This window comes from Coregonus clupeaformis, chromosome 29 (assembly GCF_020615455.1).
Source record: "Coregonus clupeaformis isolate EN_2021a chromosome 29, ASM2061545v1, whole genome shotgun sequence".
Lineage (NCBI taxonomy): Eukaryota > Metazoa > Chordata > Actinopteri > Salmoniformes > Salmonidae > Coregonus > Coregonus clupeaformis.
This window is the reverse complement of record NC_059220.1, coordinates 52,548,268-53,124,983: the sequence shown is the minus strand read 5'-3', so window position 1 is coordinate 53,124,983 and position 576,716 is coordinate 52,548,268. Positions and strand designations below refer to the sequence as shown.

The window sequence follows — 576,716 nt, the reverse complement described above, 5'->3', positions numbered from 1 at the left end:
CAATTTCTTTTTGTTTTTCCTCTAATTTATTCTGAGCCTCTATGTTACAGTTTTTATTGCCATCAATCTGTTTTGTTAGACTTTCTATTTCCTTTCTTAGTATAAACTCTTTTGACCTATATTGCTTTTGTTTTTGAGATGAGTACTGAATTGCATGGCCTCTAAAGGCACATTTAAAGGTGTCCCATACAATAAGGGGATTCGCTGTACCTATGTTATGTTGGAAAAAGTCAGTTATAAAATCCTTTGTTCTAATTATAAATAAATTATCATCAAATAGGCTTTGATAAAATTTCCAATATCCTCGCCCACGTGGAAATTCAGTAAGAGTAATGTATATGCCTATTATATGATGGTCCGACCGCATTCTGTCCCCTATCAACACTTTTTTTTACTTTTGGTGCCAACGAGAATGAGATAAGAAAGAAGTCAAGACGACTAGCTTGATTCAGTCTCCGCCATGTATATCTCACTAGATCAGTATATTTAAGCCTCCATATATCTACTAGTTCTAATGTATCCATGACATTCACCATTTCCTTAAGAGCATGTGGGTGATTGTTTGTGGTGTGATTTCTTTTACAGTCCATTGAGCTATTTAAAACAGTATTATAATCCCCCACCATAATAATATTGTCTTGAATTGCTTGCAGGCTTGATAATTTATTATATATATTGTCAAAGAATTGTGGATCATCATTATTTGGTCCGTAAAGGTTAATGAGCCATTTCTGTTTATGGTCCAATAACATATTTAAAATAATCCATCTACCTTGCGTATCTATTTAAGACAATTTGCACATTCGGATCGAAATTACTATTCATTAATATCATCACCCCTTTGGAATTTCTTTGCCCCCCCCCCCTTCTTTTTTACATGCTACTTCATCTCGGATTGTTGAATGAGTTTCCTGTATACAATAGATATTATATTCCTTCTCTTTGAGCCATGTAAATATTGTTCTTCTTTTGTTATTATCAGCTAAGCCATTACAATTATAACTGGCTATACTTATTTCACCATACACCATAATGAGATACAAGTTTCAAGTCTATTTATCATTATATATGTTTGTAAATTTACCAATAAAAAATACCGTAATGATTGAGTGTCCATATAGCTGTACCGTGATATTTGCATTGCTACGGAGTAACCCTTCAATTGTTCTCCACTAATTCCCCCGCTAAAGCCCCTCCCCATCCCAAGTTGAGCCATCATCCCAGTGATCAGCATCCCACCCACGTCCCTCCGGATCCCTAAGGCCCCGAGAGGCCAGGACCCATCCATCGAAAACAGCACACAGTGCCACCCACAAAACAGAAGCAGATTAACCGCCAAAAGCATTTCCAATGCTTTCACCTCTATATAGGACATTTGTATCTGTGTAGTGACTGGATGTAGTGATACACCATCCAAAGTGTAATTAATAACTTCACCATGCTCAAAGGGATATTCAATGTATTTTTTTTTTTTGCACCCATCACTGCTCGACTGAGGGACCCTACAAATAATTGTATGTGTGGATAAGGTAGTCATTCAAAAATCATGTTAAACACTATTATTGCACACAGAGTGCAATTTATTATGTGACTTGTCAAGCACATTTTTCCTCCTGAACTGATTTAGGCTCACCATATCAAAGGGGTTGAATACTTCTTGACTCAAGACATTTCAGCTTTTCATTTTTTATTAAAATGTAGAAAAACATAATTCCACTTTGACATTATGGGGTATTGTGTGTAGGCCTGTGACAAAACAAATCTCAATGTAATCCATTTTAAATTCAGGCTGTAACACAACAAAATGTGGAAAAAGTCAAGGGGTGTGAATACTTTCTGAAAGCATTGTATGCTTGTTCTACTCAATGTAATTTTAAACAAACACTATTTTGCCTCTAAATACGGTTAACATTTTCATTTAGTATCCACAGCTCTATCATTGAATTTGAGAGTGGTTACATTTCTTACATGACCGAGTCTGTAATAAAGTGGTTACATGACTGTAATACCTACATGTTTCAAGCAGACCACCATAGTCCCTGTGCCCAAGAATGCCAAGGTAACCTACCTAAATGACTACCGCCCGTAGCACTCACGTTTGCAGCCATGAATTGCTTTGAAAGGCTGGTCATGGCTCACATCAACACCATCTTCCCAGAAATCCTAGACCCACGCCAATTCGCAAACGGTCCCAACAGATGACAAAATCTCTATTGCAGGGTTCTTCAATTCCGGTCCTGGAGAGCCGAAACACTTCTGTTTTTTATTTCTACCTGGTAGTTAATTGCACTCACCTGGTGTCCCAGGTCTGAATTAGCCCCTGATTAAAAGGAGAGGATGAAAAGCAGAGGTGTTTCGGCCCTCCAGGACCGGAATTGAAGAACCCTGCTCTATTGCATTCCACACTGCACTTTCCTACCTTGACTAAAGGAACACCTACGTGAGAATGCTTTTTGTTGACTACAGCTCAGGTTTCAACACCATAGTGCCCTCAAAGCTCATCACTAAGCTAAGGACGCAGGGACTAAACACCTCCCTCTGCAACTAGATCCTGGACTTCCTGACGGGCCGCCCCCAGGTGGTAAGGGTAGACAACAATACATCTGCCACGTTGATCCTCAATATGGGGGCACCTCAGGGGTGCGTGCTTAGTCCCCTCCTGTACGCCCTGTTCACCTACGACTGCGTGGCCACACTCTACTCCAACACCATCCGCCTGAGTGGCGCAGTGGTCTAAGGCACTGCTGCGCAGTGCTAACTGTGCCACTAGAGATCCTGGTTCGAATCCAGGCTCTGTCGCAGCCGGCCGCGACCGGGAGACTCATGGGCGGCGCACAATTGGCCCAGCGTCGTCCAGGGTAGGGGAGGGAATGGCCGGCAGGGATGTAGCTCAGTTGATAGAGCATGGTGTTTGCAACGCCAGGGTTGTGGGTTCGATTCCCACGGGGGGCCAGTATAAAAAAAAAAAAATGTATTCACTAACTGTAAGTCGCTCTGGATAAGAGCGTCTGCTAAATGACTAAAATGTAAAATGTAAAATGTAAGTTTGCTGACGACACAACGGTGGTAGGCCTGATCACTGACAATGATGAGACAGCCTACAGGGAGGAGGTCAGAGACCTGGCAGTGTAGTGCCAGGACAACAACCTCTCCCTCAACGTGAACAAGACAAAAGAGCTGATTGTGGACTACATTAATAGGGGGCCAAGCACGCCCCCATTCACATCGCCGAAGCTATAGTGGAGCAGGTCGAGAGCGTCAAGTTTCTTGCAGTCCACATCACTAACAAACTATCATGGTCCAAACACAGCAAGACAGTAGTGAAGAGGGCACACCTATTCCTCCTGAGGAGACTGAAAAGATTTGGCATGGGTCCTCAGATCCTCAAAATGTTAGACAGATGCAACATCGAGAGCATCCTGACTAGTTGCATCACCACTTAATATGGAAACTGCTCGGCATCTGACCGCAAGGCGCTACAGAGGGTAGTGCATACGGCCCAGTACATCACCAATCTTGCCCTCTGCCCTCCCTAAATCGTGGAAATTGAACAGTTCAGCAGACTTTTAGCCCTCCATAACTGGCTACGAGACCATTGCAGCTCTGTGGGTGTAACATTTATTGACCATTTTGATACCTTCTGGAAACAAAGCTCGTATTATAAGGAGGATGGGATCCACCCAAATCATTTGGGTTCCTGGATCCTTTCACAGCATTATAAGGCTGCGTTGAGACAATTACTTTTCAATGACCCAAGTCCAGCTCATTTAATCCCTACCATTGTGTCGCTGAGTTGTCGTAACTTTTCTGGGATGCTTGAATGAACATTATCCTAGGGGCGTTGGAAGACACAATGTAAATAACTTAATTTATGTCCCTCTTACTGTCCCTCTGCTGTTCCTACAGCTATTGTATGCAGTACTCATATGCCTTTGAACCAGAGTAATACTGTTAGCACTGAGGTGGTGTGCCCTAGTAGGAAGTCCTCTATGTGCAGCTCACCCTGCTCTAATAAAAATAACCTGAGTATGTGCACCTCTGCTAAGCTTCCCAGTAAAGCAAGAAAAATTATCAAGCATCCCAGAAAAGTGTTAAAAATAGCCCACATTAACATATGCAGCTTAAGAAAAAAGGATCATGAAATCAATAATTTGCTAGTAACAGATGACATTCATATTCTGACAATCTCTGAAACTCACTTAGATAATACCTTTGATGATACAGTGGTAGCAATTCAAGGTTATAACATTTACAGAAAAGACAGAAATGCCAACGTGGGCGGTGTTGCGGTCTATATTCAGAACCACATTCCTGTAAAGCTTAGAGAAGATCTCATGTTAAATACTGTTGAAGTAATATGGCTACAGGTTCACCTGCCTCACCTAAAGCCCATTCAGGTGGGAAGCTGCTATAGACAAACAAGTGCTAACAGTCTGTATCTGGATAACATGTGTGAAATGCGTGATAATATATGTGATATCTATAGAGAGGTATACTTTCTACCCACTCAAGAGAAAGCTTCAAACTGCAACCTGGTTCAGGTTATCAATCAACCTACCAGGGTAGTTACAAACAGTACAGGAATGAAATCATCAACATGTATTGATCATATACTTTTTTATTTTTTATTTATTTCACCTTTATTTAACCAGGTAAGCCAGTTGAGAACAGGTTCTCATTTACAACTGCGACCTGGCCAAGATAAAGCAAAGTAGTGCAATAAAAAACAACACAGAGTTACATATGGGGTAAAAAACATAAAGTCAGAAATACAACAGAAAATATATATACAGTGTGTGCAAATGAAGCAAGTTATGGAGGTAAGGCAATAAATAGGCTATAGTGCAGAATAATTACAATAGTATTAACACTGGAATGCTAGATGTGCAAGAGATTATGTGCAAAAGAGCAAAATAAATAACAATATAGGGATGAGGTAGTTGGGTGGGCTAATTTCAGATGGGCTGTGTACAGGTGCAGTGATCGGTAAGGTGCTCTGACAACTGATGCTTAAAGTTAGTGAGGGAGATAAGAGTCTCCAGCTTCAGAGATTTTTGCAATTCGTTCCAGTCATTGGCAGCAGAGAACTGGAAGGAATGGCGGCCAAAGGAGGTGTTGGCTTTGGGAATGACCAGTGAGATATACCTGCTGGAGCGCAGACTACGGGTGGGTGCTGCTATGGTGACCAATGAGCTAAGATAAGGCGGGGATTTGCCTAGCAGTGATTTATAGATGGCCTGGAGCCAGTGGGTTTGACGACGAACATGTAGTGAGGACCAGCCAACAAGAGCGTACAAGTCACAGTGGTGGGTAGTGTATGGGGCTTTGGAGACAAAACGGATGGCACTGTGATAGACTACATCCAATTTGCTGAGTAGAGTGTTGGAGGCTATTTTGTAAATGACATCGCCGAAGTCAAGGATCGGTAGGATAGTCAGTTTTACGAGGGCATGTTTGGCAGCATGAGTGAAGGAGGCTTTGTTGCGAAATAGGAAGCCGATTCTAGATTTAACTTTGGATTGGAGATTCTTTATGTGAGTCTGGAAGTTGAGTTTACAGTCTAACCAGACACCTAGGTATTTGTAGTTGTCCACATACTCTAGGTCAGACCCGTCGAGAGTGGTGATTCTAGTCGGGTGGGCGGGTGCCAGCAGCGTTCGATTGAAAAGCATGCATTTAGTTTTACTAGTGTTTAAGAGCAGTTGGAGGCTACTGAAGGATTGTTGTATGGCATTGAAGCTCGTTTGGAGGTTTGTTAACACAGTGTCCAATGAAGGGCCAGATGTATACAAAATGGTGTCGTCTGCGTAGAGGTGGATCTGAGAGTCACCAGCAGCAAGAGCGACATCATTGATATACACAGAGAAAAGTGTCGGCCCAAGAATTGAACCCTGTGGCACCCCCATAGAGACTGCCATAGGTCCAGACAACAGGCGCTTCGATTTGACACACTGAACTCTATCTGAGAAGTAGTTGGTGAACCAGGCGAGGCAGTCATTTGAGAAACCAAGGCTATTTAGTCTGCCAATAAGAATGCGGTGGTTGACAGAGTCGAAAGCCTTGGCCAGGTCGATGAAGACGGCTGCACAGTACTGTCTATTATCAATCGCGGTTATAATATCGTTTATCGTTTATATACAGTGGGGAGAACAAGTATTTGATACACTGCCGATTTTGTAGGTTTTCCTTCTTACAAAGCATGTAGAGGTCTGTATTTTTTATCATAGGTACACTTCAACTGTGAGAGACGGAATCTAAAACAAAAATCCTGAAAATCACATTGTATGATTTTTAAGTAATTAATTTGCATTTTATTGCATGACATGAGTATTTGATACATCAGAAAAGCAGAACTTAATATTTGGTACAGAAACCTTTGTTTGCAATTACAGAGATCATACGTTTCCTGTAGGTCTTGACCAGGTTTGCACACACTGCAGCAGGGATTTTGGCCCACTCCTCCATACCTTCTCCAGATCCTTCAGGTTTCGGGGCTGTCGCTGGGCAATACAGACTTTCTGCTCCCTCCAAAGATGTTCTATTGGGTTCAGGTCTGGAGACTGGCTAGGCCACTCCAGGACCTTGAGATGCTTCTTATGGAGCCACTCCTTAGTTGCCCTGGCTGTGTGTTTCGGGTCGTTGTCATGCTGGAAGACCCAGCCATGACCCATCTTCAATGCTCTTACTGAGGGAAGGAGGTTGTTGGCCAAGATCTCGCGATACATGGCCCCATCCATCCTCCCCTCAATTCGATGCAGTCGTCCTGTCCCCTTTGCAGAAAAGCATCCCCAAAGAATGATGTTTCCACCTCCATGCTTCACGGTTGGGATGGTGTTCTTGGGGTTGTACTCATCCTTCTTCTTCCTCCAAACATGGCGAGTGGAGTTTAGACCAAAAAGCTCAATTTTTGTCTCATCAGACCACATTACCTTCTCCCATTCCTCCTCTGGATCATCCAGATGGTCATTGGCAAACTTCAGACGGGCCTGGACATGCGCTGGCTTGAGCAGGGGGACCTTGCGTGCGCTGCAGGATTTTAATCCATGATGGCGTAGTGTGTTACCAATGGCTCTCTTCAGGTCATTGACCAGGTTCTGCCGTGTAGTCTCCCGAGTGGCGCAGTGGTCTAAGGCACTGCATCGCAGTGCTAGCTGTGCAACTAGAGATCCTGGTTCGAATCCAGACTCTGTCGTAGCCGGCCGCGACCGGGAGACCCATGGGGCGGCGCACAGTTGTCCAGGGTAGGGGAGGGAATGGCCGGCAGGGATGTAGCTCAGTTGGTAGAGCATGGTGTTTGCAACGCCAGGGTTGTGGGTTCGATTCCCACAGGGGGCCAGTATAAACAAATAAAATAATGTATGCACTCACTAACTGTAAGTTGCTCTGGATAAGAGGGTCTGCTAAATGAATGAAATGTAAATGAAATGTGTAGTTCTGGGCTGATCCCTCACCTTCCTCATGATCATTGATGCCCCACAAGGTGAGATCTTGCATGGAGCCCCAGACTGAGGGTGATTGACCGTCATCTTGAACTTCTTCCATTTTCTAATAATTGCGCCAACAGTTGTTGCCTTCTCACCAAGTTGCTTGCCTATTGTCCTGTAGCCCATCCCAGCCTTGTGCAGGTCTACAATTTTATCCCTGATGTCCTTACACAGCTCTCTGGTCTTGGCCATTGTGGAGAGGTTGAAGTCTGTTTGATTGAGTGTGTGGACAGGTGTCTTTTATACAGGTAACAAGTTCAAACAGGTGCAGTTAATACAGGTAATGAGTGGAGAACAGGATGGCTTCTTAAAGAAAAACTAACAGGTCTGTGAGAGCCGGAATTCTTACTGGTTGGTAGGTTATCAAATACTTATGTCATGCAATAAAATGCAAATTAATTACTTAAAAGTCATACAATGTGATTTTCTGGACATTTTTTTTCTTCCACTTTGTGTGAGGTTTGTGGTGTGTTCACTTATGACATTGGATCAATGTTGGCTGCTAACTTGGCCCTTATCTTAAAAAGTTCACTTCTGTTGGGAGGCATTGGATCAGCATTCTTGTCGCATCTCCTGTTAGTACCTTTTATGTAGGGAAGCTAATGATTTTGTATGTTCTCTATAGTTATGTACTTGAAAATGTATAACATTTACCAATTCGGACATTTGGAGGCTACTTGGGTACATTTGGGCAAACTCGTGAGGGACACCTGGGTGACTTCATACTAAATGTTATGTAGCTCCCTCATTCTTGAAGGTATCTGTCTGAAACTTTGCACATACACTGTTGCCCTCTTGTCGACAACATCTAAATTACCTCCAGCATCCTATCTGAATGTATGGCTTTTCTTTTTCATGTCAAATATGATCCAACAAAACTAAAAATAGAGAACGTCTGTTTTTTAAATTTGTTTTAACTTTTACCAGATCTAATGTGTTATGTTCTCCTACATTAATTTCACATTTCCACAAACTTCAAAGTGTTTCCTTTCAAATAGTACCAAGAATATGCATATCCTTGCTTCAGGTCCTGAGCAACAGGCAGTTAGATTTGGGTATGTTATTTTAGGCAGAAATTGGAAAGAAGGGTCTGATCCTTATGAGGTTAACGGTATTGAAAAACCATCCCGTGGCTATAGCCGGTATACGGTATATACGGTATACCGCCCAAGCCTATTGTCATTATGTCTATCATGGATCTGGTCCATAAATTACCATTTTGCTGTTCTCAGTTTAGCCCAGAGAATTGATGGCTGGAATGGAATAAATGGAACGGTATCAAACAGATCAAACATATTGAAACCACATGGTTGACTCCATTGATGCCATTCCAGCCTCAACAATAAGCCTGTACTTGAGGCTAATTGGAGAGCATCCTTGTGCTATTGTGTATGGTGTCCACATTAGGACAGAGTCACAACGTACTTGAGTGTACCTATGCGTGTCATTAGTCACCACACACTGTACATTTGGAGTACTTGCGCTTGATCAGCATGTATAGTCAACGTTCCACTTCAATCAGCTTCCCAAATCAAATGACCTTGTCCAATCAGACATGAGTTGTTGTCTTCCTTCGTGACAGCGCTCTTCCTTAGATTCTTAACTGTTGATTTTCCAATGCATTGTGTTAAACCTTTATTGCTTTTCTATTGTGGTCCGATCTCAACTCGGTCTCATACACTTAAGTGAAATACATCAATACTTACTTTAGAGGGTCGAGCAGAGTTACGGGGTCCAACAGCGTAAAGTCCAGCAGAGTTAGGGGGTCCAGCAGTGCAAGGTCCTGCAGAGTTAGGGGTTCCAGCAGTGCAAGGTCCAGCAGAGTTAGGGGGTCCAGCAGTGTAAAGCCCAGCAGAGTTATGGGGTCTAGTGGTGTTAGGGGGTCCAGTAGAGTTGCACATCTCAATAGGGGAAGAGTAGAATACATAATTAAGTACATGAAAGATGGTATGCATTATATTATTATAACTAAAGTACTTTATAGAGCCTAAACTACAGATTCTTACCTCAAAAGGCCTTTCGGAAAATGTCGAGATGGTCTCCTATCATCATGCTCATCCTGCAACATAAGAAGGTTCTGCAGTTATATTACTGTCATCTACATTAACATTATTTTTTCCAGTTTTATACCCTATACTCACTAACCTCAATGTATTCAGTTGATGACCCCTCCTGAATAGTTATTGAGCGGCCAGTGCCTGAAATAAAGAGATGGAGAAATATGAACATGGATTAATCTCAACAATAAAGAGATGGAGAAGCATTCGTATGGATTCATCTTAACATTAAAATATGAAAAGCCTATCCTTTATAAAGGAGCTCCTGTCCAGGGGGGCAGTCATGTCTGATGAGCAACCCCCAGCGATGCCTCCCTCTATTGTGGTCCAGGACCAACTCCTCAGCTGGGGTAACCCTGGAGGTGGAGGCCCCCCTGCTGTCTTCCTCTGTTCAACCTTTGATTTTGTTGGCTGAAGGAATACAGTGCAACAAATCAAATTGTCAGCCAAACTGGAATTTAGATAAATCAAAGAAATGTGATTACTTTAAATAGCAAGTTACATTACTTTAAGTCAGAGGTTTTCTTAGCAGTAGCCTGTGGGCCAGGGGAAACCATGGGTTAAGCTACATTTTCTCCTGGCCCAGGGGCTACTTTCAGGGCAAGGAGCCATCTGATTAATATGAAATATCCCCAACTAATAATATATTGCCCTTACCTGTTTGTATGATATTCTTATATTTAGTTTGTATCTGTTGCCAGGTTCTTTTGGCTCCCATGGTTACAACAAAAAATAGAATAGAGGGTTGTCCTGAAAGGAACTAGGAATTCAATAAATTATTAATGCTAACTACATTGGCATTGTGACATAGGCTGCTATACAACTTACAGGCGATATCCTTGACATGTAATATCACCAGCATCAATAAAAGTGCTTTGTAAAGTGAAAACATTATTACTAATCACCCATGTGTATAGGTATTACATATTGAAATTGTGTCACTTCACTTACGCATTCATTGCCATGCTCCCTCTCTGGCTTTTGCGGCGGCGGTAGTGTTACTTTTTTTGGTAAAGATTTCAACATAATCATTGTAGGCAGTTACTATCGTTTCTTGTTCTTGAGGTGTAAAATATTGCACTCTGTCTTTTGACTCCATGATGTCTATTACGTTTATGTCATTAACATGAGAACCTTTTTGAACGTTGTGTGCATGCGCCAGTTTTTGGATCAACCAATCTGCGCTTCACTTATTGACTTAAACGAGAAGCAGCCGTTCTGGAATCCCTTATCTGGTTAAGACAAGCCGGATATGTTCAGGAAATCCTGAATTTGTTAAACCATCTTTCTGGAATACCGGAAATTCTGAGTTTGCGCAAGTTCTGGTTTGACAGATCTCGCTAAATCACTAATCCGGCTTTCTGGAATATCCCTTTGGTGAGACCAGTTACAGGAAGTATTACAATACCAAAACATAAAAAACATAACAGTATTTTACTCAAGTCAACCTTACCAACATTATTGTAATACTGATTGACAGCCGTCCCATATAGATTGCAAAATAGTTGGGAAGAGATTTTTGACGTACCGATCCCATGGCATAGTGTTTATGAACTGATATGCAAAACGACACCGGATTCAAAACTTAGAATCTTTCAATTTAAATGATTATATACAATTCTTGCTACAAATAGAATGTTATTTATATGGGGGATACAATCTTCCCAGCTCTGCAGATTTTGCTGTGAAGAGACAGAATCATTAGATCATTTGTTTTGGTACTGTCCATTTGTAGCTTGTTTTTGGACACAGGTCCAGAAATGGCTAAAAGATTGCAATATTTACCTGGAGCTAACATTGCAGATAGTATTACTGGGTGATCTGAAAGGTCATAGTCAATCGATCAATAATATAATAATACATTTATCAAAAATGTTTATTTTCAATTCACAATCTGTAGAAACAATGAGAATATAAAGGTTCAGAACTTTTGTAAGACATCACAGTACAGTTGAAATATATATGGCAAATAGAAATCTTATATGGATGGTGTTAAGAGATAGATGGGAGGTGTTGAATGGAATTGAAGGATGGGACTAATAACAACTAACAACAAATAATAACAAGATAAATAATAATGTAAGCATACTGTGTCCATAATAAGTATATAGGTTGTAGGTTGGGAGCTTTTGTGAAAGAGCACAGTCAGAAAGATATGGCATATAGAAGCAAACCGGATGGACATCATGAAAATGATCGGAGAGGTTGAGAGTAGAAGAAGTTCAGGAGAAAAAACTAACACAATATAATTATTGTAGAATTGACTGTATCCATCAAATGTAGATAGTAGGTATGAGCTGGAAGTAGAGGCCTAAGCATTGTTGTTGTTCGAATCGCATCTCTGCATGACTGGCAGACATATCAGTGTGGATGACGGATCACCACCACAAGCTGAACCTCGGCAAGACGGAGCTGCTCTTCCTCCCGGAGAAGGACTGCCCGTTCCATGATCTTGCCATCACGGTTGACAACTCCATTGTGTCCTCCTCCCAGAGTGCAAAGAGCCTTGGCGTGACCCTGGACAACACCCTGTCGTTCTCCGCTAACATCAAGGCGGTGACCCGATCCTGTAGGTTCATGCTCTACAACATTCGTAGAGTACGACCCTGCCTTACACAGGAAGTGGCACAGGTCCTAATCCAGGCACTTGATATGTCTGTGTTTCAGACATAAGGAAGTGGATGGCTGAAAACTTTTTACTTTTAAACTCGGACAAAACAGAGATGCCTGTTCTAGGTCCCAAGAAACAAAGAGATCTTCTGTTAAATCTGACAATTCATCTTGATGGTTGTAAAGTCGTCTCAAATAAAACTGTGAAGGACCTCGGCGTTACTCTTGACCCTGATCTCTCTTTTGACGAACATATCAAGACTGTTTCAAGGACAGCTTTTTTCCATCTACGTAACATTGCAAAAATCAGAAATTTTCTGTCCAAAAATGATGCAGAAAAATTAATCCATGCATTTGTTACTTCTAGGTTAGACTACTGCAATGCTCTATTTTCCGGCTACCCGGATAAAGCACTAAATAAACTTCAGTTAGTGCTAAATACGGCTGCTAGAATCCTGACTAGAACCAAGAAATTTGATCATATTACTCCAGTGCTAGCTTCCCTACACTGGCTTCCTGTTAAGGCAAGGGCTGATTTCAAGGTTTTACTGTTAACCTATAAAGCGTTACATGGGCTTGCTCCTACCTATCTTTCCGAGTTGGTCCTGCCGTACATACCAATACGTACGCTACGGTCACAAGACGCAGGCCTCCTAATTGTCCCTAGAATTTCTAAGCAAACAGCGGGAGGCAGGGCTTTCTCCTATAGATCTCCATTTTTATGGAACAGTCTGCCTACCCATGTGAGAGACGCAGACTCGGTCTCAACCTTTAAGTCTTTACTGAAGACTTATCTCTTCAGTAGGTCATATGATTGAGTGTAGTCTGGCCCAGGAGTGTGAAGGTGAACGGAAAGGCTCTGGAGCAACGAACAGCCCTTGCTGTCTCTGCCGGGCCGGTTCCCCTCTCCACTGGGGTTCTCTGCCTCTAACCCTGTTGCAGGGGCTGAGTCACTGGCTTGCTGGTGCTCTTTCATGCCGTCCCTGGGAGGGGTGCGTCACTTGAGTGGGTTGAGTTACTGACGTGATCTTCCTGTCTGGGTTGGCGCCCCCCTTGGTTTGTGCTGTGGTGGAGACCTCTGTGGGCTATACTCGGCCTTGTCTCAGGATTGTAAGTTGGTGGTTGAGGATATCCCTCTAGTGGTGCGGGGGCTGTGCTTTGGCAGAGTGGGTGGGGTTATATCCTTCCTGTTTGGCCCTGTCCGGGGTTTCTTCGGATGGGGCCACAGTGTCTCCGGACCGCTCCTGTCTCAGCCTCCAGTATTTATGCTGCAGTAGTTTATGTGTCGGGGGGCTGGGGTTAGTTGGTTATACCTGGAGTACTTCTCCTGTCTTATCCAGTGTCCTGTGTGAATTTAAGTATGCTCTCTCTAATTCTCTCGTTCTCTCTTTCTCTCTGAGAACCTGAGCCCTAGGACCATACGTCAGGACTACCGGGCATGATGACACCTTGCTGTCCCCAGTCCGCCTGGCCTTGCTGCTATTCCAGTTTCAACTGTTCTGCCTGCGGTTACGAAACCCCTACCTGTCCCAGACCTGCTGTTTTCAACTCTTAATGATCGGCTATGAAAAGCCAACTGAGAGACCTGAGCACCTAGGACCATACGTCGGGACTACCGGCCGTGGTGACTCCTTGCTGTCCCCAGTCCGCCTGGCCTTGCTGCTATTCCAGTTTCAACTGTTCTGCCTGCGGTTATGGAACCCCTACCTGTCCCAGACCTGCTGTTTTCAACTCTTAATGATCGGCTATGAAAAGCCAACTGAGATTTATTCCTGATTATTATTTGACCATGCTTGTCACTTATGAACATTTTTGAACATCTTGGCATGGTTCTGTTATAATCTTCACCCGGCACAGCCAGAAGAGGACTGGCCACCCCTCATAGCCTGGTTCCTCTCTAGGTTTCTTCCTAGGTTTTCGCCTTTCTAGGGAGTTTTTCCTAGCCACCGTGCTTCTACACCTGCATTACTAGCTGTTTGGGGTTTTAGGCTGGGTTTCTGTACAGCACTTAGAGATATTAGCTGATGTAAGAAGGGCTATATAAAATAAAATTGATTGATTGATTGATTGTCATCTCCCGTCTGGATTACTGCAACTCGCTGTTGGCTGGGCTCCCTGCCTGTGCCATTAAACTCATCCAGAGCGCCGCAGCCCGTCTGGTGTTCAACCTTCCCAAGTTCTCTCACGTCACCCCGCTCCTCCGCACACTCCACTGGCTTCCAGTTGAAGCTCGCATCTGCTACAAGACCATGGTGCTTGCCTACGGAGCTGTGAGGGGAAAGGCACCTCCGTACCTTCAGGCTCTGATCAGTCCCTACACCCAAACGAGGGCATTGCGTTCATCCACCTCTGGCCTGCTGGACCCCTACCTCTGCGGAAGCACAGTTCCCGCTCAGCCCAGTTAAAACTGTTCGCTGCTCTGGCACCCCAATGGTGGAACACGCTCCCTCACGATGCCAGGACAGCGGAGTCACTCACCACCTTCCAGAGACACTTGAAACCCCACCTCTTTAAGGAATACCTGGGATAGGATAAAGTAATCATTCTACCCCCCCTTACCCAACCCCCCAAAAAATAAAAATAAAAACAAAATATAATGTAAATTGTGAATGCACCAATTTGTAAGTCGCTCTGGATAAGAGCTTCTGCTAAATTACGAAAATGTAAAAAAATGTTTACTCCAAGTAGGGAAAGGGTGGCGGGGTTAGAAAGTAATAAAGGGGAATATATATATTTTTAAAGGATAAGTATGTGTATGTATGTATGTATGTATGTATGTATGTATGTATGTATGTATGTATGTATGTATGTATGTATGTGTGTGTATGTATGTGTGTGTGTGTATGTGTGTATGTGTATGTATATGTATATGTATATGTATATGTATATGTATATATATATATATATATATATATATATATATATATATATATATATATATATATATATATATATATATATATATATATATATGTGTATATATATATATATATAAAACATGGGGGATTGGAAGTGATGCAGAAAATTACTTTGATGGAAGTTACAATCTATCTGCAATATTAAACTGATCTACCCCCCCAAAAAATAAAAATAAAATAAAAAATAAACATTATTGTAACTGTCATCAGTACTATTCATATTAACCTACTTTACCTCTTTAGCACAAACAAGAATATGAAACAAAGATTATTCACTTTATTTTATATGACGATTTAATGCTGAATGAATCACATTATCTTAAATGTGGTAGCTGCAAACTGTCTGTGTTTACATCCCTCTCAGTCCAATCATCAAAGACAGCTATAATAGATGGAGAGAGATTACAAGAGAAAAGGGCTGGGGGACTAGGTGGAGGTTCAGATCTCATGGAGAGTTACCCTCCTGTAGCTTATCAACCAGCTATTTATTAGAATCAGGTGCACTAAATTAGGGTTGGAGAAAACCTACAAGATGGTAACTCTCCAGGAGAGCCCTCTATCAGATCATGGTGGATCTTGTGTTGAGTTTGTTTGTTCCATCTTCTTCTGGTCATCCTCATCGTGGTACTTGGGGGCCTGATTGGTGTCACACCTTTTCCCCAGCCCCAGCTAACACACCTGATTAAACTAATTATATTCCAAGAACTAGATTGCCCATCTACAAGACTGTCACCATGATCACCTGAAAAACATAAATAGTGTCATAATTACTTTGTTTGCAAACTGTAGCAACATTTAAACAGCAAATAAAGTAGACAGGTGCACATAACAAACATCCATTGCAGTACAGACAATGTGTTCACTGAGTTGGATCATGTCTACATACGGTAGCGAGGGAGAGGTGAGGTGGGGAATGTTAGTCTAGATAGAATCTATCTAGACCAGCATTTCTTGATCCTGGTCCCGGGGACCCAAAGGGGGGCACATTTTTGTTTTTGCCCTAGCACTACACAGCCGATTCAAATTATCCATTTATCATCAGGTGTTGATGATTTGAATCAGGTGTGTAGTGCTAATGCAAAAGCAGTATATTTTCCTCCACTGTCCCTGTCACTCACTGGGCTCGAACCAGTGATCCTCTGCTCGCAAACACACATGACTGTCCTCCATTACATTTCAAGCTAGCTGTGGAGTGAGCTTACGGCACGTTCTTAATTCACATACATATTGTTTGCCATTAGAACATGTCAAATGATTAGTAGGTCTTAAAGACGATAAGCAAAGGTAATAGTTAGATGAGGAATGCCCTGCTGGACTGGTTCAAGAGTGGCCTCAGTGATGGAACTCAATTTTAATTAAATAAAGGAGAAATTGCTGACAAGCAAAATAACATGACAGAGACATTTGTAGAAATGATCACTTATTTCCATTATACACTGAACAGAAATATAAATGCTACATGTCAAGTGTTGGCCCCCTGTTTCATGATGCATATCTGTATTTCCAGTCATGGGAACTTTATAGATTAGGACCTAATTTATTTATTTCAATTGACTGATATCCTTATATGAGCTGTCACTCAGGAAAAGTCATTTAAATTGTTGCATGTTGCATTTATACCTTTGTTCAATGTAGTACATGCTGAACGCTCACACTCATAGTCTACAGAAAAGGTTCTGCCATCTTAAGAGAAAATTAATGACAGGATATTGCCCTTTTTAAAATCACACCATGAATACTAATTTGCCATTTTGCTTCATTCCAGGTTGATATTACAGGTCTATAAAAGACAAATGGAGACGGAAATTCAGCACAAACTGCTTTCAATGAAATACATTGACTTGAAGATTAAAAAGGCACGGCTGGAAATGTATCTGCAGGAGAAGAGAAAGGTAGACTATAGTGACATTGGCTTACCTTTGTGTGGTGTGGAGGAATGACTGAGAATGAAATGCAGTTGACAGTTGTTTATCTTTGACAGGAGCAACTTGAACCACAAGAACAAAATAAAGATGATTAATTGGAAATAATGACTGTTTCATTTCACATTTGTTACAACAATAAACAAAACAAAAATTTATACATTTAATTTGTCTGGCTAGCCTAGAAATAATTGTTAGCAATTGCATCCCTAACACCTCGACCATCTCTATAGTCAATGTGTGGGCAGAAGTGGACATCATCAGGGCCCAGTTGGGGAACAAGGGGGAATCTCTCTCATCTCATGTTAGCAATGCTATGCAGTATCACACATGCAACAGTTATGACACATGCTCTTTCGGGAGTGACGCTGAGCCAATGTCAACACTGGAACCAAGATTTGAATATTCCAAAAGTAATCTCGATTCTTGCTCTCAATTGACAAAGAGCCGCGTTAAAGTGGCTCTGAGCGCCTGGAGCAGGATTTGAGAATGGGGTCATCAGAAAGGGGAGGCAGGCATAACCCCTGTCCCCAAGGAGGAATCCATCATAGTGATCTGAGTCAGGATGGAAGAACAATCAGTGCAGCCAATTTTATTTCGGCCAAATGGGTTAATAGGCCTTATATTATTATGCTGCTGTCATTTTAGACATACAGTGAGGGAAAAAAGTATTTGATCCCCTGCTGATTTTGTACGTTTGCCCACTGACAAAGAAATGATCAGTCTATAATTTTAATGATAGGTTTATTTGAACAGTGAGAGACAGAATAACAACAACAAAATCCAGAAAAATGCATGTAAAAAATGTTATAAATTGATTTGAATTTTAAATGAGAGAAAAAAGTATTTGACCCCCTCTCAATCAGAAAGATTTCTGGCTCCCAGGTGTCTTTTATACAGGTAACGAGCTGAGATTAGGGGCACACTTTGAAAGGGAGTGCTCCTAATCTCAGCTTGTTACCTGTATAACAGACACCTGTCCACAGAAGCAATCAATCAATCAGATTCCAAACTCTCCACCATGGCCAAGATCAAAGAGCTCTCCAAGGATGTCAGGGACAAGATTGTAGACCTACACAAGGCTGGAATGGGCTACAAGACCATCGCCAAGCAGCTTGGTGAGAAGGTGACAACAGTTGGTGCGATTATTCGCAAATGGAAGAAACACACAAGAACTGTCAATCTTCCTCGGCCTGGGGCTCCATGCAAGATCTCACCTCGTGGAGTTGCAATGATCATGAGAACGGTGAGGAATCAGCCCAGAACTACACGGGAGGACTTTGTCAATGATCTCAAGGCAGCTGGGACCATAGTCACCAAGAAAACAATTGGTAACACACTACGCCGTGAAGGACTGAAATCCTGCAGCGCCCGCAAGGTCCCCCTGCTCAGGAAAGCACATATACAGGCCCGTCTGAAGTTTGCCAATGAACAACTGAATGATTCAGAGGAGAAATGGGTGAAAGTGTTGTGGTCAGATGAGACCAAAATCGAGCTCTTTGGCATCAACTCAACTAGCCGTGTTTGGAGGAGGAGGAATGCTGCCTATGACCCCAAGAACACCATCCCCACCGTCAAACATGGAGGAGGAAACATTCTGCTAAGGGGGTGTTTTTCTGCTAAGGGGACAGGACAACTTCACCACATCAAAGGGACGATGGACAGGGCCATGTACCATCAAATCTTGGGTGAGAACCTTATTCACTCAGCCAGGGCATTGAAAATGGGTCGTGGATGGGTATTCCAGCATGCCAATGACCCAAAACACACGGCCAAGGCAACAAAGGAGTGGCTCAAGAAGAAGCACATTAAGGTCCTGGAGTGGCCTAGCCAGTCTCCAGACCTTAATCCCATAGAAAATCTGTGGAGGGAGATGAAGGTTCGAGTTGCCAAACGTCAGCCTCGAAACCTTAATGACTTGGAGAAGATCTGCAAAGAGGAGTGGGACAAAATCCCTCCTGAGATGTGTGCAAACCTGGTGGCCAACTACAAGAAACGTCTGACCTCTGTGATTGCCAACAAGGGTTTCGCAACCAAGTACTAAGTCATGTTTTGCAGAGGGGTCAAGTACTTATTTCCCTCATTAAAATGCAAATCAATTTATAACATTTTTGACATGCGTTTTTCTGGATTTTGTTGTTGTTATTCTGTCTCTCACTGTTCAAATATACCTACCATTAAAATGATAGACTGATCATGTCTTTTTCAGTGGACAAACGTACAAAATCAGCAGGGGATCAAATACTTTTTTCCCTCACTGTATAGCTGTACTGTATAGTACTCTTTAAATATAGAGCAAAAGAAGTGGGCCAGTGTGAGATTTTTTAATTGTGTGTAAGCTAGAACTATACATTACACATACGTTGCAGAAATCCCTGGTACAGTGTAAATTCTCTGAACATACAACATGGCTTCCACATTGATGATGAGGTTCTGGGAGTCAGACAAAAGAAGTAAGGAAGATCATTGAGTTTATTGACTGTTTCTGAAAATGACTTGGCTTTGTGAAAGTGTAGGTTAGAGTATTCAATAGTTACCTGGAAGTCTCCTTCATTTGGTCCAGAGGGTCTTCGAAAGGGGATATGTGTCCCATCTATAGTTCAAATGACATTTGGAAAATCCTTGGGATTAATTAGTCAGATAATTTATCATGTGGTTTATGACGAGGTTTATTCATTTACATTTGAGATTAGCAAAGAATCGCTGGCAGTCAACTGTCCGCAGGCTACTGTAGGTTACCTGCAATTCTGTAAAAGTCCTCCTTGATTATATGGACAGTTGCCATGCCAAATCGTTCAGCATTGCCCACATTGTACAGTAAACTTCCAGTTGCAAAAAATCACAGAGCAATACACACTTTGTATAGCAGTCAAAGCGAAACCACATTGGGTTACATTTGCTATATATACTGTGGGTTGAGTAAATTGACCAGATATATGGTTGATTGTGCGGAAAAACAATAACGTTAAAAATAAATTATTCTGAATGATCTAAAGGATGTTTTCAAGGTCCAATAATTAGTTCCCTTTGTGATGCATGGCGAACAATGCAGGCTCCAACGTCAAGTGGTTTTTCCAAGAAGGGACAAGTCCTGTATTTATTCACCAGGACTGGCTAATATCAAGTTAACCTAGAGGTAGCAGGTTTGCTTCAGAGAGCATTCGTTGCTATGGTTTCTGATCAGGCTCTCTTTCAAACTCTCTTTCTGGAACAAGAAATTCAGAGTTTGCACAAGTTCTGGTTTGACAGATCTCGCCCAGTCACTAATCCGGGTTTCTGGAATACCCCTCTGCTGCTTGCATTTCAATAGTGAAGCTTGCACACAATAGTGTATGTAAATCTGAGATGCTCCATTTAATATGTATGGTATGTATTAATTTGTGAATGTCCATCATCCATTTCGTATGATATGTTAAGAATTGCAAATTGTACAATATGTTAAGAATTTTCTAAATGTACAATATGTTACGAATTTGCTAAACGTATGCTATGTTACGAATTCCAATTTGTTATGGCTAATGTTAGCTCGGTGGCTTACGCTAAAGTTAGCTAGCTGGCTAATGTTAGCTAGGCTAGGTGTTAAGGTTAGGGCTAAGGTTAGGAGTTAGGTTAAAGTGTTAAGGGTAGGGGAAGGATTAGCTAACATGCTAAGTAGTTGAATAGTAGCTAAAACCTAGTATGTAGTTGCAAATATGCTACTTAGCTAAAACGCTAAAGTTGACCATGATAAGATTTGAACACGTAACCATTGGGTTGCTATACATTCGGGTTAGCAATCCACCCTCCCTTTGTCTTATGTAACCATACATTTACATTTGAGTCATTTAGCAGACGCTCTTATCCAGAGCGACTTACAGGCGCAATTAGGGTTAAGTGCCTTGCTTAAGGGCACATCGACAGATTTTTCACCTAGTCGGCTCGGGGATTAGAACCAGCGACCTTTCGGTTACTGGCACAACGCTCTTACCCACTAAGCTACCTGCCGCCCCAATAATATGCCATTTAGCAGACACTTTTATCCAATGCGACTTACAGTCATGCGTGCATACAATTTTTTGTGTATGGGTGGTCCCGGGGATCGAACCCTCTACCTTGGCGTTACAAGCGCCGTGCTCTACCAGCTGAGCTACAGAGGACCACATACCAAACGTAACATACACATTTGAGTGTCCCGGATTTACATTTACTGTGTTATGTTTATTCTATGAGACCAGGCTGGTAAATCAGGCAACATCAGTCAACATCAGTCAACAGCCATCTTAGTGCAGAACAACATTGCCTGGACACACTTCTATGATTTTGTGATGAGACTCCAAATAATATTGAAGATATGGCCAAAGAGTAGCTAATACCAACAATCAAGATAAGAATAGACATAGCTATAACGTTCTACTTCTGTTTTATGAAATTGTCATGACATTATGCTGTTGTATGTAATTTGAGGCATTGGTTTGATTAGCCAATGTAGCTAACTAGCTAGTTACGGTGGAGAGGTTAATTTGATGCAACTGAATGAACGTCTGTAGCCGATCTGAGCTCATGCCTTTATGTTAGATAGTTTATCTGACTTGAATTTAATTGTGATTATGGCTGAGATAATAGAACAAAAGAAGTAGGCACATGCCTGCATGTTAGATAGTTCACCTACCTTGAATTAAATTGTGAATATTTCTATATAATATAACAAAATAAGTATGTTGAGGGTCAATGTCACAATGAGCTAGCTAGCTAGCCAACTTGTGCCATAACTCGGCTGCTCGGGCGAGATGTGAACCCAGAAGCCTGGCTAGTAAGCTAACTAGCACTGATGTCATGATTTCACCTCATCTTTTTCCAAGTTCACCAGATGATTACATGACCCATCAAGTTAGCCAGGTGTGTCTGGGGTGGTTACGGTCATCTATTGTATTTCATGAACATGTGTACATGTCTAGACAATAGTGACCCATCCACTTCGCTAGATGTGGGTGGGGGGTAGTTATAGCATTTCTTTCACATCACCCATCAATTTAGGCAAGTGTGTCTGGGTAAGGATCATCTAATAATTATAAAATATGTATACAATAGTTATCTGGACACTTTCTATATTTGATATTGCTACTATACAAAAATGCAAGTAACCATTTCACTGTACCGTTTACACCTTCTGCATCCTGCACATGTGACAAATAAACTTTGATTTGACATAGTGTGGGTTTACCAGACATGGTAATGTGAAGAACAACATGACCTGCAACAAAGTCAGATTAGGATATAGGCCAAGGACTATATAAAGTGTATTTCTGCTACTACTTTCACCACTTTTAGTTTAGAAATATTTGGTGTTGACTACAGTACCTTACTCTTTTTAGCACATGGCCTCACATGTGAATCCTTAAAGAGGTAGGTGGGGTTAAGGCTTGAGAGGGTGTGAACAATGCTGAATTGTTGTAGACAAAGAAGAGGTCTCCAGTAGGTGTACCAAAACATTTTCTCAAAAGTGCGAATCGTCTGCATAATCTAGTCATCCTGAAGTCTGCGACCGGTGCGCTCACATTACACAAGTTTGCTCACATTGCGACCTGTCCCTATCCCTGTCCTGTGATTTCTAGATGTGTTGTGGCCCGCCTCCTTCTCTGTTGCTGTAGCTGAGCAATGGAGGACAAGTTGCACTAGCTGCAAGTCGCATCGTAGCAGCCCCCTCACTACACAAGATACGACCTAACATTTCTCGCAGGTCAGAAAAATTATCGGGACCTAAGATGCAGATCGGGAGAGCGGAAGACCCATAATCACACGCCTTTCACCCGCTCACATTATGCATCCTATGACATCTTGGTCGGAGCATATGACTTTAGGATTTACCTGCGATTCCAGAAATGTGCAGCTGGTGCTAGTTGAGTTGCGAGACAGAGGGCAAGTTCGTTTTGCATCACTCGGTACCCCGGGTGGGTGAACAGTTCATTTATTCTTTACATTTTTATTGGCGGATCGCAACCAACACTTAACTCCACCCCAGTTATCACTCCTTTCAATGGCGCCATGCTCCGGAGAGCAAAGCAAGTCACAGTTCTTGTCCCAAGGCGTGTGGTGCAGAGTGCCTTCTCTTTCTGGACGGACGACACACAAAAAATTATCACGAGTCAACTTTAACTTAATTTGACCTATTCAACAGTCCCCGACCTCTTCTCCACCCAACCTGACACCACATACAGCATGAATCAGCCAGAAGGCAAGGATCTACTCTCCAAAAATCTCACTCCCACTGGGCCAGAGTAATCTTGATCATTATCGGGAAGAGGCTCGAACTCGGCATTCTTCACTGCAGCCGCCTCCGCAGGTAATTTATCCTCACTCTCATCAGGTTCAATTTCTGAGCTACCGGAGTACGTATTTTTCTTTTTGGACTTGATGCCAAAGTTCCTCACCACCACACCACTTCCCTCTACACTCAGCTCCTTTCCTTCTTCCTCGCTGTCCATTTCCACATCTCCACGCTCTTTCCGCTACTTTATCCACTGTAGTAGGAAACTGTTCAAATGTGTCCAAATTCACGAAGGTGAGCGTAAGATACACATTCCTACTTCACAGGAGAGACAAAAAATATATACACTACTGGTCAAAAGTTTTTGAACACCTACTCATTCAAGGGTTTTTCTTTATTTGTACTATTTTCTACATTGTAGAATAATAGTGAAGACATCAAAACCATTAAATAACACATATGGAATCATGTAGTAACCAAAAAAGTCTTAACAAATCAAAATATATCTTATATTTGAGATTCTTCAAATAGCCACCCTTTGCCTTGATGACAGCTTTGCACACTCTTGGCATTATCTCAACCAGCTTCACCTGGAATGCTTTTCCAACAGTCTTGAAGGAGTTTCCACATATGCTGAGCACTTGTATAGTCGATAGCCATGCATCCTCGAAACATGACCCTGCCAAGCCGCAATGCTTGCTTAACCCCAGCCGCACCAATGTGTCAGAAGAAACACTGTCCATCTGGCGACCTAAGTCAACTTGTAAGCTCCCAGCCCACCACAAGGAGTCGCTAGAGCACAATGGGACAAGGAATTCCCAGCTGGGCTAATTGTGCGACGACTCATGGGTCTCCCGGTCACGGCCGGCTGTGACACAGCCTGTGATCGAACCCGGATCTGTAGTGATGCCTCAAGCACTGCAATGCAGTGCCTTAGGCCGCTGTGCCAATCGGGAGGCCACCATAAATGCCTTCTTGAACATGTGAACTTTTATGTACCTTAATAACAAACTCGTAGGTGATCTGTAAATATGAATAATATAATTTCCAAGCCTAGTTTATTTCTCACAGAGAAACACAGGATTTTTCCTGGCTAGCCTTGATTGGTTGAGATAATGTCGGGGCTGGACATGGAGAGATGAGTCCTGATTGGTCTGCCATGCCACAGGCTACATTACTGTCTATAACAGAATGGGGTCTTTCCCGATCAGTAGTCTTTGCTACCGCAAAAAAAAAAAAAATGAAGAAAATAGCTATGGACCTCTGCAAAAGTGTAGCCTCCTCTCTCAAAAACATTACTTGAAAAGAGAACTCAGAACACTCTTGTATAGAACAACTGTCCCCAGATTGCAGCTACAAGCAAAGGGCAAACAAGGCATCCATGACAGAGAGGGAGAAAGATGTGATGATTCTTGGAATATTGAACACTGTCAGCAAATTGGAGCGACATCACACAATTTCCCAAGAAAGCTGAACAGATGAAACGCAAACGACAGACGACTTCTTACTTAATCAGGGGCCAGTCTGCCGTGAAGCATTCACCCATGTACAGTATATGGGTAAGAGCAGGGTTGGGCAAAAATTACAAAAAATGATTACGAAATACCGTAAAGCTTAGTGTATTAAAATAAAGTAAAACACATGTATTTTGTATTTTAAAATACAAATACATTTGCAAATAGCCGGCCCGAACGGCAACATAATTCTCAGTAACGGTTATAGAAATGTTTTACTAGCCATGACTGTGATATGTGTTGTTTACTGACCTCATTTGTAGTACTCTGGATAAGACTGTCTGCTAAATCACAAAATGTGAAAAAATGTATATGTATATGTAAAAATGAATATACCAAAATGAATTGCAAAGCACACTGAATATTATTATTGGCCTTGTTTCGGGGTCATTTCTAGATGGGATACAGCTTAACCTAATTCCAACCTGCTACGTTAAGTATCCTAACCTGCTGTGTAAGTTCTCCTAACCATGCTACGAAAAGTCAATTTTGACAAGAGCTGTATCACTTCTAGACAACCTTGTTTCGGGGCGGAGATCATTAGATTAATACTCAGCATGCTTTGTAATTTTCGATTTTTACATACACATTTATATTTAGTTCATTTAGCAGACACTCTTATCACACCATAGTGCCATCAGATGTCTGATACTAATGCAGGGTGAAATGGAGTCACAAAATGGTGAACCACTGTAAAAAATGATATAGAGAAGTATTTTGTAAATACAAATTACAGCTATCGTAAGTATCTTGTTACAAAATTCATTGGAGTTTAGTTCAGCCCAGTATAATACAAATGACAAAATACTCAGAAGTATTTGAAATACATATTTATGTATTACTGCCCATCTCTGGGTAAGAGTTTAACGTTAGTTTAATGTACAGATATAGGTGGCCATTCAGCCTCGGAGGCGGCTCCGGCTCCGGGCGTGATGACCTCTTCCTCTCTGCCTCCCCGTTGCACCCCTGGTCTGGTCTGGACCTCGGCACGATGCTTCCCCTCTCCTTCCTCCCACGATGCACCAAGCCCTGTCTGGACCCTGGTGTGGGAGACCCCGAACCTGGAGAGGGGCTGTCGTCTGGGCATGGATCGACAATCCTCCCACGATGCACCAAGCCCTGTCTGGACCCTGCTGTGGGAGGCCCCGACCCTGGAGAGGGGCTGACTTCTGCGTCTGGAGTGGAGCCGCTGACCGGAGCTGAACTGGTCCGTGGTGGAGCGGACTGCTCTGGCTCCGGAGTGGATCCGCTGACCAGAGCTGTACTGGGCACCGGTGGAGCGGACTGCTCTGGCTCCGGCGTGGAATCGCTGACCGGAGAGGGACTGGGCACCGGTGGAGCGGACTGCTCTGGCTCCGGAGTGGATCCGCTGACCGGAGCTGGACTGGGCACACGCACCACTGGTTTGGTGTGAGGAGGAGGCACGGGTCGTGCCGGACTGGAGACATGCATGACTGGTTTGGTGCGAGGAGCAGGCACAGGCCGTGCCGGACTGGATACACGCACCACTGGTTTGGTGCGGGGAGCAGGTACGGGCGTACCGGGCTGGCGACACGCACCACTGGTTTGGTGCGGGGAGCAGGTACGGGCCGTACCGGACTGGATACGTGCACCACTGGTTTGGTGCGGGGAGCAGGTACGGGGCGTACCGTGCTGGCGACACTCACCACTGGTTTGGTGCTGGGAGCAGGTACGGGCCATACCGGACTGGATACACGCACCACTGGTTTGGTGCGGGGAGCAGGTACGGGCCATACCGAACTGGGAACACGCACCACTGTCTTGGTGCGAGAGGCAGGCACGGGCCGTGCCGGACTGGGAACACGCACCACTGGCTTGGTGCGAGAGGCAGGCATGGACCGTGCCGGACTGGGACCACGCACCACTGGCTTGGTGTGAGAGGCAGGCACGGGGCTTACCGGGCTGGGAACTGACGTTGGAGATGTACGACCGTTCCAGTCCTTCTCTCTCCACCGCCAATCCCCCTCCAGTGAGGACTCCTCTGGGAGCCCCCACGAGTGAGGGAACAGCAATTCATGGTCGTCGTCTTCCTCCGACTCCTCTGTTTAAAACTGCTCCCATTCCTGCTCCCATGGTTGTAGGGAATCCACCTGAAACCCCCACGATCCCCGACCACCCCCTTTAGCCCCTCAATTTTTTTTTCTTGGGGCTGCCTCTCGGGCTTCCTCTTTGGCCAGCACCGTTGATGTCACCGTTAATCCTCTCCTACCCGGGCTTCCTCCTTCGCCCAGGATCCTTTATCAGTTACACTCTCCTTCTCCACCATCATCCCTTTCAGGGCCTCCATATGCTTGGCCAGATCCTCTCTTATCTCCCTCCATATCCCGGAATACGGCTACTCCTGGTCACGCTGCTTGGTCCTTGTTTGGTGGGATCTTCTGTCACGATCGTTGAGGGACGGGTCAGACCAAGGTGCAGCGTGATATGCATACATATTTATTAATACGAATAAACACTTGACAAAATAACAAAACAACGAAAACGTGAAGTCCTATGGGCTATACACACAACAAGCCTAACAGGAACACAAACAAGATCCCACAACTAAGGTAGGACACCAGGCTACCTAATTATGATCCCCAATCAGAGACAACGAGCGACAGCTGCCTCTGATTGGGAATCACACCGGCCAAACATAGAAATATCAACCTAGATCTACAACATAGAAATACAATAACATAGATCTCAACAGAAACTCACAACCTGAACCAACCAGCAAGAGTTCTCTAGATCAGGGCGTGACAACATTCTTGTTAATCTAACTGCACTGTCAAATTTACAGTAGCTATTACAGGGAAAAAATACCATGCTATTGTTTGAGGAGAGTGCACAACAACAAAAAACGTATCACGGCAACTGGTTTGATACATTCACCTCTGAAGGTAAATCATGTACTTACATTCAGTAATCTTGCTCTGATTTGTCATCCTAAGGGTCCCATAAATAAAAATATAGCATATATTCAAACGTAGGAACTGGGTTCTACAGTTTGAACTCCTGGTGTCACTGGCTCCACACCCACCCCGCACGGCCATCTAGATGTGTGAAAGTTAGTGTATAAGCTAATGGACCATCATGTATGACATTCCTGGGAGTGTGTGAACTTACATTTTGTATTACCATATCATTTTTGTATGTTCTCTATAGTTATGTACTTGAAAATGTTTCAATTGACCAATTCCGCAAATTTGGGCAGGCTTTAAACAAAATAGTCCAGTATTGCAATGCTTCACTGGATCAATCTGAAACTTTGCACACACACTGCTGCCATCCAGTGACCAAAATCTAAAGTGTGCCTAAACTGTAATATTATATTGTGACCTTTCTCTTGCATTTCAAAGATGATGGAACAAAAAAAATAGAAAATGCATGTTTTTTAGTTTGTATAACTTCTTACCAGATCTAATGTGTTATATTCTCCTGCATTAATTTCACATTTCCACAAACTTCAAAGTGTTTGCTTTCAAAAGGTATCAAGAATATGCACATCCTTGCTTTAGGTCTAATTTTGCTTCAGGTCTAATTTTGTATCTAATTTTGTCAGAAAGCCATTTGCATTGCTAGTTATTGCCTACTGTTAGCCAGCTAGCTAGCTAACATTAAACCTAGTCGGTTAGCTTTACCTGCAGATTAATATTGCATCATTTCATGCATGGTGGCTAGCTAAATGTATGATAATCCGTTTGCATTGCTAGTTAAAGCTTCTGTTAGCTAGCTAACATTAGCTGGCTGGATAGCTAGCCAACATTAAGCCTAGTTAGTTGCTTGGTATAACACCAGCTATAAATTTGAATCTCATTTAGTCAGAAAGCCGTTTGCATTACTAGCTAGCAACCCTGCCTGTTCCCCCTGTGGAGAGGGAAGTAGCTGGAGGTAACATTATTGGTGCGAACAGAAGCCACTGGAGATGAGTACACAATCTTATTCCAGGAATAGAATGACGGGCCAAACCCAAATCTCTCTAGCACAGTAAATAGATATTCCCAGTCAATCCAGTCAAAATCCTTCTCAGCATCAAGGGAGATGACGATCTCTGGCTTTCGAGTTGAGAGGGCAGAATAAATAACATTAAACAGACGCCGCACATTATAGAAAGATTGCCTACCTGAGATGAAGCCAGTTTGAGCAGAGTTAATTATATAAGGAATCACTGTCTCTAAACGGTGAGAATTTTATAATCACAGCGCAAGAGGCTTAGGATTCTTGTCCTTTTTAAGCAAAACTGAAATACTCATTAATTTATCCTTTAATGTGTTCATTCTGCTGTCCATCCATCCATCAGTTATTTATCCATCCATTCTTAATTCCTTCCTACCATTATCCACTCAAAGTGATATCCAGTCTATAAAATGAAAATGTATGCACTCACTAACTGCAAGTCACTCTGGATAAGAGCATCTGCTAAATGACTTAAATGTTATACCTGGGTCTACTATGGACTTAACGTATTGAAATAGATTAGGACTTTTGCCTTTTGCTATACTCTCCGGCTCGTTTCTAGTTCTCCCTTTTCTATGTCACGTAATTTGAGAAATAAGCACATGCACTGTCCAAGCTGACCTCTGGCAGCAACAGCCAGAGAAATTGTTCTGCACAATATTTCAAGAAAATACAAAACAAATTGTAGAAGGGTGGTCATGGTTTTGGTTCAGAAAACTACAAGTGGAGAGAAGTGAATTATATGATATGGTGGCTATTGTGGATAGACTGAGGCTCGATAGAGATACTAGAAAATAGCTTCATGTTCCCGTCTGATTTACTGCAGGACTTGGAGACTGTGGTGTCATGAAACACATGATGAGAATGTATGAGTTAAATTGGCCAGTGAGAAATAATTTTCTAAAACCTGCTTGTGTTTTGCTCTTCTGAGAAATTGCAGGCAAAGGAAAATACACACACATGCATGTACACATGCAAGCGCGCGCACACACACACACAAAGGGGAAAGATCACACAAAAGCCACAAAACCCACACACATGCAAATCAAATCAAATTGTATCAAATCAAATGTAATTGGTCACATACACATATTTAACAGATGTTATTGCGGGTGTAGCGAAATGCTTGTGTTCCTAGCTCCAACAGAGCAGTAGTATCTAACAATTCACAACAATACACACAAATCAACAGTAAAATAATGGAATTAAGAAATATATAAATATTAGGATGAGCAATGCCGGAATGACATGGACTAAAATACAGTAGAATACCGTATATACATGAGAAATGAGTAAAGCAGTATGTAAACCTTATTAAAGTGACTAGTGTTCCATTATTAAAGTGACCAGTGATTCCATGTCTATGTACATAGGGCAGCAGCCTCTAAGGTGCATGGTTGAGTAACCGAGTGGTAGCCGGTTAGTGATGGCTTTTTTAACAGTCTGATGGCCTTGAGATAGAAGCTGTTTTTCAGTCTCTCGGTCCCAGCTTTGATGATCCTGTACTGACCTCACCTTCTGGATGATAGCAGGGTGAAAAGGATGTGGCTCGGGTGGTTGATGTCCTTGATGATCTTTTTGGCCTTCCTGTGACATCGGGTGCTGTAGGTGTCCTGGAGGGCAGGCAGTGTGCCCCCGGTGATGCGTCTTACCACCCTCTTTATAGCCCTGCGTTTGCGGGCGGTGCAGTTGCCGTACCAGGCGTTGATACAGCCCGACAGCATGTTTTCAATTGTGCATCTGTAAAAGTTTGTGAGGGTCTTAGGGGCCAAGCCGAATTTCTTCAGCCTCCTGAGGTTGAAGAGGCGAATTTGCACCTTCTTCACCACACTGTCTGTGTGGGTGGACCATTTCAGATTGCAGTGATGTGTACTCCGAAGAACTTTAAGCTTTTCAGCTTCTCCACTGCGATCCCATCGATGTGTATAGGGGCGTGCTTCCTCTGCTGTCTCCTGAAGTCCACGATCAGCTCCTTCATTTTCTTGACATTGCAGCACCATGCCGTCAGGGCCCTAACCTTCTCCCTGCAGGCTGTCTCGTCATTGTTGGTAATCAGGCCTACTACTGTTGTGTCATCTGCAAACTTGATGATTGATTTGGAGGCGTGCGTGGCCACGCAATCATGGGTGAACAGGGAGTACAGGATGTGGCTGAGCAGGCACCCTTGTGGGGCCCCTGTGTTGATGATCAGCGTGGTGGAGGTGTTGTTTCCTACCTTCACCACCGGAGGCCCCACAGAATAATATTAGAGAGAATGATTTATTTCAGCTTTTATTTCTTTCATCACATTCCCAGTGGGTCAGAAGTTTACATACACTCAATTAGTATTTGATAGCATTGCCTTTAAATTGTTTAACTTGGGTCAAACGTTTCAGTTAGCCTTCCACAAGCTTCCCAAAATAAGTTGGGTGAATGTTGGCCCCTTCCTCCTGACAGAGCTGGTGTAACTGAGTCCGGTTTGTAGGCCTCCTTGCTCGCACACGCTTTTTCAGTTCTGCCCACACATTTTCTATAGGATTGAGGTCAGGGCTTTGTGATGGCCACTCCAATACCTTGACTTTGTTGTTCTTAAGCCATTTTGCCACAACTTTGGAAGTATGGTTGGGGGTCATTGTCCATTTGGAAGACCCATTTGCGACCAAGCTTTAACTTCCTGACTGATGTCTTGAGATGTTGCTTCAATATATCCACATAATTTTCCTCCCTCATGATGCCATCTATTTTGTGAAGTGCACCAGTCCCTCCTGCAGCAAAGCACCCCCACAGCATGATGCTGCCACCCCCGTGCTACACGGTTGGGATGGTGTTCTTCGGCTTGCAAGCCTTCCCCTTTTTCCTCCAAACACAACGATGGTCATTATGGCCAAACAGTTCTATTTTTGTTTCATCAGACCAGAGGACATTCCTCCAAAAAGTATGATTCTTTGTCCCCATGTGCAGTTGTTAACCATAGGCTGGCTTTTTTATGGCAGTTTTGGAGCTGTGGCTTCTTCCTTGCTGAGCAGCCTTTCAGGTTATGTTGAAATAGGACTTGTTTTACTGTGGATATAGATACTTTTGTACCTGTTTCCTCCAGCATCTTCACACAGTCTGTTGCTGTTGTTCTGGGATTGATTTGCACTTTTCGCACCAAAGTACGTTAATCTCTAGTAGACAGAACACATCTCCTTCCTGAGCGGTATGACGGCTGCGTGGTCCCATGGTGTTTATATTTGCGTACTATTGTTTGTACAGATGAAAGTGGTACCTTCAGGCGTTTGGAAATTGCTCCCAAGGATGAACCAGACTTTTGGACGTCTACAATTTCAAGGTAGGCCTTGAAATACATCCACAGGTACACCTCCAATTGACTCAAAGGATAGAAGGAAGCTTCTAAAGCCATGACATCCTTTTATGGAATTTTCCAAGCTGTTTAAAGGCACAGTCAACTTAGTGTATGTAAACTTCTGACCCACTGGAATTGTGATACAGTGAATTATAAGTGAAATAATCTGTCTGTAAACAATTGTTGGAAAATGTACTTGTGTCATGCACAAAGTAGATGTCCTAACTGACTTGCCAAAACTATAGTTTGTTAACAAGAAATTTGTGGAGTGGTTGAAAAACGAGTTTTAATGACTCCAACCTAAGTGTATGTAAACTTCCGACTTCAACTGTAGGTATTCCTCTTGTCCAGATGGGATAGGGCAGTGCGATGGCAATTGCATCGTCTGTGGATCTATTGGGGTGGTATGCAAATTGAAGTGGGTTTAGGGTGTCAGGTAAGGTGGAGGTGATATGATCAAATCAAATCAAATTGTATTGGCCACATGCGCCGAATACAACAGGTTCCTGTAATCGATGGCTTCTGGTTGGGTTATGTACGTACGGTCACTGTGGGGACGACATCATCGATGCACTTATTGATGAAGCCAGTGACTGATGTGGTGTACTCCTCAATGCTATCTGAAGAATCCCGGAACATGTTCCAGTCTGTGCTAGCAAAACAGTCCTGTATCTTAGCATCTGCATCATCTGACCACTTTTTTATTTACCGAGTCACTGGTGCTTCCTGCTTTAGTTTTTGCTTATAAGCAGGAATCAGGAGGATAGAGTTATGGTCAGATTTGCCAAATGGAGGGCGAGGGAGAGCTTTGTATGCGTCTCAATGTGTGGAGTAAAGGTGGTCTAGAGTTTTTTTTCCTCTGCTTGCACATTTAACATGCTGGTAGAAATTAGGTAGAACGGATTTAAGTTTCCCTGCTTTAAAGTCCCCGGCCACTAGGAGCGCTGCCTCTGGATGAGCGTTTTCCTGTTCACTTATGGCCTTATACAGCTCATTCAGTGCAATCTTAATGCCAATATTGGTTTGTGGTGGTAAATAGACAGCTATGAAAAATATAGATGAAAACTCTCTTTGTAAATAGTGTGGTCTACAGCTTATCATAAGATACTCTACCTCAGGCGAGCAAAACTTCGAGACTTCCTTAGTATTTGATTTTGTGCACCAGCTGTTGTTTACAAATATACACAGACCGCCACCCCTTGTCTTACCGGAGTCAGCTGTTCTATCCTGCCGATGTAGCGTATAGCCTGCTAGCTGTATGTTGTCCATGTCGTCGTTCAGCCACGACTCGGTGAAACATAAGATATTACAGTTTTTAATGTCCCGTTGGTAGGATAACCGTAATCTTAGGTCATCCTATTTATTCTCAAATGATTGAAGATTGGCTAATAGGATTGATGGGAGAGGCAGTTTACTTGCTTGCCGTCGGATCCTTACAAGGCACCCCGACCTACGTCCACGATATCTCTGTCTCTTTCTCATGCGAATGACGGGAATTTGGGCCTTGTCGGGTGTCTGTAGGATATCATTCGCGGTCGCCTCGTTGAAGAAAAAATCTTCATCCAATACGAGGTGAGTAATCGCTGTCCAGATATCCAGAAGCTCTTTTGGTTATAAGAGACGATGGCAGAAACATTATGTACAAAATAAATTACAAATAACGCGGAAAAACACACATAATAGTACAATTGGTTAGAGGGCTGTAAAACGGCAGCCATCTTCTCCGGCGCCATATGATCCTTAACTAGGTTCTCAAAGTACTTCATGATGACAGAAGTGAGTGCTACGGGGTGATAGTCATTTCATTCAGATACTTTTCCTTTCTTAGTACAGGAGCAATGATGGGCATCTTGAAGCAACTGGGGACAGCAGACTGGGATAGGGAGAGATTGAATATGTCCACAAACACTCCAGCCAGCTGGTCTGTGCATGCTCAGAGGACGCGGCTAGGGATGCCATCTGGGCTGGCAGCCTTGCAAGGGTTAACACGCTTAAATTTCGTACTCATGTCGGCCACGGAGAACGAGAGCCTGCAGTCCTTGGGAGTGGGCCGCGTCGGTGGGACTGGGTTAACCTCAGAGCAAGCGAAGAAGGTGTTTAGCTTTTCCGGGAGCAAGACTGGCGGTGTCCGCGATGTGGCTTGTTTTCCCTTTGTAATCTGTGATTATCTGTAGACCATGCCACATACGTCTCGTGTCTGAGCTGTTCAATTGCGACTCCACTTTGTCTCTGTACTGACGTTTTGCCTGTTTGATTGCCTTATGGAGAGAATAACTATACTGTTTGTATTCTACCATATTCCCAGTCACCTTGCCGTGGTTAAATGCGTTGGAGTTTTTGATGCGCGAGGACTACAGGCAATGTGTTGATAAAACTTCGGTAGGGTTTTCCTCAAAATTGCTTTGTTAAAATCCCCAGATCCAATAAATGCGGCCTCAGGATATGTGGTTTCCAGTTTGCACAAAGTCCAGTGTAGTGCCTTGAGGGCCGTCGTGGTATCAGCTTGAGGGGGAATATGCACGGCTGTGACTATAACCAAAGATAATTCCCTTGGGCATTAATACGGTCTTTTGATTGTGAGGTATTCTAGGTCAGGTGAAAAAAAGGACTTGAGTTCCTGTACAATATCACAATCACACTATGAGTAGTTAATCATGAAACATACACCACCGCCTTTCTTCTTCCCGGAGAGTTCTTTATTCCTGTCTGAGCGATGTACTGAGGACCCAGCTGGCTGTATGGACAGAAACAGTATATCCGGAGAGAGCCATGATTCCATGAAACAGAGTATGTTGCAGTCCCTGATGTCTCTCACGAAGGAGATCCTCGCCCTGAGCTCATCTACTTTATTGTCCAGGGACTGAACATTAGCGAGTAATATACTCGGAAGCGGTGGATGGTGTGCACGCCTCCTGAGTCGGACTAGAAGTCCACTCCGAATACCATTTCTATGCAGGCGGCGTCTTAGAGCAGCCTCTGTGATAAGTTCAGTTTCCCTGGGAGGTACAAACAAAGGATCCAATTCGGGAAAGTCGTGATTCTGGTCGTAATGCTGGTGAGTTACCGCCGCTCTGATATCCAAAAGTTATTTCTGGCTGTATGTAATAACACAAAAAACATTATGGGCTAATAATGTAAGAAATAACACACCCCCCCCCAAAAAAAATACTGCAAAGCTGCTAGAAACAGAGGTGCCATGTCTGTCAACGCTACATATGCACACACACATACATACCAACAACACATACACACACTTTAAATATGCCATTTAGCAGACGCTTTTATCCAAAGCACTTACAGTCATGTGTGCATAAATTTTTACGTATGGGTGGTCCTGGGGATCGAACCCACTACCCTGGTGTTACAAGCGCCATGCTCTACCAATTGAGCTACAGAGGACTCATCATACGCTGCTGCTACTCTGTTATTTATTTTACTCTTATTATCTATCCTGATGCCTAATCATACAAAAATTGTATGAACTGACTTAATTTTGCTGGACCCCAGGAAAAGTAGCTGCTGCCTTGGCAGCAGCTAATGGGGATCCATTATAAATACAAATAAGAGTTACCTTTGCTGCAGAGGATAAGTTCATTAGAGTTACCCGCCTTAGAAATTGCAGCCCAAATAAATGCTTCACAGAGTTCAAGTAAAAGACACATCTCAACATCAACTGTTCGAGGAGACAGTGTGAATCAGGCCTTAATTGTCAAATTGCTGCAAAGAAACCACTACTAAAGGGCACCAATTAGAAGAAGAGACTTGCTTGGGCCAAGACAAACGAGCAATGGACATTAGACCACTGGAAATCTGTCCTTTGGTCTGATGAGTCCAAATGTGATATTTTTGGCTCCAACCACTGTTTCTTTGTGATATGCAGAGTAAGTGAACAGATGATCTCCGCATGTGTGGTTCCCACCGTGAAGCATGGAGGAGGAGGTGTGATGGTGTGGGTATGCTTTGCTGGTTACACTGTCAGTGATCTTTTAGAATTCAAGGCACACTTAAACAGCATGTCTACCACAGCATTCTGCAGCGATACGCCATCCCATCTGCGCTTAGTGGGACTATAATTTGTTTAAAAACAGGACTGTGTAAGGGCTATTTGACCAAGGAGAGTGATGGAGTGCTGCATCAGATGACCTGGCCTCCACAATCACCCGACCTCAATCCAATTGAGATGATTTGGTATGAGTTGGACCACTGAGTGAAGGAAAAGCAACCAAAAAGTGTTCAGCATACAGTGAGGGAAAAAAGTATTTGATCCCCTGCTGATTTTGTATGTTTGCCCACTGACAAAGACATGATCAGTCTATAATTTTAATGGTAGGTTTATTTGAACAGTGAGCGACAGGATAACAACAAAAAATCCAGAACAACGCATGTCAAAAATGTTATAAATTGATTTGCATTTTAATGAGGGAAATAAGTATTTGACCCCTCTGCAAAACATGACTTAGTACTTGGTGGCAAAACACTTGTTGGCAATCACAGAGGTCAGACGTTTCTTGTAGTTGGCCACCAGGTTTGCACACATCTCAGGAGGGATTTTTTGTCCCACTCCTCTTTGCAGATCTTCTCCAAGTCATTAAGGTTTCGAGCCTGACGTTTGGCACTTCGAACCTTGAGCTCCCTCCACAGATTTTCTATGGGATTAAGGTCTGGAGACTGGCTAGGCCACTCCAGGACCTTAATGTGCTTCTTCTTGAGCCACTCCTTTGTTGCCTTGGCCCTGTGTTTTGGGTCATTATCATGCTGGAATACACATCCACGACCCATTTTCAATGCCCTGGCTGAGGGAAGGAGGTTCTCACCCAAGATTTGATGGTACATGGCACCGTCCATCGTCCCTTTGGTGCGGTGAAGTTGTCCTGTCCCCTTAGCAGAAAAACACCCCCAAAGCATAATGTTTCCACCTCCATGTTTGACGGTGGCGGTGGTGTTATTGGGGTCATAGGCATCATTCCTCCTCCTCCAAACACGGCGAGTTGAGTTGATGCCAAAGAGCTCGATTTTGTTCTCAACTGACCACAACACTTTCACCCAGTACTCCTCTGAATCATTCAAATGTTAATTGGCAAACTTCAGACGGGCCTGTATATGTGCTTTCTTGAGCCGGGGGACCTTGTGGGTGCTGCAGGATTTCAGTCCTTCACGGCATAGTGTGTTACCAATTGTTTTCTTGGTGACTATGGTCCCAGCTGCCTTGAGATCATTGACAAGATCCTCCCGTGTAGTTTTCGGCTGATTCCTCACCGTTCTCATGATCATTGCAACTCCACGAGGTGAGATCTTGCATGGAGCCCCAGGCCGAGGAAGATTGACAGTTATTTTGTGTTTCTTCCATTTGCGAATAATCACACCAACTGTTGTCACCTTCTCACCAAGCTGCTTGGCGATGGTCTTGTAGCCCATTCCAGCCTTGTGTAGGTCTACAATCTTGTCCCTGACATCCTTGGAGAGCTCTTTGATCTTGGCCATGGTGGAGAGTTTGGAATTTGATTGATTGATTGCTTCTGTGGACAGGTGACTTTTATACAGGTAACAAACTGAGATTAGGAGCACTCCATTTAAGAGTGTGCTCCTAATCTCAGCTCGTTACCTGTATAAAAGACACCTGGGAGCCAGAAATCTTTCTGATTGAGAGGGGGGTCACATACTTATTTCCCTCATTAAAATGCATATCAATGTATAACATTTTTGACATGCGTTTTTCCGGATTTTTGTTGTTCTTATTCTGTCTCTCACTGTTCAAATAAACCTACCATTAAAATTATAGACTGATCATTTCTTTGTCAGGTGGTCAAACGTACAAAATCAGCAGGGGATCAAATACGTTTGTCCTCACTGTATACATTTGTGAGAAAAAATAACCTATGGGGGATTGGAAGTGATGGAGACAATTACATTGATGGAAGTTACAATCTATCTGCAATATTAAAGCTGACCCCCCAAAATTAAATAAATAATAATAATAATAAAAATAAACATATTGTGGGCCAGTTACAATACATCAATCATAACGGATTATCCACTTTGTTAGATCAGATTTGTTGAATGTACACCAATCCAGCATTCTTCTATCCCCACAGTCTGCATTCCATTGACCTCTTTACCACATCTATCCCCATTACCTCCCCGATCTCTTTGCAGGAGTTCAAACTAATTTTCCGTCTTTGAAATCTTACACAGAGTATAATATAGATGTTTTTATTTGTGAACTTGTTCTGATAGCCTTTCGTCAAAGTTCTCCATGTTTGCTGTCAAGGAAGTGAGGTTGTGTTTATACAGGATGTACTACTGTCATGCATTGTTACAACATTTGGGTGGACACGGTATCACCGTACGGACCTCGATCTGGCCTACGCAAGCCTCCGGAGGCTCCGCAATTGCGTCACACCCTCCATATGGAGCCTCCGGACCGCAGTGACGGATCAAGCATAAATTGGCTTTAAAGGGAATACTGTAAATCAAGAGGACTCGACTTGTTCTGAAAGATGAGACTTTGAGGATTATAAAAAATACCTCTGTCATACAAATAAAACCACACACCGCAGTATTCTGCTACGTGCGCCGAGCATGTGTCCCTGGTTCGCAAGGTACTGGTCAAATTGCTGGAAAATTATCTTTATGCCAAGGCAGAGAAATGTGAGTTTTTCCAGCAGTCAATTTCCTTCCTCGGATATCGCATTACCACCACAGGTGTGGAAATGGAGGGAGACCGCATTGCAGCCGTGCATAATTGGCCAACTCCAACCACGGTAAAAGGAGGTGCAGCGCTTCCTTGGCTTTGCCAACTACTATCGAAGGTTTATTCGGGGCTTTGGCAAGGTCGCAGCTCCCATTACCTCCTTGTTGAAGGGAGGCTGGCTCCGCTGGTCTGCTGAGGCTGATTTGGCCTTCAGTAGATTGCGGGGTCTGTTCACCTCAGCCCCGGTACTGGCTCACCCCGATCCATCACTACCGTTCGTAGTGGAGGTGGATGCGTCCGAGGTAGGGATAGGAGCTGTCTTATCCCAATGCTCGGGCATGCCACCCAAGCTCCGCCCCTGTGCCTTCTTTTCTAAGGTGATCGGGAGCTGCTGGCTGTTGTCCGAGCTTTGACGGTGTGGAGACATTGGCTCGAAGCGGCGAAACACCCTTTCCTCGTCTGGACAGACCACCGTAACCTGGAGTACATTCAGGCAGCGAGGAGGCTGATTCCTCACCAGGCCAGGTGGGTCCTCTTCTTCACCCGGTTTGATTTCACACTCTCATACATTCCGGGTACGAAGAACGTGAAGGCAGACGCACTGTCTCAGCTTTATGACACAGAGTAGAGGCCCAGAAGACAACACCCCCATACTCCCGGCCTCATGCATTGTGGCGCCGGTAGTATGCGCGATGGATGGAGATATAGCGCAGGCATTATGCACAGATCCATCTCCACCGCAGTGTCCAGCTGGGCTGCAGTACGTGCCTGCGCTTATCCGTGATCGTCTGATCTACTGGGCACACACGCCACCCTCCTCTGGTCATCCAGGTATCGGTCGTACAATGTACTGCCTGACCGAGAAGTACTGGTGGGCTAACTCAGCTAAGGACGTGAGGGTGTATGTTTCGTCATGCTCAGTGTGCGCCCAGAGTAAGGCACCTAGGCACCTCCCAGTGGGTAAGCTACAACCTTTACCAGTTCCACAACGAACATGGTCTCACCTGAGTGTTGATTTTCTCACTGATCTTCCCCCCTCCCAAGGTTACACCACTATCCTGGTCGTTGTGGAATGCTTTTCAAAGTCCTGCTGCCTCCTTCCTCTGCCTGGTCTCCCCATGGCCCTACAAACTGCGGAGGCTCTGTTTACACACGTCTTCCGGCACTACGGGGTACCAGAGGATATAGTGTCCGACTGAGGTCCCCAGTTCACATCTAGAGTCTGGAAGGCGTTCATGGAACGTCTGGGGTTCTCCGTCAGCCTGACCTCTGGATTTCACCCGGAGAGTAATGGGAAGGTGGAAAGGGTGAATCAAGATGTGGGTAGGTTCCTGCGGACCTACTGTCAGGACCAGCCGGGGGAGTGTTCGTTTTCCACCATGGGCAGAATATGCTCAGAACTCTCTACGCCACTCCTCCACTAACCTAACACCCTTCCAATGTGTTTTAGGTTACCAACCGGTCCTGGCACCGTGGCACCAGAGCCAGACCCGAAGCTCCTGCGGTGGATGACTGGTTTCGGCGTGCGGAGGAGACTTGGGACGCTGCCCACGATTTGTGGGGCCGTTTAAAGTACTGAGGAGAATAAACGAGGTGACATAAAGGTTGTTACTCCCGTATTAACCCCTTGTTTCATGTGTCTCTCCTCAGGCCGGTGGTAGCTGGTCCGCTCCAGGAGTCTGAGGTGCGGGAGGTTCCTCCACCTCCTCTGGACATTGAGGGGGCCCCGGCTACTCTGTCCGTTCCATCCTGGATTCGAGGCATCGGGTGGGGGCCTTCAGTATCTCGTGGAGTGGTAGGGTACAGTCCGGAGGAACGGTGCTGGGTCCCAAGGCAGGACATCCTCGATCTCTCCCTGTTGAGGGATTTCCACCGTCGCCATCTGAATCGCCCTGCTCCGCGTCCTCCTGGTTCGGGAAGGCTTCGGCGTTTGTCGTCACCGGAGTACTAGCTACTGCCGATCCCATTCTCATCACTCAACTTGTCATGTCTTGTCAATCACACACACCTGGTGCTCATTCCCCTAATTAGTATGTGAATAAGTGTTCCCTCTGTTCCCCTTGTCTTTGTGAGTGATTGTTTGTTGTGAGAGCGTGTAGCTTGATTGAGCTACTGTTCACTGTGTTTATGCCAAGGTGGATGTTTTCCCTTGTAATAGTTTCGTTTTGACGCTTTGGGCGTTTGATTTAGCAAGTCTCTTCTTATTATTGGTGTCCTTTAGTAGTGGTTTCTTTGCAGCAATTCATACCATGAAGGCCTGATTCACACAGTCCCCTCTGAACAGTTGATGTTGAGATGTGTCTGTGACTTGAACTCTGTGAATCATTTATTTGGCTGCAATTTCTGAGGTTGGTAACTCTAATGAACTTATCCTCTGCAGCAGAGGTAACTATGGGTATTCCATTCCTGTGGCGGTCCTCATGAGATCCAGTTTCATTATAGCGCTTGATGGTTTTTTGACTGCACTTGAAGAAACTTTTAAAGTTCTTGAAATGTTCCGTATTGACTGACCTTCATGTCTTAAAGTAATGATTAAAGGACTGTTGTTTTTCTTTACTTATTTGAGCTGTTCTTGCCATGATATGGACTTGGTCTTTTACCAAATAGGGCTATCTTCTGTGTACCCCCCTACCTTGTCACAACACAACTGATTGGCTCAAACACATTAAGAAGGAAAGAAATTCCACAAATTAACTTTTTAAGAAGCAACACCTGTTAATTGAAATGCATTCCAGGTGACTACCTCATGAAGGTTGCTGAGAGAATGCCAAAAGTGTGCAAAGCTGTCATCAAGGCAAAGGTGGCTATTTGAAGAATCTCAAATAGAAAATATACTTTGATTTGTTTAACACTTTTTTGGTTACTACATGATTCAATATGTGTTATTTCATAGTTTCGATGTCTTCACTATTATTCTACAATGTAGAAAATAATAAAAATAAAGAAAAACCCTTGAATGGGTAGGTGTGTCCAAACCTTTTGACTGGTAGTGTATATTCACGTTTACCAATACTGATACCTGTTACGTTTGGATCCTGTCTAATTCTTTCTGCAAGCGGTTCAATTGCCAGTGCAAACAGGAGGGGGAGAAAGGGGACATCCCTATCTTGTGCACCTTTTTAAAGCAATTCCATCAGATAATGTATTATTTGTGTATATATTTGCTTTAGGACATTTACACAACAATTTTATTACATGTATGATTTTATGTATTATAGTCCTGGGCTTAGTGTTTGATGTGGGGCAGCAATTTTCTCCACAGATTACTGAAGGAAGACAGCCCGACTACACGTACCTCTGGAAAATACAGAATTATACGGTCTGAAATGACGCAAAATATTAGAATTTTAGCAACCAGGAAATGGCAGAGCGATTTCTGCATAGTGGATCTTTAATTTAGCCTTCTTCAAGGAAGGAAGGAAGAAGACAATCAGAGCATAGCCTTCTCCCAAGGAAGGAGCCAACAGACAGAGCAACGAGGAGCACAATCCAGGGAAAAAGTGTATGTGACTCGTTTCAGGAATCTAGGCATATGTCGCAAGGCACATATCCAAATGCGTTGTTTTTGGTGGAAATGCCTTCTGGAACATGTGAACTTTCATGTGCCATAATAACAAACTAGTATGCCATCTGTAAATATGAATAAGACATTCAAATTACGAGACTAGTTGGTTTAGCCACAGAAAAAGACAGTTACTGTCACGTTCGTTGAGTAAAGGATCGGACCAAGGTGCAGCGTGGTATGCGTACATGGTCGTTTATTATTATAAACACAGACAAAATAACAAAATCCAACAGACTGTGAAGTTCAAGAGGCTAAACATCCAACAAGCCAAACAGAAACAAGATCCCACAGCTAAAGTTAGGCAAAATGGCTGCCTAAGTATGATCCCCAATCAGAGACAATGATCGACAGCTGCCTCTGATTGGGAACCACACCCGGCCAACATAGAAATATATAACATAGATATGTCAACATTCACACCCTGACCAAACTAACTAGAGAATAACAGGGTTCTCAAGGTCAAGGCATGACAGTACCCCCCTCCAAAGGTGCGGACTCCGGCCGCAAAAACCTGACTCAATAGGGGAGGGTCCGGGTGGCCATCTAGCCTTTTTAGAAAGTCACTTTCATTTCAAGTTAAAATGTACTGTTAGCTAGCTAGCTAATGTTAGCTGGCTGGCTCACTAGCTAACGTTACGTGTATGATCTGTGTAGTAATATTATTCGTATCTCAGAGCCATTTGCTTTGCTAGTTAAAGCCTAATGTTAGCTAGTTAACGTTGAACCTGGTTGGTTAGCTACCTGCAGATTCATGCAGGGTAGTGACGTCATGAGTTGGGATTATGGTTCATTGTTTAGCTAGCTAGCTAGCTACATGTCTTAACAAAAGACTCCGCTATGCAAGTAACCATTTCAATAGAATGTTCATGATGTCACTGTGACAACTGTTGATAGACGTAGCTGGTAAATTCGCTCTGGCTATCTACTCCGATTTCAGAGCACTCGTCTGAGTGTGCCAGAGCGCAGAATAACTGACGAATTTACAAACGCTCAACACCCGTTGAATATGGCAGGTGTCAATAAACGTTGGCAAAAAAGCGTAATGAAATTGTTGCCAGCAGCACAGTTGCAGTCATCAACACTCTGGATAACATAAAAAAGCTTGACTGTTGTTGTTAGGACAGAACGCTTGGATCAACCCTACTCCTCGGCCAGAGCGTCAAGTGTGCACTCTGAACGCTCCGAGAGCGAAACGCTCTGAACTTACGAAAGGACAATCTGACAACGCTCTGAGTTTACAGGCAGGGCTAAAGCTTAAGAGGGTGTGAACGATGCTGAATGGGTGTAGACAAAGAAGAGCTCTCCAGTAGGTGTACCAAAACATTGAAAGGCCATTTTCTCAAAAGTGAGGTTACAAGTTTATCAACTTTCAAAGCAGAATTACTTTCCCATTGTTCCTCAACTGTAGTGTATGATATACCTTTTTCTAGCTCTGAGTCCAATGTAAAAAACACAATTTCAAATTTTGCTACATAAGACCGAATCGAGCCGGTTGGTCACGTATATTTTCAGTATACTTGTTCACTAAACGAGTGCTCACTTTAGGAGGATTGACAAAAATATTATGATTGGGATTGCACACGCTTTCCTGTGCTGTGTGACACCTTTTTCTGCCCCCCGCTGTTTTATTCTGCCCCAAAGACTTCCTGTGTTTGACCTTATCTGTGCCCCGTGTCTAATCAATATCTGTGATCATTATAGAGCAGTGACTCATTTTAATTTCACCACAATGCCAAAGAGTATCATTATTTAAAGATGCACCATGCAGAAATCACTCTGCCATTTCCTGGTTGCTAAAATTCTAATAGTTCACCTAATTTCAGTTTGTGACAAAACAAGCAAGTATGGTGTAGATAACTATTGTACCACCTAAACCATTGTGAAATATATTTTCCATAACCAAAACTATTGTATTTTCAGCTGTTTGAAGCTGGTGTACAAAACTGAAAGTAAAAGACGCATAAACGAAAGAATGGTCCCCAGGGCTCAGTTCTAGGCCCTCTCCTATTCTCGCTATACACCAAGTCACTTGGCTCTGTCATATCCTCACATGGCCTCTCCTATCATTGCTACGCAGACGACACACAACTAATCTTCTCCTTTCCCCCTTCTGATAACCAGGTGGCGAATCGCATCTCTGCATGTCTGGCAGACATATCAGTATGGATGACGGATCACCACCTCAAGCTGAACCTTGGCAAGACAGAGCTGCTCTTCCTCCCGGGGAAGGACTGCCTGTTCCATGATCTCGCCATCACGGTTGACAACTCCGTTGTGTCCTCCTCCCAGAGTGCGAAGAGCCTTGGCGTGACCCTGGACAACACCCTGTCGTTCTCCGCTAACATCAAGGCAGTGACCCGATCCTGTAGGTTCATGCTCTACAACATTCGGAGAGTACGACCCTGCCTTACACAGGAAGCGGCACAGGTCCTAATCCAGGCACTTGTCATCTCCCGTCTGGATTACTGCAACTCGCTGTTGGCTGGGCTCCCTGCCTGTGCCATTAAACCCCTACAACTCATCCAGAATGCCGCAGCCTGTCTGGTGTTCAACCTTCCCAAGTTCTCTCACGTCACCCCGCTCCTCCGCACACTCCACTGGCTTCCAGTTGAAGATCGCATCTGCTACAAGACCATGGTGCTTGCCTACGGAGCTGTGAGGGGAACGGCACCTCTGCACCTTCAGGCTCTGATCAGTCCCTAAACCCAAATGAGGGCATTGCGTTCATCCACCTCTGGCCTGCTGGCTCCCTACCTCTGCGGAAGCATAGTTCCCGCTCAGCCCAGTCAAAACTGTTTGCTGCTCTGGCACCCCAATGGTGGAACAAGCTCCCTCACGACGCCAGGACAGCGGAGTCACTTCCGGAGACATTTGAAACCCCACCTCTTTAAGGAATACCTGGGATAGGATAAAGTAATCCTTCTACCCCCCCTTACCCCAACCCACCCCCACCCCCCAAAAAAAACAAAACATTGTAAAGTGGTTATCCCACTGGCTATAAGGTGAATGCACCAATTTGTAAGTCGCTCTGGATAAGAGCGTCAGCTAAATGACGTAAATGAGAATGGGAAGCGTAGAAATAGCACACAGAACAGATCTACCACTTCTTAGACTTGCTTTCAATGAGAACGACAGATCTATAACACACATTTTATGTGAATTTGGTCAGGTCGCCCAAAAAGTTACGAATTGCAGCTTTAAAAGGACAGGTATAGGCCACGGTATTTTCAGATCGCGAAAGAAATTGCTCTTTTACCTCTCGCTCTCGCTCTTTTCTCTCTGGAATTAGGATTCAACCCAGAGTTCTATTCAAGCAGTTATTAGTGAATGCTGAATTTCTGACAAGGCCTTGTGATATATATTCTTTTTTTAACCTTCATTTAAGCAGATAAATCATTGAGAACACATTCTCTTTTACAATAACGAAAATAAATACAATTCTTGAAAGAAAAAACCCAAACTGTGTTTTCCTGTAGGCTATACTAGTCTCCGATGACACAATGACATATAACTGACTTTTGAGAGAAAATACTGGGTATTGGGAGTTTCAAGCAGAGGAAATCAGAAGCCAAATGTCAATGTCTCTCTCCTTCTCTGTCATTAGGCCTATCTGCCTGGGTGGCGGCATTGGTGGCAGCGGTGGGATCCATTGCTCTCTCTCTCTCTCCCTTCCTCACATCTTGTTTTGTCTCCCAGTGCCATGTTAAAACGTTTCCTATTTAGCCGATCCTCATCGGGGGTCCGTTTACAACCCCTTGAACAAGCTTTCTCTGATTTCTCCTTGATGGGAGCGAAATGAGCCTGGTCGATGGAAGATGGGTCAATCCGGGTTCTCCCTGTATATCCCCTTCCCAACCCTGGATTAGAATACCAGCCCCACCCCTGTACAGTGCGCCCAAAATCAACCAATTCAAACCCAGGAAGCTTTTGAGACCAATATTGACCATTCCCATCCACCCTGTAGGGCATCTATATTAGGACATCCTCAGTTGTCCTAAACAAGCGGAAAACAGCCTATAAAAAAGGTTAGCCCAAGACTAAAGATAAAAAATAACCTAAGACTGAAGTTCCCTAAACCATGAAGTATAGATGGTGAAAAATATATTCATACAATATTGAGCGTTGTCTCAGAGTTCAGTGGAAACCTCTAACAACCATGAACCATATTTTACCTTCAAAAGGGTAATGGTAAACAGATACCACAGCCTAGGGCCAGGAGTTGATCTAAAAAAGAGTGGATTTCAGAGTCTTGAGAATCGGAATCGACTTCTTCACAGGGAACTGATTCCTTTATAAGAATCGATGCCTGTCAATTTAATTAATACTGTTTTCCATGAAATGTAATGTTTTGGGATTATGTTTTTGTTGCACATGTATTTTGAAGCAGAAATCGTATATTTTCATTCCAATTGGTGAGACTGAATTATGTATTGTTCAAATACCAAATACACATTACTACAGTTGTGTGAATGTGTTTTGTACCTCTTTTTCTATTGGAGTCAGCTCATTTTTTGGAATTGATTTCCGGGCTCCAGGAGCTGCCTACCAAAGCCATGTGAAGAACATTGTCCTTTCTGATAATTCATTGTATATAGACAAACAGTTTTATAGTGTACCAGGTGTATTCTGGTGAGGTCTGCTTTGCTCTCAAAGACGTAATCTCATGTAACATGAGGTAACACTTAAGATGGGACAATAACAGTTTTCCAACAAGCCAGGGACTTAAAGGGACCTTGATCACCAGAAGCTAACTTCTAATTATATAAGTTTTAAGTTAAATATTAGCTTTTGTCTGAAGCCGAAAAAGACAGGAAATTCAAAAGCTAATTTGACCTATGCACTAACAAGGCTTTTCAGCATAAGCAACTTGACTACTGCTAGAGTACTGTAGTTTTATTGATCTACTGTACTTCAACAACAGATGGGTTGATTAGGATTCAAACCTTCTCTCAAACAGCCTAATATATACCCTGAGTGTAGGTTTACCCCATTAATGTACTAGGTAATGTAAACGTGTTTTTTCATTTTAGACATCATCCCATTCCATTCATTAAACATTAGGGGGAGGTTTTCCTGGACACAGATAGAGCCTAGTACTGGACTAAAAAGCAAGATCAATGGAAAATCTCCAGACAAATTATTTATAGTCCAGGACTAGGTGTAATCCGTGTCAGCAAAACCGCTCCTTAACCCGACATTTGACCAAGCCTAATACATAAGCCTACTGAGACAAGGTAGTTGACAGCTTTTGAACATACTTTGAAGCTATACATGGTTTAAGTTCCTGTTATGAACAATGGAGTAATGTAACCTTATACACGCCACCCTCCTCTGGTCATCCAGGTATCGGTCGTACAATGTACTGCCTGACCGAGAAGTACTGGTGGGCTAACTCAGCTAAGGACGTGAGGGTGTATGTTTCGTCATGCTCAGTGTGCGCCCAGAGTAAGGCACCTAGGCACCTCCCAGTGGGTAAGCTACAACCTTTACCAGTTCCACAACGAACATGGTCTCACCTGAGTGTTGATTTTCTCACTGATCTTCCCCCCTCCCAAGGTTACACCACTATCCTGGTCGTTGTGGAATGCTTTTCAAAGTCCTGCTGCCTCCTTCCTCTGCCTGGTCTCCCCATGGCCCTACAAACTGCGGAGGCTCTGTTTACACACGTCTTCCGGCACTACGGGGTACCAGAGGATATAGTGTCCGACTGAGGTCCCCAGTTCACATCTAGAGTCTGGAAGGCGTTCATGGAACGTCTGGGGTTCTCCGTCAGCCTGACCTCTGGATTTCACCCGGAGAGTAATGGGAAGGTGGAAAGGGTGAATCAAGATGTGGGTAGGTTCCTGCGGACCTACTGTCAGGACCAGCCGGGGGAGTGTTCGTTTTCCACCATGGGCAGAATATGCTCAGAACTCTCTCCGCCACTCCTCCACTAACCTAACACCCTTCCAATGTGTTTTAGGTTACCAACCGGTCCTGGCACCGTGGCACCAGAGCCAGACCGAAGCTCCTGCGGTGGATGACTGGTTTCGGCGTGCGGAGGAGACTTGGGACGCTGCCCACGATTTGTGGGGCCGTTTAAAGTACTGAGGAGAATAAACGAGGTGACATAAAGGTTGTTACTCCCGTATTAACCCCTTGTTTCATGTGTCTCTCCTCAGGCCGGTGGTAGCTGGTCCGCTCCAGGAGTCTGAGGTGCGGGAGGTTCCTCCACCTCCTCTGGACATTGAGGGGGCCCCGGCTTACTCTGTCCGTTCCATCCTGGATTCGAGGCATCGGGTGGGGGCCTTCAGTATCTCGTGGAGTGGTAGGGGTACAGTCCGGAGGAACGGTGCTGGGTCCCAAGGCAGGACATCCTCGATCTCTCCCTGTTGAGGGATTTCCACCGTCGCCATCTGAATCGCCCTGCTCCGCGTCCTCCTGGTTCGGGAAGGCTTCGGCGTTCGTCGTCACCGGAGTACTAGCTACTGCCGATCCCATTCTCATCACTCAACTTGTCATGTCTTGTCAATCACACACACCTGGTGCTCATTCCCCTAATTAGTATGTGAATAAGTGTTCCCTCTGTTCCCCTTGTCTTTGTGAGTGATTGTTTGTTGTGAGAGCGTGTAGCTTGATTGAGCTACTGTTCACTGTGTTTATGCCAAGGTGGATGTTTTCCCTTGTAATAGTTTCGTTTGACGCTTTGGGCGTTTGATTTAGCAAGTCTCTTCTTATTATTGGTGTCCTTTAGTAGTGGTTTCTTTGCAGCAATTCATACCATGAAGGCCTGATTCACACAGTCCCCTCTGAACAGTTGATGTTGAGATGTGTCTGTGACTTGAACTCTGTGAATCATTTATTTGGCTGCAATTTCTGAGGTTGGTAACTCTAATGAACTTATCCTCTGCAGCAGAGGTAACTATGGGTATTCCATTCCTGTGGCGGTCCTCATGAGATCCAGTTTCATTATAGCGCTTGATGGTTTTTTGACTGCACTTGAAGAAACTTTTAAAGTTCTTGAAATGTTCCGTATTGACTGACCTTCATGTCTTAAAGTAATGATTAAAGGACTGTTGTTTTTCTTTACTTATTTGAGCTGTTCTTGCCATGATATGGACTTGGTCTTTTACCAAATAGGGCTATCTTCTGTGTACCCCCCTACCTTGTCACAACACAACTGATTGGCTCAAACACATTAAGAAGGAAAGAAATTCCACAAATTAACTTTTAAGAAGCAACACCTGTTAATTGAAATGCATTCCAGGTGACTACCTCATGAAGGTTGCTGAGAGAATGCCAAAAGTGTGCAAAGCTGTCATCAAGGCAAAAGGTGGCTATTTGAAGAATCTCAAATAGAAAATATACTTTGATTTGTTTAACACTTTTTTGGTTACTACATGATTCAATATGTGTTATTTCATAGTTTCGATGTCTTCACTATTATTCTACAATGTAGAAAATAATAAAAATAAAGAAAAACCCTTGAATGGGTAGGTGTGTCCAAACCTTTTGACTGGTAGTGTATATTCACGTTTACCAATACTGATACCTGTTACGTTTGGATCCTGTCTAATTCTTTCTGCAAGCGGTTCAATTGCCAGTGCAAACAGGAGGGGAGAAAGGGGACATCCCTATCTTGTGCACCTTTTTAAAGCAATTCCATCAGATAATGTATTATTTGTGTATATATTTGCTTTAGGACATTTACACAACAATTTTATTACATGTATGATTTTATGTATTATAGTCCTGGGCTTAGTGTTTGATGTGGGGCAGCAATTTTCTCCACAGATTACTGAAGGAAGACAGCCCGACTACACGTACCTCTGGAAAATACAGAATTATACGGTCTGAAATGACGCAAAATATTAGAATTTTAGCAACCAGGAAATGGCAGAGCGATTTCTGCATAGTGGATCTTTAATTTAGCCTTCTTCAAGGAAGGAAGGAAGAAGACAATCAGAGCATAGCCTTCTCCCAAGGAAGGAGCCAACAGACAGAGCAACGAGGAGCACAATCCAGGGAAAAAGTGTATGTGACTCGTTTCAGGAATCTAGGCATATGTCGCAAGGCACATATCCAAATGCGTTGTTTTTGGTGGAAATGCCTTCTGGAACATGTGAACTTTCATGTGCCATAATAACAAACTAGTATGCCATCTGTAAATATGAATAAGACATTCAAATTACGAGACTAGTTGGTTTAGCCACAGAAAAAGACAGTTACTGTCACGTTCGTTGAGTAAAGGATCGGACCAAGGTGCAGCGTGGTATGCGTACATGGTCGTTTATTATTATAAACACAGACAAAATAACAAAATCCAACAGACTGTGAAGTTCAAGAGGCTAAACATCCAACAAGCCAAACAGAAACAAGATCCCACAACTAAAGTTAGGCAAAATGGCTGCCTAAGTATGATCCCCAATCAGAGACAATGATCGACAGCTGCCTCTGATTGGGAACCACACCCGGCCAACATAGAAATATATAACATAGATATGTCAACATTCACACCCTGACCAAACTAACTAGAGAATAACAGGGTTCTCAAGGTCAAGGCATGACAGTACCCCCCTCCAAAGGTGCGGACTCCGGCCGCAAAAACCTGACTCAATAGGGGAGGGTCCGGGTGGCCATCTAGCCTTTTTAGAAAGTCACTTTCATTTCAAGTTAAAATGTACTGTTAGCTAGCTAGCTAATGTTAGCTGGCTGGCTCACTAGCTAACGTTACGTGTATGATCTGTGTAGTAATATTATTCGTATCTCAGAGCCATTTGCTTTGCTAGTTAAAGCCTAATGTTAGCTAGTTAACGTTGAACCTGGTTGGTTAGCTACCTGCAGATTCATGCAGGGTAGTGACGTCATGAGTTGGGATTATGGTTCATTGTTTAGCTAGCTAGCTAGCTACATGTCTTAACAAAAGACTCCGCTATGCAAGTAACCATTTCAATAGAATGTTCATGATGTCACTGTGACAACTGTTGATAGACGTAGCTGGTAAATTCGCTCTGGCTATCTACTCCGATTTCAGAGCACTCTCGTCTGAGTGTGCCAGAGCGCAGAATAACTGACGAATTTACAAACGCTCAACACCCGTTGAATATGGCAGGTGTCAATAAACGTTGGCAAAAAAGCGTAATGAAATTGTTGCCAGCAGCACAGTTGCAGTCATCAACACTCTGGATAACATAAAAAAGCTTGACTGTTGTTGTTAGGACAGAACGCTTGGATCAACCCTACTCCTCGGCCAGAGCGTCAAGTGTGCACTCTGAACGCTCCGAGAGCGAAACGCTCTGAACTTACGAAAGGACAATCTGACAACGCTCTGAGTTTACAGGCAGGGCTAAAGCTTAAGAGGGTGTGAACGATGCTGAATGGGTGTAGACAAAGAAGAGCTCTCCAGTAGGTGTACCAAAACATTGAAAGGCCATTTTCTCAAAAGTGAGGTTACAAGTTTATCAACTTTCAAAGCAGAATTACTTTCCCATTGTTCCTCAACTGTAGTGTATGATATACCTTTTTCTAGCTCTGAGTCCAATGTAAAAACACAATTTCAAATTTTGCTACATAAGACCGAATCGAGCCGGTTGGTCACGTATATTTTCAGTATACTTGTTCACTAAACGAGTGCTCACTTTAGGAGGATTGACAAAAATATTATGATTGGGATTGCACACGCTTTCCTGTGCTGTGTGACACCTTTTTCTGCCCCCCGCTGTTTTATTCTGCCCCAAAGACTTCCTGTGTTTGACCTTATCTGTGCCCCGTGTCTAATCAATATCTGTGATCATTATAGAGCAGTGACTCATTTTAATTTCACCACAATGCCAAAGAGTATCATTATTTAAAGATGCACCATGCAGAAATCACTCTGCCATTTCCTGGTTGCTAAAATTCTAATAGTTCACCTAATTTCAGTTTGTGACAAAACAAGCAAGTATGGTGTAGATAACTATTGTACCACCTAAACCATTGTGAAATATATTTTCCATAACCAAAACTATTGTATTTTCAGCTGTTTGAAGCTGGTGTACAAAACTGAAAGTAAAAGACGCATAAACGAAAGAATGGTCCCCAGGGCTCAGTTCTAGGCCCTCTCCTATTCTCGCTATACACCAAGTCACTTGGCTCTGTCATATCCTCACATGGCCTCTCCTATCATTGCTACGCAGACGACACACAACTAATCTTCTCCTTTTCCCCTTCTGATAACCAGGTGGCGAATCGCATCTCTGCATGTCTGGCAGACATATCAGTATGGATGACGGATCACCACCTCAAGCTGAACCTTGGCAAGACAGAGCTGCTCTTCCTCCCGGGAAGGACTGCCTGTTCCATGATCTCGCCATCACGGTTGACAACTCCGTTGTGTCCTCCTCCCAGAGTGCGAAGAGCCTTGGCGTGACCCTGGACAACACCCTGTCGTTCTCCGCTAACATCAAGGCAGTGACCCGATCCTGTAGGTTCATGCTCTACAACATTCGGAGAGTACGACCCTGCCTTACACAGGAAGCGGCACAGGTCCTAATCCAGGCACTTGTCATCTCCCGTCTGGATTACTGCAACTCGCTGTTGGCTGGGCTCCCTGCCTGTGCCATTAAACCCCTACAACTCATCCAGAATGCCGCAGCCTGTCTGGTGTTCAACCTTCCCAAGTTCTCTCACGTCACCCCGCTCCTCCGCACACTCCACTGGCTTCCAGTTGAAGATCGCATCTGCTACAAGACCATGGTGCTTGCCTACGGAGCTGTGAGGGGAACGGCACCTCTGTACCTTCAGGCTCTGATCAGTCCCTAAACCCAAATGAGGGCATTGCGTTCATCCACCTCTGGCCTGCTGGCTCCCCTACCTCTGCGGAAGCATAGTTCCCGCTCAGCCCAGTCAAAACTGTTTGCTGCTCTGGCACCCCAATGGTGGAACAAGCTCCCTCACGACGCCAGGACAGCGGAGTCACTTCCGGAGACATTTGAAACCCCACCTCTTTAAGGAATACCTGGGATAGGATAAAGTAATCCTTCTACCCCCCCCTTACCCCAACCCACCCCCCACCCCCCAAAAAAAACAAAACATTGTAAAGTGGTTATCCCACTGGCTATAAGGTGAATGCACCAATTTGTAAGTCGCTCTGGATAAGAGCGTCAGCTAAATGACGTAAATGAGAATGGGAAGCGAGAAATAGCACACAGAACAGATCTACCACTTCTTAGACTTGCTTTCAATGAGAACGACAGATCTATAACACACATTTTATGTGAATTTGGTCAGGTCGCCCAAAAAGTTACGAATTGCAGCTTTAAAAGGACAGGTATAGGCCACGGTATTTTCAGATCGCGAAAGAAATTGCTCTTTTACCTCTCGCTCTCGCTCTTTTCTCTCTGGAATTAGGATTCAACCCAGAGTTCTATTCAAGCAGTTATTAGTGAATGCTGAATTTCTGACAAGGCCTTGTGATATATATTCTTTTTTTAACCTTCATTTAAGCAGATAAATCATTGAGAACACATTCTCTTTTACAATAACGAAAATAAATACAATTCTTGAAAGAAAAAACCCAAACTGTGTTTTCCTGTAGGCTATACTAGTCTCCGATGACACAATGACATATAACTGACTTTTTGAGAGAAAATACTGGGTATTGGGAGTTTCAAGCAGAGGAAATCAGAAGCCAAATGTCAATGTCTCTCTCCTTCTCTGTCATTAGGCCTATCTGCCTGGGTGGCGGCATTGGTGGCAGCGGTGGGATCCATTGCTCTCTCTCTCTCTCCCTTCCTCACATCTTGTTTTGTCTCCCAGTGCCATGTTAAAACGTTTCCTATTTAGCCGATCCTCATCGGGGGGTCCGTTTACAACCCCTTGAACAAGCTTTCTCTGATTTCTCCTTGATGGGAGCGAAATGAGCCTGGTCGATGGAAGATGGGTCAATCCGGGTTCTCCCTGTATATCCCCTTCCCAACCCTGGATTAGAATACCAGCCCCACCCCTGTACAGTGCGCCCAAAATCAACCAATTCAAACCCAGGAAGCTTTTGAGACCAATATTGACCATTCCCATCCACCCTGTAGGGCATCTATATTAGGACATCCTCAGTTGTCCTAAACAAGCGGAAAACAGCCTATAAAAAAGGTTAGCCCAAGACTAAAGATAAAAAATAACCTAAGACTGAAGTTCCCTAAACCATGAAGTATAGATGGTGAAAAATATATTCATACAATATTGAGCGTTGTCTCAGAGTTCAGTGGAAACCTCTAACAACCATGAACCATATTTTACCTTCAAAAGGGTAATGGTAAACAGATACCACAGCCTAGGGCCAGGAGTTGATCTAAAAAGAGTGGATTTCAGAGTCTTGAGAATCGGAATCGACTTCTTCACAGGGAACTGATTCCTTTATAAGAATCGATGCCTGTCAATTTAATTAATACTGTTTTCCATGAAATGTAATGTTTTGGGATTATGTTTTTGTTGCACATGTATTTTGAAGCAGAAATCGTATATTTTCATTCCAATTGGTGAGACTGAATTATGTATTGTTCAAATACCAAATACACATTACTACAGTTGTGTGAATGTGTTTTGTACCTCTTTTTCTATTGGAGTCAGCTCATTTTTTGGAATTGATTTCCGGGCTCCAGGAGCTGCCTACCAAAGCCATGTGAAGAACATTGTCCTTTCTGATAATTCATTGTATATAGACAAACAGTTTTATAGTGTACCAGGTGTATTCTGGTGAGGTCTGCTTTGCTCTCAAAGACGTAATCTCATGTAACATGAGGTAACACTTAAGATGGGACAATAACAGTTTTCCAACAAGCCAGGGACTTAAAGGGACCTTGATCACCAGAAGCTAACTTCTAATTATATAAGTTTTAAGTTAAATATTAGCTTTTGTCTGAAGCCGAAAAAGACAGGAAATTCAAAAGCTAATTTGACCTATGCACTAACAAGGCTTTTCAGCATAAGCAACTTGACTACTGCTAGAGTACTGTAGTTTTATTGATCTACTGTACTTCAACAACAGATGGGTTGATTAGGATTCAAACCTTCTCTCAAACAGCCTAATATATACCCTGAGTGTAGGTTTACCCCATTAATGTACTAGGTAATGTAAACGTGTTTTTTCATGTAAGACATCATCCCATTCCATTCATTAAACATTAGGGGGAGGTTTTCCTGGACACAGATAGAGCCTAGTACTGGACTAAAAAGCAAGATCAATGGAAAATCTCCAGACAAATTATTTATAGTCCAGGACTAGGTGTAATCCGTGTCAGCAAAACCGCTCCTTAACCCGACATTTGACCAAGCCTAATACATAAGCCTACTGAGACAAGGTAGTTGACAGCTTTTGAACATACTTTGAAGCTATACATGGTTTAAGTTCCTGTTATGAACAATGGAGTAATGTAACCTTATATTTTGGGTTATGATAGGGTAAGACAGTTGCACTTGAGACATTTATAATTTACAGTATTTATGGGCGGCAACAATGTCATACTCTTGTGGCTGATGATGTGGCAGCGTGGTAGGCGCAGCTTGTCCCATGAATAATCACATAATTGAGGATGAACTGATGAGTGCAAAACAAACATTCTGGATAATATAAAGAACCTTGCATTTTGATATGCTCGAAAAAATTATCACATACATCGACGCGAACAAGAGAAGACCACTCCTCGAACTCTGCGAGCAAAACTAAAGGGAAACCTCCATCTAAAATTCCAAATTCAACATTGGAGGGGGAGGTTTTTATAACTATGTCTCCAGAAGATAGAGCATTGCTTACAAGCATGAGTGAGAAGTTAAAAAAGCTGGATCTACTGCCTGGGCTACTGGGGGAGGTTGAGGCCTTAAAAACAGGAATAGATTACAGTAATACAATTATGACACTACGGAGAGGCTACGGTATGAAAATAAAACAATGATAGCAGAATTACTTGATCTAAAGTGCAGAAGTATGAAGAATAATATAGTCATAATGGGAATAAAGGAGGATGAAAATGAAAACTATCAGTCAACGGAGGAAAAAGTCAAAGTGTTCATGAAACATAATCTCAATGTCACACCCTGGCAATGGGACTCTAGTTGTTGAGCCAGGGTGTGTTTGTTCTATGTGGTGTGTTTCTATGTTGGGGGTTCTGGTTTGTTGTTTTCTATGTTTGCCTTAGTGACTCCCAATCATAGGCAACGAGTGTCAGCTGTTCGTTGGTTGTCTCTGATTGGGAGCCATATTTAAACTGTCTGTTTTTCATTCGGGTTTGTGGGATTTTGTTCCGTTAAGGTTTGTGTTGTGTATAACTTCAGGACGTCACGCATCGTTGTTTATTGTTTTTGTGTCGTGTTCAGTACAAATAAAGTATGTACACTTATTACGCTGCGCCTTGGTCCTCCTCTATGTACGACGACCGTGACAGAAAATCCCACCAAGATGTGACCAAGCAGCGTGTCCAGGAGCCATCGCCAGGGAGATCCCTAACAGATCTCCTTCGCCTCCTCGACTGGGTCAAGCCGAGTGAGGAGGAGAAGGGCTTGACCTTGTGGCAGAAGGGCGAAAGGCTGGCGAGGGACATGGAGACCTGGTCCACGGGTAGGGGAGACGGCCAGAAATTTTTTAGGGGGGGGCTAACGCCGTGGACGACGGGCCAGCAGGAGACCGCGGCAGAGCGGCCCAGCGGATTGGCAGAGGAGGACGCCAGGTTACGGGAGTCACTGGTCACCAGGGGGAAGGAGGTTGTAGAGGCACGGCGAGAGGTACTGGCGTGTGTTGCCAGTCCGGTCCGGCCTGTTCCTGATCCCCACGTAGGGCCAGTGGTGTGTGTTCCCAGTACGGTCCGGCCTGTTCCTGCTCCCCGCACCAAGTCAGTGGTGCGCGTCGTCAGCCCGGTCCGGCCCATTCCTGCTCCCCGCACCAAGTCAGTGGTGCGCGTCGTCAGCCCGGTCCGGCCCATTCCTGCTCCCCGCACCAAGTCAGTGGTGCGTTTCGTCAGCCCGGCTCGGCCCGTGCCTGTTCCCCGCACCAAGTCAGGGGTGCGCTTCGACAGCCCGGCTCGGCCCGCTCCTGCTCCCCACACCAAGCCAGTGGTGTGCGTAGCGTCAGTCCGGCACGGCCCGTGCCTGTTCCACCGGTGGCTGGTCCGGCACCGGTCAGAGGCTTCACGTTCGGAGCTAGAGCAATCCGCTCCACCAGTGTTCAGTCCAGCTCCGGCCAGCAGGGCCAGACCGGACCAGGGGTACTTTGGGGGGTTAGAGAAGGAGTGGGGGTCAAGCCCGGAGCCAGAACCGCCGCCGAGGAGGTATGCCCACCCAGCCCTCCCTGTTTTGCTCTTTTTGAGGCGCGGTCGCAGTCCGCGCCTTTAGGGGGTACTGTCACACCCTGGCAATGGGACTCTAGTTGTTGAGCCAGGGTGTGTTTGTTCTATGTGGTGTGTTTCTATGTTGGGGGTTCTGGTTTGTTGTTTTCTATGTTTGCCTTAGTGACTCCCAATCAGAGGCAACGAGTGTCAGCTGTTCGTTGGTTGTCTCTGATTGGGAGCCATATTTAAACTGTCTGTTTTTCATTCGGGTTTGTGGGATTTTGTTCCGTTAAGGTTTGTGTTGTGTATAACTTCAGGACGTCACGCATCGTTGTTTATTGTTTTTGTGTCGTGTTCAGTACAAATAAAGTATGTAGGCTTATTACGCTGCGCCTTGGTCCTCCTCTATGTACGACGACCGTGACACTCAAGATGACGGACGAACAGGTGGATACAGTTGATTTTTAAAGGGCTCACCGTTTTGGTGGCAGAGGAGAGGGAAGGCCCTGTCCGATAGTAGCTAGGCTAACTCACTACAAAATGAAGATTGCCTTGTTACAACAGGGTAGTGAGCTGAATAACATCCTGTTCTCTTTTAATGAACAATTTCCCCATGAAATAGTGGAGAGAAGACGTGTCCTGTATCCCACTTTCAAAATGCGCCGAGCAGGGAAGCAGAATGTTCATCTAGTGGTTGATAAATTGTATGTAAACAACCAAGTTGTCAAGGACTCGAAGATTACAACATAGCTGTGAGTGATAGCTACCTCCTGCTAAAGTAGTCCCTGATACACATTGCATCACATTACAATTATGGATACATTTTTACACATTTTATTATTTGTTATTTTCATTCATGCAGTGCAGAACAGTGGACTATGATGGATATGATGGACTTTTTGTACTTCGGTAATATGGAACTTTGGACTATGTGGACTTAAAATCAGGTTTAGATCTAGGGAAAGGCGAAGATGGGTAAGGCTGACCTTTTCACTTTTTGTTTGTTTATTTATTTAATTTGAAGACTGCACTTGGGCTCCCGAGTGGCACAGTGGTCTAAGGCACTGCATCTCAGTGCTAGGGGAGTCACTACAGACCCTGGTATGATTCCAGGATGTATCACAATTCGGCCGTGATTGGGAGTCCCATAGGGCAGTGCACAATTGGCCCAGTGTCGTCCGGGTTTGGCCGGGGTAGGCAGTCATTGTAAATAAGAGCTTGTTCTTAACTGACTTGCCTAGTTTAAAAAAAATACAAATAAACAGCCAGTAAAAAAACAAACACTGTTGTTTTTTGAGGTTGATATGATTGTAGAGATTGGGGGTATATTATGACTTAAAAGCTGTTATATAGTGCAGCCCTTTTTGGTGGATGTGAATCGGAATGAATAGAAGTTAAGATAAAACTAAATAAATATGAATAGATCTGACGTAGGGCTAGGATAAAATATTACAGAATTAAAAACCTGTCTAGGTTCTGTACTGGAGTAGGCCTATACGGTCCTATAATAATTGATGTCATTATCTTTTTATATATAAAAAAAAATCATCTTAATGTATGGTTTTGATACACACCTGCAAATGGATTGGTTATTGTCTACAGGGTTGTTGTCTATATTAGTGTGCGGCTGGCTGGTTAACACTGGGTTAAACTGAATAAAGTTAACGGTAGAGCCAACACAATAACTGGCTTATGGAAGCACTTCTCTAAGTGAGAAGTATATTATATTTTTACATGAGCTATATACGCTACCCTTATATTCTCGATCCAAATGATTTAGGCCCATGTGTAAAACAGCTGAAGTGATACATCAACGACCCTGGAATAAAAACAAAAATGTGTGTGGGTGGAGAGAAGGTTGGTTTTACAGGTTTACTCGCTTTAGATTGTCAGTACTGTATGTCTTCTTAGCTATCGTGTGATGGCTGTGTCAGGGTGTCACGATCGTTGAGAGACGGGTCAGACCAAGGTGCAGCATGAAAAGCGTACATGTTTATTCACTCAATAAACATACATTAAAACAAGAAACAACATAACATGAAGTCCTCCGGCTATACACATACAAGCCTAAAACGGAACAAGATCCCACAACTAAGGTAGGCAACATGGCTACCTAAGTATGATCCCCAATCAGAGACAAAGAGTGACAGCTGCCTCTGATTGGGAATCACACCCGGCCAAACATAGAAAGATCAACCTAGATCTGCAACATAAAAATAGACTAAGATAGATCTCAAATAGACATTCACACCCTGACTCAACAAACAAGAGTTCCATAGGTCAGGGCGTGACACAGGGTGGATCGTAAGTTAAACTTATGTATCCCTATATGGGTAGTGTGATGTGTAAGACAAATTTTTACTGGCAGTCATTAGCGGCTGTTAAAATGTGTGTTCCATTTTATTTTATTTTCCTTTTTGAAGGAATATAACAGGATATAATAAGGACTACATGAAATATGTCTCTCTTCTGATAGGACGGACATAAAGTCTTGCAATATTTATTTGTCTTTTTTTCTCCTTTTTTCTTCTCCTTTTTTCGTACAATTAGATCCAAATGAAGTGAGCAGGCTGGGCTGACATGCTTATAGCCTTTGCTAAAGACTTTCTTAATATCTATAATGTTGTGCTGTTATTATTTCTATTTCTATTATCTATTATTTTCTTTTTCTGTTGGTTTTCCACATTATTTGGTTAGTTCTCTCTTAAAAGCACCCTCATAGACATGCAATAGACCTATGGGGCTTTGAATGTGGGAGTGAAGGGTGGCAGTATTGAATTATGTTATCATGGGACTGCCCATATTTCCCTCTGGCCTACGTCAATTGGGGGCCAAAGGTTTGCCTTAGGACACAAAGATGCGTCATGTGTCAGGGATATGGTCTGATGGTCTTAGTGACAACAGACCTCCTAGATATGGTGGGGGGGGGTTTAGTGGGTGGAATATTAGGACAATTGGATGTTTACACAGTTGCAGCTACAGTATGTTTAACAGTTCAAATATTGTGGTACAGCTATATGGACACGATCATCACGGTGCCTTTACAAACATTGGTTGTGGTAAGTATAATTGGGTATCATTATGGTAAGTGGGGATATAAGTATAGCCAGTTACAATAGTAATGGCTTAGCAGATCATAACATTTTTAAATTTTTTACCTAGCTAAAAGAGAAAGAATATAATATCTATTGTTTACAGGAAACTCATTCTACAACTAAAGATGGTGTTGGGTGGAAAAAGTACTGGGAGGGAGAAATACACGCTGTGTAAGGGCTATTTTACCAAGAAGGTGAGTGGTGGAGTGCTGCATCAGATGACCTGGCTTCCACAATCCCCCGACCTCAACCCAATTCAGATGATTTGGGATGAATCGGACCACAGAGTGAAGGAAAAGCAGCCAACAAGTTCTCAGTCTATGTGGGAACTCCTTCAAGACTGTTGGAAAAGCATTCCAGGTGAAGGAATGCTATGTTCATAGGGCAGCAGCCTCTAAGGTGTAGGGTTGAGTAACCGGGTGGTAGCCGGCTAGTGATGGTATTTACCCTTTGATCAATATTGTAATATTGTATTACTGGAAAACCTGCCTTTATTCACGTACGTACTTGGGTGTGTGTAACATGTAAATCTCCCACCAATGTGACACACGAGGTCCGAGTCCGCTTTGAGAAGGTTCTGGAGGAGGGGACCCAATACACCTCTTGCTACATGGAGGAGATGGAGTCTATCTTGGACCAATCACAGGAGGAGGAGAGGAAGAGGATCACCAACAATGAGAGTTAGTCTACACCTGCAGTCAGACTGTTACTAGGAGGGTGTGTGTGGATGTGGGCGGCTTTTCTTTATCTCATCTCTCACTGATCATTTCTGTCATGCCCTTATCTCTCATTCCCGCTCTCTCTCCCTCCCCTTTCTATCTTTCTCTCTCCCCATTTTCTCCCTCTTTCCTTTTCTCTCCCAGTGTGAAGGCTGTGTATAATGAGTTCCACAACACTCTCATGGCCAACAATGAGCAGGACAAAACTGCGCTAGTGTAAGAACACTCACAGACCAGGCATGCCCACTGACTGACCTCAGATCCAGGTGTAATACACACACACACAGCGGGCTAATGGAAGTTATTAGGGACTAATGGAGTGTACTGTAATATGGGATGATTTAGACTTCAGCCCCTTTTGTTATTGTCAGTTAGTCTAATGTGGTAAACAGTGTTACAAGCTAATGTATCAGACTGTATAACAGTAGTGTATGGTCCAATAATATGACCATTATTAGAGACTGCTGGAGGGTAATATACTGGACCGGCCTGCCTTGTTGTTCAATGGAGTCCAATGAAACCTCTCTTTCAGGAGTGGGCAACAGATAAGAAAAGCAAAAAAGGGATTAAAAGAGGTAGAGGCACAGCAAGGCACAATAGAGGTGAGCATGTCTCCATATGTCTGTATGACCTCTATCATTCAGTACTCACCATCTCATTATGATGAATCATCAATTCCTAATTACTGATTAGTTTATTATTTGTTTGTAGATAGTGTATGGCTGATTTGCAGTTATGTCTCCTCTGTCTCTCTCTGTGTGGATGGAGCACAGTGCTTTAGCGGTGGGACAGAGTAAACGGCAACAGAGAGGGCTTCGTCCTGAACCCTATACTATGAATCAGGTTTGTGGAGTTAGCAAGGTAACTTCGGTTAACTATTGAGTTTAATTCGGGATAACCGGTAACAGGAAAGTGGCTCACCTTTTACCCAGGTACATTTATATGGCAACGAATCCTTCGGAACTAACTCAGGGCTAACCAATGGAATTAGATACCCTCCCTCTCGCAAAGTTGATTTGAGGAAGACGACTGATTTAAATATTTTATTAATCAAATGTTTTTTGGTACGTAATTTTTGAATTTTTTATACCTATCACATTTTGTATTTAGAAATTTGTGAAAAGGCAAACTGACCGTCGCAACCAACCATAGACATACAATCCATAGATGGCAGTTCCCATTCAAGTCAATACTGGCAGCAATTGCTAGTGTACCCATGAGTTTAACAGTCAAATTGCCAGGGTTAGAGGTTCCAAAACCCCTCTATGGATTGTATGGCCATGGCCACAATGCAACAAGCTATTCCACAGATAAAAGTAGCGAAAGGAGTGGGAAAAAGGTGCTTGTGCGTTGATAAGCACACCAAAGACGGCATTAACGGAACTTCTAGCAAGATAACTTGATTTTGGCAGAAATTAAAATGTGGCACTGACTCACCCAGGGATTGCTGTTTCACCATTGTCTCAATGAAGAGTTCAGCGTTCGACTAGCTATGTGCGACATGCACGCGCAGGTTAGCAGCAGGCATCCGGGCGAGCAATATCCACCGTCGGAGTACGGATGAAGCCTGACTTGCTTCGTAGTATACTACTCTGGTGACAGACACAGCGAGACACACACTGACACACAGTGGTGTAAAGCACTTAAGTAAAAATACTTTGAAGTACTACTTAAGTAGTTTTTTTGAGATATCTGTACTTTACTTAACTATTTATATTTTTGACAAGTTTTACTTTTACTCCACTACAGTCCTAAAGAAAATAATGTACATTTTACTCCATACATTTTCCCTGACACCCAAAAGTACTAGTTACATTTTGAATGCTTAACAGGACAGGAAAATTGCCCAATTCACACACCTTTTATCAAGAGAACATCCCTGGTCATCCCTACTGCCTCTGATCTGGCAGACTCACTAAACACAAATGCTTCATTTGTAAATTATGTCTGAGTGTTGGATTGTGTCCATGACTATCCGTAAAAAAAAAAAAAAAAAAATTGTGCCGTTTGGATTGCCTAATAGAAGTCATTAGTAATTATTCATACTTTTACTTTTACTTTTACTTTTAAATACTTAAGTATATTTTTGCAATTACATTTACTTTGATACTTAAGTATTTTTAAAACTATATACTTTTAGACTTTACTCAAGTAGTATTTTACTGGGTGACTTTCACATTTACTTGAATCATTTTCTATTAAGGTAATTTTAATTTGACTCAAGTATGACAAATGGATACTTTTTCCACAACTGCTGACACACACACTAACCACCATTTCCCTGTATCTCTCTCTGTTAGATTAATGGCTGGGATGCCAGTGTGATGTTCAACTAGGAGACGTATGGAGTCAACATCACCTATGGCAGGGTTCTTCAATTCCGGTCCTGGAGGGCCGAAACACTTCTGTTTTTTATTTCTACCTGGTAGAATGTGATGAAAGAAATGAAAGCTGAAATATATGTATCTCTCTACTATTACTCTGACATTTCACGTTCTTAAAATAAAGTGGTGATCCTAACTGACCTAAGACAGGGAATTTTTACTAGGATGAAATGTCAGGAATTGTGAAAAACTGAGTTTAAATGTATTTGGCTAAGGTGTATGTAAACTTCCGACTTCAACTATATATAAACATCAAACCAGCACATATCACTAATGTGCATTGTGTTAAAAGCTCTGAGTAATGATCAGTTTTTCGGCACAATTTGGTGAAAGCCCCAAAGGCTTCAGAAAACCTTGGTTTCCCATCATTACATGTACATATATATATACACAGAGTGTACCCCCTTTTGCCCACAGAACAGCCTCAATTCATCGGGGCATTGACTCTACAAAGTGTCGTAAAACTGAAATAAATCATTCTCTCTACTATTATTCTGACATTTCACATTCTTAAAATAAAGTGGTGATCCTAACTGACCTAAGACAGGGAATTTTTTACTAGGATTAAATGTCAGGAATTGTGAAAAACTGATTTTAAATGTATTTGGCTAAGGTGTATGTAAACTTCCGACTTCAACTGTAAGTATCCTCAGCTCCTCAGTCTCAATGTCTTTTTAGAAGGTTCAGTAATGCATTATTTGCCTCAACAAGCACCCCATTTCCAACCAGAATACCTGTATTTATACTGGTGTACCATACTGATAAGAACATGTGAATTTTCTCTCCTTTCCATCTATCCCTCTCTCCCTCCTCAGTGTTCCTCTGGAGAGGCCTGCCACGGATGAATGAGACCAAGGGCAACCCCCCCAATACCACCCCCTCATCACAAATACAGTACCAGGGTCTAAGAGAGCGGGGCAACATGAATGAGTAGTGCCGAGGGCAGGTGTGTCACGAGAGGAATCAAATACAGTGCCTTCGGAAAGTATTCAGACCCCTTGACTTTTCCCACATTTTGTTATTCTAAAATTGATTAAATCGTTTTCCCCCCCTCATCAACCTACACACAATACCCTATAATGACAAAGCAAAAACACAAATGAAATAACACATATGGAATCATGTAGTAACCAGAAAAGTGTTAAACAAATCAAAATATAATTTATACTTCAAATAGCCACCCTTTGCCTTGATAACAGATTTGCACACTCTTGGCATTCTCTCGACAAGCTTCACCTGGAATGCTTTTCCAACAGTCTTGAAAGAGTTCCCACATATGCTGAGCACTTGTTGGCTGCTTTTCCTTCACTGTGCGGTCCGACTCATCCCAAACCATCTCAATTGGGTTGAGGTCGGAGGATTGTGGAGGCCAGGTCATCTGATGCAGCACTCCATCACTCTCCTTCTTGGTAAAATAGCCCTTACACAGCCTGGAGGTGTGTTGGGTCATTGTCCTGTTGAAAAGCAAGTGATAGTCTCACTAAGTCAAAACAGATGGGATGGCGTATCGCTGCAGAATGCTGTGGCAGCTATGCTGGTTAAGTGTGCCTCGAATTCTAAATAAATCACAGACAGTGTCACCAGCAAAGCACCCCCAAACCATAACACCTCCTCCTCCATGCTTTACGATGGGAAATACACATGCAGAGATCATCCGTTCACCCACACAGCGTCTCACAAAGACACAACGGTTGGAACCAAAGATCTCCAATTTGGACTCTAGACCAAAGGACACATTTCCAGCGGTCTAATGTCCATTGCTCGTGGTTCTTGGCCCAAGCAAGTCTCTTCTTATTATTGGTGTCCTTTTGTAGTGGTTTATCTGCAGCAATTCGACCATGAAGGCCTGATTCACACAGTGTCCTCTGAACAGTTGATGTTGAGATGTGTCTGTGACTTGAACTCTGTGAAGCATGTATTTGGACTGCAATTTCTAAGGCTGGTAACTCTAATGAACTTATCCTCTGCAGCAGAGGTAACTCTGGGTCTTCCATTCCTGTGGCGGTCCTCATGACAGCCAGTTTCATCATAGCGCTTGATGGTTTTTGTGACAGAACTAGATTAAACTCTCAAAGTTCTTGAAATGTTCCGTATTGACTGACCTTCATGTCTTAAAGTAATGATGGACTGTCGTTTCTATTTGCTTATTTGAGCTGTTCATGCCATAATATGGTCTTGGTATTTTACCAAATATGGGTATCTTCTGTATACCCCCCTACCTTGTCACAACACAATTGATAAGCTCAAACGCACATATTAACTTTTAAGAAGGCACATCTGTTAATTGAAATGCATTCCAGGTGACTACCTCATGAAGCTGGTTGAAAGAATGCCAAGAGTGTGCAAAGCTGTCATCAAGGCAAAGGGTGGCTATTTGAAAAATCTGAAATATAAATATTTTTTGATTTGTTTTAACACTTTTCTGGTTAAAACATGATTCCATATGTGCTATTTCATAGTTTTGATGTCTTCACTATTATTCTACAATGTAAAAAATAGTAAAATAAAGAAAAACCCTTTAATGAGTAGGTGTGTCCAAACTTTTGACCGGTAGTTTAAGTATTCAGACCCTTTACTCAGTATTTTGTTGAAACACCATTGCAGCGATTACGGCCTTCAATCTTCTTGGGTATGACGCTACAAGCTTGGCACACTTGTATTTTGTGAGTTTCTCCCATTCTTCTCTGCAGATCCTCTCAAGCTCTGTTAGCTTGGATGGGGAGCGTCGATGCACAGCTGTTTTCAGGTCTCTCCAGAGAAGTTCGATCGGGTTCAAGTCCAGGCTCTAGCAGGGTCACTCAAGGACATTGAGACTTGTCCCAAAGCCACTCCTAAGTTGTCTTGGCTGTGTGATTAGGGCCGTTATCCTGTTGGAAGGTGAACCTTATCCCCAGTCTGAGGTCCTGAGCGCTCTGGAGTAGGTTTTTTTCAAGGATTGCTCTCTCTCTGTACCTTGCTCCGTTCATCTTTGCCTCGATCCTGACTAGTCTCCCAGTCCCTGCCGCTGAAAAACATCCCCACAGCATGATGCTGCCAACACCATGCTTCACCGTAGGGACGGTGCCAGGTTTCCACCAGACATGATACTTGGCATTCTGGCCACTCTATCATAAAGGCCTGATTGGTGGAGTGCTGCAGAGATGGTTGTCCTTCTGGAAGGTTCTCCCATCTCCACAGAGGAACTCTAGAGCTCTGTCAGGGTGACCATCGGGTTCTTCCTCCCTGACCAAGGCCCTTCTCCCCCGATTGCTGAGTTTGGCCGGGCAGCCAGCTCTAGGAAGAGTCTTGGTGGTTCCAAACTTCTTCCATTTAAGAATGATGGAGGCCACTGTGTTCTCCTGGACCTTAAATGCTGCAAAAAAATGTTTGGTACCCTTCACCGGATCTGTGCCTTGACACAATCCTGTCTCTGCGCTCTACGGACAATTCTTTCAACCTCATGGCTTGGTGTTTGCTCTGACATGCACTGTCAACTGTGGGACCTTATATAGACAGGTGTGTGCCTTTCCAGATCATGTCAAATCAATTGAATTAACCACAGGTGGACTCCAAGTTGTAGAAACACCTCAAGGATGATCAATGGAAACAGGATGCACCTGACCTCAATTTCATGTCTCATAGCAAACGGTCTGAATACTTATGTAAATTAGGTATTTATGTTTTTTATTTTTATAAATTTGCAAAAATATCTAAACCTGTTTTCGCTTTGTCATTATGGGTTGTTGTGTGTACATTGCTGCAGATTATTATACTTTTTTAATCCATTTTAGAAGAAGGCTGTAACGTAACAAAATGTGGAAAAATTAAGGGGTCTGAATACTTTCCGAAGGCACTAATACATGATCACATACAAACGTGTAACAGATTTAAGAACATGCTGTAAGATCACCCCACAACTGGCTTGAATTGATGTGGATAGAGCCATCCAATTGGTAGATTTTGGGTGGCTCAAACCATTGGTAGGTTGTCAAGGTGGACTGTCACGTGTTTGCGAGCGAAGGAGAGGATCACTGGTTCGAGTCCAGCATGAGACAGGGACAGTGGAGGAATATACTGTGGTTTGCGAAAGTATACACCCCCCTTGGCATTTTTCCTATTTTGTTGCCTTACAACCTGGAATTAAAATAGATTTTTGGGGGGTTTGTATCATTTGATTTACACAACATGCCTACCACTTTGAAGATGCAAAATACTTTTTTATTGTGAAACAAACAAGAAATAAGACAAAAAAACAGAAAACTTGAGCATGCATAACTATTCACCCCCCCCAAAATCAATACTTTTTAGAGCCAACTTTTGCAGCAATTACAGCTGCACGTCTCTTGGGGTATGTCTCTTGAAGCTTGGCACATCTAGCCACTGGGATTCTTGCCCATTCTTCAAGGCAAAACTGCTCCAGCTCCATCAAGTTGGATGGGTTCCGCTGGTGTACAGCAATCTTTAAGTCATACCACAGATTCTCAATTGGATTGAGGTCTGGGCTTTGACTAGGCCATTCCAAGACATTTAAATGTTTCCCCTTAAACCACTCGAGTGTTGCTTTAGCAGTATGCTTAGGGTCATTGTCCTGCTGGAAGGTGAACCTCCGTCCCAGTTTCAAATCGATGGAAGACTGAAACACGCTTCCCTCAAGAATTTCCCTGTATTTAGTGCCATCCATCATTCCTTCAACTCTTTGTTGCCTCTCTGATTAATGCCCTCCTTGCCTGGTCCGTGAGTTTTGGTGGGCGGCCCTCTCTTGGCAGGTTTTTTGTCGTGCCATATTCTTTCCATTTTTTAATAATGGATTTAATGGTGCTCCGTGGGATGTTCAAAGTTTCTGATATTGTTTTTTAACCCAACCCTGATCTGTACTTCTCCACAACTTTGTCCCTGACATGTTTGGAGAGCTCCTTGGTCTTCATGGTGCCGCTTGCTTGGTGGTGCCCCTTGATTAGTGGTGTTGCAGACTCTGGGGACTTTCAGAACAGGTGTATATATGCTGAGATCATGTGACAGATCATGTGACACTTAGATTGCACACAGGTGGACTTCTGAAGGTAATTGGTTGCACCAGATCTTATTTAGGGGCTTCATAGCAAAGGGGTTAAATACATATGCACGCACCATTTTTCGGTAATTTTTTTGTAGAATGTTTTGAAACAAGCAATTATTTTCATTTCACTTCACCGATTTTGACTATTTTGTGTATGTCCATTACATGAAATCCAAATAAAATCCATTTAAATTACAGGTTGTAATGCAACAAAATAGGAAAAATGCCAAGGGGGATGAATACTTTTGCAAGGCACTGTATACATTTTTGCATTAGCACTACACTTGATGATAAGTTGATCATTTGAATCGGCTGTGTTGTGCTAGGGCAAAAATACAAATTTGCAACCCTTTGGGTCACCAGGAACAGGATTAAGAAACGCTGTTTTCTCTTTACTAATCACATTCCCCACCTCACATCTCCATGGTTACTGTATGTAGACATGATCTAACTCTGTGAACAAATTGACTATACTTCAATGAATGTTTGTTACGTGTACCTGTTTGCTTTCTTTGCCGACCACAAGCATTTAAGTTAAATATGAGAGCATTGCTTAGTTTTTAAAAGGTTTAGGTGTTGCTACAGTTTGCTAACAAAGTAATTGTGACAATATTTATGTTTTTCAGGTTATTCTCTAGTCTTTGGAATGTAATTAGTTTAATCAGGTGTGTTAGCTGGGGCTGGGGGAAAAGTGTGACACCATTTAGGCCCCCGAGTGCTGGAGTACCACGATGAGGATGACCAGATCGAGATGGAATTAACAGACTCGACGCAAGATCCAACTCGATCGAGTTACCGTCTTGTAGGGTTTCTCCAACCATAATCTAGTGCACCTGATTCTAATAGCTAGCTGGTTGATAAGATACAGGAGGGTAACTCTCCATGAGATCTGAACCTCCACCTAGTCCCCCAACCCTTTTCTCTTGTAACCTCTCTCCCTCACATATAGCTGTCTTTGGTGATTGGACTGAGAGGGATGTAAACACAGACAGCTTGCAGCTACCACATTTAACAATGTGTGATTCATTCACCATTACATCATAATTTAAAATAAAGTGAATAATCTTTGTTTCATATTCTTGTTTGTTTGTGCTAAGGAGGTCCAGTAGGATAATATGAATAGTACTGATGACTGTATTACAATCATGTTGGTAAGGTTGACGTGAGTGAAAAATTATGTTTTGGTATCGTAATACTTTCTGCAACTGGTTTCACCACCTGTTGCTTGCATTTCAATAGCTAAATTGTTGATGAATTACACACAGTGGCAGCTCTAGCCTTTTGGGGGCACTTAGCGAGATTTGTTTACATTTTAGTCATTTAGCAGACGCTCTCATCCAGAGCGACATACAGGAGCAATTAGGTTTAAGTGCCTTGCTCAAGGGCACATTGACAGATTATTCACTGGGTTCTGGAGGTCAGGGGGCCCCCTAGATTCGGGGCCCTAAGCAACCGCTTATGTCACTTATGCCGGAACCCTCATTACACAATTGCCAGAAAGTCCGGATAAATCAGGCTAAGATGCTGCAACATCAGTCAACAGCCATCTTAGTGCAGAACAACATAGCCTAGACACTGATATGTATGATTTTGTGATGAGACTCCAAATAATATTGGAGATATGGTCAAAGAGTAGGTAATACCAATGATCAAGGTAATGTTCCGTTCTAACTTGAAATACAGTACCAGTCAAAAGTTTGTACACACCTACTCATTCAAGGGTTTTTCTTTATTTTAAATATTTTCCTCATTGTAGAATAATAGTGAAGACATCAAAACTATAAAATAACACACATGGAATCATGTAGTAACCAAAAAAGTGATAAACAAATCAAAATATATTTAATAACTCCTTCAAGACTGTTGGAAAAGCATTCCAGGTGAAGCTGGTTGAGCGAACGCCAGTAGTGTGCAAAGCTGTCATCAAGGCAAAGGGTGGCTACTTTGAAGAATCTCAAATATAAAATATATTTTGATTTGTCTAACACTTTTTTGGTTACTACATGATTCCATATGTGTTATTTCATAGTTTTGATGTCTCCACTATTATTCTACAATGTAAAAAATAGCCAAAATAAAGAAAACCCCTGGAATGAGTAGGTGTATCCAAATGTTTGACTGGTACTGTACACTTATTCATGTCACTATATAAGAAGTTATTGATTACGTTACATGTATGATAACTCTTTATGTTCTGTGTCAATGAAGGATGAATAAGGAATGTGTTTGGAAAGTTACTGAGGGAGGCGAAGGGCAATAGTTAGTCTCTGATAAGGCAAGCCAGCTGTGGAACTAGGGAGGAGCGAGGAATTTGGCTCGAGGTCAAGTCAACAGATTAAGTGAGAAGAAACCTCTGGGAAGGGGGCCAGAGGGGCCCACCCCAACAACCCTCATACTGCAGTCCTATCTCACACACACACTTCCACGCCCACTGTTACGGATACAGGTATCCTGTGTTTTTGTGTGTTTCTCTCCTTCTGCCCTAATCACAGGTGTCCTGTATGTTCCTGATTGGTGGTCGTTGAGGTGTCTGCTGATTGGACCAATCAGTGAACATTCCTGTGCATTGCACCACCTGTTACTCGTTTTTTTCAATCACACATCCCATTGTATAAAAACCAGTCTTGTGTTTGTTGAGAGAGAGAGAATATTTCTGTATGTGAGTATGGACACTGTGGTGTCCTGTTTTTGGTTACTCACTAAGTTGCTGTTTACTATGATTGGTAATTTTGTTAGACCACTGTTTGGTATGTGAGTAATGGATACTGTGATGTCCTGTGTTTAGAGAGCTCATTAATTTGCTGGTTACTCTGTTTGGTAACTATTGTGTGTTTCTGGGAAAAGGGGAGTTTGAGCTAGCTGCCCTTGGGCATACATTTCCCGTAGAAAGAACTGTCTATAAACACTAGTTAGACCTGAGCGGACCACCCACTGTATTTTTGTATGGTAGCAGTAGCCTAGCGGTTCTTGAGGCAGGCAAGATCAGTTTAGGGGTGTTTTACACTATTGTTTCATTTCTTGGGTCCTGCTCAGCCCTTTTTTCCCAAACCTTTACCGTGTGTTCAGAAATAAACCATTTGTGTTTGACGGTAGTTCATGGTTGTTGTGTCATATTTGTTCTCACTGTTCCATGCCACCCTTATAATTTACATGAATTATGTTACGGGTCTCATGTCCATCACCCTAGACGGTCAAAGCCACGGGGTTCGTAACATAAAGTGGGGGCTCATCCGGGATATCTATCCCATGCTACTCATGTAAATTAGTAAGTGTCTGGTTCAGTGTTGAGCTTGGCAGCTGTACTACCTGTTTTTTTTTGTGTTCAGTAGTCGACGGCTCGTGTTGCTAGTAGGATGGCTACTTTTGAGTTGGAGGCATTTTTGGAAAACTCTACGTGGGGGGTTTTTGAGAATTGCCGTAGAGTGGATCTACAGGTTTTGGCTGACCACTTTTCTGTACCGATATCAAGGGTTTTAGTGAAAGCCGAAGTGAGGAAAGCAGTGTTAGAAATATTGTTGAGCAAGCGAGTGCTTGAGTTACCGCCGCCTGAGTCTGCTGCTCCTGTAGGGGAGGTGGTGGCTGTTCCTGTAATCCCATCAGTGTCTGAGGACGAGGCTAAGGCTCCGGCCACATTGCCCCGTTATGACCCACTCTCCCCACTGACTGACAGTGATGCCAGGATGGATGTCCGCTTGACACGGCTCCAAATGGAGGCGGAAGAGCGGGCACAAATCAGGCTAGACAAACTGGAGACGCGTAGGCTTGATCAAGAACTGGAGACGCGTAAGATGGAACTGGAGATGCGTAAGATGGAACTGGAGGTGCGTAAAATGGAACTAGAGGCAGAAACAGCGAGGTTAGTCTCTGCTAATACTATGCCTGCTAGTGAGCCATCCTCACCAGCTGTGTCGGCTGCTACGTTTGATATTAGTAGGCAGATCACCTTGGTACCTGTGTTCAGGGAGTCAGAGGTTGATTCCTATTTCAGTGTGTTTGAACGGATAGCGGTAGCATTGAAATGGCCCGAAGAGGTATGGTGCCTATTACTTCAGTGTAAACTAACAGGTAAAGCCCAAGAGGTTCTGGCAGCGCTACCTCTTGAAGACAGTTTGAATTATGAAGTGGTCAAAGCTACTGTTCTTCGTGCCTATGAGCTTGTTCCTGAGGCATATCGACAGAGATTTAGGTCTCATAAAAAGTATCCTACTCAGACTTATGTGGAGTTTGCTAGAGACAAAGGAAATCTGTTTGACAAATGGCACAGTGCTAGTAAAGTAACTGATTTTAACTCTCTACGGGAGTTAATCTTGTTAGAAGAGTTTAAAAATTGCTTACCGGAACGCATTGTAGTTTATCTGAACGAACAGAAAGTATCCTCACTGTCGGAAGCGTCTGTATTGGCAGACGAGTTTGTGTTGACGCATAAGAGCGTGTTTTCGGCTCGCACGGAGAGCAGGGCTGCGGAGTTGCTAACTTTTAGTCCTAGTCGACCAGCAGTACATCCAGCACGCCCAAAAGATGTGCGTCACTGTTTCTATTGTCATAAGGTGGGACATATGGTTAATGATTGCTTTCTGCTAAAACGCAAACCGGGGATGCCTCAGCACGCCAGGCCGCCAACGGGTGTTGGGCTGATTCGGCACGGTTGTAAGGCCGGAATCAAGACAGAGGCCTCATAGTGAATGTGGTTTGAAAGTCCCTGTCCCAGATCACAGTTATGAACCGTTCATTTTTGAGGGGTTTGTTTCTATATCAGATGATGAAGCGTCTCAGCGTCCAGTTAGAATCCTCAGAGATACTGGTGCGGCGCAGTCGTTCATACTAGCTGATGTGTTGCCCTTGTCTAATAATACATATTGTGGTTCCAGTGTGTTAGTACAAGGAATTGAAATGGGATTTGTTCCAGTGCCATTGCACTTTGTGAACGTACACTCTGAGTTAGTCAGTGGAGTGTTCAGAGTTGGAGTACGTCCTATGTTGCCAGTAAAAGGTGTGACATTTATAATGGGCAACGATATTGCCGGAGGAAAGGTGATACCCGTATTGGAGGTATTGGATAAAAGTGACCAGTCTCTCTCCGAGGAGCTGGCACAGGGTTATCCAGATGTGTTCCCCGCTTGTGCTGTCACACGTGCTCAAGCACGACAAGTGGGTGAAGTGATAGGTTTGTCGAACACGATTCTATTCAGAGAGTGTGACCCAGAGGATAGTTCGGGTGCTACCTCTGGTAAGCTGGTGCAGTCTGACCAACAGCCCAGAGAAAGGAAGAAGGATGTGGAACTTGTTGCTGAGGCAATACAGTTACCCGTTACTCGTGAGCAGCTGATCGCTAACCAACAGGTTGACATTAGCCTGGCTAAATGTTTTTCTAGTGTTGTCTCAGAGGAGGAGCTAAAGAAGAAAAACATGGCATACTTCATTGATGGTAATCTCCTCATGCGTAAATGGACATCCCATGTTGACGCTGGCGGAGATTGGAATGCTGTTTACCAAATAGTGATTCCTACAGCCTTTCGACAAAATGTTTTATCCCTCGCTCATGATCACCAGTGGTCCGGACATCTGGGAGTCACCAAGACTTATGATCGAGTTTTGCGACATTTCTTTTGGCCTGGTTTAAAACAAGATGTGGCTCAGTTCTGTCGGACTTGCCACACCTGTCAAGTAGTTGGGAAACCGAACCAGGTTATTTCCCCCGCGCCTCTTTGTCCCATACCGGCCATAGGTGAACCCTTCGAACATGTGATGGTTGATTGTGTTGGACCATTACCAAAAACAAAATCTGGTAACCAGTTTATGTTGACAATTATGTGTGTGGCCACCAGGTACCCAGAGGCCATTCCTCTGCGAAGGATTACTGCTCCAGTGGTGAGTAAAGCGTTGATCAAATTCTTCTCAACTTTTGGGTTACCTAAGGTGATACAAACTGATCAGGGTACGAATTTCCTTTCTAAACTTTTCAAACAAGTGTTAAAATCCTTGTCAGTTACACACCGTGTGTCAAGCGCATATCACCCAGAGTCTCAGGGTGCGCTTGAACGTTGGCATCAGACCCTGAAGTCTATGCTCCGTAAATATTGCTTGGAATCTGAGAAATATTGGGATGAGGGAGTTCCTCTAGTTTTGTTTGCTGTCCGTGAGACAGTACAGGAATCCCTAGGGTTCAGCCCAGCTGAACTGGTGTTTGGACACACCATGAGAGGACCTATGAAAGTCCTTAAGGATCAGTTTTTGTCACAAGAGTTGTGTGTGAAAGAAAATGTGTTGGACTACGTTAGTCGCTTTCGTGAGCGCCTACATGCTGCCTGTGCTCTAGCAAAGGAAGCGCTGTCTTCCTCACAGAAACGGATGAAACGACACTATGACACACAGGCTGTTTCTCGTTCACTGCAGCCAGGTGACCGAGTTCTTGTATTGTTGCCTGTGCCAGGAGCGTCATTGTCAGCACGTTTCTCTGGTCCTTATGTCATTGAAAAGAAACTAAGTGAAACTGACTACGTGATACAGACTCCTGATAGAAAACGCCAATCTCGTGTGTGCCACGTTAACATGTTGAAGACATACCACACCAGACCCGTCACTCAGGTAGACAGTCCAGAGAAACTGGCCGAGTCGGCTGTCTCTATTGCTGCTACGGCTGTAGTGGGAGGTCATGTTAAGGATGTGGACGGAGATGGTTTGGAGTTGCGCAATACTCAGCAGCAGTGTGCTAGATTGCCCAATTCAGAGATGCTGCTGTCTCTCCCGTCAAGCCTGATTCATTTAACGGACAGACAGTCAGATGATATTGTGAGACTATTACACAGCTTTCCATGTCTTTTTAATGATGTTCCTACATGTACAAATGTGTTAGAACATGACATTAATGTTGGAAACGCTGCACCTATCAAGCAACATGCTTATCGTGTCAACGTCGCTAAGAGAAAGATAATGAGGGGTGAGGTCGGTTATTTGCTGGAGAATAACCTGGCTATGCCAAGTTCAAGTCCTTGGAGTTCTCCGTGCATTCTGGTTCCTAAACCTGATGGGACATCCAGATTATGTACGGACTATCGGAAAGTCAATGCTGTCACAGTGCCCGACTCGCTCCCGTTACCCAGACTGGATGACTGTATTGATACTGTTGGTGCTGCTACTTATGTAACCAAACTAGATCTTCTAAAAGGTTACTGGCAGGTGCCGTTAACCCCACGTGCCTCCGACATCTCTGCCTTTGTGACCCCAGATCACTTCCTACAATATGCTGTCATGGCATTTGGGATGCGGAACGCACCAGCCACTTTCCAATGCTTGGTTAACACAGTATTGGCTGGAGTTCCTAATTGTAGTGCTTACCTTGATGATCTGGTAATTTATTCAACTGAGTGGTCTGATCATGTTAAAACTCTAAGGGTAGTGTGTGAACGTCTAGCAACCGCTTCTCTAACCCTGAACTTAGCAAAGTGCGAGTTTGGGAAGGCCACTGTTACTTATCTTGGTAAACAGGTCGGCCATGGTCAGGTGCGCCCTGTAGATGCCAAGGTCTCCGCTATAAACGCATTTCCCGCACCTACCACCAGAAGAGAGCTACGCCGTTTTTTAGGGATGGTTGGCTACTACCGTAGTTTCTGTAAAAATTTCTCTGCGGTAGTTGCTCCATTAACGGATTTGCTCAGTCCGGCGAGAAAATTTGTATGGTCTGAAGATTGTTGTACTGCTTTCAACACTGCTAAAGCACTCTTATGTAGTACTCCTGTTCTTGCTGCGCCAGATTTTGAACGACCGTTTAAACTGGAGGTAGATGCAAGTGCCAGAGGTGCTGGTGCTGTTCTACTGCAGCAGGGCCAGAGTGGAGTGGACCATCCTGTCTGTTATTTTTCACGGAAATTTAACAAATGTCAGACAAACTATTCCACCATTGAACAAGAAGCTCTAGCTTTGTTGTTAGCTCTGCAGTACTTTGAAGTTTATGTTGGTTCCAGTGCATTACCAGTGATAGTGTACACTGACCATAACCCCTTAGTTTTTCTCCACCGGATGTACAACCAGAACCAACGCCTTATGCGTTGGGCACTTGTCGTGCAAAATTATAATTTGGAGATCCGCCACAAAAAGGGGTTGGATAATGTGTTGGCAGATGCTTTGTCTCGTGTGTAATGATCTAGTTTTTTTTTTTTTATCCCGGCAGGATGATTAATTACATTTTGGGTGTTGTGATGGTACGTGTGTCGCAAACCATTGTGGTTTGCTCTTTTAATGGTGGGAGTGTTACGGATACAGGTATCCTGTGTTTTTGTGTGTTTCTCTCCTTCTGCCCTAATCACAGGTGTCCTGTATGTTCCTGATTGGTGGTCGTTGAGGTGTCTGCTGATTGGACCAATCAGTGAGCATTCCTGTGCATTGCACCACCTGTTACTCGTTTTTTTCAATCACACATCCCATTGTATAAAAACCAGTCTTGTGTTTGTTGAGAGAGAGAGAATATTTCTGTATGTGAGTATGGACACTGTGGTGTCCTGTTTTTGGTTACTCACTAAGTTGCTGTTTACTATGATTGGTAATTTTGTTAGACCACTGTTTGGTATGTGAGTAATGGATACTGTGATGTCCTGTGTTTAGAGAGCTCATTAATTTGCTGGTTACTCTGTTTGGTAACTATTGTGTGTGTCACGATCGTCTACGAAATGAGTGGACCAAGGCGCAGCGTGCGATACGAACATGACTTTAATTGGTAAAGTACACGAAACGAAACAAAACAAAACACGATCGTAAAGTCCACAGTGACAATGACTGACAAGGAACAAAAACCCACAACCACAAGGTGAAAACACACAGTTTAAATATGGCTCCCAATCAGAGATAACGAGCCGACAGCTGACACTCGTTACCTCCGATTGGGAGTCATTTGACCAAACACGGAAACACAACCAAATAGACAACCCAACCAAACAGAACACAATGAAACGAACACACCCTGGCTCAACATACAAAGTCCCGGAGCCAGAGCGTGACAGTACCCCCCCCTAAAGGCGCGGACTGCGACTGCGCCTCAAAACCCCAAACAGGGGAGGGCTGGGTGGGCATTACCCTCGGAGGCGGCTCCGGCTCCCGGGCTTGACCACCACCCTTCTTCAATCCCCCGTAGCGCCCCGGTCCGATCTGACCCAGCTGGTAGGATCTGGACTGACGACGCGCACCCCTGGCTTGGCGCGTGAGGCAGGAACGGACCGGACCTGGCTGCCGATACGCACCCTAGGCTTGATGCATGGAGCCGGAACGGGCCTCACCAGGCTGACGACTCGCATCCCTGGCTTGGTGCGAGTAGCAGGAGTGGGCTGGATCAGGCTGACGGCTCGCACCCTTGGCTTAGTGCAGTAGCAGGGACGAGCTGAACCAGGCTGACGACTCGCACCCTTGGCTTGGTGCGAGTAGCAGGAACGGGCTGGACCAGGCCGACGACTCGTACCCCCTGGCTTGGTGCGAGTAGCAGGAACGGGCTGGACCAGGCTGACGACTGCGCACCCTTGGCTCGGTGCGAGTAGCAGGAACGGGCTGGACCAGGCTGACGACTCGCACCCTAGGCTTGGTGCGAGTAGCAGGAACAGGCTGGACCAGGCTGACGACTCGCACCCTTGGCTTGGTGCGAGTAGCAGGAACGGGCTGGACCAGGCTGACGACTCGCACCCTAGGCTTGGTGCGAGTAGCAGGAACAGGCCGGGCTGGGCTGGTGACGCACACCGTAGGCTTTGTGCGTGGAGCAGGAACAGGCCGGGCTGGGCTGGCGACGCACACCGTAGGCTTTGTGCGTGGAGCAGGAACAGGCCGGGCTGGGCTGGCGACGCACACTGTAGGCTTTGTGCGTGGAGCAGGAACAGGCCGGGTCGGGCTGGCGACGCACACCGTAGGCTTTGTGCGTGGAGCAGGAACAGGCCGGGCTGGGCTGGCGACGCACACCGTAGGCTTTGTGCGTAGAGCAGGGACAGGCCGGGCTGGGCTGGCAACGCACCCCGTAGGCTTTGTGCGTGGAGCAGGGACAGGCCGGGCTGGGCTGGCAACGCACCCCGTAGGCTTTGTGCGTGGAGCAGGAACAGGCCGGGCTGGGCTGGCGACGCACCCCGTAGGCTTTGTGCGTGGAGCAAGAACAGGCCGGGCTGGGCTGGCGACGCACCCCGTAGGCTTTGTGCGAGAGGCAGGAACAGGCCGGACCGGGCTGGAGACGCGCACCGTCCATTTGGTGCGAGGGGCCGTAACAGGCCGGACCGTACTGGGGACACACACCACTGGCTCTACTCCGGGAACTGGAACGGGCCGGACCGGACTGGTTACACACCCCAGTACCTCTCGCCGTGCCTCTAAACCTCCTTTCCCTACTTTGACCAGTGGCCCCCGTAACCTGGTGGCCTTTTGAATTCGCCCCTTCTCTGCCTCCGTCAGCCCCGTCGTCCATGCCCTGTGCCCCCTCCGACGCTGCTCCCACATCCAGGCTGCCGATTCCTGGACACGCTGCTTGGTCCTTTGATGGTGGGTTTTTCTGTCACGATCGTCTACGAAATGAGTGGACCAAGGCGCAGCGTGCGATACGAACATGACTTTAATTGGTAAAGTACACGAAACAAAACAAAACACGATCGTAAAGTCCACAATGACTGACAAGGAACAAAAACCCACAACCACAAGGTGAAAACACACAGTTTAAATATGGCTCCCAATCAGAGATAACGAGCCGACAGCTGACACTCGTTACCTCCGATTGGGAGTCATTTGACCAAACACGGAAACACAACCAAATAGACAACCCAACCAAACAGAACACAACGAAACGAACACACCCTGGCTCAACATACAAAGTCCCGGAGCCAGAGCGTGACAGTGTGTTTCTGGGAAAAGGGGAGTTTGAGCTAGCTGCCCTTGGGCATACATTTCCCGTAGAAAGAACTGTCTATAAACACTAGTTAGACCTGAGCGGACCACCCACTGTATTTTTGTATGGTAGCAGTAGCCTAGCGGTTCTTGAGGCAGGCAAGATCAGTTTAGGGGTGTTTTACACTATTGTTTCATTTCTTGGGTCCTGCTCAGCCCTTTTTTCCCAAACCTTTACCGTGTGTTCAGAAATAGACCATTTGTGTTTGACGGTAGTTCATGGTTGTTGTGTCATATTTGTTCTCACTGTTCCATGCCACCCTTATAATTTACATGAATTATGTTACGGGTCTCATGTCCATCACCCTAGACGGTCAAAGCCACGGGGTTCGTAACACCCACGAAGGATCTGGCATCAGGCAGGGCCATGACTACACCAGTGAGAGGAACCAACTAAGCGGGCTGGGACGATAAAACCACTTGCCTAGCCACAGAGATTCATTGTACATCCTAGACTCAGAAGGATGAAGGGCTTGTCTGGGAAAACAAAGGTCGAAGTGAGGATGACATCGCGTGGGAACAACTCCTGTAAACCTGCAGCCTGAGGGAGAAGTCTGGGTATATGCATGAGGAGGTGTATAGAGCCTTTATTTTTGTGGACCACAGCAGAAAGTATCCCAAAGTCATAGAGTCAGAATGAGGGAGAGTGGGAATCGTCATGTCGTCATACTTCCAGTTTCGCCATATACGATTATGCATTATACCTGTCGTAGACCTAGGGGTTGGAGTCCCCTAGGAGGGTTTAGCCCCCTAATAGGGTAGACTGGAGCAATATGGGCACTGCGTGCTTAGGAGGAATTAGGCCCCCCTAATAGGTTAGATTACAGCTTCCAGTCGAAGCTATTAACTGCCCTTTTTCTCAGGAGTGCGGCATGAGTCCTGAGACCGTCCACGTGGAGTGAGCATGGAGAGAGATCACGTCCAAAATTCTCTCATGCTGCTGGTGCACTGGTCGGAAAATGGACAAGACAGAATGGACCGTAAAGGATGGTGATGGCGGCTCAGGTGAGACATTCGTCTGCTTGGGAAAATCAGATTATTCCCCAGATTTTGAAATCGGGACATCACTATGGGCCATCCACTTTGACAGGCATGTAAAGCTATCTGAAGAAGAAAATGAAGAGATGCCAGAAGAATGAGTGCTGGGAGGGAGGGGGTGGTCAACTGTGCCCGTAATTGATTTAGGGTTGCCCAAAATAGTTTATTTGGGGTATCAGGTTGATTGTGGGGGTCTGAACACTGGGAAGGGTATAGTCATTTAGTCAAAAAATGAGAGGGATATTCAACAGGGAACTAATTTTCATGGATCCCAGTGAAGATCTAGCATCCCATTGACATAGAACAGATCGGATGGACGGTCCTTGACCCAATCTCATTCTCATCAAGGGGGGGTGAAATGATTAAACATGTATTCTCTCGCTTCCGTGTTCAAGTCAATATGTGTTCTAGGTGGCGTGGAATATGTGAGTGATCACTGTTCCAGATGAGGGACTGTTGGGAACTGATTATTTGACATGAGCATGTTTTAGTATGTTTATAACTTTATAAGTGGCCTAGTAGTAGTGATCAACATGTTATGGGTTAGATGGAATGATCAATGTGCAAATGTATTTGTGGCCGGATGCAAAGTATTTACATTTTACATTTACATTTACATTTTAGTCATTTAGCAGACGCTCTTATACAGAGCGACTTACAGTTAGTGAGTGCATAAGTACAAAGGGTACTTGTCTCTGAGACAGAATGTTTCCATAAGGGTGAGATAGGAGTCATATGATAGAGCTAATATGTTGTGAACTATTGCCCTGTCTTATAGCTTCACTGTTTTATATCGTTATATTTTCTCTATGTTATAGCTTCAATGATTTATATCATTGTATTCTCTCTATGTTTTGCATCATGATATTCACTTGAGTATGAATGGGTCGCTTATTCTCAAATAGCTCTTTGTGTATGATTCCGGGTAAATAACAATGGACTGAGTCAAGGTGCAAGAATGTACACTAGACTCGGGCTGGGACGATAACACCATTTGCCTAGCCACAGAGATTCATTGTACATCCTAGACTCAGAAGGAGGGAGGGCTTGTCTGGGAAAACAGAGGTCGAAGTGAGGATGACATCGCGTGGGAACACCTCCTGTACACCTGCAGCCTGAGGGGGAAGTCTGGGTATATGCATGAGGAGGTGTATAGAGCCTTTATTTTTGTGGACCACAGCAGAAAGTATCCCAAAGTCATAGAGTCAGGATGAGGGAGAGTGGGAATCGTCATGTCGTCAAACTTCCAGTTTTTGACATATATGATTATGCATTGTGATGTCACGAGAGGCTACACAGCTTTCAGCGGGATTGCTCAAGTAGTGCAAGGAGACAAGGTTCAAACAAAACAAGGATTTTATTATAGGTCTTGGGAAATTAACGAAAATATAACAAAATTCTGTTCTCTTGTGGCTCTTTAAGGGTTAACAGTTCAGGGATGTCTCTTCCACATCCAAAATCATAATTCTCACTCGCTCAGATAACTTTTCCCCAGCCTTACTGTAGTCCACGTTGCAGCTAGTGGCCAACCCAGCAAAAAGTCCTTCCAAATGTCTCTCACGTATTTCCACAGGTGCATATATCCAAAGGTGAGTATTTCCCAAAGGTAAGTATCTCCAAATCCTTATATTCCTCATGGAAGTGGACGTGCAGCACTCTTGTCCTCCAGAGAGCCCAGGTTGGAGACCGTCTCTTCCCTTTCCAAACCTTCAGCTCATCAGCTCCTCATTTGTTTCAGCTGCGTGGGAAGATTGGCCATAGAGGGGTGGAGTTCCCGACCATACCAGCAGATGGAGCCATAGCTGTCTGGGTTTGCAGCCACCTCAGGGGGATGTAACGTCCCTCCAGGACACAGCCTCTCGTGACATCACACATCCCCCTCCTCGGGACCGACGTCCTCGTCGGGGTAAAGGCAGCGAAGAAGGCATCACGCCGGGAGAGGGCGTCCGCATTGCCGTGGTGCTTGCCAGCCTGCTCTCTCTTCAACTCCTCCAACTCTAGGACCAGGGACTCAGCCTCCTGTTGTCTCTCCTTGAGTTTCTTACTGAACGCATCAGCCTTGGTTTTAGCAGAGTTTAGCTTCTGTTGAGCAGCTTTCAGTTCCTTCTCTCTCTCTGCCTCCGCATTCTTCATCTTGTTCTCCAACACCTTGTACTTCTCCTCTGCCTTCTTCTGGACCTCCTTACTACTGCGCAGGGTCTCCTCACACTCCTCGATGGTCCTGCGCAGCCTCTCCAGCTCCTCCTGTTGCTTATGGAAGGAGCTCTGTTGGAGTTTAGCCTGGAGGATATCTAACTCTTTTGTCTTCATGTCTAACTGTTGCTTTAACAAACGATACCTCTCAGCGGTCCCCTTCAGACCAGACAGTTCTTTGTCCAGATTCTGTAGCTCCGTCTCTGTGTCGGTCTGGGCACCTGCCATCCCTATCAGAGCCCGGGCGGGAGTGAGTAACTCGGAGGATTGCACCGGAGCCTTCCCAGGATGAGTCTTGCCTCTCCGTTTCCGAGGTACTTTCGGGTTATCCTCTCCTGAGACTCTCTCCAGAGTGGGTAAAAGGCTGGGCAGTCTCGTCCAATTAGGACTAGGGACGGGGAGGGAATCAACCACCCCCGCCGTCGTGTGTATGGTTCCCCGTGTGCTGGTCATTGTAAGTTCAGTAATGGGGTATTCTCTGGTGTCCCCATGGACACAGGAAACTGGGAGGACTTTCCCGGGGTCAGACACGTTGGGCCCACCAAATCCTTACGCACCAGGGTGGCCCGGCTACCAGAATCCAGTAAGGCCTCCACATCATGGTGATTCACAGTTACCGGGCAGGTGGGGGTCGATCTGGGCCGCCATCTACGACTCCCAAGAGCGAGGCAAAACGGTGTGTGGGTGCTGAGCTGGAGGACTCCGCAGTGGGCATAGGTTCATCGGCTGGTTTCCCACACTGCCAGGAGATATGTCCCATCTCCCCACACCGGTAACACTGTCGAGTTTCCCCCTCCTGGTGTACTCTTCTTGGACCCGCCTGGTTTCTGGCTCCCCCTGGAGCCGGGATAAGTCCTGACGTGGCTGGGTTCGAGACCTTGGGGTCCTTTGGACGGGTTCTTCCCATTTGTGGTGGGGCCGCCCTCCTGGGGTCTTTTCGGGGAAGCATTCAGCATCTCCGCTGTGGCCTGGTACTTTTCCACAGCTTCCACGGTCAGATCAGCCGTGGTCAAGGCCTGTTGACTGATGAACCGTTTTGCCTCATAAGGCAGGGCGCGTGAGTAACGATCCACCACAACGGCCTCCACCACCGCCGCTGCTGTATTCCTCTGCGGATCCAGCCATTTCCTTGCGATTCGGACAAGTTCATGCATCTGCGCCCGAGGAGGTTGGTCTGGTTGGAAGGTCCAGCTGTGAAAGCGCTGGGCCATACCAAACTTTGTGAGTCCATATCTGCTGAGGATCTCAGACTTCAGGGCATCATAGTCAGTAACCTGGTCAGGGCCCAGGTCCCGGACAGCATTCAGCGATTCCCGGTTAGAAAGGGGGCTAACAGACCAACCCACTGTTGCTTGGGCCAGGCTTCCCTAGTGGCCGTGGCCTCAAATGCATGCAGGTATGCCTCAATGTCATCGGTAGCTCCCATCTTAGATATAAAGTCACTTGCCTTTATTGGGCGGGTATTTTGGACCACCCTCTGTCTCTGCAACTGCAATTCCTCTGCCTTCAGAAGGTTGGCTTTCTTTTGCTCCTCCCAGAGAGCCACGTTTGCTTGCATCTGGGCTTGCTGGCCAGCAACAAGGGCTTTCAATATGTCCTCCATTTCAGTCGGCGGGGAGCCTACGGCCAACTTGGAAAACTGGGTGATCAAACCTTCGGTATCCTCCTCTGACATGCACTATTAACGCTTGAGCGTGCCCGTATTCTCCACCATCTGTGATGTCACGAGAGGCTACACAGCTTTCAGCGGGATTGCTCAAGTAGTGCAAGGAGACAAGGTTCAAACAAAACAAGGATTTTATTATAGGTCTTGGGAAATTAACGAAAATATAACAAAATTCTGTTCTCTTGTGGCTCTTTAAGGGTTAACAGTTCAGGGATGTCTCTTCCACATCCAAAATCATAATTCTCACTCGCTCAGATAACTTTTCCCCAGCCTTACTGTAGTCCACGTTGCAGCTAGTGGCCAACCCAGCAAAAAGTCCTTCCAAATGTCTCTCACGTATTTCCACAGGTGCATATATCCAAAGGTGAGTATTTCCCAAAGGTAAGTATCTCCAAATCCTTATATTCCTCATGGAAGTGGACGTGCAGCACTCTTGTCCTCCAGAGAGCCCAGGTTGGAGACCGTCTCTTCCCTTTCCAAACCTTCAGCTCATCAGCTCCTCATTTGTTTCAGCTGCGTGGGAAGATTGGCCATAGAGGGGTGGAGTTCCCGACCATACCAGCAGATGGAGCCATAGCTGTCTGGGTTTGCAGCCACCTCAGGGGGATGTAACGTCCCTCCAGGACACAGCCTCTCGTGACATCACAGCATATACAGTGGGGAGAACAAGTATTTGATACACTGCCGATTTTGCAGGTTTTCCTACTTACAAAGCATGTAGAGGTCTGTACTTTTTATTATAGGTACACTTCAACTGTGAGAGACAGAATCTAAAACAAAAATCCAGAAAATCACATTGTATGATTTTTAAGTAATTAATTAGCATTTTATTGCATGATATAAGTATTTGATACATCAGAAAAGCAGAACTTAATATTTGGTACCTTTGTTTGCAATTACAGAGATCATACGTTTCCTGTAGGTCTTGACCAGGTTTGCACACACTGCAGCAGGGATTTTGGCCCACTCCTCCATACAGACCTTCTCCAGATCCTTCAGGTTTCGGGGCTGTCGCTGGGCAATATGGACCTTTCAGCTCCCTCCAAAGATGTTCTATTGGGTTCAGGTCTGGAGACTGGCTAGGCCACTCCAGGACCTTGAGATGCTTCTTACGGAGCCACTCCTTAGTTGCCCTGGCTGTGTGTTTCGGGTCGTTGTCATGCTGGAAGACCCAGCCACGACCTATCTTCAATGCTCTTACAAAGGGAAGGAGGTTGTTACATGGCCCCATCCATCCTCCCCTCAATATGTTGCAGTCGTCCTGTCCCCTTTGTAGAAAAGCATCCCCAAAGAATGATGTTTCCACCTCCATGCTTCACGGTTGGGATGGTGTTCTTGGGGTTGTACTCATCCTTCTTCTTCCTCCAAACACGGCGAGTGGAGTTTAGACCAAAAAGCTCTATTTTTGTCTCATCAGACCACATGACCTTCTCCCATTCCTCCTCTGGATCATCCAGATTGTCATTGGCAAACTTCAGACGGGCCTGGACATGTGCTGGCTTGAGCAGGGGGACCTTGCGTGCGCTGCAGGATTTTAATCCATGATGGCGTAGTGTGTTACTAATGGTTTTCTTTGAGACTGTGGTCCCAGCTCTCTTCAGGTCATTGACCAGGTCCTGCCGTGTAGTTCTGGGCTGATCCCTCACCTTCCTCATGATCATTGATGCCCCACGAGGTGAGCCCCAGACCGAGGGTGATTGACCGTCATCTTGAACTTCTTCTATTTTCTAATAATTGCGCCAACTGTTGTTGCCTTCTCACCAAGCTGCTTGCCTATTGTCCTGTAGCCCATCCCAGCCTTGTGCAGGTCTACAATTTTATCCCTGATGTCCTTTCACAGCTCTCTGGTCTAGGCCATTGTGGAGAGGTTGGAGTCTGTTTGATTGAGTGTGTGGACAGGTGTCTTTTATACAGGTAACGAGTTCAAACAGGTGCAGTTAATACAGGTAATGAGTGGAGAACAGGAGGGCTTCTTAAAGAAAAACTAACAGGTCTTTGAGAGCCGGAATTCTTACTGGTTGGTAGGTGATCAAATACTTATGTCATGCAATAAAATGCAAATTAATTATTAAAAAATCATACAATGTGATTTTCCTTATTTTTGTTTTAGATTCTGTCTCTCACAGTTGAAGTGTACCCATGATAATAATTACAGACCTCTACATGCTTTGTAAGTAGGAAAACCTGCAAAATCGGCAGTGTATCAAATACTTGTTCTCCCCACTGTATATGCTTGTGTAATCATACCTTGTCTTTGCAGCTGTATAACCCAGCGTGGTTTAATAAATCTAGCTTGAGCTTTCTTCAGTCCGACTGGATTATTGTACCAGAGCTTAGAACCTAACAGTAAGAACAGACATAGCTTGTGATGCAAAAAATTCTAGCTAAATGCATAGAGCATAGCATTAAAAAGGTATTGTCGGATATTACTAATCCTAATCAGACAGGTTATTTACATGGACGATACATTGGAGATAATATAAAACAAGTACTGGAAACAATAGAACACTATGAAAAATCTGGGAAACCAGGCCGGAATTCATAGCTGACTTTGAAAAGGCGTTTGTAATTTATATATAAATGCCTGAAATATTTCAATTTTGGAGAATCTCTTATAAAATGGGTTAAAGTTATGTATAGTAACCCTAGGTGTAAAATAGAAAAAAATGGCAACTTCTCAGAAAGTATTAAACTGTCAAAAGGAGTAAAACAAGGTTGTCCATTATCGGCATGGCTATTTATTATGGCTATCGAAATGTTAGCTATTAAAATCAGATCCAACAATAATATTAATATATTAAAACAAAGCATTCATTGTATTCTGATGATTAATATTTTCTTTTAAGTCCACATTTTGGATCCCTCCATAGCCTTCTAGAAGATCTAGATACTTTTTCTAACCTCTCTGGATTATACGTATTGGAGCACAAAAAATGCAACTTACACGCTACCATGTAGTTTACCAATAAAATGGTCTGACGGTGATGTGGACATATTCGGTATACATATCCTGAAAGAAAGAAATGACCTCGCTACAGTATATTTTAATAGAAAGATAGCAAAAATAGATAAGATCTTGCTACCATGGAAAGGAAATTGCCTGTCTATTTGTGGAAAAATCTTCTTGATTAACTCTTTAGTCATATCCCAGTTTACCTATTTGCTTATGGTCTTGCCTACACCTAGCTACCTGTTTTTTAAGTTACACTACCGGTCAAACGTTTTAGAACAACTATTGTAGAATAATAGTGAAGACATCAAAACTATGAAATAACACACATGGAATCATGTAGTAACCCAAAAACTGTTAATGAGATTCTTCAAATAGCCACCCTTTGTCTTGATGACAGCTTTGCACACTCTTGGCATTCTCTCAACCAGCTTCATGAGGAAGTCACCTGGAATGCATTTCAATTAACAGGTGTGCCTTCTTAAAAGTTAATTTGTGGAATATCTTTCCTTCTTAATGTGTTTGAGCCAATCAGTTGTGTTGTGACAAGGTGTGTGTGTGTTTGTGTGTGTGGGGGGGGGGGTATACAGAAGATAGCCCAATTTGGTCAAAGACCAAGTCCATATTATAGCAGGAACAGCTTAAATAAGCAAAGAGAAACGACAGTTCATCATTACTTTCAGACATGAATGTCAGTTGACATGGAACATTTCAAGAACTTTGAACGTTTCTTCAAGTGCAGCTCAGTTGGTAGAGCATGGCGCTTGCAAAGCCAGGGTTGTGGGTTCGTTTCCCACAGGGGGCCAGTATGAAAATGTATGCACTCACTAACTGTAAGTCGCTCTGGATAAGAGCGTCTGCTAAATGACTAAAATGTAAAATGTTAAAAAAGTGCAGTCGTAAAAACCATCAAGCGCTATGATGAATCTGGATCTCATGAGGACCGCCAGAGTTACCTCTGCTGCAGAGGATAAGTTCATTAGAGTTACCAGCCTCAGAAATTGCAGCCCAAATAAATGCTTCACAGAGTTCAAGTCACAGACACATCTCAACATCAACTGTTCAGAGGAGACTGTGTGAATCAGGTTTTCATGGTCAAATTGCTGCAAAGAAAACACTACTAAAGGACACCAATAATAAGAAGAGACTTGCTTGGGCCAAGAAACACACGTTTACACTATTCATCTATGGCAAAGATACTTACCACAATGTCATTGTGAGACACGGTGTGGTTGAACGGATTATCTCTGCATGTGTGTTTCCCACCATAAAGCATGGAGGAGGTGGTGTTATGGTGGGGGAGTGCTTTGCTGGTGACACTGTCTGTGATTTATTTAGAATTCAAGGCACATTTAACCAGCATGGCTACCACAGTATTCTGCAGCGATACGCCATCCCATCTGGTTTGGGTTTAGCGGGACTATCATTTGTTTTCAACAGGACAATGACCTAACACACCTCCAGGCTGTGTAAGGGCTACTTTACCAAGAAGGAGAGTGATGTAGTGCTGCATCAGATGACCTGGCCTCCACAATCCCCCGACCTCAACCAAATTGAGATGGTTTGGGATGAGTCGGACTGCAGAGTGAAGGAAAAGCAGCCAACAAGTGCTCAGCATATGTGTGAACTCCTTCAAGACTGTTGGAAAATCATTCCAGGTGAAGCTGGTTGAGAGAATGCCAAGAGTGTGCAAAGCTGTCATCAAGGCAAAGGGTGGCTATTTGAAGAATCTCAAATATAAAATATTTGTTTAATGCTTTTTTGGTTACTACATGATCCATATGTGTTATTTCACAGTTTTGATGACTTCACTATTATTCTATAATTTAGAAAATAGTAAAAATCAAGAAAAACCCTTGAATGAGTAGGTGTTCTAAAACGTTTGACCGGTAGTGTATATGGGGGATTGGAAATGATGGAGACAATTACACTGATGGAAGCTACTTTCTATCTGCAATATTAAAAGCTTATGCTTTCATATGTAGCTGCGAACGATGGAAAGGTTGGTTAGATTCATCAAAATGAACATCTCTAGCCGATCTGAGCTCATCTGCCTTGAATTTAATTGTGACTATGGCTAAGATAATTGGGAAAAAAAGTATGTTGAGGGTCAACATTGTCAAGGTACAATGAGTTAGCTAGCCAGCTAGCATACTTGTGCCGTAAGTGGGCTGTTTGGATGAGATGTGAACCCTGGAGCCTGGCTAGCTAGCTAGCAACTGACGTTACATCATCAACTAACGAAACAGATATATTTTCAATAAGGTAGGCTATCTGTCTTGAATTCAGTTTTGAAAATGGCTTAGATGTGGCTGAGAACAAAGACATATTGAACGTCAATGTTGTCTGGATATAACGTTAGATAGCTAGCCAAAAACCTGTAGGAGAGGAGAGAGTGGCTACGTTTCAGTTTTGCGTCAATGCTCGGTATATAGAACATATAGATTTCCAATGAGGCATGCTGCATTTCTTACTCAGAATGAGACTGTATGAGCTGTAATACTAATTCTGTCTATCTTTTTCTGTTTGTCCTTCAAGAAAAATGAAATATTAGCCTGTTAGCCCACATTTAATTTAGTTAATTAAGTTAGCTTACATTCATTATTTGCTTTTATTTAATCAACACCTTTCTCAGATATTCAAACGAAAAGCACTTCTGATACGTAATATGTATCGATCATTCAAGTGTTACTGTTGTCAATTTAGTGAGAATGCTCAATTTCTATACATCCTTCCAGCAAGAAAACCAGCGAGCGGATCGCAGCGCCATCTGCTGACCTGTTAGGGAATTGTTTTATCAACCATTGTGCAAAATGTCTTTTCATATTATGGAGTGTTGACTAAGAAATGACGAGGGGAAAAACTCCCTTTAACATGCATTGCTGGCTCAACATAATATAGACGTGACTGTGTCTGTAATGATAATGATTATACTGTACTTTATCTTCTATTGGAAACTTATTTTGAGGAACAAACAAAAACAGTCAGTACTTATTTGGGTGTCAAAATGCATCCAAGTCAAGCCTCTTCCAATGTTTCTGATTAAACTAAATTAACCTATACTAATCATGAAAAGTAGCCTGTACTCTACGGTTAATGAACAGGAGTTATCTATTCAAAAAAGTATAGCAAAGCCTTTCTCCCCACCTTCATAATACAGACAAGAGAAACAACTCAGGAATTTCACACAATGAAAGAAAATCCCCTATCCCATCTGACCTGAGACGAGAGCCTATAACGACGACAGCCAGCATCCGATATGAGCCGAATCATCCCAACCCGCCAATAAGGCGTCTCTAAAACAAGACCGCCGTAATTCGGCTTATTACTATCTATCTCCAGTCACAGATCACATGAGAGCGTGGGGCAAATGGGCGTCTTTCGGGACCCGCAATTGTGCATTGTAATTCCACCCCTCTTAATTTAAAGATGAATAAGGATCCCAATCAAGCCCCCTTACTCACACTCCACTCCCCCCTCCCCTTTCTGCATGCTGAGTTGATTTGCTGCTTGTGAGAAGACAATGAATGAATGGATGAAAGAGGAGTGTAGAGAGGGGGAAGGGAAGGAGGGGAATGGAGAGGGAGCATGGAGCTGAGTGTGTGGAGCACGACTAGCGGAGCGCACCGTACCGCACACCCACCTGGCCCTTCGTGTCTAAAACGGGAGCACTACTGACAGTTCTGCAGGGAGCCAATCCTGTAAACATGATGACAGCAGAGCAGCCCCCCCCACCACCCATCCCCGCAGACTTTGACATGTTTTTTGTTCATCCACCACACTCAGCTGGACCCGTCAGATTGTTTCCTTGTCCTGAAGAGAGAAGGCTCTCCATGATGAGGTCAGGGGTCAAAGCTGCCCAGCAGCAATGGATACGTTGCCGGAATAACAGACCTTGTATGGTATCTCAAGCCTCGGAGCCTTGAGGCCTCACGCTAAACTGTTGCTTGCAGAGATGTTCCCCAAACATTGTATTGACAGTGGTCAAACTATGCCAGACGTGTTGAAAAGGAACATGTTGCTCAGGAGACTGTGTAGGGCATGTTAGAATAATGTGCTTTGGTGTCTCTACCACAAATTATAAACATATGACAAATTAGGTTTTAAATATGTGGTTTTGTGTCAAAGTGGATTGACCTATCAAGACAGGTACTGTTAACTGTTAGCTATAGGTGCTCTAAATATACTGAAAAAAATTAATATAAACGCAACATGTAAAGTGTTGGTTCCATGTTTCATGAACTGAAATAAAATATCCCAGAAATGTTACATATGCACCAAAATATGTCTCTCAAATTTTGTGCACAAATTTCTTTACATCCCTGTTAGTGAGCATTTCTCCTTTGCCAAGATAATCGATCTACCTGACAGGATTGGCATATAAAGAAGCTGATTAAACAGCATGATCATTACACAGGCTCACCTTGTGCTGGGGACAATAAAAGGCCACTAAAATGTGCTGTTTTGTCACACAACACAATACCACAGATGTCTCAAGTTTTGAGGCAGCCTACAATTGGCATGCTGACTGCAGGAATGTCCACCAGACCTGTTGCCAGATAATTCAATATCAATTTCTCTACCATAAGCCAACATCATTTTAGAGACTTTGGCAGTACATCTGAACGGCCTCACAACCGCCGACCATGTGTAACCATGCCAGCCCAGGACCTCCACATATGGCTGATGAAACTGTGGGTTTGCACAACCAAAGAATTTCTGCACAAACTGTCAGAAACCATCTCAGGGAAGCACATCTGCGTGCTCGTCGTCCTCACCAGGGTCTTGACTTGACTGCAGTTCGGCGTCTTAACCGACTTCAGTGGGCAAATGTTCACCTTCGATGGCCACTGGCACACTGGAGAAGTGTACTCTCACAGATGAATCCAGGTTTCAACTGTACCGGGCTGGCATAAGCTATGGACAACGAACACAATTACATTTCATCGATGGCAATTTGAATGCACAGGGATAAGATCTTGAGGCCATTCATCCTCCGCCATCACCTCATGTTTCAGCATCATAATGCACAGCCCGATGTTGCAAGGATCTGTACACAATTCCTGGAAGCTGAAAATGTCCCAGTTCTTCCATGGCCTGCATACTTACCAGACATGCTACTAATTGAGCATGTTTGGGATGCTCTGGATCGACATGTATGACAGCGTGTTCCAGTTCCTGCCAATATCCAGCAACTTTGCACAGCCATTGAAGAGTCAGACAACATTCCACAATCAACAGCCTGATCAACTCTATGCAAAGGAGATGTGTCGTGCTGCATGAGGCAAATGGTGGTCACACCAGATACTGACTGGTTTTCTGATCCACGTCCCTACCTTTATTTTAAGGTATATGTGACCAACAGATGCATAGCTGTATTCCCAGTCATGTGTAATACATAGATTAGGGCCTAATGAATTGATTTCAATTGACTGATTTCCTTATATTAACTGTAACTCAGTAAAATCATTGAAACTGCTGCATGTTGCATTTATATTTTTGGTCAGTGTATAAAGTAACAGTTAAGTCAATTTATAGTCCGACCAGGTTTCCGTCAACCTTTACGGCTGTAATTTCAAATGGTACTAGGCCTATATCTAAACCTACATGCCTGTAACCCTGGATCTCCTTAAAAAGTACAACACATGTACAGCATCGGAGCATAAACAGAGGATAATTGCAAATTGCAGTCGTATAAAGGTAGTGGGAAATGCCTCAAAAGTGCTGTGCCTCCTAGATTGAAAACGGTTTCCAACTTCCCTCGCCTACACAGCAAAAACACAGCTGATTGATCAGAATAACTTCCAAACCTGAATGAAATGCGACAAGGCATTTTAATAATTTGCACTTGCTAATTGCCATAGGAATGTGATTTGAATTGTGTTTGATATGCCAGGTGGAGTGAACACAGGTGTCCGTAATGTTACTTACAGCCACAGGATGTGAATGAGCTCTGATTACTGAATTCAGTGTGAAATCAGTAATCTGTTACACTGTAAACCCCAATGTGCTGTCATTACTCAAATCTTTTGAGGAAACCTGTTGCACTTAATATATCTGAGTACAGTTACTTATAGTGATTTTGTAGTCGTTACTCAAACTGTTTGTGCAGGTTTCCATCCAATTGGAGACAGATTTTCATGCAAGGATTATGTGCATTTTCCCACCAGAGATCTGTTTCCATCAAACTTGACGTGTTGCATATAAAAGGCTGTGCGTGATGATGTACACATAAAAATATGTTTTGCGGGTAAATTCCCATGTACCAAATAAAAAATACAAGTTAAATGGGTTTCCATTGCATTTTCAACTCAACTTTTTTTTGCATTAAATAGCGAGTGTGCCCACTCAGATATTGGCATGTGCGTTCTACCCAAGCGCTCTGTTGGCTAGAGTGCATCTATAGCCTACATGATGAGATTATTATGGACAAAAGAGAGAGATTATTTTGTCAAACGGCAGCCAAGCATCGACGATCATGTCACCAGAACAGAGGATGTGAGCGGAGTGGAGCTGGAGTGGAGCAAGAAGCGGAGCATGCATCATTTGGCTGGAGCTTGGAGCAGATAAAACAAAACATTTTGAAGCCTCCACCTTCTCTCCCGCTCCAATTTCGATCGGGTACCGCTCAGCCACAAGCTCTGGCCGTGCGACGCCCAGCATTTTTCATTTCCTTCATCACAGTTCTTTTAATTAGGCGTATTCTGTTGTATTTATTTAGACTACCCCACCACTAATGCTCAGAGATGTTGATATGAGTCGACCAAGAAATAGGTCACACAGCCTGTGTAATTGATGACAAGACAAGGAATGAGCCCATGCAGCACCAGATATATTTGGATTTCTATTTAGGCTATTGATTAAAAAAGAGGATACTAAGTTTGTAACAGTGATAAAGTTGTCTATCAACTATAAAATGTGAGCGCAACAGAGCCAGTTACAACTGAAGTATCTGATCATTAATAGACTAGAGAAAAAGCTATTTGTTTTTAACACTGTGGCCACATAGTCTATCACCTAGGTAAGTCCTTCTTTAATAGCCTACGACATGTTGTTGAAATGTTGAAGCTTCTTATGATAGCTTACTTCAAAACCAAATGGTACATACAGTAGATGGGCTGTTTGTTAAATTATGTTTTTAAACAAAAAATGAATGGAGCGAATCTGGAGCGGCAGTTTCTTTTCCTTTGAGCGCTGAGCGATTTTTTTGTGGAGCCGGGAAAGTATGAGTGGGATTTCCAACTGTTCAACTTTTCTCACACACTCTGCTCCAGAATAAGACCCTTGATATTTATTGGAAAGGAGCATCAAGCTCATCACCTTGCACTTTCACCACCCTGTGAAGGTCATCATATTTTATTTGATCTGTAGTCTAATAAACTGCATGCTTTCCAGACAAGTCGTAGTGGGAGGACCACACAACATGTCATCACGTGACTCCAAGTTTACTTCAATATGATGGTTATTATATCAATATTTGTGCATAAAAGCTTTTCCACAGTAATTTCTCGCATAATTCATTTTGCCGACACAAAAAGATCCCACCTTGTGTAGTGTATTTTGTTTTGTTGACATTTGGTAAGTTTACAGAAAAATGTTATGTTTCCATCAGGCCTGTCATGACATGTTCTTTACTTGCATAACAAGGTTAGATGGAAAACTGGTTAGTGACCCTGTAGGGGGTCCAGATTTGAATTGTATCAGCTTGAACATTTGAAGTAACGCCCCCCACTAAGCCACGCCTCCAATATACTTTCCCAGTGTGCTTTGCCTTTCGAGTGAATTGTAGAGTTACCACCCAAGACTGTCTGTGTTAGTGACAGAGACATGGTTGTTGAATTCATTAATTTTTGTTCTGTGGCATTCACCAAGTCAGCTCCTAGGTGAATGGAATCATTAGAATGGAACACTTTATGGCAATACATATCTCACAAGTGCTTATTTTGAGGCCTAGCTTTACCCTAATACAGTGGCCTAAAACTCATGGTTTACAGGCCTTATCAGGCCTGCAAGTAGGGTTGCAGAATTCCAGTGACTTTCCCAAAATTCCCAGATATATCAGGCCTGCAAGTAGGGTTGCAGAATTTCAGTGACTTTCCCAAAATTCCCAGATATAAGGAAACTTCCAACAGGGATTTCTGGAAAACCTGGGAAATATACCATAATTTTGCAACCCTACCTGCAAGTCACATTATGCTGGCTTGAAAAGTAATGTGTTATTCCAAATGGAATCCAGCCAGAGTTAGGATATCAAACAGTTAACATTTTTACTGTGAGAAGAGTACCTAAGCCTTTTACACTGGAACAACCATTTCAGTAATGGATGCAAAAAATATTACTAAATAGAGTGACTTCTCATTTTGTTTTGAGTCAGTACCACATAAACATTTGAAGTAATAATGACGTTTCATTGACTTTGAGTTCAACTTACTACTTGGGGCTTGAATAGAAACTGGTGGATAGAGTGGTAGTTTGTCAAATTCTGCATTTCTACACCCCATAGCAAGTCACAAAGAGTTGTGTTTGTGGAGATATCATTATGTATGTGTGATGGTGACTCAATGTGCGAAAACCCACTGTGTGTATTGGCAAAGGTGACAAAAAAGACGCCAAAAACCTCTCTTTTTGTTCTTTCATGATTATTTATTTATACATTTTGGAGTCATATTTCAAATATATTTTTCCTCTAAAATATTTCAGTACATGACAGAGAATATACAACACCCAGCACTGCTATACCTTTCTTCAATTATTCACTAAGGTGCATATATACACACACACTGTCTTTGTCTTGGATCTGTCCGCATTGCAAAAATTTGCACAGCATGGCAGGAGCTGCGTAGTTACTAAGACCAATCCGACTGCATTGGGGAAGGTTCAGTCATTGGGGTGTTGCTCCAAATACACAGATCCTGCACAGGTCTGTGTTGATTATAGTATCATTACATCATGTTGATGTGGTTTATTAGATGTTAAAGATTTCACCAGGCATTACAGAGATCTGGGGTGACTTTCCCAAAAACATAGCGATCATCTTTAGCACTAAGATCATCTTAAGTCCATTTGTAGGCAATGGATGAACAATTATCTTTAAAAGGCTAAAGATGATTGCTTTGTTTTTGGGAAACTCACACTGATCAACATTGCTGTATCTGGAATACACCCTTTCTGTTAGTGGAGAAGTGTCTACACTGGCGGTGAAGACCTATACAGTAACAGTCAGTCGGTCCTGCTGTTGAGTTCGTGGAGCATCCACTGTATGTTTTGGGATGTATCTAATGGAAGAGATGCCTTTCCAGTGACAGGGTGACTGGCCCTCCCTTCTGAACATGGCCACAGATATTGCTTGGATGCTACGCCGACCAGCAGAAGTATTTTTTTCTGGATGGAAGGTCACCCCACGTAGGAATACCAGTTGTGAGGCACTTACTTATAGGGTACTTATAGAGTTTGCTTTCTAAGCTGCATGACGGGGGTCCTTTCTAACCTTCTTGTTTTAGACAGAGAACTACAGGGATATGATGGACACAAGAGGATAGCTTGATCATCTAAAAATAAACATTTTGACAGTACATAGACTTGTAAGTGAGTTTTGAAAATGTTCACCCATGAAATGGAGACCCTTTAGGTGGTCAAGGAGAAACCTGGATAATGTAAAAACATCAGATGACTGGAGGTGTGGCAATGTCAAATTAATTGTGATTGGGCCTAATGTTGCATAATTCTGGAAAATTTCCCAAATTCCCCCTCTTTTCAGAAATCCTGGTTGGAGAATTCCCGGAATCAGGGGCGAATAAGCAGGGAGGGAACTGGGAGTCCTCCAACCGCGATTCCTGAAAAACCTGGGAATTTTGGGAAAGGTTCCAGTAATGTGCAACCCTAAGGGACTATAGCAGTGAACTGACATCCCTTCTTGTAAATGCTACGTTGTATCCTAGAGGAATATATTGATCAACTACTCCTTAAGCCAGATCCCATTAATATAAGGTACGGTGTACATTTTAGAACTACCTTAGCTAATGGGGGGGTGATGTGACAATTATGAAGTATATAAAAACTAGCATTAGTACCTAATGGGCATCAAATGGCATACAGAGCACATTTAGTGTCATTTAATTTCATATTAAAGTGCATGAAAAGCAACACGTTTAATTATACCTATGACCAAACAGCTTCATACTCATTTCCGGACAAAAATGAATAGATTTAAAACGGCCTACTATTGGATATACAGTGCATTCGGAAAGTTTTCAGACCCCTTGACTTTTTCCACATTTTGTTACGTTACAGCCTTATTTTAAAATTGATTAAATTGTTTTTTTCCACCTCATCAATCTACAAACAATATTCCATAATGACTAAGCGAAAACAGGTTTTTAGAAATGAAATAAAAATATATCTTATTTACATAAGTATTCAGACCCTTTGCTATGAGACTCTAAATTGAGCTCAGGTGCATCCTGTTTCCCATGATCATCATTGAGATGTTTCTACAACTTCATTGGAGTCCACCTGTGGTAAATTCAATTGATTGGACATGATTTGGAAAGGCACACACCTGTCTATATAAGGTCCCACAGTTGACAGTGCATGTCAGAGCAAAAACCAAGCCATGAGGTTGAAGGAATTGTCTGTAGAGCACCGAGACAGGATTGTGTCGAGGCACAGATCTGGGGAAGGGTACCAAAAAAGTTCTGCAGCATTGAAGGTCCCCAAGAACACAGTGGCCTCCAACGTTCTTAAATGGAAGAAGATTGGAACCACCAAGACTCTTCCTAGAGCTGGCCACACGGCCAAACTGAGCAATCGGGGGAGAAGGGCCTTGGTCAGGGAGGTGACCAAGAACCCAATGGCCACTCTGACAGAGCTCTAGAGTTTCTCTGTGGAGATGGGATAACCTTCCAGAAGGACAACCATCTCTACAGCACTCCACCAATCAAGCCTTTATTGCAGAGTGGCCAGACAGAAGCCACTCCTCAGTAAAAGGCACATGACAGCCCACTTGGAGTTTGCCAAAAGTCACCAAAATGACTCTCAGACCATGGGAAACAAGATTATCTAGTCTGATGAAGCCAAGATTTAACTCTTTGGCCTGAATGCCAAGCGTCACGTCTGGAGGAAATCTGGCACCATCCCTACGGTGAAACATGGTGGTGGCAACATCATGCTGTGGGGATGTTTTTCAGCGGCAGGGACTGGGACACTTGTCAGGATCGAGGCAAAGATGAACGGAGCAAAGTACAGAGAGATCCTTGATGAAAACCTGCTCCAGAGTGCTCAGGACCACAGACTGGGGCGAACGTTCACCTTCCAACAGGACAATGACCCTAAGCCCACAGCCAAGACAGCGCAGGAGTGGCTTCGGGACAAGTCTCTGAATGTCCTTGACTTGAACCCGATCAAACATCTCTGGAGAGACCTGAAAATAGCTGTGCAGTGACGCTCCCCATCCAACCTGACAGAGCTTGAGAGGATCTGCAGAGAAGAATGGGAGAAACTCCCCAAATACAGGTGTGCCAAGCTTGTAGCATCATAACCAAGAACACTCGAGGCTGTAATCGCTGCCAAAGATGCTTCAACAAAGTACTGAGTAAAGGGTCTGAATGCTTAAGTAAATGTGATATTTCAGTTCCTTATTTTTTATAAATTTGGAAAAAAATCTTAAAATCTGTTTTTCTTTGTCATTATGGGGTATTGTGTGTAGATTGATGAGGGGGGAAAAAAACAATTTAATCAATTTTGAAATATTTGCCAACACAAAATAGTCTCACTTTCAGGCATTTCGTGGTTTCATTTGGAGTATACAGGTTAGTTTAATTTCCAATTGATCTGGTGAATGGACAGTAAACAACACCTAAGGGTAGGCTGTGTAATGTTTGTCAATGTCTAAAACGTACAGCCAACTGAAAATGGATCAATTATGGGCACAATTCATGTAGGAATTTTTGAAAAACCTTAAGCCTTAATATTAATACCAATGCTGAATGTCTGGTTCAGATCAATGGAGGCACTTCAACCATGAGATCAAAGTCATAATTTATAATTCTCCTCTCTACAATACATATCATATCTGTTCATGCTTATTATCCCCAAAATAGTGTTATTGCCCTTATTTCAGTGTTTTCGCCCATTTCATAGTATTCCTACCCACATATTTAATTTCAATGCCAAGGAATTCAACTGAGTTAACATCAGTGTTAACGTTGAGAAACATTCTATAGTAGAGAACACAGAAGACACAAAGATAAAAAATATCCCATAAACCTAGTCCAAGGCTTATAGTTCTCCATCTCTGTGCTGTAACCTTTCTTCCATTTTGTATTTAACATTATCAGTTTAGGTCCTGAGAATTTATATGCAGTTTACTCAACTGTAATCATTGTAATCAGTGTTAGCAATGTTTCTGCAGTATACTGTAAATATATTCTGAAGTGGACCCTCCCACGCTCTCCCGAATACAGCAGCATACTACAGTTATAGTAGGATCCAGTACACATCGTGTGGCTCAAATGATCAGTGTGTTGCGACTAACAGTAATGTTACACCTACTGCACGCGCTTAGCTACACATAGATGATTATGGTAGAACTCATGAGTGTGAAAGACAACATCCATTCATTTTCTAGTAAAGCACAAGACCATGGACAGGAATGTGTGTGGTCTCAAATTTATTTAGCTTGATTATAGGCTTGGTTTGTAAAAAAAAGGAAAAAAGGGTATTTTTCTTTGAAATGTACTGCCGTATTCATAATTGCCAAATAGATGTGTGTAGAAACCACATCAATTGCACCAAGTCTCTAAATTATTTTGGGTCAAAACAATTTTTGTCACATAGAACGTGAGTTAAAATGTCCTAATGTTCTGTTCTCATTTAAAATCATGTAATGAAGTAGTTTGCTCATAATGTTTTCAGTTGCATCTGATTCTGATGCATAATTTTCCTGTCCTAAGTCAGGCATTCCCACCTTGCATTTCTCCTGTCTATACCTACAGATAGTTGTAAATATACATTAAATATGGTTGTGAGTCGGAGTTAGCAAATGGTCGGCGCTTCACCAAAAATGCTTACGAAATGAACAGCTCACAGGATAAATTGATGGGAGATGGGTAGTCGGCTAGCCAGTAAGCTGCTCTCATGTGCTACCAGAATTATCGCAAACTCTGAAAGAAACTTGGGACTGAAAACATTTCCCTAATGTCATAACTCGGAGCTTCGGATGTGCTAAACCGTTCATAATGAGCATCCAAAGTGGTAAATAAAGCACTGTTCTACCCCGAATTTCCAAGTTTGATATTTCAGTTTCCTAGTTCTGAGTAGCACGTGAACACCACATTGGACACAGACTGAGTTAAGACACCTTAACCCAGGGTTCTTCAATTCCGGTCCTGGAGGGCCGAAACACCTCTGTTTTTCATCCTCTCCTTCTAATCAGGGGCTAATTCAGACCTGGGACACCAGGTGAGTGCAATTAACTACCAGGTAGAAATAAAAAACAGAAGTGTTTCGGCCCTCCAGGACCGGAATGAAGAACCCTGCCTTAACCCCTAGTGACGCCATGTTGCTCAAGACTTGACCTGAGATTACAAAATTCCCCAAAACGTTGAATAACAGCTACGCTACGACATGAGTTACATAACTATTGGTCAGTTACAGTTAAAGCCTAGAAGTGTGAGGTAGGACCACACAAGATGGCTCCCAGATCATATTAACATATACACTACTGTTCAAAAGTTTGGGGTCACATAGAAATGTCCTTGTTTTCTAAGGAAAAGCAATTTTTTTGCCCATTCAAAATACATCAAATTGATCAGAAATACAGTGTAGACATTGTTAATGTTGTAAATGGCTATTGTAGCTGGAAACGGCTGATATTTAATGGAATATCTACATAGGCGTACAGAGGCCCAGTATCAGCAACCATTAGTCCTGTGTTCCAATGGCACGTTGTGTTTGCTAATCCAAGTTTATCATTTTAAAAGGCTAATTGATCATTACAAAACCCTTTTGAAATTATGTAAGCACAGCTGAAAACTGTTGTGCTAATTAAAGAAGCAATAAAACTGGACTTCTTGAGACTGGTTGAGTATCTGGAGCATCAGCTATTGTGGGTTCGATTACAGGATCAAAATGGCCAGAAACAAATAACTTTCTTCTGAAACTCATCAGTCTATTCTTGTTCTGAGAAATGAAGGCTATTCCATGCGAGAAATTGCCAAGAAACTGAAGATCTCGTACAATGCTGTGTACTACTCCCTTCACAGAACAGCGCAAACTGGCTCTAACCAGAATAGAAAGAGGAGTGGGAGGCGCTGGTGCACAACTGAGCAAGAGGACAAATACATTAGTGTCTAGTTTGAGAAAGTGCTTTCAGTTGGGAAGATTATGGAAGCAAATCTTAGAGGCACACAGTTTGATGTCCATGTTCTGTGTATATATATACTGAACAAAAATCCCAGACATTTTTCATTCGCACAAAAATCTGTTGTTTCGCACAAATTGTTCACAAATTTGTTTACATCCCTGTTACTGAGCATTTCTCCTTTTCCAAGAAAATCCAGCCACCTGACAGGTGTGGCATATCAAGAAGCTGATTAAAAAGCATGATCATTACACAGGTGCACCTTGTGCTGAGAACAATGAAAGGGTGCTCTAAAATGTGCAGTTTTGTCACACGACACAATGCCACAGATGTCTCAAGTTCTGAGGGAACGTGCAATTGGCATGATGACTGTAGGAATGTCCACCAGAGCTGGTGCCAGAGAATGTAATGTTAATTTCTCTACCATAAGACACCTCCATCATTTTAGAGAATTTGGTAGTACATCCAACCGGCCTCACAACCACAGACCACATGTAACCACGCCGGCTTCTTCACCTGCGGGATCGTCTGAGACCATCCACCCGAACAGCTGATGAAACTGAGGAGTATTTCTGTCTGTAATAACGCCCCTTTGTGGGGATATACGTATTCTAATTGGCTAGGCCTGGCTCCCCAGTGGGTGGGCCTATGCCCTCCCAGGCCCACCCATGGTTGTGCCCCTGACCAGTCATGTCATAGGGCCTAATGAATTTATTTCAATTGACTGATTTCCTTATATGAACTGTAACGCAGTCAAATCGTTGAAATTGTTGCATGTTGCATTTATATTTTTGTTCAGTATACAGTATGAACAAGCCAACTGAGTACAGACGTCAGTTCAACGTATAGTTTTGATTTACATTTGCTTGAATTCCCCCCCAAAAATGGATTTAGGTTAAAAAGTTGGATTAAAAAAATATGAAATGCCCTTACGTTGATGACTTTTTGCTAATACAATTAGTTTTCCACATTGATTAAATGTCCTCACATAGATTTTGGGGGTTGAAATGACGTGGAAATAACATTGTTTTAACCAGTTTTTGCCCAGTGGGAGGTTTCCTTTTATCACTGACCGATATGATTTAAAAAAGCCTCATGCAGTAAAAATACAACACTTCTTTGGAAAATAATGATGTAACAGTATCTCTGAAACCCAAATCAACCATTAATCTTTCCTCCTATGCACTTGTGTAGCTCTGAGTGGATTGGACACTGACCGAGTGGCGCAGTGGTCTAGCTCTGCCACTAGAGATCCTGGTTCGAATCCAGGCTCTGTCGTAGCCGGCTGCGACCGGGACACCCATGGGGCGGCGCACAATTGGCCCAGCGTCGTTGAGGGTAGGGGAGGGAATGGCTGGCAGGGATGTAGCTCAGTTGGTAGAGCATGGCGTTTGCAACGCCAGGGTTGTGGGTTCGATTCCCACGGGGGGCCAGTATGGAAAAATACATTTTAAAAAATAATAATGTATGCACTCACTAACTGTAAGTCGCTCTGGATAAGAGTGTCTGCTAAATGACTAAAATAAAAATTTAAAAGCAATTTGCCGACAATTCTACCTGGCGTATCAGAGGGCATCTTGCTTACACCTATCCAATCCTATCAGATCTACACAAGTGCCTAGAGGGATAGGATTTTGCGGTTGAGGATTCAGGAGACTTTTGGAAACATATCTTGAGATGAAGCACTAGCTAATTATATGTTTCCACATCATGAGTCAGGTTGGTGTGTTGTTTGGTTCTTAGATTGGGGCCAATTACTTTGGCTAAAATTCAATCTGATTACGCATGGTCGACAAAGTGGCTTTTAAAGGTCGTTTTCGATTGAGTGGACATCTGAAACATTCACTGTGAGTGTAAACATTGCCTTTAAACGCTGCATTGTCAAGAATGTGAGATTGGATTGAATCCCATACTTTGTGTACCAATTTGCTTGGGGCTCATTGGAATCCCTACCTAAATTGGGCGAACAGGTTCGTTCGCAGGACATAGACTTTGATAAATCACGATGAGCTTGGGCTAACTATGTGCGGTGATAGTGAATGAGTATTGCTCCACACAAAACACAACCATACTGTAACAAAGTGACATGAGTACTTGTCATAAAGAGACTATGATTACATCAGTCAATTTACCCATGATACATCACAGTTTGGATGCTCTTGAACACAGTCATAGTCTCTGTCTCTGGCCAGTCGCTTTGGGGATGGGAAGAGGGGTGGTGGGCATAACAGAGGTGACTGCCCCATCCCTGCCACCTGTGCTCAAGTGAATGGTGTCATAGGTACCCATCAACACATCCACACCCCTCTCTTCCACATAAACGTAACCACTCCCGCCATAAGCCATCCTCCAGCAGTCCTTGACCCTTTTTCACATCCGCCCCCCAAAAAATCCTAAATACACAAAGTGTACCGTCAGTTCGATCGGGGCGACATACAGCAACACAAAGGAAAACCCCAAATAAAAAGAATAGATTGTATAAATTTGTGCTTCTTTAGTTTCGCTTTGTCGTAGCCTGTAAAGTCGCCCATGTCCATGAGTGTTTTTCTTTATTTAAATGTTATTTAAACTTTTGTAATATATATTATATAGAGAAATGTATACGTACAATCCAACGCAGGTCGTCTACTGCAGCGACCGGTAGAGGAGAGGCAAGTGGGAGCTTCTTTCTTTCTTTCTTTCTTTCTTTCTTTCTTTCTTTCTTTCTTTCTTTCTTTCTTTCTTTCTTTCTTTCTTTCAGTCACTCATTCTGCCTTTGTGATGCGGCAGCTCCGTGGCACCCAGCCCAAGGAGGCGAGGGGGAGGGTTAAAAAAACAGGGGGAAGACCACCCCTTCTCTTATCATCCTCAGCGCCTCCCCCCACCCATATTTTTTATTTTGTCCTTCGTCATCTTTGGTAGAGTGTCAGACACTGGAGTCCCAGGAATACGGGGTCGGGAAAGAGTAGAGGGAGGTGACGGAAGAGTGAGAGAGTGAAGAGAAGTATGAAGCCAGGTGAGTGTCTGCTGTGAGGGGTTGGATATTGGGTATCAAAGGACATAGAGTTTGTGACCTCAACTCGGTCCGAAACAGTGTGATTGATTGAACGAGAGAATGACTGGAGAAAACAGCAGCATACGACTGTAAAATTGTGAGTGTGGAAAAGAAGAATGAGAGAGAAGAAGAGGTACAAGCTTAGCCAGCGTGGAATGGGAGAGGTGAAGGATGGATTGGCGTTGAAAACAGGGATGGGGATGAAAACAGACAGGTGGACGTTGTGCTCATCATCTGTAGAGCAGCAGTAGATAGGAGCAGAGGGCGAAGGTCAGCGAGGCGGCCAATGGGAGCGAGCACAGCTCCGGGGCTCCTCCAATCAGAACTGTGGAAAACACAAACAGAACAAACTGAATGGTCGGAGCACAATAGGCTATTGACCACAACCAAAAAGTCACATTGATTGTACAGCGTTGAAGAGTTGAAGCCTCTTGGCATTTAGTTACTGTGCAATGCTTTTATCTAGTCTAGTAATCCATATGTGAAAAATGTACAGGAGAAATTAATAGTAAAGCCTTCTGAGATATTGCAACTCATTCCCAAGATTTTATGAAGCGAGAACGAGTGAGGAGATGCTGTACTATAACCACGTTTGGAACTTTAAAGGCCTGATTGTGGCATGAGGGGAGTAAGGCTTTTTATCACTTCAGAGGCAGGATTCACAATGATTGGATGCGTGTCATAAGTTATTTGAGATAGCATCTCTGAGAGACAATTTGCCCATTGATGTCATCATCAAACGCTTCAAATGTTAGCTTCTTGTCCGACATGAAGATCTCTACACCGAACCCTTTCAAAGAATATCTGTTGTGTTGGGCAGGAAATTCAAAGCTCATATGACAGATGTACTGTGCTTTTATAAAAATGTATGTATGTCACTGCTTTTTTTGTACTCTGAGTAAGCATAGGGATTAAAAGAAATAGCATCACAAAAGCACCTATAGTTCATGAGACATTTGCAACCCTTCCTCTCCTTTTATCAGAGTGCATGCAAATGCAGATACACACACACACATATGTTTTACTATCCTTGGGACCAAGCAATTGATTCCTATTCAAAATCTTATTTTCCCTAACCCCAACCTTAACCCTAACCTTAACACTGACCCTAAACCTAACCCCTAAGCCAAAAATTGCCTTTTTCCTTGTGGGGACCGGAGAAATTATCGTTGTTTTACTATCCCTGTGAGGACTTCTGGATAGTAAAACCAAACACACACACACACACACACTGCACTTACACAAAGTCAACAGCGCATTATGCATGCAAGCTGTCTGCGGAATGAGTTTCTTAAATAAAGAGCGAGACGGGTATTGTATTTAAGAGATGAGGTGAAGCAAGGAAAGTTTGGTCGGGGGTCGGCGATGGATAAAGATCTGGGGCTGTATGTATTTAGTGTCTCAGAGTAAAAACTCTGATCTAGGATCCATTTTGCCTTTTAGATCATATGGAGATAAGGAGAAGAGGGACCTGATCCTAGATTAGCATTCATACTCTAAAAACTTTGTGAATGTGCTCAGTTGTTTTCTTATGGTGTATATGGGAGGGAGGGGGGCAACACAGTATGGGAGAGTGGGGTGTGTTGAGTGGGGTATGTTGAGAAATGTTTTACATTAAACATCAGTACATCAAGGGAAATATAATATTATTTATTGTGTATCCCTGGAAATAATTACCAAAAGTAAGTGGACACCTGCTCGCCGAACATCTCATTCCAAAATCATGGACATTAATATGGAGTTGGTCCGCCCTTTGCTGCTATAACAGCCTCCACTCTTCTGGGAAAACTTTCCTAGATGTTGGAACATTGATCCAGGGAATTACTTCATTCAGGCACAGCGCATTAGTGAGGTTGGACACTGATGTTGGGCGATTAGGCCTGGCTCGCAGTCAGCGTTCCAATTCATCCCAAAGGTGTTAGATGTGGTTGTGGTCAGGGCTCTTTGCAGGCCAGTCAAGTTCTTCCACGCCAATCTCGACAAACCATTTCTATATGGACCTCGCTTTGTGCACGGGGGCATTGTCATGCTGAAACAGGAAAGGGCCTTCCCAAAACTATTGCCACAAAGCTGTGAAACAGGCACGACAACACCTATTCCCACTCAGGAGACTGAAAAGATTTGGCATGGGTCCCCAGATCCTCAAAAAGTTATACAGCTGTACCATCGAGAGCATCCTGACCGGTTACATCACCGCCTGGTATGGCAACTGCTCGGCATCCAACCGTAAGGCGCTCCAGAGGGTAGTGCGTACGGCCCAGTACATCACTGGGGCCAAGCTTCCTGCCATTCAGGACCTCTATACTAGGCGGTGTCAGAGGAAGGCCCAAAAAATCCAGCCACCCAAGTCATAGACTGTTCTCTCTGCTACCACACGGCAAGCGGTACCGGAGCGCCAAATCTAGTTCCAAAGGGCTCCTTAACAGCTTCTACCCACCAGGCCATAAGACTGCTGAACAATTAATCAAATGGCTACCCGGACTATTTGCATTGACTTTCTTTTTAATACACTGCTGCTACTCGCTGTTTATTATCTATGCATAGTCACTTTACCCCATGTACGTATTACCTCAATTACCTCGACTAACCTGTACCCCCGCACATTGACTCAGTACCCCCTGTCTATAGCCTCGTTATTGTTATTTTATTGTATTACTTTTTTTTCCTTTAGTTTATTTAGTACATATTTTCTTATCTCTCATTTTCTTAAAACTGCATTGTTGGTTAAGGGCTTGTACCTAAGCACATGTGACAAATACGATTTTATTTTATTTTATTTGAGGTTGGAAGCACAGAATCGTCTAGAATGTCATTGTATGTGATAGAGTTAAGATTTCCCTTCACTGGAACTAAGGGGCAATGCCCGAACCATGAAAAAACAGCCCCGGACCATTATTCCTCCTCCACCAAACTTTACAGTTGGCACTATGCATTGGGGCAGGTAGCGTTCTCCTGGCATCCGCCAAACCCAGATTCCTCCGTCGGACTGCCAGATGGTGAAGCGTGATTCAGTTCTTGTGCTGACGTTGCTTCCAGAGGCAGTTTGGAACTCAGTTGTGAGTGTTTTTTTTTACACGCTATGCGCTTCAGCACTCGGCGGTCCCATTCTGTGAGCTTGTGTGGTCTACCACGTTGCAACTGAGCTGTTTCCACTTCCACTTCACAATAGCAGCACTTACAGTTGACTGGGGCAGCTCTAGCAGGGTAGAAATTTGACAAACTGACTTGTTGGAAAGGTGGCATCCAATGACGGTGCCACATTGAAAGTCACTGAGCTCTTCAGTAAGGCCATTCTACCGCAAATGTTTGTATATGGAGATTGCATGGCTGTGTGCTCAATATTATACACCTGTCAGCAACGTGTGCATTTTACTTGCCCTAGCTGAGCTGGTTAGGCTGTTTTCATGTTATCCAGTGCGTTGGTGACTGCAACTGCGCTGCTGGCAACAATTTAATTATGCTTTTTGCCAACGTTTACTGACACCGGCCATATTCAATGGGTGTTGAGCGTTCATAAATTAATCAGTTATTCTGCGCTCTGGCACACTCAGAGACAGTGCTCTGAAATCGGAGTAGATAGCAGAGCGAATTAACAATGTCCATTGAGAACGCACAACGACTATACCACTTAGCTAAGAATGACGTGAATAATCAAGTCAATAAACGTTGGGTAGTTAGTTAGATAGCATATAGTTAATATACTGGCAAGTTCGATGTATGAGTAACCAACTAACGTCAGGTAGCTAGCTAACATACCGGTACATACTGCTGTAATGATATGCTATGCGGTTTTTAAGGATACCATATCCAACAAATTGTCAGCCAACATAACGTGTAATGTAACTTATTTGAAAAGTAATTACTTTATTACATTGCTCAACATTTTCTTAACATTTGTCATAATTAGTTAAAGCAATGCATTTGTATCCGCTCTTGTCGGACTTCGGCTGCATATTTTCCGTCATTTTCTTAAAATCTGAAAATTTTGTGAAGCCACGCCCATTTTCTGAAGAAATGCATTATGGTCCCTAAACGCACGGAAGTAATGTCCACTTCTTGTATACTTCGTATTTTGGCGAATGTAGTACGACATCCAGGAACTGTTGACATACTTAATATATCCATGCTATGACCAATAAGCATACTACATACTCAATTTATGTCACAAATAGTAAGGTTAGTGTGGTTAGTATGAGTATTCGAACACAGCTCATGAAATGATGACCTCTTCCTAAATATTTGGTCACATGATTAATTTTGTGCATGGTTTCCTAGAAACAAGGGGTGACTCAACTTGGAACTGTTGTATCATGGTGCAGTAAAACAGAATCACTTATATTAGGGACGTGCCGAGTACTCAGACAAAATCGTTACGGATATGAGAAATTCGCTGGATACAATTATGATACGATTATGTTATGTCAGTATCCGTAATCAGAGAAAGTTGCTAAAAGCCAGAATTTTTCATGTCACTCAAACCGTGCTGAATACTTAGCCTCAACTGTCTGATTTAGCTGTCAGTAAAGACACAGGCGAGGTTGAGCCTGCTGCGATGATTGGATTAGAACAAGCCTCTCCCCTCTCTCGTTTTCCCAGACAGACATGTCTCTCTCACACGCTACAGCTCCTATTTTCACTCGTGAGGCACAACTCTCTCTCCCTTTTCTCTCTAAACATTGTGAATCAAAATCCTCGGCTAGCTAGCTATTGTTGTTCTAGCTATTGATCTAGTTATATTTTCTGTCAACTTTGCTGAGGCCATATCGTGGAAGTTGTGGTTTTTGGGGTTGTTTACTAGGGGAGAAATCCCCCCCTAATTACTCAGAGATCGATAGAGTTAGAGTCACAATATTTTATGACAAACAACTTATATATGTCCTCTACTATTAGCAACTGTAATTTAATTTCTAGGGTAAATTAGTTGAAATTAAATAGACGAGAACAGAACTACCACAACGTTACTTTTCTACCTGCCGGCCGGGAGGGAGTAACACACCAAGGTAAAGCAGGTTTTATATCAGACATTCAACAGACATTCGCTGGTAAATCTCTTGGTTGCAAAAACGTTTGTATTGATTGTCATAGAAACATCAAAACAAGTGTTAATTCTAAAAAGGTCTGGCCTACTTTTACAACCTTTGATTTCTATAAAAAGTCAGGTGTTGATTTGATAGAAATAATCGAATCACATGAAAATGCATTTAAATCTCTTGTTCGCAATTACTTTTGCGTTGATTGTCAAAGAAACATCAAAACAAGTGCTCATTATTCTAAAAAGGTCTGGCCTACTTTTACAACTTTTGATTTGATAGAAATAATCAAATCATATAAAAATGGATTTAAATCTCTTGTTCACAATACTGTTGCGTTGATTGTATTGGAACTGATGCAAGCCATCACCGCCATACAAGTTTTGTCATTACTAATGGTGTTACAGAATTACCTGCCGGTGACTCTTTGCACACCATCTCCCAGCCCTCTCTCAGAGTCAAAATATGTAACTGGCCCTTCCCACCTCTGGCCCTAACCAAACTAGGGACCAAGTTGCCAGGTGCATTGTCACACCGTGGGGTCAGCCAATCACAGGCAGTCATCTTGGGTTCCAGATCCCCAACTCCTGCCGGCCCCAGTTACAGAGAGAGCATCAAGCTCCTACACCTCTTCCCTGCCCAACACAGCTGGACTCACATATCTTGACATGTGGGGTGGTGTGTGTATAAAGTAAGTAGAGGGAGGGAAATTGTATTTGTGTATATTACTGCTGGTTGTTAGCTTTTAGTTCTATACTGTTCTTTGCCATTTGTTTCTGTTCTATTCTGTAAGGTTCTGTATCTGTGCATTTTTGCCCTGGTGTATTCATTTGGTATGTGAATATGAATTACCTCTATTTTCTCTTGTTACAGAACCACTACCATGTATGTCAATAAAGTACCCCTGTGTGTAACTCTGAGTTTTAATCATTCCCCAGTCAGGTCGCTCTTTCAAATGCTGTTTAATTACTGAGCACAATGGTGTGCATTTAGTGATGTACATAATTACATATTGTATAGGTCCCCTTGTCTGTCCAGTGCCCTGACCACTGTTTTGTTTCAATGTACTTTTGGAGACAACACTGAGTGACCTGTTCCTGCCAAAATAACCCAAGAACCCTGAAGACCTCCACCTGGCCGCCACATTGAAGCTCACTCAGAACAAGCTGCAGAAGTCAAGATTAATTTGGATGAGTAGAAAATGTTGTATCCCGTGTCATGACTTGCCCTCATGGGCTGAGGATCAAAGATGCCGGATAGGCAAAGGTTTGAACACCCACTTTCATGGGGGCCAGTTTTATGACCGGTCGTAAATTCCTTGCAGAAACTTTCTTTTCCGTGCCATGCAGTACTGGGAGATGGAATTTCCCTGTGAGACAAAGGAAGTCTTCCCACCAAGACTCCAACATCCAAAAGTGGATAATGAAACAATATTCCGACTTAAAATAATGTGGGAAATGGTTGGTCGGGACGTAAAGAACAACCATGTCAAATTTGTTACTATGTTGTGATGTCATTAAAGATGGTGGAACAACATAACTGTATCTCTGGGGGTGTACACTTCTCAGTTATGAGGTATGCATCTAATTGTTGTATAAAAAGAATGATTAAGTATAATAATACTTTTGTGAAGATAACAATGTGATTTTAGCATTCTAGATGATATTATTGTTTTCCATATTGATTTGTTCTCAGTCAGTGGCCACGCCCAGATGAGCACAAACATGATGGAACGCCCCTTTTACCCCGAGTGCATAAAAAGCCTTGTGACGAAATTCACCTCTGACCAGGAAGCACTCTACAAGACCAGCAGACGTGAAGCATGAGCTAAACGTTACAAAATGGTTTAAAACTACAACTCCATTACCAAAGGATGACCAAGCATACTACGGTATAAGCCGGATGTTGCAAATGGTTGAATTTCTACAAGACCAAGAAGCGTGAAGCTGAAGCTACACGTTACAATATGGTTAGACCAGAATGACCAGAAAACGTGAGACGTTCGTCCACACGTTTGAAATGGAGGAACTCTGAAACTCTCAACCTCTACACGAGGTGAAGAAGATGACAATGCACTAGACCTTATAATTTCAGTCTGCAGCTGGCATGTATAGTTGTCTAGAGAACTTTCACTAAAGACACGAGAGGAGAGGACAATCCCTCTCAGACAACCGCTGGTACATCTGAAGTATCCATTCTAACCACACCTACGACCAGAAACTCTACCAAGGACATTGGGATCTCTGGTGGGCAAACCAGGCGGTTTCAACATTTGTATTTCCGTGAGTGTGGTATCCAATGTAACCACGATAGTTGAATCTCTGTCTCTCCCTTCCACTCTTACCCTCATTTTACCCAAGCATTCATGCTATTGTTTGTCCAGTCCACTAGGGACCTGTTCTCATTGTATTATGTTAGTAATCAATAATCTATGTGTGTGTGTGTTTGTATTGTGTTATTATTTAGTTAGTTAGTAAATAAATAATTAAGCCAATTTGTGTATTGCTGATTCATCAATAAGGTTAGGGTTCTTGCAGGTTCAAGGATTATGCAACATTCAAAATGAGACTGATAAGAGGTAATTATTTAATAAGTGACTGTTATCGATATATAACATATATATCTTCTAAGAGTTTATTTCGGGAGATGGTAACTCGTAAAACAACTTCTTCCGTGGTGCCCCTAATTAGTTAATTGTTACATGATTAATTTAATCAAGTGACAAACATAGTTAGGTGATTCGATAAATAACAGTCATACATTAAAATAAGTCACGTCACGACACCCACATGCTACAAGTTGCACTGGACCAGGGTATCTATAATGGGATTTGGTTTGTTTGGTTGATGTGAGGACTGTTAATAATGTTTGCTGTACTAATGATTCTAATGTGCTGCTTGAAACATGAAATCTGTTAAGTCATGCAACAGAAACCCAGTGCCCAAATTATGGTCCAAATGCAAACCCTCAGCCCTGCTATTTACAGAAACTAAGTACTGGGTATGTCACGCCGGTATGAGGTGAAGTCTCCCCTGTCCCTTCTCCGTCTGTCATGGCCCAGTATGTTGCTACTCGCCTGTGGGCAGGGGCACATTTCATAATGGAGGATTTGTGGGACTTTTACAGTTTATGAATTGATGTTCTCCTATGAATTACATGTTGTTCCTGCTACATATTGTATATGAGTAGCTGTTCTTGGAAGATGTTAAACTACCTTATTAATTTGTTACTTTGCGGTTCTGATGCTGTAAAACTAATTGTCCATTTCTCTCTGTGGACTATGGAAGAGGAGACATTTATATTTTCAAATGGAAGGGTTGTATTTCTGCCCTATAATCCCCTTTGAGTCTAAGGGCCCGGGGCTGGGTTTCTACTACGCTAACATATTGAATTATTTTAAGTTAGTCATACCAAGGATCATTTAGACATTATTTTTAAAAATGTCGGACCCCTGTAGGAATAAAACAAATATTAAAAAAGTGGATTTGATTAAACATACTGCTTTAATCCCATAGAAACACATTGAAGAACAGATTCATACTGATATCTGTAGCTTAAACCGACAGATTTTGATGGAGAATTAGATTTCCGCATGGGCGCAGACATCAACTCTATCTTTTCAAATCAAGGGTCATATTCCTGCCCTATAACTAACACGTTTTAGTGCATCAATCTCAACTGCGTCCCTATGGCACAACGGGGCACCACAAGCGGAGCAGTTCTGCTCTTGCAGTTGATGTCGCTGTTTTGACGACAATGTGGGAACACCAGGGATCTGGAAGTGTTGCTTCCTACCCAGGGTGATCGAGGGGATAGGGGGAGAAACAGTGCGTCAAGAACTAAGACTTGAGTCATCGCCGACGTGGGACACAGCCAGTATCTACAGCCTCCCCTAACACGAAACACAAGAGGGGGAATGAGAGGAGTAGAAGAAAGGAGGGAGGAGGAATGGAGGAGAGTGAACAATGTGCAGCGCAACAAGTCCCCGTCGCACCCACCCACACCTAAGACACGTACACATGCAAGGAAATGTGCGCGCATGGAGGTATACATAGGCACGTGCACACACAGCAAATTCTCCAGTGTTAAATCAAAACTGAGAGTGTTATATTTAACACTGAAAGTGTAGACCCGTATAGACAGTGTTAATTTAACACACTGCTTAGTGTAAAGCCTTACAGTGAGGGAAAAAAGTATTTGATCCCCTGCTGATTTTGTACGTTTGCCCACTGACAAAGAAATGATCAGTCTATAATTTTAATGGTAGGTTTATTTGAACAGTGAGAGACAGAATAACAACAAAAAAATCCAGAAAAAACGCATGTCAAAAATGTTATAAATTGATTAGCATTTTAAGGAGGGAAATAAGTATTTGACCCCCTCTCAATCAGAAAGATTTATGGCTCCCAGGTGTCTTTTATACAGGTAACGAGCTGAGATTAGGAGCACACTCTTCAAGGGAGTGCTCCTAAACTCAGTTTGTTACCTGTATGAAAGACACCTGTCCACAGAAGCAATCAATCAATCAGATTCCAAACTCTCCACCATGGCCAAGACCAAAGTGCTCTCCAAGGATGTCAGGGACAAGATTGTAGACCTACACAAGGCTGGAATGGGCTACAAGACCATCGCCAAGCAGCTTGGTGAGAAGGTGACAACAGCTGGTGCGATTATTCGCAAATGGAAGAAACACAGAAGAAATAAATCCAAGTAACATATTGGATTAGTTTAGAAAATATATGTAATTTATGTTTGAGTAGCATAAGATTAATTCATCAATCAATGTACATGCAAAAACATAGATATTGAAACTAACAATTCTCAAAATCAACCTGCAATAGAGCATGCTGGGAAATATGATAATGATGTGCGTGGTTTTGCTTCAACTCTGGTTATTAACACCAACACAAGGTTATTTTACATCAATGAGTGTTAATGTAACACTTACAGTGTTAATTGTTAGGTTACACTGAAAAATCAACAATAGTAACACTGGCCAATTTGCTGTGCACACTCACACAGTCAGGCAGACACACACAAACACACACACACAGTCTTGCGCAGCTAACCTTTTGGGGACATACAATTCAGTCCCATTCAAAATCCTATTTTCCACAACACCTTACCCTAACCTTAACCCTAACACTAACCCTAGCTCCTTACCAGGGACGGCCTGTTCAATAGGGCGATATGGGCGACGCACTGCCAAACGGGAAAAGGAAGGGATTTTTTTTCTAATCAATTATATCACGGCAACAGTAGTTATCAGTGTTGTAATCTATACGTCTGATCTGCCACAGTGCCACACTGCCACTAAATGTCGAATCAGGCTAAAGTCGTGCTTCAAATGGCTCCACCCCCTTTTGGGGCGATTTCAGTCAGATTGAAAATCGCCCAGAACTTCTGTCATAGACTCCCATGTAAAATCTATTTTTTTCAAATTTCAGAGCCTTCAATACAATCTCAATGGGTGTCTGTGGGCTTGCACTTACGCGCTTTCGTCATACGTTACGTAACCATGAACGTAACTGAGAAAAGAGTGGATTGTTTGAAAGAAGTTCCTTTTTGTCGGCGAACAAATGAAGATAAATTGGCAACGAAACAATTAGGACCTCCCAGACCAAATTTAATAATTCAACAGGTTTCTACTAAAGGCGGAAAGTCCTACACCCGAGGATTTTCCAAAAATTGGTACGAACGAAAAAGACATTGCCACTCACTCAACTGGATGACGAGGGATACAGGCTAGCTGTCCGCCGCCACAACGATGAGGTTAGTGTTGATAATCGCAAGTTTACTGGATGTGGATATGGTGTAATAAAGGCAGTTTATTCAGAGGTAAATATATCTGGAATCGCGTTCACGGACCCGTTCAGTCAAACTCTTAGGGAGCTATAAATTAAGCCCCATTACTTACCATATCAGATAAGAGAAACTGCTGCAGCTACATATATTTTACATCCTGGCCCTACATAGTTCACTATTTGCATCACTTACCAAAATATTACATGTGGTCATATATGCTTGGAAAGTGGAGATGCCATAGAACGTCAAAAAAGTAAACATTGCTGGAGACACATTGCCGTTTTGGAGAAGACATCGCGTTTGCTAGCGAAGAGATTTGTTGTGGCAAATGAACTTGGGCTGGGAATTGCCAGGAACCTCACGATAAGATATATGCATCAGCATTGCGAGTCTCATGATTCTATACGTATTGCGATTCGATACTGTGATTTTATTGCGCACCATATGTCTGTTGCAGAGGGATCAGAAAGCCATGAGAACGAGTTTTGATCAGTCATGGAAATAAAAGTGCTGAAAACAAATTGGCTCCCAATGTGAAAAGATTGAGAACAAGCTATGAAGGAACAATAATGGTGTTTTGGTGCAGGTACAGCCAACTAGCGCTAAAATATTGCGATATTGTCAATATAGTATATCGTAAAGTATCACTATGTAACTCGATTTCTTTCACCCCAATCCCTCAAATTAACGGTAAATAACTGAATTGTTTGCCCCACATTTAGCTAAGATGATTAGCTAGCCAGCTAAAATGTTTTAGTTAGTTAGCAGTCGCATCTACAATAGTTTACTGTCAATAACATGTCTCCAAAAAATGACGTGGTGTCTCCAATTGTGTTGACATTTTACAATTGCAATGCGCATCCATGAGTATCCACTTTCTGTAGCTCAGCTGGTAGAGCATGGTGCTTGTAACGCCAAGGTAGTGGGTTCGATCCCGGGACCACCCATACACAAAAATGTATGCACGCATGACTGTAAGTCGCTTTGGATAAAAGCGTCTGCTAAATGGCATATTATTATTATTATTATTATCTGAAGAGAGCCCGAAACATTGTGTGCAGACATTTTATGCAATAAATGAAGTAGGTTCAATCTAGTAGTTCTGATCTTCTGATTGGTCCTGATGAGTTGGGCGAGGTCCCCTGCAGGCTACTGTCACTGTTGCATTGGCTCTGAGTCGGGTTCTCTGTCTTCAAATGTTCAGCCTAAGAGAGGGGATTTTTGTGTGTGTGTGTGTGTGTGTGTGTGTTTAACAGTGATGATGTGTGTGTGTGTGTGTGTGTTTAACAGTGATGATGTGTGTGTGTGTGTGTTTGTGTGTGTGTGTGTCCTCAGAGCAAGAACTCGTGAGTTGGAAGAACTGAGAGGCCTATGGCGTGGGTGTTGTCCTTGGCCACCTGCTGACAAGGCTGACAAGATAGGACCCTTTTGTCCATTGTTATTGGATAGGAACAGAACTTATAACCAGCTCCTGACCTAAATAGATCTTAGCACAACATTTTACTCAACATATCATATTCCATATTCACTATAACAAATATATTTACTACGACATTAGCAAGAACCGCCACATCCTCAGCCGGCTAATCCAGTGTGTGAAGTTTTGCGGAGTGTTTGAGTTAGCTTTGCGAGGCAAAGATGAAACTGAGGGCTCCACCAACCCTGGTAAGCCAACACTTTTGAGATCAGTCAATAAATGCTTCTGGTATTGACTTATATGCTGCCCCTGTCTTCATGTTGTTGCTGGACATATCTTTTTTTAAATGTGTGTAGGTCACCTAAATCATCAGAAAAATTGCCCCTCCTGAGAATTTTTTCAGGAGCCGCCACTGCTCCTTACCCTAACCCTAAAACTAACCCTATCTCCTAACCCTAAACCTAATTCTAACCTTAACCCTAAATCCCCTAGAAAAGCATTTGACCTTGTGGGGACCAACAAAATGTCCCCAGTTGGTCAAATTTATCTTGGTTTACTATTCTTTGGGGGACTTCTGGTCCCCACAAGTGTAGTTAAACACGTTCACACACACACACACACACACACACACACACACACACACACACACACACGCTCTGTTCACGGTTTTAGTGAGGTCCGGAGGGGAATGTTGAAGCTCATTTAAAAACTAAAATTATATTCGGAGAACAGCAAAAACAAGCAAAAATTATCATACTGGTTGTTTTAGCTTCATTCACCTAAGTCGTTCTACAAACACATAGCTTATTATCTATACAATTAGCCGCTACACATTAACTAAGAACTGGAATTAACCTCTTAAGGATCGGACCCTTTTTTTCAATTTTCACATAAAATGACATAACCAAATCTAACTGCCTGTAGCTCAGGACCTGAAGCAAGGATATGCATATTCTTGATACCATTTGAAAAGAAACACTTTGACATTTGTGGAAATGGGAAATTAATGTAGGCGAATATAACATATTAGATTTGGTAAAAGATAATACAAACAAAAAAACATTTGTTTTCTATTATTTATTTTTTGTATCATCTTTGAAATAATTTTGCAGTTTAGGCGCAATGTGTGTGCAAAGTTTCAGATTGATCCAGTGAAGCATTGCAATACTGGACTATTTTGTATCAAGTCTGCCCAAATGTGCCGAATTGGTCAATTGATACATTTTCAAGTTCATAACTATAGAGAACATACAAAAATTATATGGTAATACAAAAGGTAAGTTTACACACTCCCAGGAATGTCAAACATGATGGATCATTAGCTTATACACTAACTTTCACACATCTAGATGGAAGGGCGGGGTGGGTGTGGAGCCAGAGACATTAGGGATTCAAACTGTAGAACCCAGTTCCTACATTTGAATATAAAAATTGATTTTATCATTTTAGTCAATTAGTAGACGTTCTTATCCAGAGCAACTTACAGGAGCAAGTAGGGTTAAGTGCCTTGCTCAAGGGCACATCGACAGATTTTTCACCTAGTCGGCTCGGGGATTAGAACCAGCAACCTTTTGGTTTCTGGCACAACGCTCTTAACCACTAAGCTACCTGCCGCCAAACAAAACTATGCTACATTTTATCTCTGGGATGCTTAGGATGACAAATCAGAGCAAGATTACTGAATGTAAGTACATTATTTACCTTCAGAGGTGAATGTATCAAACCAGTTGCCGTGATAAGTTTATTGTTGTTGTGCACTCTCCTCAAACAATAGCATGGTAATAGCTACTGTAAATTGGACAGTGCATTTAGATTAACAAGAATTTAAGCTTTCTGCCCAAATAAGACATGTCTATGTCCTGGAAAGTTTGCTGTTACTTACAACAGTCATGTTAATCACATTAGCGAACATTAGCTCAACCGTCCCGTATACGGGACACCGATCCCGTAGAGGTAAAAAAACTATAATTGAATACGAACAGAGGGATCTGTTAGCAGAAAAGTATTTTATTAACAAAAGATAAACAAATCTTGTTGCTTTACAGAATAGTTTTTATTGTTGTTGCAGTATTACAGTTTATTTCCTGCAATTCTACACATTTTGCAATTGTATGGGGAGAAATTATAGCAGTTTTAAAAGCTAATTTCCTGTAATTCTAAACATGATTTTTGCCATGTGATATCTGAGTAAGAGTGACTAACAAAATCAATGGAGAATTTAACTCTACCCACATGTACATATTTACTTTTACTTATCTATTTTTTACTTAACACTTATTTTTCTAAAAACTGCATTGTTGGTTAAGTAAGCATTTCATTTCACCTGTTGTATTCGGCGCATGTGGCAAATACAATTTATTTGTATTTTATTTGAATAGTGTACCATTTGGGACGCATACGTGATGTATCAGCCTGGTAATACAGCTGGGTACACTCTAGCCACATCCTGAGGGAGAAGCAGGAAGCAAGGACTTCTAGGAGAGTGGGCCGCCCACATGACTCAGACTCTCTGGTACACTAACATACAGATTTAGACTCGCATGCACACGCATACACACACACACACACACACACTCCGTAAAACATACAGTCATACATTAATGAACAACATCAGACTCTTTATTCCATCCATTAGTGACCTTCATCAAAGGCACCATTGATGTAATCGGTTGTGTCTGCTTTGAAAGTTTCTATGCTATAACACTACTATCACTCTGGCTGCCTCATCACTAGTCTTGTAATCAAATCATGTACAACAATATGGGCCACTTTCCCAGGCAGATTTAGCCTGGACTAAAAATCATTGTCAGTGAAGAATCTCCATTGAAATATTATTACTGAACAAAACATATAAATGCAACATGCAACAATTTCAATGATTTTACTGAGTTGCAATTGTGTTCATTGTCCGTAGCTTATTCCTGCCCATACCATAACCCCACTGCCAACATTGACATCAGCAAACCACTCGCCATACACGTGGTCTGCGGTTGTGAGGTCGGTTGGACGAACTGAAAAATTCTCTAAAATGACGTTGGTGGTGGCTTATGGTAGAGAAATTAACATAAAATTAAATGGCAACAGCTCTGGTGGACATTCCTAAAGTCAGCATGCAATCTGCACGATCCCTCAAAACTTAAGATATTTGTGGCAATTTGTTGTATGACAAAACATTTTAGAGTGGCCTTTTATTGTCCCCAGCACGAGGTGCACCTGTGTAATGATCATGCTGTTTAATCAGCTTCTTGATATGCCACACCTGTCAGGTGGATGGATTATCTTAGCAAAGGAGAAATGCTCACTGACAGGGATATAAACAAATTTGTGCCCAAAATGTAAGAGAAATACACTTTTTGTGCACATGGAAAATGTCTGGGATCTTTTATTTCAGCTCATGAAACATGGGACCAACACATTACATGTTGCGTTTATATTTTTGTTCAGTGTATTTTAGTCCAGGACTAGGCAGATTATGTGTTTGGGAAACCGGCCCTATATAAATAGAGCATCTTCGTTGAACATGCTTCATAGTCCAGGACTAGGCTTAATCTGCTGTATGTCCAGGAAACCGGCCTATATTGTTTTACCCACATACATCACTCCTTAACGTTGCGTCTGCTTATACATACAGGTTTCCCAGGTGTGTGGGCTGCGTCTTTCCTCTACCCAAACTTCCTCTACTTTCCTGTTTACACCTTGCATCAATAATTCACTGTATTACTTTAGGATCCCTGCTATAACTCCCTTCTTCCCCGCTAGCTCTCGCCTCTTTCGCTGCTTTCTCAGATTAGGTGTTTTGGAGGAGGTAGAGGGGTTTTCTAGTTAATTATTTACCGACCCACCGACGTCTCTTGATTTGGTTTGGTTGTCTTGGCCTGTTGCTTTTGGTAAGAGAGGGACCCAATGAACAGTGGTTTGTAATGTGTTGGATAGTCAGGCCGGTTGTCTCGCCTAAGTTATAGTACCTCCCCATTTGATCTGTGGGGGAATGCATGTGCCTTCAGCTATGTACAGTATGTGGCACTGCCATAAGTGTTGAAAATATTAACGTGGGCACCCTCAAACGTGGTAAAAATACACAAATATCAACACTGTACCAGACCATTTCCTTGGGACGCCCCCCAATTATTGTCTATGTCTAACTTGATCCCTCGATATTGTGATAGTACAGTAGCTTTATCTTTTATAATTTACCATTTCCAAAGATCCCCCATTCATTTACAAACACAATGTTAATAGTTCTCTATCACTGCATGGAAACAGAGAGTGAGAAGTGTGCCTCTACAAACTGACTCGCTAATATATGCTGCAATATTTCCCAGAATGCGCTTGAGGTCAGGGGCAGCTTCAAATCCGATTAGTGCCTGCTTGATTCAATCACTGTTGTCAGTGGTGGTCATTGGACACAAGAATACATTGACAGTGAGAGCTTTCTCACTTAGAGGTAAGTAATTGTCAATAGAAGCCATCGTGTGAAGTTGTTCAATTGTGACTGCCTATACATTGGAAATGAAGAGCTCTTTCAATTATGGTCAGTGCTATGGTCAGTGCTGTATGAAGCCATTATATGGAGTCTGGTGTGGGTAGCATGGAGGAATCACATAGCAGTGTCAGTATGAGTCAATGAAGGTATTTTTGGCCACTTGTGAGAGTAAATGTAATTCCGGTTAATCTGTTGTGTTGTATTGTCAACACGTGTTATGGTTGAGAGCTCTCTCTCTCTCGCTCTCTCTCCTTCTCTCTCTCTCTCTCTCTCTCTCTCTCTCTCTCTCCCTCTCACCCACCAGTTTCAATCATTAGGGTCTCTGCTCTCTGGTTCATTCACTACATTTCCCCCCCTTCTGTCTCTGGTTTCCCCAAATCTTTAAAATAAATTGTACATTCATCCACCTGTTGCAGAAAGTGTTTATTTATTGCATATTACGTTTTCAAAGTAACCACACAGCATAGGGTATACAGCATAGAGTATAGCTTTGGCAAAAGGCCAACGTCTCCGAAAGGGCAAGCTCTCAACAATGTCTGGGTGAAACTGAACAGTTTCTTCCTGTACTGTGTTTGGTTTGTTATGGTGAGAATGTAATAGACTGTGTCTGCCTACATTGAGTTGGTGAGATTAATAGACATATTCTGATTGAATGGCATAGACTCATATGAAAACCATGGAAGTATTAGTACAGGATTTTTCATATTTTCCACACTCTTTAACTTACCACCCACTTGTAGATCGCTGATGATGGCCACACACCAGCAGTACTGTAATGCTCCAGGGTGAAGGTTCACCTAGGTACAGATCTAGGATCAGCTTCCCCTCCCCCAATCCATATCCTTAACCATTAGTGGGGGAATTGCAAAACGGACCTAAGATCAGCATTAAGGGGCAACTTCACCCTACACCTACAGTAATATTGTGACATACATACCTGTGTTGGAAACAGAGTTCTCCTGCTTGCATTTCCCTTTGGTGACTGATACATCATCGATGGCGATGTCGCCTTCGTAGCCCGATCCTCGAATGGCCTGAAACACCACCTGGACAAGGAAAGAGAAAAACAGACTTTAAAAAGAGAATAACTTGGCTTTCCATAGAAAATAAACTTCCACTTGCTACTCAGAACACGTACTCGAATGCTTTGGTTTTGTGACTTGCATTGCCAATACCACCAAAGTGTTATGCCAAGAATTACACAGACCTACAAGTATTTTACCACACTCAATCCTGTTTTCTATTTTTTTTTACATTTTGTCACTTTCCAAAACCCTATCCTCACTTCCTTCTCTATAACACAATGAAAAAGAGTGACAGAGTTCTCTCTAAGGCCATGTTATGAGGCCATTTGAAAAAATAACTAACTTCCTAAATTAAAACTAGGCCAGATATTGTGGCGTAAGCAATGGACAGTGGCTTATATCCCCTAGCCACCTGTTCGGAAAAGTTTCAGTTCGACTCGCCGTTTTTACCCAGAAGACATTGCTTTTGATTGACAGCTTAATTACTGTGGAAAGTTGTAGCCCCAAACCCCATCCCACCGAGCAAATCAAAGATAGAGCGTATTCCATTTGGAGAAAAACGGAAACAAAACCAACAAGGAGAGCACACTTAATTGCATTCAGCTCAGACTGGTGGGTAATGCATTCTTAATTATCTTAACGAGAAAACAATAAAAGGGATACTGCATATCCATGGCGAATTATTGCGGAATATTGAGTGTGTATTTGTGTGCGCGCGTGCGCTCATTGATGTTAGCGTATGTTAGTGTATGCTTATTATGGTTGCATCCCTACAGGTTGCAATTAAGGCACCACAGGATGATCCCCCCCCAGCACGTGCACTCGTCCATATTAGGTCAAAACGCCATACAGCCTCTTGACCCGCAGTTGACCAGGGACTCATCAACTACCACTCTCTCTCCCTCTCGCTCGCTCTCTTTCTCTCTTTCAGTAATAGAGAGCCTCTCCAATTAAACACAAAGGTGGATGGCGCATCTCTCTCGCTGCTATTCTCTAATTTAATCCCAGAATATACTTCTTTGAACGAGGGACTCCTTTGAATAAATAAAGAAAGCCTGGAGAGGTGGCTTTGACAGGGATGGAGGGTTGTGAAGGGGTGAGACTCTGATAGATGTTTGCGAGGGAGCTGTATTTGATTTGTCCGCGAGGGAGAACAAGGGCGGAGGGGTGGCTAGGCTAATTGGCCAAAGGGCCGTGGCGGGCGGACAGGTCGTGTCGGGGAAAATAGCCCATTCACAACGTCCAGTTATACTCAATGGTATTAGACTCACACTGTTATACATGCGCACGAACACACACACACACCTTTGTCCTTGTGTGCATATGTGTGTGTGTTTGTTTGTATGTCTAGTAGGCTAGGTCTTGCTATTCATTTTTATGTTTAAATTCACTTACATAGCTCTTTCTAGTAAATCCCCTCATCTAATAGGCAGAGGCCAACGCTTGCCAACAGTACAAGCCTTATTTATTATAGGGCAGAGAAGCTTCACCGGGGGCTCTGAATAGACACACACACACAAACACACACATAGAAACACATGCACGCACACACGCACCCGTACACAAACACACGTGCACCAACACGCATAAACACACATGCAGTATGGCCACGAGAGAGAGAGAGAGCAAGAGAGGTGAAACGGAGAAGATTGAGAGAGAAATGAGTGTAAGAGAGAGAGAGGATTGAGAGGGAAGCGAAAAAGAGAGATAGAAAGAGCTGCCAAGGCCTCGTGAATTAAACAGCTATAAAGCTGAATGGGTGTGCGTGCACGTATGTAGGTCTTTGAGTATGTGGTATGTGGTTGTTATTGATGTGTGTGGTTTATCTTTGTAAAGGGGGGGGGTGTCTGTGTGAGATTTTGAAAGCATCTGTAAGTGGGGGATGTGTGCGTGTCTGTCTAAATTACTATGCTCTCCTCACTTTGTCTTCTCCTGCTGGAGGGGATACATTTGTAGCAGTAGAACAGGGCTAATCCCTAATGTCTGGCCCAGCTCCCTACGACACACACCCACCCACAGGCGCTCACACACAAACACAGGCTTGTGTGCATGCACATACACACACATGCACGCGCACACCTTGCACACGTGCAAACACAACACATTTGCTGTTAAGGTAAAAAGTGTTGTGAGTGTTATATTTGAGTGGGGTTGACATTTTCACCACGTGTTGACTAAAATAAGTGTTATTTGAATCACAGTGGAATCAACACTGTGTGGTTTTGTTGTATTTCAGTTAACTCATGGGAGGGGCCTCATTATCATTCTTCCCAGAATGCTTTGTTGCAGGTAGATTTTTAGAATAGCTGGATTCCGATAGGAATTACTAATCACTTCACAAAAAAATACTGTAACACTACATGTGTTATAACACTAAAACATTGTAACAGCATCAACTCTAATAAAGTGTTAATTTATTAGGGACCAACACTCTAAGGGTGTTAGTTTGTGAACACTATTTAGTTGGGTCACATGAAATTTATAAGTTACACTGTTGGTGTTAGAATTCAGATCTCAAATTTGCTGATCTCAAAACATCGCCGTGCCAACTGGGTCCTGGCCGTACCACTTCCTGTGACCGGAAGTACAATGGGCATCACGCATGCCGGTCATGAACGTGGCGTTTTGCCTCCACTTGTAACCTTTAATGTTTTGCATTGATCTGTAGCCCTACACAGAATGCGCCAGGAGGGAAAACAGCCTGTAGAGAGCCTCGCTTTGAAGTGCTGTGTGCATGTGCACGTGCATGTGTTTGTGAAAGCGAAAGAGAGAGAGAGAGAGAGAGAGAGAGAGAGAGAGAGAGAGAGAGAGAGAGAGAGAGAGAGAGAGAGAGAGAGAGAGAGAGAGAGAGAGGGAAGAGAAGGAGTGTGTGCAAGAGAGAGTAAGCTAGTAAGTGAGAGAGGAAAGCGAGAGAGAGGGAGTAAACATACACAAGAGCAAGAAAGAAAGTGACATGCACAAGAGAAAGAAAGTGTTGGATTCTAGCTTGAAATAGACTTATTCATGTTACCATACCAGACCTTAGTGATTAATTTACATGTATAAGCAATGTATATGTTGGGGGTCAAGGAAGGGTAAAGAAGAACTATGTGTATGGAAAGTTACTGAGTGAGAAAAGGGGAAGTGCAGAAAGTTCATATTCTGTTCAAATATGTTATTGTTGAACATGCATGTTCCTAAGGATGGAGGCAAAGGGCAACAGTCTAGTTTCAGTTCTTGGTAAGGCAGGTCAGTTGCTGAGGAACGAGGTCCATGAGGGATGTGGAACTCAACTTGAGATAAGGTCAACAGCTGAAGAGAGAAGACACTGCTGGGAGGGGGGCCACAGGGGCCCACTACGAAAAGCATCTGATTACAGTCTTATCGCACGCACGCAGACGCACGCACGCACGCACGCACGCACGCACGCACGCACGCACGCACGCACGCACGCACGCACGCACGCACGCACGCACGCACGCACGCACGCACGCACGCACACACGCATTTCCACACCCATGAGGGTCCTAGACTTAGGCAGGGCCATGACAATACCAGTAAGAGGAACCTACTTTGTGTCTGCCTAACAACAGAGAACAGGTTTTTATCTTAGAAATGCAAGGAGATAACTCTGTCTAGTCGGAAGGTATAAATATGTGCTTGAGTGACTTATATGTTGTGTTTGCAGCTGAAGCACCCAGTGGGTTGAATAAACTTGGTTTGAGCTTGTTCCAGTCGTCCGTTTGAGTTTTTACTCTGTTCAGAACCTAACAAAAGTGAGTGAGGCAATAGAGAGCAAGCAAGAGAGTGAAAGGAGGAGAGAAATAGAGAGAGAGGGAAAGTAAGCGGGTAAGAGAGAGTCAGAGAAGGAGAGAGAACATATTTTCTACCCAGGACAGTGCAGTCTGCAAAGCAGTGCAGCATGGGAGAAATATAGGTCACCCTGTTTTCTAATACCCCCCTAGGCACATCATTGGGCCACGGGAAGGAAGGAAGAAGGCCTCTGGGTAATCGAGAGAGAGTGAGTCTTTGCAAGCACTGTTTTGTCGTCTCAACTAGGCGAGATGTTTAGACAACATTTCTCTTTGTATTTTCCTTCTTCATGTTTTTCTTTTCGATAACGGTTGTTTTATGAATTGGTTTTCTTGTTCGAAGTTGCTTTGGGGAGTAACTTGTATTTCATGTTATTTTTAGCAATAGCATTTTTGTTGAATCCACATTTACGTCACGGTTGTAGTAGACTGTTAATTGAATGTTTAGTGCCAAGCAGGTTGTGATTTGGCACTACAGCAAAAGTCCCATAATATATTTGTGCCAAGCTTGTAGCGTCATACCCAAGAAGACTTGAGGCTGTAATCCCTGCCAAAGGTGCTTCAACAATGTACTGAGTAAAGGGTCTGAATTCTTATGTAAATACCCCATAATGACATTGCAAAAACAGGTTTTATGATATATGCAAAAATATATAAAAAAATAAATATCACATTTACATAAGTATTCAGACCATTTACTCAGTACTTCTAAAAACCTGTTTTCACTTTGTCATTATGGGGTATTGTGTGTAGATTGATGAGGAGCCGCAAGCTGCGCAGTGACACAAGCCTACCAGACGAGCTAAACAACTTCTATCCGCACTTCGAGGCAAGCAACACTGAAGCAAATTATGCGCTGACCTACTGGGAAGTGTCTTCACTGACATTTTCAACCTGTCCCTGACCGAGTCTGTAATACCTACATGTTTCAAGCAGACCACCATAGTCCCTGTGCCCAAGAACACCAAGGTAACCTGTCTAAATGACTAACAACCCGTAGCCCTCACGTCTGTAGCCATGAAGTGCTTTGAAAGGTTGGTCATGGCTCACATCAATATCATCATCCCAGAAACCCTAGACCCACTCTAATTTGCATACCGCCCCAACAGATCCACAGACTGCCCTTTCCCACCTGGACAAAAGGAACACTTACATGAGAATGCTGTTCATTGACTACAGCTGAGCGTTCAACACCACAGTGCCCTCAAAGCTCATAACTAAGCTAAGGACCCTGGGACTAAACACCTCCCTCTGCAACTGGATCCTGGACTTCCTGACGGGCCACCCCCAGGTGGTAAGGGTAGGCAACAACACCTCTGCCACGCTGATCCCCCTCAGGGGTGCGTGCTCAGTCCCCTTCTGTACTCCCTGTTCACCCACGACTGCGTGGTAAAGCACAACTCCAACACCATTGTTAAGTTTGCCGACGATACAACGGTGGTAGGCCTGATCACCGACAACGATGAGACAGCCTATAGGGACGAGGTCCGACACCTGGCAGCGTGGCGCCAGGACAACAACCGCTCCCTCAACGTCATCTAGACAAAGGAGATGATCGTGGACTACAGGAAAAGGAGGGCCGAGCACACCCCCATTCACATCGACAGGGCTGTAGTGGAGCAGGTTGAGAGCTTCAAGTTCCTTGGTGTCCACATCACCAACAAACTATCATGGTCCAAACACACCATGCTTTTTCCCCCTCAGGAGACTGAAAAGATTCGGCATGGGTCCTCAGATCCTCAAAAAGTTATACAGCTGCACCATCGAGAGCATCCTGACTGGTTGCATCACCGCCTGGTATGGCAACTGCTTGGCATCCGACCGCAAGGCGCTACAGAGAGTAGTAGGTACCGCCCAGTACATCACTGGGTCCAAGCTTCCTGCCATCCAGGACCTCTATTCCAGGTGGTGTCAGAGGAAGGCCCTAAACATTTCCAAAGACTCCAGCCACCCTAGTCATAGACTGTTCTCTCAATGCCACCGCACAGCAAGCGGTACCAGAGCGCCAAGTGTACATTTACATTTTACATTTACGTCATTTAGCAGACACTCTTATCCAGAGCGACTTACAAATTGGTGCATTCACCCTATAACCAGTGGGATAACCACTTTACAATATTTATTTTTTATTATTTTTTTATTATTATTTTTTTAAAGAGGGGGGGTGGGGGTGTAGAAGGATTACTTTATCCTATCCCAGGTATTCCTTAAAGAGGTGGGGTTTCAAATGTCTCCGGAAGGTGGTGCGTGACTCCGCTGTCCTGGCGTCGTGAGGGAGCTTGTTCCACCATTGGGGTGCCAGAGCAGCGAACAGTTTTGACTGGGCTGAGCGGGAACTATGCTTCCGCAGAGGAAGGGGAGCCAGCATGAACGCAATGCCCTCGTTTGGGTGTAGGGACTGATCAGAGCCTGAAGGTACGGAGGTGCCGTTCCCCTCACAGCTCCATAGGCAAGCACCATGGTTTTGTAACAGATGCGAGCTTCAACTGGAAGCCAGTGGAGTGTGCGGAGGAGTGGGGTGACGTGAGAGAACTTGGGAAGGTTGAACACCAGACGGGCTGCAGCATTCTGGATGAGTTGTAGGGGTTTAATGGCACAGGCAGGGAGCCCAGCCAACAGCGAGTTGCAGTAATCCAGACGGGAGATGACAAGTGCCTGGATTAGGACCTGTGCCGCTTCCTGTGTAAGGCAGGGTCGTACACTCCGAATGTTGTAGAGCATGAACCTGCAGGATCGGGTCACCGCCTTGATGTTAGCGGAGAACGACAGGGTATTGTCCAGGGTCACGCCAAGGCTCTTCGCACTCTGGGAGGAGGACACAACGGAGTTGTCAACCGTGATGGCGAGATCATGGAACGGGCAGTCCTTCCCGGGAGGAAGAGCAGCTCCGTCTTGCCAAGGTTCAGCTTGAGGTGGTGATCCGTCATCCATACTGATATGTCTGCCAGACATGCAGAGATGCGATTCGCCACTTGGTTATCAGAAGGGGGAAAGGAGAAGATTAGTTGTGTATCGTCAGCGTAGCAATGATAGGAGAGGCCATGTGAGGATATGACAGAGCCAAGTGACTTGGTGTATAGCAAAAATAGGAGAGGGCCTAGAACTGAGCCCTGGGGGACACCAGTGGTGAGAGCACGTGGTGCGGAGACAGCTTCTCGCCACGCCACTTGGTAGGAGCGACCGGTCAGGTAGGACGCAATCCAAGAGTGAGCCGCGCCGGAGATGCTCAGCTCGGAGAGGGTGGAGAGGAGGATCTGATGGTTCACAGTATCAAAGGCAGCAGACAGGTCTAGAAGGACAAGAGCAGAGGAGAGAGAGTTAGCTTTAGCTGTGCGGAGAGCCTCCGTGACACAGAGAAGAGCAGTCTCAGTTGAATGACCAGTCCTGAAACCTGACTGGTTTGGATCAAGAAGGTCATTCTGAGAGAGATAGCAAGAGAGTTGGCTAAAGACGGCACGCTCAATAGTTTTGGAAAGAAAAGAAAGAAGGGATACTGGTCTGTAGTTGTTGACATCAGAGGGATCGAGTGTTGGTTTTTTTGAGAAGGGGTGCAACTCTCGCTCTCTTGAAGACGGAAGGGACATAGCCAGCGGTCAAGGATGAGTTGATCAGCGAGGTGAGGTAGGGGAGAAGGTCACCGGAGATGGTCTGGAGAAGAGAGGAGGGGATGGGGTCAAGCGGGCAGGTTGTTGGGCGGCCTGCAGTCACAAGTCGCAAGATTTTATCTGGAGAGAGAGGGGAGAAAGAAGTCAAAGCATAGGGTAGGGCAGTGTGAGCAGGACCAGCAGTGTCATTAGACTTAACAAACGAGGATCGGATGTCGTCAACCTTCTTTTCAAAGTGGTTGACGAAGTCATCCACAGAGAGGGAGGAGGGGGGGAGGAGGATTCAGCAGGGAGGAGAATGTGGCAAAGAGCTTCCTAGGGTTAGAGGCCGATGCTTGGAATTTAGAGTGGTAGAAAGTGGCCTTAGCAGCAGAAACAGATGAAGAAAATGTAGAGAGGAGGGAGTGAAAAGATGCCAGGTCCGCAGGGAGTCTAGTTTTCTTCCATTTCCGCTCAGCTGCCCGGAGCTCTGTTCTGTGAGCTCGCAGTGAGTCATCAAGCCACGGAGCTGGAGGGGAGGACTGAGCCGGCCGGGAGGATAGGGGACACAGAGAGTCAAAGGATGCAGAAAGGGAGGAGAGGAGGGGTTGAGGAGGCAGAATCAGGAGATTGGAGGGAGAAGGATTGAGCAGAGGGAAGAGATGATAGGATGGAAGAGGAGAGAGTAGTGGGAGAGAGAGAGCGAAGGTTGCGGCGGCGCATTACCATCTGTGTAGGGGCAGAGAGAGTAGTGTAGGAGGAGAGCGAGAGAGAAAAGGATACAAAGTAGTGGTCGGAGACATGGAGGGGAGTTGCAGTGAGATTAGTAGAAGAGCAGCATCTAGTAAAGATGAGGTCAAGCGTATTGCCTGCCTTGTGAGTAGGGGGGGACGGTGAGAGGGTGAGGTCAAAAGAGGAGAGGAGTGGAAAGAAGGAGGCAGAGAGAAATGAGTCAAATGTAGATGTAGGGAGGTTGAAATCCCCCAAAACTGTGAGGGGTGAGCCATCCTCAGGAAAGGAACTTATCAAGGCGTCAAGCTCATTGATGAACTCTCCAAGGGAACCTGGAGGGCGATAGATGACAAGGATATTAAGCTTAAATGGGCTAGTGACTGTGACAGCATGGAATTCAAATGAGGAGATAGACAGATGGGTTAGGGGAAAAATTGAGAATGTCCACTTGGGAGAGATGAGGATTCCTGTGCCACCACCCCTCTGACCAGATGCTCTCGGGGTATGCGAGAACACATGGTCAGACGAGGAGAGAGCAGTAGGAGTAGCAGTGTTTTCAGTGGTAATCCATGTTTCCGTCAGCGCCAGGAAGTCGAGGGACTGGAGGGTAGCATAGGCTGGGATGAAGTCAGCCTTGTTGGCAGTAGAACGGCAGTTCCAGAGGCTGCCTGAGACCTGGAACTCCAGGTGTGTGGTGCGTGCACGGACCACCAGGTTAGAGAGGCAGCAGCCACGCGGTGTGAGGCGTTTGTGTAGCCTGTGCGGAGAGGAGATAACAGGGATAGGCAGAGGCATAGTTGACAGGCTGTAGCAGATGGCTACAATAATGCAGAGGAGATCGGAATGAAATGAACTAAACATCTGGGAAAGGAGAGAGCAGGGCCTCCCTCACCAAAACTCCCAAATATAACTCTCCCAACTTCCACCTCAGAAACTATAATTGTTTCACTGAACCACCCGAATAAAACTCTCCCAACTTCCACTTTAGAAATTAGAATTGTTGTAAACTACAGCGGTTCAATGTTTCAAGGAATAGACTCAACTTACTTTATTCAGCTAGCTAACTATGACGCCATAGCTAACTAGCATGCTAGCATCCAATAACACACAGTTTAGCACCAATACTTGGTTACAACAAACTACCAATAGTGTGTTAACACACTAAACAGATAATTCGTGTACGTGTCTAGTTCCTTTCATAACGCAGCAATAATGAAACGTTGGCTAGCTAGCACAAAGATATTGTATTTAGCTGCTACAGTACAGCTAAATGGTGGTGTTGGCTAGCTAGCAATGGCTGCTGTGTTGACTTTGTTTGAAAAACGGCGTCGCTGCGAACGAATGTAGCTGGCTAAAAGGATATTGTATTTAGTTGCTACCGTTGCTAATAGCTACTCGCCAGCTAGTCCAGGAGGTGAGTTAGCTAGCTAGCTAGCTTCGTGCTACACCCGGCACCGCCGAATACAATACTAACCTACAATAATTACATACAATAACTACCCACAACAACCCACGATGCCTACCTACAATACCTACAAACTACAATCTAAATACATAGTTTAAGCCTTACTCGACAAAGCCCAAGCTATGTATAAAGCCAAACTTACCCGACGCCAGCTGTCTGGGTGGCAGACAAGAAGACATTGGTCTTCTGCAATCAGTAGCTGTAATTAAGTACAGTAGCTACTAACTACCTAACGTTAATGCTTCAGATAATGAGGTTAGAAAAACAGCTGAATGGTAGGTAGCTAGCTGCCTTAATTACAGGTACTCTTAAGCGTGAAATAACATTGGAAACAACTATCCACAGTTGCTAAAAGTTACCAGTAGCTACCCGCTAGCTAGCTAGCTTTATTGGTCCAGGTAGTGGGTTAGCTAGCCTCGTGCTTCACCGGGCTCACTCGAATACAATACTTACTTACAATAATTACCTACAATAACTACCTAAATAAACTACCTACAATACCTAACTACAATACCTACCTACAATCTAAATACATGGTTTAAGCTTTACTCAACACCATATAAGAAGCCAAGCTTACCTCCTGCTAGAGAAAACACAACCTCACCCGACGAGTGTGACACATGTAGGTTCAAAAGGCTCATTAACAGCTTCTACCCCCAAACCATAAGACTGCTGAACAGCTAATCAAATGGCTACCCAGACTATTTTCATTGACCACCCTTTTGTTACGCTGCTGCTCGCTGTTTATTATCCATGTATTGTCACTCTACCCCTACCTACATGTACATATTACCTCAATTACCTCGACTGACCTGTACACCCACACATTGACTCGGTACCGGTACCCCCTGTATATATAGCCTCGTTATTGTCATTTTCATGTGTTACTTTTTTAATTTTTTAAATATTTTCTTAAATCGTATTTTTCTTAAAACTGCATTGTTGGTTAAGGGCGTGTAAGTAAGCATTTCATGGTACCTGTTGTATTCGGAGCATGTGACAAATACAAATGTGATTTGATTTGAAAAATGTATGAATGAGACTACCTAAACCATCTAAACTGGAACAACCATTTCAGTAATGGGTGCAAAAAGTCCAACTAACAGATTGGATTAGTTTAGAAAAATGTATGTTATTTATCTTTGTGTAGCATGATACAAAATACTAAAAAACCTTGCACTTTTTCTCCTAGCACTGACTTTACTGATAACTTCTTTATTGAGTGCCACTCTCCTGAGTGGCACAGTGGTCTAAGGCACTGCATCGCAGTGCTAGCTGTGCCACTAGAGATCCTGGTTCGAATCCAGGCTCTGTCGTAGCAGGCCGCGACAGGGAGACCCATGGGGTGGCGCACAAGTCGTCCAGGGTAGGGGAGGGAATCGCCGGCAGGGATGTAGCTCAGTTGGTAGAGCATGGCGTTTGCAACGCCAGGGTTGTGGGTTCGTTTCCCACGGGGGGCCAGTATAAAACATAATGTATGCACTCACTAACTGTAAGTCGTTCTGGATAAGAGCGTCTGCTAAATGACTAAAATGTAAATGTAAAATGAAAAGTGTACTGTGACATGTGGCCGTCTCACATAGCTATCTAAATCACACCTACTCATTCAAGGGATTTTCTTTGTTTTTACTATTTTTAACATTGTAGAATAATAGTGAAGACATCAAAACTATGAAATAACACATATGGAATCATGTAGTAAAGAAAAAGGTATTAAACAAATCAAAGTATATTTTATATTTGAGAATCTTCAAATAGCCACCCTTTGCCTTGATGACTGCTTTGCACACTCTTGGCATTCTCTCAACCAGCTTCACCTGGAAAGCTTTTCCAACAGTCTTGAAGGAGTTCCCACATGCAGTGGTTGCGAACGTATTCACCCCCCATGGCATTTTTCCTATTTTGTTGCCTTACAACCTGGAATTAAAATTGATTTTTTGGGGGTTTGCATGCCTACCACTTTGAAGATGCAAAAATATTTTTACCGTGAAACAAACAAGAAATAAGACAAAAAAAAAGAAAACTTGAGTGTGCATAACTATCCCCCCCCCCCCACCCCACCCCCACCAAAGTCAATACTTTGTAGAGCCACCCTTTGCAGCAATTACAGCTGCAAGTCTATTAGGGTACGTCTCTCTAAGCTTGGCACATCTAGCCACTGGGCTTTTTGCACATTCTTCAAGGCAAAACTGCTCCAGCTAATTCAAGTTGGATGGGTTCTGCTGGTGTACAGCAATCTTTAAGTATTACCACAGATTCTCAATTGGATTGAGGTCTGGGCTTTGACTAGGCCATTCCAAGACATTTAAATGTTTCCCCTTAAACCACTCGAGTGTTGCTTTAGCAGTATGCTTACGGTCATTATCCTGCTGGATGGTGAACCTCCGTCCCAGTCTCAAGTCTCTGGAAGAATGAAACCCTCAAGAATTTCCCGGTATTTAGCGCCATCCATCATTCCTTCAATTCTGACCAGAATCCCAGTCTCTGCCGATGAAAAACATCCCCACAGCATGATGCTGCCACCACCATGCTTCACTGTGGGGATGGTTTCTCGGATGATGAGAGGTGTTGGGTTTGCGCCAGACATAGCGTTTTCCTTGATGGCCAAAAAGCTCAATTTCAGTCACATCTGACCAGAGTACCTTCTTCCATATGTTTGGGGAGTCTCCCACATGACTTTTGGCGAACACCAAACATGTTTGCATATTTTTTTCTTTAAGCAATGGCTTTTTTCTGGCCACTCTTCCGTTAAGCCCAGCTCTGTGGAGTGTACGGCTTAAAGTGGTCCTATGGACAGATACTCCAATCTCCGCTGTGGAGCTTTGCAGCTCCTTCAGGGTTATCTTTCATCTCTTTGTTGCTTCTGATTAATGCCCTCCTTGCCTGGTCCGTGAGTTTTGGTGGGCGGCCCTCTCTTGGCAGGTTTGTTGTAGTGCCATATTGTTTCCATGTTTTAATAATGGATTTAATGGTGCTCCCTGAGATGTTCAGAGTTTCTGATATTTTTTTATAACCCAACCCTGATCTGTACTTCTCCACAACTTTGTCCCTGACCTGTTTGGAGAGCTCCTTGGTCTTCATAGTGCCACTTGCTTGGTGGTGCACCTTGCTTAGTGGTGTTGCAGACTCTGGGGCTTTTCAGAACAGGTGTATATATACAGTGGGGAGAACAAGTATTTGATACACTGCCGATTTTGCAGGTTTTCCTACTTACAAAGCATGTAGAGGTCTGTAATTTTTATCATAGGTACACTTCAACTGTGAGAGACGGAATCTAAAACAAAAATCCAGAAAATCACATTGTATGATTTTTAAGTAATTAATTTGCATTTTATTTTTATTATTTTATTAATTTTATTAATTTATTATTTTATTTTTACTGATGCTTAAAGTTAGTGAGGGAGATAAGAGTCTCCAGCTTCAGAGATTTTTGCAGTTCGTTCCAGTCATTGGCAGCAGAGAACTGGAAGGAATGGTGGCCAAAGGAGGTGTTGGCTTTGGGGATGACCAGTGAGATATACCTGCTGGAGCGCATACTACGGGTGGGTGTTGCTATGGTGACCAATGAGCTAAGATAAGGCGGATATTTGCCTAGCAGTGATTTATAGATGGCCTGGAGCCAGTGGGTTTGGCGATGAATATGTAGTGAGGACCAGCCAACAAGAGCGTACAGGTCACAGTGGTGGGTAGTATATGGGGCTTTGGTGACAAAACGGATGGCACTGTGAAAGACTAAATCCAATTTGCTGAGTAGAGTGTTGGAGGCTTTTTTGTAAATGACATCGCCGAAGTCAAGGATCGGTAGGATAGTCAGTTTTATGAGGGCATGTTTGGCAGCATGAGTGAAGGAGGCTTTGTTGTGAAATAGGAAGCTGATTCTAGATTTCACTTTGGATTTGAGATGCTTAATGTGCGTCTGGAAGGAGAGTTTACAGTCTAACCAGACACCTAGATATTTGTAGTTGTCCACATACTCTAGGTCAGACCCGTCAAGAGTAGTGATTCTAGTCAGGGGGGGCGGGTGCCAGCAGTGTTCGATTGGCCCTCCGATTTGACAAATTGAACTCTATCTGAGAAGTAGTTGGTGAACCAGGCGAGGCAGTCATTTGAGAAACCAAGGCTATTTAGTCTGCCAATAAGAATGCGGTAGTTGATAGAGTTGAAAGCCTTGGCCAGGTCGATGAAGACGGCTGCACAGTACTATCTATTATCGATTGCGGTTATAATATCGTTTAGGACCTTGAGCGTGGCTGAGGTGCACCCATGACCACCTCGGAAACCGGATTGCATAGTGGAGAAGGTACGGTGGGATTTGAAATGGTCAGGGATCTGTTTGTTAACTTGGCTTTCAAAAACTTTTGAAAGGCAGGGCAGGATGGATATAGGTCTGTAACAGTTTGGATCTTGAGTGTTACCCCCTTTGAAGAGGGGGATGACCGTGGCAGCTTTCCAATCTCTGGGGATCTCAGACGTTACGAAAGTGAGGTTGAACAGGCTAATTTTAGAAAGAAAGGCTCCAGATTGTCTAGCCCAGATGATTTGTAGGGGTCCAGATTTTGCAGCTCTTTCAGAACATCAGCTGTCTGAATTTGTGTGAAGGAGAAGTGGGGGGGCATGGGAAAGTTGCAGCGGAGGGTGCAGAGCTGGTGGCCGGGGTAGTGGTAGCCAGGTGGAAAGCATGGCCAGCCGTAGCAAAATGCTTGTTGAAATTCTCGATTATTGTATATTTATCGGTGGTGATAGTGTTTCCTAGCCTCAGTGCAGTGGGCAGCTAGGAGAAGGTGCTCTTATTATCCATGGACTTTACAGTGTCCAAAAACTTTTTGGAATTAGTGCTACAGGATGCAAATTTCTGTTTGAAAAAGCTAGCCTTCGCTTTCCTAACTGGTTGTGTATATTGGTTCCTAACTTCCTTGAAATGTTGCTATTTGATGCTAATGTAGTACGCCACAGGATGTTTTTGTGCTGGCCAAGGGCAGTCAAGTCTGAGGAGAACCAGGGTCTATATCTGTTCTTAGTTCTGAATTTTTTGAATTGGGCATGCTTATTTAAGATTGAGAGGAAAGCACTTTTAAAGAACAACCAGGCATCCTCTACTGACGGAATGAGACCAATATCCATCCAGGATACCTGGGCCAGGTCAATTAGGGAGGCCTGCTCGCTAAAGTGTTTTAGGGAGCGTTTGACAGTGATGAGGGGTGGTCATTTGACCGCGGACCTGTTACGGACGTAGACAATAAGGCAGTGATCGCTGAGATCCTGGTTGAAGACAGCGGAGGTGTATTTAGAGGGTAAGTTAGTCAGGATGATATCTATGAGGGTGCCCATGTTTACGGATTTAGGGTTGTACCTGGTAGGTTCCTTGATAATTTGTGTGAGATTGAGGGCATCTAGTTTGGATTGTAGGATGGCCGGGGTGTTAAGCATATCCCAGTTTAGGTTTAAGCAGTACAAACTCTGAGGATAGATGGGGGGCAATCAATTCACATATGGTGTCCAGGGCAGAGCTGGGGGCTGAGGGGGGTCTGTAGCAAGCGGCAACAGTGAGATATGTGACTTCTGAAGGTAATTGGTTGCACCAGATCTTATTTAGGGGCTTCATAGCAAAGGGGGTGAATACATATGCACGCACCACTTTTCCGTTATTTATTTTTCAGTATTTTTTGAAACAAGTTATTTTTTAAATTTCACTTCACCAATTTTGACTATTTTGTGTATGTCCATTACATGAAATCCAAATAAAAATACATTTAAATTACAGGACGTAATGCAACAAAATAGGAAAAACGCCAAGGGGGTTGAATACTTTTGCAAGGCACTGTACACACATACATACACATTCATACATACATACACACATACAGTGAGGGAAAAAAGTATTTGATCCCCTGCTGATTTTGTACGTTTGCCCACTGACAATACATGATCAGTTTATAATTTTAATGGTAGGTTTATTTGAACAGTGAGAGACAGAATAACAACAAAAAAATCCAGAAAAATGCATGTCAAAAATTTTATACATTGATTTGCATTTTATTGAGGGAAATAAGTATTTGACCCTATGCAAAACATTACTTAGTACTTGGTGGCAAAACCCTTGTTGGCAATCACAAAGGTCAGACGTTTCTTGTAGTTGGCCACCAGGTTTGCACACATCTCAGGAGGGATTTTGTCCCACTCCTTTTGGCAGATCTTCTCCAAGTCATTAAGGTTTTGAGGCTGACGTTTGGCAACTCGAACCTTCAGCTCCCTCCACAGATTTTCTATGGGATTAAGGTATGGATACTGGCTAGGCCACTCCAGGACCTTAATGTGCTTCTTCTTGAGCCACTCCTTTGTTGCCTTGGCCGTGTGTTTTGGGTCATTGTCATGCTGGAATACCCATCCACGACCAGGGAAGGAGGTTCTCATCCAAGATTTGACGGTACATGGCCCCGTCCATCGTCCCTTTGATGCAGTAAAGTTGTCCTGTCCCCTTAGCAGAAAAACAACCCCAAATATAATGTTTCCGCCTCCATGTTTGACTGTGGGGATGGTATTCTTGGAGTCATAGGCAGCATTCCTCCTCCTCCAAAAATGGCGAGTTGAGTTGATGCCAAAGAGCTCGATTTTGGTAATAATAATAATAAGCCATTTAGCTTCGCTTTTATCCAAAGCGACTTACAGTCATGCGTGCATACATTATTTTTTTTTGTGTATGGGTGGTCCCGGGGATCGAACCCACTACCTTGGCGTTAAAAGCGCCGTGCTCTACCAGCTGAGCTACAGAGGACCACAACACTTTCACCCAGTTCTCCTCTGAATCATTCAGATGTTCATTGGCAAACTTCAGACGGGCATGTATATGTGCTTTCTTGAGCAGGGGGACATTGCGGGCGCTGCAGGATTTCAGTCCTTCACGGCGTAGTGTGTTACCAATTGTTTTCTTGGTGACTATGGTCCCAGCTGCCTTGAGATAATTGACAAGATCCTCCCGTGTAGTTCTGGGCTGATTCCTCACCGTTCTCATGATCATTGCAACTCCACGAGGTGACATTATGTTTCTTCCATTTGTGAATAATCGCACCAACTGTTGTCACCTTCTCACCAAGCTGCTTGGCGAAAGACTTGTAGCCCATTCCAGCCTTGTGTAGGTCTATAATCTTGTCCCTGACATCATTGGAGAGCTCTTTGGTCTTGGCCATGGTGGAGAGTTTGGAATCTGATTGATTGATTGCTTCTGTGGACAGGTGTCTTTTATACAGGTAACAAGCTGAGATTAGGAGCACTCCCTTTAAGAGTTTGCTCCTAATCTCAGCTCGTTACCTGTATAAAAGACACTTGGGAGCCAGAAATCTTTCTGATTGAGAGGGGGTCATATACTTATTTCCCTCATTAAAATGCAAATCAATTTATAACATTTTTGACATGCGTTTTTTCTGGATTTGTTTGTTGTTATTCTGTCTCTCACTGTTCAAATAAACCTACCATTAAAATTATAGACTGATCATGTCTTTGTCAGTGGGGAAAACGTACAAAATCAGCAGGTGATCAAATAATTTTTTCCCTCACTGTATAGTGCCTTGCAAATGTATTCATCCCCCTTGGCGTTTTTCCTATTTTGTTGCATTAGCTATATGTAAAAAAAAACAAAAAAACATTAAAAACACCAAAATTCTAGTGTGCAATCAATTTTATTTGTGTATGCCTTTGTTACAACTATTAAACAGAAAGCATATGTGTTGGAAAGCGGTAACAGCTTCTTTTTTACAACGACAACATTTAAAAAATACCCCAACCACTGAGACGGGGCAGCAGGTAGCCTACCAATTAAGAGCGTTGGGCCAGTAACCGAAAGATCGCTGGTTTGAATCCCAGTTTGAATCTAAGTGAAAAATCTGTTGATGTGCCCTTGAGCAAGGTCACTTAACCCTAATTGTTCTGGATGAGAGCGTATGCTAAATTACTTAAATGTAAGATACATGGTCAGCAAGATGCATGTCAAATGATGAAAACATTAAAAAAAAAACATCAAAAAGTAAGAAGCACCAGACAAAATCTCACTACTTTATTTTCTCTCCAACAGACAGGCCGATACACAGGCAGACAAACAGACAGATAGGCAGGCAGAAAGACAAATAGACAGACAGAGAGACAGAGAGACAGGCAGGCAGGCAGGCATATAAACTCACAGACAGACAGACATATCCACAAACAGACAGACAGGAAGGCAGACAGACAGTTTCAAGTCAATCCCAAAAATTTTACCAATATCCTCATCAGAATTAATTCAAAAATCTTAACAAGGCTCTTACTTTCTAGAACTGCAAGACCATTGTGTCCATTGGAGGTCAAAAATGCATTTGGGTATATTGACTTCAAATTTCATATGCCGTGTTCTCCGGTCACAAAAATGTAAAATGTAACCCCCAATTAAGTCACTTCCTGTAATTGCAGGAAGCTGAAATTCAACCGAGTACAGGCTTAACTGAATAACAACAGAGACAGAATACATGACATTTTATTGAATAGTTTGAGGTAGGCCTCATCTCCAGATGCTGATGACAGGTTGCCCTATGCTGGGCAGCTGGCATTGACCAGCCGCAACCCTAACCCTGGCTTCATATCAACTCCCAGCTCAGCCCTAACTCTAACCCTGACCCTAACCCTAACACATGCTTCATCTCCACATCTCGGCTCAACCCTAACCCTAGCCATAACTCTAACACTAACTTCTTGTCCACATACTGGCTCAACCCTAACTCCAAGGGCTGAGCCAAGATGTGGAGTGTTAGGGTTATGGCTAGGGTCTGTTTGTCTGTGAGTGGATATGTCTGTGTGTCTGAGTCTTTCACCAATTTACACATTGCAGCTCTATCACCAACTTTTTTGCCTTGAATGCGATTTATTGACTTATGCACCAATATCCTTGATGTACTGTATATCTATGCGTCAATATCCTGTCTATGGAGGTGGGAGAGTGGAGACAGAGGTGGAGGAGGGAGAGAGAGGAGGGAGAGAGAGAGGAGGGAGATAAATATATTAGAGGGAGGGAGGAAAGAAGTAGGGAGAAAGAACGGAGGAGGGAGGAAGGAGAGAGGGAAAGTGAGAGGGAGTGGGTGAAGGAGGGAGGTGGGAAGAGAGATAGAGAGAAGGTAGAAAGATATAGAAGAGAGAGAGGGAGGGAGGGAGAGACAGAGAGGAGGGTGTCATGTCTGTGATGCCTTTCTCAATGTGTCCATATTGTTATGCTTTCCCCATTGAATGCAATGTATTCGCTTAGGCATCAACCCTGTAAAACTCATATTTTCCTATTGACGTAAGCTTCAACACTGTGACACTCATCTTTTCCCATTGACTGCAATTTATTGACGTAAGATTCAATTGGTTGACGCTTATATTTTCCCATTGACTGCTATGTATTGACATAAGCATCAACCCTGTGACACTCATTTTTTCCCATTGACTGAAATGTACTGAGAAACACTTAAACCCTGTGACATAATTTTTTTCCCATTGACATCAATGTATTGAGAAAAACTTCAACCCTGTATTTGTATAGTATTGTATTTATTATTGATCCCCATTACTCTTCCTGGAGTCCAGCAACATAAGACATTTACATACAATTTAAAATACTACATGACATTACATTTCATAACACCTTACCCAACACATTCAGTGTGTTACCTCAGGTCACCACTCCACCACCATATATTTAAAATACAACATCCATGTGCACGTGTGTGTCTCTTCACAGTCCCTGCTGTTCCATAAGGTGTAATTTTATCAGTTTTTATCAGTTACCTGATGTGGAATAGAGTTCCATGTAGCCAATGCTCTATCACCAACTGTGCACCTACCATAGTCTGTTCTTGACTGTTCTTGGATTGTGAAGAGACCTTGGTGGCATGTCTTGAGGAGTATGCATGGCTGTCCGAGCTGTGTCCTAGTAGTTTAAACAGACACCTCGGTGCTTTCAGCGTGTCAACACTTCTTACACTTTTACCCTGTGACACTCATCTTTTCCCATTGACTGTAATGTATTGAGAAAAATGTCAGCTACTGTAACATTTTACCTTTTTGCTAAAATGTGCCAGGATGACTTTTTCAGGCTGATAATGGACTGCCATTATAATGCTGTACATTTACAGGGGAAAGTTTTACAGTGTAGTGAATATAACCCATGACTCACAACTTCATTGTTTGCTCTCAAGAGTCACAATGACTTGCCACCAGGAAACTGAATCTAACAACATGTCATCGCGCAGGCATAATGAATCATACACCCAAGCAACCAATCTGAATCCCCCATCCAGCCCTTTTCCTCTTCTTCTCATCATTGATTCCATTTTTCCTCACACACACACACACACACACACACACACACACACACACACACACACACACACACAGTGTATCTGGAATCATTACGAAATGACGAAGAGGCACTTTCTACCTCATAAATATTCCTGTTAATTGACTTGTCATAGCTAATTGCTGTAGGAGGCAGGTTACTGGGAGTGTATGTGTTTAGAGGGGGGGGGGGGCTCTCTCTCTGTGTGTGTGCCTGTGTGTGTGTGTGTGAGCGCATGCCTTGATGCTAAAGCTATAATTCTTTAGCATTTGGACTATGGGACCAACGAACCGGACCGATGCGAATTGATCAGGTTTCATTTGGTCTCAGGGCTGGGGCCGAGGGAGAGAACAAGACACAAGGTCGGTTACTGGGCGGAACACAACTGGGACGTGGTTGAGATTAGACCGTTGGACTTGGTTTGTATTGAGTCGACTATAGGGTTGTTTCTGGGTCTCGCGGATCCTTTGAATCATAATTTTATTTGTTCACTTTTTCTCGCTTTCCCTCATTCTCTCTGGTTGGACGAGGCCGGTGGTGAATGCATATGCACGCACGCACGCACGCACGCACGCACGCACGCACGCACGCACGCACGCACGCACGCACGCACACAGTCTTATAGGGAAAATGAGAGCCTACTAGCAAGGTTGCTGACAGGCAAACCAATATGTGCATGTTCCTCTAATGTAAATACACACGTTCAAACACACACATGTATACACACATAAGAGCCGTATATCCACACTCTTACACTGACCCAGATAAGACACAGATGTACACACACACATGCACGCACACACACACACACAAATGCACGCGCACACACACACACACAAACACACACATGCATGCGCACCCACACATTCAGGAACGCACACACACACGCTTTATAGACTTGACTCAGCACAAACGGGGGACCTGGGGAGATGAGATGGAGCCCTGAGCGGTAATCACTGCACACTACACACTGAGTCAGTGCTTCAGCCCCCCTGACCTCCAAAGGGATGAGTGGGAGTAAAGTGCAACTGAGGCTCCTGTTTAGCCTTTTGGACCTCCATAGTGTGCCAACCTGGAAGATCAGGCTTACTCATGATCAGGGATGGGCAGGACGATTGCATTTGGGAAAACATATGAAAAATGTTGCACATTTTTGCTATTTGTTTTTGTAAACAAATCACTTTATTTTATACAATAAATCACTGAACATTCTGTGGATTACCCATTCTTATCATAAATCATTGGTGTCCTGTTAAAACCGTGGGTATCACTTTATTTGGACTATCTGGACTATCCAAAAAAAGTGTGAGCAAAGAATTGTTTTTGATTTCATTTTTTACATACATTTAAAGTAGTCATCCCCCTACAATGTGCTGTGAAAGTTTCTCGACCCTGAAGTTTACTTTTAATCAAAGTTTTTCCAGAATGCCGATGAAATATAAAGCAGTCATGGGAATATTTTGTCAATACGGTACATTTTTGTCTAGGCATGCTCCTGGACGGCCTTACCTGGAAGGGTCCAATGGGGTTGACAATGATTTTGGCCTGGTTCCAGTCAGGACCCTGGTTCCCAATCAGGCTCCAGACCTTAGTGTCCACAGAGGCGATGCTCTTCACCCTCAGCCACACATCCAGGGTACCTACATGTCGGGGTAGAGAGGGGAGAACAGAGCTAAATTGAGGGGCTTTGGAGGGGTGTTTGGGTGTGTGTGTGTGTGCCTGTGTGGTCTTGTTCTTTTATCCTCGTGGGGACCTGAAATTCCAAAAGGTCCCCACAAGGATAGTAAAACAAGGAACATTCTCCCTTGTGGGGACATTTCCCACGTCCCCACGAGGACAAAGGCTATTTTAAACTTAGGGGTTAGGTTCAGGGTAAGGGTAAGGGTAAGGGTTACAATTAGGGTTAGGGTTAGGGTTAGGTTTAGGGTTAGGGAAAAAAATATTTTCAATGGAAATACATTTTAGGTAACCACGAGGCTAGATAAACTAGCGTGTGTGTGTGTTCAATTTCTGTCTGATTTCACTGTTGTGTTTTGTACCCCAATCTAAGTTTATTAGATGTAAGTAATTTTCCTTTTCTGCTGAGAGCACTTTTCTTTGTTTCTGCGCCATGCCTAGATTTGAGACTGAATAATATATTGGGTTCTCTTAAGCACAAAGTAATAGTGTAATTCAATGCATAAGTTAGCTTGGCTGTCTCCCTAGCTTTATGCTGCCCACCTTGAGATCTATTTATCTTTCCTAAGAACAGGGTGTGATGAAAATTAATTTACATATGTATGGCTGAGTATAAAAACATTAAGGACACCTGCTATTTCCATGACATAGACTGACCAGGTGAATCCAAGTGAAAGCTATGATCCCTTATTGATGTCATTTGTTAAATCCACTTCAACCAGTGTCGAGACAGGTTAAAGAAGGATTTTTAAGCCTTGAGACAATTGAGACATGGATGCGTGCCATTCAGAGTGTGAATGGGCAAGACAAAATATTTAAGTGCCTTTGAACAGGGTATGGTAGCAGGTGCCAGGCACACTGGTTTGTGTTAAGAACTGCAACGTTGCTGGGTTTTTCATGCTCAACAGTTTCCCGTGTGTATCAAGAATGTTCCACCACCCAAAGAACATCTAGCCAACTTGACACAACTGTGTAAAGCATTGGAGTCAACATGTGCCAGCAACCCTGTGGAACGCAACTCAGTATTAGGAAGGTGTTCCTAATGTTTGATATACTCAGTGTATATTGTATACATGTTAAGTATACGCCTTACATACAAAAAAGTTGCAGGGGCTGACATTCACGTAAAGATAGAGGCAGACAGACGGACACACAAACACATATAAACACACATACACTACACTAAACTGTAAAGGAGTTACTGTGAATTTGACTGTAGCTTACAGGCAGCTCGTGGCAAGTAAAATTCTGTGTTTCATATTACAGTACACCTAATGTACTATAAATACGGTATCAAATCAAGTACTGTCTAATGAAACAAAGTACAATACTGTCAAATTAACTGTATTATACCGTAAAATCATCAGAATGAATGGAGGAATTAAATTAATTGAGGGGAGGGATGTGTATTTCACAGTATTTTACTGTAATTACAATGGATGGGTGCAAGGAAGGTACAGTATGTTAGAGTAAATTGTAAAGACACGTACATTTGTATTTCTATTTATTGGAGATCCCCATTAGCTGCGGACAAGGGGTCCAAACAACTAAAAACGAAATGTGCTAATTTTGACAGCAGCCATTGTTTTAAGAACCAGGAAGATAAAGTTGTCAAGGTCATACCCCCACACATGTGATATCATTGAAAAGCCCAGAATGTCCTCTCAAAAGGGACAACAGGACTTACAGTGAGGGAAAAAAGTATTTGATCCCCTGCTGATTTTGTACGTTTGCCCACTGACAAAGAAATGATCAGTCTATAATGTTAATGGTAGGTTTATTTGAACAGTGAGAGACAAAATAACAACAACAAAAATCCAGAAAAACGCATGTAAATTTTTTAATAAATTGATTTGCATTATAATGAGGGAAATAAGTATTTGACCCCCTCTCAATCAGAAAGATTTCTGGCTCCCAGGTGTCTTTTATACAGGTAACGAGCTGAGATTAGGAGCACACTCTTAAAGGGAGTGCTCCTAATCTCAGCTTGTTACCTGTATAAAAGACACCTGTACACAGAAGCAATCAATCAATCAGTTTCCAAACTCTCCACCATGGCCAAGACCAAAGAGCTCTCCAAGGATGTCAGGGACAAGATTGTAGACCTACACAAGGCTGGAATGGGCTACAAGACCATCGCCAAGCAGCTTGGTGAGAAGGTGACAACAGCTGGTGCGATTATTCGCAAATGGAAGAAACACAAAATAACTGTCAATCTCCCTCGGCCTGGAGGCCCGTCTGAAGTTTGCCAATTAACATCTGAATGATTCAGAGGAGAACTGGGTGAAAGTGTTGTGGTCAGATGAGACCAAAATCAAGCTCTTTGGCATCAACTCAACTCGCCGTGTTTGGAGGAGGAGGAATGCTGCCTATGACCCCAAGAACACCATCCCCACCGTCACACATGGAGGTGGAAACATTATGCTTTGGGGGTGTTTTTCTGCTAAGGGGAGAGGACAACTTCACCGCATCAAAGGGACGATGGACGGGGCCATGTACCATCAAATCTTGGGTGAGAACCTCCTTCCCTCAGCCAGTGCATTGAAAATGGGTCGTTGATGGGTATTCCAGCATGACAATGACCCAAAACACACGGCTAAGGCAACAAAGGAGTGGCTCAAGAAGAGGCACATTAAGGTCCTGGAGTGGCCTAGCCACCGAAAATTACAATTGGCTCAGAACAGGGTAGCACGGCTGGCCCTTAAATGTACACGTGGTGCTAACATTAATAATATGCATGTACATCTCTCATGGCTCAAAGTAGAGGAGAGATTGACTTCATTCTCATCGACAGGGCTGTAGTGGAACAGGTTGAGAGCTTCAAGTTCCTTGGTGTCCACATCACCAACAAACTATCATGGTCCAAACACATCAAGACAGTCGTGAAGAGGGCACAACAAAGCCTATTCCCCCTCAGGAGACTGAAAAGATTTGGCATGTGTCCTCAGATCCTCAAAAAAATGATACAGCTGCACCATTGAGAGCATTCTGACTGGTTGCATCACCGCCTGGTATGGCAACTGCTTGGCCTCCGACCGCAAGGCACTACAGAGGGTAGTGTGTACGGCCCAGTACATCACTGGGTCCTAGCTTCCTGTCATCCAGGACCTTTATACCAGGCGGTGTCAGAGGAAGGCCCTCAAAATTGTCAAAGACTCCAGCCACCCTAGTCATAGACTGTTCTCTCAGCTACCGCACGGCAAGCGGTACCGGAGTGCCAAGTCTAGGTCCAAAAAACTTCTCAACAGCTTCTACCCCCAAGCCATAAGACTCCTGAACAACTAATCATGGCTACCCGGAATATTTGCACTGTCCCCCCCCCCCACCCCCCACCCCATATTTTTACGCTGCTGCTACTCTGTTAATTATTTATGCATAGTCACTTTAACTCTACCCATATGTACATATTACTTCAACTACCTCAACTAGCCGGTGCCCCCGCACATTGACTCTGCACCGGTACCCCCCTGTATATATAGCCTCCCTACTGTTATTTTATTTTACTTCTGCTTTTCTCAACACTTTTTTGTTGTTATTTTATTTTAATGTTTTATTAAAAATAAATGCACTGTTGGTTAAGGGCTGTAAGTAAGCATTTCAGTGTAATGTGTGCACCTGTTGTATTCTGCGCATGTGGCCAATACAATTTGATTTGATTTGATTTGATCATTACTTGTTTTTGTAAGAAGTGTTGACATGCTGAATGCATCGAGGTGTCTGTTTTAACTTGCACACAGCTCCGACACCGGTACAAACCCCGCAAGACAGGCCAGCAAGGTCTCTTATAATAAGAATAATAATAATATGCCATTTAGCAGACGCTTTTATCCAAAGCGACTTACAGTCATGCGTGCATACATTTTTATTTATTTTTTGTGTGTATGGGTGGTCCCGGGGATCGAACCCACTACATTGGCATTACAAGCGCCGTGCTCTACCAGCTGAGCTACAGAGGACCACGTCTCTTCACAATCCCTAAATCAAGAACAGACTATGGGAGGCAGTACTACATAGAGCCATGGCTACATGGAACTCTATTCCACATCAGGTAACTGATGCAAGCAGTAGAATCGGATAAAAAAAAAATGGAACAGCTGGGACTGTGAAGAGACACACACAGGCACAGACACACATAAACATGATAAGACACTCACTCTATACACACGTTCACATGGATGTTGTATTGTAAATATGTCATAGTGGAGTAGTGGCCTGAGGGAACACAATAAATGTATTGGGTAATGTTTTATGAAATGTAATGTCATGTAATATTTTAAACTGTATATACAGTGGGGGAAAAAAGTATTTAGTCAGCCACCAATTGTGCAAGTTCTCCCACTTAAAAAGATGAGAGAGGCCTGTAATTTTCATCATAGGTACACTATGACAGACAAAATGAGAGAAAAAAATCCTGAAAATCACCTTGTAGGATTTTTTATGAATTTATTTGCAAATTATGGTGGAAAATAAGTATTTGGTCACCTAAAAACAAGCAAAATGTCTTGCTCTCACTGACCTGTAACTTCTTCTTTGAGAGGCTCCTCTGTCCTCCACTCGTTACCTGTATTAATGGCACCTGGTTGAACTTGTTATCAGTATAAAAGACACCTGTCCACAACCTCAAACAGTCACACTCCAAACTCCACTATGGCCAAGACCAAAGAGCTGTCAAAGGACACCAGAAACAAAATTGTAGACCTGCACCAGGCTGGGAAGACTGAATCTGCAATAGGTAAGCAGCTTGGTTTGAAGAAATCAACTGTGGGAGCAATTATTAGGAAATGGAAGACATACAAGACCACTGATAATCTCCCTCGATCTGGGGCTCCACGCAAGATCTCACCCCGTGGGGTCAAAATGATCACAAGAACGGTGAGCAAAAATCCCAGAACCACACGGGGGGACCTAGTGAATGACCTGCAGAGAGCTGGGACCAAAGTAACAAAGCCTACCATCAGTAACACACTACGCCGCCTGGGACTCAAATCCTGCAGTGCAAGTTGTGTCCCCCTGCTTAAGCCAGTACATGTCCAGGCCCGTCTGAAGTTTGCTGGAGTGCATTTGGATGATCCAGAAGAGGATTGGGAGAATGTCATATAGTCAGATGAAACCAAAATATAACTTTTTGGTAAAAACTCAACTCGTCGTGTTTGGAGGACAAAGAATGCTGAGTTGCATCCAAAGAACACCATACCTACTGTAAAGCATGGGGGTGGAAACATCATGCTTTGGGGCTGTTTTTCTGCAAAGGGACCAGGACGACTGATCCGTGTAAAGGAAACAATGAATGGGGCCATGTATCGTGAGATTTTGAGTGAAAACCTCCTTCCATCAGCAAGGGCATTGAAGATGAAACATGGCTGGATCTTTCAGCATGACAATGATCCCAAACATACCGCCCGGGCAACGAAGGAGTGGCTTCGTAAGAAGCATTTCAAGGTCCTGGAGTGGCCTAGCCAGTCTCCAAATCTCAACCCCATAGAAAATCTTTGGAGGGAGTTGAAAGTCTGTGTTGCCCAGCGACAGCCCCAAAACATCACTGCTCTAGAGGAGATCTGCATGGAGGAATGGGCCAAAATACCAGCAACAGTGTGTGAAAACCTTGTGAAGACTTACAGAAAAATTTTGACCTGTGTCATTGCCAACAAAGGGTATATAACAAAGTATTGAGAAACTTTTGTTATTGACCAAATACTTATTTTCCACCAAATAAATTCATTAAAAATCCTACAATGTGATTTTCTGGATTTTTTTTCCTCATTTTGTCTGTCATAGTTGACGTGTACCTATGATGAAAATTACAGGCCTCTCATCTTTTTAAGTGGGAGAACTTGCACAATTGGTGGCTGACTAAATACTTTTTTTCCCCCACTGTAACTGTCTTAATGTTGCTAGACCCCAGGTATAGTAGCTGCTGCCTCCTTAAATAGATGAATGCAACCACCATTTCTCTGTCACTAACAAATACAGTCATGGCTGGTAACGCTACAATTTATTTTAAAGGCAATGCACACTGGGAAATATTTGAATAAGCCTTTACACTAAGCAGTATGTTAATTTAACTATGTTCCGGTGTCTATATAGGTCCACAGACTCAACCCTTTGAGTGGAATTATATATTTGTTTAACACTGGATAATTTGTTGTGTACAGTACTGTATTCTGTGGGGTGGAATTAGAGTACCATTCGAAATACATAAATTATTTTCCCTCCCACAAAATGTACCGACAATGCGACAGAAGTACTTGGGTGTAATAGAGTTTACTGCAGAGGAGTTAGAAGGTGTTTCAAATATAGTGTCCCGTCCTCCCAGGCTGCTGGCCTGGTGCAGGTTCAGATAGGGCCAAAGTAGAGGAATAGTGATGAGGTTTTAACGGGTATAGGGTTTGTTGGTAGGGCAATCTTTTCTCAAAGGTTCATACTACAGGCTTATACAAAGCCAATACAGTAGGTGTCGGCATGCACAAATAACATTTGTTTGCGGAACGCCATAATACCAAAGACAGAAAGAAAGAAAGAAAGAAAGAAAGAAAGAAAGAAAGAAAGAAAGAAAGAAAGAAAGAAAGAAAGAAAGAAAGAAAGAAAGAAGAGAAGTGATGCTTGCTCAGTCAGAGATACACAGTACAAATAAAAAGCAGTCTGTTGGTTAAATCTCCTAGGCAGCCCGACATGTGACCATGTCTCAACTCACGACATGCATCTAACTGCTGCTTAGCTACTTCACTGTGTAGCAGCTAGCTGTGTATATCACAAACTAAGCATCCAATGCCATTATTCAAGCCAAGTTTTGCTCTGGAAATAGTCAATTAGCTAGTGGTCTCCCTGATAGTGATGGGGAGTCTGGACAAAACTAAAAACTAGAGCAAAAATGCACACACACCCCCCCACACACACACACAAACATACACACACACAAACATACACACACACACACACAATGTATTTTAAATAAAAGTAGGAACATTTGCATCTTTGCTGAAATGCATGTAATGCCATAAAATCTATTCAAGAGATGCAGTGGCTTGCGAAAGTATTCACCCCCTTGGCATTTTTCCTATTTTGTTGCCTTACAACATGGAATTAAAATTGATTTTTGAGGGGTTGTATCATTTGATTTACACAACATGCCTGCCACATTGAAAATGCAAAATATGTTTTATTGTGAAACAAACAAGAAATAACACAAAAAAATAGAAAACTTGAGCATGCATAACTATTCACCCCCCCAAATTCAATACATTGTAGAGCCACCTTTTGCAGCAAATACAGCTGCAAGTCTCTTGGGGTATGTCTCTACAAGCTTGGCACATCTAGCCACTGCTCCAGCTCCTTCAAGTTGGATTGGTTCCACTGGTGTACAGCAATCTTTAAGTCATACCACAGATTCTCAATTCTTTCCCCTTAAACCACTCAAGTGTTGCTTTAGCAGTATGCTTAGGGTCACTGTCCTGCTGGAAGGTGAACCTCCGACCCAGTCTCAAATCTCTGGAAGACTGAAACAGATTTCCCTCAAGAATTTCCCGTATTTAGCACCATTCATCATTCCTTCAATTCTGACCAGTTTCCCAGTCCCTGCCGATGAAAAACATCCCCACAGCATGATGCTGCCACCACCACGCTTCACTGTATGGATGGTGTTCTCAGGTTGATGAGAGGTGTTGGGTTTGCGCCAGACATAGCATTTTCCTTGATGGCCAAAAAGCGACATTTTAGTCTTATCTGCCCAGAGTACCTTCTTCCATATGTTTGGGGAGTCTCCCACATGCCTTTTGGCAAACACCAAATGTGTTTGCTTATTTTTTTCTTTGAGGAAATTGCTTTTTTCTGGCCACTCTTCCATAAAGCCCAGCTCTGTGGAGTGTACGGCTTAAAGTGGTCCTATGGACAGATACTCCAATCGCCGCTGTGGAGCTTTGCAGCTCCTTCAGGGTTATCTTTGGTGTCTTTATTGCCTCTCTGATTAATGCCCTCCTTGCCTGGTCCGTGAGTTTTGGTGGGCGGCCCTCTCTTGGCAGGTGTGTTGTGGTGCCATATTCTTTCAATTTTTTAATAATGGATTTAATGGTGCTCCGTGGGATGTTCAATGTTTTGGATCTTTTCTTATAACCCAACCCTGATCTGTACTTGTGGTCCTCTGTAGCTCAGCTGGTAGAGCACGGCGCTTGTAACACCAAGGTAGTGGGTTCGATCCCCGGGACCACCCATACACAAAAATGTATGCACGCATGACTGTAAGTCGCTTTGGATAAAAGCGTCTGCTAAATGGCATATTATTATTATTATTATTACTTCTCCACAACTTTTTCCCTGACCTGTTTGGACTGCTCCTTGGTCTTCATGGTGCCGCTTGCTTGGTGGTGCGCCTTGCTTAGTGGTGTTGCAGACTCTAAAGCCTTTCAGAAATGCTCCATATTATGTCAAAGTGTAGGTCTATGTTTATTGCTTCCAATGAGTGGTATTATACGGCTCTACAGTGGATGGTTAGCGGTGTTATGGTGCGTTCGTAACCAAGTGGGAAGTGGGAATTTATCACATCTGGGAAAAATCCACTTGAACGGCCCTCCAACTGGTAATTACTATTTAAATGAGCCATGAATCCCCTTGTGGCAGGGGGAATGGAAGCATGTTGTGTGCAACAGGGAGGGGCAATTGAATGCAAGATTCACAAAGGTGTTTTTATCGTTAAAACATTTCTAGCCTGTCTATCTATGGGTAACAGGGTTGACGTGTTGTGTCAGTTTTTCACCACAAAACTCCAGAAAATTGTCAAAAAGAGTAGAACCCGCTCACCTGCATTTACACTATGATTTGACTATTGGATGTTCAATGTTTCTTTTGAAATAAATATTTAAAAAGGAATAGTTTCACCATATTAAAACGAGAGTTCAGTTCACGTAACAGGGTTGACCCTAAAATGAGGGACTGACATAAATGAATCACTAATCACATTAAATAAATAATAATCTTCAGAAATTACAGTCAAACCAATGAAATAACCAGGGCTTTACAATGATGGTGAAATTGTTAGGTATTTTGGGGGGTTAGTGTGTTAAAATTGTCCTAGATGTTACAGAGGGTGCATGGAGGGACATGTCAAAATGCAGAATTTTGACACTTTAGCAAGTCTTTATTCATTTTGAAAGTCAGAAATATTGAATTCACCCTATGGTCTATATTAAAGGGCACTTCATGTACAATGTAGTTTAATTGTTTCATGTATTTTCGCCTGAACGGTATCTCAGCAGGTAGAGTCAGAGACAATGGAACACAGGGAATGGGGTCAAATCCTGGTGAAGGCATTTTATTTGGAAAATAGTTTTAAAGGCAATTAACACCGATGACTAAGCACTGCACCATGGATATTTTATGAACATTGTGAAAAAAATTACATTACAGTTGAAGTCGGAAGTTTACATACACTTAGGTCGGAGTCATTAAAACTTGTTTTTAAACAACTCCACACATTTCTTGTTAACAAACTATAGTTTTGGCAAGTCCGTTAGGACATCTGCTTTGTGCATGAAACAAGTAGTTTTTCCAACAATTGTTTACAGACAGACTATTTCACTTATAATTCACTGTATCACAATTCCAGTGGGTCAGAAGTTGACATACTCTAAGTTGACTGTGCCTTTAAACAGCTTGGAAAATGCCAGAAAATGATGTCATGGCTTTAGAAGCTTCTGATAGGCTAATTGACATCATTTGAGTCAATTGGAGGTGTACCTGTGGATCTATTTCAAGGCCTACCTTCAAACAGTGCCTCTTTGCTTGACATCATAGGATAATCAAAAGAAATCAGCCAAGACCTCCAAAAAATAAGTGTAGACCTCCACAATTCTGGTTCACCTTGGGAGCAATTTCCAAACGCCTGAAGGTACCACGTTCATCTGTACAAACAATAGTGCGTAAGTATAAACACCTTGAGACCACGCAGCCGTCATACCGCTCAGGAAGGAGATGCGTTCTGTCTCCTAGAGATGAACGTACTTTGTGTGCGAAAAGTGCAAATCAATCCCAGAACAACAGCAAAGGACCTTGTGAAGATATGCTGGAGGAAACAGGTACCAAAGTATCTATATCCACAGTAAAACGAGTCCTATATTGACATAACCTGTAAGGTCCCCTGTAGTCAGTTGGTAGAGCATGGCGCTTGCAACGCCAGGGTTGTGGGTTCGTTTCCCACGGGGGACCAGTATGAAAATGTATGCACTCACTAACTGTAAGTCGCTCTGGATAAGAGCATCTGCTAAATGACTAAAATGTAAAATAACCTGAAAGGCCGCTCAGCAAGGAAGAAGCCACTGCTCCAAAACCGCCATAAAAAAGCCAGACAACGGTTTGCAACTGCACATGGGGACAAAGATTGTACTTTTTGGAGAAATGTCCTCTGGACCGATGAAACAAAAACAGAAATGTTTGGCCATAATGACCATTGTTATGTTTGGAGGAAAAAGGGGGTTGCTTGCAAGCCGAAGAACACCATCCCAACTGTGAAGCATGAGTGTGGCAGCATCATGCTGTGGGGGTGCTTTGCTGCAGGAGGGACTGGTGCACTTCACAAAATAGATGGCATCATGAGGAAGGAAAATGATGTGGCTATATTGAAGCAACATCTCAAGATATCAGTCAGGAAGTTAATGCTTGGTCACAAATGGGTCTTCCAAATGGACAATGACCCCAAGCATACGTGAAAAAGCGTGTGCGAGCAAGGAGGCCTACAAACCTGACTCAGTTACACCAGCTCTGTCAGGAGGAATGGGCCAAAATTCACCCAACTTATTGTGAGAAGCTTGTGGAAGGCTACCAAAAACGTTTGACCATGGTTAAACAATTTAAAGGTAATGCTACCAAATACTAATTGAGTTTATGTAAACTTCTGACCCACTGGGAATGTGATGAAAGAAATAAAAGCTGAAATAAATCATTCTCTCTACTATTATTCTGACATTTCACATTCTTAAAATAAAGTGGTGATCCTAACTGACCTAAGACAGGGAATTTTTACTAGGATTAAATGTCAGGAATTGCGAAAAACTGAGTTTAAATGTATTTGGCTAAGGTGTATGTAAACTTACGACTTCAACTATATATAAACATCAAACCAGCAAATGTCACTAATGTGCATTGTGTTAAAAGCTCTGAGTAATGATCAATTTTTCGGCCCCAAAGACTTCAGAAAACCTTGGTTTCCCATCACTACTTTTATATATATACAGTGGAGAGAACAAGTATTTGATACACTGCCGATTTTGCAGGTTTTCCTACTTACAAAGCATATAGTGTCTGTAATTTTTATCATAGGTACACTTCAACTGTGAGAGACGGAATCTAAAACAAACATCCAGAAAATCACATTGTATGATTTTTAAGTAATTAATTTGCATTTTATTGCATGACATAAGTGTTTGATCATCTACCAACCAGTAAGAATTCCGGCTCTCACAGACCTGTTAGTTTTTCTTTAAGAAGCCCTCCTGCTCTCCACTCATTACCTGTATTAACTGCACCGGTTTGAACTTGTTACCTGTATAAAAGACACCTGTCCACATACTCAATCAAACAGACTCCAATCTCTCCACAATGGCCAAGACCAGAGAGCTGTGTAAGGACATCAGGGATAAAATTGTAGACCTGCACAAGGCTGGGATGGGCTACAGGACAATAGGCAAGCAGCTTGGTGAGAAGGCAACAACTGTTGGCGCAATTATTAGAAAATGGAAGAAGTTCAAGATGACGGTCAATCACCCTCGGTCTGGGGCTCCATGCAAGATCTCACCTCGTGGGGCATCAATGATAATGAGGAAGGTGAGGGATCAGCCCAGAACTACACGGCAGGACCTGGTCAATGACCTGAAGAGAGCTGGGACCACAGTCTCAAAGAAAACCATTAGTAACACACTACGCCGTCATGGATTAAAATCCTGCAGCACACGCAAGGTCCCCCTGCTCAAGCCAGCGCATGTCCAGGCCCGTCTGAAGTTTGCTAATGACCATCTGGATGATCCAAAGGAGGAATGGGAGAAGGTCATGTGGTCTGATGAGACAAAAATAGAGCTTTTTGGTCTAAACTCCACTCGCCGTGTTTGGAGGAAGAAGAAGGATGAGTACAACCCCAAGAACACCATCCCAACCATGAAGCATGGAGGTGGAAACATCATTCTTTGGGGATGCTTTTCTGCAAAGGGGACAGGACGACTGCACCGTATTGAGAGGAGGATGGATGAGGCCATGTATCGCGAGATCTTGGCCAACTACCTCCTTCCCTCAGTAAGAGCATTGAAGATGGGTCATGGCTGGGTCTTCCAGCATGACAACGACCCGAAACACACAGCCAGGGCAACTAAGGAGTGGCTCCGTAAGAAGCATCTCAAGGTCCTGGAGTGGCCTAGCCAGTCTCCAGACCTGAACCCAATAGAAAATCTTTGGAGGGAGCTGAAAGTCCGTATTCCCCAGCGACAGCCCTGAAACCTGAAGGATCTGGAGAATGTCTGTATGGAGGAGTGGGCCAAAATCCCTGCTGCAGTGTGTGCAAACCTGGTCAAGACCTACAGGAAACGTATGATCTCTGTAATTGCAAACAAAGTTTTCTGTACCAAATATTAAGTTCTGCTTTTCTGATGTATCAAATACTTATGTCATGCAATAAAATGCAAATGAATTACTTAAAAATCATACAATGTGATTTTCTGGATTTTTGTTTTAGATTCCGTCTCTCACAGTTGAAGTGTACCTATGATAAAAATTACAGACCTCTACATGCTTTGTAAGTAGGAAAACCTGCAAAATCGGCAGTGTATCAAATACTTGTTCTCCCCACTGTATATATACACAGAGTGTATCCCCTTTTGCCCACAGAACAGCCTCATTTCATCGGGGCATTGACTCTACAAGGTGTCATAAGTGTTCCACCTGGATGCTGGCCCATGTTGACTCCAATGCTTCCTACAGTTCTGTCAAATTGGCTGGATGTTCTTTCGGTGGTGGACCATTCTTGATACACATGGGAATCTGCTGAGCGTGAAAAATCCAGCAGCCTTGCAGTTCTTGACACAAACCAGTGAGCCTGGCACCTACTACCATACCAAGGCACTTAAATATTTACAATCCATGTCTCAATTGTCTCAAGGCTTAGAAATCCTTCTTTAACCTGTCTCCTCCCCTTCATATATACTGATTGAAATGGATTGTACAAGTGACATCAATAAGGGATCATAGCGTTCACCTGGATTCAACTGGTCAGTCTATGTCATGGAAAGAGCAGCTGTCCTTAATGTTTTGTACACTCAGAGTACATTTTATTGATAGTGTAATTTAGGCGAAACAGTCATAGCTCCCGTTCAAAGTTATTAGCCCCCTTTCTACTTTGACATCAATGTGGCTGCGGCGTCTGTAGAACGTTGATAACAATGACGCGACCGATTTATTATTATAGGTTTGAATGTATTTAACATTTAATAAAAACATACTTTAAATGCATCATTTGACCAATTTTTTATATTTTCAAATGTATCCTAAAAAGTGTATCATACAGTATACATACACTATATACAGTGAGGGAAAAAAGTATTTGATCCCCTGCTAATTTTGCACATTTGCCCACCTGACAAAGAAATGATCAGTCTATAATTTTAATGGTAGGTTTATTTGAACAGTGAGAGACAGAATAACAACAAAAAAAATCCAGAAAAACACATGTCAAAAATGTTATGAATTGATTAGCATTTTAATGAGGGAAATAAGTATTTGACCCCTCTGCAAAACATGACTTAGTACTTGGTGGCAAAACCCTTGTTGGCATTCACAGAGGTCAGACGTTTCTTGTAGTTGGCCACCAGGTTTGCACACATCTCAGGAGGGATTTTGTCCCACTCCTCTTTGCAGATCTTCTCCAAGTCATTAAGATTTCGAGCCTGACGTTTGGCAACTCGAACCTTCAGCTTCCTCCACAGATTTTGTATGGGATTAAGGTCTGGAGACTGGCTAGGCCACTCCAAGACCTTAATGTGCTTCTTCTTGAGCCACTCCTTTGTTGCCTTGGCCGTGTGTTTTGGGTCATTGTCATGCTGGAATACTCATCCACAACCCATTTTCAATGCCCTGGCTGAGGGAAGGAGGTTCTCACCCAAGATTTGACGGTACATGGCCCCGTCCATCGTCACTTTGATGCAGTGAAGATGTCCTGTCCCCTTAGCAGAAAAATACCCCCAAAGCATAATGTTTCCACCTCCATGTTTGACGGTGGGGATGGTGTTCTTGGGGTCATAGCAACATTCCTCCTCCTCCAAACACGGCAAGTTGAGTTGATGCCAAAGAGATCGACTTTGGTCTCATCTGACCACAAAACTTTCACCCAGTTCTCCTCTGAATCATTCAGATGTTCATTGGCAAACTTCAGACGGGCCTGTATATGTGCTTTCTGGAGCAGGGGGACCTTGCGGGCGCTGCAGGATGTCAGTCCTTCACGGCGTAGTGTGTTACCAATTGTTTTCTTGGTGACTATGGTCCCAGCTGCCTTGTGATCAGTGACAAGATCCTCCCGTGTAGTTCTGGGCTGATTCCTCACCGTTCTCATGATCATTGCAACTCCACGAGGTGAGATCTTGCATGGAGCCCCAGGCCGAGGGAGATTGACAGGTGTTTTGTGTTTCTTCCATTTGCGAATAATCGCACCAACTTCTCACCAAGCTGCTTGGCGATGGTCTTGTAGCCCATTCCCGCCTTGTGTAGGTCTACAATCTTGTCCCAGACATACTTGGAGAGCTCTTTGGTCTTGGCCATGGTGGAGAGTTTGGAATCTGATTGATTGATTGCATCTGTGGACAGGTGCCTTTTATACAGGTAACAAGCTGAGATTAGGAACGCTCCCTTTAAGAGTGTGCTCCTAATCTCAGCTCGTTACCTGTATAAATGACACCTGGGAGCCAGAAATCTTTCTGATTGAGAGGGGTTCAAAATACTTATTTCCCTCATTAAAATGCAAATCAATTTATAACATTTTTAACATGCGTTTTTCTTGATTTTTGTTGTTTGTTATTCTGTCTCTCACTGTTCAAATAAACCTACCATTAAAATTATAGACTGATCATTTATTTGTCAGTGGGCAAACGTACAAAATCAGCAGAGGATCAAGAACTTTTTTCCCTCACTGTATATATATATATATATATATATATATATATATATATATATATATATATATATATATCCATAAATACAGTACCAGTCAAAAGTTTGGACACACCTGCTCCTTCCAGGGTTTTTCTTTATTTGTACTATTTTCTAAATTGTTGAATAATAGTGAAGACATCAAAACTATGAAATAACACATATGGAATCATGTAGTAACCAAAAAAGTGTTAAACTAATCAAAATATATTTTATATTTGATATTCTTCAAATAGCCAGCCTTTGCCTTGATCACAGCTTTGCATACTCTTGGCATTCTCTCAACCAGCTTCATGAGATAGTCACCTGGAACGCATTTCAATTAACAGGTGTGCCTTCTTAGCCCTAATTTGTAAAATACCAAGTCCATATTATGTCAAGAACAGCTCAAATAAGCAAAGAGAAACGACAGTCCATCATTACTTTAAGACATGAAGGTTAGTCAATACGGAAAATATCAAGAACTTTGAAAGTTTCTTCAAGTGCAGTCGCAAGAACCATCAAGCGCTATGATGAAACTGGCTCTCATGAGGACCACCACAGGAATGGAAGACCCAGAGTTACCTCTGCTGCAGAGGATAAGTTCATTAGAGTTACCAGCCTCAGAAATTGCAGCCCAAATAAATGCTTCACAGAGTTCAAGTAACAGACACATCTCAACATCAACTGCTCAGAGGCCTTCATGATCGAATTGCTGCAAAGAAACCACTACTAAAGGACACCAATAAGAAGAAGAGACTTGCTTGGGCCAAGAAACACGAGCACACTTAACCAGCACACTTAACCAGCATGTTTAGCACAGCATTCTACAGTGATATGCAATCCCATCTGGTTTGGGCTTAGTGTGACTGTCATTTGTTTTTCAACAGGACAATGACCCAACATACCTCCAGGCTGTGTAAGGGCTATTTTACCAAGAAGGAGAGATATGGAGTGCTGCATCAGATGACCTGGCGTCCACAATCCCCCGACCTCAACCCAATTGAGATGGTTTGGGATGAGTCGGACTGCAGAGTGAAGGAAAAGCAGCCAACAAGTGCTCAGCAAATGTGGGAACTCCTTCAAAACTGTTGGCAAAGCCTTCCAGGTGAGGCTGGCTGAGGGAATGCCAAGAGTGTGCAAAGCTGTCATCAAGGCAATGGGTGGCTATTTAAAGAATCTCAAATATAAATATATTTTGATTTGTTTAACACTTTTTTGTTTACTACATGATTCCATATGTGTTATTTCATTGTTTTGATGTCTTCACTATTATTCTACAATGTAAAAAATAGTACAAATAAAGAAAAACCCTTGAGTAGGTGTGTCCAAACTTTTGACTGGTAGTGTATGTTGTAGATTTTATTCATATGTTTTCAAACAATACAAAACAAAACATTTACATACAAAAGACAACATACTGACACACAAAAACAACAACAACAACATCAGTCCTGCCCAGACCCACCTGTTCTCACCCCTATATCCACTGCCTGCACTTGTCTCTGTCACGTCCTCAAATTGCAACATTTAGTTCCACTCCATCGCCCACGCTCTTTCAATATTTAGATAATGAAGCATATGATTTTTCCATTGTCGTAACAATGGAGGATTGGTTAATTTCCAGTTTTTAAGTATAATTTTTTTTATAGATAATTGACGAGCATAATATCGTCCAACCCATCGGGTATCTCAGTGCCTCCTCATATAACATATATTGAAATACACAGACAGACAGATTAAATTATACTTCTGACAGCCAACTTTCCAACTCCACCCATATTTTTGGGACTTCATGGTGCTGCAGAATTTGTGAATTTTTTCTCATGTATAATACATTCTATACATTAGTTTATACTGGATTAAGCATACATTTTTGTTACCTGTAATTTCATTAGTTATGTTCCAACATTCCCTCCATCTTGTGCCAATATCAGTTCTTTTTAAGTCTTGGTTCCAATAGTTTTAAGATTTCAAACTGAAATTTCATGATATGAAACTTTTAAGTTGCATGTATTTGAAAATATCTATATTGGTCAGTCCAAAATTGCTTTTTAAAGCTGTCATGGAAATAAATATATTTCCCATTACCAAGTCATTTACGGTTTCTATGCCTTTAGTTTTCTATGTGGACCAATTTATATGTGAATTCTGAAAGCAATCCAAGGATTGTTCCATAGGGTTGTGCTTTTTGGGAGTGTTATTGGTTCTTGTAGAATCCGTAAAATTTTCTTCCATATTGTGAAAGTGTTCTTAACTATGAAGAAGTTTATGTTCTTAGTGTAATCCTTAAAAAATATACATGTGAAAAGATTCTGGGGATGAGCATACGTATCTTCAATATGTACCCATTGTTCCTCTTTAGTGCATTTAATGTCTCAAGTAAAGCCTTCAGTGGCGAGTTGATACAATTCCAAGTCTGGGAAGTTAAAACCACCCACAGATTTAGGGAGATGTACAATTTCCTTTTTAATCTATGAGTTATATTCTCCCATATAAATTATGTTATGGCACAGCATACATTTTTTAAAGAATGTCTTCGGTGGGATAATAGGTAATTGGCGTCACTTGAGTGGGTTGAGTCACAGACGTGATTTTCCTGTCCGGTTTTGCGCCCCCTCGGGCTCGTGCGTTGGAGGAGATCTTCGTGGGCCATACTCAGCCTTGTCTCAGGGTAGTCAGTTGGTGGTCTGTTGATATCCCTCTAGTGGTGTGGGGGCTGTGCTTTGGCAAAGTGGGTGGGGTTATATCCTGCCTGGTTGGCCCTTTCCGGGGGTATTGTCGGACGGGGCCACAGTGTCCTCCAACCCACCCCTGTCTTAGTCTCCAGTATCTATGCAGCAATAGTCTGTGTGCCAGGGGGCTAGGGTCAGTCTGTTATATCTGGTGTAATTCTCATGTCTTATCTGGTGTCCTGTGTGAATTTAAGTATGCTCCCTCTAATTCTCTCTCTCTCCCTCTCTCCCTCCCCTCCCGGAGGACCTGAGTCCTAAGATCATGCCTCAGGACTACCTGGCCTGATGACTCCTGGCTGTCCCCAGTCCACCTGGTCATGTTGCTGCTCCAGTTTCAACTGTTCTGCTAGCGGCTAGGGAACCCTGACCTGTTCACTGGACGTGCTACCTAATCCCGGACCTGCTGTTTTCGACTCTATCTCTCTACCGCACCTGCTATCTCGACCTCTGAATGCTAGGCTATGAAAAGCCAACTGATATTTACTCCTGAGGTACTGACCTGTTGCACCCTCTACAACCACTGTGATTAGTATTTGACCCTGCTGGTCATCTATGAACATTTGAACATCTTGAAGAACAATCTGGCCTTAAATGGCCATGTACTCTTATAATCTCCACCCGGCACAGCCAAAAGAGGACTGGCCACCCCTCAGAGCCTGGTTCCTCTCTAGGTTGCTTCATAGGTTTCTGCCTTTCTAGGGAGTTTTTCCTAGCCACCGTGCTTCTACATCTGCATTGCTTGCTGTTTGGGGTTTTAGGCTGGGTTTCTGTATAGCACTTTTGACATCTGCTGATGTAAAAAGGTCTTTATAAATACATTTGATTGATTGATTACCGAGAATAAATATAAAAACTTTAGGAGCCATGCCATTCTGATAAAGTTTATTATACCTGTAAGATTTATGGGAATATTGTTCCATTTATATAGATCTGCTTTCAAATTGGTGAGTAATGGGATAAAGTTGTCTTTATATATTTGTTGTTTGTTGTCACTTATTGAGCATCCTAAGTATTATATATTTTTTATGGTCCACTTTAAGGATTGCTGTAGATCATTCTGAAAGTATTTTTTGCAAGGGGGACATTGAGTTTTCAATATTGGTCAGATATATCAAGAGATCATCAGCAAATAAGTTTAGTTTATATTCATGTTTACCAATACTGATACCTGTTAGGTTTGGGTCCTGTCTAATTCTTTCTGCAAGCGGTTCAATTGCCAGAGCAAACAGGAGGGGGGAAAGAGGACATCCCCGTCTTGTGCCCCTTTCTAAAGCAATTTCAACAGATAATGTTTTATTTGTGTATATTTTTGCTTTAAGATATTTATATAATATATTTTTTAAATGTATTATTTCAGCTGGAATGTTGAAAGCTTCTAATGTTTTGAATAGAAATGGCCATTCAAGATGGTCAAATGCCTTTTTGGCATCTACAGCCATTATTGATAAATCTATATCTTGTTTTTTAGCGTATTGTATTATACTGAAACATGTTCTTGTATTTGTTTCTAAATGTCTATTTTTAATAAAAAACCTGTTTGATTAATATGTGTCAAGTCTGGTAAGACTTTTGCCATTCTGTAGCTTATGAGTTTAGTTATTTATTGTCGAAATGTATTAAACATATGGGTCTGTAGTCTGCAGGGGACACTCCAGATTTTCCTGGTTTTAATATAACTGAAATAACTGTTTGATACATAGAACTAGGAAGCACATAATTTAGTGACACGTGTGTTGTCATTTGTGTAAATAGGAGCGCTTCTTTGTCCCAGAATAAATAAATAAAAAAACTATGAGATTATCATTCCCCTAATGTACGCCTTAAAAGCATCCCAAATTATGTCGGGGGTCGGCTTTTCTCTGTCCTCTATATCTACATTTGTAATGGTAAAGGTTTGTATTTTAGCAAACATGTCATATGAGGGCGGTGGACATTCCATGGAATGGGAGAGTCATAGTATGAATGCATAGTTATTGCATACTTTGCATATATAGAATATGTGAACATGTAAACTGGGCAGACATTTAACAGAGAACATAAAAAACAAAAAAACATCAAGCAAAGTATTACTTTGAGGCGCTGTGCATTTTTAGGGCTTTCAAGCACTGACTCCTCTCCTAATGTACCAAAAGTCTGTGGATTATGTAATTGTAAATACATTGGAGAAAGATTGCCACTTAAGTACTGTGGTCAGTTTGTAATACCTTGTAAATTAAATTAAACATAGTGGATGGTGGGCTCTACTTGGTGAGAGTGGGTCCACTGAGAGACTGAAAGTTAGATGAGTGGAGGCATCACACATACTTCAAAGAAGCGTCTGATGCCCTCCCAGCCACCCCGTCCCAATCCCTCGGATAGAACCCATCTCCAATCTTACCAATAACTACCATTGAATCTTAGCTATAATGGCAAGGAATAATAATGACTCGACATCCTCTCCTAATCTGTCTAGAACTCTTATTCATTAAACAGCATATTTTAAAATGTATTATTCTTTCCACACACACACACACAAAAGCTCCCTCCCACCCGCTCACACATTCCTTTCATCAAACACCCTTTCTCCTCCTCAGTTCCGTCCTGGCCCTGTTAATGGTTTAATGCGAAGCACGCTGGCCTTTTATTTATTTACTTAGCGAGTCTCCCACTCGGTGGACACTTATCAAAGCTCCCTTAATTCTTCCGGCCATCCCCCCATCTACCATGACAGGGTTACAGAAGGGATTTCTTTGTCTTTGTTTTTCTTTCTCTCTCTCTCTCACTCACTCACTCTTTCTTCAGGAAAAAAAAAAGAGTAGCCCGGTAAAATATTTATTGATCAGTTGAAGTAATGCAAAGCTCGTTTCAGAAAGTGTCAGGCTGGGATAGAGAAAGAGAGAGCGAGAGAGAGAGAGAGAGAGAGAGGGGGCTAGGCACAGCTCTATCAGGTTACAGGAGGGGGAGGGGTGGATAAGGAGGGAGAGGTGGGACGATAGTTAGAAAGAGGCGTAGGAGGGCCTGTAAGTCCTAAACAGGTCTATTAATACATGTAGGTTTGTCTTCCTACCCTTCAATGTGGCAGAATGAGGGGAGACATTCTAAGATAGTTTGTTAGGTGTACTGTACAGTACCAGTCAAAAGTTTGGACACACCTACTCATTCCAGGATTATAATTTATTTTTTACTATTTTCCACATTGTAGAATAATAGTGAAGACATCAAAACTATGAAATAAAACATATGAAATCATGTAGTACCAAAAAAGTGTTAAACAGATTTGAGATTCTTCAAAGTAGCCACCCTTTGCCTTGATGACATCTTTGCACACTCTTGGCATTCTCTCAAACAGCTTCATGGGGTAGTTAGCTGGAATGCATTTCAATTAACAGGTGTGCCTTCTTAAAAGTTAATTTGTGGAATTTCTTTCCTTCTTAATGCGTTTGAGCCAATCAGTTGTGCTGTGACAAGGTAGGGGTGGTATACAGAAGATAGCCCTATTTGGTAAAAGACCAAGTCCATATTATGGCAAGAACAGTTCAAATAAGCAAAGAGAAACGACAGTCCATCATTACTTTAAGACATGAAGGTCAGTCAACTTTGAAAGTTTATTCAAGTGCAGTCACAAAAACCATCAAGCAGTATGATGAAACTGGCTCTCATGAGGACCGCCACAGTAAAGGAAGACCCAGAGTTACCTCTGCTGCAGAGGATATGTTCAGTAGAGTTACCAGCCTCAGAAATCGGCAATTAACTGCACCTCAGATTGCACCTCACAGAGTTCAAGTAACAGACACATCTCAACATCAACTGTTCAGAGGAGACTGCGTGGATCAGGCCTTCATGGTCGAATTGCTGCAAAGAAAACACTACTAAAGGACACCAATAATAAGAAGAGACTTGCTTGGGCCAAGAAACACAAGTTTACACTATTCATCTATGGCAAAGATACTTATACAGTGCGTCTGTAAAGTATTCAGACCCCTTCCCTTTTTCCACATTGTGTTACATTACAGCCTTATTCTAAAATGGATTCAATAAAAAATATGTTTTTATCAATCTACACACAATACCCCATAATGACAAAGCGAAAAAAGGTTTTTAGAAATGTTAGCAAATGTATTTAAAAAACAACAACAACTGAGAAATACCTTATTTACATAAGTATTCAGACCCTTTGCTATGAGACTCGAAATTGAGCTCAGGTGCAACCTGTTTCCATTGATCATCCTTGAGATGTTTCTATAACTTGATTGGAGTCCACCTGTGGTATATTCAACTGACTGGACATGATTTGGAAAGGCACACACCTGTCTATATAAGGTCCCACAGTTGACAGTGCACGTCAGAGCAAAAACCAAGCCATGAGGTCGAAGGAATTGTTCGTAGAGCGGCGAGACAGGATTGTGTCGAGGCACAGATCTGGGGAAGGGTACCAACATATTTATGCGGAATTGAAGGTCCCCAAGATCACAGTGGCCTCCATCAATCTTAAATGGAAGAAGTTTGGAACCACCAAGACTCTTCCTAGAGCTGGCCGCCCGGCCAAACTGAGCAATCGGGGGAGATGAGCCTTGGTCAGGGAGATGACCAAGAACCCGATGGTCACTCTGACAGAGCTCCAGAGTTCCTCTGTGGAGATGGGAGAACCTTCCAGAAGGACAACCATCTCTGCAGCACTCCACCAATCAGGCCTTTATAATAGAGTGGCCAGACAGAAGTCACTCCTCAGTAAAAGACACAACAGCCCGCTGTTGGTTTGCCAAAAGGCACCTAAAGGACTCTCAGACCATGAGAAAAAATATTCTCTGGTCTGATGAAACCAAGATGGAACTCTTTGGCCTGAATGTCAAGCGTCACGTCTGGCGGAAACCTGGCTCCATCCCTACGGTGAAGCATTGTGGTGGCAGCATCATGATGTTTTCCAGTGGCAGGGACTGGGAGACTAGTCAGGCTCGAGGGAAAGATGAATGGAGAAAGTACAGAGAGATCCTTGATGAAAACCTGCTCCAGAGCGCTCAGGACCTCAGACTGGGGCAAAGGTTCACCTTCCAACAAGACAACGACCCTAAGCACACAGCCAAGACAACACAGGAGTGGCTTCGGGACATGTCTGAATGTCCTTGAGTGGCCCAGCCAGAGTCCTGACCGATTGAACATCTCTGGAGAAACCTGAAAATAGCTGTGCAGCGAAGCTCCCCACCCAACCTGACAGAGCTTGAGAGGATCTGCAGAGAAGAATGGGAGAAACTCCCCAAATACAGGTATGCCAAGCTTGTAGCGTCATACCCAAGCAGACTCAAGGCTGTAATCGCTGCCAAAGGTGTTTCAACAAAGTACTGAGTAAAGGGACTTATTTTTTATAAATGTGCAAAAAAATCAAAAAAACTGTTTTTGGTTTGTTATTATGGGCTATTGGGTGTAGATTGTTCGATTTTCATGTGAATATTCTAAAATCTGCATTAAGAAAATATGCACATTTTCTCACCAGTGGTGTATTTCCACCGAACTGACTTATTTCAAATAAAAATCAGTGTGTGATCAGCTTTCATGTACCGAATAAAAACCGAAAGTTCATTGTGTTTCCATCACATTTTCAACTACCTATAGCTTTGTCACAAAAACAGTTGTGGTAGATAGCAAATATGCCTACTCTGGTCTTGGCACGTGCGCTCTAGCCAACAGCTCGCAGATACAGTGCGGAAAGGCTGTGAGGGAAGGCTAGTCTAGATAATGTGATTATTATGGTTACGAGCGAGAATATTTTTAGGGGGTCAAATGGCAGTCAAGCATCATGTCAACAGAATTAGACCCTCAATATTTATTGGAAATGAGCATCAAGATCACTGTGCACTTTCACAACACTGTGACATTCATCATAAGTTTTCATCTGTAGCCTAATAAACTTAATGGATTCCCAAGTTGTAGTGGGAAGACCACACACCATATCATCGAGTGACTCCAAGTTTTCAATATGATGTTTTTTATATCAATATTTGCGCATAAAGGCATTTCTATCACCATATCTCGCATAATTAATTTTAAAGATTCCACAATTTCGAACGAACAAATGATCTGTCGGCATTTATGAAATGTACCGAAACGTCCTGTTTCCGTCACAGCCGTAGTGAATTTTTTTCCGGTTTGACTTTACTCGCATAAAAACTGTGGATGGAAATGTGGGTGCAATGTTGTTTGATTTGCTTTGTGTATCACCAAATTTGCTTGATATGGTTTTACTGCAACACTGCTCACTGCATCCAAGTTGCTTGACATAGGCATTTCAAAGAGCTGTCAGTCGAGGCATATAAGCTCCCCACCCACTCAGCCTGTCTTTTCAAACTTTCTGGTAGTAGCCATGAGAGAAAAAGTACTTTTCAGAATGACTGTTCAGGACCTTTAAAGAAGTGGGGCAGTCCAATAATAACCATCAACATGCACAGTTAAAAAGGTATGAAAGGTCAAACAGAAATTAATCAATCTCCAATCTACACAATTATCAAAAATAAGTCCTTTGCAGTCCTTTGAAAAAAAATGTAATTTTTACTGTAATTTTAGGTAATATCAACAGTAAAACATTAATTTAACTGCAGCATACTGTAAATTATGGTGCATTGTGGGGAGAATTGCTATATTTCAAATAGTACTGTACTTCCACCCCACAGAACACGGTACTGTACTGTATCTTTGGAGTGCCAAAAACATTTTGACCACTAGTGGGTCGTTGTTGTTGTTTCTGACTCTTTAACATATTTGGAGGCGTGCCTTGCAAGAGGCTATATTTGTTTCACCCGTAAGTGAAAATGCTGTACCAATTTAACAACTATATGGCTATATTGCCCCATAAATGTGTATGCCTCAAAATGTGAGATCCCACTGATTTTGCCGTCGTGCCAGTGCTTTCTTTGATGCCAAGCTGTGTTCAGATGCTGAACACTGACCTCGAGATGAAAGCGCAGCCGGACCTCCTCAGCCATTGCACTAGCTGTCGTCATCGGCAGCTCTATTGTAAGAAAGATCTTGGGCAAAAACCCTGTGCTGCCCAGGAGCACGAGTACAGGACATTACAAGGCTGCTTCAGACCATTCTACGACAGATACCGGGAGCTGATGCTGTCGTAGTTTATGTGGGGTTGAACGACATCAGGAGGGCTAGCTCAGAACTTCTGAAAATTGATTTTAAAGAACTGATAATAGCACTGAAAGATTCCAGAAAGTGTCCAATCATTTCAGGTCCGGTATCATCGTTGGGCCGCAGGTGTGAAAGATTCAGCAGGCTACTGGCATTACACATCTGGCTAAAAAATTACTGTAGCTCTGTTAGAATCACTTTTATAGATAACTTTGACACCTTCTGGAAACAGAAGATACTCTAGAGGAATGACGGAGTCCATCCAAATCATCTTGGCTCCTGGACTCTGTCCACGCATTTCAAGTCTGCGTTGAGACAATGACCCAAGACCAGCTCAGTTAATCCCTACCATTGTGTCACTGAGTCGTCATAATGCTGCATCAAATGTACATTATCCCAGGGGCGTTGGCAGACACAAAATAAGTAACTTAATGTATGTCCACCTAACCACCCTGAATACCTCTGTTGATCCTACAGCTATTGTATGCAATAATCATGTAACTATGAACCAGAGTTAAACTGTTAGCACTGAGGCAGTGTGCCCTAGTAGGAAGTTCACTGTGTGCAGCTCACTCTGCACTATCAGCTCCAATATAAATAACATGAGCAAGTCTACTTCTGATAAGCTTCCCAGTAAAGCATTAAAAACAGTTAAGCAACCCAGAAAAGTGCTAAAAATAGCCCATATTAACATATGTAGCCTAATAAACTAGGTTCATGAAGTCAATAACTTGCTTATACCAGCTGAGCTTCAAGTTCCTTGGTGTCCACATCACCAACAAACTATCATGGTCCAAACACACCAAGACAGTCGTGAAGAGGGCACGACAAAGCCTATTCCCCCTCAGGAGACTGAAAAGATTCGGCATGGGTCCTCAGATCCTCAAAAAATTCTACAGCTGCACCATCGAGAGCATCCTGACTGGTTGCATCACCGCCTGGTATGGCAACTGCTTGGCCTCCGACCGCAAGGCACTACAGAGGGTAGTGCATACGGCCCAGTACATCACTGGGGCCAAGCTTCCTGCCATCCAGGACCTCTATACCAGGCGGTGTCAGAGGAAGGCCCTCAAAATTGTCAAAGACTCCAGACACCCTAGTCATAGACTGTTCTCTCTGCTACCGCACGGCAAGCGGTACCGGAGTGCCAAGTCTAGGTCCAAAAGACTTCTCAACAGCTTCTACCCCCAAGCCATAAGACTCCTGAACAGCTAATCATGGCTACCCAGACTATTTGCACTGCCTCCCCACCCCATCTTTTTACGCTGCTGCTACTCTGTTAATTATTTATGCATAGTCACTTTAACTCTACCCACATATACATATTACTTCAACTACCTCAACTAGCCGGTGCCCCCGCACATTGACTCTGCACCGGTACCCCCCTGTATATATAGCCTCCCTACTGTTATTTATTTTACTTCTGCTCTTTTTTCTCAACACTTTTTTTGTTGTTGTTTTATTTTACTTTTTTATAAAAAATAAATGCACTGTTGGTTAAGGGCTGTAAGTAAGCATTTCACTGTAATGTCTGCACCTGTTGTATTCGGCGCATGTGGCCAATAAAATGTGATTTGATTTGATATGACATACATATTCTAGTTATAGGGAAGGACATTCAACAAGCACAGCACTTACACAAATGACTGATGATTGGCTGAGAGAAATTGATGATAAAAAGATTGTGGGGCTGTTTTGTTAGACTTCATTGCAACTTTTGACATTATCGATCATAGTCTGCTGCTGGAAAAACGTATGTGTTATGGATTTATACCCCCTGCTATATTGTGGACAATGAGTTACCTGTAACAGAACACAGAGGGTGTTCTTTAATGGAAGCCTCGCCAACATAATCCAGGTAGAATCAGGAATTCCCCAGGGCAGCAGTCTAGGCCCCTTACTCTTTTCAATCTTTATGAACGACATGCTACTGGCTTTGAGTGAAGCCAGTGTGTCTATGTATGCTGATGACTCAAAACTATACACGTCAGCTACTACAGTGACTGAAATGACTGCAAAACCTAACAAAGAGCTTCAGTTAATTTCAGAATGGGTGGCAAGGAATATGTTAGTCCTAAATATTTCAAAAATTAAAAGCATTGTATTTGGGACAAATCATTCACTAAACCCTAAACCTTAACTAAATCTTGTAATGAATCATGTGGAAATTGAGCAAGTTGAGGTGATGAAACTGCTTGGAGTAACCCTGGATTGTAAACGATCATGGTCAAAACATATTGATACAACAGTAGCTAAGATGGGGAGAAGTCTATCTATAATAAAACACTGCTCTGCCTTCTTAACAACATTATCAACAAGGCAGGTCCTACAGACCCTAGTTTTGTCGCACCTGGACTATTGTTCAGTCGTGTGGTCAGATGCCACAAAGAGAATCAGAACAGGGCAGCACGGCTGGCCCTTAAAAGTACACAGGGAGCTAACATTAATGATATGCATGTCAATGACTTCATCACTACTTGTTTTTGTAAGAAGTGTTGACAAGCTGAAGGTACCGACCTGTCTGTTTAAACTACTAGCACACAGCTTGGACACCCATGCATACCCCACAAGAAATGCCACCAGAGGTCTCTTCACAATCCACAAGTCCAGAACAGACTGTGGGAGGCGCACAGTACTACATAGATGGAACTCTATTCCAGATCAGGTGACTGATGCAAGCAGTAGAATCAGAATTAAAAAGCAGGTAAAAATGCACCTTATGGAACAGTGTGGATTGTGAAAAGACACAAACAAAGGTACAGACATGCATACACACAAGCGCTAGCACTCTTACTCTACATACAAGTACCTTGTAATATTGTTGTTTGGTATTATTATACATGTTCTATTGTAGATACAGTTGAAGTCGGAAGTTTACATGCACTAAGGTTGGTGTCATTAAAACTCATTTTTCAACCACTCCACATATTTCTTGTTAACAAACTATAGTTTTGGCAGGTCGGTTAGGACATCTACTTTGTGTATGACACAAGTAATTGTTCCAACAATTGTTTACAGATGGATTATTTCACTTATAATTCACTGTACCACAATTCCAGTGGGTCAGAAGGTCACATACACTAAGTTGACTGTGCCTTTAAACAGCTTGGAAAATTCCAGAAAATGTCATGGCTTTAGAAGCTTCTGATAGGCTAATTTACATAATTTGAGTCAATTGGAGGTGTCCCTGTGGATTTATTTCAAGGCCTACCTTCAAACTCAGTGCCCCGTGGCTTGACATCATGGGAAAATCAAAATAAATCAGCCAAGACCTCAGAAAAAGAATTGTAGACCTCCACAAGTCTGGTTCATCCTTGGGAGCAATTTCCAAACGCATGAAGGTACCACGTTCATCTGTACAAACAATAGTATGCAAGTATAAACACCATGGGACCACGCAGCCGTCACACCGCTCAGGAAGGAGACGCATTCTGTCTCCTAGAGATGAACGTGCCTCGGTGCGAAAAGTGTAAATCAATCCCAGAACAACAGCAGAGGACCTTGTGAAGATGCTGGAGGAAACAGGTACAAAAGTATCTATATCCACAGTAAAACGAGTCCTATATCGACATAACCTGAAAGGCCGCTCAGCAAGGAAGAAGCCACTGCTCCAAAACCGCCATAAAAAAGCAAGACTACGGTTTTCAACTGCACATGGGGACAGAGATCGTACTTTTTGGAGAAATGTCCTCTGGTCTGATGAAACAAAAATAGAACTGTTTGGCCATAATGACCATCGTTATGTTTGGAGGGGAAAGGGGTGGCTTGCAAGCCGAAGAACACCATCCCAACCGTGAAGCACGGGGGTGGCAGCATCATGCTGTGGGGGTGCTTTGCTGCAGGAGGGACTGTTGCACTTCACAAAATAGATGGCATCATGAGGAAGGAAAATTATGTGGATATATTGAAGCAACATCTCAAGACATCGGTCAGGAAGTTAAAGCTTGGTCGCAAATGGGTCTCCCAAATGGACAATGACCACAAGCATACTTCCAAGGTTGTGGCAAAATGGCTTAAGGACAACACAGTCAAGGTATACAAAGCTTTGACCTCAATCCTATAGAAAATGTGAGGCCTACAAACCTGACTCTGCCACACCAGCTCTGTCAGGAGGAATGGGCCAAAATTCACCCAATTTATTGTGGGAAGCTTGTGGAAGGCTACCTGAAATGTTTGACCCAAGTTAAACAATTTAAAGGCAATGCTACCAAATACTAATTGAGTGTATGTAAACTTCTGACCCACTGGGAATGTGATGAAAGAAATAAAAGCTGAAATAAATCATTCTCTCTACTATTATTCTGACATTTCACATTCTTAAAATAAAGAGGTGATCCTAACTGACCTAAGACTAGGATTACATGTCAGGAATTGTGAAAAACTGAGTTTAAATGTATTTGACTAAGGTAAACTTCCGAATTCAACTGTATGCAGTGGTGTAATAATGTTATTTGATGTACTGTTTTATCTTTTGTTTTATATATAATGTAAGTGCCTGAATGTGTTTGGACCCTAGGAGGAGTAGCTGCTGCCTTGGCAACAGCTAATGGGGATCCCTAATAATTACAAATACCTCATCTGGACACTGTACTTACAAATATATACTGAACAAAGATATAAATGTAACATACTGTATAAAGTGTTGGTCCCATGTTTCATGAGCTGAAATAAAAGATCCCAGAAATTTTCCATACGCACATGAATATTATTTCTCTCAAATGCTGGCACAAATTTGTTTGCATCCCTGTTGGTGAGCATTTCTCCTTTGCCATGATAATCCAACCACCTGACAGGTGTGGCATATCAAGAAGCTAAATAAACTGCATGATCATTACAGGGTCCCCTGCAGCTCAGTTGGTAGAGCATGGCGCTTGCAACGCCAGGGTTGTGCGTTCGTTTCCCAAGGGGGCCAGTATGAAAATGTATGCACTCACTAACTATAAGTCGCTCTGGAGAAGAGTGTCTGCTAAATGACTAAAAGGTGCACCTTGTGCTGGGGAAAATAAAAGGCCACTGAAAAATGTGCAAGAATATTTCAATTACAGCTTTTTTCAATCTTCGTAACATTGCAGAAATCAGAAACATTTGTCCAAAAATGATACAGAAAAGCTAATCCATGCTTTTGTCACTTCTAGATTAGACTACTGCAATGCTCCACTCTCCGGCTACCCGGATAAAGCACTAAATACATTTCAGTTAGTGCTAATTACGGCTGCTAGAATCTTGACTAGAACCAAACAATTTGATCATATTACTCCAGTGCTAATCTACAAAACATTACATGATCTTGCTTCTACCTATCTCTCCGATTTGGTCCTGCCGTACATACCTACACGTAAGCTACGGTCTGTCTCCCGAGTGGCGCTGTGCCACTAGAGATCCTGGTTCGAATTCAGGCTCTGTCGTAGCCGGCCGCGACCAGGAGACCCATGGGGCGGCGCACAATTGGTCCAGGGTAGGGGAGGGAATGGCAGGCAGGGATGTAGCTCAGTTGGTAGAGCATGGTGTTTGCAACGCCAGGGTTGTGGGTTCGATTCCCATGGGGGGCCAGTATGAAAAAATTATGTATGCACTAACTAACTGTAAGTCGCTCTGGATAAGAGCGTCTGCTAAATGATGTAAATGTAAGACGCAGGCCTCCTTATTGTCCCTAGAATTTCTAAACAAACAGACGCAGACTCTGTCTCGACCATTAAGTCTTTACTGAAGACTCATCTCTTCAGTAGGTCCTATGGTTGAGTGTAGTCTGTCCCAGGGGTGTGAAGATGAACGGCAAGGCACTGGAGTGACAAACCGCCCTTGCTGTCTCTGCCTGGCCGGCTCCCCTCTCTCCACTGGGATTTTCTGCCTCTGACCCTATTACGGGGGCTGAGTCATTGGCTCACTAGTGCTCTTCCATGCCGTCCTTAGGAAGGGTGTGTCACTTGGGTAGGTTGAGTCACTGATCTTCCTCTCCGGTTTTGCGCCCCTTCGGGCTTGTGCGGTGGAGGAGGTCTTCGTGGGCCTTGTCTCAGGGTAGTACGTTGGTGGTCCCTCTAGTGGTGTCGGGCTGTGCTTTGGCAAACTGGATGGGGTTATATCCTGCCTGGTTGGCCCTGTCCGGGGCTATCGTCGGACTGGGCCACAGTGTCCCAGACCCCCCCCCGTCTCTGCCTCCAGTATCTATGCTGCAATAGTCTACGTCCCGGGGGCTACGGCCAGTCTGTCCTATCCCGTGAAAATCTCCTGTCTTATCTGGTGTCCTGTGTGAACTTAAGTTCTCTCTCTCTCTCTCTCTCTCTCTCTCTCTCTCTCTCTCTCTCTCTCTCTCTCTCTCTCTCTCTCTCTCTCTCTCTCTCTCTCTCTCTCTCTCTCTCTCTCTCTCTCTCTCTCTCTCTCTAATTCAATTCCATTTAAGGGCTTTATTGGCATGGGAAATGTATGTTAACATTGCCAAAGGAAGTGAAGTAGATAGTAAACAAAAGTGAAATAAACAATAAAAATTAACAGTAAACATTACACTCAGAAGTTCCAAAAGAATAAAGACATTTCAAATAGAATATTATGTCTATATACAGTGTTGTAACAATGTGAAAATAGTTAAAGTACAAATTGGAAAATAAATAAACATAAATATGGGTTGTATTTACAATGGTGTTTGTCCTTCACTGGTTGCCCTTTTCTTGTGTCAACAGGTCACAAATATTACTGCTGTGATGGCACACTGTGGTATTTCACCCAGTAGATATGGGAGTTTATCAAAATTGGGTTCGTTTTCAAATTCTTTGTAGATCTGTGTAATTGAGGGAAATATGTGTCTATAATAAGGTCATACATTTGGCAGGAGGTTAGGAAGTGCAGCTCAGTTTCCACCTCATTTTGTGGGCAGTGTACACATAGCCTGTCTTCTCTTGAGAGCCAGGTCTGCCTACGGCGGCCTTTCTCAATAGCAAGGCTATGCTCACTGAGTCTGTACATAGTCAAAGCTTTCCTTAAGTTTGGGTCAGTCACAGTGGTCAGGTATTCTGCCACTGTGTACTCTCTGTTTAGGGCCAAATAGCATTCTAGTTTTCTCAGTTTTTTTGTTAATTCTTTCCAATGTGTCAAGTCATTCTCTTTTGGTTTTCTCATTATTTGGTTGGGTCTAATTGTGTTGTTGTCCTGGGGCTCTGTGGGGTCTGTTTGTGTTTGTGAACAGAGTCCCAGGACCAGCTTGCTTATGGGACTCTTCTCCAAGTTCATCTCTCTGTAGGTGATGGCTTTGTTATGGAAGGTTTGGGAATCGCTTCCTTTTAAGTGGTTATAGAATTTAACGGCTCTTTTCTGGATTTTGATAATTAGCGGGTATCGGCCTAATTTTGCTCTGCATGCATTATTTGGTGTTTTTCGTTGTACCCTGAGGATATTTTTGCTGAATTCTGCATGCAGAGTCTCAATTTGGTGTTTGTCCCATTTTGTGAATGATTTGTTGGTGAGAGGACCCCAGACCTCACAACCATAAAGAGTGATGGGTTCTATAACTGATTCAAGTCGTTTTAGACAGATCCTAATTGGTATGTCGAATTTTATGTTCCTTTTGATGGCATAGAAGGCCCTTCTTGCCTTGTCTCTCAGATCATTCACAGCTTTGTGGAAGTTACCTGTGGCGCTGATGTTTAGCCCGGTTCTGGAAATGATTGAAGCTGTCTTCATTAAAGTGGGGGGATATTGTCACGGATTCTGCCGAGACTGCTCCTCCTCCTAGTTCGGGCAGGCTTCGGCGTTCGCCGTCCCCGGAGTACTAGCTGCCACAGTTGAATGTTTCTTGGTGTGATTGCTTTGGTCTGTCTTTTACACCTGTGTCCGTTTGTGTCTGATTACGTGTCCTAGAAGTTCCCTGTTTTGCATTGGTTAGATTGTGTGTTGTTTTTTGCCTGTCCGTAGTGCTGCGTGTTTTTGTATCTGTTTATTTGTTTATTTGTTATACGCATAGTTTGCGTATTGCTCGCCTCTGTTTTGTTGAGGCCGTTTACTGTATCCTTGCCTGGTGGTTTTTCACAGTAAACTTTGTTGGACTAAGCTTCGGTGTCCTGCGCCTGACTTCCACACATCATACACCTCAGCCTTGACAGAACAACACACCATTATGGAGTCAGCAGGAGCAGTGGCGGCACCCAAGTCGCTGGAGGATCGGATCAGCGACCAAGACACCATGATCCGGCAACTTGGGGCCGCCATGAACGAGGTGTCCAACACTCTGCGCCGGTTGGTTACTGGAGAGGTGCCCACGCCTTCTCACACCATCCCATTACCAATGGCCAGTCCTCCTCTCTCAGCACCGGAACCCAGTGGCATACGGCTCTCGCTCCCGAGGGCATATGACGGTTCTGCAGCCGGGTGTCAGGGGTTCCTCCTGCAGGTGGAACTCTACCTGGCTACCATACACCCAGCGCCCTCGGGATACGAGAGCGTCTCCGCCCTCATCTCCTGTCTATCCGGCAAGGCGTTGGAGTGGGCCAACGCCGAATGGAGGGGAATAGACGCCGCTACCATCACCTACGCGGAGTTCTCCCGCCGCTTCAGGGCTGTCTTCGATCACCCACCTGAGGGGAAGGCGGCGGGAAGGTGTCTGTTCCACCTCCGACAGGGGAAGAGGAGCGCACAGGAGTTCGCCCTGGAGTTCCGGACTCTAGCGGCGGATGCGGGGTGGAATGAGAGGGCCCTCATCGACCATTACCGGTGTAGCCTACGAGAGGACGTTCGTCGTGAGCTGGCCTGCAGGGACACCAACCTATCCTTCGACCAGTTGGTGGACATCTCCATCCGTCTCGATACCCTGCTGGCTACCCGCGGACGTCCCGAGTGGGGGTCGTCCATTCCACCCTCCAGCACCTCCGAGCCGATTCCCATGGAGCTCGGGGGTGCTGGCGCTAGGGAGAGGAGGAGAGAGAACCCGAGGGGGGCCATCCCCTGCACCAACTGTGGCCGTGGAGGACACACCGCGGCCAGGTGCTGGGGAGGGTCTCCTGGGAGAGGGGACAACAGGTCACGCACTGGGGAGTCATTTCAGGTGAGTAGGCGCCCCACTTACCCAGAGCTCTCTGTTGGTCACATGAGTATACCTGTGAGATTTCCACAGGTGGCACCTCATTCCCAGCATAAGGCGCTAGTAGATTCAGGCGCAGCTGGGAATTTTGTTGATCGTGCATTTTGTTATAGGTTAGGAATTCCCCCTTCGGCGGTAGAAGCCCCCTTTCCTGTTCACGCCCTAGACAGCCGGCCGTTGGGGTCGGGGCTGATCAGAGAAGTCACAGCACCACTTAAGATGACGACGCAGGGGGTCATGAGGAGATCATTCAGTTTTATCTGATTGACTCTCCTGCGTATCCCGTGGTGCTGGGGCTTCCCTGGTTAAGCGCCCATGATCCTACCATTGCGTGGCAACAGAGGGCTCTTATGGAGTGGTCTGCCCAGTGTGTAGGGGAGATGTCTAGGTGTTTCCTTAGGGCGACCTCGGTAGAGAGTCCGAACCAAGTGCCCGCAATGCGCATTCCCCCTGAGTATGAGGATTTAGCACTTGTGTTCAGCAAAACGAGGGCAACACGGCTACCACCACATAGACAGGGGGATTGTGCGATAGATCTCCAAACAGGAGCGGCACTTCCGCGGAGCCGTGTGTATCCCCTGTCTCAAGAGGAGACAGCGGCTATGGAGACTTACATAGCCGAGTCCTTGGCACAGGGATACATACGGTCCTCCACTTCCCCGGTTTCCTCGAGTTTCTTCTTTGTGAAGAAGAAGGACTGGGGTTTGCGCCCGTGTATTGACTACCGTAGTCTCAATCAGATCACGGTTAAGTACAGTTACCCTCTTCCACTGATTGCGACTATGACAGAATCATTACGCGGAGCGCGGTTCTTCACAAAGTTGGATCTCAGGAGCGCGTACAATCTGGTGCGCATTAGGGAGGGGGATGAATGGAAGACCACCTCGGGTCATTACGAGTATCTCGTCATGCCATACGGGTTAATGAATGCTCCTTCAGTCTTCCAATCCTTTGTTGACGAGATTTTCCGGGACATGCATGGGCAGGGTGTGGTAGTATACATCGACGACATCCTAGTGTACTCTTCTACACGAGCCGAGCATGTAGCCCTGGTGCGCCGAGTGTTGAGAAGACTGTTGGAGCATGACTTGTATGTCAAGGCAGAGAAATGCCTGTTCTTCCAGGAGTCCGTCTCCTTTTTGGGTTATTGGTTGTCCGCGTCTGGTGTGGAGATAGAGGTAGACCGTGTGTCGGCCGTGCGTAATTGGCAAACTCCAACCACTGTAAAAGAGGTGCAGCAGTTCTTGGGTTTTGCTAATTACTACCGGAGGTTTATCCGGGGCTTTGGACAGGTTGCAGCTCCCATTACGTCCCTGCTAAAGGGGGGTCCGGTTCGTTTGCAGTGGTCAGCTGAGGCGGACAGGGCATTTGTCAAACTAAAGAACCTGTTCACCTCGGCCCAGGTGCTGGCGCATCCGGATCCCTCTTTACCATTCCAAGTAGAGGTAGACGCGTCCGAGGCCGGCATTGGGGCAGTCCTGTCGCAACGGTCCGGCACGCCACCTAAGCTCCGCCCCTGTGCATTCTACTCCAAGAAGCTCAGCTCGGCGGAGCGTAATTATGACGTTGGGGACAGGGAGCTGTTAGCTGTAGTCCAGGCCCTAAAGGTGTGGAGGCATTGGCTTGAGGGGGCTCAACACCCTTTCCTCATTCTGACTGATCACCGTAGCCTGGAGTACATCCGGGCAGCTAGGAGATTGAACCCTCGTCAGGCTAGGTGGAACATGTTCCTGACCCGGTTTGTTTTTAAGATCACATACATCCCAGGGTCCCAGAACGGTAAGGCAGACGCCCTGTCCCGGTGGTATGACACAGAGGAGAGGTCCATTGAGCCTACTTCCATACTGCCGGAGTCTTGTCTGGTGGCTCCGGTGGTGTGGGAGGTCGATGCGGAAATCGAGCGGGCACTGCGTCCCGACCCTACTCCCCCGAGTGTCCTGTGGGGCGGACGTACGTTCCGCTCGAGGTTCGTGATCGTCTGATTTATTGGGCTCATACATCACCCTCCTCTGGACATCCAGGTATTGGCCGGACAGTGCACTGCCTTAGCGTGAAATACTGGTGGCCAACGTTAGCTAGGGATGTGAGGGTTTATGTCTCCTCCTGCTCGGTGTGCGCCCAGTGTAAGGCGCCTAGACATTTGCCCAGGGGTAAGTTACATCCCCTGCCCGTTCCACAACGACCATGGTCCCACCTCTCGGTGGATTTTGTGACCGACCTAGCCCCCTCCCAGGGGAATACCACCATTTTGGTCGTTGTGGATCGGTTTTCCAAGGCCTGTCGTCCCCTCCCAATGCCGGGTCTCCCTACTGCCCTACAGACCGCTGAGGCCCTATTTACCCACGTGTTCCGGCACTATGGGGTCCCCGAGGATATTGTGTCTGACCGAGGTCCCCAGTTCACCTCCAGAGTTTGGGGGGCGTTCATGGAACGCTTGGGGGTCTCGGTAAGCCTTACCTCGGGGTACCACCCAGAGAGCAATGGGCAGGTTGAACGAGTCAACCAGGATATGGGTAGGTTTCTGAGGTCCTATTGCTGGGACCGGCCGGAGGAGTGGTCTAGGTATATCCCCTGGGCAGAGATGGCCCAGAACTCTCTCCGCCACTTCTCCACCAATTTAACACCTTTCCAGTGTGTTTTAGGGTATCAGCCGGTCCTGGCACCATGGCACGAGAGCCAGATCGAGGCCCCTGCGGTGGACGAGTGGATTCGGCGCTCGGAGGAGACGTGGGACGCTGCCCATGTCCATCTGCAGCGGGCCATCCGTCAACAAAAGGTGAGCGCCGATCGTCACCGCAGTGAGGGACCGGTGTACGCACCGGGAGATCGAGTCTGGCTCTCGACTCGAAACCTGGCCCTCCGCCTGCCCTGCCGGAAGCTGGGTCGGCGGTTTGTGGGGCCGTTTAAAGTCCTGAGAAGATTGAACGAGGTGTGTTACAGGTTACAACTGCCTATTGAGTACAAGAATATTAACCCCTCGTTCCATGTGTCTCTTCTCAGGCCGGTGGTAGCTGGCCCACTCCAAGAAGATGAGATAGGAGAGACCCCTCCGCCCCCTTTGGACATCGAGGGGGCCCCGGCGTACAGGGTCCGGACCATCTTGGACTCGAGGCGCCGGATGAGTGGTCTCCAGTATCTCGTGGAGTGGGAGGGGTACGGTCCGGAGGAACGGTGCTGGGTGCCTAGGAGGGACATCCTAGATCCGTCCCTCCTGACTGAGTTCCACCGTGGGCATCCCACGCGCCCGGGTCCGCGTCCTCCTGGCCGTCCCCGAGGCCGGGGTTGGCGCACGGCTGGAGCCGCGCGTCAAGGGGGGGTACTGTCACGGATTCTGCCGAGACTGCTCCTCCTCCTAGTTCGGGCAGGCTTCGGCGTTCGCCGTCCCCGGAGTACTAGCTGCCACCGTTGAATGTTTCTTGGTGTAATTGCTTTGGTCTGTCTTTTACACCTGTGTCCGTTTGTGTCTGATTACATGTCCTAGAAGTTCCCTGTTTTGCATTGGTTAGATTGTGTGTTGTTTTTTGCCTGTCCGTAGTGCTGCGTGTTTTTGTATCTGTTTCTTTGTTTATTTGTTATACGCATAGTTTGCGTATTGCTCGCCTCTGTTTTGTTGAGGCCGTTTACTGTATCCTTGCCTGGTGGTTTTTCACAGTAAACTTTGTTGGACTAAGCTTCGGTGTCCTGCGCCTGACTTCCACACATCATACACCTCAGCCTTGACAGATATAGGTAACACAGAGAATGACTTTTTTTTCTGTTGAGATCATTTCCTTTTGAATTTCTAGCCAAATGTTCCTGTTTTGATTAATTTAATAGAGTCAGTTAGGTCTGCTCTATACCAAATTAGCATAGTTATTTCCCTGTTTCACACGTGGTGGATGGGACTACTAGCTCTCTGTAACCTAAAGGGCAACCAGTGGGTCCGTCTCCTCTATACTATATATACAGATTATCTCTCTCTCTCTCTCTCTCTCGACCTGAGACCATGCCTCAGGACTACCTGGCCTGATGACCCAAGTCCACCTGGTCGTGCTGCTGATCCAGTTTCTGCTATTTTGCCTGTAGCTATGGAACCCTGACCTGTTCAACAAACGTGCTACCTTGTCGTATTGCTGCTCCAGTTTCAACTGTTCTGCCTGCGGCTATGAAACCCTGACCTGTTCACCGGACGTGCTACCTTGTCCTGAACCTGCTGTTTTCGACCCTCTCTCTCTCACTCTCTGCTTCCCTCCCTCTCTCTCTCTCTAGCGCACCGGCTGTCTCGACCTCTGAATGCTCTGATATGAAAAGCCAACTGACATTTACTCCTGAGGTGCTGACCTGTTGCACCCTCTACAACCACTGTGATTATTATTTGACCCTGCGGGTCGTCTATGAACGTTTGAATATATTGAAGAACAATCTGGCCTTAATGGCCATTATAATCTCCACCCGGCACAGCCAGAAGAGGATTGGCCACCCCTCAGAGTATGGTTCCTTTCTAGGTTTCTTCCTAGGTTCCTGCCTTTCTAGGGAGTTTTTTCTAGCCACTGTGCTTCTACATCTGCAGTGCTTGCGGTTTGGGGTTTCAGGCTGGGTTTCTGTATAAGCACTTTGTGACTGCTGATGTAAAAAGGGCTTTATAAATACATTTGATTTGATTTGCAGTTTTGTCACACAACACAATGCCACAGATGTCTCAAGTTTTGAGGGAGCGTTCAATTGGCAAGCTGACTGCAGGAATGTCCACCAGAGCTGTTAACAGAAAATTGAATGTTCATTTCCCTACCATAAGCCGCCTCCAACATCATTTTAGAGAATGTGGCAGTACGTCCAACTGGCCTCACTGGGCAGGGGCTGGGAGGGCATAGGCCCACCCACTTGGGAGCCAGGCCCAACCATGGCGGCGCCTCTGCCCAGTCATGTGAAATCCATAGATTAGGGCCTAATGTATTGATTTCAATTGACTGATTTCCTTATATGAACTGTAACTAAAATAGTTGAAATTGTTGTATGTTGTATTTTTGTTATATTTTTGTTTTATTTAGTATATTATAAGCTTCGGTCTTAAGCATCCTAAATAATGCCATGGATTCAGTTTTTGAAAAATAATCAACTTGAAGGCAAAAAAGAGAAGCATGATGTAAGATGCAAACTTGTTGGTATTCCAACTGATTATAGGCTAATAAAGCCAACGACTTAAAAATGTGCGACTGATTTTTTATCAAAACAGTGGAGAAGAAAAATGTCTATCTGATAATCCAACGCTGCTATTTATTGCTTACCAGCAGATGTCACTAATGTCCATTGTGAACAGATAATGACGCTCAAAGTAATTAATAGTTTTTCGGCACAATTTGGTGAAAGCGCCGAAGCCTTCAGAAAGCCTTGGTTTCCCTTTCTCTACTCACTCTACCCTCTCTCTTCTATCCTTTTCTCTTCTATCCCCCCCAGCACTGGAAACCATGCCCCGCTTGGAATTCAGATGGGCTTTGTGCAGTCTGACCTGCCCAGGTCCACAGGAATTATCTGAAGCCAGTTTCAAGACACCCCAGAACAGTTTACTAGAACAGTTTTGTTTAAAACTCAGAAATTGCAAAGATTAATCCCTGTTTATCAGACTCAGAGCATACAGCTTCACAATGAATTTTATTTCACCTTTATTTAACCAAGTAAGCCAGTTGAGAACAAGTTCTCATTTACAACTGCGACCTGGCCAAGATAAAGCAAAGCAGTGCGATAAAAACAACAACAGTTACATATGGGGTAAAACAAAACATAAAGTCAAAAATACAACAGAACATATATATACAGTGTGCGCAAATGTAGCAAGTTAAGGAGGTAAGGGAATAAATAGGACATAGTGCAAAATAATTACAATTAGTATTAACACTTGAATGATAGATGTGCAAGAGATTATGTGCAAATAGAGATACTGGGGTGCAAATGAGCAAAAAAAATAACAATATGGGGATGAGGTAGTTGGGTGGGCTAATTTCAGATGAGCTGTGTACAGGTGCAGTGATTGGTAAGGTGCTCTGACAACTGATGCTTAAAGTTAGTGAGGGAGATAGGAGTCTCCAGCTTCAGAGATTTTTGCAGTTCGTTCCAGTCATTGGCAGCAGAGAACTGGAAGGAATGGCGCCCAAAGGACGTGTTGGCTTTGGAGATGACCAGTGAGATATACCTGCTGGAGCGCAGACTACGGGTGGGTGTTGCTATGGTGACCAGTGAGCTAAGGTAAGACGGGGATTTGTCTAGCAGTGATTTATAGATGGCCTGGAGCCAGTGGGTTTGGCGACGTACATGTAGTGAGGACCTGCCAACAAGAGCGTACAGGTCACAGTGGTGGGTAGTATATGGGGCTTTGGTGACAAAACGGATGGCACTGTCATAGACTACATCCAATTTGCTGAGTAGTGTGTTGGAGGCTATTTTGTAAATGATATCGCCGAAGTCAAGGATCGGTAGGATAGTCAGTTTACGAGGGCATTTTTGGCAGCATGAGTGAAGGAGGCTTTGTTGCGAAATAGGAAGCCGATTCTAGATTTAACTTTGGATTGGAGATGCTTAATGTGAGTCTGGAAGGAGAGTTTACAGTCTAACCAGAAACCTAGGTATTTGTAGTTGTCCACATACTCTAGGTGAGACCCGTCGAGAGTAGTGATTCTAGTCGGGTGGGCGGGTGCCAGCAGTGTTCGATTGAAGTTTTACTTGTGTTTAAGAGCAGTTGGAGGCTACGGAAGGAGTGTTGTATGGCATTGAAGCTCGTTTGGAGGTTTGTTAACACAGTGTCCAATGAAGGGCCAGATGTATACAAAATGGTGTCGTCTGCGTAGAGGTGGATCTGAGAATCAGCAGCAGCAAGAGCGACATCATTAATATACACAGAGAAAAGAGTCGGCCCAAGAATTTAACCAGGCCCTCCAATTTGACACATTGAACTATCTGAGAAGTAGTTGGTGAACCAGGTGAGGCAGTCATTTGAGAAACCAAGCTATTTAGTCTGCCATTAAGAATGCGGTGGTTGACAGAGTCGAAAGCCTTGGCCAGGTCGATGAAGATGGCTGCACAGTACTATCTATTATCGATTGCGGTTATAATATCGTTTAGGACCTTGAGCGTGGCTGAGGTGCACCCATGACCAGCTCGGAAACCGAATTGCATAGCGGAGAAGGTACGGGTTGCGCAGTGGTCTAAGGCACTGCATCGCAGTGCTAGCTGTGCCACTAGAGATCCTGGTTCGAATCCAGGCTCTGTCGTAGCCGGCCGCGACCGGGAGACCCATGGGGCGGCGCACAATTGGCCCAGCGTCGTCCAGGGTAGGGGAGGGAATGACCGGCAGGAATGTAGCTCAGTTAGTAGAGCATGGCGTTTGTAACGCCAGGGTTGTGGGTTCGATTCCCACGGGGGGCCAGTATGAAAGAATTAATAATAATGTATGCGCTCACTAACTGTAAGTTGCTCTGGATATGAGCGTCTGCTTAATGACGTAAATGTAATTCGAAATGGTTGGTGATCTGTTTGTTAATGTATTCAGGACTATGACATACAAGTTTGATTAAGTAGGTTTGCCACCCTCAAGTCAGCGGCTAGGAGGGTCCTGGATTTAGACAACATCTGGTCTGGGGCACGAAAATGTCTGATAGAGTTAAGACCGGACCCAACCGAAGTGGGCGGAGTCCAACACCTCCCCAGTACCATCACACTGGGGAACAACAGAGGCTCTGTCCACTATTACGGCATGCAGGAACTGTGGCCATCTGGGCAAAGCCATCATCTGCAAGATCCGTAAAGACAACCATCTCACCTCAGACTTTACCTCCACATGCCCCTGCAACCTGTGCGGGAAAGGGGGGAACTTCTTCAGAACCTGCCCCAGTTCCTACGCCGGCAGGGCAAGGGCTAACGCCACTAAACCAAATCCCAATCCCCTTCCACCAGACAACAACAACGAAGACTCAAAACCAGTCCCAGAGCCAGACCTATCCACAGGCACCGCCCAACCACTCACTGAGATGTCCCATAAACAACCCCCACCCCTGTCAACACACAAATCATCCCAGAAACATCCACCACCCCTGCCGGCACCTCCACCTCTGCCCACCCCTTAACAAATCCCTTCCTAGCCACCTCCACTACCTCCAAACCCCTGGTCAAAGGGGAGCCGGTTTTGAGAGAGTCCATACATCCGGAAGAACCCCTCGCCTCACATGTCCTGTCTTTAGATGAAGATGACCAAAACTGGACCAAAATTACCAACCGAAAAGACCAGACCAACAACAGACCAGACCAGAAGACCACCCCAGAACCCAAACGCCAGAAAACACGACTGGAAAAAAACCTATCCCCTACGAGAAACCACCTCCCCCTCACCTTCCCCCCAGTTCATGACTTCCTCTTATCGCTCCTTACTGTCCCTGATCCCCCACTCCCAATACCAACTGCCCTTAACCCCCCTACCATACCCCCTGCTGCCCCTGACTCCTCCCCCTTGCTCCTTAGCGACCTAGATCCACCCCATTTAGCCCTCCCTGCCCCTGATCCCGTACAGCAGCAAATCAGCCTGCCTCAGTCCAGACCCCCCGGACCCTCCGACTCCGAACCGCCTTCACCCCTCCCAGCATCCCCCATTCCATCACCAAACCAGTACAGGGGGCCACCAGGCAGTCAGTGGGGAGGCATACCAAGACCTGTGAACAGCCAAGAACCACCAAACAACACAAATGACCCGTTAGAGGCCCTCATCCAAATCTGCAACGAAATGATCAGACGTGGACTCCCCCAATAACCCATCATCATGACCCTGACAACACACACCAAACAGAAGCACTTTCTTTAGACGGGGGAATCCATCCATAGACAAGGGAATCCATCAATAGACGACACAAGGTACATACAGAGAACTGCCCCCATGGAGGCACTCACACTGAACACACATACCAACTGTTGGTGAGTGCTTATAGGCCAGACGGGTCTGGGCCTTGTTTGTTCCCTCTGTCCTCCAGCGTCCAGCCTTGCCGCCGCATCGCTCCTCATCCAGCACCAGCCCAGACTGATGGACATACCCTCCACCACCCCCACCCCCTTCTCACTCTCAATCTCTCTCTCCCTTCCTTCCTCCCTCTACACCTATCCCTTTCACCTAACCAGAACCAGACCAAAACCAGGAACAATTCATCACCAAACCAGAAGAAGCGTGGAGGAAGGACAAAAGATCTAGACCTACACCCAGGGAGAGCAGGCCACAGGGGAGTATCACTGACCTCCGGGTCTTGGGCTTCCAGCTGTGTCTGCTCGCTCCACAGTTCGTCCTTCCTCCCCTCTGCAGATCCAGCACCAGCACCAGCACCAATCCAGATCCCATGTTCCAGTACCAGTCTCAGCACCAGATGAGGCGCAGAGGAGGGACCAGACCTTCACCCGGAACGAGCAAGCTACAGGGGAGTACTACCATTGACCTCTGGGTCTGGGGTTCCCTTGTGTGTAGGCTTGCTCCTCAGGTTGTCCTCCCTCCCCTCTACAGACCAAGATTCCGGCCCAGCACCTGCACAGCTCCAAGTTTCCAGTCCCAGCACCAACCCCTCCGCCAACCCTGGACACAGCAGCGGCCACCACAACTCTCACCCCATCCAACTTTTTATTTTATTTATTTCACCTTTATTTAACCAGGTAAGCCAGTTGAGAACAGGTTCTCATTTACAACTGCTGCCAGTCCAGAACCCACCCCTTTCCCCTCCCCAATAAAAGGACACAGACAGACCGTTAACCACTCCACCAGACCAACCACTCAAGCAAAAACAAAAAAATGAAACCAGGTAAGATCTACAGGTGTCACGCCCTGATGTATGGAACTCTTATATGTTGAGTCAGGGTGTGGAAATATATGTGATGTTTTCTATGTTTAGGATCTAGATTCGTATTTCTATGTTTGGCCGGGTGTGATTCCCAATCAGAGGCAGCTGTCGCTCGTTGTCTCTGATTGGGGATCATACTTAAGTAGCCTGTTTGCCTACTATGTTTGTGGGATCTTGTTCCGTGTGTAGGCTTGTATAGCCTGAGGACGTCACGTTGTTTTGGTATGTTTATTCTAATAAAATAAACATGTTCGCATACCATGCTGCACCTTGGTCTGACCCATCTCTCAACGATCGTGACAACAGGCAAACTCTACTTTCCAACGAACGAACACATTTGTTTATTTCTATTGTAATCTGATTTTAGATGTTTCTTGTTCATTTTTTATTTAAGAACTGACTGATTGATTGCTTATGATTTTTTTGACTCAACATTTATTGAATTGATTGAATATCTTGTTTAAACGTTTTAAATTATGAATTATGAATGACATGCATAACCAAATAAAACAGGGTTTCCCAAACTTTCTCCTCTGGGTTGCATGTTTTTGGTTTTGCCCTAGCACTACACAGCTGATTCAAACATTAATCTAATCACCAAGCTTTGATCATTTAAATCAGCTGTGTAGTGTTAGGGCAAAAAAATAAATGTGCACCCCTTGGGGTCCCGAGGACCGAGTTTGAGAAACACTGAAATACAATTACCTTAAACTGTTATGCATTTTGCCATATCCTTTTGGTCTGTTTTGCCCTGTAGTCGCTGCTAGTTTGGAAGCCTTTGTGAAACACCAAATATTCAGTAATATGCTGTAATGTGTAAACTCTTAACCAAGCAGCAAAGTGCTTGCACCAATCCCTTGTAATTACAAGCCCCTCCCCTCAATACATTTCATTCATTCCAACTACAGTAGCATTTACTTCTTTACAGTATAACAGCACATTTTACAGTATTGTACTGTGTGTCATTACGCTGTACTTGCTTTGATTATGATTAGCTGATGTTCACAACAGTGAATGTGGGATGTGGACTCATCTCCACATAACGGTGGGCTCACACTTGGAGCCATAATCAGTGACGTAGCTATCAGCAACCGGTCATTTTCAATGAAAGGAGACTCGAGGAGACACACAGCGACTTAACGGTCGGCGTCAAGAGAGCTAGTGACCAGAATTGAAAATGTCCCAATATTATGCAAATGTCAGCAATGGGGAGAGTGCAGGTCTTACAAGCAGGCTTTGATATTGGCAAACAACAAAACAGCCGTTTTGCAAGCTGTTAGAAGTATATGCCCATGGGGTGATTTCAACGACTTGGGCCGGGATTCAATCCAATCGCCCCTTTTCGGCTATGCACGATTGAAAGGCAGTGTTAATGCGGTCGCGGAGACCATATTACAGAGTTGTGGACTTGAGACACATGACTTGGATTCACACATTTGATGACTTGAGACTCGACTTGATAGAAAATGCAATAACTTGAGACTTGACTTGGACTTGGAGCCTCAAGACTCGGGACTCAACTTTGAATGAGACCGATGACTTGACATTTTCTGGCCAGGTTTTGTAATATTTTGTGACTAATTTTCTTGCACAGTGTCTAGGTGGATTACTATACAAGCAGCCAGATACAGTAGCCGCAGCATTGCTCTTGCAAAAAAAAAAAAAACTGAAACAAATTGGCTAGTGATTGTTGATTTGCTGTACAGCTATAGGATTGGGTGCAGCGCACACCACAGTCATGGCTCTTCACTTGCGCTCTCCAAACTCCCGCCAGTGGAGAGTGCTTTTTTTCTCTTGCTGAAATGTTTGCTGTTGCTTTCACACATTTAAATGCATAGGCCCTATGTGTTAAATCTATATTCCATCTAATACTACAATAGTTGCTAGCGTTTCATCATTCCATCCCCGTACCATTTATTGCAACACCTAGACATTTCTGTTTCATGTTTGGTAGGCCTACGATACATTTTAATTTAGCCAACCATTTCTTACCCTGCTCTGAGGGGCGCAATGTTTATAGTGCACATGAATGTTCGCAAGAATGATGAGGTAGAAGTTCTGTTTATTTAATTCAATGTATGGTTTCCTTTGTTCATATTTCCTGGGTTTTGTCCGAGTTCTGTGTGTCTGTGTCCTATGTATGCCTCTGTCATTTTTGTAGTGCGTAATAGGGGAGCGCGCGCCTCAGTGCACATAGAAATAGGCTACGTGACCTGCGTTAGAACTTTGAATAGGAGAACATGATTGTTCCATGTATGCATGGTGTTGAAATATCATGAATAATCATTAAGTCTGAATAAGACGAATGTACAAATGTAACAATGGATGTGGAAATGACCTTTTACATTGTAGAACCAGTTTATCAGTTGTAATTGCCAATTGAGTAATTGTATGGTCCTGGGTGCTTATTATATGTAGGCTGTTTGAGCTCCTGTTAGACAAACTCGATTTGGTTTCTCAAGGGGAGGCTGTACAGTTTTGCCCTCTACCTATTTTAGTTCAGATAGGACAAGTTAAGCCTGAAACAGAGGCTATTTATTTTGGGCTATTTCTTGTGTATATTTGGTAAATCTACTTGTATATTTTGTATGATATGGCGCTTTCACCATTGGATCACTAATAAATCTACACTCTGAGCAAGTCAACCTGCCTTGCATTCTGCTGGTTTCATGCCCTTACAACTGCTACAAGGTCCCTATTTTACAATTACATAGGCTAATCCAAATGTGTTGTAGACAAAATAATGAAAAGGGCTGTCTGGTAGCCTCAATAAATAGACAAAGATTTATAGTTGATCAAGTCGGTGCATGTATAGATCTTTTTTTTTACTTCACTTGAGACTTGAAATAAAAACTTGTGTCTCGACTAGACTTGACTTGCTCTTAGAATGCATGACTTGGACTTGACCCGTTCTACTTGGGACTCGACTTGAGACTCAGACCTTGAGACTTGCTTGTGACTCGAATAATAGTGACTTGGTCCCACCTCTGCCTCATTCAAAGTAAACACTGCAGATGGAGGAGGATCTTCCGCAGTTCGGATTGAAACCTGGTCTTGATTGCTGATTACTTAGTCTGAGCGCTTGGTAAGACTACTAAGTCTGAAAACGTCTGATAAACTTTGGACACTTCTTCTTTAACCTCTTAAGGAACTGACCCTTTTTACCAATTTTAGCCTAAAATAACATACCCAAATCTAACTGCCTGTAGCTCAGGACCTGAAGCAAGGATATGCATATTCTTGATACCATTTGAAAGGAAACACTTTGAAGTTTGTGTAAATGTTAAATTGATGTAGGATAATGTAACACTTTCAATCTGGTAAAAGATAATACAAACAAAAAAACATGCGTTTTCTTTCTTTTTTTTGTTCCATCATCTTTGAAATGCAAGAGAAAGGCCACAATATAATATTGCAGTTTAGGCGCAATTTAGATTTTTGCCAGTAGATGGAAGCAGTGTGTGTGCAAAGTTTCAGATTGATCCAGTGATATTTTGTATCAAGTCTGCCCAAATGTGCCAAATTGATACATTTTCAAGTACATAACTATAGAGAACATAGAAAAATGATATGGTAATACAAAATGCAAGTTTACACACTCCCAGGAATGTCATACATGATGGATCATTAGCTTATACATGAACTTTCGCACATCTAGATGGCCCGGCGGGGTGGGTGTGGAGCCAGAGACACTTAGGATGACACATCAGAGCAAGATTACTAAATGTAAGTACATTATTTACCTTCAGAGGTGAATGTTTTTTGTTGTTGTACACTCTCCTCAAACAATAGCATGGTATTTTTTCACTGTAATAGCTACTGTAAATTGGACAGTGCTGTTAGATTAACAAGAATTTAAGCTTTCTGCCCATATAAGACATGTTGATGTCCTGGAAAGTTTGCTGTTACTTACAACAGTCATGCTAATCACATTAGCGCACGTTAGCTCAACCATCCCGTATACGGGACACCAAGCCTGTAGAGGTTAATGGCCTTGTTAATAAGTTAAAAGGCAACAGGTAGAAAGGTCCTGTGTGACTCAGTTGGTAGAGCATAGCCCTTGCAACACCAGGGTTGTGGGTTCGATTCCAATGGGTGACCAGTAAGAAAATGTGTGCACTTACTTCTGTAAGTCGCTCTGGATAAGAGTGTTTGCTAAATGACAAAAATGTAAAGATACACATTATTATAACAAGCGAGAACAGATCCCAAAAGGTAAGTTGCCAATGGACTACAGTCTTGCGTGGCCAGACACCCCATTGTCAAATTCACTCTGAAAGCATGGCAAGGGAGGTTACAAACGCTGGTGCTGTGCCACACACACTCTGCCAAGCTCCCACTCCTATTCAATCTTTGTCACGATACCCCTGTGATATACAGTATGACAGCATAAGAGAGAGATGGCCATATATCTTCATCATTGCTACTCTGTTCTATTCATATCCTCTGTGTCCTTCAGACAGCGGGAATATGAAATCCCATGAGGCCTGTGGCTAATGATAATAACAACAACGCTGCATTTCATCTGTAGAAAACCAATTTCTCAGGAACTGAAGCGCTAGATAACAAATTGTGTGACTCTTAATACATTTTTACATTTTAGTCATTTTAGCAGATGCTCTTATCCAGAGTGACTTACAGTTAGTGAGTGCATATATTTTCATACTTAACAGTGTTGACAACTTCTGGAGGAATGCAACGATTCGGCTCCTGGGGAGGAAGGAGGGGGGTGAGGGAGTGTCAGTTATGGTGTCACTATAGCAACTAGGCTCGTTCTCTCACTTACTCTCCATCTTTTTCTCTCTCTCTCTCATGGTTTTATTTCTTTCTCCATCTTTCTCTCTCTCCAATTCCCAGTACTGTTTCTCTCTCCTTTTCCCTGTTTCTCTCTCTCCAATTCCCAGTACTGTTTTCTCTCCTTTTCCCTCTATCTCCCCACTTCTCTCTCCCACCCTGTCTTTCTCTCTCTCCTCTTTCTTTCCACTATCTCTCCTTCTCTTTTCCTCTTCACCCCCCCTTTCTCTCTCTCTCTCTCTCTCTCTCTCTCTCTCTCTCTCTCTCTCTCTCTCTCTCTTTATCAATCCCGCCATTGCTTCCCCTCCATCTCCCTTCCCTTTGTGTTAGAAGGGGTGATTAACATAAAGTGATGAACATAGTGATGATTCCTCGGCAGTCCTGCGGCTGTCTCTCTCTCTCTCTGGGTGAACCGGACCCATAAAAAAATGGTTTAATGGATCCAAAGCTCATTAAATGTTGTTTAATGCTGCCGCCGAGCCCAAAGAGGGAAAATGAGGGGAGAGAGGGGGCGAGAGACACTGAAACATGGCTTGTGGGTAATTATGAGGAAGAGGGAGAGTGAGGGCGGGATAGAGCAAGAGAGGGAGAAAGAGGATGAGTGAGTGAGGGAGGCAGTGAGTGAGTGGGTGTATCCTAAACCACACCTTTTCCCCTACCAACTCGCTCAGAGGATGACTTCCAGAGAGTGGCGAGTGGATCAATAAACCCATCAACTTTGGGACACACTCGTGACTTGAATGATGCAATTCATGTTCCACTTTTAAATAATAATAATAATAAAATGAACATTAATTCAAATTAACAAATTCCACAGAGATGGGCTTTACGGAAGAGTGGCCAGAAAAAAAGCCATTGCTTAAAGAAAAAAATAAGCAAACACGTTTGGTGTTCGCCAAAAGGCATGTGGGAGACTCCCCAGACATATGGAAGAAGGTACTCTGGTCAGATGAGACTAAAATTGAGCTTTTTGGCCATCAAGGAAAACCTTATGTCTGGCGCACACCCAACACCTCTCTCAGGGATGTTTTTCATCGGCAGGGACTGGGAAACTGGTCAGAATTGAAGGAATGATGGATGGCGCTAAATACAGGGAAATTCGAGGGAAACCTGTTTCAGGCTTCCAGAGATTTGAGACTGTGACGGAGGTTCACCTTCCAGCAGGACAATGACCCTAAGCATACTGCTAAAGCAACACTCGAGTGGTTTAAGGGGAAAAATTGAAATGTCTTGGAATGGCCTAGTCAAAGCCCAGACCTCTATCCAATTGAGAATCTGTGGTATGACTTAAAGATTGCTGTACACCAGCGGAACCCATTCAACTTGAAGGAGATGGAGCAGTTATGCCTTGAAGAATGGGCAAAAATCCCAGTGGCTAAATGTGCCAAGCTTATAGAGACATACCCCCAAGAGACTTGCAGCTGTAATTGCTGCAAAAGGTGAATCTACAAAGTATTGACTTTGGGGGGGGGGTGAATAGTTATGTACGCTCAAGTTTTCAGTTTTTTTTGTCTTATTTCTTGTTTTGTTTTTTCACAAGAAAAGTGGTAGGCAGGTTGTGTAAATCAAATGATACAAACCCCTCAAAAAATCCATTTTAATTTCAGGTTGTAAGGCAACAAAATAGGAAAAATGCCAAGGGGGTGAATACTTTCGCAAGCCACTGTACTTGGATTCAGGAGGTGGGATTATTAAGGGGAAAAGGTGACATCACCCTAAATCTCATTTTAATACACAATTGGTAACATGATATTCTCTTACCTAATTTAAATAAGTACCACCATTTTTCTCACACATTTACACACAATATCCTATAATGACAAAGTTAAAAAATGTTTGCACATTTACTGAAAATGAAATACAGAAATATCTCATTTACGTAAGTATTCACATACCTGAATCAATACATGTTAGAATCAGCAATTACAGCTGTGAGTCTTTCTGGGTAAGTCGTTAACAGCTTTGCACACCTGTATTGTACAATATTTGCACATTATTCTTAAAACAATTATTGAAGCTCTGTTAAGTTGTTTGTTGATCATAGCTAGACAGCCATTTTCAAGTCTTGCAATAGATTTTCAAAACATATAATTTTTCAATTTAAATTATTATATACAATTCTTGCTACCAAAGAATGTTATTTATATGGGGGATACAATCTTCCCAGCTCTGCAGATTTAGCTGCGAAGAGACAGAATCATTAGATCATTTGTTTTGGTACTGTCCATTTGTAGCTTGTTTTTGGACACAGGTCCAGGAATTGCTAAAGGATTGCAATAGTTACCTGGAGCAAACCCTGGAGATAGCATTACTGGGTGATCTGAAAAGTCATAGTCAATCGATCAATAACATAATAATACATTTAGCAAAAATGTTTATTTTCAATTTACAATCTGCAGAAACAATGAGAATAGAAAGGTTCAGAACTTTTGTAAAACATCACAGTACAGTTGAAAAATATATGGCAAATACAAATCTGATATGGATTGTTAAGAGATAGATGGGTGGTGTTGAATGGAGTTGAAGGATGGGACTAATAACAACTAACAACAACTAATAACAACAAGATAACTAATAATGTAAGCATACTGTGTCCATAATAAGTATATAGGTAATAGGTTGAGAGCTTTTGTGAAAGAGCACCGTTAGAAAGATATGGCATATAGAAGCAAACCGGATGGACATCATGAAAATGATCGGAGAGGTTGAGGGTAGAGGAAGTTCAGGAGTAAAACCAGACAAAATAGAATTATTGTAAAATTGACTGTGTCCATAAAATGTATATAGTATGTATAAGCTGGAAGTAGAGGCCTAAGCATTGTTGTTCACTAGATTACTCCAATTAGGATATGTGTGTGTGTATGTATATATGTATGCATGTATATATATGTGTGTATGTGTGTGTATGTATGTGTATATGTGTGTGTGTATGTATGTGTATATGTGTATATGTGTATATGTGTATATGTGTATGTGTATGTGTATGTGTGTGTGTGTATATATATATATATATATATATATATATATATATATATATATATATATATATATATATATATATAGGTATATATATATAGTATATATATATATATATATATATATATATATATATATACAGTGACAGGGAAAAAGTCATTTGAGTATCCCCTGCTGATTGTTCTTCAGCGATGTGACAGTATGTTTGCCCACTCACAAATAAATGATCAGTCTATAATTTTAATGGTAGGTTTATTTGAACAGTGAGAGACAGAATAACAACAAAAAAATCCAGAAAAACGCATGTCAACAATGTTATAAATTAATTTGCATGAATACTTGGTGGCAAAACCCTTGTTGGCAATCACAGAGGTCAGATGTTTCTTGTAGTTGGCCACCAGGTTTGCAAACATCTCAGGAGGGATTTTGTCCCACTCCTCTTTGCAGATCTTCTCCAAGTCATTAAGGTTTCGAGGCTGACGTTTGGCAACTCAAACCTTCAGCTCCCTCCACAGATTTTCTATGGGATTAAGGTCTGGAGACTGGCTAGGCCACTCCAGGACCTTAATGTGCTTCTTCTTGAGCCACTCCTTTGTTGCCTTGGCCGTGTGTTTTGGGTCATTGTCATGCTGGAATACCCATCCACGACCCATTTTCAATGCCCTGGCTGAGGGAAGGAGGTTCTCACCCAAGATTTGACGGTACATGGCCCCGTCCCTTTGATGCGGTGAAGTTGTCCTGTCCCCTTAGCAGAAAAACACCCCAAAAGCATAATGTTTCCACCACCATGTTCGACGGTGGGGATGGTGTTCTTGGGGTCATGGGCATCATTCCTCCTCCTCCAAATACGGCGAGTTGAGTTGATGCCAAAGAGCTCCATTTTGTTCTCATCTGACCACAACACTTTCACCCAGTTCTCCTCTGAATCATTCAGATGTTCATTGGCAAACTTCAGACAGGCATGTATATGTGCTTTCTTGATCAGGGGGACCTTCAGTCCTTCACGGCGTAGTGTGTTACCATTTGTTTTCTTGGTGACTATGGTCCCAGCTGCCTTGAGATCATTGACAAGATCCTCCCGTGTCGTTCTGGGCTGATTCCTCATCGTTCTCATGATCATTGCAACTCCATGAGGTGAGATCTTCCATGGAGCCCCAGGCCGAGGTAGATTGACAGTTATTTTGTGTTTCTTCCATTTGCGAATAATCGCACCAACTGTTGTCACCTTCTCACCAAGCTGCTTGGCGATGGTCTTGTAGCCCATTCCAGCCTTGTGTAGGTCTACAATCTTGTCCCTGACATCCTTGGAGAGCTCTTTGGTCTTGGCCATGGTGGAGAGTTTGGAATCGGATTGATTGATTGCTTCTGTGGACAGGTGTCTTTTATATATGGTAACAAGCTAAGATTAGAAGCACTCCCTTTAAGAGTGTGCTCCTAATCTCAGCTCGTTACCTGTATAAAGACACCTGGGAGCCAGAAATCTTTCTGATTGAGAGGGGGTCAAATACTTATTTCCCTCATTAAAATGCAAATCAATTAATAACATTTTTGACATGCGTTTTTCTGGATTTTCTTGTTGTTATTCTGTCTCTCACTGTTCAAATAAACCTACCATTAAAATGATAGACTGATCATTTCTTTGTCAGTGGGCAAACGTACAAAATCAGCAGGGGATCAAATACTTTTTTCCCTCACTGTATATATATATATATATATATATATATATATATAGAGAGAGAGAGAGAGAGAGAGAGAGAGAGAGAGAGAGAGAGAGAGAGAGAGAGAGAGAGAGAGAGAGAGAGAGAGAGAGAGAGAGAGAGAGAGAGAGAGAGAGAGAGAGAGAGAGAGAGAGAGAGAGAGAGAGAGAGAGAGAGAGAGAGAGAGAGAGAGAGAGAGAGAGAGAGAGAGAGAGAGAGAGAGAGAGAAAAAAAACACATATGGGGGATTGGAAGTTATACAGACAATTACATTGATGGAAGTTACAATCTATCTGAAATATTAAAGCTGATCTACCCCCTGAAAATAAAAAAAATTCAAGGCCTACCTTTGCTTGACATCATGGGAAAATCAAAATCAAAATATTGTAGACCTCTACAAGTCTGGTTCATCCTTGGGAGCAAACAATAGTACGCAAGTATAAACACCATGGGACCACGCAGCCATCTACCGCTCAGGAAGGAGATGAGTTCTATAATAATAATAATATAATAATAATAATTATTATTATTATTATGAGATGAGTTCTGTCTCCTAGAGATGAACGTACTTTGTTGAGAAAAGTGCAAATCAATCCCAGAACAACAGCAGAGGACCTTGTGAAGATGCTGGAGGAAACAGGTACAAAAGTATCTATATCCACAGTAAAACGAGTCCTATATCGACATAACCTGAAAGGCCGCTCAGCAAGGAAGAAGCCACTGCTCCAAAACCGCCATTAAAAAGCCAGACTACGGTTTGCAACTGCACATGGGGACAAAGATCGTACTTTTTGGAGAAATGTCCTCTGGTCTGATTAAACAAAAATATAACTGTTTGGCCATGATGACCATCGTAATGTTTGGAGGAAAAAGGGGGCTGCTTGCAAGCCGAAGAACACCATCCCAACCGTGACGCACGGGGGTGGCAGCATCATGCTGTGGGGGTGCTTTGCTGCAGGAAGGACTGGTGCACTTCCCAAAATAGATGGCATCATGAGGAAGGAAAATGATGTGGATATATTGAGGCAACATCTCAAGACATCAGTCAGGAAGTTAACGCTTGGTCGCAAATGGGTCTTCCAAATGGACAATGACCCCAAGCATACTTCCAAAGTTGTGGCAAAATGGCTTAAGGACAACAAAGTCAAGGTATTGTAGTGGCCATCAGAAAGCCCTGACCTCAATCCTATGGAAAATGTGTGGGCAGAACTGAAAAAGTGTGTGCGAGCAAGGAGGCCTACAAACCTGACTCAGTTACACCAGCTTTGTCAGGAGGAATGGGCTATAATTCACTCAACTTATTGTTATTACTTATTAAGTATTATTATATCACATTTACATAGGTATTCAGACCCTTTACTCAGTACTTGTTGAAGCAACTTTGGCAGTGATTACAGCCTCAAGTCTTCTTGGGTATGATGCTACAGGCTTGGCACACCTGTATTTGGGGAGTTTCTCCCATTCTTCTCTACAGATCCTCTCAAGCTCTGTCAGGCTGGATTGGGAGTTTCGCTGCAGGTCTCTCCAGAAATGATCGATCGGGTTCAAGTCCGGCCTCTGGCTGGCCACTCAAGTACATTCAGAGACTTGTCCTGAAGCCAACCCTTGCTGTGTGCTTAGGGTCATTGTCCTATTGGAAGGTGAACCTTCACCCCAGTCTGAGGTCCTGAGCGCTCTGGAGCATGTTTTCATCAAGGATCTCTCTGTACTTTGCTCCGTTAATCTTTTCCTTGATCCTGACTAGTCTCCCAGTGATGCTGCCACCACCATGCTTCACCGTAGGGATGATGCCAGGTTTCCTCCAGGCGTGTTGATTGGCATTGAGGCCAAAGAGTTCAATCTTGGTGTCATCAGACCAGATAATCTTGTTTCTCATGGTCTGAGAGTCCTTTAGGTGCCTTTGGCAAACTCCAAGCGGGCTGTCATGTGCCTTTTACTGAGGAGTGGCTTCCATCTGGCCACTCTACCACAAAGGCCTGATCCACAGAGGAATTCTGGAGCTCTGTCAGAGTGGCCATCGGGTTCTTGGCCACCTCCCTGACCAAGGCCCTTCTCCCCCGATTGCTCACTTTGGCTGGGCGGCCAGCTCTAGGAAGAGTCTTGATGGTTCCAAACTTCTTCCATTTAAGAATGATGGAGGCCACAGAGTTCTTGGGGGCTCCAATCAAGTTGTAGAAACATCTCAAGGATGATCAATGGAAACAGGATGCACCTGAGCTCAATTTCAAGTCTCATAGCAAAGGGTCTGAATACTTATGTAAATAAGGAAAAAACTGTTTTTGCTTTGTCATTATGGGGTATGGTGTGTAGATTGATGAGGGATTTTTATTTTATCCATTTAGAATAAGGCTGTAACATAACAAAATGTTGAAAAAGGGTAGGGGTCTGAATACTTTCCAAATGCACTTTGTGTCTCCCCTTTCATCTATGTCTGGTGTTAGCTAATGATCTTACATTTGATACTGGAGCTCTGAGGCATGCATTGAAATCGCTAAGCAGTTGACTTTGATGAAGTGTGCCGATACCTTTATCAGAAGCACTTGATCATTGATGTCCGAAGCTTCGTTTTGTCGAAAAACCACATGATTAGTTTGGCATTGGTTTTGTTACTAGACAAATAGGCTTCCCTGCGCACGTGCTAGGGCGTGTGTGACGTCACACTGTGTTGATCAAAACATTGAGTAATGAACCTATTGTCAACACAATCGGCTGGAAATCCTTAATGCTTCAGGAAGGTTTGTTTCCCCATCACTAGTATTGGCTACTTACTGGTAGTGATGGGGAAAACAAAGCTTCCTGAAGCATCGAGCACAGTGTACACCAGTGGCAGCTGCTGGTCAAAAGCATTTAGAACAGCCAAATTATTATAGATGATGTCGCACACGCCATAGCGCATATGCAGGGTTGCTTTTTTCTTCTTCTACCTAAACCAATACCAACACCAAACCAATCAAGTGGTTGGCATCGGCACACTGCTTCGAAGTAAATTGCTTAGCGATTTCGACGCATGCCTCGGAGCTCCGGTATCAAACATAACTAAGTCGCTTTGGATAAAAGCGTCTGCTAAATGGCATATTATATTATTATTATAACATCACTAGTTACTGGCTTGGTAGGTCTTCAGCCAGCATGGAACAAAAGGAGGGGAAGGGTCGTTCAAAACTCTAAAGCAGTTGTTATTTCAACACATTCGTCACTGCTGCTGTGAAACACATCACAAGAGACATGCCAAACGGGAGATGTATAAAACAAATTTGACATCATTAACCACGTTTCCATCCATAGTTTTTTTGCAAGTAAAGTCATTATGTTTTTGTTTTTTTTATCACAAAGCTGTGATGGAAACAAGACGAATCATATCGAAGTAAACTTAGAGTCACGCAATGATATGGTGTGTCATCTTCCCACTATGACTCGGGAAACCCTGCATTTTATTAGGCTTCAGATGAAATAAGTTATGAACTTCACAGGGTGGTGAAGGGGACGGTCATCTTGATGCTCCTTTCCAATAAATATCTAGGGTATTTTTCTGGTGACATGATGATCGATGCTTGACTGCTGTTTGACAAATACAAAAAGTCTCGCTCTTATCCATAACAATCTCATCATGTATCTGCAAGCTGTTGGCTAGAGAGCACGTGCCAAGACCAGAGTAGTCACATTTGCTATTTAACGCAACCATTTTTGTGATACAACTATCGGTAGAGTTGAAAATGTGATGGAAACACATTGAACTTTTGATTTTTATTCGAAAACATACGAGAAAATAACTTTTGTGTGCACTACATCATCACGCAGTTATTTTTATTTGAAACAAATTAGTTTGGTAGAAACACGCCACTGGTGGGAAAATGCGCATATTTTCTTTATGTGGATTTTTGAATATTCTGATGCAATTTTACTGTTGTTTGTCTTGCTTTGTGTATCACCACATTTTCTTGACATTATTTTACTGCAACACTGCATCCAAGTTTCTTGACATAGACATTTCAAAGAGCTGTCAGTTAAAGTAAGTTCATGAATATAAGCTCCCTGCCCACTCACCCTGTCTTTTCAAACTTCCTGGTAGTTAGCCATGAGAGAATAATAATTATTTATAACATTTTGAGCATTTCTATCCCCCAAAAATATTATGGGTGATATTTGAGTCACACAAAAGGCTATTTTACATGGGAAGCAGAATGACTGTTCGAGACCTTTAATAATATATTGTAGCAGCAGCCTACAAGAACATTGGAGGCGTGGCTTATTGGAGGCATGGCTTACATATCATTATTTTTGGCCACCCGTAGAGTAAATGTAATTCCTGTTCATCACATAAAATTTGTACACTACATATTATAATATAATGTTAACATTGTTGATTAAATATATAGAGCCATGACAGTCTTCTGAATGCAATGACCTCTTTATATGGTAATGAAGCGATAACAATTACAACATAGCGATTTGCATAGGTTCTTGAGGAACTCATACACATCTGTAAGCCTTTTTAAACAACTGTCAGCGTTCAACCTTAACATGTGAAGACAATACAACAGAACAGATGAACAGGAATGACGTTTACTCTCATTGGTGGCCAAAAATAATCATATACACTACCGTTCAAAGGTTTGGGGGTCACTTAGACATTTCCTTGTTTTCGAAAGAAAAGCAATTTTTTGTCCATTAAAATAACATAACATTAATCAGCAATACAGTGTAGACATTGTTAATGTTGTAAATGGCTATTGTAGCTGGAAATGGCTGATTTTTAATGGAATATCTACATAGGCGTACAGAGGGCCATTATCAGCAACCATCAGTCCTGTGTTCCAATGGCACGTTGTGTTTGCTAATCCAAGTTAATCATTTGAAAAGACTAATTGAACATTAGAAAACCCTTTTGCATTATGATCCTTATGAGCATGGTTCTTTATTGAACCTTAAAAAAATTGTTCTATATAGCACCAACATGCCAAAGAACCCTTATCTTGTACTATTTTGAGAAATAAATGTGTGTGTGTACTCATATGTAGGCTAAGAAACAAGGTTCATGAAGTCAATAACTTGCTAGTAACAGATGACATTCATATTCTGACTATCTCTGAAACACACTTAGATACAATAATACCTTTGATGATACAGTGGGAGCAATACGTAGTTGTAACATCTACAGAAAATACAGAAATGCCAATGTGGGTGCTGTTGCGGTCTATATTAAGAACCACATTCCTGTAAAGCTTAGAGGATCTCATTCTAAAGAACTGTTGAAGTAATATGGCTACAGGTTCATCTGCCTCACATTAAGCCCATTCTTGTGGGAAGCTCCTAAAGACCACCAAATGCTAACAGTCAGCTTTAAAGCAGTATCCAAATCCATCAGATGTAGTGATCACAATATAGTACTCAATATCTAGGAAAACCAATTGTCCAAATGCTGGACCTAATACATACAAAAGTTTTGTACTGATTCTTATGTTGATCATGTAAAGAATATTTGCTGGTCTGTGGTGTATAATGAGGAGCAGCCAGACGCTGCACTTGACACATTTATCAAATTGCTTACTCCAGTTACTAATAAGCATGCAACCATTAAGAAAATGACTATAAAAACTGTTCATGATGAGGAATTGAAAAATAGTATGGTTGAGCGGGATTAGCCAAAAGGTATGGCAAAAACAGTGGCTTGCGAAAGGATTCACCCCCCTTGGCATTTATCCTATTTTGTTGCCTTACAACCTGAATTTTTTTTTTTGGGGGGGGTTGTATCATTTGATTTACACAACATGCCTACCACTTTGCAGATGCAAAATATTTTTTATTGTGAGACAAACAAGAAATAAGACAAAAAAAACAGAAAACTTGAGCGGGCATAACTATTCACCACAACAAAGTCAATACTTTGTAGAGCCCCTTTTTTCAGCAATTACAGCTGCAAGTCTCTTGGGGTATGTCTCTATAAGCATTGCACATCTAGTCACTGGGATTTCTGCCCATTCTTCAAGGCAAAACTGCTCCAGGTTCCGCTGGTGTACAGCAATCTTTAAGTCATACCACAGATTCACAATTGGATTGAGGTCTGGGCTTTGACTAGACCATTCCAAGACATTTAAATGTTTCCCCTTATACCACTCGAGTGTTGCTTTAGCAATATGCTTAGGGTAATTGTCCTGCAGGAAGGTGAACCTCGGTCCCAGTCTCAAATCTCTGGAAGACTGAAACAGGTTTCTCTCCAGAATTTCCCGGTATTTAGCGCCATCCATAATTTCTTCAATTCTGACCAGTTTCCCAGTCCCTGCAGATGAAAAACATCCCCACAGCATGATGCTGCCACCACCATGCTTCACTGTGGGGATGGTGTTCTCGAGATGATGAGAGGTGTTGGGTTTGCGCCAGACAAAGTGTTTTCCTTGATGGCCAAAAAGCTCAATTTTAGTCTCATCTGACCAGAGTACCTTCTTCCATATGTTTGGGGAGTCTCCCACATGTATTTTGGTGAACAACAAACGTGTTTGCTTCTTTTTTTCTTTAAGCAATGGCTTTTTTCTGGCCACATTTCAGATATTATTTAGGGGCTTCATGGCAAAGGGGGTGAATACATATGCAAGCACCACTTTTCCATATATATATTTTTTAAATACGTTTTTTCACTTCACCAATTTGGACTATTTTGTGTATGTCCATTACATGAAATCCAAATAAAAATCATTTTAAATTACAGGTTGTAATGCAACAAAATAGGAAAAATGCCAATATCACAAAACCCACTGATTTTGCGAACTATTTTAATTATATTTTAATTAGCAAGATTAGTAAACTAAGGCATGACATGCCAGCAACAAACGCTGACTCTACACATCCAAGTATATCTGACCAAATTATGAAAGTAATTTTGAATTCCATAAAGAAAGTGTGGAAGAGTTGACATTTTTTGTTGTTGTCTATCAACAATGACAAGCCACCGTGGTATGACAGCTTGGATTGAAAATTACTGAGGATAATAGCGGATGATATTGCCACTCCTATTTGCCATATCTTAAATTTAAGCCTACTAGAAAGTGTGTGCCCTCAGTGCCTCTGACCAATCAGCCTGTTACCAACACTTAGTAAACTTTTGGAAAAAATTGTGTTTGACCAGATACAATGCTATTTTACAGTAAACAAATTGACAAAATACTTTCAGCGCACTTATAGGGGAGGACTTTCAACAAGCACAGCACTTACACAAATGATTGGCAGAGAGAAATTGATAAAAAGATTGTGGGGGCTGTTTTTCTTAGACTTAAGTGAGGCTTTTGACATTATTGATGATAGTCTGCTGCTAGAAAAACATATGTTATGGCTTTACACCACCTGCTATCTTGTGGATTAAGAGTTACCTGTCTAACAGAACACAAAGGGTGTTCTTTAATGGAAGCCTTTCCAACAAAATCCAGGTAAGCATCAGGAATTCCACAGGGCAGCTGTCTAGGCCACTCACTTTTTTCAATATTTTCTAATTTAAGTAAAGCTAGTGTGTCTATGTATTCAGATGACTCAACAATATACATGTCAGCTACTACAGCGACTGAAATGACTGCAACACATAACTAAGTGCTGCAGTTAGTTTCAGAATGGGTGGCAAGGAATAAGTTAGTCCTAAATATTGAATAATGTAATCGTGTAATGAATAATGTGGAAATTGAGCAAGTTGAGGTGACTAAACTGCTTGGAGTAACCCTGGATTGTAAACTGTCATGGTCAAAACATATTGACACAACAGTAGCTAAGATGGGGAGAAGTCTGTCTATAAGTCGTGTGGTCACGTGCCACAAAGAGGGACTTAGGAAAATTGCAATTAGCTCAGAACAGGGCTGGCCCTTGGATGTACACAGAGAGCTAACATGAATAATTTTCATGTCAATCTCTCCCGTCTCAAAGTGGAGGAGAGATTGACTTCATCACTGCTTGTATTTGTGAGAGGTATTGATGTTAAATGCACCGAGCTGTCTGTTTGAACTACTGGCACACAGCTCAGACCCCACAAGACATGCCACCAGTGGTCTCTTCACAGTCCCCAAGTCCAGAACAGACTATGGGAGGCGCACAGTACTACATAGAGCCATAACTACGTGTAAGTCTATTCCACATCCAGTAACTGATGCAAGCAGTAGAATCAGATATAAAAAACAGATAGAAATACACCTTATGGAATAGCAGGGAGACACAAACACAGGCACAGACGCATGCATACACACACACTCACACATGGATTTTGTGTTGTAGATATGTGGTAGTAGAATAGTGGCCTGACTGCACACACTTAATGTGTTGTGAAATTTGTTGTGATTGTATTGTCATATTTTTGCCTTGGCAGCAGCTAATGGGGATCCATAATAAATACAAATATAAATATAGGAATGGGTCATTGTTTACAAGTTGCTTGCTGTCTCATAAATCCATCGGCAAAAAGCACATATTGTCTTCTTCTCCTGAGTCTGGCAGCGCAACAAATCCAGCTGCAAATCCAAGTGCTCCGCACACACCAGCAAAAATATTCCTCCAGTAACCTTTGCTACAGTGAAACACTAAAGGTTCCTCCTACAACCCCTCAACTAACCAATTATGCAAATATGAACCCATTGGCTGCAATGGTTCCTTGAGGAACTCCAGGTTTCCTTGAGAATCTCCAGGATTACTCAAGTCACCCCTAATGCTTTGGATGCTAAGATGAATTGTGCAGCCCTATTTATACGTTTGTCAAAAGCGTTTTGGGGCCATTGTTGTTCACGTTGTATATAAATGACATTGGAATTTCTGTTAACACCTGTAACATTCATCTCTACGCAGATGACACAGTTATATATTCCTGTGCCTCTTCAGTGACCTTCAGCATGATTTTGACTCAATCCCAAAATCACTTACTGATCTTAAATGGAAATAAAACCAAGTTTATGCTGTTCCCTAGGTCTCGTAATGTTGATCCTGAGGACTTGCGTATTTGCACTCCAATTGGAGCCCAAATTGAGCAACTTTCTCACTATAAGTACTTGGGTATCTGGATTGATGACAAGCTGTCTTTTGAAACACACATTGAAAAGTTGACAAAGAAGCTGAGATCTATGATTGTTTTTTATATATATAAATAAATCCTGCCTCAGTTCTGAAAATAGAAGGAAGATTGTTCAAACAACGCTTCTCCCAGAAATAGACTATGGTTACATTGTTTATATGCACATGGCAGCCTCTGTTTTGGACTCAGTATTCCATTCAGCATTACGTTTTATCACTGGGGACGGTTTTAGGATTCATCAGGAAAATCTGCTTTGAGTTTTTTTGCTCCTTATGTGTGGAACAATACATAGAATTCCTTGCAATTAGATATTCTGGTGCCTTTCAGGCTTTTATATTATGGAATGCTATTGCTTTCCTTAAATATGTTTAATGTTGTGTATTGTGTTTTATTATAGTGTGTTTTATATGTAATGTATATGAAGGGCTGTTGTGTTTTATATATGTATTAGGTTTTATTTGTAAACGTATACAGGGCTTTCTTGTAAAATAGTTTTATCTCAATGTAACTCCCAGTTTAAATAAAGGTTAATAATAATAATTATAAGAGTGTAGGGGAATCCCCTCCAAATTAAGGGCTGGGATTAATGGACTATTGTCTCTCTACTTCCATTTTCACTCCCTGATCTTCCATTTCTTCTAGGGTCGCAGCAGTCCGACTTAAAGAGTCAGCCCTTATTAAAAAAGCATTACACTAATAAAGTAGAGACTTGAGAAGTGAGTCGATAATGCCTCGGAATGGAGGGAGGATGTTTCAGGAGTGTGTCTGGTGTCTGGTCTGTCACTGGGCAGCCATTCAGAAGACATACATAGAGAGAGGAGAGGAGAGAGGGAGAATGAGAGACGGGAGAATAAGTGTTGAGTGGTCTGGGTGAGGGTGTTCAGGGGCAGTCAGTGGGCAACAACTAATTAAACAATTAGAGAATGGAGGGAGAGAGAGAGAGAGAGAGAGAGGTTAAGAGGTTGTGAGATCGATTTAGGATCTACGCGTCCGTCTTCCTCCTACACTTCCCTATACACCAGATACAACCCCACCTCTATAATAGAATTGATTAAACTCACTTTCTATTTTGCAGAGGGAACACCTCTAACTACACCACTTAGAGTACCTGTAGAGTGACGGGGGGGACAATGGTTCCAAGGGGATCACACACACATGCCCATGCACAAAAACCTTTGTTTTCACACACACAGACCCTCCACACCCATAAATCAGCAGGGCCGGGTTGTTGACATGGACAAAGTGTGCCATAAGATCTATGCACTCGATAAACCCGTCCGATAGCACGCGCTATGATGAACCACCTCTCCAGTGACTGATTGCGTCGTGCCCCCTCTCGTAAATCACCCAGCGACACCCCCTCTGCCCCCTTCTCTTACCACCACCACCTGCTTTTGAGGAGTACACACACATGCATGCAGGGACAAACCTGACAGGGGGTATTTGACACACACACACTACAGTGTGGTGGAGGTGGTCTTTTGACAAAGGAGAGACAAAGCTTGTGGTTGTGATACTGACAGTTTTCCCATCTATCTAAGTCCTTATTGTCCCATCTGTCTATGTCCTTATGTGCTTATTGTCATCTCCGGTCCAGTCCTAGTAAGACAATGACAAAGCATGCCCACTTTGTCCTGGCTAGGGAGACTGGCATACATGGGTCTCACGACAGCAGGTCAGGTATTATACTCCCAGTACATGATCCTTGGTTGGCTGAGTGCCAGTGGATTTTTTGGGGGGGACATTCAAGTCATCAATATGTTGCTAACTAGCAACAAGACTTTAGAGTTTGATCTAGCCAATGATTAGCCCAATGGGGTAAATGCAGATGGGCAAACCTCATCCTATGTAGCCTATTTATAGCCACTATGCTGCATCAGGTGGGCTACATAAGGTGATCATGCTTATTGCTAAATAGCACACCTGCCTGATAATATGGACCAACATGTTATTGGGCTCATTTCTGGAGGAGGAAATTATATTTTAGATGTCAGCATCATTTTATTTTATTTCATTTATTTCGTAGAATGTCCTTTTAAAAAGTCACCAGAACTGACCTCCTCACAGTCAAATTGTAAGTCCCTCTGCAACGTGTAGTATCCTGTGATATGTGCTTTTGTCAGTATATATTGTTTAATAGGCCCTGAACTAGGGACCTCCCACCTTACAAATCCCAATTGAACCACTGTGTACACTCACACACACAGACCCCCTCACTGATGTTTGAACACCTATATTTCAACAGCGTTTCAATGCTGAACCTAACAACCACACAAATGGCTAACTTTCAAAGTGTTGCTAACAACATTAGGGCACAGACTAGGACCAGAATTTATGGCCAGACTGTAGGTGTGAATCAGTTATGAAATAAAGAAGGAAGGAATACTTTCATGACTTTTATACCCTGCACCTGCAAGTAGGAAGTCTGTGGCCTTGTGTTTAGAGTGTCCACCCTGAGATAAGAAGGACGGAGGTTTATTCACCGGATGAGTCATTACAAAGACTTGGTTCCGATACCTCTCTGCTTGGCACTCAGCAATAAGGAGATAGATTGGGGGTAAAGGCCCTGCGACACAAGCGTCCTGTCCAGCTGCCTCACGCTACAAAAACATTCTGGCTCGGACAAGGCTACTTACATTTACTTCTGAACCGGTGTGGTTTATGTACTCACCGATGTGCTTGCCCTTCATGTGGTAGAAGAAGGAGACGCAGTAGGGGAGACGACCAGAGCCCTTGGGGCCCCTGGCAGCGGTCACGTTGTAGAGGGGGGACATGAGACGGGCAGTGTCCCCCAGGACCCGGGGACGAGAGGCCTCAATGTACATGTAGCAACCTAGAAGGGTGAGAGAGTGGAGACAGAGGGTTGGGTTAGAGACAGTGGATTTGGTCCCCTTTTACATGTGGATTTATTTGTAAATCCTGGTGAATTCTGCATGCTGCAAATAGGTATGACAGTTGTAAGTGCTATGAAATAATGTGTACCTACGTTAGTACATCCTCATCGGCCCTGTGTCAATAGTTTAAAAAATATGTTGAGTAGATTTTAGGTCCTTTTCGGATCATTACTGCTCAAAAGACCTGGGCCCATATTCACAAAGTGCCTAAGAGTAGGAGTGCTGGCCTAAGCCATAATGAATAAGAGGGGGGACCTGATCCTAGATCAGAAATGCTGCAGCTCCACACTTGAAAAGGAGAATAAAGATTGCTTATCATTACTCATCCATTGTCACGACCTGACATAGAGTTGGCTAGTTGGTGAGTCAGGGTGTGAATATTCTATGTGTGGGAATTTCTATGTGGACATTCTATGTCGTTGTATTTCTATGTTTGGCCGGGTGTGATTCCCAATCAGAGGCAGCTGTCGCTCATTGTCTCTGATTGGGGATCATATTTAGGTAGCCTGGTTGCCTACCTTAGTTGTGGGATCTTGTTTGTGTTCCTGTTAGGCTTGTTGTGTGTATAGCCCATAGGACGTCACGTTTTCGTTGTTTTGTTATTTTGTCTAGTGTTTATTCGTTTTAATAAATATGTACGCACACCACGCTGCACCACGCCCACCAAACAAGGACCAAGCAGCGTGCCCAGGAGGAGCAGAGATCATAGACTTGGGTGGAGATAAGAGAGGATCTGGCCAAGTATATGGAGGCCCTGAAAGGATGAGGGTGGAGAAGGAGAGTGTAGCTGATAAAGGACCCTGGACGAAGGAGGAAGCCCAGGTAGGAGAAAAACGGCGCCTTAAAAGGACTCGGTCACGAAGACAGCCCGAGAAGCAGCCCCAATAATTTTTTTTGGGGGGGCACACAGGGTGGTTGGCGTAGCCAGGGTTCAGAGCAGAGCCAACTCCCCGTATTCGCGCTAAGAAGCATGTGACCGTGCAGGCTCCATGTTGTGCGGAGATACGCACTGTGTCGCCAGTGCGCCTGCACAGTCCAGTGCGTCCTGCGCTAACGCCACGCACGTACCGTGCGGAAGTGGGCATCCAGCCAGGACGGGTTGTGCCAGCTCTACTCTCCAGACCTCCAGTGCGTCTCCACAGCCCGATACGGCCTGTGCCAGCTCCTCGCACCAAACCAGTGGTGCCTGTCGCCAGCCCGGTACGCCCTGTACCTGCTCCCCGCACCAGACCAGTGGTGCATGTATCCAGTCCAGTACGGCCCGTACCTGCTCCCCGCACCAAGTCAGTGGTGCGTGTCGCCAGCCCGGTACGCCCCGTACCTGCTCCCCGCACCAAACCAGTGGTGCGTGTATCCAGTCCAGTACGGTCCGTACCTGCTCCCCGCACCAAACCAGTGGTGCGCGTATCCTGTCCAGTACGGCTCGTACTTGCTCCCCGCACCAAACCAGTGGTGCGTGTCGCCAGCCCGGTACGCCCCGTACCTGCTCCCCACACCAAACCAGTGGTGCGCGTATCCAGTCCGGTATGGCCTGTACCTGCTCCCCAGTCCGGTATGGCCTGTACCTGCTCCCCGCACCAAACCAGTGGTGCGTGTCTCCAGTCCGGCACGACCCGTGCCTGCTCCTCGCACCAGACCAGTGGTGCGTGTTCCCAGTTCAGCTCCGGTCAGCGGCTCCAGTCCAGACCCAGAAGTCAGCCCCTCTCCAGGGTCGGGGCCTCCCACACCAGGGTCCAGACAGGGCTTGGTGCTCCCCTAATGAGTCAGGTTGGTGCGGCCGGAGTATGCACCTTTGGGGGGTACTGTCACGCCCTGACATAGAGTTGGCTAGTTGGTGAGTCAGGGTGTGAATATTCTATGTGTGGGAATTTCTATGTGGACATTCTATGTCATTGTATTTCTATGTTTGGCCGGGTGTGATTCCCAATCAGAGGCAGCTGTCGCTTGTTGTCTCTGATTGGGGATCATACTTAGGTAGCCTGGTTGCCTACCTTAGTTGTGGGATCTTGTTTGTGTTCCTGTTAGGCTTGTTGTGTGCATAGCCCATAGGACTTCACGTTTTCGTTATTTTTTCAAGTGTTTACACGTTAGCCTTATGCTAACCTCAACAGGTGGTACTGATTATATCCTGGCACAACTTCTTAATCAGCCTATGAAAGATGTTAGTTATATCCACCAACCATGGCATTTTTTAAATAGGTCAACCTTGGCCACTAGAGGGATATTTGAAACCTACAAATTCAAGGTTTACTTGTTCCGTTGGTCTGTAAGAAAAGGTTGTTTGTCAATATTGCTCTGATGCATCCTTGACTAGGCTACTACTAACGTCAGACAACATTTTCAATTTTTTTTTGCATACATGACAAAATTCCATGTTTTTGCTTCAGTTTCACACACATCCATGTGCTTTAACGAAGAGCCTTATGGATTTGTCATTTGTCAATAGCAGTCATGTAGGCTATTATTGTCTGCATTGCTTCTCTGTGGCACACGCTGCTAAAGCGGTTGCCTCAAAGTTAATTGTCCACTTTAACCGTGGGTTTGAGCCCCCCTCACAGAAAGCTTTCTTGTTGAGGAAAAAACAGTTCACTGCTAGCTCTTACTCTACGCTCGATTCAAAATGCATGTGACAAAGTACAGTGGGGAAAAAAAGTATTTAGTCAGCCACCAATTGTGCAAGTTCTCCCACTTAAAAAGATGAGAGAGGCCTGTAATTTTCATCATAGGTACACGTCAACTATGACAGACAAATTGAGAAGAAAAAAATCCAGAAAATCACATATTAGGATTTTTTATGAATTTATTTGCAAATTATGGTGGAAAATAAGTATTTGGTCACCTACAAACAAGCAAGATTTCTGGCTCTCACAGACCTGTAACTTCTTCTTTAAGAGGCTCCTCTGTCCTCCACTCGTTACCTGTATTAATGGCACCTGTTTGAACTTCTTATCAGTATAAAAGACACCTGTCCACAACCTCAAACAGTCACACTCCAAACTCCACTATGGCCAAGACCAAAGAGCTGTCAAAGGACACCAGAAACAAAATTGTAGACCTGCACCAGGCTGGGAAGACTGAATCTGCAATAGGTAAGCAGCTTGGTTTGAAGAAATCAACTGTGGGAGCAATTATTAGGAAATGGAAGACATACAAGACCACTGATAATCTCCCTCGATCTGGGGCTCCACGCAAGATCTCACCCCGTGGGGTCAAAAATGATCACAAGAACGGTGAGCAAAAATCACAGAACCACATGGGGGGACCTAGTGAATGACCTGCAGAGAGCTGGGACCAAAGTAACAAAGCCTACCATCAGTAACACACTACGCCGCCAGGGACTCAAATCCTGCAATGCCAGACGTGTCCCCCTGCTTAAGCCAGTACATGTCCAGGCCCGTCTGAAGATTGCTAGAGTGCATTTGGATGATCCAGAAGAGGATTGGGAGAATGTCATATGGTCAGATGAAACCAAAATAGAACTTTTTGGTAAAAACTCAACTTGTCGTGTTTGGAGGACAAAGAATGCTGAGTTGCATCCAAAGAACACCATACCTACTGTGAAGCATGGGGGTGGAAACGTCATGCTTTGGGGCTGTTTTTCTGCAAAGGGACCAGGACGACTGATCCGTGTAAAGGAAAGAATGAATGGGGCCATGTATCGTGAGATTTTGAGTGAAAACCTCCTTCCATCAGCAAGGGCATTGAAGATGAAACGTGGCTGGGTCTTTCAGCATGACAATGATCCCAAACACACCGCCCGGGCAACGAAGGAGTGGCTTTGTAAGAAGCATTTCAAGGTCCTGGAGTGGCCTAGCCAGTCTCCAGATCTCAACCCCATAGAAAATCTTTGGAGGGAGTTGAAAGTCTGTTTTGCCCAGCGACAGCCCCAAAACATCACTGCTCTAGAGGAGATCTGCATGGAGGAATGGGCCAAAATACCAGCAACAGTGTGTGAAAACCTTGTGCAGACTTACAGAAAACGTTTGACCTGTGTCATTGCCAACAAAGGGTATATAACAAAGTATTGAGAAACTTTTGTTATTGACCAAATACTTATTTTCCACCATAATTTGCAAATAAATACATTAAAAATCCTACAATGTGATCTTCTGAATACTTTTTTCCCCACTGTAGATGATTATAATAATGCATGGCGGTTAGCCTGCATGTAAGTGTAGCCTACATAAGAATATACCAATGACAGCCAACTGTCTTCTTACCTTAAGACTGTCGATTTCGTGTTCTGTAGACTCGATAAACTTCTTTAAAAGAACTGCAATACTGACATCTGTAGAATGATAACGAGAGTGCAAACTACCTACTGTACACTTTGTAATGTTCATCCTTTTTGAGTCTAATAACGCATATAAAACGTTATAAGCCATGTAATATAGCCTATGCAATATGTAAAAGGCAACACCAGTGTGTTTGTGTACATGGATGAAGAAAGAGGTAGCTCCTTATTAAATTAATTCATCATCTTCATTTTCAAGCTGTTGGCTGTAGGCGTGCCTTTTCAACACCCTAACAGTGCTTGACTTGGGCAGAAGCTCACCAGAACTAAGTACCGTTACCTCAAATGTTCTACTGCTTGAGTTCCTGCACCTCTTATAAAATATTAGCTCAAAGGTATTGTGAAGTTTCTGCACCTAAATATGAACAGTTATCGGCACCCAAAATGAGTACCAGCACCTAAATGTAGTCCACGTCAAGCACTGCACACTAACACAATACATGTAAATCAAAATTGCAAAAGGAAGGAAAAACTTGTGAGATTTAAACCCTTGTCACAATGTGCAACAATTTAAATGTACTGGGCACTTTACCCAGAGAGCAATTTGACCAGTCACTACAAGTGATAGTTGCTTTGATGATCAGAACGTGATGTTGGTTAGGTATCTTAAGGATGCTTCCATCCATGAACAAGTGTTGGAACACGTCCAACTTCTTCAACTATTTTAATTGGCTGATGCACTCGTGCCAGGATATGTTCAGTGCCACCTGTTGAAGTTAGCATAGGGATAATGTGTGCCATATTATCTGATTGGACAAGCTACAATTTAGCGTTCTGTCTCATGCAAGTAAATCGATGATTTTTATTGGTTGATACATATTTTGAGCTGGAGAACCCTTTTAACTAAATGGTTGCAAGTATGGCCCCATTATCTTCGAACTAGCCTTCACTCTGAAAAATGCTTGGTTGTTTGGATGAGCCAACCAGAGATGGTGGATAAATGAAGATAGTTAACTCAGGCCGTTACCATCGAAAAGAATGGTCAGCTCCGGTCTGCTTAGGGGGTGGCTCTCCCATAAACACCAGTGTGATAGCAGCTGGGTCTGGTCTACTTAGTTCATTGACTCTAATGTAGCCAGGGAAGAAAAATAAATACATCAGGGAGTGGCTTAGTATGAGTGACAGTAAACATAATTCCTGTTCATCTGTTCTGTTGTATTGTCATCACATGTTAAGGTTGAACACTGACAGTTTTGTAGCTTCAATAAGGCTTAAAGATGTGTGTCAGTTCCCCAAGAGCCTATGCAAATCCCAATGTTGCTATAACTACCACTTTATTACTATATAAAGAGGTCAATGCATTTTGAATGACTGTCATGGCGCTCTATGTAATCAGCAACATTAATATTACATTAGCATTTGTAATATGAATAAACATTCAAGGAAATGTTGTATTTGTAGTGTACAAACTTTATATGATGAACAGGAATGACATTAGGCCATGCCTCCAATCTTCTGATAGGCTGCTGCTACAATATATTATTAAAAAGGTAAACATTTTTACCCCTTCCATCACAAAAAGTTTCCTGTTTGAACCTTTACACAGGCAGCCCAGTATACGCGTATTTTGATATGCATCATGTCACAGGATTTCCTCGAAGAACCTGTTAGAGGAGTTTCTCGAGGAACCTTTGTGACCTGGGAAGGTTCCCCCTGTGTGGCAATTTTTTTAACCTCAAAAGGTTCTTCCAGGCTCCTTTACGTCTAAGAGTGTAGCCTACCTTCTTTGGTGCCACTCCTGTCCATCTCTGGGCCGGTATTGGACGAGCGCTTGGGGTTCTGGGTCAGGTGGTTCTGTCTTGTCCAATCAAAATTGTCGCCACGGTCCTGGGAGAAACCGCAGATGTGCTCGTCCTCAAAGCCACAGACATGGTCTGTCAGAAAGAGAGACGTGAAAGAAGGAAGGTGTTATAGAAAGAGTGACACATTATCAAGAGAGAGGGAGAGTATGAAAGAAAATATGAAAGAGAGATATAGTAGGGAGAGGCGGAGCGGGAGAGAAAATAAACTTACGAGAGAAGTTTGAAGTTTTAAAATGACCAGTGAATCACATGGGCAACCCCACTTCAATCGCCTCTTAGCATTCCAGCAATAATTATCTGGCTGTTTCAACTCTGAATCACACAAACTAACTAAAACTGATTCTCCAACTATCCACACAGTTGCTACCAAGAACAACCAACCATCACATCAATTTCAACCCATTACATGAATCCACTGCTGGCTATGAAATTCACTAAGCACTGTCGATGGAGGGACTATGATACATCGCAATTACACACGGAACACACAGGCACTCCATTTATGCTCTTCAGCAATAATACCCATTGTTGCATGTGTTGACTACAGAACACAAACACGCACACACACACACCAACCAACCCACTCATTCACTCACTCGCACAAACACACAAATTACGCCTGCGACACACTGTCAGCCCTAGTGCACTAACAGGGAATTAGATTCCACTTGGGATGAAGCCTGTCTCTCTCTGTTCCCCATTCACGACAGTGTTATAATAGAAACATGATCTATTACGATTTACGTCCCACTCGGCGACATACATGCACTTCATCAATTTGTTTCATGGTACTCTTACCTGAAGGTCTTGGGTAATTGTAGGCTATAAAAAAGGAAATACACATTGATTATCACAATAAACTTTCATAAAACTGTGTAGTAATGCACATTTTAAAATGTATTTAAATAATTGCCTAAATGAACATAACAAAAAGGGCCTACTTGGCCACAGGGTTGGGGTCAATTCCATTTAAATTCCAGTCAATTCAGGAAGTAAAATGAAATTCCAATTCTCTTAAATGCTTTTCAATTAGGAACATTTGGAATTGGAATTTGGTTTACTTTCTGAATTGACTGGAATTGAAATGGAATTGACCCCAACCCTGCTTGGCCAGCTATGGATAGCTATGGATTAGTTATTTTTATTATCAGACACTAACTAAAGAGTGTCCATTTTGGCTGCAGATGCAAGCCAGTCGCCGGACACTACTCACGCTCTGAGTACTTGATGGTGCGACTGACATAGTCTCCTGTGCTGTAGGTGGTGATGGGGGCCAGGCGGATCTCATAGGAGAGGGGGATCTTCAGGTCAGTCAGGGTGTAGGACATGAGGCCACCCTTCACCGGCTCCTTCTTGTCGATCTGCTTGGAGAACAGGTTCATCTGATTCATCTTTTCATTCTGCTTCATCAGGGGGAAACAGAGAGAGGGAAAGAAAGAGGGGGGGAGAGGGAGATGGTAAGAAATGGGACACAACAGATGGTTATGGTGGGTTTAATTTGCCGAACTGTAATATACAGTAAACTCGCTTGAAACTAACCTCCCCCATAACATTTAAATGAGTGGATGTCTTACATGAAAAAATATGTTTACATTACCAAGTACATTAAAGGGGTAACCCTACTCTAACATGCTGACTAGACCGGGCATTCGCGTGCATCCGCGTGCATCCGCGTGCGCAATCGAATGCATGTTGATTTTGTCCATGCACACCAGACACGATCTGGACACGTAGGTTGAAATATCAAAACTAACTCTGAACCAACTATATTAATATGGGCACAGGTCGAAACGCATGAAACATTAATGGCAATTTAGCTAGCTAGCTTGCTGTAGCTAGTATTTTACCTGAAATGCACACGGTCCTCTACTCCGACAATTAATCCACAGATAAAAGGGTAAACCTAGTTAGTTTCTAGTAATCTCTCCTCCTTCAGTCTTCTTCTTCTTCTTTGGACTTTATATGGCGGTTGGCAACCATCTTTAAGGTGCATTACCACTGCCAACTGGAGTGTGGACCTGAGTTCATCTTTCAATCACCCACATGGGTATATGCTCCGAAAAACCAACGAGAAGATGGGAGAGGCGGAACTTGCAGCGCGACAAACTTGCAGCGTGTCAAAAACAGAACCAAGTTATATTTTAGCACCTGGCTACGCAGACGCTCGTTGACGTGTGCGGGCAGTTTGGATGAAATGATTGAATAACATGTAGCTGTACATTTATTTTGCAACACTTTCTTTTCAGGAAGGTCTGATAATAGCGCAAGTCCTGCCACCAAACATTATTACTGTGCAATATAACTATTTGAAATGGCATAAAACAGCATGTCTGTCAATGGCAGCCTAAAGTGCTTGGTTTTCAAAATGGTAGAGGTCTTTAACAGTTTAAGCAACAGACACTAGACCAACTGTAAAAAGTCTTACAATTACATAACTGGTTTATGAACTATATAATGATTTAAATGTGCATACATTTGTGTAAAAGGAATACATTTACCATAGTACCTAACTTCCCCCATGATGGTATTCTGAATACGGTCACAGGTAAATGGTTTTGTTCGGTCCAACACGATAGCGGAGGGCCAGTCAGTTACCTGTGACCGTATTCATGATACAGCACTGCCTGACGTGCCTTATTGCTTTCATAAAACTGTTACCAACACATTAAAATAACAATGAATTACACTAAGAAATGTATGTAAATTTACAGCAAAAGATTAGCTACTGTTATTCTATATTACAGAACAGTAATACGGGGGCTCAATGGCATTCCGGAACACTGCTGTAAAATGACAGCAATTGCTGTCATTTTACAATACAATTTTACAGTAAAGTACTGTATTCCCTGTTTTGCTGTATATTTACAGCAGCATACTTTGAATGATGGCACATTGTGGGAAAATGTTGTGGGCGGAGAAAGACTGGCTCATTTTGAGGTGTGCCTTGTAAGGGGCTATATTTGTTCCACCTGCTTGATCTTAGTGACAGAACTCAGGCCATCGTGATTGATGAGGTTAAGTGTACCACAGGGGTCAATTTTGGGATGTATTCTATTGCCCCAACAGTTGATCTGGAAGTGTCAAAACTACAGTCAGATTTTATAGCTATGCTGATTTAAAACTTGTGCCTAATACAGGAAAACGAAATAAATGTAGTTTTCAAACTCTCGTAAGAATGTTTCAGATGAACTACAGTGAGGGAAAAAAGTATTTGATCCCCTGCTGATTTTGTAAGTTTGCCCACTGACAAAGAAATGATCAGTCTATCATTTTACTGGTAGGTTTATTTGAACAGTGAGAGACAGAATAACAACAAAAAAATCCAGAAAAACACATGTAAAAAATGTTATGAATTGATTTGCATTTTAATGAGGGAAATAAGTATTTGACCCCTCTGCAAAACATGACTTAGTACTTGGTGACAAAACCCTTGTTGGCAATCACAGAGGTCAGATGTTTCTTGTAGTTGGCCCCCAGGTTTGCACACATCTCAGGAGGGATTTTGTTCCACTCCTCTTTGCAGATCTTCTCCAAGTCATTAAGGTTTCGAGGCTGACATTTGGCAACTCAAACCTTCAGCTCCCTCCACAGATTTTCTATGGGATTAAGGTCTGGAGACTGGCTAGGCCACTCCAGGACCTTAATGTGCTTCTTCTTGAGCCACTCCTTTGTTGCCTTGGTCGTGTGTTTTCGGTCAATGTCAATTTGGAATACCCATCCACTACCCATTTTCAATGCCCTGGCTGAGGGAAGGAGGTTCTCACCCAAGATTTGACGGTACATGGCCCCGTCCATCGTCCCTTTGATGCGGTGAAGTTGTCCTGTACCCTTAGCAGAAAAACACCACCAAAGCATAATGTTTCCACCTCCATGTTTGACGGTGGGGATGGTGTTCTTGGGGTCATAGGCAGTATTCCTCCTCCGCGAAACACGGCGAGTTGAGTTCCATTTCGGTCTCATCTGACCACAACACTTTCACCCAGTTCTCCTCTGAATCATTCAGATGTTCATTGGCAAACTTCAGACGGGCATGTATTGGTGCTTCCTTGCGGACGCTGCAGGATTTCAGTCCTTCACGGTGTAGTGTGTTACCAATTGTTTTCTTGGTGACTATGGTCCCAGCTGCCTTGAGATCATTGACAAGATCCTCCCGTGTAGTTCTGGGCTGATTCCTCACCGTTCTCATGATCATTGCAACTCCACGAGGTGAGATCTTGCATGGAGCCCCAGGCCAAGGGAGATTGACAATTATTTTGTGTTTCTTCCATTTGCAAATAATCGCACCAACTGTTGTCACCTTCTCACCAAGCTGCTTGGCGATGGTCTTGTAGCCCATTCCAGCCTTGTGTATGTCTACAATCTAGTCCCTGACATCCTTGGAGAGCTCTTTGGTCTTGGCCATGGTGGAAAGTTTGGAATCTGATTGATTGATTGCTTGCTTCTGTAGACAGGTGTCTTTTATACAGGTAACAAGCTGAGATTAGGAACAGTCCCTTTAAGAGTGTGCTCCTAATCTCAGCTTGTTACCTGTATAAAAGACACATGGGAGCCAGAAATCTTTCTGATTGAGAGGGGGTCAAATACTTATTTCCCTCATTAAAATGCAAATCAATTTATAAATTTTTTGACATGCGTTTTTCTGGATTTTGTTGTTGTTATTCTGTCTCTCACTGTTCAAATAAACCTACCATTAAAATTATAGACTGATCATTTCTTTGTCAGTGGGCAAACATACAAAATCAGCAGGGGATCAAATACTTTTTTCCCTCACTGTATGTGCTACCTGGGTATCCTGCACCATTCCCAGAACATTGTGGGAAGGTTGTATGCAAAATAACCATAGGACTATCACGCTTCCACCAAGCTCTAATAAACATATGGTTCTCAGAACATTATGTGCTAGCTGGGCATCAACAACCCTGCATACTGTACACATCCAAGCAGCTGAAGGAGTGCTCGAACTCATTCACAAAACGTATCCTACCAACTAGAACGCAAGATGCTAATTCCCGTGTTTCCCAGCAGACGCTTACTTAAGGTATGAGTCTTAAAGAGCATGGCAATTAGCTTTTCAGCTGCACAAAGGCAAGCTGACTAATCCAGCCCCTAACTCCGTCTCTTCCCCTCTGCCCCCCAATTGTGTGTTTCTGTTTGTGTGTGTGTGTGAGGAGAGAGAGAGAGAGAGAGAGAGAGAGAGAGAGAGAGAGAGTGTGTTTGTGTGTGTGTGTGCACCTTTTCACTTTGAATACTGCCGCTCTTGTATAATTCATCAAAGATACTCCCTCTCTTCCTCTCTCCCTCTCTTTCCCCTCTCTCTTTTTTTATAGGGGGTAGAAAAGCTTTAATATTTCAGAAATATTGTAACTTCCATTCTGCATCACTTCCAATCCCCCATATGTTTTTTTTCTTGCAAATATATATATATATATATATATATAAGTTGATTTCTTCAAACTAAGCTGCTTACCTATTGCAGATTCAGTCTTCCCAGCCTGGTGCAGGTCTACAATTTTGTTTCTGGTGTCCTTTGACAGCTCTTTGGTCTTGGCCATAGTGGAGTTTGGAGTGTGACTGTTTGAGGTTGTGGACAGGTGTCTTTTATATGATAACAAGTTCAAACAGGTGTCATTAATACAGGTAACGAGTGGAGGACAGAGGAGCCTCTTAAAGAAGAAGTTACAGGTCTGTGAGAGCCAGAAATCTTGCTTGTTTGTAGGTGACCAAATACTTATTTTCCACCATAATTTGCAAATAAATTCATAAAAAATCCTACAATGTGATTTTCTGGATATTTTTTCCTCAATTTGTCTGTCATAGTTGACGTGTACCTATGATGAAAATTACAGGCCTCTCTCATCTTTTTAAGTGGGAGAACTTGCACAATTGGTGGCTGACTAAATACTTTTTTTCCCCACTGTATATATATATATAGTTGTTGTTATTCTGTCTCTCACTGTTCAAATTTTTAATTTTTACCTTTATTTAACTAGGCAAGTCAGTTAAGAACAAATTCTTATTTACAATGGCCAAACTCAGACGACCGGCCAAACCCAGGCGACGCTGGGCCAATTGTGCGCCGCCCTATGGGACTCCCAATCACGGCCGGTTGTGATACAGCCTGGAATCGAACCAGGGGGTCTGTAGTGACGCCTCAAGCACTGAGATGCAGTGCCTTAGACCGCTGCGCCACTCTGGAGCCCATAAACCTACCATTAAAGTTATAGACTGATCATGTCTTTGTCAGTGGGCAAACGTACAAAATCAGCAGGGGATCAAATACTTTTTTCTCTCACTGTATACATTTTATGGACACAGTCAAATTTTACATAATTATGTTTTGTTTGTTTTTACTCCCGAACTTCCTCCGATCATTTTCATGATGTCCATCTGGTTTGCTTCTATATGCCATATTTTTCTAACTGTGCTCTTTCACAGAAGCTCTCAACCTATAACCTATATACTTATTATGGACACAGTATGCTTTACATTAGTTATCTTGTTGTTATTAGTCCCATCCTTCAGCTCCAATCAACACCTCCCATCTATCTCTTAACACCATCCATATTGAATATCTATTTGCCATATATTTTTCAACTGTAGTGTGATGTTTTACAAAAGTTCTGAACCTTTCTATTCTCATTGTTTCTACAGATTGTAAATTGAATATAATTTTTTTTGCTAAAAGTATTATTATATTATTGATCGATTGACTATGACTTTTCATATCACCCAGTAGTGCTATCTGCAGGGTTAGCTCCAGGTAAATAATGCAATCCTTTAGCCATTCCTGGACCTGTGTCCAAAAACAAGCTACAACAGGACAGTACCAAAACAAATGATCTAATGATTATATGTCTTCACAGCAAAATCTGCAGAGCTGGGAAGATTGTATCCCCCATATAAATAACATTCTATTGGTATGAAGAATTTTATATAATATTTTAAATTGAAAAATTATAAGTTTTGAATCCGGTGTTGTTTTGCGTATAAATTAATTAACACTATGCCATGGTATCGGTATGTCAAAAATCTCTTCCCAACTATTTTGCAATCTATATGGGACGGCTGTCAATCCTTTGGTCCTTAAATGAAACTGGTATACTTTTTTTATTTATCACAATTTTATTTAACTTATTATATTCTTTAATGCAAGGCCGACAGACAAGTTCCTTACTTTTTCCCCCTTCCACTTTCCTTTTCCATTTTTGCGGTAATGCTGCAATTACTTGGTTGTAATTTTGGGTAGAGCAGACATTTCCATATGTTTTTGTTAGCTGCATGTGCGACATAACTCCACCAGTCCTACCGATAATATCATTTACGAAGATTCTACATTTTTTAAACATTTTGTCCCCCCAAAAAGTTTTTTTAATCAATTAGTATATTTGAGTTTAACAACAATATTTGTTGCATTATTTGTTCTGTCGTTTCTGGATGATTAAATTAAAATTGCAAACAACTTTCTATGGCTTGTTTTAGAAATAGTGATATTTGGGAGATTATTTCCTTTTCAAATAACTTAAAGTGAGAGGTTGTAATCTGAATAAAGGGAAAAAGGCCATTCTTGAACATTGGGTGAGACAATCTTACTAATTTGCTAGAGAACCATTTCTGATTTAAGTATAACTTTTGTATGACTGAAGCTTTTAGTGATAGGTCTAATGCTTTAATATTTAATAATTTCTGTCCTCCGAATTCATATTCATTATATACATGGGCCTGTTTAATTTTGTCTGGCTTGCCGTTCCAAATAAAATTGAATATTTATTCTCATAGAATTTAAAAAACTGTTCGCTAGGCACTGTCAAGACCATTAGCAAATAGGTAAACTGGGATAATACTAAAGAGATAATCAGGGTGATTTTTCCACAAATTGACAGGTATTTACCTTTCCATTGTAGCAAGATCTTATCTATTTTTGCTAACTTTCTATTAAAATGAATTGGAGTGAGATCATTTATTTCATTTGGTATATGTATTCCGAGTATATCCACATCACCATCAGACCATTTTATTGGTAAACTACATGGTCATGTAAAAAATGTATTTTTTAGTGATCCAATATGTAATATAGTACATTTATCATAATTTGGTTGTAATCCAGAGAGGTTAGAAAATGTATCTAGATCCTCTATGAGGCTGGGGAGGGATTCAAGTTGTGGTTTAAAATAATACATGATTCATCAGCGTACAATGACACCTTTGATTTTAAGCCATGGATTTCTAATCACTTGATATTATTGTTGGATCTGATTTTAATAGCTAACATCTCGATTTCGATGGCACTAATAAATAGATATGCCGATAGTGGACAACCTTGTTTCACTCCTCTTGACAGTTTAAACTTTCTGAGAAATAGCCATTATTTACTATTTTACACCTAGGGTTACTATACATGATTTTAAACCAATTTATAAAAGATTGTCCAAAATTGAAATGCTCCAGGCATTTATATATAAACCCCAGTCGTACTTTATCAAATGCCTTTTCGAAGTCAGCTATGAATAGTAGGCCTAGTTTCCCAGATTTTTCATAGTGTTCTTTTGTTTCCAGTACTTGCCTTATATTATCTCCAATGTATCGCCCATGTAAAAAACCTGTCTGATTAGAATGAATAATGTCCGACAATACCTTTTTAATTACATGTGCTATAGATTTTGCTAGAATTTTTGCATCACAACACTGAAGTGTAAGGAGCCTCCATTTTTTTAATGGACTGGCTCTTTATATTTTCCACTTGTATCCTGTTTCAGTAATAATGAAATCAGACCTTCTTCTTGAGTGTTTGATAATCTACCATTTTCATAGGAGTGTTTAAAACATGCTAATAACGGTCCTCTGAGTATATCAAAAAAGGTTTGGTATACCTCGACTGGTATGCCATCCAACCCTGGAGTTTTCCCGGACTTCGTTTTTAACTGCATCCAGAAGTTCCTCCTCTGTAATTTCACCTTCACATGAGTCTTTCTGTATGGCTGTTAATTTTACATTATCAATAGAAAAAAATCTCTACAATTTGCTTCAGTTAGAGGAGATGGAGGCGACTGAAACGAAAACATATGCTTAAAGTACTTTGTTTCCTCCTTTAAAATATAATTTGGTGAATCATGGGTGACTGTCATTTGTAACCAGTTTCAATAAATTATTTTTGGTAGCATTCCTATGTTGAAGATGTAAAAAAAAAAATTGTGCATTCTTCCCCATATTCCATTCAGTTTGCTTTATTTTTATAATATATTACACTTGATCTTTCTTGAATAAGTTTCTCCATTTCTTTTTGCTTATTCTGAGCCTCTATGTTACAGTTTTTATTGCTATCTATATGTTATTTTAGACCTTCTATTTCCTTTGTTAGTGTGGACTCTTTTGACCTAAATTGCTTTTGTTTTCGAGATGAGTACTGAATTGCAAGGCCTCTAAAGGCACATTTACAGGTTTCCCATACAATCAGGGGATTTGCTGTACCTATGTTATGTCGGAATAAATCAGTTATAAATTCCTCTGTCCTAGTTAAAAACAAGTTATCATCCAACAGGTTTTGATTAAATTTCCAATATCCTCGCCCACGTGGAAATTCAGTAAGAGTAATGTATATGCCAATTATATGATGGTCCGACCGCATTCTGTCCCCTATCAACACTTTTTACATTTTTGGTGCCAATGAAAATGAGATAAGAAAGAAGTCAAGACGACTAGCTTGACTGAGTCTCCACCATGTATATCTCACTAGATCAGGATATTTAAGCCTCCATATATCTAATAGTTCTTATGTATCCATGACATTCACGATTTCCTTAAGATCATGAGGGTGATAGTTTGTAGTGTGATTTCCTTTATGGTCCATTGAGCTATTTAAAACGGTATTATAGTCCCCCACCATAATAATAGAGTCTTGTATTGCTTTCAGATTTGATAATTTATTATATGTATTGTCAAAGAAGTGTGGATCATCATTATTTGGTCTGTAAAGGTTAATGAGCCATATCTGTTTATGGTCCAATAACATATTTAATGTAACCCATCTACCTTGCGTATCTGTTTGGACAATTTGCACATTCCTGATCGAAATTACTGTTAATTGATATCATCACCCTTTTGAGATTCTTTGTCCATGGGAGAAGTATATTTGTATGGGTCACTCAGGTGGGTGTCTAGGATATAGGGTTGGGGATTGTTCCATTATTATAGGACAATAAAAAAATAGATTATATTTAAAATGTATATCCCTCATCTGCACAAAATTGAAAGCTCTCCTCTCTCTCTTCCCTTCTCTTGCTGTGGGCCAAGGTTTCTATGAATAGCTGATTACATTGTTTGACTGGGAAATTAGGAGGCTGTTGGGAAGGGCAAACTTGAGAGAGTGCGGGGGAGAGAGAGAGAGAAATACAGAGAGGGAGGAAAGGAAAGGGAGAGGGAGAGAGATAGATAGAAAGGGAGAGAGAGCTGTGCTAAGGGGAAAGAATGCGATGTCCTGTCAACTGTAGGATCAGTAAGTGGTCCTCTGTAGCTCAGCTGGTAGAGCACGGCGCTTGTAACGCCAAGGTAGTGGGTTCGATCCCCGGGACCACCCATACACAAAAATGTATGCACGCACGACTGTAAGTCGCTTTGGATAAAAGCGTCTGCTAAATGGCATATTATTATTATTATTATAACTGTCACACCTGAAATATTTTTGGATACATTTTCTTGGTGATCTTAGCTAATGGAAGAAGAAAGTAAGTGCAAACCTCTTACTAAGTGGTCAAACCAACGTTTCTGGTGCATGTTCAGAGTGCTTGTACATGTGGAGCACTTAAGACCATTAGGCTAAGTTGGATCATTGATGGAATACAACTTCAAGGCCATTCCCAGTGAACAAACAACCACCACACAACGTTGCCTCAATGTTGACTCCAAGTTGTGGGCCTTGCACTGATGCTTAGAAAGACCACCTCAGCGCCAAGACATTAAACCCTTATTTATGATTCACATACGCAATGCAAAAACGCATCATTTATTTATTCCAGGTAAATTGACTGAGAACACTTTCTCATTTACAGTAATCACCTGGGGAATACTTACTGGGGAGAGGAATGAGCCAATTGGAAGCTGGGGATGGCCAGGTTGGGAATGTAACCAGGGTTAACACCCCTACTCTTATGATAAGTGCCATGGGATCTTTAGTGACCACAGACAGGACCAGTTTAACGTCCAAATCTGAAAGAACGCACCCTACACAGGGCAATGTTTTTCAGACAAGAGGAAAGAGTGCCTCCTACTGGCCCTCCAACACCACTTCCAGCAGCATCTGGTCTTCCATTCAGGATCAACCCTGCTTAACTTCAGAGGCAAGCAATCAGTGGGATGCAAGGTGGTATGCTGCTGGTTAATAATTCATTGTGGGGCTGCACACATCTGCATAGTTTTGCTATACAACTACAGTGCCTTGGGAAAGTATTCAGACCTCTTGACTTTTTCCACATTATGTTACGTAACAGCCTTATTCTAAAATGGATTAAATAAATAAAAATCCTCAGCAATCTACACACACTACCCCATAATGACAAAGCAAAAACAGGTTTTATAAATTTTTGCAAATGTATTACAAATAACAATCAGAAATACCTTATATACATAAGTATTCAGACCTCGAAATTGAGCTCAGGTGCATCCTGTTTCCATTGATCATCCTTGAGATATTTCTACAACTTGATTGGAGTCCACCTGTGGTAAATTCAATTGATTGGACATGATTTGGAAAGGCACACACCTGTCTAAATAAAGGTCCCACAGTTGACAGCGCATGTCTGAGCAAAAACCAAGCCATGAGGTAGAAGCAATTGTCCGTAGTGCTCCGAGACAGGATTTTGTCGAGGCACAGATCTGGGGAAGGGTACCAAAACATTTCTGCAGCATTGAAGGTCCCCAAGTTTGGAGCCACGAAAGCTCATTCTAGAGCTGGCCGCCCAGCCGAACTGACCAATCAGGGGAGAAGGGCCTTGGTAAGGGAGGTGACCGAGAACTTGATGGTCACTCTGACAGAGCTCTAGAGTTCCTCTGTGGAGATGGGAGAACCTTCCAGAAGGACAATCATCTCTGCAGCACTCCACCAATCAGGCCTTTATGGTAGAGTGGCAAGACGGAAGCCAATCCTAAGTAAAAGGCACATGACAGCCTGCTTGGAGTTTGCCAAAAGGCACCTAAAGACTCTCAGACCATGAGAAACAAGATTCTCTGGTCTGATGAAACCAAAATGGCCTGAATGCCAAGTGTCACGTCTGGAGGAAACCTGACACCATCCCTACGGTGAAGCATGGTGGTGGCAGCATCATGCTGTGGGGATGTTTTTCAGTGGCAGGGACTGGGAGACTAGTTAGGATCGAGGCAAAGATGAACGGAGCAAAGTACAGAGAGCTCCAGAGTGCTCAGGACCTCAGACTGGGGCAAAGGTTCACCTTCCAACAGGACAACGACCCTAAGCACACAGCCAAGAGAACGCAGGAGTGGCTTCAGGACAAGTCTCAATGTCCTTGAGTGGCCCAGCCAGAGCCCGGACTTGAACCCAATCGAACATCTCTGGAGATACCTGAAAATAGCTGTGCAGCAACGCTCCCCATCCAACCTGACAGAGCTTGAGAGGATCTGCAGAGAATAATGGGAGAAACTCCCACAAATACAGGTGTGCCAAGCTTGTAGCGTCATACCCAAGAAGACGCGAGGCTGTAATCGCTGCCAAACGTGCTTCAACAAAGTACTGAGTAAAGGGTCTGAATACATATGTAAATGTGATATTTCAGTTGTTTATTTTTTTTATATATTTACAAACATTTCTAAAAACTAGTTTTTGCTTTGTCATTATGTGGTATTGTGTGTAGATTGATGAGGGGGAAAAACAATTGTAATTCATTTTTAGAATAAGGCTGTAACGCAACAAAATGTGGAAAAAGTCAAGGGGTCTGAATACTTTCCGAATGCACTGTATGCAGGATCGCCATTTTGCGTAGCTACGTAGGTATAGATTTTGCAACACATGCAATGCCATGACGTATCACCTTCAAGACAGGAAATACATTAAAGTATAATAACCTCAAGATTACATGTACATATAGGCCTAAACAGCCTCAGATGTGTTTCCCATATTCCCACAACTAATAGTTACGGGGGGTCATTTTTCATCATAGACTTTAAGCGAAAGGAAGAGGGAGAAAGGAGAATAAAGGAAGGAGAGAAAAGATGGAGATGGGGAAAATGAAGGGAGGATAGAGAGGAAGAGGAGAGAAGAGGAAATGAGGAGAAAGGAGAATAGTGGAGGAAAAAAGAGCATAGAGAGGAAAGGGGAATATAGGAGAGGAGGGTAAAGGGAAGTGGAGGAGAGAAGATACAGTAGGAGTAGAAAGGAGAAAGGGTAATAGAGGAGAGGAGAGCAGAGGAAGGTAAAGGGTGGAGGGGGGAGGATAGAGAGGAAGAGGGGAGAAGAGAGGCATGGAGGGAGGAGGAAAGGAGAGAACGGTGGAGAGAGGTGTCACTCTAGATCTTGGCCGCTCATAGAGTTGTAAATGCAGTACAAGCTCCTATCGATCCACTGTCCGCTCCCAACACAGCCCCAGCTATTCCCCTGGTTCAAATTATGAAGGCCCACGTTCACTTATTTCACTCACACAACGCTCAATACAGTCAATACAGTGTGTGAGTGGGTTAGTGAGACAATATGTGTGTGTGTGTGTGTGTGTGGGGGGGGGGTTAGAGTGTGTGTATGTTTGTGTGTGTGTGTGTGTGTGTGGACACACACACCTGTGCACTGCTGTGGGAGGGAGAGAGAGAGGCCGGCGCTCTATTGCTGCAGCTGCGGAGTGAGCAGACGGAGGGGAGAGAGAGACGCGGTAGTCAAGGCTACAGCCAAGACTAGCTAAATTGTAGCAGCCGCAATGTTATTATCATCCCATATACCTGTGGCTGTCTTGACTGGAGTAGCCTAGAGTTAAGCTAGCCAGCTATAGCTAGGCTAGGCTAATTGAGGCTACATGCTGCACTTTCTCCCCAACCTCATTCAGATAAAACAACATCCTACTTGTTGGTTGCTCATTGTAGCCTACTCCTTCTCATTTTGCTAACTTTTAATTACATTATTGTATTCCATCTTGCATTGCATTAGTTAACTTTCTCTCCACTTGCTACACATTGAGCCTTTTTGCCGTTTTGATTGGACAACATAAACAACAAGCTACTCACATGAAGGCTACCGGTCTTTTTATGGGCCACACCTCATAAAAACTACATTGAAAGGTTTGTTGTTTTATTAAATTAATCATTTGAAGTGTCATGGTATATACTTGTATGCAACAATGTCAAATGTATATTTTAATTTAATTTAGAAAAAGCCTTTTCAGTGTTAAAATAGGCCTATAATTTTTTTGGGTTGCAACAATGAATACACACACAGGTATTTGAATACTAATGTCCGTTCAGATATTTGAATATTCAAAACTCTGTGCACATCCCTAATGAGTAAGTGAGTGAGTGTCTGTCTGTCTGTGTGTGTGACTCACGCTGCAGACATTGACCCAATAACCAATGATCTGGTCTGTAGCCGCGGGCTCTCTCTGGGTCCACTGGAGGTTGTAGGAGTAGTTGTTGCCCTTCAGAATGCGGATGGGGTTGGGCGTGTCAAAGTAGAACTCAGCGTTGTATGGACGGGCTACAGTGTTGGGGGAGGGAGAGGTGAGGGAGGGAGCGAGGAAGAGGGAGAAAGACAGGGGGAAGGAGAAGGAGAGGGGGAAGGAGAGGTAGGGGAGGGGGAGAGTTAGTTGGTTTGGTACTTTTATGTATTGCGTATCAGAGGGTCAGATGAAGTCCATTAGTAAAAGTTTTCTAACTTTTCATGTACTTCATTTTCAGTCCTATATTTTACACAAAGTATAACCCTCTTTTGTAGCTGTAGCCATAACCATATGGCTTCTCCCACCTATCCAGCCTTTTTTCTAACCTGTCAACGCCAAAGAGGTCGAGTCAAGGTGGTAAGGTATGAAATGAAACCAGGAAACAAGGTAAAATCAATTTCCAGTAACCTGGGTCAATACCATTTCAATTCAGTCCATTCAGGAAGTATACGGAAATTCCAACTGACGTCCTGAATCGACTGAATTTAAATGAAATTGACCACAACCCTACCAGGAACTCCAGCAGCTTCTGGTACTCACATGAGATGTTGAAGGTGCAGATAGAGGTGCCCACGCCGTTGCTGACACGGCACTCGTACGTGCCGTTGTTGCTGGGGTCCAGTTTGAATTTCAGCTGCGGGATCTCCTGGGGGTCTGGGGTCAGGGAGGTCAGGGGCTTGCCGTTTTGGGTCCAGTGGACGCTGGCCATGCGCGGCGGGTTGGACTTCTGAACAACGCAGCGCAGGGTCACGAACTGGTAGTTGGGCGAGCGAACGTCCTGGAAAACCGGGTCCAGGACTGGAGCATCTGAGTGTAGGGAGGAAAAATTGTGTTAATGAATGGTTATGTATGGGTTATAAGCGTGTTTTGATTTGCTTATGTAGGTACCCTTCAAAGAAAGTGTTCCCACATAGTATAGTAGTAGAAGCAGCTCTCCCAGTTTTGTTTTAAAGAAGAGAGAGATCATTTATGGAAGAGAGAGAAAGGAAGATAGAGAGGGAGGGAGAGATGTATAAAGCAAGAGAGAGAGACAGAAATAGAGAGGGTGAGGGAAGAGTAAGAAAGCAGAAAGTGAGATAGCTGAGCATTCACAGCAATGGTCCCAGCATCAAAATGAAAGGAGAAACCTTGTCTTAAGACATAAAGAACAAAACTAAGACACTTGATAATAAATACATTTTGTGGGGCTAAAACCCCAGCCTCACAACAGTGCACTGTAACAGAAAACTGTAAATTATACACAGTACATTTTAGCATGATCAACAGTAAAATACTCTGAAACATTTTACTGCAGCATGCTGTTTTAAATGATGGTGCATTGTGGGAAAATATTGTGGGCTGGGGAAAGAATTGCAGTATTTTGTTTGGTACTGTAATTCCACCCCACAGAATATAGTTTGTTACCGTAATTTTGGAGCGCCAAAATCCTTTTGACCACTAGTGGGTGCATGTTATTGTTGTTTCTGGCTTATTAACATATTTAAGAGGCTATATTTGTTGCACCTGCAAGTGAGAATGCTGTACAGATTTAACTCCTATGTGGTTATGGTGCCCCATCAATTTAAAATGTACAGAGGACAGATTGGAGTGGCAGCAAGTCTTGAACCTTAAATGGTTGAGCATTTGGCTATGTCCTTTTGGTCTGTTTAGCCCTGTAGTTGCTGCCAGCTTGGAAGCCTTTGTCAAGGCCTCTAGAAATGCTAGTGATATAAAACACCAAATATGAGTTAACACTAGAACTGCCAAGAAGGTCAATCTGACCGTTTTCCATTTTCACTAACTTCATTTCAATAAACACCTGGAACCCACCTATCCCTGACTTTTCCTAAATATGTGTATTTTACACGCTAGCAGTACTTTAAGATAAATACCATAAAAGACAAAAACTTTCAGAGCATTTTATCCTGAAAGCACAATGACAGTCAAAATAACTGTTTTCATATTTAACAGAGAACAGTCGGGCCTAATTGGATATCTCTTCGTACCAATGTAATTTGATTGTGTTTATGAAGGTTTTAGTTAACATTAGAACACAAAATGTTAATATGTGAAAGAACATAACATTTTATATGTAAAAACGAAAACATCCAAAAAACAGAATTGAAAGTGTAAAATAAATGTTATTTGTGGAGTGCCTGTGATACAACAATGAAACAAAAAGCATTAGCGCTGGAACACAGTAAAAACATATTTTTTATAACAACAAAAAATATTAAAATACCCAAACCACCAAGACGCACGGTCAGGAAGACACGTGGTCAATAAAGAAAAGATCAGGAAAGATCAGTAGCTTAAGCATTAGTATAAGCGCCAAGCGTGGTAGTGAATAGTGAAAATCAGTACAAAAACAATAATAGCATTATAATGAACATACAGTTGAAGTTGGAATTTACATACATTAGCCAAATACATTTAAACTCAGTTTTTCACAATTCCTGACATTTAATCCTCTTAAAAATTCCCTGTCTTAGGTCAGTTAGGATCACCACTTTCTTTTAAGAATGTGAAATGTCAGAATAATAGTAGAGAGAATGATTCATTTCAGCTTTTATTTCTTTCATCACATTCCCAGTGGGTCAGAAGTTTACATACACTCAATTAATATTTGATAGCATTGCCTTTAAATTGTTTAACTTGGGTCAAACGTTTTGGGTAGCCTTCCACAAGCTTCCCACAATAAGTTGGGTGAATATTGGCCCATTCCTCCTAACAGAGCTGGTGTAACTGAGTCAGGCTTGTAGGCCTCCTTGCTCGCACACGCTTTTTCAGTTCTGCCCACAAATGTTCTATAGGATTAAGGTCAGGGCTTTGTGATGGCCACTCCAATACCTTGACTTTGTTGTCCTTAAGCCATTTCGCCACAACTTTGGAAGTATGCTTGGGGTCATTGTCCATTTGGAAGACCCATTTGTAATCAAGCTCTAACTTCCTGACTGATGTTTTGAGATGTTGCTTCAATATATCCACATCATTTTCCTTCCTCATGATGCCATCTATTTTGTGAAGTGCACCAGTCCCTCCTGCAGCAAAGCACCCCCACAGCATGACGCTTCACGGTTGGGATGGTGTTCTTCGGCTTGCAAGCGACCCCCTTTTTCATCCAAACATAATGATGGTCATTATGGCCAAACAGTTCTATTTTTGTTTCATCAGACCAGATGACATTTCTCCAAAAAGTACAATCTTTGTCCCCATGTGCAGTTGTAAACCGTAGTCTGGCTTTTTTATGGCGGTTTTGGAGCAGTGGCTACTTCCTTGCTGAGCGGCCTTTCAGGTTATGTTGATATTAGACTTGTTTTACTGTGGATATAGATACTTTTGTACCTGTTTCCTCCAGTATATTCACAAGGTCCTCTGCTGTTGTTCTGGGATTGATTTGCACTTTTCTCACCAAAGTACGTTAATCTCTAGGAGACAGAACGCGTCTCCTTCCTGAGCGGTATGATGGCTGCGTGGTCCCATGGTGTTTATGCTTGCGTACTATTGTTTGTACAGATGAGCGTGGTACCTTCAGGTGTTTGAACATTTCTCCCAAGGATGAACCAGACTTGTGGAGGTCTACAATTTTTTTCTGAGGTCTTGGCTGATTTCTTTTGATTTTCCCATGATGTCAGGCAAAGACGCACTGAGTTTGAAGGTAGGCCTTGAAATACATCCACAGGTACACCTCCCATTGACTAAAATGATGTCAATTAGCCTATCAGAAGCCTCTAAAGCCATTACATCATTTTCTGGAATTTTCCAAGCTGTTTAAAGGCACAGTCAACTTAGTGTATGTAAACTTTTGACCCCCTAGAATTGTGATATAGTGAATTATATGTGAAATAATCTGCCTGTAAACATTTTTTGGAAAAATTACTTGGGTCATCCACAAAGTAGATATCCTAACTGAATTGCCAAAACTATGGTTTGTTAAGAAGACAGTTTTGGAGTGGTTGAAAAACTAGTTTTAATGACTCCAACCTAAGTGTATGTAAACTTCCGACTTCAACTGTATTTTAGTCATGGCTCATCCTATATATCTACAGTTGGAGAAAAAAGTATTTAGTCAGCCACCAATTGTGCAAGTTCTCCCACTTAAAAAGATGAGAGAGGCCTGTAATTTTCATCATAGGAACACGTCAACTATGACAGACAAAATGAGAAAATAAAATCCAGAAAATCACATTGTAGGATTTTTAATGAATTTATTTGCAAATTATGGTGGAAAATAAGAATTTGGTCAATAACAAAAGTTTCCCAATACTTTGTTATATACCCTTTGTTGGCAATGACACAGGTCAAACGTTTTCTGTAAGTCTTCACAAGGTTTTCACACACTGTTGCTGGTATTTTGGCCCATTCCTCCATGCCGTGATGTTTTGGGACTGTCGCTGGGCAACACAGACTTTCAACTCCCTCCAAAGATTTTCTATGGGGTTGAGATCTGGAGACTGGCTAGGCCACTCCAGGACCTTGAAATGCTTCTTACGAAGCCACTCCTTCGTTGCCCGGGCGGTGTGTTTGGGATCATTGTCATGCTGAAAGACCCAGCCACGTTTCATCTTCAATGCCCTTACTGATGGAAGGAGGTTTTCACTCAAAATCTCACGATACATGGCCCCATTCATTCTTTCCTTTACACGGATCAGTCGTCCAGGTCCCTTTGCAGAAAAACAGTCCCAAAGCATGATGTTTCCACCCCCATGCTTCACAGTAGGTATAGTGTTCTTCGGATGCAACTCAGCATTCTTTGTCCTCCAAACACGACGAGTTGAGTTTTTACCAAAAAGTTATATTTTGGTTTCATCTGACCATATGACATTATCCCAATACTGGCGGCGTAGTGTGTTACTGATGGTAGGCTTTGTTACTTTGGTCCCAGCTCTCTGCAGGTCATTCACTAGGTCCCCCTGTGTGGTTCTGGGATTTTTGCTCACCGTTCTTGTGATCATTTTGACCCCACGGGGTGAGATCTTGCGTGGAGCCCCAGATCGAGGGAGATTATCAGTGGTCTTGTATGTCTTCCATTTCCTAATAATTGCTCCCACAGTTGATTTCTTCAAACCAAGCTGCTTACCTATTGCAGATTCAGTCTTCCCAGCCTGGTGCAGGTCTACAATTTTGTTTCTGGTGTCCTTTGACAGCTCTTTGGTCTTGGCCATAGTGGAGTTTGGAGTGTGACTGTTTGAGGTTGTGGACAGGTGTCTTTTATACTGATAACAAGTTCAAACAGGTGCCATTAATACAGGTAACGAGTGGAGGACAGAGGAGCCTCTTAAAGAAGACGTTACAGGTCTGTGAGAGCCAGAAATGTTGCTTGTTTGTAGGTGACCAAATACTTATTTTCCACCATAATTTGCAAATAAATTCATTAAAAATCCTACAATGTGATTTTCTGTTTTTTTTTCTCAATTTGTCTGTCATAGTTGACGTGTACCTATGATGAAAATTACAGGCCTCTCTCATCTTTTTAAGTGGGAGAACTTGCACAATTGGTTGCTGACTAAATACTTTTTTCCCCACTGTACTTCTGTACAGACCTTTTCCATTCATATACTGTCCATGCTGTCTATGCACACCATAATATATAGTGCATTCGGAAAGTATTCAGACCTCTTGACTTCTACACATTTTGTTACGTTACAGCCTTATTCTATACACAATACCCGATAATGACAAAGCAAATACAGTTTTTTTGCCATTTTTGCAAATCGATAAAAAATGTAAACAATTAAATATTACATTTACATAAGTATTCAGACCGTTTACTCAGTACTTTGTTGAAGCACCTTTGGCAGCGATTACAGCCTCGAGTCTTTTTGGTTATGACGCTACAAGCTCGGCACACCTGTATTTGTGGAGTTCTCCCATTCTTCTCTGCAGATCCTCTCAAGCTCTATCAGGTTGGATGAGAAGCGTTGCTGCACAGCTATTTTCAGGTCTTTCCAGAGATATTCGATCGGATTCAAGTCCGAGCTCTGGCTGGGCCACTCAAGGACATTCAGAGACTTATCCCGAAGCCACTCCTGCGCTGTCTTGGCTGTGTGCTTAGGGTCATTGTCCTTTTGGAAGGTGAACCCCAGCCTGAGGTCCTGAGCGCTCTGGAGCAGGTTTTCATCTAGGATCTCTCTGTACTCTGTACGATCCTGTCTAGTCTCCCAGTCCCTGCCACTGAAAAACATCCCCACAGCATGATACAGCCACCACCACGCTTCATCGTAGGGATGGTGCCTGGTTTCCTCCAAAAATGACGCTTCCTCCAAAAGTTCCATCTTGGTTTCATCAGACCAGAGAATCTTGTTTCTCATGGTCTGAGAGTCTTGTAGGTTCCATTTTGCAAACTCCAAGCGGGCTGTCATGTGCCTTTTACTGAGGAGTAGCTTCCATCTGGCCACTCTACCATAAAGGCCTGATTGGTGGAGTGCTGCAGAGATAGGAAGGTTATCCCATCTCCACTGAGGAACTCTGGAGGTCTGACAGAGTGACCTGAGCTCAATTTCGAGTCTCATAGCAAAGGGTCTGAATACTTATGTAAATAAGGTATTTCTCAGTTTTTATATTTTTAATACATTTAATAACATTTCTAAAAACCTGTTTTCGCTTTGTCATTATGGGGTACTGTGTGTAGAGGGAGGGAGGACAAATGAGTAACCTCTGGAGAGAGAGAGGGGAAAAAGAAAGGAAGATTGAGAAGAATTGAGAGCGCAATCTGAGCAGTGGAGGCCCAGAGAGAGAGAGAGAGAGAGAGAGAGAGAGAGAGAGAGAGAGAGAGAGAGAGAGAGAGAGAGAGAGAGAGAGAGAGAGAGAGAGAGAGAGAGAGAGAGAGAGAGAGAGAGAGAGAGAGAGAGAGAGAGAGAGAGAGAGAGAGAGAGAGAGAGAGAGAGAGAGAGAGAGAGAGAGAGAGAGAGAGAGAGAGAGAGAGGCGGCTTTGCTTCTTGCCAGTCAGCAGTGGGTGTCTTTATCCTAGAAATGTGGTGCACGGATGGGAGCACCGACAAAATGACTCAGCACCAGCCCTTACTGTCTCCCCAATCTATTTTCCTCAGTGGCTCGTGCTACGCTAGAATGTTTCAATTTCACAACGCCATAATCCCTGTAAACAGACAATCGTCATCTGTCTTTTTGGAGACAATGAAAATCACTCTAACTCTCACACACACACACACACACACACACACACACACAAACACACAGACAGACAAAGATGGAAAGACAGACAGAGAGACAGACAGACATGGAGGCAGACAGACACTCTCGCTCAAAAACACAAACACACCCAGACATATCACTTAGTCCCCAGACATTTACAGTACGGTAGACAAGGGGGAGTTCGAGCTGCATTGAGTGCAAGGGAGAAAAGGTGGTGTGTGTGTGTGTGTATTGAAAAGAGAAAGTGATGGAGCAAGATGGATGACGGAGGAAGTGTAGTGTTAGAGTGAAAGAGAGAGAGAGACTGGAGATGATTGAGGAGGCGAGACGGAGCGAGGGAGGGACGAAAAGCAAAAGGGACAGAAGAGAGAGAGGTGACAAGGAAATAGACAAGAGGGAAAGCGAGAGGGAGAAGGATAGTGAAAGAGAAATGCGGTGAGATGCTGTCTAATTGATGATGATGAGAATAGCAATGAGGAAGAACATCCATGTCACGGTAAGAGGAGCGAGAAAGAGAGGGAGGGCTAGGGAGAATAAAAGAGGGAAGAGGAGAAAAGGTGAGAAGGAGGGAGGAAGAGAGAAAGAGGGGGATTCCCTTAATTATAGATGAGCAGTAAAAAACGATAACATCTTCCCCGGGTATCAATCAAAGTTGCTAAATGATGGGTACAAAAACAAATGAAGGGTACAAAAACAAACCCAATAAACAAATAAATACAAAGCAGGAGGGAAGGAGGGAGGCAGGGAAGGAAGGGGGAATCATTGGTTTCCAAAGCGCTGATGGCTCCCTGGCAAAGGGGTTCCGCAACGTCTACCTCACTCTCTCTTCATCTCCCTGTTTGTCAATCTCTCCCTTCTCCCTCCTCTCTCTGGTTCTCTTTTCTCCTTCCATCTCTCTCTTTCTCTCTCTCTCTCTCGCTCTCTATGTCTCTCTCTCTCTCTCGCTCCAATAAATCATTGAAGTGGACTGGACGAGACACACCTCTGAAAGCGTCGCCCTTCCGCCCCGCCTGCATTAGCCAAACTTGTAAATCTAGCAGTATCTTTTTTTAGGGTGTTTACGGACGATGGATGGGGGTTGGGAGGGTTTGGAATGACAGCTCCACGTCATAGTAGTCTTTACTGAAGCTAGCATGCATTTGGGGCTAAGCTAGCTTCATTCGCTAAGCAAAATAGTTTGGGCATATCCTTTACCATGAATCCCAAACAAATTTCAGGTCCCTATCCACAAGGCACTTTGTGGAGATCTGAGAGGATTGGATAGGTGTCTGCAACAATAATTCCATCTAGCCTATCCAATGTTTAGATGCATGCCAGCAAAGCCACTACACAACCAAACACAAAACAATAAATGAATTGCACTATAACGGTGAGAAACGGTGCCCACAAACTGTTAAGGCCTACATAAAGCTGTCCCAACAGTAGTCCCAACACCTTACCACTGCTACACCTGGCTATCAGCGGAGCCTTGTCTGGCAGCGAAACAGTTCATTCAGCCTCATTTACTGCCTTTTAAAAAAACATAGCTGATATGGCTGACTTGCTTAAACAAATGTGGTTTCTACTGACAATTGAGATGTACAAACTATGGCATAAGGGGACGACGAGCGAGCTAGGATGGAGGTAGTCAATTATAACTATTTGTTCAGCACCTTTGAAATGTACAGCGACATAATACAGGACATGGGCCGTTCTTACAGTGTTCTCACTGTACACCAAGTCAGAACCGTAGGATAAATAAAGGGAGCATATAAGCAGACAATGAATGCTCTTACAATATTTGATGACTACATTTCTCTAAAACAGGCTACATGCTACATGTGCACCACCAAGTCAGAACAATAGGTGAAATTAACAGGAGGAGAAACGGGACCAAATTATTAGGGTGAGGCACATGAGCCACTAACAGCTTACTACACAACATACACTTAGTATTACTTTCTTAGCTACAGTATACATATCTCCCTTGCATATTACATCATTTATGCAGCATCAAACAATACATTTTTGGACTCACCTTGTTGTGCTCACTTGAACAGGAAGGTGGCGTGGCGGTCTTTCGTGGGTAAATTTTGTTATCAAACTTTATCATCAAAGTCTGGCATTTTCTGGATTTGTGGTGCTTTCAAGACAACTGGGAACTCAGCAAAAAAGGTTGAATCATGATGACGTCAGTGATCTTCAGGTCGGAGCTCTAGAAAGAGGCCTGAGTTCCCGACTTGAAAATTTATTTTCCCAGTCGGAGCAAGTTTTTTGGGGAGTTCCCAGTTGTCTGAAAGTCTGAGATTTCCCAGTTCCAAGTTTCCAGTTGTTTTGAGAGCGGCAGAAGCCATGCTGGATTTACAGCATGGCCAATGTTGAATGTTTATCCTTTTAAGCTTGGAAAAGAGACCCTTAAACCCAGACTTGGACCACACAGCCACTCCACTGAATAGCAGGCTAGTGATTGCTTTACAATGCTTGAAGTTAACCACTGATTCCATCAAACCACTAATTGTTGAATTTGCGATATCCAACTTGCTGTGTAATGTTTATGTCCAATGGCCCATGAGCACCGATATGTTTTATCTATAATGTCTCTTCATTATTTCTCTTCATATGACAAGGATTTAAAAGGATTTGCCTGCCAGTAGATTGCTGACTTGATTCATGATGATGACTGCTAGCTTGCTAGCTAAGATTTTGAAAGTGTGATGTTGACATGATCAGTCCAATCAAAGCAACGGTAGATATAACGTGATTTGACGTTATTCTATCTGTGGTCAATGACCTTGAGCCTTCTTGAATGGGCACTTCAAATGGAACTCTACGGCAGCACCCAAGGGGATTGAAGTTTCGAGCTCTGCACGTAAATTCTGCGATGGCGTGGTATCCCCATGAGTGACAGAACACTGAGGCAATCACAGCGCAACCAGAGAACATTACCAACCCCTACACTCTGTATTTTCCACTGGCTTCCCCACCACCACAGAAAGCACTGAGCTAGGCTGAAACACCTGAATTTTGGAGCTGCCTTACTCAAGAAAGAAAAAAAGAGACCAAGTTTGTATGCGGCTCAATTATTATATATATATTTTTTTTACGTTGTTTGCAAACTGATATGTGACAGGTATTAATGCCAAAATAACATCCAAAACAGGCACAAACAAATAATATATATATATACATATATATATACTGCTCAAAAAAATGAAGGGAACACTTAAACAACACAATGTAACTCCAAGTCAATCACACTTCTGTGAAATCAAACTGTCCACTTAGGAAGAAACACTGATTGACAATACATTTCACATGCTGTTGTGCAAATGGAATAGACAACAGGTGGAAATTATAGGCAATTAGCAAGACACCCCCAATAAAGGACTGGTTTTGCAGGTGGTGACCACAGACCACTTCTCAGTTCCTATGCTTCCTGGCTGATGTTTTGGTCACTTTTGAATGCTGCCGGTGCTTCCACTCTAGTGGTAGCATGAGACGGAGTCTACAACCCACACAAGTGGCTCAGGTAGTGCAGCTCATACAGGATGGCACATCAATGCGAGCTGTGGCAAGAAGGTTTGCTGTGTCTGTCAGCGTAGTGTCCAGAGCATGGAGGTGCTACCAGGAGACAGGCCAGTACATCAGGAGACGTGGATGAGGCCAACAACCCAGCAGCAGGACTGCTACCTCCGCCTTTGTGCAAGGAGGAGCAGGAGGAGCACTTCCAGAGCCCTGCAAAATGACCTCCAGCAGGCCACAAATGTGCATGTGTCTGCTCAAACGGTCAGAAACAGACTCCATGAGGGTGGTATGAGGGACCCGACGTCCACAGGTGGAGGTTGTGCTCCACACTTTGTTATTGGATTTTCAACATTGCAGAACCAATTTATTTTTGTAAACTTAAGATTACATTTTAATTTTGAAAATAAATACAAATGGCTTGGAGAAAACTATTGGTACCCCGGAGCTAGTACTTGGTTGCACAGCCTTTGGCCAAGATAACTGCCAACAAATTATTATTGTAGCCATCAATGAGCTTGCTGCACCTTTCAACTGACAATTTGGTAATTTTAAACTGCTCTAAATCTTCAATGTTAGAGGGGTGCCCTCCACCAACTGCTGTTCTGGGGGAAGGCTGTGTGTTAATCGAGCTCTGTTACAATTTCTGCCTAAATTGACTTTCACAAGTTAAAAGTACATCATTGACCTTCTAAATCGGACTGGCAATGAGTAAAGCTAAGTATTCAAGAGAAAAACGGCATCAAAGAGAATGTTTAAGCCATTCAAAGAGAATGTTTAAGCCATTCACCGACCCCAACTCCACAAGGTAGTAGAGGCCGCCATTACAGCCGAAACAGAGACAGCCACCTCATGCTGCAAAATGTAAACCTCTATCGATGGCATGAAGGCTACACTGGAGAAAATGATAAACGGATGACCCACATTGAAAAGAAAAATGAGGAACGCATGGGAAGCTAATACAACAAGACCAGGCTATTAGCTATATGATGGGCCAGGTAGAGGAATTACAAAAGAAGTTGGAAAACTTTCGCGTCGTAATAATATTCACATTTTTGGGGTCGAAACCAATGCCGAAAGGGGGCAGAAAATGTCTACATTTTGGACAAGATGCTGAGGGAGGTCTTGAAAATTGAGGCTGCTACACCTCTGGTCATAGAAAGACCCACAGATCCGTGCCTGCAGCCCAGCGTAGGCCTGGAGCAAAGGAAACACAGAGGCCCAGGGCTGTCATCGTGCACCTTCTCAACTTCGAAACGAAATAGGAGATAATGCAACTGTCGAGAACCAAGGGAGAACTATTCTACAAGGACAAGCTCATATCTATCTTCAATTAATATTTCTGCAGAGCTGTTGCAGGAAATAAAAAATTATGACTGAAGAGTTGGCAGCCAAAAACATCCTGGCGAAGCTGCGTGTCACTCATGAGCACAAGACCCGCATCTTTGATTCTGTTCCTTGACGCTGAGTCCTTCCTGCGCTCCATTAGGATTATACCACCTTCCAGACACAAGGACAGGGCTCAAAAAATATGCCGACTATGAGGCAAACTGTTGGGCCCAGAAGGAGTGACAGACAGGACTCAAGGCCCAAGAAGTAACCTAAATCTACCATGGAACATTTTCCAGTCCATATTGACTACTGAAGCGACCCCTTGTTTGAATAAAGACTTGAAACTACCTGGATTTATGCTCATATTTGGGCCCTTATTGCCGGACTAATTCATTAATCTGTAACCTACAGCTTGTCAGGATGATAAAATATTTATTTAATCTAGAAAAAACGATATCGCCTACTTTCCTCATTCCCCTTTTCTCTCTTGGTACACTGGTACAAAATGTTGGGTTAAAAACGACACAACGCTGTGAAAATAGTAGTCATGTTACGTTTGATACCGGAGCTCTGAGACATGCTTCAAAATTGCTAAGCAGTGTACTTCGAAGCAGTGTGCCGATGCCTGTATCACTTTAACAGAATGCCAAGAGTGTTCAAAGCTGTCATCAAGGCAAAAGGTGGCTGTTTGAAGAATCTCAAATATAAAATGTATTTTGATTTGTTTAACACCTTTTTGGTTACTACATGATTCCATATGTGTTATTTCATAGTTTTGATGCCTTCACTATTATTCTACAATGTAAAAAAAGAGTAAATACCTTGCTCCAAAAAATAAAGGGAACACTAAAATAACACATCCTAGATCTGAATGAATGAAATAATCTTATTAAATACTTTTTTCTTTACATAGTTGAATGTGCTGACAACAAAATCACACAAAAATGATCAATGGAAATCAAATGTATCAACCCAAGGAGGTCTGGATTTGGAGTCACCCTCAAAATTAAAGTGGAAAACCACACTACAGGCTGATCCAACTTTGATGTAATGTCCTTAAAACAAGTCAAAATGAGGCTCAGTAGTGTGTGTGGCCTCCACGTGCCTGTATGACCTCCCTACAATGCCTGGGCATGCTCCTTATGAGGTGGCGGATGGTCTCCTGAGGGATCTCCTCCCAGACCTGGACAAAAGCATCCGCCAACTCCTGGACAGTCTGTGGTGCAACGTGGCGTTGTTGGATGGAGCGAGACATGATGTCCCAGATGTGCTCAATTGGATTCAGGTCTGGGGAATGGGCGGGCCAGTCCATAGCATCAATGCCTTCCTCTTGCAGGAACTGCTGACACACTCCAGCCACATGAGGTCTAGCATTGTCTTGCATTAGGAGGAACCCAGGGCCAACCGCACCAGCATATGGTCTCACAAGGGGTCTGAGGATCTCATCTCGGTACCTAATGGCAGTCAGGCTACCTCTGGCAAGCACATGGAGGGCTGTGCGGCCCCCCAAAGAAATGCCACCCCACACCATGACTGACCCACCGCCAAACCGGTCATGCTGGAGGATGTTGCAGGCAGTAGAATGTTCTCCACGGCATCTCCAGACTCTGTCACATCTGTCACATGTGCTCAGTGTGAACCTGCTTTCATCTGTGAAGAGCACAGGGCGAATTTGCCAATCTTGGTGTTCTCTGGCAAATGCCAAACGTCCTGCACGGTGTTGGGCTGTAAGCACAACCCCCACCTGTGGACGTCGGGCCCTCATACCACCCTCATGGAGTCTGTTTCTGACCGTTTGAGCAGACACATGCACATTTGTGGACTGCTGAAGGTCATTTTGCAGGGCTCTGGCAGTGCTCCTCCTGCTCCTCCTTGCACAAAGGCGGAGGTAGCAGTCCTGCTGCTGGGTTGTTGGCTTCCTCCACGTCTCCTGATGTCCTGGCCTGTCTCCTGGTAGTGCCTCCATGCTCTGGACACTACGCTGACAGACACAGCAAACCTTCTTTTTTTTTTTTCTTTTTTTCTTTTTTTTATTGTTTTTTGGGGGGATGGATCAGCTTAATATTGCAGATAGATTGTATCTTCTATCAATGTAATTGTCTGCATCACTTCCAATCCCCCATGTTTTATTTTATTTTTTATATATATATTCCCCTTTATTACTTTTCAACCCCACCATCCTTTCCCTACTTGGAGTAAATTAGTGAACAACAACGCCCAGGCCTCTACTTCCGGTCTATACTTACTATCTACACCTTATGGACAGAGTTAATTTTACAATAATTCTATATATATATATATATATATATATATATATATATTTATTTATTTTTTTGCTCCTGAACCTCTTCTACTCTCAACCTCTCTGATCATTTTCATGATGTCCATCCGGTTTGCTTCTAAATGCCATATCTTTCCAACTGTGCTCTTTCCCAAAAGCTCCCAACATACAACCCATATACTTATTATGGACACAGTATGCTTACATTATTAGCTATCTTTGTTATTATTTGTTGTTATTTGTTATTAGTCCCATCCTTCAACTCTATTCAATACCTCCCATCTATCTCTTAACACCATCCATATAGGATTTCTATTTGCCATATATATTTCAACCGTACTGTGATGTTTTACAAAAGTTCTGAACCTTTCTATTCTCATTGCTTCTACAGATTGTGAATTAAAAATAAAAATTTTTGCTAAAAGTATTATTATATTATTGATTGATTGACTATGACTTTTCAGATCACCCAGTAATGCTATCTGCAAGGTTAGTTCCAGGTAAATATTGCAATCCTTTAGCCATTCCTGGACCTGTGTCCAAAAACAAGCTACAAATGGACAGAACCAAAACAAATGATCTAATGATTCTATCTCTTCACAGCAAAATCTGCAGAGCTGGGAAGATTGTATCCCCCATATAAATAACATTCTATTGGTAGCAAGAATTTTATATAATAATTTAAATTGAAAGATTCTAATTTTTGAATCCGGTGTCGTTTTGCGTGTCAGTTCATAAACACTATGCCATGGGATCGGTACGTCAAAGATCTCTTCCCAACTATTTTGCAATCTATATGGGACGGCTGTCAATACTTTGGTCCTTAAGTGAAACTGATATACTTTTTCATTTATCACAGTTTTCCTTAACCAATTATGTTCTTTAATGCAAGGCCGACAGACAAGTTCCTTACTTTCAACTTTCCTCTTCCACTTTTGCGGTAAGGCTGCAATTATTTGGTTGTAATTTTGGGTAGAGCAGACATTTCCATATGTTTTTGTTAGCTGCATGTGCGACATAACTCCACCAGTCCTACCGATGATATCATTTACGAAGATTATACCTTTTTAAACATTCTGTCAAAAAATAAAGGTTTTTTGTCAATTAGTATATTTGAATTTAACCACAATATTTGTTGCATTATTTGTTCTGTCGTTTCTGGAGGATTAAATTGAAATTGCAACCAACTTTCTATGGCTTGTTTTAGAAATAGTGACATTTGGGAGATTATTTCCTTTTCAAATAACTGAAAGTGAGAGGTTGTAATCTGAATAAAGGGAAAAGGCCTTTCTTGAACAGTGGGTGAGACAATCTTACTAATTTGCTTGAGAACCAGTTCGGATTTAAGTATAACTTTTGGATGACTGAAGATTTTAGTGATAGGTCTAATGCTTTAATATTTAATAATTTCTGTCCTCCGAATTCATATTCATTATATAAATATGCTCTTTTAATTTTGTCTGGCTTGCCGTTCCAAATAAAATTGAATATTTTTTTCTCATATAATTTAAAAACTGTTTGCTAGGCGTAGGCAAGACCATAAGCAAATAGGTAAACTGGGATAATACTAAAGAGTTAATCAGGGTGATTTTTCCACAAATTGACAGGTATTTTCCTTTCCATGGTAGTAAGATCTTATCTATTTTTGCTAACTTTCTATTAAAATTTATTGAAGTGAGATCATTTATTTCCTTTGGTATATGTATTCCGAGTATATCCACATCACCATCAGACCATTTTATTGGTAAACTACATGGTAATGTAAAATTTTTATTTTTAGTGATCCAATACGTAATATAGTACATTTGTCATAATTTGGTTTTAATCCAGAGAGGTTAGAAAATGTATCTAGATCCTCTATGAGGCTGTGGAGGGATTCTAGTTGTGGATCTAAAAGAAAACATGAATCATCTGCGTACAATGACACCTTTGTTTTTAAGCCCTGTATTTCTAATCCTCTGATATTATTATTGGATCTGATTTTAATAGCTAACATCTCGATGGCCACAATAAATAGATATGCCGATAGTGGACAACCTTGTTTCACTCCTCTTGACAGTTTAAAACTTTCTGAGAAATAGCCATTATTTACTATTTTACACCCAGGGTTACTATACATGATTTTGACCCATTTTATAAGAGATTCTCCAAAATTGAAATGCTCCAGGCATTTATATATAAATTCCAAGAGAACTTTATCAAATGCCCTTTTCGAAGTCTGCTATGAATAGCAGGCCTGGTTTCCCATATTTTCCATAGTGTTCTATTGTTTCCAATACTTGCCTTATATTATCTCCAATGTATCTTCCATGTAAAAAACCTGTCTGATTAGAATGAATAATATCCGACAATACCTTTTTAATTCTATGCGCTATACATTTTGCTAGGATTTTTGCATCACAACACTGAAGTGTAAGTGGCAAACCTTCTTGCCACAGCTCGCATTGATGTGCCATCCTGGATGAGCTGCACTACCTGAGCCACTTGTGTGGGTTGTAGACTCCGTCTCATGCTACCACTAGAGTGAAAGCACCGCCAGCATTCAAAAGTGACCAAAACATCAGCCAGGAAGCATAGGAACTGAGAAGTGGTCTGTGGTCACCACCTGCAGATCCACTTCTTTATTGGTGGTGTCTTGCTAATTGCCTATAATTTCCACCTGTTGTCTATTCCATTTGCACAACAGCATGTGAAATGTATTGTCAATCAGTGTTGCTTCCTAAGTGGACAGTTTGATTTCACAGAAGTGTGATTGACTTGGAATTACATTGTGTTGTTTAAGTGTTCCCTTTATTTATTTGAGCAGTGTATATATATATATATTTTACCGGTCAAACGTTTTAGAACACCTACTCATTCAAGGGTTTCCTTTATTTTTACTATTTTCTACATGGTAGAATAATAGTGAAGACATCAAAACTATGAAATAACACAAATGGAAGTAGTAACCAAAAAAGTGTTAAACAAATCAAAATATATTTGAGATTTGAGATTCTTTAAAGTAACCACCCTTTGGCTTGATGACAGCTTTGCGCATTCTTCTGAACCAGCTTCACCTGGAATGCTTTTCCAACAGTCTTGAAGGAGTTCCCACATATGCTGTCCCTGAAGCCAAATCAACCCATAGCCCCTGCCCCCTAGGCACATATGTCGATCTGAGAGGATTGGCCTTTGATAGGATCAGTGGCGACCCGTCATTCAGGGCAGGGGAAGGTGAACATTCGCCCCAGTCTGAGGTCCTGAGCTCTCTGGATTAGGTTTTCATCAAGGATCTCTATGCAATTTGCGCCGTTCATCTTTGCCTCGATCCTGACTAGTCTCCCTGTCCCTTTCGCTGAAAAACATTCCAACAGCATGATGCTGCCACCACCGTGCTTCACCATAGGGATGGTTCTTGGTCAGCTCCCTGACCAAGGCCCTTCTCCTCCGATTGCTCAGTTTGGCCAGGCGGCCAGCTCTAGGAAGAGTCTTGGTGGTTCCAAACATCTTACATTTAAGAATGATGGAGGCCACTGTGTTGTTGGGGACCTTCAATGCTGCAGACATTTTTTGGTACACTTCCCAAGATCTTTGCCTCGACTCCAACCTGTCTCGGAGCTCTACGGACAATTCCTTCGACCTCATGGCTTGGTTTTTGCTCTGTCAAGCACTGTCAACTGTGGGACCTTATATAGACAGGAGTTTGCCAAATCATGTCCAATCAATTCAATTGATCACAGGTGGACGCCAATCAAGTTGTAGAAACATCTCAAGGATGATCAATGGAAACAGGATGCACCTGAGCTCAAGTTCGAGTCTCATACCAAAAGGGCTGAATACTTATGTAAACAAGGAATTTCAAATAACCTGTTTTGGCTTTGTCATTTTGGGGTAAATGGAAGAAGTTTGGAACCACCAAGACTCTTCGGGGGAGAAGGGCCTTGGTCAGGGAGGTGACCAAGAGCCCGATGGTCATTCTGACAGAGATCCAGAGTTCCTCTGTGTGGATGGGAGAACCTTCCAGAAGGACAACCATCTCTGCAGCACTCCACCAATCAGGCCTTTAAACTAGTGGCCAGACGGAAGCCCCTCCTCAGTAAAAGGCAAATTACAGCCCGATTGGAGTTTGCCAAAAGGCACCTAAAGGACTCTCAGACCACGAGAAACAAGATTCTCTGGTCTGATGAAACCAAGATTGAACTCTTTGGCCTGAATGACAAGTGTCACGTCTGGAGAAAACCTGGCACCATCCCTACAGTGAAGCATGGTGGTGGCAGTATCATGCTGTGGGGATGTTTTTCAGCAGCAGGGACTGGGAGACTAGTCGAAGGAAAGATGAATGGAACAAAGTATAGAGAGATCCTTGATGAAAACCTGCTCCAGAGTGCTAAAGACCTCAGACTGGGGTGAAGGTTCTCCAACCAACAGAACAACGACCCTAAGCACACAGCCAAGACAATGCAGGAGTGGCTTTGGGACAAGTCTCTGAATGTCCTTGAGTGGCCTAGCCAGAGCCCGGACTTGAACACGATCGAACATCTCTGGAGAGACCTGAAAATAGCTGTGCAGCAACGCTCCCCATCCAACCTGACAGAGCTTGAGAGGATCTGCAGAGAAGAATGGGAGAAACTCCCCAAATACAGGTGTGCCAAGCATGTAGTGTCATACCCAAGAAGACTCAAGGCTGTAATCGCTGCCAAAGGTGCTTCAACAAAGTACTGAGTAAAGGGTCTGAATACTTATGTAAATGTTATATTTCCGTTATTTATGTTTAAAACATTTGCATACATTTCTAAAAACCTGTTTTCCTTTGTGTGTAGATTGATGAGGGAAAAAACAATTTAATCAATTTAAGAATAAGGCTGTACCGTAACAAAAAAGTCAAGGGGTCTGAATACTTTCCGAATGCAGTCTATACACTACCAGTCAAAAGTTTGGACACACCTACTCATTCAAGGGTTTTTCTTTATTTTTACTATTTTTGACATTGTAAAATAATAGTGAAGACATCAAAACTATGAAATGACACATCTGGAATCATATAGTAACCAAAGAAGTGTTAAACAAATCCAACTATATTTTACATTTGAGATTCTTCAAATAGCCACCCTTTGCCTTGAAGACAGCTTTGCACACTCTTGGCATTCTCTCAACCAGCTTCATGAGGTAGTCACCTGGAATGCATTTCAATTAACAGGTGTGCCTTCTTAAAAGTAAATTTTTGGAATTTATTTCCTTCTTAATGCGTTTGAGCCAATCAGTTGTGTTGTGACAAGGTAGGGGGTATACAGAAGATAGCCCTATTTGGTAAAATACCAAGTCCATATTATGGCAAGAACAGCTCAAATAAGCAAAGAGAAACATCATTACTTTCAAGACATGAAGGTCAGTCAATGCAGAACATTTCAAGAATGTTGCAGTGCAGTGGCAAAAACCATCAAGTGCTATGATGAAACTGACTCTTATTAGGACCGCCACAGGAATGGAAGACCCAGAGTTACCTCTGCTGCAGAGGATAAGTTCATTAGAGTTACCAGCCCCAGATACTGCAGCCCAAATAAATGCTTCACAGAGTTCAAGTCACAGACATATCTCAACATCAATTGTTCAGAGGAGACTGTGTGATTCAGGCCTTCATGGTCGAATTGCTGCAAAGAAACCACTACTAAAGGACACCAATAAGAAGAAGAGACCTGCTTGGGCCAAGTAACATGAGCAATGGACATTAGACAGGTGGAAGTTTGTCCTTTAGTCTGGAGTCCAAATTTGAGATTTTTGGTTCCAACCGCCGTGTCTTTGTGAGACGCGGTGTGGGTGAATGGATGATCTCTGCATGTGTATTTCCCACCGTAAAGCATGGAGGAGGAGGTGTTATGGTGTGGGGGTGCTTTGCTGGTGACACTGTCTGTGATTTATTTAGAATTTAAGGCACACTTAACCAGCATGGCTACCACAGCATTCTGCAGCAATACGCCATCCCATCTGGTTTGGGCTTAATGGGACTATCATTTGTTTTTCAACAGGACAATGACCCAACACACCTCCAGGCTGTGTATGGGCTAGTTTACCAAGAAGGAGAGTGATATAGTGCTGCATCAGAAGACCTGGCCTCCAAATCCCCCGACATTAACCCAATTGAGATGGTTTGGGATGAGTCGGAAGGAAAAGCAGCCAACAAGTGCTCAGCATATGTGGGAACTCCTTCAAGACAGTTGGAAAAGCATTCCAGGTGAAGTTGGTTGAGAGAATGCCAAGAGTGTGCAAAGCTGTCGTAAAGGCAAAGGATGGCTATTTGAAGAATCTCAAATATAAAATATATAATGATTTGCTTAACACATTTTGGTTACTATATGATTCCATATGTGTTATTTCATAGTTTTGATGTCTTCACTATTATTATACAATGTAGAAAATAGTACAAATAAAGAAAAACCCTTGAATGAGTAGGTGTGTCCAAACTTGACTGGTACTGTATATATATTTTTACAGCTAAACGGGTGGGACTCTAAACATGAGTTTGTGCATTCTTATTGAGTTTTATTTCTGTGTGGCTTCATGGTCAGGCCCTGACACAACTGACTACTCCTCTGTTCCTTATTCTTCAGTGGCTAAGGTTATAGTTGGGTGAACATTAAGGGGGGCATACCGTACATCACCTCACATTTCATGGGAAATACAGGCAATGGAACAAAAGCTGTAAACAATTTCAATTTTTTAGAATGGATGTAAAGGGATATTACAGAAAGCTATGTGAGTTGCATGGCTATTCTTTGAGCCTCTATGTTTCTCTATGGCCCCATCCACCGATTTGCATGATCTTATTTCACAATTTACACAATAACACATTCTAAAGAGAACTGTATAGAATGGTGAGCAAAAGAGGACATATTTCTTTTCAACATTGGGGGCCATGGCATAGCTCACATTGAAGACAAAACACACCAACACACCTTCAACGGCACCATTTTTAAAACTGTAAAGTGGGAAGGTGGATTTTCATGAGCGTCAAGCAACATCACATACTGTACAGTTAATGAATAGGCTCTCTGGCTTGCCTTTGTGTGATTGTGCCAAGAGAAGAGAAATCCTCATGAATTCTAAGGCTTTTAGGGTTTTGAACTTCATGAACGATCCCACTTCATAATGGAAGCATTATTGAAGCGCGGCAGGCATAAGCACTCTTACCGCACAAACAAGAAGTCTAAATGTAACCAAGGGGAGTGTTCGCTAATAGCTTAGCTAGTGTTGTCGCTAATGGCGCGCACAAACACTAAACGGGGTATGCACACTTAGCTGCGTTGGTTTCTGATACCATTTGTTAATTAGCAACCTTGTTTTGTTTGTTAGTAAGAGTGCATTCAACCCCATTTAGGGATTATCGTTAGCTTACTACGGTCCAGTGTGAGTTTGAAATTGAATTGAGACAGTGACTGCAATCCATTCTAATCTAATACTACTAGCTATTGATTTAAACAAATTGATGATTGAGTTTTAATGACAGAATGTTGTTGACAGTAGTTTTTTATGACTACTGAAGGACAATTTAGAGTAATTTAGAAACTGCTGGTGAGAAAAATGAAGACTCTTGAGAATGGTGATCGAACACAAATGTCTAATACAAACAGATGTCTGTGTTGTTCCAGCCAAGCATTAATGTTACTGACAAGGGTTTGAACCTCGGTCTCCTGAGCGCCACAAGACTGTGTTGGCCTGTTGAGCTACAACATAGTCATTAGCTGGGTGAACTGACACAGGTCTTCAGGTCTCAGGCAACGTTACTCATTACATGTGTGGTTCTGAGTTACCTCTGTTACAGTACCACAGCTTATTCAACTAATCACAAACTTGAAGATTACTTGATTCATTCATTAGGTGTGTTACTACTAGACTGAACAAAAACTTGCACACCACATAGGTCACCAGGACCAGGAGAGAAGAAACACAAATCTTGGGAAATACTTTACTCTATTCAGAGCTCAATAAACAGACACCTCATGGGAAATGTAGTACTTTACTACTCACATTGCACATTGAGCTGAACCTGCGCCTGGCGTGGTTTGATGTTGAGGCCATTGTAGGGTGCCGTCTGGCAGCGGTAGGCACCCATCAGGTCGCGGGTGACGTTGATCAGGCGGAGGCGCCCGTCACGTGTCTCCACTGCCCACTCACCCGTGGGCATGGCCAGATCCTTGTCGGCGCGCGACCAAAGCACAGGTGGGCGGGGCTTACCATCAACCAGGCACACCAGGTCGGCGGTGCCTCCCTCCCTCACGCTCACAACCTGGCCCCCAGCTGGCACCGTCAAAATTGGGGGAGTGACTGTAGGTGGGAGAAAGGGGGAAGGGAAGGGTGAGAGAGGGCGTGTGAAGGGAGTGGGATGGGAGAGAGGGGGAGATGGAGAGATAAAGAGAAGAAAACAAATTAGAAAAAGAGGAAGATGAGGAAGACGGGAGGAAGAGTAGCAGGGGAGAGCGAGTAAGGTTAAATGTTGACATTAGCAAGGCCATTTTTATTGAACACTAAAGTGGTTATCGCACGCCCAGGCTAAATGCAGAGTGTGTTGACTAGCGAGGCGAACTGCGGAGCAACTGTGGTCAAAGTTCAACACAAATCCTTCATCTATCAAAACTCAGCAGGACCAGGAGGAGCAACAGAAGAGAGAGAGAGAGAGAGAGAGGGTGAAAAGAGGGTGAAAAGAGGGTGACTGGCCAATATGACTCTTTGAAACAGCTATGTCAAGAAACTTGGATGCAGTGAGCAATATTGCAGTAGAATCATCTCAAGCTAATTTGGTGATAGACAAAGCAACATTGAAATTGCATCAATGGTGTATATAATATATACAGTTGAAGTCGGAGGTTTACATACACCTTAGCCAAATACATTTAAACTCAGTTTTTCACAATTCCTGACATTTAATCCTAGGAAAAAGTCCCTGTCTTAGGTCAGTTAGCATAACCACTATATTTTAAGAATGTGAAATGTCAGAATAATAGTAGAGAGAATGATTTATTTCAGCTTTTATTTATTTCATCATATTCTCAGTGGGTCAGAAGTTTACATACACTCAATTAGTATTTGGTAGCATTTCCTTTAAATTGTTTAACTTGGGTCAAGTGTTTCGGGGAGCCTTCCACAAACTTCCCATAATAAGTTGGGTGAATTTTGGGTCAGGTTTTTAGGCCTCCTTGCTCGCTCACGCTTTTTCAGTTCTTTTTTACTGTGGATATAGATACTGTTGTACCTGTTTCCTCCAGCATCTTCACAAGGTCCTTTGCTGTTGTTCTGGGATTGATTTGCACTTTTCGCACCAAAGTACGTTCATCTCTAGGAGACAGAACGCGTCTCCTTCCTGAACGGTATGATGGCTGTGTGGTCCAATGGTGTTTATACTTGCGTACTATTGTTTGTACAGCTGACCGTGGTACCTTCAGGCATTTTGAAATTGTTCCCAAGGATGAACCAGACTTGTGGAGGTCTACAATTTTTTTGGGGAGGTATTCGCTGATTTATTTTGATTTTCCCATGATGTCAAGCAAAAAGGCACTGAGTTTGAAGGTAGGCCTTGAAATACATCCACAGGTAAACCTCCAATTGACTCAAATGATGTCAATTAGCCTATCAGAAGCTTCTAAAGCCATGACATCATTTTCTGGAATTGTACAATCTGTTTAAAGTTACAGTCAACTTGGTGTATGTAAACTTCTGACCCACTGGAATTGTGATACAGTGAATTATAAGTGAAATAATCTGTTTGTAAACAATTGTTGGAAAAGTTACTTGTGTCATGCACAAAGTAGATGTCCTAACCGACTTGCCAAAACTATAGTTTGTTAACAAGAAATGTATGGAGTGGTTGAAAAACTCCAACCTAAGTTTATGTAAACTTCCGACTTCAACTGTATATATATATTTTATACATCTCCCATTTGGAATGTCTCTTGTGATGCAGTTTAAAGCAGCACTGATGGAAGTGTTGACATGACAACTGCGTCAGAGTTTTGAATGACCCTTCCCCTCATTTTGTCCATGCTGGCTGAAGACCTAGCTAGTCAGTAACTAACTAACACCAGACAGATCTTTGTCATACATGAATAGTGTAAACTTGTAATTACATTTGCTGTCACTCTACATTCAAATTTTGGCACCATTAAAGTAGCTATCTAGCTACATAAACCATGCCCCTCCACAAACACGCCTTCTCCGATGTTGGTTACAAGGCGATACTTAGTTAAGTTACGTAAGAGGATATCATGTTACCATTGGTGGATACCATTTAGTGCAAAAAGTCAGGGTAGCCATGATTAGCTGTTCAGGAGTCTTATGGCTTGGGGGTAGAAGCTGTTGAGGAGTATTTTGGACCTAGACTTGGCACTCCGGTACTGCTTGCCATGTGGTAGCAGAGAGAACAGTCTATGACTAGGGTGGCTAGAGTCTTTGACAATTTTGAGGGCCTTCCTCTGACACCACCTGGTATAGAGGTCCTGGATGGCAGGAAGCTTGGCCCCAGTGATTTACTGGGCCGTACGCACTACCTCTGTAGTGCCTTGCGGTCGGAGTCCGAACAGTTGCCATATCAGGCGGTGATGCAACCAGTCAGGATGCTCTCGATGGTGCAGCTGTAGAATTTTCTGAGGATCTGAGGACACATGCCAAATCTTTTCAGTCTCCTGAGGGGGAATAGGCTTTGTCGTGCCCTCTTCACGGCTGTCTTGGTGTGTTTGGTCCATGATAGTTCGTTGGTGATGTTGACCCCAAGGAACTTGAAGCTCTCAACCTGTTCCACTACAGCCCCGTCGATGAGAATGGGGGCGTGCTCAGTCCTCTTTTTTCCCCTGTAGTCCACAATCATCTCCTTTGTCTTGGATAGATGAAAAGCTATCTTTTAAAAAGCATATTGATGAGTTAGTTAAGAAGCTGACAGTGTGTGCGAATGTAGTAAGTTATGGAGGTAAGGCAATAAATAAATAGGCCATAGTGCAAAAATAGTTACATTTTCGTAATTAACACAGGAATAATAGATGTGCAAAAGATGATGTGCAAATAGAGATACTGGGGTGCAAATTAGCAAAATAAATAACAATATGGGGATGAGGTAGTTGGGTGGGCTAATTTCAGAATGATTGGCCCTCTTTCATGTCACGTAGGATGATACATTGCTACAGTGCTTTACAACCTGTAATTTAAATTGATTTTTATTTGGAATTCATGTAATGGACATACACAAAATAGTCCAAATTGGTGAAGTGGAATGAAGAAAAAAAAAATGGTTCGTTCATATGTATTCACCCCCTTTGCTATGAAGTCCCTCAATAAGATCTGTTGCAACCAATTACCTTCAGAAGTCACATAATTAGTTAAGTAAAGTCCACCTGTGTGCAATCTAAGTGTCACATGACCAGTCACATGATCTCAGTATATATACACCTGTTCTGAAAGGCCCCAGAGTCTGCAACACCGCTAAGCCAGGGGCACCTCCTAGCAAGCAGCACCATGAAGACCAAGGAGCTCTCCAAACAGGTCAGGGACAAAGTTGTGGAGAAGTACAGATCAGGGTTGGGGTATAAAAAAATATCTGAAACTTTTAACATCCCACAGACCACCATTAAATCCATTATTAAAAATGGAAATAATATGGCACCACAACAAACCTGCCAAGAGAGGGCTGCCCACCAAAACTCACGGACCAGGCAAGGAGGGCATTAATCAGAGCGGCAACAAAGATAACCCTGAAGGAGCTGCAAAGCTCCACAGCAGATATTGGATTATCTGTCCATAGGACCACTTTAAGCCGTACACTCCACAGAGCTGGGCTTTACGGAAGAGTGGACAGAAAAAAGCCATTGCTTAAAGAAAAAAATAAGCAAACACATTTGGTGTTCGCCAAAAGGCATGTGGGAGACTCCCCAAACATATGGAAGAAGGTACTCTGGTCAGATGAGACTAAAATTGAGCTTTTTGGCCATCAAGGAAAACACTATGTCTGGCGCACACCCAACACCTCTCATCACCCGAGAACACCATCCCCACAGTGAAGCATGGTGGTGGCAGCATCATGCTGTGGGGATGTTTTTCATCGGCAGGGACTGGGAAACTGGTCAGAATTGAAGGAATGATGGATGGCGGTAAATACAGGGAAATTTTTGAGGGAAACCTGTTTCAGTCTTCCAGAGATTTGAGACTTGGATGGAGGTTCACCTTCCAGCAGGACAATGACCCTAAGCATACTGCTAAAGCAACACTCAAGTGGTTTAAGGGGACACATTTGAATTTCTTGGAATGGCCTTGTCAAAGCCCAGACCTCAATCCAATTGAAAAATATTTTGCATCTTCAAAGTGGTAGGCATGTTGTGTAAATCAAATGATACAAACCTCAGAAAAATCAATTTTAATTCCAGGTTGTAAGGCAAGAAAATAGGAAAAATGCCAAGGGGGGTGAATCCTTTTGCAAGCCACTGTATGTTTTCATTTATAAAGCCCTTTTACAAAAAGTCCCAATGTACCTATCATTGCTAAACTTTAGTCTCAGGGATGGCTAACTCTGGAAATTCCTTTGGTCTCTACTGAGTTAGGCAGTTTTCTTGCACCTTATTTGTGGAAAAATCTTCAAAATGTTTTTAAATTTGATGTTCTGGTGCCTCTAGGGCAATTCAGAAAGCTGATTGATATGTGTGTTTGTTTTTTATGACTGTGTTTTTCTTTCTGCTTGCATTTTGTATTTATATTTTCATGTATGTATTTTCTGTAAATTATGTATTTCAGGGCTCACCTGTATAAGAGACCTAGGCATCAGTATGACTCCCTGATCAAATAAATGTTAAATAAAATGATCCCTATTGATGATTGTAATTGTCATAAACGGATTTGTTTTCATCTTTTGGTTGAAAAAGTAAAATGTCAGTGGTGAAATGTCACTACTCGGCAACTCGGGAAACAACATTCTCTCTGCGTTTCCCACGTGTAATTCCGACTTGGATGGTCTAGTGACATTTCCCACTGGGAAATAACTCCAATAGCACGTGAACATGGCAACAGAACAAAGGAACAGTCCACTCACCGCTGCTCTGGGTGATGTTGATGTCCACCCTCAGCTCGGGCACTGTGCTCCCGGGGAAGTTGGCCACGCAGCTGTAGGTGGCCTGGTCGCGGAACTTCATGTCCACGATCTCCAGACTGCTAGTACCAGGCGCCATGTCTGGGTCGCTGCGCAGTACAATCAGGCTGTCCGAGTTGTAGATGAGCACCGCGTTCTGGTACCACGTGTAGTTGACCTAATAGTATAATAATATAGCAAGATGTTATTTCATAGTGTTGATATATTGCTATATATACTTTACTGAACTCATTGTAACTCATTGTAATAATCATGTATGAGCCTTTATAATGTCTTATAACAAGGCTTATGTCTCTTTACATAAAATGTTCATCCGTCTCAACTCTCTCAACTTATTTAGTCTGCATCATTATGAGACGATTATAAGACATTATAAAGGGGTCATACCCTATTAATATTATTATTATTATTATTATTATTATTCAGTTGACCTTGTCCTGGGGCTGCGCGTCCACGTGGCACGAAAGCTTGAGGTCACGGCCCATCTGGATGCTCTCACTGTCCTTGTTGGAGTCGGGCGTGATCTGGAAGGTAAGGTTGCCCATACCTGAGGTGAGGGATTGAGGCGGTAAGGAGGGAAGGGGAAGAGAAGGAGGTGAGGAGGGTTTAGAGAAGGAGGAGTAGGAGGAGTAGGAGGGGTGTAGGGAGAGAAGGAGTCAGTAGAATGAGGGGAAGAGAAGGGGGTGAGAGAAGGAGGAGGGGTGTAGGGAGGGAAGGAGTCGGTAGAAAGAGGGGAAGAGAAGGGGGTGTAGGGAGGGGAAAAGGAGGAAAGGAAGGCAAGAGGAGGGAAGGAGGGGTAAGGAAGGAGAAAGGGAGAGATGGGTAAGGAAGAATGGGGTGGGAGAAGGAGGAGGAAATTATAAGAGAGAAAGTAATAAGGATGAGGATAGAGAGGGGCGGAGGAGGAAGGAGAGAGCATAAGAAAGAGAGGATGGGAAGAGGGAGAAAGAAGAGGAAAAGATAGAGGGAAAGTGATGAGTCAAGAATGAGGGAGGGAACAAACAGGGCACGTAGGTGTGATTAGGTAGGTAGGAAGGAGGGAGGGAGAAGAATAGAGTGAAATTAAAAAGCGAGAATAAACAAAGAGAAAAGGAAGGAGATCCATACTAACAACAATGACTGTCCCAACAAAATACAAAATACATATAATGTACCTTCAGAGGTACACACAATGATCTCACATGGTACTGTTCAGTACCTTTTAGTAACATCTGTGGATAAAGAGTATAATGGTACATTTCTGTACCCAATATTTTGAATAAAAAGGTAGTCATCACACTCTCACTCTCAAAATAAGGGGTACGTGTGAAGGTACATTTCTGTTTTGCCAGATAAATGGAACTAATGGCTTGGTCACTGGGGTGGTACCCTAAAAAGCCAAATGTGTACCATAATCATTATCATTATCATATTTCCCTGCATGCTCTATTGCAGGTAGATTTCTTTAAAAAAAAAGATATATATATATCTGTGTTTTTGCATAATCTTATGCTACACAAAATAAATAACATACGTTTCTAAACTAATCCGATCAGTAAGTTCGATTTTTTGCACCCATTACTGAAATGGTTGTTCCAGTTTAAATGGCTTGGGTAGTCACCTCATAATGTTCATGGCTGTCATTCTCAATATCCTAACTCTGGCTGGATTCCATCATGCCGACCCAATGTCTGTGCTTACTTGGGTGTGGTTACTGACTGGCAAAAGTTTCTATGAAAAACGATTATCTCATTTAGAAGGCAAAAATCACATTGCTATCTTCACAAACGTATTCTCATACTTAATCATATATTTTACACAACATTTAGATGCAAACCTGATAACTGAAATGTGTACACTTCCAGAGATACAGTTATTTAGTAATACCATCCTTAATGACATCACAAAACAATAAACAATATGACATGATTATCCTTTAGATCCCCACCAACCATTCCAACCACTTAGACGTTAGAAATAACGTTCCAATGTCCAATCTTTTGGAGAAAAAGGTTTTGGTGGCAATCTGTCCCTGTAACACAGAGACATTCAGATCGCCAATACCAGGGACCAACAAGGAGTCATTTGTTGCAAACCATTTAGGAAAGGTGGGAGGGGTCATAAAACCCCCCACATCAATCCCTTCCGTGTTCATAAAAGTGACCACGGGAGAGAGAGAGATCTGTAGACTGCTGCTTCTCTGTATTCTGATCTTGGGCTTCTCACGTGGGACCATCACATGAGAGTCATGACACATCTTACATCGTGCATTCCTTTTTTGCCTTCAAGTTGACTATTTTAAAAAAATTGCATTGTTTAGGATGCTTAAGACAGAAGCTTATACTATACTAAATAAAATACATTATTTGAACAACAGTGCAGAAAGAACAAATAGTGTGGCTTCAACAGTATTCCACCTTATACCCTTACATATCTGAATGTTCCATACCAGTCAGGTGAATCTTTTTGTACAGAATCCTAACTATATTTGTAAGTACGGTGTCCAGTAGAGGTCAGTGTTTGAAAGCCGCTGGGAATCAGAAAAAGCACCGGAACTACGGCGAAATAAGTGGGATCTCGCATTTTGCAACACACAGTTTGAAAAAGCATGTGATCATACAAAGCTTTGGACGTCATTGATGATGTACTTCTGCTAAAGTGATACACACATCAGCACACTGCTTTGAAGTTAGCTGCTTTGACGCATGCCTCGACGCTCTGGTATCAAACGTTACATCACTAGTACCACCCCAGTGAGAGTGCAGGAGTGCAGGAGAGGAAAAATAAAAACCTTGTAACTCCATGCTTCGCCAAGCATGCAAACTAGCTTGGCAAGTGGGGTTGGTGAGGACAGGAGACTTAACTTCACCGCCATATGGTTAGCCCGCCACACTCAAATAGATGGAGACCATAAGTTGCACTTTATACTTTAGCGAGGCGCTTACGAAGCACTTGTCTGCGTGCTATCTCGCCACCTGGGCTTGTGTGTCTCCCATTAACAGGGAAGGGGAAAACACACACACACATACACATATGTGTAATACAAAAATATACGTACACACACACGGACACAGTACACCGACACACACACTTACACACACACACACACTCATTATGTACAATATACCACATGCACGCACGCACCCACCCAACTCCTCTCCCAACACACACACACACACTAAACACACTTCGTCTGCTCCTTCTTTAATTACTTCCACTTGGCTCCAATTAATCAGAGTAAAAAAAGATGATTAAAAGTGATACAAATAGCCAGCGGCATTTGTTTAGACGGACACAACCTGAAGTCTGGACCTGCTTGTGTAGAGTCAAAGCTAATATCAGATCAGCAGGATGACATTCACACACATGTAGACGTGCACATATGCGCGTACATACACAAACACACAAACACAAAGCTATGCTTTCAAGAGTATACACATATTGTAATGCAATACAGTTGCGGGCAAATATATTGGTGCCCTTGTACTTTTCTTAATAATTCCCTATTTCTTCTCAAATAAGCTGAAATTGAAAAATGATTTTGGTCTCCACACTTTGTTATTGGATTTTCAACATTGCAGAACCAATTTACTTTTGTAAACGTAAGTTTACATTTTAATTTTGAAAATAAATACAAATGGCTTGGAGAAAACTATTGGTACCCCGGAGCTAGTACTTGGTTGCACAGCCTTTGGCCAAGATGACTGCCAACAAATTATTATTGTAGCCATCAATGAGCTTGCTGCACCTTTCTACTGACAATTTGGTAATTGTAAACTGCTCTAAATCTTCAATGTTAGAGGGGTGCCCTCCACCAACTGCTGTTCTGGGGGAAGGCTGTGTGTTAATCGAGCTCTGTTACAATTTCAGCCTAAATTGACTTTCACAAGTTAAAAGTACATCATTGACCTTCTAAATCGGACTGGCAATGAGTAAAGATAAGTATTCAAGAGAAAGACGGCATCAAAGAGAATTTTTAAGCCATTCAAAGAGAATGTTTAAGCCATTCACCGACCCCAACTCCACAAGGTAGTAGAGGCCGCCATTACAGCCGAAACAGAGACAGCCACCTCATGCTGCAAAATGTAAACCTCTATCGATGGCATGAAGGCTACACTGGAGAAAATGATAAACGGATGACCCACATTGAAAAGAAAAATGAGGAACACATGGGAAGTTAATACAACAAGACCAGGCTATTAGCTACCTGATGGGCCAGGTAGAGGAATTACAAAAGAAGGGAGACTTGTTGTAATAATATTCACATTTTTGGGGTCGAAACCAATGCCGAAAGGGGGCAGAAAATGTCTACATTTTGGACAAGATGCTGAGGGAGGTCTTGAAAATTGAGGCTGCTACACCTCTGGTCATAGAAAGACCAACAGATCCGTGCCTGCAGCCCAGCGTAGGCCTGGAGCAAAGGAAACACAGAGGCCCAGGGCTATCATCGTGCACCTTCTCAACTTCGAAACGAAATAGGAGAATGTTGAAACATTTAAATCAACACTGTATTCTACACTGAACAAAAATATCAACGCAACATGCAACAATTTCAAAGATTTTACTGAGTTACAGTTCATATAAGGAAATCAGTCAAATGAAATAAATAAATTAGGTCCTAATCTATGGATTTCGCATGACTGGGAATTCAGATACAGTGCCTTCGGAAAGTATTCAGACCCCTTGACTTTTCCCACATTTTGTTACGTTAAAGCCTTATTCTAAAATTGATTATTTTTTTAAAAAACATGCTCAGCCATCTACACACAATACCCCATAATGACAAAGCGAAAACAGATTTTCAATGTTTTGGGCAAATGTATTAAAAATAAAAAAGAGAAATAACTTATTTACATAAGTATTCAGACCCTTTGCTATGAGACTGAAATTGAGCTCAGGTGCATCCTGTTTCTATTGATCATCATTGAGATGTTTCTACAACTTAATTGGAGTCCACCTGTGGTAAATTGATTTGGACATGATTTGGAAAGGCACACACCTGTCTATATAAGGTCCCACAGTTGACAATGCATGTCATAGCAGAAACCAAGCCATGAGGTCGAAGGAATTGCCCATAGAGCTCTGAGACAGGATTGTGTTGAGGCAGAGATCTGGGGAAGGGTACCAAAAAATCTCTGCAGCATTGAAGGTCCCCAAGAACACAGTGGCCTCCTGTTAATTTAAATGCATTCCAGGTGAACCTCATGAAGCTGGTTGAGAGAATGCCAAGAGTGTGCAAAGCTCCTGGAGTGTGCAAAGATTTCATCAAGGCAAAGGGTGGCTATTTGAAGAATCTCAAGTATATAATATATTTTGATTTGTTTAACACCTTTTTGGTTACTACATGATTCCATATGTGTTATTTCCAGGTCGCAGGCAGCCTCTGGAACTGCCGTTCTGCTGCCAACAAAGCTGACTTCATCCCAGCCTATGCCAACCTCCAGTCCCTCGACTTCCTGGCGCTGACCGAAACATGGATCACCACTGAAAACACTGCTACTCCTACTGCTCTCTCCTCGTCTGACCATGTGTTTCGCATACCCCGAGAGCATCTGGTCAGAGGGGTGGTGGTACAGGAATCCTCATCTCTCCCAAGTGGACATTCTCAATTTTTCCCCTAACCCATCTGTCTATCTCCTCATTTGAATTCCATGCTGTCACAGTCACTAGCCCATTTAAGCTTAATATCCTTGTCATCTATCGCCCTCCAGGTTCCCTTGGAGAGTTCATCAATGAGCTTGACGCCTTGATAAGTTCCTTCCCCTGAGGATGGCTCACCCCTCACAGTTTTGGGGGGATTTCAACCTCCCTATGTCCACATTTGACTCATTTCTCTCTGCCTCCTTCTTTCCACTTTCTCCTCTTTTGACCTCACCCTCTCACCGTCCCCCTACTCACAAGGCAGGCAATACGCTTGACCTCATCTTCACTAGATGCTGCTCCTCTACTAATCTCACTGCAACTCCCCTCCATGTCTCCGACCACTACTTTGTTTCCTTTTCTCTCTCACTCTCCTCCCACACTACTCACTCTGCCCCTACACAGATGGTAATGCGCGCCGCAACCTTCGCTCTCTCTCTCCCACTACTCTCTCCTCTTCCATCCTATCATCTCTTCCTCTGCTCAATCCTTCCCCCCTCCAATCTCCTGATTCTGCCTCCTCAACCCTCCTCTCTCCTCCCCCTCTGCATCCTTTGACTCTCTGTGTCCCCTATCCTCCCGGCCGGCTCGGTCCTCCCCTCCAGCTCCGTGGCTTGATGACTCATTGCGAGCTCACAGAACAGAGCTCCGGGCAGCGGAGCGGAAATGGAAGAAAACTAAACCCCTGCCGACCTGGCATCTTTTCACTCCCTCCTCTCTACATTTTCTTCATCTGTTTCTGCTGCTAAGGCCACCTTCTACCACTCTAAATTCCAAGCATCTGCCTCTAACCCTAGGAAGCTCTTTGCCACATTTTCCTCCCTCCTGAATCCCTCCCCCTCCCTCTCTCTCTGTGGATGACTTCGTCAACCACTTTGAAAAGAAGGTTGACGACATCCGATCCTCGTTTGTTAAGTCTAATGACACTGCTGGTCCTGCTCACAGTGCCCTACCCTATGCTTTGACTTATTTCCCCCTCTCTCTCCAGATAAAATCCTGCGACTTGTGACTGCAGGCGCCCAACAACCTGCCCACTTGACCCCACCCCTCCTCCCTTCTCCAGACCATCTCCGGTGACCTTCTCCCCTACCTCACCTCGCTGATCAACTCATCCTTGACCGCTGGTCATGTCCCTTCCGTCTTCAAGAGAGCGAGAGTTGCTCCCCTTCTCAAAAAACCAACACTCGACCCCACTGATGTCAACAACTACAGACCAGTATCCCTTCTTTCTTTTTTTCCAAAACTATTGAGCGTGCCGTCTTTAGCCAACTCTCTTGCTATCTCTCTCAGAATGACCTTCTTGATCCAAACCAATCAGGTTTCAGGACTGGTCATTCAACTGAGACTGCTCTTCTCTGTGTCACGGAGACTCTCCGCACTGCTAAAGCTAACTCTCTCTCCTCTGCTCTTGTCCTTCTAGACCTGTCTGCTGCCTTTGATACTGTGAACCATCAGATCCTCCTCTCCACCCTCTCCGAGCTGGGCATCTCCGGCGCGGCTCACTTCTGGATTGCGTCCTACCTGACCGGTCGCTCCTACCAAGTGGCGTGGCGGGAAGCTGTCTCCGCACCACGTGTCTCACCACTGGTGTCCCCCAGGGCTCGGTTCTAGGCCCTCTCCTTTTCTCCCTATACACCAAGTCACTTGGCTCTGTCATATCCTCACATGGCCTTTCCTATCATTGCTACGCTGACGATACACAACTAATCTTCTCCTTTCCCCTTCTGATAACCAGGTGGCGAATCGCATCTCTGCATGTCTGGCAGACATATCAGTATGGATGACGGATCACCACCTCAAGCTGAACCCTGGCAAGACGGAGCTGCTCTTCCTCCCGGGGAAGGACTGCCCGTTCCATGATCTCGCCATCACGGTTGACAACTCCGTGTGTCCTCCTCCCAGAGTGCGAAGAGCCTAGGCGTGACCCTGGACAACACCCTGTCATTCTCCGCCAACATCAAGGCGGTGACCCGCTCTGCAGGTTCATGCTCTACAACATTCGGAGAGTGCGACCCTGCCTTACACAGGAAGCGGCGCAGGTCCTGGTCCAGGCACTTGTCATCTCCCGTCTGGACTACTGCAACTCGCTGTTGGCTGGCCTCCTGCCTGTGCCATTAAACCCCTACAACTCATCCAGAATGCCGCAGCCCGTCTGGTGTTCAACCTTCCCAAGTTCTCTCACGTCACCCCTCCTCCGCACACTCCACTGGCTTCCAGTTGAAGCTCGCATCCGCTACAAGACCACGGTGCTTGCCTATGGAGCAGTGAGGGGGAACGGCACCTCTGTACCTTCAGGCTCTGATCAGTCCCTACACCCAAACGAGGGCATTGCGTTCATCCACCTCTGGCCTGCTGGCTCCCTTCCTCTGCGGGAAGCATAGCTCCCGCTCAGCCCAGTCAAAACTGTTCGCTGCTCTGGCACCCCAATGGTGGAACAAGCTACCCTCACGACGCCAGGACAGCGGAGTCACTCACCACCTTCCGGAGACATTTGAAACCCCACCTCTTTAAGGAATACCTGGGATAGGGATAAAGTATTCCTTCTAACCCCCCAAATTGTAAAGTGGTTATCCCACTGGCTATAGGGTGAACGCACCAATTTGTGAGTCGCTCTGGCTAAGAGCGTCTGCTAAATGACGTTAATGTGCCCTTGAGCAAGGCACTTAACCCTAATTGCTCCTGTAAGTCGCTCTGGATAAGAGCGTCTGCTAAATGACTAAAATGTAAATGTAAAATGATGTCTTTGATGTCTTATTCTACAATGTAGAAAATAGTAAAAAATTAAAATAAAAACTTGAATGAGTAGGCGTGTCCAAACCTTTGACTGGTACTGTATATACAGTATATACATTGTATTCTACAGTATCTGGCTAGGCCACTCCAGGACCTTAATGTGCTTCTTCTTGAGCCACTCCTTTGTGGCCTTGGCCGTGTGTTTTGGGTCATTGTCATGCTGGAATACCTATGACCCCAAAGCATAATTTTTCCACCTCCATGTTTGACGGTGGGGATGGTGTTCTTGGGGTCATAGGCAGCATTCCTCCTCCTCCAAACACGGCGAGTTGAGTTGATGCCAAAGAGCTCGATTTTGGTCTCAACACTTTCACCCAGTTCTCCTCTGAATCATTCAGATGTTCATTGGCAAACTTCAGACGGGCCTGTATATGTGCTTTCTTGAGCAGGGGGACCTTGCGGGCTCTGCAGGATTTCAGTCCTTCACGGCGTAGTGTGTTACCAATTGTTTTCTTGGTGACTATGGTCCCAGCTGCCTTGAAATCATTGACAAGATCCTCCCGTGTAGTTCTGGGCTGATTCCTCACCGTTCTCATGATCATTGCAACTCCACGAGGTGAGAACTTGAATGGAGCCCCAGGCCGAGGGAGATTGACAGTTCTTTTGTGTTTCTTCCATTTGCGAATAATCGCACCAACTGTTGTCACCTTCTCACCAAGCTGCTTGGCGATGGTCTTGTAGCCCATTCCAGCCTTAGATGCCCCCATTACTGATTTAAAAATAGAAGCAGCCATCAGAAGCAAGAAAATGGGAAGTGTCCGGATTCTGATGGGTTCCCCTGTGAGTTTTATAAAACTTTCAGTAAATAACTAATACCACTAATCAGAGGGGTTGTTGATGAGGTTATAGAGAGCAATAAATACCCAGATACTTGGCGTGAAGCAACCATCACCCTTTTAAAGAAGCCTGGGAAGGACCCACTAGACTATGGTTCCCATAGACCTGTAAGTTTACTAAATTGTAAGTCTAAAATATTTACAAAGATTTAAGCAAAAATCATTTTGGAGATAGTAACAAAATTAATCAATTAATTCATAGATGAATATGGTGCTTCATCAGGCTATAAAATGTATGTTTGTAAAACTATTGCAATGATGACATTTGGTGATGCACCCTCAACTATCAAAGCCAACTACCCATGGACTGATACGAGCATGCACTACATGGGTGTTAATGTTACGTCAGACTATGGGAAAATATATGCTTTGAACTACCTTCCTGTGGTTAGTAAAATTACTGAAGATCTAGACCGTTGGATGCCCCTCCCTATGTCTCTAGCAGGTCGGGTTGCTTCACTGAAAATGTATGTCTTACCGAGACTGCTTTATCTGTTTTCAATGTAAAATTCCTGCTAAAACCTTTACTCGCCTAAATACAGCAATAGGCACATTTTTATGGCAAAATAAGAAGGCTCATATACAGTGGGGAAAAAAAGTATTTAGTCAGCCACCAATTGTGCAAGTTCTCCCACTTAAAAAGATGAGAGAGGCCTGTAATTTTCATCATAGGTACACGTCAACTATGACAGACAAAATGAGAAAAAAAAATCCAGAAAATCACATTGTAGGATTTTTTAATGAATTTATTTGCAAATTATGGTGGAAAATAAGTATTTGGTCAATAACAAAAGTTTCTCAATACTTTGTTATATACCCTTTGTTGGCAATGACACAGGTCAAACATTTTCTGTAAGTCTTCACAAGGTTTTCACACACTGTTGCTGGTATTTTGGCCCATTCCTCCATGCAGATCTCCTCTAGAGCAGTGATGTTTTGGGGCTGTCGCTGGGCAACACGGACTTTCATCTCCCTCCAAAGATTTTCTATGGGGTTGAGATCTGGAGACTGGCTAGGCCACTCCAGGACCTTGAAATGCTTCTTACGAAGCCACTCCTTCGTTTCCCGGGCGGTGTGTTTGGGATCATTGTCATGCTGAAAGACCCAGCCACGTTTCATCTTCAATGCCCTTGCTGATGGAAGGAGGTTTTCACTCAAAATCTCACGATACATGGCCCCATTCATTCTTTCCTTTACACAGATCAATCGTCCTGGTCCCTTTGCAGAAAAACAGCCCCAAAGCATGATGTTTCCACCCCCATGCTTCACAGTAGGTATGGTGTTCTTTGGATGCAACTCAGCATTCTTTGTCCTCCAAACACGACGAGTTGAGTTTTTACCAAAAAAGTTCTATTTTGGTTTCATCTGACCATATGACATTCTCCCAATCCTCTTCTGGATCATCCAAATGCACTCTAGCAAACTTCAGACGGGCCTGGACATGTACTGGCTTAAGCAGGGGGGACACGTCTGGCACTGCAGGATTTGAGTCCCTGGCGGCGTAGTGTGTTACTGATGGTAGGCTTTGTTAATTTGGTCCCAGCTCTCTGCAGGTCATTCACTAGGTCCCCCCGTGTGGTTCTGGGATTTTTGCTCACTGTTCTTGTGATCATTTTGACCCCACGGGGGTGATATCTTGCGTGGAGCCCCAGATCGAGGGAGATTATCAGTGGTCTTGTATGTCTTCCATTTCCTAATAATTGCTCCCACAGTTGATTTCTTCAAACCAAGCTGCTTACCTATTGCAGATTCAGTCTTCCCAGCCTGGTGCAGGTCTACAATTTTGTTTCTGGTGTCCTTTGACAGCTCTTTGGTCTTGGCCATAGTGGAGTTTGGAGTGTGACTGTTTGAGGTTGTGGACAGGTGTCTTTTATACTGATAACAAGTTCAAACAGGTGCCATTAATACAGGTAACGAGTGGAGGACAGAGGAGCCTCTTAAAGAAGAAGTTACAGGTCTGTGAGAGCCAGAAATCTTGCTTGTTTGTAGGTGACCAAATACTTATTTTCCACCATAATTTGCAAATAAATTCATTAAAAATCCTACAATGTGATTTTCTGGATTTTTTTTCTCATTTTGTCTGTCATAGTTGACGTGTACCTATGATGAAAATTACAGGCCTCTCTCGTCTTTTTAAGTGGGAGAACTTGCACAATTGGTGGCTGACTAAATACTTTTTTCCCCCACTGTAAGTTATAAAAAACTACAGCTGTCCAAAGAATTGTGTGGACTTCTAACCTTAAATTGTCTTACTGGGTGGTGCAAGTTAATCACATAGCATTCACCAACCATAGGATTTGTCATGTCTTAAAATTGAGAGTCAATATTGTGCTATAATGTCTTTACATTGTCTCCCCTTTATAGCAGACCTTATTTCTGTTGGCAGGATTAAACGAAATCCAATTATCACTCATACATTGAAGACATAGAGGAAAGTTCAACGCAAATATAAACTGAGTAATGACATTTTTAGACACTTGCCTATATTCCACAACCTAGCCTTCCTACCTGCTACTATGTCCCAAGGATTTGGGGAATGGGAAGAGAGAGGGCTTTGTAGATTCTCTCCAGTGTTCAAAGGCCACATTTTTAAATAATATCCTAAACACATTTGTTTAGGTACCTTCAAGTAAGGTAATTCATTGTTAAAAAGGATTGTTACAAAAAAATACTGCGCTGGTAACTCCTATCGATGAGATGATTGAATTACTTTATCAAAGGGAAAACATTGGGACTGTCTCAAACTTTTATCACAATATCCTTAACATTCAAATATTATCTTTAGATAAATCAACAACAACAAAATATTCGTCACATGCTTCATCACATGTACACTAGCAGTGAAATGCTTATAGGCCCTTCCCAACCATACTGAGAGAAAGAAAATAGAGAAATAATGGAAAAGTAAAACATGTAAAAATGAAATTGATAATAAATACACAATGAGTAACAATAACTTGTCTATGTACAAGGGGCACCAATACAGAGTCGATGTGCAGGGGTACAAGGTAATTGAGAAAGATATGTACATACTGTATACTATAACTAGGAATAAAGTGACAGATAAGAAACAGTAGCAGCAGCGTATGTGATGAGTAAAAAAAGTTAGTGCAAAAAGGGTCAATGCAAATAGTCCGGGTAGCTATTTGGTTAACTATTTAACTAACTATTTAGCAGTCTTATGGCTTGGGGGTAGAAGCTGTTCAAGTTCCTGTTGGTTCCAGATTTGGGGCACCTGTACCCACTTAACGTGCGGTAGCAGAGATAACAGTCTATGACTTGGGTGGCTGGAGTCTTTGACAATATTTTAGGGCTTCTGACACCGCCTGGTATAAAGGTCCTGAATGGCAGGGAGCTTGGCCCCAGTGATGTAGTGGTCTTATTGTACTGGTCTTATTCTGTAATTTCTGGATTTTTGTTTTTGTATGTTCTCTATAGTTATGTACTTGAAAATGTATCAATTGACCAATTCGGCATATTTGGGCAGACTTGATACAAAATAGTCCAGTATTGCAATGCTTCAATGGATGAATCTAACACTTTGCACACACACTGCTGCCATGTAGTGTCCAAAATCTAAATTGTAATAAATAGAAAATGCATGTTTTTTTGTTTGTATTATCTTTTACCAGATCTAATGTGTTATATTCTCCTACATTAATTTCACATTTCCACAAACTTCAAAGTGTTTCCTTTCAAATGGTATCAAGAATATGCATATCCTTGCTTCAGGTCCTGAGCTACAGGCAGTTAGATTTGGGTATGTCATTTTAGGCGAAAATTGAAAAAAAGGTTCCGATCCTTAAGAGGTTAATTGACAACAAAATCAAAGTCTCCGGAATTGAACCCCATTGAAATTCTCTGGTTTGAATTGAAGAGGGCAGTCCAAGGATATCAAGCATTTGCAAAGATTCTGTATGGAGAAATTGTTTTTTGAAAAGGCTCAGTGCCATTATCCTCGCAAGGTGAGGTATTGAAAGGTATTGAAAACAGAGGTGCCAATAATTTTGACCCCTTTCTTTTTGAGAAAAAAACAGATTACTTGTTAAAAAAAATCTTGTTCTCTAAGCAATTGTATTACTATAAAATAATATAATTTCTCCATTCTTTTTGCATTCAATATACTGTAGCTCAGTATTTGTGTATTTTTTTCTATAGTCTTTTTTGCTCATCTTTATCAAGGGTGCCAATCATTTCAGACCCGACTGTACATCAGTGTAAATTCAAACCCTCAAATAGACATGCACAAAGAGTCAAACCCACACACACTACGGTATATCAGTGCAAATCGAACCCTCCAGACATGCCCAAACATACACCCACACTCACTTCGGACGAGGAGGTTGACGTTCCTCTTGGCCGGATTCCCCACATTGTTGACTGCCGTGCAGTTGTAGAAGCCTGAGTCAGCGGGCGTCACTAAGCGCAGCGTCAGAGTCCCGTCTCTTACCAACGAGTTTCTCGGCAACGGGTTGAGGTAGCGCGACCAGGTGACGGTGGGCTTAGGGAATCCGGCGGTAACCTCGCATGACAGGGTCACGTCCTTCCCGGGGTCTACCACCAAGGTCTCGTTGACAGAAAGCCGTAGAGCAGGGGGAGCTGAGGGGAAAAGAGTGGTGAAGGTGTGAGTTCGTCATTTTTTAAATATTTATTCAGGGTATTTTCTACATTGTTGTTAGCCAGAGAGTAGGGGGAACTCGGGAAGAGTGGGAGTGGAGACACTGATGACTCACAGATCCATGCACACATGCCATACACACACACACAGATCTGCCTTCCGGACAGGTTGTACTGTAAACCCAGAGCTGTGTAGACATTAAATGTAGCTTATATCTTTAGCTGTGTCTTTCTTTAACCACATTAATTAAAGACTCCATTACAAGCATCCCTCTCTTGGAATCCCCAAACAACTAGATACTGGCAAAGTGCACCGAACGAGAGATCTAAAGCAGGTTCAAAATACTCCTCACTAATAATATACTAGCTTTTCGATGGCTTCGGGCTAAATCAATATAATTTTCTGAGAGTAAGACTATAGCAGTGCACTCACTGTATCATTTCATAACTAAATAGTAACTTGTGGTATCTGAAATTGCTCAGAAGATACAGTTGACCTGTTGGATAAATCTGTATTGATTTGGAAAGCAAGCTCTATTAAATGCTACCTCTATCTCTCATTTCTATTGATCCAGAGATAGACGGAAAGAGTGTGGGCATCACACTCACTCTAACATACATTATACATTTTGAATAGATGTACAGTTGAAGTCGGAAGTTTACATACACCTTAGCCAAATACATTTAAACTCAGTTTTTCACAATTCCTGACATTTAATCCTAATAAGAATTCCCTGTCTTAGGTCAGTTAGGATCACCCCTTTATTTTAAGAATGTGAAATGTCAGAATAATAGTAGAGAGAATGATTTATTTCAGCTTTTCTTTTTTCATCACATTCCCAGTGGGTCAGACGTTTACATACACTCAATTAGTATTTGGTAGCATTGCCTTTAACATTGTTTAACTTGGGTCAAACGTTTCGGGTAGCCTTCCACAAGCTTCCCACAATAGGTTGGGTGAATTCTGGCCCATTCCTCCTGACAGCTGGTGTAACTAAAAGTTCTGCCCACAAATGTTCTATAGGATTGAGGTCAGGGCTTTGTGATGGCCACTCCAATACCTTGACTTTGTTGTCCTTAAGCCATTTTGCCACAACTTTGGAAGCATGCTTGGGGTCATTGTCCATTTGGAAGACCCATTTGCGACCAAGCTTTAACTTCCTGACTGATGTCTTGAGATGTTGCTTCAATATATCCACATTTTCCAAGCTGTTTAAAGGCACAGTCAACTTAATGTGTGTAAACATCTGACCCACTGGAATTGTGATGCAGTGAATTATAAGTGAAATAATCTGTCTGTAAACAATTGTTGGAAAAATTACTTGTGTCATGCACAAAGTAGATGTCCTAACCGACTTGCCAAAACGATAGTTTGTTAACAAGAATTTTGTGGAGTGGTTGAAAAACTAGTTTTAATGAGTCCAACCTAAGTGTATGTAAACTTCGACTTCAACTGTATGTCCTAATGGTCTTTATACTTATACAACCCATACAGCATTAGTCGGAAATACTTTACATTAAGTTGCTCATAACTTTGTAGTAAAACTAGTAATAACATTGTATTAACATTTGTTACATAGTACTTGAGTTGCTGCATTTATTGCAAATGAATTGCATGTTATGGCAAGTTCCAGGGCAGGCATTGTGACGGCCATCAAGTCACAAGCCACCAAAACTAGTAAAAAGTCAAGTTTTTCTAATTTCATAACTGTCCTTTACGGAAAAACTGTAGAATGACCTGAAATACAGTATGGAGAGAACATCGAGAGGGCAAAAAACACCAGAACGCCAGACAGAGATCGATAGCAGCTCAACACATTGGAAATACAGAGGGCAAGGCCGGGAAGAGTGAAATCAAACACAAGACAGGGAGGGGTAGGAGAAAAAAAGGCAATTCCAAAGGGACATTAATCATCGAAGTTGCAGTTTTGACTGAACACACACACAGACCTAGCTGTCGAACATAAGGTGGAAAGAATGGCTGTGGACGACTTTTCAGTCAGCCCCTGGAGTCGCACATCCCTACACAAAAAAATAAATAAATGTTTTTGAGGGGTTCTTTGTCAGGGGTGAGGGTGATACTCTATGTGTAACCATTTTTCTTTGCATATCAGGAAGGGTTCTTTACTGCTGTGATGGGGTTTCTACTAGATTCCATAGCCACAAAGGCTAAATCGTAAAAATTTATGAAAACTAAAATGTATTTAAGGTTAGGGTTAGGCATAAGGTTAACAGTGTGGTTAGGGTTAAGGTTAGGGTCAGGTTTAAAAAACTTTTTTTTTTTAAGCGAAATTGTAGAAATAGGTGGGGTTTAGCCATAATTCTGACTTTGTGGCTGTGGAAGCTAGTGACAACCCTGTGATGCACTCAAAACAATATATTATAGTTGGTACCAAACACAGTTCTTCATTTTATCCATGTAGGGGAACCCTTTTTTGGGGTATGAAGAACCTTTTTTTATATCGGGTCGTTGAATAACCCTTTGTATAACCATTTGTATGGTTCATCATTACACTGTTAAAAAAGTCCCGGCTACTGGTTGCTGTGAAAATACGGTAAATATAAAAAAAATCACTGTATTTTTAGAGCTGGTTTAATGTATTATTGCTATAAGGGCCAGTATGCTGCTGTAGTCTGATTACTTGGGAGTGAACCTCACTTGGGATTTCAACTTGAATTTCCTGCTACACCACCGGGTCTGTGGGTATGATAGAGATTGTTAAAAGATTATAATTAACTATTTTAGAACCCTCTCACTAGAAATCCTAGGTGGGATCTTTGTTTTGTCCTTGTAGGGGAAGCCAAATGGGTTCTACATAGAACCCTCTCATGAAGAACCCTCTGGTTCCATGGTTTTTTCATCTGTCCCTATGGGGGAACCCTTTTGGGTGCCACGTAGAACCCTTTGATTTTTCCCTATAGTGTAAGGGAACCCTTTTGAGTTCTATTTAGAACCCTCTCATGAAGAACCCTCTGGTTCCAGGTAGAACCAATGACAGGTTCTACAATTATATTTTTATAGGATACTTCAGATGCGCTTATGGCACACACTGTTAGGTACTCACATGGTACTGGTCGGTAACGTTAACCTTTTCACGTGTGAGTTCTAAATATCTCTGACGGTCCCCCCAGCATGAGTTTTATTATGTATGTGATGTTAGAATGCACTCACTGTTCCAAAATGTGATTGTTATGTAACAGGACAGTTAACCCGTGCTGCCCTCAAACCAAGGCATGCTGCCTGCTAATTATCTATAGGCTATTTTTTAACTTGTCATTTTTTAATTATTAACAAACAACAATTTTATTTTCAAACAACAGTTTGAAATGAGATGCATTCCGCCTCCTCATTAATTCACAAAGAAGTAGCCCTTTTTACTGTGGCGGACAATTTACGTTTGAGGCATGCTATGCTAATGTAGGACAAGGATTAGCTAGATGAGCCAGACAAACGTATCACTTTGATGAGAGCTCAAGCATTCCCTCAGTGTTTCCCCAGGTCAAGTATGCAGGCATTTGCACATCTCCAGTCAGAACAGAACCTGCCCAAACTTTTTTGCCCCAGCTCATTTTCCGGCCGGCGCCCGCATTGCCTTCATTGTTGTTTTCCTTACTAATAATTACTTGTGTGTGCGTTCCTATCAAAGAAAGTGCCTTATTATGTTATCATAATATTTTCTGTATATCGTGTTATGTTTTTTCTACTGTATCACACGTTATGTAGCTATGAATGGAGCATAATGTATTCTGTGCGTATTCCTTTTTAACTGCAGAAACACAAGCTATTAATTGTATAACCTTTATGGTGTTATACTAAATTCTATTAGCTCTGTAAAACAATGCTAATGGCATCAGAGAAGTATTAGCTTGTGTTGTATCCTTTGAAGCTGCCTTGGCCTTATCATGACCATGGCCTGTGTATTCATTTGGCCATTTTTACATAGCTTTGCTCTGCTGTCCTGCCCCCTTCTGGAGCCCTTGTGGCGTTCTTCAGTTTCTGTTTCTTACTGTTTCGTATGTATATCATTATATCAGTATATCAAAAATATCATGACAGCTGTGATGGAAACAGGAAGTTCGGTACAATTTTATAAATGCCGACAGATTTGTTTGTTCGACATGGTGGGATGTTTTTGTGTTGGTAACATGAATTATGTGAGACATGGCAGTGGAAATGCCTTTTTGCACAAATATTGATATAAAAACCATCATATCGAAGTAAACTTGGAGTCACACCATGATATGGTCTGTGGTCCTCCCGCTACGAGTCGGAAACCATGCACACAAACAAAATATTCTAGCTCTTTTCCATAATAATCTTATTATGTAGATTAGCCTTCCCACACTGTATCTGTGAGCACGTGCCAAGACCAGAGTAGGCACATTTGCTTTTTAATGTAACTGTTTTTGTGATAAAGCTATCGATAGAGTTGAAAATGCAATGGAAACACATTGAACTTTACATTTTTATTCGGTACATGAAATCTTAAGCGAAAAAGTACATTTTGTGTGCGCTACGTCATCACACACTGATTTATCTGCAATAAGTCTGTTTGGTGGAAACACCTATTTTAGAATATTCACATGAAAATCTGTCGCCAATTGGAAGGAAAACTAGCTATTAATAATTGCGATTTTGTCAATGCAACTTATTATTTAAGAACAGTGTTATGTTACTTCATTGTAATATCATTTTATTGCTATATCCTGATATTGCATTCTAATTACTGATAATTCCTCTTTATTCTGTACTTTCAGAAACCACACACACAAACACTATTGATCATTATTTGCAAACATCATAATCTTTCTTCCCAAAGATTGAGGCCAGCTTGTGTATGCTAGCAACATATTGTATGCTAGCAACATATTGTTTGAACGTAAACTACTTTACAGTTTTACTGGAAGAAAAAAACTGCAAGAAAAGACATGGGCCTATATGTAATGGTTGTCTATTTTATTGAAGTATTGGTAGTAGTTGAACAACAAAAACAATAACTAGTTTTACTAGAGGGAGAAAAAAAAACTGCAAGAAAAGACTGACAACTTATAAATATGCATAACCCATTTTTCAGTATTCATGTAGTGATTGCGCAACAAAAAATGCATTCCCATCCCCCACCCCTAAAGGCATAGTATCATGACAGGTCACCTGTCAAGTCAGTCAGTCAGTAATTGCTGGAGATGTGATCAAGAGTGCTTGAGCATATGGTTCAAGGGTGTGTCAAAAGCTAAACACATTTACTTTGTCAACCTTCTCTGCTTTCTTCTCCTAATGCTGGACAGGCATACTTTGCAGTGCCTCTGTGTGCGACTGCCATGAGCAGCAGTTTGAGGGACTTTGGAGGGAAAATGCAGTGAAGTGAGGTGTAGGGGATTGTCTGCAGCAGGACGGCCCCCAGTGAATGGATGCTCCTCCAGCAGCTCTCTCATGAGGTTCTCTCTGTACTTTTGATAGGTAATCACCTCACCTGTGGGGAGGATGAGGGAGTGGGTAGGTGGGTGAGATATTGGATAACGGAACTGTCTGTGTTTTGTATGTCTAATTACAAAAAATGTTGTTCTGTAATCATCTCACCTGTTAGCTGGCGGTGAACTATGCTGCCATTGAGGGCAGTGTCGATCAGATGGAAAGTAGTTTTCCGAGCGCATTCCTCATAGCTGTTTAGCATGTCCACCTTATCCACTGCCCCCATTTTGAGGTTATACCTTAACATTAACATATTTGTTTAATTTAGCAGATGCTCTTATCCAGAGCAACTTACAGTTAGTGCATTCATCTTAAGATAGCTAGGTGGGACAACCACATATCTCAGTCATAGTAAGTACATTTTTCCTCAATAAAGTAGCTATCAGAATTCTGGATAAGTTGCAGGGGTTTGATGGCACAATCGGGGAGCCCAACCAACAGCGAGTTGCAGTAGTCCAGACAGGAGATGATAAGTGCCTGGATTAGGACCTGCACTGCTTTCTGATGAAATATGTATTGTCTTAAATAATTCAATTTTAATGACAACATATTCAGTTATGATGTCACTTGGTGTGGGGGGACATCGTGGAGTTGTCAAACGTGATGGAGAGGTCTTGGAGCAGGCAGGCCTTCCCCGGGAGGAAGATCAGTGCCATATTGTGGACCTGGAGCTGGAGGGCCAACATCCAAGCTGAGATATTTGCCAGGCACGCAAAGATGCGTGTCGCCACTTGGGTGTCAGACGGGGGAAAGGAGAAAAGTAGTTGTGTCATCCGCATAGCACTGATAGGAGAGACCATGTGAGGAGATGATAGAACTGTGACTTGGTATATAGAGAGAAGAGGGCCTAGAACTGAGCCCTGGGGGACACCAGTAGGGAAAGTACGTGGTGCAGACAGATCTTATCCACGTCACCTGGTAGGTGTGGCCTCCCAGGTAGGATGCAAACCAAGAGTGTGCAGAGCCTGAAACGCCTAGCTCTGAGATGGTGGAGAGGAGGATCTGATGATTCACTGTGTCGAAGGCAGCGGATAAATCTAGGAGGATGAGAACAGAGGAGAGTCAGCTTTGTCAGTGCGGAGAGTTGCCGTGACACAGACGAGCGCAGTCTCGGTTGAGTGACCCGTCTTGAAGCCTTGAAGCACTCTCAAGTGTATTGGGAAGAAAATAAAGTTATAGTCAAGCACACAGTCTGGTTTGATCTTTCTCTCTTCCGTCATGTGTTCCACCTTCCCTGTGGCTGACATGGTTGCTGTATGGACAGCGAAGAGGACATTGACATCGCATTTGTCATGCCACTTTTCTGCCAGCTGTCGACCATTCTCCTTGAACTCCACCACCCCGCTCTGCATCTTCCTGCTTCCGAATGCCGGCAACCTCTTCCTGTTCAACCGGACTGTTCCACTGGCCCCTATGCTGTTGGAGAGCAGACGCTGGAAGAGTGTGGGACAGCTGTACCAATTGTCCACATCCCCTTCCTGAGATGAGGAGCCACATTTACATTTACATTTTAGTCATTTAGCAGACGCTCTTATCCAGAGCGACTTACAGAAGCAATTAGGGTTAAGTGCCTTGCTCAAGGGCACATCGACAGATTTTTTACCTAATCAGCTCGGGGATTAGAACCAGCGACCTTTCGTTTACTGGCACAACGCTCTTACCCACTAAGCTACCTGCCACCATGGTCATCATCACCACGGACCCAGACAGTTCAGTGAAAGTACAGTACATTGCTAGCAGCTAGTTGCAAGTAAGTTACTAGCAGTTACTGGCTATTAAGTTACTGTGAAATTTACAATAACTTACAAACACTTGGCTGCCAGTTAATGACAAATTCACAGCAACTTCCAGGCAACTAACTCCCGTTAAGCTACTGTGAAATGCACAGTAACCTCTTAAGGGTTGATAGTGCATCTCTTTATTGTCACATGCTCTTACAAAAATTGCAGAACTGACAGTGTTATTGAAGGTGCTCATCCTTTGCAACGTAACAGGACACACTTTATTTGGATAGTCCGGATAGTCCATCTGTAGATTCTCTACAGATGGTCATACTATAAACAAACTATCTGAGCATCAAATCTTGTGGTTGATTGCGGAGGAAAGGGGTTGAGTGTGTTAGAGTATGTGTGTGTATGTTTACCCCACATCTGTTGCAAGGGGGTAAGGATGTTAGGGAGAATATAGGTTGAACCACAATAATTGTTTGCTAAAATAATAATTGCTTGACAAAAATGTAATGTAATACAATGGCAATCCGGGTTATAGGTTAAATTCTGCCGACATTATTACGCATATTAATGGGTAATGATGGAAAATAAGATATGCAAGATATTTGAATGGATATATTTTAAATAGCAAATATATATATATATATATATATATATATATATATATATACAGTGGGGAAAAAAAGTATTTAGTCAGCCACCAATTGTGCAAGTTCTCCCACTTAAAAAGAAAATAAATAAATTGGTCATTTAGCAGACGCTCTTATCCAGAGCAACTTACAGGAGCAATTAGGGTTAAGTGCCTTGCTCAAGGGCACAGACAGTTTTTTCACCTAGTCGGCTCGGGGATTAGAACCAGCGACCTTTCGGTTACTGGCACAACGCTCTTAACCACTAAGCTACCTGCCGCCCTGTATGATTTTTAATGAATTTATTTACAAATTATGGTGGAAATTAAGTATTTGGTCAATAACAAAAGTTTCTCAATACTTAGTTATATACCCTTTGTTGGCAATGACACAGGTCAAACGTTTTCTGTATGTCTTCACAAGGTTTTCACACACTGTTGCTGGTATTTTGGCCCATTCCTCCATGCAGATCTCCTCTTGAGCAGTGATGTGTTGGGGCTGTCGCTGGGCAACACAGACTTTCAACTCCCTCCAAAGATTTTCTATGGGGTTGAGATCTGGAGACTGGCTAGGCCACTCCAGGACCTTGAAATGCTTCTTACGAAGCCACTCCTTCGTTGCCCGGGCGGTGTGTTTGGGATCATTGTCATGCTGAAAGACCCAGCCATGTTTCATCTTCAATGCCCTTGCTGATGGAAGGAGGTTTTCACTCAAAATATCACGATACATGGCCCCATTCATTCTTTCCTTTACACGGCTCTAACCTCCCGAATGGTGCAGTGGTCTAAGGCACTGCATCGCAGTTCTAGCTGTGCCACTAGAGATCCTGGTTCGAATCCAGGCTCTGCTGTAGACGGCCGCAACCGGGAGACCAATGGGGCGGTGCACAATTGGCCCAGGGTAGGGGAGGGAATGGCCGGCAGGGAGGTAGCTCAGTTGGTAGAGCATGGCGTTTGTAACGCCAGGGTTGTGGGTTCGTTTCCCACGGGGGGCCAGTATAATTATTATTTTTTTAAAGAATAATGTATGCACTAACTGTAAGTCGCTCTGGATAAGAGCGTCTGCTAAATGACGTAAATGTAATGTAAATGGATCAGTCGTCCTGGTCCCTTTGCAGAAAAACAGCCCCAAAGCATGATGTTTCCATCCCCATGCTTCACAGTAGGTATGGTGTTCTTTGGATGCAACTCAGCATTCTTTGTCCTCCAAACACGACGAGTTGAGGTTTTACCAAAAAGTTATATTTTGGTTTCATCTGACCATATGACATTATCCCAATCCTCTTCTGGATCATCCAAATGCACTCTAGCAAACTTCAGACGGGCCTGGACATGTACTGGATTAAGCAGGGGGACACGTCTGGCACTGTAGGATTTGAGTCCCAGGCGGCGTAGTGTGTTACTGATGGTAGGGTTTGTTACTTTGATCCCAGCTCTCTGCAGGTCATTCACTAGGTCCCCCCGTGTGGTTCTGGAATTTTGGCTCACCGTTCTTGTGATCATTTTGACCCCACGGGGTAAGATCTTGCGTGGAGCCCCAGATCGAGGGAGATTATCAGTGGTCTTGTATGTCTTCCATTTCCTAATAATTGCTCCCACAGTTGATTTCTTCAAACCAAGCTCCTTACCTATTGCAGATTCAGTCTTCCCAGCCTGGTGCAGGTCTACAATTTTGTTTCTGGTGTCCTTTGACAGCTCTTTGGTCTTGGCCATAGTGGAGTTTGGAGTGTGACTGTTTGAGGTTGTGGACAGGTGTATTTTATTATGATAACAAGTTCAAATAGGTGCCATTAATACAGGTAACGAGTGGAGGACAGAGGAGCCTCTTAAAGAAGAAGTTACAGGTCTGTGAGAGCCAGAAATCTTGCTTGTTTGTAGGTGACTAAATACTTATTTTCCACCATAATTTGCAAATAAATTCATTAAAAATCCTACAATGTGACTTTCTGGGTTTTTTTCTCTCAATTTGTCTGTCATAGTTGACGTGTACCTATGATGAAAATTACAGGCCTCTCTCATCTTTTTAAGTGGGAGAACTTGCACAATTGGTGGCTGACTAAATACTTTTTTTTTCCACTGTATATGGACAGTCAATCGCTATGGTATTTTTTATTGGTCAATTTACAAACATATATAATGATAAATAGATTTGAAACTTGTATCCCATTATGGTATGTGGTGAAATAAGTATAGCCAGTTATAATAACAAAAGAAAAACTATATTTACTTGGCTCCAAGAGAATGAATATAATATACAGTGGGGAAAATAAGTATTTAGTCAGCCACCAATTGTGCAAGTTCTCCCACTTAAAAAGATGAGAGAGGCCTGTAATTTTCATCATAGGTACACGTCAACTATGACAGACAAATTGAGAGAAAAAAACCCAGAAAGTCACATTGTAGGATTTTTAATGAATTTATTTGCAAATTATGGTGGAAAATAAGTATTTAGTCACCTACAAACAAGCAAGATTTCTGGCTCTCACAGACCTGTAACTTCTTCTTTAAGAGGCTCCTCTGTCCTCCACTCGTTACCTGTATTAATGGCACCTATTTGAACTTGTTATCATAATAAAATACACCTGTCCACAACCTCAAACAGTCACACTCCAAACTCCACTATGGCCAAGACCAAAGAGCTGTCAAAGGACACCAGAAACAAAATTGTAGACCTGCACCAGGCTGGGAAGACTGAATCTGCAATAGGTAAGTATCTTGGTTTGAAGAAATCAACTGTGGGAGCAATTATTAGGAAATGGAAGACATACAAGACCACTGATAATCTCCCTCAATCTGGGGCTACACGCAAGATCTCACCCAGTGGGGTCAAAATGATCACTAGAACGGTGAGCAAAAATCCCAGAACCACACGGGGGGACCTAGTGAATGACCTGCAGAGAGCTGGGACCAAAGTAACAAAGCCTACCATCAGTAACACACTACGCCGCCAGGGACTCAAATCCTGCAGTGCCAGACGTGTCCCCCTGCTTAAGCCAGTACATGTCCAGGCCCGTCTGAAGTTTGCTAGAGTGCATTTGGATGATCCAGAAGAGGATTGGGAGAATGTCATATGGTCAGATGAAACCAAAATATAACTTTTTGGTAAAAACTCAACTCGTCGTGTTTGGAGGACAAAGAATGCTGAGTTGCATCCAAAGAACACCATACCTACTGTGAAGCATGGGGGTGGAAACATCATGCTTTGGGGCTGTTTTTCTGCAAAGGGACCAGGACGACTGATCCGTGTAAAGGAAAGAATGATTGGGGCCATGTATCGTGAGATTTTGAGTGAAAACCTCCTTCCATCAGCAAGGGCATTGAAGATGAAACGTGGCTGGGTCTTTCAGCATGACAATGATCCCAAACACACCGCCCGGGCAACAAAGGAGTGGCTTCGTAAGAAGCATTTCAAGGTCCTGGAGTGGCCTAGCCAGTCTCCAGATCTCAACCCCATAGAACATCTTTGGAGGGAGTTGGAAGTCTGTGTTGCCCAGTGACAGCCCAAAACATCACATCTCTAGAGGAGATCTGCATGGAGGAATGGGCCAAAATACCAGCAACAGTGTGTGAAGACTTACAGAAAACGTTTTGACTTGTGTCATTGCCAACATAGGGTATATAACAAAGTATTGAGAAACTTTTGTTATTGACCAAATACTTATTTTCCACCATAATTTGCAAATAAATTCATTAAAAATCCTACAATGTGATTTTCTGGATTTTTTTTCCTCATTTTGTCTGTCATAGTTGACGTGTACCTATGATGAAAATTACAGGCCTCTCTCATCTTTTTAAGTGGGAGAACTTGCACAATTGGTGGCTGACTAAATACTTTTTTTCCCCACTGTATAATGTTTACAGGAAACTCATTCAACAATTCTAGATGAAGTTGCGTGGAAAAAGGAATGGGGGGGCTAATTAACAGAAATGTCGATCCAAATGTGCAAATTGTCCAAACAGATACGCAAGGTAGATTATTTAGAATATGTTATTGGACCATAAACAGATATGGCTCATTAACCTTTACGGACCAAATAATGATGATCGACACTTTAACAGTTTTGACAATATATATAATAAGTTATCAACTCTGCAAGCAATTCAAGACTCTATTATTATGGTAGGAGATTATAATACCGTTTTAAATAGCTCAATGGACCGTAAAGGAAATCACACTACAAACAATCACCCTCACGCTCTTAAGGAAATCGTGAATGTCATGGATACATTAGAACTAGTAGATATATGGAGGCTTAAATATCCTGATGTAGTGAGATATACATGGCGGAGACTCAGTCAAGGTAGTCGTCTTGACTTCTTTCTTATGTCATTTTCGTTGGCACCAAAAGTTTAAAAAGTGTTGATAGGGGACAGGATGCGGTCGGACCATCATATAATTGGCATATACATTACTCTTACTGAATTTCCACGTGGGCGAGGATATTGGAAATTTAATCAAAACCTATTGGATGATAACTTGTTTTTAACTAGGACAGAGGAATTTATAACTGACTTTTTCCGACATAACATAGGTACAGCAAATCCCCTTATTGTATGGGACATCTTTAAATGTGCCTTTACAGGCCATGCAATTCAGTACTCATCTCGAAAACAAAAGTAATTTAGGTCAAAAGAGTCCACACTAACAAAGGAAATAGAAGGTCTAACAGAACAGATAGATAGCAATAAAAACTGTAACATAGAGGCTCAGAATAAATTAGAGGAAAAACAAAAAGAAATGGAGAAAATTATCCCGGCTGCGACCGGGAGACCGATGGGGCGGCACACAATTGGCACAGTGTCGTCCAGGGTAGGGGAGGGAATGGCCGGCAGGGATGTTGCTCAGTTGGTAGAGCATGGTGTTTGCAACGCCAGGGTTGTGGGTTCGATTCCCACAGGGGGCCAGTATGAAGAAAAAAAATGTAGGCACTCAATTACTGTAAGTCGCTCTGGATAAGAGCGTTTGCTAAATGACTAAAATGTAAAAATGTAAATGTATATATTATTAAAAAATTTAGCAAACTGTTGGAACATGGGGAAAAATTCACCAAATTCTTTTATAATCTTCAACATAGGAATGCTACCAAAAATAATTGATTGAAACTGGTTGTAATGACGGAGTCACACATGATTCACCAAATGATATTTTGAAGGAGGAAACAAAGTACTTTAAGCATATGTTTTCGTTTCAGTCGCCTTCATGTCCTCTAACTGAAGCAAATTGTAGAGATTTTTTTTTCTATTGATAATGTAAAATGACAGCCATACAGAAAGACTCATGTGAAGATGAAATTACAGAGGAGGAACTTCTGGAAGCAATTAAAGACTTTAAGTCCGGGAAAACTCCAGGGTTGGATGGCATACCAGTCGAGGTATACCAAACCTTTTTTGATATACTCAGAGGACTGTTATTAGCATGTTTTAACCACTCCTATGTAAATGGTAGATTAGCCGACACTCAAGAAGAAGTCTGATTTCATTATTTCTGAAACAGGATACAAGTGGAAAATATAAAGATCCAGTCCATTAAAAAAATTGGAGGCCCCTTACACTTCAGTGTTGTGATGCAAAAATTCTAGCAAAATGTATAGCGCATAGAATTAAAAAGGTATTGTCTGACATTATTCATTCTAATCAGACAGGTTTTTTACATGGGCGATACATTGGAGATAATATAAGGCAAGTACTGGAAACAATAGAACACTATGAAAAATATGGGAAACCAGGCCTACTATTCGTAGGAGACTTTGAAAAAGGCATTTGATAAAGTACGACTTGGGTTTATATGTAAATGCCTGGAGCATTTCAATTTTGGACAATCTCTTATGAATTGGGTTAAAATCGTGTATAGTAACCCTAGGTGTAAAATAGTAAATAATGGCTATTTCTCAGAAAGTTTTAAACTGTCAAGAGGAGTGAAACAAGGTTGTCCACTATCGGCATATCTATTTATTATTGCCATCGAGATGTTAGCTATTAAAATCAGATCCAACAATAATATCAAGGGATTAGAAATCCAGGGCTTAAAAATAAAGGTGTCATTGTACGCTGATGATTCATGTTTTCTTTTAAATCCACAACTTGAATCCCTCCACAGCCTCATGGAGGAACTAGATACATTTTCTAACCTCTCTGGATTACAACCAAATTATGATAAATGTACTATATTACGTATTGGATCACAAAAAAATAAAAAAAATACATGTAGTTTACCAATAAAATGGTCTGATGGTGATGTGGATATACTCGGAATACATATCCCAAATGAAATAAATGATCTCACTCCAATACATTTTTAATAGAAAGTTAGAAAAAATAGATAAGATCTTGCTACCATGGAAAGGTAAATACCTGTCAATTTGTGGAAAAATCACCCTGATTAACTCTTTATTATTATCCTAGTTTACCTATTTGCTTATGGTCTTGCCTACACCTAGCGAACAGTTTTTTAAATTATATGAGTAAAAAATATTCCATTTTATTTGGAACGGCAAGCCAGACAAAATTAAACGGGCCTATTTATATAATGAATATGAATTTGGAGGACATAAATTATTAAATATTAATGCATTAGACCTATCACTAAAAGCTTCAGTCATTCAAAAGTTAAATCTGAACTGGTTCTCTAGCAAATTAGTAAGATTGTCTCACCCAATGTTCAAGAATGGCCTTTTCCCTTTATTCATATTACAACCTCTCACTTTAAGTTATTTGTAAAGGAAATACTCTCCCAGATATCACTATTTCTAAAACAAGCCATAGAAAGTTGGTTGCTATTTCAATTTAATCCTCCAGTAACGACAGAACAAATAATGCAACAATTATTGTGGTTAAACTCAAATATACTAATTGATAAAAACATTTTTTTTTTGACAAAATGTTTAAGAAAGGTATAATCTTCGTAAATGATATTATCGGTAGGACTGGTGGAGTTATGTCACACATGCAGCTAACAAAAACATATGAAAATGTCTGCTCTACCCAACATTACAACCTATTAATTGCAGCAATACCACAAAAATGGAAAAGGAAAGTGGAAGGGGGAAAAAGTAAGGAACTTGTCTGTCGGCCTTGCATTAAAGAATATAATTGGTTAAAGAAAATTGTGATAAATAAAAAAGTATACCAGTTTCATTTAAAGACCAAAGGATTGACAGCCGTCCCATATAGATTGCACAATAGTTAGGAAGAGATTTTTGACGTACCGGTTCCATGGCATAGTGTTACTTGATACGCAAAACGACGCCGGATTCAAAACGTAGAATTTTTCAATTTAAATTATTATATAAAAATAAGTGTTTTTTGTTTAAAAACTATGAATTATTTTAGATAATGGCTATAAAATCGATTTCTGAATGTGCTCCTGCTGCGCTACAATGTAACGATTGCAGGCAAGTCCTTTGTCAGTGGCTGTGACGTAGGGTTCAGCCACGAGTTGATGTACAGTTGGAAGAGTGAATGAAATGATAGGAGGGACATCCCAGCTTCAAGTGGTTTAAGATTTCACATCTTATATCACACAGGCTCAGAAAATATACTCTGTATCCGTGGGAACCAGAGCTATTGCTCAATGCAGGCCATTTTGATCTACGGTGTCCATCGATTTATAAGCAAAAATGTCAGTCGGAGGTTGAGATGGGTATAATAGTGCATACAGAAAGTGTGTTAATACTTTGTTTAAAGGGGGTATACATAAAATGTAGTATACATGTGTTATGAAGGTAGTTATGAATGATACTACAAGATGGTCCTGACTGGTTTCCTGTGAATATTTTATGAATGCCCTATGCATACCCCCTTCAAGCGAAGTGTTACAGAAAGATTTTGGGTATGGAGAGTGACATTGTGTATGTAGAAAGTAACACTTCCCATGAACCAACGCATGTGTAATTCATTGAAAATACATCTATATACCTCAGTTACTCAAAGACATAAATGGCTTGAAGGCGCCACCCAAACAAACAAAAATACCAATCATCGACTTTTAAAACCCGTCCGGGATGTCCTTGTCCCATTGTGCTCTAGCGACTCCTTGTGGTGGGCCGGGCACATGCACACTGACTCGTGTCTCCAGTTGTACGGTGTTTCCTCTGACACATTGGTGCGGCTGGCTTCTGGGTTAAGCGAGCAGTGTGTCAAGAAGCAGTGCGGCTTGGCAGGGTTGTATTTTGGAGGACGCATGGCTCTCGACCTTTACCTCTCCTGAGTCCGTACGGGAGTTGCAGCGATGGGACAAGACTGTAACTACCAATTGGATATCACGAAATTGTGGAGAAAAAGGGGTAAAAAAATAATCTATTTAGTTGCCATGTCACCAACCGTTTTTATCAAATGAGGGTGATTAGTTTGGAAATAGTATTTTGGTTTGCCAGAAAAAGCCCATTCCATTTTAGTGGGACAAAGATGAAAGAGCACCTGCATCCCAAATGGCACCCTATTTCATATGTAGTGCACTACTTTTGACCAGAGCCCAGTCAAAAGTAGTGCCATTAGGGTAAGCAGTCAGAGTCTTACTGAGAAGAAAGTACACATTTTACTCAATCGAGCTGCTTGGTTTGACTCTTCAACAAAGTACATTTGTGAAAACAATGCCAGTGTCAGATTCAAACTCCAAAAGTCAGATTACATTTCCAAACTGAGTCCACTTGTCTAGCGATCACATATTACCTGGATATTCATAATTGTTCATTTAGAACCACTTGTCTGTTCACGAGCATTCAGATAGAAAAACATTGTCTAGAACAGATATGACTGCCTGTCAAGTAGAATTTGACGTTGTGTCAGCTCTATTCATTACATTTCTCCCACAACATATTTCCTTGTTATTCATAATTTTAATTTAGAACCACTGGTGTATTGAGAACGGTGCAACATTACAGAACATTCAGATAGAAACACATTGTCTAGAACAGGTATGACATGTCAATTATGCAGAATTGGGCGTCTTTATTCAGCTTTATTCATTAAATTTCTATCTGCAATGCTCAAAACGTTTCACCTCACCGAAAATATCCTCTTATTCGCTAATACTCATTATGAATCTACCCAATGGATTGCTGGGTCAAAGGTCAATGGTGAGAGCTGACCCCTACTCTAATCCAATGGCAGGTGAGATGGAGGATAAGCGCCCATCAGCATAGTAATAACCTCACTCTCCACTCCACTCCACTCCACTCCACTCCAATCCAATCCAATATGCTTACCCCTTTTATGGGAAGCGGTGGGGGCCAGAGTGGGGGGCCGAAGCTGGGATTTTATTCCCTGATTTCTTAGAGCAAAACGATACTCCCATATCGAGACCCCCCCGCTAAAAATAGGAACCTATTTACTAGAGAGACCTCATATCTGTTAGTATATAATCTTCCCCTCTTCACCAGATTTCAATCGCAGTAATGAAAAGAGCATGTGGGGTGGGAGGCTGGCTGACTATAATTGTTGAATAAACAGCACTGTCAGCTTGCATTTTGTCAAGACACAATACCAGCACTCAAAGCTATAGCTCTCTTGACACACAATTCCACAATCAATGACAAGCAAATTATGTGAATAAATGGGGATAGTAATTTGAAACAATAATAGTGTATACGGATGGCATGAAATGTGAAAGGTGTATTTTGACTACTTTCTATGTGAGAAAATGATGTTTAGGGTTAATTCTCTTAGAAGGAACTACACTGACAAAAATTAAGATTCCTAAATGGTTCCTCCTCAGCTCATAAGGTTTCTTGGAGAACTTTCGCCCGATAAATAACCTTTGAGTTAAGTTTGGGATTCTTGACATGGCATCTACGGTTCTTCAGAATTCTAATAGGTTCTTTAAATGTATGGAAGCCTGCAGATGTGTCCCTTTCATAGCACACAGCAAATTGGCCAGTGTTAACTGTTGATGATTTTTCTGTTTAACAATTCTAGTGGAATACTGTAAAAATTTAAATTAACAAAAATAGCCTCAGTGTTGGAGTTGAACCAAAATTACACCCATCATTATTATATTTCCCATCATGCTCTATTGCAGGTTGATTTTTTGTAATTGTTTGTTTCAATGTCTATGTTTTTGCATCGTTGATTGATTAATACATCTTATGCTACTCAAATATAAATAATATAAATGTTTCTAAACTATTCCAATCTGTTACTTGGACTTACTGCACCCGTTACTAAAATGGTTGTTCCAGTTTAGATGTTTAATGTCGTCTCAGTCTCATATCTTAGTGTTTCCATTCCTGGCAGTCATTCTGAATGCAGGTTGCAGTTGACTAAAAATTCTAAATTTTTGATAGCCCACTCTGGCTGGATTGCAGTAGGAATTACACATCACTGTGCAAGCCAGCATAATGTGACTTGCAGGCCTGATGTGGCCCGTAAACTATGAGTTTCAGGCCACTGTGTTAAGGTAAAAGTAGGTCCTCAGAAGAAGGCCTTATGAAATATGTATTGTGTTAAATTATTCAGTTTGAATGACAACATTAATTTATGATGTCACTTGGTGAAGGCCACAGGACTGAAAATGAATGAATGCAACAACCATGTGTCTATCACTAGCAAACACATGCCATGTTCAAAACAACTGGAACAAATTCGAGGTCAAATCATGACGTCAGTGATCTTCAGGTCGGAAAGTCGGAGCTCTAGAAAGAGGCCAGAGTTCCCGAGTTGTTATTCCGAGTTGAATGACCGTTCATATCGAGGATGAGGAAGTGACTCGCTGGTTGGGGTAAGTTTCTAAAAAAATAGTGAAATCATTTTAAAAAATGTCTGGACCCTTCTATAACATTTACATCAAAAATAGAGATTTGGTTGTAATAAAGCTACATTTTCCTTTCAGATGAAATCGTCAACCCTGTTACTTTATTTGGCACTTAATAGGCACTTACTATAGTATTTTTTTATTTAACCTCTTGAGATGGGAACACTTGTTTTTTATGTGCTCTTTATGACAGAATGTTCAAATTAGGTGAAACCAAGTTACACTTCTTAGAATCCACTGAATTGGTGTAATGAGACAGTTATTTATGAATATATGTCAAGGTTTGAGTTCAATTGTGTCACATGTATTTCCAAGTTATACACCAATAATGATATTATTTATTATGTTACTACAAAGAATATGGGAAACTAACTGTAATATGAAGCCATGTTGGACTTCAATGAAAACTGTCTACTGCTAAGGCCCAGAAGAGAACCTTCTCTTGCTTGAAGAAAAAAGCTAAACACTCCAAAACAGCCATTTAATAGAATGGTGTATAAGGGGGTCCTGATCTCATGATCTCTTGAAGATTTGTCACTGGCTTGTGTCCCAAATGGCACCATATTACTATAATGCACTACTTTTGACCAGAGCCCCATGGTCTCTTCAAAAGTAATGCACTATATAGGGAATAGGGTGCAATTTGGGACACATATTCTGTCTGTTGGGTCCACTAGAGCAGTGGTTCTCAAACCTCTCCTCGGGGACCCCCAGCATGTCCATGCATTTTATCTATTCCAGAGCTAGCACACCTGATTCAACTTATCAAATAATCATCAAGCCCTTGATGAGATGAATCAGGTGAGCTAGTTCAGGCTAAAACAAAATTCTTAAAAAGTCTGGGGTACACTAGGAAAGGTTTGAGAACCACTGCACTAGAGCAACAGTCGCTTGTCAGTCTTAATAATGTGTCACCTCTCTTATTCGTGCATCAAATAAAAAACAGATTCACAGGAACAGGAAAGTGCAAAAAAGAAGACAAAATAACTGAAAGAGGGAGGTAAAAAACCCTGGGTGGAGGCTGGGTGAGAATTATCGCTTCAATTTCTTGGTGGAAGGAAGCGAGTTGGGCGGGCAGAAGCGAGAGGATCAGGGTGTGTTTGTCCCAAAGAAATGGGATTGATGTGTTCCTAGTGGGGTTTACAGCGAGGTAACAAATGGGAAACACTTGTAAAGTCATCTCGCAGCGTGCGCACACACACAGACACACAGACAGACACACAGACACACACATTCACACAGGAGCAATCCAGAGGGATTAGGTCAGATCTAGTGGAGAGAGGGGTGGAGAGGGAGGGAGGGTTAGAGAGGAAGAACACAGGGATGAATGAAGGAGAGTTAATATTGATAGCGGTAGGAGGAGAGGAAAAAGCACTGTGTTTAGAGAGAGGACGAGAGAGATGGAGAATGCCAGAGAGAGAGAGCCAGAGAGAGACTGCGAGGGAATACAGAGCTGAGGAAGTAGAGAAAGAAGTGGTAAAAAGAGAAAGAGGTGGGTGTTTCCTGTCCATCTAAAAGTAGTTTACTATATGGATAAGCGGTAACACTTTATCTTACAGTAAGTTACCTTAAAGGTCCCAAACAGTCATTCTGATTCCCATGTAAAATAGCATTTTGAGTGACTAAAATATCACCCATAATATTTTTGGGGGATAGAAATGTTCAACATTTTTGACAAATACATTTCTCTCATGGCTAACTACCAGGTAGATTGAAAAGACAGGCTGAGTGGGAGGGGGGCTTATATTCATGAGCTCACCTTTACTGGCAGCTCTTTGAAACGGCAATGTCAAGAAATGTAGATGCAGTGTTGCAGTAACATAATCTCAAGCAAATTTGGTGATACACAAAGCAGCTCAAACAACATTGAAATTGCATCACTGATGTGAATCTCCAGTTTGGCATGTCTCTTGTGATGCAGTTCACAGCAGCACTGACCCCCCTTTTTTCCATGCTGGCTGAAGACCTAGCTAGTCAGCTAACACCAGACACAGATGAAAGGGGAAATATATACAGTAAGTATCTTTGCCATAGATTAATAGTGTAAACTTTTAATAATATTTGCTGACACAAATTTTGGCACCAGTAGAGTAGCTATCTAGCTATATAAACGACACCCCTTTGCAAACACGCCTTCTCCGATGTTGGTTACAAGGCCATAGTTATTTAAATTAGGTAAGGGAATATTATGTTACCACTGGTGTATTAAAATGAGAGTTAGAGTGATGTCACCCTATCTTCTTAATAATCCCACCTCCTGAATCCAAGTGTTTGACATGGGGAAGGGGACCAGTAACTTTATGATCAAACTTTATCAATGTAGAAGCAATAGTCATTTTCCATACTTTGGTCAACATACTTTGATCTGGTTTCATCCAAATATCATCCAATTTCATGATTTGGAAAGTTCATGGCCTTTAACTTTACCTTAAGTTATTACTGTAGGTATAGGTATAAGGACTACAGTGTTACCCAGTTATACACTGTTACACAGTCTTCAACAGAACTGAACATATGAACTCTTAACTATGAAGTCAGATACCTTCCAGAGCACATCATGACAGGGTGAAAACCTCTTGTAATCACACACGCCCATGACAACCGAAAATAGCCATGACAAATGAGGTGTGGCTACAGCCACTGCACACAGCAACGAATGAAAAGTGATTAATGCACACACAAACCGATGTAAAACACAACACCCTCATTAACCCAATTAATCATCGGCAGCAACTCAATACTGGCTGTCTCAATTAGCGAAGACTTAAATAAATTGCTGCAATGCGCGGTGAGCACGAAGGTTGTTTTCTTTTTCTTGATAACGTTTGGTCCCTTCATCAATGTAACCTGAAGAAAACTGGTCTAGTCCCTTTAAAGTGCACTACTTTTGACGAGGACTGATAGGAGGAATAGGGTGCCATTTGGGACGCAACCTTGACTTTGAGTTGTCAGATAACGTACAGTGTAGAATATGTAACCCATATGTAACAGGGGTGTTTTTTATATACTTTGCATGACATAAACAAGCTTGGCTATGTATGGCACTCAATGTTTAACAAGCGTAGGCGTGTAGGTAAATGTTTTCTCCCAAGGGGAACCTATAGTCAAATGGATCTGATGTGAAACACTTGTATACGCCAATGCCCCTTGCACTGTGCGGCTCCTTTTGTAGGTTTGACCATAGCTCGTTACTCTAGAAACCTATATCTCTCTCTCTCTCTCACTCACATACAAGTTTTACACACTTGTTCCCTACTCTAGCATTATTTTGCTCTCTCTCACACATACACACAGCTAACCTTATGGGGACACACAATTCAGTCTCATTCAAAATACTATTTTCCCTAAACCCTAAACCTAACCCATACTCTTACCTTAACCCAAAAACCTAACATTAGCCCTAAACCTACCCTAACTCTAAAACTAACCCTAGCTCCTAATTAACATAATTCTAACCCTAACACTAATTCTAATCTTAACCCTAAACCCCCTAGAAATAGCACTTTACCTTGTGGGGAGTAACAAAATGTCCCCAGTTGGTCAAATTTTTGTTAGTTTACTATTCTTGTGGGGACTTCTGGTCTCCACAAGAATAGTTAAACACGTCCACACACACACATGTAACCGGTGTGAAATGGCTAGCTAGTTAGCGGTGCACGCTAGTAGCGTTTCAATCGGTGACGTCACTCGCTCTGAGACCTTGAAGTAGTTGTTTCCCTTGCTCTGCAAGTGCTGTGGCTTTTGTTGAGTGATGGGTAACGGTGCTTTGAGGGTGACTGTTGTCAATGTGTGCAGAGGGTCCCTGGTTCAAGCCCAGGTTGGGGATGAGGAGAGGGACGGAAGCAACACTGTTACATTGATGCTGTTGACCCGGATCACTGGTTGCTGCGGAAGAGGGCGACTGTTGTCGATGTGTGCAGGTTATAGCCCAGGTAGGGGCGAGGAGAGGGACGGAAGCAAAACTGTTACACCACACAAATAAATGCTGGTTTAAAAACAACCCAATTTGGGTTCTTTGGTAACCTAGCGCTGGGAAAATATTGGACAGAACACACACTGGGTTATTTTACAAATCCTGTTGTTTTTACGGTAACTAACTTGCAGCCAGTTACCTGTAAGTTACTGTAAAAAAAGGTACAGTATGTTACCGTAAATTCCAAAGAATTGGTTTAACAGTACATGACTGTAAAGAAAGCACTGTATGTTACCGTAAATTCCAAATAAACTTGACAGTAATGTATGTTAAAACAAAGTTTATTTTGAATTTATGGTAACATAATGTACCTTTTTTTACAGTAACTTACAGGTAACTGGCAGCTAAGTAAATTACCATAAAAACAACAAGATTGTTTTGACAGTGTGGGATTACAGAAACATGGGTTAATTTAACGGTCCAATGCAGCCATTTTTATCTCAATATCAAATCATTTCTGGGTAACAATTAAGTAAATGGCAGTGATTGTTTTCAATTAAAATAGTCAAAACGAAAAAAAATATGCTTCTTAGCAAAGAGCAATTTCTCAATCAAGAATTTTGCTAGGGATGTCTGAGTGGGGAGGGGAAAAATGAAAACTAGCTGTTATTGGCAGAGAGGTTTGGGACTCTCTTTCTAATTGGCCTATTAACTAATTTACCACCTGGAATGTCACCAGGCAGGCCAAAACTCCATCCCTACAAAACAGGCTGAAATTTCAGATGGTCCTTTTAAATAGCTCTTACACTAAAAGGGCATTACCATCATTTTCTCAGTATTATTCCAACCTCAGTGTGGAAATACCCTGTATTTATAAAACATAGGCAAAAAAATAAAATGATCAACTTTCAACCTTAATGCGATAACTATACAACAGAACAGATTAACATGAATGACATTTACTCTCATGGGTGGCTAATATAACAATCTGAAAGCCACACCCCTACTAAACTACACCTAGTAGTGTCTCTGTTGTGAGTGTCCTCCGTCCACTTTTATCACCACGGCAACTAGGACTGAGCGTTGTGAAGCTATCTATCATCTGGGGAACCAGTCACTAATTAGGGGCCCAGACAATTACTGGCGGCTAATCGGCCCCGAAACATAGGGGGGAGCGGCTAAATTAGCGTGGCTAAATTATGCATTTAGATGGCTTCTTAACTAGCCGTTTATTAGCCTAGCGCCAGAGCTGTACCATAAAGCCTGAGAGGAATAGGCAGTCATTGGTGGAACGAGGAGAGAGAGAGTCTGAAGGGAGGAGAGATGTAGTCTGAATTGACCATTGTTCAGGTCTTGAGAGCAGATCTGTGTCAGATTTTTTTTTAAAGGGCGGATGTGGTAATACTCAATACCAGGGGTGAAAGTATAATTATAATTAATTTCTTCCTGGTAGGGAACTTTTTATGTGTGCACGTGATTGTCAAACAATCACTTCAAAGGGCTCCTTTACTAGGCTACTCATGCACGTTCATCCACTCGCAACATATTTCCAGCTTCCAAAAGGGGTGGATAGAAAGAGACATCTGTTACACAAAACACCAAAAGGTTTAATGACATTTGGCGATTGTCATTAGGCCAGAATTTATGCGTCCACTGCTGTCTGTGTGTGTCTCGGCCACTCATCTCTGCCTTGGCAAAAATTTTATGTTCTCGTCGAACCACATCGCATTTTGGAGCGTAGGCTATACCACCCGTTTTCCAGTCCAAGTTCTAAGCTGACATAGGGAATTGTTTTAAGATGGACATATTATGGATCATTTAGCTATTTGACTTTGAATTTTAAGACTTTAGGACTTTCTATATTTTAGGTATAAAAAAAAGATCTGAAAAAATATTGAATTTGGCCTTTACTACTATAGCCCAGAGAAACACATTGAAGACCACATTCATTAATGGCAAAAAAGACAGTAAAAAAATGTATAATAAGAAACAAGGCTTTGAAGTGTTTGCCCGGCGATATAAGAAATTGAATTGAATTTATTTTGGGTAACATACATATGCAACAAAATGAGAGTCTCCCCTTTCCATAGAGTGGTCATAATAGTTTTGTTGGTCAAACCGTTCGGACGCTACAGACGTTTTCGTGAGAAGACAGATTTTCGGGATGTCTCATGGTCTGACAAACACCTCTCTGGTTCTGCCACCTTTCACCGCAGATGCGAAAGTGAGACATCGGCGGATGCGGTGGACAGATATCTCTAGATTAAATTGACGGATTTTGATGGTGATTTTTTTATTATGTTACTTACATTGACTCTAGGGGATTAAAACAATAAGACCTTGATTCAATTGTAAAAATACTGTACTGCATCTCAGTAGCCGGTAACTTACTGTCAAATTACATGTACTATTTAATAGTGTGTGCCATAAGCACATCTAACGTATCCTACACTGTAAAAAACGTAACTTGTTGTTACGGTAGCTTACCGGCAGCCAGTTACCTGTAAGTTACTGTAAATAAGGTACAGTATGTTACCATAAATTCCAAAGAAACTTTGATTTAACAGTACATTACTGTAAAGAAACACTTATTTACAGTAATGTATTGTTAAACGAAACTTTCTATGTCACTCAATATGTGGGTATGATAAAGATTGTTAAAAGATTAGAACCAATAGACACTAAAAACAAATGGTTCTATATAGTGCCAAATAATTGTTATTTTGCTTGTAACCATAGCAGGACCCTTTTTGGTGCTATTGTCACAACTTCCGCCGAGGCTGCCCCCCCTCCTGGTTTGGGCAGGCTTCAGCGTTCGTCGTCACCGGAGTACTAGCTACTACCGATCCCATTCTCATCACTCCACTTGTCATGTCTTTCACACACACACCTGGTGCTCATTCCCCTAATTAGTATGTATATAAGTGTTCCCTCTGTTCCCCTTGTCAGTGATTGTTTGTTGTGAGAGTGTGTAGCGTGGTTGAGCTACTATTCACTGTGTTTATGCCAAGGTGGATGTTTTCCCTTGTAATAGTTTTGTTTGACGCTTTGGGCATTTGATTTATGTAAACGGAATAAGCTCTGGACTTCGGTATTTTACCTCCTGTGCCTGACTCCTTCATTCACACCTCGTCACAGCTATATGGAACCTTTTTTTGACAGTTCTATGAAAAACCATGCTCATAAGCATAACCATGAACTGTATGGTGCTATAAAGAACCCTTGCATAAGGTTCTATAAAGAACCATTTAAAAAAGGTTTTATATAGCACCAAATAAGGGTTCTGCTATTTTTACAACACTTTTTGGGGCTAAATAGAACCCTTGTTATGGTTATTTATAGAAACTTTATGGAAAATGGTTCTATAAAGAATCTCTCAAACTCAAAGGTAATTTTTTAGAACCAAACAGGGTTTTTCATTCTGGTTTAATAGCCATGATATAGTTAAAGTTGAATAGATAATGTTTATTAACAAGTTTAATCAGGTGTGCTAGCTCTGGAACAATAAGAGCTGTGAGTAAACCACGGCCCAAAATATTCTAATGAGCCGCCACCCCTACATTTGAATTATCGCTAAAGAGGGGAAAAAAAACTTGTAGAACTGCAAAGAACCATTGAAGAGCTCAAATTGTTATTTGGGTCAGTATGGTTCCACATAGAACCATCACCCTTCCCAAAGAATCCTTGAGGAACCCTATTTTTTAAGTGTGTAGACATTGTGTCATTTGTCCCTATTAGGGAACCCTTTTGGGTGCCACGTAGAGCCTTTCGATTTTTTAGAACCCTCTCACAAGGAACCCTCGTGGGTTTTTCGTTTTGTCCCTGTAGGGGAACCCTTTTGGGTTCTACGTAGAACCCTGTCATGAAGATCCCTGTTGTTACAGAGTTATATCATATTTCCCAGCATGCTATATTGTAGTTAGATTTTTTGAATTGTTTGTTTCAATATCTGTGTTTTTGAATAACATTTTTGAATCAATGAATGTATCTTATGCTGCTCAAAGGTAAATAACATACATTTTTCTAAACTAATCCAATCTGTTAGTCAGATTTATTACACCCATTACTGAAATGGTTATTCAAGTTTAGATAGTTTTATTAGTCTAATTTATTTATCTTCTAATCCTGGTAGTCATTCTGAGTGCAGATTGTGTGAATCCACTCTGGCTGTATTCAAATAGAAATTAAACATTACTTTGCAAGCCAGCATAATGTGACTTGATGTTGGTGTTGCTTTATCTTATGCTGGTCACCAGTGTCCAAAACACAGTGAACGCTGGTCACCAGAGAAAACACAACGAAGGCTGGTCTCCCAGCGAAAACACAACAAAGGCTGATCTGCCAGCATAACCAGCTAGACCATGCTGGTCTGCCAACATAACCAGCTAGATCATGCCGGTCAGACCAGCTTGACCAGCTAGACCATGCTTGTCAGACCAGCTTGACCAGCATCTGAGCATCACTGACCAGCATAGACAAGCTTGAAATGTATGCTGGCCAATTTTCAGCAGGAATGGCAGACACCAGAATATTTGGCTCTTCTAAGCTTATGGAGAGAGCCACAACCTCCATTCAACATGATTCCAACCTAACTTTGACTTTAGTGAGTGCTATCAGAGATGCCATTGGCAGACACCATTAGAAATGCTGATGTGACTTCAGTTCTCCCTGGCAAGGTTTATGAATCAAAATCTTTGGCATATAAACCAGGTCATCATTGATCCATTGTACAAGGCAGTGGTGTACAGGTAACCTTGTGGTACAAGAAAATAGGTTCTTAGTGACCTTCTGACATCCATTACCAATACAGGTGCATAAAATACAGACTCCTTAGCGATGTGGAGACAAATAGAGAGCTGATTAAATTATGATAATACTTCCTTAAGTGGCGGCCATTTTCTTTGTGCTGCCTTTGACATTCAAAAAGAAGACCTGCCTGAGGCAAAGCCTTTTAATGGAATACAGCACGTTTTTGACAGTGAATATACAAGGAACGTGTACAATGAATGAGGGCAAATGTTGTTCGCAACCTCCGTTTAGTGTAGTAACCTTTTGTGTCTAACCTCAAGTCAAAATAACTGGAACAAAAACGTAGGATTATTTTTCAGGTGCGTATATAGTCTATAGGAGTATACAACAAGGTACAAAAGAAGAAGCTCCACCTAACTTGAAGAGTTTTGCTTATTTTATTCAAGTGCTCTCATTGGTTGCGTTGTGCTGACCTGCATTGGAGTTTGGGAGATGAACTATGGGGCATTTGTATTCCTTGTTTCAACTGCACGTCCGACAGCAAAGAAATCACAAAGCCCCCCAAAAATAATACAACAAAAAAACAAATAATAATAAACAGTGTTTGGTTCCTCCTGTCCTTCTGCATCTCTATCCAGCTCTATGATTCTCTCTTCAAAATCACATCCATATTCCAATTTGTGATGTTGTTCATTTGCGTTCACCTTGGCTGTGGACTAGGGGAAGGGTGTTTGTTTGGGTTTTGTTTGTTTTTCGGTGGGGGTATCCTCAAGGGTACAGAAGTATTGCCTTATTGCCAGAGTCCTATGTCTGTAACACATTATTTGGATAGTCCATCTGTAGATGTTCTACAGATTATCTACAGACTATCAGTAACATGTCAACTGCACGTCTGTTGACTTTCAACAAGAAAGTGTATGTAGTCCATCTACAGATCTTCAACAAACTATCTGTAGACTATCAGCAGCATTTAAACTGAATCTCTTTTGCTTTTCAGTAACCTCACAACAGTATATCTCATCATTTTCAAAAAGGTAGTCTATCGTCCATCTATAGATGATCAAACAAACTATCAGGAGACTATCAGCAGCATCTCAACTGCACATCAGTAACAATTTAAGAGCATATTTGTTGTCATTCTATTAACTATCCGTAGATATGCTTTGGGACTATCCAAATGAAGTGAAACACAAGTTGAGCTTGGTTAATGGTCTACTTCACATTAAAATATGTATCAACTGATGAGCATGTTCAGCGCATTCACTAACAATCTAGTAACCCTCTGTAGATATGCATTGGGACTATCTATATAAAGTGAAAGACTGTTTACTTAAGTTCATATGCAATAATCACTCAACATATATGTATTTGGACTATCTAAATAAAGTGAAAGAATATTGAATTAAGTTAATATGCAATAATCACTCAACACATCAAATGTCCAACCTTTTGACACTGGAGCAACTGAGGAAATAAATCAACAGGGAAACAAACAAACAATCACTATGCTTAAACTTGTCTTATTTGTTGGTGACTTGTTGGTGATAAAGAAAGACATCATGTTAAAATTAATATTTTAATCAACTAAAATCACAACATTGTCTTTCAACATTTTGGGCCTAATGGCTAAATGCTGCCAGTGCAAGTCGTGCTGTTGCCCGAGGAAATAATGTATTTACTTTCAATTAACTGTAGTGCCACCTCAGGGCCAATGAGTGCCACATTTTGTCCTACCAACCTTATCTATGAATAAAAAGAGAAGGTGTTTTACAATCTGAACTCTTGAAGAATTCAGATTGTCTACCAACCAGTTAGTTGGAAGGTAAGTAGCTCCCCCTTTCTCGTCATCTCTGTGACTTTTACTTGAATATCACCCACCATCTTTTCTGTGCATAATGTTGCCAGATCTGTGAGTTGTTTACAGAAAGGCAACACCTGTTGGTCTGCTATGAAGAGCTCAGCAATGGGAGCGGTGGAGCCACGGCGTTCCTGGACACACCCGTCTTTCGGAAAGCCGCGATCATATTGTAGCCCTCCTTCGTCAGGTTCAGCAGCTGCTGGTATCTGGTCATTTCGTCTTTGATGTTGTCTGCTGAAGAAATAGAAAAGCAGAATAGAAAAGCAATGTACATTTTCCATGTTATCACCACTCTGCTACATTGTTTCATTATGTGCTACTGTTCCTCGCATGCAAAAGCAATGCGGACGACTCATCATGTTTGGTGGCTTATCCAGGACTCATGGCAAGATGAGTTGCTGAATGTGGGCGTATTTTCAGTGGGAGATTGTGCTAGAGACCTGAAGATTTTTGTCTTCTTGGTATTCTAGGTACTGACTGAAGAAATGTAAGTGTTTTTCCCTATGCATATTTGTGGAGAATCCATAAACCATAATATAATATTTAAGTAATGCCCGAGAAGACAAAGTGCCAATATATCCTCCAAACACCAGCTTCAAGGGCATTATCACTTTTTTACAACGAATTACCAACATATTGAAATAATGATTGACATATTTTATTTTGATTTATTCATACTATTTCATCCTTCCATAAAATATAGTTCCGATACAAATCTAGGGTTGCTACTCAAGCCGGCTGGTCGTTCGTTCTATCAGTTCGGTTGCCAGGGACGTGACCCAATCGTTCAGTCTTTTTGTTCTGTATCTATGTTGTTCGTTCTAAATGTTCCATTGCCATACTGGCTGCCAACGTTCTTATCCCTTGCTTGCTAGCTAGCCAACTACGGCTAATTTACAGTCACGTCAAAAAGCGCAGCCAGGATATTTGTTTAAGCTGTTGCCTGGCATAGAAAATGTGCTCACCTGTCAGGACACTGTTGTTCATAGGAGCTAGCCAACAACACAGCTAACACAATCACTTCAAACTGAAGCTGGAAAGATTGCAAACTAGCTTCACTACGTTTCGTTTGACCTTTTTTCTATTGACTTTTCTTTGTATATATCCATAAAAATGATGCCAGCTGATTCATGATTTCGACTGGCTGAGAAACGCTGCCTGCCTTTCTGTTTCGTCCCGACTCCCGACACGTTCATTACTATGGGACAGCTGGAGATCGAATTTTAATATTGAAACAATGTTGCAAATGTCGGAGAGACAGACAGCAAGGTTTATACAAATCTCGGCTGTTGAAAACTAAATGTTAGTCTAAAAGAAATGTGAGATAATGTCTAGATGCTTTTTATAGTGGAGATCAAGTTTATAAATTGCCTGGTTGGGCTGATGAGACAGTGGATTGCGCAGTAATATGGAACAGAGTAAATAGGCATTTTAACGTCATAGACTTAGCTGGTGGTAACTTGTGGAATAGACACCGGCTGGAATGCAGTTTTAACCAATCAGCATTAGACCCACCCGTTGTATAAATGCAATTAAACAGACATCCTAATTTGGAAAAATGTCATCTACCTTATTTTTCAGCAGTCATCTCGCCCAGTTGCTGCTCCAGAAATGCTCTATCAACTTGCAGGTCTTCCACTCCACCATTGAAGATTTCTGCTTTATTCTTCCATTGAACCAATTCCTGGTTCATCTGCTTAATTTTTTTCACTTGAGCTGAAACAACATCAAAGAACATAGTTAGGGGGAAAATATATAAGGGAACAGTTTATAATGGCAGACACTATGGGTTCAAGTGGCATATATGTTCCTTATGGGGAGAAAAATTCAATAATAGAGCTGGGAAAATAAACCGGAAATTACAGACACCGACATTGCCTACCTTTTACTGAAGCATTTTGCTTACACCAGTAATTTTGCTACACAACGTTCCTGTAGATTGTTCTAAAACCATTATTTGGTCAACAGTAATATAGGCATTATATTGATTCCTGCTATGAAAGTATCTGCCTGTCCCTTTTTTGCTGTCTGAGCTGACTTGCACTCCCTCTCTGCACTGTGCGCATGGAGGAGGGAGAGATGCATTCTGAAAGCACAAGCATATGACCATTGCTCAAAATGCTATTGCAGGAAAAATACAGTTTTCAAAGCAACTACTGTTGTTCTAGTTACAGAGAGGAGAGTCACAGCTTTCTGTAATGTATTTCTCTCACCTCGTAGTATTGAGTTCATGGCACCACTTTACAACTGGAGTAGGCTGTCTTGTATGGTTTTTATGCGCCCAAGCCGAGGGTGGCATTTGCAGTGAATAGGCCTATCAAGTGGCCTATGCCTAGCGCTGGAATGTTTTTGAAGGACATTAGCCTACATTTACTGATAGATTAATCAATTAGCCTACATGGCTATCTAGCAACAATTTCATATTTAGAGTTATAAACTCTAGCTAAGTGTTTTGAGTTCCCATAGGCCAATATCCACAAAGATGTAGGCAAATTCTCTGAAGAGGGAAAAGGAAATGTGATTATTCTGGATCCTATTTTGACAGGTTGGACATCAAAACATCAATCATGTATTTCCTGGATAAGTTAGATGAAATAGCTTACTTTTTGAATCACAAGCTATACACACAAAAAAATGAAGGTTCCTCAAGGGTTCTTTGGGAATGTGATGGTTCTATGTGGAACCATACTGACCCAAATAACCCTTTGAGACCTTCAATGGTTCTTTGCAGTTTGGTGATAATAAAAATGTAGGGGCGGCAGCTCATTGGAATATTTTGATTTTGGGGCGTGGTTTGCGCACAGCTCCTTTTGTGCAACTGTGAGTGAGAATGTCATTCCAGTTTATCTAAGTTTTATTTTACTATTGACAATGACAGTGTCTTGTGAAAGACTCACTTATGGCCTTGGATCACTTGAGAATTGTTGATTAAGTCAGTAATTCTCAATTCTACTCAGGGACCCCCAGCTGTTCCAGAGCTAGTGCACCAGATTCCATTTGTTAATAAACATAATAAAACCTATGGCGTTGCAAAGGTCCCCAACAGTCATTCTGATTCCCATGAAAAATAGCCCTGTGAGTGACTAACATATCACCCGTAATAATTTTTGGGGGTAGAAATGCTCAAAAGAAAAAGTCATTTCTCTCATCTAGCAGTTGTTGCAAGATACTGTAACTCAGAGCAGGTACGTGCGGAGCTGCTTTGTCTAAAACCCATGCATTATACTACGAAAGGGGAAGATGTAGCAAAAGCCTTCATAGATCATTTTGAGGAGAGAGGTGTCAATATTAAAAACATATTCGCTATTACAACTGACGGTGCCCCCGCTATGGTGGGGAAACAATAGATTCGCAAAGCTGATTGAAGATAAGATTGGCTACGCCGTGGTTAAATGTCACTGTATCATTCACCAAGAGAATCTGTGTTCCAAGATCAAGCCCGTGGTGCTAATGGACATCGCCTCTGTCTGTGGGCAATTGGATATATAATAGACACAATTAGTTGTAATGCACATATGAAAATCATAAATGGCACGCAAATCATTAGAAATAGTAGGATGAATTGTAAATTGGCACAAATTGCCGACCCCTGCACTAGTGTATCCTGTGTTGATCAAAGCCGAATAATGAACCTATTTTCAACACAATTGGATGGAAATACTCAATGCTCCACGAAGCTTCATTTCTCCAACACTACTTGCAGGCCTGATGTGGCCGGTAAACCAGTAGGTTCCTAACACTACTATGTTCAGGTAACACATAGCCATCAAGGTAAGGCCTTAAGATATATGTAATATATTGTCACAATCAGTTTAATGATAACTTTTGACTATAACAGAAACTCACTTTTTGAAGTCCACAAGAATGAAACTCAATTAATTCAGTAAGCATGTCTCTGTCACTAACAAATACAGTCATTGGTGGTAACTCTAAAATTCACTCAAAAAGGCAAGGGAAATTATATTGAGGCGTGGCTTAGTGGGGGTGTGGCTTTCAATTAGTTATTTTTGGCCACCCGTGAGTGGAAGTGTTGTACCAGTTTAAGTTGTCTATTGTTATGTTAATTACAACTTTATCTTGTTTGCTGGTGGTGCAGAAGTTTGTGTAGTTGTTACATAAGAGCATGAGGCAAAGCCTTAAACATATTATTAAAATGTCCTTACCCTAACATGGAGCCTCCTTGTCAAGAGATACAGACATCTTCTTGTAATGGTTAGAAATACTATATGAGGTGGTACTGCATAACACTGACAAAGTGTAACAGTGCAGCACTAAGCACAGTGTTAATTTAACACTCAAACGTGTGGACCCGTATAGACACTTGCCCAGTGTTAAATTGAACACTGTCAGTGTTGATTTACCACTGGATAATTTCTGTGGGTATTGCTGGGTAGATAGCTGAGATATTTCCAGCTTTAGGCCCGCAGCAAGGCCTGTCACTAAAACTGGCCTGTCATTAAAAAAGGAAAGGAAGCTAGGAAAGGAGAAAAGGAAAGAGAGCTAGGAAAGGAAGAAAATAAAAGGAAGCTCGGAAAGGATAGGAAGATGGGAGCTACGAAAGGAGGTAAGAGAGCTAGGAAAGGAAGCTAGGAAAGAAGGAAAGGGAGTTAGGAAAGGAGGAAATGAGGAAAGGAAGCTCAGAAAGGATAAGAGGAAATGAAAGGGCGCTAGGAAAGTAAAGGAGGAAAGGGAACAAGGACATAGGGAAAGAAAAGGAGCTAGAAAATTAGATAAGGAAAGGAAGTTAGGAATGGGAAGGCGGGGAGGAGAAATGTAAAGGAATCTAGGAAAGGAGGAAAGGAAAGTTAACATGTAATGTATGTGGTAGGGATTAACCACAGTCAGTAGATGTCAATAGTATTGGTTTTAGTAAGAGGTCAAATTTTTTGGTGACAGGCCAGTGGCGACCCATCATTTAGGGCAGGTGGAGATGCCTGTTTGGCATGTTATTTGGGCATTAATAAGTGTCACATATCAGTTTGCAAACAATGTAAAAAAAAAAAAAAAAGTATAACAATGTTTTAGTTCATTAAGCCACATACAAACTTGGTCTCATTTTTGCTTTCTTGAGTAAGGCAGCTCCAAAATGCAAAGTGTTTCAACCTAGCTCAGTGCTTTCTGTGGTGGTGGGGCAGCCAGCAGAAAATACGGAGCGTAGGGGTTGGTAATGTTCTCTAGTTGCGCCGTGATTGGCTCAGTATTCTGTCACTCATGGGGTCATTACACCACCGCCAAATATAAGGATAGAGGACAACAATTCAAGCCCCTTGGGTGCTGCCATAGAGTTACATTAGAAGTGCCCATCCAAGAAGGCTCAAGGTCATTGGCCACAGATAAAATGACGTCAAATCACGTTATATCTACAGCAGCTTTGATTGGACTGATCATGTCAATGTCATACTTTTAAAATCTTAGCTAGCAATCTAGCAGTCATCATCATGAATCAAGTCGACAGTCTACTGACAAATCCTTTTTAATCCTTGTCTTATGAAGATAAATAATGAAGAGAAATTATATATAAAACATATCGGTGCTCATCGGCCATTGGACATAAACATTACACAACAAGTTGGAAATCGCAAATTCAACAATGGAAGGAATCAGTGTCTAACTGCAAGCATTGCAAAGCAATCACTAGCCTGTTATTCAGTGGAGTGGGTGTGTGGTCCCAAGTCTGGGTTTAAGGGTCTCTTTTCCCACCTTAAAAGGATAAACATTCAACATTGGCCATGGTGTCAATCCAGCATGACTTCTGCCACACTCAAAACAACTGGAAACTCAGAACTGGGAAATCTGATTTCAGTGAGTTCAAGACAACTGGAATTGCAAGTTGGGAGCTCGGGCCTCTTTCTAGAACTCCGACCTGAAGATCATTGACATCATCATGATTCAACCTTGTTTTTTTCCGAGTTCCCAGTTGTCTTGAAAGCACCATAAATCCAGAGACTGCCAGACTTTAATGCTAAAGTTTGATAACAAAATTTGCCCACGAAAGACCGCCGCGCCACCTTCCTATTCAAGTAAGCGCAGCACCAAAAAATGTCTTGTTTGCTGCTGCAAAAATGATGTAATATGCCAGGGAGATATGTATATTGTAACTAAGAAAGTAATACTAAGTGTATGTTGTGTAGTAAACTGTTAGTGGCCCATGTGCCTTACCCTAATAATTTGGTAACGTTTCCCCTCCTAATTTAACCTACTGTTCTGATTTGGTGGTGCACATGTAGCCTGTAGCCTGTTTTAGAGAAATGTAATCATTGAATATTGTAAGGGCTTTCATTGTCTGCTTATATGCCCCCTTTATTTATCCTACGGTTCTGATTTGATGTACAGGGAGAATACTGTAAGAACGGCCCATGTTCTGAATTATGTCGCTGTACATTTCAAATGTGCTGAACAAATAGTTATATTGACTACCTCCGTCCTATCTCGCTCATTAATGTCTTAATCGAAATTACGGATTGCGTCTTATCCGCTCGTCGTCCCCTTATGGCATAGTTTGTACATCTCAATTGTCAGTAGAAACCACATTTGTTTAAGCAAGTCAGCCATATCAGCTATGTTTTTTTAAAAGGCAGTAAATGAGGCTGAATGAACTGTTTCGCGGCCAGACAAGGCTCCGCTGATAGCCAGGTGTAGCAGTAGTAAGGTGTTGGGACTGCTGTTGGGACTCTGCTGTTGGGACAGCTTTATGTAGGCCCTAACAGCGTGTGGGCACCGTTTGTCACCGTTATAGTGCAATTAATGTATTGTTTAGTGTTGTGGTTGCTGGTTTGCTGGCATGCATCCCCCCAATTGTTTTTGTTTGTTTGCTCCACCAAGATTTACATGCTAAAATTGTCACTGCATGCTGTGGGACTGCAACTGGATTCTATAGCGCTAGCTAACTAATAGCTCTTGTCCAGGGCATGAATAGCTAGCTAGCTAATTGCGCTTAGTATAACCAGATATATTTTAAGAAATTACAAAAGTATTTTTGCTATATATAACAATTTTGGTTAATTAGCTATGTATTTTTATAGATTATACAACAGATAAGAGGTTAGCTTGCTAACTACTTACATCTCCCTCCTCGTGCACTTCCTTTGCTCTTGTCCCCCGAGCTGCCATGTTGACTGCGTTGGGTTGATGCTAGAAAAGATAGTGGACATGAGAAACGTTAGCTAGCTGAAATAGCTCCAAGGGGCCGAAAACATATAATAGCAGTTATGGTTGCTAGACTAGCGGTTTACATTTAGCAAGCCAATAATTTTAGCTCAGACATTAAACATATTTCAACAATGTAGCTAGGCACCTAACATTAACTTACCCTATCTATAGTTGTATCGCTTTGTAGACACTCCGTCTGGTCGTCATGCAGTTGCAGGGGTGAATGTAACGTAATTGCATGTGTGGGGGGCGTCCACATATAAACGAACGTCCACATATGCGTCAAGCATGAAAGATACAGTAGCTAGAAGTGAAATCTATCTGCGACAATTCCATTCAAATAATGCGCCAAATCCCATTCAAAGCACAAACATTTTTCCAGCCTAGCCCTTTACATGCATCATAGATAATGGATCGTTTGGTTAGAAAACTAATTTCCGTGGTCTATATCAAACAGAACAAAAAAAGAGACATTTAAATTGATAAACTGGCTGCAGAAGCAACGTCTGCGAAAAGGAAAAATGAAATGCAAGAAATGTGGACTGAAGTTGAATATGGTGTCTTACCAGTGCACAGACAACTTCATCTGGTAAGTCAGTTAGCATTAGCTGTATGAATCAACCTACTTAATGGCGCCGGAGAAGATGGCTGCCGTTTTAAAGCCCTCTAACCAATTGTACTATTATGTGTGTTTTTCTGCGTTATTTGTAATTTATTTTGTACATAATGTTTCTGCCATCGTCTCTTATAACCAAAAAGAGCTTCTGGATATCAGGACAGCGATTACTCACCTCGTATTGGACAAATCTTTTTTCTTCAACGAGGCGGCCGCGAAGGATATCCTACAGACACCCAACAAGTCCCAAATCCCCGTCATTCAAATGAGGAAGAGATGGAGATATTGTGGACGTAGGTCGGGGTGCCTTGTAAGGATCCGACGGCGAGCGAGTAAACTGCCTCTCCCATCAATCCTATTAGCCAATCTTCAATCATTTGAGAATAAATTGGATGACCTAAGATTACGGTTATCCTACCAACGGGACATTAAAAACTGTAATATCTTATGTTTCACTGAGTCGTGGCTGAACGACGACATGGACAACATACAGCTAGCGGGCTATACGCTACATCGGCAGGATAGAACGGCTGACTCCGGTAAGACAAGGGGTGGTGGTCTGTGTATATTTGTAAACAACAGCTGGTGCACAAAATCAAATACTAAGGAAGTCTCAAGGTTTTGCTCGCCTGAGGTACAGTATCTTATGATAAGCTGTAGACCACACTATTTATCATCTATATTTTTCATAGCTGTCTATTTACCACCACAAACCAATGCTGCCATTAAGATTGCACTGAATGAGCTGTATAAGGCCATAAGTCAACAGGGAAACGCTCATCCAGAGGCTGCGCTCCTAGTGGCCGGGGACTTTAATGCAGGGAAACTTCTACCAGCATGTTAAATGTGCAACCAGAGGAAAAAAAACTCTAGACCACCTTTACTCCACACACAGAGATGCATACAAAGCTCTCCCTCGCCCTCCATTTGGCAAATTTGACCATAACTATATCCTCCTGATTCCTGCTTATAAGCAAAAACTAAAGCAGGAAGCACCAGTGACTCAGTTAATAAAAAAGTGGTCAGATGATGCAGATGCTAAACTACAGGACTGTTTTGCTAGCACATACTGGAACATGTTCCGGGATTCTTCAGATAGCATTGAGGAGTACACCACATGTCACTGGCTTCATCAATAAGTGCATTGATGATGTTGTCCCCACAGTGACCATACGTACATACCCCAACCAGAAGCCATGGATTACAGGAAACATCCGCACTGAGCTAAAGGGTAAAGCTGCAGCTATCAAGGAGCGGGACTCTAACCCGGACGCTTATAAGAAATCCCGCTATGCCCTCCGACGAACCATCAAACAGGCAAAGAGTCAATACAGGACTAAGATTGAATCATACTACACCAACTCTGACGCTCGTCGGATGTGGCAGGGCTTGAAAACTATTACAGACTACAAAGGGAAGCACAACCGCGAGCTGCCCAGTGACACAAGACTTCCAGACGAGCTAAACCACTTATATGCTTGCTTCGAGGCAAGCAACACTGAAGCATGCATGAGAGCACCAGCTGTTCCAGATGACTATGTGATCACGCTCTCCGTAGCCGATGTGAGTAAGACTTTTAAGCAGGTCAACATTCACAAGGCCGCAGGGCCAGACGGATTACCAGGACGTGTACTCCGAGCATGTGCTGACCAACTGGCAAGTGTCTTCACTGACATTTTCAACATGTCCCTGACTAAGTGTGTAATACCAACATGTTTCAAGCAGACCACCATAGTCCCCGTGCCCAAGGACACTAAGATAACCTGCCTAAATGACTACCGACCCGTAGCACTGACGTCTGTAGCCATGAAGTGCTTTGAAAGGCTGGTCATGGCTCACATCAACAGCATTATCCCAGAAACCCTAGACCCACTCCAATTTGCATACCGCCCCAACAGATCCACAGATAATGCAATCTCTATTGCATTCCACACTGCCCTTTCCCACCTGGACAAGAGGAACACCTACGTGAGAATGCTATTCATTGACTACAGCTCAGCATTCAACACCATAGTGCCCTCAAAGCTCATCACTAAGCTAAGGATCCTGGGACTAAACACCTCCCTCTGCAACTGGATCCTGGACTTCCTGACGGGCTGCCCCCAGGTGGTAAGGGTAGGTAACAACACATCTGCCACACTGATCCTCAACACGGGGGCCCCTCAGGGGTGCGTGTTCAGTCCCCTCCTGTACTCCCTGTTCACCCATGACTGCATGGCCAGGCACGACTCCAGCACCATCATTAAGTTTGCCGACGACACAACAGTGGTAGGCCTGATCACCGACAACGATGAGACAGCCTACAGGGAGGAGGTCAGAGACCTGGCCGTGTGGTGCCCGGATAACAACCTCTCCCTCAATGTGACCAAGACAAAGGAGATGATTGTGGACTACAGGAAAATAAGAGGACTGAGCACGCCCCCATTCTCATCGACGGGGCTGTAGTGGAACAGGTTGAGAGCTTCAAGTTCCTTGGTGTCCACATCACCAACGAACTATCATGGTCCAAACACACCAAGACAGTCGTGAAGAGGGCACGACAAAGCCTATTCCCCCTCAGGAGACTGAAAAGATTTGGCATGGGTCCTCAGATCCTCAAAAAATTATACAGCTTCACCATCGAGAGCATCCTGACTGGTTGCATCACCGCCTAGTATGGCAACTGCCAGGACCTCTATACCAGGCGGTGTCAGAGGAAGGCCCTCAAAATTGTCAAAGACTCCAGCCACCCTAGTCATAGACTGTTCTCTCTGCGACCGCACGGCAAGCGGTACCGGAGTGCCAAGTCTAGGTCCAAAATACTTCTCAACAGCTTCTACACCCAAGCCATAAGACCCCTACCGCCACATTTCAGACTTGTGAATACGGATACAGCAAAATAGGACCTGGCAGTCCTTTTTAGTTATGAATAGTGTAATATAATGTTTGTTTTTTGATAATGCAAATCATAAACAAATTATTTGATTCCTAGGGAATGCCGGCGAACGCCATGCAGACGATTGAGGAAGTGCATGAGGACTGTGTGCATTTTCTACCGTCCGACTCCAGCCTTCACGTAGATCCAATATATACACAAGTATACCTGGCTACCCTGCCACTTTTAATTTGGTTACATACAGTTCCTTTAGAAAGTGTTCATATCCCTTGACTTATTCAAAAATGGATTAAATAAATGTTTTTTCTCACCCATCTACACACAACACCCCATAACAACATTTTTAGACATTTTTGCAAATGTGTTGAAAATGAAATACAGAAATATCTAAATTAATAAGTATTCACACCCCTGAGTCAATACATGTTAGAATCACCTTTGGCAGTGATTACAGCTGTGATTATTTCTGGGATAGTCTCTAAGAGCTTTGCACACCTGGATTGTACAATATTTGCTCATTATTATTAAAATAATTCCTCCCGAGTGGTGCAGTGGTCTAAGGCACTGCATCGCAGTGCTAGCTGTGCCACTAGAGATCCTGGTTAGAATCCAGGCTCTGTCGTAGCAGGCCGTGACCGGGAGACCCATGGGGTGGCGCACAATTGGCCCAGTGTCATCCAGGGTAGGGGAGGAAATGGCCGGCAGGGATGTAGCTCAGTTGGTAGAGCATGGGGTTTGCAATGCCAGGGTTGTTGGTTCGATTCCCACGGGGGGCCAGTATGAAAAAAATAAAATAATGTAGGCACTCACTAACTGTAAGTCGCTCTGGATAAGAGCGTCTGCTAATTGACAAAAATGTAAATGTAATTCTTCAAGCTCTGTCAAGTTGGTTGTTGATCATTGCTAAACGGGCATTTTTAAGTCTTGACATAGATTTTGAAGCCGATTTAATGGAATGGTCCCCAACCCTATATCTTAGACACCCACCGAGCGACCCACCCGCTAAGGAGAAGCCAAGACAGAAATATGAATGTGGTCAGAGGCTCATTAAAGCAGCAATGCTCCCTGAAGAGTCTGAGCCTGCCTGGCAGGGTTTGTCCAACAAAGCCAAAGCCCCCAGATGGGGGAGCATAATATGCAAGGAATTTCTCAAGGCTGCTAATGAGAACCTCAACGACCTCATACTGCCAGATAGTGGCAGTGCTGGCAACACAGGCTGCAGTAACCTGTTGGCACAAAATACTCAAATGGTCTGACTGCACAGAGGTGCTTGGGAAGAATGGTCATAACGGGGGACCAGCGTATGTGTGTGACGGAGGGAAGGGGTGTATCCGAGCTCCATCAGCTAGGACTAGACATTGGTTAATCAAATCTTCCTATTCCTGCTCAATATGTCAAGCCTTCTCAAACAGCTACAACTGTATATGCATTCACACATCAAGTATTCTCTTGAGTTGGGCTCAACTGTTGAACATCTGAGCTTGTGGTTGTGTGTGTGTGTGTATGTGTGAGGGAGGGAGGGAGGGAGGGAGGGAGGGTGTGTGTGTGTGTGTGGGGGGGGTGTAGGTCAATCTAGGGGTGGAAGGGGAGAGAGGGGTAGATGTGTTTGTGGGGAGAGTGTGTGTATCCATCCCACATATGTTGCTATAGGGTAACAATTTTAGGGACAGTATAGGATGAATCACAATAATTGCTTGCCAAAAGTGTAGATTTTGTACTGCCAGTCCTGGTTATAGGTAACAATCCTTTGTAGGAAATGCCTACACTATTGCGCATATTATTCATCAATTTTGGAAATAAATTAAGATATGCAAGATTTATATGTATATAACTATATACAATACAACCAAGACGAAGGCATTTGAAATGCTTTTGGCTGTTAATCTGCTTCTATTCTGTAGGTGGCACTATGTGCTCTTTTCAAAGGATGGGTCCCAATCGCTCAAAGGCCCTACGAGCCAAGTGAACAGTGGTGGTCTGCCAGTCACTGGGATGATAACCCATGATATTCGCACAGCAAATATCATGGTACAACTATAAGGACACTAAATCGTTGTGGTATTTTTTTATGGTAAGTTTACAAACATACAGTGCATTCGGAAAGTATTCAGATCCCTTGACCTATTCCACATTTTGTTATGCTACAGCCGTATTCTACAATGGATTAAATTGTTCCCCCCCATCAATTTACACACAATACCCAATAATCACAAAGCAAAACCAGGTTCTTAGACATTTTTGCAAATTCATAAAGAAAAAAGTGAAATATCACATTTACAAAAGTATTCAGACCCTTTACTCAGTACTTTGTTGAAGCACCTTTGGCAGTGATTACAGCCTCGAGTCTTGTTGGGTATGACACTATAAGCTTGGCACACCTGTATTTGGGGAGTTTCTCCCATTCTTCTCTGCAGATCCTCTCAAGCTCTGTCAGGTTGGATGGGGAGCGTCGCTGCACAGTTATTTTCAGGTATCTCCAGAGATGTTCGATCGGGTTCAAGTCCGGGCTTTGGCTGGGCCACTCAAGGACATTCAGAGACTTGTCCAGAAGCCACTGCTGCTTTGTCTTGGCTGTGTACTTAGGGTCGTTGTCCTGTTGGAAGGTGAACCTTCGCCCCCAGTTACAGGTCCTGAGCGCTCTGGAGCAGGTTTTCATCAAGGATCTCTCTGTACTTTGCCCCATTCATCTTTCCGTAAATCCTGACTAGTCTCCAAGTCCCTGCCGCTGAAAAACATCCCCACAGCATGATGCTTCACCATAGGGATGGTGGCAGGTTTCCTCCAGACGTGATGCTTGGCATTCAGGCTAAAGAGTTCAATCTTGGTTTCATCAGACCAGAGAATCTTGTTTCTTATTTTCTGAGTCCTTTAGGTGCCTTTTGGCAAACTCCAAGTGGGCTGTCATGTGCCTTTTACTGAGGAGTGGCTTCCGTCTGGCCACTCTACCATAAAGGCCTGATTGGTGGAGTGCTGCAGTGATGGTTGTCCTTCTGGAAGGTTCTCCCATCTCCACAGAGGAACTCTGGAGCTCCGTCAGAGTGACCATCGGGTTCTTGGTCACCTCCCCGACCAAGGCCCTTCTCCCCCGATTGATCAGTTTGGCCCGGCAGCCAGCTCTAGGAAGAGTCTTGTTGGTTCCAAACGACTTCCATTTAAGGATGTTTGAGGCCACTGTGTTCTTGGGGACCTTCAATGCTGCATAATTGTTTTGCTAAACTTCCCCAGATCTGTGCCTCTACACAATCCTGTCTCGGAGCTCTATGGACAATTCCTTTGACCTCATGGCATGGTTTTTACTCTGAAATGCACTGTCAACTGTGGGACCTTGTATAGACAGGTGTGTTTCTTCCCAAATCATGTCCAATCAATTGAATTTACCACAGTTGCATTTGTATTTGTATTTGTATTTATTTTACGGATCCCCATTAGCGGCTGCCAAGGCACAATTTACATACAATAAACCAATACATAACACAACACCTATTTACACACTACTCTACCATAACATATTTACAATACAAAATCAATAATACAGCAAAATAACAATATTAAAATATGTGTGTGTGTAGAGTCCGTGTGTTAGCATGTGTTTGCGAATGCTGTTTGTGTGCCTGTTTGTGTCTCTTCACAGTCCGCGCTGTTCCATAAAGTGTAGTTGTATCTGTTTTTTTTATCTGATTTTACTGCTTGACTGAGTTACATGATGTGCAATAGAGTTCCATGTAGTCATAGCTCTGTACTGTGTGTTTCCCGTAATCTGTTCTGGACTTGGGCACTGTGAAGAGACCTCTGGTGGCATGTCTCGTGGTGTATGCATGGGTGTCCGAGCTGTGTGCCAGCATTCCAAGCAGACAGCTCGGTACATTCAGCTTGTCTACACCTCTTAAAAACACAAGCAGTGATGAAGTCAATCTCTCTTCCACTCTAAGCCAGGAGTGTCACGGTTTCGGCCGAGGCTGCCTCTCTTCCTTGCTCGGGCAGGCTTCGGCGGTCGTCGTCTCCTGAGTACTAGCTGCCACCGTTGTATGTTTCGATGTTCGTTTGGTTTTGTCTTGATGTTGTACACCTGTTATCGTTTAGCGTTCATTATTTGTCCTATAAGTTCTCGTTGTGTTTGTCATGTGTTGTGTGTGATTGCGCTACTGTTGGTTGTCTGTGCTTCGTTGTTTTCCTCCTCTGTTTGGGAGGGTTCTCGCACATGTTAGTGCGCATTTTGTTTTACGCCTGTGTGCGTATTTTCTCGCCTCCGGGCTTGTTGGCTCGTGTTCTAAGTGATTGTTCACTAAAGTCTTTTGGACTAAGTTTCTGCGTCCTGCGCCTGATTCCTGCACCACACCCACCTACAGCACCCGCTGACAAGGAGAGACTAACATGCATGTCATTAATGTTAGCTCTCCGTGTACTTTTAAGGGACAGCCGTGCTGCCCTGTTCTGAGCCAACTGCAATTTTCCCAAGTCCCTCCCTGTGGCACCTGACCACACTAGTGAACAGTAGTCTAGGTGCGACAAAACTAGGGCCTGTAGGACCTGACTTGTTGATAGTGTTGTTAAGAAGGCAGATCAGCGCTTAATTATGGACATACTTCTCCCCATCTTAGCTAGTGTTGAATGAATATGCTTTGACCATGACAGTTTACAATCCAGGGTTACTCCAAGCAGTTTAGTCACCTCAACTTTCTCAATTTCCACATTATTCATTACGAGATGAGGTTTAGGGTTTAGTGAATGATTTGACCCAAATAAAATGCTTTTAGTATTGGAAATATTTAGGACTAACTTATTCCTTGCCACCCATTCCGAAACAACTGCTACTCTTTGTTAAGTGACGTGTATAGTATTGAGTCATCCGCATACATAGACACACTGGCTTTACTCAAAGCCAGTGGCATGTCGTTAGTAAAGATGGAAAAAAGTAAGGGGCCTAAACAGCTGCCCTGGGGAAATCCTGATTCTACCTGGATTAATTTTGAGAGGCTTCCATCAAAGAACACCCTCTGTGTTCTGTTAGACAAGTAACTCTTTATCCACATTATAGCAGGGTGTGTAAAGCCATAACACGTGTTTTTCCAGCAGCAGACTATGATCGATAATGTCAAAAGCCGCACTGAAGTCTACCAAAACAGCCCCCACAATATTTGTATCATCAACTTCTCTCAGCCAATCATCAGTCATTTGTGTAAGTGCTGTGCTTGTTGAATGTCCTGCTCTATAAGCTTGCTGAAAGATTGTTGTCAATTTGTTTATTGTAAAATAGCATTGTATCTGGTCAAACACAACTTTTTCCAATAGTTTAATAAGGGTTGGTAACAGGCTAATTGGTTGGCTATTTGAGCCAGTAAAGGGGGATTTACTCTTCTTAGGTAGCATCATGACTTTTGCTTCCCACCAAGCCTTGGGGCACATATTTTCTAGTAGGCTTAAACTGAAAATATGGCAAATAGGAGTGGCAATATCGTCCACTATTATCCTCAGTTATTTTCGATTCAAGTTGTCAGACCCCGGTGGCTTGTCATTGTTAATAGACAACAATAATTTGTTCACCTCTTCCACACTCACTTTACGGAATTCAAAATTACAATGCTTGTCTTTCATAATTTGGTCAGATATACTTGGATGTGTAGTGTTAGCAATTGTTGCTGGCATGTCATGCCTAAGTTTGCTAATCTTGCCAATTAAAAATTATTAAAGTAGTTGGCAATATCAGTTGGTTTTGTGATGAATGAGCCATCTAATTCAATGAATGATGGAGCTGCGTTTGCCTTTTTTCCCAAAATGTCATTTAAGGTGCTCCAAAGCTTTTTACTATCATTCTTTATGTAATTTATTCTTGTTTCATAGTGTAGTTTCTTCTTTTTATTCAGTTTAGTCACATGATTTCTCAATTTGCAATATGTTTGCCAATCGGTTGTGCAGCCAGACTTATTTGCCTTTCCTTTTGCCTCATCCCTCTCAACCATACAATTTTTCAGTTCCTCATTAAGCCATAGGGATTTAACAGTTTTTACAGTCATTTTCTTAATGGGTGCATGCTTATTAGTAACTGGAATAAGCAATTTCCTAAATGTGTCAAGTGCAGTGTCTGTCTGCTCCTCATTACACACCACGGACCAACATATAGTCTTTACATCAACAACATAGGAATCACTACAAAACTTCTCGTATGACCCTTATACACAATATTAGGCCCAGCCTTTGGAACTTTGGTTTTCCTAGATATGGCTACTATATTGTGATCACTACATCCAATGGATTTGGATACTACTTTCAAAGAAATCTCTGCAGCATTAGTAAAGATGTGATCAATACATGTTGATGATTTAATTCCTGTACTGTTTGTAACTACCCTGGTAGGTTGACTGATAACCTTAACCAGGTTGCAGGCACTGGTTACAGTTTGAAGCTTTCTCTTGAGTGGGCAGCTTAATGAAAGCCAGTCAATATTTAAATCACCCAGAAAGTATACCTCTCTTTTGATATCACATACATTATCAAGCATTTCACACATGTTATCCAGATACTGACTGTTAGCACTTGGTGGTCTATAGCAGCTTCCCACTAGAATTGGCTTTATGTGAGGCAGATGAACCTGTAGCCATATTACTTCAACAGTATTTAACATGAGATCCTCTCTAGTCTTCACAGGAATGTGGTTCTGAATATAAATAGCAATACCTCCACCATTGGCATTTCTATATTTTCTGTAAATGTTAAAACCTTGTATTGCTACTACTGTATCCTCAAAGGTATTATCTAAGTGAGTTTCAGAGATAGTCAGGAAATGAATGTCATCTGTTACTAGCAAATTATTGATTTCATTAACCTTGTTTCTTAAGCTACATATGTTAACGTGGACTATTTTGAGCACTTTTCTTCTGGGATGCTTTCTTGTTTTTATTGCTTTACTGGGAAGCTTAGCAGCAGTAGATGTGGTCATGTTCTTTAGGTTAGTGCAGGGTGAGCTGCATACAGTGACCTTCCTCCTCGGGCACACCGGCTCAGTGCTAACAGTATAAATCTGGTTCTTAGGCACATGATTACTGCATACAATAGCTGTAGGATCAGCAGAGGCATTCAAGGCAGTTAGAGGGACATAAATTAGGTTACTTATACATCTCTACGTCACAATGGTAGGGATTAGCTGAGCTGGGCTTGGGTTATTGCTAAGTCACTGTCTCAACGCAGCCTTATAATGCTGTGAAAGGATCCAGGAACCCAAATGATTTCGATGGATCCCATCCTCCTTATAAAACGTGTTTTATTTCCACAAGGTATTGAAATTGTCGACTACAATCAAGGTGGACTCCAATCAAGTTGTAGAAACATCTCAAGGATGATCAATGGAAACAGGATGCACGTGAGCTCAATTTCGAGTCTCATAGCAAAGGGTCTGAATGCTTATGCTAGTAAGGTATTACTTTTTTTAATTTAATACATTTGCAAACATTTCAAAAAACCTGTTTTCACTTTTTCATTATGGGTTATTGTGTGTAGATTGAGGGAACATTTTAATTTAATCTCTTTTACAATAATGTTGTAACGGGGGAGGGGGGGAGAAGTATACTTCTCCCATGGGCAAAGAAACTCAAAAGGGGCATATACATTACTCTTACAGACTTTCCACAAGGGTAAGGATATTGGAGATTTAATCAAAGCCTATTGCATGACAACTTGTTTTTAACCAAGATCCCCTTATTGTATGAGACACCTTTAAATGTGCCTTTAAACGCCATGAAATTCAAAACTCATCTTTAAAACAAAAGCAATTTAGATTAAAAGAGTACATATTAACAAAGGAAATTAGAGGGACTAACAGTACAGATACAGTGGCTTGCGAAATGTATTCACCCTCATTGGCATTTTTCCTATTTTGTTGCCTTACAACCTGGAATTAAAATATATTTTTTGGGGGGTGTATCAAGTGATTTACACAACATGCCTAGAACTTTGAAGATGCAAAATTACTTTGTAGAGCCACCTTTTGCAGCAATTACAGATTCAAGTCTCTTGGGGTATGTCTCTATAAGCTTGGCACATCTAGCCACTGGGATTTTTGCCCATTCTTCAAGGCAAATCTGCTCCAGTTCCTTCAAGTTGGATGGGTTAGGGTCATTGTCCTGCTGGAAGGTGAACCTCCGTCCCAGGTAGCTTAGTGGGTAAGAGCGTTGTGCCAGTAACCGAAAGGTCGCTGGTTCTAATCCCCGAGCTGACTAGGTGAAAAATCTGTCGATGTGCCCTTAAGCAAGGCACTTAACCCTAATTGCTCATGTAAGTCGCTCTGGATAAGAGCGTCTGCTAAATGACTAAAATGTAAATGTAAATGTAAATCTCTGGAGGACTGAAACAGTTTTCCTTCAAGAATTTCCCTGTATTTAGCACCATCCATCATTCCTTCAATTCTGACCAGTTTCCCAGTCCCTGCCGATGAAATACATCCCCACAGCATGATGCTGCCACCACCATGCTTCACTGTGGGGATGGTGTTCCCGGGGTGATGAAAGGTGTTGGGTTTGCACCAGACATTGCGTTTTCCTTGTTGGCCAAAAAGCTCAATTTTAGTCTCATCTGACCAGAGTACCTTCTTCCATATGTTTGGGGAGTCTCCCACATGCCTTTTGGCGAACACCAAACGTGTTTGCTTATTTATTTCTTTAAGTAATGGTTTTTTTCTGTTCACTCTTCCGTCCACAGCCCAGCTCTGTGGAGTGTGCGGCTTAAAGAGGTCCGATGGACAGATACTCCAATCTCCGTTGTGGAGCTTTGCAGCTCCTTCAGGGTTATCTTTGGTCTCTTTGTTGCCTCTCTGATTAATGCCCTCCTTGCCTGGTCCTTGAGTTTTGGTGGGCAGCCCTCTCTTGGCAGGTTTGTTGTGATGCCATATTCTTTCATTTTTTTTCATAATGGATTTAATGGTTCTCCGTGGGATGCTCAAAGTTTCTGATCTTTTTTTTATAATCCAACCCTGATCTGTACTTCTCCATAACTTTGTCCCTGACCTGTTTGGAGAGCTCCTTGGTCTTCATGGTGCCCCTTGCTTGGTGTTGCCGCTTGCTTGGTGGTGTTGCAGACTCTGGGGCCTTTCAGAACAGGTGTATATATACTGAGATCATGTGACAGATCATGTGACACTTAGATTGCACACAGGTGGACTTTATTTAACTAATTATGTGACTCTGATGGTAATTGGTTGCACCAGACCTTATTGAGGGGCTTCATAGCAAAGGGGGTGAATACATATGCACGCACCACTTTTCCATTATTTATTTTGTATAATTTTTTGAAACAAGTTATTTTTTTGTCATTTCACTTCACCAATTTGGACTATTTTGTGTATGTCCATTACATGAAATCCAAATCCAAATCCATTTAAATTACAGGTTGTAATGCAACAAAATAGGAAAAACTCCAAGGGGGATGAATACTTTTGCAAGGCACTGTAGATATCAGTACAAACTGTACCATAGAGGCACAGAATAAGTTAGAGGGAAAACAAAATGAACTCGAGGAACTTTTTCAAGATTTGTATTGTAAAAAATAAAGCGGACTGGATGGAATATAGAAAAAATTCAGCTACTTTTTAATCTTCAACATAGAAATGCTACCAAAAATAATTTACTGAAACTTGATACAATTGACAGTCACCTATGATTCAACAAACTATATTTTGAAAGAGGAAGCAAAGTACTGTAAGCATAGTACTGTAAGCATATGCTTTAATTTCAGTCTCCTCCATCTCCACTAAACAAAGTTAATTGTAAGGATTTTTTTTTATATTTTAATAATGTAAAATTAAAAGCTGTACAGAAAGAGATAATATAATACAAGTACTAAAAATAAAAGAATACTATAACAATCTGGGAAACTAGGCCTGGTATTCATAGCTGACTTTCAAAAGGCCTTTGATAAAGTACGACTGGAATTAGTATGTAAATGCCTTGACTATTTTAATTTGGGAGAATCTCTTATACAATGGGTTAAAGTAATTTATAGTAACCCCAGGTGTAACATAGTAAATAAAGGGTAATTCTCAGAAAGTATTAAACTGTCAAAAGGAGTAAAACAATGTTGTCAACTGTCGACTTATCAATTTATTATGGCCATCGAAATGTTAGCTATTAAAATCTGATCCAACAATAATATTAAGGGGCTAGAAATCCAGGGCTTAAAAACAAAGGTGTCATTGTACGCTGATGATTCATGTTTTCTTTTAAATCGCAAATTTGGATCTAGACAATTTTCTAACCTCTCTGGATTAAAACCGAATTATGATAGGTGCACCATATTACGTATTGTATCACAGAAAAATACAGCTTTTACATTACCGTGTAGTTTACCAATAAACTGATGGTGAAGTGGACGTACTCGGTGGGGGAAAAAATAATTTAGTCAGCCACCAATTGTGCAAGTTCTCCCACTTAAAAAGATGAGAGAGGCCTGTAATTTTCATCATAGGTACACGTCAACTATGACAGACAAATTGAGAAAGAAAAATCCAGAAAATCACATTGTAGGATTTTTAATTAATTTATTTGCAAATTATAGTGGAAAATAAGTATTTGGTCAATAACAAAAGTTTCTCAATACTGTGTTATATACCCTTTGTTGGCAATGACACAGGTCAAACATTTTCTGTAAGTCTTCACAAGGTTTTCACACACTGTTGCTGGTATTTTGGCCCATTCCTCCATGCAGATCTCCTCTAGAGCAGTGATGTTTTGGGGCTGTCGCTGGGCAACACGGACTTTCAACTCCCTCCAAAGATGTTCTATGGGGTTGAGATCTGGAGACTGGCTAGGCCACTCCAGGACCTTGAAATGCTTCTTACGAAGCCACTCCTTCGTTGCCCGGGCGGTGTGTTTGGGATCATTGTCATGCTGAAAGACCCAGCCACGTTTCATCTTCAATGCCCTTGCTGATGGAAGGAGGTTTTCACTCAAAATCTCACAATACATGGCCCCATTCATTATTTCCTTTACACGGATCAGTTGTCCTGGTCCCTTTGCAGAAAAACAGCCCCAAAGCATGATGTTTCCACCCCCATGCTTTACAGTAGGTATGGTGTTCTTTGGATGCAACTTAGCATTCTTTGTCCTCCAAACACGACGAGTTGAGTTTTTACCAAAAAGTTCTATTTTGGTTTCATCTGACCATATGACATTCTCCCAATCCTCTTCTGGATCATCCAAATGCACTCTAGCAAACTTCAGACGGGCCTGGACATGTACTGGCTTAAGCAGGTGGACACGTCTGGCACTGCAGGATTTGAGTCCCTGGCGGCGTAGTGTGTTACTGATGGTAGGCTTTGTTACTTTGGTCCCAGCTCTCTGCAGGTCATTCACTAGGTCCCCCCGTGTGGTTCTGGGATTTTTGCTCACCGTTCTTGTGATCATTTTGACCCCACGGGGTGAGATCTTGCGTGGAGCCCCAGATCGAGGGAGATTATCAGTGGTCTTGTATGTCTTCCATTTCCTAATAATTGCTCCCACAGTTGATTTCTTCAAACCAAGCTGCTTACCTATTGCAGATTCAGTCTTCCCAGCCTGGTGCAGGTCTACAATGTTGTTTCTGGTGTCCTTTGACAGCTCTTTGGTCTTGGCCATAGTGGAGTTTGGAGTGTGACTGTTTGAGGTTGTGGACAGGTGTCTTTTATACTGATAACAAGTTCAAACAGGTGCCCTTAATACAGGTAACGAGTGGAAGACAGAGGAGCCTCTTAAAGAAGAAGTTACAGGTCTGTGAGAGCCATACATCTTGCTTGTTTGTAGATGACCCTTTGTTCAAGAATGGCCTTTTTCCCTTTATTCAGATTACAACCTCTCACTTTCAGTTATTTGAAAATGAAATAATCTCCTAAATTTCTAAATTTTTAGAACAAGCAATAGAAAGCTGGTTGCAATTTCAGTTTAATCCACCTCAAAAAAACAGAACAAATATTACAACAAATATTATGGTTAAACTCAAATATACAAATTGATAATGTTTTCGGTCACAGTTTAAGGAATAGCTGAAGAATTGCAACATTTACTTGGAGCTAAATCTGCAAATAGCACTGCTGGGATATTTTAAAAGTCATGGTCAATCGATCAATAATATATTAATACTCTTAGCAAAAATGTTTATCTTTAATTTACAATCTGTAGAAACTATGATAATAGAAACGTTCAGAACTTTTGTGAAACATCACAGCACAGTTTAAAAATATATGGCAATTAGAAATCAAAACTGGATGGTCTTCAGAGATAGATGGGAGGCGTTGAGGGTAGCTGAAGCCTGGGACTAACAAAAAAAGAAAGCTCATGTAAAATATACTGTGTCTGTAAAACATATATAGTATGTATACACTGGAAGTAGAAGTAAAGTGCGGTGCAGTAGGGTTATTTAAGATACTCTTTGAAGAGGTATGAAGAGAAAGAGGGCGATACTTACCTTCCAAGTAAGATAAGCGGACAAACATGTTTGTTTTTCTTGTTGCAGGACAACAGTGCCTTGTTACATTTAAATTAGCCGGTACAAAAAAAAGTATTAGATTGAAGATTGTCAAATTATGGTATTGTGATACTACTGAAGTTTCGGTATATCATGCAACACTACTGTACCTGTGCCCCCGAAAAGTGTTGATTGAATTAAACTACCTTGGTGCTGCAATGTCTCTCTCACACTCACTCTCTCCTCGGGCAATGGCCCGACTTGTACTGACAGCCTTTAGCCATTAGGGCAAAACATTTTATAGACAATTTTGTTAATTTTGTTAAGATTTATTTTAACGTTATGCTCTGATGAGTTTCATCATCACCAACAAAAACGACAAATGTAAGCATACTGATTGTTTGTTTCCCTCTTGACATATTTCCCCAGGTAATTTCAGTCATCCCAACAACAGTTGCACATTTGGATGTGTTGAGTGATTATTTCTTATTAACTTAATTCAACAGTCTTTCACATTATTTGGATAGTCCCAATGCATATCTACAGAGGGTTACTAGTGTTAGTAAATGCACTGAACATGTTCATCAGATTACACATACTTGAATGTGAAGTATATCTACTTCATCACCTAAGCTCAACTTGTGTTTCACTTCATTTGGTTAGTCCCAATGCATATCCGTTGAGTGACTATTTCATTTTAACTTAATTAAACAGTCTTTCACTGTATTTAGATAGTCCCAATGTATACCTACAGAGGGTTACTAGAGTGTTAGTGAATGCGCTGAACATGCTCCTCAGTTGATACATATTTGAATGTGAAGTAGACCGTTAACCAAGCTCAACTTGTGTTTCACTTCATTTGGATAGTCCCAAAGCAAATCTACGGATAGTTAATAGAATGACAACAAATATGCTGTTAAGTTGTAACTGATGTGCAGTTGAGATGCTGCTGATAGTCTCCTGATTGTTTGTTTGGTCATCTATAGATGGGCTTGTTATTTGTGCAAGTGAGGGGATATATTGTTTAAATACTATTTACAGGATACAGATATGCTGTTGAAATGCTGCTGATAGTTTACAGATGGTTTGTTGAGCATCTACAGATAGACATAGACTACCTTTTTGAAAATGATGAGATATACTGTTGAGATGCTACTGAAAAGCAAAAGACATCCAGTTGAAATGCTGCTGATAGTCTACAGATAACTTGTTGAACATCTGTAGATGGACTACATACACTTTCTTGTTGAAAGTCAACAGATGTGCAATTGACATGTTACTGATTGTCTGTATATAGTCTGTAGAGCATCTACAGATGGACTATCCAAATAAAGTGTTACCAAAAATATATACGCTGCATTAAAACAGCCAAATAGGTCAACTCTTTGAAAGGGTGTGGGGGGGGTTGCTAGATGACATTTGAAAGGAGGCGAGAAAGGGAATAAAAAAGATGGGGCTCAGATAGGATTCTGGCTCTCGTTTGTTGAGCTGGCGGCCTTCGGAGGGAGGCCGCAATGGAACTGACAGCGTTGTCGACGGCAACAGTGTTGCCGGTGGTAACATGGCATTGCCGTGGAGACGGGCCAGAGTGAAGGGAGATAACAGAGTTCAGACAGGTGAATTAGAAGTGAAGGCCTGAGATGTGTTACCCAGCGAGGGAATAACAAGACAGATAGACAGTGTAACACACGGAGGAGAGGAACGAGGGAGTGAGAGATGTACGTCAAGGAGGGAGAGAAAATTAAGATAGAGACAGTGAGGGAATACTGGAGACAGAAGGAAAGGGGAGATGGAGTGATTGAAGAGGAAGGGGGAGAGATTAAGTGCGAGGCTGAAAGAGAGGGTGATGGAGAGAAATGGAGAGGGGGAGCGAGAGATGAGAAATGGTAGAGGAGGAAAGTGGGAATGAGGGAGGACGAGATGGAATGTCTGTGTATGAAAGATGGGGGGGAGGAGAGCGAGGTGGAGTGTGACTGGATGAGAGAGTGAGGGATGGATTCACACAGAGAAAAGGGGAGATTCAAGTAGAGAGAGGTGTGGCGTGGGGTGGTCTAGTGGTTAAAGAGATAGTTGGGATTTTGGTAATGAAGCCCTACTATCTACTTCCCCAGAGTCAGATGAACTCGGCTGCTTCTACTCACTTCAGGCCTTCACTTTCTACAAAGTATTGTCTCTTCATTACAAACACCCCCCAAAAAAATGAAAGAGGGGTGTAGAAAAGTGGTAGGGAGGAAAATGTGTCACTTACTGGTGGCGTTGGTGAGGCGAAATGTGACAGAGCTATCAGGGATTTCACACACGTTGCGAACGGACACCTGGCACGTGTAGTTGGCAAAGTCCTTCAGCCTCAGGTTCTTCAGCTTCAGCACCTTGGTCTCCCCCTGTGTGACAGAAAACATTGACTGGTTACACAGATATAACAGTAACACATCCTGACTGACCGCATGTGAGTATTCTTCACAAACACACAACATTTACACAATCTCTGACACACACCATAAATACCCTTACACACGTTGGTACATTCATTAATGTAATATCCTTTGAACACACACGTGGGCACTCTCACACACACACAAACACACACTCCTACACATGCAAAGCTGCAATATATATATAAATATATATATATATATATATATATATATATATTTAATCTCTCTCAGACACAGCACACACACTCTCAGAAATAAAGGTTTAGATGTGTTCTTAAAGGGGTACAAACGCTTGTCACTGTAGTGGTATCCTGTAAGGTACTGTATGTCCTTTGTAACTTTCAGTTTCAAGTTTAGTAATAGTCATATGTACTGGATACACAGGGTATACACTGTCCAACGAACTGCTTACTTGCAGGTTCCTTCCGACAATGCAACAACAATAAGAAATAATAAAATATAAGAATATGAACATAAAGTCAATGGCTCTGTAGAATAGAATAACATTTTAGCATAAGTATAATACAGGAAGGCACAATTTATAGTCCAATATTTACATGTGTTTTGGGAAAGGGGGGATTCGGGGGCAAGTGTTTAAATTGTGCAGTATTTAGCAATACTAATAAGAGTTTGGTAGCAGCAGTTGTGATGTGTGTGTAGCATGAATCTATATGTGTATGTGTGGGGGGATGAGTGTATATCCGTGTGGGTCACTGCGAAGAGTCAGTGCAGGGTGTCAGTCCAATTCACGTGTCAAGACCTCATGCTCCGTTGGTATCAGACCTCATGTTTCGATACCGTCTGCCCGAGGGTAAGGAAGTGAACAGCTCGTGGCTAGTGAGTGTGGGGTCCTTGATGATGTTGCGGTCCTTCTTCAGGCACTGCTTTGAGTCGATGTTCTGGATGGGTGGGAGCACAGTCCCAGTGATGTGCTGGGCCTTCTTCACCACCTTCTGAAGAGCCTTGCGGTTGTGGATGGAGCAATTCCCGTACCAGGCCATGATGCAACCGATCATCGCTCTCGATGGAGCAGAGGTAGTATTCAGAGAGGACCGAATTTCTTCAGCCGTCTTAGGAAGTAGAGACACTATTGCGCCCTCTTGACAAGACTGGTGGTGTTGTTTGTCCATGTCAAGTCCTCAGTGATGTGGACCCAGAGGAATTTAAAACAGCTGAATCTCTCTACTGCAGTTCCATTGATGTGGATAACTCCTCTGCTTCCTGAAGTCAACAATCAACTCCTTTGTTTTGCTGACATTAAGGGAGAGGCTGTTGACCTGGCACCACAATGCCAGTTCATTTACCTCCTACCTATAGGCTGACTCGTCATTGTTGGTTATCAGGTCTATAAACCCGGTGTCGTAAGCAAATTTGATGATGGAGTTGGTGTCTTGCAAAGCTACGCAGTCGTGGGTGAACAGGGAGTACAGCAGAGGGCTGAGGATACACCCCTGGGGGGCCCCTGTGTTAACAGTCAGTGTCGAGGAGGTGTTGTTGCCAATCCTCACAGCCTGTGGTCTGCCCGTCAGGAAGTACAGGATCCAGTTGCGGTGTACATTCCCAGGGCTCCAACCTTGGTGTCGAGCTTGTAGGGAACAATAGTGTTGAATGCTGAACTGTAGTCAATGAACAGCATTCTCACATAGGTGTTCCTCTTGTCCAGATGTGCAAGGGCCGTGTGAATAGCGATGAAAATGGCTTCTTCTTTGGATCTGTTGGAGCGGTGAGAAATTAGAATGGGTCCAGTGTGCCTGGCATGCTGGCCTTGATATGGGCCATGACCAGCCTCTCGAAGCACTTCATGATGACTGGGGTAAGTGCAACGGGCCAATAGTCATTTGGGCATGTCACCTTGTTCTTCTTTAATTATAGGTACAGTACATAGTTGTACCCTTGCAGTTTGCACCTTAAAATAGCCAATAATGTACCTTGGGGGACAAGATAGTACAGGTACAAAAGCGTACCTAAGGAAAAGGTAGACATTTGCCTTTTTAGGGTACCACCACAGTGAATTCTTCTTCGTGTGGCTTTACGGCAGACTAGACACTTTGTTGCGTATTGCTGCCTTTCACAGTTTGGAAAGTGCATTGCACACTTGGTCACAAAAAAAGGGAAATGGGAAAAAAACACAACACACCCCACCACCCCTTACAACTTTGACCCCAACAGATTCTACACCAGGCCGTCGGCCTGGGAGGCTGGAACCTCTTCTCTCAAAACCCACTGTTGTTCTGCACTAAAATCTCTGAATCCCAAAAACGTCTCTGCTTCTGCTACTACTAATCCAATCTTCTGGGATTTCCTTTCCATCTGTGCGGTACAATTAATGACCATAGCAATAAACGCCAAGAAGCCAACCTTTAAAGTACAAACTGTTCGGTCACTCTGTACTGGCCTACTACTCACAGGGATCCCCTTAGGTTCCCTCACCCTTTGCCACCATCCTCTACTTTCCTTACTGCCTCAGCATATGAAGATTTCTGCACTGCTCTTACCCTGGAAACTTCAATCTGTCTCACTAGCTAGGTTTCCATCCAATTGGCGACAGATTTAGAACAAAAGCGCTCACAGGATAACTTATATACCTTAGTATGACTTTCAAAATTGCCAAGAGAGTGCAAAGCTGCCATTTACATTTACATTTACGTCATTTAGCAGACGCTCTTATCCAGAGCGACTTACAAATAGGTGCATTCACCTTATAGCCAGTGGGATAACCACTTTACAATGTTTTTTTTTTTTTTTTTTTTTTGGGGGGGGCGGGGGTCGGGGGGTAAGCTGATCTCTTGCTGAGGTAAGCTGATCTCTTCAGCTTACCTCAGCAAATTGACAACTAGAATGCCAAAGGCCTGCAAGGCTGTAATTGCTGCAAATTGAGGATTCTTTGACGAAAGCAAAGTTTGAAGGACACAATTAATATTTCTATTAAAAATAATTAGTTCTAACCTTGTCAATGACTACATTTCCTATGCATTTTCTATATTTCCTATTCAAACTAATTTCATATATGTTTTCATGGAAAACAAGGACATTTCTAAGTGACCCCAAACTTTTGAACGGTAGTGTATGTTATTTATCTTTGTGTAGCATAAGATCAATCAATCAATGTGCATGCAAAAACACATATTGGAACAACCCCCCCAAAAAAATCTACCTACAATAGAGCATGCTGGGAAATATGCTAATGATGATATTTTTGCATACCCAGGAACAATACTGTACCCTAACTGTATCGTTATTTCTAAGCATGCACACAGCACATACCCAACACGTGCACCCACCCACCCACCAATGTCCTAATATCATAGAGTAGGCAGAACAGATCTGATTAACGAGACCATCAGCCAAATGAATTATCAGCATTAGAATAATAAATCATAAATCCATCCATCTCTTCCTCCCTATCTCGCTTTCAATTTCTATGTCTCTCTCACTCTCTCCATCGGTTTCCCTTTCAATTTCTCTCTTTCTCTCCTCCTCCTATGGCTATCCCTTTCTCACTATCTCTCTCATTCCCTCTCTCCCTGTAGTCCATAGAACTAGAGCTTTTCAAACTCTTCTTCAATTATGATTTCCAGATTAGGCCGTTTCCAGATTATGCTTTATTCCCAATGCTGCCTATTCCACCTATGCATGCCAGGTAAGAGGTAAGAGAATATCATGTTACCAAGTTTTTTACATGAGGGAGGGGACAAGTAACTTTATGATCAAACTTTATCAATGTAGAAGCAACAGTCATTTTTCATACTTCGGTTTCATACTTTGATCTGGTTTCATCCAAATATCATCAAATTTCATGAAAACCATGATTTGACTGTTCATGACCTTTAAGTTTGTACACTGCAAATGTCAATTTTTGCACATTACATATTTTAATATAACATTATATGTATGTTTTGTAACAAAGTGGCAACTATCCCAACATTGGGATATGCATAGACGCTTGAGGAACTCAGATGCCTGTGTACACTAAAAAATGCTGGGTTATTTGGTTGACCCAAAAAAAGTCAATTTGTGCTTGATCCATAAATGTGGTCGGAGACTCCGTAAGGAGGCATGCAGAGGCCAATTTGAGCTCTGTACCGCATCGCCGTGTGCCTCCCAAGTTTTGTAATAATGCGTAGGGCTCCGTATAGCTCTGTATAGGACCACATTGACATGATTGGTTGATGGTAGGTGGGGCGGGAGGTTTGTATAAACACAAACTCACTTCCTTGACAACTTCCTTCACAACAGCTCTGCTCAAGCGCTCTGCGCTGCTCCGTGAAACGCAAGAAGTATGAAGGTCCTGACTTCTACAGAGTCCGTATCACCGTATATGCTGCATGGCCAATGCAGACGTCGGATTGATCATGCAGCGCCTTTTAGTTGGGTTGATTTCTTTAAAAACTGCTGGGTAATTGATGCTGAGTGCTGGGTTATTGATGCTGGGTTATTGAGATATGACCCAGCGGGTCAGCTCAGCAGACTGGAGGCGTGGCTTAGTAGGGGCATGGCTTTCAGAGAGTTATTTTTGGCCACTCATGAGAGTAAATATAATTCCGGTTAATCTGTTCCGTTGTATTGTTATTACATGTTAAGGTTAAACAACTACACTTTTGAAGCTTTAATTAGGCTTACACAATTGTATGAGTTCCCCAAGAGCCTATGCATATTCATGTGGATTAAGGTTAAAAAAAACATTATATCGCTGGATTTGAACTTGCAAACTTTGGAATCAGAAGCAGATGCTTACACCCATTCCCCAACCACAACACCATAGCGCAGGGTTTCCCAAATTTGGTCCTCAGGACCCCAAGGGGTGCACATTTTGTTTTTTGCCCTAGCAATACACAGCTGATTCAAATAATCAACTAATCATCAAGCTTTGATAATCTGAATCAGCTGTGTAGTGTTAGGGCAAAAAACTAAACGCGCATGCCTCGGGGTCCCGAGGACCGAGTTTGGGAAACGCTGCCCTAGCAAAACTGAAACCTACTTGAAGGTAACAGTGCTCACTGTTGCCCCTAGTGGCCAGTTCCCACGTCATCTCCCGACATCCTCAGAAATGGATGGATGTCAAACATTGACTTGTATCACGGGTGACCTGGCTAAAGTGAACCCATGTTTGGGTGATCCAAACAACCCAACATGCTGGGTTATAAACGAAACCAACTGGCTGGGTCAAAATAACCCAGCGTGTGTTCAGTCCAGTATTTACTTTTTTACCTCCCGAGTGGCGCAGTGGTCTAAGGCACTGCATCACAGTGCTAGCTGTGCCACTAGAGATCCTGGTTTGAATCCAGGCGCTGTCGTAGCCGGCCGTGACCGGGAGACTCATGGGGCGGCGCACAATTGGCCCAGGGTAGGGGAGGGAATGGCCGGCAGGGATATAGCTCAGTTGGTAGAGCATGGCGTTTGCAACGCCAGAGTTGTGGGTTCGATTCCCATGGGGGGCCAGTTTGAAAATTAAAACATAATGTATGCACTCACTAACTGTAAGTCGCTCTGGATAAGAGCATCTGCTAAATGATGTAAATGTATTTACCCAGCGCTGGGTTACCAAATAAACCAAATTGGGTTGTTTGTAACCCAGCATTTTTTAGAGTGTAGATGTCCACTCAGTTATCCGTTCTCTGTTGCGGTTAATTTATGTGTGTATGTATTGATCCTGTGCATATACTATTCTATGGGTTGTGAGTCTGTTATCCTTGCTCTATGGGTCTGTTATCCTTGCTCTGTTGTATGGGGTACAATGCTAGTAGCTGAAGAGTGTAAATGTGTGTTTGTTGTCCTCATACAGTACCTGTGTGTAGAGCGGTTCATAGATGTCCACTCCTTGATCCTTGCTCTGCTCTATGGGCATGGTGCCTCGTTTCCAGATGAAGCGGGCCGGGGGGTTGGAGTTGACCGTACAGCGGAGGAACACCGTCTTCTCCTGGTAGTAGCTCCCGCGCACATCACTGATGGTCTGGTGCACCGTCAGAACTGGCTTGTCGAGGTCTGGAAACACAAACACAGATACACAGATGCACTTAATGAATATCAAGAATACGTTCCTCCAAATACTATACTAAATTCCATCAATCATAGGTATTTTATAGACTATGTGTGGACCTTACTCACAATGGTTACACATCTGTAGTGCGTACAGCCTTCAGCTACTGTACCTTATACAACACTGAGACACTCCACAAATTAATGAGGAAAATATCTACACTACAGGTTTGCCTGCCCAAATCCATTTTAATCCCACTTTGTAACACAATAAATGTCAAGAAATCCAAAGGGGGTGTATACTTATGATAGGCACTGTAGTTGCAGCAGGGAACTGTGTGTGTGTGGGTGAGTGTGTGTGTGTGTGTGTGTGTGTGTGTGTGTGCGCGCATGTCTGTGTGTGTGTGTGTGTGTGTGTGTTTGTGTGTACATGACTCAGGAACTTGTGGCTTCAACTAAGCATTCACTAACACTGGTTGTCAAGTGCAATTTTAGGCATTCTCTGGCCGTTAGTTCTATTCGTATTAACTGCCATGTAAAGCAAAACTACCCAAGCACTGGTTGATAGTTCTAAAACTTAGCAGGTTGCTATGGCAAACAAAAATGGTTGCAATGGAGGCTCTTCCCCCCTTGCTAGCCAGCTAACTACACAGCTAACACAATCACTTTTCAGACTGAAGCTGGAAAGACACCAAACTAGTTGAATTTAGTTTCGTTTTACCGGTTTTTCAATTGAAATGTCTTTGTATATATCCATAAAGATTATGCTGATTCATGATTTCAACTGGCTAAGAAAAAGCTGCCTGTCTGTCTCGTCCCGACTCCTGACATGTTAATTACTATGGGACACAGTGGAGATCGAAATCAATATTGCAACAATGTTGCTAATGTTGGAGATAATGTCTAGATGCTTTTTACAGTGGAGATCAAGTTTATAAATTGCATGGCTGGGTAGTGGATCTGTAAATTATTATTATTAGTAGTAGTAGTAGTAGTACTAGTAGTAGTAGTAGTAGTAGTAGTAGTAGTAGTGCGTTGCTAAGTAATGACGTAAACAATGGCACTTTTTATGAATATACTGGCCATTTGTATGTTGTCTAATAAATCATGGGCAGGATAGGCTCTAACAATGAGAATTCCAAACCATCCGTTGTATAAATTGAATATATTGGGTAGGAAAATGTACCATTATACTACATTTTGCGCACATGTACCCTTAATTAATGACCAGTACCATGTGAGTACCTCAGGGCTATTTTGCCTAAAAACCTTTATGCCTACCTATAGAAAAATAAAAACAACAACTCTGCATCCCTGTCCAGCCTGGCAAGAGTGGCCTGAAGGGTGTTTAGGATCCCCAGCGGCTCTGCAAGCGCGGAGAGGGTATTCTCCGCTGCTGGCCTGCTCTCCAGGCACCATCGCATGAGCCTGAAGCCAGACTCTGGCCAAACTCGTGTTTCTAAAAATGAATTCAAAGGCACTGAATAAGGCCTAATAAGGCAAATGTCCTTTAATTTGTATTTAATTCTAAGTAAGTCACAGCCTATATATGCAATTTATTGACTATAATGATTTAATACAACAAAATGTTGTTTAAATGCTGAGCGCTTAAATGTCCCTGCCAGCCTAGTGTCACTCTCGCAAATGCTTCACAATTTATTTATTTGTAGGCTATAGCCTTGGAATAATTAAAATAATAAGCTAATAATATAGCCTAAATGATACATTTCCGTTCCTTCTTAGGCTACCTTCCTGGCTTCTGACCTATTTAGAGTGTTTATATGCCTTTCTAATATGACATGTAGCCTATTTCAAATGATGAGCGCTTCTTACAGTCACCTTTTCATGTTGTTTATTAAAATACTTTTCATTCAAATCATATGGTTTGGTTTCAATACTTCAAAACCAAATGGTAGGTCCAGGTAGTCACAAAAATAGATGGGTGCTGGTTAAATGGTGATTTTAATGAATGGAGCGAATTTTGAGCTGCTTTTTTTTCTGTGAGCGAGGAGCGGTTTTTAGCGGAGCGGTTGGAAAGGATGTGGAGCGGGATTTTTGATCGCTCAACTTCACTCACATACTCTGGTCAGGTGTATTCAGGATTCTTTTAAAGTTTAACACACTCAAAATTTGACGAGTTGGTATCCAGTTACTTTGAGATTATTTGGGCATGAAATTTAGAGTACGCTAGCTGAATTACATTGGTTTTTGGTTAGAAGATTATCATATTATGAATAGTTGCTGGCAGTGGCTAACCATAGAGTGGATTGCAGTCTCTCCTTGTCCAAACATGTAAATCATTTTTGTGAAAAATCCTGGCCACCCCTGATCTATGTTTCCCAAATACTGGGGGTTTGCAAATGTTCATGTGACATTTGAGCACTACACATGACCCCACATTCAAGACAAATCTAATGAATATCAATCTTGAGGAGGTTGCAAAACCTTGCCATCATCTTACTCTACATAGGCAAGATCTTTTGAGTTTGAAAGAGGATATTTGAGGCAAGGGGCATTTCAAGCGGCATGTAGCTTAGGGATTAAGAGTGTTGTGCCAGTAACCGAAAGGTCGCTGGTTCTAATCCCCGAGCCGACTAGGTGAAAAATCTGTCGGTGTGCCCTTGAGCAAGGCACTTAACCCTAATTGCTCCTGTAAGTCGCTCTGGCGTCTGCTAAATGTTTAAAAAATATAAAGAAATATATATATAGCCTGCTCTCATCTTATGACTTAGCCTATATTCAACAGTGTTCATAAATGCTTACAAAACTGCAAAGCCCTCATTGACTTATAAAAGAAAAGTATTTTCAACATAATTACACCAGCAAAATTGGTAAGAGTGAAATAATAAAAGTATGGGGAATAACAGTTGTGTTCTTGCTGAGATAAGCCCACTAATTGGTCTATATTTTAGCCCATTGTAGGGGATGTGAATTATTCTAATGACTTACCCCAGCTATTGTGAAAGACCAAATAAATTAAACATAATAACATCTCCTGAAGACAAGATGACATAGCCTAAATCTGCCCCTACCCCCAACCCAAATTATCTTTCAAGGGATTGTTGTCCCCCCACTAGAATCAGTTACACATTTGGGTACACAATTTGTTTGGGCAAAATAATGTTCATAATACATTTAGAAAAATCAGGTCACCCTACCAAAATTCCTGCTGAATGCTGCCTTTTTGTTGTTACCTAGTACTATATTGCCAATTACCAAACGAGGTGAATAATGTTGCCTATGGATCCAGCCTAATGCAAGTGGTGGATTAAATCACTATAGTAGGCTTGGCTATATTATCAAATGCTGTCAAAAGGAAGCATTCTGCGACAGGGACAGGAGTGACAGCAAATTCATTTGTCGGCAATTATGTGTACAAAACAGTGCTACAAGTTGAAATGCTGGAGGGAAAATCTTTGGAGGGAGCTGATAGTCCATATTGCTTTGGACTTTTGTGCAGGTCATATTGTTTTTCACATTAACGTCTCTGGTAAACACACACTATATAAAATAAAATATAAGCAAACTTTATACCGGGGCAGAGCAAGTAGGTCAAGCACGTGCAGCCAATGAGCTACTTTGTTTTGCCCGCAATATTTATTACGGCTTCCTACTTTTAACATTATGTGCTTTGGCACCCTCATTTCCCCAATATGTCTCTGTCAAAAAAGAGAAAAGTGGACGCAGAGTGCAGAGTGTTCCAAGAAAAATGGTCATCCTATTTATTCACGGAATTGAATGGGAAAGCTGTATGTTTGGTGTGTTCAGAGCATGTTGCAGTGCTGAAAGAATATAACCTTCGTCGCCACTATGTGAGTCTTCATGCCGACAAATATGACAACTTTCAAGGACAGCGGAGATGAGAGATTGTGAATGAACTGTTGGCGGGTCTGAAGAAACAGCAGTTTGGTGGACTGGTCCCGCGCTGTCAGCCTGGCTACAGATGGTGCGCCCTCAATGATCGGGAAAAAAGCAGGCGTTGTGACAAAGTTCAGAGAGAAAGTGCAATCTGCAAATGGAGGACGTGATTTTTTGACTTTTCACTGTATTTTGCACCAGGAGGCTTTGTGTTGCAAGTCATTAAAGATGGATAACGTCATGAAGGTGGTCATCCAAACTGTTAATTTCATCTGATCCAGAAGCCTGAATCACCGTCAGTTTGACAGCCTTCTCAGAGAGAAAGAAAACATCTATGGCCTGCCATACCACACTGAGGTAAGATGGTTAAGCCGAGGTGCTGTGCTGAGGCGTTTCTTTGATTTACGAGAAGAAATTGAACAGTTCATGGAAGAAAAGGGCAAACCAGTGTTAGAATTTCATTCCGCAGAATGGATGCAGGACCTTGCATTTATGGTGGATGTTACAGAGCACCTGAATAACTTGAACAAACAGCTGCAAGGGCGCAACAAAGTTGTCACGCAGTATTATGACAGCATACGTTCTTTCAAGTTGAAGCTGTCATTGTGGGAGACGCAACTTGCCGGTGGTGATGCAGCTCACTTCCCCTGTCTGAAAAATGTGTGCGCGACCCAACATGTGGCAGATATGAAGCGGTTCAAAGATAAAATAACGGGACTGTTACGGGAGTTTGAGCAACGTTTTCAGATTTATGTTTATGTTTTTATGTTGATGTGCTATTGTTTTTAATTGATTTTATTTGCATATTTAACCTATTCTTGACTCTGTGGTTCTTGCACTTGTTTGGGGAACAGGATTTCATTATTTGTATCTACATTTCTGCCTGAGAAATGACACCCTGATATAGTTCTGTGATCTGTGAAACAGTTCTGTTAATCACTGAGGCATTGTGTGTTTGTGTGTTCTTTGTCCTCAGAACTTTCAAATAACTTGAGGTGTTTTATGATTAATAGTGATGTTGTGCTTTTGGACACTGTCCTCAGGCTCCAGCTTTATGTTTATATGTTTTTATGTTGATGTGCTATTGTTTTTAATAGATTTTATTTTATTTGTATATTTAACCTATTCTTGACTCTGTGGTTCTTGCACTTGTTTGGGGAACAGGATTTCATTATTTTTATCTACATTTCTGCCTGAGAAATGACACCCTGATATAGTTCTGTGATCTGTGAAACAGTTCTGTTAATCACTGAGGCATTGTGTGTTTGTGTGTTCTTTTTCTTTAGAATTTTCAAATAAACTTGACGTGTTTTATGATTAATAGTGATGTTGTGCTTGTACTATTTTGGACATACTGTCCTCAGGCTCCAGCTTTATGTTGTATGTTGATCGTATTAAAACAAAGAAAACAATCTGAAGTTGTTGTTTTTAAGTTATATATACCATGATTTTTCCGGTCCGGCCCACTTGGGAATAGATTTTCCTCCATGTGGCCCCTGAGCTAAAATGAGTTTGACACCCCTGGTGTAAATGGTACAGTGAAATGGTTACTTGCATAGTGGAGTCTTTTGTTTAGACATGTACAGTGGGGAAAAAAAGTATTTAGTCAGCCACCAATTGTGCAAGTTCTCCCACTTAACCCTCCCGTTGTCCTAGGGTGAAAATGACCCGCCACTGTGTTGAACCAACTTTATTTAATTTTTATATTTTTGGGATCATTTGTGAGAAGGAGGCAGTGAGACTTTAAAGAAAGTATCACGGCCTCCTTCTCACAAATGATCCAAAAAATATAACAATTAAATAAAGTTGGTTCAACACAGTGGCGGGTCATTTTGACCCTAGGACAACGGGAGGGTTAAAAATATGAGAGAGGCCTGTAATTCATCATAGGTACACGTCAACTATGACAGACAAAAAGAGGAAACAAAATCCAGAAAATCACATTGTAGGATTTTTAATGAATTTATTTGCAAATTATGTTGGAAAATAAGTATTTGGTCAATAACAAAAGTTTCTCAATACTTTGTTATATACCCTTTGTTGGCAATGACACAGATCAAACGTTTTCTGTAAGTCTTCACAAGGTTTTCACACACTGTTGCTGGTATTTTGGCCCATTCCTCCATGCAGATCTCCTCTAGAGCAGTGATGTTTTGGGGCTGTCGCTGGGCAACACAGACTTTCAACTCCCTCCAAAGATGTTCTATGGGGTTGAGATCTGGAGACTGGCTAGGCCACTCCAGGACCTTGAAATGCTTCTTACGAAGCCACTCCTACGTTGCCCGGGCGGTGTGTTTGGGATCATTGTCATGCTGAAAGACCCAGCCACGTTTCATCTTCAATGCCCTTGCTGATGGAAGGAGGTTTTCACTCAAAATCTCACGATACATGGCCCCATTCATTCTTTCCTTTACACGGATCAGTCGTCCTGGTCCCTTTGCAGAAAAACAGCCCCAAAGCATGATGTTTCCACCCCCATGCTTCACAGTAGGTATGGTGTTCTTTGGATGCAACTCAGCATTCTTTGTCCTCCAAACACGACGAGTTGAGTTTTTACCAAAAAGTTCTATTTTGGTTTCATCTGACCATATGACATTCTCCCAATCCTCGTCTGGATCATCCAAATGCACTCTAGCAAACTTCAGACGGGCCTGGACATGTACTGGCTTAAGCAGGGGGACATGTCTGGCACTGCAGGATTTGAGTCCCTGGCGGCGTAGTGTGTTACTGATGCTAGGCTTTGTTACTTTGGTCCCAGCTCTCTGCAGGTCATTCACTAGGTCCCCCCATGTGGTTCTGGGATTTTTGCTCACCGTTCTTGTGATCATTTTGACCCCACGGGGTGAGATCTTGCGTGGAGCCCCAGATCGAGGGAGATTATCAGTGGTCTTGTATGTCTTCCATTTCCTATTAATTGCTCCCACAGTTGATTTCTTCAAACCAAGCTGCTTACCTATTGCAGATTCAGTCTTCCCAGCCTGGTGCAGGTCTACAATTTTGTTTCTGGTGTCCTTTGACAGCTCTTTGGTCTTGGTCATAGTGGAGTTTGGAGTGTGACTGTTTGAGGTTGTGGACAGGTGTCTTTTATACTGATAACAAGTTCAAACAGGTGACATTAATACAGGTAACGAGTGGAGGACAGAGGAGCCTCTTAAAGAAGAAGTTACAGGTCTGTGAAAGCCAGAAATCTTGCTTGTTTGTAGGTGACCAAATACTTATTGTCCACCATCATTTGCAAATAAATTCATTAAAAATCCTACAATGTGATTTTCTGGATTTTTTTCTCCTCAATTTGTCTGTCATAGTTGACGTGTACCTATGATGAAAATTACAGGCCTCTCTCATCTTTTTAAGTGGGAGAACTTGCACAATTGGGGGCTGACTAAATACTTTTTTTCCCCACTGTAGCTAGCTAGCTAGCTAAACACTGAACCATAATCACAACTCATAGCGTTACTACCCTGCATGAATCTACAGGAAGCTAAATCAAAACAACGAGGTTCAATGTTAGCTATCTAGCTAACATTAGGCTATAACTAGCGAGCCAGACAGTCAGCTAACATTAGCTAGATAACTACACTTTAACTTGCAATGAAATTACTTTCTGACGAAATTAGAAACGTATAATATCTGAAGATTTTGCTAGATAGACTCTACATGGATGAATGCTTCTCCCTCTCTGTCATTATTGCACTTAGTTTTTAGATGTAATCCAGAGACAGGTGTTTTATACAACAGCCTTTTGGGATCTCTTTTCCACTGGAATTCAAATGATTTAAAAACTCGGTCCTCCAGAAAGTGGAGAGCCTTAGCGACACTTTACAGTTCTTCGTGATATATTTCAAAAAAGCCACATTAAAAAGGATTACCTACTCAAACTGAGCTGCTCATGTTATAGATAGAAGCTGCTACATGGCAGATCAATCCGAACTCATCTCTCGGCATGTCCAGCCCATCCATTATCTCAGCCAATCATGGCTAGCAGGAAGGTTCCTGTCTTTTTCCGTGGTTAAACCAACTAGGCTCTTAATTTAACCATTTTATTTGTATTTACAGATGGCATACACGTTTGTTATTAAGGCACATGAAAGTTCACGTTCCAGGAGGCATTTCTGCCCAAAAACGCATTTTGATAAAAAATATACTGTATATTTTACACTCATATATTTTACAAAAGATAGATAGAAATGTGTTAATTAGAAACAACAACACGAATAATGACCATTTTAAAAGCTTTATGAAAATCTATATAAATCAGAATTATACAGTGGCTTGCGAAAGTATTCACCCCCCTTGACATTTTCCATATTTTATTGCCTTACAACTTTTAATTAAAATGGATTTTTTGGGAGGTTGTATCATTTGATATACACAACATGCCTAACACTATGAAGATGGAACATAAGCAAGAAAATGGCAAAAGTCTTACCAGACACTTACAAACAAATACAAGAACATGTTTCAGTTTAATACGATATGCTAAAGAACAAGATATAGATTCATCAATAATGGTTGTGGATGCCGAAAAGGCTTTCAAAAGTCTTGAATGGCCTTTTCTATTCAAAACTTTGGAAGCTTTCAATTTTGCAGCTGAAATAATAAATGTAATACAAATATTATATAAATGTCCTAAAGCAAAAATATATACACATAATACATTATCTGATTATATTGGTTTAGAAGAGGCAAAAGACATGGATGTCCTCTCTTCCCCCTCCTGTTTGCACTGGCAATTGAAACGCTAGCAGAAAGAATTAGACAGGACCCAAACGTAGCAGTTATCAGTATTGGTAAGCATGAATATCAACTAAATCTCCTGATACACCTGACCAATATTGAAAACTCAATGCCCCCCCTTGCTAAAAATATTTCCAGAACGCTCTAAAATCTCAGGATATAAAATGTACGTGAAAAAATGGCAATTGGAAAAAGAAAAATAAAACTCTTGATTTACACCAATCCATTAAGTTTACCACAAAAAAATATGAAGTACTTAGGATGCTTAATAAGTGACAACAAACAACAAATATATAAAGATAACTTTATCCCATTAGTCAACAATATGAAAGCAGATCTAATTATATAGTAATATAATATATTATTGGAACAATCTTCCCATAAATCTTACAGGTAGAATAAACCTCTTCAGATTGACATGGGTCTTAAAGTTTTTATATTTATTATTGGTAATACCAATTACCCCACCGATTACATTCTTTAAAAAGGTATACTCAGTCATAACAGACTTTATATGGGCAAATAAAACTCATAGAATAAAAAGGAAGGTTTTACATCTTCATAAGTCTGAGGGTGGGTTTAACTTTCCAGACTTGAAACTGTATCAACTCGCCCCCCAAGGCTTTTACTTCCCAGGGCTTTTCAAAGGATAAAACTAAGAACGTTAACAACTTCATAGTTAAGAACACTATAACAATATGGAAGAAAATGTAACGTATTCTACAAGAACCAATATCACTACGTAAAAATAGAACCCTATGGAACAATTCTTGGAAACCTTTTCAGAATTCACAGATAAATTGGTCCACATGGAAAACTAAAGGCATAGAAACCGTAAATGACTTGGTAATGGGAAATACATTTATTTCCATGACAGAATTAAAAAGCAATTTTAGACTGACCAATGTAGATATTTTCAAATACATGCATCTTAAAAGTTCCATATCAAGAAATTTCGATTTTAAATATTTTGGACATCAGAGCAATCTTGAGGGAATCGTATTTGAGTCAGAAAAGGATATGAATTTGATAGGTAAGATATACAAAACATTGCAGAGAGCCTATCCAAATGACAATCTCTTAGAAAAAAATATAAACTATTGGAACCAAGACTTAAAAATAACTGATATTGGCACAAGATAGAGGGAATGTTGGAACATAACTACCACAATTACAGTTAACTAACATTTATGCTTAATCCAGTATAAACAAATGTATAGAATTTAGTACACAAGAGACAAAATTCACAAATTCTACAGCACTACGGCACTAAAACTAACAATGACTCAATAATCCATGCCTTCTGAGAATGCTATGAAGTCCAAAAGTCATGGGCAGAGTTAGAAAGTTGGCTGTCAGAAGTGTTACAATGTAAATCTACTTTTAATCCATCTGTCTGCATTTCAAGACATGGCATATGAGGGTGCAGTGAGATACTCGATGGGTTGGAAGATACTTTTCTCGTCAATCATCTTGAAAAAATTTATACTCAAACTGGAAATCAACCAATGCTCCATCGTTAACACAATGGAAAAGTAAAATGCTTTATCTAAATGTTGAAAGTACGCGGGAAAGCAACGAGAAAGAAAATGGTGCAGTGTGAGGCCATGTGGCGGAAAGTAATACGGGCGCTGGAGATGGGGTGTGATCAGGTGGTTCTGGGCAGGGGTGATGTTGTGGATCTTTGTGTGCGTCTGTATGTTGCCCTTTGTATGTATATGTTTTGTATAGTTTTTTGGGGGTTTTGAATACAAAATCTTAAAAAGTAAACATACTGTATTAATCAGAAAATAAAAGCAGTAGGCCTACTTTTTTCAATAGGTTTAAGCAACTAAATCCAGACCAGTCTACACGTTTTAAAGTTTGAATGGCATTTCTAGCTTAAACTATGTAATAGGAATAGCGTTCCACATAATAATAATAAGACGAAGTATGTCGAAGATTTCAAGTGCAGACTCTTGCTTCGCAAAACCCACTAAAGATAATAAAAAGTCAGAAGTATGACGAAGATTTAAAGTCAGCACTTTTGCTTCGCAAGTCCCATCTAATAATCTATTACATATCTATTGCGATTTTCATAGAATCTCAAAGTGCTTCAAGAGCAAAAAAACAAACAAGCAATATGTCATGACAGTTCAACCAATAGAGGCCAAGTCTTTGAGGGTCAATTCATGGCTTGAGCAAAGGGAGCTGGACAGAGGATGGTAGATGATGGTGATGGAGTCTTCTCTTCTCTCCTTTTTAGTGCATGTATAAGTGGACAATGGTGGGTTATAGGGAAGAGGAGAAAAAATGTATGAATATCACTCTTTCTTCTCTTCCCTCTCTGCTTTCAGTCCATGTATGGTGAAAGTATGTCAAATAGGCCTACTTTCAAATACCGGAGGTGAACTTGATATAGCTTGACCGGTGCGACAGACTAGCTTACAGAATCACTGAAAGATGCCAATATGGTGCCTATTTCTATCCCCTGCAATAAGCTTTTGCCATGGGTAAAATGTAAATCATTGTGTCTCAAAGTGAGGGTAGAGAGTGTGGGGCCGGCTAGAAAGTCAGATTTGTGCATGTAATGGTGGAAAATAATAAGAGAAAGCAGAAAGAGAAGCCCATTCATTATATGTAATAGCTGCAGTAGCACTAGAACATACATACATACGTACATACATACGTACATACAAACAGGCTTGTACAGATCCACAAAAATACACTCTTCTCTTTCTCTCTCTCTGTCTCTTTTAGTCCCCCCCCCAAGAGTGTGCAAAGCTGTCATCAAGGTAAAGAGTGGCTATTTGAAGAGTCTCAAATATAAAATATATTTTGATTTGTTTAACACTTTTTTGGTTACTACATGATTCCATATGTGTTATTTCATAGTGTTGATGTCTTCACTATTATTATACAATGTAGAAAATAGTAAAAATAAAGAAAAACCCTTGAATGAGTCGGTGTGTCCAAACCTTTGACTGGTACTGTGGCCTTAAAGAGAAAATGTAGAATAAAAACAAGCACAAGGCCAACATTTGGAAAATACTGCTCAGTGTTTAAAATGCAAAGCTGAGAAGTAAAGATTTATTTTGGACTGTTTTCTGAGCTCCTTTTTAGAACCGTTCTGTGTTTTTCAGGCCCTCTCATGCTCTGAATCAAGACATTGCATATAGCATATTGCAAATCAATGGGATGTTTGGGTAGTAGCAGGAAAGACTAGTAGAGAGAGTAGAGTGAACACGTTTTTCGAGGGGCTGAGGAGTTTGGATCAAATCCCTCCACAGTTCTGAAGCACTGCATGTCGTTTTTTTGCGATTTTGTTCCATAAATGATCCGTTTCCAGTTGTTTGGATTGTTAATATAATTTCCTCTGTCGATTTTCAAAACCAATAAAGAACAAATGCCTGGGCTTGTTTTGGGCTAACCTGTGTTGGGCTGATGTGGGCTTGTTGTGGGCTAGCCTCTCTTGAGCTTGTTGTGGTCTAGCACGTGTCAGGCTGGTGTGGGTTTGGTGTGGGCTAGCCTGTGCAGGGCTTGGTGTGGGCTAACTGGTGTTGGGCTGGTGTAGGCTTGCCCGTGTTGGGCTGGTGTGGGCTTGGTGTGTGAAAGCCCATGCTGGGCTAGCCCATTTCAGGCTGGTATGGGCTTGTTTTGGACTAGCCTGTTTGGCTGGTGTGGGCTTTGTGTTGGCTAGCCTTTGCTGGGCTAGATCATGTTGGTCTGATGTGGGATTGCTGTGGGCTAGCCCGTGCTGGGATAGCCTGTGTTTGGCTGGTGTGGGCTTGGTGTGGGCTAGCCCCTGCCCACCTTGCCCACAATATACCCACATGAGGCCAATGGGGTCATGTTTGCTGGGATACCTGTGACACTCACACAAATCTAAAAGCTTGAACATATCTTTGAACATGACCATGCAGTCAACGTGAAACAAAGACCATTTGAAGATACACAGGCTGCGTCCCAAATGGCGCCCTATTCCCTACATAGTGCCCTTATGGCCCTAGTCAAAAGTAGTGCACTATATAGGGAATAGGGTGCCATTTGGGATGCAGTAACAGGCTACTTGTATTACATTAGTGTGCCAGTTTCATACTGACTGCACTACATGCATAGCACAACTCAGTTGAATGCCTTTATGAGAAATTGCACTCCCAAAATATGTTGCTGAAGAATTTAAGCAATCCAACTGGGAAAGTGATGCATTAGTTATATACTCACACTTGAATGTGTGAAGATGGAACAGGAATATGGGACTTGTTTTGCATTCCACATTCAAGCATGGTTACATTAATGTATTTCATGTTTTTTCCTCTCATAGTAGAACAAGACCCGAAGCCATGAGTCTAAGGTAGTTATTACTAAACTTTTATGCAGTGTGATTCAGCTAAATCTCTCCAATATTACTCCTGACCCACCAACTGGCAATATCACAGTCTTTTGCCTTGGCACTGTAATCACGGGACCTTACCAAGCTCAAAATAGTCCCATGTAGCTCAGTTGGTAGAGCATGGCGTTTGCAACGCCAGGGTTGTGGGTTCGATTCCCACGGGGGGCCAGTATGAAAATGTATGCACTAACTGTAAGTCGCTCTGGATAAGAGCGCCTGCTAAATGAAGTAAATGTAAATCATTTGCTACAAATCAACACTTATTTCCTAGAACTTGTCGCACTGAACTTACTAGATAGGCCTTTGGGTGAGTGTGAGACAGCCAACTCTCCCGCCAACTCCCCATAGTTACTGCATACTTTCCTAACTTATTTGTGTTGCATTCCCTCATACCCCCACAGCCACACAGCACAATAAGTTATGTACTTAGCCTACAACTATTAGCACAATTTAGTAGTGTTCGGTCTGTGCCGTGCTGAGCCCTCTGGACACCATTTGAGGTTTTATTTGTGCCTTTACTTATTTACTTATCTATTTATTTATTTCTCTGGCAGATCCCTCTGTCTTTCACATGAGCTGGGGTATTTTCCAGAGTGTTATATACGGTGTGGCTACTCACAAGTCACAACCAAATCTCTTTTGTGTCTTTCGGTCTCCCTCAGTCCCTCAGTCCCTCGTACTCTTTTTCAATCTCTCGGTGCCAATATAAGGGCCTCTCTAAGCCTTGGGGCCCTTCCTCTACTTTATAGCCCTTTCTCCATTATTTAGTCTGCCTCTGCTAGCTGTAAATAAAAATATGAGGGCAGAGGAAGGAAGGAAGAGGAGGAGAAGGAAGGTGAAGCAAAAGCCCACTGGGGACAGTGTGGGGGTGAGAGAGAGAGAGAGAGAGAGAGAGAGAGAGAGAGAGAGAGAGAGAGAGAGAGAGAGAGAGAGAGAGAGAGAGAGAGAGAGAGAGAGAGAGAGACAGAGAGAGAGAGACAGAGAGAGACAGAGAGAGAGTCAGCGAAAGGGGAAGAGAGAGGGAAAGAGAGAGAGATGGTCAGCGAAAGGGAAGAGAGAGGGAAAGAGAGAGAGATGATGGTCAGCGAAAGGGAAGAGAGAGGGAAAGAGAGAGAGATGGTCAGCGCAAGGGGATGGTCAGCGAAAGGGAAGAGAGAGGGAAAGAGAGAGAGGAAGGAAGGAGGAGGAGGAGAAGGAAGGTGAAGCAAAAGCCCACTGGGGACAGTGAGGGGGCGAGAGAGAGAGAGAGAGAGAGAGAGAGAGAGAGAGAGAGAGGACAGAGAGAGAGAGAGAGAGAGAGAGAGAGAGAGAGAGAGAGAGAGAGAGAGAGAGAGGAGTCAGCGAAATGGGAAGAGAGAGGGAAAGAGAGAGAGGGTCAGCGAAAGGGGATGGTCAGCGAAAGGGAAGAGAGAGGGAAAGAGAGAGAGATGGTCCGCGAAAGGGGAAGAGAGAGGGAAAGAGAGAGGAAGGAAGGAGGAGGAGGAGAAGGAAGGTGAAGCAAAAGCCCACTGGGGACAGTGAGGGGGCGAGAGAGAGAGAGCGAGAGCGAGAGACAGAGAGAGAGAGAGAGAGAGAGAGAGAGAGAGAGAGAGAGAGAGAGAGAGAGAGAGAGAGAGAGAGAGAGAGAGAGAGAGAGAGAGAGAGAGAGTCAGCGAAAGGGGAAGAGAGAGGGAAAGAGAGAGACGGTCAGCGAAAGGGGAAGAGAGAGGGAAAGAGAGAGAGATGGTCAGCGAAAGGGGAAGAGAGAGGGAAAGAGAGAGAGATGGTCAGCGAAAGGGGAAGAGAGAGGGAAAGAGAGAGGAAGGAAGGAGGAGGAGGAGAAGGAAGGTGAAGCAAAAGCCCACTGGGGACAGTGAGGGGGCGAGAGAGAGAGAGCGAGAGCGAGAGACAGAGAGAGAGAGAGAGAGAGAGAGAGAGAGAGAGAGAGAGAGAGAGAGAGAGAGAGAGAGGGAGAGAGGGAAGAGAGAGGGAAAGAGAGAGAGGGTCAGCGAAAGGGGAAGAGAGAGGGAAAGAGAGAGAGATGGTCAGCGAAAGGGGAAGAGAGAGGGAAAGAGAGAGAGATGGTCAGCAAAAGGGGAAGAGAGAGGGAAAGAGAGAGATGGTCAGCGAAAGGGAAAGAGAGGGAAAGAGAGAGAGATGGCCAGCGAAAGGGGAAGAGAGAGGGAAAGAGAGAGAGAGAGATGGTCAGCGAAAGGGGAAGAGAGAGGGAAAGAGAGAGAGATGGTCAGTGAAAGGGGAAGAGAGAGGGAAAGAGAGAGAGATGGTCAGTGAAAGGGGAAGAGAGAGGGAAAGAGAGAGAGATGGTCAGCGAAAGGGGAAGAGAGAGGGAAAGAGAGAGAGATTGTCAGCGAAAGGGGAAGAGAGAGGGAAAGAGAGATGAAGACAGAGAAAGAGTGAGAGATATATACAGCTAGTCAGAGAAAGAGGAAGCACAAATACATAAAATCTAAGTCAGGAGTTATTGGGGGCCAGGCAGATGAAAAATGTCAAGATCGTAAAATAAGAGAGAGTTTGTTACACTTGGACAATGGCCTTCATATTACAATGCCTAGCCTATAGCTCAGCGAGCTATCACAGTCTTGTGGCTCACAGAATACTCAAGTTGGGAACACACTGAGCCTTTTTCAAAAAAGTCAATAAGCACGATCCATATGGTGACAGCAGATTGAAATGAATTTGTTGTGAAATCGGTTGTGAAATGTAATGTAATGTTTTTAATTGTACTGTATATAACTGCCTTGATTTTGCTGGACCACAGGAAGAGTAGCTGCTGCGTTGGCAGCAGCGAATGGGGATCCATAATAAATACAAATACAAATGTAGCCGTTTGAAATCTGATAAGGCCATTGATTTGAGGATATTGAATCAAACGCTGTCTTCTTAATTACTGCTGTGGTCATTGTAATGCAATTACAGATGTAGGATCTTAATTTGAGCCAGTTTTCTACAGAAAGAAAATAATCCTGGAGCACCAGGAAATGTGAATTATTATGTGGATTATAATGAATGGACATTTTTGTAGGGGTTGACACATTTTTCATTAGGGCAAATCAAGTCTAACATTTTAATGTGGAAATTACAAACTTTAGGAGCCTTTTTTACCTTGAATAAACTACAAATTTGCATTTCCTTCTGTGCAGGAAAATTCTCAGCAACAAAAGAGTGATCAAATTATGATCCTACATCTGTATTTCACATTTCAATCCTGTTTCACTAACGCAATTAAAGGTGAATTAACGAACTTCCTAGAACTTGACACAACATATTGCCATGGCTATTTCATCAAACCGTGCCAAAGGAATTCTCTCAAAGCAGGCCTTAAGAAGCCAGTAAACCTATTTAATCCGTTAGCGTTAGGTCTCCAGTCTCTACCAAGGCGGCCATCTTAGATTGAATGACGTGATTTATACCGGTTAGTTCTGGTTTCATAGTGTTTTCTTTCTCCCTGAAGAAGCGTGAGGCAACCAAAGCTTGTGTAAGGTCAAGATAATTTAAGTACCTAACCTTCATGGATTGGAGAAAGGACATAAATAAGTGTTGATAAAAATACATTTTAGACAAGCAGATCTTATCAAGGCTCAGTCGGGCGACCGGTTTATTTTCCCCACATTCTTTCCCATTTTTACCTCTGTGGTGTGTGTGTGTGTATGTGAATGTGTGTCTGTCTTTATCGTGCCTGGGAGTGTATGGGTGCAGACTCAATTTGTGGTTTAGCCCTCCCTCCCAGACATGAATGTCTGAATCCTGCATATACTGTGTGTGTGTGTGAGTGTGTGTGGGTGTGTGTGTGCGTGTATGTGTGTCTGTGTGTGTGTGTGTGTGTGTGTATGTGTGTGTGTCTATTTCCCTCTTTATTATGCCTGGGAGTGTATGGGTGCAGACTCAATTTGTGGTTTAGCCCTCCCTCCCAGACATGAAAGTCTGAATCCTGCATATTTGTGTGTGTGTGTGTGTGTGTGTGTGTGTGTGTGTGTGTGTGTGTGTGTGTGTGTGTATATGTGTCGGTGTGTCTGTGTGTGTGTGTGTGTGTCTCTGTGTGTGTGTGTGTGAATGGAAAAGGAGCTCTAAAAGATGGATGAAAAAGTCAAGATTCTCTCTGAGTATCTCTCAAACTACAGTACATCTACACTAGTTTTTATTTTATTTTGGAGTCTTTTTTCCCTTGGAGATCTCATCCTACTCTATTTGTTCCCAGTCAGTTTCTGGGTCAGAGATGGGCAGCTGGCGACCCATTTGTAGGCCTGCGGATCAATTCCACCCCCAGGGGTCTGCACTTACACTTGAGCGTTAGAATAGTAGAATACACATGGTGCAATTTCTAAATTGGGTTGTGCATCAGCAGTTTTATTTGATTTATTATCAGTCACTGATAATTAGCCCATGTCGGCTAACACTTTTTAGATTGTTAAGTTAGTCTAGCCAACAAAATGTAGCTAAACCAAATGACATTTTATTTGTCACATGTGCCGAATACAACTGATGTAGACATTACCATGAAATGCTTGCTTACGAGCCCTTCCCAACATTGCAGTTTAAAAAATTGTAACACAAGAAGAATAACATAAAATACACAAGAATGGAGCTATATACAGGGTTGCACCAGTACCAGATCAATGTGCAGTGGTACGAGGTTTTGAGGTAGATACAGTATGCACATGAAAGTAGGGTAAAGTGACTAGGCATCAGGATAGATAATTATAAGAGTAAAACAAAGAAGAGAGTAGCAGCAGCAAATGATGAGTGTAAAAGTGTGTGAGTGTGCGTCTAATGTGTATGTATGTGTGTTTGTGTTTTGTCAGTATGCGTGTGTGTGCTATGTGTGTGTGTGTGCGCGTATGTACTGCATGTGTGTGGGTTTGTGTGGGAGTATCAATGTAGTGTGTGGGAGTTTGTATATGGTGTGTATATACAGTAAAGTCTAGCCAAAAGGCTAGGGCCGGCTCAGACCCGCAAGACACTGCGGCCCCTCATGATGAGTTCAGATTTTTTTGTGGCCCCCACCCCCATCAAAGTTGCCCATTCCGCCCATCCCTGGTCTAGGTGAATTAAATCCAAAGCCACGTAGAGTTAGGGCCTTGGTGCAGAGGCACTGACGCCGGCTGGCATTAAACACAATAGGGCCACATTTAAACCGTCAATGCCGGCCCACGGGAAGCACCGCCATTCCACCAGGTTCAGGAAGAAGGCCTACCGAGTGACAGTAAAAACGTGAGAAGAGATAGAGAGAGCTCGGGTTGTCCTAGAAGAGGGTGACCCCTCACCCAACAGCAGCTTCTTCTAGCCTGACTCCCTATGCACTAACCATGTGTCTCGCTCTAGAGATTTGAAATGACACTTATCCACTCCGACCCCATTGTGGTAAAGAAAGCCTCGGGCCTATCTCTCTCCCTCCAATGAGAACTTGTCGACAACAATTCAAAATGACTCTGAGGGGGAAAACACAGTACAATTGGGAGGCGAGTGTTTGGATAGAGGGACTTAAGTGACCCCAAACTGTCTCAGAAGTCCACATCATGTGTTCTCATCAAAGGGAAGCTAAGGTGAGGGTCCCCAAAGGGAACACTATAACGCTAACAGTATCCACACCCAATATAACATTAATGTAATATCAGTCGAATAGACTAAGCACGCCAACATGGAGCGTTGTCCCTTGGTACAGCCTAGACAGCTGTTCCGTTGCGCCTATGGCATATTAGGGAACTAAATCGTTGCAGCATCACTGGCGATCACTATGCCGCATGCTTTCAGGGGATTGAGGTTGAGCAGGCAATGAGACGTTGACAAGATGAGACCTGAGCGATCACGTAATGTTAAGTGGGTTCGGGGCAATGTTCAGTGAAGGGATATGCTAAGTTAAGTGCCACGGCTTCCGTGTTATTAAGATGCAAAGCACATTCGGATAAGGATACAGCCATGTGGTGCTACAAGTCAAAAGAGATGTTGTATCAAGGAAGGCCACAATGCTAGGGGCAAGTAAATACATTGAAGTGAGTTAAGACAGCAAAAGAGCTGTAGATCAGTGGGCTAGCACAGTCTTGGGGTGCACATGGAGAACAAGGTTCAAATTCAGCTGGACCGGTCACACTAAGGAGCTTACGTCAATGACTGGTGATGAGATTACATGGATTGTCTTCCAGAAGGGTGCTGCTGGAGGGCTAAACAAAGTTTAAACCCCTGTTGTGGGGACAGGAGGGTTAGGCCCTTCTCTACAAGAGGCCCTTGATTAGTTGGAGGGGTGCCCTAATTCAAAACATTTACAAGACATAACACTGCATATGTGTGGTGTGGTGGCCAGAATTCCCTTGCTTCATCACCCTATAATTATGGCAGATGTAACCAGGTGAAAAACGCACACTCAGAGATATGCGATAGCTAATTAGGAAGTAGACGACACCCTCGCAGTCACAGGATGTTTTTTACAGTCCCTGCGGATCCCGTCTGCGGGGCCAATCAATAACAATCCATACTCTCCAGGATGACAAGCAGGGGGATTGGTGTTAAGGCAGGGGCTGGGGGACTGTTAAATCAAATCACATTTTATTGGTCACATACACATATTTAGCTGATTTTATTGCGGGTTTAGCGAAACGCTTGTGTTCCTAGCTCCAGCAGTGCAGTAATATCTAACAATTCACAACAATACACACAGATCTAAAAGTAAAATAATGGAATTAAGAAATATATCAATATTAGGACGAGCAATATTGGAGTCTGGAGTGTAAATACAGTGGGGAGAACAAGTACATGATACACTGCCGATTTTGCAGGTTTTCCTACTTACAAAGCATGTAGAGGTCTGTAATTTTTATCATAGGTACACTTCAAATGTGAGAGACGGAATCTAAAACAAAAATCCAGAAAATCACATTGTATGATTTTTAAGTAATTATTTTGCATTTTATTGCATGACATAAGTATTTGATCACCTACAAACCAGTAAGAATTCCGGCTCTCACAGACCTGTTAGTTTTTCTTTAAGAAGCCCTCCTCTTCTCCACTCATTACCTGTATTAACTGCACCTGTTTGAACTCGTTACCTGTATAAAAGACACCTGTCCACACACGCAATCAAACAGACTCCAACCTCTCCACAATGGCCAAGACCAGAGAGCTGTGTAAAGACATCATGGATAAAATTGTAGACCTGCACAAGGCTGGGATGGGCTACAGGACAATAGGCAAGCAGCTTGGTGAGAAGGCAACAACTGTTGGCGCAATTATCAGAAAATGGAAGAAGTTCAAGATGACGGTCAATCAACCTCAGTCTGGGGCTCCATGCAAGATCTCACCTCGTGGGGCATCAATGATCATGAGGAAGGTGAGGGATCAGCCCAGAATTACATGGCAGAACCTGGTCAATGACCGAGCTGGGACCACAGTCTCAAAGAAAACCATTAATAACACACTACGCCGTCATGGATTAAAATCCTGCAGCGCACGCAAGGTCCCCCTGCTCAAGCCAGCGCATGTCCAGGCCCGTCTGAAGTTTGTCAATGACCATCTGGATGATCCAGAGGAGGAATGGGAGAAGGTCATGTGGTGGGATGAGACAAAAATAGAGCTTTTTGGTCTAAACTCCACTCGCCGTGTTTGGAGGAAGAAGAGGGATAAGTACAACCCCAAGAACACCATCCCAACCGTGAAGCATTGAGGTGGAAACATCATTCTTTGGGGATGCTTTCTGCAAAGGGGACAGTACGACTGCACCGTATTGAGGGGAGGATGGATGGGGCCATGTATCACGAGATCTTGGCCAACAACCTCCTTCCCTCAGTAAGAGCATTGAAGATGGGTTGTGGCATGACAACGACCCGAAACACACAGCCAGGGCAACTAAGGAGTGGCTCCGTAAGAAGGATCTCAAGGTCTTGGAGTGGCCTAGCCATTCTCCAGACCTGAACCCAATAGAAAATCTTTGGAGGGAGCTGAAAGTCCATATTGCCCAGCGACAGCCCTGAAACCTGAACGATCTGGAGAGGGTCTGTATGGAGGAGTGGGCCAAAATCCCTGCTGCAGTGTGTGCAAACCTGGTCAAGACCTACAGGAAACGTATGATCTCTGTAATTGCAAACAAAGGTTTCTGTACCAAATATTAAGTTCTGCTTTTCTGATGTATCAAATACTTTTGTCATACAATGTGATTTTCTGGATTTTTGTTTTAGATTCCGTCTCTCATAGTTGAAGTGTACCTATGATCAAAATTACAGACCTCTACATGCTTTGTAAGTAGGAGTACCTGCAAAATTGGCAGTGTATCAAATACTTGTTCTCCCCACTGTATATGTGGTGGGATTTACAGACATTATGGACAGTATGTGGATAGAATATTTAGTATATCTGTAGAATACATAGGATAGAATAGTATACAGTTGAAATCGGAAGTTTACATACACCTTAGCCAAACATACAGTAACGATGGTCATTATGGCCAAACAGTTCTATTTTTGTTTCATCAGACCGGATTACATTTCTCCAAAAAGTACAATCTTTATCCCCATGTGCAGTTGCAAACCGTAGTCTGGCTTTTTTATGGCGGTTTTGGAGCAGTGGCTTCTTCATTGCTGAGCGGCCTTTCAGGTTATGTTGATATAGGACTTGTTTTACTGTGGATATAGATACTTTTGTACCTGTTTCCTCCAGCATCTTCACAAGGTCCTTTGCTGTTGTTCTGGGATTGATTTGCACTTTTTGCACCAAAGTACGTACATCTCTAGGAGACAGAACGCATCTCCTTCCTGAGCGGTATGACGGCTGCATGGTCCCATGGTGTTTATACTTGCGTACTATTGTTTGTACAGATGAACGTGGTACCTTCAGGCATTTGTAAATTTCTCCTAAGGATGAACCAGACTTATGGAGGTCTACAATTTGTTTTCTGAGGTCTTGGCTGATTTCTTTTGATTTTCCCATGATGTCAAGCAAAGAGGCACTGAGTTTGAAGGTAGGCCTTGGAATACATCCACAGGTACACCTCCAATTGACTCAAATGATGTCAATTAGCCTATCAGAAGCTTCTAAAGACATGACATCATTTTCTGGAATTTCCCAAGCTGTTTAAAGGCACAGTCCACTTTTTTTTTCTTTAAAAATTATTTTCAGGTGGTAGATCAGCTTTAGTATTTCAGATAGATTGTAACTTCCATCAATGTAATTGTCTGTATCACTTCCAATCCCCCATATGTTATTTTCTCTCACAAATATATATATATATATATATATATATATATATATATATATATATATATATATATACACATACATACACACATATATACACACATACACATACACATATACACATATACACATACATACACACATACACACATATATATATACATCCATACACACACACATATCCTTTTTTAAATTATATTTCCCTTCATTACTTTCCAACCCCACCACCCCTTCCCCAATTGGAGTAAACGCTTAGGCCTCTACTTCCAGCCCATACATACTATATACATTTTAAGGACACGGTCAAATTCTACAATAATTATATTTTGTTTGTTTTTACTCCTGAACTTCCTCTGATCATTTTCATGATGTCCATCTGGTTTGCTTCTATATGCCATATTTTTCTAACTGTGCTCTTTCACAAAAGCTCTCAACCTATAACCTATATACTTATTATGGACACAGTATGCTTTACATTAGTTATCTTGTTGTTATTAGTTGTTGTTATTAGTCCCATCCTTCAGCTCCATTCAACACCTCCCATCTATCTCTTAACACCATCCATATCGGATTTCTATTTGCCATATATTTTTCAACTGTACTGTGATGTTTTACAAAAGTTCTGAACCTTTCTATTCTCATTGTTTTTACAGATCGTAAATTGAAAATAAACATTTTTGCTAAAAGTATTATTATATTATTGATCGATTAACTATGACTTTTCAGATCACCCAGTAGTGCTATCTGCAGGGTTAGCTCCAGATAAATATTGCAATCCTTTAGGCATTCCTGGAACTGTGTCCAAAAACAAGCTACAAATGCACAGTACCTAAACTTCGCAGGCACAGTCAACTTAGTGTATGTAAACTTCTGACCCACAGTGAATTATAAGTGAAATAATCTGTCTGTAAACAATTGTTGGAAAAATTACTTGTGTCATGCACAAAGTAGATGTCCTAACAACTTGCCTAAACTATTGTTTGTTAACAAGAAATGTGTGGAGTGGATGAAAAATGAGTTTTAATGACTCCAAACTAAGTGTATGTAAACTTCCGACTTCAACTGTATATACAGCAATAGTTTAATAGGATGGCATTGAGTAGAATACAATATATACAGTGGCTTGCGAAACTGTTTACGCCCCTTGGCATTTTTCCTATTTTGTTGCCTTACAACCTGGAATTAAAATTGATTTTTGGAGGGTTTGTATCATTTGATTTACACAACATGACTACCACTTTGAAGATGCAAAATATTTTTTCTTGTGAAAAAAACAAGAAATAAGACAAAAAAACTGAAAACTTGAATATGCATAACTATTCACCCCTCCCCAAAAAAAGTCTATACTTTGTAGAGCCACCTTTTGTAACAATTACAGCTGCAAGTCTCTTGGGGTATGTCTCTATAAGATTAGCACATCTAGCCACTGGGATTCTTGCCCATTCTTCAAGGCAAAACTGCCCCAGCTCCTTCATGTTGGATGGGTTCCACTGGTGTACAGCAATCTTTAAGTCATACCACAGTATCTCAATTGGATTGCGGTCTGGGCTTTGACTAGGCCATTCCAAGACATTTAAATGTTTCCCCTTAAACCACTTGAGTGTTGCTTTAGCAGTATGCTTAGGGTCCTTGTCCTGCTTGAAGGTGAACCTCCATCCCATTCTCAAATCTCTGGAAGACTGAAACAGGTTTCCCTCAAGAATTTCCCTGTATTTAGCACCATCATCATTCCTTCAAATCTGACAAGTTTCCCAGTCCCTGCCGATGAAAAACATCCCCCAAGCATGATGCTACCACCACCGTGCTTCACTGTGGGGATGGTGTTCTCGGGGTGATGAGAGGTGTTGGGTATGCGCCAGACAAAGCGTTTTCCTTGATGGCCAAAAAGCTCAATTTTAGTCTCATCTGACCAGAGTACCTTCTTCCATATGTTTGGGGAGTCTCCCACATGCATTTTGGCAAACACCAAACGTGTTTGCTTATTTTTGTCTTTAAGGAATGGCTTTTTTCTGGCCACTCTTCCATAAAGCCCAGCTCTGTGGAGTGTATGGCTTAAAGTGGTCCTATGGACAGATAATCCAATCTCTGCTGTGTAGCTTTGCAGCTCCTTCAGGGTTATCTTTGGTCTCTTTGTTGCCTCTCTGATTAATGCCCTCCTTGCCTGGTCCATGAGTTTTGATGGGCGGCCCACTCTTGGCAGGTTTGTTGTGGTGCCATATTCTTTCCATTTTTTAATAATGGATTTAATGGTGCTCCCTGGGATGTTCAAAGTTACGGGTATTTTTTTATAACCCAACCCTGATCTGTACTTCTCCACAACTTTGTCCCTGACCTGTTTGGAAAGCTCCTTGGTCTTCATGGTGCTGCTTGCTTGGTGGTGCCCCTTGCTTAGTGGTGTTGCAGACTCTGGGGCCTTTCAGAACAGGTTTATATATACTGAAATCATGTGACAGATCATGTGACACTTAGATTGTACACAGGTGGACTTTATTTAACTAATTATGTGACTTCTGAAGGTAATTGGTTGCACCAGATCATATTTATGGGCTTCATAGCAAAGGGGGTGAATACATATGCACGCATCACTTTTCCGTTATTTATTTAAAACAAGTTATTTTTTCCATTCCACTTCACCAATTTTGACTATTTTGTGTATGTCCATTACATGAAATCCAAATAAAAATCTATTTATATTACAGGTTGTAATGCAACAAAATAGGGAAAACGCCAAGGGGGATGAATACTTATGCAAGACACTGTACATATGAAATGAGTAATATATGTAAACATGATTAAAGTGACCAGTGATTCCATGTCTATGCACATAGGGCAGCAGCCTCTAAGGTGCAGGGTTCAGTAACCGGGTGGTAGCAGGCTAGTGACAGTGACTAAGTTAAGTGCAGGGTACTGAGTTGAGGCTGGCTAGTGATGGCTATTTAACAGTCTGTTTTTCAGTCTCTCGGTCCCAGCTTTGATGCACCTGTACTGACCTCGCCTTCTGGATGATAGCGGTGTGAACAGGCTGTGGCTCGGGTGGTTGATGTGCTTGATGATCTTTTTGGCCTTCCTGTGACATCGGGTGATGTAGGTGTCCTGGAGGGCAGGCAGTGTGCCCCTGGTGATGCGTTGGGCAGACCGCACCACCCTCTGGAGAGCCCTGTGGTTTCGGGCGGTGCAGTTGCCATACCAGGTGGTGATACAGCCCGACAGGATGCTCTCAATGGTGCATCTGTAAAAGTTTGTGAGGGTCTTAAGGGCCAAGACGAATTTCTTCAGCCTCCTGGGGTTGAAGAGGTGCTGTCTGTGTGGGTGGACCTCTTCAGGTTGTCAGTAATGTATACGTCAAGGAACATGAGGTTTATCACCTTCTACACTGCGCCCTGTCGATGTGGATGGGGGCGTGCTCCCTCTGCTGTCTCCTGAAGTCCACGATCAGCTCCTTCCTTTTGTTGAGGTAAAGGTTATTTTCCTGGCACCACTCTGCCAGAGCCCTCACCTCCTCCCTGTAGGCTGTCTCATCATTGTTGGTAATCAGGCCTACTACTGTTGTGTCATCTGCAAACTTGATGATTGAGTTGGAGGTGTGCGTGGCCACACAGTCATGGGTGAACTGGGAGTACAGGAGTGGGCTGAGCATATACCCTTGTGGGGCCCATGTGTTGAGGATCAGAGTAGTGGAGGTGTTGTTTCCTACCTTTACCACCTGTGGCAGCCCGTCAGAAAGTCCAGGACCCAGTTGCACATGGCAAAGTTCAGACCCAGGGCCCCGAGCTTAATGATGAGCTGGAGGGTACTATGGTGTTGAAGGCTGAGCTGTTGTCAATGAACATCATTCTTACATAGGTATTCCTTTTGTCCAGATGGGACAGGGCAGTGTGCAGTGCGATGGCGATTGCATCGTCTGTGGATTTATTGGGGCGGTATGCAAATTGAAGTGGGTCTATGGTGTCAGGTAAGGTGGAGGTGATATGATCCTTAACTAGCCTCTCAAAGCACTTCATGATGACAGAAGTGAGTGCTACGGGGCGATAGTCATTTAGTTCAGTTACCTTTGCTTTCTTGGGTACAGGAACAATGGGGGACATCTTGAAGAAAGTGTGGACAGCAGACTGGGATAGGGAGAGATTGAATTTGTCTGTAAACACTGGTCTGCGCATGCTCTGAGGACGCGGCTAAGGATTCCGTCTTGGCCGGCAGCCTTGCAAGGGTTAACATGCTTAAATGTCTTACTCACGCTGGCCACTGAGAACGAAAGCCCTCAGTTCTCGGGAGCGGCTCGTGTCGGTGGCATTATGTTATCTTGAAAGCGGGCGAAGAAGTTGTTAACTTGTCCGGATCCAAGACGTCGGTGTCCCCGACGTGGCTGGTTTTCCCTTTGTAATCCGTAATTGTCTGGAGTCCCTGCCACATACCTCTCATGTCTGAGCCGTTGAATTGCGACTTCACTTTGTCTCTGTACTGATGTTTTGCCTGTTTGATTGCCTTGTGGAGGGCATAGCTGCACTGTTTGTTTTCGACCATTTTCCCACTCACCTTGCCGTGGTGAAATGCGATGGTTTGCGCTTTCAGTTTTGCGCGAATGCTGTCATCTATCCACGTTTTTTGGTTTGAGTAGGTTTAAATAGCCACAGTGGGAAACAACATCCCCTATACATTTCCTGATGAACTCCGTCACCATGTCAGTGTATATGTCAACGCTATTCTCAGAGGCTTCCCGGAACATATCCAAGTCTGTGTGATCAAAACAATTTTGAAGCATGGATTCCGATTGGTCAGACCAACATTGACTAGACCTTTGCATGGGTACATCCTGTTTGAGTTTCTGCCTATAGGAAGGGAGGAGCAGAATAGAGTCATGATCTGATTTGCCGAAGGGAGGGCGGGGGAGGGCCTTGTAGCCATTCCGGAAGGGAGAGTAACAATGGTCAAGAATTTTTGAAGTGCAAGTACTACAAGCAATGTGTTGATAGAATTTCCGTAGCGTTTTCCTTATACTTGCTTTGTTAAAGACCCCAGCTACAATAAATGTGTCCTCGGGATATGTGCTTGAGGAGATATATACATGGCTGTGACTATAACCGAAGATAATTATCTTGGGAGGTAATATGGTCGGCATTTGAATGGTGTGCACGCCTCCTGAGTTTGACTAGAAGTCCACTCCGAATACTTGTTCTCTGCCGGCGGCGTCCTGGAGTAGCCTCTGGGATAAGTCAGTTTGCCTTGGGGGATACAAACAAGGATCCAATTCGGGAAAGTTGTATTACTGGTTGGAATGATGGTGAGTTACTGCCACTCTGATATCCAAAAGTCCTTTCCGGCTGTATGTAATAACACAAAAAACACTCTGGGCTAATAATGTAAGAAATACAGTAACACATAAAAATAAAAATAATGCTGCAAAGTTGCTTAGGAGCTAGAAGCAGAGCTGTAATGTCTGTCGGCGCCATCTTCAGTAGTAGGGCCTAGTGGGACCGGTGGGGAGGGCAAATCCATGGATAGCCATCTTCATCCAACACCCTCCCAGTGGGTAAGCCCTTGTTGAGATATTGGTGTTAGGGTACGGGTAAGGAGCCTGGAAAGACCAAAGGGGTGAAAGAGGTGCGAAAGAGGGTGGGTTGGAGGGAAGTATACAGAGAGCCATCCAACACTCTCACACCACCTTCCAACAGGTTACCCCACATTGAGATATTAACAGATTAGCATGCTATATTTATGACACACAGGGGAATGCCGTTCGATCCCCATTTGACATTAATACTGTATATATGGGAGAATGTCCATAGACGCCATTTTGGAGGGATATGTGTCCGGCCTGAGGTCTATTCCCTTTTCCACATTCTCTGAAGGTGTAGTAGCCGTATAGGTTTCCACAGAGATTGAGGCAGAATTTATTACATTTTTTCTCTCTCCGGTCAAAACAAGAATGATGCACGGTACGTGAGTGCTTTTTGCTGTATGCTTTAGCTGGGCATCCCATTATCTTTAAGTGTTGTTTAGCTTTTCAATGCCTGGTTTTCACCGAAGAGGTGACTAAGGCTGCGTTTACACAGACAGCCCAATTTGTATATTTTTCAGAGCTGATCTGAAGACCAATCTGATTGGTCAAAAGACCAATTTGTGAAAATAAAACATTGGAATTGGGCTGCCTGTTTAAATGCAGCGATAGACACACGGGTCAGGAAATAATTTATATATGTCAGTAGCTTGGTTTTCATCTAATTGTTGACAGATTTTCATGCAAATATTCTAAACTCCGCATAAAAACACAATAGATGTGTTTCAATCAAATTGACTTGTTGCGGATTAAAGGCTGTGCATGATGACGTGGTGCACATAAAAATACCTTTTGCAGTTAAATTTCCATGTACCGAATGAAAACTACAAGTTAAATGGGTCTCCATCGCATTTTCAACCCTACTGATGGTTTTCTCACAAAAAATGTTGCGTTATATAGCGAGTTTGCCCACTCTGGTATTGGCACGTGTGCTCTAGCCAACAGCTTGCAGATATGGTGCTGGTATAGCCTACATTTTTTTATTTATTTTTTAATAAAAATTATTATAGACAAAAAAGCGTTTCCACCGACATTTCTCTGTAATTTTTCTCGGAAAAAGATCCCACCTTGTCTAGTGTATTTCGTTTTGTCGACATTTGGAACGTTTACCGACAAATGTTCTGTTTCCATCAGGCCTGTCATGACAAATTGTTATCCAATGTACTTTACTCGCATAAAATGGCTGGATGGAAACCTGGTTAGTTTGTAGAAAAGTTGCTTTTGGCTTCAAAGTATCTCCTGACCATGAGACAAACACTCTCTGACAGAGAGAAGGAGCAGGAGGTCTTGTGATACAGCAGTCAAGGTTATTTATAACATTATTATTAATTAATAATGTTCCTCTACATAAAGAATATAAGACATTAGTCTATGAATGTAGAAAACTACCACAAATGTAGACCACTACCAGTCTATGACGTTGACAAGGGTAAAATACTTGGTTGGATGTGCAACACATTTATCAAATATCTATTCTCCTGTGGCAAGTTCCCACAAGCTTTTGTATTACATGGTAAAAAAAAAAGATCTTACTCCAGCAACAATGCTCTATTCCGTCTACGTCTATTCTCATTTGTTAATCGTAAATAGCACACCTCATCGAGTCATCTATTGAGCCCTGAGTGGTCTTCATTTCAGTTACTCAGTTGGAAATGAATGACTAAACCCATGCACATGATACTACCTTTGACCACTTTCCCGTATTACACATCCCACCTACAAGAACACAGATTACTACTGCGTCTTGCTCTACACCATTGGAGGCAAAGTGGAATCGAGTTAGAGGTAAGAGAGGAGGAACATTTCGACCTCCCTCTGCCCTCTCATCCAGACCTGCGGCTCTCTGTTTTATGGCTCTGAGCCCCCTGACTTCACCGGGGCCCTCTTAATGAGGTCTTCCATCGCTCCCCCTGTCCTTCCCACTACACCTCATCACCCAGCGCAAGCTCCTCTAGATCTGGTGCTGAGTTACTGAGCCGGCCATCCCCTGGATCAGCCCCCATAGCACGTCCCAGAGGCTTGCAGCAACCCTCTCATTGTTATAGGGAGCTCCATAATTAGGAATGTGGTGTTCGCAGAAGCAAGGACCCACTGCTTCCCTGGAGCCTATGTTCAGGGCTCTGCTGTGATGGAGAAGCACCCAAATGCACACACAGTAGTCATTCATGTTAGAACAAACAAAATTGGAGCAATTAAAAGATTACTTCAGATGGCTCATAGGCAGGCTGAAGGAGACAGGCAAGCTGGTTTAAATATCCATGCCTCTACCAAGAAAAGGTCACGGAATGGAACACTTTAGTCATCTCCTCTGGCTACACTACTGGCTTAAATCCTTCTGTTCCTTGATGGATTTGGAGTAAATTGACAATTTTGACCACATTTGGGAGAGGCCCCAGTTTTACAAGAGGGATGGCTTGCATCCAAATATGAAAGGGGTAAAAGTTATCTCAGCCAACATCGAGGAGACTCCTATAAAACATTCTCAAAAACAGCCCAACCCCTGCTCAGGTAACTCATCCCGTTCCCACTATTTCACAGCATTATCATCGTACTGCTTCCCAGGGGTACTGTCAGTAATAATCTTGTGAACACGTTTAATTCCACTGTTAGCTCTGTTACAGTTAGTCCAATTGGGAAGTCCACTGTGGTAAGCTCGTCCAGTGCTATTATTTCAAATACCACAAATATGGATACCCCCGATGTTTTCAAATCAGGTAGAGTGCTTGGACTGTTACATATTTTTTAACATTTAAGTCATTTAGCAGACGCTCTTATCCAGAGCGACTTACAAATTGGTGCATTCACCCTATAGCCAGTGGGTTAACCACTTTACAACAATTGGGGGGCTAGAAGGATTACTTCATCCTATCCCAGGTATTCCTTAAAGAGGTGGGGTTTCAAATGTCTCCGGAAGGTGGTGAGTGACTCCGCTGTCCTGGCGTCGTGAGGGAGCTTGTTCCACCATTGGGGTGCCAGAGCAGCGAACAGTTTTGACTGGGCTGAGCGGGAACTATGCTTCCGCAGAGGAAGGGGAGCCAGCAGGCCAGAGGTGGATGAACGCAATGCCCTCGTTTGGGTGTAGGGACTGATCAGAGCCTGAAGATACGGAGGTGCCGTTCCCCTCACTGCTCCATAGGCAAGCACCATGGTCTTGTAACGGATGCGAGCTTCAACTGGAAGCCAGTGGAGTGTGCGGAGGAGGGGGGGTGACGTGAGAGAACTTGGGAAGGTTGAACACCAGACGGGCTGCGGCATTCTGGATGAGTTGTAGGGGTTTAATGGCACAGGCAGGGAGCCCAGCCAACAGCGAATTGCAGTAATCCAGACGGGAGATGACAAGTGCCTGGATTAGGACCTGTGCCGCTTCCTGTGTAAGGCAGGGTTGTACTCTCCGAATGTTGTAGAGCATGAACCTGCAGGATCGGGTCACCGCCTTGATGTTAGCGGAGAACGACAGGGTGTTGTCCAGGGTCACGCCAAGGCTCTTCGCACTCTGGGAGGAGGACACAACGTTTGATGTCACAGATGGACCTCCCTGTTACAGGAGGGGGTCGCAGTTCCGGAGCGACCCACTAGGTGTCATCCTCCGACAACCTTAGGCACCTACTCACTCACAGTCGGGACTAATCATCATCCTATTGGTGTCTCATGTGTCTATCTGTTCACTTGTGTATTTATGCCCTCACTTCCCTGTGTTCCGTTACTCCATTTTCTCTGCTTGTTTCTCTATGTCCAGCAGTACTACTCAGTGTCTGATCGGAGACCTACAGTATCTCACAAAAGTGAGTACACCCCTCACATTTTTGTAAATATTTGAGTATATCTTTTCATGTGACAACACTGAAGAAATGACACTTTGCTACAATGTAAAGTAGTTTGTATAACAGTGTAAATGTGCTATCCCCTCAAAATAACTCAACACACAGCCATTCATGTCTAAACCGCTGGCAACAAAAGTGAGTACACCCCTAAGTGAAAATGTCCAAATTGGGCCCAATTAGCCATTTTCCCTCCCCGGTGTCATGTGACTCGTTAGTGTTACAAGGTCTCAGGTGTGAATGGGGAGCAGGTGTGTTAAATGTGGTGTCATCGCTCTCACACTCCCTCATACTGGTCACTGGAAGTTCAACATGGCACCTCATGGCAAAGAACTCTCTGAGGATCTGAAAAAAATAAGTGTTGCTCTACATAAAGATGGCCTGGGCTATAAGAAGATTGCCAAGAACCCGAAACTGAGCTGCAGCACGGTGGCCAAGACCATACAGCGGTTTAACAGGACAGGTTCCACTCAGAACAGGCCTCGCCATGGTTGACCAAAGAAGTTGAGTGCACGTGCTCAGCGTCATATCCAAAGGTTGTCTTTGGGAAATATACCTTTGCTGCAGAGGTTGAAGGGGTGGGGGGTCAACCTGTCAGTGCTCAGACCATACGCCACACACTGCTTCAAATTGGTCTGCATGGCTGTCATCCCAGAAGGAAGCCTCTTCTAAAGATGATGCACAAGAAAGCCCGCAAACAGTTTGATGAATACAAGCAGACTAAGGACATGGATTACTGGAACCATGTCCTGTGGTCTGATGAGACCAAGATAAACGTATTTGGTTCAGATGGTGTCAAGCGTGTGTGGCGGCAACCAGGTGAGGAGTACAAAGACAAGTGTGTCTTGCCTGGTGGTGGGAGTGTCATGGTCTGGGGCTGCGTGAGTGCTGCCGGCACTGGGGAGCTACAGTTCATTGAGGGAACCATGAATGCCAACATGTACTGTGACATACTGAAGCAGAGCATGATCCCCTCCTTCGGAGGCCGCAGGGCAGTATTCCAACATGATAACGACCCCAAACACACCTCCAAGACGACCACAGTCTTGCTAAAGAAGCTGAGGGTAAAGGTGATGGACTGGCCAAGCATGTCTCCAGACCTAAACCCTATTGAGCATCTGTGGGGCATCCTCAAACGGAAGGTGGAGGAGTGCAAGGTCTCTAACATCCACCAGCTCCGTGATGTCGTCATGAAGGAGTGGAAGAGGACTCCAGTGGCAACCTGTGATGCCCAAGAGGGTTAAGGCAGTGCTGGAAAATGATGGTGGCTACACAAAATATTGGCACTTTGGGCCCAATTTTGATATTTTCACTTAGGGGTGTGCTCACTTTTGTTGCCAGTGGTTTAGACATTAATGGCTTTGTGTTGTGTTATTTTGAGGGAACAGCAAATTTTACACTGTTATACAAGCTGTACACTCACTACTTTACATTGTAGCAAAGTGTCATTTCTTCAGTGTTGTCACATGAAAATATATACTCAAATATTTACAAAAATGTGAGAGGTGCACTCACTTTTGTGAGATACTGTATGTACAGGTACTTGAGAAGTGTTCTCCCTGTTTTGTTATTTGTTTCAGTCTTAGGTAGTATTTCGTATTTTGGCTGTCAGCCGGGTTTTGGAGACTTGTTTGCTCCGCCTTTCGTTTATCGTGATAAGTCAGTTATTTTTTATTTTGGCTTCAGGACCACCAGTAAAGATCCTTGTTTCACCATCTCTGCCTACTGCCTACTGTATATCCTGCACCGCACCTGGGTCACATCTCACCCTAAGCCTTACAGATAAATTAGCCAATATGGACCGAGCGGAGGCAGCACAGTATCGGAGCGCATTGGCAACACAGGGAGCTATGCTGAACCAACACGACCGCAGCCGGCAGCAGATCACCGAGAATCTCCGCCAGCTGACGATCGCCGTGCAGAGCCGGATGGACACCCGACCAGCCCCGGCAGCCGGCGGAGCGGAAGCCGCGGCGTCTCCATTCTCACCTGTGACATCACGGGAACCCCGCCTACCACCTCCGGAGAGGTATGACAGATGTCCAGAGGGCTGCAGGGAATTCCTCACCCAGTGTTCCCTGTTATTCAGCCTACAACCCTCTTCCTTCCCGACAGAGCAGGGCCGGGTGGCCTTCATCATCACTCTGTTGACAGGTCGGGCCCTTTCCTGGGCTACCGCGGAGTGGGAGAGCCAAACTCCGGCGTGCTCCGACTCCTACCAATTCACCCGGGAGCTACGCAAGGTGTTCGACACCTCTCGGGTGGTGTCGGGGCAAGAGGACGGGAGGCGACTCACAGCCTGTTGGCAAGGTGACAGTTCGGTGGCGGACTACACCGTGGAGTTCCGGACCCAGGCTCGAGAGGCAGGATAGGAGGAGGTCGTCCTTTACGCGCAGGGGTTATCGGAGGGGATGAAGGACGAACTCTCCTTCAGGGAGCTGCCTGAGCGACTGGATGACCTTGAACTCTCGGTGCGAGTAGACAATCGGCGTAGTGAGAGGGCACATGAGAGAGGGATGATGCAAAGCGCGCCTCCGCGTCCCCCTATCAACCCGAAAGCTTTCCGCGATTCAGAGAGGAGATGCCTCAGGAGGAGGCTATGCAGCTGGGGGAGGCAAACTTGTCCAAGATGGAGAGGCAGAGGCGTCTGTGCCAGGGACGTTGCCTGTACTACGGCCAGGCAGGTCACCACTGCGACTCATGCCCGTAGAAGCCAGGAAATGGGAGGGCTCGCTAGTATCGGGAGGGGTGCTAGCGATCCGGAACCGAAACTCCAACTCCAGAGACTGCCAGACTTTTCTCCCCATCAGGTTTCAGTGGGCCCGCGCTGCGCTTCGGGCGCATGCACTGGTTGATTCTGGGGCTGCGGGAAACCTGATGGACGTGGGGCTGGCCCAAGAGTGGAGCGTTCCGTAACTCTCCCTCTCCGAGCCGGATCCGGTCTTGAATCTGGAACGGCCGGCCGTTGGGGTCTGGCTTCATCACCCGGCGCACTGTCCCCGTGCGTGTCCGGGTGGTGGGGCAGCTATGGGAGGATATCCAGTGTTTCATTGTGGACTCTCCGGAGTGTCCCCTTGTCCTCGGGCACCCCTGGCTGGTCGCCCACAAACCCTGAATAGACTGGTCCACGGGGCGGCTCATCCTTGATGGAGGCTCCGCCCCCATCCTGTTCCGGTCTCCACCGACCACTCAGCAGCCCAAACCACCGTCCCAGACCACCTACCAGTCCTCACCTCTTCGCCAGGTCTCGCATTCCGAACCGCCTACTGCCCTAGCAGCGGTTGCCACCGGAGGATGACGGCTACAGACTCCGTCACCAGCCCAGACCTGGCAGGCGTTACCCGGGAGTATTGGGATCTGCCGCTACCCACTCCCCCTGATGACGACGGCATTCGAGTCGTTGCAGGTAGCCCGGGTCTTCACCAAGCTGGACTTACGTAATGTCTACAACCTGGTGAGGATTCGGGTGGAAGATGGATTTTAGCACACCCAGTGGGGATTACAAGTACCAAGTCATGCCATTCGGTCTAGCCAACGCGTGTTGGTCAATGATGTGCTCCGGGACCTCCTCGACTACAGTGTCTTTGTGTATTTGGATGACATGAGCGAACACCAGCAGCACGTTTGGCAGGTCCTCCAGCGCCTTCTCCGTCACCAGCTCTACGTCAAGGCGGAGAAGTGCGTGTTCCACATGGAGACAGTCTCCTTCCTGGGGTTCATCGTCACCCAGGGCAACCTATGGATGGACCCAGCTAAGGTCAGCGCAGTACTGGATTGGCTCCAGCCCTCCTCCCTCAAGCAACTACAACGGTTTTTAGGGTTCGCAAATTTTTATAGGCGATTTATACGCAATTTTAGCTCCCTAGCCGCTCCCCTGACAGCCCTCACCCAGACGAGCGTACGCTCATTCGCCTGGACCCCGGAGGCGGGGAACTCATTTGATGTGCTTAATTGGCGCTTTACTTCGGCACCAGTCCTCGGGCATCCTGATCCATCCCTACCGTTCATTGTGGAGTTGGATGCTTCAGACGTTGTGGTGGGAGCAATCCTGTCCCAGTGGTTCCTCATGGACGGTAAGACTCACCCCTGCGTGTTTTTCTCCCGTCGGCTGTCCCCGGCGGAGTGAAATTACGACGTGGAGAACAGTGGGCTGCTAGCAGTCAAGCTCGCCCTGGAGGAGTGGAGACATTGGCTAGAGGGGGCCGCCCATCCATTCGTCGTATGGACTGACCACAAGAACTTAGCCTACATTCAGGGGGCCAAGAGGCTCAACTCGCGCAAGGCCAGGTGGACGTTGTTCTTCCCCAGATTCGGGTTCACCATCTCATACCGTCCGTGGTCGAAGAACACCAAGCCTGACGCACTCTCCCGGCAGTTCGACCCCGTGGACCTGTTGGAGAGGGACGACGCCATTGTCCACAACGCCCTGATTGCTGCGTCCGACCTCACCAGCCATCCGGGGAGCGCCAGGACGTTGGAGGTTCTGGTGGCCATCTGCTGAGGGGGATATGCACGCCTTCGTGGCTGCTTGCCCGGTGTGTGCACACACGAAGAGCTCACGTCAGCCCGCGGCAGGGCTGCTCCGACCCCTGCCTATCCCCAAGTGTCGCTGGTCTCACATTTCACTGGATTTCATTTCCAGCCAACCCCTCTCTGATGGTTACATAGTCATCCTGGTCGTTGTGGACCGGTTCTCGAAGGCTGCCCACTTCTTTCCCCTTCACAAACTCCTGTCGGCCCGGGAGACGGCTAAGTTGGTGGTGCAGCACCTTTTCCGGGTCCATGGCCTTCCCCAAGATGTGGTGTCGGATCGGGGACCTCAGTTCACCTCCAGGTTCCGGAAGGCGTTCTCCACCTGCCTCGGTGCCTCCGTCAGCTTGTCTTCCAGCTTCCATCTCCAGTCGAACGGCAGACGGAGCGCGTCAACCAGGATCTGGAGGGGGTTCTGAGGTGCTATGCCTCCAGCAACCCAGCTACGTGGAGTCAGCGACTGGCGTGGGCGGAGTACGCCCACAACACCCTTCTCTGCTCGTCCCCCTTCCAGTGCCAATACGGCTACCAACCCCCCCTATTCCCAGAGCAAGAGGAGGAGGTGGTGGTCCCGTCGGTCCAGGTCCACATCAGTCGCTGTCGCCACACCTTGAGGCAGGTACGGATGGCACTTAAGTGGGCCTCGGTCAGGTCTCAACATCAGGCCAACCGCAGGGGTCGCCCGGCCCCGATCTTTCGCCCGGGACAGAGGGTGTGGCTCTCCACACGGGATCTTCCCCTCCGTGTGGAGTCCAGGAAGCTGTCCCCCGGTTCGTCGGGCCGTTCAGAGTGGTCCGGCGAGTCGAAATTCCTCTCCTTCCCCAAACAAGTTTTTTCAGACTCTGGCATCCTTACTGAGAAAACTGAGATAAGAGCTTTTAATCAGCATTTTATCTTGGCAGGCTTTTTATTTGAAATAAATTGTGGTTTAATTGACCCTGGTCAGCCAGTCGACTGCCTGTCCCTCTCCCAGCCTCTAGTTGGTTCAATGGAAGTTCCGTCAACTTCTAGTGAATCTTTGTTTTCTTTTCAACAACTTTCTATTTGTGATGTGATAGAGGCCTTGCACAAGATTGATGTAATAAAATCCAGTGGTGCTGATTTGATTGATCCTTTCTTGCTGCAGCTTTTTGATCCTCTGATTGCAGAATCTTTAACACATTTGTTACCTGATAATTATTTCTAGTACAATCCTCAGGGTCTAGAAGGCGGCCCATATACTCCCCCTTCACAAAGGCGGTGACCCGTGTGACCTAAATAATTATCGGCCCATTTCCAATCTCTCTTGCATAGCAAAAAATCTATAATCCTTAGTAAATACTCAACTTAGATCCTTTTAAACTATGAAATGTATTTTAAATGTACACCAGTCAGATTTCAGACCAGGTCATTTTAAATGATGTTCTTAACTGCAGAAAAACTTTGTTGAACTTAAATTGGTAAAAAAATAAAAATGTTATTTTCCTAATCACGTAAATATGTATCTGATGATTTATGCATACATACTTTGGATGGTGCCCTCATTGATCGTGTCCCTGCATATACAGTGGGGAGAACAAGTATTTGATACACTGCCGATTTTGCAGGTTTTCCTACTTACAAAGCATGTAGAGGTCTGTAATTTTTTATCATAGGTACACTTCAACTGTGAGAGACGGAATCTAAAACAAAAATCCAGAAAATTACATTGTATGATTTTTAAGTAATTACTTTGCATTTTATTGCATGACATAATTATTTGATACATCAGAAAAGCAGAACTTAATATTCGGTAAAGAAAACCTTTGTTTGCAATTAAAGAGATCATACATTTCATGTAGGTCTTGACCAGGTTTGCACACACTGCAGCAGGGATTTTGGCCCACTCCTCCATACAGACCTTCTCCAGATCCTTCAGGTTTCGGGGCTGTCGCTGGGCAATACGGACTTTCAGCCCTCCAAAGATTTTCCCTCCAAAGATTTTCTATTGGGTTCAGGTCTGGAGACTGGCTAGGCCACTCCAGGACCTTGAGATGCTTCTTACGGAGCCACTGCTTAGTTGCCCTGGCTGTGTGTTTCGGGTCGTTGTCATGCTGGAAGACCCAGCCACGACCCATCTTCAAAGCTCTCGCGATACATGGCCCCATCCATCCTCCCCTCAATACGGTGCAGTCGTCCTGTCCCCTTTGCAGAAAAGCATCCCCAAAGAATGATGTTTCCACCTCCATGCTTCACGGTTGGGATGGTGTTCTTGGGGTTGTACTCATCCTTCTTCTTCCTCCCAACACGGCGAGTGGAGTTTAGACCAAAAAGCTATATTTTTGTCTCATCAGACCACATGACCTTCTCCCATTCCTCCTCTGGATCATCCAGATGGTCATTGGCAAACTTCAGACGGGACATGCGCTGGCTTGAGCAGGGGGACCTTGCGTGCGCTGCAGAATTTAAATCCATGACGGCGTAGTGTGTTACTAATGGTTTTCTTTGAGACTGTGGTCCCAGCTCTCTTCAGGTCATTGACCAGGTCCTGCCATGTAGTTCTGGGCTGATCCCTCACCTTCTTCATGATCATTGATGCCCCACGAGGTGAGATCTTGCATGGAGCCCCAGACTGAGGGTGATTGACCGTCATCTTGAACTTCTTCCATTTTCTAATAATTGCGCCAACAGTTGTTGCCTTCTCACCAAGCTGCTTGCCTATTGTCCTGTAGCCCATCCCAGCCTTGTGCAGGTCTACAATGTTATCCCTATTGTCCTTACACAGCTCTCTGGTCTTGGCCATTGTGGAGAGGTTGGAGTCTGTTTGATTGAGTGTGTGGACATGTGTCTTTTATACAGGTAACGAGTTCAAACAGGTGCAGTTAATAGAGGTAATGAGTGGAGAACAGGAGGGATTCTTAAAGAAAAACTAACAGGTCTGTGAGAGACGGAATTCTTACTGGTTGGTAGGTGATCAAATACGTATGTCATGCAATAAAATGCAAATTAATTACTTAAAAATCATACAATGTGCCTTGAAACCTGAACGATCTGGAGAAGGTCTGTATGGAGGAGTGGGCCAAAATCCCTGCTGCAGTGTGTGCAAACCTGGTCAAGACCTACAGGAAACGTATGATCTCTGTAATTGCAAACAAAGGTTTCTGTACCAAATATTAAGTTCTGCTTTTCTGATGTATCAAATACTTTTGTCATACAATGTTATTTTCTGGATTTTTGTTTTAGATTCCGTCTCTCAGAGTTGAAGTGTACCTATGATCAAAATTACAGACCACTACATGCTTTGTAAGTAGGAAAACCTGCAAAATCGGCATTGTATCAAATACTTGTTCTCCCCACTGTAAATATCTGGGCATCTGTATTAACGAAAAACATGTTGAGTCCTTTAAGAAATTAAGAATTAAAATAGACTTATTCTATAGGAACAGGCCATGTCCTTTGTTAAATAGCAGAAAACAAATAATTCAGTCAACATTCATTCCGGTTATTGACTATGACGATATCGTCTATATGAATGCAGCTGCAACTATATTGAAGCCATTGGATGCAGTCTGTCATAGCGCATTGCACTTTATTATGGGTGATAGGTTCAGAACACATCATTGTATTTTGTATCAGAATGTGGGCTGGCCCTCCTGCATTGCTCTCTTTTTGCCTTGTAAGACTTCTTGGATAAACTTCCGCCATACCTTACCTCATTGTTAACCTTCAGACGTATAAATTACAGACCCCGAGTCAGGGATGGCTAACCCTGGAAATCCCTTCAATCTCCACCAAGTTAGGTAAATCTGCTTTTAGTTTTTTTGCGCCTCATGTGGAATGATCTCCAAAAGACCATAAAGTTGGTGCATCTAGGGCAGGGTTTCCCAAAGTCGGTCCTGGGGCACCCCCGTTTTAGTTTTTTTGTCCTAGCACTACACAGCTGATTGATTTAAATAACCAAATCATTATCAAGTTTAATTATTTGAATCAGCTGTGTAGTGCTAGGGCAAAAACCAAAATGTGCACCCAGGGTGGGCCCCAGGAATGACTTTGGGAAATCCTGCTCTAGTGTAATTCAGGCGGATTTTAGAGGGCCTGAACAATATGTTTGTTTTCATATGATTGCATTTTCATTTGCTTTTCATATATTGTGTAATAAATGTGTATAGAGATATTAACATTTTGATCATTTAGCAGCAGCTCTTTCCTAGAGCGACTTACATGAGCAATTAGGGTTCAGTGCCTTGCTCAAGCATACATCAACCAAATGTTTACCTAGTCAGCTCTGGGATTCAAACCAGCGACCTTTGAATACAGACCCAATGCTCCTAACTGCTAGGCTACCTGCCTAGTGTAAATATAGTTTAATTGTTTGTTTATTGATGTGTTTATGTAGGGCTCATCAGCGAAAGAGACTGTGGTCTCAGCATGACACCCTGGTTAAATTAAGTTTAAATAAAAAATTAATGAAGAACCTGCCCAGATCTGGTTTAGTAAACTAACGGTAGCTAACTCTGTTCCGTACATATGTGGGCAACCGTGGCATTCAAACGAGGCTGCAATGAAAACGAATGGGACTGTAGCGACTGTGTTGGCATCAAAATCCGGGGTGTGAACTAAGTTTCGATTCAACATTGATTGAGATGGTAATGGACCAATAATATTGGAGAAAAGTTGAAAAAAATGGACCCCGCTGACGCTGTACGTTAAATTGTGACATTTCACAACGTAACGTACGGCACACATTATTCAACTCAATCTGTGCCGTACAGCCTCTTTCCAACAGGTGTAGCGCTTCTCTCGAGAGACGGGACCATGAAGGTCTCATCACTGGTTTTGCTGGAAAGGGGAGAAATTGTGCTTTACAATGGTATTCATATTACAGTTGACCTGGAAGTATTACGTTTTTGGGGCGCTAAAATAAGGTGAAATGTACGGAACAGCGCGATGTACAAAAGTGCATTAGCTACCGTTACCAGCAAACTATATTCCCAGTGCCTCGTTATTCCAAATCCACAGAACTCTGAGGAAACTGTAATGCTTTCAAATGTATGCATAGCCACAGGAAGTAGGGGTGCTGAGGGTGCTGCAGCACCCCCTGATAAATCTTATTTTTTTATATATTATAAAAATAAAATAAATAGTGAACTAGGCCTTTATTACTCATGTATAAGTGAAGAAAATACTCCTCAGCACCCCAAACCCAAATCTTCCCGCGGACATGAACGCATGTATAGCCTTCATGGATTCATATAGCCTGTTATAAGCAACCATGATGTGTTAGTAACCATGTTATAAAATCCACGTTATATGGGGTGAAAAGGTATGCAGTAGGCCTATAAAAAGTTGGTTCATGAAAAGTGTTATGAAGACTTTCAAACTATCCCTCTTACACCTGCCCAACGCACAGAAATTGTAATATGACGTCTAATGACTTCACATTCTGGTTGTAAACTGTTTTCTGCTTGAGTAGAGATCATATAACCAGATTCCAACCATCTTCTCTATTTTTCAACCAGGTAAATGCATATTTTTCAGGTTGCTAAAAATACATTAGCAAAACGTCCTTACGCAACCTTACACAAAATATTGGACAGAACACACGCTGGGTTATTTTGACCCAGCCAAACATGTTATTTATTTATTTGTTATTATTATCATTTTTATTATTGGTATTATTATTATTTTTATTATTTTTCAAACAATATAAAACATAGACATACAAAAGACAACATACAGACACACACAAACATAAACGACATCACACCTGCCCAGACCTGTTCTCAACCCTATCTCCAGTGCCTGCACTACTCTTCACCACGTCCTCAAATTGCATCATTTTGTTCCTCTCCATCGCCCATTTAGATAATGAAGCATATTATTTTTTCATTGTCTTAACAATGGAGGGTTGGTTGATTTCCGGCTTTTAAGTATACGTTTTTTCAAGATAATTGATCAGAAGAGTATCGTCCAACCCATCGGGTATCTCATTGCACCCTCATATGACATGTCTTGAAATACGCAGACAGACGGATTAAAAGTTCATTGTGTCATGACTCTCCCTGGGTGAGGATCAAAGGCCTCATATCAGCTTGGTAAATTGCTGACAACAACCAGACCTTCTTACCTACGTGGGGTTGTGCCAGTCTCGAAACCTTAATACTATCGTAACTTAGAGATGGGAGAAGCTATCTCTGGCCCTCTAGTACGGTGAAAGGAATGTCCTTTGTTTCAGACACTTTTGCAACCCAAAGACTTCCACATCCAACAATGAACATTGGGACAATATATTTCAACATCCAAATGTTGGGAATGATGAGAAATGGAATATGGAAAATTAATATATATTTTGTATAAAGGTGTTATAATGAAAACATTGTGACTTGAAGAACTTGTACACTTTGAATATCAGGTATACATCCTTTACCTTGGGTAGAAAATATCAAGGAGGAAGACAATGTTTCCGTGAAGATAGGAATGTGATTTTAGCTTTCTAACAAAATCATCGTGATAATAATATTTTTGCCTCGTAACTAGCCATGCCAGAGGGAGCTCAGAGAGCGTGTCAGTATGACGGAAACACCCCTCTTTACCAGAGTGCATAAAAGACTGAGATAAGAATTATCTAAATTTGTGTGGTACGGAATGGTCAGTTAGACCAGGGTTCGTGCAGACTTTCAGAATGAGACTGATCTGAGGTAAATTATTAATAAATGACTGTTAAATGATAAGCGATATCTAGATATCTTTAGAGTTCATTCGGTGTCACGGATTCAGCCGAGGCTGCTCCTCCTCCTTGCTCGGGCAGGCTTCGCTGTTCGTCGTCGCCGGAGTACTAGCTGCTACCGATCTATGTTTCTGTGTTCTACTTGTTTTGTCTTCATTGTTCACACCTGGTTCCCATTATGTATTGATTTATTCCCTATTTAACCCTCTGGCTCCCACTGTGTTTTGTGCGTGTTTGTTCATGTTTAAATGGAGTCAGCAGGTACATTCATTTCGTCCGGATCAATGGAGGAATGTGTCCAACAGCAGGCGATCATGATCCAGACTCTCGCCACCGCATAGAGCGTGTGTTGAACACCATGGAGCGATGGGAGAGAGGTGGTTATCCTACACCAACTCCAACTACACAATCACCCACACCGCTGTCCACCCCTTCGTCACCTGGGTCCAGTGGGATTCGGCTCTCGCTCCCGAGGGCATATGATGGTACAGCTGCCGGGTGCCAGGGTTTTCTGCTCCAGGCAGAGCTCTACCTGGCTACCATCCACCCGGCTCCCTCGGGATACGAGAGCGTGTCCGCCCTCATCTCCTGTCTGTCGGCGAGAGCGCTCGAGTGGGCCAACGCAGAGTGGGGAGGAATAGACGCAGCGTCAGTACGCTATGAGGATTTCACCCGCCGCTTTCGGGCGGTATTCAATCATCCACCGGAGGGGAGAGCGACGGGGGAACGTGTATTCCACCTCAGACAGGGGAAGAGGAGCGCACAGGACTTTGCACTGGACTTCAGGACTCTGGCTGCCAGCGCAGGATGGAATGAGAGGGCCCTGATCGACCACTACCGATGCAGCCTACGGGAGGACGTTCGTCGGGAACTGGCCTGCAGGGACACCACCCTTAACCTGGATCAACTGGTGGATATGTCGATAAGCTGGATAACCTGTTGGCAACCCGCGGACGTCCGGATCAGTGGCCGTCCATTCCATCCCCCAGTACCTCCGACCCTACCCCTATGGAGCTCGGAGGTGCTGCGCTTAGGGAGACCGGAAGAAGGGCCGTCTCCTGCACCAACTGTGGCCGCAGAGGACACACTGCTGGTCGGTGCTGCGGAGGGTCTTTAGGGAGTCAAGGCAGTAGGCAGAGCACTGGTGGACCATCTCAGGTGAGTAGGCAACCGAAACACCCAGAGCTCCCTGTTGTGCATATGTGTATTGATATCGTGTTTCCAGAGTTGTCCCCTCATTCCCAGCATAAGGCGCTCGTAGATTCAGGCAAAGCTGGGAACTTTATTGATCGTCAGTTTTCCCGTAGTTGAGAGATTCCTATTGTTCCTGTTGATGTGCCCTTCCCTGTACATGCCTTAAGTAGTCGCCCTTTAGGGTCAGGCCTGATTAGGGAGGTCACAGCTCCACTCTGGATGAAGGCGCAGGAGGGTCATAAGGAGAAAATTAGTCTCTATCTGATTGATTCTCCTGCGTTTCCAGTGGTATTGGGGCTTCCCTGGTTAACTTCTCATGACCCCACGATTTCATGGCAACAGAGGGCTCTCAAGGGATGGTCAAGTCAGTGCTCGGGGAGGTGTGTAGGTGTTTCCATAGGGGCAACTACGGTGGAAAGTCCAAACCAGGTCTCCACCATGCACATTCCCCCCAAATATGCCGATTTGGCTCTCGCCTTCTGTAAAAAGACAGAGGGATTGTGCGATAAATCTCCAGGTAGGCGCTGCACTTCCCCGGAGTCACGTGTATCCCCTGTCACAGGAAGAGACGGCGGCTATGGAAATATTTCTCAGAATCTCTGGGGCAGGGATGGAGGTTTACGCCCGTGCATTGACTTCCGGGGTCTCAATCAGATCACTGTCAAGTACAGTTATCCACTATCGCTCATTGCTAGTATGACGGAGTCATTGCATAGGGCGCGCTTCTTCACAAAATTGGATCTCAGGAGCGCGTACAACTTGGTGCGTATCCGGGAGGGAGATGAGTGGAAGACGGCATTTAGTACCACATCTGGGCACTATGAGTACCTCGTCATGCTGTACGGGTTGATGAACTCTCCATCAGTCTTCCAATCCTTTGTAGATGAGATTTTCAGGGACCTGCAAGGACAGGGTGTAGTGGTGTATGTAGATGATATTCTCATATACTCCGCTACACGAGCCGAGCATGTGTCCCTGGTGCGCAAGGTGCTTGGTCGACTGTTGGAACATGACCTGTACGTCAAGGCGGAAAAATATCTGTTCTTTCAAAAGTCTGAACCCTCGCCAGGCAAGGTGGGCCATGTTTTTCACTCATTTTGTGTTCACCCTTTCTTACAGACCAGGTTCCCAGAACGCTAAGGCAGACGCCCTGTCCAGACTGTATGACACAGAGGAGAGGTCCATTGAGCCCACTCCCATACTTCCGGCATCGTGTCTGGTTGCACCGGTGGTGTGAGAGGTTGACGCGGACATCGAGCGGGCGTTACGTACAGAGCCCACTCCCCCCCAGTGTCCAGAGGGTCGTATGTACGTGCCGTTAGAGGTCCGCGATCGATTGATCTATTGGTCTCACACGTCACCCTCCTCTGGTCATCCTGGCATCGATCGGACCGTGCACTGTCTTAGTGGGAAATACTGGTGGCCCACTTTAGCCAAGGACGTGAGGGTTTATGTTTCCTCCTGCTCGGTGTGCGCTCAGTGTAAGGCACCTAGACACCTGCCCAGAGGGAAATTACAACCCCTACCCATTCCACAGCGACCGTGGTCCCACCTATCCGTGGATTTTGTTACGGACCTTCCCCTGTCACAAGAGAACACCACGATCCTGGCCGTTGTGGATCGGTTTTCTAAGTCCTGCCATCTCATTCCTATGCCAGGTCTCCCTACGGCCCTACAGACTGCGGAGGCCCTATTTACACACGTCTTCCGGCACTACAGGGTACCTGAGGATATTGTATCTGATCGGGGTCCCCAGTTCATCTCAAGGGTCTGGAGGGCGTTCATGGAACGTATGGGGATCTCGGTCAGCTTGACCTCAGGTTTTCACCCCGAGATGAATGGGCAGGTGGAGAGAGTGAACCAGGATGTGGGTAGGTTTCTGCGGTCCAATTGCCAGGACCGGCCGGGAGAGTGGTCGGGTTTTATCCCCTGGGCAGAGATGGCCCAAAACTCCCCCGGCAATCCTCCACTAACCTTTCTCCATTTCAGTGTGTGTTAGGTTATCAGCCGGTCCTGGCACCTTGGCATCAGAGCCAAATCGAGGCACCTGCGTTGGAGGAGTGGTTTCGGCGCTCGGAAGAGACCTGGAACACTGCCCATGTACGCCTGCAACGGGCCATCAAGCGACAGAAGGCGAGCACCGACCGCCACCGCAGTGAGGCTCCGGTGTATGCACCAGGGGACCGGGTCTGGCTCTCGACCCGAAACCTGGCCCTTCGCCTGCCCTGCCAGAAGCTGGGTCGGCGGTTTGTGGGGCCATTTAAAGTCCAGAGGAGATTGAACAAGGTTTGTTATAGGTTACAGCTTCCTCCTGAGTATCGTATTAACCCCTCGTTCCATGTGTCTCTCCTCAGGCCGGTTTTAGCTGGTCCACTCCAGGAGTCTGACGTACGGGAGTTTCCTCCGCCCCCACTGGACATCGAGGGGGCACCGGCGTACTCGGTCCGTTCCATCCTGGATTCGAGGTGTCGGGTGGGGGGCCTGCAGTATCTCGTGGAGTGGGAGGGGTACGGTCCGGAGGAACAGTGCTGGGTCCCTAGGAGGGACATCCTCGATCCCTCCATGTTGAGGGATTTCCACCGTCGTCGTCCGACTCGCCCTGCACCGCGTCCTCCTGGCCGTCCCCGAGGCCGGTGTTGGCGCACGGCTGGAGCCGCGCGTCAAGGGGGGGGTACTGTCACGGATTCAGCCGAGGCTGCTCCTCCTCCTTGCTCGGGCAGGCTTCGCCCTTCGTCATCGCCGGAGTACTAGCTGCTACCGATCTATGTTTCTGTGTTCTACTTGTTTTGTCTTTATTGTTCACACCTGGTTCCCATTATGTATTGATTTCTTCCCTATTTAACCCTCTGGCTCCCACTGTGTTTTGTGCGTGTTTGTTCATGTTTGGTTGTCGTCTGGTGAGCGGGTTTGTTCCTCCCTGCGTGGAGGTTATGTTATTTACGTTACCTACGAGTAAAGTACGTTTTTGATTAGCTCTGTGTCCTGCGCCTGACTTCGTCCTACCGTATCACACTGACCCCCTGACATTCTGGAAATGGTAACTTGTTAAAAAACGTTTCCCGTGGTGCCCCAAATTGCTAATGAGTTAATTGTTACATGATTAATTTCATCTAGTAACAATTAAACATAGTAGGTAATTATTCGATAAATAATAGTTATCACAATAATGAAAGGCACTTCACAACAATTGTTATACTTCTTATAGCCAACTTTCAAACTCCGCCCATAACTTTTTGACTTTATAGCATTCCCAGAAGGCATGGATTATTGAGTCATTGTTTTACACTTAAGACATGACTTGTGCTGTAGCATTTGTGAATTTTGTCTCATTTATAATAAATGCTATACATTAGTTTATACTGAATTAAGCATACATTTTAATTAATTGTACATTTGTTAGTTATGTTATGTTATGTTACAACATTCCCTCCATCTTATGCCAATATTGTTCTTTTTAAGTCTTGGTTCTAAAAGTGTATATTTTTTCTAAGAGGTTGTCAGTTGGATAGGCTCTCTGCAAGGTTTTGTATATCTTACGTATCGTATGAATATCATTTTCTGACTCAAATAGGATTCCCTCAAGATTGCTCTGATGTCCAAAATATTTAAAATCAAAATTTCTTGATATTAAACTTTTAAGGTGCATGTATTTGAAAATAACAACAGTGCATTCGGAAAGTATTAGGACCCCTTGACTTTTTCCACATTTTGTTACTTTACAGCCTTATTCTAAAATTGATTAAATATTTTTTTCTTCTTCATCCATCTACACACAATATCCCATAATGACAAAGCAAAAACAGATTTTTTGAAATCTTTGCAAATGTATAAAAAAAATACATAATATCACATTTACATACAGTACCAGTCAAAAGTTTGGACACACCTACTCATTCAATGGTTTTTCTTTATTTTTACAATTTTCTACATTGTAGAATAATAGTGAAGACATCAAAACTATGAAATAACACATAGTAACCATGTAGTAACCAAAACAGTTTTAAAGAAATCAAAATATATTTTAGATTTTAGATTCTTCAAAGTAGCCACCCTTTGGCTTGAAGAAAGCTTTGCACACTCTTGGCATTCTCTCAACCAGCTTCACCTGGAATGTTTTTCCAACGGTCTTGAAGGAGTTCCCACCTATGCTGAGCACTTGTTCGCTGCTTTTCCTTCACTCTGCGGTCCAACTCATCCCAAACCATCTCAATTGGTTTGAGGTCGGGTGATAGTGGAGGCCAGGTCATATGATGCAGCAATCCATCACTTTGCTTCTTGGTAAAATAGCCCTTACACAGCCTGGAGGTGTGTTGGGTCATTGTCTTGTTGAAAAACAAAGGATAGTCCCACTAAGCGCAAACCAGATGGGATGACGTTGATTGACAGATGTACTGTAGGCCTGCTGTAGAACGATAAACTTTCCTCCAGTGTAGATGCTCATCCATGTTTTATAGTTAGGTTATGTATAATTTGTCAATATACTGTAGTTCTGGTCTTTGGTGTGGATTGAAAGCTTGTATTGTGTGGCTTTAATATTCCATTTTGTAAAGCTTTGACGAAACGATTTGAGCCTATCCAAAGATGATTTGATTATGCTGAGACACTTTTCTTTGATGTGTACATTTTCAGACTATTCATTTTACGTCTTGAACATTTTAAAATAAATGCAATTAACTTATGGTTCTAATGTAGGATCAGGCTGGTCACTATATCGTCCAGCACTGGGCACAAACTCAAGAGGCTAATGAGCCTTCCCCAAACTATAGCCCTAACCTTAACCACTCTGAATGAATGCCTAAACCGGTAACCTTTGAGTTGTTTCTGTTTCAACCCTGTAACCACGCGCCATTAACCCTGTAACTACGCTGAAAAAAGTTGACATTCATCCATGAGGCAAAGGTCAGTGGGCCAGATTCGAACCCATGCTGACTGGCATAATGTGTGCCAGGGTCAGTGGCTGTATCCACTGGACCACACAGGCACTGAGGAAATCTAGAATGTATTCTGCCTATTATTTGCCTACAACATATAATAAAACAATTTATCTATAAAAACGGATTTGGCCTAATGAATAATACATCTACCCCTACAAATGATGTCCATAAGAATTCACACGAGACATGCTGTAGCCTGCACGTAACCTACATTAGGCTGTAGCTCAGTTGGTAGAGCATGGCGCTTGCAACGCCAGGGTTGTGGGTTTGTTTCCCACGGGGGGCCAGTATGAAAAATGTATGCACTCACTAACTGTAAGTCACTCTGGATAAAAGCGTCTGCTAAATGGCTAAAATGTAAAATGTAATGGTGTATTGCTGCAGAATGCTGTGGTAGCCATGCTGGTTAAGTGTGCTTTGAATTCTAATAAAATCACTGACAGTGTCACCAGCAAAGAAACCCCCACACCTCCTCCTCCATGCTTCACTGTTGGAACCATACATGCGGAGATCATCCGTTCACCTTCTCCGCGTCTCACAAAGACACGGCGTTTGGAACAAAAACTCTCCAATTTGGACTCATCAGACCAAAGGACAGATTTCCACCAGTCTAATGTCCATTGCTCGTGTTTCTTGGCTCAAGCAAGTCTCTTCTTATTAATGGTGTCCTTTAGTAGTGGTTTCTTTGCAGCAATTAGACCATAAAGGCTTGATCACGCAATCTCCTCTGAACAGTTGATGTTGAGATGTGTCTGTTACTTGAACATTGTGAAACATTTCTTTGGGCTGCAATTTCTGAGGCTGGTAACTCTAATGAACTTATCCTCTGCAGCAGAGGTAACTCCTTTCCTGTGATAGTCTTCATCAGATCCGGTTTCATCATAGCACTTGATGGTTTTTGCAACTGCACTTGATGAAACGTTCAAAGTTCTTGAAATGTTCTGCATTGACTGACCTTCATGTCTTAAAGTAATGATGGACTGTCGTTTCTCTTTGCTTATTTGAACTGTTCTTGCCATAATATGGACTTGGTCTGTTACCAAATAGGGCAATCTTCTGTATACCAACCCTACCTTGTCACAACACAACTGATTAGCTCAAACATTTTAAGAAGGAAAGAAATTCCACAAATTAACTTTTAACAAGGCACACCTGTTAATTGAAATGCATTCCATGTGGCTACCTTCATGAAGCTGGTTGAGAGAATGCCAAGAGTGTGCAAAGCTGTCATCAAGGCAAAGGGTGGCTATTTGAAGAATCTCAAATATAAAATATATTCAGATTTGTTTAACACTTTTTTGGTTACTACAAGATTCCATATGTGTTATTTCATAGTTTTGATGTCGTCACTATTATTCTACAATGTAGCTCAATTGGTAGAGCATGGCGCTGGTAATGCCAGAGTAGTGGGTTCTATCCCTGGGACCACCCATACGTAAAAATGTATCCACACATGTCTGTAAGTCGCTTTGGATAAAAGCGTCTGCTAAATGGCATATTATTATTTTAAAAAATAATGAAAAACCCTTGAATGAGTAGGTGTGTCCAAACTTTTGACCGGTAGTGTATATAATTTCTATATTTTTTTATGGCACAAAAATCACTTGTCTGATTCGCGCCTGTCTCAGTGGACTAATCCATTGCGGAGGCCGTGAGGATGGCACAGTCCAAGAAAAGTGTGGCTAAGATGCACAATGCACGTCTCTTTCCAGAATGCACTCTCTCCTGCCAATTCATGCACATTCATTGTTTCATAACTTCATTGTGTGAATTGTTTGCCCTTTGATTGTTAGTGTCTATTAATTCCCCATTACATATATCATCAGTAGTACATTTCCCATTAATTCTCATAATTTCGAACAATGTTTGTTTGGTTACGGTAATTTTTTTTGGTTACTGCATTCAATATGTTATTATTACAGTCTTTAACCGTTCACATTGTCGGAGTGGACACGTTGTTTGCAGAGTGCACAACTTATGCAACACGTGAGAAACAAGTTTTGGTTTATTTCATTCCATTTACGAGTTTTGTCAATTTATTAACTGGCTTTTGTTCCAGTGGAAACATCATGAAAGAGGCCTACCTGATTACTTCTTATCCCTTGTGCAAATAGCCTACAGCTGTGTCTGTCTGGAGCTCACTGGCGCGGGAAACTCTGAGGGCCCCGAATATTTTATAAATCGTTGCAAGTTTGCTAGTGCGAGCTTTAGGCCAAACCCAGTTTATAATTGATACTATGTTTCAAGTTAATTGCAGACAGGCCATGCATAGCCAATGTGATTTATAGGATTTTTATTTGTATCAGGATATTTTCTACCTGCAGGCTGCAATGTTTTTATTTGTTGGCTTTATGTAGGCTATTTTTACATAGTTCGCAATGTCAATAGAAGTTACTTTTAGATTTGTATCATTTTCAAATTATTTTGAGGTACGAAGACGTTATTATGAATGAAAAAAATACACATTTAAAATGTTCAACCAATCGATTAAACCTCTATTATAGCTCCGTTCGGCATAATGATACGTAGTCAAGTTTCATTCTAACTGAATACATTGGGAGCATTGTTGCTCAGAGTTTGAATTGTAAAATGCATCTCTTCAAATGTACCATTTACCAAGGTCCCTTCATTTTTTACTTACCAGCCTGACACCACCATGCCTGCATAGGTGCACGTGCACTTCAATGAAAGGCACACACATACACACACTTAAATTACCCACATGGAAATTACCCTCTATTCGAAATAAAGGCTATAGCCTCTGAAACCAGGCCTGTACACAAACCAAGTACTTATTTCAACAAAACGTTTTTTGTAGAATTCAAATGTAAGAACGGGAGTGGGGGCCGTAACACCTCAATCTCCCTTCTTCCTGCTTCTGGAAATAACTCCAAGGTCGGCCATCGTGGCATCAGGGGGCTATGCTAATTACAGATTAATTAGCCTAATTTGGTAAACAATGAGCATATTCCTGATTAGTTTCCTACTCACTGTGGAAGGAATACTCTCTCGGGCTAGCCTAGCAGTAGTATACATTTGTAGGCCATTTTAGGTGAGGGCAGCATCGGTGGGGATTCGGTAGCTATTGTGGTATTTGATAGCATAGTTTTACATTTGTGCTTATGACGTGGATGCTAATGTTGGTATACACGTATAAGAACTCCACAAGGTAAGCAATGGTATGCAATGACGATGATGCTAAAATGCGAGCATTTTGCTAGGTGCCCATTCTTGCATAAAGACTGCATTCTTGTGTAAATGTAACCTCACACACCTGCTAAAGCTTTCTACACTAGTCATAGGCAAAATCTATAGAAAGCAGGGATAAAGCAAAGCATCGATGTTACACGAAGAGAACATTCCAGAATAGACTCCTATGAGCTCAACATTGTAGTAACTTTGGCAACGCAAACAACAGTGTAAAGCTACACAATCAATGCTATGGATGAACGGACGGTCATGGTCGTAAACCGGGACATTAAAGATCTGTCAGTGGAGATGAATGTGCCGTCAGCAAACTACTCAAAGGCGATGACACTGATTAGGCGATGATACTGATTAGGCACCAAACTCTGCCCCTCTGTTTGAAAGATGGTTCATTAGACCAATGACTGTATATACCGCACCACCCTGGTTTTAAAGGCAATCAATGTCTCATTACAATTCCCCCATATGTCTTAAACCAATTTGGTTTGGGATTACGGAAGGAATGGTTGTGGTCTCAACCCCTCCTCGGTCAATATATTGATTCCAGGTGCAAGCATGCGTGAAGTAGTGAATTGGTATACAAACATACTATATCCTCCCACATACACAAAGTGATGTTACGTTTGATACCGGAGCTCCGAGGCATGCGTAAAAATTGTTGATGTGTCTACCACTTTATCAGAAGTACGTCATCAACGACGTTCAAAGCTTAATTTGATCACGTTCCCTTTTAAACCGTGTGTTGCAGAATGCGAGATCCCACTGATTTGGCCATGGTTCCGGTGCTTTCTCTGATTCAATGCTGCTTTCAAACACAGACCTCTGCTGGACACCGTAGTGTAGTTAGGATTTTGTACATGTAGTTTCCCCGTGACCGGTAGCTTAACAGGAAGAGTAGGGAACTATGGATCATTCAGGGACGTGAAGGCACACTATTGTGAAAGTTATTTTATGTGAAACCACACTCTCTGAAGCCTTCAGAAATCACTACATACACACAAAATCAGAAATGTACCACACACCTATGTAGTACAAATGGAAAGAACATGACAGCATTTCTGTTGACCACTTCCTGTCTTACAACATTGTTATTCTCCCTTCCGGGATGAAATTAAAGCAGGAAGCACTCATGTTCAATCTTGGTCTGACCAATCGGAATCCATGCTACAGGACTGTTTTGATCACGAGGACTGGGATATGTTCCGGAGGGGTATCATACGAAGCAAGCTAGATCTACTCAAGGTTTTCTAAAGCTAACTAGAGGGGTATACTACAAAGTAGAATCAATGAGTTAGCCAATAACTGATTTTCTGATTCAATAAGAAAGCTAAAGTTCTATATACTTTTTTGATTGTTGAGTCAATTAGACCACGGCAATTTCAAGCTTAATTAATTTTTTATATGTTTACTTATTTCAGAATATTTAGGAACGTTAGCTGGCTAACACCTTGAACCTGCTTTGTAGTCTACCCCTCAGCTTTAGTTAGTTTCACATTCCAGCTCAGGTTTCATCTGTTCTACAATGGTGAATATTGTTCATCTGCCTGCCGCTAACTCTAGCAGGCTTGTAACTGCGCGTGCATGTCACACGTGGCTAATCGAATGCCAAACTCTTCATTGAGACATTGCTGAAACATAAATTCATGGCCAAGTCAGTGCCACATGTTAATTTGTGTTGAAATCAAAATGAAGGAAAAGTTATCTTGCAAATTCAGCAGGCTATGGTGTGTGGCTTTTAGAAGTGCCATCTTCATTTGTTACTTATCGTTAATGCAGTCTTTGGTGTGCTTATCAATGCATGAGCACCTTTTTCCCAACTCCTATCGATAAAAAAAAAAATTTCAGTCAAACAAAAGTTGTAATATGCAGGAAGTTTCAAATGCATTCTGTCATTCCTAAATAATGTGATAGGTATTTTAACATGTAAATAAGAAATACACACAAAAAACCATTTAATTAATACAATATTTAATCAGTCGTCTTCTCAAATGAAGGGGATAATGACGCAATCTTTGTGAGATGGAGGGAATCTCATTTAATTGGTTCTCAACTCGCAGCTCAGACACTTCATTCAGGATAAATGGAGTTAGCCCTGACTTAGCTTGCCCCGGAGCAGGTTAGTTCTGAAAGATTTGTTGCCATCAAACCTGATCGTAGGATACCCCTCGGGTCACTTCTTGGAATAACATTGACGACTACACTAACTCTATCCCTGGGTTCATAAGGAAGTACTTTGAGGATATTGTTTATACAGCGACGATTAGAACATATCCAAACAAAAATTGTGGATAGATGTCAGCATTCGCACATACCACCACATTTAACCAAGGTAAGGTGACTGGGAACATGGACAAGTACAAACAGACCAGCTATGAAATGCGTAAGTCAATCAAAGAGGCAAAAATACATTACAGGGACATAGTGGAGTCGCAATTCAATGGCTTAGACATGAGACGCATGTGGCACAGACAATCATGGATTATAAAGGGAAAACCAGCCACGTCGTGGACTCCGAAGCCTCACTCCCAGACAAACTTAACACCTTCTTCGCCCGCTTCGAGGAAAACAACACAGCACCACCGTCGCAGTCATGAGGACTGTGGGCTCCCAATCCCTGTAGCCGATGTGAGTAGAACTTTCAAGCGTGTTAACCCTCGCAAGGCTGCCGTCCCGGACGGTATCCCAAGCCGCGTCCTCAGTGCATGCGCAGAGCAGCTGGATGGAGTGTTTACGGGCATATTCAACCTCTCCCTATCCCCCACTTGCTTCAAGATGTCCACCATTGTTCCTGTACCCAAGCAAGCTATGGTAACTGAACTACATGACTATCACCTCATAGCACTTACTTCTGTCATCATGAAGTGGTTTGAGAGGCTAGTCAAGGACCATATCACCTCCATCTTGCCTGACACCGTAGACCCACTACAATTTGCATACCGCCCCAACAGATCCACAGACGACGCAATCGCCGTTGCACTGCACACCGCCCTATCTCACCTGGACAAGGGGAATACCTATGTGAAAATGCTGTTCATCGACTACAGCTCTGCTTTCAACACCATAGTGCCCTCCAAGCTCGTCACTAATCTCAGGGCCCTGGGTCCTAGACTTCCTGACGGACCGACCCCAGGTGGTGAGGGTAGGCAACAACATCTCCGCTACGCTGATCCTCAACACAGGGGCCCCGCAGGGGTGTGTGCTCAGCCCCCTCCTGTACTCCCTGTTCACCCATGACTGCATGGCTAAGCACAACTCCAACTCAATCATCAAGTTTGCTGATGTAACGACAGAGGTAGGCCTGACTATCAACAACAATGAGACAGCCTACAGGGAGGAAGTTAAAGCCCTGGCAGAGTGGTGGCAGGAAAATAACCTCTCCTACAATGTAAAAAAAAAAGAAAAAGCGCTGACTGTGGACTACAGGAGACAGAAGAGGGAGAACGCTACCATCCACATCGACGGGGTCGCAGTGGTGGGTCAAAAGCGGAGTGCACATCACTGAGGACCTGAAATGGACCCACCACACCGACACCGTGGTGTAGAAGGCACAACAGCGCCTCTTCAAACTCAGGCGGCAGAAGAAATTCAGCATGGTCCTTAAGACCCTCACAAATGTATACAGATGCACCATTGAGAACCTTCTGTCGGGCTGCATCACCGTCTGGTACGGCAACTTCACCACCCTCAACTGCATGGCTCTCCAGAGGTTGGTGCGGTCAGCCCAATGCATCACCGGGGACAGGCTGCCCGCCAGGACCTTTACAGCACACGTCAAAGGAAGGCCAAGAAGAGCATTAAGGCCATGTTCTCACCCAAGCCATGTTCTGTTAACTCTGCTACCATATAGCAGACAGAGATGCCACAGGTGAGTCAGAGCCTGAACCGAGATGCTGAGAAAGCTTCTATCACCAGGCCATCAGACTGTTGAACAGACATCTCTAGCAGGCTACCTGCCCGGTACTCAGCCCAGCAGCTTGAGATTAATGCCACATGTATTTAGAGTCAGTGAATGCTGGTCACCTCATATTCTGTTTATATACTGTTGTTTACTTACTGTGTATGAATATACTGTATTCTAGACATAGCTCATCCTAATACAGTGCATTCAGAAAGTATTCCGACCCTTTCACTTTTCCCACATTTTGTTACGTTACAGACTTATTCAAAAATTGATTAAATCGTTTTTTTCCCTCATCAATCTACACACAATACCCCATAATGACAAAGCAAAAACAGGTTTTTAGAAATTTTTGCAAATGTATTAAAAATTAAAAACAGAAATACCTTATTTACATAAGTATTCGGACCCTTTGCTATGAAACTTGAAATTGCACTCAGGTGCATCCGGTTTCCATTGATCATCCTTGAGATGTTTCTACAACATGATTGGAGTCCACCTGTGGTAAATTCAATTGATTGGAGATGATTTGGAAAGGCACACATCTGTCTATATAAGATCTCACAGTTGACAGTGCATGTCAGAGCAAAACCAGGCCATGAGGTCGAAGGAATTGTCCGTAGAGCGCCGAGACAGAATTGTGTCTAGGCACAGATCTGGGGAAGGGTACCAAAACATTCCTGCAGCATTGAAGGTCCCCAAGAAAACAGTGGCCTCTGTCATTCTTAAATGGAAGAAGTTTGGAACCACCAAGACTCTTCTTAGAGCTGGCCACCCCCGGCAAAACTGAGCAATCGGGGGAGAAGGGCCTTTGTCAGGAAGGTGACAAAGAACCCGATTGTCACTCTGACAGAGCTCTAGAGTTCCTCTGTGGAGATGGGAGAACCTTCCAGAAGGACAACCATATCTGCAGCACTCCACCAATCAGGCTTTTATGGTAGTGGCCAGACGGAAACCACTCCTCAGTACAAAGACACATGACTGCCCGCTTGGAGTTTGACACCTCCAAGCAGGCAGAGTCCTAAAGGACTCTCAGAGCATGAGAAACAAGATTCTCTGGTCTGATGAAACCAAGTTTGAACTCTTTGGCCTGAATGCCAAGCGTCACATCTGGAGGAAACCTGGCACCTTCCCTACGGTGAAGCAGGGTGGTGGGAGCATCATGCTGTGGGGATATCTTTCAGCGGCAGGGACTGGGAGACTAGTCAGGATCAAGGGAAAGATGACCGGAGCAAAGAGAGATCCATGATGAAAACCTGCTCCAGAGCGCTCAGGACCTCAGACTGGGGCGAAGGTTCACGTTCCAACAGGACAACGACCCTAAGCACACAGCCAAGACAACGCAGGAGTGGCTTCGGGACAAGTCTCTGAATATCCTTGAGTGGCCCAGCCAGAGCCCGGACTTGAGCCCGATTGAACATCTCTGGAGAGACCTGAAAATAGCTGTGCAGCGACGCTAGACATCCAACCTGATAGAGCTTGAGAGGATGTGCAGAGAAGAATGGGAGAAACTCCCCAAGCTTGTAGCGTCATACCCACGAAGACTCAAGGCTGTAATCACTGCCAAAGGTGCTTCAGCAACGTACTGAGTAAAGGGTCTGAATACTTAAATGTAAATGTAATATTTCTGTTTTTTATTATTATTATTTTTTAAACCGTTTTTGCATTGACATTATGTGGTATTGTGTGTAGATTGATGAGGGGGGAAAAAAACAATTTAATCCATTTTAGATTAAGGCTGTAATGTAACAAAATGTGAAGGGTTCTGAATACTGCTTTTATTTTCCAACACACCACACATTTATATTTACGTTTTAGTCATTTAGCAGACGCTCTTATCCAGAGCGACTTACAGTTAGTGAGTGCATACATTATTTTATTTTTCATAATGACCCCCCATGGGAATCGAACCCACAACCCTGACGTTGCAAACGCCATGCTCAACCAACTGAGCTACATCCCATATTGTCACCCTAGTATATTTACTTGTTATTTCTTGATTTCTAAATTGTGTATTTGTATTTTATTTGCGAGACATTCTACTGCACTGTTGGAGCTGGTAACACAAACATTTCACTGCACCTGCCATAACACCTGCAAATCTGTGTACGCGATCAAATAACTCAACATTTGCAAAGCATTTCACCCCATAACTGTTTAAACCATAATTGAGCGGATCACTTTCAAAACTATATTGCAGCATATCCTATAGACCAGAAATAAATGGCTACATTTGTTTGAGGGAGACATCTTCAAAGAGACAATTCTGTTAGTTTCAATCACCTTATCCAACTTCTAGATACAAAATAATCAAATATGGCCATCATCTCGGCTCTCATTTCAGTGACGGCTAAGACAGCTCTAGAGAAAAAGATCACAGAAACTCACCTATCTATTAGAGGGACTTTAATAACAGAAAGACAACCTCATCATAAGACGTATTCATGAAATATGGAAATGGGGGTTCTGCGTTACGCTTTCATACCGTCTCATACCTAGACCACATAATTTGCCTGTGAAATCAAAATTATGTCGACGACGTGAATGAGATCTTATAGAGATGTGTTATGGAAATGGAAAATGGCTTCCCAATGAGATTTCACCTCATACTTTTTTTCCAAAGGAAAGTCATTCAGGTATAATGTACAATCTGAATACTATATCTGCTAATATAATGTCTGAATATAGTCGTATTTGGGCTGAAAACATAGAGGTTAATTAAAGTTAGATGTTTGGTTGTATTGAAATGATATCCCGCACAGATCATATGAGAACTTCATAAAATAGGCTAGAACTTTCAATTCTACATTATGGACACACCTACTCATTCAAGGGTTTTTCTTTATTTTTACATTGTAAAATAATAGCGAAGACATCAAAACTATGAAATAACACATATGGAATCATGTAGTAAACAAAAAAGTATTAAACAAATCAAAATATATTTGATATTTGATTTTCTTCAAATATCTACCCTTTGCATTGATGACAGCTTTGCACACACTTGGCATTCTCTCAACCAGCTTCACCTGGAATGCTTTTCCAGCAGTCTCGAAGGAGTTCCCACACATGCTGAGCACTTGTTGGCTGATTTTCCTTCACTCTGCCAAATGACATTCCCACTAAGCCCAAAACAGATGGGATGGCGTATCACTGCAGAATGCTGTGGTAGCCATGCTGGTTAAGTGTGCCTTGAATTCTAAATAAATCACAGACAGTGTCACCAGCAAAGCACCCCCACACCATAACACCTCCTCCTCCATGATTTACAGTGGGAAAAACACATGCAGAGATCATCCATTCACCCACACGCGTCTCACAAAGACACTGCGTTTGGAACCAAAAATCTCCAATTTGGACTCTGGACGAAAGGACACATTTCCACCTGTCTAATGTCCATTGCTTGTGTTTCTTGGCCCAACCAAGTCTCTTCTTCTTATTGGTGTCCTTTAGTGGTTTCTTTGCAGCAATTCGACCATGAAGGCCTGATTCACACAGTCTCCTCTGAACAGTTGATGTTGAGATGTGTCTGTTACTTGAACTCTGTGAAGCATTTATTTGGGCTGCAATTTCTGAGGCTGGTAACTCTAATGAACTTATCCTCTGCAGCAGAGGTAACTCTGGGTCTTCCATTCCTGTGGCGGTCCTCATGAGAGCCAGTTTCATCATAGCGCTTGATGGTTTTTGCGACTGCACTTGAAGAAACTTTCAAAGTTCTTGAAATGTTCCGTATTGACTGACCTTCATGTCTTAAAGTAATGATGGACTGTCATTTCTCTTTGCTTATTTGAGCTGTTCTTGCCATAATATGGACTTGGTCTTTTACCAAATAGGGCTATCTTGTGTATACCACCCCTTCCTTGTCACAACACAACTGATTGGCTCAAACGCATTAAGAAGGAAAGTAATTCCACAAATTATCTATTAAGAAGGCACACCTGTTAATTGAAATGCATTCCATGTGACTACCTCATGAAGCTGGTTGAGAGAATACCAAGAGTGTGCAAAGCTCATCAAGGCAAAGGGTGACTACTTTGAAGAATCTCAAATGTAAACTATATTTTGATTTTATTAACACTTTTTTGGTTACTACATCATTCCATATGTGTTATTTCATAGTTTTGATGTCTTTACTATTATTTTACAATGTAGAAAATAGCAAAAATAAAGAAAAACCCTTCAATGAGTAGGTGTTCTAAAACTTTTGACCGGTAGTGCATATATATACAGTATAGCCATTTTGCAGACACTTTTATCGAAAACATACAGTCATTTGTGCATACATATTTCATAGGGGTGGCCCCAACAACAATCAAATCCATGTCTTGGTGTTGCAAGACCCATGCTCTACCAACTGAGATACAGAGGACCAAACTCTCTGTTCTCTCCTCTCTCTCTATAATTTCATATTGAGCTGACATCTGCAGTGTTTACCTTGACTGCAGTCTCCACTAACGCGAGAACATTGCCTTTAAATTTCAATCTCCCAAAGGAGATATGAAACCAGACCTAACCCCTGGTTCACCCTGACTCTCTTCTGTCTCTGTCTGTGTCTCCTCTCTCTTTCTTTCTCTGTCTGATTTCTCTCTCTGTTTATGTCTCTCTCTGTGTGTCTCTCTCTCTGTCTTCCTCTCTTTTTCCCTGTCACTTCTTTACTCCCTGCCTTTCTATCTCTGCCATTTCTCTCTTAAGGAGGGGGGAGGGGACATGCCACTCTAATTATTGCCTCCTCTCCTCTCTTTTTCTCTCTCGTTTCGAAGTCACCTGGCGAGCACGCGCTGAGGTGCGGTGGGGAGGGGAAATTGAACAAGCGTCACCTGTCACTACTGGTTACCCTCAGCCTCCCCTGTCAGCTCCACCATCGCCCTGTTTACTCGCCCCGCAATTACCACCCTCCGGGGGCCGCCTGCCAGGAAGCTAACACAATGAGGGGAAGGGAGGGAAGGGATGGAGGGAGGGAGGGGAGTTAGTGTGCCCAGCCTCAAAGGTGTATGTCTGTCAGTCATTCTGTCATTCAGTCTTATACAAGCGAGTGGACGGGACTGAGTGATGTAAGTTAACGTTGAGCTGGGACACGGGTCAACTTCCTGTGATGGACAGGAAATCAGAAAAGTGTGAATTGAGAAAAGTGTGAATGTGTGTGATTGGAGATATGGGCGCCAATGTAATGCTGTTATTGATCTATTCTGGTAATTTGATTGCATTGTAGCACTGGACCTACACCTAGCTGCCATTAGCTGGTTAGTTTCTTGGTCAAAGCAGCTTACATGGGATTTGGGATTTGGCATAGGATGATGGACAAGGCGATAGTAGGGGAAACATTATATGTGCTCCTACCATGTCCTGTGCTGTGGTTGGGGTGAATGACAGGTCTGGTTATAGCACTGTATAATTTTATAGGGTTTTAGAGATATCACCTCCATGTAATGCTGTAGGGGGCACTATAGCGGGCCTGGCTGAGGGCCCTGACATGGCCCCTGATTCAGGGGGACAGTAGGACAGTGGATACAGGCAGCAGCACGAGGCCCTGTACACAGAAGGGCCCCGTGCCACCTGGACCAACTCTCCCATGCTCTCCTTTAGATCCCGCCACTCCATGCCTCTGCAAGAGTATCCATATTTCTCTTTCTCTATATTTACAGTGGGGAGAACAAGTATTTGATACACTGCCGATTTTACAGGTTTTCCTACTTACAAAGCATGTAGAGGTCTGTAATTTCTATCATAGGTACACTTCAACTGTGAGAGACGGAATCTAAAACAAAAATCCAGAAAATCACATTGTATGATTTGTAAGTAATTAATTTGCATTTTATTGCATGACATAAGTATTTGATACATCAGAAAAGCAGAACTTAATATTTGGTACAGAAACCTTTGTTTGCAATTACAGAGATCATAAGTTTCCTGTAGGTCTTGACCAGGTTTGCACACACTGCAGCAGGGATTTTGGCCCACTCCTCCATACAGACCTTCTCCAGATCCGTCAGGTTTCGGGGCTGTCGCTGGGCAATACGGACTTTCAGCTCCCTCCAAAGATTTTCTATTGGGTTCAGGTCTGGAGACTGGCTAGGCCACTCCAGGACCTTGAGATGCTTCTTACGGAGCCACTCCTTAGTTGCCCTGGCTGTGTGTTTCGGGTCATTGTCATGCTGGAAGACCCAGCCACGACCCATCTTCAATGCTCTTACTGAGGGAAGGAGGTTGTTGGCCAAGATCTCGCAATACATGGCCCCATCCATCCTACCCTCAATACTGTGAAGTCGTCCTGTCCCCTTTGCAGAAATTCATCCCCAAAGAATGATGTTTCCACCTCCATGCTTCACGGTTGGGATGGTGTTCTTGGGGTTGTACTCATCCTTCTTCTTCCTCCAAACACGGCGAGTGGAGTTTAGACCAAAAAGCTATATTTTTGTCTCATCAGACCACATGACCTTCTCCCATTCCTCCTCTGGATCATCCAGATGGTCATTGGCAAACTTCAGACGGGCCTGGACATGCGCAGGCTTGAGCAGGGGGACCTTGCGTGCGCTGCAGGATTTTAATCCATGACGGCGTACTGTGTTACTAATGGTTTTCTTTGAGACTGTGGTCCCAGCTCTCTTCAGGTCATTGACCAGGTCCTGCCTTGTAGTTCTGGGCTGATCCCTCACCTTCCTCATGATCATTGATGCCCCACGAGGTGAGATCTGTTATGGAGCCCCAGACCGAGGGTGATTGACTGTCATCTTGAACTTCTTCCATTTTCTAATAATTGTGCCAACAGTTGTTGCCTTCTCACCAAGCTGCTTGCCTATTGTCCTGTAGCCCATCCCAGCCTTGTGCAGGTCTACAATTTTATCCCTGATGTCCTTACACAGCTCTCTGGTCTTGGCCATTGTGGAGAGGTTGGAGTCTGTTTGATTGAGTGTGTGGACAAGTGTCTTTTATACAGGTAACGAGTTCAAACAGGTGCATTTAATACAGGTAATGAGTGGAGAACAGCATGGCTTCTTAAAGAAAAACTAACAGGTCTGTGAGAGCCGGGATTCTTACTGGTTGGTAGGTGATCAAATACTTATGTCATGCAATAAAATGCAGATTAATTACTTAAAAATCATACAATGTGATTTTCTGGATTTTTGTTTTAGATTCCATCTCTCACAGTTGAAGTGTACATATGATAAAAATTACAGACCTCTACGTGCTTTGTAAGTAGGAAAACCTGCAAAATCGGCAGTGTATCAAATACTTGTTCTCCCCACTGTATCTTCTTCCCTTCTTCTTTCCCATAGCTAAAACAGTGAGAGGAAATACACCTCACTTATACCCAACTAACTTTTACCCTACAAACACCCTAGTCCCTTTGATGTTTTCCACCAAAAACTAGTAAGCGTCCATGTCCAAACCTCCACCCATTTTACCATCTAAATATCCCCCATGGATACTCCTGGAGAGCGTATTCCCATTTTGAAATGTGCCACTATTCCTGCCCCAAATTCTGGGCATGACTCATTCTGGGAATGGTTTAGGGGGGCCGTGGAGGGATCAATTGCGGCGTTCCCTGCCGACTTACACTGCACGTCTACCCGGATGGACTTGATGGCAGCCACCCCCACCCCGTTGTCGGCCTTGCAGTAGTAGCGGCCGCCCTGCACCCGCTGGATGCCCTCGATGCACAGCGTCTCATTGTAGATGGACGTCTCCTGGAACTTGTCAGAGGCGCTGCCCGCTGTCTTTGTCCAACGCACCTGCGGGGGGCAATGGAGAGGAGAAGAGTTGGTTAGTTAGGCATAGAGTATAGTATAGTATAGAGTGAATTTATACTATATCCAGTCCAAAACTTTGATGTACAACTTTTCTGTAGAACACAGAATATGTTGCGTTAGAAGTGCTTCGCACGTAATGTAATCTGCAAGATTGGGGGCAAAAGTGTCTGGTGGACATGGCAGTTAACGTTTCGGCCTGGTGGCCTTTCTCAAGAGAAAGATACAAATGGAGATACTAGACACAAGTTCGGATTGGCTTATTTCTTGAGTAATGACAACCAATGGGACTACAGCACCCACAGTAATATCCATTGTGCACTTTATCCAGTTTATTTAGTACTTTCATTATTTTCACTTTATGAAAAAGCAGATAGATGCCTTCATGTTTTTACTAGAAACCAAGCTCTTTTGAGTAAAATAAGACCACAAAACTCACCAACTCTACACAGTGATCTTTGCTCAACACTATCACCATGACCAATGTCAATTAAACCAATTAAGCCAATTAAAGCCTCATAAACCCCTTTCCTACCATCCTCTACAGGACAATTAACTTTGTCCTACTATCAGATGTCAATCCTGTTAATAATGTGAGCTGGGCATGTCGATGGTTAGTGACACTGTGTGTCAGTGTGTGTGCGTACGTCTGTGTGTACGTAATGTCGATGGTTAGGCTGCATTAAACCCTTTCCTATCATCCTCTACAGGATAATTAACTCCTACTACTGGCCATTCCTGATAAAAATGTGAGCTGGGAGTGTCAATGGTTAGTGACTCTGTGTGTGTGTGTGTGTGTGCGTGTGTGTGTGTGTGTGTGTGTGTGTGTGTGTGCGTGTGTACGTACTGTCTTAAGTTAGGGTGTGTGTGTGTGTGCGCGTGTGTGCGTGTCGATGGTTGCGTTTACACGGGCAGCCCAATTCGGATCTTTTTACACTAATTGGAGTTTTCTCCAATCAGATCAGCTATTTTGCCAATAATTGGGCAAAAGATCAGGGGCCTCATTTATTGTTTTGGGCTATACAGTATTTTGTACGTATGCAACGTTTATAAATGAGGCCTCTGGATTGGGCTGCCAGGGTAAACATAGCCTTTGTGACTCTCTGTGTGTGTGTGTGTGTGTGTCTGTGTGTGTGTATGCACATGCTCTTTATGTGTGTGTATGCCGAGTTGATCTGTCTATGGTATGATGGTGTGGCCTTGGCCTGGTTAAAGAAAGGTTAAATAATTAAAATAAAATAAGTTGGCTTGCCGGGGGTAGGGCAAAACAGTTACAATAGAGCGAGTACTGTGTTGCAGCAGCTGTACTAAAGATTATTAATCACTTGTATCCCAAATAGCACACTATTCCCTGTTTAATGCACTACTTTTGAGCAGGGGCCATAGGGCTATTTGGGACACATAACTTCACCCCGGGGGAAACTTCACCCAGAGTGAGATATTAATGCTGATGTGTTGGAGAAAGAGATAGAGTTATTGAAAGAGGCAGGCGAAAGAAGGAGAGAAAATGCTAGGTATGGGGAGGATGGAAAAAGAACAGTAGAGAAAGTGTACACGGTTCGTAGAGTGCAGTTGAAATGGGGGATGGGGGCATGCTGGATGTGGGAGAGAAAGTGAGAGAAGAAAGGAGCAGAAGAAACACATTGAAAGTTGATGAGAGGGATAGAGAGAGAGAGAGAAAGAGGAATGGGAGGAGACAGGAGAAAGAAAAATACTGTGGATGAAAGACAGAGCAGAGCAGGGGAGTCTCTCGCTCTGACACGAGCCACGGAAAAACATCACCTTCTTTCTCCTCACCATCTTTTTTCCCCCAGTGTTCACAGTGTTCCCTGTGGAGGAGATATGGCACATCCATCGTCTCTCTATTCTCTCCCTTTATTGCCTGAGTAGGGAGATGCAATGAGTCTCGCAGTTCATCAGAAAGTTTCTTTTTTATCACAGACCTACCCTGCCTTCCTACGAATTCTGTGAAGAAATAAAGCAAGAAATGAATGCATCTCGGTTCATTCAACCAACATGATTTTTATGCACGAAAAGTGTTCTTGAGGGGTTCTTTGTCAGGGGTGAGGGTGATATGTGTAAAAAATGTTTTGCATATCAGGAAGGGTTCTTTACTGCTCTGATGAAGAACCCTCCAATTATTTACTTCTTCACCATGTTTTCCTTTATGCCATGAAATGCTACACTGTTAAAAAGTTCCCTGTAATTTTACAGTTCACTACAGGCTACTGGTTCCAGTGAAAGTACGGTAAACAACAACAAGTTACTGAATTTTGTGTATTTGTGTCAACCGTCAGTGGAAGTGTTTTACCGGTTTAAGTCATTGATGGTTATGTTGTCAAAGGTTGAGCGCTTCTTTTAACACTGTCAGTTCTGCAATCTTTGTAAGAGCATGTGACAATAAAGAGCTGCATTGTTACTGTGCATTTCACTGTAAATTATTGACAGTTTGTTGCATGGAAGTTGCTGTGAATTTTGCGTTACCTAACTGGCAACCAGCTGTGAGTAAGTTATTGTAAAATTCAAAGTAACTTAATAGCCAGTAACTGCTATTAACTTACTTGCAACTATCTGCCAGTAACTTGCTGTACTTTCACTGACATTTTCTGATTACAAGATAGCTTACCATTAGTTGACACCACCTCACCTGGCCTCAACCTCTTGGTTGGCAGCAAACTGACCTTCTTGCCACACCATCAGGTCAGTGAGCGTGACAGAGATCAGCCACAGTAAGTTACTGTGTAATTTACAATAACTACTTGCAGTACGCTGACAGTAAATTATTGACAATTAAACATGACCTTTTTGGTGATCAAGTGCCATTAATTTACAAGAAAATGCACAATAACCTCTTACACGCCTACAATGTGAAAATTATTTTGAGCTTTCTTTTCATTTCAAGGCTGGGATTTATTTGAATGTTACCACCCACCAGCATGACCTGATTGTTTTTCTATTAATTAAAAACACCAGCTGCATAAAATACCCCTGTATCAAGATCAGACAGATCTTGACACACATTCCAACACATGTCCATGAGTATCCAACTGTATCCAGGTCCGATACGGACCATATCAACACTTCGACACACAGTTGGACACACCAAGAAATTAACCAACTTGTGTCAGACTGAATGAACATATTTGAACACATCTGGGACACATGCTGTCAGATACAGCCTGTCACTCACCATTTCATATTCGTTGACACATCCTAACATCTCAAAAGAAAGCATTCGATCTCCTATTTAATAACTGTATTATTAATTAGAATATATCTTTAAATTAAGGGTGCTCATCGCTGTCACCATTAAAATAGTTTCTGTTCCACCCCCTATTAGAAAATGTAACAGTAGGCTATAGTAGTACCTACACCTTCAGCATTACAGACGGGGGCTTTTATTAACTAAACTTAAAGACAGGTCTAAAAAGCATCAATAAAATGTTCACGTCGAGCATATCATCTGCTAAGATACCATATTTAATTGTTTTAAGATGGTCACACTATGGATCATTTAGCGACTTGATTTAGTATTTTAGGACCCCTGTAGGTATAAAAAATATATACACTACCAGTCAAAAGTTTGGACACACCTACTCATTCAAGGGATTTTCTTTATTTTTACTATTTTCTACATAGTAAAATAATAGTGAAGACATCAAAACTAGGAACTAACACAGATGGAATCATGTAGTAACCACAAAAGTATTAAACAAATCAAAATATATTTTATATTTGAGATTCTTCAAATAGCCACCCTTTGCATTGATGACAGCTTTGCACACTCTTGGCATTCTCTCAACCAGCTTCGCCTGGAATGCTTTTCCAACAGTCTTGAAGGAATTCCCACATATGCTGAGCACTTGTTGGCTGCTTTTCCTTTACTCTGCCGTCCGACTCATCCCAAACCATCTCAATTGGGTTGAGGTCGGGGGATTGTGGAGGCCAGGTCATCTGATGCAGCACACCATCCCTCTCCTTCTTGGTAAAATAGCCCTTACACAGGCTGGAGGTGTGTTGGGTCATTGTCCTGTTGAAAAACAAATGATAGTCCCACTAAGCGCAAACCAGATGGGATGGTGTATCACTGAAGAATGCTGTGGTAGCCATGCTGGTTAAGTGTGCCTTGACCAGCAAAGCACCCCCACACCATAACACCTCCTCCTCCATGCTTTACAGTGGGAACTACACATGTTGAGATCATCCGTTCACCCACACCGCGTCTCACAAAGACGGTTGGAACCAAAGATCTCCAATTTGGACTCCAGACCAATGGACAAATTTCCACCGGTCTAATGTCCATTGCTCATGTTTCTTGGCCCAAGCAGGTCTCTTCTTATTATTGGTGTCCTGTAGTAGTGGTTTCTTTGCAGCAATTCGACCATGAAGGCCTGATTCACATAGTCCCCTCTGAACAGTTGGTTTTGAGATGTGAGCCAAACGTCCACTTGCTATTGCTGCTGCTTTATACTGCAATTTTGCACTATCTATCTATCTCTGTCTAAATCATTTGTCTGTTTGTAGCTTTGTCCGTGTTTATTGGTCTCACTTTGGTGTGTGTTTGTCAATCTGTTTGTAGCTTTATACATTTGTCTGTCTGTCCATTTGTGCAATGCTTCGTGGCTACGGTGCATGTAGGGTTATCGGTTGCAACATCAAAACACCTGGGTTTGCATGAGTTGCCCTCCCGACGTCTCTCTGTCATCTGCTCTTCTTTTGCATCATCAAGTGTCATCAAGTTCATACTATTATAACTTATGACTGCCAAGCATTTCTGGACATCAGATCAACAGTGATTAACCTCGATTTCGACTTCAAATACGACTTCAACTCTGACTCAACTGTTCCACTTTGTTCAATGGCCTACCAAAACGCTGCAGGCTTAGACACGGGAGATGAAGTGGAGTCCTGGTGAAAGTGAGGTGAAGAGAAAACCGAACAGCGCTCCCCTCCGTTCTATTGGCAAATGACCAGTCACTTGAGAATGAGATGGATGAGCTTCATTCGAGAGCCTCCTATCAGAGAGACTTGAAAAGCTGCAATATTATATGCCTTATGCAATACTATATGTCTGGATGATGACGTTATGCAAGTAGTACTCGGTGGATTCTCCATGCAGCGGCAACATTGTACAGCGGCTTCGGAGAAGTCAAAAGGAGGTGGAGTGTATTTTTTCATAAACAACAACTGGTGTGCTGCTTCAAGTGTGAAGGAAATCTCTAGCTTTTGTTCAGTTGATATAGAATACCTCATGGTAAGCTGCAGACACTTTTAAATACCAAGAGAATTCTAATCCTTAATTCATTATCACGGCTGTCTACATCCCGCCCCAAGCCAACACCACGCTGGGCCATAAACAAACAAGAAACTGCTCACCTAGAGGAGTGTCTCGGGGAGACTTAAAACCGTCCTACCTTACTTCTACCAACACATCTCCTGCGCCACTAGGGTTGCAAAAACTCTAGACTACTTTTATTCTACCCACAGAAATGCACACTAGGCCTTCCCTCGTCCTCCCTTCGGCAAATCTGACCATGACTCCATTCTCCTGCTTCCTGTTTACAAACAAAATCTCCAGTGATGCGCTCAATACGGAAGTGGTCGGATGAAGCAGATGTGAGGCTACAAGACTGTTTTGCTAGTACAGACTGGAATATGTGGTGAATTAAGAAAAAATGAAGAGTCTATCTGAGTCTTTCCCTACTCAAGTGCAGTGGGGGTATATAAACTACAAAGTCAGAACATTTATCCCAAGACCAATGCAGTGTGATCACTCTAAAGCTTATGGACATGTTTCAAGTGTTTGTAGAAGGGAAAAGACGAGATGTCCAAGTTGTGGAAAATAGCATATTATGTGTTTTAAAAGTGATGAAAATGTGACAAATGGTGGGAAACATGAAGCCACATCTTTGGAATGCCGAAAGAGAATGAGGTGGCCAAAGTCAGGATCCAGAGCATTTCATATGCAGCAGCTGTTAAAAGGGTTGAGGGTTTGAATGGTGCTCCTGAAGAGTCCATGGTGGTGGATAGGACTTCACTGCAGGCTGGAAGGGTTGCCTTGCAGGACCCATATATTTTAAAGGTTAAGAAGGTGGACTTTGTGGCCTCTATAGCTATGGTGATAAATGGCATTTACTTGGGAGTCATCATTACTTGTTTAAACTTATTGCTCACATTGGCCACGGAGACGGAGATCACACAGTCATCCAAAAAAAAAGGGTATTTCACACAAGGCAAAGTGTTATATTCCTTAAAGCGAGCACAAATGGCATTTAGCTCGTTTGGGAGTTCTGCATCGCTGGGCAACTCCTGGCTGGATTTCCCTTTGCAATCCGTTATCATCTGCAAACCCTGCCACATTAGACGAGTGTCGGCGCCGGTGTGATAGGATTCCACCTTCCTTCTATATTGTCCTTTTGCATGTTTGATGACTCGACGGAGGTCATAGCGGGCTTTCTTGTATGCGTCCATGTCCGTGTCCTATTCCTTGTAAACTATTCCTATTCCTCTAGCCTTTAGCCCGGATATTGCCTGTAATCCATGGTTTTGGTTTGGATATGTGCTTATAGTCACTGTGGGGATGACATTGTCTATGTACTTATTGATGAAGCCTGTGACTGTTGTGGTAAAGTCCTTGCTGCATCAATCACTCCAGGAATATTCTTCATCTCTGCAACATCGACTTCCCACGAGACGCCAGATGCGCCCTGTTCCGAAGAGACAAACTTCTCAAATCGGGTGACACGCAACACACATTCAAAAACCAAGCCTCTCGTGATTCTTCAAGATTGGTAATCCGATCAACTGCTCCTCATTAACAAACCGCACTCCTACAAGGTATGAAGATACATTCTCAGAACTGTACGCTACTTTGCTCCGTTTTCCATTCTTTTGGAAAATATTTCAATTCTCTTTGATTCCGCCATCATTAGATTCACAATGCACACCAACAGCCGCATCCGACATCTTTCCAGAATCAACATCTGAATGGTCAATTCCAGTTCAACCTTGATGTGTTATGACAATACAACACAACATGAACCCGGAATGACATTTACACTGGAACTATTTGCAAGCCACGCCCCTACTAAGCCACACCTCCTGTCTTCTGCACTGACATGGTGGGTCATAGCTCAATAACCCAGCATCAATAACACAACAACCCAACTAAGTGACCCAACTGGCTGTGTAAAAATAACCCAACTTCTGTACAATTCTTACCCAAATTGGGTTGTTTTTAACCCAGCATTTTTTTACAGTGTGGGAAACCACCCTGTGGAGTCCCACAAACCTGAAACTCAAACCGACAACACAATTTCACTGAATTCAGTATAGACTTAATGTGGGTTCTACAAGTCAACTATTGTTTGTTTAGTTTATTTAATCCATTAGTTTAAAGCGGCTTCATCAATCGCAGCAGCCATTAAGTCCCTGAAAGACACCCAGCCATAGCATAGCACCCTATACTTGTAGGCCTGGTTTCCCAGACACATATTAAGCCTAGTCCTGGACTTAAAAGCATGCTCAATTGAGATGATCTATTGAAAGTGCTTTTAGTCCAGGGCTAGGCTTAATCTGTGTCTTCCACTATCAAGTTTTGCACTACCACAGAGCCTTCCAACTGCTCCATCCAGGTATTGATCCCTCTGACATATTGCATACATAGCGAATGCTACCGGTACCGCTATCCAAGACCCCTTCTGCATAATACCGGTTTATCTATGGATAAGATCGGTTTAACTGTATTGACCCGCAGAGCGCAGGTGCTCATTATGCGTGTTTATTTTAGATAATTGCCGAGGCAGAGGACAAACGCAGAGGGAAACAAATTACACCTCGATCCGCATGATGGAGAAAGAGGGTTTGAAAGAATGAAGGAAGAAAGGAGGGGAGAGAAGGAGACTTCTTGGGGGCATCTGGAGGGAAAGAGCAAGATTGATGAGAGATGGATGGATAGTGAGTAAGGAAGAGATACCTGGGAGAGGAGAGGAACGTTAACGTCTGTCAACGAATGATAAGCAACACGTCAGTGTCCGCGTTGTGTTTGACATGTCCCGCACACGTTCAAGCTTTATTTCACACGCAGGCAGACACACACACTCCAGTTCTCAGGTTAAGTGTTTGACATGGTTTTCCGCAGTGTCCCATTCACCTCCCGTGAAAGATAGCAAATGGCAAAGTTCAATGGATTTGAACCCAACCCATGGCCTTTACACTTCACAGACCCGGCCTAAAACAATACTGAGCCTTAAAACCCTTTACAACAGCCTTGTTTTTCTAACAATAATATATTTGTCAATATTGGAAAATTGACTTGCTAACAACCTGTTGTGTTATTCGTGTGGCTGTATTAACCAGAAACCAGAAACAGGGTATGCTGTCATATTACTTTTTACGTTTTTTTTACGATTCACTTCATTACTCAAAATGATGGCCACGACTTTTCACTGTGCAAGAGGCTGTATCTATAATATGTTGCTTGGTGATATGGATTCAGACACGTCCTTCCACTTTAAAAGTGATGATGACATAAAGGTGAGTGACATAAGTAAACAGCAGATATATTTTTGGTGTTGTCGATGTTTATGTTGTGAAACTTGGGGAATAGCTCTCAGATTAGCAAATCCTGTCAGGATCACCGGGTTGATAAAGGGCGAACACATCAGCGGTGGAGCACTGTTTAGCTGTAGGCCCTATATAGTCAGCTAACTAGTTGGTTGTTTTGTCTTGTTTCTACCAAAGTAATTCATATGGAAACGACCCAATCAGCTAACTAGCTAGCTAACTGTCAGGTTCATCTGTTAGGCTAGCTAGAAAATTGCGTGGTGGTAAATGTGTTCTGCGCTCGAGAAGCGTCAAGCTGTCACTTTCACTACCTAACGTTAGCGATACAGGCAACCAGCTAACTAGCCATGAAATAGAGATTTCAAAATAGTAATTTGTGTTTATCTGTTGGACTTAAATTATGGTTTGTCATGTTTGCTAGTTACAGATATTCATAGACTTGCTTCGTTTTCCTATTATTTGACAGCTTGCTTGGCTGTCAGTGTCATGTTATGCTAGAAGCCCATGCAGTGGAGCTCAAATTATATTGAGTTGCAATGATATTTGTTTACGTAGCCAGCTAACAAGTTAGTTGTTTTGTCCTGTTTCTACCAATGCTGTTCATTTGGAAACTGTCCCAGCTTCATAACTAACCAGCTAACATTAGCTAACTCTAGCTGTCTGTCAGGCAGTGGAAGCTGCAACATTGCGCTTCGCTCGCGACGCTGTCACTTACTTGATCGTCTCACTCCACCCCTACTAAGACAACCAGCTAACTAAGTCATCTGACCATGGGTCTTGAAGTGTGTGTATCATATATAGCCTTTTACAGTTATAATCTGACCCTGCTGGTCATCTATGAAGATATCTATGAACGTATTTTTGTTTGCGCTATCCTGTCTGATTATCCATCAGTCCGACACACATACACTGAGTATACCAAACGTTAGAAACACCTTGAGGCCACTAAGGGCTTTATAAAATCATTTTTATTGATGATACTGTACGTGTGTGCGTGTAATGTGGTTTGATTGATTGAAAGTGCATCATGATATAGTTTAGTGTATTATGATCCCCATTAGCTATTGCACATGCAGCAGCTACTCTTCCAACTGACGACCTGAAGTCAGCTTGCAGGTGCCCGGCCGGCCACGAGAGCGCGATGAGCCAAGTAATGACCCCCTGGCCAAACCCGGACAACGCTGGGCCAATTGTGCGCCGCCCTATGGGACTCCCGGTCACAGCCGGTTGTGACACATCCTGGGATCGAACCCTAGGCTGCAGTGATGCCGCAACACTGCGATGCAGTGCCTTAGACCACTGCGCCACTCAGGAGGATAATGGCGTACTTTTTAAAATGATCTCTGAAGTGTTGTGTTTTGTTTTGTATCTTCATCTTTCTCTAATATTTATTGTATTCACTGAATGTTGTCAAAGTAGGCTACAATTTCTACATTTTGTGTCAGGCCTGGTCTGTACTAAATCTTATTGAGAGAGGCCATCTACATTTTGAAATAGTCTCTGAATAGTTGTTTGCATTTTTACATTGTTACAGAAGTAAAAATCGTTGTCAATCAAATAGCCTACTATGTGTGGGTTTTGAAATACTTTCTGAATATTGTCCTCTGGTCACATTTTTGATTATTTTTGTAATATTTATATGTGTAAATAATATTTCTAAGTACATCATATTATACTTGGTACATTTTTATACTTGGTAAATTTTTACAATTTAAATACTATAGTTTTTTGTTGTGTTGAATGTTAATAGTTTTTTGATAGTGTCTTTACACAATGGAAGACAAAATAAGTGTTATTCCTATTGGCATGAATGTGGTGTCATATTAAAGAATGGGTTGTGCTTTTCAAACTATGTGAACTTGTAATTGTAATTTGTTATTTGTTTTTGAGCAATATCTGTTTGAAATGTGTGAGAAAATTAGCTTTATCTTGAACATTCTCATTAATCTGCAGCAAAATTATATAATTATATTGGAGTCTAAAGGGTTAACCTATCTATCAACAATCATATTGGGTGTATGGCCCCTCATTTGTTACTGTTTACAGTGCATTCAGAAAGTATTCAGACCCCTTGACTTTTTCAAAATTTTGTTTACGTTACAGCCTTATTTTAAAACTGATTAAATATATGTTTTCCTCATCAATCTGCACACAATACCCCATAATAACAAAGCAAAAACAGGTTTTTAGAAACGTTTGCAAATTTATATATATATTTTTTTTTAAACGGAAATATCTTACTTACATAAGTATTCAAACCCTTTGCTATGAGACTTGAAATTGAGCTCAGGTGCATCCTGTTTCCATTGATCATCCTTGAGATGTTTCTACAATTTGATTTGAGTCCACTTGTGGTAAATTAAATTGATTGGACATGATTTGGAAAGGCACACACCTGTCTATATAAGGTTGCACAGTTGACAGTGCATGTCAGAGCAAAAGGCCTTTATGGTAGAATGGCCAGACGGAAGCCACTCCTCAGTACAAGGCACATGACAGCCCGCTTGGAGTTTGCCAAAAGGCACGTAAAGGACTCTCAGACCATGAGAAACAAGATTCTCTGGTCTGATGAAACCAATATTTAACTCTTTGGCCTGAATGCCAAGTGTCACGTCTGGAGGAAACATGGCACCATCCCTACGGTGAAGCATGGTGGTGGCAGCATCATGCTGTGGGGATGTTTTTCAGCAGCAGGGACTGGGAGACTAGTCAGGATCGAGGGAAAGATGAATGGATTAAAGTACAGAGAGACCCTTGATGAAAACCTGCTCCAGAGCTCTCAGGACCTCAGATTGGGGCGAAGGTTCCCCTTCCAACAGGACAATGACCCTGAGCACACAGCCAAGACAACGCAGGAGTGGCTTCAGGACAAATCTCTGAACATCCTTGAGTGACCCAGCCAGAGCCCGGACTTGAACCCGATCTAACATCTCTGGAGAGACCTGAAAATAGCTTTGCAGCGACGCTCCCCATCCAACCTGACAGAGCTTGAGAGGATGTGCAGAGAAGAATGGGAGAAACTCCCTAAATACAGGTGTGCCAAGCTTGTAGCGTCATACCGAATAACTCTCAAGGCTGTAATCACTGCCAAAGACGCTTCAACAAAATACAGAGTAAAGGGTCTGAAAACGTATGTTAATGTGATATTTCCGTGTTTGATTTTTAATACATTTGCAAACATTTCTAAAAACCAGTTTTTGCTTTGTCATTATGGGGTATTGTGTGTAGATTGAAAAACTATTTAATACATTTTTGAATAAGGCTGTAACGTGACAAAATGTGCACTGTATGTACGGTATTCAACTTCATTTTTACCACTATAGTACACAATGACATTTTGGGCTGGTTTCATGGACACATTTTCAACATAGAATCTCTTAGTGCAGGACTACGCTTAATCTATGTCTGGGAAATTGGCCCCTTTGTGTTCCTGTATTCAAGGCCGCCTACTTGATACCATTAATGCAATTGTGTTTCCATGAATGTTCAATATTGATAAGATTAAACTTGTGGAATGTGGTGAGAAAGTAGCTTATTTACAAGCTTCAAAATGACAAAATGGCTGGGGTATAGTATGAAGTGTAGTCACACTAATACAATTCTTCACCACATTTATTCTCGAACACATTCGACAGTGTAAACACACTTGAGTTATGCCTCAGTGCGCTTCTCCATTATACTTGTTCAAATTGGCCGATCATCATAATCCATCTATTGTTGGAAGAGTATTTGGAGTGAGTAATTGGCACAGGCCCAATCCCACACACATGTTGCTGTGTGACAAAATAATAATATGCCATTTAGCAGACGCTTTTATCCAAAGCGACTTACAGTCATGCGTGCATAAATTTTTGTGTATGGGTGGTCCCGGGGATCGAACCCACTACCTTGGCGTTACAAGCGCCGTGCTCTACCAGCTGAGCTACAAAGGACCACAAAAGAGAGAGGGATGGAAGAGAGGGAGGGAAGGTGGGAGAAGAAAACAGACAGATCACAACAAACTTCCAGAGAGAGATCCCTGGCGAAGAAGAGGACGAGAGTAATCGCTCCTTTCAAACGCTCGCACGTTTAAAAAAAATAATCGAAAAAAGGGTGCGGTGGAACGCTGCTAAGCTTAAAATAAAACTGTGGCAATAACCATTTTCATTATTCTCTCTCGTTGCACAACAAATTGGCCAGTGTTGATTTTTCTGTGTAACATTTCTAGTGTTATTTCAAGAGTTAAATTAACTCTGTATGAGTGAAATGAACACTCAGTGGTGTAAAAGAACCCCCAGTGTTGGTGTTGATAACCAGAGTTATTGTTTTACATTGGAGACTAAAACAGTCCCATTAAAACCACGCCTACACTATCATAGTTCCTAGCATGCTCTCCTGCAGGTCAATTTTTTTGATTGATTAATCTCATGCTACACAAAAACAAATCACATACATTTTTCTAAACTAATCCAATCAGTTAGTCAGATTTATTGCACCCGTTGCTAAAATGGTTGTTCCAGTTTAAATGGTTTAGGTAGTCTTCTTATAAACTTTCCTAATCCTGACAGTCATTCTGAATGCAGGTTGCGGGTGAATAAAAACACCATCTTTTGAACATCCTCACACTGGCACAATTTCCAATAGGAAATACACATAAGTTTGCAAGCCAGCATAATGTGATTTGCAGGGCTGATGTGGCCTGTAAACCAGGAGTTTCCTAATGCCACTGTGTTAGGGTAAAACAAGGCCATATGATATATATATTGTCATAGAGTTCAATTTTAATGATAACATTTGCCTAGGTACTCACTTCGTGAAAGCCAAAGGCCTTTAAAAAGAAAGCATTCAATAACCATGTCTCTGTCACTATCAAATACAGTCATGGGTGGTAACTCTACAATTCACGCAAAAAGAAAAGGCACCCTGGGAAATATGCAAAATAGGCTTTACACTATACAGTGTTAAAACAACACTCAAAATGATTTACTGTAAAACACTACAGGTGTTAAAGTATTACAGTTAAAAAGTGTACTCTCAATCAAGTGTTATGTTTTACATTGTAGGTGTCGCGTATTACTCTACAGTAGAGCTATGCAAACACCACAATCAAGTTAATTTGAACACTTTAAAAGTTGAATAGGGAACACTGCAACATAATTAAATCTTTAACACTTTCCAAAGTGTTATTTCAGCACCAGTTCAGTGGACTCATATGTTCACTGAAAATAGTGTACATTTAACACTTTCAGAGTGAAATTGTCACCATTGACTTTGCTGTGTGGGAAAGAGACGGGGGAAAGGATCACTTGGAGAACAATGGGCATTAATTATAAACCTCTCCTCCAGGATCATCGACTTGAATCAGTTAAGTTCATTCAAATTGTCAGTTATGGGATGGTGGGAAAAATGAGGGAGGAGAGATTGAGGGGGCAGAGGGAGGGAGAGGGGACAGCTAATGCCGGGCGTATACTACACAACTTTCAAAATCCTAACATCGCTGAGCCTCTCACATTAAACATTTTTTTCTTGCCGACGTAGTGGTGCACACACTAAATGATGTGGCACAGATGAGGAATCACAAACTACAAGATTCTTCACTTGGTTGTGAGGATTCCACGCTGTCTCGCAGAAACAATAATGCAATAATGTGATTGGGTTGTTAACGTAGCTAGGACGAGCTGTGGCTCAAAGCAGCCTCATAAACGTTTTCAGTCAGACATTCACACTTGCCATACAGAGTTGAAATATCTAGCCAATACATTTTGAATTGAATAACATAGCTTGTGAACTTCAGAGCTGTAACGATTTGACACTTTGGTTAAAGGCAAGTACAAACACATACTAGTAGTCGTTATAGCTCCTGCTCAAGAGTCTACACATTCTGGGTGATGCGATACAACGTCAGTCTCACTGGCTTTTTCTCTGGCGAGCTCTCATTGGCTATTGCTGATCACCGTTCTCAGAACTTGTCGTTGCACATCTCACACTACAAGAGAATTGCAGATTTTGTGCCGATAAAATCAAACATGTTTGAAAATATTGGGACATCTGGGACGGTGCAAAGACAGGATCGGTAGCCCTCAGATTGCGGTCGGGGACCCCCTCACATTAAAGTGTTGGTGACGGCCATGCGCCCCAAGTAGGCAATGACATGGGGATTATGTCTCCGATCTCAAAAACGTGTCTGGTACAGCTAAATCAGGGCCAAAATCGTACGCCGGGCTTAAGGCAAAGGGAGTTCTGTATTGCCAGTCAGATCAAGGAATGACAGACAAGGCATCACAGCAATATATCGGGTGAAACATCTGGTCAATACATGCTGGCTCATTGACATCCTCTACCCTCCATCGACCAAGGTACTTTGGTCATTCCCTTTGATCAAGTTACACATATCAAATTCCCACTAGAATTGTGCAGTTAACACAATAGTCCATGAGATGTATTATTGACTCCTATAAACAAAAACTATGGGGGGAAATGTGTAGAAATCTTGTAATATCTTGTAATATTCTCCTTTGTATGGTGCTTAGACATTGACATTCATTTACCAATGATTGAGATCAGGTAAAACTGTAGCAACTTTGTCAGTCCATTCACAAACCTAATGAAAAGAGGAAAAACAACATATTTGAACACACACACACACACCACACAACTGTCATTCACTTCCATTTTACTTTGACTGAAATACAACTACGACAAACTTAAATATGACACAAAAGCACAAAGATTTGTTTTTCATCAGATGACCAACATCGCTACAGGGCTACGGAATAGTTCAGAGTCAATACACTTATGTCCGTGTGGTGGAATCAGGAAATGGGACACAAATGGGTTATGTTAGTGCTGACTGTGGCTCTGCATCCAGAAGGCCCTCTCTCTCTCCCTCTCTACCGCACCTGCTGTCTCGACCTCTCAATGCCCGGCTATGAAAAGCCAACTGACATTTACTCCTGAGGTGCTGACGTGTTGCACCCTCTATAACCACTGTGATTATTATTTGACCCTGCTTTGACTACCTTTCTAGGGAGTTTTTCCCGAGCCACCGTGCTTCTACATCTGCATTGCTTGCTTTTTGGGGTTTTAGGCTGGGTTCTGTATAAGCACTTTGTGACATCTGGTGATGTAAAAAGGGCTTTATAAATACATTTGAATGATTGATTGAAAGCTGAGAGAATAAAATAAAGAAGTGTCTGATGGGCCTTTTGTTCTGTGTATCCATTTTTCTGTCTGTCTGTCTGTCTGTCTGTACATTTTTCTGTCTGTCTATCTGCCAGCGTGCCCCTGTCTGTCTGTCCGTCTTTCTGACAGATAAGGTAATTTATATTGTACTCTATTCAGACGTGTCATGTCAATCTGTCAGTCTTCAAAACATAGTAGATGTGTAACTTGTAACTTTGGGGTGACAGAGGCTTCAGAGTGAAATGGCGTGACTTCATAGCACATTTCAAAGCTCTTTAGTGCCAGTAGTTGATTTGTGATGAGGGATTTTCTCAATCTATTATCTGTCCTTTGTATTTATTACATGTGATTGTTTGATTCTCTTCAAAACTATGCTTACTTCTCTCAAAACACTATGGTGCTTGTTTAATAAAGTTAGATCAAAGCTGAATCAATGTCTGCAAGGTAACATAATGATAGTGCTATACAGTACATAACAGAACTGAATATAATGGCCTATTATAGCGTTACTGTAAAACAAAAAACAACACCTCATTTCTTATGAGATTTCAGGGTGATCGTGCGAATGGTCAGATTTTTCTCTCGTGGAAAAAACTAAATAGCGCGCCACTAGGCTAAATATGTGCTTTGATTTAAACTTAACACAGGTAGGCTATGCTATAGTTTGTTAACAACATCTGCTCTAAAATTCGCTCACTGTACATAATTCAAAACAACACTGAAAGCTACTTCGAAACAACACTGTATAACTCAAGATTTAAATGTATATCCCATGAAACTGATTGAGATCAAATTGTTGGTATGCAGAAGCTGCATGGACGTTTAACCGGTATAATTTGAGAATTATCATTCAGGATTGACAGTGAGAAAAGTGAAGGGAGGGTAACAATTTTTTTGGTTCCTGCCTAAAGTAGAGGTAAAGAAACACATGCGCAGAATGCTCTGGGGAAAAGGGATCCAGAGGGGTGAGACAGGAGTGGGACGAGGTGGTTACCTACGGATCCCTGCATCGGCCAACTTAAAAAGCATTGGATTGGTGTAAACATGGGCGAGAGAGTTTCATTCGACCATATTTTTTGCACCAGTCTTGGCGGTCCTTAAGTGTCTTTTTGTCGTGCAAAACACGACGGAGAAGGTGCAACATTGCATACAGACCCATCTACGCACTCGATGTACGCATTGTACAATAAAATAAAATAAAATCAGATGTTACTTGTCACATGCGCCGAATACAACAGCTCTAGACCTTACCGTGAAATGATTACTTACAAGCCCTTAACCAACAATGCAGTTTAAAGAAAATAGAGTTAAGAAAAGATTTACAAAATAAACTAAAGTAAAAAGAAATAAAAAGTATCACAATAAAATAACAATAATGAGGCTATATACAATATGTCGAATTACCCTGAAGGAGCTGTAACCTATTGAGTGTTTCTGTTTGAGTCTGTTATTAAAGAATGTGAAATGTTGTGTCTGTTTGCTGCTTTTCATTCAATCATGTATTTGGTTAAGGCCTATTATACATGTGTTCATATGCACAGAATATTAGGCTTGTCTATATGCTTATAGCCTACAGAAATTTGATAAGTTATGGAAATATACAGTTCATGCGAAAATATTTGGATCTGGTAAAAGGCCAAAATATTATTATATTTAAGATTTTAGAGACACAAAGTAACAATAGCCGATGATTAAAGGGCCTTCAGTCAATATGTTACTGGGCTCACACCATCAGCATTATCATTAGGCTATTGACATGATTCAAATTCAATGAAGTTACATGCACAATTAGATCACCCACCATTCATTAATTGACATCAGTGAGGAGAGACATTGGGTCTAAAAACAACATAGATCTTCACAGTGTGGTGAAGAAGGCGCAACAGAGCCTCTTCAACCACAGGAGGCTGAAGAAATTTGGCTTGGCACCTAAAACCCTCACAAACTTTTACAGATGCACCATTGAGAGCATCCTGTCGGTCTGTATCACCGCCTGGTACGGCAATTGCACCGCCCGCAACCGGAGGGCTCTTCAGAGGGTGGTGCGGTCTGCTGAACGCATTAACGGGGGCAAACTACCCGCCCTCCAGGACACCTACAGCACCCGATGTCACAGGAAGGCCAAAAAGATCATCAAGGACATCAACCACCCGAGCCACTGCCTGTTCACCCCGCTATCATCCAGAAGGCGAGGTCAGTACAGGTGCATCAAAGCTGGGACCGAGAGACTGAAAAACAGCTTCTATCTCAAGGCCATCAGACTGTTAAATAGCCATCACTAGCACATTAGAGGCTGCTGCTGCCTATTGAAATCACTGGCCACTTTAAGAAATGAGACACTAGTCACTTTAATAATGTTTACATATCTTGCACTACTCATCTCATAAGTATATACTGTATTCTATTATATAATATTCTACTGTATCTTAGTCAATGCCACTGTCATTGCTTGTCCATATACAGTGGGGAGAACAAGTATTTGATACACTGCCGATTTTGCAGGTTTTCCTACTTACAAAGAATGTAGAGGTCTGTAATTTTTATCATAGGTACACTTCAACTGTGAGAGACGGAATCTAAAACAAAATTCCAGAAAATCACATTGTTTGATTTTTAAGTACATAATTTGCATTTTATTGCATGACATAAGTATTTGATCACCTACCAACCAGTAAGAATCCCGGCTCTCACAGACCTGTTCGTTTTTCTTTAAGAAGCCCTCCTGTTCTCCACTCATTAACTGTATTAACTGCACCTGTTTGAACTCGTTACCTGTATAAAAGACACCTGTCCACACACTCAATCAAACAGACTCCAACCTCTCCACAATGGCCAATACCAGAGAGCTGTGTAAGGACATCAGGGATAAAATTGTAGACATGCACAAGGCTGGGATGGGCTACAGGACAATAGGCAAGCAGCTTGGTGAGAAGGCAACAACTGTTGGCGCAATTATTAGAAAATGGAAGAAGTTCAAGATGACGGTCAATCACCCTCGGTCTGGGGCTCCATGCAAGATCTCACCTCATGATCAATGATCATGAAGAAGGTGAGGGATCAGCCCAGAACTACACGGCAGGACCTGGTCAATGACCTGAAGAGAGCTGGGACCACAGTCTCAAAGAAAACCATTAGTAACACATTACGCTGTCATGGATTAAAATCCTGCAGCGCACGCAAGGTCCCCCTGCTCAAGCCAGCGCATGTCCCGTCTGAAGTTTGCCAATGACCATCTGGATGATCTAGAGGAGGAATGGGAGAAGGTCATGTGGTCTGATGAGACAAAAATATAGCTTTTTGGTCTAAACTCCACTCGCTGTGTTTGGAGGAAGAAGAAGGATGAGTACAACCCCAAGAACACCATCCCAACCGTGAAGCATGGAGGTGGAAACATCATTCTTTGGGGATGCTTTTCTGCAAAGGGGACAGGACGACTGCACCGTATTGAGGGGAGGATGGATGGGGCCATGTATCGCGAGATCTTGGCCAACAACCTCCTTCCCTCAGTAAGAGCATTGAAGATGGGTCGGGGCTGGGTCTTCCAGCATGACAATGACCCGAAACACACAGCCAGGGCAAGTAAGGAGTGGCTCCGTAAGAAGCATCTCAGGGTCCTGGAGTGGCCTAACCAGTCTCCAGACCTGAACCCAATAGAAAATATTTGGAGGGAGCTGAAAGTCCGTATTGCCCAGCGACAGCCCCGAAACCTGAAGGATCTGGAGAAGGTCTGTATGGAGGAGTGGGCCAAAATCCCTGCTGCAGTGTGTGCAAACCTGGTCAAGACATACAGGAAATGTATGATCTCTGTAATTGCAAACAAAAGTTTCTGTACCAAATATTAAGTTCTGCTTTTCTGATGTATCAAATACTATGTCATGCAATAAAATGCTAATTAATTACTTAAAAATCATACAATGTGATTTTCTGGATTTTTGTTTTAGATTCCGTCTCTCACAGTTGAAGTGTACCTATGATAAAAATTACAGACCTCTACATGCTTTGTAAGTAGGAAAACCTGCAAAATCGGCAGTGTATCAAATACTTGTTCTCCCCACTGTATGTATATATTCTTAAATTCCATTCCTTATTAGATTTGTGTGTATTGGGTACATGTTGTGAAATTGTTAGATATTACTGCACTGTCGGAGCTAGAAGCACAAGCATTTCGCTAGACCCGCAATAACATCTGCTAAACACGTGTATGTGACAACATTTGATTTTATTTGGTAATTTAATATTTATATTTCATAACCTGATTACCAAATATTTTGTTTATAAGCCCACTAGGCGACTAATTTGTTGTCATTCTCAATGTCCTGAATAATGGAAAATAAAATACTGTTGAGTGTTGCGCAATAACCTATTCACAATTACGCACAGTGGATTAGGTGTCCAATCTGATGCACAGAAACATATGAAAACATTAACTCATTACCTTGATGATTTCTTCCTAGAACCTGCTGTAGATAAAGTGTACAATAGCACTTTTAATCACTTGACTGTCATTCAGATTTTTTTTTACTGGATCAGCTGATGATGATCGACAATATCACTACGTAGAACCTGACTACAGCTGGCCACCAAATGCGCATCCAAGACGTATCATATGCATAATTATTGAATAACCACTTTAATGACAAATCAAGTTAAGGTGACTCTTTCACTTAGCCTATAGAAGCATTTGATTGTACAATTGCATACATCATTTTGGTAATGTGAACATTGATCAATTGTTGGCAGCCATTTAACGCACGATCATAGAGACTATTGTCCCGCTAATCGCCAATCACACTCAAAAAAATGCTGGCTTAAAAACAACCCAATTTCTGTTATTTGGTAACCCAGTGCTGGGTAAATATTGGACAGAACACATGCTGGGCTATTTTACCTAGCCAGTTGGGTTGTGTGAATAACCCAACAAGTTGGGTTGTTGGAATTATGCAAACATGAGTTGATTTAACCATCAATTGGGTATTTTTTACTCTCATGCTGGGTTAACCTAGCAGCTGGGTCTTTTTTAACGTAATCTTTAGGTTATTTTCAGGAAGTGTGGCTTATTAGGGGCGTGGCATGCATAATTTACAATGGCAGGAATACCAAGACGAATGAATGCACATGCTGCATTAGCGTTGCTACAAAATCTGAATGAAAATGACTGATGGTGGGGAAGAAAATAATCATGACATCTCTGATGATTATTCTTCTGATTCTGAGCCTCAGCCTGAACCTACATCTCCGAGGCCCAACCGCAAAAAAGCCAGAACGGTGAGCGCTGAGCAGGTGCCCGCACCACCACCAAATGAAATGGTGAGACAGGAGAGAGGAAGGGACAGCACCGTTTGGATAGAACAAGCCGGCGACATTGCTACGGGCAATAATCAGCACAAAATGTCATCACTGAGAGAACAGGCCCTACATCTTAAGCAAAACAAAAAACAACATGAGCAACGCACTCACCAGTTTTCGCTGTTTATGTGACATGGACATGCTCCATCTGATAACATTGCATGAAGATGCACACCATGTAAGCACGAGCTTACAATAATGGACTATTTTTGACTGCTGTCAAAGTGTAGGCACTTACACTGAGTGTACAAAACATTAGGAACACCTGCTCTTTCCATGACATAGACTGACCAGGTGAATCCAGGTGAAAGCTATGATCCCTTAAATCCACTTAAATCAGTGTAGAGGAAGGGGAGGAGACAGGTTAAAGAAGGATTTGTAAGCCTTGAGACAATTGAGACATGTATTGTGTACATGTGCCATTCAGAGGGTGAATGGGCAAGACAAAAGATTTAAGTGCTGCTGGGTTTTTCACTCTCAACAGTTTCCCGTGCATATCAACAATGGTCCTCCACCCAAAGGACAACCAGCCAACTTGACACAACTGTGGGAAGCATTGGAGTCAACATGGGCCAGCATCCCTGTGGAACGCTTTTGACACCTAGTAGAGCATGCACCGACAAATTGAGGCTGTTCTGAGGGGGAAAAAAGGGGGTGCAACTCAATATTAGGAAGGTGCTCCTAATGTTTTGTACACTCAGTGTGTGTTCATTATAATGCCATTATTGCTTTTGTGCTGATTTTCACTAGTTATCAAGCACACTTGGCGCTTATAATGATGTTTAGGCTACTGATGTTTTCATCATTTGACCGTGCATCTTGCTGACCGTACATCTTGGTGTTATTTTTTTCTTTGCCGTTATAAAAAGAAGCTGTTACCACGTTCCAACTCATATGTGTTCTGTTTCATAGTGGTAACAAAGGCACTCCTAAGTAAAATTGATTTAACACTTGCATTTTTTTTTTTTTGTCTTATAATAAAATACAATAAAACATATTCTAATGACACCTAAGACCTTCATAAACACACATGCCCGTTTGTGTGTAGTAGTCTATGTATCAATACTTTGTTTGTGAGAAGGCCAGCTGATTGCCATTGCCTGGTTACCAGGGTAGCAGACAGATCAGGTCAAGGGAAAACAAATAGATGAACCTTGATGAACACAGTGTTCTTTACCTACATATTTCTCCTTCTGTCTGTTTACTCTTTCACACACACATTAACACACACACACACACAGTGCTCTTTCACCTTTCACTTTCTTTTTCTCTGCAAGTCTGTTTTCTCTCTCTCTCTCACACACACACACACACACACACACACACACACACACACACACACACACACACACACACACACACACACACAAACAGTGCTCTTTCACATTATTTTTTCTGTCAGTCTGCTTTTTCTCACACACACACACTCCCCCTCTCTCTTTCACACACACACGCTGTACATTATCGCATGGTTGAGGAGATGCGACTGCTGTCTTTATTGTCTCCTTAAGTCCCCGCCATTGTCTAGTCATTTGAACTCTGACATGTGACCCGACAGCCCGTCCAGCTCTATATTTCTCTCAGCAACATTTGTCTACCTCGATCCAGGTCAACACGCCTGAGGTGCTGAGCACGCTGGACATTCAGTTGAGATGACTCAACATTTTCTCAAATGGGCTGTGAGAACTGATCTTAACTGAACTAGGGTTGCAAAATTACAGTAACTTTCCCAAAATTCTTCAGTTTTCCAGAATCCTGGTTGGAGGATTCCCAGATTTCCTGCTTATTCCCTAGAAATTCCAGGAATCTTCCAACCAGAATTTTGGGTAAGTTACTGGAATTGTTCAACCCTAAACTGCACAATGACCTTCTAAAGAACGTTCCCAGGGTCCGTATTCACAAAGCGTCTCAGAGCAGGAGTGATGATCTAGGATCAGGTCCCCCCCGTCCATGTGTAAATTTATTATTGATGATCTAAAAGGAAAAACTGACCCTAGATCAGCACCGCTACTCTGAGACGTTTGATACAGATCCCTCCTGTCCATGCACTCTTACTCATTATGACCAAAAAGGCAAAATGTATCTTAGATCAGCAATCCTAGATCAGACATGATCTACTTAAATTCACTGATCACATTCTGGACACATCCGGCCAGCTGAGTGGTGTTAAGATGTGAAGCACAGCCGGCCAAAATCTGATGAAAGTGAAACATTCTGACATGGAAGGAGAAAATCAAAGTCTTTGAGAGCAAATTAAATATTAACGAGTATACCATAAGATTTTGGGTGATGGGAGTGCATGGAAAAATAAATTGATAAAGGTGCACTGCTTGAGAAAGAGAAAAGTCTCTAGGAAGGTTAACTTGACCGAATCATCAACGGAATAAACGCGTGAAGGAGTAATTTGTGTGCAGCAGGGAGTCGTTTTCATATCAGTAATGAAAGGAAAAGGCACCATCTTATACAATGAACTGAAGTATGATGCTTTCATCCTCAGCACTACTAACAAAAAGCACCCAAAAATCCCTATTACTTTATGCTTTTTAGGTTATCTACTGAGCAGAGCAGAGCTATACTGTGTTGGCCTGGTTACACATCCACAATAGTTGCTATATCTGTGCTGGAAATGAAAAGTAGAAAAAAGAATACATCAGCCAGCACAGTATGGTTCAGGATGGCTCGATATTGTGAAGAGAGAGCGGAGTGTACATGTTAAAATGAGCTTTTAATAACAAAACCCCTGGGCGTCGAGGGAACCCCCTTCAAGCTAATGAGCAGTCATTTTGACTGCAAAAAATAATCAATGCATTTTATTTGTGGAGTGCCTTTGTTACAACTATGAAACAGAAAGTGTATGTGTTGGAACATATCAACAGCTTCTTTTTATAATGACAATGAAAATAAATGTATATACAGTTGAAGTCGGAAGTTTACATAGACTTAGGTTGGAGTCATTAAAACTTGTTTTTCAACCACTCCACAAATGTCTTGTTAACAAACCATAGTTTTGGCAAGTCGGTTAGGACATCTACTTTATGCATGACACAAGTAATTTTTCCAACAATTGTTTACAGACAGATTATTTCACATTATCACAATTCCAGTGGGTCAGAAGTTTACATACACTAAGTTGACTGTGCCTTTAAACAGCTTGGAAAATTCCAGAAAAGGATGTCATGGATTTAGAAGCTTCTGATAGGTTAATCGACATCATTTGAGTCAATTGGAGGTGTACCTGTGGATGTATTTCAAGGCCTACCTTCAAACTCAGTGCCCCTTTGCTTGACATCATGGGAAAATCAAAGAAATCAGCCAAGACTTCAGAAAAAAATTGTAGACCACCACAACTCTGGTTCATCCTTGGGAGCAATTTCCAAACGCCTGAAGGTACCACGTTCATCTGTTCAAACAATGGGACCACAGCCGTCATACCGCTCAGGAAGGAGACGCGTTCTGTCTCCTAGAGATGAACGTACTTTGGTGCAAAAAGTGCAAATCAATCCCAGAACAACAGCAAAGGACCTTGTGAAGATGCTGGAGGAAACAGGTACAAAAGTATCTATATCCACAGTAAAACAAGTCCTAGATTAACATAACCTGAAGGGCCGCCTAGCAAGGAAGAAGCCACTGCTCCAAAACCGCCATAAAAAAAGCCAGACTAAGGTTTGCAACTGCACATGGGGCCGAAGATCATACTTTTTGGAGAAATGTCCTCTGGTCTGATGAAACAAAAATAGAACTGTTTGGCCATGATGACCATCGTTATGTTTGGAGGAAAAAGGGGGTAACTTGCAAGCCGAAGAACAACATCCCAACCGTGAAGCATTGGGGTGCCAGCATCATGCTGTGGGGGTGCTTTGCTGCAGGAAGGACTGGTGCACTTCACAAAATAGATGGCATCATGAGGAAGGAAAATGATGTGGATATATTGAAGCAACATCTCAAGACATCAGTTAGGAAGTTAAAGCTTGGTCGCAAATGGATCTTCCAAATGGACAATGACCCCAAGCATACTTCCAAAGTTGTGGCAAAATGGCTTAAGGACAACAAAGCCAATGTATTGGAGTGGCCATCACAAAGCCCTGACCTCAATCCTATAGAATTTTTTTGGGCAGAACTGAAAAAGCGTGTGCGAGCAAGGAGGCCTACAAACCTGATTCAGTTATACCAGCTCTGTCAGGAGGAATGGGCCAAAATTCACCCAAATTATTGTGGGAAGCTTGTGGAAGGCTACCCGAAACATTTGACCCAAGTTAAACAATTTAAAAGGCAATGCTACCAAATACTAATTGAGTGTATGTAAACTTCTGACCCACCAGGAATGTGATGAAAGAAATAAAAGCTGAAAGAAATAATTCTCTCTACTATTATTCTGATTATTTCACATTCTTAAAATAAAGTGGTGATCCTAACTGACCTAAAACAAGACATTTTTACTAGGATTAAATGTCAGGAATTGTGAAAAACTGAGTTTAAATATATTTGGCTAAGGTGTATGTAAACTTCCGACTTTTACTGTAGATACCCCAACCACCAAGACACACGGTCAGCAAGACTCGTGGTCAAAATGAAAACATCAGTAGCCTAAACATCATTATGAATGCCAAGTGTGCTTGATAAATAGTGAAATAAACAAAAAATCCATAATGGCATTATAATGAATATAAATGTCGATATGACACCAGTCAAAATTATTTATAAGTCGGATACCATGGTGAATTTGTCATCAAAATGGAGATAACTCATGATCTCTCTGAAGCGATCCTGTGACATGGTTTCTCCAAAGAAAAGTATCCCATACATGTCTGAACAGAAGCTCTCCATATTCACAGTCTTTCCACCGAATGCACCACGGACATACAGGATTGAAATGAACGCTACCAGCTCATCAACAGACAGATCCTAGGCAGTGTCTTCTTCCTCCCCGTGCACCCCAGCCACAGTACAGCCCCTGATGTGCTGTAGCATGTCCATGTCACATAAACAACGAAAGCTGGTGAGTGCGTTGCTGATGTTGTTTTTTGCTTGAGATGTAGGGCGTTCTCTCAACTATGAGATTTTGTGCTGATAATCGGCCCATATCATTGTCGCCGGCTTGTTCGATCTAAACAGTGCCATCCCTTCCTCTCTTCTGTCTCACTGTTTTATTTGGAGTGGCTCGGGCACCTGCTCAGTGTGCACGTTCTGGCTTTTTTTGCACTTAGGCACTCAGAGTTTTAAGTTATTCAATCTAAGGCTCAGAATCAGTAGAATATTCATCAGAGATGTCATGATTAATTTATTCCCCGCCATCTGAGTCGTTTTCATTAAGATCTTGTAATAGCGCAGCATGTGCATCCATTCGTCTTGGTATTCTAACCATTGTAAATTACACACACTCTCACTGTGTACTCCAAGTACGGTGTCAGAGGAAGGCCCTCAAAATTGTCAAAGACTCCAGCCATCCTAGTCATAGACTGTTCTCTCTGCTACCGCACGGCAAGCGGTACAGGAGTGCCAAGTCTAGGTCCAAAAGACTTCTCAACAGCTTCTACCCCCAAGCCATAAGACTCCTGAACAGCTAATCATGGCTACCCGGACTATTTGCACTGCCCCCACCCCATCCTTTTACGCTGCTGCTACTCTGTTAAGTATTTATGCATAGTCACTTTAACTCTACCCACATGTACATATTACCTCAACTACCTCAACTAGCCGGTGCCCCCGCACATTGACTCTGCAACGGTACCCCCCTGTATATATAGCCTCCCTACTGTCACTTTATTTTACTTCTGCTCTTTTTTTCTCAACACTTTTTTTGTTGTTGTTTTATTCTTACTTTTTTTGTTTAAAATAAATGCACTGTTGGTTAAGGGCTGTAAGCAAGCATTTCACTGTGATGTCTGCACCTGTTGTATTCGGCGCATGTGACCAATACAATTTGATTTGATTTGATTTGATTTGATTTGAAGTAAGCTAGAGTGGACTGATATAGGGTACATAGCATTTTGAGGTTATAATTAGAATATACCAATACAATAGAATGGCCCATCTTCTCCCCCATCTTACTTCATTTTTTAAATATGTTGTTAAATGTGTGAAATTCATTTTGGTATAGTTTAGGTTCAGTTTCGAGGCAATTATCGGGGTGTTTATCAACTGGGCAAGGCACATTCCACTGTTGGCAGAAGGAGCAGAGCAGGCCCTACTGTCAGGAGAAGGAGGGGCAACGGGGGATAAACATTCTACTAAGCTAACATATGGAATTATTTTAAGATGGTCATATTTAAGACCCCTTTAGGTATTGTAAAATATAGAATTTGGCATTTAGCCCATATAAATGCATTGAATAACACATTCATGAATGTAAAAAAGATAGTCAAAAAATTTATAATAAGGAATAGGGTTTTGAAGTGTCTGTCCTATATCTAGGAGAAATATATAAAAACAATTCTGGGGACACATATTTAATCCCTCCATACTTCTATTCATTTGTATGGGTTACCTTCAGACGAGTCCCGTGACACTTGTTGGGGTCGTAGAGAAAAACTGAGATCACCATCATGTTCGTGAGAGTCTCATCTTTCCATTGAATAAGCCAAACTGTTTGGATGCTATAGAAGTTTTCATGAGAAGACCGATTTTTGGGGTGTCTCATGGTCTGGCAAACACCGATGGGGAAGGCCGACAAAAAAACGGATATCTCTAGTTAAAATTGACAGATTTGGATGGGGATTATTTTATTATGTTACTTAGATTGATGCACGGATAGACTCTTAATTAAACACTACCCGATCGTTAAACGTTCGCTTCCTCTGTCCTCCCTCTTAACAACTCACTCTTTCTCTTTTATTCAATCTTTCGTTCTCTCCATGGTCTTGTTAAGGGTCACAGAGTGACCTTGTTTGTGGATCTTGGACCTTGCTCTGCCACATTCAGCCATCCATCGATCCGTTCCCACTCAAATCAAATCAAACGGTATTGGTCACATACACATATTTAGCAGATGTTATTGCGGGTGTAGCGAAATGCTTGTGTTCCTAGCTCCAACAGTGCTGTAGTATCTAACAATTCACAACAATACACACAAATCTAAAAGTAAAATAATGGAATGAAGAAATATATAAATATTAGGACGAGCAACGTCGGAGTGGCATTAACTAAAATACAGTAGAACAGAATACAGTATATACATATGAGATGAGTAAAGCAGTATGTAAACATTATTAAAGTGACTAGTGTTCCAGTATTCACCCCTCAAGGACAGAAACACAAACCCTTCTTCCATCCCTGTCTCCTTCTTTTGCTCTCTCCTCCTTCCCACATTCACGCTCTTCTCCTCTCTAGTCCTTATTTTTCCTTTAATTCTTGCTCCTGCATCCTCTGACATGGAAACTTTTTAAATATAAAGGTATACTACAAATGACTATAGAATACATCAGTACTTCCTATAGAGTTCTATAGTAGACTGTAGTATACTGTAGAATACTATACTACTAATGTCTTCAGAAACACTACAGTCTGCAAAAACATACATATTTTTTAACAATGTTAAATACTATAGTATTTAATTTGCATATACCCTGCCCATACCCCTCCCCCATAACACAATTTAAAAAGTATAGACCACACCACAAATTCTCCAGTGTAAAATATATATACATGGAGAGTGTTAAATCAACACTGAAAGTGTTGAGTCTGTGGACTAGTGGTGGAATAGGTACCCAATTGTCATACTTGAGTAAAAATAAAGATACCTTAATATACAATGACTCAAGTAAAATTGAAAGTCCCCCAGTAAAATAGTACTTGGTTTTGAATATACTTAAGTATTAAATGAAAATGTAATTGCTAAAATATAGTTAAGTATCAGAAGTCAAAGTATAAATAATTTCAAATTCCTTATATTAAGCAAACCTGACGGCATCATTCTTGTTTTTTTACGGATAGCCAGGGACACACTCCAACACTCAGACATAAACTACCATTCAAAAGTTTGGGGTCACTTAGAAATGTCCTTGTTTCGAAAGAAAAGCAACTTTTTGTCCATTAAAATAACATCAAATTGATCAGAAATACAGTGTAGACATTGTTAGTTGTAAATGGCTATTGTAGCTGGAAACGACTTACTTTAAATAGAATATCTACATAGGCATAGAGGCCCATTATCAGCAACCATCAGTCCTGTGTTCCAATCATTGATCATGGCGTCGACGAAGATGGCGGCCTTGCGACTAGCTCTTAGGAAACTTTGCAGTATTTTGTTTTTTTATGTATTATTTTTTACATTATTAGCTCAGAAAGTGTTTTGCATCATTACATACACCCGGGAAAAACTATTGGATATCAGAACGGCGGTACCTCACCAGCATTACGACCAGGAATACGACTTTCCCGAAGCAGATCCTTTGTTTGCTCTCCCCAGGGCAACTGAACTGATTCCAGCGGCTGACCCAAAACATCTCCAGTGGAGGAGAGGCACTCGGAGCGGCCTGCTGGTTCGACTTAGGAGGCGCGCACACCACCCACCGCTTCCAAGTATCCTACTCGCTAATGTTCAATCTTTGGATAACAAAGTCAACGAACTACGGGCAATGATTTCTTTCCAGAGAGACATCAAGGCCTGTAACATACTCTGTTTCACGGAAACATGGCTCTCTTGGGATATTCTGTCGAAATCGGTCCAGCCAGATGGGTTCTCAGTTCACCGCGCAGACAGGAATAAATATCTCTCTGGGAAGCAGAAGGGCGGAGGTGTGTGTTTCATGATTAACAACTCATGGTGTAATTGTAGTAACATACAGGTACTCGAGTCCTTCTGTTCACCCGACCTAGAATATTTCACAATCAAATGCCGACTTTATTATCTCCCAAGAGAATTTTCTTCGGTCATAGTCACGGCCGTGTATATCCCCCCTCAAGCCGATACCACGACGGCCCTCAAAGAACTTCACTGGACTTTATACAAACTGGAAACCACATATCCTGAGGCTGCATTTATTGTAGCCGGGGATTTTAACAAAGCAACTTTGAGGACTAGGCTGCCGAAGTTCTATCAACATATCGACTGTTGTATTCGTGCTGCTAAAATCCTCGACCATTGCTATTCAAACTTCTGGGATGGTTATACGGCCCTCCCCTGCCCTCCTTTCGGCAAATCTGACCACGACTCCATTTTGCTTTTCCCTTCCTATAGGCAGAAACTCAAACAGGAAGTACCCGTGCGAAGGACTATTCAACACTGGTCTGACCAATCGGAATCCACGCTTCAAGATTGTTTTGATCACACGGACTGGGATATGTTCCGGGTAGCTTCTGAAAATAATTTAGATGAATACACTGAAACAATGACTGAGTTTATCAGGAAGTGTATAGGTGATGTTGTGCCCACTGTGACTATTAAAACCTACCCTAACCAGAAACTGTGGATAGACGGCAGCATTCACGCAAATCTAAAAGAGCGAACCACCGCATTCAACCATGGCAAGGTGACTGGGAACATGGCAGAATACAAACAGTGTAGCTACTCACTCCGCAAGTGTCACGATCGTTGAGAGACGGTTCAGACCAAGGTGCAGCGTGGTATGCGTACATACAGTGGGGGAAAAAAGTATTTAGTCAGCCACCAATTGTGCAAGTTCTCCCACTTAAAAAGATGAGAGAGGCCTGTAATTTTCATCATAGGTACACGTCAACTATGACAGACAAAATTAGAATTTTTTTAATGAATTTATTTGCAAATTATGTTGGAAAATAAGTATTTGGTCAATAACAAAAGTTTCTCAATACTTTGTTATATACCCTTTGTTGGCAATGACACAGGTCAAACGTTTTCTGTAAGTCTTCACAAGGTTTTCACACACTGTTGCTGGTATTTTGGCCCATTCCTGCATGCAGATCTCCTCTAGAGCAGTGATGATTTGGGGCTGTCGCTGGGCAACACGGACTTTCAACTCCCTCCAAAGATTTTCTATGGGGTTGAGATCTGGAGACTGGCTAGGCCACTCCAGGACCTTGAAATGTTTCTTACGAAGCAACTCCTTCATTGCCCGGGCGGTGTGTTTGGGATCATTGTCATGCTGAAAGACCCAGCCACGTTTCATCTTCAATGCCCTTGCTGATGGAAGGAGGTTTTCAATCTCACGATACATGGCCCCATTCATTCTTTCCTTTACACGAATCAATCAACGAGTGGAGGACAGATGAGCCTCTTAAAGAAGAAGTTACAGGTCTGTGAGAGCCAGAAATGTTGCTTGTTTGTAGGGTGACCAAATATTTATTTTCCACCATAATTTGCAAATAAATTCATAAAAAATCCTACAATGTGATTTTCTGGAGAAAAAAAAATCTCAATTTGTCTGTCATCGTTGACGTGTACCTATGATGAAAATTACAGGCCTCTCTCATCTTTTTAAGTGGGAGAACTTGCACAATTGGTGGCTGACTAAATACTTTTTTTCCCCACTGTAAGTCAGATACCTTTACAACACTTACATCTCATTGTGTCTAGGATATGTGTGTTTATAACATGTTAATGACATGTTTATGACATGTTATGTCACACATACTACATACAGTACAGACTGTGAAAAACTGCTCTCTAACCAGGGTGCACAGTTTATGAGAAGTTTGCTGATGCGCATAAAATGACGGAGGGAGAGAAGGAGGGATGGAGAGAGGGAGGAGAGAAGAGTAGAGGGGTTGATTGGGAATCAGGTATCTCCAGATAGCCCCCAGAATGCCACTGCAGAGGAAACTCACTAGTCCCGGGGGGGACGCGGCACAGACTGCCGCAGTGCCACACCAAACACGTCACACATTCCTACAGGGAGGGTGAATCGGACAACAGCCCCCAATCACATGGACACATATTTCTCTGACATTTGACCTCTTTTTAAAAAAGCTGTCCCTCATGTGATCATCTCAACACCCTTCAATAGGTAGTGAAGAGCGATACCTGCCTCAATGTGGCGAGGAACACCAGTCTAGAACACCGCTTCACAATGTTGTTGAAGTACAAGAAGTGTCATAATCTCTGAAATTGAAGAAGTACTGTATCTATCAAGCAGTGATGGAAAAAGTACCCAATTGTCCTACTTGAGTAAAAGTAAAGATACAATAATAGAAAATGACTCAAGTAAAAGTGAAAGTCACCCAGTAAAATACTACTTGAGTAAAAGTAAAAGTATTTGGTTTTAAATATACTTAAATATCAAAAGTAAATGTAATTGCTCAAAAATACTTAAGTATCAAAATTAAAAGTATAAATAATTTTGAATTCCTTATATTAAGCTAGCCAGACGGACACATTTTCTTGTTGTTTAAATTTACGGATAGCCAGAGACACACTCCAACACTCAGACATCATTTACAAATTAAGCATGTGTGTTTAGTGAGTCAGCGCCAGATCAAAGGCAGTAGGGATGACCAGGGATGTTCTCTTTATAAGGGCATGAATTTACCCATTTTCCTGTCCTGCTAAGCATTCCAAATGTAACAAATACTTTTTGGTGTCAGTGAAAATGTATGGAGTAAAAAGTACATTATTTTCTGTAGGTATGTAGTAAAGTAAAAGTAAAATACAGATACCAAAAAGAAATGCTTAAGTAGCACTTTAAAGTATTTTTACTTAAGTAATTTACACCACTGATATCAAGGTATTCTGTCTGTCTGTCGGTCCATTCAATTGTCTGTCAATCCCTTTATCCGTCTTAGCGCCTGTCTGTCCGTCCGTCCATCTGAGTGTCTGGCTGTCTGTCTACCAGCCTGCCTGTCTGCTTTCCTGTCTGTCTGTATCTCTCTGTCATAATATTTCTCTCTGTCACATGAGCTCCATATTCTATGGGTATATTGCTTTACCGATCTGCTACTGATAAGGATTAAACCCACTTCCCGGTGGCCACTTTAGAATGAGAGAAGGAGGAGGTTTGGAAGGTTTTCAATTGGCAAAGTATCTTCCAGGTTAAAGGTCACAAGTAAGTGTGAGTGTGTGTGTGTGTGTGTGTGTGTGTGTGTGTGTGTGTGTGTGTGTGTGTGTCTGTGTCTGTGTCTGTGTCTGTGTCTGTGTCTGTGTCTGAGTCTGTGTATGTGTGTGTGTCTGTGTGTGTGTGTGTGTCTGTGTGTGTGTGTGTTCTCATATGTTCGTGTTGGTTTTCCGAGCGTGAATGGAAGGCAATGCCTCAGGTAGGACACTGCGAAGTGGAGAGGAGAGCTGAATGGAGGTCTCCATGGTACTCACCACACACACACACACACACACACACACACACACACACACACACACACACACACACACACACAGACTCAGACTCAGACACAGACACACACACACACACACACACACACACACACTCACACACACACACACACTCACACTCACACTCACACTCACACTCACACTTACGTGACCTTTAATCTGGAAGAAAATTTGCCAATTGAAAACCTTCCAAACCTCCTCCTTCTCTCATTCTAAAGTGGCCACCGGGAAGTGGGTTTAATCCTTATCCTCTCTGGAATATCTTCCATTGGATTCCACAGCAGGGAAAACTCCCACACACTCTTTGAATCACAAACACACACACACACACACATAATGTACTCTAATGCACTCACATCTAATGTACTCAAGGGTTTATAAAGACAGAGATTAACCACTTCTCCACACAACTAAACTGATTTAACAAGTTTGGCACATTCTTGTCATGTGGGGAGATGACATTAGGTTTCCCATATAGCGACCTGAGCACGCACAAACAGACACACAGTCACGCACACAGGACAGCCGTGTTTGACCTCACCAAAGCCACTAAGAGTTTTACACAGAGACACTGGGACACACTCTTTCTCTCCATCTTTCTCTCTCTTTCTTACACAGTGTGTCTCGTTTGTTCTCTCTATCACTCCATCGACATTATCTCCCACTTTCCTTCTCACGTTCTGTCTCCTCCCTGTACAGAATCTTCGATGCATCTGAACGTCACACTGCAAGAATGGAAGGTGTGAACACAGATAAAGTAGAACAAGTAAAGTCCATTGTCTTCCTAAAACCTTTCTCAATCTCACTATGATTTACCATGCAATATGTAATATACTAGAAAATGACATTTCCTAAAGAAATTGTTTGTGCATACTGGTCTTGAAGTATGTTTAATAAGTACAGTTCTGTTCATACTTTCATCGACTACACTAATAAGTGCCTCAAGAACTCATCATCAAGTAGATCTAATACTAACATGTTGCCTTGGTGACACCATGTACACCATGTCACTGCTGCACGTCTCACTATAGCAAACCTTCTTCAGACGCCCCACACAGCAAAATTGGAAGTGTTAAACTAACTTGCTGTGTCAAGATCGTCGGTGAGAGAGGAGGACCAAGGCGCAGCGTTGAATGCGAACATATTTATTTATATAATGATCACACGAACAAAACAACAAAACGTGACGTCCCTGGTTACATACACAAACCAACACGGAACAAGAAACCACAATGAATGAATGCCTAACGGCTACCTAAGTATGACTCCCAATCAGAGACAACGAGCTACAGCCGTCTCCGATTGGGAGCCACCCTGGCCAACATAGATATACAACAACTAGCACCAACACACATGAAAACTCACACCCTGGCTCAACATACTAGAGTCCCCAGAGCCAGGGCGTGACATGCTGTTGTGTTAATTTTAACACTTTTGCGGAGTGAATTTCACACAATCAAAAGAGTTAAAATGTTAATATTTAGACAGTGTTTCCCTAACCCTATACAGAGTATACAATTAACACTGGCTGTGTGAAATTAACAATACACTGGAGAGAACTAATAGGAATTTCACTCTATACTGGAATGAACTAATAGGCATTTCACTATACACTGGAATTAACTATTTAGTATTTCACTCCACTCTGGAGTGAAAAATAAAATTCACTCACTCTACTGTGGGGTGAGAAATCACAGAATTTCACTCTACAGTGGAGTAAAATATAATGAAACGGTGCATGGTGTAAATCTAATTTACATATTTCCCATGGTGCCTTTTCTTGTAGAGTTACCACCCATGACTGTATTTGTTAGTGACACAGACATGGTTGTTGAATTCGATTGTTAAGAAATGATCATGATTTTCAGTTTCAATAAAAAAAATGTTTACGTGTCACGCCCTGACTCTGGGGACTCTTATTTGTTGAGTCAGGGTGTGATTTTCTATGTTGTGTAGTTCTATGTTTTCTATCTAGTATGTCTAGATCTATGTTTGGCCGGGTGTGTTTCCCAATCAGAGGCAGTTGTCGCTCGTTGTCTCTGATTGGGGAGCATACTTAGGCAGCCTATTGGCAATTAGGTGTTGTGGGATCTTGTTCCATGTGAGGTTTGTTGTGTGTACCTTAGGACGTCACGTATCGTTGGTTTATAGTTTTGTCGTTGTGTTTATTCGTTAAATAAACATGTATGCATATCACGCTGCGCCTTGGTCTGACCCATCTATGAACGAACGTGACAGAAGATCCCACCAAACGAGGACCAAGCAGCGTGTCCAGGAGCAGAAAACCTGGACCTAGGAGGAGATCCTGGACGGTAAGGGATCCTGGACTTGGGAGGAGATTCAGGCTGGGATGGATCGCCGTCCTTGGGAGGAGACAGTGGAGGCCCGGTATAGAGAGGAGAAACGGCGCCAACAGTGCCGACGACGGAGACCCGAGAGGCAACCCCAAGAAAAACTTTGGGGGGGTCACATGGTGTGGATGACGAGGCAGCAGGAGGCCGTTAAAGGGCAGGTCTGCAGGTTAGGAGAGGAGGCCACCATGTTACGGGGGGTATTGGTTCAGAGGAAGCAGGAGTTATTCAGTCAGAGGGAGGCGCTACAGGAGGCTAAAAGGGAGAAGGAAAGTGTAGAGGCACGGCGAGAGGAGCTGGTTAGTCAGCAGAAGGAGCGGGGGTGGTGCGTGTCGCCAGTCCGGTCCGGCCCGTTCCTGCTCCCCGCACTAAGCCAGTGGTGCGTGTTCCCAGTACGTCCCTACCCATTCCTGCTCCTCGCACCAAGCCAGTGGTGCGCGTCGCCAGCCCGGCCCGGACTGTTCCTGCTCCTCGCACCAAGTCAGTGGTGCGCATCGCCAGCCCGGCCCGGCCTGTTCCTGCTCCTCGCACCAAACCAGTGGTGCGGGTTCCCAGCCCGGCACGGCCTGTTCCTGCTCCTCGCACCAAGCCAGTGGTGCGCGTCGCCAGCCCGGCCCGGCCTGTACCTGCTCCTCGCACCAAGCCAGTGGTGCGCGTCGCCAGCCCGGACCGGCCTGTTCCTGCTCCCCGCACCAAGACAGTGGTGCGCGTCGCCGGCCCGGCCTGTGCCTGCTCCTCGCACCAAGCCAGTGGTGCGCATCGCCAGCCCGGCCCGTTCCTGCTCCTCGCACCAAGCCAGTGGTGCACGTCACCAGCCCGGCCAGGCCTGTTCCTGCTCCTCGCACCAAGCCAGTGTTGCGCGTCGCCGGCCCGGCCTGTGCCTGCTCCTCGCACCAAGCCAGTGGTGCGCGTCGCCAGCCCGGTCTGGCATGTTCCTGCTCCTCGCACCAAGCCAGTGGTGCGCGTCGCCAGCCCGGCCCGGCCTGTTCCTGCTCCTCGCACCAAACCAGTGGTGCGTGTTCCCGGCCCGGCCTGTTGCTGCTCCTCGCACCAAGCCAGTGGTGCGCGTCGCCAGCCCGGCCTGTTCCTGCTCTTCGCACCAAGCCAGTGGTGCGCGTCGCCAGTCCGACCCGGCCTGTTCCCGCTCCTCGCACCAAGCCAGTGGTTCGTGTCGCCAGTCCGGCCCGGTCTATTCCTGCTCCTCGCACCAAGCCAGTGGTGCATGTTCCTAGTCCGTTTCGGCCCGTGCCTGCTCCTCGCACCAGGAGCCTGGTGTGGCACCAGTCAGCAGCTCCAGTCCGGAGCCAGAGCAGTCCGCTCCACCGGTGCCTGATCCAGCTCCAGTCAGCTGCTCCAGTCCGGAGCCAGAGTAGTCCGCTCCACCGGTGTCTGATCCAGCTCCGGTCAGCTGCTCCACCCCCCGGAGCCAGAGCAGTCCACTCCACCGGGGTCTAGTCCAGCTCCGGTCAGCGGCTCCACTCCGGAGCCAGAGCAGTCCGCTCCACCGGTGCCTGATCCAGCTCCGGTCAGCGGCTCCACTCCGGAGCCAGAGTAGTCCGCTCCACCGGGGTCCAGTCCAGATCCAGTCAGTGGCTCCACTCCGGAGCCAGAGCAGTCCGCGCCACCGGTGCCTAGTCCAGCTCCGGTCAGCGGCTCCAGTCCGGAGCCTGAGCAGTCATCTCCACCAGTGCCCGGTCCAGCTCCGGTCAGCGGCTCCAGTTCAGACCCAGACGTCAGCCCCTCTCCAGGTTCGGGGTCTCCCACACCAGGGTCCAGACAGGGCTTGGAGTATAGTGGGAGGAAGGAGAGGGGAAGCAGCACGCCGAGGTCCAGACCAGACCAGGGGCGCAACAGGGAGGCGGAGAATAGGTGGTTTTCACGCCCGGAGCCGGATCCGCCTCCGAGGTGGAATGCCCACCCGGCCCCTACTCTGTTAAGTAAAGGTTGTGCGGTCGGAGTCCACACCTTAGGGGGGGTGGGTACTGTCACGCCCTGACTCTGGGGACTCTTATTTGTTGAGTCAGGGTGTGATTTTCTATGTTTGGCCAGGTGTGTTTCCCAATCAGAGGCAGCTGTCACTCGTTGTCTCTGATTGGGGAGCATACTTAGGCAGCCTATTGGCAATTAGGTGTTGTGGGATCTTGTTCCATGTGAGGTTTGTTGTGTGTACCTTAGGACGTCACGTATCGTTGGTTTATTGTTTTGTCGTTGTGTTTATTCGTTAAATAAACATGTATGCATATCATGCTGCGCCTTGGTCTGACCCGTCTATGAACGAACGTGACATTACGTTAAATGCACTATGCATTATGTGGGATGAATGCTGTAACAACACAGAATACAACAATTAATAAATGTTCCATGATGATACTGACTACCCATTACTGCTTATAACTAAGTGAGTGAGCATTATTTATAATGAGGGTTACATGGAGAAAATCGGACATCTCTAAAATGAACATGGATGGTCTTCCCTTCAGCTATATTTGTTTATACAAATTTCCAAAATGACAAGCTAATAATGGACAGAGATGTGTTCATCTTATCATATTTCTCCTATGCCAAATCAGTGTGTCATGAATGCAACAAAACTGTCTGTGTTTGCAAATAATTACATCTGAGAGTCATTAGGAATCTGAGCATGGTACTTCAAAAGTTAGGCATCCCTTTCCAGCCCAGACAGTAGGCCTACCGACGCAGAAAAATGTAAGCTTTAACAGCTGGCTACTCTTCTTCCATGGCTTAACCCAACAAGAGAATGTCACAAGTGTTTCCCTAAAAGCTGTCTGGGTTTAAACATCTTCTATTGTACAGAAAGTGAATAGCTTAATCCATTGATAGTGACAGAATTAGATTACTTCCCAGGCAAAGTCAATTATGTTGGTTATAGAAGGTTGTAGCTCAGCGTCTGAATGTCAAAGAAACAATAATAATAATAATAATATGCCAGTTAGCAGACACTTTTATCCAAAGCGACTTACAGTCATGTGTGCATACATTTTTACGTATGGGTGGTCCCGGGGATCGAACCCACTACCCTGGTGTTACAAGCGCTGTGCTCTACCAATTGAGCTACAGAGGACCACAAAACAACACCTCCATATGCATAATATAATAATATGCCATTTAGCAGACGCTTTTATCCAAAGCGACTTACAGTCATGCGTGCATACATTTTTGTGTATGGGTGGTCCCGGGGATCGAACCCACTACCTAAGCTTTACAAGCGCCGTGCTCTACCAGCTGAGCTACAGAGGACCACAGTGCAGCAGAGTCACGTCTTTCCCAGGTATTTTACAGCTTGTTTCTAGCATAAAGCATAGAGTACCAAAGCACTGTTATAGATCACGTTATACAGTGGGGAAAAAAAGTATTTAGTCAGCCACCAATTGTGCAAGTTCTCCCACTTATAAAGATGAGAGAGGCCTGTAATTTTCATCATAGGTACATGTCAACTATGACAGACAAAATGAGAAAAAAAATCCTGAAAATCACATTGTAGGATTTTTAATGAATTTATTTGCAAATTATGGTGGAAAATAAGTATTTGGTCAATAACAAAAGTTTCTCAATACTTTGTTATATACCCTTTGTTGGCAATGACACAGGTCAAACGTTTTCTGTAAGTCTTCACAAGATTTTCACACACTGTTGCTGGTATTTTGGCCCATTCCTCCATGCAGATCTCCTCTAGAGCAGTGATGTTTTGGGGCTGTCGGTGGGCAACACGGACTTTCAACTCCCTCTAAAGATTTTCTATGGGGTTGAGATCTGGAGACTGGCTAAGCCACTCCAGGACCTTGAAATGCTTCTTACGAAGCCACTCCTTCGTTGCCCGGGCGGTGTGTTTGGGATCATTGTCATGCTGAAAGACCCAGCCACGTTTCATATTCAATGCCCTTGCTGATGGAAGGAGATGTTCACTCAAAATCTCACGATACATGGCCCCATTCATTCTTTCCTTTACACGGATCAGTCGACCTGGTCCCTTTGCAGAAAAACAGCCCCAAAGCATGATGTTTCCACCCCCATGCTTCACAGTAGGTATGGTGTTCTTTGGATGCAACTCAGCATTCTTTGTCCTCCAAACATGACGAGTTGAGTTTTTACCAAAAAGTTCTATTTTGGTTTCATCTGACCATATGACATTCTCCCAATCCTCTTCTGGATCATCCAAATGCACTCTAGAAATCTTCAGACGGGCCTGGACATGTACTGGCTTAAGCAGGGGGACATGTCTGGCACTGCAGGATTTGAGTCCCTGGCGGCGTAGTGTGTTACTGATGGTAGGCTTTGTTACTTTGGTCCCAGCTCTCTGCAGGTCATTCACTAGGTCCCCCCGTGCGGTTCTGCTCACCGTTCTTGTGATCATTTTGACCCCACGGGTTGAGATATTGCGTGGAGCCCCAGATCGAGGGAGATTATCAGTGGTCTTGTATGTCTTCCATTTCCTAATAATTGCTCCCACAGTTGATTTCTTCAAACCAAGCTGCTTACCTATTGCAGATTCAGTCTTCCCAGCCTGGTGCAGGTCTACAATTTTGTTTCTGGTGTCCTTTGACAGCTCTTTGGTCTTGGCCATAGTGGAGTTTGGAGTGTGACTGTTTGAGGTTGTGGACAGGTGTCTTTTATACTGATAACAAGTTTAAACAGGTGCCATTAATAAAGGTAAAGTATATAACAGGTAATCCTACAATGTGATTTTCTGGAAAAATTTTCTCTCAATTTGTCTGTCATAGTTGACGTGTACCTATGATGAAAATTACAGGCCTCTCTCATCTTTTTAAGTGGGAGAACTTGCACAATTGGTGGCTGACTAAATACTTTTTTTCCCCACTGTATAATCGGATCTGTTTTATTTTCTTCAAAATCTTAAGGTAATGGGTAGGAATGGGCGGATTGGCCGTCTGGCAATTCTGGCAAATGCCAGAAGGGCTGGAACATATTTTATTAGGGTGGGCTGGTCGAAATATATATATATATATATATAATATCAATTTTATAAAATATACAGTGCATTTGAAAAGTATTCAAAAGTATTACTTTTTCCACATTTTGTTACTTTACAGACTTATTCTAAAATTGATTAAATATTTGTTTTCCTCATCAATCTACACACAATACCCCTTCATGACAAAGCAAAAACAGGTTTCAATATTTTTGCACATTTATAAAAAAATTACGAAAATATTACATTTACATAAGTATTCAGACCCTTTACTTAGTACTTTGTTGAAGCACCTTTGTTCAATCAGGTTCAAGTCCGGCCTCTGGTTGGGTCACTCAAGGATGTTCAGAGACTTGTCCCGAAGCCACTCCTGCGTTGTCTTGGCTGTGTGCTTAGGGTCATTGTCCTGTTGGAAGGTAAACCTATGCCCCAGTCTGAGGTCCTGAGCACTCTGGAGCAGGTTTTCATCAAGGATCTCTCTGTAATTTGCTCCAGTCATCTTTCCCTCGATCCTGACTAGTCTCCCAGTCCCTGCCGCTGAAAAACATCCTCACAGCATGATGCTGCCACCACCATGCTTCACCGTAGGGATGGTGCCAGGTTTCCTCCAGATTCCTCCAGTGCATTCAGGCCAAAGAGTTAAATCTTGGTTTCATCAGACCAGAGAATGTTGTTTCTCATGGTCTGAGAGTCCTTTAGGTGCCTTATGGCGAACTCCAAGCGGGCTGTCATGTGCCTTGTACTGAGGAGTGGCTTCCATCTGGCCACTCTACCATAAAGGCCTGATTGGTGGAGTGCTGCAGAGATGGTTGTCCTTCTGGTAGAGCTCTGTCTGAGTGACCATCGGGTTCTTGGTCACCTCCCTGACCAAGGCCCTTCTCCCCAGATTGCTCAGTTTGGCCGGGCGGCCAGCTCTAGGAAGAGTCTTGGTGGTTCCAAACTTCTTCCATTTAAGAATGATGGAGGCCACTGTGTTCTTGGAGACCTTCAATGCTGCAGAAATGTTTCGGTACTCTCGACACAATCCTGTCTCGGAGCTCTACAGACAATTCCTTCGACCTCATGGCTTGGTTTTTGCTCTGACATGCACTGTCAACTGTGGAACCTTATATATATACAGGTGTGTGCCTTTCCAAATCATGTCCAATCAATTGAATGGTATGTGGGTTACTTGGAAACAGTCAATTCTCAATCCTCTCAAAAATGTTTTCTTGCCTAACATTATTATTTGGAAACGGTACATTGATGATATTTTTGATCGATGGAGGGGTGATGCAAAACAGCTCCAGGCATTCCATGATTTTCTTAACTCTTGTTCTGAGCACCTGAGATTTACTATGCAATCTGACACACGTCATATCAGTTTCCTTGATCTTATGATTTTGTGTGACGATAATGTGCTATGCACTGATCTTTACAGGAAACCTAATGATCGTAACAGTTTGTTGAGGGCTGATAGCTGTCACCCGCTTCCCTTGAAAAACAGTTTGCCCTACAGCCAATTCCGTCGAATCAAAAGAATTTGCAAAAAACAATCAGATTTCTACAGTAATATGGCTGATATGTAAAGAAAATTCAAGGAGAGGGGGTACAAAAATGGTCAGATTAATACTGCCATTGAGAAAATCCAAAACAAATCAAGACATGATCTCTTTCAAGGAGAGTCTCGCAAAAAGAAGCATTCTTGCTTTCCTACTACCTGCTATTCAAGTGCTCTGAACAAATTAAGGGAATCGTTCACAAACAAGTGTAATGGCTGTGCTCAATGCAATGGCACTTACAAATGTAGATCCTTCAAACACCCCCAAACAGGGAAACAGATCCCAATCAAAGGTGTTATCATGTGCTCCACTAAGGCAGTTATTTATCCTATAACTTGTCCTTGTGGTAAAAATTATGTGGGTCAAACAAAGCGCAAATCAAAAGTAAGAATCTCGGAGCATCGTAGCACCATCAGGTGCAAATACTCGACGTACCCAGTTGTGGACCACGTTTTGGAAGCGAACCACTCTATTTCGTCCCTACGTTATATCGGCATCGAACATGTCACCCTCCCTAGTAGAGGGGGTGACCTTGACAAATTATTATTAAAACGAGAGGATGCCTGGATCTTTAATTTAAAGACCCTTGCTCTCTTCGGTCTCAATGTAGACTTTGATCTGAAGCCATTCTTGTGATTACTGTGATTTTACTATTAATTCTAAATGTTTGTAGGCCTATGTAGCCAAATGTTATCTATGATCATATGCTATCCATTCATGTTTTTTATATGTTCTATTTATATCTGTAAATTAACCATGATATCAAGCCACACCCGGCCATGATTACAGACACCAGTGTGTCATTTGAAACTATATAAACAAGTGACCTGCAGTGTTTGTCATTATACCCTGATGAAGACAGCTTGTCTGTCGAAACGTTGGTTATTAGGGTATTAAATTATTGCATCTGAGCTCCTAGAGTGTGCGGCTCTCCTTGTCTTTTTCAATCAATTGAATTTACCACAGGTGGACTCCAATCAAGTTGTAGAAACATCTCAAGGATGATCAATGGAAACAGGATGCACTGAGCTCGATTTCGAGTCTCATAGCAAAGGGTCTGAATACTTATGTAAATAAGGTATTTCTGTTTTTATTTTTAATACATTTACAAAAATGAACCTGTTTTTGCTTTGTCATTATGGGGTATTGTGTGTAGATTGATAAAAAATATGTAATCCATTTTAGAATAAGGCTGTAACTTAACAAAATGTGGAAAAAGGGAAGGGGTCTGAATACTTTCCGAATGCACTGTTTAATATAATATATAATGTGGAATAAGTCAAGGTGTATGAATACTTTCTGAAGGCCCAGGAGCCTGTTTTGTCTCACTTTCAGTTATTTGAAAAGGAAATAATCTCCCAAATATCACTGTTTCTAAAACAAGCCATAGAAAGTTGGTTGCAATTTCAATTTAAGCCTCCAGAAATGACAGAACAAATAATGCAACAGATATTGTGGTTACACTCAAATATACTAATTGATTAAAAAAACATTATGTTTCATTTGCAGCATTACCGCAAAAATGGAAGAGGAAAGTGGAAGGGGGAAAAAGTAAGGAACTTGTCTGTCGGCCCTGCATTAAAGACCATAATTGGTTAAAGAAATGTATGATAAATAAAAAAGTATACCAGTTTCATTTAAGGACCAAAGGATTGACAGCCGTCCCATATAGATTGCAAAATAGTTGGAAAGAGATTTTTGACGAACCGATTCCATGGCACATGGTTTATGAACTGATACGCAAATTGATGCCGGATTCAAACTTAGAATTTTTCAATTTAAATTATTATACAAAATTCTTGCAACAAATAGAATGTTATTTATCAAATCAAACCAAATCAAATTGTATTTGTCACATCCACGTGAGTAGCAACACTGTTTGTATTCTGCCATAATCCCAGTCACTTTGCCATGGTTAAATGCAGTGGTTCGCGCTTTCAGTTTTGCGCGAATGCTGCCATCTATCCATGGTTTCTGGTTAGGGTAGGTTATAATAGTAAAAGTGGGCACAACATCACCTATACACTTCGTGATAAACTCAGTCACCGTTTCAGTGTATTCGTCTAAATTATTTTCGCAAGATACCTGGAACATATCCCAGTCCGCGTGATCAAAACAATCTTGAAGCGTGGATTCAGATTGGTCAGACCAGCGTTGAAAGGCCTTAGCACAGGTACATCCTGTTTGAGTTTCTGCCTATAGGAAGGGAGGAGCAAAATGGAGTTGTGGTCAGATTTGCCAAAAGGAGGGCGGGGGAGGGCCTTAGGATTTTAGCAGCCAGAGTACAACAGTCGATATGTTGATAGAACTTCGGCATCCTAGTCCTCAAATTTGCTTTGATAAAATCCCCAGCTACAATAAATGCAACCTCAGGATATGTGGTTTTCAGTTTGTATAAAGTCCAGTGAAGTTCTTTGAGGGCCGTCGTGGTATCGGCTTGAGGGGGGATATACACGGCCGTGACTATAACTGAAGAAAATTCTCTTGGGAGATAATACGGTCGGCATTTGATTGTGAGGTATTCTAGGTCGGGTGAACAAAAGGACTTGAGTTCCTGTATGTTATTACAATTACACCATGAGTCGCTAATCAGAAAACACACAACTCCGACCTTCTCCTTCCCCAAGAGATATTTATTTCTGTCTGTGTGATGAACTGAGAACCCATCTAACTGGACCGATTTCGACAGAATATACAGAGAGAGACATGTTTCCATGAAACAAAGTATGTTACAGGCCCTGATGTCTCTCTGGAAAGAAATCCTTGCCTTGAGCTCGTCAACGTTGTTATCCAAAGACTGAACATTAGCGAGTAACATACTTAGAATCGGTGGGTGGCGTGCGCGCCTCCTAAGTCGAACCAGCAGGCCGCTCTGAGTGCCTCTCCTCCGCCGGCGATGTTTTGGGTCAGCCGCTGGAATAATTTCAATTGCCCTGGGGAGAGCAAACAAAGGATCTGCTTCGGGAAAGTCATATTCCTGGTCGTAATGCTGTTATTTCTGGTGAGTTACCGCCACTCTGCTATCCAATTGTTTTTCCCGGCTGTATGTAATGATATATATGGGGGATTGGAAGTGATGCAGACAATTACATTGACGGAAGTTACAATCTACAGTTGAAGTCGGAAGTTTACGTACACCTTAGCCAATTACATTTAAACTCAGTTATTTCACAATTTCTGACATTTAATCCTAGTATAAATTCCCTGTTTTAGGTCAGTTAGGATCACCACTTTATTTTAAGAATGTGAAATGTCAGAATAATAGTAGAGAGAATGATTTATTTCAGCTTGTAGTTCTTTCATCACATTCCCAGTGGGTCAGAAGTGTCACGATCGTCTGAGGAAACGGACCAATACGCAGCGCGTGGAGTGAACATGATGACTTTATTTATAAAAGCAACCACGAAAACAACAAACAAATGACGATAGTGAAGTCCTACAGTGACTATGACTGAACCTGGAACAAAAACCCACAACCACAAGGTGAACACACACAGTTTAAATATGGCTCCCAATCAGAGATAACGAGCCGACAGCTGACACTCGTTACCTCCGATTGGGAGTCATTGACTAATCAAGATACTCCAACCAAACATAGAAATAAACAACTAGAATAACCAACATAGAAATACACCCAAGTGAAAAATAACAACCCTGGCTCAAAATCAAAGTCCATAGAGCCAGAGTGTCACAGTACCCCCCTAAAGGTGCGAACTCCGGGCGCACCCAGCATACAGTCTAGGGGAGGGTCTGGGTGGGCGTCTGTCCATGGTGGCGGCTCTGGCACTGGTCGTGGTCCCCACCCCACCATAGTCACTACCTGCTTACGTAGCCTCCTCCAAATGACCACCCTCCCATTTAACCCCACTGGATTAAGGGGCAGCACCGGACTAAGAGGCAGCACCGGACTAAGGGGCAGCACCGGACTAAGGGGCAGCACCGGACTAAGGGGCAGCACCGGACTAAGGGGCAGCACCGGACTAAGGGGCAGCACCATGATAAGGGACAGCACCAGGATAAGGGACAGCACCGGGCTAAGGGGCAGTACCGGACTAAATGGCGGATCCTGGCTGGCTGGCTCTGGCGGATCCTGGCTGGCTGGCGGATCCTGGCTGGACGGCTCTGGCGGATCCTGGCTGGACGGCTCTGGCGGATCCTGGCTGGACGGCTCTGGCGGATCCTGGCTGGACGGCTCATGGCTGGCTGACGGATCTGGCTGCTCATGGCTGGCTGACGGATCTGGCTGCTCGCGGCTGGCTGAAGGATCTGGCTGCTCATGGCTGGCTGACGGATCTGGCTGCTCGTGGCTGGCTGACGGATCTGGCTGCTCATGGCTGGCTGACGGATCTGGCTGCTCATGGCTGGCTGACGGATCTGGCTGCTCATGGCTGGCGGAAGGCTCTGGCTGATCCTGTCTGGCGGAAGGCTCTGGCTGATCCTGTCTGGCGGAAGGCTCTGGCTGATCCTGTCTGGCGGAAGGCTCTGGCTGATCCTGTCTGGCGGACGGCTCTGGCTCCTGTCTGGCGGAAGGCTCCAGCGGCTCCTGTCTGGCGGAAGGCTCTAGCGGCTCCGATCTGGCGGACGGCTCTGAAGGCTCATGGCAGACGGGCGGCTTTGCAGGCTCAGTACAGACGGGCGGCTTTAGCGCCGTTGGGCAGACGGGTAGTTCAAGCGCCGTCCGGGCAGACGGGCAGTTCAGGCGCCGTGCCGGGCAGACGGGCAGTTCAGGCGCCGTTGGGCAGACGGGCAGTTCAGGCGCCCGTTGGGCAGACGGGCAGTTCAGGCCCCGTTGGGCAGACGGCAGACTCTGGCCGTCTGAGACGCACCGTAGGCCTGATGCGTGGTGACGGAACTGGTGGTCCCAGGCTGAGGACACGCATCTCAGGGCTAGTGCGTGGAGCAGGAAACGGCCGGGCTGGGCTGGCGACGCACCCCGTAGGCTTCGTGCGTGGCGCAGGAACAGGCCGGGCTGGGCTGGTGACGCACCCCGTAGGCTTCGTGCGTGGAGCAGGAACAGGCCGGGCAGGGCTGTCGCCGCACACCGTATCCTTGGTGCGTGGAGCAGGAACAGGCCGGGCTGGGCTGTCGACGCACACCGTATCCTTGGTGCGTGGAGCAGGAACAGGCCGGGCAGGGCTGTCGACGCACACCGTATCCTTGGTGCGTGGAGCAGGAACAGGCCGGGCAGGGCTGTCGACGCACACCGTATCCTCTGTGCGTGGAGCAGGAACAGGCCGGGCTGGGCTGGCGACGCACCCCGTAGGTTCTGTGCGTGGAGCAGGAACAGGCCGGGCTGGGCTGGCGACGCACACCGTAGGTTCTGTGCGTGGAGCAGGAACAGGCCGGGCTGGGCTGGCGACGCACACCGTGGGCTTGATGCGTGGAGTAGGAACAGGCCGGTCCGTACTGGGAACACACACCACTGGCTTTAACTGGGGATCAGGAACGGGCCGGACCGGACTGGTAACACACATCAGTCTCTCACGCCGTGCCGCAACAACTTCCCTTCCTCTACTCGCCAATGGCTCCCGTAATCCGATAGCCTTCTCTCCACGTCTCCCTGTGGCAGCCTCCTGCTGCCCAGCCGCCCAAGCCATGTGCCCCCCCCAAAAAACTTTTTGGGGTTGCCTCTCGTCCTTCCAACGATGATGGCCCTGCTGACGCCGTTGCTCCTCTCTCGCCAGGGCCTTGATCTTCCCCCAAGGTCCCTTGCCCCCGAGCATGTCCTCCCAGGACCACGATTTGCCCACCTGGGCCATCGCCAGCCTCTCGATCTCCTTACCAGGCGCTTCCTCCCATGTCCAGCTGTCTTGCTCCTGGACACGCTGCTTGGTCCTTCTATGGTGGGTTTTTCTGTCACGATCGTCTGAGGAAACGGACCAATACGCAGCGCGTGGAGTGAACATGATGACTTTATTTATAAAAGCAACCACGAAAACAACAAACAAATGACGATAGTGAAGTCCTACAGTGACTATGACTGAACCTGGAACAAAAACCCACAACCACAAGGTGAACACACACAGTTTAAATATGGCTCCCAATCAGAGATAACGAGCCGACAGCTGACACTCGTTACCTCCGATTGGGAGTCATTGACTAATCAAGATACTCCAACCAAACATAGAAATAAACAACTAGAATAACCAACATAGAAATACACCCAAGTGAAAAATAACAACCCTGGCTCAAAATCAAAGTCCATAGAGCCAGAGTGTCACAAGAAGTTCACATACACTCAATTAGTATTTGGTAGCATTGCCTTTAAATTGTTTAACTTGGGTCAAACGTTTCTGAAAAACTTTCTACAAGCTTCCCACAATAAGTTGGGTGAATTTTGGCCCATTGCTCCTGACAGAGCTGGTGTAACTGAGTCAGGTTTGTAGGCCTCCTTGCTCACACACACTTTTTCAGTTCTGCCCACAAATGTTCTATAGGATTGAGGTCAGGGCTTTGTGATTGCCACTCCTATACCTTGACTTTGTTGTCCTTAAGCCATTTTGCCACAACTTTGGAAGAATGCTTGTGGTCATTGTTCATTTGGAAGACCCATTTGCGACCAAGCTCTAACTTCCTAACTGATGTCTTGAGATGTTGCTTCAATATATTCACATAATTTTCCTTCCTCATGATGCCATCTATTTTGTGAAGTACACCATTCCTCCTGCAGCAAAGAACCCTTATAGCATGATGCTGCCACCCCCGTGCTTCACGGTTGGGATGGTGTTCTTCGGCTTGCAAGCCCCCCCCTTTTTCCTCCAAACATAACGATGGTCATTATGGCCAAACAGTTCTATTTTTGTTTCATCAGACCAGAGGACATTTCTCCAAAAAGTAAGATCTTTGTCCCCATGTGCAGTTGCAAACCTTAGTCTGGCTTTTTTATGGCGGTTTTGGAGCAGTGGCTTCTTCCTTGCTGAGCGGGCTTTCAGGTTATGTCGATAAAGGACTCGTTTTACTGTGGATATAGATACTTTTGTACCGGTTTCCTCCAGCATCTTCACAAGGTCCTTTGCTGTTGTTCTGGGATTGATTTGCACTTTTCGCATTAAGTACGTAAATGCCTTATAAATGGTTTATTATGGACACTTAAAATAATGTGTTACCCTATGATGTTTCTGGGCCAGCACAGGCAGTTTGGTCCCCTGGTCTTCTTGTCCCAGTAATGCTTAGCAGCACAGCACAGTATCTGTTAATTATTTATGCATAGTCACTTTAACTCTAACCATATGTACATATTACTTCAACTACCTGAACTAGCCGGTGCCCCCGCACATTGACTCTGCACCGGTACCCCCCTGTATATATAGCCTCCCTACTGTTATTTTATTTTACTTCTGCTCTTTTTTTCTCAACACTTTTTTTGATGTTGTTTTATTTAATAAAAAAATAAATGCACTGTTGGTTAAGGGCTGTAAGTAAGCATTTCACTGTAATGTCTGCACCTGTTGTATTTGGCTCATGTGGCCAATAAAATTTGATTTGATTTGATTTGATCTCAGCTGCTGCTGCAGCAGTCGAGTGTAGTGGACAGAAGGAGAAAAAAGAGAGAGAGCGAGAAAGAGACACACACTGACACATGTGCTGCCAGTTTATTGATATTTTGGCTCTATATTATATAGGTATATTTGAACGATTTTACGGAGTTTCAGTTCATATAAGGAAATCAATCAACTGAAATAAATAAATTAGGCTCTAATCTATTAATGTTATATGACTGGGCAGGGGCGCAGATATTGGTGGGCCTGGGAGGGCACTGGGGAGCCAGGCCCAGCCAATCAGAATACTTTTTTCCCGACCAAAGGCTTTATTACAGACAAAAATACTCCTCAGCTGTCGGGGTGTCTGGTCACAGATGATCCCGCAGGTGAAGATGCCAGATGTGGAGGTCCTTCGCTGGCATGGTTACACATGGTAGGCAGTTGTGAGGCAGGTTGGACGTACTGCCAAATTCTCTAAAATGACGTTGGAGGCGGCTTATGGTACAGAAATTAACATTAAATTCTCTGGCAACAGCTCTGGTAGACATTCCTGCCGTCAGCATGCCAATTGCATGCTCCCTCAAAACTTGAGACATCTGTGGCATTGTGTTGTGTGACAAAACTACAATGTATAATGATCATGCTGTTTAATCAGCTTCTTGATATGCCACACCTGTCAGGTGGATGGATTATCTTGGCAAAGGAGAAATGCTCACTAACAGGGATGTAACTTAAATTGTGCACAACATTTTAGAGAAATACGATTTTTGTGCGCATGGAACATTTCGGGGATCTTTTATTTCAGCTCATGAAACATGCGACAAACCCTTTACATGTTGCGTTTATATTTTTGTTCAGTGTAATAGTAATTAACCCATTGGATAGGGGGGGACATGTATGACAGCCAGGCACTTATATCTGCAATAGTTAGCCTTTCATAAGGTATTATGAGCCAATGGTCATCTATTAGGCATTTATTCTCAACCCAGTCAAAGCTATTCGCTGCTCTGGCACCCCAATGGTGGAACAAGCTCCCCCACGACGCCAGGACAGCGGAGTCACTGACCACCTTCCGGAGACACTTGAAACCCTACCTCTTTAAGGAATACCTTGAATAGTATAACAGTAATCCTTCTACCTATCCTTCTTAAATTACTTAAATGTTATTCAGTAATCTTTCTTCTTTATCTAATAAATGTGTTTATTAATTCACAACTAGGATGTTGCTGGGCCCAGCACAGGTATGGTGGTCCCCTGGTCTTCTGGTATCAGTGCTGTGGGAAAGGATGCTAGGCTTAGCAGAGACAGCTCAAACATGAGTGCAGTGAAGGTAGGAAGAAAACAGAGAGACATAGATGTACTGCCAGTTCCTTAATATGTTGGCTCTATATGTAGGAGTGACATAGTGACAGTCAGACAGACAGACAGGCAGACTGTCACGACTTTATAATATAATATAATATGTCATTTAGCAGACGCTTTTATCCAAAGCGACTTACAGTCATGTGTGCATACATTTATTTTGTGTATGGGTGGTCCCGGGGATCGAACCCACTACCTTGGCGTTACAAGCACCGTGCTCTACCAGCTGAGCTACAGAGGACCACCTCCGAGGCTGCCTCCTGTCCTTGTTCGGGCAGGCTTCGGCGTTCGTCGTCACCGGCCTTCTAGCCACTGCCGCTCCTCATCTCATCATTCCATTCATTTTGTCTTGTTTATTACACACACCTGGTTCATATCCCCTCATCAGTACCTGTATAAGTGTTCCCTCTGCCCCCTTGTCTTTGTGGGTGATTGTTTATTGTGGAGAGTAATGTAGCTCGGTGGAGCTCCTTGTATTTTTGTATCACTGGGATAATTCCCTGTGTGCCTTGTATTTTCCAGTGCGCATGTTTTGTGCACTGGAGTGTTTGACGCGTTACTGCGTAACTCTGGGGTTGCGGAATAAAGCCTTTTATTCTGTGATTAACCCTCAAGGGCCTGACTCCTTCAACGTCACCTCATCACAGAAACACCCACCCGAAACATGGAGTCAGCAGGAGAGGAGCACATGCCTGGAGTAGTGGCACGGGTCCGGGAGCATTCAATGATACTAGCCAGCTTGGGAGAAGCGATGGATCGGGTTCTCCAGGTCGTCCAACGCTTGGAGAGGAGAGGACCCAATCTTTCAGGACCAGCTGAGCGACCGGATCCAGCCACCCAGAGGGATTCATATATCCCGACCACGGGATTTCGACGGGACAGCTGGCCTCTGCCAGGGATTCCTCCTACAACTGGAGTTATACCTTTCGAACATCAGCCCGGCTCCATCGGAGCGGGAGAAGGTGTCTGCCCTCGTCTCCTGTCTCTCGGGGAAAGCCCTGGAGTGGGCCAACGCTGATTGGAGTGAAGGAGGAGCCGCGTTGGACAACTACGGGGAGTTCGCTCGACACTTCTGGGCAGTCTTCGACCACCAGCCCGAAGGTAGAGACGCGGGCGAGCGGCTGGTCCACCTGAGGCAGGAGCTGGGTGGAGCGGTGATCCGGGAGAGCGGAGGACGACAGCGCCAGTGTCACTCTCGTTGGGCGAGAGGACATTCTCCTGCACGCTGTCTTCAGCATTCTTTTGGGTCTGGAGGCGGCAGGCAGGGCACTCTCAAACCCCAGGTATCAGACACCCACACTCGTTCAGAGCCCTCTGCTGCGCAGTGTACCCTACCCATTCACTTTCCTGATTACACAGTAGTTCCCCAGTGTAAGGCGCTGGTCGACTCAGGAGCAGCTGGGAACTTTATGGACAGGTCATTTGCACGTAGTCTAGGCATTAAATTGGTTCCCCTATCCATTCCACTCCCCATCAGAGCACTTGACAGTCGACCATTAGGGTCCGGGTTCGTTAAGGAAATTACAGCACCAGTCACTATGATTACGCACGAGAATCATCGAGAGCAAGTCACTTTGTTTATTATTGAGTCTCCTGATTTAACTGTTGTGTAGGTCTTCCCTGGTTAGCACTACACAAACCCACCTTTTCATGGTCGCAGAGGGTTCTCACGGGGTGGTCAGGAGAGTGTCAGGGTAGGTGTCTAGGTGTTTCCATTGGTGCAACCACGGTGGAAAGTCCAGACACTACCTCCACCGTGCGCATTCCCCTCGAACACCTCGATTTGGCGCACACGTTTTTCAAAACGCAGGTGACCAAATTACCACCTCATCGGGCGGAGGATTGCGCGATAAATCCCAGGAGTCATGTGTATATCCTGTCGCAGGCTGAAACGGAGGCTATGGAGACATACGTCTCCGAGTCCCTGTGCCAGGCGTTCATACGTCCCTCCACTTCGCCCGCCTCCTCAAGTTTATTTTTAGTGAAGAAGAATTGATTACCGAGCACTGAACAAGGAAACAATACGTTATAGTTATTCTCTACCCCTCATTCCATCTGTGATCGAGTCAATGCATGGGGTGCGCTTCTTCACAAAATTAGATCTCTGGAGTACGTACAACCTGGTGCGTTTCTGAGAGGGGGACGAGTGGAAGACAGCATTCAGCACAACCACGGGGCATTACGAATACCTGGTGATTCCTTACGGTTTGATGAATGCTCCATCCGTCTTCCAGTCCTTTGTGAACGAGATGTTTCGGGACATGCTTGGTCGCGGTGTAGTGGTCTACATCGATGACATTCTGGTGTATTCCGCTATGCGTGCCGAGCATGTGTCCCTGGTTCACAAAGTGCTGGCCCGGCTGTTGGAACATGACCTTTATGCAAAGGCAGAAAAGTGTCTGTTTTTCCAACAGTATGTCTCCTTCCTCGGATACCGCATTACCACCTCAGGTGTGGAGATTGAGGGAGATCGCATTTCAGCCGTGCGTAATTGGCCGACTCCAACCACGGTTAAGGAGGGGCAGCGCTTTATTTGCTTTGCCAACTAATATCGGAGGTTTATCCAGGGTTTTGGCAAGGTCGCAGCTCCCATCAAATCTCTGTTGAAGGGTAGGCCATCTCGGCTCCGCTGGTCTGCTGAGGCTGACAGGGCCTTCAGTAACCTGAGGGTTCTGTTCAACTCAGCCCCTGTACTGGCCCATCCCGATCCATCACTACTGTTCGTAGTGTAAGTGGATGCGTCCGAGGTAGGGATAGGTGTTGTCCTATCTCAACACTCGGGCACGCCACCCAAGCTCTGCCTCTGTGCCTTCTTCTCCAAGAAGCTCAGCCCGGCGGAGCAGAACTACGACGTTGGTGCCCGGGAGCTGTTGGCTGTTGTCTGAGCCCTGACCATGTGGAGGCACTGGCTCGAGGTGGCTAAACACCCTTTCCTCGTCTGGACAGACCACCGTAACCTGGAGTACATCCGGGCAGCAAGGAGGCTGAACCCTCGCCAGACCAGGTGGGCCCTATTCTTCACCCGGTTTGATTTTACACTATCTTACATCCCAGGTACGGAGAACGTGAAGGCAGACGCACTGTCACTGCTGTACGACCCAGAGGAGAGGCCCATAGACAACACCCCCATACTCCTGGCCTCCTGCATTGTGGCACCAGTAGTATGGATGTGGACATAGAGCCATCTCCACGTGTCCAGCTGGGCTGCAGTACGTGCCGTCTCTTGTCCGTGACCATCTCATCTACCTGGGTGACCAGGTGCCTTACCTGGTCACCCAGGTATCGGTCGTACAGAGCGCTGCCTGACCGGAAAGTACTGGTGGCCTACCTTGGCTAAGGATGTGAGGGTGTATGTCTCCTCCTGCTCGGTGTGCGCCCAGAGTAAGGCACCTAGGCACCTCCCAGCAGGTAAGTTACAGCCCTTACCAGTTCCACAACGACCATGGTCCCACTTGAGTATTGACTTCCTTACTGATCTTCCCCTCTCTCAAGGTAACACCACCATCCTGGTCGTTGTGGACCGCTTTTCCAAACCTGCCGCCTCCTTCCTCTGCACTGTCTCCCTACGGCCCTGAAAACTGCGGAGGTCCTGTTCACACACGTCTTCCGGCACTACGGGGTGCCAGAGGACATAGTGTCTGACCGGGGTCCCCAGTTCACATCCAGGGTCTGGAAGGCGTTCAAGGAACGTCTGGCGGTGTCGATCAGCCTGACCTCTGGTTTTCACCCTGAGTCTAATGGGCAGGTGGAATGGGTGAATCAGGATGTGGGTAGGTTCCTGCAGTCCTACTGCCAGGTCCAGCCGGGGGAGTGGTCGGTGTTCTTGCCATGGGACGAATATGCTCAGAACTCTCTCCGCCACTCCTCCACTAACTTAACGCCATTTCAATGTGTTTTAGGTTATCAGCTGGTTCTGGCACCGAGGCTCCTGTGGTGGATGACTGGTTTCGGCACGAGGAAGAGACGTGGAACGCTGCTCACGTCCACCTCCAACGCGCCGTGCGTCGCCAGAAGGCCAACGCTGACCGCCACCGCAGTGAGGCCCCGGTCTTTGTACCATGTGATTGGGTCTGGCTCTCGACCCGGAATCTGTCCCTCCACCTGCCTTGCCGGAAGCTGAGCCTGCGGTTTGTGGGGCCGTTCAAAGTCCTGAGGAGAATAAACGAGGTTACCTATAGGTTATTACTCCCGCCAGATTATCGTATTAACCCCTCGTTCCATGTGTCTCTCCTAAGGCCGGTGGTGGCTTGTCCACTCCAGGAGTCTGAGGTAAGGGAGGTCCCTCCGCCCCCTCTGGACATCGAGGGGGCCCCGGCGTACTCCGTCCGTCCCATCCTGGATTTGAGGCGTCGGGTGGGGGGCCTTTAGTACCTTGTGGAGTGGGAGGGGTATGGTCCAGAGGAGCGGTGCTGGGTCCCGGTGAGGGATATCCTCGATCCCTCCCTGTTGCGGGATTTCCACCGACGCCATCCGGCTCGCCCTGCTCCGCGTCCTCCTGGTCGTCCCCGAGGCAGGTGTCGGCGCGCTGCTGGAGCTGCACGTCAAGGGGGGGGTATTGTCACAACTTCCTCCGAGGCTGCCTCCTCTCCTTGTTCGGGCAGGCTTCAGCGTTCGTCTTCAACGACCTTCTAGCCACTGCCGCTCCTAAACTCATCATTCCATTTGTTTTGTCTTGTTTATTACACACACCTGGTTCATATCCCCTCATCAGTACCTGTATAAGTGTTCCCTCTGCCCCCTTGTCTTTGTGGCTGATTGTTTATTGTGGACAGTAATGTAGCTCGGTGGAGATCCTTGTATTTTTGTCTCACCGGGATAATTGGCCCCGTGTAGCTCAGTTGGTAGAGCATGGCACTTGCAACGCCAGGGTTGTGGGTTTGTTTCCCACGGGGGGGGGCAGTATGAAAAAATAAATGTATGCACTCACTAACTGTAAGTCGGTCTGGATAAGACCGTCTGCTAAATGATGTAAATGTAAATAATTCCCTGTGTGCCTTGTATTTTCCAGTGCATCTGTTTTGCGCACTGGAGTGTTTGACGCGTTACTGCGTAACTCTGTGGTTGCGGAATAAAGCCTGTTATTCTGTGATTTACCCTCCTGCGCCTGACTCCTTCAACATCACCTCATCACACAGACAGACAGAGTGACAGCAGAGAAGATGACTGCAAAACAGGGAGGTAACAGAGGCACAGTTATAAGTGGTGAGTTGTATCTCCAGTGGTGCTTTTACATGTTATATTTGTCTTAAACATGAGCTGATTAAAAATAGCTAATTAAAAATGGAGGAGGACTATGTTTCACCGGTCACTGGTACAGTAAAAGTTGAGAAAGGCTGTACTATAGTTGCCTATGTTATGTGTCAGTAGCATAACTACACGTGGTGATGTGGCTGGTGATGTGGCTGAAATGGCAGGGCTGAATTGTTGTCCCAGTCCACCCCTGTGGGTAGGTCTGTGCTTTTTGCCATTTTCTTTAATAAAAGGAAGGCCTATGGCATACCCTTTCATTCCCCCTCAATTCGAGTCCTGGTTTTAATTTAACAGCCATTAACTGACACGGAGGTAGGCTATTTAAAGAGTGTTTACAAGCCACATACAAGCTGCTGATGCGCACCTTTGGAACAGCTACATTTTAAAAAGTCTAATAAATCAATTTAACATGCACCATCACAATAAATCCAATATTATTTTAGGCAGGTCTAAAGAAATATTATGATATGAAGAAAATGTATTACAGAAGTACATAATATGAATTGGCCTACTGTGTGTTATTTGGCTATGCTCCATGCCATAGGCTGTATGCTTGTTCATTTAGCAGACAATATATGCATATGAATTCCGTGCCATTATTTTATATTGTAAACTGGGTGGTTCGAGCCCTGAATGTTGATTGGCTGAAAGCTGTGGTATATCAGACCATATACCATGGGGTCTGACAAATCATGTATTTGTATTGCTCTAATTACTTTGGTAACCAGTTTATAATAGCAATACGGCACCTCGGGGGTTTGTGGTATATGGCCAATATACCATTTAAGGGCTCTATCCAGGCACACTAGTAAGAATAAATAATTGAACACATTTTTCCATTTTGGAGCAAGTGCGCATATGAAGTGGCTATGTTGAGCGTAAAAGTGATCATTGGAAACAGGTCCTACACTGCCTTCAGAAAGAATTCAGACCACTTGACTTTTTCCACATTTTGTTACGATACAGTCTTATTCTAAAATGAATTAAATAAATAAAAATCCTTAGCAATCTACACACAATACCCAATAATGACAAAGGGAAATCGGGTTTAGAGAATTTTTTAAAGAAGTTTGGAAACACAAAACTCTTCCTAGAGCTGGCCGCCCGGCCAAACTGAGCAATCGGGGGAGAAGGGCCTTGGTCAGGGAGGTGACCAAGAACCCGATGGTCATTCTGACAGAGCTTCAGAGTTTCTCTGTGGAGATGTGAGAACCTTCCAGAAGGACAACCATCGCTGCAGCACTCCACCAATCGGGCCTTTATGGTGGAGTGGCCAGATGGAAGCCACTCCTTAGTAAAAGGCACATGACAGCCCGCTTGGAGTTTGCCAAAAGGCACCTAAAGGACTCTCAGACCATGAGAAACAAGATTCTCTGGTCTGATGAAACCAAGATTGAACTCTTTGGCCTGAATGCAAAGCGTCACATCAGGAGGAACCCTGGCAACATCCCTACGGTGAAGCATGGTGGTGGCAGCATCATGTTTTTCAGTGGCAGGGACTGGGATACTAGTCAGGATTGAGGCAAAGATGAACGGAGAAAGTACAGAGAGATCCCTGATGAAAACCTGCTCCAGACCTCCGACTGGGGTGAAGGTTCACCTTCCAACAGGACAACGACCCTATGCACACAGCCAAGACAACGCAGGAGCGGCTTCAGGACAAGTCTCTGAATATCCTTGAGTGGGCCAGCCAGAACCCGATCTAACATCTCTGAAGAGACTTGAAATTAGCTGTGCAGCAATGCTCCCCATCCAACCTGACAGAGCTTGAGAGGATCTGCAGAGAAGAATTGGAGTAACTCCCCAAATATAGGTGTGCCAAGCTTGTAGCGTCATACCCAAGAAGACTCAAGGCTGTAATCGCTGCCAAAGGTGCTTCAACAAAGTACTGAGTAAAGGGTCTGAATACTTATGTAAATGTGATATTTCAGTTTTATTTTTTAATAAATTAGCAAAAAATTCAAAAAAACTGTTTTTGCTTTGTCATTATGGGGTATTGTGTGTAGATGAATGAGGGGAAAAAAAGATGTAATACATTTTTGCATAAGGTTGTAACCTAACAAAATGTGGAAAAAGTCAAGGGGTCTGAATCCTTCCCGAAGGCACTGTACAAAAGTATATGGACACCCCTTGAAATTAGTGGATTCACACCCGTTGCTGATAGGTGTATAAAAGCACATAGCCATGCAATCTCCATAGACAAACATTGGCAGTAGAATGGCATTACTGAAGAGCTCAGTGACTTTTAACATGGCACCGTCATAGAATGCCACCTTTCTAACAAGTCAGTTTGTAAAATTTCTGCCCTGCTAGAGCTGCCTCGGTCAACTGTAAGTGCTGTTATTGTGAAGTGAAAACGTCTAGGAGCAACAACGGCTCCGACACGAAGTGGTAGGCCACACAAGCTCACAGAACGGGACCAACGAGGGCTGAATCGAGTCAAAATCGCCTGTCCTTAGTTGCAACACTCACTACCGAGTTCCAAACTGCCTCTGGAAGCAACGTCAGCACAATAACTTTTCGTTGGGAGCTTCATGAAATGGGTTTCCATGGCAGAGCAGCTGCACACAAGCCTAAGATCACCATGCGCAATGACAAGTGACGGCTGGAGTGGTGTAAAGCTTGCCGCCATTGGACTCTGGAGCAGTGGAAACGTGTTCTCTGGAGTGATGAATCACACTTCACCATCTGGCAGTCCGACGGACGAATCTGAGTTTGGCGGATGCCAGGAGAACGCAACCTGCCCCAATGCATAGTGGCCACTGTAAAGTTTGGTGGAGCAGGAATGATGGTCTGGGGCTGTTTTCCATGGATTGGGCTAGGCCCCTTAGTTCCTGTGAAGGGAAATCTTAACACTACATCATTCAATTACATTCTAGACGATTCTGTGCTTCCAACTTTGTGGCAACAGTTTGGGGAAGATATTTTCCTGTTTCAACATGACAATGCCTCCGTGCACAAAGTGAGGTCCATACAGAAATGGTTTGTTGAGATCGGTGTGGAAGAACTTGACTGGCCTGCACAGAGCCCTGACCTCAATCCCATCGAACACCTTTGGGATGAATTGGAACGCCGACTGGGAGCCAGGCCTAATCACCCAAAATCAGTGCTTGATCTCACTAATGCTCTTGTGGCTGAATGGAAGCAAGTCCCCGCAGCAGTGTTCCAACATCTAGTCGAAAGCCTTCCCAGAAGAGTGGAGGCTGTTATAGCAGCAAAGGCGGGACCAACTCCTTATTATTGGAATGAGATGTTGGACGAGCAGGTGTTCACATACTTTTGGTCATCTAGTGTACCACGGCTAAGGGCTGTTGGTTTGCATGGCGCAACACGGAGTGCCTTGATACAGCCCTTAGCCGTGGTATATTGGCCATTTACCACAAACACCTGAGGTGCCTTATTGCTATTATAAACGGGTTACCAACGTAATTAGAACAGTTCTTCTGTCATATCCGTGGTATACGGTCTGATATACCATGGCTTTCAGCCAATCAGCATTCAGGGCTCGAACCACCCAGTTTATAATCACAAGTAAAGCAGTGATGGTATAAAGTTAATATATTCTGTAGATGTTTTGTATTGAAGAGAGACGAAGTATAGCATCTGCATGACCTCAAAAGTAATTGGGTCCTTTGTACTGCCAAGGTTTCACTGGGGATCCTGAGAGTGTCTGTGTATAGGAAGGGATATGTATCACAGAGAGATGGAGTGTAAGGCGGAAGAGAGAGGGAGAGCGAGATAGAAAAAATAGAAAAAAACAGAGAGAGAATGAGAGTGAAAAGGAGAGCGATGCAGCGAGAAAGAAAGAGAAAGTGAGATTGGGAGAGAGAGAGAGAGAGAGAGAGAGAGAGAGAGAGAGAAAGAAAGATGCAAGTGTGACTTGAGTTCTAAAACTATGGTTTTGGAATGCTTTCGTAATATTTACAGATTATTTCATGCTAATAAAGCACATTGAATTGGCAGAAAGTGTGTGTGTGTGTGTGTGTGTGTGTGTGTGTGTGTGTGTGTGTGTGTGTGTGTGTTATGTCGTGTTACCTGTGGTCGTGGGTGTCCTTTGACCAGACATTTGAGCACCAGGTGGTCTCCCTCTCTGATAGTGTAGATCCTCTCACTGATGTTGTCCTCCTTTACCACGCACGCCTGGCCCTCATGCACGATCTGGGCATTGGCAGGGGCTGTCAACACATAGGAGAAAAAAGAGAAAGGGTCACTTTTCCAGGCTCATAAGTTTACATAAGAATTAATAAATACATTTTTGTTAAGGTACATGAAAGTTCACGTTTTGGAAGGTGTTCTTAGAAAAAAAAAATGATTTCTTAGTTTCTAACGGCTTTCCTGTAAGTTGGTAGACTGCCCATATTCAGACACCCAAGGAAAAATAAGCGTCACAAAAAACTCAGAAACGTTGTTATTTTCTTTTGAATGTTGTGAAGTTCTATCCCTCAAAAAAGAGGAGGCCTGTTTTAGCATATATTGCTGCTATTTCTGGAACTCTCTCTTTCGCCCTCTTTCTTGCTTCTCTTTCTCTTCCATCTCTTTCTCAGTCACGCTCTCTCTTGCTGTCTTTCCATCTTCCTGTCTCTTACTCTCCATATCAGTCTATCTTTCTCTCTCTTCCTCTCTTTTCCTCTTCATTTCACTCTCTCTCTCTCTTTTACTCTCTCTCGCTCTCTCCCTCTCCCATCCATCTTCCTCTCCTTCTCAGTCTCTGTCTCCTGTCGAGGTCAACTTATGAAACCTCTGTGCCCTCTGTGATTGCCGATGAGACAGTGTGGGTGTGAGAGGAAGCCCAGAATGTCAAACTGGTCTGCATTAGGGGGATAGACGGCAGAAGGTGGGCGGTAAGAAGAGGCACAAGGGCAGAACTTTGTTGGCAGGGCCATAGGCGGTGAGGGGCTAACTCGACAACTCAACTCTGAGGTGAGGGCACAGGGCACGGCTGATTTAAATGGTGAATAATTGTCCTTTTCAGCTCGTTAGCACGTTAGTGCTAGCGCGGCCTCTTCGGAGAGGGAGAGAGGTTGAACTGCAGCGTGTGGCTCCTCCACTATTCTTGCATTGGGCTAGAGGCTGCTTGGCAGTCTGACTCACTGTAGAAGCCAGGGCTGGTTAAAGATGAGGGATGGAGGAAGGGAGGGATGGAGAGGTGGGTAGGACTGGGGAATGAATAAGGGAGAAGGAGAGAGAACCCTGCTGAAAAAAAAACTGCATAGACCAGCCTTCGTTGTGTTTTCGCTGATGACCAGCATTCATTGTGTTTTCACTGGCGACCAGCCTTTGTTATGATTTCTTTGGTGACCAGCCTTCGCTGTGTTTTGGACACTGATCACCAGCATACCAGCATCAGAATGACTACCAGGGTTAGAAAGAAGAATGAATGAGACTACCTAAACCATCTAATCTGGAACAACCATTTCAGTAATGGGTGCAAAAAGGCCAAATAACATATTGGATTAGTTTACAAAAATGGATGCTATTTAACTTATTCTCATTTACAACAACGACCTTGGGAATAGTGACAGGGGAAAGGAGGGGGGATGAATGAGCCAAGAAGATAAATTAATTAATATATGCAAAATAAGTACATGCAATAATAGACATTGAAACAAACAATTCTGAAAATCAAACTGCAATAGAGCATGCTGGGAAATATAATAATGATGGGCGTGGTTTTGCAGACCAGCTTCACTCTTATCTAGATCGACATACAGGAGCAAGTCGTGTTAAGTGCCTTGCTCCATGGCACATTAACTGATTTTTCACCTAGTCGGCTCTGGGATTCAAACCAGCGACCTTTCGGTTACTTTCCCAACGCTTTTTACAGCTGAATTAAGGTCCTATTGCTGTAAATGGACAGTATGCTGCAGAATGCTGGTTACTTGAGACTATACCTCAATTAGGATTTGAACTCTTGGTTGCAAATACTAATGACCTGAATGTCCTGCATGTCTGTGGGCCACAGATTTAATGGCAAGAATACATTTCTGCGCTTTGCTAAAGGTTGCCCAGAATCAAGTCAATAATTGTCAGATTGTCTGACAACACCAACATATTATTTTTTTGCTGTGCTCAGGGACACTTGATGTAAAGTGTATATACAGTGGGGGAAAAAAGTATTTAGTCAGCCACCAATTGTGCAAATTCTCCCACTTAAAAAGATGAGAGAGGCCTGTAATTTTCATCATAGGTACACGTCAACTATGACAGACAAATTGAGAAGAAAAAATCCAGAAAATCACATTGTAGGATTTTTAATGAATTTATTTGCAAATTATGGTGGAACATAAGTATTTGGTCACCTACAAACAAGCAAGATTTCTGGCTCTCACAGACCTGTAACTTCTTCTTTAAGAGGCTCCTCTGTCCTCCACTCGTTACCTGTATTAATGGCACCTGTTTGAACTTGTTATCAGTATAAAAGACACGTGTCCACAACCTCAAACAGTCACACTCCAAACTCCACTATGGCCGAGACCAAAGAGCTGTCAAAGGACACCAGAAATAAAATTGTAGACCTGCACCAGGCTGGGAAGACTGAATCTGCAATAGGTAAGCAGCTTGGTTTGAAGAAATCAACTGTGGGAGCAATTATTAGGAAATGGAAGACATACAAGACCACTGATAATCTCCCTCGATCTGGGGCTCCACGCAAGATCTCACCCCGTGGGGTCAAAATGATCACAAGAACGGTGAGCAAAAATCCCAGAACCACACGGGGGGACCTAGTGAATGACCTGCAGAGAGCTGGGACCAAAGTAACAAAGCCTACCATCAGTAACACACTACGCCGCCAGGGACTCAAACCCTGCAGTGCCAGACGTGTCCCCCTGCTTAAGCCATTACATGTCCAGGCACGTCTGATGTTTGCTAGAGTGCATTTGGTTGATCAAGAAGAGGATTGGGAGAATGTCATATGGTCAGATGAAACCAAAATATAACTTTTTGGTAAAAACTCAACTCGTCGTGTTTGGAGGACAAAGAATGCTGAGTTGCATCCAAAGAACACCATACCTACTGTGAAGCATGGGAGTGGAAACATCATGCTTTGGGGCTGTTTTTCTACAAAGGGACCAGGACGACTGATCCGTGTAAAGGAAAGAATGAATGGGGCCATGTATCGTGAGATTTTGAGTGAAAACCTTCCATCAGCAAGGGCATTGAAGATGAAACGTGGCTGGGTCTTTCAGCATGACAATGATCCCAAACACACTGCCCGGGCAACGAAGGAGTGGCTTCGTAAGAAGCATTTCAAGGTCCTGGAGTGGCCTAGCCAGTCTCCAGATCTCAACCCCATAGAAAATCTTTGGAGGGAGTTGAAAGTCCGTGTTGCCCAGCGACAGCCCCAAAACATCACTGCTCTAGAGGAGATCTGCATGGAGGAATGGGCCAAAATACCAGCAACAATGTGTGAAAACCTTGTGAAGACTTACAGAAAACGTTTGACCTATGTCATTGCCAACAAAGGGTATACAACAAAGTATTGAGAAACTTTTGTTATTGACCAAATACTTATTTTCCACCATAATTTGCAAATAAATTCATTAAAAATCCTACAATGTGATTTTCTGGAATTTTTTTTCTCATTTTGTCTGTCATAGTTGACGTGTACCTATGATGAAAATTACAGGCCTCTCACATCTTTTTAAGTGGGAGAACTTGCACAATTGGTGGCTGACTAAATACATTTTTTCCCAACTGTACATGCTTTGGGGGTTTGAACTTGTAAGCTTTTGGGTGGAAGTGCATTACTGTTTTAGCAGTGCAACCAGGTACATCGGAAATGTGATGATATTTGGTTGAATCCAGATCAAAAGTACGATGACCAAAGTAAGAAAAATGACTGTTGCTTTTCTATTGATAAAGTTTGATCATAAATGTATTCGTCCCCTCCCCCATTTCAAACGCTTGGATTCAGGAGGCGGGATTATTAAGGGGATATGGTGACATCACCCTAACTCTCATTTGAATACACCAATGGTAACATGATATTATCTTACTAATTTAAATAAGTACCGCCTTGTAACCAACATCGGAGAATTTCAATGTTATTTTAGTTGCTTTGTGTATTACCAAACCAAATTTGCTTGAGATAATTTTACTGCAACACTGCATTACAGTTTATTAAATTAGGAGATTCAAAGAGCTGTTAGTGAAGGCAAGCTCGTGAATATACACTCCCCGCATACTCAGCTTGACTTTTTCTAAAATGTTTAGCATTTTTATCCCCCATAAATATTATCGGTGATATTTTGGTCTCTGAAAAGGCTATTTTACATGGAAAGCAGAACATTTATTTGGGTCATTTAAGTAACATAGCGATAAAACCACTTAAACTGGTACAACACTTCCACTAATGGTTGGCACAAATACAACATATTTTAGACCATGCCCCAAATATGCTAATGAGTCCCCGCCAGCACATTACCCCGCCTACATTTCAAAGTGCAGTGAAAGTAAGGTAAACAACAACAAGTCATTTTACAACAATAACACCTTAATTCAACTGTAAAACTACTGTAGAACCTGTCATTGGTTCTACCTGGAACCAGAGGCTTCTTCATGAGAGGGATCTAAATGGAATTCAAAAGGGTTCCATTCCCCCCCACATGGAATAAAATATCACCTTATTTTTGTCTCCCAGCATCTAATTATTTTATTCCATTCATGCCAATTGGGATGGCATTACCTGTGAAGCACTACGCCCACATACTCATTGTACTCCAAGCCTTGAAGTTTGAAATACTGCTGGTTTTCATTCCTCCCTGGTACTATTTAATTTGCCAGAGATTCTACCCAGGTCTGAATCAGTTCCTGATCGAGCAAAAAAGCATGAATATCCAGTATAGGCTGGATTACATTGCTTTTACTTCTTTAAATATGCCATTTATCCATAGTGATTTACAGTAGTGCAAAAATAAAATCTGTGTGGCCTCAGAAGGAATCAAACCAACAATCATGATGTGCCAAGTGCAATGCTCTACCAACTGAGCCATACAGGAGCCCTTCATGGTCTGCAATACTCTATACTGTCTTGGTATCCGTCATCTGGTCAGGAGACAAGGTGAAAATGCCTCATATGATCTGGTACTGTTCATTAGAAACAATGTAACATGCTAATTCATTTAACTCGGTGGGTGGATAATTCATCATTACATTAGGCTATTTCGACAGTGATCCATTTTGTTGCAATTGTTCTATTGAGTGATCAACTCATTCAGCGGAATGTTGATTGAGACTGAAATCGATTGACTCGAGTTCTGCCTTAGCGTTATTGATAGCTTTGTCCGTCACTCGATAATGATCCAGTGAAAGACAAACTATTGGAAAGTGTCCTGCCTGATTTAGTGTTGACTGTCATCTTTGATGTCCGAGGGATAATATCTAGCTTGAAGCTAATGAGTGGTATATGTAGTGGCAGAGTGTGTGTGTGTGTGTGTGTGTGTGTGTGTGTGTGTGTGTGTGTGAGAGAGAGAGAGAGAGAGAGAGAGAGAGAGAGAGAGAGAGAGAGAGAGAGAGAGAGAGAGAGAGAGAGAGAGAGAGAGAGAGAGAGAGAGAGAGAGAGAGAGAGACAGAATAAGCATGTATAGTGGGGCCATTTTTTCCCTACTTCCTCGTTATGCAGACATAAGTACAGTTGATACCATCGAGGTGTGGATGTTTACCTTCTACAAGAGTTGTTATTTTTCAGTTTTGTCCTAAGAACAGATTGTAGTGGTAAAATTAAAAGGTATACATTTTTTAGTGCATTTAGGCGAAATGGAATTCTAAGCATAATTCCAGTCAAAATAGGTTCTGCGAACGTTCGATTCAATTAATTTGCTATGGGCTCGCGCTAGTGTTCCAGCTTAGCCAACGTTCTATTGCCGTTTTTCAGCCTTGGGTGAATTTTGTCTCGTTCTATTGTCCAGCCTACTGTAATCACCCCCAGACACACCTGGTTAATTTGATGGGTCATGTAATAATCCGGCCGAAGTGTAGTCTTTTGTTTAGACATGTAGCTAGCTAGGTAGCTAGCTAGCTAGCTAAACAATGAACCGGCATAAATCCAACTCATACTACTACCATTACAAACATTGTCATAGCTGTAGTATGAATCTGCAGGTAGCTATAGCTAACAAACTAGGTTCAATGTTAGCTAGTTAACATTAGGCTATAACTAACAATGCAAATAGTTTTCTGATTTGAATAATATTAATACACAGATCATACACGTAACATTAGCTAGTGAGCCAGCAAGCTAACATTTGCTAGCTAACTAACAATATATATATCTGAAAATGTAGCCAGACACTTACCCCTATACAGTACATGGAAAAACGCTTCACGGCAGACTGGAACCTGCCTAACCTAACTCAGTTTTGTTGGCCAGCGTTGTGTCAAGTCATTCCGGTTCACACTGACTGTGGCGTGTGCAGAAAGTAGCCTATCACTTTATCCAACTGATCTGTTGATAGCACCTGCTACACTCAAGGGCATCAATGTTGTTGAGAAAAGTAGCAAAACTTTTGTAGTTCTCGATGGCTAACATTATATCTTTCAAAAACGGCACGGTAGAAAGGACTGTCAACACATACTGAACAGCTCATGTTATAGACAGAAGCATGCTACATTCCTAACCAATCCTAACTCATCTCCCGGCATGTCCAGCCCATCCATTATCTCAGCAAATCATGGCTAGCGGGAATGTTCCTGTCTTTTTCCGTGGCTAAACCAACTAGGCTTGTAATTTAACAATTTTATTCATATTTATGGATGGAATACAAGTTTGTTATTAAGGCACATGAAAGTTCACATGTTCCAGAAGGCATTTCTGCCCAAAAACGCATTCAGATAAAAATATATAGTTTACGTTCAAATGCCGCTCCTGTGAAGTAGTGACGTGCGACATACGCCTAGTTTCCTGAAACGAGTCACATATATCATTAGGTCTTTCATTGCCTAGTTTTACGCTAACACAGTGGTATTGGGAAAATCCTGGTTCACAAATTACAGTCCACATCAGGCCTGCAAGTCACATTATGCTGGCTGGAAAAGTGATGTGTATTTCTTATAACAGAGTAAATTTAACTCCTGAATCAACATTAGAAATGTTACACTGAAAAATCAACACTGGACTATTTGCCCTGTGCCGTTGACCTTAACAAGGTTAATGGCATCATGATCTTTACCAAGTACCAGGACGTTTTAGCCAAAAACCTGGTTACCTCTGGCAGGAGGCTGAAACTTGGCCGCAAGTCGATCTTCCAGCAGGACAATAAACCCAAGCACACATCAAAATCCACAAAGAAATGGTTAATTGGCCACAAAATCAACATTTTGCTGTGGCCATCTCAGTCTCTGCTACCCAAGCCCAATGGGCACTGACATTATACATTCGGTTAGGGCCAGGTAAGGCCTGTCATCAATAACTAGGGTATGGGTAGGGCTCAGGTATCACTAAATTGATCATTAACATTTTGAAGCTGAGCCATTTGCTTGTGCTCTGCTGCAGAGCACATATCATAGTGTCAGAAGTGCTTCACCCCGTCAAATATAAGACGAGAATATTGTCTGAGTCCATAGGAGAGATTATTTTACCAAAAATAATAATGTTATTTGTGTTTTGTCAGAGTTTAGAGTGACGAACAGTAGCTAGTTTGCAGCTAACTGCTCTGTGTCTCATCATTGAGAAGAACAGCAAACAGAGGCGTTGCTATGGATACTCACACAAGCAGTGCCATGCACAGAGCACATGCAACAGCGCGAGCAGCGCAGGGAGCGAGGGACAGACAGGCAAGCAGCTAATGGATGCTAATGTCTTCACTGACATTTTCAAGCTGTCCCTGACTGAGTCTGTAATAGCAACATGTTTTCAGCAGACCACCATAGTCCCTGTGCTCAAGAACACTAAGGTGACCTGCCTAAATGACTACCAACCCGTAGCACTCACGTCTGTAGCCATGAAGTGCTATGAAAGGCTCGGATCAACACCATTATCCCAGAAACCCTAGACCCACTCCAATTTGCATACCACCCAAACAGATCCACAGATGATGCAATCTCTATTGCAATCCACACTGCCCTTTCCAACCTAGACAAAAGGAACACCTACGTGAGAATGCTATTCATTCACTACAGCTCAGCGTTCAACACCATAGTGCCCTCAAAGCTCATCACTAAGCTAAGGACCCTGGAACTAAACACCTCCCTCTGCAACTGGATCCTGGACTTCCTGACGGGCAGCCCCCAGGTGGTAAGGGTAGGTAACACCACATCTGCCACGCTGATCCTCAACACGGGGCATGCTCAGTCCCCTCCTGTACTCCCTGTTCACCCATGACTGCATGGCCAGGCACGACTCCAACACCATCATTAAGTTTGCTGACGACACAACACTGGTAGGCCTGATCACCGACAACGATGAGACAGCTTATAGGGAGGAGGTCAGAAACCTGGCTGTCTGGTGCCAGGATAACAACCTCTCCCTCAATGTGATCAAGACAAAGGAGATGATTGTGGACTACAGGAAAAACAAGAGGACGGAGCACACCCACATTCTCATCGACGGGGCTGTAGTGGAGCAGGTTGAGAGCTTCAAGTTCCTTGGTGTCTACATTACCAACAAACTATCATGGTCCAAACACACCAAGACAGTCGTGAAGAGGGCACGACAAAGCCTATCCCCACGCAGGAGACTGAAAACAACACTCCATCACTCTACTTCTTGGTAAAATAGTCCTTACACAGCCTAAAGGTGTGTTGGGCCATTGTCCTGTTGAAAAACAAATCATAGTCCCGCTAAACCAGATGGGAAGGCGTATCGCTGCAGAATGCTGTGGTAGCCGTGCTGGTTAAGTGTGCCTTGAATTCTAAATAAATCACAGACAGTGTAACCAGCAAAGCACCCCCACACCATAACATCTCCTCCTCTAATGTAGAAAATAGTAAAAAATTAAGAAAAACCCTGGAATGAGTAGGTGTGTCCAAATTCTTGACTGGTACTATATATATAAAATATATATATATATATATTTTTAACATATTTTCCTTCATTATTTTTCCCTAAGCCTACCATCCCTCCCTTAATTTGAGTAAACTAATGGACAGCAACTCTTAGGCTTCTACTTCAAGCTTATACATACTATATACATTTTATGGACACAGTATAGTTTACAATAGTTATCATTTGTTTCTTTTTAGTCCCATCCTTCAGCTCCACTCAATCCCTCCCATCTATTGCTGAAGACCATCCAGTTTTGATTAAATTTGCCATATATTTTTCAACTGTGCTGTGATGTTTCACAAAAGTTCTGAACCTTTCCATTCTCATAGATTCTACATATTGTAAAATAAAGATACATTTCTTTGCTAATAGTATTATTATATTATTAATCGATTGACTTTGACTTTTTAAATCACCCAATAGTGCTATTTGCAGAGTTAGCGCCAGGTAAATGTTGCAATTCTTCAGCCCTTCCTGATCTTGCGACCAAAACAAACGATCTAATGATTCTGTCTCTTCGCAGCAAAATCTGCAGAGCTGGGATGGTTGTATCCCCCATATATATAACATTCTATTGGTTGCAAGAATTTTGTATAATAATTTAAATTGAAAAACTCTAAGTTTTGAATCCAGCGTGGTTTTGTGTATCAGTTCATAAACCATGTGTCATGGAATCGGTACATCGAAAATCTCTTCCCAACTATTTTGCAATCTGTATGGCACAGCTGTCAATTTTTGGTCCTTAAATGAAACTGGTATACTTTTTATTTATCATAATTTTCTTTAGCCAATTTTGATCTTTAATTCAGGGCCAACAGACAGGTTCCTTACTTTCTCCCCCTTCCACTTGCCTCTTCCATTTTGTGGTAATGCTGCAATTAGTTGGTTGTAATTTTTTGTAGAGCAGACATTTCCAGATATTTTTGTTAGCTGCATGTGTGACATAACTCCACCAGTCCTATTTATGATATCATTTACAAAGTTTACACTTTTTATATATTGTTTTTTTTTATCAAATAGTATATTTGAGTTTAACCACAATATTTGTTGTACTATTTGTTCTGTCTTTTCTGGTGGATTAAACTGAAATTGCAACCAACTTTCTATGGCTTGTTTTAAAAATAGCGATATTTTGGAGATGATTTCATTTTAAAATAACCAAAAGTGAGAGGTTGTAATCTGAAGGCCAAGGGAAAAATGCCATTCTTGAACATGGGGTGAATTTTTTTTAACTAATCTGCTAGAGAACCAGTTCAGATTTAAGTCTAACTTTTGAATGACTGAAGCCTTTAGTGAGAGGTCTAATGCTTTAATATTTAATAATTTCTGCCCTCTGAATTCATATTCATTATATAAACAGGCCCATTTAATTTTGTCTGGCTTGCCGTTCAAATAAACTTGAATATTTTTTGCTCATATAATTTAAAAAAAAGTACAAGTTGCTAGTTGTAGGCAAGGCCATAAGCAAATAGGTAAACTGGGATATGACTAAAGTGTTAATCAGGGGAATTTTTCCACAAATAGACAGGTATTTTCCTTTCCACGGTAGCAAGACATTATCTATTTTTGCTAACATTCTATAAAAATGTATTGTAACACTGTCTTGGCTTCAGGACATTATATCACCAAGCAGGCCTCCTAGTGATGTTCAAGCAAGCAGCTTCTCCCAACCTTCACATCTTGACATCTTCGATTTAAGTCAACAACAATTTGAAAACCGGACAGCAGACTAGACTTCAGCCAGTCAAATAAATCAACAATGTATGAGTATTTATCTTTCTTTCATATTTCTCAAATGTGTCTGGTTTTTGCATCTAGGACTATCTACTACTAAACATGGAGTTATTGCGACTTTAAGCGAAACCCTGTTTTGAGGAGATAGCGTAATGCTAGACGGGGCTATCAGATGACAGGTGTGTTCTGGTGGTCTTCAAGCCTTCTTTCAAGGGGTCAAGAAATGCAGCTGAGAGATTTCAATATGTCACACTGCTAAATTGACTTGTCATTCCCCAGAAGGCTGCTGAGGTCTGTTGGCTTGTGTTCATTTTTAGTTCTAACTCTCACAAAGTGAAAGATGAAAAGATACAAATGCTTTTTAAACACTGAACCAAACATTCCTTCTAAAACCATGATATCTAGGTCCTAGATTCAGTGAATTCTCAGTTTTGCATTGATGAAAAGCTACAAATGTTTATCTCTAAAAGTCTAAGCCGTTGGTTCTACTAACCTAACATGTGGAATTGTTTTAAGATGGTCATACCATGGATCATTTAGCTATTTGATTTTGGTATACATTTTTTTATATATATATTTTTTGTATTGAGTTTAACCCATAGAAACACATTGAATAACATATTTATCAATGGCAAAAAAGACAGTCAACAAATTCATTACAAGGAATAAGGTTTTGAAGTGTCTGTCCTATATCAAGGAGACATTACCAAAAATAGACACCTGCTCGTCGATCATCTCATTCCAAAATCATGGGCATTCATTTGGAGTTGGTCCCCCTTTCGACTAGATGTTGGAACACTGCTGCGGGGACTTGCTTCCATTAAGCCACAAGAGCATTAGTGAGGTCAGGCACTGATGTTGGGTGATTAGGCCTGGCTCGCAGTCAGCGTTCCAATTCATCCCAAAGGTGTTTGATGGGGTTCAGGTCAGGGCTCTGTGCAGACCAGTCAAGTTCTTCCACACCGATCTCAACAAGCCATTTCTGTATGGACCTCGCTTTGTGCATGGGGGCTTTGTCATGCTGAAACAGGAAAGGGCCTTCCACAAACTGTTGCCACAAAGTGGGAAGCACAGAATTGTCTAGAATGTCATTGTATGCTGTAGCGTTAAGATTTCCCTTCACAGGAACTAAGGGGCCTAACCTGAACCATGAAAAACAGCCCCAGACCATTATTCCTCCTTCACCAAACTTTACAGTTGGCACTATGCATTTGTGCAGGCAGTGTTTTCCTGGCATTCGCCAAACCCAGATTCATCTGTCGGACTGGCAGATGTTGAAGCGTGATTCATCACTCCAGAGAACGCAATTTCACTGCTCCAGAGTCCAATGGTGGTGAGCTTTACACCATTCCAGCCGACGTTTGGCATTGCGTATGGTGATCTTAGGCTTGTGTGCGGCTGCTCGGTCATGGAAATCCATTTCATGAAGCTCACGACAAACAGTTCTTGTGCTGACATTGCTTCCAGAGTCAGTTTGGAACTCGATAGTGAGTGTTGCAAACAAGGACAGACGATATTTACGCGCTACGTGCTTCAGCACCCGACGGTCCCGTTCTGTGAGCTTGTGTGGCCTACCACATTGCGGATGAGCTGTTGTTGCTCCTAGACGTTTCCACGTCACAATAACAGCACCTACAGTTGACCGGTGGAGCTCTAGCAGGGCAGAAATTTGACGAACTGACTCGTTGAAAGTCACTGAGCTCTTCAGTAAGGCCATTCTACTGCCAATGTTTGTCTATGGAGATTGCATGGCTGTGTGCTCGATTTTATACACCTGTCAGCAACGGTGTGGCTGAAATAGCCGAATCCCCTAATTTGAAGGGGTGTCCACATACTTTTGTATATATAGTGTATAAGAAAGCTCAGGAAATATTAATGTTTTTTTTTACACATATTTAACCCCTTATTTTTGTTGGCACAAAACTGCCTCTATAATTCCATTAATTTGTCACCTTATAGGTCATAGAGCAAAACGGAGAACACCATTGTGTTCGTGAGAGTCTCCCGTTTTCATAGACTGGTCATATTGTTTATAGGCCAAACCGTTCGGACGCTACAGACGTTTTCGTGAGAAGACCGATTTTTGGGATGTCTCACGGTTTGACAAACACCGTTGTGGCTCGGCCACCTTCCACCTCAGATGTGGAAGGCGGTGGATTGAGACGCAGCCCATGCATATATCTCTATTTTAAACTGACAGATTTTAATGGGGATTTTTTTATTATGTTACCTAGATTGACGTGTGCGTCAATAGACTCTTATGGATTTTAAACACTGAACCAAATATTCCCTCTAAAAGCTTGATATCTAGGGCCTAGATTCAGTGAATTCTAATTTAGGTAAACAAAGGCCCACCAACTGTGCCTGGGTAAACTTACTACAGAAGGCTATCCCTCCATGTCGCTAACACTCGCAAATGCTCGCTAAAGCAAATCTGACGTCATTGTTTACCATACACCATGCAGCTAGCAAGGTCATCGACTCAGCACTCGGGAGGAGTGTTCGTAACTGCCGTGTCGCTGACTAAACGTTGCATGACAGGGACAGAGTGCAAAATAAATACTGTTGTGGTTCCTTTGGATCTTCAATGCAGGTCAGTGGCTTTGTTTGAATGCAAGCTTTGACCAAAATGCCAGCAAACCATACCTAGGTGCGATATGGGGGAATTGTCTGTGCTATCTTTCGTGCGGCATGCATATTTAAACGGAATTCCAAATGTTACATGGTGGTTGTGGAGACAAAGTCAGATAAGATAGTGGCTGGCTTAAGCTGAAGCTGGGTAAAGGGAGGGAGAGACCACCCAGGACACAACAAAAGTAGAGCAGAGAAGTCTAGGAGGATTGTGGGAGCAAACAAGAGAGAATGAGTGGATGTGGCAGTGGGAGATAAAAGTGGGGATACAGTTGTGAGAGAGGAGGGGGGACGGGGACGAAAGAGGGTGAAATAAAAAAGAGATGCTTAGAGAAAGAGAGGGAGGGAAGGAATGAATGAACAAATAATTGAGAGTGGGAGAGAGTAAATGAAAGAGAGACAGAGAGGGGTGACAAAACAGATAAGGGGGGAGAGTGGAGAGAGAAGGGAGAGAGACGGGAAGGATGTATCTGTGTGCACACAAGTGTGTCTGTGCTCAAGATCAAGGGGGCTTAATCTGACAGAACAATCTTGCCCGTGTCCCTCCCTATTGAGGGATCACGGCAAAAGTGCGCCCCTCGCATGCACATTTCACCTAACCTCACCACTGGCCACTAACCACCACAGAAGTGGATAAGCGGCGGGCACACACAGAGGTATCCATCCACACACAATCCAGATACACATATGGAACACACTGAGGCTCACACACACTCCCATGGACCCAGAACACAGAGAAAGTGAAAGCTAGTGTGGCGTAGACTCTGTGTTGAAACAGGCTATTGGTGAGTGGATTAGGACAAGCCTGTTCAAACACATCAAAGAGAGACACCAACCCTGCATCAGGGCAGAGAAAATGATGCGTGTGTGTGTGGGTATGTACAGTATCTGTTCTTGCATGGATTTGTGTGTGTGTTTGTGCACTGTATGTGTGGGCCTTTCTATAAATAATGGGGCCAATGTGAGACATTGGGATCAACATTTCAAAATGGATTGAAACAAAAACAAAAATGACTTTTATGCAGTTCCACATGAACTGTATACTTAGAGGAATAAAAGTTAATATATGCAAATTGGCTCCTAACGCCACCTATACAACAACATAGGCCTACGACTACACGGTAAAAAATGTCCTGTCGTTTTTACAGTAAATTACTGGCAGCACAGTAGCCAGTAGGTTACTGTAAATTTACAGTAAAATACTGGCAGTACAGAAGCCAGTAAATTACTGTAGATATACAGGACCTTTACTGAAACACAAATTTACAGCATATCATTGTAACACCTGACTACAGCAACATGCTGTATTTCTAGAATGTACAGTGCATTACTGGAAGCACAGTGGTTAGTAAACTGTTACAGATTTACAATGCATGCAGCTAAACTAGTCCCAACAATAGATAGGCAGTATTTCCGTTACATGTATTTGACATAGGTATGTCAATAATTTCAATACCTATTTTGTAATTTGTATTTCACTGGCCTAAAGTACAATTTATGCATTTTGTAACAGTTTAATAAAAATACAGGTATTTTATATTTTCTAATACAAAAACAAACTTTTAAGTAGCCAGCTTAACTACAACAACATTCTCGGCAACGGTAACATAATCTTTTTACTTGCTATGACTGTGATATCTTCTTGTTTATCGACCTTAGTTTAATGCACTGACTGTAAGTCACTCTGGACAAGAGTGTCTGCTAAATGGACAAAATATAAATGTACTGTAAAAATTAACACTTGGAAAACACACTACTTATTCTAAAGAGCTCCGCCCCAAACAAGGCCAAATTTGATCAAAATACAAATAGTTTGAGGGCAGAGCTCATTAGAATAGAATAATACCCAGCAGTGTGCTTTGCAAGTGTTCATTTTTACATTAACATTTTGGTCATTTAGCAGATGCCCTTGTCCAGAGCGACTTATATTCAGTGCATTAAACTAAGGTTAATTAGAAATATATATTTTACCGTCAGAGCAAGTAAAAGGTTTCTGTAACCGTTAATGAGAATGTTGTAGTTAAGGATACATTGGTCTTCAAGGTATTTTGTATTTGTAACAGATACCTTTTGATGTATCTTTGCCCATCTCTGGCTAGTGCCAAGTACGTTAATGTAATATTCACAGTAACTTGCCAACAGCTTCCTGTAAGTTACTGAAATTAGCCTGCTGTGCTGTAAGAAAGTAAATACTACTGTAATTCTAATATTGGTATTTTACAGGAACTACATGGGATTTGTATATTACAGCTTATTTCTGAATATCTGGTGTGTTAAATCACTTGCACTTCTGGAGGCCTAAACAAAGACTTCCAAACTGGCTGTGTTTACAGGGCAAAACAGACCAAAATGACTTGACAAAACATTCAACCAGTAAATGTTTAAGACTCCCCGTCACTTTGATCTATTCCCTATACACAATACATTGTTAAGGCACTTCTACCACATATCAGTTCAATTGGTACAGCATTCTCACTAATGGGTGCAACAACTATAGCCTCATACAAGGCACGCTTCAACGTATGTTAATGAAACAGAAACATTGCGCACCCACTAGCATTTAAACGGTTTTTGGTGTCCCAAAAATACAGTATGTTGCTGTAGTCTGGTACTGTATTACAGTAAATTACTGGCAGAACAGTAGCCAGGACACATTTTTGGATTCCAAAAACACGGTATGGTGCTGTGTTCTGTGGGGTACAGCATTCTCACTAACGGGTGCAACAACTATAGCCTCTTACAAGGCACGCCTCAAAATAAGTTAATGAGCCAGAAAGTCTTTCTCCGCCCACAACATTTTCCCACAATGCACCATAATTCACAGTATGCTGCAGTAAATAGACAGCAAAACAGGTAATACACTACTTTACTATAAAACGGTATTGCCAATTGCTGTCATTTTACACCAGTGTAGCTGAATGCAATTGATCCCCCATAATCCATTGCTCTTTACAGTACTGTACTGTAATATAGAATTACAGTAACTAACTGAAAATCTTTTGCTGTAAGTTTACAGCAATTTGTTACAGTGCAGGGCGTGTGTCTGTGTGTTTGTGTGTGTGTGTGAAAGAGAGAGAGAGTCGTTGGGAGGTGACACATCTCTGCCAATATGAAGAGGTTGACAGTACACAGGTCAAGCATAGGGGGAGGAGGTGGAAGGGGATGTTAGGGTGAAGGAACCATGCTGTGTGGTTAGTGCAGGTGCAGTGTACATCGATAAGTAGCCTCGCAAAGAAGCCTGATCCCGTGAGCTTCACGGATATGTCTGCCAGGGCTGTGATTCAAACCGTTTAAGCTAGGGGCGTTGCCAATGGCCGTTAAGCAAAATTATTTAGCAGGAGATTGGATCAACCTTCAACCAGTCAGACCAACGAACAATATGAAACATTTCATTGTGTCTGTTCTAGTATGTAAACAACAGTACCACTAGCAGAAGTTGTCAAGCAAGTAGGTCAATTAGTGTAGCTAGTTAGCATGTCTGTACAAGATTCTTGCCATCTTTGGCATGAAAATGTGTACATAAAAGGCACACAACCCATGTGACTACACGTAAAACGTGAGGTTAGCTAACATTTTTGCAACTTTGAGCGACTTTTTGATTGTTTCTCATATGCACGCTATTTGCATGTGCAACGCCCCCCATGCTTCCTCGTCAAATAGCTCCCACCACAGAGGTAACCAAGCCAAGCTAAAGTTAGGCTAGCTGGCCAGAAAAACTCTGTGATGGTGCTTTCTGAAAAGGAGATAGAGACGACACTGCCACATAGTAATGACCAATTTAGGGATTGAATTAAAATAGGAGCAACTTGAAGCATTTCAATCTTTTGTGCGAGGGGAGAATGTATTGGCACTCTTGCCAACAGGCTTTGGGGAAAAGCCTCATTTACCAGCTAGCTAGCTAGTTCTGATCTTCAAGAAGCTAGGAAAACAGCCTCCAATTCTGACAGTCGTGTCCCAGCTAAAGGCTGTGGTGGACGGAGTACCAAATCTGTGGCAACAGCCCTGGGTCTCAGAGCAGTGGTTGTGGAGGAAGACAAGAACGCTATATGCGAGGGTGCATGCAATCTTGTCTTCGGATGTCCGGAGAGCTGGTTGGGGAGCATATAGTGTTCTTGTCCATATGACCTATATATGGTATGTACAATGACCTAGAACTGTACTTCGACGGTATAGAATGGCGCTTCGATCAATACATGTAATGTCGGAATGGAAATTATAGTGATGACACACCATTGAATGATTGATTGAAAGTTTTGTATATGTACAAACGTAATGAGCAAGAAGTGTTTGTTTGCACTAAATGTTTGCATGATAGACCTATACAACATTGAGTAGCCTAATAAAAGTGATAGAACTGCATCATAAATGACTGGGTGACAGGCAGTATAAGCGCTGAAAGAGGAACTACAGAAAGTACTTTTACTGGATTAAACTATTGGAACCCCACACATATTTTCTTATGCAATAACTACTAGCAGAGTAATCAAATGTGCTTCAATATCTTTATATTATTACTAATTATACACTTCTATAGCCTACTCTATAGCCTACTTTTGATCACAGTCAGCACTCTAACAACAGTATATTTCTGTAGAAGTCAGGGCTCAAAATGAAAACCTGCCATTCGGGAGAGTTTCAGCAAGCTTGGAGAACTGTGGTCTTTGGTGAAAGAAGATGAGATTACTGTATATGAGCACATGATGTTCAAAAGTGGTATCAGGCAACATTATTTGAGTGACAGAGAGAGTTAACCTCTTCATCACTAGCCACCTGGCTAAAGTGCCTGCCTCGAAAATGCATGCCCAAATTGAATAGAGTATATCTCCAAAACGACAAGGGCTATAAACATAAGGTAACACATGTGAGATGTATCTTGAAGTGAAATAATTAATGTGGGTATTACTGTGTCAGAGTACATGAAGCTAGAACACAGCATAAATTGGGAGGTTTTGATTCCGCCTGAAAGTAACTTCAGGTTTTATAGGGAATGCTTTATTGGACTTATGCAGCTGCAGCCCCTAAACACTATGGGACCGTAGCCCAATATCTGATGAGTACTTATGTGAAGTTTGATGCCAATAAAGTAAAGTAAACCAAAGTTTTAGGGGTTTTAGTTGAAGTATGTTTAGGCGGATTACCAAATGGAGACATTTGGGTAGATTTGGGCACCATCAGTGCCATTTAACTTTTATCAGGTACCAGATATCAAAAGTCATTTAATTTCACTAACATATCACTATATGTGTACATTCCATCAAAATACAACTGTTTTGATGTTGTTTCCAATGTTCTCCCAGACCTCTTTACGTGTTCCCATTAAAATAAACCATACAATGGGAAAGTTTGACTCCAAACTGAGCAGATTTATTAGAAACTATAAACAACACATTTAAAAACAAAAAGTCCACACATCCCAAAACTATAAACAATGATATGGTGTCCTTGGGTGGGTTGTCACACAAAATGTAGACCCTTTTTACCCTAAAACTTGCTGTCGTGCCAATCCTTTCAACAGTTATGCTTTGATGTAAGGCGCAAAGGGACATGGCACTTTCTGCAGTACACAGGTGTTTTCACTTTGGGGATGCCAACATCCAGACATCTCCTACAGTTCTTCCTGTCTTTGCTGGCATCATCACCATAGTATTCTGGCATGCAGGATGTTGGTGGTGGTCGTGGTGGAGGTTGTGGTTCAGACTGTTTAGCAAAGCTCACCATTTCTGTGAGTAGCTTTTCCCTTAACTTCTTCTGTGTGTACGGCTTAGTGGGGTTATTCTTATGGAGTTCTTTGTGAAGTAGGAAACTATTTACAACAGCAATATCAACAAAATGAAAAAGAAAAGTCTTATACCATTTCATCGTCTTGTGGTGAACACTGTAGTATCCAATCAATGGGTCAGATAAATCCACTCATGCTCCGGCTGTAGTCGGCTACCGCATCTGGGACGGGCACAGTTTTAGTCTGCCATACACCACCCTCTTTTTCCTTCCTTTTGACAGTTTGTCCACTAAATGCTTCATGTACAGTAGAGCACATGGTTACCTCACGTGTGTCCATCCATTTTACAAATAATACATTTCCTTTGCATATCCACCGCAAATCTCCCCTTTCTGCTTTTTCTGGCAGGTTGTTCCTTTTGGTTTGTGGGAAACCAATCCTGTTCGTTCTAATCGTCCCACAGGCACCAGTGTTTCTTCTACGTAGTTCCTCAAAAAGGGCAGGGCTAGAATATAAATTGTCTACAAAAAGTGTATAGCCCCCACCAAGTAGAGGGAATGGCATCAAGTCCATAACTGAAGTGTAGCTTAGTTCCTGGCCTGGTGTGAACACACTCTTGCCTTCATAAACAAAAAAATTCCACGTATAAGCAGTATGAGAGTCAGCCAGTAAAAATAATTTATACCCCCACTTAGTGGGCTTTGCTTTCATATATTGCTGCATACTTATTCTCGCCTTGGATGCCACCATCATTTCGTTTATGGAGATGTTTTGGTATGGCTGGAAATATGATTTGCAGGCATTGGTAAGCTCAGTGTACAGGGGCTTGATCTTGAAAAGTCTATCTTATTCTGCAGTGCCTTTTTTAGTGTTGTTGGCTTCATCGTCTTCTGGTTTGCTCAAGTGCAGTGACCACATGATTGCTTCAAAGCAGTCTCGTGTCATAGTGTCTCCAGGGAAGCAGAAATTATATGGCCATTCCTTCCTCCAGTAGGTGCCCCTCTCGTGTACAGAGACAAGCCCGGAGTATAGCAGAATTGCCAGGAAAATGTAAAAATCTCTCATCGTTAGTGGTATCCAAGCGAATTTCAGTCCGGAATGCAGTCTTTTGGCAGCATTTGCATTAGTGTTGCAAATTATTGTGCGGACAACCGAAGTGCTAAAAAGCAGTTGAAAGAGTGAAAGGGGAGACCATGATGCAGTGGTGTCGATTGTGGGGCCTGGGACTCTGGTGGGCATAAACCGGATTGGGTCTGGTCGTTCATCATTCTCTTCTCTATTATGCCACCTATCTTCTTCTTCCTCTTCTTCCTCCCTGACTCTTGGAGTGGCAGGCCTACCTCCACCACGCTGACTTGGATGAGAAAGCTTTCCCTTTTCTTTTGGGTTGAGGGCTCTTTAGAGGGGACTCAGTGTCCGATGAAGACCGTGGACGAAGGAGGGGAGCAGAAGTGCGTTGTCTAGACAAGCAGCCAGGCTGAAGAAGGGGAAGCTGTGGCTGAGGAGGCAGATGCTCATCACCCCTATAGTCATCTTCACTGTGCAAACAAGACAAAAGAGAAAATAAAATCATGACTAAAACACACTTGTATTCATTAATTGACAAATGGGCCCTGGACACAATAAACGTTGTTCTCGCCCTTGGGGTCTGGTTCGTCCGGTCTAAGCAGGTCCCCATCGTCCAATTCAGAGTCAATGGGGATACATGGAGTCCAACTTTCATCTGTTACAATTAATAACGCCTCTGTAACTGTATATTTGTTACTAGAGCCTGCCATATTTCTATAAACTTTGCGTTTTCCCTCCGAAATTCAAGTGCTGTTGTGCGCTCTGCGTAAACGTGCGTAATTCAGCAAGTCAACTAATATGAGACAATGAGGTGCGCACTTGGATATTTCAACAACCGGTTGGTCGATTTTGACATGTGACCCCTCTATCGAAAGCTCTGGATCAGTATAATTAAATTAGCACAATTGCAAGCCACTGTGATTACATCATATTTCCAGAAGATGGCGACAAAACAGTGCCTTTTGTGATTGAAACAAACTGCTGACTTCATCTTCAAACACATTCTTGGCCATGTAAAACGATGGAAACTCATTGAAATCGACTCGGAATGAGAGAGAGACACTAGAGTATCTTTTCAAGTGGTATTATTCGATCAGACACTACTTTTGGTAACAAAAACAACAAAAGGTAAGACGCAGTTTGTTGTTTTGATAAAAAAAAATTGAAGTTTGTTATTGACGTTCTTTGATTAATAGTTTAGTGAGTGTTGGTCATAGAGGAACACAGCTATCACTGTTGGAATCTGTGAGGTAGCAACTTTGGAATGTTGTATCGTTTGTGTAGATAGGTTGAGAAAAATAGGTTATCTGTCTACGAATATACGGGCATGCACGGTTTCAAAATACAGTACTGGTTTTGCTATATGCTTATATATTTGCTTGGAGTCTGAATATTATTTCATTTTGGCAACAACAGTTTAGCTAGATTCACAGTTGAGACACTTCTCATTCCAGTAGCGTATAACATTCAGGTATTCACATGTATAAAAACCGTACTACGTCATTGTTTGAGATTGCGGGAGGAGTACCCCGGATATGGGGAACCTTGTGATCAAGAGGTTAAACATGAGGAGCCATATTGAGAAGGCATCACTTACACTTACGCAATAAGGTCCGAGGGGGTGTGGTACATGGCCAATATACCATGGCTAAGGGTTGTTCTTAAGCACGACGCAACGCGGAATGCCTGGATACAGCCCTTAGCCGTGGTATATTGGCCATATACCACAAACCCCCGAGGTGCCTTATTGCTATTATAAACTGGTTACCAACGTTATTAGAGTAAAAGGCTCTAGGTCTTTTAATGAGGAGTTAATTTTGTGTGCCAACAAATTATACTGTTGGTAAAGGATGTCTTCTTAGTGTCAGCATGACCTAGTGGCAGAGACAGAAAGAGCGAGAGCGAGAGTGAGAGAGCGAGAGAGAGATGCAAGTGTGACTAGAGTTCAAAAACAATGGTTTTAGACTCAATACTATATAGTCTGGTTTAGGAAGGGAATGTTTATGGAATGGTTTATGGAAACAAGGTGTTCCTCAAGTACTGCAAGAAGTAGTGGCAGAGGTGGTTTAACGTAACAACATAAGCCAATGTAGGTGTCTGTGGCGATGCCTGCACACTTGCCCTTCAGCATAGGCAGCACGGCCTGTACATTTTAACCCCCCTCTCTCACTCTCTCTCTTCTCTCTACTTCTCCTGTTAGAGGACGCTGAGAAGATGAAGAAGGTAGTACCTGCAAGAGGTTGTTGTGGATGACAACAGACAACGGTAAAGCTCAGAGCCCCAAGCCAGCCGTCCGCCACTGACATGCGAGGTGTGCCACGAAAAGCACTGGCTGGCTAGGATTCATTCCAAATGATTGACTGAAATTAACCTAGCAACATAGTGATGACATACTGTGTGAATAACCTTTTAATTACAGGTTCATACTAGGGGATGCACCCTGCATAAAGCAAGCTCAGTCCTATTTGTTCTATTGTCCAATTGCAGTTGTTGTCTCTGTGTCTGTGTAAGGGAACCCCCACCCCTTTTAGTCTCAAATTCATATGAACAAGTACAATATTGCTGTTGTTAGACAAGTCATTCATCCTCCCTAGTGTGTTCTTGTTCTTCTTCTTTGGGATTGGGTTGGTGGATTGCATCCAACTTTTAGGTGCATACACCGCCACCTACTGTACGGAGTGTGAGGCCAGTAACGGCCTACCTACATAAACTTCCGGTAAAACCAAATTGTGAAAAAGGAAAATTACCCTGCCAACTATTAGCCCTCACTAAAAGAAACTGACCACCCCATTCCACTATCTTCTGCAGTAAAACCTCGCAATCCCATATTCTGTGACATACGTTCCATTTCTGCAGTACAGTTGACAACCATGGTTATGAATGCTAAGAAACCAACCTTACTGAAGCACATATTATTCCCATACCTCACTATTGGTCTCTGCCTACTCACAGGAATCCTCTCAGGATCCCTCACCCTGTACCCATTTTCCTCTACAACGCTCTTCACTTCTTCAGCATACGACACTTTCTGTATTACTCCGACAAACGCTCTCATGGGATAACTAAGACAACCTAACTTGACCTTGTCAGGCAAAGACTCTGCATCAAAACTCAGCAGGACAAACAATGTATTTTCCGTTCCACCACGCTCTCCACTGGGTCTGCGTCGCACCACTCCTTAGGGTCTCAAGTTGGAAAAATTCATAGCCCACTGTGTGTTTTACAATGTTATGGTTGGAAAACTGTCCCATAACCCCAAGGCATTTTTAACTCAAATACTTCTAGTAAGTCATTGTCAATGAAAAGTCATTATTACTTAAAATATATATGAGGTATAGACTCAACTACATGAGAAGTCACACAAACTGATGATGTGATAACAAATACACTTTTTTCCCAGCATGCTTTACTGCAAGTTAGATTTTTTTGAAATTGTTGTTAATATCTGTGTTTTTGCATGTACATTGAGTGATTGATTGATTGATCTTATGCTACACAAAGATAAATAACAAACATTTTTCTAAACTAATCCAATCACTTAGAATTTTTGCACCCGTTTCTGACATGGATGTTCCAGTTTAAATGGCTTAGGTAGTCTCCTCTCACTGTTCCTAACCCTGGCAGTCAATATGAATGCAGGTTGCGTGTGAATACAAATTTCAACTGTTGGATAGCTTAACTCTGGCTGCATTCCAATATGATTAGCAAATTACTTTGCAAACCAGCATACTGTGATTTGTGGGTAAGGTTGCAAAATTCTGTTAAGTTTTCCAGAAATCCCGTTTGAAAGATTCCTGTAAATCCTTCAAAAAGTAGAAGCAGAATTTTCACAACCCTACTTGCAGGCCACTGTATTCAGGTCAAACTAGGCCTCAAAATAAGGCCTTATGCGATATGTAATGTATTGGCATAACGCATTTAATTATAACGATAACATTCACCTAGAAACTCACTTGGTGAAAGGCAGAGGACTGAAAATGAACGAAGTCAACAACCATGTCACTAACAAATACAGTCATGGGGTGGTGTTATGACTTTGTTTCTCTGGCATCAAGTAATTCAGTATGCAAGAGAATAGTTAAACACACAATATCTAACATTAACTAATCCTGTATAAAAGATGTAATATCAGGTGGTAACTCTACAATTCACTCAAAAAGGCACATTGGGAAATTATATTGGAGGCATTGCTTAGTGGGGGCGTTACTCAAAATGTTCAAGCTGCTACAACACAAATCTGGACACCCTATAGCACGTGTCAAACTCATTCCCCGGAGGGCCGAGTGTCTGAGGGTTATCGCTCCTCCCTTGTACTTGATTGATGAATTAAGGTCACTAATTAGTAAAGAACTCCCCTCACCTGGTTGTCTAGGTCTTAATTGAAAGGAAAAAAGCAAAACCAGCAGACACTAGGCCCTCCATGGGATGAGTTTGACACCCCTGCCCTACAGCAGGGGTTCCCAAACGTTTTCACCCGGGGCCCCCTACCAGCATTGGTTAACATCCCAAGCCCCTCGTGCACGCGCGCCACATCTATTCTATGGGTACAAGCACTGTTCATGACACAAACTGTTCACATCCCTCTTGTTGGTGGAGAGAATTTTGCAGGTTTAAAGCTTATTTCCGGCAATTCTACACATTCTGTCATTGGGTGCAAAGAGCATTTTGTAGTTTTAAAGCAATTTTCTTGCAATACATTTAGCCATGTCTAACGTGTATTCATGTGATATTTGAGTGACTCAAAAATTACAACAATATCTATGGGCCAAAAAACCTAAATTAAAAAACGTTAGCTGACATGGGCTAGTTGATCTGGACATTTCTGACAAGTTATAAATAGCTCTCTAAGGTATGCAATGACTAACATGACAAGAGGAACTGATGATGCACTACCAATTTCTAAATTGCACCTTCTGCATTCTACTATTACAACTCTACTATTACAACGCCCCCCCTGCTGACCCCTCGCGCACCGCACAGTTTGGCAACCACTGCCCTACCGGGTCACAGTGACTCTATCGGTTTGAGTAATGACTACAACATCACTTGTGTAACTGTACTCAGATGTACTTAGTGCGACAGGTTTCCTCAAAGGTTTTGAGTAATGACAGCACATTGGGGTTTACAGTGAGGGAATAGGAGAGAGGGCTGGGAGCGCTGCTGTCTTATGTAAAACAATAGATCATGATTCGTTCAATTTGAAATAGGGGTATCCAACCAGCCCCTTCATTATCGATGCTTCACGCTGACACATCAAAGCAGCCATTCCAGACTCTCAAGTCAGGAAGACTTCGAGAGCTAGACTAACCTTAGCGAACACCAAGAAAATATTTGATCCAACAAAGGCAGCAAGTGGAGAAAAAAATATTCTAACATCTAATAGAATTAGGGTTAGCTAACATTGCCTCAAGTTCCTGGACGACCGATCACAATTTGCCTCAAGTGCCTTCGCTTGATTGGTAGAGTAGAAAAGGATTTTGCCATTTTTAAAAGAAGGCGAGAAGGAAACAAGTCCCAATGTCAAAGCAACAACTTCAACAGCTGACAAATGGGACCGGGAGCCGACACCTTCAAAGATCCCAAGGGCTCTAAAAAAAATGTTTTCCAATTCCCCAAACCCAGGTCGGACCAAGTTGTCAAGGCCATTTACCGAGATGCCCAGTGTCGTGTGATGGGGGTAAGTTGCATGCTGTTATGAAACAGAACAGAACACCCTGCACATTTAATCTGTGGTGTAATCATTCCTCCAAACAGTTGCAAAACATCAGAAAACAGGGAGGGACCTACTTGAGTCTGTCCAATAGAAACACTAGTTTTCATTGTAAAACAGAACGTTCTGCAACTGTTTGGAGTAATGATTACACCCCCAGCTCAATGTGGGACTATTCCTGGTATTCAACAGTTATTAAAAATAGTATATCTAGAATCTACACAAGAAGAATACAACTACAACTGTATTATACCTTGTCAGTCCAAATCCAAAGTTGTATATTTCATTATTTATGTTTGTTTTGTCATTTGGGTCTATGAAGATGTACTATGCTTCAATAACCTGCAGTATATATTTTTTACATATGTCAATCTAATGGACTGTCAGCCCTTGCATCTCTGTGTGTTTGAGAGTGGTTACATTTGTGTTGCATAAAGAATTATTGCAAACTCTAATATCAAACAGGTGCAGCAATGCAAAACAGGGGCGACATGCTGCCTACATTGAGTTTGTGCAAAAAGACAAAGCCGCACTCTTCCTGGCAATCAATGGACCATTTTGGAATGAAGGATGTTACAGGTATAAAAGTTGTTGTAATTGCTTAAACAGTTAAATGCAATTAGGGTAATCTGATGTCCTGTGTCTACAAATTCTTCCTGAAATGCTTGAAAATGTCCAACATATCTGAAAATATTATTCTAGAAAACAATGAGTTTATACCTTTACAATTGCTTTAACATGTAGTTAGATTCTTTTTTTAATGTTGTTGAAATAGCATAGCTCTTTTGTCATGTATTTTGCATTAACAAATATGTATTTATCATTGTCATTATTACACATTTTTTTCAATTTGTCTTAACAGATGTCCCAGACGGTTTAATTCCCAACCACGCCAGTAGCGGTTCACCTGATGTGAAGAGGAGCTGGCTGTATGCCTCTGTGTCACAAATCGTGGACAGATTTGTCATGTTTGGTGACATCACTGACATTGCAACCAGCATCAGAGATACCTACAGGGGCCAACCTCTACAGAGGAAGCAGCTCCATGCCGTATGCTAGGTTGCGGAAATGTCTACACAGACAGAAAAGCAAGGGAGAACAATGCGAAAAATCATCATGACTTGGTAGTAAATTCATTGCCAGTGCCAGATATGGCCAGTTCTAGTGAGGGGGACCACCAAAAAAAAAACACACTGAGGCAAGACTCAGCTTTGTTTCTTCCTGTCTAACATGCAGGATGCAGTGAAGGAGGGAGATGGGGAGAGGGTGTTGAGGTTACAGTATTCACTCTTAGAATTTGTGGTGACTCGAGGAACCCTGGAGATCCTCAAGGAACCATTGCTAGTCAATGGTTCATATTTGCACCTTTGGTTAGTAGAGGGGTTCATGAAAAAATCTTTAACAATATATTGTAGATTAATATATTGTAGGCTTTCAGAAAATTATTTATGGCCAACTGTTAGAGTAAATGTAATTCCTGTTCATCATGTTAAGTTTGTACACTGCAAATGTGAAACATTTCTTGAGTGATTATGCATATTACATATTCTAACATAATATTAACTTTGTGATTACATATAGTACAAAAGTAGTAACTATTCCAACTTTAGAACACTAAACCTAACTTAAATGACAAAACTAGCTAATCGTGCAAATAAGAACCATTGCTAGTCAATGAGAAACTCTAGGGGTTCCTTGAGGCTCTCCAGGGTTCCCCGAGGCACCACTAATTCTAAGAGTGTATGGGGACAGCTGAAGAACCCTTCTTTTTTCTAAGAGTGTAGCCCTTGTGGAGGTTGTCAGGGAAGCAGAGCTGTTCAAAAGCCAACCAGGCAGAGCGCTCACAGCATTCCCTGGTTTTAACAGAAACCATCTTGAAAAGTAAAGTACAGTGAGTTGTGGGGGCGGATGAGTTCCAAATTGAAGGAGTGGAGAAATGTACCTGTTTGAATTGAACCTTGGGTGCATGGCTAGCTGGGGATGTTGGTGTCTTTCTCTGACCATCAAACCCTGCCTAAGAGGTAGACAGCATAGAGTAAAATATAATAACTGGGAGTTAAGGAGCAGGAGTAAGTCAACTACCATTTTCACTGTAAAAATGGTTTATTTACCAGTATTTGTATTTACGTTTTTTATTTCTTTGTATTTATGAGTACAACTTGTTTTATCTGTTTTTATATGTATAACTTTCCATGTATCATTGTCCTGTTGTCTACTGTAAAAAAGTACAATTCAAACTTTGATTTATGCTTCTTGATTAATCATTATTGGAAAGAATCCATAATGTTAACGGTCGAAATTAAACAACACCACTGACAGTTTTGAGCAACAGTTATAATAGTTTTAATCAGTTGCATTTGGACAAGTAACAACATACAGAACATACAGATAGTAACACAGTCTCATTTCTATATACATCAAGACAGTCCTGTCCTGTTGGGGCTCACTTTTGTTGCCTTCTCCATTTGCAGCAGCTTGGTCACCTGGTCTCTGGACTCAATGTCTGCAGCTTCTGTCAGCGCCAACACAGGTGTAGCTGAACGGCAAATAAATGCACGAATGAATCAGTAATCATAGAGAATGTTATAGCCTAAAATTAGGAAAGGTTCTCAAAGGAAAAGCTGTGTCATGTCTGATGTTTAAAATTTTTTATTATATGCACACTGCTGTGTTTCCAGATATAATATGTGCAAAGCATATACGATATGGTTTTATCCTTCATCTTAGCTACCATACAGTGGGGAGAACAAGTATTTGATACTGTCACAAGCCGGGCTAGAAACTCTGGTCTCAGATGTGGAGAGCTGGGGGTACTACCCCTTAGCCACAGAGGAGGTGTTGTAGGACCCAAATGAAACACCCAAGGCAATACTCCAGGCAAGTAGATTTAATGTTCCAAAACAGGAGGCAAAACAAAACAACTCCACGAGGGGAGAAAAACAAACTAAAGATAACTTTGAACAACTTACTAGGACAGACACGGTGGGACAAAGCAGGAGACACATAGTCAGGACGCAATAACCAAGTGAGAAACAAGGGGAAAACACACAGCTAAAATACACAAGGGGAAACAAGGCACAGGTGACCCTGGATCAAGCTAATTAGGACACATGAGGAAGAACTAAGGCAGAGGGGAACACAGATGACCTCTAGAGGCCCGGAGAGACAAACAGGAGGCAGGAAGCTGACACACACGAGGGAAGAACTAAGGGCAGAGGGGAACACAGATGACCTCTAGAGGCCCGGAGACAAACAGGAGGCAGGAAGCTGACAGGACCCCTCCTCTAGGAACGACTCCTGACGTTCCTTCCAGAACACCCCTGGCCCCAGGGTGCGAAAATCTCGGATCAAACCTGGGTCCAGGATGTCCCTGGCTGGAACCCAGGAGCGCTCCTCCGGCCCGTAGCCCTCCCAGTCCACCAGATACTGCAGAGAGTTCTGGACCCTCCGGGAGTCCAGTATCCGGCGGACTGTGTAGGCTGGCTGGCCGTCAATGATCCTGGGAGGTGGCGGGGGTCTGCGTGGGGGCAAAGGGAGAAGACAAGACAGGTTTAAGGAGTGAAACATGGAAAGTGGGGTTAACTCTAAGGGAGCGAGGGAGAACCAAACGATACGACACAGGGTTAACCTTTCTAGCAATGCGGAAAGGCCCGATGTATCTCTGGGAAAGCTTCCTGGATTCGACCCGGAGGGGCAGGTTCTTAGTGGCCAACCAAACTCTCTGACCAGCTCGGAAACTAGGGGGCCGTCCGGCGGTGGCGATTAGCCTGACTTTGGTATCTCTGGGAGGTCCGAAGGAGGGCACGCCTGGCCTTCTTCCAGGTCCGCCTACAGCGTTGGACAAAGCGCTGGGCCGAGGAACACCAACTTGCGCCTCCTCCTCTGGAAACAATGGAGGGTTGTAACCGAACTGGCATTCGAAGGGGGACAATCCGGTGGCTGAGGACTGAGGGTGTTGTGGGCATATTCAGCCCAAATGATATAGGTGGCCCAAGACGTGGGATTACTGGCCGCCATACACCGCAGGGGTGGTCTCCAGATCCTGATTAATCCGTTCCCGTTTGGCCATTAGACTCTGGATGGAACCCCGACGATAGGCTGGCTGTGGCCCCAACAAGCCTGCAGAAGGCCCCCAAAACCGGGACGAGATTGGGGGACCTCGGTCAGAGACCACGTCCAGGGGAATACCAAATATCCGGAAGACATGGTTCATGAGGAGCTCAGCAGTCTCCTTAGCCGAGGGCAGCTTGGGCAGGGGAATAAACCGGGCAGCCTTAGAGAACCGGTCTACCACCACAAGGATGACGGTGTTGCCCTGGGATAGAGGAAGTCCCGTAACAAAGTCCAGAGAAAGGTGTGACCATGGCCTTCGAGGAACAGGTAAGGGATGGAGCAGTCCCTGGGGTCGCTGGCGTGTCGACTTTCCCTGGTTGCACACAGGGCAGGCCTCAACATAGACCTGCACGTCCTTCTTGATGGACGGCCACCAAAACCGGTCGGAGGAACTCCAGTGTGCGAGCACTGCCTGGATGGCATGTCAAGGGGCGACTCATGGCCCCACTGCAAGACGCGGCCCCGAACAGAGAGAGGAACGTACAGGCGACCGGCAGGACCACCGCCTGGATCGGGCTCCTGGACAAGAGCTTCTCGTACCCTCTTTCTAGTTCCCACTGAAGAGGTGCGACGATCCTAGACCTCGGAATAATCGATGCCAAGGGCTTCTCTTGTAACTCGGGGGAGAATAGACTCGAGACAGAGCATCCGGCTTGACGTTCTTGGTGCCAGGTCGGTAAGTCAGGAGGAACTGGAATCGATTAAAGAAAAGGGACCATCGTGCTTGCCGAGGGTTCATCCGCTTAGCCTGTTGGAGATATTCCAGGTTCTTGTGGTCTGTGAGAACCTGGAAAGGGTGCTGAGCCCCCTCAAGCCAATGGCGCCACTCTTCCAATGCCAGTTTTACCGCAAGCAACTCTAGATCCCCCACGTGGTAGTTGCGCTCGGCCTCAGACAGGCGGCGAGACATGAAGGCACACGGGTGTAATCTCCCATCCGCACCCCCTCTGTGACAGGGACGGCTCCCACCCCCACCTCTGAGGCGTCCACCTCCACCACGAAAGGTCTCTCTGGGTCAGGGGGTCACCAGAATCGGAGCAGACGTGAAGCGGCGCTTGAGATCCTCGAAGGCCCCTGCTGCTTCCGGACCCCAGTGAATCTTGGTCCCTCCTCCCTTGGTAAGCGTCGTCAAGGGGGCTACCACCGAGCTGAAATTCTTAATGAACTTCCGATAGAAGTTAGAAAAGCCAATGAACCGTTGAACCTCCTTGACCGTGGCAGGTGTGGGCCAATCGTGGACCGCCTTGACCTTCTTGGGATCCATCTCTAGGTGCCCGGGAGTGACAATAAACCCGAGAAACTGAGTCTGAGAAACATGAAATTCACACTTCTCAGGCTTAACGTAGAGGTGATTGTCAAGGAGCCTCTGGAGAACCCTGCTAACATGCCCCTCATGCTCCTTCAGTGACCTCGAGAAGATGAGGATATCGTCCAGGTACACGAAGACGAACAGATTAAGCATATCCGGAGAACATCATTAATCAGGGCTTGGAATACTGCGGGGGCATTGGTGAGCCCGAACGGCATCACCCGATATTCATAGTGCCCCGTGGGGCGTGTTGAACGCCGTCTTCCATTCGTCTCCTTGCCGGATCCGCACGAGATGGTAAGCATTGCGGAGATCCAGCTTAGTAAAAATGGAAGCCCCTTGAAGCAGCTCAAAAGCAGTGGCCATGAGAGGAAGGGGGGTATCGATTCCGAACCGTGATCTTGTTGAGTCCCCGGTAATCAATACAAGGCCTAAGACCCCCGTCTTTCTTTTCAACAAAAAAGAAGCCCGCCCCAGCCGGGGAAGTAGAGGCATAGATGAGGCCGGCTGCCAAGGACTCCTTAATGTAGGTGTCCATAGCTGCGTGCTCGGGGGAGGACAAGGAAAAGATCCGACCTCTAGGGAGGGCAGCACCCAGGGAGTAGATCAATGGCACAGTCATACGTGCGATGAGGCGGTAAGGAAGTAGCCCGGGCCTTGCTGAACACTGCCTTGAACCGATGGTAAACACTGGGGACTCGGGAGACGTCAACAGACTCTTGAAACTGGGTACTAGGGGCTGAGGGACTCTGTAGCATGCAGGTGAGTTGGCAGGCGGGACCCCAGCTTAGAATGGTGCCCGTAGGCCAGTCGATCTGGGGATTATGTCTGCATAGCCAAGGGTGACCCAGGATAATAGGATACTCGGGAGAGTCAATGAGATAGAAGGTCTCCTCCTGCTGGTGTTGAGAGATGGTAAGTCGTAGGGACTGAGTCGCCTCGGTAACCTTTCCTGGTTCCAGAGGTCTGCCATCTAAGGCTGTAACTGCCTGGGGTTGAGGAAGTAGTTGGGTAGGGATCTTAAGTTCCTTAGCCAAGGTTACATCCAGGAAATCACCTGCGGCACCGGAATCGATCATAGCCTGGACCCGATGCTGGTGGCCCCCCCAGGACAGAGTGGCTGGAATAGCCAGGACAGCGTTAGTAGGAGGCGCTCTAACTCTCCCCATCACAGCCCTCCTGTAGCTGGGCGGGGGACAGGCGTTTCCCGAAGCTCGGGGCAAGCGGAGCGGAAGTGGCCGGCAACCCCGCAGTAGAGGCACCGACGTTCCTCATGCGACGTTCCCTTTCGTTGGGAGAAAGCCTGGAACGGCCTAACTGCATGCTCTCCGGGGAATCCTGGAGCAGTTCAGGAGCCGGGGAAGCTCTGAATGACGGAGTCCAAACAGGAGAAACAGAGCTGCTCAGAGGAACTTGGGAATGAGACACCTGACGGCGAGCCGTTCTCCGCTCTCTTAGACGATTGTCCAGGCGGATGGCCAAGGCTATGAGGGACTCGAGATCACCAGCTGGTTCTCGGGTGGCTAACTCATCTTGAAGGGGCTCAGATAACCCTCCCTGAAAGCAGACCCTCAGCGCTTCATCATTCCATCCGCTCCTTGCTGCTATGGTCCGGAAATCAATGGCAAAATCTGCCGTGCTCGGGGCCCCTGACGGAGAGACAGTAGGCGCTTGGAAGCCTCCCGCCCACTGACAGGATGATCGAACACCCGCTTGAACTCTTCTACAAATGCAGCGTGGGGAGTCACAACAGGCCTCCTGGGACTGCCACACCGCAGAAGCCCAGGCGAGCGCCTTGTCTGAAAGAAGGGTAATGATGTAGGCAATCTTGGAACGGTCTGTGGGAAAACTTGAGGGTTGGAGCTCGAAGGTAAGGGAGCATTGGGTGAGGAAACCCTGGCAAGAGCTTGGATCCCCAGAAAAGGGCTTGGGAGGTGGTAGTCGGGGCTCCGCCAACCGAGACGACCTGTCGTCACTGGGGGGTGACCTGGGGGAAGGGAGAGGACCAGGGAGGCGTTCAAAGACCTGGCGGAGGGAACTCATCATTTCGGCCAGGAGTTGAGAATGACTAGCCATCAGCTCCTCTTGTCGGCTGAGAACGGCTTCATGGCGCTGGAAAGAAGCCTCATGTCGAGTGATCACCGCCAACAGGTCCGGGGAACTGAGTGTTTCTGGGTCCATGATTGACTTGGTTATTCTGTCACAAGCCGGGCTAGAAACTCTGGTCTCAGATGTGGAGAGCTGGGGGTACTACCCCTTAGCCACAGAGGAGGTGTTGTAGGACCCAAATGAAACACCCAAGGCAATACTCCAGGCAAGTAGATTTAATGTTCCAAAACAGGAGGCAAAACAAAACAACTCCACGAGGGGAGAAAAACAAACTAAAGATAACTTTGAACAACTTACTAGGACAGACACGGTGGGACAAAGCAGGAGACACATAGTCAGGACGCAATAACCAAGTGAGAAACAAGGGGAAAACACACAGCTAAAATACACAAGGGGAAACAAGGCACAGGTGACCTGGATCAAGCTAATTAGGACACATGAGGAAGAACTAAGGCAGAGGGGAACACAGATGACCTCTAGAGGCCCGGAGACAAACAGGAGGCAGGAAGCTGACAGATACACTGCCGATTTTGCAGGTTTTCCTACTTACAAAGCATGTAGAGGTCTGTCATTTTTATCATAGGTACACTTCAACTGTGAGAGACGGAATCTAAAACAAAAATCCAGAAAATCACATTGTATGATTTTTAAGTTATTAATTTGCATTTTATTGCATGACAAAAGTATTTGATCACCTACAAACCAGTAAGAATTCCGGCTCTCACAGACCTGTTAGTTTTTCTTTAAGAAGCCCTCATATTCTCCACTCATTACCTGTATTAACTGCACCTGTTTGAACTTGTTACCTGTATAAAATACACCTGTCCACACACTCAATCAAACAGACTCCAACCTCTCCACAATGGCCAAGACCAGAGAGCTGTGTAAGGACATCAGGGATAAAATTGTAGACCTGCACAAGGATGGAATGGGCTACAGGACAATAGGCAAGCAGCTTGGTGAGAAGGCAACAACTGTTGGCGCAATTATTAGAAAATGGAAGAAGTTCAAGATGACGGTCAATCACCCTCGGTCTGGGGCTCCATGCAAATCTCACCTCGTGGGGCATCAATGATCATGAGGAAGGTAAGGGATCAGCCCAGAACTACACGGCAGTACCTGGTCAATGACCTGAAGAGAGCTGGGACCACAGTCTTAAAGAAAACCATTAGTAACACACTACGCCGTCATGAATTAAAATCCTGCAGCGCAAGCAAGGTCCCCCTGCTCAAGCCAGCGCACGTCCAGGCCCGTCTCAAGTTTGCCAATGACCATCTGGATGATCCAGAGGAGGAATGGGAGAAGGTCATGTGGTCTGATGAGACAAAAATAGAGCTTTTTGGTCTAAACTCCACTCGCCGTGTTTGGAGGAAGAAGAAGGATGAGTACAACGCCAAGAACACCATCCCAACCATGAAGCATGGAGGTGTAAACATCATTCTTTGGGAATGCTTTTCTGCAAAGGGGACAGGACGACTGCACCGTATTGAGGGGAGGATGGATGGGGCCATGTATCGCAAGATCTTGGCCAACAACCTCCTTCCCTCAGTAAGAGCATTGAAGATGGGTCGTGGCTGGGTCTTCCAGCATGACAACGACCCGAAACACACAGCCAGGGCAACTAAGGAGTGGCTCCGTAAGAAGCATCTCAAGGTCCTGGAGTGGCCTAGCCAGTCTCCAGACCTGAACCCAATAGAAAATCTTTGGAGGGAGCTGAAAGTCCGTATTGCCCAGTGACAGCCCCGAAACCTGAAGGATCTGGAGAAGGTCTGTATGGAGGAGTGGGCCAAAATCCCTGCTGCCGTGTGTGCAAACCTGGTCAAGACCTACAGGAAACGTATGATCTCTGTAATTGCAAACAAAGGTTTCTGTACCAAATATTAAGTTCTGCTTTTCTGATGTATCTAATACTTATGTCATGCAATAAAATGCACATTAATGACTTAAAAATCATACAATGTGATTTTATGGATTTTTGTTTTAGATTCCGTCTCTCACAGTTGAAGTGTACCTATGATAAAAATTAAAGACCTCTACATGCTTTGTAAGTAGGAAAGCCTGCAAAATTGGCAGTGTGTCAAATACTTGTTCTCCCCACTGTATATATAAACTGTGTATATATATATATATATATATATATATATATATATATATATATATATATATATATATATATAATCACTACCAGACAAAAGTTTGGACACACCTACTCATTCAAGGGTTATTCTTTATTTTTTACATTGTGGAATAATAGTGAAGACATCAAAACTATGAAATAACACATATGGAATCATGTAGTAACCAAAAAAGTGTTAAACAAATCAAAATATATTTTCTATTTGAGATTCTTCAAATAGCCACCCTTTGCCTTGATGACAGCTTTGTTTAGGAATATTTTTATTCTATACAGGCTTCCTTCTTTTCACTCTGTCAATTAGGTGCATATTGTGGAGTAACTACAATGTTGTTGATACATCCTTAGTTTTCTCCTATCACAGCCATTAAACTCTGTAAATGTTCTAAAGTCACCATTGGCCTCATGGTAAAATCCCTGAGCGGTTTCCTTCCTCTCCAGTAACTGAGTTAGGAAAGACGCCTGTATCTTTGCAGTGATTGGGTGTATTGATACACCATCCAAAGTGTAATTAATAACTTCACCATACTCAAAGGGATATTCAATGTCTGCTTTAATTATTTTTAACCATATATCAATAGGTGCCATTCTTTGCAAGGCATTGGAAAACATCCCTGGTCTTTGTGGTTGAATCAGTGTTTGAAATTCAGTGCTCGACTGAAGGACCTTACAGATAATTGTATGTGTGGGGTACAGAGATGAGGTAGTCATTAAAAAATCATGTTAAACTCTATAGCAACTTATTATGTGACTTGTTAAGCACATTTTTACTCCTGAACTTATTTAACCTTGCCATAACAAAGGGGTTACTGACTCAAGACATTTCAGCTTTTCATTTTAATTCATTTGTAAAAAAATTGGAAAAACATAATTCCACTTTGACAGTACGGGGTAGTGTGTGTAGGCCAGTGACAAAACATCTCAATAAAATCAATTTTAAATTCAAGCTGGAACACAACAAAAGGTGTGTGAATACTTTCTGAAGGCACATACTTTCAAATGTGCACATCACTGTGTTCTTGCATGTCCCTCACACAGACCTAGAGTCTCTCCGCCCAGCATGATATATAGAGATCCAGTTGAAGTCGGAAGTTTACATAAACTTAGGTTGGAGTCATTAAAACTCGTTTTTCAACCACTCCACAAATTTCTTGTTAACAAACTATAGTTTTGGCAAGTCGATTAGGACATGTACTTTGTGCATGACACAAGTAATTTTTCCAACAATTGTTTACAGACAGATTATTTCACTTATAATTCACTGCATCATAATTCCAGTGGGTCAGAAGTTTACATACACTAAGTTGATTGTGCCTTTAAACAGCTTGGAAAATTCCAGAAAATGATGTCATGGCTTTAGAAGCTTCTGATAGGCTAATTGACATTGTTTGAGTCAATTGGAGGTGCACTCACTAACTGTAAGTCACTCTGGATAAGAGTGTCTGCTAAATGACTAAAATGTAAATGTAAATGTACCTGTGGATGTATTTCAAGGCCTACCTTCAAACTCAGTGCCTCTTTGCTTGTCATCATGGGAAGATCAAAATAAATTAGCCAAGACCTCGGGAATTAAATGGTAGACCTCCACAAGTCTGGTTCATCCTTGGGAGCAATTTCCAAACGCCTGAAGGTACCACGTTCATCTGTACAAACAAGAGTACGCAAGTATAAACACCATGGGACCACGCAGCCGTCATATCGCTCAGGAAGGAGACGCGTTCTGTCTCCTAGAGATGAACGTACTTTGGTGCGAAAAGTGCAAATCAATCCCAGAACAACAGCAAAGGACTTTGTGAAGATGCTGGAGGAAACAGGTACAAAAGTATCTATATCCACAGTAAAATGAGTCCTATAGCGACATAACCTGAAAGGCCGCTCAGCAAGGAAGAAGCCACTGCTCCAAAACCGCCATAAAAAAGCCAGACTAACACAACTGCACATGGGGACAAAGATCATACTTTTTGGAGAAATGTCATCTGGTCTGATGAAACAAAAATAGAACTGTTTGGCCATAATTACCATTGTTATGTTTGGAGGAAAAAGGGGAACGCTTGCAAGCCGAAGAACACCATCCCAACCGTGAAGCACGGAGGTGGCAGCATCATGCTGTGGGGGTGCTTTGCTGCAGGAGGGACTGGTGCACTTCACAAAATAGATGGCATCATGAGGGAGGAAAATTATGTGGATATATTGAAGCAACATCTCAAGACATCAGTCAGGACGTTAAAGCTTGGTCGCAAATGGGTCTTCCAAATGGACAATGACCCCAAGCATACTTCCAAAGTTGTGGCAAAATGGCTTAAGGACAACAAAGTCAAGATATTGGAGTGGCCATCACAAAGCCCTGACCTCAATCGTATAGAAAATGTGTGGGCAGACCTGAAAAAGTGTGTGCGAGCAAGGAGGCCTACAAACCTGACTCAGTTACACCAGCTCTGTCAGGAGGAAGGGGCCAAAATTCACCCAACTTATAGTGGGAAGCTTGTGGAAGACTACCCGAAACGTTAAAGGCAATGCGACCAAATGCTAATTGAGTGTATGTAAACTTCTGACCCACTGGGAATGTGATGAAAGAAATAAAAGCTGAAATAAATCATTCTCTCTACTATTATTTCGACATTTCACATTCTTAAAATAAAGTAGTGATCCTAACTGACCTAAGACAGGGAATTTTTACTAGGTTTAAATGTCAGGAATTGTGAAAAACTGAGTTTAAATGTATTTGGCTAAGGTGTATGTAAACTTCCGACTTCAACTGTATTGTCCTGTTAATTGATTGGTAATCTGCAGGGGATGGGCTTCCTCTTGAATTCGAGTGCTACATAATAAGGTTTGGAATGTTGTGAAAATGACCAAGGCCCATATATAGCAAGTTACAAAAAGGTGGAATCTGATCCTTGATCAGCATACTCTGAGGCAATTCATGAATATGGACCCAGAACATGAACTGGCAGTGGTTGTATTGGGTAACAAGGTTTACTCACCCTCTTTGGCAATGGATCAAAGTTCTCCCAGCTTTGCAAAGCTCTCTCTGAAGGTGGGCTCCCCTTTTGCACCCTCTCCCCTGGAAGATCCAACAATGAAAATAAGATCCAACAATGAGAGTCTTGATCAGAAAGTTTAATAATAGCATATATAGTTATGGACTTGCTAGATTATTGTCTTTGAGAAAGTTGTTTATTCATGCACTAGCTGCTATCTTCAACATTTGTTTGATATTATTTTATGTAGCTAGCTATATTCCATTTGTATGCGAACCTCATCAATGATAATCCCAATGATGTTTCCTCAATCATCCAAGACTCTGGGCTACTGAAAGGCAATATGGCAACGTCCATGGAGGATGTCCGCGTCATTATTTACACCGATCTGCATAGCAGTGACCCCAGCTTCGTAGCCTCTCTGATCTGGTCCTCCATGAGGGCTAACAACGGCGACACGACTATGTGTATTCGGTTCTCGAGCCGTCCCATTTTCTTGACTACCAGTGGCGCCAGCTGGTAAATCAAGCTCTTGCCGAACCCAGTCAGGTTCAGTGCAGTTACATGCTGTTTTTTTCAATGCAGTAATGCCCTTCAGTTCTGATAGCTATAATAACTGATGCTATAGCAGTGTCTAGCTTGCATCAGGCTGCCCCACTCAAGAGAAAGCTTCAAACTGTAACTAGTGCCTGCAACCTGGTTCTGGTTATCAATCAACCTACCAGGGTAGTTACAAACAGTACAGGAATGAAATCATCAACATGTATTGATCATATCTTTACTAATGCTGCTGAAATTAGTTTGAAAGCAGTATCCAAATCCATCGGATGTAGTGATCACAATATAGTAGCCATATCTAGGAAACACAAAGTTCCAAAGGCTGGGCCTAATATTGTATATAAGAGGTCATACAATAAGTTTTGTAGTCATTCCTATGTTGTTGATGTGAATAATATTTGTTGGTCCATGGTGTGTAATGACGAGCAACCAGACGCTGCACTTGACACATTTATGAAATTGCTTATCCCAGTTACTAATAAGCATGAATCCATTAAGGTGTTAAATCCCCGTGGATTGATGAGGAATTGAAAAATGGTATGGTTGAGAGGGATGAGGCAAAAGAGATGGCAAATAGGTCTGGCTGTACAACCGATTGGCAAACTTACTGCAAATTGAGAAATCATGTGACTAAACTGAATAAAAAGAAGACGAAACTACACTATGAAACAAAGATAAATGACATAAAGAATGATAGTAAAAAGCTTTGGAGCACCTTAAATGACATTTTGGGCTAAAAGGCTAACTCCGCTCCATCATTCATTGAATCAGATGAGTCATTCATCACAAAACCCACTGATATTGCCTACTACTTTAATGATTTTTTCATTGGCAAGATTAGCAAACACTACACATCCAAGTATATCTGACCAAATTATGAAAGACAAGCATTGTAATTTTGAATTCCGTAAAGTAAGTGTGGAATAGGTGAAAAAAGTATTATTGTCTATCAACAATGACAAGCCACTGGGGTCTGACAACTTGGATGGAAAATGAGTGAGGATAATAGCGGACGATATTGCCACTCCTATTTGCCATATCTTCAATTTAAGCCCACTAGAAAGTGTGTGCCCTCAGGCCTGTAGGGAAGCAAAAGTTATTCCCCTACCTAAGAATAGAAAAAAGCCCCCTTAACTGGCTCAAATAGCCGACCCTAAGTAAACTTTTGAAAAAATGCTGTTTGACTGTTAAGTGATAATGCCCGAGAGCCGGTGTTTGTTGAATATATTGGTACAGGTGTTATTAGGCCTGAGACTAACCGTGCCAATATATAAAATAAACACCGGCTTCGAGGGCATTGTCACTTTTATACAACGGGTTATCAACATATTCAAATAATGATTGACATATTTTCAATAAAAACGTTATTTTGATTAATTTATTTGTCCTACTTCATCCTTCCACAAGATATAGTCCCGACACAAATTTAGGGTCGCTAGACGCGACCCAATCGTTCATTCTTTTTGTTCTGTATCTATGGACGCGACCCAGTCGCTTGTTCTAAATGTTCCATTGCCATACTGGCTGGCAACGTTCTTATCCCTTGCTTGCGAGCTAGCCAACTATGGCTAACTTACAGTGACGTCAAAACGTTCTACCAGAATAACAGCAAAGTAGCTGCATTTGCGTATTTTTACTAGGTTTTCTAGTGACATTTTCTCCTTTGTTGCCTTTGCCGTGTGTTTTGGGAATACCCATCCACGACCCATTTTCAATGCCCTGGCTGAGGGAAGGAGGTTCTCACCCAAGATTTAAAGGTACATGGCCCCGTCCATCGTCCCTTTGATGCGGTGAAGTTGTCCTGTCCCCTTAGCAGGAAAACACCCCAAAGCATAATGTTTCCACCTCCATGTTTGACGGTGGGGATGGTGTTCTTGGGGTCATAGGCAGCATTCCTCCTCCTCCAAACACGGCGAGTTGAGTTGATGCCAAAGAGCTCGATTTTGGTCTCATCTGACCACAACACGTTCACCCAGTACTCCTCTGAATCATTCAGATGTTCATTGTCAAAGGATTTCAGTCCTTCATGATCATTGCAACTCCACGAGGTGAGATCTTGCATGGAGCCCCAGGCCGAGGGAGATTGACAGTTCTTTTATGTTTCTTCCATTTGCGAATAATCGCACCAACTGTTGTCACCTTCTCACCAAGCTGCTTGGCGATGGTCTTGTAGCCCATTCCAGCCTTGTGTAGGTCTACAATCTCTTCCCTGACATCCTTGGAGAGCTCTTTGTTCTTGGCCATGGTGGAGAGTTTGGAATCTGATTGATTGATTGCTTCTGTGGACAGGTGTCTTTTATACAGGTAACAAACTGAGATTGGGAGCACTCCCTTTAACAGTGTGCTCCTAATCTCAGCTCGTTACCTGTATAAAAGACACCTGGGAGCCAGAAATCTTTCTGATTGAGAGGGGGTCAAATACTTATTTCCCTCATTAAAATGCAAATCAATTTATAACATTTTTGACATGCGTTTTTCTGGATTTTTGTTGTTGTTATTCTGTCTCTCACTGTTCAAATAAACATACCATTAAAATTATAGACTGATCATGTCAAAAATCAGCAGGGGATCAAATACTTTTTTCCCTCACTGTATACTCCAGAATGTTATGAAGAGTGATCAGATGAATTGCAATTAATTGCAAAGACCCTCTTTGCCAATTAAAATTAACTTAATCCCCAAAAACATTTCCACTGCATTTCAGCCCTGCCACAAAAGGACCAGCTGACATCATGTCAGTGATTCTCTCGTTAACACAGGTGAGAGTGTTGACGAGGACAAGGCTGGAGATCACTCTGTCATGCTGATTGAGTTAGAATAACAGACAGGGATTTTTAAAAGGAAGGTGGTGCTTGAAATCATTGTTCTTCCTCTGTTAACCATGGTTACCTGCAAGGAAACACGTGCCGTCATCATTGCTTTGCACAAAAAGGGCTTCACAAGCAAGGATATTCTGCTAGTAATATTGCACCTAAATCAAGCATTTATCGGATCATCAAGAACTTCAAGGAGAGAGGTTAAATTGTTGTGAAGAAGGCTTCAGGGCGCCCAAGAAAGTCCAGCAAGTGCCAGGACTGTCTCCTAAAGTTCATTCAGCTGCAGGACCGGGGAACCACCCGTGCAGTGCTTGCTCAGGAATGGCAGCAGGCAGGTGTGAGTGCATCTGCACGCACAGTGAGGCGAAGGTTTTCGGAGGATGGCCTGTTGTCAAGAAGGGCAGCGAGGAAGCCACTTCTCTCCAGAAAAAACATCAGGGACAGACTGATATTCTGCAAAATGTACAGGGATTGGACTGCTGAGGACTGGGGTAAAGTCATTTTCTCTGATGAATCCCCTTTCCGATTGTTTGGGGCATCTGGAAAAAAGCTTGTCCGGAGAAGACAAGGTGAGCGCTACCATCAGTCCTGTGTCATGCCAACAGTAAAGCATCCTGAGACCATTCATGTGTGGGGTTGCTTCTCAGCCAAGGGAGTGGGCTCACTCACAATTTTGCCTAAGAACACAGCCATGAATAAAGAATGGTACCAACACATCCTCCGAGAGCAACTTCTCCCAACCATCCAAGAACAGTTTGGTGACGAACAATGCCTTTTCCAGCATGATGGAGCACCTTGCCATAAGGCAAAAGTCATAACTAAGTGGCTTGGGGAACAAAACATCGACATTGTGGGTCCATGGCCAGGAAACTCCCCAGACCTTAATCCCATTGAGAACTTGTGGTCAATCCTCAAGAGGCGGGTGGACAAACAAAAACCCACAAATTTGGACAAATTCCAAGCATTGATTATGTAAGAATAGGCTGCCATCAGTCAGGATGTGGCCCAGAAATTAATAGACAGCATGCCAGGGCGGATTGCAGAGGTCTTGAAAAAGAAGGGTCAACACTGCAAATATTGACTCTTTGCATAAACGTAATGTAATTGTCAATAAAAGCCTTTGACACTTATGGAATGTTTGTAAATATACTGCAGTATACCATAGCAACATCTGACAAAAATATCTAAAAACACTGAAGCAGCAAACTTTGTGAAGACCAATACTTGTGTCATTCTCAAAACTTCTGACCACGACTGTAGTCTGTTGCTGGAAAAATGTATGTGTTATGTCTTTACACCCCCTGCTATATTGTGGATAAAGAGTTACCTGTTAAACAGAACACAGAGGGTGTTCTTTAATGGAAGCCTGTCTAGGCTGTCTAGGGCAGCTGTCTAAGCCCCTTACTTTTTTCAATCTTTACTAACGACATGCCACTGGCTTTGATTAAAGCCAGTGTGTCTATCTATGCGGATGACTCAACACTATACACGTCAGCTACCACAACGACTGAAATGACAGCAACACTTAACAAAGAGCTGCAGTTAGTTTCAGAATGGGTGGCAAGGAATAAGTTAGTCCAAAATATTTCTAAAACTAAAAGCATTGTATTTGGGACAAATCATTCACTAAACCCTAAACCTCAATTCAATCTTATAATGAATAATGTGGAAATTGAGCAAGTTGAGGAGACTCAATTGCTTGGAGTAACCCTGGATTGTAAACTGTCATGGTAAAAAAAACATATTGATACAACAGTCCCTAGGATGGGGAGAAGTCTGTCCATAATAAATTGCAGCTCTGCATTCTTAACAGCACTATCAACAAGGCAGTTCCTACAGGCCCTAGTTTTGTCACACCTGGACTACTGCTCAGTCGTGTGGTCAGTTGCCACAAAGAGGACCTTAGGACTTAGGAAAATTGCAATTGGCTCAAAACAGGGCAGCACGGCTGGCCCTTGGATGTACACAGAGAGCTAACATTAATAATATGCATGTCAATCTCTCCTGGCTCAAAATGGAGGAGAGATTGACTTCATCACTACTTGTATTTTTGAGAGGTATTGAAATGTTGAAGGCACCGAGCTGTATGTTTGAACTACTGGCACACAGCTCGGACACCCATGAATACCCCACAAGACATGCCACCAGAGGTCTCTTCACAGTCCCCAAGTCAAGAACAGACTATGGGAGGCGCACAGTACTACATAGAGCCATGACTACATGGAACTCTTTTCCACATCAAGTAATTCATGCCAGCAGTAAAATTTGATTTAAAAACATATATAAATAAACCTTATGGAACAGCGGGGACTGTGAAGCAACAGAAACATAGACAAATGCATACAAACACACGACAACATACACCCATGTAGACATGGATTTTGTGTAATAGATATGTTGTAGTAGAGTAGAGGCCTGAGGCGACACACTTGATATGTTGTGAAATCTGTTATGAATATATTGTAATGTTTTTAAAATGTATAACTGCCTTAATTTTGCTGGACCCCAGGAAGAGTAGCTGCTGCCTTGGCAATGGGGGTCCATAATAAATACAAATACAAACGCTAAGCTCCCCAAGAGCAGCCATTGTTGTTACTGTCGTTTGTTTTCGTGCCCTATTACAGGCACTTTTTGTGGTTGTCATCATGTAAACCACCCTCATAGTTAGATAAATAGATAGATAGATAGATTTATTTTACAATTTAAAACACAATACAACCACACATGTAGATAATGCATGTACAATCATCAAGGATGATACAAAAAAGTTTGAAAACGTATTTCCATTGTGGTCCTCATAGTTCATCAAAGGACGCTGATTGGTCTGAAGAAATGGTGATCGGACCAGGCTCATGCCTTCACAGCCCTACCAGGCTGATATACAGTACGTGCAGCATTTAATGTAAGCTTGTGGGATCAGGCGGCTTTGCAAGGCTAGTCGATAAGTGTGGTGGGAGAAAAAAGGGTTAAAAAGGTCATGTGGTGAGAGTGAGGCATCGACAGGGCAGGGGTGGGGAGAGAGCGAGGGAGGGAGGAGGGGGAAGAAAGGGTGCAGACAGAAAGGAAGACGGAGTGAAAAAGAGGAAGGGGAAAGAGGTAGAACGAAGACAGAGAGAAAGTGAGTCGACAGAGCAGAGGTAAGAAGACTGAGAGAGGGGGAGAAAGAATAAGAGCGGGATGGGTAGAACAAAGAGGTGTAGAGAGAGGCAGAGGTAAAGAAAAAAGACAAGTGGCGATAATGAGTGAGAGAGACAGAGAGAGATTGTGTTTAAGCGAAGGACAGAAAGAGAGAAATAAATTATTCAAGAGACCTGTGAACTAGCTCCCTTGTGATACTATCAGAGCAGCCAGTCAAGGCACATTAATATCACTCTCCTAAACGACTCTGAAGCCCCTTTTTTATTACTAATTGATTAATAATACTTAATTAACGCTTCACAGATCATTTATTACAGACCTTTTCAAATTCTCATGAAGTATGAATGAATCACTCTGTTAGACAATGAGAGGAAGGGATCACTGTTTGGATTATTCTTTCATCTTTCTGCCTCCCTTTCATCTTTCTGCCTCCCTTTCATTCACAAAACCATGTCCAACCAGAGCGAAAGACTAGCGACAGTTTACAGTTAACTGGCAACCCACGATGCAACATAACATTACTGACATCAAGCTCAAAGAACTGACAGTGCACGATGCAATATAACATTACTGACATCAGGCTCAAAGAACTGGCAACCTATGATGCAACTGTACTCCCAAACATAACATCATTATTGGCTTCAAGGTTCTACCTAGGAAGAAAATGGCCAATTGCTCCATCACTAAATAGTATTTTAATGGTTCACTATGTAATCATTCCAATCAAAAATGTAATCTCATTGACATTTCAAACCTCACATATCAAATAACCTCTGGGTTCATTTTGAGATTAAATGATGATATAGTGCACCTTTAAATTTGACCTAGTGGAATTTCTCTTACTGTTGTGAATACTATCAAGTTCAATCGAGTACAGGTTGAATCAACAACAAAGATGGAATGCAATATATATGTTTTTTTAATAGTTTGTGGAGTGGCCTCATCTTCAAGGGAAGATCCTTGGACCCAGATGATGTAATGGCAGGTAGCCCTATGCAGGGTTGCTAGCATCGAATCCCCCCAGAGGGGAAGAAGTTTAAAATCTCAAGCATTTTAATATGGCAGGGGTGTAATAAATGCCTTTATTTTGTCTGTGTAAGTCTTTCCATAGACATACTGGCCCCAACAATGACCCCAAAGCAACATCACGGTCCTCTGGCACCAAAATGACCCATTGAAACTAATAGAAGGCAAACTTTTAGGCTAGGGGATACTGATCTGTGTAACATCTATCTTCATCAGTTCCTTTTCATATAGTGTTTGGCTCCTTTGACTAGCAACCGAGACACAGAGTAAAACCCATTAATCCTTATAGCAGAGAATGTCATCTCACTCCTCAGGCACAAGGAGTGTGTGTGAGAGAGAGGGGAGAGTGCCACATGCCATCCCTCACACGCAGATAGACACAGACACAACACACTCAGACAGACGTGCCCACACACACACACAAACACCACAAAGCCTTCAATTACTCCTGCACATGGACACACACACAGCCCTCAATCTGCCCCCCACTTAACAACAGGAAGCCCCATCTCACTGTCACGTATCCATTCTTCTCAACAATGGCACACAATGTTAGTTCAGTACCCTCACACACTCCTTCCCCCTACTCATACTGGTCCCCTGTGGGAATCAAACCCACAACCTTGGCATTGCAAGTGCCATGCTCTAACAACTGAACCACATGGGACCACACACGCACGCATGCATGCACTCTTTTTCACCCTCCTTTTTCTCTGTCCTGTTGTATTACTGCCTTCGCCGTAATGCATATTTATTGTCTCTCGCAGTCTCACTTCTCTGTAATGTGCAGTGAGTGTAAATCTGGTTTCCCTTGCTAACGTATTGCATCGCCCCTGCTACAGACAACACAAACACCATTGTTTATTGTGTGATTTATTTATGAATTAAGTCTCTTAGCATTTTGCTTACATCAATTTCCCAGGAAGCGTACACAATGGCAGGGTTGATTAATCTTGAAGAGGTTCACCTCGCCGAGCTCCACCGGCATGCTGTGTCCCAGACACACACACACACACACACACACACACACACACACACACACACACACACACACACGGACGTGTCCCATAATGTGCCCATAAAAGCTTGTATTATTCTTGGACTGTGTGTAAGGAACGTGGACTATCGGGGTGGAGGAGTGTGTGCATGCGTGCATGTATGTGTGTGTGTCTAAGTATGTGTGTGTGTGGGAACAGGAAAATAGGACGTCTCATTTTCTTCTGAAGATCAATGATCTCCATATCATCCACCGGATATACGGGTTAGAGTTAAACAATAGGAGCAAGCGTGAGGTAGTTGTGTCCTCTAATCTATCCTATTTATGGTGTCCATATAAGGACAGTCTCAGTCTCAGCACAACTAGTTGACCCCCTCGTTCCATCACAACCCAATACTGAACTGAGCAACTGAGAAGGATGAGACGAGTGTGAGAGAAGGAAAACCCAGTAACATCAGTTTTGATGAACGACTGTCCACGGCTGCCCTATATGCTGCCTGTCTACAAAAGAACTGGCATGATTAACTGGCATGGGCAGCCAGTCAAAAACAGAGGTCCTGAAGGGGGGGGTTCTAAGCTGACATATGGAATTGTTTGAAGATGGTCATACTCAGTGGCGGCTCCTGAAAAAATTCTCAGGAGGGGCAATTTTTCTGATGATTTAGGTGACCTACACACATTTAAAAAAAGATATGTCCAGCAACAACATGAAGACAGGGGCAGCATATAAGTCAATACCAGAAGCATTTATTAACTGATCTCAAAAGTGTTGGCTTACCAGGGTTGGTGGAGCCCTCAGTTTCATCTTTGCCTCGCAAGCTAACTCAAACACTCCGCAAAACTTCACACACTGGATTAGCCGGCTGAGGATGTGGCGGTTCTTGCTAATGTCGTAGTAAATATATTTGTTATAGTGAATATGGAATATGATATGTTGAGTAAAATGTTGTGCTAAGATCTATTTAGGTCAGGAGCTGGTTATAAGTTATGTTCCTATCCAATAACAATGGACAAAAGGGTCCTATCTTGTCAGCCTTGTCAGCAGGTGGCCAAGGACAACACCCACGCCATAGGCCTCTCAGTTCTTCCAACTCACGAGTTCTTGCTCTGAGGACACACACACACACAAACACACACACACACACACATCATCACTGTTAAACACACACACACACACACACACACACAAAAATCCCCTCTCTTAGGCTGAACATTTGAAGACAGAGAACCCGACTCAGAGCCAATGCAACAGTGACAGTAGCCTGGAGGGGACCTCGCCCAACTCATCAGGACCAATCAGAAGATCAGAACTACTAGATTGAACCTACTTCATTTATTGCATAAAATGTCTGCACACAATGTTTCGGGGCTCTCTTCAGAATAATAATAATAATAATAATAATAATATGCCATTTAGCAGACGCTTTTATCCAAAGCGACTTACAGTCATGCGTGCATACATTTTTGTGTATGGGTGGTCCCGGGGATCGAACCCACTACCTTGGCGTTACAAGCACCATGCTCTACCAGCTGAGCTACAGAAAGTGGATACTCATGGATGCGCATTGCAATTGTAAAATGTCAACACAATTGGAGACACCACGTCATTTTTGGAGACATGTTATTGACAGTAAACTATTGTAGATGCGACTGCTAACTAAATAAAACATTTTAGCTGGCTAGCTAATCATCTTAGCTAAATGTGGGGCAAACAATTCAGTTATTTACCGTTAATTTGAGGGATTGGGGTGAAAGAAATCGAGTTACATAGTGATACTTTACGATATACTGTATTGACAATATCGCAATATTTTAGCGCTAGTTGGCTGTACCTGCACCAAAACACCATTATTGTTCCTTCATAGCTTGTTCTCAATCTTTTCACATTGGGAGCCAATTTGTTTTCAGCACTTTTATTTCCATGACTGATCAAAACTCGTTCTCATGGCTTTCTGATCCCTCTGCAACAGACATATGGTGCGCAATAAAATCACAGTATCGAATCGCAATACGTATAGAATCATGAGACTCGCAATGCTGATGCATATATCTTATCGTGAGGTTCCTGGCAATTCCCAGCCCAAGTTCATTTGCCACAACAAATCTCTTCGCTAGCAAACGCAATGCGTCTCCAGCAATGTTTACTTTTTTGACGTTCTATGGCATCTCCACTTTCCAAGCATATATGACCACATGTAATATTTTGGTAAGTGATGCAAATAGTGAACTATGTAGGGCCAGGATGTAAAATATATGTAGCTGCAGCAATTTCTCTTATCTGATATGGTAAGTAATGGGGCTTGATTTATAGCTCCCTAAGAGTTTGACGAACGGGTCCGTGAACGCGATTGCAGATATCTTTACCTCTGAATAAACTGCCTTATATTATACAATTATCCACCTTGTCCAAAAGTCTCTACTTTTTCTCCGTTCTCCAGTAAACTTGTTTTATCAACAATAGTAAGGTTCAATGACACAGAAAGCAGTTCAATGTCGGGGGTACAGTCGCTCTCTTACCAGGATCGCGGTCCGCTCTGACCAGGGTGAAGGTGGCCGGCTCCACCTCTCTGCCAGCAGCGTTTTCATTATTTAGTCCGTTCGTAGCGGGTATGTACACGATCAACAAGATCAGTCCAAAACCGAAGATCAGTCCAAAGCAGAATGTTTGCAGAATGTTTGTAAACTAAGTCTACAAATTAAAAACATAAAATAACGCCACACTGCAGGTCGCAACATAGACGCTGATAGCCGCCATTGTCTTAGTTACGTTCAACGTTACGTCACGTATGACGAAAGCGTAAGTGCATGCACACAGACACCCATAGAGAATGTATTGAAAGCTTTGAAATGTGAAAAAAATTAATTTTACATGACAGGCTATGAGAGACTTCTGGGCGATTTTCAACCTGACTGAAATCGCCCAAAAACGGGCGGGGCCATTTGAAGCACGACTTTAGCCTGATTTGACATTTAGTGGCTGGCAGATCAGACGTGAACACTGATAACTGCTGTTGCCGTGATATAATTTTTTATACATTTATAAAAAAAATATATATATATATATATATTTTTTTTTTATAATTGATTAGAAAAAAAATCCCTTCCTTTTCCCGTTTGGCAGTGCGTCGCCCATATCGCCCTATTGAACAAGCCGTCCCTGGTCATACTATGGATCATTTAGCAATTTTATTTTGAATTTTAGGACACCTTTAGGTATCACAAAAAATATATATCAAAAATATTTGATAAAATATTGAATGTGGCCTTTATTGCTATAGCACAGAGAAATGCACTGAATAACACAAAAAAGACAGTCAAAAAATAAATAAGAAGAAACAAGGTTTTAAAGTGTTTGTCCTATATCTAGGAGAAATAGGAAAGCTGTAGTTCGAACTCTACAGACGTTTTTGTGAGAAGACCGATTTTCGGGACGTCTCGCAGTCTGACAAACATCGCTCTAGCTCTGCCACCTTTCACCGCAGATGCAGAAGGGCGACATAGGCGGATGCGGTGCGTCAATCGACTCTAGGGAGTTTTAACCCTTACCTTTATTCTAAACCTAACCATAACCTTAACAAGCAGTTGCTTATCAACCAATAGTTGACAGTATGACCATCTGTAGCGCATCTACAGATGAAAAATCCGGACTATCCAAATAAAGTGTGACCGGATTCAGTGATCAGTATTAAACCTGTCACCTGTGATAAAGCGAAGTGCACTATGGTAGACTGCCTCCAAAGGTTTTAGAGTAGAGGCTGCTGCATTCTGATGAATGGTGTCACCATAGTCAAGAGCTGGCAGGAAAGTTGAATGTACAATATGTTTAGGGAGAGGCATGTGTGATGGCGTTGCAGTGAATGGCTGCCGTTTTACGTGCTCCTGACCATTTCTGCTATTTTGTGTGGTTTTTTTATGCTGATCTTAACTTTTGTTGTATATAATATAAAGTTCTGGACGATCTGCTTAATCCAGACCAGGCCCTAATCCCCGGACTCGATAGAGGAAGCGGCGGCAAAAAAGAGGCAGGCAAGGCGGACTCCTAACAACATAACGTTGGCGAATAATTAGACCTCCATTGCCCTCTGTTCAAGACTATCCTATCAACAAGACCTGAAGAACTGTAATATTCTGTTTCTCGGGGTCTTGGCTGAACAAGGACATGGATAATATATACAGTGGGGAAAAAAAGTATTTAGTCAGCCACCAATTGTGCAAGTTCTCCCACTTAAAAAGATGAGAGAGGCCTGTAATTTTCATCATAGGTACACGTCAACTATGACAGACAAAATTAGAAAAAAAAATCCAGAAAATCACATTGTAAGATTTTTAATGAATTTATTTGCAAATTATGGTGGAAAATAAGTATTTGGTCAATAACAAAAGTTTCTCAATACTTTGTTATATACCCTTTGTTGGCAATGACACAGGTCAAACGTTTTCTGTAAGTCTTCACAAGGTTTTCACACACTGTTGCTGGTATTTTGGCCCATTCCTCCATGCAGATCTCCTCTAGAGCAGTGATGTTTTGGGGCTGTCGCTGGGCAACACAGACTTTCAACTTCCTCCAAATATTTTCTATGGGGTTGACATCTGGAGACTGGCTAGGCCACTCCAGGACCTTGAAATGCTTCTTACAAAGCCACTCCTTCGTTGCCCGGGCGGTGTGTTTGGGATCATTGTCACGCTGAAAGACCCAGCCACGTTTCATCTTCAATGCCCTTGCTGATGGAAGGAGGTTTTCACAAAAAATCTCACGATACATGGCCCCATTCATTCTTTCCTTTACACGGATCAGTCGTCCTGGTCCCTTTGCAGAAAAACAGCCCCAAAGCATGATGTTTCCACCCCCTTGCTTCACAGTAGGTATGGTGTTCTTTGAATGCAACTCAGCATTCTTTGTCCTCCAAACACGACGAGTTGAGTTTTTACCAAAAAGTTCTATTTTGGTTTCATCTGACCATATGACATTCTCCCAATCCTCTTCTGGATCATGCAAATGCACTCTAGCAAATTTCAGACGGGCCTGGACATGTACTGGCTTAAGCAGGGGGACACGTCTGGCACTGCAGGATTTGAGTCCCTGGCGGCGTAGTGTGTTACTGATGGTAGTCTTTGTTACTTTGGTCCCAGCTCTCTGCAGGTCATTCACTAGGTCCCCCCGTGTGGTTCTGGGATTTTTGCTCACCGTTCTTGTGATCATTTTGACCCCACGGGGTGAGATCTTGCGTGGAGCCCCAGATCGAGGGAGATTATCAGTGGTCTTGTATGTCTTCCATTTCCTAATAATTGCTCCCACAGTTGATTTCTTCAAACCAAGCTGCTTACCTATTGCAGATTCAGTCTTCCCAGCCTGGTGCAGGTCTACAATTTTGTTTTTGGTGTCCTTTGACAGCTCTTTGGTCTTGGCCATAGTGGAGTTTGGAGTGTGACTGTTTGAGGTTGTGGACAGGTGTCTTTTATACTGATAACACGTTCAAACAGGTGCTATTAATACAGGTAACGAGTGGAGGACAGTGGAGCCTCTTAAAGAAGAAGTTACAGGTCTGTGAGAGCCAGAAATCTTGCTTGTTTGTAGGTGACCAAATACTTATTTTCCACCATAATTTGCAAATAAATTCATTAAAAATCCTACAATGTGATTTTCTGGATTTTTTCCTCATTTTATCTGTCATAGTTGACGTGTACCTGTGATGAAAATTACAGGCCTCTCTCATCTTTTTAGTGGGAGAACTTGCACAATTGGTGGCTGACTAAATACTTTTTTTCCCCACTGTATCTCGCAGGTTTGTCCATCCGGACGGCAGCCTCGGGTAAGACTAAGGGGGAGGGTGTGTCTCTTTTTTTTTTTTATGTCTCTTTTTCTCCCCAATTTTCGTGATATCAAATTCGTAGTTACAGTCTTGTCCCGTTACTGCAACTCCCGTATGGACTCGGGAGAGGCGAAGGTCGAGAGCCATGCGTCCTCCGAAACACGACCACCAAGCCGCACTGCTTCTTGACACTGCCCGCTTAACCCGGAAGCCAGCCACACCAATGTGTCAGAAGAAACACCGTACAGCTGGCGACCTGAAGTCAGCGTGCATGCGCCCGGCAGCCACAAGAAATCGCTAGAGCGCGATTGGACAAGGACATCCCAGCCCTCCCCTAACCCGGACACACTGAGCCAATTGTGCGCCGCCTCATGAGTCTCCTGGTTGCGGCCGGCTGCGACACAGCCCGGGATCAAACCCGGATCTGTAGTGACGCCTTAGATCGCTGCGCCACTCGGGAGGCTGTGTGTCTCTTTGTTAAAAGCAGCTTGTGCGCAATCTCTAATGTTAAGGAAGTCTTGAGTTTTTGCTTGCCGTTAAAATACCTCATGATAAGCTGCAGACCATACTATTAACTAAGATAGCTTTTATCTATATATTTCGTAGCTGTCTATTTACCACCAAAAACCAATGCTGGCACTAAGTCCGCACTCAACAAGCTGTATAGGGCTATAAGCAAACAAGACAATGCACATACAGAGGTGGCGCATCTCGTGGCCGGTGATTTAAACACAGGGAAATTTAAATCCATTTTACTAAATGTTGAGGGTGACCCCCAGTCGGTCACAGAAGGATCGCCGCACCCGGGAGACAAACTGGGGCCCGCGGTCAGAGACGATGTCCTCCGGAATCCCATACAGACGGAACACCTGCTGGAACATACACTCAGCCAATTCCATGGCGTTAGGTAAATGAGGAAGAGGAACCAGACGACACATTTCTGAAAAACGGTCTACTATGACAAGGATAGTGGTGTTACCAGAGGATTCAGGAAGGTCTGTGATGAAGTCAACAGCTATGTGGGACCAGGGTCTATGAGGGATTGGCAAAGGTTGAAGCTTATCAGAAGGGAGATGACGAAGGCTTTTGGTTTGGGCGCAGACTGGACAGGAGAGTACGTAATCCCTTATGTCGGATGCCAGTGAGGACCACCAGAATTTACGGGCTAGAAGTTCGGTGGTTCGTGTAATGCCCGGATGTCCTGACCCCAAGGACGTGTGACACCACTGCATCAGTTGGGGTCTAACAGCTGCTGGTACGTAACTTTTCCCAGCTGGTGTCTCAGGAGGAGCCGGGTCTGAGGTTAGGGCTTCTTGTATGGCAGAGTGAACCTCCCACTGTACCGGTCCCATAATGCAAGAGGAAGGAAGAATGGGTGTAGGGTCTGAGTTACAGGTCAGAAGGTCAAACTGGCGGGAGAGAGCATCAGCATTTACGTTTTTCTTTCCAGGGATGTAAGTAACATGAAAATGGAAGCGTGTGAAGAAGAGATTCCAGCAGGCTTGTCTGGAGTTCAACCTCTTGGCCCCTCTGATATAGTCCAGATTACGATGATCTGTTAGGACGAGAAAGGGATGTTGTGTGCCCTCCAACCAGTGTCGCCACTCCTCGAGGGACAGCTTGATGTTGAGGAGTTCTCTGTTCCCCACATCGTAATTCCTCTCAGCGTCGGATAACTTCCTGGAGAAAAAGGCATAGGGATGTGATTTTGGAGGTGTTCCCACCCGCTGAGAGAGTATGGCTCCTACTCCTACTTCGGAGGCATCCACGTCCAGGGTGAAAGGAAGGGTCGGATCAGGTTGGCAAAGGACAGGAGCTGAGGTGAAGAGGCATTTTAAGTTGTTGAAAGCAGTCAGGGCAGTATCAGTCCATTGAAGGATCTGAGTCTTTTGGCTGGTAAGGGCAGTGAGGGGAGCGGCAGTAGAACTGAAGGTCCGAATGAACCGGCGATAGAAGTTGGAGAACCCATTGAAACTGAGTTCCTTAATGGTGGTGAGTTTGGGCTAGTTACTGATGGCGGTGACTTTGTTCTCATCCATGCTGACCCCTCCAGATGTCAGTACGAATCAGAGGAAGTTTACAGAGGATACATGGAAGGTGCTCTTTTCAGTCTTCACATAAAGGTTATGTTCAAGGAGCCCTTGAATAACATTTTGTACATGCTATATGTGTTCCTTCAGGGAGGGAGTAAATCAGGATGTCATCAATGTAGACGATGAGAAAGCAGTTGATCATATCCTGGAAAACCTCGTTCATAAAGGATTGGAAGACGGCAGGGGCGTTAGTAAGGCCGTAGGGCATGACCAAGTATTTGTAGTGCCATTGTGCAGTGATAAAGGCAGTCTTCCATTCGTTGCCCTCATGTATACGGACAAGATTATATGCACTTTGCAGGTCGAGTTTTGTATAGATGCTGGCGTGGCCCACTTGTTCAAGGGTCGCTGGGATCAGAGGAAGAGGGAAACGGTTCTTGACCATGACGTCTTTCAGGGAACGGTAATCAATACATGGATGGAGACCACTGTCCTTTTTACCAACGAAGAAGAAGCTGGATGCAGCCGGGGAAGAAGAAGGACGAGTGCTTCATCAATGTAGTTCTCCATTGCCTCGTTTTCTGGGATAGATAGGGGGTAAACACGGCCCTTCGGTGGGGACACTCCAGGGAGTAAGTCAATAGCAAAGTCCCCTGGGTGATGTGGTGGCAGAGGGGAGGCCTTGATTTTGCTGAAGACATTGCTGTACTGGGTGTATTCAGATGGTATGGTGGGTGGCACTGCAGAGGCAGAGTCCTCAATGGTGGTTGCTCTGCAGGGTAGGCTGAGACAACTGGTGAAGCAGGTAGAAGACCAGGACAGTAGTTCACCTTGTCGCCATGAGATGGCAGAGTCGTGACGACAAAGCAAGGGGTGTCCAAGGATGAGTGGCTGTTTGGGGGGTGAGAGTTCCATGAGTTTAATGGTTTCGGTGTGGAAGCCTCCAATCTGGAGGGTGACGCTCTGTGTCAGGTGCGTAATGAAGCCAGTGCCCAATGACTGCCCGTCCAGGGTGTTAATCTTTAAGGGAGGGGTGACAGGTGTTAGATCAATGTCAAGCTCTTGTACTAGCTGGTGATCGATAAAATTACCTGCTGCTCCCGAATCAATCAAGCCCTCTACGTACTTAGTAACCCCCTTCGCGGTTATCAATACTGGGATGGAGAATTGCTTCTGGGAGATATTTAGAAATAAGGACACGCCTATCTGCATGGCAGCGGAGGGACCCTTCTCATCTCTCTGTGGGGGTGAATAGGACAATGGCTGAGTAGATGATCTTTCCCTTCACAGTATAGGCAGAGCCCTTCTTGGATCCGCCTTTGACGTTCGATACATGGGAGAGGAGCATGGCCCAACTGCATGGGCTCTGGAAGACTCGGACAGGAGGACGGCATCATGGAAAAAGAAGGTTTCAGGTCCCTGGGTGGCAGAGTTCTTTGACGGTCGGCGATGAGGTGGTCGATGGAGATGGACATACGAATGTATTGATTTAAATCCTGAAGGTCACCTCTACAGGCCAGCTCAGCCTGAAGTTCCCCGTTGAGCCCTCTTCGGTAGACGGTAAGTAAAGCAGCCTCACTCCATCCACTCCCTGCAGCCATGGTGCGGAACTCGAGGGCATACTCGGCAGCAGAATTGTGTCCTTGTTGAAGTTCTATGAGGAGGTCTCCTATAGGATGACCGGAAGGAGAGTGATCGAATACCTCTTTGAAGAGGGTGTGGAAATGGGTCTCGGATCCGAGTTCTGTGCTGTTGGTAGTCCATATGGCGGTGGCCCAATCCAGGGCTTTGCCTGTGAGTAGAGACACAACAAAATCCACCCTGCTCTTGTTAGTGGGGTTGTGCTCAATGTATTTGCTGCATTGCATCAGAAATCCCTGACATTTCCCAGGCGAACCGTCATATTTTCCAGGCATGGATATGAATGAAGGAGGGCTATGGGTTACGATACCTGGCATCGGAGGAGTAGGGATATGCTGGCGGAGAAGATAGCAGATTTCCTCCATACACTCCTCTTGCTGGGTTAGGTGCCGATGTAGCTCTGCTGAATCCATTCAAGTTTTTTGGTGAGGTATTCTGTAATGAATACTCAGGGAGAAAAAAAGGTGCAGATTCACGTGCAGAGCGCAGCAGGTGTTTATTTAGCCTTCGCAGAAGGCAGGAATTGTGGTCACAGGCAGGCAATGGTCATACACAGGTAGGCAAACAGGCATGAGAATCAAAAACTAGGACTGAAGGCTATAACTGGTTCTCACAAACAAGCTAGGAAAAGGCTTAGTAGAGTCAAAACGAACAATATCTCACAAGGCACAAACAGAATGAACTGAACTAAATAAGGAGCTGATGAGACCAGGTGAGTAACTAACACAGGTGAAATCAATGAACAAAAATGAAAGACATGGCTACGTTCAAGAACACAAAGAAACAGGGCTACGTTCAAGAATACAAGGATGACTAAGAAGAATAAATACAGAACCTTACAGTACCGGTACAGAGTCAATGTGCACCGGTTAGTCGAGGTAATTGAGGTAATATGTACATGTGGGTAGAGTTAAAGTGACTATGCATAGATAATAAACAGAGTAGCAGCAGCATAATGCAAATAGTCAGGGTAGCCATGATTAGCTGTTCAGGAGTCTTATGGCTTGGGGGTAAAAACTGTTAAGAAGACTTTTGGACCTAGACTTGGTACCGCTTGCAGTGCGATAGCAGAGAGAACAGTCTATGACGAGGGTGGCTGGAGTCCTTGACCATTTTTAGGGACTTCCTCTGACACCGCCTGGTATAGAGGTCCTGGATGGCAGGAAGCTTGGCCCCAGTATTGTACTGGGCCGTAGGCACTACCCCCTGTAGTGCCTTGCAGTCGGAGGTCGAGCAGTTACCATACCAGGCAGTAATGCAACCAGTGAGGATGCTCTCGATGGTGCAGATGTATAACTTTTTGAGGATCTGAGGACCCATGCCAAATCTTTTCAGTCTCCTGAGGGGGAATAGGCTTTGTCGTGCCCTGTTCATGACTGTCTTGGTGTGTTTGGACCATGATAGTTTGTTGGTGATGTGGACACCAAGGAACTTGAAGCTCTCAACCTGTTCCACTACAGTCCCGCCGATGAGAATAGGGGCGTGCTCAGTCCTCTTTTTTTCCTGTAGTCCACAATCATCTCCTTTGTCTTGATCACGTTGAGGGAGAGGTTGTTATCCGGGCACCACATGGCCAGGTCTCTGACCTCCTCCCTATAGGCTGTCTCATCATTGTCACAGACACATGTCAACATCAACTGTTCTGGGGAGATTGTGTGAATCAGGCCTTCATGGTATAATTGCTGCAAAGAAACAACCACTAATAAAGGACACCAATAATAAGACGAGACTTGCTTGGGCCAAGAAACACGAGCAATGGATATTAGAACGGTGGAAATTTGTCCTTTGGTCTGGAGTCCAAATTGGAGATCTTTGGTTCCAACCGCCTCCTCTTTGTGAGGCGTGGTGTGGGTGAACAGATGATCTCTGCATGTGTATTTCCCACCGTAAAGCATGGAGGAGGAGGTGTTATTGTGTGGGGGTGCTTTGCTGGTGACACTGTCTGTGATTTATTTAGAATTCAAGGCACAATTAACCAGCATGGCTACCACAGCATTCTGCAGCAATACGCCATCCCATCTGTTTTGGGCTTAGTGTGACTATCATTTGTTTTTCAACAGGACAATGACCCAACACACCTCCAGGCTGTGTAAGGGCTATTTTACCAAGAATGGAGAGTGATGGAGTGCTGCATCAGATTACCTGGCCTCCACACTCCACACTCCACACTCCCCCAACCTCAACCCAATTGAGATGGTTTGGAATGAGTCGGAAGGAAAAGCAGCCAACAAGTGCTCAGAATATGTGGGAACTCCTTCAAGACTGTTGGAAAAGCATTCCAGGTGAAGATGGTTGAGAGAATGCCAAGAGTGTGCAAAGCTGTCATCAAGGCAAAGGGTGGCTATTTTAAGAATATCAAATATAAAACATATTTTGATTTGTTAAAAAAAAAATTGGTTACTACATGATTCCATACGTGTTATTTAATGGTTTTGATGTCTTCACTATTATTCTACAATATAGAAAATAGTACAAAATAAAGAAAAACCCTTGAATGAGTAGGTGTGTCCAAACTTTTGACTGGTACTGTACATCACAGAAGACTAAAATATAACAAAAACGTTTGACATAGAAACACCGGATTTTAGGTGGGTTTTTTGAAATAATGTTTATTAATTATGATATTATTAAAAATAATAATAACAACATTCCACCCATGAGGCTACTAGAGGACGTTTTGATCAGTTGACTACAGGAAAGGGGTCTACCTAGCTCATCTGTATGTTTTTTAAATGTAACATTTTTGTCAATCCAAAAGCCCAGGTATTGATAGGCGGGAACCCGATCGATGAGAGAACCATCCAATGCATCACTGTGTAATCCATCTGATAAAAAAATTAAAATGATCATTAGAAAACAACATACAGTGCCTTCAAAAATATCCATCTACACACAATAATGACAAAGTGAGAACATGTTTTTAGAAATATTAGCAAATGTATTAAAAATGAAATACAGAAATATCTCATTTACATAAGTACTCACACCCCTGAGTCAATACATGTTAGAATCACCTTTGGCAGTGATTACAGCTGTGAGTCTTTCTGGGTACATCTCTAAGAGCTTTGCACACCTGGATTGTACAATATTTGTACATTATGAAAAATGTGTGCGCTCTGGATAAGAGCGTCTGCTAAATGACTAACATTTTTAAAAAATATGTAAAATCCCTCAAACTCTGTCAAGTTAGTTGTTGGTCATTGCTAGACAGCCATTTTCAAGTCTTGCCATAGATTTTCAAGCCAATTTAAGTCAAAACTGTAACTAGGCCATACAGGAACATTCAATGTCACCTTGGTAGCAACTCCAGCGTATATTTGGCCTTGTGTTTTAGGTTATTGTTCTGCTGAAAGGTGAGTTTGTCTCCCAGTGTCTGTTGGAAAGCAGACTGAGACATGTTTTCCTCTAGGATTTTATCTGTGCTTAGCTCTATTCTGTTTCTTTTTATCCTAAAAAAAACTCCCTAGTCCTTGCCAATGACAAGCATACCCATAACATGATGTAGCCACCTAGAAAATATGAACTGTGGTACTCACTGACGTGTTGTGTTGGATTTGCCTCAAACATAGCTCTTTGTATTCAGGACATAAAGTACATTTCTTTGCAAGATTTCTTGCAGTTTTATTTTTGTGCCTTATTGCAAACAGGATACATGTTTTGGAATATTTTTGTATTCTGTAAAGGCTTCCTTCTTTTCACTGTCATTTAGGTTAGTATTGTGGAGTAATTATAATGTTGTTGATCCATCCTCAGTTTTCTCCTATCACAGCCATTAATATATGTAGGTTCCCCTAAATAGGGGACCTTGATATACATTTGTTGTGAGAACGGTAGCCCCTATCCGTGAATACAGAGTGTCTCCTGAAAGCTGGGGATCTTGGCTTTCCAGCCATACCATACAATCTTTGGTGCGACTTACATTTACATTTTAGTCATTTAGCAGACGCTCTTATCCAGAGCGACTTACAGTTAGTGAGTGCATACATGTTTTATACTTAGTACCATATATGGGCATATGGCCATAAAAAAGCAGGCCACATCCACAAGCCCATTTCAAGATGGTTGCGACTCACGGTTTGTTAGTGTTTAGAAGCTAAAACTACATCAATCTTGAAAAACTTTGATATTGGTGAAAGCATAGACTCCACAGATGATACGTATATGTTTTGTCGGCCTGTGACCTACCATTATCTATTCACAGCCCAGAGAGTCAACTAGTTCATTTTATACTTTGTTTTCACTAAATATCTTCTATTTGGTCTGTGTTTGAGCTAGAGCTACGTGGAAGGCGTCAAATGAATTGTTTTGTTCTATTGTCAATGTTCTCCGAGAACGAATGGCTGATTTAGAACATCAAATGTCCACCCAGTGACTACATCTTTGTTTTTATCGTTCAACTTTTTGTGTAGCCTTAGACTGTGGAGCGGATAAAATGAAAGATGGACAGTCATGTAGCCAATAAAATAACCTTTCCAGTCATATGCAGATGACCTGGTTGGGACTATGTAGGAATGAGTAGCTCCTTTGCATAATGTGAACCATTGCTATGGTCCTCAGTGTCACGGTCTTGAGAGACGGGTCAGACCAATGCGAACGTGTTTATTAAACTGGATAAACACTTGACAAAACAACAAAAGGCAACGTAACGTGCCGTGCCGTGACACTCACTATGGCTAAATCACATACAAGCCAAACAAGAGTATGAACAAGATCCCACAACCCAGGCAGGAAAACTAGCTGCCTAAGTATGATCCCCAATCAGAGACAACGAGCGACAGCTGCCTCTGATTGGGAATCATACCCGGCCAAACACAGACGTATAACAACTAGACTCTAAACATAGATATACAACAACCTAGAACTAAACATGCACACCCTGACCAAACTAACTATAGTTCTATAGGTCAGGGCGTGACACTCAGAGAGAAGGCATCATAGTATTATAGTATTTTGAACTGATTATTTTATCGCTTTTACATAAAAATGTATTCTCAGGGATGTAAAGAAAAGAGGCCAAAACCAAGCATACTAGCCAAAATGACAAAAGCCAGGTATACTAAGAAAGAAGCTTTGGAGGAAATTCTCAGTGAGTTGGACACAGATGCTGGCACCGACCTGGACACTTTAGGTGAAGAAAAATGTATTAGATATCTGTATTCCGAGTCATGTAAAATCCATAGATTAGGGCCTTTATTTAAATTGACTGATTTCCTTATATGAACTGTAACTCAGTAACATCTTTGAAATGGTTGCATGCTGTGTTCATATTTTTGTTCAGTATATTTCAAATTAGTTTTCCACTGTTTGCTGGTAAAAGTTGGATATATACTGTGTAACTTTGGAGAGGCCACCAAATGTACTTCATTCCCCAGAGCGGATGATGATGACAATGAGGATGATGATGTTTGGGAGTCAACCAAGGGTGACATGCTCTCGTACATTTCCCTGGTGATGTACATGGGACTGGCGAAGGTATCAACGCTAGTTGACTAATGGAGCAAGTCACCGCTCTGCCGATTCAAGTTCCCCACCTACATCATGAGTGAAAACCGTTTCTTGGCCATCAACCGTACTCTTCACATGAGGATGAGGAGAATGAAGAGGGATGACTGCAGAGTATGATCATCTTGCAAGAGTCAAGCCCAGTTACATTTATAATGTATATCTGTTTTCATTATTTTTATTGTAAATAGTTCTTATTAATGGGGGACCAAAACCTTTCAAGGCTTATTCAATGTGTAATAGCAGTGGAATTACCCCATTCGGACACTTTGGAGATATTGAAAGGATGCTTGGATGTCCTCTGGATGTCCCCTGACACCACCACAATGTTTGAGAGAGGTTGCTATTGTAGAAATTGTGTTATAGTGACCAATAACTTTTAAGCATATTCAATGTGTAATAGCAGTGGTATTATCTCATTTGCATACTTAGGACAATTTGGAGAGGTTGAGGTGACACTTGGAGATATCCCTTGACCGCACCTGACACCCATTACTGAAACGTCTGTAAAGTTCTAGCTGTCAAGTCTGTCAATCCCATTTTTTGACTTGTTGTGGAAGCCATCTGATTTTTTTCCAGCTCTATTCATCAAAAATTGACTTATATCTTGTCCATGAAAGATGACTTTTTAAATAAAATAAATAAAATAAAAAAATGTTACTTTGTGTGTGCTTGATCTTGTGTGATCTGAACTGTGCCATTCCTATCTAAGTTCTGATGTCACGCCCTGACGTATAGAACTCTTGTTAGTTGAGTCAGGGTGTGGAAATCTATGTGATGTATTCTATGTTTAGGATCTAGGTATTGTGTTTCTATGTTTGGCCGGGTGTGATTCCCAATCAGAGACAGCTGTCGCTCGTTGTCTCTGATTGGGGATCATACTTAGGTAGCCCAGTTGTCTACTATGTTTGTGGGATCTTGTTCCGTGTGTAGCCTTGTATTGTGTATAGCCTTGGACTTCACGTTACGTTGGTTTATTGTTTTGTTGTATGTTTATTTGAGTTAAATAAACATGTTCACATACCATGATGCACCTTGGTCTGACCCGTCTCTCAACGATCGTGACATCTGACCATTTCCTTATGATCTCCCAGGTGATTTTTTTTCTAATAATACCAAGTTTATGCATGTCCTTATCATAACTGCTCAATAAAAGCAGTACATTTTCGGTATGTTTATTAAGGCAGAAATCTACATTTCTGCCATTACATTTAGGAGGTTTAAACTCTGTAACTGTTTTAAAATCAACATTTGCCTCATGGTGTAATCCCTGAGCGGTTTCCTTCCTCTCCGGCAACTGAGTTAGGAAGGACAGCTGTATCTTTGTAGTGACTGGCTGTATTGATACACCATCCAAAGTGTAATTAATAATTTCACCATGCCCCCCCCATCTACCAATAGGTGCCCTTCTTTGCAAGGCATTGGAAAACCTCCCTGGTCTTTGTGGCTGGATTTGTGTTTGAAATGCACTGCTCGACTGAGGGACCTTACAGATAATTGTATGTGTGGGGTACAGAGATGAGGTAGTCATTCAACAATCATGTTAAAAACAATTTTGTCACACAGAGGGAGTCCATGCAACTTAATATGTGACTTGTTAAGCAAATTTTACTCCTGAACTTATTTAGACTTGCCATAACAAAGGGGGTTGAATAGTTATTGACTCAAGAGAATTCAGCTTTTCATTTTGTATTCATTTGTAAACACATTTCCACTTTGAATTTATGGGGTATTGTGTGTAGGCCAGTAACACACAATGTAAATCTAATCCATTTTAAATTCAGGCTGTGCAACAAGCCAATGGGGTGTGAATACTTTCTGAAGGCACTGTATAAGTACCCATTTTAAATCAACAAGGGCTTTCTGCATTTACAAAACATTAGGAACACCAGCTCTTTCCATGACATAGACTGACCAGGTGAATCCAGGGAAAAGCTATGATCCCTTATTGATGTCACTTTCAACAGTTTCCCATGTGTATCAAGAATGGTCACCACCCAAAGATATCCAGCCAACTTGACACAACTGTGGGAAGCATTGGAGTCAACATGGGCCAGCATCCCTGTGGAACGCTTTCGACACTTTGTAGAGTCCATGCCCTAACAAATTGAGGCTGTTCTAAGAGCAAAGGGGGGTACAACTCAATATTAGGAAAGTGTTCCTAATGTTTTGTACACTCAGTGTATATACTGTAAATATTAAAGAGAACAGGTTCCAATAACGACCCATGCAGAGCACCTTTCGTAATATTTAGGAAACTTGAATTGATACCATCAGAAAGCTCACATTGTGTTCTGTCTGTCAGATAGTTCTTAAACCTTGTGCAAGACACCTGGTCCAGGCCCATTTCAGACAACCTTTGAATGAGTAGGGAATGGTCGACAGTAGCAAAGGCCTTGAAAGGTCTATAATTTTTATGATCTATGCAATTTAACACATCATTTAAGACAAGTATAGCTGCTGAAACTATGCTATGTCCAGGTCTAAAACCATAATGGTGCACATTAAGAATAGAATTTGAAGTAAAAAAAGTTATTAGCTGAAAGTTAGCCAGGGATTCTAATATTCTGGCAAGACAAGATAGTTTAGAAATTGGACGATAGTTATCTAGGTCAGAAGGATCCCGCCTTTATGAAGGGGGAGGACATGTGCCGCATTTTAGATCTTAGGGATACCACCAGAAACAATTGTCAAGTGAAAAATATGGTAAATTATTCTGCAATGAGGGAGGCAGAAAGCTGAATTAAGAAGGGATCAAGCGATTCAGACCCTGTGGATTTTTGTACATACATTTTTTGCAAGGCACTTAATACATCATACACTTAAAATGGTTGAAATTAAACTAAAGTGTGTGTCTGGGAGTGCATCATTCTAGGCAATCGAGGTGAATAAAGGACTCCCTCTAGTGGAATTATGAACTATAATTAGGAATTAGGGTTAGAAAGCATCACTAAGGGACAGATGCTCCTGGCAGGCCAAGTTAATCAGGAAAGTTTAACACACGCCTCCTCTCCAATCCAAGCGGCTATTCTTGGTGCACCTAGAACCTAACTCTTCAATATAGCCTAAATATTGATAATTTAACTTTTAAAATGCATTATCTTTTATATGTGGCATTAACACAACCAGTCACAATGTTTTAATCTGATTAGACTACTTCAAAAGTCTCCTGTAGGCCTGCGCACATTCATCCAAAATATAAGTTGAACATCCATAAAATGGCTTGACATTAACCAGATTTCCATCCAACCTTTTTATGAGATAAAAGTAGCCTACATGTCGGATCAAAAAATGTCACATCATGAGAAAGCATGCAATTTATAAAGCTCCAGATGAAATAAGTTATGATGAACTTCACAGGGTTGGTGAAAGTGTACATTGATGAGATTGATGCTCCTTTCAATACATTTCAAGGGTCTTATTCTGGTGAATGATGGTCAATGCTTGGCTGCCATTTGACAAATAGAAAGAATCTATTTTGTCCATAATAATCTCATTATGTAGTGGGCTATACCTGCACTGTATCTGCAAACTGTTGGTTAAAGTGGCACGTGCCAATACCAGAGTGGGCACATTCGCTATAGCCTACCTATATACATCATTTCTTGTGACAATACCGTCAGTAGGCCTAGAGTTGAAAATGCGATGGAAACCCATTTAATTGTATTTTTCCTTTGGTATATGGGAATTAAACCTCAAAAGTTATTTTTATGTGTACTACATATTCACACTCAGATTTTAATCTGCAACAAGTCTATTTGATGGAAACACAACTCTGATGGGAAAATGTGCCAGGGTTTCCCTTAGCTGGTAGGCCTAATTGTCGGCTTTTGGCCTCCTTCTGTATGTCTATACAGTGGGGAAAAAAAGTATTTAGTCAGCCACCAATTGTGCAAGTTCTCCCACTTAAAAAGTTGAGAGAGGCCTGTAATTTTAATCATAGGTACACGTCAACTATGACAGACAAATTGAGAAAAACATTTCCAGAAAATCACATTGCAGGATTTTTAATGAATTTATTTGCAAATTATGGTGGAAAATAAGTATTTGGTCAATAACAAAAGTTTCTCAATACTTTGTTATATACCCTTTGTTGGCAATGACACAGGTCAAACGTTTTCTGTAAGTCTTCACAAGGTTTTCACACACTGTTGCTGGTATTTTGGCCCATTCCTCCATGCAGATCTCCTCTAGAGCAGTGATGTTTTGGGGCTGTCGCTGGGCAACACGGACTTTCAACTCCCTCCAAAGATTTTCTATGGGGTTGAGATCTGGAGACTGGCTAGGCCACTCCAGGACCTTGAAATGCTTCTTACGAAGCCACTCCTTCGTTGCCCGTGCGGTGTGTTTGGGATCATTGTCATGCTGAAAGACCCAGCCACATTTCATCTTCAATGCCCTTGCTGATGGAAGGAGGTTTTCACTCAAAATCTCACGATACATGGCCCCATTCATTCTTTCCTTTACACGGATCAGTCGTCCTGGTCCCTTTGCAGAAAAACAGCCCCGAAGCATGATGTTTCCACACCCATGCTTCACAGTAGGTATGGTGTTCTTTGGATGCAACTCAGCATTTCATTGTCCTCCAAACACGACGAGTTGAGTTTTTACCAAAAAGTTATATTTTGGTTTCATCTGACCATATGACATTCTCCCAATCCTCTTCTGGATCATCCAAATGCACTCTAGCAAACTTCAGACGGGCCTGGACATGTACTGGCTTAAGCAGGGGGACAGGATTTGAGTCCCTGGCGGCGTAGTGTGTTACTGATGGTAGGCTTTGTTACTTTGGTCCCAGCTCTCTGCAGGTCATTCACTAGGTCCCCCCGTGTGGTTCTGGGATTTATGCTCACCGTTCTTGTGATCATTTTGACCCCACAGGGTGAGATCTTGCGTGGAGCCCCAGATCGAGGGAGATTATCAGTGGTCTTGTATGTCTTCCATTTCCTAATAATTGCTCCCACAGTTGATTTCTTCAAACCAAGCTGCTTACCTATTGCAGATTCAGTCTTCCCAGCCTGGTGCAGGTCTACAATTTTGTTTCTGGTGTCCTTTGACAGCTCTTTGGTCTTGGCCATAGTGGAGTTTGGAGTGTGACTGTTTGAGGTTGTGGACAGGTGTCTTATATACTGATAACAAGTTCAAACAGGTGCCATTAATACAGGTAACGAGTGGAGGACAGAGGAGCATCTTAAAGAAGAAGTTACAGGTCTGTGAGAGCCAGAAATCTTGCTTGTTTGTAGGTGACCAAATACTTATTTTCCACCATAATTTGCAAATAAATTCATTAAAAATCCTACAATGTGATTTTCTGGAGAAAAAAAATCTCAATTTGTCTGTCATTGTTGACGTGTACCTATGATGAAAATTACAGGCCTCTCTCATCTTTTTAAGTGGGAGAACTTGCACAATTGGTGGCTGACTAAATACTTTTTTTCCCCACTGTATCTGTATAGCAGACACACTAATCATCTGACATAAAGAAATGCATGTTGGTGTTGTAGCATGCTGGCAGCATACAGTATCTCTATCTCTCGCTCACCTCTCTGGGGCTAGGCCTAAGCTTCTCTTATTTTATATAGGCTATTTTATTATATGAATATCATACAGTGGACACCTAAGCCTATTGGCCTATGCATGCAATACCCTGATGCATTTGTGCTCAAATCCGGACAACTGAACCATGAGGTGGAATATACTGTATATATATATATATTTTAAATAGGCTATAAGGTTTTGCATATGCTACACATCAAAATCTAAGGAATAGTGTTTTTGTCAATTGTTATTATGTTTTTAAGGACACGTAAATGTGGCCAGGTCGGATCTGAATGGATGTCTGGTAAATTTCTCAAATGTCCGGCAAATTAAAGTCTTCACAGTCGTGTTGTCCAGCGCCAAATTTTCCGAAAGCAATCTCTGAAATGCGAATATTGTTTTTATGAAGATTTTTGAATATTCGCATGGAAATCTGACTCCAATTGGATGGAAACCTAGCTATAGACACCCGTGCGCTAGTCCAGTGACACTTTTTGATTATGCCTGCACATTCTGGTTCACCAGCATCTAAAGAATAGCCTAAAGCTACAGACCAACCAAACAAGCTTGAAATAATTGTACTTAAACTCCCCCCTCATTCTCATCTGGAGGTTGGGCATTTTTTGGTCTGTATCTCTGTAATGTGTTTGTATCTATGTAGCCTAATTGTATGTAGGCCTATTTATGTAAAAAATGGGAACCACAATGGAAATAAGTCCCTGACTTTATTGTGCAATCCCGGTCACTTTTAAATATCTTTGTGTGCATATACACTGCTCAAAAAAATAAAGGGAACACTAAAATAACACATCCTAGATCTGAATGAATGAAATAATCTTATTAAATACTTTTTTCTTTACATAGTTGAATGTGCTGACAACAAAATCACACAAAAATGATCAATGGAAATCAAATGTATCAACCCATTGTCACGGTTTCGGCCGAGGTTGCTCCTCCTCCTGGTTCGGACAGGCTTCGGCGGTCGTCGTCCCCGGAGTACTAGCTGCCACCGATCTATGTTTCATGTTTGTTTGGTTTTGTCTTGATGTTGTACACCTGTGTCTTGTTAGTCCTCGTTAGTGCCCTATTTAGTTCTCGTTGGTTGTGTTTGTCTTTGTGTGTGATTGCTCTTCTGTTTTCGTGTTGGAGCTACGTACTTACCTCTAGTGTTTTGGAGAGGTTTTTCGCACATGTTAGTGCGCCGTTTGTTTTTGAAGCCTGTGTGCGCCGTGATTTCGCCTTCGGGCTTATTGTGCTTATTTTCTATGTGAATATTGCACTAAAGTATTTTGGACTGAGCTTCTGCGTCCTGCGCTTGATTCATGCACCACACCCACCTTCAACACCCCATGACAGAATCACACACCAGAATGGAATCAGCAGGATCTGCAGTTACGCCTGAGTCGCTCGAGGAGCATGTCCGCGGCCAAGATGACCAGATACGACAACTGGGGACCGCTCTACAGGACGTCATCAACACCCTGCACCGATGGGAGGCCAGCGGGGTACCCACACCTCCACCTACCCTGCCAACCCCATCGGCCGGTCCACCAGTCCCAGGTCCGGAACCCAGGGGGATTCGGCTCTCGCTCCCGAGGGCGTATGACGGAACAGCTGCCGGGTGTCAGGGGTTCCTCCTGCAGGTGGAGCTCTACCTGGCCACTGTACACCCGGTGCCCTCGGGACATGAGAGCGTTTCCGCCCTCATCTCCTGTCTCACGGGCAAGGTGTTGGAGTGGGCTAACGCCGAGTGGAGGAAGATGGACGCCAACACCATCTCCTACGCCGAGTTCTCCCGTCGCTTCAAGGCCGTGTTCGACCATCCACCTGAGGGCAAAGCGGCAGGGGAGCGTCTAGTCCACCTGAGACAGGGGAGGAGGAGCGCACAGGCGTTTGCTCTAGAGTTCCGGACTCTAGCGGCGGACGCAGGGTGGAATGAACGGGCCCTCATCGACCATTTTCGATGTAGCCTACGGGAGGACGTTCAACGTGAGTTGGCCTGCAGGGATACCCATCTCACCATCGACCAGTTGGTCGATATGTCCATCCGTCTGGACACCCTGCTGGCCACCCATGGACGTCCCGAGGGGGGTCCGTCCATTCCGCCCTCCGGCACCTCCGAGCCGAGCCCTATGGAGCTCGGGGGTGCCGGCGCTAGAGAAAGGAGGAGGAGGAGCCCGAGGGGGCCTGTCTCCTGCACCAAGTGCGGTCGTGGAGGGCACACTGCGGCCAGGTGCTCGGGAGGGTTCTCCGGGGGAGAAGACAACAGGCCACGCACTGGGGGGGCCTCCCAGGTGAGTAGACGTCCCACTTACCCAGAGCTTTCTGTTGCGCACTTTTGTATACCTGTTTGTTTTCCACAGGTTGCACCTCATTCCAGCATAAGGCGCAAGTAGATTCAGGCGCAGCTGGGAATTTTGTTGATCAGAAGTTTTGTTTAGATTTAGGGATCCCTCTCCTACCTGTTGACAAACATTTTCCCGTTCATGCCTTAGATAGCCTCCCGTTGGGGTCGGGGTTGATTAGGGCGATCACAGCGCCACTTAGGATGTGTGCGCAGGGGGGTCATGAAGAGACTATACAGCTGTATCTGATCGACTCTCCTGCGTACCCAGTGGTGCTTGGAATTCCCTGGTTAAGCACCCATAACCCTGCTATTTCGTGGCAACAGAGGGCTCTCGATGGGTGGTCTGCTCAGTGCGAGGGGCGATGTCTGGGTGTTTCCGTGGGGGCGACTTCGGTGGAAAGTCCAAACCAAGTGCCCGCACTGCACATTCCGACTGAATATGGGGATTTAGCTCTCATGTTTAGTAAAACTAGGGCGACGCAGTTGCCTCATCATAGACAGGGGGATTGTGCGATTGATCTCCAGGCAGGAGCAGCGCTCCCACGGAGCCATGTGTATCCTTTGTCTCAAGAGGAGAGAAAAGCTATGGAGACTTACATAGCCGAATCTTTGAGACAGGGATACATTCGGCCCTCCCTTCTCCCGTCTCCTCAAGCTTCTTTTTTGTGAAGAAGAAAGATGGAGGGTTGCGCCCGTGCATTGATTACCGTGGTCTCAATCAGATTACTGTGAAATACAGTTATCCACTCCCTCTGATTGCGACCATGACGGAGTCATTGCATGGAGCGCGGTTTTTCACAAAATTGGATCTCAGGAGCGCGTATAACTTGGTGCGCATTAGGGAGGGCGACGAATGGAAGACAGCGTTTAATACCACGTCAGGTCATTTCGAGTATCTCGTCATGCCATATGTGTTGATGAATGCTCCATCAGTCTTCCAATCCTTCGTAGATGACATTTTCCGGGATATGCAGGGACAAGGGGTGGTCGTGTACATTGATGATATTCTGGTGTACTCGTCTACCCGAGCCGAGCATGTAACCCTGGTGCGTCGTGTATTGAGGAGGCTGTTGGAGCACGACCTATATGTCAAGGCAGAGAAATGTCTGTTTTTCCAGGAGTCGGTCTCCTTTTTGGGTTACCGGTTGTCCGCGTCAGGGGTGAGAATGGAGGTGGATCGTGTGTCCGCTGTGCGTAATTGGCAAACCCCAACCACTGTAAAAGAGGTGCAGCAGTTCTTGGGCTTTGTGAATTACTACCGGAGGTTTATCCGGGGTTTTGGACAGGTGGCAGCTCCCATCACGTCCCTTCTGAAGGGGGGTCCGGTGCGCCTGCAGTGGTCAGCTGATGCGGACAGGGCCTTTGGGAGACTGAAGGACCTGTTTACGTCGGCTCCGGTGCTGGCGCATCCGGATCCCGCATTACCCTTTCAGGTTGAGGTGGATGCGTCTGAGGCAGGTATAGGGGCCGTTCTCTCTCAACGGTCCGGCACGCCACCTAAACTCCGCCCCTGTGCTTTTTACTCAAAAAAGCTCAGCCCGGCGGAGCGTAACTATGACGTTGGGGACAGGGAGCTGTTAGCTGTAGTTCAAGCCCTTAAGGTGTGGAGGCATTGGCTTGAGGGGGCTCAACACCCTTTCCTCATTTTGACTGACCATCGGAACCTGGAGTACATCCGGGCAGCGAGGAGACTGAACCCTCGCCAGGCTCGATGGAGTATGTTTCTCACCAGGTTCGTATTTAAAATCACGTACATCCCTGGGTCCCAGAATGGTAAGGCAGATGCACTGTCCCGGCGGTATGACACTGGAGGAGAGGTCCGTTGAGCCTACTCCCATACTACCGGAGTCTTGCCTTGTGGCACCAGTGGTGTGGGAGGTCGATGCCGAGATCGAGCGAGCGTGCGCACCGACCCCAGCCCTCCACAGTGTCCTGAGGGTCGGAGGTACGTTCCGCTCGAGATTCGGGATCGACTCATTTACTGGGCTCACACGTCACCCTCCTCTGGACATCCGGGTATTGGCCGGACAGTGCATTGCCTTAGCACTAAATACTGGTGGCCCACTTTGGCTAGGGATGTGAGGGTTTATGTCTCCTCCTGCTCGGTGTGCGCCCAGTGTAAGGCGCCCCGACATCTGCCCAGGGGTAAGTTACAACCCCTGCCCGTTCCACAACGACCATGGTCCCACCTCTCGGTGGATTTTGTGACAGACCTTCCCCTCTCTCAGGGGAATACCACCATCCTGGTCGTTGTGGACCGGTTCTCTAAGGCCTGTCGTCTTCTCCCTATGTCGGGTCTTCCTACTGCCCTACAGACCGCTGAGGCCCTATTTACCCACGTCTTCCGGCATTACGGGGTACCCGAGGATATAGTGTCTGATCGAGGCCCCCAGTTTACCTCCCGTGTTTGGAGAGCGTTCATGGAGCGTTTGGGGGTCTCGGTTAGCCTTACCTCAGGGTACCACCCAGAGAGTAACGGGCAGGTAGAACGTGTCAACCAGGATGTGGGTAGGTTTCTGAGGTCGTATTGCCAGGGCCGGCCTGAGGAGTGGGCACGGTACATTCCCTGGGCCGAGATGGCCCAGAACTCTCTCCGCCACTCCTCTACCAACCTAACCCCCTTCCAATGTGTGTTAGGTTACCAGCCGGTTCTGGCACCTTGGCAGCAGAGCCAGATCGAGGCCCCTGCGGTGGATGATTGGATGAGGCGCTCGGAAGAGACGTGGAACGCTGCCCACGTCCACCTGCAGCGGGCCGTCCTTCGTCACAAGGCGAGCGCCGATCTCCACCGCAGTGAGGGGCCGGTGTACACACCCGGAGATTGAGTCTGGCTCTCTACCAGAAACCCACCCCTCCGCCTGCCCTGCCGGAAGCTGGGTCGGCGGTTTGTGGGGCCCTTTAAAGTCCTGAGAAGATTGAACGAGGTGTGTTATAGGTTACATCTACCTGTTGAGTATAAGAATATTAACCCCTCGTTCCATGTGTCTCTTCTCAGGCCGGTGGTAGCTGGTCCACTCCAGGACAATGAGATAGGAGAGACTCCTCCGCCCCCACTGGACATCGAGGGGCTCCGAGCGTACACCGTTCGGTCCATCTTGGACTCTAGACGCCGGATGGGGGTCTCCAGTATCTCGTGGAGTGGGAGGGGTACGGCCCGGAGGAGCGGTGCTGGGTGCCGCGGAGGGACATCCTAGACCCATCTCTCCTGTCGGAGTTCCACGGGACCATCCCGCGCGCCCCTGCTCCGCGTCCTCCTGGTCGTCCCCGAGGCCGGGGTCGGCACACGGCTTGAGCCGCGCGTCAAGGGGGGGTACTGTCACGGTTTCGGCCGAGGCTGCTCCTCCTCCTGGTTCGGGCAGGCTTCGCGGTCGTCGTCCCGGAGTACTAGCTGCCACCGATCTATGTTTCATGTTCGTTTGGTTTTGTCTTGATGTTGTACACCTGTGTCTTGTTAGTCCTCGTTAGTGTCCTATTTAGTTCTCGTTGGTTGTGTTTGTCTTTGTGTGTGATTGCTCTTCTGTTTTCGTGTTGGAGCTACGTACTTCCCTCCAGTGTTTTGGAGAGGTTTTTCGCACATGTTAGTGCGCCGTTTGTTTGACGCCTGTGTGCGCCGTGATTTCGCCTTCGGGCTTATTGTGCTTATTTTCTACGTGAATATTGCACTAAAGTATTTTGGACTGAGCTTCTGCGTCCTGCGCTTGATTCATGCACCACACCCACCTTCAGCACCCCATGACACCCATGGAGGTCTGGATTTGGAGTCACACTCAAAATTAAAGTGGAAAACCACACTACAGGCTGATCCAACTTTGATGTAATGTCCTTAAAACAAGTCAAAATGAGGCTCAGTAGTGTGTGTGGCCTCCACGTGCCTGTATGACCTCCCTACAACGCCTGGGCATGCTCCTGATGAGGTGGCGGATGGTCTCCTGAGGGATCTCCTCCCAGACCTGGACTAAAGCATCCGCCAACTCCTGGACAGTCTGTGGTGCAACGTGGCGTTGGTGGATGGAGTGAGACATGATGTCCCAGATGTGCTCAATTGGATTCAGGTCTGGGGAACGGGCGGGCCAGTCCATAGCATCAATGCCTTCCTCTTGCAGGAACTGCTGACACACTCCAGCCACATGAGGTCTAGCATTGTCTTGCATTAGGAGGAACCCAGGGCCAACCGCACCAGCATATGGTCTCACAAGGGGTCTGAGGATCTCATCTCGGTACCTAATGGCAGTCAGGCTACCTCTGGCGAGCACATGGAGGGCTGTGCGGCACCCCAAAGAAATGCCACCCCACACCATGACTGACCCACCGCCAAACCGGTCATGCTGGAGGATGTTGCAGGCAGCAGATCTCCACGCCGTCTCCAGACTCTGTCACGTCTGTCACATGTGCTCAGTGTGAACCTGCTTTCATCTGTAAAGAGCACAGGGCGCCAGTGGCGAATTTGCCAATCTTGGTGTTCTCTGGCAAATGCCAAACGTCCTGCACAGTGTTGGGCTGTAAGCACAACCCCCACCTGTGGACGTCGGGCCCTCATACCACCCTCATGGAGTCTGTTTCTGACCGTTTGAGCAGACACATGCACATTTGTGGCCTGCTGGAGGTCATTTTGCAGGGCTCTGGCAGTGCTCCTCCTGCTCCTCCTTGCACAAAGGCGGAGGTAGCGGTCCTGCTGCTGGGTTGTTGCCCTCCTACGGCCTCCTCCACGTCTCCTGATGTACTGGCCTGTCTCCTGGTAGCGCCTCCATGCTCTGGACACTACGCTGACAGACACAGCAAACCTTCTTGCCACAGCTCGCATTGATGTGCCATCCTGGATGCGCTGCACTACCTGAGCCACTTGTGTGGGTTGTAGAATCCGTCTCATGCTACCGCTAGAGTGCCAGGAAGCATAGGAACTGAGAAGTGGTCTGTGGTCACCACCTGCAGAACCACTCCTTTATTGGGGGTGTCTTGCTAATTGCCTATAATTTCCACCTGTTGTCTATTTCATTTGCACAACAGCATGTGAAATTTATTGTGAATCAGTTTTGCTTCCTAAGTGGACAGTTTGATTTCACAGAAGTGTGATTGACTTGGAGTTACATTGTGTTGTTTAAGTGTTCCCTTTATTTTTTTGAGCAGTGTATATGTATATATTGTTTTATTGATAAAAATCAATTCTAACTGTGCAGTGGCCATTTGATGAATGGAAAGAGACATCTGTTACAAAACACCCAAAAGTTTAATGAGATTGGGAGATTGTCAAGCCAAGCCTTAGATACCGGGTAAGGCAGGGGGTAGGGATGTCCCCAACTAAAAAAAATATTGGTAGACCGAGAGTCATCTCTTCTTTCAACCAATCAAATTTTCAAACCTGTATTTTTCCATATATAAAAACACCCTATGTGTTTTAATGAAATCAATTACAGTACCATTCAAAAGTTTGGACATACCTACTCATTCAAGTTGTTTTTTTTTTCAACTATTTTCTACATTGTAGAATAATAGTGAAGACACCAAAACTATGAAATAACACATATGAAATCATGTATTAACCAAAAAAGTGTTAAACAAATCAAAATATATTTTGTATTTGATATTCTTCAAAGTAGCCACCCTTTGCCTTGATGACAGGTTTGCACACTCTTGGCATTCTCTCAACCAGCTTCATGAGGAATGCTTTTCCAACAGTCTTGAAGGAGTTCACACATATGCTGAGCATTTGTTGGCTGCTTTTCCTTCACTCTGCGGTCCAACTCATCCCAAACCATCTCAATTGGGTTGAGGTCGGGTCATTGTGGAGACCAGGTCATCTGATGCAGCACTCCATCACTCTCCATCTTGGTCAAATAGCCCTTACACAGCCTGGATGTGTGTTTTGGTTCATTGTCCTGTTGAAAAACAAATGATAGTCCCACTAAGCGCAAAACAGATGGGATGGTGTATCGCTGCGGAATGCTTTGGTAGCCATGCTGGTTACGTGTGCCTTGAATTCTAAATAAATCACAGAGAGTGTCACCAGCGAAGCACCCCCACACCTCCTCTTTCATGCTTCATGGTGGGAACCACACATGCGGCGATTATCCGTTCACCTACTCTGCGTCTCACAAAGACATGGCTGTTGGAACCAAAAATCTCAAATTTGGACTCATCAGACCAAAGGATTTCCACCTGTCTACATTTATATTACACTTTAGTCACAGAAACACTAAGTAACACTGACACTTCCTAAACCATGCACCAAAGTGGCTTAGTTAGCTACATAGAGTGCACCTGTAGACACCTCAACAGGGTACAGCACGGTATATCTGCCCTGAGGAAGTCCATGTTCCTCACCAAAAAAACCTAGAGCACCCCTAGAGCTTTTACATTTTACATTTTAGTCATTTAGCAGACGCTGTTATCCAGAGCGACTTACAGTTAGTGAGTGCATACATTATTTTAATGTTTTTTTTTTTTCTCATACTGGCTTGCTGTGGGAATCGAACCCACAACCCTGGTATTGCAAACGCCATGCTCTACCAACTGAAATACATCCCTGCAGGCCATTCCCTCCCCTACCCTGGGCCAATTGTGCGCCGCCGCATGGGTCTCCCGGTCGCGGTTGGCTACGACAGAGCCTGGATTCGAAACAGGATCTCTAGTGGCACAGCTAGACACTCGGGAGTCAATTGCACGTCTTTCTTGGCCCAATCAAGTCTCTTCTTCTTATTGGTGTCCTTTAGTAGTGGTTTCTTTGCAGCACTTCAACCATAAAGGCCTGATTCACGCATTCTCCTCTGAACAGTTGATGTTGAGATGTGTCTGTTACTTGAACTCTGTGAAGCATTTATTTAGGCTGCAATCTGAGGTGCAGTTAACTCTAATGAACTTATCCTCTGCAGCAGAGGTAACTCTGGGTCTTCCATTCCTGTGGCGGTCCTCATGAGAGCCAGTTTCCTCATAGCGCTTGATAGTTTTTGTGACTGCACTTGAAGAAACTTTAAAAGTTCTTGAAATTTTCCGTATTGACGGACCTTCATGTCTTAAAGTAATGATGGACTGTCGTTTCTCTTTGCTTATTTGAGCTGTTCTTGCCATAATATGGACTTGGACTATTACCAAATAGAGCTATCTTCTGTACACCACCCCTACCTTGTCAAAACACAACTGATTGGCTCAAACGCATTAAGAAGGAAAAAATTCCACTAATTAATTTTTAACAAGGCACACCTGTTAATTGAAATGCATTCTGGGTGACTACCTCATGAAGCTGGTTGAGAGAATGCCAAGAGTGTGCAAAGCTGTCATCAAGGCAAAGGGTGGCTACTTTGAAGAATATCAAATATATTTTTGTTTAACAGTTTTTGGTTACTACATGATTCCATATGTGTTATTTCATAGTTTTGATGTCTTCATTATTATTCTACAATGTAGCAAATAGTAAAAATAAAGAAAAACCCTGGAATGAGTAGGTGTGTCCAAACTTTTGACTGGTACTTTACGTACAGTATATGCACTGAGCTTGTCTGATACTTTAAGTACACTGTTTGAGGAAATAATTAAGGCACACAAATGACTAAAGACGGAGACAAACAGCAATTGATTTGGGCCTGGCTCGGACTTGCCACAATGTGTTAAAAAAAAAGACCGGTAGTGCCTGTGTGACTGGTACACGTTGTCTCTCTCTCCTCCCTGCTGCAGCGACCAGGGACCATACATAGCACAGCAACAGTGTTTATCGAACTGTCCGTGGTGCTGAAGCTGCAACATATTTAAATACATTTATTACTTGAAAAGTTTTGTTACCGAAATTTAGGAAAAACAGTCTCTATTCCCTCAACATTTGCTCTCTTTATGTGACAAATGTATGCATAGCATGCACGTGAATGACGTAAATGTGACCAGTAGGGCCTGACCTATACCATTTCATAATCACATCAATGAATTGGTTATAACAAACTCCAACACCACAAAACATGTGGCAGCATAATGGATGCAGAGGACGTGACAAATAAACTTGAAAAGTGGGAATGTTTACTGGTTGCTCAGGAGGGAAAGGGGAAGTCCGATGTGTGGATGACATTTGACTTAGTTGTGGAAGCTTATAATACAGCCTTATTCTCAAATTACTGAAATTGTATTTTTTCCTCATCAATCTACACAATATCCCATAATGATAAAGCAAAAACATGTTTCTATAAATTTTTGCTAATTTATTAAAAATAAAAAACAGAAATATCACATTTACATAAGTATTCAGACCATTTACTCAGTACTTTGTTGAAGCACCTTTGGCAGCGATTACAGTGTTGAGTCTTCTTGGGTATGACGCTACAAGCTTGGCACACCTGTATTTGGGGGTATTCTCCATTCTTCTCTGCAGATCCTCTCAAGCTCTGTCAGGTTGGATGGGGAGCGTTGCTGCACAGCTATTTTTAGGTCTCTCCAGAGATGTTCGATCGGGTTCAAGTCCGGGCTCTGGCTGGCCCACTCAAGGGCATTCAGAGACTTGTTCTGAAGCCACTCCTGAGTTATCTTGGCTGTGTGCTAAGGTTCATTGTCCTGTTGGAAGGTGAACCTTTGCCCCAGTCTGAGATCCTGAGCACTCTGGAGCAGGTTTTCATCAAGGATCTCTTTGTACTTTGCTCCATTAATCTTTACCTCGATCCTGACTAGTCTCAGTCCCTGCCGCTGAAAAACATCCCCACAGCATGATGCTGTCACTACCATGCTTCACCGTAGGGATGGTGCCAGGTTTCCTCCAGACGTGACGCTTGGCATTCAGGCCAAAGAGTTCAATCTTGGTTTCATCAGACCAGAGAATCTTGTTTCTCATGGTCTGAAAGTCATTTAGGTGCCTTTTGGCAAACTCCAATCGGGCTGTCATGTGCCTTTTACTGAGGAGTGGCTTCCATCTGGTCACTCTACCATAAAGGCCTGATTGGTGGAGTGCTGCAGAGATGGTTTTCCTTCTGGAAGGTTCCCTCACCTCCACAGAGGAACTCTAGAGCTCTCTCAGAGTGACCATCAAGACCTTTCTTCCCCGATTGTTCAGTCTGGCTGGGCGGCCAGCTCTAGGAAGGGTCTTGGCGGTTCCAAACTTCTTCCATTTAAGAATGATGGAGGCCACTGTTTTCTTGGGGACCTTCAATGCAGCAGGTACCCTTCCCCAGATCTGTGCCTCGACACAATCCTGTCTCGGAGCCTCTATGGACAATTAGATAGACCTGATGGCTTGGTTTTGGTTCTGACATGCACTGTCAACTGTACGACCTTATATGTGACTGACCAGCTCGATTCGGTCTTATGTAGCAACATTTGAAATTGTGTTTTTTACAGTGGATAAAAGAAGAGACTCAGAGTTACAAAATGGTATATCATACAATACAGTTGATGAACAACGGGAAAGTAATTTGAGAAAATGGCCCTTGAATGTTTTGGTACCTACTGAAGAGCCCTCTTTGTCTACACCCATTCAGCATCATTCATACCCTCTTAAGCTTTAGCCCCATCCATTTCTTTAAGGATTCACATGTGAGGCTATGTACTAAACAACCAAAGATTTCAAGACTAAATGCTGGCTTATACTACGGGTGTGTTCGTAAATGTAATCTGGAGTGCCAGAGTGTGCTCTGTGCATTCGTAAACTCAGAGCGGTGTCTGATTTTCCACTCGTAAATTCAGAGCGTTTCGCTAGCCAAAAAGTAGGGTTGATCAGAGCGCTCTGACCTAACAACAGCAGTCAAGCACCCCAGCTAACTGGCTGACGTTGGCTAGCTTGCTAGCTGCTTCCAGACACAAATGAGAGAACAGCTCACTCTGACCACTTTACTCTCCCTAGCAGAGCTGGTAATTTGAAATGAAAACGACCTTCTGACAAAATTAGAAACGTGTCATATCTGAAAATGTAGCTAGCTAGACTCTCTTACCCGTATACATGGATGGACGCTTCTCCCTCTCTGTCATGGACGCCATGTAATCCGGAGCCTTCTGTGTGTTCACTTTTCAACTCTGTCTGCATATTTGCAATCAAACGCCAGAATTTTCTCCATCTCCTTAGCTATCATACTCTAATTTCACTGATTTCAAAACTTCCTCCAGAAAGTGGAGAGCAACACTTATGCAGTTCTACCACGTGATATCTTTCAAAAAAGCCGTGATAGAAAGGATTACCTACACATACTGACCAGCTCATATTATAGACAGAAGCGAGCTACATGGCAGACCAATCCGAACTCATCTCTCAGCATGTACAGCCCACTCATTATCTCAGCCAATCATGTCTAGCGGGAAGGTTGATGTCTTTTTCCATGGCTAAACCAACTTGGCTCATAATTTAACAATTGTATTCGTATTTACAGATGGCATACAAGTTTGTTATTAAGGGACATGAAAGTTCACATGTTCCAGAAGGCATTTCTGCCCAAAAAACGCATTTTGATAAAAAAAAAAAGTTTATGTTAAAAAAACAAACAGTTGCATTAATTCATTAATGCAATTACAGACATGTTGCAGTTTATTTATTGTTTAGGTTAATTATTCAAGGCTCCCTTTGTTATTTCATTTTAAAACAACAAAAATGCTTGATGGCATTTCAAAGCATGAATGACTCCTATGCTGTGTGATGACATGAACAAATTAATGATTTATTTATTGACACAGTAGCCTATAGGCTATATTGAAATATAGGCCTAAGTTATGGTATTAAGGCGCCTAAAATGGATGCATGCACTCTTAGGCCTACAGCTCGATGGTGGTTATACAAGGCTACTATACTAAGCCTACTAATGATATTACTTATTATTATAATGATAATTATTTAACTAGGCAAGTCAGTTAAGAACAAATTCTTATTTACAATGACGGCCTACACCGGACGACACTGGCCCAATTGTGCGCCGCCCAATGACGGTCGGTTGTGATACAGCCTGGAATCGAACCATGGGGTCTGTAGTGACGCCTTCAAGCACTGAGATGCAGTGCCTTAGATCACTGCGCCACTCAGTAATACTAACAATAAAAAGCCTTTATTACAGCATAGCAAATGCTTAGAGCTCACGGAATCAGTAGGCTATTAAACAAACTCTCAAACAGGCAACAAAATAGTTATTTCTGAAAATATATAAGGATGGTTTATAAAGTCAGGAACATTTAACAGTTAGGCTATTGATTACAGACCTACATGTAAGTAAGTTGGGGATTCCTCTCTTTTGTTAGACAATTAAGGCAAGGGCTGTTTTCTCTTCTCACTCCGCTTCTGCCTCGGCCACATTGCTCTCAACACCAATATGCTGGTTAACTTTGCTATTATGCACAAAGCAACATTGTCTAGGAAAAGGTGCCACTTAAACTGTGCACCGAAGATTAGCCTATGCTTCAACCGCAGACATCGACCGCTATCCAATGCGGGTGAAAGCGCATTGGTTATACAATTATATTATTTTGTATTAGTGTTGCACCTAGGGTTGCAAAATTCCAGGAATTTTCAATAAATTCACTGCTTTTCCAAAAATCCTGGTTGGAGGATTCTGGATTTCATGTTAATTCCATCCTGATTTGGGCACACCTCCAACCGGGACTTCGGGAAAAACAGGGAATTGATTTAACGTTTCAGGGACTTGCTTCCATTCAGCCACAAGAGCATTAGTGAGGTCGGGCACTGATGTTGGGCGATTAGCCCTGGCTTGCAGTCGGCATTGCAATTCATCCCAAAGGTGTTCGATGGGGTTGAAGTCAAGGCTCTGTGCAGGCCAGTCAAGTTCTTCCATACCGATCTTGACAAAACATTTCTGTACAGACCTCGCTTTGTGCATGGGGGCATTGTCATGCTAAAACAGGAAAGGCCATTCCCCAAACTGTTGCCACAAAGTTGGAAGCACAGAATTATCTAGAATGTCATTGTATGCTGTAGCGTTAAGATTTCCCTTCACTGGAACTAAGGGGCCTAACCTGAACCATGAAAAACAGCCCCAGACCATTATCCCTCCTGCACCAAACTTTACAGGTGGCATTATGCTTTCGGGCAGGTATCGTTCTACTGGCATCTGCCAAACCCATATTTGTCCATCGGACTACCAGATGGTGAAGCATGTTTCATCACTCCAGAGAACGCGTTTCCACTGCTCCAGAGTCCAATGGCGGCGAGCTTTACACCACTCCAGCCGACGCTTTGCATTGCGCATGGTGATCTTAGGCTTGTGGCTGCTCGACCATGGAAACCCATTTCATGAAGTTCCCGACTAACAGTTCTTGTGCTGACGTTGCTTCCAGAGGCAGGGGACTTCCAAAGGGGGGACCAACTCCATATTAATGCCCATGATTTTGGAATAAGATGTTCGACGAGCAGGTGTCCACATACTAATGCACTTTTACAAAACACCTAAAGATGTTAATTAATTTGAACACTCTTTTGTTGCTGAGAATTAACCTGCACAGCAGGAAATGCAAACTTGTAGTGTATTCAACGTTTAAAACGACTTCTAAAGTTTGTAATTTCCACTTTAAAATGTCAGACTTGATTTTCCTAACGAAAAATGAACCAACCCCTACAAAAAAATGTCTGTTAATTATAATCCACATAATAATTCACATTTCCTGTTGCCGCAGGATTAATTTCCTGCTGTGGCAAACTAGCTCAAATTAAGATCCTACATCTCTATGCCTGCTGAAGCATCAATAATAATTTAATATTATATTCCTACATGTATAATATTATCTAAAATCATCTAATATAAAATACACTACAAATATAAAATATTACATATATATATATATATATATATATATATATATATATATATTCCCTCCATTGTGACACAGAGGAAAGATATCAAAGTCTGTCTGGGGTGACTGTGTCTGTAATTAACTCTTCCTGAGATTATCTGCTGTCCATCACACAGACAAAGAAGAGAAAGAAAGACAGAGAGAGAGGGAAGAGAAGAAAGAGAGGACAGAAGAGAGAGTGAGAAAGCGAGAGATGGAAGAGAGAAAGAAAGAGAAAAGAGAGGGAAGAGAAGAAAGAGAGAAGGAGAGGCAGAGAGATGGAGAAGAGAGAGGAGAGACAGCATAGTTAAGAGAGAGCAGAAGGGAGGGAGAGAGAGGAGGGAGAGTTAGAGAGACTACAATGAGTAGCCTAGCATTCTGTGAGCACACCAAGACACACCACCTCTGGAATCCTCCCTGGCCAACCAGTGGGAGAGAAATTGGGGCCTCAGGCCATGTAGCTACTTCTATTCATACACACACAACACACACTCATGCAATGACACACATACACACATACACAGAACCACGTACGCAAAACACACACACACCCCTACACCCACACACACTAATCCCTCATCACCTCGTCCGGATACACTTCACAGCACAGGGGCTGAAACACTGATAGAGACTATCACTTGAATATCAAACCCAACGGAGCGAGAGCCCAGTCCATATACTCCCAACATGAAACAGCCATTTTCAACAAAGTGATCTCATAATCTCTTGGCACGCAGCGTTCTGTTAATACATCGTTAAATGCTTTGTTATAAATGCTTACTGAGAGTATGAGAGCCTGGAACAGTTGGTGGCAAACTACTTTGAAGAGCTACAATCACAGATAGTCAAATACAGAGAGTGTGTCCAACTACCTGACGCAGCCAGTGTAGATTCTGGGCTTATTACACTGTAATACAATAATACAATAACATTTTATTGACCATTTGTTAGCGCGAACAATGGAAATATGTCTTCTGCTCAAACCCCCCAGATAGCACACATTGCACACAGTTGAGAGGAGCACAGGATCAAGCGGCAGTGCAGTGCCCCTGGATAGAGAGCTTGTTGTGGGGTTAAGTGCCTTGCTAAAAGGGAACAACTAGGGGATTGTTGTTAGGATCATAACCCAGAAGCTCTATAGTTGTCAGATCAATTCCCTCTTTTTCTACCAGTGCCCAGCCTCCGGAAGGAAGGGTCACAAATGTGAAGTGTACCCAACTACCAAAATTCACTATTTAACACCACATTTGGTTATAAATATGTAATTAAATGGTAATAAATGCTTAATTAGAGTTTGACATTGTTCAGAGCAGACTTCTCTGAGGGCTTATGCAAATTTGGAGAGCAGCAAAGCGTAACAAAGTGCAGCAAAGAGCCAGTGGCATTGCTTTGGATAGGTCACAAATACTGAGGGAGACGTGGTGTACAGTGGGAAGGGGCCAGAAACACACACACACACACGCAGGAATGAACGTGCACACACACACCCATACAGAGGCACACACACAGACTCACAAACTCTCTCTCTCTCTCACACACACACAAGCATACACACATAGCAAACCGCTCAGTGTTGTCATTTGGGCTCTTCTGTAGTTTCACTCAATGGCACAAAGCTCAGCAGCTGTTGTTTTTAATTGGTTTGGGTGTATTTTTTTCTACTTCTCTTTTTGATGTTGTGCTTCTGCACATTTGGCACATGGCACATCACGAAAAGAAGCAGACCAACAAAGTTCGAAATTCTTTTTCATTTACTTTTGTTACTCTGATTCCACTATAATCGGGTTATATGCTGGGAATTATTCCCAAGAGACATAAGAGCACAACAGTAGCCTCCTAAACAGTGTGTGTGTGTATGAGAGAGAGAGAGAGAGAGAGAGAGAGAGAGAGAGAGAGAGAGAGAGAGAGAGAGAGAGAGAGAGAGAGAGAGAGAGAGAGAGAGAGAGAGAGAGAGAGAGAGAGAGAGAGAGAGAGAGAGAGAGAGAGAGAGAGAGAGAGAGAGAGAGACTGTCAGGGGCTCCAATGCCACCCAGCCTGTCACATATCTCTCTACAATATGAATTACATCAGCCCAGGTGCTGAATAATTAAGCAGGCCTATTTAACGAGAGTGAATTATTTAGGAGCGGTCCCGGGCTTGTGTATATAACATGATCGATAAGCACAGAGTGTTGCTATAATGAAAGGGTAAAGGGGAGAGTGAGCATATAGTGACGGTTGGTGTGTGAGCATGTTGTGTGTGGATGGGGAGAGGTTAGGGTGGTTGAGGGGGATCTGTGTGTGTGTGCCTTGACTGCCTGGGTGCTTTTTTGTGTGTGGATACAGGTTGTTTCTGAAACATATGGGAGACAAGCCTGTAATTTCATTGATGTGTGGATCTAAAGAATTATCATGTGTGTATACCTGTGTGCATGCATGTGATCTCATGGTATTTAGATGTATGCGTATAAAACCCCTTTCTCTTTGGAGAATTATCAATCACTTAGAGTCCATTCCTCTTGTATTTGCAGGCTATTCTAATCTATTTGGCTACATGTTCATTTTCTTTGCTTGCCTGATGGTATAATTATAGGTGTCCTCACCATACTTGATTGATTGATTTTATTTGTAAGTTTAAAAAAATACATACACTACCAGTCAAGTTTGGACACACCTACTCATTCAAGGGTTTTTCTTTATTTGTACATTGTAGAATAATAGTGAAGACATCAACACGATGAAATAACACATATGGAATCATGTAGTAAACAAAAAAGTGTTAAACAAATCAAAATATATTTTACATTTGAGATTCTTTAAATAGCCACCCTTTGCCTTGATGACAGCTTTGCACACTCTTGGAATTATCTTAACCAGCTTCACCTGGAATGCTTTTCCAACAGTCTCAAAGGAGTTCCCACATATGCTGAGCACTTGTTGGCTGCTTTTCCTTCACTCTGCGGTCCGACTTATCCTTAACCATCTCAATTGGGTTGGGGTCAAGGGATTGTAGAGGCCAGGTCATCTGATGCAACACTTCATCACTCTCCTTCTTGGTAAAATAGCCATTACACAGCCTGGAGGTGTGTTGGGTCATTGTCCTGTTGACAAACAAATGATAGTCCCACTAAGCCCAAACCAGATGGGATGGCGTATCGCTGTAGAATGCTGTGGTAGCCATGATGGTTAAGTGTGAATTCTAAATAAATCACAGACAGTGTCACCAGCAAAGCACCCCCACACCATAACACCTCCTCCTCCATGCTTTACGGTGGGAAATACACATGCGGAGATCATCCGTTCACCCACACCGCATCTCACAAAGACACAGCGGTTGGAACCAAAAATCTCAAATTTGGACTCTTCTTATTATTGGTGTGCTTTAGTAATGGTTTCTTTGCAGAATTTGACCATGAAGGCCTGATTCACACATTCCCCTCTGAACTCTGTGAAGCATATATTTAGGCTGCAATTTCTGAGGCTGGTAACTCTAATGAACTTATCCTCTGCAGCAGAGGTAACACTGGGTCATCCATTCCTGTGGTGGTCCTCATGAGAGCCAGTTTCATCATAGCGCTTGATGGTTTTTGCGACTGCGCTTGAAAAAACGTTCAAAGTTCTTGAAATTTTCCGGAATGACCTTCATGACTTAAAGTAATGATGGACTGTCGTTTCTCTTTGCTTGAGCTGCTCTTGCCATAATATGGAATTGGTCTTTTACCAAATAGGGCTCTCTTATGTATACCCCCCTACCTTGTCACAACACAACTGATTGGCTCAAACTCATTAAGAAGGAAAGAAATTCCACAAATTAACATTTAAGAAGGCACACCTGTTAATTGAAATGCATTCCAGGTGACTACCTCATGAAGCTGGTTGAGAGAATGCCAAGAGTGTCTAAAGCTGTCATCAAGGCAAAGGGTGGCTATTTGAAGAATCTCAAATATAAAATATTTTGATTTGTTTAACACTTTTTTGTTTACTACATGATTCCATATGTGTTATTTCATAGTTTTGATTACATTTACATTTTAGTCATTTAGCAGACGCTCTTATCCAGAGCGACTTACAGTTAGTGAGTGCATACATTTGATGTCTTCCTTATTATTCTACAATGTAGAAAATAGCAAAAATAAAGAAAACCCTGGAAAGAGTAGGTGTGTCCAAACTTTTGACTGGTAGTGTATGAACACAGTACATACAGTTGAAGTCGGAAGTTTACGTACACCTTAGCCAAATAGATTTAAACTCAGTTTTTCACAATTCCTGACATTTAATCCTAGCAAAAATTCCCTGTCTTAGGTCAGTTAGGATCACCACTTTATTTTAAGTGTATGTAAACTTCCGACTTCAATTGTAAATGTGACTTGGATATCACAATAAAGTCAGAGACTGATTTCCATTGTGGTCCCTATTTTTGGGGGGGGACTACAATGGAAATGCTTTATACTTGACTCATGCCAAGTAGAAGGTTCTGAAACATAGGCTTCATCTACTGTCCCCATAGGAGAACCCTTTGAAGAACTACATGGAACCCAAAAGGGTTATGCCTGAAACCAAAAAGTGTTCTACCTCAAACCAAAAAGGGTTGTCCTATGTGGACAGCCGAAGAGCCCTTTTAGAACCCTTTTTTCTAAGAGTGTATCTACCGTTGTAATTGATTGCAAATATACTGCAAGTCTCCAAGAAGTACTCATAGACTAACTCAGATTGCTAACTTCAGAATGCTATTGACAGATCTTTGAGGTCTTGCCATGTAACATACAGTGGGGAAAAAAAGTATTTAGTCAGCCACCAATTGTGCAAGTTCTCCCACTTAAAAAGATGAGAGAGGCCTGTAATTTTCATCATAGGTACACGTCAACTATGACAGACAAATGAGAAAAAAATTCCAGAAAATCACATTGTAGGATTTTTTATGAATTTATTGGCATATGATGGTGGAAAATAAGTATTTGGTCAATAACAAAAGTTTCTCAATACTTTGTTATATACCCTTTGTTGGCAATGACACAGGTCAAACGTTTTCTGTAAGTCTTCACAAGGTTTTCACACACTGTTGCTGGTATTTTGGCCCATTCCTCCATGCAGATCTCCTCTAGAGCAGTGATGTTTTGGGGCTGTCGCTGGGCAACACAGACTTTCAACTCCCCTCCAAAGATTTTCTATGGGGTTGAGATCTGAGACTGGCTAGGCCACTCCAGGACCTTGAAATGCTTCTTACGAAGCCACTCCTTCGTTGCCCGGGCGGTGTGTTTGGGATCATTGTCATGCTGAAAGACCCAGCCACGTTTCATCTTCAATGCCCTTGCTGATGGAAGGAGGATTTCACTCAAAATCTCACGAACATGGCCCCATTCATTCTTTCCTTTACACAGATTAGTCGTCCTGGTCCCTTTACAGAAAAAACAGCCCCAAAGCATGATGTTTCCACCCCCATGCTTCACAGTAGGTATGGTGTTCTTTGGATGCAACTCAGCATTCTTTGTCCTCCAAACATGACGAGTTGAGTTTTTACCAAAAAGTTCTATTTTGGTTTCATCTGACCGTATGACATTCTCCCCAATCCTCTTCTGGATCATCCAAATGCACTTCAGACGGGCCTGGACATGTACTGGCTTAAGCAGGGGACACGTCTTGCACTGCAGGATTTGAGTCCCTGGCGGCGTAGTGTGTTACTGATGGTATGCTTTGTTACTTTGGTCCCAGCTCTCTGCTGGTCATTCACTAGGTCCCCCCGTGTGGTTCTGGGATTTTTGCTCACCATTCTTGTGATCATTTTGACCCCACGGGGTGAGATCTTGCGTGGAGCCCCAGATCGAGGGAGATTATCAGTGGTCTTGTATGTCTTCCATTTCCTAATAATTGCTCCCACAGTTGATTTCTTCAAACCAAGCTGCTTACCTATTGCAGATGCAGTCTTCCCAGCCTGGTGCAGGTCTACAATTTTGTTTCTGGTGTCCTTTGACAGCTCTTTGGTCTTGGCCATAGTGGAGTTTGGAGTGTGACTGTTTGAGGTTGTGGACAGGTGTCTTTTATACTGATAACAAGTTCAAACAGGTGCCATTAATACAGGTAACGAGTGGAGGACAGAGGAGCCTCTTAAAGAAGAAGTTACAGGTCTGTGAGAGCCAGAAATCTTGCTTGTTTGTAGGTGACCAAATACTTATTTTCCACCATAATTTGCAAATAAATTCATTAAAAATCCTACAATGGGATTTTCTGGATTTTTTTTTCTCAATTTGTCTGTCATAGTTGACGTGTACCTATGATGAAAATTACAGGCCTCTCTCATCTTTTTAAGTGGGAGAACTTGCACAATTGGTGGCCGACTAAATACTTTTTTTCCCCACTGTATAGTTGGACTTAATTCATTCCAATATATACTAAGTGTACAAAGCATTAAGAACACCTTCCTAATGTTGAGCCTCAATTTGTCTGGGCATGGACTCTACAAGGTGTCGAAAGAGTTCCACAGGGATGCTGGCCCATGTTGACTCCAATGCTTCCCACACTTGTGTTAGGTTGACTGCATGTCCTTTGGTTGGTGGACCATTCTTGATACACACGGAAAACTGTTGAGCATGAAAAACCCAGCAGCGTTGCAGTTCTTGACACAAACCGGTGTGCCTGGCACCTACTACCATACGCCGTTCAAAGGCACTTAAATATTTTATCTTGACCATTCACCCTCTGAATGGCACACATACACAATCCATGTCTCAATTGTCTCAAGGCTTAAAAATCCTTCTTTAACCTGTCTCCTCCCCTTCATCTACATTGATTGAAGTGGATTTAACAAGTGACATCAATAAGGGATCATAGCGTTCACCTGGATTCAACTGGTCATGTCATGGAAAGAGCATGTTTTGTACACTCAGTGTAAGGGTTCTTCTGTCAAAATTAGGGCCCAGTCTTCATTGTTTATGTAGCCAATATTGTAGCATGATGCTAATAGAGTAGCTACTGTCATAGGCTGATGGATTAGCATGAGCTGTTTTCGTCTTTTGTTCTAGATTGAACATTCAGATGTCGAGATTCCCAAGAGGATAAGAAGTCTCCTCTCCCGTCTTAGAAGGTAAAAGCGATAATAGCACTTTCCTATATCCCCCCTGGGACTCATCTCTGTGTGTGTGTGTGTGTGTGTGTGTGTGTCTGTGTGTGTGTGTCTGAGACACAGTATGCCGGTGTAGCTCGGCAAGGTGAACCTCTTCAAGATTAATCAACCCTACCATTGTGTACGCTTCCTGGGAAATTGATTTAAGCAAAAAGTTAAGAGACTTAATTCATAAATAAATCACACAATAAACAATGTGTTGTCTGTGGCAGGGGAGATGCAATACGTTAGCAAGGGAAACCAGATTTACACTCACTGCACATTACAGAGAAGTGAGACTGCGAGAGACAATAAATATGCATTACGGCGAAGGCAGTAATACAACAGGAAAGAAAAAAAGGAGGGTGAAATAGAGAGGGAAGACAAGAGATGAAAGACAAAAATAAATCTCGGAGAGGTGAGTCAACGCCGCAGGCAACGGCGGGGTGTGTAATTATAATGCTGTTTCTATGACCTTTGACCTGTGTGAATAGGGATGACTTTTACCCTTTTCACACTACTGAGCCAAGCTTAGCTGTACTGCTCAGGCCTGGTTAGGTATCCACCATAGTTGCTGGACCATGCTGAATTTCCCCCCCAAAAAAAGACAAGGAAAGGAAGACAAAAAAAAAAGACAAAAATACTTTTTGAAATATTTGTAATAATAAAGACATTTCTTTATAATAAAATAAGTGTAAAAAATATGTATCATTATGAAAATATGTCAAAAGTTCGGACACACCTACTAATTCCAGGGTTTTTCTTTATTTTTGTCTATTTTCTACATTGTAGAATAATAGTGAAGACATCAAAACTATGAAATAACACATATGGAATCAAATTCTTCAAGCTCTGTCAAGTTGATTGTTGATCATTGCTAGACAGCCATTGTCAAGTCTTGCCATAGATTGTCAAGCCAATTTAAGTCCAAACTGTAATTATGGAACATTCAATGTCGTCCTGGTAAGCAACTCCAGTGTATATTTGGCCTTATTGTCCTGCTGAAAGGTGAATTTGTCTCCCAGTGTCTGTTGGAAAGCAGACTGAACCAGAATTTCCTCTAGGAATTTGCCTAAGCTTAGCACTATTCCATTTATTTTTATCTTACAAAACTCCCTAGTCCTTGCCAATGACAAGCATACCCATAACATGATACAGCCACCACCATTCTTGAAAATATTTGGTAGTCAGTGATGTGTTGCGTTGGATTTGCCCCAAACATAACGCTTTGTAATCAGGACAAAAAGTTAATTGATTTGCCACATTTCTTGTAGTATTACTTTAGCACCTTCCTGCAAACAGGATGCATGTTTTGGAATATTCTATTCATGCTTCCATCTTTTCACTATGACATTTATATTAGTGTTGTGGAGTAAATACAATGTTGTTTTTCCAAAGAGGAATGGGACAAAAAATCCCTCCTGAGATGTATGCAAACCTGGTGCCCAACTACAAGAACGTCTGACCTCTGTGATTGCCAACAAGGGTTTTGCCACCAAGTACTAAGTCATGTTTTGAAGAGGGGTGAAATACTTATTTCCCTCATTAAAATGCAAATCAATTTATAACATTTTTGACATGCGTTTTTCTGGATTTTTTTGTTGTTATTCTGTCTCTCACAGTTCAAATAAACCTACCATTAAAATTATAGACTGATCATTTCTTTGTCAGTGGGCAAACATACAAAATCAGCAGGGGATCAAATACTTTTTTCCCTCACTGTATATTTCCCCCCCGCCCCTGTTCGAGTTAATAATGGGCCATTCTAAATCCAAACAAATTTGACATATTAGTAAAGACAAGATTAAATTGAGAATAGTCTGACGGGTCATAATATGGTCACTTGATGAAAGAACAGCTGTGCAGCCTGAGGCAAGGAACAGAGCGCAAGCTTCTTTTGAGACTTTCTCAAATCATCAATAGCCTATAGTCACATCATGCAGCCCATTTTTGTTTAGATTTCTAAGACATTCTAAGGCTTGTATCATTCACAACTAAAGTTGCCAAAGAACTCTAAATCTAGTATATAGGACCTGTTTCAAATTACCACTTTTACGCTCAACATAGCGCACTCCCTCTGGAATGGGAAACATTTCAATTATATTCTTCTTACTATAAAATCATATAAAATAATGGCACAGGACTTACCGTGCCGTGTAAAAGTATTCATCCTCCTTGGCATTTTTCCTGTTTTGTTGCATTACAACCTGTAATTTAAATGGATTTTTATTGTAATGGACAATAGTCCAAATTGGTGAAGTGACATGAAAGAAATAACTTAACGGAAAAGTGGTGCGTGCATATGTATTTGCCCCCTTTGCTATGAAGCCCCTGAATAAGATCTGGTGCAACCAATTACCTTCAGAAGTCACATAATTAGTTAAATAAAGTCCACCTGTGTGCAATCTAATTGTCACATGATCAGTCACATGATCTCAGTATATATACACCTGTTCTGAAAGGCTCCAGAGTCTGCAATACCACTAAGCAAGGGGCACCACCAAGCAAGTGGCACCATGAAGACCAAGGAGTTCTCCAAACAGGTCAGGGACAATGTTGTTGAGAAGTACAGATAAGGGTTGGGTTATAAAAAAATATCAGAAACTTTGAACATCCCACGGAGCATCATTAAATCCATTTTTTAAAAATTGAAAGAATATGGCACCACAACAAACCTGACAAGAGAGGGCCACCCACCAAAACTCACGGACCATGCAAGGAGGGCATTAATCAGAGAGGCAACAAACACACCAAATATAACCCTGAAGGAGCTGCAAAGCTCCACAGCGGAGATTGGAGTATCTGTCCATAGGACCACTTTAAGCCGTACACTCCACAGAGCTGGCCTTTACGGAAGAGTGGCCAGAAAAAAAGCCATTGCTTAAAGAAAAAAATAAGCAAACACGTTTGCTTTTCGCTAAAATACATGTGGGAGACTCCCCAAACATATGGAAGAAGGTACTCTGGTCAGATGAGACTAATATTGAGCTTTTTGGCCATCAAGGAAAACGCTATGTCAGGCGCAAACCCAACACCTCTCATCACCCCGAGAACACCATCCCCACAGTGAAGCATGGGGGTGGCGGCATCATGCTGTGGGGATGTTGTGGTCCTCTGTAGCTCAGCTGGTAGAGCACGGCGCTTGTAACGCCAAGGTAGTGGGTTCGATCCCCGGGACCACCCATACACAAAAAATAAATAAATGTATGCACGCATGACTGTAAGTCGCTTTGGATAAAAGCGTCTGCTAAATGGCATATTATTATTATTATTATGTTTTTCATCGGCAGGGACTGGGAAACTGGTCAGAATTGAAGGAATGATGGATGGCGCTAAATACAGGGAAATTCTTGAGGGAAACCTTCCAGAAATTTGAGACTGTGACGGAGGTTCACCTTCCAGCAGGACAATGACCCTAAGCATACTGCTAAAGCAACACTTGAGTGGTTTAAGGGGAAACATTTAAATGTCTTGGAATGGCCTAGTCAAAGCCCAGACCTCAATCCAATTGAGAATCTGTGGTATGACTTAAAGATTGCTGTACAACAGCGGAACCCATCCAACTTGAAGGAGCTGGAGCAGTTTTGCCTTGAAGAATGGGCAAAAATCCCAGTGGCTAGATGTGCCAAGCTTATAGAGACATACCCCCCAAGAGACTTGCAGCTGTAGTTGCTGCAAAAGGTGGTTCTACAAAGTATTGACTTCGGGGGGGGTGAATAGTTATGCATGCTCAAGTTTTCTGTTTTATTGTCTTATTTCTTGTTGGTTTCACAAGAAAAAATATTTTGCATCTTCAAAGTGGTAGGCATGTTGTGTAAATCAAATGATACAAACCCCCCAAAAATCAATTTTAATTCCAGGTTGTAAGGCAACAAAATAGGAAAAATGCCAAGGGGGGTGAATACTTTCGCAAGCCACTGTATTTTCCGGCATGGGCGTGTCGCGGCATCAAAAGATTAAAAACCGATTTCTTTGTAAAAAATCGTTACTGTCTAGTCTTTTCCTGTCTCACTCTATCACAGAATAAACTACATCAATCCTTTAAAGTTAGACCTGATCTAAAACTGATCTAAAAAAATAACATGATCACCTCCAGGAAGATTAAAATGTAGACAAAACCATCCCCCAAATAACCATCTCTTTGCTTGTCACCTTCCCCTGCTTTTGTGAGTTATGACCTGGCAGCGCGTTTCACTGGCTAGGTTGACCCATTTCAGCAGTGGAGGGACTCTTCGGGAGAGAGAGAGGCGAGTGACAGTAACTAACAGGGCACTTGTGTCCCAAATGGCACCCTATTCTCTAGTGCACTACTTATGACTAGAGCCCTATGGGCCCTGGTCAAAAGTAGTAAACTAAATAGAGAATAGGGAGCTATTTGGGACACACACGGTGTCAGGCCATGCCGCTGGTGATTTATCACGCATACCAATAGAGACTGTGTTATTCTAGTGTGGTGAAATAGAAAGAACACGGGCCTCCCAAGTGTCACAGCGGTCTAAGGCACTGCATCGTAGTGCTGAGGCGCCACTAAAGCCTGGGATTCAATCCCAGGCTGTGTCACAGCTGGTCGTGACCTGGAGCCCCATAAGGCAGCGCACAATTGGCCCAGCGCCATCCAGGTTATGGGAGGGTTTGGCCGGGGGGCTTTCCCTGGCTCATCGCACACTAGTGACTCCTTGTGGCAGGCCGGGCGCCTGCAAGCTGACCTCGGTCATCAGTCGAACAGTTTTTCCTCCGACACATTGGTGTGGCTGGCTTCTGGGTTAAGCGAGCAGTGAGTTAAGAAGCAGCGCGGCTTGGCGGGTCATGTTTCAGAGGAAGGATGTCTCGACGTTCGCCTCTCCTGAGCCCGTTGGAGAGTTGCAGCAATGAGACAAGATCGTAACTAGCAATTGGATATCATAAAATTGGGGAGAATAATTTATAATAATGATAATAATAATGAAATGGAAATAATACATGGGGGATGGGGTGGGTTGTGTGTGGCGATGGAGTGTAAGTGTGGGTGTGTGTGCGGCTGTGGTGTTTGTTGTGCTGTGTACATGTGTGCACACTTCCCACGGGTGTTGCACTTCTTACCAAAATCCAAAAAACAAACCCAAGCTATAATTCCCAGGACCGAAAACATTTCCGGCAATCTCAAAACTCCCAGCACAAACATAGCAGCCGTCAACTACTTTTAAAACATTTACATTTTTCATAGAAACCTGCTGCATAATTACTCAACAAAACTGAGAGTCAAATCTATGAATTATTATGGTGAGGCAAATGTGTCAAGAGAAACCTTCACTATGAACCATGTTGCCGATTGATTGTATACAGCATATTCAAAGAGCCGCCATCTTTCGATGACTCACCGTCTGATGTTGGACGTAAAGAGTTTTAAATATGTAAGTGGAAACTATATACATATTTTCCATCAAGTTTAGTAACTTCCAATATTGCAAAAATTTTGACAAAATGAGGAGGCAATGAATTTTTATCAAAGGCGGTTGGTTGAAGGCTACTCCAGCCAATCAAAGGCGGTTGGTTGAAGGCTACTCCAGCCAATCAAAGTTACAGGATATTTATATTATGTTTCAGATCCTGACTGGTCTCTCTGGATAGTCGATAAACACAATCACTAATCAAATCAGTGGAGGGTTTTTACAAGAGGACACATTGACTAACACTCACAGGCTAGAGACAACATCAATATCAGTGCGAGCATAAAAAATAATCCCTGTTAAATTAACCCTAGATACAACCATGTAAAAGAGTCTTACCAGCAAACCAGGAACATTCTCAGGACAACCTAATTGAATGTTCTGGGAACATTCACAGAACCAATTTTGCAATGCTGGGTCTGCTCCAGGCTAGAAAATCGCAGTCTGCTTTAGCCCAGCTGGCCAGTACCCAAAAATCATGTTATTGTATTCCAGCTAGGGGGAGAAACACTAAGTTACACTGACACTTACTAAACCATGCACCAAAGTGGCTTAGTTAGCTACATAGAGTGCACCTGTAGACACCTCAACAGGGTACAGCATGGTATATATCTGCCCTGAGGAAGTCCATGTTCCTCATCAAAAAACCTAGAGCACCCCTAGAGCTTTTACATTTTACATTTTAGTCATTTAGCAGACGCTCTTACCCAGAGCTACTTACAGTTAGTGAGTGCATACATTTTCACCTGAAGCTCTGAACTGTGTGTGCTTTGTGGATCAAGGTGTTTCTAAGAAAGGAAGACTGTTCTGTGGTTTCCTTTCTAAAGGCGTGCCTGCATACCCCTTCGTCCCCCTCCTCTCTCCTCTCCCCATCCCTCCCTTCCTGCAGAGTCCCAGTTCTACTACCGGGGGAATGACAGGGGAGGATTAATAATTCAAGGTCCTTCGGAACAGGTTGTGATTGCATTACAGGGTGTTGGAGGGACCAGGAAAGTTGTGGCTGACAGATACAGGGCGACAGGTTAAGGATAACAAGGTTATTCGGACAGGAGGGAGGTGGCAGTTTGAAAGGGAGTATGGGAGGATCTTAGGACAAGTAAGCAAATCTTATGATACTATAACATGGATGGTAACACTGCCATTTTATGACTTTCGAAGCTATCACTCCTCTTATCCTCCTGTGTTTAGGAATGTGCATTACTAGGCAAATCCTAGACTTGTGTCCCTCACACACATACACTCTCTCTCTCTCTCTCTCTCTCTCTCTCTCTCTCTCTCTCTCTCTCTCTCTCTCTCTCTCTCTCTCTCTCTCTCTCTCTCTCTCTCTCTCTCTCTCTCTCTCTCTCTCTCTCTCTCTCTCTCTCTCTCTCTCACACACACACACACACACACACACCTTCTCCCACCAAAACAGAGTAGCAAGGGGAGAAAAACTTCCAAACAAGCCGGGCGATTAATTATTGAGCGTACAGAACTGTATGAGCAGGTGTTAGATTTCCAAGACTGGTTCACTCACAGCTGTCTTCAAGTTAGGTCAGGCATAGAAGTCTACTGTTGTTCCTCAGTACGCTTTGGGAGAACATGGGGAGAGGTTGAACTTGACCATGATGACAGATGAGAAGTAGGTACAAAAGAGTTTCAGAGTTTAGGGATGCATGTATTAATAGTTTGTAAAACCCCAACTTCAGGCTCTCCAGGGAGGAAGTAATTTTTTTAGTGTAGGGGTGCCCAACTCCACACACACCTTATAAGCCAGATTGGTATTGAGACCTCATAGACACATGGTATGCTGGTCCTCATTTTGACCACAGTGTCTGCTGGTCCTCATAGGCCACAATGTATGCTAGTCCCCACCAGGCAGTTTCTGCTGGTCCTCATAAACCACAATGTCTGCTATTCCTCACAGACCACATTGTCTGCTAGTAAGCTTACTCATGGGACAGTGTCTGCTAATAGGCTTACTCATAGACCACAGTGTCTGCTAGTCCTCAAAGACCACAGTGTCTGCAGTAGGCCAACTCATAGACCACAGTGTCTGCTAGTAGGCTTACTCATAGACCACAGTGTCTGCTAGTCCTCATAGACTACAGTGTCTGCTAGTAGGCTTACTCATAGACCACAGCGTCTGCTAGTAGGCTTACTCATAGACCACAGCGTCTGCTAGTAGGCTTACTCATAGACCACAGTGTCTGCTAGTAGGCTTACTCATAGACCAATGTCTACTGAGACCTTAATATTCCCAACCAATGCACATTGTGACACACAGGTGAAGTATGTAATACTCAAAGTGAACAACATGTCTACATGAAAGCCTGTTGCATTATGGTAGTAATAATTTCCTGTCCTAACAGATCAAAAGCATTTTAACAGATTCCTGAAAGAGTCTCACAGAGTGTTAAACAGTGTAGGGTGAAGTCGCCTCTAGATGCTTATCTTGGGTTAGTTTTGCATTTTCCCAACCCCAAGGACTGGGGGAGTAAAAGCTGATCCTAGATCTGTACCTAGGGGAAACTTCACCACCAACTTCACTGCAGATCTGCCTGGGGGGGATCTCCAAATGTCATGTATCATAACAGGCAGCTATGTCAGTGTTAAATAGGGCCTATTCTACTATGGACAGTAGAGTATACAGAGGAAGAATACTTTATTGTCCATTTATCTTTTACCCGACAATACTTAATTACCTATAATCTTATTAGATCAAATCAAATCAAATCAAATGTTATTTGCCACATACACGTGTTTAGCAGATGTTATAGCGGGTGTAGCGAAATGCTTGTGCTTCTAGCTCCGACAGTGCAGTAATATCTAACAAGTAATATCTAACAATTTCACAACATATACCTAATACACACAAAACTAATAAGGAATGGAATTTAAGAAAATATACTTATATGGACATGCAATGACAGAGCAGCATGGACTAAGATACAGTAGAATATTATAGAATAGAATGCAGTATATACATATGAGATGAGTACTGCAAGATATGTAAACATTATTAAAGTGACTAGTGTTCCATTTCTAGTGATGGCTATTTAACAGTCTGATGGCCTTGAGTTATAAGGTTAGCTCAGTTGTAAAGCTTGGGAGGACTGGCAAGATCTGGACCAAATTATGTCACTTGGGGGACCCAGCTTTGCGCATTTTAATAAAGTATGGGGCTTCCCCCTGTTTTCTCCAGTGGTTTAGTCCATCCCTGAGTGTCCCTTGTTACTACTGAGAACTAGACAAGGGAATGAAGAGAGAAATGAAGGGGAATATCGATGAGAGGAGTGATGAGAGAGTGACAGATAGAGGGATTGGAGAGCGAGGGAGTGAGGAAAGGGAGAGTTGGGGACAAGGTGGGAGGAAAATACTACAGACAAGGAGAAGGAATGAAAGTTAGGAGCATGAAATCAAATAAAAGGATGATAAAAGCAAAGTAATTAATGAAGATGAGAACAAGGAGACGAAGAGAGAGAGGGAGAGAAAGAGAGAAAGAAGAAGAAAAAAGGGGAGGGAGAGACGGTGGTCCCTGAAGTAAGCAATGTTCTCACCGCGGCTCACGACCCTCCTGTCGCCCTCATGTATAAGTCATGGCCTGCCAGCTGTTCCAACACACATACACAGACAGACACAGTCAAACACAAACACACACACATACACGCATACACTCGCACAGACAGACAGACACAGACAACACACAGAAACCTTTGTTATTTCTGCCCCTTGGCCATGAAGAGGATCTGAAGTCCCATCACCACCAACCCCACCCTTCTTGATAACATCTGACCGAGCAGATGAAAGAAAATAACTACAAAACATTATTTGACAGTTCCCCACGAAGGGCGGCTGTACCAGAATCTCTCTTTCCACAGGCCTTCACGAAGCAGTTCAATTCATGAATACAGTAGTAGTGTGTGTCTGTGTGCTTGTGCGTGTGTGTGTGTATCAATAATGGAGAAAACACAAGTGTGTTCCAAGAAATGTGAGGTCAATGCCACAATTTATGCTATGTTGCACAGAAACTATTTCTTAATGTAATTACATGTTACTACACAGTCTAGTGAACCTTTATGACAATCCAATCATTGTTTTAAATACCTCATCTGTGGTAAGGAAAGAGTGTCCATGTTCTCCACACTCTGGATATAAATCTCTCTCTCTCTCTCTCTCTCTCTCTCTCTCTCTCTCTCTCTCTCTCTCTCTCTCTCTCTCTCTCTCTCTCTCTCTCTCTCTCTCTCTCTCTCTCTCTCTCGCTCTCTCTACCCACTCTCTTTTCTCTTTCATCTCGAGGTGTGTGTTTTTCTTTTCTTTCTTCCGCAACTATGTAAAACTCTCTTCATTTCAAGTTTCCTGGTGGGATGCGCACCTCGGGACGGCCACCCCTGACACAGGAATTTAATTGGAGGAAGCTTAAGGAATAAGCCGGCCCGTTTGGAGGTGGCCCGGGCCGCCGCCAAACCGCTAGCCCCCGCTAGCCCTTAGCCATGAGCCTGTCGGGCCAGGGGTTGATGCTAAAGTAAACCATGGTGGATCGGGACTTGGGCTCTGACCCGCAGGTTAATAGAATTTCTGTGTACCAGCCGGCCACACTGCCAGGGCCCAATGAAATAACAGGAACTTTGGGAGAGTATGGAGAGAGGAGAGGAAAGGAGAGGAGAGAATACATGAGAGGGAGATGGTGAAGGGTAGCAGAAAACTATCCCTCTCTCTCTCAATAATTTGAATGCAAGCGTGTGTCAGTGTGTGAGAAATAGAAGGAGAGACATGTTGGGAGCCACAAATGGAGAGGAATAACCCCAAGCTGTTATCCAGCCTCCCACCTGACAAAAACAACAGAGCGGCATTAACTAGATGGCACTGGTGAAGGAGGGGAGGGCTCACACACACACACACACACACACACACAGAGCAGAGAGAGAGAGAGAGAGAGAGAGAAACACACACACACTCTCTCTCTCTCTCTCTCGCTTTCTGACACACACACATGCACACATACAGTATACACACACATTCTCTCTCCTCTCTATCTCAGGGGTGAGATCAATCTGGCAGAGGGACTGAGAGAGTATGAAAGGAGAACGGATGAGAGAGTATATATAGTACCAGTCAAAGGTTTGGACACACCTACTCATTCAAGGGTTTTCCTTAATTTTCTACATTGCAGAATAATAGTGAAGACATCAAAACAATGAAATTACACATACGGAATCATGTAGTAACCAAAAAAGTCTGAATCCTTTAACGCGTATGATCACATATTGGTGATCATTGTTGAGTGGTCCCTGCAGCGTACGATCTCAAATATGTGATTGGAACAGTAGCAACAGAACGTATGACACAACAAACCTGTCTAAACAGCATTGTTGTCTGAACAGCATCTAAATATTTTTTGGTACTGATGAAAAATAAAGGTCTTAAACATTATTCCTCAATTGTACCTTTTATTGTAAAAGATAAATGTGAACTTCATCATCCAAGCATCACATGGAACACATCCACAGCCAAACTCGTTGAATAAACCTGTCTAAATAACAGGTTGTGCTGACAAAAGTTAGCGACCTAACAGCTAGACTAGTTTACAATGTACCACATCTCTGGTGAGAGACTAATGTAATGTTGTTTAGAAAATAAATGCGTGTCAGCTAAGCTAACAACAGCTACATTTTTTATGATGGCAGCCATGTTTGTTAATGTTTGACTTGGTGAAAACTCCCTAATCCCAGAATGCCAAATATCTCTAAACTTGTTTTTGCTTTGTCATTATGGGGTATTGTGCGTAGATTGATGAGGGGAAATTTATCAATTTTAGAATAAGGCTGTAACGTAACAAAACGTAGAAAAAGTCAAGGGGTCTGAAAACACTATAGCTGGAATGAAGGGAAATACCACTGACTGAGAAAATGGATTTAATCCACCAGAGCTGAAGTTTACTGTTATGGATGCAAATAAACAAAGTCAAAGATGGCTGCGCTCATTGCCTGAAAAATATGAACTTAGTTTATCCACTTTTCAGCATATTACAAATCGTCGATGTACTTGTTACAGTGTATACAAGAACCGGAGAACATCACTTGACAAGTCGTTTTTGACAAATCACAAAGCAAATAAAATGTTCACAGATCATCACACCAGATACAAGCCTACTGCCTAGCCTAACCGTAGCGCAAAAGCTAAACAGGGATGAAATCATTTTAGGGATTTCATTTCATTTGTGGGGGGTTCTTGAAATGTTCCGGATTGACTGACCTTCATGTCTTAAAATAATGATGGACTGTCGTTTCTCTTTGCTTATTTGAGCTGTTCTTGCCATAATTACATTTACATTTTAGTCATTTAGCAGACGCTCTTATCCAGAGCGACTTACAGTTAGTGAATACATTTATTTATTTTTATTTTTTTATACTGGCCCCCCGTGGGAATCGAACCCACAACCCTGGCGTTGCAAACGCCATGCTCTATCAACTGAGCTACATCCCTGCCGGCCATTCCCTCCCCTACCCTGGACGACGCTGGGCCAATTGTGCGCCGCCCATGAGTCTCCCGGTCGCGGCCGGCTGCGACAGAGCCTGGATTCGAACCAGGATCTCTAGTGGCACAGTTAGCACTGCGATGCGGCGCCTTAGACCACTGCGCCACTCAAGAGACGTGTGGACTTGGTCTTTTAATATGGACTTGGTCTTTTACCAAATAGGGCTATCTTCTGTATAACACCCCTACCTTGTCACAACACAACTGATTGGCTCAAACGCATTAAGAAGGAAAGAAATTCCACAAATTCACACCTGTTAATTGAAATGCATTCCAGGTGACTACCTCATGAAACTGGTTGAGAGAATGCCAAGAGTGTGCAAAACTGTCTTCAAGGCAAAAGGTGGCTACTTTGAAGAATCTCAATTATAAAATATATTTTGATTTGTTTAACACTTTTTTGGTTACTACATGATTCCATATATGTTATCTCATAGTTTTGATGTCTTCACTATTATTTCACAATGTAAAAAATAGTAAAAAATAACAACAAAAAAACTGGAATTAGTAGGTGTGTCCAAACTTTTGACTGGTAATGTAGATGAGAAAAGATAGAGAGAAAAAAAGAGAGGAGGTGGAGAATCAGAGAAAACGAGAGGTGATAGAGAATGAGAGAAGATGGAAGAGAAAAGATAGAGGAGAAAGATAGAGATTGAGAGGAGATAGAGACCGAGGAAATGGATTGAGAAAGAATAGCTCAGCTCTCGACCTTCCAAGGCCCCAGACACTATTTTCTCTCCTCAACTAGACACTATTTTCTCTCCTCAACTATCCTCCACTTTTTCCCAGCTAAAAAGAAAGATGTTGCGGCCCCTACTGTCTGGAAGTGGCTCCTAACTGATATTGTATAGTTTGGGGCCTCAATACCATCTATACTATCGTATTGAGGAAGTGGCGGGATAATGCTTCCATTCACAGTGGCAAATAAAAGGAAGAAAATTGAAGAAATGGGATAGAAAAGGGAAGTAAAATGTGGCAGCAAAGGATTTCTTAATTAACATAGGTGACCGATTTTTCCAGACCTGGGTTCAAAAAACACTTAAAATCTGTTGTGTATGCTTTAGCCTGCCTGGAGTGGAGGGCCAGATAGCCGGGGTATTCAAGTTTTGGAAAGTTTTTCTATTGTTTCCATTGTGCCAGGCAAGCTAAATCGAGCCCAGCTGAAGAATTCAAAATTATTTCAAGTGTGTTTTAACCCAGGGCTGCTATTCTCACCTTATGGCATCCACACTAATGGCAGGAATGGAGAGTCACCACACTAATTAACTCTCAAGGACATTAATAAAAATATATGTAAAGAGGAAAAGGTCAGCCAACAATGGTCAACAACAATGAGTCGATATTCACTGTCAACCCCAAGGCATTTTTAACAGAAATACTTGTAGTAAGTTGAACTCAAACTCAATGAAAAGTCATTATTACTTAAACTATTTATGTGGTACATGACTCAAAACTAAATGAGAAGTCACATCAATTTATGAACTTTTTTCCCAGCATGCTCTACTGCAGGTTTATTTTTTGGAATTGTTTTTAATATCTGTGTTTTTGCATGTAGAGTTGAAGTCGGAAGTTTACATACACTTAGGTTGGAGTCATTAAAACTTGTTTTTCAACCACTCCACAAATATCTTGTTGACAAACTATAGTTTTGGCAAGTCGGTTAGGACACCTACTTTGTACATGAGACAAGTAATTTTTCAAACAATTGTTTACAGACATATTATTTCACTTATAATTCACTGTATCACAATTCCAGTGGGTCAGAAGTTTACATACACTAAGTTGACTGTGCCTTTAAACAGCTTGGAAAATTCCAGAAAATGATGTCCTAGCTTTAGAAGCTTCTGATAGGCTAATTGACATTATTTGAGTCAATTGGAGGTGTACATTTGGATGTATTTCAAGGCCTACCTTCAAACTCAGTGCCTCTTTATTTGACATCATGGGAAAATCAAAAGAGGTCAGCCAAGACCTCAGAAAGAAATGTGTAGACTTCCACAAGTCTGGTTCATCCTTGGGAGCAATTTCCAAATGCCTGAAATTACCACGTTCATCTGTACAAACAAAAGTATGCAAGTATAAACACCATGGGACCACACAGCCGTCATACCGCTCAGGATGGAGACGTGTTCTGTCTCCTAGAGATGAACATACTTTGGTGTGAAAAGTGCAAATCAATCCCAGAACAACAGGAAAGGACCTTGTGAAGATGCTGGAGGAAACAGGTACAAAAGTATCTATATCCACAGTAAAACGAGTCCTATATCGACATAACCTGAAAGGCTGCCCAGCAAGGAAGAAGGCACTGCTCCAAAACCGCCATAAAAAGACAGACTACGGTTTGTAACTGCACATGGGGACAAAGATCGTACTTTTTGGAGAAATGTCCTCTGGTCTGATGAAACTGTTTGGCCATAATGACCATCGTTATGTTTGGAGGAAAAAGGGGATTGCTTGCAAGCCGAAGAACACCATCCCAACCGTGAAGCACTGGGGTGGCAACATCATGTTGTGGGGGTGCTTTGCTGCAGGAGGGACTGGTGCACTTCACAAAATAGAACTGAAAAAGCATGTGCGAGCAAGGAGGCCTACAAACCTGAATGTGTGTCAGAGAAAGAAAGAAAGAAAGAAAGAAAGAAAGAAAGAAAGAAAGAAAGAAAGAAAGAAAGAAAGAAAGAAAGAAAGAAAGAAAGAAAGAAAGAAAGAAAGAAAGAAAAAGGGAGGGCAGAAAAGTGAGATTGTCATCACTTGCTTGTGGCTGCGCTCCCCCCTTTCTTCCTCCATCTCTCTCTCCCTCCCTCCCTCCCTCCCTTCCTCCCTCCCTCCCTCCCTCCCTCCCTCCCTCGTGCTCCCCTGCCTCACAGTCACGGATAAATTATGAATGCTTTTTAAAAAAGGGCAATATTCAGCATCCAAAATAAACGCATGCGGCGGTGAGAGACATAAAAGACAGAGATAAACAAAAAAGTGCTGAGGATGAGGAAGATGAAGAGTCAGTCACTGGAGACCCTGGTGGTCACGGGTGCTATAACTCTGGTCTTTCTAGGCCACAGGCCTTCACGAAGCAGTTCAATTCATGAATACAGTAGTAGTGTGTGTGTGTGTGTGTGTGCTTGTGCGTGTGTGTGTATCAATAGTGGAGAAAACACAAGCGAGTTCCAAGAAATTTGAAGTGTGTTAGTGTTGGGTCGTACAAGTATACCGGATGAGGGAGAGTAAATTCAGGCCTGCACATTGAGATGGAGGTCAATGCCACAATTTATGTTATGTTTCACAGAAACTATTTCTTCATGCAATTACCTGTTACTACACAGTCTAGTGAACCTTTATGACAATCCAATCATTGTTTTAAATAACTCATCTGTGGTAAGGAATGAGTGTCCATGCTCTCTCTCTCTCTCTCTCTCTCTCTCTCTCTCTCTCTCTCTCTCTCTCTCTCTCTCTCTCTCTCTCTCTCTCTCTCTCTCTCTCTCTCTCTCTCTCTCTCTCTCTCTCAGCACCCCTCTTGATTGACAACGGTATCGAAATACAAAAGCAGCACAATCGATGAACAGTAAAGCAAAGAGGGATCGGGAGGACTCGAGTCTAGATAGCATTAGCAGCATAAGCCGCTACAGTATCTAAAGAAAACCTTAAGAGGTCAGACACAACGAGAAATTTGACTGCCGATAGGTACTTAGCACAGTAGGAGGCCGTTCCTTCTCTTGCTAGAACAAAAGTTGTACCTGCTGTGTACCAACCTGGTACTCCACCCCCTTTTCATCAGAATTGTTTTAACAGAAACAATAAAGCTGAACAATACATATTTTTTTCTAGCTCTTTCAAGTCTAGCTAAGGAGTTTTGTGCTTGAAGAAGGATTTTTTTGTTAGGTTTGATAATGTGCACTAGCTCATTAGTTAGAAAGCGTACGATTTTCTATGGGGTTGAGATCTGGAGACTGGCTAGGCCACTCCAGGACCTTGAAATGCTTCTTACGAAGCCACTCCTTCGTTGCCCGGGCGGTGTGTTTGGGATCATTGTCATGCTGAAAGACCCAGCCACGTTTCATCTTCAATGCCCTTGCTGATGGAAGGAGGTTTTCACTCAAAATCTCACGATACATGGCCCCATTCATTCTTTCCTTTACACGGATCAGTCGTCCTGGTCCCTTTGCAGAAAAACAGCCCCAAAGCATGATGTTTCCACCCCCATGCTTCACAGTAGGTATGGTGTTCTTTGGATGCAACTCAGCATTCTTTGTCCTCCAAACACGACGAGTTGAGTTTTTACCAAAAAGTTCCATTTTGGTTTCATCTGACCATATGACATTCTCCCAATCCTCTTCTGGATCATCCAAATGCACTCTAGCAAACTTCAGACGGGCCTGGACATGTACTGGCTTAAGCAGGGGGACACGTCTGGCACTGCAGGATTTGAGTCCCTGGTGGCGTAGTGTGTTACTGATGGTAGGCTTTGTTACTTTGGTCCCAGCTCTCTGCAGGTCATTCACTAGGTCCCCCGTGTGGTTCTGGGATTTTTGCTCACCGTTCTTGTGATCATTTTGACCCCACGGAGTGAGATCTTGCGTGGAGCCCCAGATCGAGGGAGATTATCAGTGGTCTTGTATGTCTTCCATTTCCTAATAATTGCTCCCACAGTTGATTTCTTCAAACCAAGCTGCTTACCTATTGCAGATTCAGTCTTCCCAGCCTGGTGCAGGTCTACAATTTTGTTTGTGGTGTCCTTTGACAGCTCTTTGGTCTTGGCCATAGTGGAGTTTGGAGTGTGACTGTTTGAGGTTGTGGACAGGTGTCTTTTATACTGATAACAAGTTCAAACAGGTGCATTTAATACAGGTAACGAGTGGAGGACAGAGGAGCCTCTTAAAGAAGAAGTTACAGGTCTGTGAGAGCCAGAAATCTTGTTTGTTTGTAGGTGACCAAATACTTATTTTCCACCATAATTTGCAAATAAATTCATTAAAAATCCTACAATGTGATTTTCTGGAGAAAAAAAAACTCAATTTGTCTGTCATAGTTGACGTGTACCTATGATGAAAATTACAGGCCTCTCATCTTTTTAAGTGGGAGAACTTGCACAATTGGTGGCTGACTAAATACTTTTTTTCCCCACTGTATCACATTTGGTTCCATGGAAGTTGTGGGAATGTTTTACTCTGGTTCCTTAAGAGTTTTCCTGGGAAGTTTTATTAAAGGGCAACTCCACCACTTTTCAATCTAATTTTCATTATCTCCAATTCAATACCAGTGTCAACATTATGTGAAAATGGTGCATTTCTATGTTTAGTATCATCAAAAGATTTATAAAATAATTCAGGCACTATGAGATTTGCGGTGACATGGGGAGCAAGGAAATACCCTTATTTGGTCTAGAAACTTGTTGCAGGTTTAGAAAATCACAGTTTTTTACTTTTCATCTAACCCTGTGATAGAAACTAGCTGTTTTCACATGTATAGACACTGATTTGGTGCTGGAGATTATGAATATGAATATGAGGTTGAAAAGTGACGGAATTGCAATTTAACACTCTGAGAATGGAAATGATAGGTTACTTGGAGGGTTTTGAATAACTTCCTTAAAATGTTCACTGAATGTTTCAATAAGACTTTTAATAACATTAACATTTTTCTATTTTTTAGCTCCAAACACAGATAGGAGATGTGGAAATTCATTTCCTTAGGCATTAATCATGCGAACACATTTATTTTCTATTGTCACATGGCATCAGTGAGATTCAAACCTATGATCTTCTGTTTTCTATCCATGGAATTAGTCCACTGCACCACTAGGATGAAGCTAGCATGCCATGTTTTTTTTACTAAAGTTTTCTTCATGTTCTGAGAACGGACTGTATGTTTTTAAAAAACATTCTTGGAACGTTACTAAAGTTTTCTTGTGGTTTTTATGGAATGTTTTCTTCAAGTTCTGAGAACGGAATTTAGAGCTTATTGATGTTAACCTTTTCACACGTACCAACAAATGGGTGTGATCATTCTACAGTGGTCCCTGTAGCATACGCTGAAACTGGTGTGATTAGAATGCTTGACGCAAAAGTCAGCATTTGAGCTTGCCACACTTTTTTCACAGAAACATTTTGCACAAACACAGTCCTTACAAAGTTATGTCCTGAATGTGACCAGTTTATTTTTGGATGCAATGTTCAGACATTCACAGAAGTAGAGACAGCATACACAATCATCCAAATCTGAAAATGTAGGCTACATTAGTCCTAGCGCTAACTGAGGAATAATTGACATAACACAAGCGGTCATATCGGCTGTCAGAAACCACAATATGAATTAGCTAATAGCAATTACTATTTATATTTCATCACATCACGGGTGAGCTCACCATTGATCGAATTAATTGAGTAAAACACTTTCTAGAAATCGAAAGTAATCCAACGATGGGTAGTTTGTGAGCGCCGCCATTTTTGTTTTCTCGCCTCAACCAAAGATAATAAGAGGAGACAAGATTAGTTTGGTCTGTTTGCAGTATGTATGTTGAAGGGGGGGTGTCATCTACGATCATTCACTTCTGGGAGTTTATCCTTCACCTCATTATAACATCTTTGGTCTGACAGACGTTTACGTGACACCCAGAATGCATTGTATAATGTCAACAAATATGGCGTCACACATAGCTGGCAAATAGCTTATCATTAGCTCATTATAATCAGTAGAACCTTCAAAAAAGTATTTTACATACATCATAGGTGTCCATTACAATCTATGCAATAATCGGAATGCATTCTTTGTCACCAGTATTTGAAAACGTGAATAAAACTGTAAATACATTATGCTCCATACATACAAAATATACGAACTGTATGCTACAGTAGAAACGACAACACGATATACAGAAAATAAGGCACTTACTTTGATAGGAACGCACACATGTCCAAAGTTATTATTTGTAAGGAAAACAACAAGGAAGGCAATGCGAGCGCCAGTCAGAAAATGTTCCAATTCGTGCAAGACTGTGCAGATGTCTGCATACTTGATCTGCGGAACATTGGTGAAGACATGCTTGGGCTCTCCTCGAAGAGATACGTTTGTCCAGCTCAGTAAAGCCTCAAACATAAATTGTCCGCAACACTGAAATGGGCTACTTCTATGTGAATTAATGAGGAGGCGGAACACACCTCAATTCAAACTGTTGTTAGAATATAAAACTTTTTAGAAAATAATTTGATATTGACAAGTTGAAACATAGCCTATAGATAATTAGCAGGCAGCGCGTGTCAACTGTCCTGTTGCGTAACAATCATATTTGGAACAGTGAGTGCATTCTGACATCACGTGCATAAAACAACTCACGCTGGGGCGACCGTTAGAGATATTTGGAACTCACATGTGAATAGGTTAAAGGGGCAATCAGCAATTGCTAGATCCATTTTTAGACTCATGAATTAATTATATGTACCAATTGATTCTTGAATAATATAACTTATAAATGCCTAAAAGCTTAATTTAACTGTTGTAACCCAATCAGAATCGAAAATATAAGCTTGTTGTACTCCAATGTTTGTAAACAAAGTAAATATAAACAAACACTATATAGCCTCAAAACATGGTTCAAACTATAATTTGTATATCAAGGATGGTCAGTCCTTGCATCCATAGCTCTGTATATGAATTTGAGAGTGGTTACATTTCTCCAGCCCCATCCCTCAGCTTTTTACCAAAACAGTTGGGTGAAAATACTTGTTTATTGGTTCAACTGCTGATTGCCGCTATAAGGTGTACAATTCCAGTTTTTATTTTACATTCCCAGAATATTGCCAAGAACTGACATAAAAGAGAGCCTTACATTGTCTGACCGTTCTGAGGACATCGCTTAAGTCACACCATTTTTGAGAATGTTCCCAGAATGTAGTATAAATATGACATTAAATACAATAGAACAACATGGGAACCTGTGTGGAATGTTCTGTGAAAGTACTGAAATTCCCACAGAAGAACATTGTTTCTTAACATTCTTGGAACAATTTGAGAATGTTACTTTAAATAGAACCTTGAGTAAACCTGTAGGAAACGTTATCCTGAAGTACTGAAATTCCCACAGAAGAATGCTGTTTCTTAACGTTCTCTGAAATATTTGAGAACATTCCCAATGTCAAACCAGTTGGAGAACATTCCTAGAATATTTCTAAAATTGTAATTAAATGTAACCATGTTTGAACTGATAGCAAACGTTCTGTTTAAAGTAATAAAATATCAAAATCTATTGTGTTCTTTATAGTTCAGTCAATTTTCCAAAGCCAAGAAACTATCCTGCACCATTCCCAGAAAGTTGTGGGAAGGTTGAATGCAAAATAACCATAGGACAACCACGCTCTCACCAAGCTCTAAGAAACATATGGTTCTCAGAACATTATGTGCTAGCTGGGAAAATTCCAAATTGAGGCTCCCAACTACACAGCCATGTGCCAAGTTCACTGGCAGCTTTCCCAATGTTTCCTACTGTTGTTGCATCATTCTCAGTCTCGCACCTGTGTAACATACTTAACCGAGGTAGCAGGAGACCAGACACGTCCAGTTTGTTGATTACACATTGAATTATTATAACATCTGGTGTATTCTTCATCATCACGTTTTAGTCAATTAGCAGATGCTCTTATCCAGACCGATTTACAGAAGCAATTGGGGTTAAGGGCACATCAACAGATTTGGCACCTAGTCGGCTCAGGGTTTTCAACCAGCAACCTTTCGGTTACGAAAAATGAATCACGACCAATGGGTTTTTAAAAAACTGCTGGGTTATTGATGCTGGGTTATTACAGGAGGCCTTTTGCCTCTTGCCAGAACTGTAGCTCAGTTGGTAGAGCATTGCAACGCCTGGGTTGTGGGTTCGATTCCCACGGGGGGTTGATATGAAAAAAAATATATATATATATGTATGCACTCACTAACTGTAAGTCGCTCTGGATAAGAGCATCTGCTAAATGACAAAAAATAAATAAAGGTTAATAATATAAAAAAGGCCCAACCTAACTGATGGTAAAACATTTTTTTTACTCATGGTTAAATTAACCCATGTTTTGGTAATCCAAACGACCTGACATGTTGGTTTATTCACGCAACCCAACTGGCTGGGTCAAAATAACCCAGCTTGTGTGTTCTGTCCAATATTTACCCAGCACTGGGTTACCAAATAACCCAAATTGGGTTGTTTTTAAACACAGCATTGTTTAGAGTGTATGTAGGTTAATTATGCAATACTAGGAATCCCCCAAAGCCATGCTCTTCTCGCTGACTTAATAGACATTACCAAGGACTGAGAAAGCCTCCAATTTACCAATTACAATATGTATGAAACAAATACCAAAATATCGTTTTTGGGTGGAGTATTCTTTTAAGTAACCTTCTGTCTTATGTATCCATACCAAATGTAGCATATCATACTAATCTGAGTTCACTATGTTACGTCTAGTCTATGATACCAGCCTGGTCCTACTCTGCATAATATTTTTTAGCAATAACTCAATAGTTGCGTTGTTTATTACCATCATATTATTACACTGAATGGACAGTGTAACACACACACACAAACACACACACTTTCTTCTTTCTTACCGTACACTCCTTGCCCTCGCGCATACGAGCGGATGATAGAAAATAACAATATCCAGAAAAGCTCCATCTTCAGCTCCGATCCCTCATAACCTGGAAAGTCGGAGAGAGAGAAGAGCAGGTTTCTCAGTCTGAGTGAATGGGGAGAGAGGAGGGCATGAGAGCACCATGACTAGATTGAAGGAGACACAGTAGATTATATAGATTATAGCGAGTAGCATGTAACAGTGACAGTAAACTAGTTAATAATCCAGACTAGAGAATAAGTGAGGAGTATGAAATCTATGTTTGTTCTGCCCCAAAAATTGTTTCAACTCCCTCGCACAGAGAATTAAATCGTAATAATTATTGGGTTAAGGGAATTTCCCATCGCATGGATCATTTGTAGCTAGGTTAAACGATGGGCAATTGAATTGCAGACCCTGGATTATCTAAAGATTACAGGACAGCTATGTAGTGGTCCTCTCGGGATTGACAGGATTGCCTAAAGTAATTATGGTGTATTTCAGAATTTGCTAACAGGCAGGTAAGGGCAGCGAGCATAACAAGATTTCATATGGTGGCCTGAGTGCTGGGGTCATGCACCCACCTGCATATCACCACGCACATAGCCTATTACATATGTGGGTGTACACACACACGCACACACGTACACAGGACCTGTGGACAATAGCAGCAATATTCATTCATTCAATTTCCAAAATTACAAATAGATTACATTTCTCACTGAATAGGTGAAAAAATTGACTAATAAATAAGCAAAGACAACGGTACTAAATCAATCACGTTAACTGATATTTTGTGTGATATTCTGTTTTAATTGAATGGCTATTAAAGGATCGTAAAAGAGTCAATCAAAATGATAGAATGATTGATGTGCTTTGTCACTCAATTTGGCAACTGATTTAGCTTAGCCTCACATTATGAATTGATTGTGAATTCATACACTTTTGTTACGTTACAGCCTTATTCAAAAATGGATTAAATAAAAAAAAATCCTCATCAATCTACACACAAAACCCCATAATGACAATGCGTAAACAGGTTTTTAGAAATGTTTGCAAATGTATAAAAATTAAATAACAGAAATACCTTAATTACATAAGTATTCAGAACCTTTGCTATGAGACTCGAAATTGAGCTCAGGTGCATCCTGTTTCCATTGATCATCCTTAAAATGTTTCTACAACTTGATTGGAGTCCACTTGTGGTAAATTCAATTGATTGGACATGATTTGGAAAGGCACACAACTGTCTATAATAGGTCCCACAGTTGACAGTGCATGTCAGAGCAAAGACCAAGCCATGAAGTCGAAGGAATTGTCGATAGAGCTCCGAGACAGGATTGTATCGAGGCACAGATCTGGGGAAAGGGTAGCAAAATAATTATTTAGCATTGAAGGTCCTCAAGAACACAGTGGCCTCCATCATTCTTAAATTGAAGAAGTTTGGAACCACCAAGACTCTTCCTAGATCTGTCCGCCCGGCAAAATTGAGCAATCGGGGAAGAAGGGCCTTGGTCAGGGAGGTGACCAAGAACCCGATGGTCACTCTGAATGAGCTCCAGAGTTCCTCTGTGGAGATGGGTGAACCTTCCAGAAGGACAACCATCTCTGCAGCACTCCATCAGTCAGGCCTTTATGGTAGAGTGGCCAGACGGAAGCCACTCCTCAGTAAAAGGCAAATGACAGCCCACTTACCAAAGGTTTACCAAAAGGCACCTAAAGGACTCTCAGACCATGAGGAACAACATTCTCTGGTCTGATGAAACCAAGATTGAACTCTTTGACCTGAGTACCAAGAGTCACGTCTGGAGGAAACCTGGCACCATCCCTACGGTGAAGCATGGTTGTGGCAGCATCATGCTGTGGGGATGTTTGTCAGCGGCAGGGACTGGGAGACTAGTCAGGATCAATGGATAGATGAACGGAAGAGTACAGAGTACAGAGAGATCCTTGATGAAAACCTGCTCCAGAGCTCTCAGGACCTCAGACTGGGGCGAAGGTTCACCTTCCAACAGGACAACGACCCTAAGCACACAACCAGGACAACGTAGGAGTGGCTTCGGGACAAGTCTCTGAATGTCCTTGAGTGGCCCAGCCAGAGCCCAGACTTGAACCCGATCAAACATCTCTGGAGAAACCTGAAAATAGCTGTTCAGCGACGCTCCCCATCCAACCTGACAGAGATACTTATGTAAATGTGATATTTCGGTTTTTTATATTTTATACATTTGCAAAAATTCTAAAACCTTTTTTGCATTGTCATTATAGGATATTGTGTGTAGATTGATGAGGGAAAAAAACTATTTAATACATTTTAGAATAAGGCTGTAACGTAAAATCTTTTGGAAAAAGTCAAAAGGTCTGAATGCACTGTATATAGTGTATAGGCCTACTAGTTTATATCTCAGTCATTTGTGTGCCTCAAAAGCAATTGTCTGTGTTTATTAAGTCTGCACACACTCTCTCTGGTTGAATTAACGTTGTTTCCATGTCATTGGAAATCAATGTTAGGACGTTGAATAAACGTGGAAAACTGATTGGATTTGTAAAGTCATCAACATAAGGGCATTGTCTTTTTTTCACTTTTAGACAACGCAGGAGTGGCTTCGGGACAAGTCTCTGAATGTCCTTGAGTGGCCCAGCCAGAGGCTGGACTTGAACTAGATCGAAATGTCTGGAGAGACCTGAAAATAGATGTTCAGCGACGCTCCCCATCTAACCTGACAGAGCTTGAGAGGATTTCAGAGAAGAATGGGAGAAACTTCCCAAATACAGGCGTGCCAACCTTGTAGCGTCATACCAAAGAAGACTCAAGGCTGTAATTGATGCCAAAGGTGCTTTAACAAAGTACTGAGTAAAGGGTCTGAATACTTACGTAAATGATATATTTCCGTTATTTTTATAAAATAAATTTGCAAACATTTCTAAAAACCTGTTTTTGCTTCGTCATTATGGGGTATTGTGTGTAGATTGATGAGGGGAAAAACAATTTAATCAATTTTAGAATAAGGCTGTAACGTAACAAAATGTGGAAGAGGTCAAGGGGTCTGAATACTTTCCGAATGCACTCTATGTTATTGTGTGTCACTCACTGTCAATACACTGTGTTGTTACCAGATGGAAAAGACTGCTCGTGGTCTATGCACTGAGGAAGGCTTGTGTTCAAGGCTGCATCAAACATGTGTTCCTCCTGCATTGATGATTGTCAACTGCAACACTTTTCCATTCATCAGAAGAGTTACAGAATTGTTTGTCTCCTTCGAGGAGCTAGCACATCAAACACTAACCCTGTAGCTTTTCCTCCTGCACGAGCTTAGACACAATGTGGCAGAGGGTGTGCTGGAAGCTGCTGGAGAGCGTCCCGGAGTACTAGCTGGAGAATACTCACTGAGCTGGTGCAGGCTGTCAACAGGTAAGGGAAGGGGAGATAGCTAGAGGTTTTGAAAAGGTGTCAAACTGTGTGCATCTTTGTCCCATCTCTTTCTCTCGTAATGTAAGTGTTATTTTTCCTCTAGGCCTGACAGAGGTCCAGGATCATGGGGAACCTGGTGTTGAGGAACAAAAAGGCTGTGTTTGTCATCACCCATAATCTGCTGCTGCTCCAATACAAGTATGAGGTGAGACGAGGAACTGATGTTGAACTGGGCAGTCAGTCATTCATTCTGTACTATGCGTCTATTCAATCTATCATTGTTGGAATTGAAAAAGCCTCTGTTAAAGCTGAAGTCTTCAACTTCATTCCCAGACTTGTGTTTTGAGGATTCTTCTGGGCTACATGGCTCAGGAAAGGGAGAGGCCACTACTTATACAGGTGAGTGTACAACGAAGTCTTTAGTGTTGTGATGATATGTGCATTTATGACAATTCGAGGTACAGTACAGTATGGCACCTTACCCAAGTGTTTGGGTGCATCTCAATAGTCTGAAGTGGCTCACTGTCACTATATTCTGTTCCCTCATACCAATCTGAATGAACTGGACAGGTGAAAACAAATACCATAATGCTTTCACCTATCTGCATATCGGATCAGTGCAAATGAAACAAAGGAGATAGAGGAAGCCACTGTAGACTATTGAGGGGCACCCCCTACAGTAGGCTGTGACTGCCTTGTGATGTGTAGGACACAGGGAAAGGTGTGAGTTTACTCTTTCTTTCCCTCAGGATGAGGAGACCAAGGAGCTGCTCTCACTATTTACTCCACTGTCTGATGAAGAAACGGAGCCACTTGATGGAAGATTGTATCTTCCTCAAGAAGTCAAAGGGCAGACTGTACCCTCTAAGGCAGTACCATCCAAGGGTGTTTCAGTTGCCCAGAAATCAGGAGCTGACACAGAGCTGGATAAGTAAGAGATAGCATAATCAAAAACCCCTAACACTCTGTAATACCTCTTGTTATACACTACATGTATTAACATAATGTTGTCTGTGAGACTGAAGTTTTATATTTAATTCAAATCATTACAACTTAATTAATCTTCCCACGGGCAGTTAAGAAGGCATGGTATAGAGCTCGCTAGCTTGTAGTCCTTATAAAACGGAAATGAGTTACCTCTGGTTCGTTCAGCCATTCATATGGGGAAAGAATAGGGTTTTGGGATAAACGCCGAAAATAAGGTCTGAGGTTAACACAGGCTTAGGAGACCTATACGTTTTGTTCCATGAGATAATATCAGTCAGTTAACATGACCTTTATGAATTATGAAGCCTTTATGTGGGTTTTATGATTATATAAATGCTTAAAAATTCACAAAGTGACGTTGGCTGATAAGGATTATCTCATAGAACAAAACATATAAGATCTCATAAGCCTGTGTTTACCACAAACCTTATTTTCGGTGTTTATCTAAAAACCTTACAAAAAAACCCATTAATTTCCCCGTAGGCTTTGTCCAACGAACCATGGCGGAGTTAGTGCCTGCAAAAAGACGCCATTTCTATTTCTCTCTATAGCAGTGTTGTATTAACTAGGCTCTATTTCCCTGTACTGTGTGTGTATGAACCTGTGATGATTCGCTCACCCCCTACTGACCAGGAGATGAGCCAAGCTGCCTCGCTACCGCCGAGACTGTCTGGAGTGTAAGATACAGTACATTTTGTTATGTTACAGCCTTATTCTAAAATTGATTAAATTGTTGTTTTTTTCTCATCAATCTACACACAATACCCCATAATGACAAAGCAAAAAAAATATTATGCACTCACTAACTGTAAGTCGCTCTGGATAAGAGCGTCTGCTAAATGACTAAAATGTAAATGTCCAATCAATTGAATTTACCACAGGTGGACTCCAATCAAGTTGTAGAAACATCTCAAGGATGCTCAATGGGAAACAGGATGCACCTGAGCTCATTTCAAGTCTCATAGAAAAGGGTCTGAATACTTATTTAAATAAGGTATCTGTTATTTATTTTTAATACATTTGCAATCTATTCTAAACCTGTTTTCGCTTTGTCATTATGGGGTATTGTGTGTTGATTGATGAGGAAAAAAATAATTAAATCCATTTCAGAATAAGGCTGTAACGTAACAAAATGTGTCAAGGGGTCTGAATACTTTCCGAATGCACTGTATAGTTATCTCCATGGGTGGGAGATGGACATTAAAGCTCTCTTTATTTGACTGACTTGTTGAATGATTGATCCATTCATCCTTCCATCCCTACATCTCTACCCAGCCGTCCTATCCTCTGAGGACCCAGTAAGGGTGGAGCTCAGTCAGAGAGCTGTTGAGAGACTGGTTAGGAAGAACACTTCTACAGCCAGTGAGGTGAGAGGTCACACATGGTTTAGATGGTCAATATTTGTCACCATAGCGGTTCATCTCGTAAGCAAAAGGGAATATGTCCCATCATCTATGTTCATTTACATTAGTGCAAATTGTTCACCTATATTCATGTATTTCTCACCCCTTTTGGCTTTATGAAAAATATTGTCCCCTCAGGCACACACATTTGTTCTTTGTTATTATGAAAGTAATTTGTGTAGAATGTACTTTTCACCACATCTCTTTACATTGCTTATGTATATTCGATGGCCTGATTGCGTCCAGCCTATTTCAAATTCCGAACACAATGCCTATCCTGGCAGATCTGAACCTAATGCGAGCACAATGTGACTTTTATGCATTCAGACCTAATGCAGCATGGAGTGATGGGACGACAGAAGTTGCATTTAAGTGTTGAGTGTAACCGAGGTCATAGATGCTACATATCCATTACTTTGAGTGTTTTATGTAATATAACTAAATGTTTATTTCTGTGTTGCGGGGCAGTCAAGAAATGGAATGGCAAGGCCACAGAACATGACATACGCAGAGCTGTGAGAGACCACATCAAGCATGCCCCTGTTAGAGCCGGGGGTGGTGTTTACTACGCCACCACACCTTAAGCAGGCTTGAAAAGTGGGATTGATCTGTTTGTCTTTGTTTGATTAATTTGTTTGTTTCAGTTTTCAGTAGTGAAATCCTTTGAAGTATTGTTGATTTTAACCTGTGGTGGAAAAAGTACCCAATTGTCATACTTGAGTAAAAGTAAAGATACCTTTAATAGAAAATGGCTCAAGTAAAAGTGAAAGTCACCCAGTAAAATACTACTTGAGTAAAAGTCTAAAAGTATTTGGTTTGAAATATACTTAAGTATTAAAAGTAAATGTAATTGCTAAAATAAACGTATGTATCAAAAGTAAAAGTATAAATCATTTCAAATTCCTTATATTAAGCAAACCAGACTGCAACATTTTATTTTGTTTATTTTTTATTTACAGATAGCCAGGGGCACAGTCCAACACTCAGACATAATTTACAAACGAAGCATTTGTGTTTAGTGAGTCCATCAGATCAGAGGCAGTAGAGATGGCCAGGGATGCTCTCTTGATAAGTGCATGAATTGGACCATTTCCCTGTCCTGCTAAGCATTCGAAATGTAACTAGTACTTTTGGGTGTCAGGGAAAATGTATGGAGTAAAAAGTACATTTTCTTTAGGAATGTTGTGAAGTAAAAGTAAAAGTAAAGTACAGATACCCCAAAAAACTACTTAAGTAGAATTATTTTTACTTAAGTACTTTACACCACTGATTTTAACTGAAAAGTTATACTAAACTTAGACTGAGTGCACAAAACATTAAGAATATCTTCAAAATATTGAGTTGCACCCCTGTTATGCCCTTAGAACAGCCTTAATTCTTCGGGGCATGGACTCTACAAGGCGTCGAAAGCGTTCCACAGGGGATCCTGGCCCATGTTGACTCCAATACTTCCCACACTTGTGTCAAGTTGGCTGGATGTCCTTTGGGTGGTGGACCATTTTTGATACACACAGGAAACTGTTGAGTGTGAAAAACCAAGCAGCATTGCAGTTCTTGACACAAACTGGTGCGCCTGGCACCTACTACCATGTCCCGTTCAAAGGCACTTAAATCTTTTGTTTTGCCCATTCAACCTCTGAATGGCACACATGCACAATCCATAACTCAATTGTCTCAAGGCTTAAAAATCTTTCTTTAACCTGTCTCCTCCCCTTCATCTACACTGATTTGAAGTGGATTTAACAAGTGACATCAATAAGGGATCATAGCTTTCACCTGGTCAGTCTGTCATGGAAAGAGCAGGTGTCTATAACATTTTGTACACTCAGTGTACATACCATGTACAATTTTGACAAGGTGGAAGAAACATACTGAATCTATACTGTTTTTCATACTAAGATGGACCAAGATATGTTGCTTTTTCACTTATTTGTTCATTGCATGAGTTGGATGATTGGTTGGTTCATTGGTTTTCCACTATGTTGATGCCATTGATTAAATGAGTAAGAATATGATGCAATGTCCAACCCAAAGTATAAGCTTGTTTTATTCCATTGTTTGGGGAAAAAAAATATATAATAACAATAATAATAATAATAATTGTATAAATTAATTCTCAGTTGGTTGCATAAATAATGACGATTACTAAATTTTACATGAAATGTACATATGAAATATCAAAACCGAATAGAAACAAATTCTTTAATATGTATTAGCAATAATTAACTTAATGGTGAGGAATGGAATAATAAAAAATGTATATTTTGTCATGCTGGATGTTTGAAATATGAGTAGGTGATTTGAGTCATGCTTCTTCAGTAGTGGAATAAAGACAATAACACTTGAATGTTGTAAATAAATAATGTGTGTAAATACTGGAGTGATGTATGATTGTTAATAAAATTATTCATAGACCAATTTTTTATACTGTGTCCATGTGTATGCAGGCATGTTGAAATTATGTTGTTAAATCATTGGGACCTCAATGACATAAAAATATGTATTTTCAACTACATGAAAAATACTATTTTCAACAACATGTAGGCCTAAAAGACATATTTTCAACTTTCACTTTCAACCAAAACCGAACATAGATTGGAAGTCAGACATAGTCACATTTTCCTAGGTGGGATGCATCGCATCTGTCCATAAGTGAAGCATATAAGGCTACCAGGGAGTGTAAAAAATAGCAATTTTAACATTTCTACAGTAAGCTTCTTATATGAATAATCTGTATTAGCCTACACTATGACAGTTTATACCTAAGCTATTTTTGACGGTGCGTCAGGTCAAGGTTCTAGTGTTGAACTAACCTATGCATAAGAAAATGTGTTAAAAAATCGCAGTAAATTGGAACACTGACAACAAGTTTTGATAATTATATTTACCTTACTCCGGGTGTAGCATGCGCAGCGGGAGAGCTGTCTTGAAACTAAGTCTACACCCCGATATTCCGAACCCTCGCGCAGCTCAGAGTAGATAGATAGATAGATAGATAGATAGATAGATCTCTTACGCCTCTTATTTCTTAACACAGTTCCAGTGACGAAAGATGTCAGTCCCGCGTAGGTTATTGGAATCTTAGAAGACGTGAAAAATGATAAGGTACCAAAATAAGGTCCCGCTGTCTATACACTACACCGCTCCTCCTCTCGCGTCTGCAAGTAGCCTACTGTTTGCCAGTAGAAGTATGTGCGCAGACTGAGAACGATATGGCCAAAAAACGCACGGCTTAGATGCGCTCGTCTCACTGAACAGGTTGTCAAAGAAAGGCTCATGTAGCTCCTGCCTCTATCTCTGTCGGACATCAATTCAACTCCAAGTTCGCGTCTCCTGCTCCATGAAACATGAGTGCGGTTCCGCGAAAGTGAGTGAGGAGTCGACGTGAGCGAGAGGAATGGAGGATAGTTTGGGAGCTCTGAGGGGGTAGATCTGTTTAGGGGTGGTTTTGGTCGTATTTCGTGACTGTGGTTCCACTCGTGGAGGATTGCCAATTATAGGCAGTGCAGCTGCAAACGGGTCCAGCCTACTGAACACTGGCCCCTGCTCCCGATGGGCCAATTAGATAAGAAAGAGGCAGGGAAAGGAAATAAACATCTCTCTCTCTCTCTCTCTCTCTCTCTCTCTCTCTCTCTCTCTCTCTCTCTCTCTCTCTCTCTCTCTCTCTCTCTCTCTC

General features: G+C 43.0%; 1 protein-coding gene and 1 long non-coding RNA gene across 2 annotated transcripts; both read right to left on the bottom strand.

The window, feature by feature from the left end:
- Positions 1–121,749: 121,749 nt before the first annotated feature.
- Positions 121,750–456,612, bottom strand: LOC121544503 (MAM domain-containing glycosylphosphatidylinositol anchor protein 1). Its single transcript, XM_041854426.2, has 18 exons — positions 456,606–456,612; positions 456,055–456,194; positions 395,590–395,764; positions 331,880–332,076; positions 325,908–326,040; positions 271,214–271,483; positions 258,068–258,183; positions 257,580–257,793; positions 252,545–252,841; positions 230,839–231,105; positions 230,203–230,336; positions 216,873–217,062; positions 216,458–216,481; positions 215,579–215,731; positions 209,341–209,502; positions 144,112–144,242; positions 122,607–122,715; positions 121,750–121,760 (listed from the first exon to the last, which is right to left on the bottom strand). The coding sequence occupies exons 1-18, from the start codon at positions 456,610–456,612 to the stop codon at positions 121,750–121,752; spliced, it is 2,730 nt and encodes a 909-aa protein (XP_041710360.1).
- Positions 456,613–484,304: 27,692 nt separating this feature from the next.
- On the bottom strand, positions 484,305–576,505 carry LOC121544443. The gene is made up of 4 exons (XR_005996115.2): positions 575,929–576,505; positions 567,237–567,326; positions 494,513–494,592; positions 484,305–484,399 (listed from the first exon to the last, which is right to left on the bottom strand). It is a non-coding gene; the product is annotated as an uncharacterized LOC121544443 (long non-coding RNA).
- Positions 576,506–576,716: the final 211 nt, after the last annotated feature.

Coding starts and splice junctions, on each gene's coding strand:
- LOC121544503 (XM_041854426.2), bottom strand. Junction 326,041..331,879: donor ATGAACCGCTCTACACACAG/GTACTGTATGAG, acceptor TCTGTCACACAG/GGGGAGACCAAGGTGCTGAA. Junction 230,337..230,838: donor CTGCACCTTCAACATCTCAT/GTGAGTACCAGA, acceptor CCAACACTGTAG/CCCGTCCATACAACGCTGAG.